Source organism: Taudactylus pleione, unplaced genomic scaffold (assembly GCF_031769625.1).
Source record: "Taudactylus pleione unplaced genomic scaffold, aTauple2 ptg001834l, whole genome shotgun sequence".
In the NCBI taxonomy this organism is placed as follows: Eukaryota; Metazoa; Chordata; class Amphibia; order Anura; family Myobatrachidae; genus Taudactylus; species Taudactylus pleione.
Window position 1 is genome coordinate 1 of NW_028286231.1, and position 482,500 is coordinate 482,500.

At 48.8% G+C, this 482,500-nt stretch overlaps 1 protein-coding gene across 1 annotated transcript; it reads left to right on the forward strand.

Annotated features, from left to right (window-relative positions):
* Positions 1-30,615: 30,615 nt before the first annotated feature.
* ST6GALNAC3 (ST6 N-acetylgalactosaminide alpha-2,6-sialyltransferase 3) lies at positions 30,616-380,941 on the forward strand (the record flags this gene model as incomplete). Its single annotated transcript, XM_088465053.1, has 6 exons — positions 30,616-30,672; positions 47,685-47,815; positions 68,769-69,012; positions 161,884-162,293; positions 372,823-372,930; positions 377,504-380,941. Coding segments are annotated over 6 exons (1,131 nt in total), but the record flags the coding sequence as incomplete, so codon positions are not given.
* Between the last annotated feature and the right edge of the window lie 101,559 nt (positions 380,942-482,500).

Here is a 482,500-nt window from a genome sequence, read left to right on the forward strand (position 1 = left end):
CAAGATAAAATACACCACGATACTTTGCAGTGGTGCAGGATTATGTATACTCTTATTCTAGTACTTGTACTGAAAAATGCTTCCTGTCTGAGCTGTATTATTACCATTTCAGTTTATCAATTCAAGGTTGTGTAACATCAGTTGCACAATTTAAGATATAGTGCAATTTTGATAAATATAATCCGTAACTCCAAATTGTGACAATCATTCTTCTTCTGTAGACACAAAACACTATGAAAATGCATCTGGTTTTGTAAGGTAACAATACAAAAAAATCTTCACAAAGTATCTCTCTCTCTCTCTCTCTCTCTCTCTCTCTCTCTCCCTCTCTCTCCCTCTCTCTCTCTCCCCCTACCTCCCTCCCCCTCTCCCTCTCTCTCTCTGTCTCCCTCTACCTCCCCCTCTCCCCCCCTCCCCCTCTCTCTCTCTCCCTCCCCCTCTTCTCCCTCTCCCTCTCTGTCTCCCTCTCCCTCCCCCTCTCTCCCCCTCCCCCTCTCTCTCTCTCTCCCTCCCTCCCCCTTTTCCCTCTCTATCTCTCTCTCCCTCCCCCCTCTCCCTCTCTCTCTCCCTCTCTCTCTCTCCCCCTCTCCCTCTCCCTCCCCCTCTCCCCCCCTCCCTCTCTCTCTGTCTCCCTCCCCCTCTCTCTCTCTCTTCCTCCCCTCCCCCCTCTCCCTCTCTCTCTCTCTGTCTCCCTCCCCCTCTTCCTTCCCCTCCCCCCTCTCCCTCTTTCTCTCTGTCTCCCTCCCTCTCTCTCTCTCTCCCTCTCTCTCTCTGCCCCTCCCCCTCTCTCTCTCTCCCTCTCCCCCCCTCCCTCTCTCTCTGTCTCCCTCCCCCTCTCTCTCTCTTCCTCCCCCTCCCCCCCTCTCCCTCTCTCTCTCTCTGTCTCCCTCCCCCTCTTCCTCCCCCTCCCCCTCTCCCTCTTTCTCTCTGTCTCCCTCCCCCTCTCCCTCTCTTCCTCCCCCTCTTCCTCCCCCTCTCCCTCTCTCCCTCTCTCTCTCCCTCTCTCTCTCTGTCTCCCTCTCTCCCCCTCCCCCCCTCTCTCTCCCTCCCCCTCTCCCCCCTCTCCTTCTCTCTCTCTCTGTCTCCCTCCCCCTCTCTCTGTCTCACTCTCTCTCTGTCTCCCTCCCCCCCTCTCCCTCTTTCTCTCTGTCTCCCTCTCTCTCTCTTCCTCCCCCTCTCCCCCTCCCTCCCCCTCTCTCTCCCCCCTCTCCTTCTCTCTCTCTCTGTCTCCCTCCCCCTCTCTCTCTCTCCCTCTCTCTCTCCCTCTCTCTCCCTCTCTCTCTCCCTCTCTCCCCCTCCCTCCCTCTCCCTCCCCTTCTCCCTCTCTCTCTCTCTCTCTCTCTCTCCTCTCTCTCTCTTTCTCTCTCTCTCTCTCTCCCTCTCTCTCTCCCCCTCCCTCTCTCTCTCCCTCTCCTCCTCTCTCTCTCCCTCCCCCTCTCCCCCCTCTCCCTCTCTCTCTCCCTCTCCCTCTCCCTCCCCCTCTCCCTCTCTCTCCCTCCCCTCCCCCTCTCCCTCCCCCTCTCCCTCTCTCACCCTCTCTCTCTCTCTCTCCGCACAAATACACCCATCAGCCATAACATTAAAACCACTGACAGGTGAAGTGAATATCATTGATTATCCTGTTACAGTGACGCCTGACAAGGGCTAGGATATATGAGGCAGCAAATGAACAATCAGTTCTTGAAGTTGATGTGTTGGAAGCAGGAAAAAAAGGGGAAGTTTAAGGATCTGAGCGACTTTGGCAAGGGACAAATTGTAATGGTTAGACCACTTGGTCAGAGCATCTCCAAAGCGGCAGGTCTTGTGGGGTGTTCACGGTATGCAGTGGTTAGTACCTACCAAAATTGGTCCAAGGAAGGACAACTGGTGAGCCGGTGACAGGGTTAGGTCCACCCATGGCTCATTGAGGCGTTTGGGGAGGGAAGACTAGTCCGTCTGGTCCTATCCCACAGAAGAGCTACTGTAGCACCAGGATGCACTATGGGAAGAAGGCAGCCGGTGGTGGCACTGTGATGCTCTGTGCAATGTTCATCTGGGAAACCTTGGGTCCTGCAATTCATGTGGATGTTACTGTGACACGTATCACCTAAACCTAAACATTGTTGCAGACCAAGGACATCCCTTCATGGTAATGGCAGTGTCCTCTCCCTCAGCAGGATAATGCGCCTGGCTGGTACACTGCAAATATTGCTCAGGAATGGCCTGAGGAACATGACACAGAGATCAAGGTGATGACTTGGCCTTCAAATTCCCCAGATCTCAATCTGATTGATCATCTGTGGGATGTGCTGGAAAAACAAGTCCAAGCCATGGAGGCCCCATCTCACACCTCACACCTTACAGGATCTGCTGCTAACATCTTGGTGCCAGATACCACAGGACACCTTCAGAGGTCTTGTGGAGTCAACCTCCATGGGTCAGAGCTGGTTTGGCAGGCACGAGGCGGGGAATCGGTATGATTTACCGCCGAACCCATGCCCGGCGGTTCAAATCCCGACAGCGGCAGCCCGACAAGGATGAAAATCCCGATCGTCCTCAGGTAAGTATTCACTAACATTTTCTACCCCCTAACCCTCCCTTAGGGGTGCCTAACCCTAACCTTCCCCCTCAGTGCCTAACCCTAATCCCCCCTCAAAGTGCCTAACCTAACCCCCCCTTCCCCGCCGCCTAAACCTAAGTACCCCGGGGGGGTGCCTAACCCTAACCTCCCCCCGGGGGTGCCTAACCCTCCCTTCCCCTAGCCTAACCCTAACCTCCCGGGGGGGTGCCTAACCCTAAGTCCCCCCGGGAACCCCTAACCTAACCTTCCCCCTCCTGCGGTTGTCCGCGCACGGCGCCCGACATCACTTTGATCATGATGCCGGGCCCTGGTCTCCCGGCGTCGGTAAAGAGTTAGACACCTGTCATTTAACCCTCGCCGGGATTAAGCAGTCGGGAAGCCGGCTGTCGGGATTAGGTCCGCCGGCTTCCCAACTGCATACCCGAGGCGGGCCTACACAATATTAGGCAGATGGTTTTAATGTTGTAACTGATCAGTGTGTATTTGGGAGCGTGGTATATCTAGCATGAAATCAATGCGCATGCCCATATCTTTAGGCATACACATATGTGCCTCTCATGCTAGCTGGCACCAGGGTAGATGGGTTATGGGGCGTTATTACGTAGGCTGAGCACAGTAAGGACATGTTTGCGCAATTACGTGCCTATGCGAGACATGTTTGCACATGTGCCCTATTATTTTCAGGTGATCAGTGGCAGGTGCCAGCGGATGTAAATGGTCCCCGACAGCTGGCGTTTGGCCATTTTTGACGCTATGTGACATATACAAGTATTACGCTTTGTTGGGTACAATAAACGTGGAGTCGTTTCTGCTGTTAGAGAGCGTTTAGCAGTTTTATTGATGCCTGATACAGAATGCGTTTTTTGTAAATAAAATAAATGGTTACAATCTTGGGAGCAAGTAGGATGTAGCTATTTGCGACACAGATGTGGCGTAAGCCAGTCGCATACGCAATTTCCGTATATTTTGCGATCAACTCTGCTTTAGCCCCTAAGCGTTTCGTGTACACAATTGTCTTATAGAACTAGGAATGAATTCGCAATATAGAAATATTAGTGATAAAGAAATTAAATTATATCAATTAAGCATACTCAGCAGTCAGTGTATAGATTTATATTGCCCTATGTATGTTAATATGGATGCACGTCCGAGTTATTTTATATTCTGCATCATAGCTATAGTGTAAACATATCAGACACATTTCATGCATGATGTTCAGCTTTGTCCCCGGTCTCATGTAATGTTACTTGTCTGCTGGTTATAGCTCCTATAAGAGAGGACTTGTCATTCCGGAATTGTGACTCTTGCAACATAATCTGTTTCCATCCTTCAGCTGTTCTTCCTGCGTTCTGGCAAAATGAGATAAATTGTAATTAATTTGTTACATTTCCTATAGCAATACTTTGGGACTGTGAGCCTGATTCAGACCCACTCATTTACCCATCCCATTCATACTGCACCCATATACCTGTCCCATTCATACTGCACCCATATACCTGTCCCATGCATACTGCACCCATATACCTGTCCCATCTATACAGCACCCATATACCTGTCCTATTCATACAGCACCCATATACCTGTCCCATTCATACTGCACCCATATACCTGTCCCATTCATACAGCACCCATATACCTGTCCCATCTATACAGCACCCATATACCTGTCCCATTCATACTGCACCCATATACCTGTCCCATTCATACAGCACCCATATACCTGTCCCATTCATACTGCACCCCCATATACCTGTCCCATCCATACAGCACCCCCATATACCTGTCCCATCCATACAGCACCCCCATATACCTGTCCCATCCATACAGCACCCCATATACCTGTCCCATCTATATAGCACCCCCATATACCTGTCCCATTCATACAGCACCCATATACCTGTCCCATTCATACTGCACCCCCATATACCTGTCCCATCCATACAGCACCCCCATATACCTGTCGCATCTATATAGCACCCCCATATACCTGTCCCATTCATACAGCACACATATACCTGTCCCATTCATACTGCACCCCCATATACCTGTCCCATCCATACAGCACCCCCATATACCTCTCCCATCCATACAGCACCCCATATACCTGTCCCATCTATATAACACCTCCACATACCTGTCCCATTCATACAGCACCCCCATATACCTGTCCCATACATACAGCTCCCATATACCTGTACCATTCATACAGCACCCATATACCTGTCCCATTCATACAGCACTCATATACCTGTCCTATTCATACAGCACCCATATACCTGTCCCATTCATACTGCACCCATATACCTTTCCCATTCATACTGCACCCCCATGTACCTGTCCCATTCATACAGCACCTCCATATACCTGTCCCATACATACAGCACCCATATACCTGTCCCATTCATACAGCACCCATATACCTGTCCCATTCATACTGCACCCAAATACCTGTCCCATTCATACTGCACCCATATACCTGTCCCATTCATACAGTACTCCAATATACCTGTACCATCCATACTGCACCCATATACCTCTCCCATTCATACAGCACCATATACCTGTCCCATTCATACAGCACCCATTTACCTGTCCCATTCATACAGCACCCATATACCTGTCTCATTCATACAGCACCCATATACCTGTCCCATTCATACTGCACCCAAATACCTGTCCCATTCATACTGCACCCATATACCTGTCCCATTCATACAGTGCTCCAGTATACCTGTACCATCCGTACTGCACCCATATACCTGTCCCATTCATACAGCACCCCATATACCTGTCCCATTCATACAGCACCCTCATATACCTGTCCCATTCATACAGCACCCATATACCTGTCCCATTCATACAGCACCCCCATATACCTGTCCCATTCATACAGCACTCCCATATACCTGTCCCATCCATACAGCACCCATATACCTGTCCCATTCATACAGCACCCCATATACCTGTCCCATTCATACATCACCTCATATACCTGTCCCATTCATACAGCACCCATATACCTGTCCCATTCATACAGCACCCCTATATACCTGTCCCATTCATACATCACCCCCATATACCTGTCCCATCCATATAGCATCCATATACCTGTCCCATTCCTACAGCACCCATATACCTGTCCCATTCCTACAGCACCCATATACCTGTCCCATTCATACAGCACCCATGTACCTGTCCCGTTCATACAGCACCCATATACCTGTCCCGTTCATACAGCACCCCATATACCTGTCCCATCCATACAGCACCCATATACCTGTCCCATTCATACAGTACCCCCATATACCTGTCCCATTCATACAGCACCTCCATATACCTATCCCATTCATACTGCACCCATATACCTGTCCCATTCATACAGCACCCCCATATACCTGTCCTATTCATACAGCACCCCCATATACCTGTCCTATTCATACTGCACCCCATATACCTGTACCATTCATACTGCACCCATATACCTGTCCTATTCATACAGCACCTCCATATACCTGTCCCATCTATACAGCACCTATATACCTGTCCCATTCATACAGCACCTCCATATACCTGTCCCATTCATACTGCACCCCCATATACCTGTCTTATTCAAACAGCACCCCCATATACCTGTCCCATCTATACAGCACCCCATATACCTGTCCCATTCATACAGCACCCATATACCTGCCCTATACATACAGTAGCCACATATACCTGTCCCATCTATACAGCACCCATATACCTGTCCCATTCATACAGCACCCATATACCTGTCCCATTCATACAGCACCTCCATATACCTGTCCCATTCATACTGCACCCATATACCTGTCCCATTCATACAGCACCCATATACCTGTCCCATTCATACTGCACCCATATACCTGTCCCATTCATACAGCACCCATATACCTGTCCCTTTCATACTGCACCCATATACCTGTCCCATTCATACAGCACTCCCATATACCTGTCCCATCCATACAGCACCCATATACCTGTCCCATTCATACAGCACTCCCATATACCTGTCCCATCCATACAGCACCCATATACCTGTCCCATTCATACAGCACCCCATATACCTGTCCCATTCATACATCACCTCATATACCTGTCCCATTCATACAGCACCCATATACCTGTCCCATTCATACAGCACCCCTATATACCTGTCCCATTCATACATCACCCCCATATACCTGTCCCATCCATATAGCATCCATATACCTGTCCCATTCCTACAGCACCCATATACCTGTCCCATTCATACAGCACCCCTATATACCTGTCCCATTTATACATCACCCCCATATACCTGTCTCATCCATATAGCATCCATATACCTGTCCCATTCCTACAGCACCCATATACCTGTCCCATTCATACAGCACCCATGTACCTGTCCCGTTCATACAGCACCCATATACCTGTCCCATTCATACAGCACCCCATATACCTGTCCCATCCATACAGCACCCATATACCTGTCCCATTCATACAGTACCCCCATATACCTATCCCATTCATACTGCACCCATATACCTGTCCCATTCATACAGCACCCCCATATACCTATCCTATTCATACAGCACCCCCATATACCTGTCCTATTCATACAGCACCCCATATACCTGTCCCATTCATACTGCACCCATATACCTGTCCTATTCATACAGCACCTCCATATACCTGTCCCATCTATACAGCACCTATATACCTGTCCCATTCATACAGCACCTCCATATACCTGTCCCATTCATACTGCACCCCCATATACCTGTCTTATTCAAACAGCACCCCCATATACCTGTCCCATCTATACAGCACCCCATATACCTGTCCCATTCATACAGCACCCATATACCTGCCCTATCCATACAGTAGCCACATATACCTGTCCCATCTATACAGCACCCATATACCTGTCCCATTCATACAGCACCCATATACCTGTCCCATTCATACAGCACCTCCATATACCTGTCCCATTCATACTGCACCCATATACCTGTCCCATTCATACAGCACCCCCATATACCTGTCCCATTCATACAGCACCCATATACCTGTCCCATTCATACAGCACCCATATACCTGTCCCATTCATACAGCACCCATATACCTGTCCCATTCATACAGCACCCCCATATACCTGTCCCATTCATACAGCACCCATATACCTGTCCCATTCATACAGCACCCCCATATACCTGTCCCATTCATACAGCACCCATATACCTGTCCCATTCATACAGCACCCCCATATACCTGTCCCATTCATACAGCACCCATATACCTGTCCCATTCATACAGCACCTCATATACCTGTCCCATTCATACAGCACCCCATATACCTGTCCCATCTATACAGCACCCATATACCTGTCCCATTCATACAGTACCCTTCACCTGCTCAGAAGGTAGTGAAAATAAATCTGCGTTAAAGCCAGTGAAGAATTATCGCGCGCTAACTTCTGGGCAAATTGAATAGGGTACATTTTTTTTTCACCCAAAATTCACTTTTACACAGTTGAACTCATGAACGGGTTATCTTGGCTAATTAATTTCCCTCCATAGTTGTAATTTGTCATTGCGCAGAGTTACCAGGTGGTGTAAGGATGTTACCACCTGTACTTTGTTATAATACAGGATCTGTTATCTGGAAACCCATTATCTAAAATTCCGAGAGCCAGAAGAATCTAAAACTGAACATGAAATGTCGCACAGACTAGTGTTCCCGTTAGCTTGTTTTAGCGGTGCGCAGCGCCCTGCCCCATTTTAAAAGGGCAAAATGCGCCCTGCCCTTTTAGCGGTGCCCCGCAAAAACATCATGCCCTCATCCTTCCCCACCCGTGGGCCGCACTGTCCTGCCGGTAAGATAAGTTGTGGTGGCTGATCACCGCCGGGCGAATAGACGCCGTGCGCACATGCATGACATCTTTTCACCGTGAGGAGAGAGCTTGGGGGAAATGCTGGACATGCCCACAAGCGTGTCAAAGTGGAGGCGTGTCCCAAGGACACGCCCCTCCCCAGCCAGCCACGCCCCCTTTCAGGAACGTGCGCACCAGAGACTCCTGGCCTGCCCCCTTCAGCGCCCTGCCATTCCCGCAGCCTAGCGGGAACACCACAGACATAATCACTGCCATTACTGTCACTGTGAGGAGCACCGCTAAACAATGTAATAGGTCTGTGAATGGAATGGGAAAGAGAAGGGAGCATTATTGAATATCGGCCCTGATTCAGAGCCGGACGCTCTGACCAGAGCGCTCGCTCTGAATCAGGGCCCACCTCCATTAAAATGGAGCGTCCTCCTGGACGCTCGTATAGCTGTGGGTCACCACCCACAGCATATACGAGCGTCCAACAAGATGGTCGCGATGGTCTTGACCGTCGCGACCATCGGACTTGCGAGAGAAACCCTGTGGTCGGGTTTCTCAACCGCAAGGCCAGAGCCAAAATCACTCCCACTGACATCACTAGTGATGTCAGTGGGGCCGGCTTCAGACGCTAGGCGTTCCCATAGGAACGCCTCCGTCTGGCAGGCACGTCCCCGGAACGCCCACCAAAGGGGGCGTGCTGTCAATCAACATCGACAGCACGCCCCCTTTGGTGCGAGACCCGGAGCGATGGAAAGTCCTTCGCTCGCCGGGTCTCGCGCATGCGCACGACGGAGCTCCCTCCGTCGTGCGCATGCGCAGTGGGTCTGAATGACCCCCATCATTTGGTATAGGCTCATAGCTTGAATTTAGGACAGTTTCCAAGCATTCTGGATAGTAGATGCCATACCATATATGTTTACATTGAAGCGTTCTTTGTATCTCATGTTTTTGTATATAGGATATCGGTGATTCGATGTGTATTATTTTTATACTCATGATCATCGAATATTAAAAAATAGTATAAAACTGGAAGGACGTGTACCTGCCCCTGCCGTCCCTGAACATTGATGGGCATATTTATTCATTATACGGTGTTAGGGGGCTGCTTTTGCGTTCGAAAATGGGCGGCGCTTAAAATCTTCGGGTATCTCCTGAACATGTTGTTTTTCAGGGGATATCCATAAAATAATCTTTGATAAATAAGCCTCTTAAAAGATTATTAAAACAGCCCTTCCAAAATGGGACTTGCCTCTAGTATCCAGGACGTCTGGTCACCCTGACTTACAGTGATTGAGCAGTGGGTATCAGCCTGTCTGTATGCAGAAGATATCGCTCTTCAACGTCATCTTTAGGCAACAGACGCGTAGTAGTGTTTGCTGTAATGCTGCATACACACGTAAAGATTTTCTGTCCAACCATCCAAATAGGTGATTGGTTGGAATGAAAATCTGGTAAGGAATGAAAACAAATGACAATCAGCAATTTCCTCCCAAACGCCGAAAAAAGGACAAAAACTGTTGTTTGAACAAATTGTTTAGATCAAACTTTTAACAAACTTGTCTGACGTCATTTTCATCTGTTTTCTGGCTTTTAGGAGCAAATTGCTGATCATTAGTTACTCCCATACCTTACCAGATTTTCATTCCAACCAATCAACTAGTAGGCTGGTTGGACAGATAATCTTTACGTGTGTATGCAGCTTAAGTTTGCAATATATATATAAATCGTCAGCACATTTCTGCACGAGAGTAACTAGGGCTCGTTTTGCAAATCTTCCTGATTTTTAGGAATTGTCCAGATTTCTAGTGAGACGAGATGGCGCCGAGCCACGAATCCGGAGAGACTTTTGTCATCTCACATCTCAGAATTTATTAGCCTGGAGAAGTGAGAGGGGAAAGTAGGTCACCCCGTCTGCTCCGAAATAAAGGGCCGGTCTCTCAGGTGCTTCCGTTCTGCTGACTTCACAAATAAAGTGTTGCTGGTTCCGGCAGCCGACACTGCGCCAGTCCTCTCATGTGCGCTGACAAGCATCCATTAAGGGACTCGGTGTACATGAAAGCACCTTCTAGGGAATCAGGAAATGAGGGCATGTCAGTCATGTGTCAGGTCCAGATGGAAATGCGTCAAAGTTCTCGAGATACAAAAAAGTGCAAGAAATATGACATTAGTCGTTGGCTTTTTTTTAAATCACAAATTGTAACTTATTGATAAAGTAAGTAATGATGTAATTATAGTGTATAAAGGGCGGGCGGCTGGCTTTTATATCGGCAGTCATTACGGTTTATGGGTATATCATTGTCACCTCTTGCTTTTGGTTGGATGTTAAGTGCAATAAAAAATAAGTTTATAAAATGCCCGGATTTAAAAAAAAAAAAAGTACTGTCAGTTACATGAGTTTTCCATCTGCCTTTTAATTGGAGTCGTGGTTCTGATCGGCAGGTAATAAAACACCGGAATGACCGGATGTCGAGAAATTGATGTTCTTTTTTGCTAAGGATGCCCATTGTTATGGTGCATACACACGGTCAGATCTGTCAGACGAACTATGGGCCTGATTCAGAGCTGGACACTATTTGAGCTCGCTCGTTCAGAAACAGGGGGTGGCTATTTAAATTAACCGTTCGCTCTTTGCGGTCTGTTCACGCCTCTATGTCTGAACGAGCGAACAAAACATGTGGACGTAATTTAAAAAAAAACGCCCCCTGACCGCTCGCATCATACGTCATGTCCGCTATTTATTAGATTAATCGAGTACATCGGACGGCGTATGAACTGCTCGCTATTCTTGTGGTTGGTTTTTCCTACCGCAATCATGCGAGCAGATCCGACTATAAAATAACCAAGTGACGTGGTCGATGACGCTGCTTTATTAATTATGCACACCCTTAAAACGCCCGTTTTGACCTTTAGGCACGCCTGCGTTCTGAATTCCACTCCCCGTTTTCAAGCACCTTCCCCTGTTGCCACCCACATACGCCTCCTCCTGTCACTCAAAATAGCAGGCATTCGCTATTTAGCAAGCACACGATTTTCGGCCACACTGACTGGTTCGCGCATGCATATAACAATCCGTACGCATGCGCAGATGTGCGAACATCGCTCGGAACGAACGAGCGGCCGCTTACGAGCGGCTCTGAATCAGGCCCTAGGAACTACGAACGATAAACGACGAAAGATTTTACCAACCATTTTATGAACTACAAATGATTTTTCACAGTATTAAAACGAACGAAAATCGACCAAATCTGACTGCAAACACATCAGATGTCAGTTATCGTTATCTGACCAGCGGGAACGCGCCTCGTTCATCATTGCAGGAACACATGTCATAAGGTGCATACACGCGGTCAGATCTGTCAGATGAATGATTTGACCAACGCTTTGAACGATTTCAGACAGTATTAAAATGAATGAAATCTGACTGCAAACACGTCAGATGTCAGATATCGTTATCCGACCATCGGGAACGCGCATCGTTCATCTGACAAACATGTCAGATATGCCAGATCTTCCTTCAGATATGATCGATTGAACGATTTTTAAAATCGTTACTGTACAAATCTGTCCGTGTGTATGCACCATTAGACCCAATTTTAGGTGTTTCTTAAGTTGTTTTTGGTACATATTTGTGGGGTCATCTTTGAGGGTTTCACATGTGTTCTGATCATTTAGTATCCTTAGCGTTTATTTATTATAATCACTCATATTAAGTATCACTGCCCCCCCCCCCCCCCCCCTTTGTCCGCTGGCTTCACTATAATGGTATAATTTTCCCTCAGTTCTCTAAGGGCTTTTATCTCAACGTTACTGATGTTCCATCTGCCTACCTCCACCTTCCTAGAACTTTATTGGAATGCGTTTTCCCAAGTACGTTTAAGGAGTTTTATATCTACCTTCCTAGAGCTTTATTGGATTGTGTTTTCCAAACTACATCATTGTCATCCCTTATTTAATTTTGGATGTTAAGTGCAGAAAACCAGTTCATGAGTAAGTCTGACTTCTAGAAAAAGAAGCTCCATCCACTAGGGGATTTTCCACCTTCCTGCACCTCTAATGAATGGTACAGTATTTGCTATTTACTATTGTATTTACTAAACACCATACGGGCATGTGCAGCATCAAACGTATGTCAGTTTCCAGAAACGGGCACACGCGATTACGGGGGGTTCTAAGCATTACGATCGCATCTATACTATTCACCAGAGAGGCAGTACTGGGTTCTGTTGGAGCGATCACACATGGGAAAAGTTTAGTGAGGGAGTGTTCACACAGATATCTGCATCTAGTGTAGGGTAGGAGAACGTGATCACTGACAATGATAGTAGTGCATACATAGTGTGTGTGTGTGCACTTCTGGCAGTTATATGTTTTACAAATGGCTGTTTGTAATCTATCTTAAGCTTTTTGTGTTTTGTGGCAGATCAGGGTGTAGGGGGGTGCCTAAAATGTTCAATAGGTATCATAATATCTTTATATTTACTGAAACCATTTCTGAAATCTATTAAATCATTATATGTATAATGTATACTCATTCAAGGAATCACATTAATAAGTTAATCCTACTGGAAAATGATCCACCGTCTTTCTCTCTCGGGTATATTTACGAAAGGTGGACTTTAGTCAGTTTTGGCTTTTTGGTGTATTTATAGGTGATTTTAAGGCAATTTAGCAAATCAGGGATTTACTAAAGATAAAATCGACTATAAAACCGAATCTCCACCATTGACCATACATGGGTCACATATCCCAATACAGGATCCCCTCATTTACTAACAGTGGGATTGAAAATCGACTTCAAATCTGACTTTAAAAGCACCCAAACAATCTCCCTGCCTGAGGTTTGGGAGAAGCTTGCACAGATCACTATGATCTGTGCATGATTCTTATGCTTAAAATAGCCTACACAAATAACCAGCCCTGGACCTTTTAGCGTGTTCTGGTCATGGAACATCGGGCGGAAACTGATGTGGGGTTCCCCCTTTTTCCCATTAACCAGCACCAGGCTGAACCAGCAAGGGGACACACAGCGTCGGGTCCTCCTGTCAAAGCATTAAATCAGCCCAGGGCTGATCCTCGGAAAGTGGGACTACCCCCCCCACTCTAAAAAAAAAAAAATGGGTGCTTCCCTCCAGAGCATTAACCAACCCAGGGCTTTTCCCTGCATCCCTGGTGGAGGTGGAAGCAGGGGTAATGGGTCCAATGAAGACGTAATATTGTTTTTCACAGTGGAACTGCAGGTACCAGCAAGCCTACCCTCTTGTAGAACTACAAGTGCCAACAGACCGGTGGCACCTGTACCCTCAATGCGATAATAATATTAAACAAAGCACAGTACACACACTCCAAATATTGTAAATCTTTATTACACATTCACTCACTCACCCGCACTCACACTACATACTTACCTGAAGGAGGTCGGTCCTCTTCTCCAAGTAGAAGTTCTAGGTCTTGGTAAAATGACTTCTGGTCATTCGCAGTCACCTCCATTCACTATAATGAAGAAGCAGTTTCCATGGCAGTGGCCGCTCCAGCCAATCAGTGATCGGTTTTCATGGCAGCGGCCAATGATTTGCTGAGAGCGGCCGCTGCCATGGAAACGGCTTCTCCATTATACTGCATTGAGATGACGGCAAATGACCTTAAGTCTCCTGGACATTCGAGGAGAGAAATTAACAATGTTGTAATGCTGGGTACACACTAAGCGAGGTGTACCCAGCGCGATGTCATTCGCGGCGGTTCCCGGTGGGGGTGCCGGTATCGGCAAGTGCGTACACACTGCGTACACACTTACCGATGCCCGGAGTAACAGAGGAGGCCATGCATGCAGGTCCAACGGACGATGTCGCTGTCGACACGCGGAAGCGCGCATAGTCAGTGTCATAGCTGGTAAACACTGGGCGATGTGGACGATATGTCGTCGGATCCGGTATATTGTCTAGTGTGTACCCGGCTTAAGTGTATTTGACTGAAGTCAGATTACCTAATGCATTCAGACCTAAACTGGGAATTGATGGACTGGAGACAAACTGGGAACACACAGCTGACTGGACTGGGAACACACAGAACGGCTGGAGACAAACTGGGAACACACAGCCGACTGGACTGGGAACACACAGAACGGCTGGAGACAAACTGGGAACACACAGCCGACTGGACTGGGAACACACAGAATGGCTGGAGACAAACTGGGAACACACAGCCGACTGGCCTGGGAACACACAGAACGGCTGGAGACAAACTGGGAACACACAGCTGACTGGACTGGGAACACACAGAACGGCTGGAGACAAACTGGGAACACACAGCCGACTGGACTGGGAACACACAGAATGGCTGGAGACAAACTGGGAACACACAGCCGACTGGACTGGGAACACACAGAACGGCTGGAGACAAACTGGGAACACACAGCCGACTGGACTGGGAACACACAGAATGGCTGGAGACAAACTGGGAACACACAGCTGACTGGACTGGGAACACACAGAACGGCTGGAGACAAACTGGGAACACACAGCTGACTGGACTGGGAACACACAGAACGGCTGGAGACAAACTGGGAACACACAGCCGACTGGACTGGGAAACACAGAACGTCTGGAGACAAACTGGGAACACACAGCCGACTGGACTGGGAACACACAGAATGGCTGGAGACAAACTGGGAACACACAGCCGACTAGACTGGGAACACACAGAATGGCTGGAGACAAACTGGGAACACACAGCCAACTGGACTGGGAACACACAGAATGGCTGGAGACAAACTGGGAACACACAGCCGACTGGACTGGGAACACACAGCTGACTGGACTGGGAACACACAGATTGGCTGGAGACAAACTGGGAACACACAGCCGACTGGACTGGGAACACACAGAACGGCTGGAGACAAACTGGGAACACACAGCCGACTGGACTGGGAACACACAGAACGTCTGGAAACAAACTGGGAACACACAGCTGACTGGACTGGGAACACACAGAATGGCTGGAGACAAACTGGGAACACACAGCTGACTGGACTGGGAACACACAGAATGGCTGGAGACAAACTGGGAACACACAGCCGACTGGACTGGGAACACACAGCTGACTGGACTGGGAATACACAGCCGACTGGACTGGGAGCACACAGAATGGCTGGAGACAAACTGGGAACACACAGCCGACTGGACTGGGAACACACAGCCGACTGGACTGGGAACACACAGAATGGCTGGAGACAAACTGGGAACACACAGCCGACTGGACTGGGAACACACAGAACGGCTGGAGACAAACTGGGAACACACAGCCGACTGGACTGGGAACACACAGAACGTCTGGAAACAAACTGGGAACACACAGCTGACTGGACTGGGAACACACAGAATGGCTGGAGACAAACTGGGAACACACAGCCGACTGGACTGGGAACACACAGAATGGCTGGAGACAAACTGGGAACACACAGCCGACTGGACTGGGAACACACACAACGGCTGGAGACAAACTGGGAACACACAGCCGACTGGACTGGGAACACACAGAATGGCTGGAGACAAACTGGGAACACACAGCTGACTGGACTGGGAACACACAGAATGGCTGGAGACAAACTGGGAACACACAGCCGACTGGACTGGGAACACACAGAACGGCTGGAGACAAACTGGGAACACACAGCCTACTGGACTGGGAACACACAGAACGGCTGGAGACAAACTGGGAACACACAGCCTACTGGACTGGGAACACACAGAATGGCTGGAGACAAACTGGGAACACACAGCCGACTGGACTGGGAACACACAGAATGGCTGGAGACAAACTGGGAACACATAGACGACTGGACTGGGAACACACAGAATGGCTGGAGACAAACTGGGAACACACAGCTGACTGGACTGGGAACACACAGAATGGCTGGAGACAAACTGGGAACACACAGCTGACTGGACTGGGAACACACACAATGGCTGGAAACAAACTGGGAACACAGCTGACTGGACTGGGAACACACAGAACGACTGGAGACAAACTGGGAACACATAGACGACTGGACTGGGAACACACAGAATGGCTGGAGACAAACTGGGAACACACAGCTGACTGGACTGGGAACACACAGAACGACTGGAGACAAACTGGGAACACATAGACGACTGGACTGGGAACACACAGAATGGCTGGAGACAAACTGGGAACACACAGCCGACTGGACTGGGAACACACAGAATGGCTGGAGACAAACTGGGAAAACACAGCCGACTGGACTGGGAACACACAGATGACTGGACTGGGAACACACAGCTGACTGGACTGGGAATACACAGCCGACTGGACTGGGAGCACACAGAATGGCTGGAGACAAACTGGGAACACACAGCCGACTGGACTGGGAACACACAGCCGACTGGACTGGGAACACACAGCCGACTGGACTGGGAACACACAGAATGGCTGGAGACAAACTGGGAACACACAGCCGACTGGACTGGGAACACACAGAACGGCTGGAGACAAACTGGGAACACACAGCCGACTGGACTGGGAACACACAGAACGTCTGGAAACAAACTGGGAACACACAGCTGACTGGACTGGGAACACACAGAATGGCTGGAGACAAACTGGGAACACACAGCCGACTGGACTGGGAACACACAGAATGGCTGGAGACAAACTGGGAACACACAGCCGACTGGACTGGGAACACACACAACGGCTGGAGACAAACTGGGAACACACAGCCGACTGGACTGGGAACACACAGAATGGCTGGAGACAAACTGGGAACACACAGCTGACTGGACTGGGAACACACAGAATGGCTGGAGACAAACTGGGAACACACAGCCGACTGGACTGGGAACACACAGAACGGCTGGAGACAAACTGGGAACACACAGCCTACTGGACTGGGAACACACAGAATGGCTGGAGACAAACTGGGAACACATAGACGACTGGACTGGGAACACACAGAATGGCTGGAGACAAACTGGGAACACACAGCTGACTGGACTGGGAACACACAGAATGGCTGGAGACAAACTGGGAACACACAGCTGACTGGACTGGGAACACACACAACGGCTGGAAACAAACTGGGAACACAGCTGACTGGACTGGGAACACACAGAACGACTGGAGACAAACTGGGAACACATAGACGACTGGACTGGGAACACACAGAATGGCTGGAGACAAACTGGGAACACACAGCTGACTGGACTGGGAACACACAGAACGACTGGAGACAAACTGGGAACACATAGACGACTGGACTGGGAACACACAGAACGACTGGAGACAAACTGGGAACACATAGACGACTGGACTGGGAACACACAGAATGGCTGGAGAAAAACTGGGAACACACAGCCGACTGGACTGGGAACACACAGAACGGCTGGAAACAAACTGGGAACACACAGCCGACTGGACTGGGAACACACAGAATGGCTGGAGACAAAGCGCTTTTGGAGAAGTACAACCTGTAGGCAGTAAGCTAATTATAATATTAACAGCAGCACTGTGTATTTCAGGTCAAGCATTTGGTGCATGCATTTGAAGTAGGAGGGGCTAGGCCATCATATAGCCAATCCAAACATTAATAATACCACAAAGTAGCGATGTGAGTGTCCATCAAATGCTCCTCTATGTGAAGAAAAGTTCATACGGTCACTTTTTTTAAATTAAATGTTCCAGTTTCCTTCTGGCATGACAGGGCATGCTGGAACTTTTAGTTCTGCAACAGCTGCAGAGCCGCAGACTGCCGAAGCCTGATCCACGTTATTGGTTGAATTGTTTGAGGAATGAATTTTTATGATTGGAATAATATAAAAAAAAAAAAAATTCCCCCGTGTTCCTGTGAAATAGAATTTTAATCTGTAATGCCAGCGTCTGTAAGAAGATAAAGAGATGCAATTGAAAATATGCCGGGAGAAAATTGAAACTGGTCAAAGTTCAGTCAAATAAATCATTTCATTTAATCTGCGCACTATTGTTTAACACTGCTGTGAAAATTAGATGTTTAAAACATTGCAAAATTTTAGGGAGTACAAACCGAGCGCTAAATGATGAGGACAGAATAACAAACCGGTCCCCAATCAGTAGCGGGATCTACAGGACGTGGAAGAGAATATTAATGTAACGCAGAAGCGAGGCTAAATCAGGCTCGTGCAAAGTGTTATGGTTGGTGTAGCTATAATGACCGCACACCGTACACCACCCATATAATTATACTCATGCCTCTCCGTAGTCCGGTGTCGGACGGTGCTGCCGAACAGCATAAATCACCGGGAACATGGCGCCCATGGCAGGTCTTCGGTAGCATGGCGCCCATGCCAGGTCTTCGGGAACATGGCTATCGATTTCTGCTGTCTATACCTTCTAAAATTGTCGCTATTTAGCATTATGAAGCGCACAGTAAATAATTGCTTTCAGACTTGTGAGTGTGGTTCCAAAGCACAAAAAGTTTTATTCAATATAAAAACAGATGGTTACACCCTGTGATCTAAATACAATTAGCGCAAATAAATCATACAGACCCAAGGTACAGTTGTTACATACGCACGCGCTCTGGACCCAGATACCGGCATCAAAGTAGAAACCTCCGTCAACAGCAAAGCAGGAAGACTGGCATTCAGGTTTAGAGAGCCCACATATATACTCTTACAGAGATAGGCAATACAATAGAACAGTTTGGCATGATTCCATCGGTTCTTCCTGGTTCTTCTGTTACAGTACAGTTCATAGGTCAATTCGTATGGACACAATCCAGCCTCCAACAGCCCTTTGTGTCCTTTTTCCCGCTGCATAATAAATCTAAGCTGGCTACATTACAGAGTACATTTTAATGTTTAACTCTCTATGGTCCATAGTTTGCAGACACATGTTGCGATCTTCTCACCGATGGTACCGGAAATCTGCAAAGACATAGTGGATCAGTACAACACTAAACACGGTCTGCTTACCATGTACTAAACCTTAGATATCAAATTACGTTTATTTCACAACATTAATAATACTGAATAAACCTTGAATATTACACTTTAATGCTAGGGAACCTTTTATGTAAGTGTGCCGTGTGTAAGTATTGGGGAATTGAGAAAAGACACTAGTTAGCGTTGTGTGACTACGTGTTTGTGGAGTACACCATGGTACGTGTTTGCAGGGTTGATCATTTTATAAGTTTTTGTGACTGTCGGTATTTATATGATGAGGACTTTTAACTTCTTTCTATTGCTTGGGAATCGCACGACGCTAAATAATAGCATTGCCGACTTTACTTATAATGGGCCAGATTCACTAAAATGGCGCTGGGCAGACAGTCGCAAAATGGCGTCTCATTGCCATTCGCAAAATGGCGTAGTGCAGATTTAATTTTAAACTGATCCTGTCAGCCAATTATCCGGCTTCGATATGGCGCCCATACTATGTTCCAGACAACTTCTTTAATGTACGTGCACAAATCTCCAGGAAAATGGCCAGGGTGCCATTTTCCCAGAGATTTGAGCATGTGCAGTAAAGGAGTCATCTGAAGACCTGGCATGGGTGCCATGTTCCCGAAGACCTACACATGCAAACTAAACAGTGGCACAAAGCAAGGGTCTACTGCGCTGCCAGAGAGGAGGGGGCTGCACGGAGCCTGCACACGGGCGCCTCTGCTCTCTTAAACCGCCCCTGGTTAAAATGTTAGATTTTGATGTCATGATGTAATGATTGCACCTCTTTATATTTTTACGCCTCTTAGTAAGCTTAGGTGACTACTACCACTGTACATGTCAGGTTCTAATCAATTATAAATAGAATGTTTTACAACAGCGTGTGTAATCCCAATACGCAGGGTAAAATAGCATTAACACCCTGGGAGCAGTTGCTAATTTAGATTACGGCTTAGGTCTGCCTGCAATAGACACGAGCAGGACTAACAGCTGCGGGAATGTTCCTGCCGCCAGGGTCTAGTTGCATATTTAGACACTGTCATGGCTGGGGGGTAGAACCAATCTTACAAGGAATTGTATGGATTATAAAAATCGCTCTTGGGTTTGTCTGTTAATTTGTGGAATGCCACCCGGACTTTACGCAGAAGGTCCCAAATTATCGTAGAACCGTTAATACTAATCATGGGCGTGGATTCAAAAAAACGTTATTACTATCATGTAGGCCCAGACTATAGCGTAAATTAGTTATAACAGGGAAGGAGGTGGTGACAGAGTAGACACAAGGTGAGAAGGCAGGCAAGGGCTCGGGACTAGATATTAGGATGGAAGGAGGAGGGAGGTGGGAGAGGAGTATATATATAGTAACAGAAGGATGGACCAGTTATATATATATATATATATATATATATATATAACTGGTCCATCCTTCTGTTACTGTTACAGTTTTGTAACTATATGTTATTTATGTATTTAAACATTGGTCAAATTCAATGTATTGATTTATATCCATTTATGTATCGCCCTTTAAGATTGACCCTGAAGAAGTCTCATGCGGACGAAACGCGTAGGGTTTTATATTCAACGTGATTACCGCTATTCAAAATGTCTTTTGGAAAAGCCTGAAAAAAAAGATATACGGCATCTTCCTATTAGTGGCATCACAGCAATATTATATTTTATATAAGCTGTATTTTATGATCTGTGAATTTTATAAAATAAATCATTATTTGATTTGATTTTGGCATTGGCCATTTGTTGGCTGATCATCTTCACAAACTCTGGAGTTTTTATACATATTAATTGGTACTAAGACCAGTGTATTTTATACAATTGTTGTACAGATGATGGTGTTTTAGTGCCCTCAAAGGTACCATCTTCCCTATAAACATTTTACTTTGGGTTCCACTAACAGTGGATGCCCCTCCGAGGTGCAGCTGATATAAATAACAGGCACAAAAATGGGTTTATCTGCTTGAATCAATCAATAAATAAATATATATATATATATATATATATATATATTTATACAATCAGGTGCATAAATATTGGGACATTGACAGAATTTTCATATTTTGGCCTCTATTCACCACCACAATGGCTTTGAAATGAAACAAACAAGATGTGCTTTAACTGCAGACTTTCAGATTTTATTTGAGCGTAATTACATCCAAATCAGGTGAACGGTGTAGGAATTACAACGGTTTCTATATGTGCCTCCCACTTTTTAAGGGACCAAAAGTAATGGGACAAACTAAACAATCCTAAATCTAACTTTCACTTTTTAATACTTTGTTGCAAATCCTTTGCAGGCAATTACAGCCTGAAGTCTGGAACGCATAGACATCACCAGACGCTGGGATTCATCCCTGGTGATGCTCTGCCAGGCCTCTACTGCAAATGTCTTCAGTTCCTGCTTGTTCTTGGGGCATTTTGCCTTCAGTTTTGTCTTCATCAAGTGAAATGCATGCTCAATCGGATTCAGGGCAGGGGATTGACTTGGTCATTGCATAACATTCCACTTTTTAGCCTTAAAAAACTCTTTGGTTGCTTTTGCAGTATGCTTCGGGTCATTGTCCATCTGCACTGTGAAGCGCCGTCCAATGAGTTCTGAAGCATTTGACTGAATATGAGCATATAATATTGTCCGAAAAACACTTCAGAATTCATTCTGCTGCTTTTGTCAGCAGTCACATCATCAATAAATACAAGGGAACCAGTTCCATTGGCAGCCATACATGCCCACACCATGACACTACCACCACCATGCTTCACTGATGAGGTGGTATGTTTTGGATTATGAGCAGTTCCTTTCCTTCTCCATACTCTTCTCTTCCCATCACTCTGGTACAAGTTGATCTTTGTCTCATCTGTCCATAGGATGTTGTTCCAGAACTGTAATGGCTTTTTTAGATGTTGTTTGGCAAACTCTAATCTGGTCTTCCTGTTTTTGTGGCTCACCAATGGTTTACATCTTGTGGTGAACCCTCTTGATTGTTGTGAAGTCTTCTCTTGATTGTTGACTTTGACACATATACACCTACCTCCTGGAGAGTGTTCTTGATTTGGCCAACTGTTGTGAAGGGGTTTTTCTTCACCAGGGAAATAATTCATCTGTCATCCACCACAGTTGTTTTCCGTGGTCTTCCGGGTCTTTTGGTGTTGCTGAGCTCTCCGATGCATATTTTCTTTTTAAGAATGTTCCAAATAGTTGATTTGGCCACACCTAATGTTTTTGCTATCTCTCTGATGGGTTTGTTTTGATTTTTCAGCCTAATGATGGCTTGCTTCACTGATAGTGACAGCTCTTTGGATCTCATATTGAGAGTCGACAGCAACTGATTCCAAATGCAAATGTCACACCTAGAATCAACTCCAGACCTTTTACCTGCTTAATTGATAATTAAATAACGAGGGAATAGCCCACACCTGTCCACGAAATAGCTTTTGAGTTGATAGTCCCATTACTTTTGGCCCCTTAAAAAGTGGGAGGCACATATAGAAACCGTTGCAATTCCTACACCGTTCACCTGATTTGGATGTAATTACCCTCAAATTAAATCTGAAAGTCTGCAGGTAAAGCACATCTTGTTTGTTTCATTTCAAAGCCATTGTGGTGGTGAGTAGAGGCCATAATCTGAAAATTCTGTCAATGTCCCAATATTTATGCACCTGACTGTATATAGCAAACCTCTTATACTATAACTGTATATCTGTATATTGTTTCAGTATATTTTCACGGGATCTGGAATCAATAATATATTCTGTGTCACGTCATTTTCCCAGCAGTTTAGTCTATCTGCAATATGCAAAACTACACATGAAGCCCTTAACTTCTGCAATATATCTACCCTGCATTTCATTATTGGCAGGATGGAGATTTATGCTTCGGAAAATCTCACCGATAAATAACATACACAAATTAAGCATACGTCGGCCAGCCCTGAAAATACTGGGCTTAATAGAGTTGAGAATTAATTTTTAACTGTAGGCAGTAAATCTTCATCCCCTGACTGACAGATGAAGCACTGGGGACTTCAGAAGAGATTGCCGTACGGTTTCCAGCACCACGTCTGCCAAAACAGCTTTAAAACTAAATCATTTCTTTTTCTTTAATGTGCACATAAATGGAGAGATGGGGGCTCCACTGGTCTCACCATATTTTACATGCAGGAGGTATTACGTCTTGTACTCTTTCCATAATTCTATTGCATATAGAATGTAATTAAATTTCAGCTCTAGACACACGATGGGGGCTGTCAACGCAGCCCGGACTCTGGGCAGAAATCTGCTTCTGGCTTCTGTAAAAAAAAAAAAAGAGGGATTTGATGAAAGCTAATTTAGTCCTAGCTGCGCCAAATCGTTATGCGAATATATAGGCAGTACCAAAAAAAAACATCTCTGACGCGATAATTCACGGTTTGTCACATTGACTAAAAATGACCCAACAATATCTCGTCACAAGTGGAACTAAGAATGCCAGGACTACGCAGTTTATTCAGAATATAATTTCGATGTTGCACATAACATATTGCCATATTTGTGTAATAAGGCCTGTATTTATCACTTTTATATTGTTTTTCCATGTAAGTGACTTACTGATCTTGCACAGTGTCAAAAATAATAACTTCTCTTATCTTGGGGGACACTCCAAACACAGGGCCTGATTCAGAGCCGGACGCTCTGACCAGAGCGCTCGCTCTGAATCAGGGCCCTCCTCCATGAAAATGGAGCGGCCTCCTGGACGCTCGCATAGCTGTGGGTGACCACCCACAGCTTATGCGAGCATCCATGATGATGGTCGCGATGGTCAAGACCATCGCAACCATCGGGCTTGCGACGGAGACCCTGCGGTAGGGTCTCGCTGCCGCAAGCCCTGGAGTGATTTTGGCTCTATCAGAGCCAAAATCACTCCCACTGACATCACTAGTGATGTCAGTGGGGCCGGCTTCAGACGGTAGGCGTTCCCCCCGGCACGCCCACCAATGGGGGCGTGCTGTCAATCAACATCGACAGCACGCCCCCTTTGGTGCGAGACCCGGAGCGTCGGAGAGTCCGTTGCTATCCGGGTCTCGCGCATGCGCACGATGGAGCTCCCTCCATCGTGTGCATGCGCAATGGGGCAACATCGACCCGCTTGCGAGTGTCCTGCGCTCGTGAGCGGGTCTGAATGACCCCCACAGTTCGCAAATAAGCAAAGAATCACCTGCGCATGAAGAGACATTGGGCCTGATACATTACGGATCGCTATTGAGATCGCAGCTCCGTAATCGCACACAGGTCTGCTGCAAAACTATGTTAATGAATGCTATCGCAATGTCGTTGCACTGCCAGCATAGAGACGCCCACTGCCTCCTACTACCGCTATATCACATCCGTAATACCTTGCAGTCCTCCATAAACATCGGTAACATTGAGTACCTTACTTAGAAATTGATAACCTCGTTGCACGCAGCGAGTACTCAAGCTGCGTATGCCATCGCAGAGGCTAATTTATGCACGCCTATACAACAGCGTTCAAACAGACACAGACACGCCTGCGTTTAGCCGACCACCACTCCGTCACCACCCCCAAACGCTCACTGCCTGTCAGTCACTCTGCGATGGCTCAACGTGGTCTGTGTGATCGCAGTGGTGCCCTCGCACTCACGCACTGCGATGCATGCAACAATTAACCAACTGCGTACACTGTTGCGGTTGCTCCTTAATGAATCAGGCCCTTTATACAGATGAGGAATGGTCTCTAGTTACTATGGAGCAGTATGCAGCCATATTGAAGCCCTTCTGTTTCTGCATATCGCGCAGTGACAGTAAAGCTATTGCTGCTATTTACCAATAAAAGTTACTGATCTCTCAGGCAAATGTGGAGGCAAATATACTTGCGCAGTGGCTCGTCGTCCCGACTTAGGGCAAAATTTGCTAATTGGCGTGTTCGCCCATGTTTTGAAGCTGACGGACATCGCTACAGATGGGCGGCGGGTTCATAGTCAAAATGACTTTAGTAAATTCTTCTAAGCACCACCCGCCATCAGTGTCCACCGGTTCCTAAACCCCGGCCCCCCTACGGCTTAGGGATTCCTAAGATCCATGAAGTCTATTCTATAGGATTTGTTTTAAAATTGTAAATTGTTGAAAAATAAAATTGTGTGCTACAGGTCCCAGCTAGCTCTGTCATTACCAATTTAAATGGTTGCCTGGGCACGTTGGCATGCTGGCACTTATAGAACTACAAATGCAAGAATACCCTTGGAGGCAGGATTAGCTGGGACCTGTAGTTAACCTGGGAAAAAAAACCTGAATTAGAAAAGAAATGGCAAAACGCACACAAACCGTGAAGAATTCCTTTCTAAAATAAACTCTCACTTGCACCCCTCATTCTCTACTTAATTGGTAGTCTCTGAGAGGGGGTCCTCTACCGGGAACCTCACAAAAAGAAAAACCCACATCAAGGAACAGCAAGGAACGCACAAGAGAAAACGCACGCACTTGGCCGATGTTTTTGCTCTACACATGCATATGCATCGCACTCTGCGTGCACGGACTAGCCAGTGCGATCGGATTATGGTACGAAACTGATTGACAGGAAGTGCCATTTGTGGGTGGTGACGGGGGGGTGGTCAGGCGAACCCAGGTGTTATAACGCCATTATAGGGGCATACATAATTAAGGCAGTGAAGCGGAATACGCAGCCATACCGTAAGCTGTAAACAGGAAGTGAGCAAATTCCTGCGGCAGGTCAGGTCATCCACTATTATGGTAATGGGTCCGATGGTTCTCGATGTTACTGATGTTTACGCTATCTTGCGCGCTGGTCAGGCTGTGAGTAAAGGGAGATGGGCGGCTTAGTATGGGGCTGGGGGCGTCTGCATCGTGTGCTGCGGTCTACGTGCGTATGCATTGATTTGCAGCGTTCCCACTGATTTCTATGGCATGATCGCTTGTAACCTGTCCTTTGTGACAGTGGAATCAACAAAAAGTAACCCCCCAGCACACTGAATGAAATCAGCAACAAGATTTGAAGAGCTACATAGTGGTAGATAATTCAGAGATCTCATTTGCATATATTTGCAAAGATATGGCTAAGCCTCCGAGCCGCGTCACAGCGTCTCTGATACCGGAGGTCCCTATCACTTGGTCAGAATCTGGGGTGCAGAACCCCAAAAAATCCGGCGATGGCCAATCACTCCAGTGAAGCACACCAGTGAGAGACTAAAGTGTTATTATGTATTATTAAAGCACACACTCTAGTCTCTCACTGGTGTGCTTCACTGGGGTGATTGTCCATCGCCGGCTTTTTTGAGGTTCTGCACCCCAGATTCTTACCAAGTGATAGGGACCTCCGGTATCAGAGACGCTGTGACGCGGCCCGGAGGCTTAGCCATATCTTTGAAAATATATGCAACTGAGATCTCTGAATTATCTACCACCATGTAGCTCTTCAAACCTTGTTGCTGATTTCATTCAGTGTGCTGGGGGGTTACTTTTTGTTTCCTGTGTCACAAAGGACAGGTTACAAGCGATCATGCCATAGAAATCAGTGAGAACGCTGTGATTGGTCAGGGCGTGTGATCAGCTGGTAAAGCCTCGTGCTGATTGGATGGGATTTGGGGTGATCTCGTGCTGACTAGATGGGATTTGGGGTGATCTCGTGCTCTTAGTACCTTTCATTTTTCCACTACCAGCATAGGTTTATGAAGTTTTATATAGTGAATGATCAGCCAGTGCTGCTTTACCAATATGGGGGGAGTTTTATATTTTTTTTTTAACTCAATATCACAAAATTAGTGATCTGTGCGGTGCTTTCTAGAGAACGCCTCAGCGGCAGCTTTGTGGTGGGTTATACTTTAAAAGGGGGAATATTGGGACAGTGATTTTTTATTCTTCTAGTGACACTTTCCCATTTTGGACGGTGCTAGGGCTTATTTCCCCTATAATAATCTCCCCGATCTGTTCTCTACATAATGATGTCACTGAACGCTGTATGTATGTAAAGTTGTGTCATTGTTTCGTTGGTTTGTACGTACAGCAACTTGGGGTTTGTCCAATTGCCTTTGCTACAAAATCGTTTGGTGCATTATACAGAAATGATGATAAATGGAAATATTCTCCTTCAGTATTAAAATCTTTACACTGATGAAACTTGTAGATTATACATGTTAATGTTTTTGTCACATTTTTGTCAATGTTATTGTCTAACCCAAGTGTATCTGTGCACTTGTTGTACTATTGTAGTTACGATTATGGGGCCTATTCATCAACACTAAAATAACGTTTTTAAAGATATTTTCCTTAAATAACGTTATTTTGGTATTCATGTAGCCACTTAGCACAGGAGGTATCACAGATATCTCCTTGCTAAGTTCCCCTGCGTTAATTTCCACACTCCCCATACATTAGTACATTAGTATTAGTACATTAGTACATTAGTATGGGGATGTGGAAATTGTGGTATTCATCAAATTCCGAAAATTATGAATTTTCGGAATTTGATGCAGTTACTATTCGCCACTGTGAGGTGGCGAATAGCAGAATTGACTTACCTGTATCCGCGTGTGCAGGTCCCCCGACGAGTCCCTCCGGCGCTCTGCTCCGTCCTCAGGCTCCGGAGGCTGGTCGGACATGTGTGCTCCCCAGCAGAGCACAAGAAAGTTTAGACAAAAAAAAAAAAGTTTTTTTTTTTTCTAATCTGTCATATGGTCTTCTGGGAAACCACATGACAGACCAGCAGGACGGAGCCGGAGGCTGCTGCGCGGACAGGTAAGTCGGGGGGGGGAGGTGAGCGGAGGGGGGAGGGGGTGGGGGAGATCGGGGGGGGGTACGAAACTTACCGCATCTGTAGGCAGTGCTGCGCATGCGCTGGTTTTACAGATGTAACAGCGCATGCGCAGCACTGTTCCCAGATGCGATAAGGTAGTGTAGGCAGGAAAAGTATCTATTTCCCGAAAAGCTGTCATCGCAAAAATGACAGATACCGGAATAGATACTTATGGAGAGGTGGAATGATGAATTCCACCTATAATTAGCTAGAACTCCATGAGAGTTCTAAAGCTAATTATCTCCAGAGAAGTTTTACGTTTAATGAATAGGCCCCTATGTGTGTTATGCTTCAATAAAGAAACAATTATAAATATAAAGTCTGTACACTGACATGGAATCTAGAAGAGATCTCTGGACTTTGAGCCAGTTTGACTATTATGGTGCATACACACGATCAGATTTTTCCTTCAGATATGAACGATAACGATTTAAAAATCGTTCAGTCGTTCATATCTGAAGGAAAATCGTTCATATCTGACATGCCTGAACGATGGACGATCAACGATGCGCGTTCCCGATGGTCAGATAACGATTTCTGACATCTGATGGGTTTGCAGTCAGACTTGGACGATTCTATTCATTTTAATGCAGTCAAAAATCGTTCAATCGTTCAAATCGTTCAAATCGTTCAAAACTTTGGTAAAATCGTTCAAATCTTTCAAATCGTTTAATCGTTCAGTCGTTCATCTGACAAATCTGACAAGTCTGACAAATCTGACCGTGTGTACGCTCCATTATGGTGCATACACACGATCAGATTTTTTCTTCAGATATGGACGATAACGATTTAAAAATCGTTCAGTCATTCATATCTGAAGGAAAATCGTTCATATCTGACATGCCTGAACGATGGACGATCAACGATGCGCGTTCCCGTTTGTCAGATAACGATATCTGACATCTGATGGGTTTGCAGTCAGACTTGGACGATTCCATTCATTTTAATGCAGTCAAAAATCGTTCAATCGTTCAATCGTTCAAATCGTTCAAAACTTTGGTAAAATCGTTCAAATCGTTTAATCGTTCAGTCGTTCATCTGACAAATCTGACAAGTCTGACAAATCTGACCGTGTGTACGCTCCATTAGGGGTAAATTTACTAAAGTGAGAGTTTTTAGAAGTGAGTTTTAAAAGAGATGTGTCCCCATAGCAACCAATCAGATTCTACTTAACATTTAACTAGCACCTTCAAGAAGATAATAGCTTGAATCTAATTGGTTGCTATGGGGAACATCACTTTTAAAACTCACTTCTAAAAACTCTAACTTTACTAAATTTATCCCTTAGGGTGCGTACACAATAGACGACATTTTAAACAATTTTGCTGATAACGACACATCATTACGACAAATTCGCTTTATTGGCCCCACTCTCCTATACACACTTGCTGATACCGGCACCCCAGTTGTGTCATTAGCTGACGAAGTCGCTGAGTTACAACGTTTAGTCTGTACCCATGGGTGCCGAGAGGTGGGGGGGAGCGGGTACAGTTTACCCGGGCCCGCGCTTGCTAGAGGGGCCCGGGTCTGGCGTCGCCCCCCCCCTCTCCCTCACAGAAGCTCAGCACAGCTTGTGCTGGGCTGCAGTGTGAGACTGCTCGCGGCTGATGCAGCTGCTGGAGCAGTCTCCTATGGCTGTGGGAGGAGCAATCACACTGATCGCCCCCCCCCCCCGCGCTTAGCGCCAGGCTGGGGGGCTTACAGCACCCCCCTCCCTGGCGCGCAGCTGCGCGGCGCTGCAAAAGTGATATTATTTTAGGTTTTTTTCAAGGGGGCGTGGCCACGCTTCCCGCAATTAGGCCACGCCCCCTCCTTGGCTCGGCCAGGCTCTCTGCGGCCCTGTCTGTACCCAGCATTAGACAAAGGTGCATATTATTTACATTTGCTTACTAAGGCCATACACGCCAATTGAGGAATGTCGTCGGTGCTAAAATTATATTTAAAAATGGTCGTTCTTTAGGAAGGCAAATTGGCTCCCAGACAGGAGATCCAGGTTTTATTCCGCAAAATACTGTATTAGCATCAAATAAAAAAATATATATATTATTGTCATTTTCCTTTATTCCTTCGTTTTTGATAGTGTCAGACAGCAGTGAGAAGTTGTCACTACCGAGCGTTTTGTGATAATAGCATGCTAAGTATTGTTTTCATCAGAGGAAAAAAAAAATTACATGGCAGCTCAATCAATAACATTGTGTCACATTAGTGTTTTATTGTATGTAAACAACCCTATAAAGTGTAGCTCAACATACTCAACATTAACAATGACATTCATCCTCACCATTCTCATGGCGCCATCCTCCCGGACTGCGTGCAATTTGTGAACGTTTGCAGACATTCAGCCTTTCTCCTCTGGGGAATATTTGCTGGTTTAATTAACTGTGATAACTACCCTGTTCCGCCTTCTTTTTATGTGTATTCTAGAGTGTTCCGCCACCCGTCCCGCAGGATGCCGGCGACCTGCATGAGATGGAAGAGCTGGTATGGAGTGCTGGGTTGCTGGTGTGGAGTGTGATCTTGCTGGTGTGGAGCGCGGTGTTGTTGGTCTGGCGGGCCGGACTGTTGTTGTGGACTGCCGGCCTCCTCATGTGGACGGCTGGGAAGCTGGTGTGGAGTGCCGGAGTGCTGTTGTGGACAGCTGGATTGCTACTATGGAGAGCCGCCTTGTTGGTGTGGAGAACCGGACTCCTCCTTAGTAGCGCCGGACTGTTACTTTGGAGAGCGGGTTTGCTGTTTTGGAGAGCAGGACTGGTGGTTTGGAGAGTCGGCGTCCTGGTGTGGAAAGTTGGATTGTTGATATGGAAGGCCGGACTGTTTATTTGGAGATCGGGATGTCTAGTGTGAAGACACTTTGACGACTGTTCTTGAGACCTTATGACTGAACTAAAGTATTCAAAGTTAATGGAAAGAGAACAGACGAGATTGGTTGGATCGTTAAGATCTGAGATAAATTCAGCGTCTGATATAAAACGTTTATTGCCAAGTAACAGATGCATGTGCACTTTATCGCCAATTATTTAAATGATTCTGACTTCGAAAACTCTTTGACAGCTCGGCTCCTTCTAGTGACACACTACCCTTTAGCTTGTCTAATACCGGCTGTTCCTTGCTAATTGGTTTTCCCTCTGTCAGGAGGACTCTTAACTGCTGGGTAAATCCAATCCTCTTCCAACACAGGGTTTATTTTTATTTTAGTAATGAACTTTGGAAACATTGGCTTTGGGTACTAATTAAAGGAATTACTGTAGCTTGCTTAGTGCAGGAAGTGCGCACAGACCATTTGATAATTAATGTAACGGGGACATATTTTTATAGACGCTGGCAGATTCCAGCTCACGTGGGTGACAGTAATACTGGGATATTATGTTTAATGGATGTTAAATTTGGCAGATTAGACACAATTAAGCAAAGAGATGAATATACTATTGAATTAATTAACGCGCTAGAGATATGTATTATATGATAGAAGATAAAACAGGAAGTTACAATACTCAGAGTATTAACAGCTGAGGGGCTGATTCACTTAGCCGAAAATTTCGAGGCGCAGGTTCAAAACCAACGCCCACGACATTTGCTAGTCAGTTGGAAATCCATGTTGATTTAATACGCAGCTCCTAACTAGGTGATATTTAGGTAAAAATCCTTATTTTAAGGCAAAAAGTTTGGGTCACAGCAGCACCTCTGGGACATTCCTCCCAATGAATAATGATGTATTAGAGCTGTTTAAATGGGAAAGGTTTTTTTTTTTTTTTTTTTTAAACTTGCAGATGGGAGTTGTGTTTTTTTCCAACTTTTTACAAATATGCATATGTACAATGAAATGTCACTATAGAGACACTTTAATGTACCCCCAAATACTGAAGACACTTCTATTTGTTGAAATACATTTACTGGCTATAATCTTTCCATCATTTGTAAAAGTCAACAATTTGAAACCATTTAACTGCCTCCAATATTTTGCTGTCTTATTTGCCACATTTGATTGGGGGGGGGTGGGGGATTCAGGACGGTTTCTCCACTCTGTTATGTACTTTATATTGGTCACACATTGCATAGTGGAAGGAGGTTGCAGAATGATGACATTGTCATGCTGGTGCAGGATGATGTCACTAGGGGCGGGGCTTAAGGTCACTGCACTGCAGAAAATAATGCACAGCCAAGGGATGGGGAGTAGGGCATCTCCCTCACCCTGGTAGCTAGGAATGTAGGGTTACCCTTGTTTGAAAGAGAGGATTCTCTGCTTTAAAACTTTTTGCCCCTTCAATAGTTACTTTGTGGATATCACCTGACAATAACCCAGCCCTGTAGCACTCATCATATACTATAGCACTCATCATATACTATAGCACTCATCATCATCACTGCAGACCTGGCTCCGGTGTGAACAGCGCGGACTCAGGAATATCCTGGGTCGGCGCCGCAGTCTGAAAGGGGTTAGTTCCGGGACTTTGGTATAAAAGAAGTGCTAGTGTTTCTGTAGTGCAGGGTATTATTGTCTGCTGACCACATGAGATCCACAGACTATAACCACTAAAGGGTCACAGGAAATGATGTGGTGTACCTGAGATGTTGAAGCCAGGATGGGGGATGATCTTACGCTTACCCCATCTCTGACTTCATAATAATTGCACGATGATTGTTATAGTGCACGATGATTGTTATAGAGCATGATGATTGCTACAGTGCACGATGCATGATGAGTGCTATAGTGCATGATGAGTGCTATGGTGCATGATCCGGCTCTTCCGGCATTGCAGTTGGCGCTTGGAGATTATGTCATCTCCAAGTGCCACTGAAGCCAGCTATCGTGACCCGGATCACGCCGTTTACACTACAGGGTGCCAGGAGAACGACTCGTGGTCAACCCTGCAAACTACCCGAGTTGTATCCCCGGGTCCCTACAGAAACAATCCAGAGGTGTTTATGTAGGAGGGAGGGGGTTCTAACGCCTGTCCTCTAATAAACTTATGGATGCCCTCACTGAATGTGGTAGGTTGTCTACATTCCCTAATAGTATGTCTTTTGGGCAACCATATTATTTCTACACATTTTATATGTTTCATTTAAACTAGTAAAGAAAAAAATAAATACATTTTCAAGTGCAAATCTTATTATGTAACCCTATGTGGGGAGTCCAGCTTTTTTGCTGACTTGGGAAGGAAGATGCTACGTATAGTCATTTTACCTACGATCGGGCTGCCGGCGGTCGAAATCCCGGCCCGCGGCCAGAACCCTGGCGCCGGAATCCCGATATCAGTTGAGATGCCGATGCTGGAACATTGTGGGTAGATTTTATTCGCTGTGGCAGGATAAATCATCAAACTAACACTATTTTCTTCTGAAAGCAAAGAATAATTTTGAGGCTATTGTATAAGAAAAATAAACCAAAATCACTGCTGCAATGTGACCAACCCAAGAAGTGCTGAAATAGGCTCAGCTGGTCTGCAGGGTAAATGTGGATACAGACAGCAGCATGGGGGTGGTTTTCTTGACTCTCGGTAACTGAAATAAAACTGATAAATCAGGAGAACTGGATGTGACTTTTGTACCGAGCATTAGCTGACTACACCCTGGTGGGTACAGTTCTGTCACCTTATGATAAGACTATCAGCCAGACGCAGGTGACCGGTAAATGTAGTTTAGATCAGGGCAGCGATCGTGCGTCTGATCTCGTTACTTCTCCTCATCGCTGACAGAATGCAAATGTCGCTGTAGTCAGGGATCTGTGCGGGAGGCGAGCGTATGTAGGACGGATAAGCCAGGCTCTGGGGTATGGGATCATTTGTGTGACTCTACACTGAGGGACACCTAGCCGCAAATTGAAAAGCGCACGCACAGCTCAGCTCGCATCACTTGCTGGAAAGGTCACCTGCGGACTGCAATTATTAATCCCGGACAGGGAGGTGGAGATGAAAGCTGAGCGGGCGCTGTATGAGGTGCACGGCTAATTTCAACTCGTGCAAATGAAGCATTAATCAGTATTCCTCTACATGAGTGCACGATAGCGCTGCCAGACTGCCCATAGGATGTGATGCCGTGAAATGGATTGCCAGCTCTTCGTGATCTCTGCTGGGAAAGGCTGAATATGCATTTTGCAGCTTTTAGGTTACATTTCTGTTTAATAGGATTGTTAGGTTCTGAGCTGTCCAGTTGTCAGTATGAGCCTGCTAAGTGCTGCGTATACACCATAAAAAACCCAGAACAAATACCGTCATAGCAGCGATTTGCAAATCATTTAACACTTAAGTGATTTGAAAATTGTGGGAAAACCCCTAAAGCCTGAAATATGTAGTAATAAGCTAAGGAAAACCAAACATACATTAATGCATTTTTCCTTATAGAAATAACAGATTAATTTTTAGGTGTGACCCCCTCTATGATGACCCGTCTTTCCCTTACAGCAAATTAGTCCCTCTCATGTCATAAAGCCTAAACAGGATGTGAGGGAATCAGTATGATGCCTAACCCTAACCTGTCCCCCAAGTACCTAACCCTAATCCCCCCTCTAAGTGCCTAAACCTAACCCCCCTTACCCCACTAACTAAACCTAAGTCCCCCGGGGGGGTGCCTAACCCTACCCTCACCCCGGGGGTGCTAACCCTAACCCCCCCCTTCCCCTAGTCTAACCCTAACCTCCAGGGGGGGGGGCTAACCCTAAGTTTCCGCCGGGAACCCTAAACCAAACTCTCCGCCCCCGCACGGTTGTCCGCGCTCGGCGACCGGCTTACCTTTGATCGGTAAGCTGAGTATCGGGTAGGTCTAATGACAGGCGTCGGGATTTCGACGCCTGTCATTAGACGCCTGCTGGGATTAGACAGTCGGGATTATGTCTGTCGGCTTCTCGACTGCTTCCCATTGTGAGCACACAGTGCAGCTGCACTAAGCCATGGAGAGCGATAAAGTACCAACCAATCAGCTCCTGTCATTTTTCAAACACAGGCTGTAAAGTTACAATTAGGAGCTGATTGATTGGTTGGTACTTTATCTCTTTCCACTTTATCTCTCTCCACAGCTTAGTGAATAGACTCCAAAGTACCAACCAATCAGCTCCTGTCACTTTACAGGCTGTGGGCCTCATTTATCAATGAGTTTTATCTTGCACAACAGGTTTTAAAACTCATTGCGGATGATAAATGGTGCTCCAGCCAATCAGCTCCCAACTTTCATTTTTCAAACAGATGACAGTTGGGAGCTGATTGGCTGGAGCACCATTATCATACCCAACAAGTTTTATCACATCTTTTTAGCGTCTCCATCGATGGTGCCATCGGAGGTTTACATCGATTACAGGAACCAATCTATGCAAACTATTAACCATTAGTGGCAAACCATGGATGGTTCTTAACCATCGTTGGTCAATGGCCACCCCTAATCCATTGTAGGCAATGGCTGATAATATAATGATAAGCCTCGATGTTGACTAGTGTGAGGATACTGTAGCTAGCCAAGTACACTTCACACTAGCACTGTATATAAATGTGCAGCAGTCAGTGGGCCTGATTCAGAGCTGCTCGTAAGCGGCCGCTCGTTCGCTCCGAGCGATGTTTGCCCAACTGCGCATGCGTACGGATTGACCGCAGTGCGGTCGAAATTCATATGCTTGCAAAATAGCGAATGCCTGATAATTTGAGTGACAGAAAGAGGTGTATGTGGGTGGTAACGGGGGAAGGTGCTTGAAAACGGGGAGTGGAGATCCGAACGCAGGCGTGCTTAAAGGTCAAAACGGGCGTTTTATGGGTGTGCATAATTAAAACAGCAGCGTCATTGACCACGTCACTGGGTTATTTTATAGTCAGAACTGCTCGCAAAATTGTGGTAGGAAAAACTAACCCCAAGAATAGCGAGCAGTTCATTCCCTGGTCGATGTACTCGATTAATCGAATAAATAGCGGACATGACGTAGGATGCGAGCGGCCAGGGGGCGTATTTTTTAAAAAAACGACTGCAAGTTTGGTTCGCTCGTTCAGACCTAGAGGCGTGAACAGACCGCAAAAAGCGAACGGTTGATTTGAATAGCCACCCCTATTTTCAGGACGAGTGAGCGCTAATTGCGTCCAACTCTGAATCAGGCCCTGTGTTAGCTGCAGATGGACTAAACAGTATGTACTCCAAGATCATATGGTGGGTTACTGGCAGCTGTACTAGTGGCTAAAACTGGCTTCGGATACATAATACTTAAACAATTTAATGCTAAATGCAGGTGGTAATATGGTAAACACTTCATACATCTAGCCTCAATACGCCACACCACGACTTGCCTGGTGTGAGTGAGCAACTCTGTTCAAATCTGCTAGTGTCTGATACTTTTTTTTTGCCGAAAAAAGGCGACCGATAGTCTGCTGGTGCACTGTCTGCACCTGAGTCTGTATATGGGAGACTGTGCTAAGTAATGTGATATGTGACACCTGTATATCTGTGTGCTCCTGAGTCTGTATATGGGAGACTGTGCTGAGTAATGTGATATGTGACACCTGTATATCTGTGTGCTCCTGAGTCTGTATATGGGAGACTGTGCTGAGTAATGTGATGTGTGACACCTGTATATCTGTGTGCTCCTGAGTCTGTATATGGGAGACTGTGCTGAGTAATGTGATGTGTGACACCTGTATATCTGTGTGCTCCTGAGTCTGTATATGGGAGACTGTGCTGACTAATGTGATATGTGACACCTGTATATCTGTGTGCTCCTGAGTCTGTATATGGGAGACTGTGCTGAGTAATGTGATATGTGACACCTGTATATCTGTGTGCTCCTGAGTCTGTATATGGGAGACTGTGCTGAGTAATGTGATGTGTGACACCTGTATATCTGTGTGCTCCTGAGTCTGTATATGGGAGACTGTGCTGAGTAATGTGATGTGTGACACCTGTATATCTGTGTGCTCCTGAGTCTGTATATGGGAGACTGTGCTGAGTAATGTGATATGTGACACCTGTATATCTGTGTGCTCCTGAGTCTGTATATGGGAGACTGCGCTGAGTAATGTGATATGTGACACCTGTATATCTGTGTGCTCCTGAGTCTGTATATGGGAGACTGCGCTGAGTAATGTGATATGTGACACCTGTATATCTGTGTGCTCCTGAGTCTGTATATGGGAGACTTCGCTGAGTAATGTGATATGTGACACCTGTATATCTGTGTGCTCCTGAGTCTGTATATGGGAGACTGCGCTGAGTAATGTGATATGTGACACCTGTATATCTGTGTGCTCCTGAGTCTGTATATGGGAGACTGCGCTGAGTAATGTGATATGTGACACCTGTATATCTGTGTGCTCCTGAGTCTGTATATGGGAGACTGTGCTGAGTAATGTGATGTGTGACACCTGTATATCTGTGTGCTCCTGAGTCTGTATATGGGAGACTGTGCTGAGTAATGTGATGTGTGACACCTGTATATCTGTGTGCTCCTGAGTCTGTATATGGGAGACTGTGCTGACTAATGTGATATGTGACACCTGTATATCTGTGTGCTCCTGAGTCTGTATATGGGAGACTGTGCTGAGTAATGTGATATGTGACACCTGTATATCTGTGTGCTCCTGAGTCTGTATATGGGAGACTGTGCTGAGTAATGTGATGTGTGACACCTGTATATCTGTGTGCTCCTGAGTCTGTATATGGGAGACTGTGCTGAGTAATGTGATGTGTGACACCTGTATATCTGTGTGCTCCTGAGTCTGTATATGGGAGACTGCGCTGAGTAATGTGATATGTGACACCTGTATATCTGTGTGCTCCTGAGTCTGTATATGGGAGACTGCGCTGAGTAATGTGATATGTGACACCTGTATATCTGTGTGCTCCTGAGTCTGTATATGGGAGACTGTGCTGAGTAATGTGATGTGTGACACCTGTATATCTGTGTGCTCCTGAGTCTGTATATGGGAGACTGTGCTGAGTAATGTGATGTGTGACACCTGTATATCTGTGTGCTCCTGAGTCTGTATATGGGAGACTGCGCTGAGTAATGTGATATGTGACACCTGTATATCTGTGTGCTCCTGAGTCTGTATATGGGAGACTGCGCTGAGTAATGTGATATGTGACACCTGTATATCTGTGTGCTCCTGAGTCTGTATATGGGAGACTTCGCTGAGTAATGTGATATGTGACACCTGTATATCTGTGTGCTCCTGAGTCTGTATATGGGAGACTGCGCTGAGTAATGTGATATGTGACACCTGTATATCTGTGTGCTCCTGAGTCTGTATATGGGAGACTGCGCTGAGTAATGTGATATGTGACACCTGTATATCTGTGTGCTCCTGAGTCTGTATATGGGAGACTGCGCTGAGTAATGTGATATGTGACACCTGTATATCTGTGTGCTCCTGAGTCTGTATATGGGAGACTGCGCTGAGTAATGTGATATGTGACACCTGTATATCTGTGTGTACCTGAGTCTGTATATGGAGACTGCACTGAGTAATGTGATATGTGACACCTGTATATCTGTGTGCCCCTGAGTCTGTATATGGGAGACTGCGCTGAGTAATGTGATATGTGACACCTGTATATCTGTGTGCTCCTGAGTCTGTATATGGGAGACTGCGCTGAGTAATGTGATATGTGACACCTGTATATCTGTGTGCTCCTGAGTCTGTATGTAGGAGACTGCGCTGAGTAATGTGATGTGTGACACCTGTATATCTGTGTGCTCCTGAGTCTGTATATGGGAGACTGCGCTGAGTAATGTGATATGTGACACCTGTATATCTGTGTGCTCCTGAGTCTGTATATGGGAGACTGCGCTAAGTAATGTGATATGTGACACCTGTATATCTGTGTGCTCCTGAGTCTGTATATGGGAGACTGCGCTGAGTAATGTGATATGTGACACCTGTATATCTGTGTGCTCCTGAGTCTGTATATGGGAGACTGCGCTGAGTAATGTGATATGTGACACCTGTATATCTGTGTGCTCCTGAGTCTGTATGTAGGAGACTGCGCTGAGTAATGTGATGTGTGACACCTGTATATCTTTGTGCTCCTGAGTCTGTATATGGGAGACTGCGCTGAGTAATGTGATATGTGACACCTGTATATCTGTGTGCTCCTGAGTCTGTATATGGGAGACTGCGCTAAGTAATGTGATATGTGACACCTGTATATCTGTGTGCACCTGTGTCTGTATATGGGAGACTGCGCTGAGTAATGTGATATGTGACACCTGTATATCTGTGTGCACCTGTGTCTGTATATGGGAGACTGCGCTGAGTAATGTGATATGTGACACCTGTATATCTGTGTGCTCCGGAGTCTGTATATGGGAGACTGCGCTGTGTAATGTGATATGTGACACCTGTATATCTGTGTGCTCCTGAGTCTGTATATGGGAGACTGCGCTGAGTAATGTGATATGTGACACCTGTATATCTGTGTGCTCCTGAGTCTGTATATGGGAGACTGCGCTGAGTAATGTGATATGTGACACCTGTATATCTGTGTGCTCCTGAGTCTGTATGTAGGAGACTGCGCTGAGTAATGTGATGTGTGACACCTGTATATCTTTGTGCTCCTGAGTCTGTATATGGGAGACTGCGCTGAGTAATGTGATATGTGACACCTGTATATCTGTGTGCTCCTGAGTCTGTATATGGGAGACTGCGCTAAGTAATGTGATATGTGACACCTGTATATCTGAGTGCACCTGTGTCTGTATATGGGAGACTGCGCTGAGTAATGTGATATGTGACACCTGTATATCTGTGTGCACCTGTGTCTGTATATGGGAGACTGCGCTGAGTAATGTGATATGTGACACCTGTATATCTGTGTGCTCCTGAGTCTGTATATAGGAGACTGCGCTGAGTAATGTGATATGTGACACCTGTATATCTGTGTGCTCCTGAGTCTGTATATGGGAGACTGCGCTGAGTAATGGGATATGTGACACCTGTATATATGTGTGCTCCTGAGTCTGTATATGGGAGACTGCGCTGAGTAATGGGATATGTGATACCTGTATATCTGTGTGCTCCTGAGTCTGTATATGGAGACTGTGCTGAGTAATGTGACACCTGTATATCTGTGTGCTCCTGAGTCTGTATATGGAGACTGTGCTGAGTAATGTGACACCTGTATATCTGTGTGCTCCTGAGTCTGTATATGGGAGACTGTGCTGAGTAATGTGATATGTGACACCTGTATATCTGTGTGCTCCTGAGTCTGTATATGGGAGACTGCGCTGAGTAATGTGATATGTGACACCTGTATACCTGTGTGCTCCTGAGTCTGTATATGGAGACTGTGCTGAGTAATGTGATATGTGACACCTGTATATCTGTGTGCTCCTGAGTCTGTGTATAGGAGACTGCGCTGAGTAATGTGACACCTGTATATCTGTGTGCTCCTGAGTCTGTATATGGGAGACTGCGCTGAGTAATGTGATATGTGACACCTGTATATCTGTGTGCTCCTGAGTCTGTATATGGGAGACTGCGCTGAGTAATGTGATATGTGACACCTGTATATCTGTGTGCTCCTGAGTCTGTATATGGGAGACTGCGCTGAGTAATGTGATATGTGACACCTGTATATCTGTGTGCTGCTGAGTCTGTATATAGGAGACTGCGCTGAGTAATGTGACACCTGTATATCTGTGTGCTCCTGAGTCTGTATATGGGAGACTGCACTGAGTAATGTGACACCTGTATATCTGTGTGCTCCTGAGTCTGTATATGGGAGACTGCGCTGAGTAATGTGATATGTGACACCTGTATATCTGTGTGCTCCTGAGTCTGTATATGGGAGACTGCGCTGAGTAATGTGATATGTGACACCTGTATATCTGTGTGCTCCTTAGTCTGTATATGGGAGACTGCGCTGAGTAATATGATATGTGACACCTGTATATCTGTGTGCTCCTGAGTCTGTATATAGGAGACTGCGCTGAGTAATGTGACACCTGTATATCTGTGTGCTCCTGAGTCTGTATATAGGAGACTGCGCTGAGTAATGTGACACCTGTATGTCTGTGTGCTCCTGAGTCTGTATATAGGAGACTGCGCTGAGTAATGTGATATGTGACACCTGTATGACTGTGTGCTCCTGAGTCTCTATATGGGAGACTGCGCTGAGTAATGTGATATGTGACACCTGTATATCTGTGTGCTCCTGAGTCTGTATATGGGAGACTGTGCTGAGTAATGTTATATGTGACACCTGTATATCTGTGTGCTCCTGAGTCTGTATATGGGAGACTGCGCTGAGTAATTTGATATGTGACACCTGTATATCTGTGTGCTCCTGAGTCTGTATATGGGAGACTACGCTGAGTAATGTGATATGTGACACCTGTATATCTGTATGCTCCTGAGTCTGTATATGGGAGACTGTGCTAAGTAATGTGATATGTGACACCTGTATATCTGTGTCCTCCTGAGTCTGTATATGGGAGACTGTGCTGAGTAATGTGATATGTGACACCTGTATATCTGTGTGCTCCTGAGTCTGTATATGGGAGACTGTGCTGAGTAATGTGATGTGTGACACCTGTATATCTGTGTGCTCCTGAGTCTGTATATGGGAGACTGTGCTGAGTAATGTGATGTGTGACACCTGTATATCTGTGTGCTCCTGAGTCTGTATATGGGAGACTGTGCTGAGTAATGTGATATGTGACACCTGTATATCTGTGTGCTCCTGAGTCTGTATATGGGAGACTGTGCTGAGTAATGTGATATGTGACACCTGTATATCTGTGTGCTCCTGAGTCTGTATATGGGAGACTGTGCTGAGTAATGTGATGTGTGACACCTGTATATCTGTGTGCTCCTGAGTCTGTATATGGGAGACTGTGCTGAGTAATGTGATGTGTGACACCTGTATATCTGTGTGCTCCTGAGTCTGTATATGGGAGACTGTGCTGAGTAATGTGATATGTGACACCTGTATATCTGTGTGCTCCTGAGTCTGTATATGGGAGACTGCGCTGAGTAATGTGATATGTGACACCTGTATATCTGTGTGCTCCTGAGTCTGTATATGGGAGACTGCGCTGAGTAATGTGATATGTGACACCTGTATATCTGTGTGCTCCTGAGTCTGTATATGGGAGACTGCGCTGAGTAATGTGATATGTGACACCTGTATATCTGTGTGCTCCTGAGTCTGTATATGGGAGACTTCGCTGAGTAATGTGATATGTGACACCTGTATATCTGTGTGCTCCTGAGTCTGTATATGGGAGACTGCGCTGAGTAATGTGATATGTGACACCTGTATATCTGTGTGCTCCTGAGTCTGTATATGGGAGACAGCGCTGAGTAATGTGATATGTGACACCTGTATATCTGTGTGCTCCTGAGTCTGTATATGGGAGACTGCGCTGAGTAATGTGATATGTGACACCTGTATATCTGTGTGCTCCTGAGTCTGTATATGGGAGACTGCGCTGAGTAATGTGATATGTGACACCTGTATATCTGTGTGTACCTGAGTCTGTATATGGAGACTGCGCTGAGTAATGTGATATGTGACACCTGTATATCTGTGTGCCCCTGAGTCTGTATATGGGAGACTGCGCTGAGTAATGTGATATGTGACACCTGTATATCTGTGTGCTCCTGAGTCTGTATATGGGAGACTGCGCTGAGTAATGTGATATGTGACACCTGTATATCTGTGTGCTCCTGAGTCTGTATGTAGGAGACTGCGCTGAGTAATGTGATGTGTGACACCTGTATATCTGTGTGCTCCTGAGTCTGTATATGGGAGACTGCGCTGAGTAATGTGATATGTGACACCTGTATATCTGTGTGCTCCTGAGTCTGTATATGGGAGACTGCGCTGAGTAATGTGATATGTGACACCTGTATATCTGTGTGCTCCTGAGTCTGTATATGGGAGACTGCGCTGAGTAATGTGATATGTGACACCTGTATATCTGTGTGCTCCTGAGTCTGTATGTAGGAGACTGCGCTGAGTAATGTGATGTGTGACACCTGTATATCTTTGTGCTCCTGAGTCTGTATATGGGAGACTGCGCTGAGTAATGTGATATGTGACACCTGTATATCTGTGTGCTCCTGAGTCTGTATATGGGAGACTGCGCTAAGTAATGTGATATGTGACACCTGTATATCTGTGTGCACCTGTGTCTGTATATGGGAGACTGCGCTGAGTAATGTGATATGTGACACCTGTATATCTTTGTGCTCCTGAGTCTGTATATAGGAGACTGCGCTGAGTAATGTGATATGTGACACCTGTATATCTGTGTGCTCCTGAGTCTGTATATGGGAGACTGCGCTGAGTAATGTGATATGTGACACCTGTATATCTGTGTGCTCCTGAGTCTGTATATGGGAACTGCGCTGAGTAATGGGATATGTGACACCTGTATACCTGTGTGCTCCTGAGTCTGTATATGGAGACTGTGCTGAGTAATGTGATATGTGACACCTGTATATCTGTGTGCTCCTGAGTCTGTGTATAGGAGACTGCGCTGAGTAATGTGACACCTGTATATCTGTGTGCTCCTGAGTCTGTATATGGGAGACTGCGCTGAGTAATGTGATATGTGACACCTGTATATCTGTGTGCTCCTGAGTCTGTATATGGGAGACTGCGCTGAGTAATGTGATATGTGACACCTGTATATCTGTGTGCTCCTGAGTCTGTATATGGGAGACTGCGCTGAGTAATGTGATATGTGACACCTGTATATCTGTGTGCTCCTGAGTCTGTATATAGGAGACTGCGCTGAGTAATGTGACACCTGTATATCTGTGTGCTCCTGAGTCTGTATATGGGAGACTGCACTGAGTAATGTGACACCTGTATATCTGTGTGCTCCTGAGTCTGTATATGGGAGACTGCGCTGAGTAATGTGATATGTGACACCTGTATATCTGTGTGCTCCTGATTCTGTATATGGGAGACTGCGCTGAGTAATGTGATATGTGACACCTGTATATCTGTGTGCTCCTGAGTCTGTATATGGGAGTCTGCGCTGAGTAATGTGATATGTGACACCTGTATATCTGTGTGCTCCTTAGTCTGTATATGGGAGACTGCGCTGAGTAATATGATATGTGACACCTGTATATCTGTGTGCTCCTGAGTCTGTATATAGGAGACTGCGCTGAGTAATGTGACACCTGTATGTCTGTGTGCTCCTGAGTCTGTATATAGGAGACTGCGCTGAGTAATGTGATATGTGACACCTGTATGACTGTGTGCTCCTGAGTCTCTATATGGGAGACTGCGCTGAGTAATGTGATATGTGACACCTGTATATCTGTGTGCTCCTGAGTCTGTATATGGGAGACTGTGCTGAGTAATGTGATATGTGACACCTGTATATCTGTGTGCTCCTGAGTCTGTATATGGGAGACTGCGCTGAGTAATTTGATATGTGACACCTGTATATCTGTGTGCTCCTGAGTCTGTATATGGGAGACTACGCTGAGTAATGTGATATGTGACACCTGTATATCTGTATGCTCCTGAGTCTGTATATGGGAGACTGTGCTGAGTAATGTGATATGTGACACCTGTATATCTGTGTGCTCCTGAGTCTGTATATGGGAGACTGCGCTGAGTAATGTGAAATGTGACACCTGTATCTCTGTGTGCTCCTGAGTCTGTATATAGGAGACTGCGCTGAGTAATGTGATATGTGACACCTGTATATCTGTGTGCTCCTGAGTCTGTATATGGGAGACTGTGCTGAGTAATGTGATATGTGACACCTGTATATCTGTGTGCTCCTGAGTCTGTATATAGGAGACTGCGCTGAGTAATGTGACACCTGTATATCTGTGTGCTCCTGAGTCTGTATATGAGAGACTGCGCTGAGTAATGTGATATGTGACACCTGTATATCTGTGTGCTCCTGAGTCTGTATATAGGAGACTGCGCTGAGTAATGTGACACCTGTATGTCTGTGTGCTCCTGAGTCTGTATATGGGAGACTGTGCTGAGTAATGTGATATGTGACACCTGTATATCTGTGTGCTCCTGAGTCTGTATATGGAGACTGCGCTGAGTAATGTGATATGTGACACCTGTATATCTGTGTGCTCCTGAGTCTGTATATAGGAGACTGCGCTGAGTAATGTTATATGTGACACCTGTATATCTGTGTGCTCCTGAGTCTGTATATGGGAGACTGTGCTGAGTAATGTGATATGTGACACCTGTATATCTGTGTTCTCCTGAGTCTGTATATGGGAGACTGCGCTGAGTAATGTGATATGTGACCGCTGTATATCTGTGTGCTCCTGAGTCTGTATATGGGAGACTGCGCTGAGTAATGTGATATGTGACACCTGTATATCTGTGTGCTCCTGAGTCTGTATATGGGAGACTGTGCTGAGTAATGTGATATGTGACACCTACATATCTGTGTGCTCCTGAGTCTGTATATGGAGACTGCGCTGAGTAATGTGATATGTGACACCTGTATATCTGTGTGCTCCTGAGTCTGTATATGGGAGACTGCGCTGAGTAATGTGATATGTGACACCTGTATATCTGTGTGCTCCTGAGTCTGTATATGGGAGACTGCGCTGAGTAATGTGATATGTGACACCTGTATATCTGTGTGCTCCTGAGTCTGTATATGGAGACTGTGCTGAGTAATGTGCTATGTGACACCTGTATATCTGTGTGCTCCTGAGTCTGTATATGGGAGACTGCGCTGAGTAATGTGATATGTGACACCTGTATATCTGTGTGCTCCTGAGTCTGTATATGGGAGACTGCGCTGAGTAATCTGATATGTGACACCTGTATATCTGTGTGCTCCTGAGTCTGTATATGGGAGACTGCACTGAGTAATGGGATATGTGATACCTGTATATCTGTGTGCTCCTGAGTCTGTATATGGGAGACTGTGCTGAGTAATGGGATATGTGACACCTGTATATCTGTGTGCTCCTGAGTCTGTATATGGGAGACTGTGCTGAGTAATGTGATATGTGACACCTGTATATCTGTGTGCTCCTGAGTCTGTATATGGGAGACTGTGCTGAGTAATGTGATATGTGACACCTGTATATCTGTGTGCTCCTGAGTCTGTATATGGGAGACTGCGCTGAGTAATTTGTTATGTGACACCTGCATATCTGTGTACTCCTGAGTCTGTATATGGAGACTGCGCTGAGTAATGTGATATGTGACACCTGTATATCTGTGTGCTCCTGAGTCTGTATATAGGAGACTGCGCTGAGTAATGTGATATGTGACACCTGTATATCTGTGTGCTCCTGAGTCTGTATATGGGAGACTGCGCTGAGTAATGTGATATGTGACACCTGTATATCTGTGTGCTCCTGAGACTGTATATGGGAGACTGTGCTGAGTAATGTGATATGTGACACCTGTATATCTGTGTGCTCCTGAGTCTGTATATGGGAGACTGCGCTGAGTAATGTGATATGTGACACCTGTATATCTGTGTGCTCCTGAGTCTGTATATGGGAGACTGCGCTGAGTAATGTGACACCTGTATATCTGTGTGCTCCTGAGTCTGTATATAGGAGACTGTGCTGAGTAATGTGATATGTGACACCTGTATATCTGTGTGCACCTTAGTCTGTATATGGGAGACTGCGCTGAGTAATGTGATATGTGACACCTGTATATCTGTGTGCTCCTGAGTCTGTATATGGGAGACTGCGCTGAGTAATGTGATATGTGACACCTGTATATCTGTGTGCTCCTGAGTCTGTATATGGGAGACTGCGCTGAGTAATGTGATTTGTGACACCTGTATATCTGTGTGCTCCTGAGTCTGTATATGGGAGACTACGCTGAGTAATGTGATATGTGACACCTGTATATCTGTGTGCTCCTGAGTCTGTATATGGGAGACTACGCTGAGTAATGTGATATGTGACACCTGTATATCTGTGTGCTCCTGAGTCTGTATATGGGAGACTGCGCTGAGTAATGTGACATGTGACACCTGTATATCTGTGTGCTCCTGAGTCTGTATATGGGAGACTGCGCTGAGTAATGTGATATGTGACACCTGTATATCTGTGTGCTCCTGAGTCTGTATATGGGAGACTGCGCTGAGTAATGTGATATGTGACACCTGTATATCTGTGTGCTCCTGAGTCTGTATATGGGAGACTGCGCTGAGTAATGTGATATGTGACACCTGTATATCTGTGTGCTCCTGAGTCTGTATATGGGAGACTGCGCTGAGTAATGTGATAGGTGACACCTGTATATCTGTGTGCACCTGAGTCTGTATATGGGAGACTGCGCTGAGTAATGTGATATGTGACACCTGTATATCTGTGTGCTCCTGAGTCTGTATATGGGAGACTGCGCTGAGTAATGTGATATGTGACACCTGTATATCTGTGTGCTCCTGAGTCTGTATATGGAGACTGCGCTGAGTAATGCTTAATCCTTAGTGTGGCATATTCCTCCGCAGGTGTGTAGTAGGTAAGCAACAGTTATTACATACATAGGGCACCGTTGTGCCCTCAATAATCTGAGCTTCTGGTGCCCGGTGTATGTTAGAGGTCATTAATAATGGCAGCGTGACCCTCTCCATCTTCAGAGAACGCCAGGTACTCTCTTTCCCTGGAAGTCAGGAATGTTTTGCTGGATCGAGGCGACTACAAATCTATGTTCTGGAGCGCAGACTCTCAGGGTAATAACAGTTCTGAAGGTCACATCTGGCTCTAATTACCTCATTAATTAAGCTGATTTTCTTAGAGCAGGGGTACCTGCCATGCGGCTTTCTTAGAACCTAACATCAGCCTCACACCAAGAGTGAAAGCCCTAATGCTACGTACAGGTGTTAATATAGACGCATTAGTGTAACATACAAATGCACTGCTAGTGCCCACTGTTCCGGGAGCTTATGTATAGTTAAATAAGATTTCAGCTGTGCCTCGATTATTGCCTTGGAAAGTGCACCCCGCGATGTGTTTCTAACGTGCAGGCGCGCTTATTTCTATGCCTCGCACCTACGTAAGTGCTTGAATCATCTCGGCATCCTACCTACTGTCCACCCCCTTTATGGAATTACAATGCTTATACTTACTTTTTCTCTTAAAATGCTTCTCGTTGTAATAATATATAATTTATCTTAAATGAATCATGAGCGCGATGGTAATCAGGATCGCTATATACCCCATGTGTCACTACGGGTTATCATTCTGTTGCTGGTCTTACAATGGTCAGTCTGGCTAATAACGTACAATGGGGGAGACGGATCAAACCTTGGATAGCGATAGAGTGGGGCCAATCGGCTTCTGTCGTTGTATGCACTGTGCGCCTCATTAAGTAGCGTGCACTGCTGATCGCAGATTCCTGATTATCAGGAATTTGCGCATGCTCAGGATGAGCCTGTGCAGTACGGATCTGCAATCCCGCACGAAGTACGGCAGCAGACGGTCAGTAATTGAGCCTATGTTATATCCCTATAGATATCATTTCTCATACTGCAATACTCGGTATTATTCCCCAGTACTCCGGGGTGACTATAGGATTTAGCTACTATACCAAGAGTTATCTTGTTACACCTTTGTTGGCAAACACTGCTCTAAGGTCCAGATTCAGAGATGTACACAATTTAGTTGACCGCTCACAGACGCACTGCGCACACGCCAAGGTACCTTAACGGCATACACCCCAGCGCACGTTATAGGATGACATAGCGCCAGGGACGTGGGTGTCGGGCACGCCATTCTAAGTAGTGGGGTGCATGTTTAGTCACCCTACAAGCTGGAAATGGTGTTGCTGGTTTGTCAACCATGCTGCCTACTCAGGCAGCTTGTCCCCTGGGCGGCCATGCTGGTCTCACATCCCAGGTTACTTCCTTGGCCACACACAAGCAAGGAGTTCTATTTCCTCCCTGCATTGTGTGAGGAGACCCAATCTGCAGTGGCGTATCTATAATGGGTACAGGGTGTGAGGTGCACACGTTACCCTATGTTCAGGGGAAGCCCACACCACGCACCCATTCAATAAACTTACCTCAGGGAAATCACAGGGAAAATGGCGCCGTCACCATTTTCCTGGAGATGTTTGCTCTGTTCCAGAGTCCACACTGCACGAGGGGGGATGAGAACCAGACATAGAACTGCAGAGCTCACCATGTCATAGCTCAATCAATATATATCACCATTATCGCATGAGTCAGTTTTTGGACCAAGTGCAAAGACCCGATTCTCAGTGACAATGTGTTTCCTGGGCACTTTGTATTGTTCATCAAACCCATTTATATAGCATGTTGTGACAATGTGACTGCACAGGGCTCGTCGCCAGGAGGAGAGAACATAAGACTGTTCCTTCCTATGCTTTATTTTCTTACCAACACACGTGTAATCCCACAGAACACTTAGGGGGTCATTCAGACCCGCTCGTGAGCGTCAGGACGCTCGCAAGCGGGTCGATGTTTCCCACTGCGCATGCGCACGAAGGAGGGAGCTCCGTCGTGTGCATGCGCGAGACCCGGCGAGCGACGGGCTTTCCATCGCTCCGGGTCTCGCACCAAAGGGGGCGTGCTGTCGATGTTGATTGACAGCACGCCCCCTTTGGTGGGCGTGCTGGAGGCGTGCCTGCCAGACGGAGGCGTTCCCATGGGAACGCCTACCGTCTGAAGCCGGCCCCACTGACATCACTAGTGATGTCAGTGGGAGTGATTTTGGCTCTGATAGAGCCAAAATCACTCCAGGGCTTGTGGCAGTGAGACCCTACTGCAGGGTCTCTGTCGCAAGTCCGATGGTCACGATGGTCAAGACCATCGCGACCATCTTTTTGGCCGCTCGCATATGCTGTGGGTGGTCATCCACAGCATATACGAGCGACCAGGAGGCCGCTCCATTTTCATGGAGGAGAGCCCTGATTCAGAGCGAGCGCTCTGGTCAGAGCGTTCAGTTCTGAATGACCCCCCTTTTGTTTTATCTTGTGTTACACCCATTAATGATTATTAGCCAGGGAGCTGTCATCATAGTGTATTACACAACGTATAAATGGATTGCGACAGCCATAGCGGGCAGGTTCTCCCCAGGATAAGGCAGAGCCGCACTAACACTACAGAGTCCTCCTCGGCCTCGCTGACACGTGACATTTTTGTGAATAATTTGACTTGCGGTGTGCGGTTTGGGGATAATTTGGAAATGTTCAGTGACTTCGTCTCAGGCTCAGCTGAGCAGATTGGGACTTTTGTTCAGAAATCACTTGTACTTGCCTCCAGCAAAAATGTTCCTGCGACATTGTTTAAATGGTCTCTTTTGCCAGTTTTTCGTGAAATAATGATTTCTCCCACTCAGCACGAGCGCTGGGCAGAGAATTCGCACCCAATCTGAGAAGTCACCGAGTCTTTTATAACCTACTTTTAAGTGCTTGCATTAATTTTACATCCATAATAGCCGTGCGCCACATGGTTCTGTTGCTAAAGTGGAACAATATATTTTTTATAAATCGCTATTTACATCAGTGTGTGTGTGTGCGCGTGCGTGTGTGACTCTGCTTGATCGTCGGATAGGATCATAGTCTAAAGCTGCACACACACAACGATTTAGTAAATGAACGATTTTAGTAAACGTGAACGCGCATGAACGATAATCGATCATTTTAACTTTAACAATTTTTTCAATGATTGAACGATAAACGATATCGTTAACGATAATCATTCAAAAAATCGTAGTGTGTGTTTGCACCTTAAGTCTAATAAATACCCCTCTCCCTTAAATTTGCCTCTGTCAGAAATGCGTATCCCATTTGGGCACTGTATCTCCACCAACAAATATGCCACCTTGGGTCATGCTTACTACATATAGGATTTATATTGCACCACAAGGGCTCCACAACACCTCACAGGGTACATAGACAGAAGCAAACCAAGAACACAGTCACGGTACAGAACATTCCATGATATGGTTTATAAACATTGCTGCATCCACAATCATCATATATTAGGATAGGTGCCGTTGTAGGTAGTGTGGAGGAAATGATGGCATGTGCGAGCAGCCATTGCCAGGGAGGGTAAATGTTGCGGATAGTAACCCTTTGGGACCAATGGCCATGGCCAGATTAAGGGTCACATGGGCCTGGAGCTGAGAATAATCAAGGGCCTATTGTGAGAAGCGGTGCCAGTGCTGTGTGGGTGTGGCCAGTGCAGTGTGGGTGTGGCCAGTGTTCTGTGGGTGTGACCAGTACTGCATGGGCGTGGCCACGCTGCATCAGCCTTGATATCTACCTAAATACGTAGACGTACAAACATTGTATTATTTTGTGAGGTAAACAAATACAATTTTAATATATATGGCTGAACATGTGGCCAGCTGGGGCGGCTGGTCATCATCATGCTAGTCCCATCCCCCTCATTGTTAATATGGTCATGTAAAGAAGCTGTTAGCTACCGGGGCCGATTAGCAGCCCTTATACAGGGAGTTCAGAAAGTCCCTCCGCAGTGACTGTGTGCTAAGTGTGTGACAGTCCAAAATTCAAATAGGGGAGATGCACCAACTGCCAGTGAGTCCTGGCCAGCGATGTTTGGCAGCGTTTGGGGCGGCAGTTGGTGTGACTATTTGAATTCTGTAATGTGCTGCACCCCCACCTCTGGAGCCACCACTATATGTCACACACTTAGCACACAGGGGACGGGATGTTCTAAGGGAAAAATGCGGTAAAATCACAGTTTTCAAGGTCTTTACCGAATTTAATAAGTACTAAACCCCGGCTACCCTGTGCGGAGGGTAACCCCAGAAAAACCTGGCGTTACCCCATAGAAGCCTATGGTCTTCTTACTGCATCCCGCACCCCGGCGCTTCCCCGCCCCGCAGTCGCCCAGCACTGGCCCCCACTCACCTGAGTGTCCTGGTCACCGGCTGTGCTCCTCCTGGGTCCTCCGCCTCCTCCTGATCTTCCGGGTGCAGGGAGGAGGAGCTCGGTGCTTCCTGCGCAGGTCACCAGCAGGAAGCTTCCGGGGCTCGGAGAGGGCGGGGTCCCACGAGGAGACCCCCTCACCCAGCGTCGGTTGCTTTGCAAAGGGCAGGTCTCATCGCAAGAGCTGTCCTTTGCGATGCTAATCGCATATGTTAGTACATATGCCATTAGTAAGGTTGTGGTGACTGGCGGAATGTCATACATGCCTACCCTCCCGGTTTTTGCGGGAGGCTCCCGATTTTTCGGGTAACCCCCCGCACCCCCGGAAGGGTAGGCAATTCTCCCGCATTCTGCCCACTTCCTAGTGAAGTGGGCAGAATTAGGAGAATACCCGCGGCAATCGCGGGTCTCCGTGAAGGGGGCGGGGGCTTAAGCTGTGATTCGGCATGCATCACAGCATTTGGCCCCGCCCCCTATGTAAATTGTGCCCAATCGCGGCAATTTTACCGCAAGGGGGCGGGGCTTAATGACGCAAATCGTCAAGCCCCGCCCCCGTCGGCCCCCTGCTGCTTCTCTTACCCGGGCTTCTCCCGGGAAGAGAATATTAAAGGTAGGCAACCCTGCGGAATGTTCACCGCAGCCTTTGTACATCCTGCCCAGGAAGGGGGTGGCTAATGGATGGTTAGTCTGCACCTGCCTCCCCCATTATTGAGGCGAAGCGGGTCCAGACACCGCCCACGTGTATTAAATAAAATTTTGCAGAAGAGGGAGAGTGTTAACTCACCAGTCCGGCGAATCGCACACTCCCTCCTTCGGCATCTGACCGATGCTTGCAGTGAATCTGCGCATGTGCCGTTCGGAAATCCCCAGTGGCACCCGCGCCGTTATTAAGAAACATTATATATATTGTTTTTTTGTAAACACATTCCCTGGCTGCATAATCCGAGGCAACAACAGCTGCAGTTGTCACAACAGTTAGTGCCAGTGACCGTTCACACATTGGAGGTCATTCAGACCCGGTCGTTAGCGCCGATGCGCTCAGACCGGGTCGATGGCCCCCCACAGAGCATGCCGTCGTGCGCATGCGTGAGACCCGCTACGACCGACAGCGCCGGTCGTAGCGGGTCTCGATCCAAAGGGGGCGAGCTGTCAATGTTGATTGACAGCTCGCCCCGTTTGGAAGGCGGGCTGGGGGGGTGGCAGCCCAAACGGAGGCGTTGGAGCCAGAAGCTTTCCGGGCCTTACGACAAGGGAGACCCTACCCTAGGGTCTCGTCTTAAGCCCCGATGGTCGCGATGGTCTCTGACCATCGCGACCATCACCGGAGCGGTCGTTAGAGCTGTGGGTGTTAACCCACAGCCTAACGACCGCAACAGAGGCGGGCGGTCAGGATGCAAGTGGCCGCCCAGTTTCTGAGCGATCGCTTGCATCCTCCGACCGCCTCTGAATGAGGCCCATTGCCTCCTCACTTCAGCACCCTGTATAGGGATAGCGGCACCGATAATGACAGGGAACCCTGTCATACGGATCACTTTCCTGCATTACAATATGCAGGGAAGCGATGACTGCAGCAGTTAACGTGTGTAGTTACCGATTTATTTACACACATCGTAGCATCATACATCTATCGCACAGTCACTGCGGAAGGACTTTCTGAGCCTCCCTGTAGGGGGCTGTTTGTGCGATCAAAAAGGGAGGACTGCAGCAGGTATCTCACCTGAAAATAAATGAGTTTTAGGGGATATACTGCAAATTTATTTTAATAAATAGGGCCGCTTGTTGTGTGGTGCAAATGAGGATCGGGGAACGGACTGTGAAGGAAGTGATCTATTGCAGATTGCCGCTATCCCCCTCTCCCACTCACACATTAGTCTTTTATAAATCAGTGACAAATTCCAATAGTACTTGCTTAATCTTTGGGCCAAAGGGCAGGTTCTAGAACTGCCTCACTTTATGGAACAGCAGGGGTTGGGGTCTTGATGCCTCGAATTGCATCATTTTGACCCTGTACTGCCCGTTATGAAAGGAACATAGGTGAGATCGCTGAGGGCGAGCTTCTCTTCCAAGAGTCTGAGAGACACCTCTGAAATTGGGGCGTCTCCTGAACGTTCTGATCGAGTAGGCTTGTATGCTCAGAGTAGGGACCACCATTGTTTTTGATGTTTTTTGCCACCATCGTTACGCACCTTGGCCCTCATTCAGAGCCGTACGCTCTGAGCAGAGCGCACGCTCTGAATGAGGGCCGCCCTCCATAATTATGGAGCGTCCTCCTGGACGCTCGTATAGCTGTGGGTCACCACCCACAGCCTATACGAGCGTGCAGTTTGATGGCCGCGATGGTCTTGACCATCGCGACCATCGCCACTGCGAGCCGGAGCCTGCGGTTGAGGTTTTCAACCGCAAGGCCCGGAGTGATTTTGGCTCTATCAGAGCCAAAATCACTCCCACTGACATCACTAGTGATGTCAGTGGGGCCGGCTTCTGACGGGAGGCGTTCCCTTGGGAACGCCCCCGTCTGGGAGGCACGCCCCCGGCACGCCCACCAAAGGGGGCGTGCTGTCAATCAACATCGACAGCACGCCCCCTTTGATCAGACACAACGAGCGAAGGAAAGTCCTTCGCTCGTCGCGTCTGGCGCATGCGCATGACGGAGCTCCCGCCGTCGTGCGCATGCGTAGTGCACAACATCGACCCACTTGCAAGCGGACAGCCGCTCGCGAGTGGGTCTGAATCAGGCCCCTTGTGGTCTGCTAACCAGTTGTTGGTTTGCGTATGAGCAAAGGTGCGCTGCTACAAAGACAGGATTTCTTCTTCGTGGTGTCAGCAGTCATCGGAATCTGGCCGGTTTTGCCTTTTAAACTATTTCTGTTTTAAGGACGGGATGTACTAAGCGTCACATCCGCCATGCGGCACATCCCGCCTTTCATCTTTTATATACCACGTTATGTACTTAGAATTAGAAATGCGATGAAAATCTCAAAGGACAGCTCTCCCGATAAGAGATGCCCCCAGATAGAGGGACTTCTAGGTTTAACACCCAGAAGTCTCTCTGGTGTCCTTCTGCGCATGCGCGAGACGCGGGGGGATATGGGAGGGTTCCGATTGGATCCTTCTCATGGGGAGCTTCCCAGAAAAAAGCCCCTAGGCTTCGCAATGCATCACATTCTGGTGCTTTGTACATACGGAAAATTCGGTAGAAACTGCATTTTCGTGGGTTTTACCGCATTGTTCCCTTTAGTACATCCTGCCCTAAATCTAGAGGCTAGAGGTTTATGTATAAAGCAGTGAAAAGCGTGGAGAAGTCTCCCAGTAGAGAAGTTGCCCATAGCAACTGCATAATGGTGGGTTTCGTTCTGACCGAAATGAATAGTTACACACTTTATTTACAATTAACTAACAAACAACAAACAAACAATTAACATACAAAGTATACAGTATACTCCACTTTTGTCTATGTATTCAGAAGACACCGGTAATTCATCATCTTCAACATACAGAAGATGTAGTTCATCTTCATCTGGGGAGCCCTCGTTTCAGCAACGCCCAGGTCTTCCAATATACATTGCAGGCAGCCTACTGCAGTCTCAGGTCCATGCACGAGCCGAAGAGCCTTTGTCTAGCTCTTGATTTATATACCATAGTATGGGTGTTGGCTTTCCGGATATTAAACCCATATTAGTTACATATTGGGTACCAAGCACTGATTGGTACAACATAGCATGGACCATTCTTATGTCTTGTACATGCTCTGTAAGCATTAACATATACTACCAGACAAATAAATACAGTAATGACGTGTCCTAATTTCTGGAGATAAACTCTGTTTCAAATCCCCTTTGCGTAGAATATGGACATCACTATCAGTAACCCATAATGCTTAGCGTCTCTACACATCTTACAATGATCACCCCACTACCATATAAGGTATAAATGGCTCATTAAACATCTCTGATAATGACAGGTACAAGTTAGGACCCCTCTATATATGTCTTGTCTGACTCCCAAAGGTTAATCTGGCCAGTCTATGCATAGGCTAGAACTATATGAACACAATGTCCTTTTCAAACCTCAATGGGGCCTAGCAAGGGTATTTGTGTTGCAACTTATATGCCTATGTAGAAATTAATTATTTAACCCGCTGGTTACAGCAACCAATTAGCTCCTACCTATTATTTTATAGACTGTACTTTATAAACGCTACTTCAAAGCTGAATGGTTGCTATGGGCAACTTCTCCACTGGTTCACTTGTCCACGCTTTTCACTGCTGTATACGTAAATCCATAAATCACCATCAGGCTATTCCATCTAGCCCTATATCTCATACTAATACGTGGCAAGTGGCTGCACCAGGCATAAATGCTGGGGAAAATGTAATACACACAGACAACATTTTATGTAATATTCTCAGGCTTCTCCAGGCTTTTAGGTTACTGGCGTCATTGTGGATGAACAGCATCAAAATGACGGAGGTCACAGACCAGGTACCCCAGCAGCTCTGCCCGTTCTGGGGACGGGGTAATATTTCAGTAACAAATTGTCAGAGAGATGAATGTACTGTGATGGAGGATATGTCCCTTTAAGCAGACGTCAGTGTATTTAAACGTATGACGGGAGTAATATCATTAGAAGTGCAGGAAAACCAGTCTTTTAGAATATATTAGCAGTTCCATCTAATACCTTTTCATGTTCAGGTCTATGATTGCGCTATCCAGGGATATCTGTATAAATTAATTCTTCTCATCTGTCCTCATGTCAGCGTCGTACAGCACAGAATATAAATCCCTTCTCCCTCTCCGCCACAAGGTGAGTTCATTTTAGGATAGCAAATTTACCAGAATTAGAACTTCAAAGTATTGACGCCACGCGCAGTTTCTGTGAGTAATTTGCATTTGCATTGTGCCGTTTAGGGACAGTTTACGAATGCGCTGAGTGTCGTACATCATCCAGCTAATCAGTCGGCCTCTTTTATCCCCACTCTGAAGCCTACGTTATAGCGGAGGAGTATCCTCTACCTGTCATTACAGACATTGGGTAGATGAAAATGCTTTTCAAAGGTACGAATAAAATCTAAAAGTATTTAAATGATTATTAAGGTTTTTAGTTACGAGTACGGGTAATATCGGTGCATTTACCTGCAGATATAGTATATATGTATATATATATATATATATATACAGTATATATAGTGCACTCCCAGGGCCCGCTTCTGAATCGGAAGGATCTCTTAGAGCGGACATAAATTATGAGATTTTGCAAAGAGCATACGCGCAAAAGTAAATGTGCACATTTTTTTTTTTATATGTCCGTCTTTTTCTCAGTCGTGCGCAACATGGCCTAATCTATTGGTGACGGGGCGGGACCTGGGCGGTAACAATGCAATTCCACGTAACCGCTCTGACTTTTGCGAGTGTCGCGGGAATAATTGCACATTATGCTAACACTTTGTCACAGACAGATAATGAAAAGCGGAACGTAAATATGCCGGAGGACTTAGCAGCCGCGCCATTTTCTAACGCTTCATAAGCGGAACCCTCCTCTGTTTCTGCACGTTATACACTAAATTTTGGCCAGAAGCCGACATGTGCGGAGCGACAGATTGGTTATAGAAGGCAAGAAATGTCTTAGATTTACTGTACTTTACAAAGAAATACTTTTTTTTTTTCTTTTTAGTCTCATACGCGCCGGGAACAACAGAGACTCATATTTCTCACCATCTGTTACAATGATGCCCTCCAGAATTTGTCGAACAAGAAAGTAATTCTGCTAGATCTCTATTCAGCGGAACCGGTCCCGTCTCCGCTGCTTATCTGCAGCTGAACACACCGAGCGAGCAAGTTACCGCGCATTGTACTTCATCTGCCTCGTTTTATAGCCAAATGGCCTCGACAAACATCATATTCTACGCCGTAGCTAAACAAAAGCTGACTTTTTATATATATTTACCTTTCTAAGCACCGTTTCTGCAATAGGCTCGCTTCCAGGCTCCTGCAATACCATCCTACAGAATTGTAATGGGAAATTAGCTGACCTCGGCGCTAATGAGCCCGCATCTAGTCATTTGCATACAAATATTCGGTGGTGTACCCATTTCGTTTTATGTACATAAGCATAAAAGGTTCAATAAATATTTAGTGCGCCCTATTTACAATTCATGCGCTACAGAGAATTTAGCATTCATTTTGCTCAATGGTTACATAAAAACCGCCATTATACGTAGATCAAATTATAATCTTCTAACTTAGCCAATCAATACACATTCAGTTTATTCTCGGGGGTTAAACATTTTGCCGCTGTATCTCGCGCTGACATTTCCATCTTTGACGCGTAAAATTCTCTATTCTCCCAGACCGGGCTTTTTATTGTATACCGTCTGCTTCTAGCTTATTACTTCATACAAGTAGAGAAATGTAGGGAAGCGTCATTAAGGTTGTGTCATAAAGTTGGCGAATTATAGGCTAAAATGATCAAAGTATTTATATGCAGGTGAGATGCAGACACGGAAATAAAAAGGAGAGTTCAGAGCTTTTAGCCGCTCCAGAGGGACAATGGCGCAAAATGCGAGTGCTCATTCTGAATGTGGGCGGCCGCTTGTATTTTGAAGTGCGGCCTCCTGGTCGCTAGCTAAGCTGTGGGTTACCACCCACAGGTTTAGCGACTGACCAGGTTGATGGTCGCGATGGTCAAGACCATCGCGACCATCGGGCTTGCGACGAGACCCTAAGGTTGGATCTCGGCAACCGCAAGCCCCAGGGAGCTTCCTGCTCTGATCGAGCAGGCAGCTCCCCACTGACATCACTGCTGATGTCAGTGCGGTCGCCCACAAAACGGCAGGCATTATTTAAGGAACGCCTCCGTTTGTGAAACCACCCCCCCGCCACGCCTACAAAACGGGGCGAGCTGTCAATCAACATCGACAGCCGCCCCTTTTATAGTGAGCTCCGGAGCGAGAAAATTTCTCTCGCTCCGGGGCTTGCGCACGCGCAGTGTGGCCCCTGCACGTGTGCAGGGCCTAAACATCGATCCACTTGCGAGCGCTCAGCGCTTGCGAGTGGGTCTGAATGAGGTCTAAATGCCAATAATCCACAGCTAAATTACAACCCACCCCACATGTAAATTTATTTTACAATGGAATCACAATAGTGGGTTACAGAAGACAAAGTACAAGGGTGTAAATACCATAAGCCCCATGGGGTGCAGTAGCTCACAGCTGAGGGGGGCCCTTTCTGTATGTGAGATTTTCACCATAAGGCAGTACATTAGGGTCCTTACAAATCTTTCCATGGGGTCCACTCCACATATGTCTAGTTATGCCCATATTTGCTGACGTCTGGTCTGCCCCCTCCAGGACAACAAGGCGGGGGGGTGGTGTGGCAGAAGTGTGTGGGGGGGTTATGGCATGATCGCGTCATTGTCCTTGCCTCGCTATACAATGCTATGATTACTGAAAATTGAAATCGAGGATGGGGCCATGATAACGTGATTCATCACGAATTATGTCATCTGCGCCAGGGTCGCCCACTTCACTCAGAAAGTGGGCAGCGCCAGTCGGCTGTGAACAGCCTCCGGTGACTTGGCTGCTCTTCTGGGTCCCCTTGAGAAGCCACCCGAGATTCGGGAGTGTAGGCAAAGTAAGGTGACTCCCCTGAGGGAGTGTTCCAGACAATGAGCTGGGAAAGGGCAGAGGAGCCTTTCCATGGTGCTCCTACCTCTGTGTTGTAGCAGGGAAGAGCTCCCACACAGACACGAAACACTCTCTACTGACCTACCTAGGAAAGACGGACAGCCAGGCTGACCAGTGCAGAGATCCTCACAGTACCTGATCTTAGATAAGTGTGCATGACACTGCAAAGACACATAGCCCTGACACAATGCCCGTGCTGTACTATACACCAGGCCATGTATTCCACACACCATTGCAAACTGGTGCAATGACCCGACCAACCAGTTACTGGTCACCTATGGCTGCTGTGCAACACAAGCTGTAGCTAATTGTGGTGCTCTGGCCTCACTACGTAACAGTCCTATACAGGGCAACACCACCATCATGGCGCAGGACTATCAAATAGAAAACAAGGCAGCAGCAGAGGCAATCCAATAACAGGGCAACTAAATAATACATTAGCTTATGTATAATGGGGGCCAGACTGCTGGGAAATCTAAATGTAGGGTGTATCCAGGGAGGTTTACTATGAAAAACACCTAATTGGGGCCTAAAATGAAACCATTATGTCCTATGGGCATCTGATTTTGGCGGGAAAGTTTTTTTTTTTTTTTTTGTGGGAAACTGGTTTTGCGGCTTTGCCCAGGGTATGAGACCTCTAAAAAGCAAGGAATCACCTCCCTGGTTTATAAGGTACCTGGGCCTGATGCCCATCGTTAAACATGGTGGTCAGAGATTCTTCTGCGCCCAGGCCTATGCACATTTATAAACACCTATGGCACAGTAATTGTTGGTGGGATAGTGATCTATGTAAACCTATCGGAGCCGCACAGCCCTCGTGGGAGTAAAGTGGGTAACGGCCTAGTTGGAGGAAGGTAGGACTAGTGCTTACCCCCACTGATTGGCAAAATGGGCCTAGTGCCCAAAGTGTGGGGCCAAGGGTGGGACCTAGGGCCAAGGGTGGCCAGTTCAGGCCTATGGGCCTCCCTAGCGTCTAGTGGTGCCACATTAATGATATGCAGATGCTCACAGGGGCCTACCCTGTCACTGACGCCTGGAGGGACGACAATAAGGTGGCTTTGATTAGGTCCTTTGTTGACGAGTCTTCCTCCTATTTTCTTTGGGCTCCCGCCGCGGCCCTCTTCCAGCCACCGCCACTTCTTCTTACAGGTAATATCTTTTCTTTTCTTGAGACAGGTGGTTTTCTTTTTCTGGCTTATTCCTTGCCGGCGCCGCATCTTCTCCTGTTTGGCACTGGAAATTCTTTCTTCCGTCGTGAGCTCTTCTCTCTCTTTTTCACCGGACTTGTTGAATTAACATTTCATTTAGACAGATTTGCACCATAATTCACACTTGCCATCTTCTGGTCTGCCCTTTCCACAAGGAGGCAAATCTCGGGCATCCGGGATAGCCGCCTGTGATTTGGAAGCCTCCCGTACGTGCCCGGAGCGTAGGCAAGTATGCCGTAATTGCACTGGTAAAATAATGTAATAAACCAAAACCTAGGATTGGTTTTGTTAGATGATCTGTTACACAATTCTGAATCTTTAACTGCAGCGCTCTGGGGGCCCGATTCAGAGGCGCTCGCTATTTGCGTGTCCACTGCACAGTAAAGAATTGAGGACTGAAAACCACACAGGGAGCTGGAGATGCAAACCCGGAATTGCGGGACACGCAGAACGCGGGACACACCGGTAAGAACACACGGTTAATCATTGGACACTGTATCTCTTTAAGGAGTAAGGCAGAGTGGAACAGGCACCCTTGAAAAAGTCCAACCTTGGATGAAACGCATTGAGACACGCCCCAGTATCACTTACAAATTGGGCTACATTGTATTTTTGGACATTCAGGTGCAACTTATATGAAGCTTAAATTGCTTTTAAATTTCAGGACTCGGAGTCTCTGACACTGGAATCGGTATTATTTACCGCCGGACATGGAATCCCGACAACGGCTGCCCGACATGGATGAAAATCCCGATCGTCCCTAAGGTAAGTATAGACTAATCAAATTCCCTCTCCTATCCCTCCTTAGGGGTGCCTAACCCTAACCTTCCCCCCAGTGGCTAACCCTAATCCCCCCTCTGTGCCTAAACCTAACCCCCCTTTCCCCGCCGCCTAAACCTAAGTACCCCGGGGGGAGTGCCTCACCCTAACCTTCCCCCAGTGCCTAACCCTAATCCCCCCTCTAAGTGCCTAAATCTAACCTCCCCCCCCCCAGTGGTGCCTAACCCTCCCCCCTACCTCATTCGGGTTGGCATCCGTCTGGATTCCGGCGTCAGGATTAAGATATGCTGCGGTATTTTGACGCCTATCTTAAGTGCCTTGCCGGGCTTCCCCGTCAGGATTTAGGCCGGCAGCATCGCGCCCGCCGGTCTCATAACTACACCCTGAAATAACAAGTAAGTCCCATCTAGCATACAAAACACAAAGCATATAAAAACATCTTATTTCCTTGCCTAACCCTAAGTCCCTCCCCGGGGGTGCCTAACCCTAACCCTCCTTCCCCCTAGCCTAACCCTAACCTCCCGGGGGGGTGCCTAACCCTAAGTCCCCACTTTGATCGGGATGCCGGGCGCTGGTCTCCTGCGTCGGTAAAATGACAGGCGTCTAGATGTAGGCGCCTGTCATTTAACCCTCGCCGGGATAAAGCAGTCGGGAAGCACCGGGACTGAGGAAACCAGCAGGATACAGGCAGCGAGATTGGGTAAGTACATCACTTCTTACCCTATCCTGCACAAATAGTGTTTTCAAGTTCCAGATACTGGGCCTGATTCAGACCCGCTCGCAAGCGGGTCGATGGTGTGCCAGTGCGCACGCGCAAGCCCCGGAACGAGCGCAAAAAGCACTCATTCAGTGGCTCACTACAAAAAGGGCGGCTGTCGATGTTGATCGACAGTTCGCCCCGTTTTGTAGGCATGGCGGGGGGGGCTTCACAAACGGAGACGTTCCCAAGCGAACGCCTGCCGTTTGTGGGCGGCCCCACTGACATCACCAGTGATGTCAGTGAGAGAGCTTCCGGCTCTATTAAAGCCAGAAGCTCTCTGGGGCTTGCGGCCATGAGACCCTACCACAAGGGTCTCATCGCAAGCTCGATGGTCTTGACCATCGCGACCATCATCCTGGCTGCTCGCAATAGCTGTGGGTGGTCACCCACAGCTATGCGAGCGGCCAGGAGGCCGCACAAAAAAAAAAAAAGACGTCCTGATTCAGAGCGAGCGCTCTTTCAGAGCGTCCTGCTCTGAATCAGGGCCACTGCGCACTATGGGCCTGATTCAGAGCCGCTCATAAGCGGCCGCTCGTTCGTTCCGAGCGATGTTTGCCCAACTGCGCATGCGTACGGATCATAATACGCATGCGCGTACCAGTCAGTGCGGCCTAAAATCGTTTGTTCGCTAAATAGCGAATGCCTGCTAATATGAGTGACATGAGGAGGCGTATGTGGGTGGTAACAGGGGAAGGTGCTTGTAAACAGGGAGTGGAGATCCGAACGCAGGCGTGCTTAAAGGTCAAAACGGTCGTTTTATGGGTGTGCATAATTAATACAGCAGCGTCACTGACCACGTCACTGGGTTCTTTTATAGTCAGAACTGCTCGCAAGTGTGGTAGGAAACACCAACCACAAGAATAGCGAGCAGTTCATAGGCTGGTCGATGTACTCGATTAATCCAATAAATAGCGGACATGACGTAGGATGCGAGCGGCCAGGGGGCGTAGTTATCCAAAAAACAACTGCATGTTTTGTTCGCTCGTTCAGACATAGAGGCGTCAACAGACCGCAAAGAGTGAACGGTTCATTTGAATAGCCACCCCCTTTTCCTGAATGACCGTCCGCAAATTGCGTCCGGCTCTGAATCAGGCCCTATATTGTTTTCGAGGTGGAGAGGAGAGAGTAGAGTTATGCAACAAGCATCATTTACTGTATAAGAACACCCACCCTACAGCCTTCATTGTGATTTTCAAACTTATTAATATACTGTATGTTATGGACTGTATAGAAAGATAATCTTATGGCACCACTATTTGGGAAATCTTTTATAAGAACACCCTCCCTAGAGGCTGAAAGTCTGGACTATGCATTTTGAGAACATCTATTATATGTATGCCCCAGAGCGCACCACGATCCCTGTTTTTTTTCCAATTATGAATCTACTTGGGAGACATTCTAGCTATAATGAACAAGTAGATGATTTATGATTGTGTTTTATATCGCTTTTTTTTTTGTTGTTGTCCCAAGAGCTGACATTCTACGTTACCGATATCTATTAAGGTTGACAGTTTTACAAGTGTAAGCTCTAGCTGAGTGAGGATTTCTCCTCTCACCGGTACAAGGGTTTTGTCTTTAGAAACCTGTCTTGTCCAGGGATATTTACTGAGGCTATAAATGTCCATCCAGCAGGAATCAATCAAGTTGCTTAAGTCTATTGACTGGAGTATCTGGGAGCTGTGCGTGACGCAGTAACTCATTGTAGGCTGGAAGTTATAGTGGAATAGAGCGATTCTGGGAACTCTCAGCAGCTCCTGTGATCTAGGTCTACAGCACTTCAGGTGCCTTCATCATACTTGAGAGTCGTTTGTTGACCCCCTAAACATGCAAATGCGCATTTAGTTGTGGAAGCGTGTGCCTGTAGGACAGCCTGGCATGTATTTAGGGGCACACTCACTTCCTCGTCGCATGACCATTGATGGGACTACTGGACAGATGGGGAGGGTACATGCAGGGAAAAGTAAAGGCATCGCTTCAAAGTCCTGACTGCTAACACTATATATAGGTTCTCTCTGTTAATTATTTTTTAATTGTTTTAATCACTTAATTGGATTTTTTTCTCCGAACATACTGCTTGTTTGAGGCTCATTCATGATATAAATATCTCCCAGCTGTCCAGATTTGATTTGTTTTTCGTTTGGAACGGGGATAGCGTAACAGCTTTAAGTTTTGTCGAGCACCTTAATCGCTATGCCGTCACAGCACAACATAAGGACGCCCACTTTACCTTACACACATCCGTAATGTTTAGCAGGACTGCAAAAACATCGGTACAATCGAGTACCATCGCAGTCTCACGCACACTTGCACAGGCTCTGACCTTACTCAGGAATTGCTAACTTCATTGCACGCTATGAGGCTGCGTAGGGCATCGCAGTGGCTAATTTATGCACACCCCTGCAACGGTGTTCAAGTGCGCTGGCACGCCTGCTATTCGCCGACAACCCCCGTGGGTGTAGTAGGTATTACCACCGGCCGCATGGCCAACGGTTCAATTCCCAACAGTGGCAGCCCGGCAGGAGTGACGATCCTGATCGTTAAAAGGTAAGTATCGCCAGTGACGTCCCACCCCGCAGTGACACCTGGTGCGGGGAGTGATGCCTTGTGAGCGGCGAAGCCGCGCCCCCCCGAAAAGGGGGCGTGGTCTCAAAAAGGAGGCGTGGCTTTAGAAAGGAGGCATGTCCTCGCGGCCCAAATCTGTCCCCGACCCGTGTATCTCTATGGAGTGGTGGGGGTGCCGGAGGTGCGGGCACTGCAGGCTCTGTCACTGACACCCGGGTGCGGCCCGCACCCCCCTTGTGACGCCACTGAGTATCGCTAACCCTATTTTCCCCCCTAACCCTCCCTTAATGGTGCCTAACCCTAACCTCCCCCCCAAGTGCCTAAACCTAACCCCTTCTTCCCCGCAGCCTAATCCTAAATCTCCCGGGGGGGTGCCTAACCCTAACCTCCCCCCGGGGGGTGCCTAACTCTAACCCCCTTCCTCTAGCCTAACCCTAACTCTCCCGTGGGGCTGCCTAACCCTAAGTTCCCCCCGGGAGCCCCTAACCCCAACCTCACCCCCTGCGGCTATCCGCGCCCGGCTTACCTTCGATCGGTATGCCGGGCTTTGGGCTCCCGGCGTAGGTCTAATGACAGGCGTCGAGTTTTGCCGGGATTAGAGAGTTGGGAAGCCGGCGGCCGGCATTTAGACCGTCGGCTTCCTGACTACATCCCCCCTCGTCACCACCCACAAACGGCACTTCCTGTCAATCACTCTGCGATGGGTCTGCGTAGTCACTGCAATCACTGTCCCAATCGCGTTGTCGCAGTCCCAATCACAGTGACCGACTCGCGCACGCGCACTGCAATGCATACGCATGTACAAAACGCAACGATCGACCGATTGCGGGCGTAATCGCCGTTGCGAATGGTAATGTATCAAGCCCTATAGCTATTGAACTGCGTACGTAATCGCTATTGCATTCGCAGCTGCGATCGGAGGTGAATCAGGCCCTTAGACAGGAAAAGTCCCTATCAGAACTTTCTGCCCTGATTCCAGGATGGTTGGGAAATGTATGGCACTAATGAGTGCCCCATTAGTACCCTGCATGCCAATGGCAGGTGTGCATGGCATTGATGAGGTTATTTTAGGGAAGGGGACTGGGGAGGCCAGTACTTCTGAAGTACCGTGCATGCCTTCCCTATGATGTGGCATGGCCCAATATGGCGTGACCACGCCGCTGTGTGCAGCGTCCACTCTTTCTCCTTGCGCCCGTGGCAGCACTATCCCATTTATAAGAAAGTAAAAGTTCTGAGCTTGGTAACATTGCGCAATACTTATCTCCCAATTACATGCTCCGTGAGACAGGACAGTAGCGGTAACTGCAGGGAAGTCAGCGTGGGGCATTTATGAGAACTAATGCGAAGATACCGATCACATTGTAATAATCCCTAGGGTGTTTGCTCTCAGTGTCTACAACAGGAAATGACAGAATTTGGGCAACATTGCGCCAGTTTATTTATATATGTTTCCCATATCTTTTTGTCTAGGAGGATTTTTCAAAAACTTTGACCGGTCCACTTCTTATTTAAAAAACTTGTCACCTGGTCCTCCGATGAGGTGTATATAGCAAGAAACGTAGCGTAACCAGCACTAAGCAACGGCTTATGCGCTTTGCTAGCTCCAGGAGTCGAGCTGTGACATACATGATACTATGGGCAGGATGCCGGCATGTACCTAGATCTGCCATTCTAATCTCCCGATAAGAGCAGTCCTTTGCGATAGAAAGACTTCCGGCTTTATGACCCTGAAGTCTCTCTGGCCTCCATCTGGCATGCGCAGAAGGACATGCGCACCGCCGGGGGTGCTGGGTGGGAGCCCTCTCAGTTAAGAATTCAGAAAAAAGATCATAGGGTTCTATTGGGGGCGTTACCCACCGGGTCCAAGCTCCTGAATGTATCGCATTCTGGAGCTTGTAACATATGAGAAATGCGTTGAAACCCCCGAAAAACGCATTTTCGGGGGTTTGACTTATTTTTTGCCCATTGTACATACTGCCCTATGGGGTAAATGTAATAGCCTGCGACTAACTGGCATTGTTGAATTCCCGGCGAAGGCTATTACATTTACCCCTATGCCCGTCTTACCTCTCCTGTGTGTTATTACCAAGTCTCATTTTATGACCGTGCCCCCCAATTGTAAAGCGCAATGTAATACGATGGGGCAATATAAATAAGTGTCAATATGTAAATAATAAAATATGTAATAAAGCAAAAAATGAAATGAATAACATCAGAGGCCCTCGTGACATGTTCTCTCTCTGTCATGTTAATTGGCGGTTATCAATAGCGATAGAACGGTAACGATAAGTGCAGATAAATGCAGGAGGATAAAGGCGGACATCAGGGAGGAGAGGGGCAAAGGTTGCAGGCAACGCTACAGAACATAGGTAGCGCTGAGAGAGGGAAAGCTATTACAGATCACGTCTCTTTCATCTCACAAGAATAGCTTTTAACGTAATGGTGGAGATTTTTTATTAAGAGCGGCCGGCAGGAAGGGTTCTTTGGATTTCACATTTGTGAGTAGAGAAAGTTGACAAAGTAGAAACACAACAATCGGCGTCGGGCGAGAGAGGATCTAACCGAGCAAGTAATTCAGCCGTAAAATGTAAACATTGACTGACGGAGGTGGCCGCAGGGCGGCTGAGACTTTAGGTTACGGAAGAGAAATAATTATTCACAGAAAATGTCGTAATGGCTGCAAAATATTCAGAAACAAAATGAGTTTTAGAAACCGCGACGCTTCATGGATCGTTCGATAACAAATTTATCACTAACCTGGCTAGCCTGCGCATATAACAGCTCTGGCGGTTGGCTTCTGGTCCGTTAGACGGCACATGCAGCGTTCAGGCTGCTGAATAGCTTTATCATGTACACGGCTAGTGCCCTGTTTATCATATATTTGTATTTTACAATGTAGAGTTCTCTAAAGGGAAGTACAGTGACTTCATCGCGCAGCGTCTTGCAATAGTTTAGTTGAGGTGATCCGCCTGCGTTCAGTTCCTCCGAGTAGTCCAAATTTAAGATGAACTCACAATTTCTTGGCCCCATACCGGGGGACAGATAGGGATATGGGATCGGCTTTCAGTGAACTATGGGCCTGATTCAGAGCCGCTCGTAAGCGGCCGCTCGTTCGTTCCGAGCGATGTTTGCACAACTGCGCATGCGTACGGATCATAATACGCATGCGCGAACCAGTCAGTGCGGCCGAAAATCGTTTGTTCGCTAAATAGCGAATGCTTGCTATTTTGAGTGACAGGAGGAGGCGTATGTGGGTGGTAACAGGGGAAGGTGCTTGAAAACGGGGAGTGGAGATCAGAACGCAGGCGTGCTTAAAGGTCAAAACGGGCGTTTTATGGGTGTGCATAATTAATACAGCAGCGTCATTGACCACGTCACTGGGTTATTTTATAGTCAGAACTGCTCGCAAGATTGCGGTAGGAAAAACCAACCACAAGAATAGCGAGTAGTTCATACCTGGTCGATGTACTCGATTAATCTAATAAATAGCGGACATGACGTAGGATGCGAGCGGCCAGGGGGCGTAGTTTACCAAAAAACGACTGCATGTTTTGTACGCTCGTTCAGACCCAGAGGCGTGAACAGACCGCAAAGAGCGAACGTTTCATTTGAATAGCCACCCCTTTTTATCTGAACGAGCGAGCGCAAATAGCGTCTGGCTCTGAATGAGGTCCTATGGCCTTGTTGGTTGGTTGGTTGGTTGGTTGGTTGGATGGATGAAGGGTGAGGTTTGGCCAGATAGGAGGACCATATTTATTACATCATTTTATTTAGTTTTAATGTATTTATTTGTTTTGTTTTGTTCTGTTTTCTCCCCCAGAAGCTGCCTGTGCTAGTCGTCGGCTCCGTGTCGGTGTTTCTGTTCCTGGTCGTTCTCCGGATCATTAATGAAGTGAACTTCCTCAAGCTGCTTTCCTGTTTTGGGCAGACCAGCGGCCGCTGCATCCCTGCCGCTGTCACGTGGCGACAGCGCCCTCTCACATACCACGACGGCTACATCAACATTAAAACACGAGAGGTAAGATAACAGAGCTTAATTTCACAAGCTATAATGTATTTCATTTTCACTTGTTAGGCTGCTCAAGATCCTGATTCAGAGACGGACGGTAATGCCACGGCAGCTGAAAATTTGTACGCAGCGGCTGTGCGAAATTATGCAAATGACGCAACTGCCGGGATTTGTATTGAGACGCGCACTGGCGGCCTCGCAAGTCCAAGTGACTGCGTGCAAAGGCTCAGCCCGGTCACATATCAGTCAAATATCAGGTTTCGGAGTCCCCCATAGGTGGCACAGAATGACCACGGGTACTGAGACACCGGAGCCATTTTGACCTTGTTTACAGGATCGCAGTCGCAGGCAGATATGGCCCGAAAACGGTCGCAACTTGCCTGCATTTGAGTTACGACCTCCCTGTTGCCGCTCAAAAAATGTTCCCTGCCTGTCAATCACTTTGCGAATAAATCCTCACGGCGAGCGACAAGGAAAATTAAACTTGACGCATGCGCAGTGCGACTCAGACATATGCGCAGATTACCGATAATCGCAACATTGGCATTGCGCCCATTTCTGAGTCATTATCATCCTAATTCCCTAGGAACCAGTGACATCACTGAGGCATACTAATTAGGTGAGTTATAGCCAATCGTCCTGAAAATGCAACCTAACATTAATCATGGGAATAAAACCTAACTTTAATCACGAGAATGCATAACTGCCTCAGTGATGTCACTGGTCACCAGTGTATTGATTGGCTGATATTGGGCCAGCCCACAAAATGTCTTCCCTTCACTGTGTGTCAGCTGCGATTTATTATTTAGTACTAAATAGGAGCATTGATAAATGTACTTATTGAACCCATTTCTATCATTACTAACAAAATACCCAAAATAAAACATGAAGGATAATTATTTATGTGTTGTTACGACTTCTCATGTACTATGGGCTCGACTCAGAGCCGGTCGCTATCTGCATACGCTCGCTGGATGCGTATGCAAATTTTTCAAAGTGACGCCTCTGAAAGCGATCGCTCGCCAAGGCATAAGCACGCCCACCATGTCTTAGCGTGCGGCCACTTTGTGTATGCGTACGCCCAATCGCACAGGCAGAGCCGCCCACCAGCACCACGTCATCTCCAGGAAGTGTATTAAAACATTGGTACATCGGCCACCATTGGATGCGAACGCAGTGCTTGAGGTAGCTTAACCCTACCGCAAGCATTGCGAGGAAATCAGTGTAAAAAAAGGCAAGTGACGTGTACTATGACGCTGCCTGTTAAATATGCATGCCTCTAAAACGGCGATGAAACACTCAGGCACGCCTGCGTTCGCATCTCCAACCCTCCGTTATTAGTGTCCTGCCCCTGTTACCACCCACAAACGGCCTCTCCTGTCACTCATTACCCTGGGCTGCCTTTGCTGGGTGAGCGAGCGAGTGGTATGCGATCGCAGTGAGTAGTTCGCGCTCGCGCAGAATGAAGTGTGTGCATGCGTGTACGCAGAACATCGGTCCGCTTGCGAGCGCCCGCATATAGCGAACGGGTCTGAATCAGGCCCAATATTCAGTAGTTACAATCGATGGCCTGTAGATGTCACTGTAGATAATTAGCTTAATGTCGAGGCTTTGGGGCTCATTCAGGGTGCCGCACCTACCTCTTGCATTGCTGATGTCAATAAATGCTGTTTTTGTTATTTGCTCAGCGTTAACTTGACGGTTGGAAGTGAGACAAAGTGCAGCTTATTTCTGGGAGTTTCCACGACACGATGATGCAGTTTTCATGAAAATCAGTTCAGTAGTTTTTGTGCCAACTTGGGACAAACAGACGGGCACAACGTTCTTATTATATTAGTATAGATATATACTATAGTATGATGGACTCGTCATTTGCTGGGTTGCTAACTATTGTGCCAGCTCGGGACCTTCTCCTCTGGTGGGGAAGGGATTTTAGCCCAATGTGGGACTTTCTACGTTCCATTCTCAGTTGAGCAGGGCGGTCACTGTCAGCAGGAAGCGTGCGTGTAATCTGTCTCTACCGCGTAACTGCTAGATGGACACTTAAGCCCATTATATAATGAAATGAAACATATGCATATGTCTATATGTAAACATATATCTAATATAGAACATACGTACTATATAGTATGCCATCTTGTCGCGTGAGGCTCTCTGAAACCTGTGCATGGAAAGGATAGAGACTCCCCACTGCGAGGAAAACGCCATCTGCCACCCGGCTCACCAATCTGCTTTTGGCACAGTGGCGTGGCTCGTCTGGCCTCTTGGCTCATTACTGTGCAGTTTTCCATTAGAATTAATATCAGGCCTGTTGTGCCTTGCGGGTGATTGTATGTGTAAGAGCCTAATGCTATGGTGTATAATAACAGATTATTGCTTTGTTTGCTTTCGGACTGTTACATAAAGGTGACATTTTATTGCCATTGGCTGGTGGATAGTGCAGACGGGTTATCTCCACCTTTGGGCGTGCGGAGACCTGGATGGGTTAGCGCCGACCTTAATGAACTGAAATGATTAAACGATTCACCCTTTCTCCAATCTCTGCATCCAAAGCTATAACTGTAGCTGAAACGGAGCACACACGTCCTATAGTCTCCTCCACGTAGATGACTTGGAAATTAGAGATTCCTATCAGCATAGATGCGCCCGGTCACTTCTACTGGAACTACCTGAAGATAAGCAGATTGTATGATGATTTTTTTTTTAATTACATTCACATTCAACGCGCTCATGTTGTGACCGTCTCTGCCAAAATGCTCTGACATCGTCTGATGGGCGACAGAGCCATGGTTTCAGGAAATGCCATCTGTGTATAGGCGTTTGCAGATTTGCCAACAAATCAATAAACTCTTGTTCACAACCTTCATATAAGCAAAAAGAAATTGTCAGAAGCGGCGGCGCGGATATTTTATTATATGAAGGTGAGGAATAATCCGCCAAACCGTACGCACACAGGATCGCCAACTTCCCAGAATTCCAGGAACAGTCATTATTTATTTAAGGATTTGTCACCCTATGCAAATCTCCGATCTAGTATCACCCTACAGCCTATAAGTTATTATTTATTTATGAGCTCTGTAACTCTAAGGGGGACGAGTAAGTCAGCGGTGAGGCGGCTCGCCCTGCGCTGAATTGTGTGTATATGCCGCACTTACGGTAGCTCCAAACTCGCAGCTTTTTGTTTGCAGTCCCATAGGCCTGTGTCCAAAAAAATGCGAGTCCAGGAGGAAATCAGGCCGCCAGGTAGAAAAGGGGTGGGTAATAAGTGGTCCCCCCAGCTGTTGTAGAACTACACATCCCAGCTTGCCCTGCCACCGTTTTTCTAAATGGCCATGCTAAAACTGTTGCAGGGCATTCTGGGATGTGTAGTTCAACCGAACGCTTAGGCCTGTGGGCAGTATGCAGTTTATCATTGATGTATAATGTCCTATACAAGTTCAAAGCTAAACTGGACTAATTGACGTTGCCCTCAGATCAGTCAAATTACTCGTCCTTCATGCAACTCAGCCGGTCAGAGCTACCCACATGTCTTTCCTGTCCGTTACCCCGGGATGCCTGGAAGATAACGACAATGGGGCTGATTATGCTGAATTCAGATTTCCGATTATCGTGAATCTGCGCGTGTGCGCAGGACCCATTCTGCGAGTGTGGCGGGGTGGGGCATGTTGGGGACATGGCGCTGCATTGTGGATGGAGAGGCGGTATGACCGTGCAATTGCATCATCATGGCCCTACCCCGCTACATGCCATCTAGATTAGCGGCATTGTGAAGCGCAAATCGTGTCATCCCCCCCTCTGCTGCGTTGGTGTGTGCGAAGGGGTGCGGAGGGGTACGCGGGAGGGTGGTGGCCGGCCGGGAAGCTTGCCGACTTTTCCAGGAGAGTAGACATATATGTATTAGAGGCATACTTGCCGACAATCAGCTCCAGCCTTCCGGGAGGGAGCTGATTGTCGGCTAATAGCGGGGGCGGAGCGCCCATTTTGGGTCACACTGGGGGCGGAGCCGCACGATCGCGTCATCGTGACTCCGTCCCCTCTTCACAATGCCGAAGAGGGGGCGGGGCCACGATGACACGATTCTGCGCGAATCGCGTCACTGGGCCCCCCGCTACGGGGATTTCTGTTTTTTTCAGGGGGGAGGTGGGGAGGGTGTGAGACAACCGGGAGGCTTGCCTTGCCTGTGGTGACCCACAGCTATACGAGCGTCCAGGAGGATGCTCCATATTTATGGAGGTGGGCCCTGATTCAGAGCGAGCGCTCTGGTCAGAGCGTCCGGCTCTGAATCAGGGCCATACCTTGCTATTTAAGCACAAATAATAAAACAAAAAGCTCTTTGTGAGATTGCTGCTTTAAGTTCTCAAACACCATGTGTGAAAATGTGAGGTTTATGCATTTAAAAAAAAATCTATATATTATTTCTTTCACACAAATATATCCTTAAAGAAACGATTACTCAGTAGCTGAGAGAGATGATCCATTCTCCCGGTAATTACCATTAGAGATGGCGAGGATGGAAGTAACTTGCATTGGTCATCCGCACGCCGTCAGAATACAAATGTCTCGCCTGCTTGAGATGTTGGCGGTTTGAGGACGAGCGCGATGCTGCATGTCTTGCCCATTAGATAGCATTATCTCTGCAGAATGGCAATTCATATCTCTTTGTGTTGCGCGGGCCTCTCACATAGAGCATTTTAATAACCGTCACGCTGTGCCATGAATGCGTAAGCAGGGCTGGAGAGGAAAGCGAGCAGCAGGCCTTCATTTTTTTCATTATTGCTCTTGAGAAACAGGGTGGGCAGATATTTTGCTCAGATCGTTTGGCAGATTAGCCATTCTATTCCAGGGATCCATAGGAAAAACAACAAATGTTCTGTCTCCGTGTTCCTGGGAAGTAAGTGCTTTTCCTCTAATGGGCAGAGGGGGGGACGGACAAGTTTGTGGCTGGAGGACCAGGTTTCAGTAGCTGTCGCAGGCCGTCACTCACTCCTTAGCGGACATGTGACGGCTGTAGTACCGGGCATCGTACGAAGCGCATGTGGCTCTGCAACCCCCCAATGTCTGCTGATATATATTCCAGAGACTGGTAAATGCGACTGCATAGCAGCCCCCAACGAAACCTAAAAGTTTAAAATGAAATAAGATATACAATAAGCGCGCACGACAGTTCCACTGCCAGTAATAAACACACCGTACCGACGTACAGAGCGACTCCAATATGGAGGCAAATCTGAGGAGCGCCGTCTGTTGTACGCAATCAGACATACTGGCGCCGGTTTAGAGTTTGATGTATTTTGCAATAAAAACGCCGGGTTATAAAACGCTCCTGGATAACCGCTCCAGGTTGAGGCCAGGAGAATACAGTAGTATTGGAGTCTGGTTTTCGCCTTTAGATGTGGCGTGACAGGGTAAATGCTAACATGACAGTACACTGGGCCTGTTTCAGTCCGGCTCGCAAGCGGGTCGATGGCCGGGCAGTGCCCCCCCGGCGCTCCCATGCAAAAGGGGCGGCTGTCGATGTTGATCGACACCTCGTGCCGTTTGGTAGGCAGGCCGGGGGGGGGTGTGGCTGGCCAAACGGAGGCGTTCCAGAAGGAATGCCTGCCGTTTGGGGGCGTCCCCACTGACATCACGATGATGTCAGTGGTGAGCTTCCTGCTCTATTAGGGCTCACTGGGGCTTGCGACGGACGAGACCCTACCACAAGGGTCTCGTCGCAAGCCCGATGGTTGCGACCATCGAGACCATCATCTGGCCGCTTGCTAAAGCTGTGGGTGGTTACCCACAGCTTAGCAAGCAGCCAGGAGGCCGAATAAAAATAAACATGCGGCCACCCTGATTCAGAGCGAGCGTTCGCTTTATGCGAGCGCCTCTGAATCAGGCCCACTGTACACAATATAGCACCTTGAATGACGTAGCATAGGCATAACAGTCTGTGTCTGGACAGTGTTAGTAATACATTATAAAGTCGCACTTTCCCTGTAATGTACAATTAAATGCAGATGAAAATACAAAATTAAATCACAATAAAAAAAAATAGTGTAAGTAGATTGCTGCAGTCACAAAGTCTACGTGGGATGGATCAAGATGTCTTCAGCCAATCAGAAGCTTCTACTGATCGTCATCGGTTCACAAGTAATAAGCCTCCCGACAGGCGCATATATATTTTTGTTTTGCTGTACTGTACTCAGCCAACGCTTGTCCGCCCTCTCCCTCCCCCATTCCTCTATTCTATACGCACGGGTGTCATCAGCGCAAAATGAGCCCAAATCTTTATACGGTATGGAGGGATGCGCAGTACAACATGATGCAATTTATTCCAAAAACTAGAAGTTACTTAGGGGTAAATTTACTAAGAATCGAGTTTGGTTGTGTTTACTTTAAACTCACTTTGCGTCACCAAAACTCGGGAGAGTTTTCCTTTTTAAAACTCGCAAATTTACTAAGAAGTGAGTTTAGCTGAAAGTGATTTTTTTTCCCCAAAATTGTGAGTTTAGATGCGAGTTTAGATGACAGTTTAGATGCGAGTTTAGATGTGAGTTTAGATGAGAGTTTAGATTACAGTTTAGATAAGAGTTTAGATGTGAGTTTAGATGAGAGTTTAGATTACAGTTTAGATAAGAGTTTAGGGGCTCTATTTACTACAATCCGCATATTGAATGCGGATTGTAGTGTGATATTACCGAGTGAATTCGCATTGCGAATACAGGCAATATCACAGGGATTTACTATAAATCCCTTGCAGGGACAGAGCTTGTGATAAAGCTCTGTCCCTGCGGATCCCATCCGCACTCTAGTCGCAGTATTTTCGGGAAAAATACCGCGACTAAGAGCCCGCGCATGCGCCGACCGACCACCGCTACTACCCCCCACCGACGCTAAGCCCCGCCCCCGGCGCTAAGCCCCGCCCCCCGCTACCCCCCCTCCCCCCCCCGCGACCCCCCCCTCCCTTCATTACACTTACCTGCATCCTCCTGGCCTCCGGTGATCTTCTCCGGGCTTCCCGATCAGGTGATCTCCCATACTGCACTGGGGCCCGATCACCTGATGACCGGGCCCCAGTGTACTATGGGAGACCAGCTGACCGGAGAGGAGGCATCACCGGAGGCCCGATCACCGGTCCCTGGATTCAGGTTTTTTCTTTTTTTTTACAGTAATCAGCTTGCGGTCTGCTTAGACCACATAGCTGATTACTGGTACCGGCTCCCGCCTCTTACTAATTCTACTCCATTTGCCCTGTAATAACTATAGGTGAAACTAATATAATGTGAAAAGGTGTGAAAACACCCTTTTTCACTTTATTTTAGTAAAAATAATGTTAATAAATAGAGCCCAATATGAGAGTTTAAATGAGAGTTTAGATGACAGTTTAGATGACAGTTTACATGAGAGTTTAGATGCGAGTTTAGATGCGAGTTTAGATGCGAGTTTAGATGAGGTCACTTACTCGAAGTCTGCATATATCAGTGAAATATGTGAAGGCTGCTTGTGTATTGAACCTGTAAAATAATTGTTAAAAGTTTGAAAAAAAATTACTGTAAATAGAAAAAAAAAGGGTTAATTTTTTTTTTTAAATAACGTGAGCCTCCCCCCCGAAAGCATAACCAGCCCCGGACTTGCCAGCCAGTTCTGGTACCAAAAATTACGGGAAACAAAATGAGTAGGGTTCCATGGTAATTTAGGATTTAGCACCTGTCTGCAGGGCGAGTCCTAGTTTTAATTATAGGAGTAAAAAATTTGCGTAGGGGTACCCCTATAGTTAAAACCAACACTGGACCCTTTCTAACGGGGGGCTGATGCCACAGCCAGGGGATTCCATTCATCGGGCCCCCCAGCCGCAGCGTCAGTCCTGACCGCTAGTCAGCCCAGGCCAGGGATCCCTGGGGAGTTGGGGACCCCTCCAATAAAGGGGTCTCCCTCTCCAGGTCCCCCCTAGCCTAGGCTGATAGCCCGGGGCTATCCCCGCCACCCCTGGGCAGTGGGTGGCGGGTTGATAGTGTTTGTGCAGTGTGAAAATTAAAAAAAACAACATTGTCTTTACAGTAGAATTGCAGGTCCCAGCAAGGCTCCCCCACATGCTGGTACTTGGAGAACCACAAGTACCAGCATACGGGGCATTAAGGGGCCACTGGTACCTGTAGTTCACCTGTAATGAAATGTGTAAAAAAACACAAGACACACACACCGTGAATATAAAGTTTTATTACATACATACACACACATACATACTCACCTGCTCCCAGATGTTCACGTCCCCTTCTCAATGTAAAGTATCCAATGGTTGTACCTGAAAAAAAGATCCAATACTCACCTTATGTCCCACGATATTCTCCGCAGTATTCCAAAGAGGGCCCCGAATACACTGTATCAACACGCATCAGCATGTAGATACATTACGTATGGTGGGGGAGGACTGAGGTAGCTTGGCATATGCCAGGTCCATTTACTAGTTATATATACACGGTCAAGTCACGTTATTATGACCAGCAGCTAATAGCCAGAGTACCCACCGTGTGCAGCACAGACAGAAGCTATACGGGCTGGGAGTGACTCCATATGGTGCTGGTAGGTTGGCACAGGTATCTGGAGCCATGCTGACTGCAGGGCATCCCACAGCTGCTGGAGGGTGCGTGGTGGAGCATCCATACAGCGAACACAATGATCGAGGTGGTCCCACAGATGCTCAATTGGGTTCTAGTCCGGGGAATTAGGGGGCCAGGGAAGTACTTGGAAGTCTTGCGGATCAAGGTGGGTGAACCGCGCTCACTGGTGTGACTGTAGGAGAGGAGTGGGGGGGGGAGGGGGGGGAGGGGTCGGGAGAGGAAGTGTTCGTGTATCTGAAGGGATGGGGGTGGGGAGTGTGACAGTGCTGCACCTATAGTAGGAGTACCTGATCCTACCTGAGATATAGACTGGTAGAAGTTGGGTAAGGTGCGCTCTCTAGTGGGTGAGGCAGTGTGTAGTGTTGGTATATAATCAGTGAGATGTGTAACAGAGAGACTGAAGCAATGGTGCTGGGTCAAAGGCTTTATTAAGTAGGCACAATGCTGCTTGAGAACAAATGACCCAGGGGCAATGCGGTAGATCAGAGTGGTGGCAAGGGGGGGAAGGTGGGTGGACCCTTTTAGGGTGCTCCTTGCCGTGCGGTTCTGGACCAGCACGTTGTCCCTGCTGGATCTTTGGTCAACAGTCTTGACACCCGGCAGTGTGGTGGTGGAAGTCCTTGGGGTGGATGGGGTAGCGGCGTCCCGCAAATGTAAATCTTACCTACCGGTAGGGTGCCTGGGTAGGCGCTGCAATATGGGAGGATGGTGGTGATGATCGGCTGTCTTTTGTAGTTCAGAACGCCAGGTGACTGTGTTCGGTGGCTGCTCCTCGTATGCTGCGGCTCCTGGTGTGGATGTGCCCGTGTTAATGAATCTGGCACTCCGTTTGTTGTGCTGGCAGACTGGTGGTGTCTAGGTCAGTGATGTGGCCGGACCCGGGCTGGGTCTGTGGATCAGAAGGCTGCAGTGGGCTGGCGGCTTCGTGGTGTGGGATGCGTGCCTATTCCCCTGTGCGTGTGCCGCGTGGGAATGCGGGACGGCCGGGGGTGTGTGTCCGGATCGGGGAAGCCGCTTGCTGGAGATGTTGAGCGGCTCCTCGTGCCTCTCTTGCGTGTGAGGTCACCGGATCTGGACGGGAGTAAGTGGGCTGGGTGCCGGGAGTGCTGTGGTCACAAGGTGGGGATGCCACTCGCCGGAGGTGCTAGTCACTCCTTGTGGCATGCAGTCACTGCTGACAGGGGGGATCTCTGGCGATCACGTGGGGTTCTGGATCACGGTTCTGTGACGGTGGCTGGTGAGGGTCTCCAACGCGTTTCGGCTGTGCCTTAATCATGGAGGTTACTGGTGTGTGGTGTAATGGCGTCTTAAGTACTGGTCTACGGGTGAGTGTGTCTGGGAGTGGCCAATGGGAAGGAGGTGTGTGTGTAGTGGGTGTGGTCGATGGGTGTTGGAAGTGTGGAAGGGCTCGGTGGTGGGCAGCCAATGGGAAGTGTAAGGGGAGTGGCCTGACGGGAGAGGGATGCTAGGTGCGGGGGCGGCAGTAGAGGGGAGCGATGGATTGAATGGCTGATGGTCTGTGGGAGGTGATGACGTTGAGGGCAGGTAGCTAAGGGGGGTGGTTCACGAGGATAAGTTGCGAATAAATAAATAAGGCTGAGCGTGTGTATTGGAGGGTGGATGCTGCTGCTAAGGTGGTTGAATGTGGTGTGACGTGTGCTGGGTGGTGGCTGGGTGCGGGGGGTGTGGGGGATTGTATTGTCGTGGGGAGGCTAAGTGGTGAATTATTGCGGTGTGCTGTGAGGGAAACACAGCATGCCAGGGGATAACAACACTCCCCAGACCATAACGCTGCCACCACCAGCTTGTGTTCTTCCAGCAGTGGTTGCAGGTTTTGTTCTCCGATGTTTCTCGCCTGACACGCCAACGTCCATCCATTCCATGAAGCTGAAAACGTGACTCATCGGAGAAGACAACCCTTCGCCAATCAGCGGAGGTCCAATTCCGATACAGGCGTGAAAATTTAAGCCTTTTCTGACGATACACCTTCGTTGGCACGTGGTGTTTCGCAGTTTCCACGTCGGTTATTTGCATTAGTGCCATTTGTCCAGTCACGATACACCTTCACCACAGCAGCACGCAAACAGTTCACAAACTGCGCTGTTTCAGAAATACTTAGATCCTTGGCCCAAAAGCCAATAATCATCCCTTTTTGCAAAAGATAAATCGCCCCATTTACCGATGACAGCAATGTGTGCAGACGGTCTATCACGCACCTTATATACCCACCAAGCCAGCGCATGGCACGTGACGTACTTCACGGGCTATGACAAATGTAGGAGGCGGTCATAATAATGTGACTCAACTGCGTAACTTGCTTAATCAGAGGGTGGAAGCTGCTTATACCTTTAGCCTGTAAGCTCCCTGAGCAGGACCCTCCTGATTCAGACCCGCTCGCTAGGCTGCGTTCCCACGTAGCCTGCCGATGTTTGCAATGTGCGCATGCGAACAAGACGCGGTGTGCGTGCGCAAACTATTCTGTGCGATCAGGAAGCTGAACATAGACGCCTCGCTAAAATGAGTGAAGGACGTGCCGTTTGTGAATGGTGACAGGGGTTGGTCGATGGTGACGTGGTGGTGCAAACACAGGCGCGTCTGTGCATCTGAACGCCGTTTCAGGGGCGTACATAATGAAGACGCTGCGTCAGCGTACACGTCACATGGCTGACTAACACACAGCAGCACTCGCAGGGTTTGCGGTATGGTCAGCCACAAGTGCTGCGTATGGGTCCGATGGTACTCGATGTTACCGATTGTTTAATACACGTCCTGGAGATGACGTGTGTTACTAAGGGAAAGTGGGCATCTAAATACATACCGCGATCGCACGGCAAGACATAGTGGGCGTGCTAATGTCTTGCTAGTGAATACGGCATTTGCATACTGCTGACGGCTGCGTGCGAACGCATCTAGCGAGCGGGTCTGAATCAGGCCCTCGGTACCTACTTCTCTTTCCAACCGGCTACACCTCGTCCTTGGGTACTCTGGACCTCATTCAGAGTCGGTCGTTGCGGCCGCACGGTCGTAAGGGAAAAGGGGCAGGATATGCAAATGATGCACTCGCAAGTTGCGTCCTTAAGATCGGATCGTTAGCTGGCCGACCAAGGGGAGGATGCGGCCGTAAGACAAAAAATACGCCCCTTCTCGTACGGATTACACGTCATCTCCGGCCATATAAGGATTAATCGAGACCATCGGTAACCATCGGACCTGGTCGTAGAGCTTAAGGTTGACCATACCCTCTCTTAAGCACTACGATCAGGTCAGTGTACAAACCTCCCATGTCACATGTGCCATGACACTACTTAGTTAATTATGCACTCCCATAAAACGCCGTTCGCATAATTAGGCACGCCTGCGTTCGGATCTCCACTCCCCCATTTTCAAGCACCTTCCCCTGTTACCACCCACAAACGCCTCATCCTGTCACTCAAACTAACAACCTGGCTGTGTTCAAGGAGAGAGAAATTTCTGATCATAGCAGCTAGTTTGCGCACGCGCATTGCGAACCTTACGCATGCGCAGTTTAGCGAACATCGGTGGCGTACGACCGTGCGGCAGCAACGACCGACTCTGAATGACCCCCTCTGTCCCTGGGCTCCACTCCTCTGTTTTTTTTTCTTCAGATAACCCGTTATCTGCGCCCATGCTAATAGCTACAGGTTTCAGCTTTCTCCGAATATTTCCATTGCGCCCCTCCCATCAGTGGCTGTGCTGAGAGTTGTAGTGCTATTTGTTACCTGTCTACTGTATTGTACTATTTTACCCTGTACGGTCTTATTTTGCCTTCTGTACAGCACTGCGGACCACTTGTGGCGCCGTATAAATAATGTGTATTAACAATAATATCAACATGTATTTTTTGATGAGTACTGGCACCTTTATCATAGCACTGGTTATACATGATCAGTCATGCACTGTAACATAGAATGGCATTTATTCTATATAAAGGTCCTTGTATACTGTGCTCAAGTTACCTTCGCTGCAACGAGCACTGCGATTTTTTCCATGTATATGTAGCAGAGCCGTAACTAGGGTAGTGCGACCAGTGCCATGGCACAGGGCACCGCAGGGCAGGGGGCGCTGTTTGGGCCTGTCAATTTTCCTGTTTATTATCATTCTCATTTGTAGCTTCCTCTTCTTTTATCCCCAGCATTTCCTGGACTCCCCTATCTCTTCCCTGGCCCTTCCCCATGAGGCCATGGCCCTGTCTCAGGTGCACTATATTATGTCCCTATTTATCCCCAGCATCTCCTGGCCTCCTCTATCTCCTCCCTGCCCCTTCCCCATGAGGCCATGGCCCTCTCTCAGGTGCACTATATTATGTCCCTATTTAGCCCCAGCATCTCCTGGCCTCCCCTATCTCTTCCCTGGCCCTTCCCCATGAGGCCATGTCCCTCTCTCAGGTGCACTATATTATGTCCCTATTTATCCCCAGCATCTCCTGGCCTCTCCTATCTCTTCCCTGGCCCTTCCCCATGAGGCCATGGCCCTCTCTCAGGTGCACTATATTATGTCCCTATTTATCCCCAGCATCTCCTGGCCTCCCATATCTCCTCCCTGGCCCTTCCCCATGAGGCCCTGGCCCTCTCTCAGGTGCACTATATTATGTCCCTATTTATCCCCAGCATCTCCTGGCCTCTCCTATCTCTTCCCTGGCCCTTCCCCATGAGGCCATGGCCCTCTCTCAGGTGCACTATATTATGTCCCTATTTAGCCCCAGCATCTCCTGGCCTCCCCTATCTCTTCCCTGGCCCTTCCCCATGAGGCCATGTCCCTCTCTCAGGTGCACTATATTATGTCCCTATTTATCCCCAGCATCTCCTGGCCTCTCCTATCTCTTCCCTGGCCCTTCCCCATGAGGCCATGGCCCTCTCTCAGGTGCACTATATTATGTCCCTATTTATCCCCAGCATCTCCTGGCCTCCCCTATCTCCTCCCTGGCCCTTCCCCATGAGGCCATGTCCCTCTCTCAGGTGCACTATATTATGTCCCTATTTATCCCCAGCATCTCCTGGCCTCCCCTATCTCCTCCCTGGCCCTTCCCCATGAGGCCATGGCCCTCTCTCAGGTGCACTATATTATGTCCCTATTTATCCCCAGCATCTCCTGGCCTCCCCTATCTCTTCCCTGGCCCTTCCCCATGAGGCCATGGCCCTCTCTCAGGTGCACTATATTATGTCCCTATTTATCCCCAGCATCTCCTGGCCTCCCCTATCTCTTCCCTGGCCCTTCCCCATGAGGCCATGGCCCTCTCTCAGGTGCACTATATTATGTCCCTATTTATCCCCAACATCTCCTGGCCTCCCCTATCTCTTCCCTGACCCTTCCCCATGAGGCCATGGTCCTCTCTCACGTGCACTATATTATGTCCCTATTTATCCCCAGCATCTCCAGGCTTCTCCTATCTCTTCCCTGGCCCTTCCCCATGAGGCCATGGCCTTCTCTCAGGTGCACTATATTATGTCCTTATTTATCCACAGCATCTCCTGGCCTCTCCTATCTCTTCCCTGGCCCTTCCCCATGAGGCCATGGCCCTCTCTCAGGTGCACTATATTATGTCCCTATTTATCCCCAACATCTCCTGGCCTCCCCTATCTCTTCCCTGACCCTTCCCCATGAGGCCATGGTCCTCTCTCACGTGCACTATATTATGTCCCTATTTATCCCCAGCATCTCCAGGCTTCTCCTATCTCTTCCCTGGCCCTTCCCCATGAGGCCATGATCCTCTCTCAGGTGCACAATATTATGTCCCTATTTATCCCCAGCATCTCCTGGCCTCCCCTATCTCTTCCCTGGCCCTTCCCCATGAGGCCATGGCCCTCTCTCAGGTGCATTAGCATATGTCCCTATTTATCCCCAGCATCTCCTGGCCTCTCCTATCTCTTCCCTGGCCCTTCCCCATGAGGCCATGGCACTCTCTCAGGTGCACTATATTATGTCCCTATTTATCCCCAGCATCTCCTGGCCTCTCCTATCTCTTCCCTGGCCCTTCCCCATGAGGCCATGATCCTCTCTCAGGTGCACAATATTATGTCCCTATTTATCCCCAGCATCTCCTGGCCTCCCCTATCTCTTCCCTGGCCCTTCCCCATGAGGCCATGGCCCTCTCTCAGGTGCATTAGCATATGTCCCTATTTATCCCCAGCATCTCCTGGCCTCTCCTATCTCTTCCCTGGCCCTTCCCCATGAGCCCATGGCCCTCTCTCAGGTGCACTATATTATGTCCTTATTTATCCCCAGCTTCTCCTGGCCTCTCCTATCTCTTCCCTGGCCCTTCCCCATGAGGCCATGGCCCTCTCTCAGGTGCACTATATTATGTCCCTATTTATCCCCAGCATCTCCTGGCCTCCCCTATCTCTTTCCTGGCCCTTCCCCATGAGGCCATGGCCCTCTCTCAGGTGCACTATATTATGTTCCTATTTATCCCCAGCATCTCCTGGCCTCCCCTATCTCTTCCCTGGCCCTTCCCCATGAGGCCATGATCCTCTCTCAGGTGCACAATATTATGTCCCTATTTATCCCCAGCATCTCCTGGCCTCCCCTATCTCTTCCCTGGCCCTTCCCCATGAGGCCATGGCCCTCTCTCAGGTGCATTAGCATATGTCCCTATTTATCCCCAGCATCTCCTGGCCTCTCCTATCTCTTCCCTGGCCCTTCCCCATGAGGCCATGGCACTCTCTCAGGTGCACAATATTATGTCCCTATTTATCCCCAGCATCTCCTGGCCTCCCCTATCTCTTCCCTGGCCCTTCCCCATGAGGCCATGGCCCTCTCTCAGGTGCATTAGCATATGTCCCTATTTATCCCCAGCATCTCCTGGCCTCTCCTATCTCTTCCCTGGCCCTTCCCCATGAGCCCATGGCCCTCTCTCAGGTGCACTATATTATGTCCTTATTTATCCCCAGCATCTCCTGGCCTCCCCTATCTCTTCCCTGGCCCTTCCCCATGAGGCCATGGCCCTCTCTCAGGTGCACTATATTATGTCCCTATTTATCCCCAGCATCTCCAGGCCTCCCCTATCTCTTCCCTGGCCCTTCACCTTAAGGCCATGGCCCTTTTTCAGGTGCATTAGCATATGTCCCTATTTAAAAAATGGAGGGGGGGGGGGCGCCAATGCTCTCTCTGGCACAGGGCACCAAATAGTGTTGTTACGGCTCTGATGTAGCACTGTTGTCTGGTGCGGTGTCCATGTGTGAGGTCACGTGTGCGCACAGGGAGAGAGCAGTTACTTTCCAGAGAGGAAGTTACCCCTTTACAGAGCAGGCGCTGTCCGCATAGTTCTGTATATTAATTGGTCCTGGCTACCTTTTGTTTTGCATTTATCAGTGTCTTACCTGCTACATTTCATATACTGTATATTCAGTTTGATTTATTTACTGGACTTTCCTTACGACCTCGTAATTTGTATCCGTGCTTCATCATGAAATGCTGCCTTGCTGTAGAGTAACGCTCGCACGTTTTTCACATGTAGATTCATTTAAAAGGTGCTAATTTACTTTTAATTAACCAAGTACACTGCTGTCCAATACAGACTCAACTTGTTTAATTACGGGAAACCATAATCACACAGCATGCGGTGAGAATAGGTGTCATTTGGCTAGACCTTTTTGGCTTATTTGGAGAACATTTTGAAGTTTTTGTTTTTTTCCCAGCTTGCATCTGAATGTGATGATTTTATTTCTCAGTTGCCGCCGTTGTTAGTTTTCAGTCTGTGACCTTTGCCCCAGCTTCAGTATAAAGCGTAAAGATGAAATTATTGCGCAGGGAGAATGTCCGGGAAATAAGGGACGGGGGGGGGGGAAATGGAGAAATTATTTTAATGTTCCTCTCAAGCACCATTTGCCGTACGTCCTCCGCACATTCACATTCTGTCCTCATTTCAGGAGACCAGCAGTGGTATTCAATTTGGAGCGAAAATTTTGGAATCGGCGATAAATTACGTCATTTTCGACGATTTTAATTATCCCCGTATTCAATTTCAAAGACTTTCCGCAGATTCGAAAAGGCTTTGAGAAAAAAACGGGAATAACTATTCACCACTGAATAAGTGGCGAAAAAAAGTGCAGAATTGGGGTTTAGGGGTGCAGGCATAAAAAAATAGCCTGCACCCCTGGGAATGTCATTTAAAAATAAACTGTGTCAAAAAAGTAGAAAAAAAAAATAGGGACACCCCAAAAAAATTATTTAAAAATTGGGGTAAAAAAAAAAAAAAATGGAAAAAAGTGTTTATAAATAGGGAAATAGGTTCAGGGCTATTCTGCAAGTATGCGGCACGTGTTTTCTAGAATAGGCTATTAGCGGCAGGTGCATATTTGCAGAATTTTTTAAAAATTACTTTAGGGACATAAAAATATGCTAGTACCCATTTTCATGTACCCCAAATTTGATGGGACCACTTAAAAAACGAAAAAAAAAACCTAAGTGCTCTTCTGCATCACTTCTTCAATGTCGGAAAAAAAAACACCTGCCGCAGCTATTTAAAACCCAGACTTTCATTTGCAGGCTAAAACGGGGGTACCCATAGTGATCCTCCATGTTTTGACAGCTTTAGGGGGGTCCTACAATTTATTCCAGGTGAATCCCGTTTTTTTTTTTCGCCGATCCTATTTCGCCGGCTCCCGTTTTCGTAGCTTTTTAATTGAATACGGGGATAAAGCGGGCGCGCGCCCGATACTTTATTCAGGAAAATCAGCGATGTGGAGCGAAAAGTCCAGCACGGACCTATTAGTGCACCTTTAAATCCAGCTTCATTGGCTGCTGGATTTAAAGGTGCACTAATATTAATTAGGAAACCAGGAGTGTTTTGTATTTAACAATAATTCGATTTTTTACAGAAAACCCTCTGATTGGAGCTCTTCCAACACAGAGATTTGCAGTGTCACGTTACTGCCAGCTCTAACACTGCGCGATTACACGGCTATAAGGCAGCACATGCAGGGGACGGGAGGAGCATTAAGGCTGCCGAGTAGGGATTAGTAGATCCCTCTCTGACAATGCACTCCCTACAGACAGGGCCTGATACAGAGTATTACATATACTCGATTGACTGGCACATAGATGCGGCAGACCTTGAACACAGGTGGAAATCCACATTTATTTCTCGTTGTGGCTGAATTGGGTGCGACTCGGAATGAGAACCAAACTCTGTATAAATGGTGAATTCTGATTCCACCTTTTCAGTACTCGGTAGAAAAACTTGTGTATTAGTAGGAATAATGTGCACCTGGCTCTATTTCAGTTACGCTGCGCCGGTGGCGTTCGCCATGGTATTCCACAAGGGTCTTCGCTGCACCCAGTTCACAGTCCCAAGTACTGGTTACAGTGTGATGGGTGATGGTAGTTATCGCGGTGATTAATCAGTAAGCCATGGACGGACTGGTACACACTTACCTACTCTACGTTGCATCGCGTTAATCATGCTCCTATCCCTACATCTTTACAATGCTGGTAACCGTGACATTGTTTAGTGGGGAGCTGGGCAAGCGTGGTATCATACCCCCCCTGTACCACCCACTTGACAGCACCATGCCCCCCCCAGCATCACCAACCTGGCTGCTCCCATGGGCCACAATAGTCTGGTACGCTAGAGATTCACAGATATGTGACAGGGGTAATACAGGGATAATGCTGAGAGGCGTCTGGTTCCGGCCTGGTCATACTCAGAATATATAGCAGAACGCTGGCCGCCATCTGCAGGGGAGTCCATATCAAGCAGTCACATACCCACAAGGATAAAGCCGGTGGTTTTTCAGTCACCGCCATCACGCGCAGCATGGACACTGCCGCCGGCTCTGTGGCAGATACAGTTATTCCATCTGACTATGACCTCTGCGGCTGTCATTTGGGAACGCAGCCGCTATCACTGACACGCCTGTGATACTCCCATAACACGCCCATGAGATGGACTATTTGTACATTCACTTTTTGCCGCCTCCCAGTCACCGCCCAGGAACGCCCGTCACTTTACCGTCCCATATTTGATGCTGTCTGTCCCGATCGCAACAGGATCTATGTGTGCACACTGTGTAACGCAAGCACCGTAGGGGCTTTCTGAAATTTACAAGCATGCGCAGTAGCATATAATCGCTTGTCCATGTGAATATCGGCATTGCGTGCGAATTGCGTTCACCTCTGAATCAGGCGTACAATCTCCGTGGGGCTCTAGGCAACATGCTAGTTTGAAAAAAAATGTTGATACTGTAGGGCGCCATGATGCTTGGGAACCACTACCCAGGGCCGAAACTAGAATTTTTGTCACCCGGGGCAAGACAGTAATTTGGCGCCCCCTCTAGTTATTCCCCCATAGTAATGCCCCCTGCAGCAGTGCCCCTATAGTAATGCCCCCTTCAGCAGTGCACCTATAGTAATACCCCCTGAGGTAATACCCTTGTAGGAGTGCCCATATAGTAATGCCCTTGTAGTACTGCCCCTGTAGTAGTGCCCATATGGTAATGCCCCTGTAGTAGTGCCCCCATTGTAATGCCCATATAGTAATGCCCTTGTAGTAATGCCCCCATAGTAATGCCCCTGTAGTAGTGCCCTATTAGTAATGCCCATATAGTAATGCCCCTGTAGTAGTGCCCATATGGTAATGCCCGCATAGTAATGCACTTGTAGTAGTGCCCATATAGTAATGCCCCCATAGTAATACCCCTGTAGGAGTGCCCCCATAGTAATGCCCTTGTAGTAGTGCCCATATAGTAATGCCCCCATAATAATGCCCCTGTAGTTGTGCCCCCATAATAATGGCCCTGTAGTACTGCCCTTATGGTAATGCCCCCATAGTAATGCCCCTGTAGTGCCGCTTACACGCAAACAAAGATACTTACCTTAAACCCTGCTCCTGCGTCAGCTGCCATCCGGCCCGCCCGGATGCTCCTCGGAACTATGGGAGAGTCATCATGACGTCTCTCCCATAGTGCCCGTGAGGAGAGCTGGAAGCTGGAGTTCAGGAGAGAAGCGCTGCAGGGAAGGAGGCGGGCGCCCACTGGTAATAATGGCGGCAGGTGCAGCGGCGCACCCGGTGCACGTGCACCTCCAGCCCCCCCTAGTTGCACCTCCAGCCCCCCCTAGTTGAGGCCCTGCACTACCCTAAGGTAATTGTCTACTAGGAAATTGTCACATCGGTTCATCCAATCAGGCGCTTCCTGCATCTCCCTAATTTTGGCGGTATATAAAGAGGGGCTGGCTTGTCAGAGAGGGGTTAATGTAAATTTAATTAGATTTTTTTCATTGCTACCAGTGCCCTTCAGGCTCACTCATCAGCTCTGCTGAACATGTTACTTTCTGTAAGGCTGCGTGCAGGCATTGAGTAGCAGTGAGAATGCCCCCGGTGGTAAGGCTGCATGCAGGCATTGAGTAGCAGTGAGAATGCCCCTGGTGGTAAGGCTGCGTGCAGGCGTTGAGTAGCAGTGAGAATGCCCCTGGTGGTAAGGCTGCATGCAGGCATTGAGTAGCAGTGAGACTGCCCCTGGTGGTAAGGCTGCGTGCAGGCGTTGAGTAGCAGTGAGAATGCCCCTGGTGGTAAGGCTGCATGCAGGCGTTGAGTACCAGTGAGAATGCCCCTGTTGGTAAGGCTGCGTGCAGGCGTTGAGTGGCAATGAGAATGCCTCCGTTGGTAAGGCTGCATGCATGCGTTGAGTAGCAGTGACAATGCCCCCAATGGTAAGGCTGCATGCATGCTTTCAGTAGCAGTGAGAATGCCCCTGTTGGTAAGGCTGTGTGCAGGCGTTGAGTAGCAGTGAGAATGCCCCGGTGGTAAGGCTGCGTGCAGACGTTGAGTAGCAGTGAGAATGCCTCTGGTGGTAAGGCTGCGTGCAGACGTTGAGTAGCAGTGAGAATGCCCCAGTGGTAAGGCTGCGTGCAGACGTTGAGTAGCAGTGAGAATGCCCCAGGTGGTAAGGCTGCATGCAGGCATTGAGTAGCAGTGAGACTGCCCCTGGTGGTAAGGCTGTGTGCAGGCGTTGAGTAGCAGTGAGAATGCCCCTGGTGGTAAGGCTGTGTGCAGGCGTTGAGTAGCAGTGACAATGCCCCTGGTGGTAAGGCTGTATGCATGCATTGAGTAGCAGTAAGAATGCCCCTGGTGGTAATGCTGCGTGCAGGCATTGAGTAGCAGTAAGAATGCCTCCGGTGGTAAGGCTGCATGGAGGCGTTGATTAGCAGTAATAATGCCCCCGGTGGTAAGGTTGCATGCAGCCATTGAGTAGCAGTGAGAATGCCCCTGGTTTTAAGGCTGCGTGCAGGCGTTGAGTGGCAATGAGAATGCTTCCGGTGGTAAAGCTACGTGCAAGCGTTGAGTAGCAGTAAGATTGCCTCTGGTGGTAAGGCTGCATGGAGGCGTTGAGTAGCAGTAACAATGTCCCCAGTGGTAAGGCTGCATGCGTGTGTTGAGTAGCAGTGACAATGCCCCCGATAGTAAGGCTGCATGCATGCGTTGAGTAGCAGTGAGAATGCCCCTGGTGGTAAGGCTGCATGCAGGCGTTGAGTAGCAGTGAGAATGCCCCGGTGGTAAGGCTGCGTGCAGACATTGAGTAGCAGCGAGAATGCCCCCGGTGGTAAGGCTGAATGCAGGCGTTTAGTAGCAGTGAGAATACCCCTGGTGGTAAGGCTGCGTGCAGGCGTTGAGTAGCAGAGAGAATGCCCCTGGTGGTAAGGCTGCATGCAGGCATTGAGTAGCAGTGAGAATGCCCCTGGTGGTAAGGCTGCGTCCAGGCATTGAGTTGCAGTGAGAATGCCCCCGGTGGTAAGGCTGCATGCAAGCGTTGAGTAGCAGTGAGAATGCCCCTGGTGGTAAGGCTGCGTGCAGGCGTTGAGTAGCAGTGAGAATGTCCCCAGTGGTAAGGCAGTGTACAGGCATTGAGTAGCAGTGAGAATGCCCCTGGTGGTAAGGCTGTGTGCAGACGTTGAGTAGCAGTGAGAATGCCCCCGGTGGTAAGGCTGCAGTGAGAATGCCCCCAGTGGTAAGGCTGCATGCAGCTGTTGAGTAGCAGTGAGAATGCCCCCTGTGGTAAGGCTGTGTGCAGGCGTTGAGTAGCATTGAGAATGCCCCCGATGGTAAGGCTGCGTGCAGACGTTGAGTAGCAGTGAGAATGCCCCCAGTGGTAAGGCTGCGTGCAGGTGTTGCGTAGCAGTGAGAATGCCCCCAGTGGTAAAGCTGCGTTCAGACGTTGAGTAGCAGTGAGAATGCCCCCGGTGGTAACGCTGCGTGCAGACATTGAGTAGCAGTGAGAATGCCCCAGGTGGTAAGGGTGCATGCAGGCATTGAGTAGCAGTGAGACTGCCCCTGGTGATAACGCTACGTGCAGGCATTGAGTAGCAGTGAGAATGCCCCTGGTGGTAAGGCTGTGTGCAGGCGTTGAGTAGCATTGACAATGCCCCCGGTGGTAAGGCTGCATGCATGCATTGAGTAGCAGTAAGAATGCCCCCGGTGGTAAGGCTGCATGCAGGCATTGAGTAGCAGTAAGATGCCTCCGGTGGTAAGGCTGCATGGAGGCGTTGATTAGCAGTAGCAATGCCCCCGGTGGTAAGGCTGCATGCAGGCGTTGAGTAGCAGTGAGAATGCCCCCGGTGGTAAGGCTGCATGCATGCATTGAGTAGCAGTGAGAATGCCCCCGGTGGTAAGGCTGCATGCAGGCGTTGAGTAGCAGTGAGAATGCCCCCGGTGGTAAGGCTGCATGCATGCGTTGAGTAGCAGTGACAATGCCCCCGATGGTAAGGCTACATGCATGCGTTGAGTAGCAGTAAGAATGCCCCCGGTGCTAAGGCTGTGTGCAGGCGTTGAGTGGCAATGAGAATGCCTCCGGTGGTAAGGCAGCGTGCAGGCGTGGAGTAGCAGTAAGAATGCCCCGGTGGTAAGGCTGCGTGCAGACGTTGAGTAGCAGTGAGAATGCCCCCGGTGGTAAGGCTGCGTGCAGACGTTGAGTAGCAGTGAGAATGCCCCCAGTGGTAAGGCTGCATGCAGACGTTGAGTAGCAGTGAGAATGCCCCTGGTGCGGTAAGGCTGCATGAAGGTGTTGAGTAGCAGTGAGAATGTCCCCAGTGGTAAGGCTGCATGCAGACGTTGAGTAGCAGTGAGAATGCCCCCGGTGGTATCACTGCGTGCAGACATTGAGTAGCAGTGAGAATGCCCCAGGTGGTAAGGCTGCATGCAGGCATTGAGTAGCAGTGAGACTGCCCCTGGTGATAAGGCTGCGTGCAGGTGTTGAGTAGCAGTAAGAATGCCCCCGGTGGTAATGCTGTGTGCAGGCATTGAGCAGCAGTAAGATGCCTCCGGTGGTAAGGCTGCATGGAGGCGTTGATTAGCAGTAACAATGCCCCTGGTGGTAAGGCTGCATGCATGCGTTGAGTAGCAGTGAGAATGCCCCGGTGGTAAGGCTGCGTGCAGGCGTTGAGTAGCAGTGAGAATGCCCCGGTCGTAAGGCTGCATGCAGACATTGAGTAGCAGTGAGAATGCCCCCGGTGGTAATGCTGCGTACAGGCGTTAAGTAGCAGTAAGAATGCCCCTGGTGGTAAGGCTGCGTGCAGGCGTTGAGTAGCAGTGAGAATGCCCCTGGTGTAAGGCTGCGTGCAGGCGTTGATTTGCCGTGAGAATGCCCCCGGTGGTAAGGCTGCAGTGAGAATACCCCCGGTGGTAAGGCTGTGTGCAGGCCTTGAGTAGCAGTGAGAATACCCCCGGTGGTAAGGCTGCGTGAAGGCGTTGAGTAGCAGTGAGAATGCCCCCGGTGGTAAGGCGCCCGCTGGTAATAATGGCGGCAGGTGCAGCGGCGCACCCGGTGCACGTGCACCTCCAGCCCCCCCTAGTTGAGGCCCTGCACTACCCTAAGGTAATTGTCTACTAGGAAATTGTCACATCGGTTCATCCAATCAGGCGCTTCCTGCATCTCCCTAATTTTGGCGGTATATAAAGAGGGGCTGGCTTGTCAGAGAGGGGTTAATGTAAATTTAATTTGATTTTTTTCATTGCTACCAGTGCCCTTCAGGCTCACTCATCAGCTCTGCTGAACATGTTACTTTCTGTAAGGCTGCGTGCAGGCATTGAGTAGCAGTGAGAATGCCCCCGGTGGTAAGGCTGCATGCAGGCATTGAGTAGCAGTGAGAATGCCCACGGTGGTAAGGCTGCGTGCAGACGTTGAGTAGCAGTGAGAATGCCCCCGGTGGTAAGGCTGCGTGCAGACGTTGAGTAGCAGTGAGAATGCCCCCAGTGGTAAGGCTGCATGCAGACGTTGAGTAGCAGTGAGAATGCCCCTGGTGCGGTAAGGCTGCATGAAGGTGTTGAGTAGCAGTGAGAATGTCCCCAGTGGTAAGGCTGCATGCAGACGTTGAGTAGCAGTGAGAATGCCCCCGGTGGTATCACTGCGTGCAGACATTGAGTAGCAGTGAGAATGCCCCAGGTGGTAAGGCTGCATGCAGGCATTGAGTAGCAGTGAGACTGCCCCTGGTGATAAGGCTGCGTGCAGGTGTTGAGTAGCAGTAAGAATGCCCCCGGTGGTAATGCTGTGTGCAGGCATTGAGCAGCAGTAAGATGCCTCCGGTGGTAAGGCTGCATGGAGGCGTTGATTAGCAGTAACAATGCCCCTGGTGGTAAGGCTGCATGCATGCGTTGAGTAGCAGTGAGAATGCCCCGGTGGTAAGGCTGCGTGCAGGCGTTGAGTAGCAGTGAGAATGCCCCGGTCGTAAGGCTGCATGCAGACATTGAGTAGCAGTGAGAATGCCCCCGGTGGTAATGCTGCGTACAGGCGTTAAGTAGCAGGAAGAATGCCCCTGGTGGTAAGGCTGCGTGCAGGCGTTGAGTAGCAGTGAGAATGCCCCTGGTGTAAGGCTGCGTGCAGGCGTTGATTTGCCGTGAGAATGCCCCCGGTGGTAAGGCTGCAGTGAGAATACCCCCGGTGGTAAGGCTGTGTGCAGGCCTTGAGTAGCAGTGAGAATACCCCCGGTGGTAAGGCTGCGTGAAGGCGTTGAGTAGCAGTGAGAATGCCCCCGGTGGTAAGGCGCCCGCTGGTAATAATGGCGGCAGGTGCAGCGGCGCACCCGGTGCACGTGCACCTCCAGCCCCCCCTAGTTGAGGCCCTGCACTACCCTAAGGTAATTGTCTACTAGGAAATTGTCACATCGGTTCATCCAATCAGGCGCTTCCTGCATCTCCCTAATTTTGGCGGTATATAAAGAGGGGCTGGCTTGTCAGAGAGGGGTTAATGTAAATTTAATTTGATTTTTTTCATTGCTACCAGTGCCCTTCAGGCTCACTCATCAGCTCTGCTGAACATGTTACTTTCTGTAAGGCTGCGTGCAGGCATTGAGTAGCAGTGAGAATGCCCCCGGTGGTAAGGCTGCATGCAGGCATTGAGTAGCAGTGAGAATGCCCACGGTGGTAAGGCTGCATGGAGGCGTTGAGTAGCAGTGAGAATGCCCCTGGTGGTAAGGCTGCGTGCAGGCGTTGAGTAGCAGTGAGAATGCCCCTGGTGGTAAGGCTGCATGCAGGCATTGAGTAGCAGTGAGACTGCCCCTGGTGGTAAGGCTGCGTGCAGGCGTTGAGTAGCAGTGAGAATGCCCCTGGTGGTAAGGCTGCATGCAGGCGTTGAGTACCAGTGAGAATGCCCCTGTTGGTAAGGCTGAGTGCAGGCGTTGAGTGGCAATGAGAATGCCTCCGTTGGTAAGGCTGCATGCATGCGTTGAGTAGCAGTGACAATGCCTCCAATGGTAAGGCTGCATGCATGCGTTCAGTAGCAGTGAGAATGCCCCTGTTGGTAAGGCTGTGTGCAGGCGTTGAGTAGCAGTGAGAATGCCCCGGTGGTAAGGCTGCGTGCAGACGTTGAGTAGCAGTGAGAATGCCTCTGGTGGTAAGGCTGCGTGCAGACGTTGAGTAGCCGTGAGAATGCCCCCAGTGGTAAGGCTGCGTGCAGACGTTGAGTAGCAGTGAGAATGCCCCGGTGGTAAGGCTGCATGCAGGCATTGAGTAGCAGTGAGACTGCCCCTGGTGGTAAGGCTGTGTGCAGGCGTTGAGTAGCAGTGAGAATGCCCCTGGTGGTAAGGCTGCATGCAGGCATTGAGTAGCAGTGAGACTGCCCCTGGTGGTAAGGCTGTGTGCAGGCGTTGAGTAGCAGTGAGAATGCCCCTGGTGGTAAGGCTGTATGCATGCATTGAGTAGCAGTAAGAATGCCCCCGGTGGTAATGCTGCGTGCAGGCATTGAGTAGCAGTAAGAATGCCTCCGGTGGTAAGGCTGCATGGAGGCGTTGATTAGCAGTAATAATGCCCCCGGTGGTAAGGTTGCATGCAGCCATTGAGTAGCAGTGAGAATGCCCCTGGTTTTAAGGCTGCGTGCAGGCGTTGAGTGGCAATGAGAATGCTTCCGGTGGTAAGGCTACGTGCAAGCGTTGAGTAGCAGTAAGATTACCTCTGGTGGTAAGGCTGCATGGAGGCGTTGAGTAGCAGTAACAATGTCCCCAGTGGTAAGGCTGCATGCGTGTGTTGAGTAGCAGTGACAATGCCCCGATAGTAAGGCTGCATGCATGCGTTGAGTAGCAGTGAGAATGCCCCTGGTGGTAAGGCTGCATGCAGGCGTTGAGTAGCAGTGAGAATGCCCCGGTGGTAAGGCTGCGTGCAGACATTGAGTAGCAGTGAGAATGCCCCCGGTGGTAAGGCTGAATGCAGGCGTTTAGTAGCAGTGAGAATACCCCTGGTGGTAAGGCTGCGTGCAGGCGTTGAGTAGCAGAGAGAATGCCCCTGGTGGTAAGGCTGCGTGCAGGCATTGAGTAGCAGTGAGAATGCCCCTGGTGGTAAGGCTGCGTCCAGGCATTGAGTTGCAGTGAGAATGCCCCCGGTGGTAAGGCTGCAGTGAGAATACCCCCAGTGGTAAGGCTGCATGCAAGCGTTGAGTAGCAGTGAGAATGCCCCTGGTGGTAAGGCTGCGTGCAGGCGTTGAGTAGCAGTGAGAATGTCCCCAGTGGTAAGGCAGTGTGCAGGCATTGAGTAGCAGTGAGAATGCCCCTGGTGGTAAGGCTGTGTGCAGACGTTGAGTAGCAGTGAGAATGCCCCCAGTGGTAAGGCTGCAGTGAGAATGCCCCCAGTGGTAAGGCTGCATGCAGCTGTTGAGTAGCAGTGAGAATGCCCCCTGTGGTAAGGCTGTGTGCAGGCGTTGAGTAGCATTGAGAATGCCCCCGATGGTAAGGCTGCGTGCAGACGTTGAGTAGCAGTGAGAATGCCCCCAGTGGTAAGGCTGCGTGCAGGTGTTGTGTAGCAGTGAGAATGCCCCCAGTGGTAAAGCTGCGTTCAGACTTTGAGTAGCAGTGAGAATGCCCCCGGTGGTAACGCTGCTTGCAGACATTGAGTAGCAGTGAGAATGCCCCAGGTGGTAAGGGTGCATGCAGGCATTGAGTAGCAGTGAGACTGCCCCTGGTGATAACGCTACGTGCAGGCATTGAGTAGCAGTGAGAATGCCCCTGGTGGTAAGGCTGTGTGCAGGCGTTGAGTAGCATTGACATTGCCCCCGGTGGTAAGGCTGCATGCATGCGTTGAGTAGCAGTAAGAATGCCCCCGGTGGTAATGCTGCGTGCAGGCATTGAGTAGCAGTAAGATGCCTCCGGTGGTAAGGCTGCATGGAGGCGTTGATTAGCAGTAACAATGCCCCCGGTGGAAAGGCTGCATGCATGCGTTGAGTAGCAGTGAGAATGCCCCTGGTTTTAAGGCTGCGTGCAGGCGTTGAGTAGCAGTGAGAATGCCCCCGGTGGTAAGGCTGCATGCAGGCGTTGAGTAGCAGTGAGAATGCCCCCGGTGGTAATGCTGCGTGCAGGCATTGAGATACAGTAAGATGCCTCCGGTGGTAAGGCTGCATGGAGGCGTTGATTAGCAGTAACAATGCCCCCGGTGGTAAGGCTGCATGCAGGCGTTGAGTAGCAGTGAGAATGCCCCCGGTGGTAAGGCTGCATGCATGCGTTGAGTAGCAGTGAGAATGCCCCCGGTGGTAAGGCTGCATGCAGGCGTTGAGTAGCAGTGAGAATGTCACCGGTGGTAAGGCTGCATGCAGGGGTTGAGTACCAGAGAGAATGCCTCAGGTGGTAAGGCTGCATGCATGCGTTGAGTAGCAGTGACAATGCCCCCGATGGTAAGGCTACATGCATGCGTTGAATAGCAGTGAGAATGCCCCCGGTGCTAAGGCTGTGTGCAGGCGTTGAGTGGCAATGAGAATGCCTCCGGTGGTAAGGCAGCGTGCAGGCGTGGAGTAGCAGTAAGAATGCCCCGGTGGTAAGGCTGCGTGCAGACGTTGAGTAGCAGTGAGAATGCCCCCGGTGGTAAGGCTGCGTGCAGACGTTGAGTAGCAGTGAGAATGCCCCCAGTGGTAAGGCTGCATGCAGACGTTGAGTAGCAGTGAGAATGCCCCTGGTGGTAATGCTGCATGCAGGCGTTGAGTAGCAGTGAGAATGCCCCTGGTGTGGTAAGGCTGCATGAAGGTGTTGAGTAGCAGTGAGAATGCCCCCTGTGGTAAGGCTGTGTGCAGGCGTTGAGTAGCATTGAGAATGCCCCCGATGGTAAGGCTGCGTGCAGACGTTGGGTAGCAGTGAGAATGCCCCCAGTGGTAAGGCTGCGTGCAGGTGTTGTGTAGCAGTGAGAATGCCCCCAGTGGTAAAGCTGCGTTCAGACTTTGAGTAGCAGTGAGAATGCCCCCGGTGGTAACGCTGCTTGCAGACATTGAGTAGCAGTGAGAATGCCCCAGGTGGTAAGGGTGCATGCAGGCATTGAGTAGCAGTGAGACTGCCCCTGGTGATAACGCTACGTGCAGGCATTGAGTAGCAGTGAGAATGCCCCTGGTGGTAAGGCTGTGTGCAGGCGTTGAGTAGCATTGACAATGCCCCCGGTGGTAAAGCTGCATGCATGCGTTGAGTAGCAGTAAGAATGCCCCCGGTGGTAATGCTGCGTGCAGGCATTGAGTAGCAGTAAGATGCCTCCGGTGGTAAGGCTGCATGGAGGCGTTGATTAGCAGTAACAATGCCCCCGGTGGAAAGGCTGCATGCATGCGTTGAGTAGCAGTGAGAATGCCCCTGGTTTTAAGGCTGCGTGCAGGCGTTGAGTAGCAGTGAGAATGCCCCCGGTGGTAAGGCTGCATGCAGGCGTTGAGTAGCAGTGAGAATGCCCCCGGTGGTAATGCTGCGTGCAGGCATTGAGATACAGTAAGATGCCTCCGGTGGTAAGGCTGCATGGAGGCGTTGATTAGCAGTAACAATGCCCCCGGTGGTAAGGCTGCATGCAGGCGTTGAGTAGCAGTGAGAATGCCCCCGGTGGTAAGGCTGCATGCATGCGTTGAGTAGCAGTGAGAATGCCCCCGGTGGTAAGGCTGCATGCAGGCGTTGAGTAGCAGTGAGAATGTCACCGGTGGTAAGGCTGCATGCAGGCGTTGAGTACCAGAGAGAATGCCTCAGGTGGTAAGGCTGCATGCATGCGTTGAGTAGCAGTGACAATGCCCCCGATGGTAAGGCTACATGCATGCGTTGAATAGCAGTGAGAATGCCCCCGGTGCTAAGGCTGTGTGCAGGCGTTGAGTGGCAATGAGAATGCCTCCGGTGGTAAGGCAGCGTGCAGGCGTGGAGTAGCAGTAAGAATGCCCCGGTGGTAAGGCTGCGTGCAGACGTTGAGTAGCAGTGAGAATGCCCCCGGTGGTAAGGCTGCGTGCAGACGTTGAGTAGCAGTGAGAATGCCCCCAGTGGTAAGGCTGCATGCAGACGTTGAGTAGCAGTGAGAATGCCCCTGGTGGTAATGCTGCATGCAGGCGTTGAGTAGCAGTGAGAATGCCCCTGGTGCGGTAAGGCTGCATGAAGGTGTTGAGTAGCAGTGAGAATGTCCCCAGTGGTAAGGCTGCATGCAGACGTTGAGTAGCAGAGAGAATGCCCTCGGTGGTAACACTGCGTGCAGACATTGAGTAGCAGTGAGAATGCCCCTGGTTTTAAGGCTGCGTGCAGGCGTTGAGTAGCAGTGAGAATGCCCCCGGTGGTAAGGCTGCATGCAGGCGTTGAGTAGCAGTGAGAATGCCCCCGGTGGTAATGCTGCGTGCAGGCATTGAGTAGCAGTAAGATGCCTCCGGTGGTAAGGCTGCATGGAGGCGTTGATTAGCAGTAACAATGCCCCCGGTGGTAAGGCTGCATGCAGGCGTTGAGTAGCAGTGAGAATGCCCCGGTGGTGAGGCTGCATGCATGCGTTGAGTAGCAGTGAGAATGCCCCCGGTGGTAAGGCTGCATGCAGGCGTTGAGTAGCAGTGAGAATGTCACCGGTGGTAAGGCTGCATGCAGGCGTTGAGTACCAGAGAGAATGCCTCAGGTGGTAAGGCTGCATGCATGCGTTGAGTAGCAGTGACAATGCCCCCGATGGTAAGGCTACATGCATGCGTTGAATAGCAGTGAGAATGCCCCCGGTGCTAAGGCTGTGTGCAGGCGTTGAGTGGCAATGAGAATGCCTCCGGTGGTAAGGCAGCGTGCAGGCGTGGAGTAGCAGTAAGAATGCCCCGGTGGTAAGGCTGCGTGCAGACGTTGAGTAGCAGTGACAATGCCCCCGGTGGTAAGGCTGCGTGCAGACGTTGAGTAGCAGTGAGAATGCCCCCAGTGGTAAGGCTGCATGCAGACGTTGAGTAGCAGTGAGAATGCCCCTGGTGGTAATGCTGCATGCAGGCGTTGAGTAGCAGTGAGAATGCCCCTGGTGCGGTAAGGCTGCATGAAGGTGTTGAGTAGCAGTGAGAATGTCCCCAGTGGTAAGGCTGCATGCAGACGTTGAGTAGCAGAGAGAATGCCCTCGGTGGTAACACTGCGTGCAGACATTGAGTAGCAGTGAGAATGCCCCAGGTGGTAAGGCTGCATGCAGGCATTGAGTAGCAGTGAGACTGCCCCTGGTGATAAGGCTGCATGCAGGTGTTGAGTAGCAGTAAGAATGCCCCCGGTGGTAATGCTGTGTGCAGGCATAGAGCAGCAGTAAGATGCCTCCGGTGGTAAGGCTGCATGGAGGCGTTGATTAGCAGTAACAATGCCCCCGGTGGTAAGGCTGCATGCATGCGTTGAGTAGCAGTGAGAATGCCCCGGTGGTAAGGCTGCGTGCAGGCGTTGAGTAGCAGTGAAAATGCCCCGGTCGTAAGGCTGCATGCAGACATTGAGTAACAGTGAGAATGCCCCCGGTGGTAATGCTGCGTACAGGCGTTAAGTAGCAGTGAGAATGCCCCTGGTGGTAAGGCTGCGTGCAGGCGTTGAGTAGCAGTGAGAATGCCCCTGGTGGTAAGGCTGCGTGCAGGCGTTGATTTGCCGTGAGAATGCCCCCGGTGGTAAGGCTGCAGTGAGAATACCCCCGGTGGTAAGGCTGTGTGCAGGCCTTGAGTAGCAGTGAGAATACCCCCGGTGGTAAGGCTGCGTGAAGGCGTTGAGTAGCAGTGAGAATGCCCCCGGTGGTAAGGCTGCGTGCAGGCGTTGAGTAGCAGTGAGAATGCCCCCAGTGGTAAGGCTGCATGCAGGCGTTGAGTAGCAGTGAGAATGCCCCCGGTGGTAAGGCTGTGTGCAGGCGTTGAGTAGCAGTGAGAATACCCCCGGTGGTAAGGCTGCATGCAGGCGTTGAGTAGCAGTGAGAATGCCCCCGGTGGTAGGAGCTTCTGAGAGCAGAAGATCTGGGATGTGCCGTCAGATGGCCATGTGCTGAGGATTCGCTGACTGATGAGTTCCGTTCTCTGTAATGATAGAGCTAATGGGCTGTGTCATGAAGCATTATCATTGGGTTTTATTATCTATTACGTTGCAGTGTCTGCTTTCTTTTGTTTATCTTTCCAGATTTGATGTCTCTTGGGCGCAGATGAGTTTGATACAGAAAACACTTAGTGTAATACTGTAATGCTGGGAGATTACTCAGGCTGCTGTCTCATCCTACAGTCCTTTCTCTCTAACTGGTCTTTACATGTGGACCTACTGTATCATTGTATAGAATGCACTAGATAAATGCTAGCTGGAAGCTGATTGGTTGCTATGGGTTACAAGGTTTTGGTACATCTCCACCATAGCCTGAATGATTCTGTTGTTGTGGAAGTCTTTGAATGGATTGAGGACCTCATTCAGAGCTGCTCGCAAAAAGCGAACACTCGCTCTGAATGGGGGCCGACGCTTTTGACCACCCACAGCTTTTGCGAGCGGCCAGGTGATGGTCGCGACCATCGGGCTTGCGACGAGACCCTTGTGGTAGGGTCTCGTTCCAACAAGCCCCAGTGAGATTCCTGCTCTAATAGAGCCGGAAGCTCACTACTGACATCACGAATGATGTCAGTAGGGCCACCCTCAAACGGCAGGCGTTCCAGGGAACGCCTCCATTTGTCCAGCCACCCCCCCTCCCCGCCTTCAAAACGGGGCGAGCTGTCGATCAACATCGACAGCCGCCCCATTTGTAGCGAGCCCCGGAGCGAGTGAATTTCTCACTCGCTCCGGGGCTCGCTCATTGCGCACGCAACGCAGGTTTGAATCAGGCCCTGACTCCGGGGGCGGCTGTCGATCAACATCGACAGCTGCCCCATTTGTAGCGAGCCCCGGAGCGAGTGAATTTCTCACTCGCTCCAGGGCTCGCTCATTGCGCACGCAACGCAGGTTTGAATCAGGCCCTGACTCCCATGGGGGCATCTGCTGTAGTATAGCGGCAGCAGCGTGTACAGCCAGTGCAGCAGCACCTGTGGTCCTACCCTGGGAGCTAGCGAACAGATACATGGAGGTTAGGACCAGTCAATCTCTCAACTACGCTGTGCTGTTATATGTACAAGTTCTTAGTACCCCTACAGCTTTGGAGACTGCCCTGTTTGCCTGCTCAAACACTGGCTTGGCAGCGTAAGTACAGGTGTGCCCTTATGTGCCTGTCCTTTTTTTGCCATATGACGCGTTTTAACGCTGCTCCACCGATAGCGATTCCTGGACTTTGGTACTTTCGCTAATGGTGTACGAACCATTTAGTATTAGTGCTTTTGTTGCAGAGGAATTGGTGTAAATATAGCAGATTAAGCATAACGCTGTGTGGCGCGGCTCACTCATACCAGTCTTTAGTCTTTTACCTTTTTATCCAGGTTAGTGTCTGAGTGCCCAGGTACCCGTGCATTGTCATTTATTTTAGTTTTTTTTGCATTAGTGATGCGATGAATTCACATATTTTTTTTAAAAAGCCTATGGCGAGATGAATGGCGTGGCTTAGTCACAAAGTCCATCATGCACCAACCTAGGCTGCTTACCGCGATCTGAGGATCGTTGTATGAGGACACATCAATCATTATTGCAATTAGGGCCCGATTCAGACACGCTCGCTAGGAAGTGTTCGCACGCAGACTGCCGATGTTTGCATTGTGCGCATGCATACGCATCGCAGTGCATGTGCGCGAACTAGTCCAAGCGATCGGGAAGCGTTTGATCGCTGCGCATAGACAGCCCGGCTGAATGAGTGACCGGAGAAGCCGTTTGTGGGTGGTGACAGGGGTTGTTCTATGAAAATGGGGGAGTGGTGGTGTAAGAGTGCCCCCGGTGGTAAGGCTGCATGGAGGCGTTGATTAGCAGTAACAATGCCCCCGGTGGTAAGGCTGCATGCAGCCGTTGAGTAGCAGTGAGAATGCCCCTGGTTTTAAGGCTGCGGGCATGCGTGCCTGAGCGTCTTACTGCCGTTTCAGAGGCGTGCATAATTAATTCGGAGCGTCATAGTACACATCTCTTGGTTGAATTTTACACTGATCGCACACCAAGACAGTGGGCGTGCTAATGCCTTGCCAAGCTATCACCTGCCTTGCCGTCACTTAGCTGAATTTGCATACGATGGGTGCAAGCGTACGCATCTTGCGAACGGGTCTGAATCGAGCCCTGTGTTTCATGCAATCCAAAACCCAAGATTTAGGCCCTCATTCAGAGCCGCTTGCAAAAAGCGAGCGCTCACTCTGAATGAGGGCGGCCGCTTTTGTTTTAAAAAAGCCGGCCTACGGGCTGCTCGCTAAGCTGTGGGTTACCACCCACAGCTTGAGCGAGTGACCAGGTGATGGTCGTGATGGTCGAGACCATTGCGACCGTAGTGCTTGCGACGAGACCCTTGCGGTAGAGTCTCGTCTACCGCAAGCCCCAGGTAGCTTCCTGCTCTAACAGAGCAGGAAGCTCCCTACTGACATCACTGGTGATGTCAGTAGGGCCTCCCACAAACGGCAGGCGTTCCTTCAGGAACGCCTTCGTTTGTCCGTCCACCCCCCCACCCCGCCTACAAAATGGGGCGAGCTGTCGATCAACATCGATAGCAGCCCCGTTTGTAGGGAGCCCCGGAGCGAGTGAATTTGTCACTCGCTCCGGGGCTTGCGCACTGCGAGCGCTGCGCGTGTGCAGGCCCTCACCATCGACCCGCTTGCGAGCGGGTCTGAATGAGGGCCTTAGTTTTTAAATCCAAATTCTGAACTTACAGCAGACCCCAACAGAGACTCGCTATAAATGTACATACTCTTTTTCCCAATATTTTTGCAATTTACCTATTTGCAAAGTTTCCTAAAAAAAAAAAAACTTTATAGAACATATAAGGAAATGAAATATCCCGTCTAGAAATAAATAAAAAGGTTCCTTTGAGACAAAGCGATGCCAATGTACCAAATAGTTTGATTAGTATTTTTTTGCTACATTATATTTCCAGCAATGGGCTATTTATATTTCATGAGCACGTTAGTCCGTAATGGAGAAATACATATTTTATAAGCCTGTTGATTAGAAAGCATATTACCAGCGTCTGTCCCCAGAGCTAGGCGCTCTCATTTGAACGGCAGGGTCAGATTTGTCTGAAAACTGAATTCATTTCTCCCCAGTCGTTCATCAATGTGTCAGGCGCCTTGGCACTACAGATCTGCCCCAGCTGTCAGGAAAGTTATCAATCCTCAGATTATTAAGAGAAGCGTTTTGTTTTTCTCAGCTGAAATTGAGAATCTTCCGGGGACCGCTGGGAACACCAAAGCCAGGGCAGACACATTCCCATGTGACATTTTTTTTATTAAAACTGGGTTAGACTTATAAGATGTAGATTACTGGAAAAATGGCTCAGGAATAAAATGGCCTGCCGGGGTACTTAACCCTTTTCTTGCAGGGTAAGGTTTAGGAACGTTCACAATTTACAGCCACTGGTTTAAACTTTAAAGGGTGTTTTGTCACCTCCGAAACAGATCAAAGCTTAAAGGAGCCGGTATTTAATGCTGGACACACATATCGTGGCCGATATCAGACATTTTTCCATGTGTCGGCGAAAACATCTGCAGTGCCGAATAACGATTGAATTGTATAAAATCGTTATCGTGTATAGAGTAAAATGTGATCGGAAGATGACCGGACATCTGCGACATCACTACCAGCCTATAGGAAACCACCAGTGTTTGTGACCAAACTGAGAAATGATTCAGGTTTAGTCCATGTGAGGTCACCTTAAGGAGCGCACTTTAAAAATCCTGATAGTTTACTGCACAGCGCAGTAATCCTACCCCGTGAGTTTCCTGCTTTATGCTCTTTTCATTGGTTTAGATTGGGGTTCCCAACCACGGTCCTCAAGGCACACTAACAGTCCAGGTTTTAGGGATAGCCATACTAGAGCACAAGTGACTTAATTAGTAGCTCAGTTATTTTGATTTAACCATCTGGTCACAATCATGGATTTCACTAAAACCAGGGCTGTTAGTGTGCCTTGAGGACCGAGGTTGGGAATCACTGGTCTAGACTGTAGAGTCATTGAACAAGGGAGCAGCAGCAGGGCCATTGAGACATCCAAGGGGCCTGGGTGCTAGGGATATATGCCAAAATCAAAGAGACGTGGGCATGTCCCCTACAAAAATACCATTAGCTTACATTTATTACGTTCCATTCTAAAATATCCAAGTAGAGAGGTATATTTTGTCCTGTAAGCCTTGAATTGCCTGTAGTTAACAAAAGACAGAGGTGGCATTATCCTGTCTTCATTTTATAGGAAGACAGGATAGTGGGCCTGATTCAGACCTGCTCGCAAGCGGGTCGATGGTGCCCAAGTGCGCATGTGCACGATGGAGGCGCCTCCGTCGTGCGCATGCGCGTGACCCGAATAACGACGGCCAAGCCGTCGTTAAGGGTCTCGCACCAAAGGGGGCGTGCTGTCGATGGTGATTGACAGCACGCCCCCTTTGGCGGGCGTGCCAGGGGCGTGGCTGCCCAAACGGAAGCGTTCCCATGTGAACTCCTACCGTCTGGGTCCGGCCCCACTGACATCACTAGTGATGTCAGTGGGAGTGCTTTTGGCTCTGATAGAGCCAAAAGCACTCCTGGGCTTGCAGCAGCGAGACCCTACCGCAGGGTCTCTTCGCAAGCCCGATGGTCGCGATGGTCTTGACCATCGCGACCATCATTTTGGCCGCTCGCTATAGCTGTGGGTGATCACCCACAGCTATGCGAGCGGCCAGGAGGCCACTCCAAGAAGGAGCAGGGAGGGCCCTGATTCAGAGCGAGCGCTCTGAATCAGGGCCTGTGTTCCTTATATTAAGGGCTGCAAAATTTTTTCTGTGTCCTTAACCATTTTCTAAGGGCCAGATTAAGAGCCCCTGATTAAGGGGCTATTGTGGGAAGAGGAGGAGGTGTGGCCAGTGTTATGGGGGCATGGCCAGTGCTATGTGGGTCTGACCAGTGTTGTGTCGGTGTGGCTAGTGCCAAGTGGGTGTGTCCAGCATTGTGACCAGTGTCATGTGGCTCTGACCAGTGTTGTGTCGGTGTAGCTAGTGCCATGTGGGTGGGTGTGTCCAGTGTTGTGGTGGTATGGCTAGTGTCATGTGTGGGTGTGACCAGTGTTGTGTCGGTGTGGCTAGTGCCATGTGGGTGTGTCCAGTGTTTGGGGTTGTGGCTAGTGTCATATGTGTGTGACCATTGTTGTGTTGATGTGGCTAGTGCCATGTGGGTGTGTCCAGTGTTGTGGGGGTGTGGCTAGTGCCATGTGGGTGTGTCCAGTGTTGTGGATGTGTGGCTAATGGCATGTATGTGTGACCAATGTTGTGGGGGTGTGACCAGTGCCATGTGGGTGTGACCAGTGTTGTGGGGATATGGCCAGTGCCATGTGGGTGTGACCAGTGTTGTGGGGGTGTGGCCAGTGCCATGTGGGTGTGACCAGTGTTGTGGGGATATGGCCAGTGCCATGTGGGTGTGACCAGTGTTGTGGGGGTGTGACCAGTGTTGTGTCAGTGTGGCTAGAGCCATGTGGGTGTGTCCAGTGTTGTGGATGTGTGGCTAGTGCCATGTATGTGTGACCAATGTTGTGGGGGTGTGACCAGTGCCATGTGGGTGTGACCAGTGTTGTGGGGATATGGCCAGTGCCATGTGGGTGTGACCAGTGTTGTGGGGGTGTAGCCAGTGCCATGTAGGCGTGTACACCCGATACACTATCAGCCCCAGCGTCTCCCTAAATGCGTAAAAGAGGAAAAATTGCATCATCTTCTGGGGTAAGATAGAAATACAAATGTAATATTTATGATTTATGGCCGATCGTCTGGCAGGTAAGCGGCTGGTCATCATCATGCTGTCATGTTGATGGGCCTATTTTTATCTGGAGGCCTGGAGCTATAGTTACACCCCCCACCCCCATTGTTAACTTGGCCCTGCCTTTTCTTACAGCGGGTAGAACTATTTGGGGTCTCTTATATCCAGCTCCCTGTGTACATCTGCCTCTATTTGAATTAGTCAAGGCTGTGAGCCTGAAGAATTATGGAAGCTGAGGCAGCTGTAACTGGATCTCGGTAAATGGGGATATTTTACATGCAGGAAATGGCAGCATGAGGGCTAACAGCATTCACGTGTCTCTCCTCGGTAACAAGGGTCTCAGACAGTTGCCTGGTGCCAGGGGGGTCTGCATATTAAAAAGAGTTTGAAAGTTTCCTCATGTAGGTGGGGCCAACACAAAGTAGACTGGGCAAGAAACACTAGGGCTGAGATAGAGACAGCAAAGCATGTAGCAGTGGTGCCAGGTGTACCCACATGGGACTGTCAGCAGAGAGGACATACGGAATGCTGCTTCATTGCAACTCACTGCTGGCTGCCTCATTCTGCCACACAACACTCTTACTTTTATCCTCTGAGCTTTTCCGCATCTGAAGAAGTGGGCAGCCATCGTGAAACGCGTAATATCATGGAAACTGAATTGACATAAGCCAATGAGAAGTTACCTGCTCATAATACCTCCATTTTTGGAATAAATATAATAATTCTGGAAGATAGATGTCTTGGTTGGACCATTCACTCTCAAATTTTACCACTATTGGTCCCCCGAACACAGAGAGACATCAGCAACATTAGTATTCAATATAGGTTCATCTAGCCCACCTGTGACCAAGAGTTCATTCCTTTTTTACATTGTTAATTGGTTGGTATTTTATCTCTCTCCATGACTTGTTACAAGTTATTCTTGGAGGACAAGAAGCACCGCTTTATACTGTGCACCCAAATTTTCACAGCCCTCTTTAGAAGACCTAATGGTAAAATTTAATGGACAAGTAACTCAAGTGAAAAGACCTAAAGGTAACAAGACAACACATCCAAAGTTAGAAGCCCTAAAAATTTGCCCCGAGCAGGACAACCAGCTTAATGTTTGTGTCAAGGACCAATGTTCTGCCTCACACAGCAGCTCTAATTAAAAGATGTGTGGGTCCGCTTTGGTGAAAAAGCAGCACAACCGAATTGAGAAGGCCTAACCAGGTTCTTTAGGCCTCGTCTTTGCTAGATTACACGGAGAGCTTTCTATCTCTGTTGATTGTATCACCTGTCCTGCTCCTACCGCTGCCACCACGGACAGGTTTATACATTTGGATGGTATCTGGAAACTCTGCTTTGAAGAGGTAGAACGGTTCCTTAACAAGCCGGATAGCCACAATGAGATGGAAGAAATATGTATTAGCATAGCGTGAAGTTAGAGTGAGCCATCCAACTGTGCTAGTGACAGTCTCTCCAGCCTGCGGGGCGGCTGCTTGTAATCGATGACCTCGTTAATTTAAAGCCGCCTATGCTTTCTGCCTTTCTAACATCTGTGTAGGTGTCAAATAATAAATATCCTTCTGATAGGTTGATAAATGGATCCAATAGTGTCCTAGGAATGTTTCGCAGTCAGCCCAAACCCCACGCGTTTGCCCGTCTGTATTATCAGTCACAACATAAGCCGAGAGGCATTTTCCTGTCGCTGACTCTCTGGGTTCTGTCTGATTTGAGGCAGTAGCTCCTCTACCCAGTAGTTCTGTATGTTCCAAGAATGCCTGTAAGATTAATGAGGACAATCTGCTACAGAAGTAAGTGTTCAGTGAATAGGTCACTCACACAGAAAGGAGATTCTGCAGATTACATTCTGTACAAGAAGTGCATAGATCAGGTGCTGGTGTGAGGGGTTTTATATTCAGCAAGAAACAATGGAGCTCATTCAGAGTCTCTCGCAAGCGCTGTGCGCTCGCAAGCGGGCCGATGGTTTGCGAACGCGCATGCGCACGCTTCGTTCTGCGGGTGTGCGAACTACTCTGTGCGATCGCAGCCCGCTCACTCGCCCAGCAAAGACAGCCCAGTGAAATGAGTGACAGTAGAGGCCGTTTGTTGGTGGTAACAGGGGCAGGACACTAATAACGGGGGAGTGGAGGTGCGAACGCAGGCGTGCCTGAGTGTTTCAACGCCGTTTTTAAGGTGTGCATAATTAACAGGCAGCGTCACAGTACACGTCACATGCCTGTTTTTTACACTGAAGTCCTCGCAGTGCTTGCGGCAGGGTAAGGCAACCACAAGCACTGCGATCGCTACCGATGGTGCTCGATGTACCAATGTTTTGATACACTTCCTGGAGATGACGTGCGCTAGTGGGTGTCTATACATAGGCTAATGGGTGCCAGCATACACAGAGCGATCGCTCGCACAGCCAAAGTGGGTGTGCTTATGCCTTTGCGAGCGATCGCTTCCCATGGCGTCACTTTGACAAATTTGCATACGCTGGATGCGAGCGGCTCTGAATGAGGTCCAGTGTCCATGGTAATATCCTACACTACTGACTGTATCGCCATGAGTCGGTAATGTACAGTGCGCTGTGCAGGGATAATCGCAGTAATGGTAATGACTGTGCTGTAGTAGACATAATGGAATAAAGGTAATATTTACTATCGATCATTCATTCAGTCCATGTCTTATACAGTGCAGATGCCACCTCTCTGGTGCTCAGGTATAATGGAGTTACGGGATTTCCTTCATCTCTGTATATCGTCACATTGCTGCTGCTAAAATATACAATAAAGATTTGTTTAGATCATTTGTTTTATATAGGACTTTTCTGTTATTATTATTATTATTATTACTATTATTATTATTATTATTATTATTATTATAGCAATTGATTTTAACTTACTATCTAATGTAGGGGTGAGCTATAAGCAGCCCCCAGCTGTTGTAGAACTACACATCCCAGCATGCCCTGACAAAGTTTTGCTATTTGGCCATGCTAAAGCTGTTGCAAGGCATGCTGGGATGTGTAGTTCAACAACAGCTGGCGGGCCGCTTATTGCCCCACTCTGAATGGGAAGAGGGCCAGCCGTGAGGGTGCACCAGGCTGAGTACAGTAACAAAGATGGTGAGCGCTAATACAGAGATGGCTTTTCATATAGCGTGGAGATATGTGAAGCATACTTACCTAGTCTCCCGAAATCGGGTGCCGCTCCCGGAACAGTAGGCAAGCGTGTCGGTCAGCCGCCGATCCCCCGCCATTTCCAGACTAACCACCACAGCGGGGGGGGGGGGGATTGACGCGATTCGCTCTGAATCGCTTCATCTTGACCCCGTCCTCTGCTTCACAATGCCGGTGATCTCGGCATTGTGTAGTGGGTGGCAGACGCGATTCTGTGGCCACGCCCCCCTATGCAGCGTCAAGCCCCCCTGCTTGGCAGACCTGGCTACGCCCTCCCTGCCCCCAATGTCGGCAGGCATGATTTGAAGGCTGGGTAAGAGTGCTAGTCATACAGTATATAATATCTATGGATGCGCTGCGCACAAGCTACTGGTTCCTGGGAGGACTACAACGCACACCCTGCACCCACAGGCTGTACTTACCTCTCCTCTGAGGGCCTAATTCAGACCCACTCACGAGCGCTGAGCGCTCGCAAGCGGGTCGATGTTGGGCCAGTGCGCATGTGCACGATGGAGGCGGCTCCGTCGTGCGAATGCGCAAGACCCGGACTCGCTACAAAGGGGGCATGCTGTCGATGGTGAGTGACAGCACGCCCCCTTTGGTGGGCGTGCCAGGGGGCGTTGCTGCCCAGACGGAGGCGTTCCCATGGGAACACCTACTGTCTGGGGCCGGCCCCACTGACATCATAAGTGATGTCAGTGAGAGTGCTCTCGGCTCTGTTAGAGCCGAAAAGACTCCAGGGCTTGCGGCAACGAGACCCTACCACAAGGGTCTCGTCGCAAGCCCGATGGTCGCGATGGTCTTGCCCATCGCGATCATCTTCCTGGCCGCTCGCTATAGCTGTGGGTGGTCACCCACAGCTATATGAGCAGCCAGGGGGCCGCTCTAAAAATTAAGAAGGACGGCCCTGATCAGAGTGAGCGCTCTGTCAGAGCATCCGGCTCTGAATCAGGGCCTGAGTGCGGCAGAAGTCACTGGGAAAATGGCACATGCAGTAGAGGAATCAGCAGGAAAATGGCGTCGGGGATTTGGACTTGGGTAATGGAGTCTATTCGGCGCCGGTGAGATAGGGGGGCCGGTGTGGAGACTGTGCATGGTAGGGTTACCCATGAGCTAAATGTACTATGCTGGGATTCAGAGTCCTTCCTCTTCCTGTTTTGCAGTTTATTGCAGGCAGAACATTTAATCCTGTCGACCTTCTGCACTTTCGTCCATTTGTACTTGTTGACCTATTGCATGTTGACCTATTGCATATCGACTATTTGGTGCCGACCCATTGATTGTCGGCCCCTACATTGTCGATCTTTTATACCAGACCTTTCCATCACACTGTGGTGCCTACTTATCGATCATTATTTTTGCGGGTTATCCTCCAAGACGCCCTTTTCGTGGGGGTTCCCCTAAAATAATAACTGAATGTATCTAGAAGGGATGTCGGCTATCGAAAGGTTCATCCTCAGTGATACTATTTGAACTTTACATCGATGGCATGAAACCATTGACAGAAAACCATTGATTATTTGAGCCATTAATGGGCATAATTTGCTGGGGACATGTGACTGCAGCGTGTCAATCAGAGAAGGAGGGTGTGGCTAAGCAGCGCATGATGGGGGTCAGGGCTAAGTACTGTGCGTTGAAAAAGAAAACCCTATCGCCACATCAAAATTGGTCCTCTGCCATCGATGGTGGAGAAACATTGAGCAGTAACAGGACTCAGGGGTCAGGGGTGGCAGTATACAGACTGGCAGCTCCCACCAGTAATGAGATAGGAGAGTATACACACGCCCCCCCCACCTCCTTTTGGGTTCTGGATGACAAACTCCTTGTACCTGCGGGTGAGCTACTGCAGCCTGTCCCGGTACTAAGCTACTGCCACTGCCACCATTCTGCCAGCTCTCACCCCTTTCTGATTCCGGGAACTACAGAGCACAGGGCCCCGCCCCTCACTTGGCGAACCCTGCAGGTTAACCCATTGCTGCCTGGGTATTACCTGTGTAAGGGGGAACTGCGGCTGCAGCGACACTCCCCGCTCACCTCCTGTGTATGTAACAGGTCGACTCCTCACACGACACTGTGACGTATCTCCCCACACAGTACAGGAGCAAGGCAGGCGCACCGTTAGCGTAATATGCATCACAGCAGGCACCATGCAATAGGGATTGTGGTGGCATCAGTACCAGCTGTGCCACCCTCCCTACGGCCCTGATTGGACCTTTGCCATCAATGGCAAAGCCACATAGACCATCAGTGGTGATCATTAATGGTCAGTGGCCATCCCTAAGATGCTGCAGTATGGGGTAGATAGGTTGCGTAAAGATTTCTCTCTCCAAAGAAAGATTTTTTTTCTGAACTAATAGAAATTATTTAGCATCTATATTTTCCCTCTTACTTGCATTAGTACCATTGATGCTCTGGAGAAGCAGCTTGTAAAGTAGATAGAAGACATTTAAAGTGTTCCCATTATCTACACACAGTAAAGCTGGGTACACACTGGAGCGATGGGCATTCGTTGTGACATGGGAACGAATGCCCTGGGACAAGTTAATGAACAACAGAACGATCTCTGGCCCTGATTCATAGGCGCTCGCTATTTGCTCTGAAGTAGGCCGGATTTAAGAAAAAATAAAAAAAATCCGCCTCCAGGCTGCTCGCATAGCTGTAGGTGACCACCCACAGCTTTTGCCAGCGGCCAAGGTGATGGTCGCGACCATCGGGCTTGCGATGAGACCCTTGTGGTAGGGTCTCGGCTCCCGCAAGCAAGAGTGAGCGTCCTGCTCTAATAGAGCAGGAAGTTCACTACTCACATCACGAATGATGTCAGTAGGGCCACCCACAAACGGCAGGCGTTCCTTTGGGAACGCCACCGTTTGTCCAGCCACCCCCCCTCCCCACCTACAAAAACGGGGCGAGCTGTCGATCAACATCGATAGCCGCCCCATTTTGAAGCGAGCCCCGGAGCGAATTAAGTTCTCATTTGCTCCGGGGCACGCGCATTGCGCACGCGCGTGCGCACTGGCCGATCACAGCTCTCGCGAGTGGGTCTAAATCAGGCCCTCTGTTCCATCCTTCATTCACTTAATACAGGTCGCTAACGATATCGCTAGGTTCAATAGGTATCAAAAATGGACTGCTGGAGCGCGCAATTGCTGACACAGAGCGATGTAGGCAATTTGTCAATGCAAAATGGCAAATCGGCCCGACATCGCTCCAGTGTGTACCCAGCTTAAGGGTTACTCATGATGCCCTAGTTTTTGTGAGAAATGGTGAAAAAATTAGGTTTCATGTTGTGGAAGAAAGATGATTGAAATTAGATAAAGGACACGGTTTTATGGACATTCCTCCAGTGAAAGGCCGCGCAGCCATTTAACTTTTGCACCATCTCAGAGAGGGCAGAGATTTCAGTTTGTCTTTATATCTTTAATGGGACTGAGGCCCTGATTCAGAGCCGGACGCTCTGACAGAGCGCTCGCTCTGAATCAGGGCCGTCCCTTCTCCTTTTTGGAGCGGCCTCCTGGCCGCTCGCATAGCTGTGGGTGACCACCCACAGCTATAGCGAGCGGCCAAAATGATGACCATCGCGACCATCGGGCTTGCGACGAGACCCTGCGGTAGGGTCTCGCTTCCGCAAGCCCTGGAGTGCTTTTGGCTCTATCAGAGCCAAAAGCACTCCCATTGACATCACTAGTGATGTCAGTGGGGCCGGCCCCAGACGGTACTTGTTCCCATGGGAACGCCTCCGTCTGGGCAGCCACGCCCCCTGCACGCCCACCAAAGGGGCGTGCTGTCAATCACCATCGACAGCACGCCCCCTTTGGTGCGAGACCCATAACGACGGCTTGGGCGTCATTATTCGGGTCTCGCGCATGCGCACGACGGAGCCGCCTCCGTCGTGTGCATGCGCACTTGGGCAACATCGACCCGCTTGCGAGCGCTCATCGCTCGCGAGCGGGTCTGAATCAGGCCCTGAATCTGATATATCCACTTTGACCTAGAAGTGTTTTTGTAGTCGCAGTATAAAGAGCTCTTCGCACAAGGGACAGTCATTTGTAGTAAAACCATCCCCGATGTCCCGCTTGGGATTAGTGTAACCCCTACATTAGACTAGCTAAGCAGTATTTGTGTAGCATAATGTCATGTAAGGGAAAAGGGTGGTACTACAGTGGTAGGAGGTTGTATGTTGATGTGACATTGAGATTTTTCTGTCTTCCCACAGACCAGGTTCATAAAGGTGCCTCCCGAGAGTAGATGGTAGACTGGCACCTTGAAACGCGTTGGTGAGACCATCCAGGTGCAGCTATGCCAAACCCAGGTATTATATAGTGCGCATCCCGTGTAGTCCAGTGGTAGCATTCGCTTGTTGGCGTAACCAATTTTTATGTAAATGTAACCTACCACCTCACTAGAATCCATTGATGAGGCACTTGGTGCAGGCGATGGGTGCACTTTGTGATGCCACCTGCTCCTAGCGAATAGCTAAATGACATTTTCATGTATTGGGTCAGAATAAAAAATGGCTGCTTTCACTGTGTGCGCCCGTCGGGTATATGCTAAGGCGCTGATCTATCATTGGAACATTTAAAATATTTAACCGTTTAATTCTGAAAGTCACTCTAGCTGCACATGCCAATAATGGCAGCTCATTTTACCTATTCATTATCCGAGTATCAGAGTCTGTACCAGCAAATACCACGTTATGCACATAAATACTGCCAGGATAATTATGCTTTAAGGTGAATCTTCAGATTGGAATCAATAGTGGCTTATTTCATTGTTATGTTCCTACAATCAGTGAAAGCAGTATTGACCGCGCGTTCCTTCATATTTGACAAAGTATTGATTAAACATCAATTTCAGAAGCTATTAAATGTCTTAAATGATGAAATAAATGTTGGCAACAGCAGAGAAGATGCACTGCGGCCTGGGACATTTAACGTCCCTTCTCTGTATTATGCAAAGCGAGGTCACCGGCGAGATCTCACCAGACTAAGAGGAATGATTGGTGCAGACAGATGAACCATGCTACGGATAGAAGCGGCGGCAAGTCCTGCCCGATCTCTTCCCGGCACGCGCAGCCTGTTTCCGCATCTACGCCGACTGCTGTTAGAGCTTTGCTCTCTGAGATAAAAAATTACATTGAAATTCAAAAGTTATTTCTGTTCTACAAATGAATTGAGATGAAGAAAAGTCAGTGCAGATGCTGTGATACATTATAATTACGCGTAGTACTCCCCTTTATCGCGTCGTTCAACTTGATGGTCAATCCGGTTCTGTGGCCAGATATGTAGCGAGGGATTTGGGGGTGCAGGCTGTAAATATTACCCTGTTCTTGTTGCAGGTTAGGTAGAGAGTACAGTAGTAGGTTGCATCCAGTTAGCGCCTTTTTTTCTTTAAGGGATTCGGACAGCAACCACGCATATTAATATCGACACTGCAATGTCGACATTCGAATATTGACATGGTTCAAACTGTCAACATGGTTAGGCGCCGCTGGGAGGGTTAGGGTTAGGCTGCGTGGGAGGAGGTTAAGCATAGGCGGCGGTTTGGGTTTAGGGGAAGTTGGGATTAACATACCTCCCAACATGACCCTCTCCAGGAGGGACACAATGCTCTGGTCCTGGACTTCCCTGGTAAGAGGCGGGGCTGCAGCGCAGTCCAAAATTCAAATAGGGGAGTCACACCAACTGTCAGTGAGTCCCAGCCAGTGATGTTGGGCAGTGTGTGAAGTGACAGTTGGTGTGACTCCCTTATTTGAATTTTGAACTGTGCTGCAGCCCCGCCTCTTACCAGGGAAGTCCAGGACCAGAGCATTGTGTCCCTCCTGGAGAGGGTCATGTTGGGAGGTATGCATTAGTCACTAGGGGGAGCATTCACAATCCTCACGTTACCGCTGGGGTCTGGGCGAAGACGCTGCAGTTGCTGGGAGACCACCAGGCACCGCTTGTCAACAGTTTATGTCAATCGTACCTAAACCTTCTTGAAATCTTAGCATCTTGGTAATAGCTGGCTGCACAGAGCATCCTAATTCCAAGTGGCACCTGGTGGTGTGTAACTTACTGTAACTGGGCGTGGGTCTCCGTGGCGTGCAAGGGCTGATTTTCAGGGTGGAGGGGGGAATAGTAAGGGGTGAGGTAGGGTGGAGCTAAATAATAATAATAATGTTATTTATATAGCGCTTTTCTCCTACAAGGACTCAAAGTGCTTTACATTTGCCTTTACAGCACAACATACAGAACAAGCTTAAACAAGGGACATTAGTGAAATGCTGGGTGAAGTCTTGAGTCTATTTTTGAAGGACTCTAGAGTGGAGGACTCTCGAACTGTGCGGGGTAGCGAGTTCCATAGAGTCGGAGCCACAAAGTTGAAAGCTCGACCCCCCCCGATGAATTCCGGGAGATCCTAGGTACTGTTAATAGTCCTTCATCATTGGATAGTAGTAATTGAGTGGGACATTAAGGAATCAGAAGCTGCTTCAGGTACCTTGGGTCCTGGTCATGTAGGGCTTTGGATCACAGAAAATTGAATCACAGAAATGCTCAATGACAAATAACTATCAAGCGTCTTAGAAAATCATAACGAATCTGTTCCATGCAGGGCCGGATTAAGGCTTGTGGGGGCACCAGGGCAACTAAGTGTGGGGGCTCCCTTCAAGCCACACACCCCCTCTCTCCCTGAAGCCACACACAGCCTACTCCCCCTCTTCCCGCAAACCACACGGAGCCTACTGCTTCATCCCGCTGCGGCACTGATTACCCACCGTGACCTGACCTCCCAGCAAAGCTGCTCCCGAGTCCATGGACTTATCTTATGTCTGACATACAGTCATATGGAAACAGGATGGACCCAATACGAACATAAATAAATGTACTAAGTTGAAATTATTATTCTTTTTTTTAAGTTGTGGTGTTACCCATAGCAACCAGTCAGATTATAGCTATCATTTTCTAGGATATACTCGATAAATGGTAGGTAGAATCTGATTGGTTGCTATTGGAAACGCCTCCACTTGTCCTGTTTAGAAGTTTTAGTAAATCTGACCCCGTTACTTTATTTTCTGACAACTCCTCTCGAGTGTCTGTTTCCTCCGTAGATCGATAGTAAATGCTCTTATGGCAGAATACTCTCCCAGAAGCTTGTCATAAAATACAAAGTAGCTGTAAATAAAATGAATCTATTCCTGCGCCGGATAATCCCTCCGTACGATCGCTGGCGGAGCCGCGCTCCTCTAGAGTCTTATAACTCATTCCTGGTACGAATGTGTCTCAGCTTCATCATGCGGTTTGTACAGCTAAGCAATCTATGGCTGGAATTACAGAATTACACAAGCATATCTCATTTCCTTTTACATTAAGGTAGTTAACTAAATTGCATTGAGTAGATTATAATTATCCTTTGCCTTTGAACGGATCATGTATTGTTTCAAAATGATGCTCATATTTTGTGAGACATTGCATGAATCTGAAATGGGAAAATTCGAGGCTTTAACTAGTTCAGCCGGTGAGTTATTGAGGAACGCGGAAAATTCTGTCGCCCATTTTCCCGTCTTATTTAGCAGAATGCTTCAGGCCTTATTTAAAGGTGGGCGCAGAGGTGGCCGCAGTTGCGTCTGTTGGCGGTTCCCTGTGTGCGACTTTAAGCAAATGACGCTACAGACTCGTTCTCTTGTGTACATCCGTGCGTCTGAACACATGCAGAGTGCAAAAGGTCTGTCCACTACATCGGACATTGGCAGTGCGTCCACCCCTGAATCCGGCCGTTTGTTATGTTATGATGCATAAACTCTGAGAATATTCCATATTTAGGGGTCTATGTATTAATAATCTCAGGACTGCTGCGATTACTTAGTATCCTTTTAGTGGCGGATATTTTTATTTTAATTTACTATGTGAAATTCGCAGGGATATCGGTTGCGATCACAGCGAGTTACGTCCCCGGTAATTAGTGGGAGTCTTTCACATTTGTGGGAGACACCCCCATGGGAATCTGACACCGCGCAGGCGCACATTGTCCGTTTCTGCCGCCGCACAGAGGAAGATCTCTCTCCTGCTTGTAAGCCTACATTAACTTAAAGCGGTTTGCACCATTTGAGGATGGTGTAAACTGACGGAGCGAGTGGCCTATTCATCATCGAAGGCCGTATGGCCTCCAATGATGACGTTTTGAACTCGCAGCGAGGGAAAAGTGACGCCGGAGCAGTTCAACATTGCTGGGGATCCGCTGTCTGAAGATGGCGCTTCAGTTTTTGGAGTTTGTTGAAAACCGGGGGGGGTCCTATCTGACTCCTCCTGATGAATGGCCCGGTAACTTAAATTTGCGGAAACTAGCGTTTCTGCATGGTTACCGGGCCTTGTATCATTTGATGGATAGTCCCCCCAGTTTGGTAAATAGGGGTCAGATCGTAGTCTCCATTGATAACAAAGGGGGCTGCGATCTGCAGTGCTAATTATCCTTCTGCATTAGGCTATTAGTACATAGCAACAAGCCATAAAATATATCAGAAACTGCTGTTTCTACATAATTTTATGAAAAAAAAACTTGATAAATAGGCCCCTTAGTGACAGCATCGCTTTATGTTGGGTGCTTAGTGCGATCAAATAGGGTCATTCACAGAAGTGCGAAACTACAGGCGCTGTTTGTCTGTTTTTACAGAGAAGCGCGTAAATTTGCTGGGCAAGATAACGGCATCTGCACGGTGCAAATGAAAAAGTAGAATGAAGCGATACTAGTACAGGGGTAGGCAACATATGGCAGTGCGGCTGCTGTTGCCTTAATAAAATGTTTCAACTGGTACAAGGACTGACGGGCATAGCTCCTTCTACTTGATCTGGGACTTCTGCCTGAAATTGCCTGCTTTGCATGCAGAAACACACTGCTGCCGGCATGTGACAGTTTGTTAATAACTGACACTGATGAGCCAAATCTGTAACCATGGAAACTAACTATGGCTGCAGCGCCTACTAAGGAGTGACTGTCCCCAACAACATTATTTTTAAGTGGTAGCAATAGGTGGGCTTCATTTACACACGATACCCTCTTGGAGCAAATGCATGACTAGTGAATGGAGCAATATGGAGGAGTTTGTGAAGAAAACAAATGTTTGCACCAATGGGAAGAGTAGGGATCAGTGACGATGTGACTTGCAAAAATGGGATATTTACTTGCGGAACTAAATTATTAAAGCAAGATAAAATGGTGGACATGTTGGCGTTCAGAGGCGTGTACTGCATGACCATTTCTGATCCTGACAGAACTTGATTTTCTTCCCCACCAGACATTATCTTCGAATGTGTAGGGCGTTTTACTCTACCATATTTTCTTTGGTCGACTGAAAATACGTCATTGCATTTTGCACGTGCACTCAAATGGCAACTAATGTATTTGCACATCCAGAGCACCTGGTAAATGACGTCCAGTATGTTTTTGCAATTTAAGCAGCTGCTTTCAGACATAGGGCCTGATTCAGAGACGCTCGCTCGCGCTGTGCGCTCGCAAGCGGCCCGATGTTCTGCGCATGCGCACGCTTAGTTTTGCGCGTGCCAAACTGCACACTGTGATCGCATCCCTCTCGCTCTCTCAGCAAAGGCAGCCCAGGGTAATGAGTGACAGGAGAGGCCGTTTGTGGGTGGTAACAGGGGTAGGACACTAATAACGGGGGGGTTGGAGATGCGAGCACAGGCGTGCCTGAGTGTTTCAACGCCATTTTTGAGGCGTGCATAATTAACAGGCAGCGTCATAGTACACGTCACTTGCCTTTTTTTTACACTGATTTCCTTGCAATGCTTGCGGTAGGGTAAAGCTACCTCAAGCACTGCGTTCACATCCGATGGTGCTCGATGTACCAATGTACCAAACACTTCCTGGAGATGACGTGTTGCTGGTGGGCGGCTCTGCCTGTGCAATTGGGCGTACGCATACACAAAGTGGCCACTCGCTAAGACATGGTGGGCGTGCTTATACCTTGGCGAGCGTTTGCTTCCCATGGCGTCACTTTGACAAATTTGCATACGCATCCAACGAGCGTACGCAGATAGCGAGCGGGTCTGAATCAGGCCCATAAGCCCTATTTCTAGTGCGGAGATATTGTGGTAAGTAAATTAGGTAGAGGCAGTAACAGGGCTGTCTTAATAGCAGTGTGGGCCCTGGGCAAAGCAAAGCACCGGTGCCCCTACCCACCGAATCATGGGAAAAAATGTACTCTGTCTGGACAATTGCTACAGCTACCCAAAATGACTTATATATAAAACACAGGTGCTGGAACACTGGTGGTTGCTCCTAGTAACCAGAGTGGAGTTGCAGTCAAATCATGTGATGTACCTGCAATTATTTTTCCACACATGTAAATCAATTTCCCACAGCAGCTGCAGCACTGGAGATAGGCTGCCATGTATGAACAGTAATATCTCTCACACAGCCCCGGGGCTTATAGCTGCAATAATATCAAATAACTGCTCAATCCTATCATTATAACATGATAGAATCTCACTATGATGACAGGGCTTATTGCTGCAATAATACCATATCATACTAGAATATGGTATTATACCATATTATAGTATGATATGGTATTATTGCAGCAATAAGCTCCGTCATACTGAGATTTTGTCATGTTATTATAATTATAGGATTGCGCAGTGATTTGATTCAGCCGTTACCTTTGCAGTGCGGTGGGTGCATGCGCCTGTGGCCGGGTCGGGAGTCACCGGGGCAGTGGCTGGCAGAGGAGTCTCTTGAGGAGGCTGAGACAGAGCAGGATGACGGATCCTCCAGTCCTGGACACCACACAGCAGGGGCGGATTGGGATGGGAAACCAGCCTGGTAAATTTCTAGAAGCAGCCCTAATGGGGGTGGGTTTGTAGAAGGGGCGGGGTCTGTGGAGGGGCGGGATACTTCCTCTTCATAGGGACTAATTTTCAGCTGGATGCAATCGCTGCTTTCCTTGTGTTTTTTGCTGAATCTGCGAGTTTATGCTAATGCCACTACAATACCCCTCCCTGGTGTACATCCATGTGCCCGAATGTGCAAGGACTGAGACGCCCACTGTCAGTGTCTATAGATGCTGCCATCATGCTTTGTGCTTCTGTGCATGCCAATCATCAATTGCACAATTAATACTTGCACCAGCCCTATGCTAGGTGCAGATCACCCGTCTGAGTATGGCCTCCAGTGTGAGAAACTCAGCGTCTCTGTACGCAGCCACTTTCATCAACACCCCTGTGTCACTCCAATAATACGCCATACTGCGCTACATATGCGTCTGATTAGCCAACCTTCTGTAACCGCCCAGTATCGCCCAAAACATTTCTATTACCCCGCAATATGTGCCTCCCCTAATATTCCTCAGTACACAGTGCCTCCATAATACCTATCAGTATACAGTGTCCTCCCCCACACTAGTCCTCAGTACACACAGGACATTCATATTACCCCCAGTATACACAGCACCTTCGTATTACCCCAGTACACATAGTACCCCATAAATACCCCCAGTACACACAGCACCCCCATTTAACCTCCAGTACACACAACAGCTCCATATTACCCCCATACACAAAGTGCCCCTGAGTTACCCCCCAATATACAGAGTGCCCCCATGGTACCTGTTTTTTCTTTTCTTTCTCCTGTAATAAAGGCACTGACTAAGGCAAGGAGCAGGTAATCAGGAAGGGGAGGTTCAGTCTTGGTGTAGTGCCCTGTGCTGGCTGGGTCATTGTTTTAGGTTGAGAGCACCACAGTACATGCTCACCCCCCCTTGGATGGCATGGAATAGGAGCAGGGGTCCCCGCAGTACTTCAGCTGCAAGCCACCATAAGTGAAAATGGGAGGGGGCGGGGCCATGCACGGTGGCCCTAGAGGCTGCGCTGTGCCGTGCTAGGTATCATCAGTCACAGTGCCAAGACTGACATCTCCAGCCCTAACCTCCGCTGCTGCATGCAGAGAGAGCCGTGCCTTAAGCACAGCTGTCAGTGCAGCCACTGAAGAGAGAGGAGGCCGGGCCAGCAGGAAGTGGGCCAGCTTCATAATCCACCCCTGCCACACAGACTACGTGGCAGGTGGGGGGAGGATGGTACTCATCACGGGGAGGGGGGAACACTGCGGAATGCAGTACTTTTAGAAATCTATAAAATATACCAACTGGCTGCAGCTTCCGGGCCCGGGGTTGGCGGGCCCCTTGACGCTTTGGGCCCGTGGGCAACTGCCCAACAAGCCCAATGGAATAGATGGCCCTGGGCAGTAAGGAATACCTAGTGCACTGTTTGAGGCTGAGGTGCATATATTGCACTGGGATTATAAAAAGACTGCTTATAATTGGATCTAACCTCAGCATGTTACATTTGTCATACATGTACTGTAGGATGTTTTTCATTGGATTTATAAATAAACACAGCAAATTATCAGGTGCTGTCTGCAGAATTTTACCCTTGAGTCCTGACTTGAACTGCAGAATAGTCTCTCCTGTAAAGTTTGTTGCAAATGGGTTGGAGCGTCACAATGTTAATGTTATAAAGAGCTTCTGCTGATGTGTGCAAGATATTTAATTGAGCCAGGAAGATCAGGCAGAAGGCATTTACTAGTGGGCATGGTAGAACTATTCAGAAGGTCCTGATTTTAAAGCCTGGAAAGAGGTGCTATAAACCATTAACTTCAGTAACAGCTGTTATACATCAAGTAAACCATTGTGCAGAGTGATGGGCAGATAAGACTATTCCCAATGAGATAGCCCCGGTGTCCTGGCTGGACAGATTAATCAGGAGTCACATACTGTCATAGCTCCTCTCCGCAGTGGCATTGCAGCTACACCAGCAACTCTGGCAGCTGTCTCCGCTCTGCGCTGTCAGTGCGGCCTCACCAATAACTCTGGCAACTGTCTCCGCTCTGCGCTGTCAGTGCGGCCTCACCAATAACTCTGGCTGTTGTCTCTCTCTGTGCTGTCAGTGCGGCCTCACCAATAACTCTGGCAGCTGTCTCCTCTCTGTGCTGTCAGTGCGGCCTCACCAATAACTCTGGCAGCTGTCTCCGCTCTGCGCTGTCAGTGCGGCCTCACCAATAACTCTGGCAGCTGTCTCCGCTCTGCGCTGTCAGTGCGGCCTCACCAATAACTCTGGCAGCTGTCTCACTCTGTGCTGTCAGTGCGGCCTCACCAATAACTCTGGCAGCTGTCTCCTCTATGTGCTGTGAGTGCGGCCTCACCAATAACTCTGGCAGCTGTCTCCTCTCTGTGCTGTCAGTGCAGCCTCACCAATAACTCTGGCAGCTGTCTCCTCTGTGTGCTGTCAGTGCGGCCTCACCAATAACTCTGGCAGCTGTCTCCTCTGTGCTGTCAGTGCGGCCTCACCAATAACTCTGGCAGCTGTCTACTCTCTGTGCTGTCAGTGCAGCCTCACCAATAACTCTGGCAGCTGTCTCCTCTCTGTGCTGTCAGTGCGGCCTTACCAATAACTCTGGCAGCTGTCTACTCTCTGTGCTGTCAGTGCAGCCTCACCAATAACTCTGGCAGCTGTCTCCTCTTTGTGCTGTCAGTGCGGCCTCACCAATAACTCTGGCAGCTGTCTCCTCTGTGTGCTGTCAGTGCGGCCTCACCAATAACTCTGGCAGCTGTCTACTCTCTGTGCTGTCAGTGCAGCCTCACCAATAACTCTGGCAGCTGTCTCCTCTGTGTGCTGTCAGTGCGGCCTCACCAATAACTCTGGCAGCTGTCTACTCTCTGTGCTGTCAGTGCAGCCTCACCAATAACTCTGGCATCTGTCTTCTCTATGTGCTGTCAGTGCGGCCTCACCAATAACTCTGGCAGCTGTACCCTCTCTGTGCTGTCAGTGCGGCCTCACCAATAACTCTGGCAGCTGTCTCTCTCTGTGCTGTCAGTGCGGCCTCACCAATAACTCTGGCAGCTGTCTCTCTCTGTGCTGTCAGTGCAGCCCTCACCAATAACTCTGGCAGCTGTCTCCTCTATGTGCTGTGAGTGCGGCCTCACCAATAACTCTGGCAGCTGTCTCCTCTGTGTGCTGTCAGTGCAGCCTCACCAATAACTCTGGCAGCTGTCTCCTCTCTGTGCTGTCAGTGCGGCCTCACCAATAACTCTGGCAGCTGTCTACTCTATGTGCTGTCAGTGCAGCCTCACCAATAACTCTGGCAGCTGTCTCCTCTTTGTGCTGTCAGTGCGGCCTCACCAATAACTCTGGCAGCTGTCTCCTCTCTGTGCTGTCAGTGCGGCCTCACCGATAACTCTGGCAGCTGTCTCCTCTGTGTGCTGTCAGTGCGGCCTCACCAATAACTCTGGCAGCTGTCTACTCTCTGTGCTGTCAGTGCAGCCTCACCAATAACTCTGGCAGCTGTCTCCTCTTTGTGCTGTCAGTGCGGCCTCACCAATAACTCTGGCAGCTGTCTCCTCTTTGTGCTGTCAGTGCGGCCTCACCAATAACTCTGGCAGCTGTCTCCTCTTTGTGCTGTCAGTGCGGCCTCACCAATAACTCTGGCAGCTGTCTCCTCTTTGTGCTGTCAGTGCGGCCTCACCAATAACTCTGGCAGCTGTCTCCTCTCTGTGCTGTCAGTGCGGCCTCACCAATAACTCTGGCAGCTGTCTACTCTCTGTGCTGTCAGTGCGGCCTCACCAATAACTCTGGCAGCTGTCTCCTCTTTGTGCTGTCAGTGCGGCCTCACCAATAACTCTGGCAGCTGTCTCCTCTCTGTGCTGTCAGTGCGGCCTCACCAATAACTCTGGCAGCTGTCTCCTCTTTGTGCTGTCAGTGCGGCCTCACCAATAACTCTGGCAGCTGTCTCCTCTCTGTGCTGTCAGTGCGGCCTCACCAATAACTCTGGCAGCTGTCTCCTCTGTGTGCTGTCAGTGCGGCCTCACCAATAACTCTGGCAGCTGTCTCTCTCTGTGCTGTCAGTGCGGCCTCACCAATAACTCTGGCAGCTGTCTACTCTCTGTGCTGTCAGTGCAGCCTCACCAATAACTCTGGCAGTTGTCTCCTCTTTGTGCTGTCAGTGCAGCCTCACCAATAACTCTGGCAGCTGTCTCCTCTGTGTGCTGTCAGTGTGGCTACACCAGGGGTGGTGAACCGATTTTTTCTGACAAGGGCCGTTTGGATATTTTTAAAATCATTTGCGGACCATACAAAATTATCAACTTAATAATGAGCCTGCTATATTTGGTCAAAACTGTAATTAACTCACCCCTAATGCAATGGCTAGAACTGGAATTACACAATACACTGAATACACAGGCCGATGGGCCACCATCACGCTTACTTCTTTGTGGGTTTCGACAGCCAAGAGGAGGGGGAGGCTGTCTGTATGTCGCCAGGCAGAGTCTGGAGGGGCAATCCCTATGGTCGTGTGACAGGCAAGTTGATAAGGCAGCCCTGGGGTCCTCTCAGTCCAGCGCTGATATAACCAGCCCGATGACAGCCCTGTACACAGCTCTGCTGCACTGTGTGCTGCCGCTGAGGGGGTGAGAGCCCTGCATGCCCGCTGCGCTGTCTGTTGCCTAGCCCTGCACGCACCCAGCACTGTCTCTGCTTCTGCTGAGGGGGAGAGAGCCACAGCCGACCGGGCTTGATGAAATTACCTTGCGGGCCGGAGGTTCCCCATCCCTGGGCTACACCAACAACTCTGGCAGTTCTCTCCTCTCTGCGCTGCCAGTGCGTCTACACCAACAACTCTGGCAGCTCTTTCCTCTCCGCGCTGCCAGTGCGGCTACACCAGCAACTCTGGCTGCTCTTTCCTCTCCGCGCTGCCAGTGCGGCTACACCAGCAACTCTGGCTGCTCTTTCCTCTCCGCGCTGCCAGTGTGGCTACACCAGCAACTCTGGCAGCTCTTTCCTCTCCGCGCTGCTAGCGCGGCTACACCAGCAACTCTGGCTGCTCTTTCCTCTCCGCGCTACCAGTGCGGCTACTCCAGCAACTCTGGCAGCTCTTTCCTCTCTGTGCTACCAGTGCGGCTACACCAGCAACTCTGGCTGCTCTTTCCTCTCCGTGCTGCCAGTGTGGCTACACCAGCAACTCTGGCAGCTCTTTCCTCTCCGCGCTGCCAGTGCGGCTACCCCAGCAACTCTGGCAGCTCTTTCCTCTCCGTGCTGCCAGTGCGGCTACACCTGCAACTGTGGCAGTTCTTTCCTCTCTGCGCTGCCAGTGCGGCTACACCAACAACTCTGGCAGCTCTTTCCTCTCCGTGCTGCCAGTGCGGCTCTACCAGCAACTCTGTCAGCTGTCACCTCTTCATTCGTCAGTGCAGCTAAATCAGCAACTCAGTAAAGGTGCCTATACACTTGGCGATGTGCTCACGATGTACGATTTCCCCTGAACTCTCCCCCGGCAGCTCCCCGGCAATCCTACACACGATTCGGAGTAAAAAATGTCCAATCTGACTTAAGATCTATCGTGCATCCAGTGCATTGTGTCCCAGATTGGCAAATCTGCCCTACAGCCGGCAGATCTGAAGATGCAATGTACGACCAGCGGGGACACGCATCGCGATCGTGAGTGGGGACTCACGATTTGGGCATTTTTTTCACAATCTGTCTAATATCACCAAGTGTGACTGTGTAGGCACCTTAACTGCAGCATGGAGGGTTTCAGAGAGTAGATCCCCACCAAACCAGGGAAGCTGAGAAAATCAATAGATGCAGTGGAAGCATTGATTATTCTGAGAACATTGCGAGACATGTAGGAAAACCGATGCAGAGATGGTTTCACTTTTATTTTCTAACCTGCACTACAATAATTACAGAATATGATTGATTGCTATGGACATTTTTCTTTGCTTTCCATTTAAGAATTTGTAACTGATCGTCTTTATTTAAGACCTTTGGGAGTGTAAAGTTACTCTACTGAATGTTGCTTTCTGCTTTTTTGCCATCCTATTCCCTGAATAACCCACACCAAAGGGAAACAGCAGAGATAGTACACATATGCTATCTCATACTGTACTTGCCAACTCTCCCTGATTGTAGGGGAGACTGCCTGAAATAGTAGCAATCTCCCTGACTCCCTGAAGAGTCTAGTAATCTCCCTGAGATATATACATTCAAATGGGATCATTAGTATAATTTCCCTGTATTAGTTATAAGGCACAATGATCATTATGGCTACATGCGTTTTCTGGAAGTATCAGTGTGTTTTCATCAACAAGTAGATCTTACTAACCGCTTTGGGGCTCATTTACATTTGGATGTATTATGACACGCCTCTCAGATGTATCAGTACACGCCCACTTTACCACCGCGCTCATAGGTGCTGCTTTCACAATCTCCCTGAAATGCTTTTTCAAAAGTAGGTAAATATGTGCTATCTCCTTCCAATATTTGTATCTAAAGCTGCATACACACGTAAAGATTTTCTGTCCAACCATCCAACTAGTTGATTGGTTGGAATGAAAATCTGGTAACGTATGGGAGTAACTGACAATCAGCAATTTGCTCCTAAATGCAACTAGTTGGCTGGTTGGACAGAAAATCTTTACGTGTGTATGCAGCTTAACACTGCAGTTACCATCTCTTACTATCGACACATGCACACATACAGGGGCAAACTCACGCGGAACACAGCAATCCCCATAATTCTGTGATCTGGGGGGATAAAGTGGATGGTGATTAAGTACCAACCAATCAGCTCCTGACATTTTTCAAACAAAGCCTGTAAAGAGACAGGGGCCTATTCATGATGTTAATTATCGGGGTCTGGTCGGAACCCCAATAATTAACATTCTAACTCGCCGCTGATTCCGGAGCAATTCATCATTGCTCCAGCACGGTGACAGCTGATCCGAAAATCATCTGTTCCCACGAGCTGCTCCACTGCTCCTTTTCGGAGCAATTAATTTTTTCACTTTCAGAGCAGTGAAGGGAATGTGCATGCGTGACCTACAGGTCAGGCACGCGCACAAGAGCCCCGACGTCCGGCGAAGGAGCCCGACAGGGGCGGAGGGATCCAGAAGGATCCATCTTCGTGACCTGGGAGTCCTCATAAGGAAAGAGCGGTTATCCGGAGCATTCGCCATCTTCACTGAATCCCGCACTGAAGCTCCAAAAATATTATATTTTCAGAGCTTGATGAAGTCTGTCCCCATACCAGTGTATGGGCACAGCGGCCATTCCACCAGAGGAAGGTGCTTTGCCTTCGTGATGAATGGTCCGAATACTTAAGCTGGATTGGTACTTTATCTCTGTCCACTTATCTCTCTCCTAAGCTTAGTACATAGACCCCTTGGAGAGTGATCTTTGTCTCCCTTCCATGGCAGCCTGGACTGTGCACATAGGTGGCCCGATGGCTGGGCCTACACGGTACAGACACCCCAGAAGTTCCTTCTTTGTGATTAGCAAAGATCTATGAAAGGGTCACAGTCACCATCAGAACTGACTCTCATTGGGTACGCTGTACCGAAATGATTGTATTGCTATATTGCCCCCTTAAGACATGATAACAGTGATAACAGATGTTACTTATTGGAAGAAAAAAGCAGAGATTGTAAATTGTAAGTCTAGTATTATTTTCCCACATCCCATAAGGTTTTGTCATTAAGAAAACTGTTCATTCATATTAATATTTCCCATTAAACCTTTAAAATAAAATACAGACAAGCCACAATCCCAGCTTCCTCCTTTTATTTCTCATTTGCAGCGATTTAGTAACTTCCATTCTTGAAAGATTTATTTAGTCAGTTAGCGGCTCCCAGTGCTGTAAATTGGACAGAGAGCATTGTGACCTGGAGGTAACGAGGACACGAGAGGACCTCCATCTTGTTACCAATGGTGGCTGTAGAATTGGGGGGTGATAAACATTCTCTAATTATGTATCACAGACATACCTTTACCTGACCTTTCCTGTCCTGATCATTCCGTCACTTACTGGCCTGACCTTCACGTTTGGTAGAAACACTTTTGTGATAAATGTACAGATTTAATAACTAGAACTGTCTCACAAGTGACCTTTATTAAGAAATGTCTCTTTTATTGTCCAGGAAACGACTGTTTTTTTGTGTGTGTTTTTTTTTAAAGCCTTAATTTACAAATTTTAATTATCTTTGCTATTGTCTGCAGAGAAAAAAAAATGCAAAGGTCAGGAACTTCATTCTTTCTGCTGATTAAAACCCATACAGCGCTATGCTTTCACCCCTAATGCATCATCCAAAATGAGATCATTTCATTTATCAGAAGTGCCGGCTGCAACGCAGGCAAGAAGCCCCATAACAATAGCAGACTGTAAATTAGTTGGATAGACCCCATCACGCCAATCACCGGCCAACGTGCCTGTATCTAAATTATAATGTAGACAACCGGTGCAGACATTTGTTAGTTTTGTTTTGAGATTTTCCTTGGAAAGGATATAAATGGATCTTGTGGGACTCTCAGACTCGTCTGCTGTTAGCATGCGGTTATGCTTATAGATTTTCTTGGCTCCATCATTAATCAGCTGTGATGGTTCTACTGGCTGGTAATGGAAGAGACACCCGGGTCAGTAACCTTTCCCAGGTTTGTCTTCAGTACTGGACACCAGGCATCTGTGAATGGCACATCCTGTTAGTAAACTTGTTCTACTGCCAGACACACACGCACATAGGGTTATATGTACTAAAGGGTATGCAGTTGGTTTGCCGACGGTCTAAATCCCAACCGTCGGCATCCCAACTGTCTAATCCCGGCAAGGGTCTAATGACAGGCGTCAAAATCCTGAAGCCTGTCATTTTACCTGCACCGGGAGCATCCTGATCGAAAGGGAAGCCGGGCGTGGACAGCCACGGGGGGGAAGGGGGGGGTTAGGTTAGGGGCTCCCGAGGGGGCACTTAGGTTTAGGCAGCGGGGAAGGGGGGGTAGGTTTAGGCACTTAGAGGGGGGGTTAGGCTAGGGGAAGGGGGGTTAGGTACCCCCGGGGGGGAGGTTAGGGTTGGGCACCCCCCCAGGAGACTTAGGTTTAGGCAGCGGAGAAGGGGGGTTAGGTTTAGGCACTTGGGGAGGTTAGGGTTAGGCACCCCTAAGGGAGGGTTAGGGGGGGGAGGTTAGGTTAGTTTATACTTACCTTTAGCGCAGTCGGGATCTCCACCTCTGCCGTGGTAAATCATACCGATCCCGTACTAAAGTGCACCATACTGGCCTACTCTCCTGGAAGTTGCGGGAGTCTCACGATTTGTCCGGTAGCCCCTCGGGAGACTGTTCAGATCTCCCGCATCCTCCCCGCTTCCTAGTGAAGTGGGCAGGATGGGGATATTTTATGGGACATTCATGGGCGTCATTTGGCCCCACCCTTCCTCGCGGACCTGCGAATCACGGCCTTTTCCTGTGATGGGAGGGGCAGTCCAGCACCACCCCCCTAAGATGTCAGAAGAATTTCCTCTCCGGGCTTCTCCTGGGGAGGAGTTTTGAAAAGTCGGCAAGTACAGTATGAAGTGCAGGTTTTTAGAAGTGGAGGTGTTGCCCATAGCAACCATTCAGATTCTACGTAACATTTATCTAGCACCTTGTAGAAGATAATAGCTAAAATTTGATTGGTTGCTATGGGCAACTTCTCCACTACTAAAACCCACACTTTAGTAAAAATACCCCTTACTGTTTATAGAATAAGTACTCATGGAACAAAGAAGAGTGTGGAAACTTATTAATTAGTGTGTAAAGAGAACCTATTTTCTCACATAATTGGGTTTCTTTATTTTCAGTAGCTCTACAATCAAAATATTTATTTAATTGAAGTCTGCATTCCCCCCCAACCATGGGACAGCTGCCTTCTCCAGGCAGGACCGGTTCTAGACTCTGCGGGGCTAAGGGCATCCTGAGCTCAGGGGGCGTGGCCTGATTGGGGGCCATTTGCCTAATTCTTACCTTGTGAAGGCAGGAGGGTACCTCCTCCTTGCTGCTGCTGCTTGTACTGGAAATGCGCTGCTGCTGTTCCTCTGTCCTCTCTCTCCCGAGGTCGCTGCCAGAATGCCTCTCTCCCGAGGTCGCTCCCAGAATGCCATACGCGACAAAGTCATGCGGTGTGCCGTTGTCACATCTGGCATTCTGGGAGACTGGGACACCCAGTGGGGGGGAACAATAGTCGCACTGTTTGGCAATATGGCACCACCGCAGTTTCTAACTAAACGGCGGTGGACAAGAGTGGCGAACGCCGTCAGGTTAGACTGCACCAGTGGGGTGACTGCTGTCACGTCCTCAGGCCCCAGCGTCCTGGGCAGTAGCCCTGCTTGCCCGCCCCTAGAACCGCCACGGTCTCCAGGTATAACAACATGGAAAACTTCAAAACTGACAGTCTTTACAGTTTTATTTGAAGTTGACTGAACAACTCATAGCAGATGCTCCCTTCATGCATGAGCATAATAATAATGATGATGATTATAATAATAATGTATATATAGCACTTTTCTCCCAATAGGACTCTAACTGCATTACAGTTGAAAAAAAACAAGATACAAAATAAACTTATCATAAAACAGAGCTAAGCATTTGGGTTGTATTTTTTTTAGAAACTGAAGGGACATTAATGAAATGCGTGAGGTAACCAGTCATTCTTGAGTCGGTTTTTGCAGCTTTCTAGAGTACTGCGAGAGGCACCGATTTCTATAGTCGAAGACTCAAAGCTAAAAGCTGGACCCCAAAATTGATTTGGGTCTTTGGAGTGACTAATGGAAATGGTGGGCGTACAGTGGGTGCTACAAGGTGAGAGGGAAGGGGGCCACACTGCAGCCTAGCCCCCTTCCAAGGCCCCTATATTATGGATCTGAATTCTAGGATAATGGGCCAATCCAAAATACAACTGTTCAGTTGCAAAAACCAGGTGGAGGGTTGCGGGGTACTCAGCATGTTTGGAAGTAATTTTTTAACATGAATCGCCAGTAGGCGCAAGCCATTCACGCACATGCACCAATGTTATGAAATATTTTTTATCAGCGCTTGATTTTATTATATCGATTTTCCATAGTGTTCAATTTTTTTCTTTTCATCTCTGCTAGTATTTTTTGGGACGTTCTTGTGTCTTTATATATTTTAATTTGAAGCTTTGTATTAGTGGTCAATTTTTTTCTGAAAGTCCAGTGTCATTTGTTAAAATACCTACATTTGCATATTGCAAAAATAATAACACCCCACACACAATTCATATTTCGGCACAGAAGATCAATGCAAATATTTTTATTCACTGCAGAAGGCAGATTTCAAGGAGATTAGTTTTAATTTATTTCTTTTCATTTTGCATCCAGCAATAAAATGACCTCCTACCATTTGCATCTGGAGCTTTGGTTTGTGTAGTTTCTGCATCAGTAATTATTTGTCAACAGTGGCTGCTACATATGTCCATGCATTGCTGGCTAGCCAAGATTTCAATCTGGCTACGAGATAGATTGATCTACGTGACAAATGATACATTCATAGACTGAGTACTGCATTCGTTTTGTCCGCCCCTATAACATGTTATGGAGCATACACACGGTCAGATGTGTCAGATGTACGATTGCACGATTTGACCAACGATTTTAACGATTTTGCAAACGATTTGAACGATTTGAACTTCGCACGATTTTTGACTGCATTAAAATGACTGAAATCGTCCGAAACTGACTGAAAACACATCAGATGTGAGATATCGTTATCTGGCCATCGGGAATGCGCATCGTTCAAACATGTCAGATATGATTTTTTAAATCGTTATCGTTCAGATCTGAAGAAAAATCTGACCGTGTGTATGCACCATTACCCTGGGTGTACATGAGAATGACATTTAGCATGTCATTAATATGCTAATTAATATGCGCCTGAGCTTCTAGAGCCAGGGACCGTCATTAACAAAGCTACGAAAATGCAGACAGGCAGGACTAATGCCGCGTCTCCCTCTCCGGCACAATTGCGTGGCTGAGCGTGTGAACATGTTGAAGAATGAGGGGTGCAATATTTCTGATGGGGGAAACTGAAATGGTTCTTCAATATTGAACATTATATTGTCCCCCCAATGCAAGTATTTATTTTTGTATTGTGGGAGAATATATTTAGATGAGCCTCAAGGTGTTGACATACCCCCCCAATCATCCTGATTTCCGCAGGACAGGCACAATTTGTAGGAACTGCCCTGTTATCCCACGTTCGACATGTTCGTCTTCCCCACATGGGGTTGGGAGACATGTCTGTAATGACCGGAGAGGAGATGTATCAAGCCTTGGACAGATATAAGACGGTCAAAGCTACCAATTGGCTTCTTTGTAGCAGAGTTCTGGACGGAAATATGCTGGTTTGTGTATGATCAGGTGCGCAGTGGAGATACAAGTGTTACTTAGTCCACACAGCAGGCAACTTATCCAGGTCTCAGGTTTATTAACCAGGTGGAAACAGGTACAAAGTTACAGTATAGTGGCATGTACAGCCTGGAGCCTATAGGGTGATGCTGAGCGCTGAAGTGCACCAAGTTGTAACAATATACCTTAATGGTGTTCAGCAGTATGCTCCGTGATGTAAGCAGTGGTTGTACACACTGGATGGCAGTAGCGCATGTTGGAGGTCGGACCTCCTGAAGAGCTGTGGAGGGTCCTAGTGTCCGCCAGCTATTACTGTATGGATGGAGGCAGCCCCAAGCACTCCTCATCCGACACCAGGCCTGGTGACGTGGGGACTAAGGGTACACGCGTACTGGGCCCCCGATGTCCAGAGGGGCCCTGAGGACCGGACGTGTACAAAACGGGGCCATGGACGCCGGACTCTGTTCCAGTCGGCGGTCCTCGGGCGCCAGGACCCATAGCCGCTGCAGCATGACATCATAGGGGATAGTGGATGGTAGAGGAATAGTAGCTGGGGACAGAGGAAGGTGATGGGGCTGGGGACAGAGGAAGGTGATGGGGGCTGGGAATAGAGGAAGAGAAGGGGCAGAGGAAGGTGATGGGGGCTGGGTATAGAAGGTGACACGGGCTGGGGGCAGAGGAAGGTGATGGGGGCTGGGGGTAGAAGCTGACATGGGCTGGGGCAGAGGAAGGTGATGGGGGCTGGGTATAGAAGGTGACACGGGCTGGGGGCAGAGGAAGGTGATGGGGGCTGGGTATAGAAGGTGACATGGGCTGGGGGCAGAGGAAGGTGATGGGATGGTGACGGAGAAAGGTGAAGGGGACGAGGAAGATTATAGGGGCAGAGAAAGGAGATGGGGGCTGGGGCAGAAGGTTATGTGGGCTGGGGACGGAGGATGGTGATGGGGCAGAGAAAAGAGATGGGGCTGGGGATGGAGGATGGTGATGGGGCAGAGAAAAGAGATGGGGCTGGGGACGGAGGAAGGTGATGGGGGCTGGGTATAGAAGGTGACACGGGCTGGGGCAGAGGAAGGTGATGGGGGCTGGGGGTAGAAGGTGACACGGGCTGGGGGCAGAGGAAGGTGATGGGGGCTGGGTATAGAAGGTGACACGGGCTGGGGCAGAGGAGGGTGATGGGGGCTGGGGGTAGAAGGTGACACGGGCTGGGGGTAGAGGAAGGTGATGGGGGCTGGGTATAGAAGGTGACACGGGCTGGGGGCAGAGGAAGGTGATGGGTGCTGGGTATAGAAGGTGACATGGGCTGGGGGCAGAGGAAGGTGATGGGGGCTGGGTATAGAAGGTGACATGTGCTGGGGGCAGAGGAAGGTGATGGGATGATGACGGAGAAAGGTGAAGGGGACGAGGAAGATTATAGGGGCAGAGGAGGGTGATAGGGGCTGGGGCAGAGAAAGGAGATGGGAGCTGGGACAGAAGGTGATGGGGCTGGGGACGGAGGATGGTGATGGGGCAGAGAAAGGAGATGGGGGCTGGGGCAGAAGGTGATGTGGGCTGGGGACGGAGGATGGTGATGGGGCAGAGAAAAGAGATGGGGGCTGGGGACGGAGGAAGGTGAATGGGGCTGGGGGCAGAGAAAGGAGATGGGGCTGGGACAGAAGGTGATGGGGGCTGGGGACGGAGGATGGTGATGGGGCAGAGAAAAGAGATGGGGGCTGGGGACGGAGGAAGGTGCTGTGGGCTTCTGGGCTGAGGATGGTGATGACAGGCTGAATTTGATGAAGGTTATGAGTATCGTGGATGGCTGGCTCCCTCCTACCCCTGAGGCATCCACAGCACTGTCATCAAGAAGACCTTGCAGGAGACGGCAGAGAAGAACTACAGCCTGCATCATCAGTGACAGAGAGACAGTGTGGTAAGTCATAGGCCCTCATTCAGAGCCGCTCGTTAGCGGCAGTACGCTCGTTCCGAGCGATGTTTGCACATCTGCGCATGCGTACGCTTTTTAGTACGCATGCGCGAACCAGTCAGTGCGGCCGAAAATCGTTTGTTCGCTATATAGCGAGTGCCTGCTACTTTGAGTGACAGAATGAGGCGTATGTGGGTGGTAACAGGGGAAGGTGCTTGAAAATGGGGAGTGGAGATCCGAACGCAGGCGTGCTTAAAGGTCAAAGCGGGCGTTTTATGGGTGTGTATATTTAAAACAGCAGCGTCATTGACCACGTCACTGGGTTATTTTATAGCCAGAACTGCACGCAAATTTGTGGTAGCAAACACCAACCACAAGAATAGCGAGCAGTTCATACGCTGGTCGATGTACTCGATTAATCTAATAAATAGCGGACATGACGTAGGATGCGTGCGGCCAGGGGGCGTTTTTAACAAATAAACGAGCGTATGTTTTGCTCGTTCGTTCAGACTTAGAGGTGTGAACAGACTGCAATGTGCGTACGGATCATTTGAATAGCCACCCCTTGTTTTTAAACGAACGACCGCAAATAGCGTACGGCTCTGAATGAGGGCCATAGTGTATTATTACTGTATATAAATGCTGGTATATCTTACAATTACATTATCATGCTTCACATATCACACATGCAGGGGAGGGATGTGCGGGATCAGGGGTGGTGGTGAGGGGCCTCCAGAGACATCAGTGTACCGGGCCCCGAGATTTCTGGTGCCGGCCCTGTCCGACACTTCTGTAATTTCAAAACCTGTGCTAGATAAATGACAGAAGCTTCTCCACTTTATCTCTCTCCAAGGCTCGATACATCTCCCCCGGGTGCTTAACGGAAGTGCTAAGCATGTGCACCAGGGTGTGACTATGCCATCGGGGGCATAACCACACCCAGTATGACACGGCCACACCCCTTTATGTCAGTGGTATATGTGGGTGCTGTATAGATGGGACAGGTTTATGGGGGTGCTGTATAGATGGGACAGGTATATGGGGGTACTGTATGGATGGGACAGGTATATGGGGGTGCTGTATGGATGGACAGGTATATGGGGTGCTGTATGGATGGGACAGGTATATGGGGGTGCTGTATGAATGGGACAGGTATATGGGGTGCTGTATGAATGGGACAGGTATATGGGGTGCTGTATGAATGGGACTGGTATATGGGGGTGCTGTATAGATGGGACAGGTATATGGGGATGCTGTATGGATGCGACAGGTATGTGGGGGTGCTGCATAGATGGAACTGGTATATGGGGGTGCTGTATGGATGGGACAGGTATATGGGGGTGCTGTATGGATAGGACAGGTTTATGGGGGTGCTGTATAGATGGGACAGGGATATAGGGGGCTGTATAGATTGGACAGGTATATAGGGGTGCTGCATAGATTGGACAGGTATATGTGGGTACTGTATGCATGGGACAGGTATATGGGGGTGCTGTATAAATTGGGCAGGTATATGGGGCTGCTGTATAGATTGGACAGGTATATGGGGGTGCTGTATGTATGGGACAGGTATATGGGGGTGGTGTATAGAGGGGACAGGTATATGTATAGATGGGACAGGTATATGTGGGTGCTGCAAACATTGGACAGGTATATGGGGGTGCTGTATAGATAGGACAGGTATATGGGGGTGCTGTATAGATAGGACAGGTATGTGGAGGTGCTGTATGTATGGGACAGGTATATGTGGGTACTGTATGAATGGGACAGGTATATGGGGGTGCTGTATGAATGGGACAGGTATATGTGAGTGCTACAAACATTGGACAGGTATATGGGGGTGCTGTATGTATGGGACAGGTATATGGGGGTGCTGTATGGATGGGACAGGTATATGTGGGTACTGTATGTATGGGACAGGTATATGTGAGTGCTGCAAACATTGGACAGGTATATGGGGGTGCTGTATGTATGGGACAGGTATATGGGGGTGCTGTATAGAGGGGACATGTATATGGGGTGCTGTATGTATGGGACAGGTATATGGGGGTGCTGTATAGAGGGGACAGGTATATGGGGGTGCTGTATGTATGGGACAGGTATATGTGGGTGCTGCAAACATTGGACAGGTATATGGGGGTGCTGTATGGATGGGACAGGTATATGGGGGTGCTGTATAGATGGGACAGGTATATGGGGGTGCTGTATAGATGGGACAGGTACTATTTTAGCTTGCAGGGGGGAGTTAAATCAGCAATTTGACATCTTTTATGAGCCCCCAAAGACTTTGCTTATGGTCACTAACAGCATTTTATACTGGATCCAAGGCTAGTTACTACGGTTTGGGGGTACAGGGTGATTCCCAACTTTCCCACACTTAACACGGGTATGACCAGACAGAATTATCGTGTGACCACTAGGACAACTCTTTTCATATTGAATTGCTTGTTACGCAATATCGCCCATACACATAGTAAGAGAAATTGGTGTGGTAAATGCGTTACTGCTCTAAATGAATGTGGCCCTTAGTACTTGGTCCACCACTGATGTTACCATAGATTTAATTTGTGGGACTGGAACATTTTAATTAAAAAATGGGTAGGATGAGAGGGCGCAGACAGGAATGCTGTAGGGTCAATATCTGGATTTGTGAAATTCACCTCTCACCAGAATATTCTATTCCGAGTCGTGTGTGGTTGTACCTCCTACCTCTCCCGATGTAGGCAGGACACTCCCGAATTGGTGGCTCTGCCTCACCATCCTGACTGAAACAGCTTTGGTCAGAGGTGGCAGCTGTTCTTACCAGTCCTGTTATTGTTCATATGTAATAAATCTAATAAAAGTGCTGTAAACTCTGTTTGAACTATACATCTATTTACTAAGCCTTGGAGAGAGATTAAGTGAACGGAGGTAAAGTACCAGCCAAACGGCTCCCAACTGCCGTCACAGGCTGTGTTTGATATATGACAGTTAGGAGCTGGTTGGTTAGTACTTTATCTCCATTCCAGGCTTAGTAAATAGACCCCTATATCACAAACAAGCAGCAGGAGTATGGACATGTGATAATTACTGCCTAGCTTCAACTAGCTTGTATGTTTTACACAAGGAACTCCCAAGAAATATCAATTAATAGCTCTGTCAGGGGCAAATTTATCAATGATTGGGTTTTAGAGCTGATTATTGTAATTTTTTTTATAACCGCTGTTCGTGGCAATAAGAAATGAATTACCAGGTGAATGTATGAATATTCCCTGGCAGAGACAGGGGCTCTGACAGGATCCCGTCCCTGTGATGTGCTCTAAGTGCAGTGACCACATCAGCAGTCTGTACACCCCTCTATCGAGGACCCCCCGCACACGCACAGCCTCCTGACCTCCCCAGAGGGGAGGATTTATAAATATGTAAGTATGATTGAAGCTGCCGGAGGGCACGTGCCAACTAATAAAGGGAAGTCGTGGTAGGGCTGAGAAGCCCTTTGAGTTATGACCGGTGATGTATGAGCTTCATTGATTCTATACGCCATTCTGAGCTAGATAACGGTCAGGAATTTACTTCTAGGATTTGTTGTTTTTGAGACAGAAAATCTCACAGAGATAAAGGCGTGAGAAATGTCGTATTCGCAGTACTGGCCAGACGCCCTGAACAGACTGAGGGCCTGATTCAGAACGGACCGCAATAGCGATTACGCACGCAGTCTCACCGCAAATATATGCTTATGTCTGCGATCTCTACGCAGCAAAACATAAGGACGCCCACGTTACCTTACACACATCCGTAATACTTAGCAAATGTGCGAAAACATCGGTAACATCGAGTACCATCGCAGCCTCACGCACACTTGTACTAGGAATTGCTAACCTCATCGCACGCATGTGAAAAGCCGAACTGCGTATGGCATTGAAATGGCCACTGCAACGATGTCCAAACGCACTGGCGCGCCTGCGTTTCGCCTACCACCCCCAAACAGTACTTCCTGTCAATCACTCTGCGATGTGTCTTCGTAGTCACTGCGATCGCAATCCCGATCGCAGTGGAGTGTTCGCGCAGGCGTCCTGCGATGCATACTCCTGCGTAGAACGCAACAATCAACAGATTGCATGCATAATCGCAGTTGCGATCGCTAGGCCCTGCATACCCAGTCTAAGAGTGGAATATTTCCTGCAAACGCCTGTATTCTCACTAATAATGAAAGCAAGTTACTTAGCCTTTGGATAATGGCCCGGCTGTCTAGAATCTGAAAGCCCACATACTCCGGAGAAGCCATTAGCGTGGGTTCGGGAACCGGTGGGAGGTAAAAGCAGTTTTAGAACACAAAACACATTTCAGAACTGACTGCTCGATCCTGTTCGCATTAAAAAACAATTAATTTCTTTCTTTAGCCCCGTGACAAACTGATAGTTTAATAGCTTTGCCGGCAGACTGCTGAATAAGACTCGCAGAAAATGGCGTCCTTTGTTCTCCCCCCTCACAAATAGCCTTTGTGTTTCCTTCTTAGGGATGATTTCTCAATGTGGATACGCGGCACATATTCGGAAGCACAGTTGGGTCTGTTTGTTTATACAGACATAGCAGCACCCCCCTCCCCATTTCGCTATCCACAGGGATCCTGAAGAGTACCGCACGAAGCAGAAGCCTGAACATATGGTAGCAGCATAGGGACACTGGGCCTCATTCACAGTTGTACGCTAATGCAAACGCATTTGCAAATTTTGCCCCTTTGCTAAAATATGCTAGTACATCAGCAGGACGCCCCACCGGAGCTCTCACATCCGCCCACAATTGCGTACACAAACGGAGCATTGGACGCAGATCCGGAAAACATCGACTCGCTAAGTGAGTCTATGGTCACTCAGAATGGGCGCAGTAAATGAGACGCTGGAGCTGTGTTCTCTGCGTGCGCGATCACAGACGCTGGCTAGTTCACGCCCAGGAAACAGCCCCCGGCACACCCACGTTTTGGTCGGAACTCCCCGTAACCAACCACAAAACGGTCTCTTGCTGTCACTCAATTGCGAGTGAATCCTCACAGCGAGCTTGATCGTAATTCATTCGCCGTGAGTGTGCAACGCGGCTGTTACGCATGCACAAACCATCGATAATCGCTCAACTGTGTGAAAATCCCCATAGCGTTCAGCTCCGAATCAGGCTTAATGAACTGCGTACTTGTGATCAAACTGCTCACAGAGGGTCGATGGTGAAAATAACGCTGCAATATGCCCATGTTACATCACTCGCTAATTGTTTGGTAATAAAAATATTACAATCGAATAAAAGAAAAAAAAAATTGTACACACACAGATGTTAATACTCGTCTGATCAATTGATTGAAGGATTATATAACCAATTAGTTTTAAACTTGTACACTGCACATCCAATTGTGGCCTGGACCGATAGTATACTCTACTGTCCCGATTTGGGCTGGGCAGATGTTCCCGGCGGAACGAGATAAGGTTCTTGGATATAGAAGGTTAATTAAGCCACACAAACCAGTATCTTGAAAAAAGATATAATTTATTACAACAAATAACAAGATATGGAAGAATAATAGTTACTTAGCTTCGGAATATAAGATGGTTACACGATCCAGGAGCCTCCTCTCAGAATAGAGCAAGAACGAACAATATCCTGGCCACCAGCTGTAGTCTCTGGTCCAGGCATAGGGCAGGCCACTGGAAGCTTCTTTGTTCATTGTTTATATAGCATCCTACTTGTCATACCCATCTAACTCTACTAATATGGGCATAAACCTACTTCAAACTACTTTATTTGTTAACCACTGATAAGGACTTTCTAAAACTTAACGCAAGCGTACATCGCAGTAGACAACGCCTAAAAGATTTATGGCCTGTCTGCTTTCCACTTTTCTGTACTATTTTATGCCTGATATACCACCTCATGTCTGATACACACATAAGAGCAATGAATAGAAATGGTTGTCAGTAGCCATTTTGCTATCCCAATACAGCAGACCACATTTCAGGGCTCTGTGCCGCCGGTATGTCCCAGGTGCACACTGCAGTGAATGGCTGTCTGGACTTGATGTAAGGGGCAACCTGAATCTTCAGAAATGAGAGGTATGGCCTCCAGGGTTGTGGCTATGCCTCCATCACGAAGTAATCACGATCCCATCACTGCATGGCCACACCCCCTTCCTGATTCTCCATGCTTCGTTTAGGAGGAATGCTGTAGGTATTATACACTAAGAACGGGATGTAGTTAATAGACCGGAGGGCTAAATCCTGCCGGTCTATATCCCAACAGCAGAAGCCCGACAAGGGACTTAAGATAGGCATCGAAATACTGACGCCTATCTTAATCCCGACGCCGGAATGCCAAAGGACGCCGCAACGATCGAGGTAAGTCCGGCGGTCCTTAGCACAAGAGCCGCGGGGGGGGGGGGGGGGCTTAGGTTTAGCTACCCCTGGGGGGACTTAGGGTTAAGTGATGAAACCTGCCCCTATATGTGAGTATGCATGGAGGACCCCAATTCCAAGCTTGTCGAGGAGACTCCTGATTTACAGAGAGTATGCGCCCCCACGGTCCCGCTTCTCTACCTTGTAAAGTGGGTGAGGTGGGGTATTAAGGACATAATTCGCGCCATCAAGCCAGCGCAGGAATGCGATTCACATCATGCAAAGCAGCGGGCAGGACCTGCTAATGTGAATACCATTATCATGCCCCATTGCTGCAATACTGTGAATTTACAGCTTTTGACTTGAGGGGGAGTGAGGTTGGTAAAATAGGCACCCCAGGCTCAGGTGTTTCAAAATTCAAATATGAACATCTAAATTATATCAATAATTACCCCTGACAATACATCAATACCCCCATACACACACATGCACTACAGAAACAGTATACAGCAACACAGACAGAATTTACAGATCGCCATACAGGAAACAGAGCCTTAACTGACCACTATACAGTACAAACAACATCGCTGTTCCCACCATACAGTACACACAACATCGCTGTTCCCACCATACAGTACACACAGCATCGCTGTTCCCACCATACAGCACACACAGCATCGCTGTTACCACCATACAGTACACACAGCATCCCAGTGAACGCCATACAGTACACACAGCATTGCTGTTACCACCATACAGTACACACAGCATTGCTGTTACCATCATACAGTACACACGGCATCGCTGTTCCCACCATACAGTACACACAGCATTACTGTTACCACCATACAGTACACACAGCATTGCAGTGACCACCATACAGTGCACACAGCATTGCTGTTACCACCATACAATACACACAGAATCGCAGTGACCTCCATACAGTACACAGCATCGCAGTGACTGTCATACAGTATACAAAGCATCATAGTGATTGTCATACAGTACACACAGCATTGCAGTGACCGCCATACAGTACACACAGCATAGCTGTTACCGCCATACAGTACACACAGCATCACTGTTACCACCATACAGTACACACAGCATCGCTGTTACCACCATACAATACACACAGCATCGCTGTTACCACCATACAGTACACACAGCATCGCTGTTACCACCATACAGTACACACAGCATCCATCCCAGTGACCGCCATACAGTACACACAGCATTGCTGTTACCACCATACAGTACACACAGCATTGCTGTTACCATCATACAGAACACACAGCATCGCTGTTCCCACCATACAGTACACACAACATCGCTGTTCCCATCATACAGTACACACAGCATTACTGTTACCACCATACAGTACACACAGCATTGCAGTGACCGCCATACAGTGCACACAACATCGCTGTTCCCACCATACAGTACACACAACATCGCTGTTCCCACCATACAGTACACACAGCATCGCTGTTCCCACCATACAGCACACACAGCATCGCTGTTACCACCATACAGTACACACAGCATCCCAGTGAACGCCATACAGTACACACAGCATTGCTGTTACCACCATACAGTACACACAGCATTGCTGTTACCATCATACAGTACACACAGCATCGCTGTTCCCAACATACAATACACACAGCATCGCTGTTACCACCATACAGTACACACAGCATCGCTGTTACCACCATACAGTACACACAGCATCCATCCCAGTGACCGCCATACAGTACACACAGCATTGCTGTTACCACCATACAGTACACACAGCATTGCTGTTACCATCATACAGAACACACAGCATCGCTGTTCCCACCATACAGTACACACAACATCGCTGTTCCCACCATACAGTACACACAGCATTACTGTTACCACCATACAGTACACACAGCATTGCAGTGACCGCCATACAGTGCACACAGCATTGCTGTTACCACCATACAGTACACACAGAATCGCAGTGACCTCCATACAGTACACAGCATCGCAGTGACTGTCATACACTATACAAAGCATCGCAGTGACTGTCATACAGTATACAAAGCATCATAGTGACCGTCATACAGTACACACAGCATAGCTGTTACCACCATACAGTACACACAGCATCGCTGTTACCACCATACAATACACACAGCATCGCTGTTAGCACCATACAGTACACACAGCATCACTGTTACCACCATACAGTACACACAGCATCGCTGTAACCACCATACAGTACACACAGCATCGCTGTTACCACCATACAGTACACACAGCATTGCTGTTACCATCATACAGTACACACAGCATCGCTGTTCCCACCATACAGTACACACAGCATTACTGTTACCACCATACAGTACACACAGCATTGCAGTGACCTCCATACAGTGCACACAGCATTGCTGTTACCACCATACAGTACACACAGAATCGCAGTGACCTCCATACAGTACACAGCATCGCAGTGACTGTCATACAGTATACAAAGCATCATAGTGATTGTCATACAGTACACACAGCATTGCAGTGACCGCCATACAGTACACACAGCATAGCTGTTACCGCCATACAGTACACACAGCATCACTGTTACCACCATACAGTACACACAGCATCGCTGTTACCACCATACAATACATACAGCATCGCTGTTACCACCATACAGTACACACAGCATCGCTGTTACCACCATACAGTACACACAGCATCCATCCCAGTGACCGCCATACAGTACACACAGCATTGCTGTTACCACCATACAGTACACACAGCATTGCTGTTACCATCATACAGCACACACAGCATCGCTGTTCCCACTATACAGTACACACAACATCGCTGTTCCCACCATACAGTACACACAGCATTACTGTTACCACCATACAGTACACACAGCATTGCAGTGAGCGCCATACAGTGCACACAGCATTGCTGTTACCACCATACAGTACACACAGAATCGCAGTGACCTCCATACTGTACACAGCATCGCAGTGACTGTCATACACTATACAAAGCATCGCAGTGACTGTCATACAGTATACAAAGCATCATAGTGATCGTCATACAGTACACACAGCATTGCAGTGACCGCCATACAGTGCACACAGCATAGCTGTTACCACCATACAGTACACATAGCATCGCTGTTACCACCATACTGTCACGGCTTGGCGTGCGCTTGGACCCGTAGTGGAGTCGGATGAGGAATGAGGACTTGTTTGCTGGTACTTGAAGGCAGCCGGCCTTAGGGGAGTATGACTCATGAAGCAGTGGCACGCGACGGGATCAGAACCAGGCTGCGAGACACTGGCGGAACTTAGAGACCCGGGGTAGGCTGGGTATAGCAGGTAGACGGGATCAGGAGACAGGTAGTAACAGGAGCAAACTGCACCAAGGCTGAGAGGGGAGTCTGCAGAAACACACTGGTACTGACACTTTAAATGAGCAAAGGAGCACAGAGAACTAGCTCACAGCATACGCTGTGATAGACGTTGCACTGGCAACTAAAGAGCCTCTGGACAGCCCTTTAGTACCCTCAGGTAGTGCAGGATTGGTTGCTAGCCTCCCCAGCCCAGACTGAACCTGATTGGCCAGAAACGACATGTGACCCAAATCCAAGATGGCCGCGCCCAGTGGTCACAGCATGGAAGCTCTGCCAGTCTCAGCCCCTCTCACCTGCCTCCAGATGGAAGCCCTTGGTCTGCGGAGACTCACAGCACCCAGCGCTATTCTCCAGGAACCTGCACCTCTGCTGGAAACACCATGCCACAGCGCCCGGAGCGGTAAGCGCCGCGATCTCAGCAGCCTGTCACCCCTGGTCGTGACAGTACCCCCTCCTTTAGGAGTGGCCTCTGGACACTTCTTCGGTTTAACAGGATTCTCAGAGTGAAACTTAAGCACTAGGCGAGGAGCGTAGACATCCTCAGCTTTCACCCAGCAACGTTCTTCGGGACCGTAACCTTTCCAATCCAGTAGATATTGGAGTTGCCCATAACGAAAACGAGAGTCCAGGACCTGTTTGATCTCGAACTCTACACCCCTCTCAGTCAAGACTTTGGGGGAGCGTGGCAGAGTCTTGCGAAAGCGATTCAGGATGAGAGGTTTCAGCAGGGAAATATGAAAGGAATTTGGTATTTTGAGGTAGGACGGAAGTTTTAATTTATAGGCTACTGGATTGATCACTTGAACGATGGGAAAAGGACCGATGAAACGAGGAGCAAATTTCATAGACGGCACTTTAAGGCGAAGATTACGAGTGGATAGCCATACTAAGTCACCTGTTTTTAGGTTGGGCACCGCTCTCCTTTTTTTGTCCGCTGTTAATTTATATCAAAGAGAGGCTTTTTGTAAGGAGGAATGGACCTGAGTCCAAATCTGAGAGAATTTCTGTAGGGTGGAGGTCACTGCTGGTACATCGAAGACTGGCAATTCTTGAAACTCTGGTACTCTGGGATACAGTCCAAAAACTATAAAGAATGGGGTTTGCCCCGTAGATGAATGATAGGAGCTGTTATGGGCAAATTCGGCCCAGGGTAAGGTGTCCGCCCAGTTGTCTTGTGATGAAGACATGTGAATTCTTAAGAAAGTCTCAAGGTCTTGATTGACCCTCTCTGTAGACCCATTAGACTGAGGATGGTAAGCTGTTGAAAAATTCAGTTTGATTTGAAAGATAGAACATATAGCTCTCCAAAATCTGGCTACGAACTGTACCCCTCTATCAGAAACAATCTCAGTTGGAAGTCCATGGAGACGGAAGATGTTGTCGACGAATAACTGAGCCAACTCTGGAGCAGATGGCAACTTCTTGAGGGGAACGAAATGAACCATTTTGGAGAAACGATCCACTACTACCCAGATGGTGGTAAACCCATTAGAAACAGGTAGATCCATTACAAAGTCCATGGAAAGGTGTGTCCAAGGATGGGTTGGTACTGACAGAGGTAGGAGTGTGCCGGCAGGAACCTGTCTGGATGTTTTATGTTGAGCACACTGTGGACAGGAGGCAATAAAAGCTTCAATTTCCGACTTCATAGCAGGCCACCAGTATGGTCGTTGCAGGAATTCCAAGGTCTTGCGTATGCCCGGGTGTCCGGCAAAACGAGAGGTATGAGCCCACTTCAAAAGCTGCTTGCGCATATCTGAGGCCACAAATGTCTTCCCGGGAGGAGGTTGAATGCAAGTGGTAGCGAATACTCTGGAGTCTAGAACTGGAGTTTCCTTATGACTTTCGGAAGATGTGTTGGAGGAGAGTGATCGAGAGAGGGCATCTGCTTTTTGATTTAGTGAGCCTGGGCGAAAAGTTAAAGTAAAATTGAAACGAGAAAAGAATATTGACCATTGAGCCAGGCGGGAACTCAGAGACTGAATATTTTTTAGGTATAGGAGATTCCGATGATCTGTATAAACGGTGATGGGATACATCGCGCCCTCAAGAAGATAACGCCACTCTTCAAAAGCTAGTTTCACAGCCAATAATTCCTGCTCTCCAATGGGATAATTCTTTTCTGCTTGGGAAAATTTCTTTGAGAAGAAGCCACAGGGATGAAACTTGCTATCCTCGAGTTTCTGGGATAGTACTGCCCCTACCGCTTCAGAAGAGGCGTCTACCTCAAGAAAGAATGGGTAGTTAATGTTGGGTTGTCTCAGCACGGGGGCGGAAATGAAGGCTTGCTTTAAGAGTTGAAAGGCAGTTTCAGCCTCTGGAGGCCATCGGGATGGATTTGCCCCCTTGCAAGTTAGGGCGGAAATGGGTGCCATGAGAGTGGAAAATCCTTTGATAAACCTTCGATAATAATTTGCGAAGCCCAAAAATCTTTGTACTGCCTTCAAAGAATTCGGACGAGACCAGTCCAATATTGCCTGAACTTTCTGGGGATCCATTTCAAGGCCGGCACCTGAAACGATGTAACCTAAAAAGGGAACTGAGGGAACTTCAAATACGCATTTTTCAGCTTTGCAGTACAAGTGGTTCTTTCGTAGGCGAGTTAACACCTCCCTGACTTGGGATCGATGTCTGACAATGTTGGAGGAGAATATCAGAATATCGTCGAGGTATACTACCACAGAGATATATAGTAAGTCCCGAAAGATCTCATTCACAAAGTTTTGGAACACAGCAGGAGCGTTACAGAGCCCAAAAGGCATTACCAGGTATTCAAAATGCCCGTCTCGAGTATTGAATGCTGTTTTCCATTCGTCCCCGGCTCGTATCCTAATGAGATTGTAGGCCCCTCTTAAATCCAGCTTGGTAAAAATAGTAACACTTTTTACTCGATCAAAAAGTTCGGTAATGAGGGGTATCGGGTAGCGATTTTTGATGGTTATATCGTTTAAGCCCCTGTAATCGATGCAAGGATGCAGGCCTCCATCCTTCTTAGACACAAAAAAGAATCCTGCCCCTGCCGGTGAGGAGGATGGTCGAATGAACCCCTTTTGTAGGTTCTCCTGGATGTATGCTGACATGGCTTCAGTCTCGGGTAGGGAGAGTGGGTAAGTACGACCTCGCGGAGGAGTTTTGCCAGGAATCAACTCAATAGGACAGTCCCACTCCCGATGAGGAGGCAGAATATCGGCTCCGGTCTTACAGAAGACATCGGAGAAGGAGCGATACTGGTAGGGAATTGGAGTAGTGGTTGCAATGTAACTATCTTTGACGGGTTTGATTTGAGGAAGGCAGGATACTTGACAAGTTTCTCCCCAGGACAAGATCTGCATGGTGCCCCAATCAATATTGGGGGAGTGCTTGCGTAACCAGGGGTATCCAAGGATGACCTCATGGGAGGCTTTGGGAATTACTAGGAATCGGATAGTTTCAGTGTGGAGAGCTCCGATACGAACTGGCACAGGAAGGGTACGTTGAGAGACGATTCCGTTGGTAATCTGAGTGCCATCTACAGCAGATAGAGTGATGGTGTGGTCGAGAGAGGAGACAGGAAGCCGGAGCCTCTGGACAAGTTCAGCGGTGATAAAATTTTCAGCGGCCCCTGAATCGAGGAGAGAAAGAACAGTTTTAGAACCAGTGGAGATCTCAAAAGTAATGGAGAGGGTAGATTCATTTTTTGACGGAGACGGAGACATCACTCCTAACCTGGTGTCTCCGGCACAGATTAGGATCGGGAGTTTCCCGGACGACGTGGGCAGGCTGCAACCATATGACTGGTCGACCCGCAGTACATGCATAGATTTTCTCGTCGGCGTCTTTGCCGTTCTTCTACCGTGAGGTGGGCCCGGTTAATCTGCATGGGTTCGTCACCCGCAGGTTCAGACGGAGGGAGGGTTGGAGTAGTGGTCGGCCGGAACCTAAAGCGATCTCCCCTAGTTTTTTCACTCTGGCGTTCTCTGTACCGCAAATCCACTTTATTGCAAAGGGAGATAAGATCATTGAGGGTAGCCGGCGGATCACGAGTGGCGAGGTCATCTTTTATGCGATCTGTCAATCCATTCCAAAAGGTGGAAGTCAGGGCTTCTTCATTCCATTTTAGTTCCGAAGCCAGCGTTTGAAATTGAATGATTTACTGACTGACTGGTCGGTTCCCTTGGCGAAGTCGCAGGATTTCCGTCGCCGCGGAGGTTGTTCTGCCGGGCTCGTCGAAAATCCTCCGGAAGGACGTGAGGAAATCCAGAGTAGTTGTCTAGTAACGGGTCGGACCTCTCCCAGAGAGGCGAAACCCAGTCCAGGGCAGAACAGGTCAGTAGAGACACTATATATGCCACTTTGGATTTTGGAGATGGAAAGTTCGCAGGCTGTAGTGTGAAGTGGACGTCACACTGGTTGAGAAACCCTCGGCACAACTTGGGGTTCCCGTCAAACTTATTGGGAGTCGGAAGGTGCAAATGAGATGGTGCAGGTGGAACAGGGACAGCTGGAGCTGCTGGCTGGTTGGTGGCGGCAGGCAAATTAACAGTAACCAGGGAAGCTTGCAGCGTATCCTGACGAAGAGACATTTCCTGCAGGAACTGAGCCATTTGGCGCTGAGACGCCTCTAGTCCCTCTAGGCGACTGGCGATACACTGGAGCAAGTCGGCCCTCAGATCCTGTCCACTGGCCGAATCCATCTGGCCAGTGCAAACTGTCACGGCTTGGCGTGCGCTTGGACCCGTAGTGGAGTCGGATGAGGAATGAGGACTTGTTTGCTGGTACTTGAAGGCAGCCGGCCTTAGGGGAGTATGACTCATGAAGCAGTGGCACGCGACGGGATCAGAACCAGGCTGCGAGACACTGGCGGAACTTAGAGACCCGGGGTAGGCTGGGTATAGCAGGTAGACGGGATCAGGAGACAGGTAGTAACAGGAGCAAACTGCACCAAGGCTGAGAGGGGAGTCTGCAGAAACACACTGGTACTGACACTTTAAATGAGCAAAGGAGCACAGAGAACTAGCTCACAGCATACGCTGTGATAGACGTTGCACTGGCAACTAAAGAGCCTCTGGACAGCCCTTTAGTACCCTCAGGTAGTGCAGGATTGGTTGCTAGACTCCCCAGCCCAGACTGAACCTGATTGGCCAGAAACGACATGTGACCCAAATCCAAGATGGCCGGGCCCAGTGGTCACAGCATGGAAGCTCTGCCAGTCTCAGCCCCTCTCACCTGCCTCCAGATGGAAGCCCTTGGTCTGCGGAGACTCACAGCACCCAGCGCTATTCTCCAGGAACCTGCACCTCTGCTGGAAACACCATGCCACAGCGCCCGGAGCGGTAAGCGCCGCGATCTCAGCAGCCTGTCACCCCTGGTCGTGACACATACAGTACACACAGCATCGCTGTTACCACCATACAATACACACAGCATCGCTGTTAGCACCATACAGTACACACAGCATCACTGTTACCACCATACAGTACACACAGCATCGCTGTAACCACCATACAGTACACACAGCATTGCTGTAACCACCATACAGTACACACAGCATCGCTGTTACCACCATACAGTACACACAGCATCGCTGTTACCACCATACAGTACACACAGCATCGCTGTTACCACCATACAGTACACACAGCATCGCTGTTACCACCATACAGTACACACAGCATTGCAGTGACCGCCATACAGTGCACACAGCATTGCTGTTACCACCATACAGTACACACAGAATCGCAGTGACCTCCATATAGTACACAGCATTGTAGTGACTGTCATACAGTATACAAAGCATCATAGTGATCGTCATACAGTACACACAGCATAGCTGTTACCACCATACAGTACACACAGCATAGCTGTTACCACCATACAGTACACACAGCATCACTGTTACCACCATACAGTACACACAGCATTACTGTTACCACCATACAATACACACAGCATCGCTGTTACCACCATACAGTACACACAGCATCGCTGTTACCACCATACAGTACACACAGCATCGCTGTTACCACCATACAGTACACACAGCATCCCAGTGACCGCCATACAGTACACACAGCATCCCAGTGACCGCCATACAGTACACACAGCATTGCTGTTACCACCATACAGTACACACAGCATCGCTGTTACCATCATATAGTACACACAGCATCGCTGTTCCCACGATACAGTAAACACAACATCACTGTTCCCACTATACAGTACACACAGCATTGCTGTTACCACCATACAGTACACACAGCATTGCAGTGACCGCCATACAGTGCACACAGCATTGCTGTTACCACCATACAGTACACACAGAATCGCAGTGACCTCCATACAGTACACATCATCGCAGTGACTGTCATACAGTATACAAAGCATCATAGTGATCGTCATACAGTACACACAGCATTGCAGTGACCGCCATACAGTGCACACAGCATAGCTGTTACCACCATACAGTACACACAGCATAACTGTTAACACCATACAGTACACACAGCATCGCTGTTACCACCATACAATACACACAGCATCGCTGTTAGCACCATACAGTACACACAGCATCACTGTTACCACCATACAGTACACACAGCATCGCTGTAACCACCATACAGTACACACAGCATCGGTGTTACCACCATACAGTACACACAGCATCGCTGTTACCACCATACAGTACACACAGCATCGCTGTTACCACCATACAGTACACACAGCATCCATCCCAGTGACCGCCATACAGTACACACAGCATTGCTGTTACCACCATACAGTACACACAGCATTGCTGTTACCATCATACAGCACACACAGCATCGCTGTTCCCACCATACAGTACACACAACATCGCTGTTCCCACCATACAGTACACACAGCATTACTGTTACCACCATACAGTACACACAGCATTGCAGTGACCGCCATACAGTGCACACAGCATTGCTGTTACCACCATACAGTACACACAGAATCGCAGTGACCTCCATACAGTACACAGCATCGCAGTGACTGTCATACACTATACAAAGCATCGCAGTGACTGTCATACAGTATACAAAGCATCATAGTGATCGTCATACAGTACACACAGCATAGCTGTTACCACCATACAGTACACACAGCATCGCTGTTACCACCATACAATACACACAGCATCGCTGTTAGCACCATACAGTACACACAGCATCGCTGTTACCACCATACAGTACACACAGCATCGCTGTAACCACCATACAGTACACACAGCATTGCTGTAACCACCATACAGTACACACAGCATCGCTGTTACCACCATACAGTACACACAGCATCGCTGTTACCACCATACAGTACACACAGCATTGCTGTAACCACCATACAGTACACACAGCATTGTTGTTACCACCATACAGTACACACAGCATCGCTGTTCCCACCATACAGTACACACAGCATTACTGTTACCACCATACAGTACACACAGCATTGCAGTGACCGCCATACAGTGCACACAGCATTGCTGTTACCACCATACAGTACACACAGAATCGCAGTGACCTCCATATAGTACACAGCATTGTAGTGACTGTCATACAGTATACAAAGCATCATAGTGATCGTCATACAGTACACACAGCATAGCTGTTACCACCATACAGTACACACAGCATAGCTGTTACCACCATACAGTACACACAGCATCACTGTTACCACCATACAGTACACACAGCATCGCTGTTACCACCATACAATACACACAGCATCGCTGTTACCACCATACAGTACACACAGCATCACTGTTACCACCATACAGTACACACAGCATCGCTGTTACCACCATACAGTACACACAGCATCCCAGTGACCGCCATACAGTACACACAGCATCCCAGTGACCGCCATACAGTACACACAGCATCCCAGTGACCGCCATACAGTACACACAGCATTGCTGTTACCACCATACAGTACACACACAGCATTGCAGTGACCGCCATACAGTGCACACAGCATTGCTGTTACCACCATACAGTACACACAGAATCGCAGTGACCTCCATACAGTACACATCATCGCAGTGACTGTCATACAGTATACAAAGCATCATAGTGATCGTCATACAGTACACACAGCATTGCAGTGACCGCCATACAGTGCACACAGCATAGCTGTTACCACCATACAGTACACACAGCATAACTGTTAACACCATACAGTACACACAGCATCGCTGTTACCGCCATACAATACACACAGCATCGCTGTTAGCACCATACAGTACACACAGCATCACTGTTACCACCATACAGTACACACAGCATCGCTGTTACCACCATACAGTACACACAGCATCGCTGTTACCACCATACAGTACACACAGCATCCATCCCAGTGACCGCCATACAGTACACACAGCATTGCTGTTACCAGCATACAGTACACACAGCATTGCTGTTACCACCATACAGTACACACAGCATCGCTGTAACCACCATACAGTACACACAGCATCGGTGTTACCACCATACAGTACACACAGCATCGCTGTTACCACCATACAGTACACACAGCATCGCTGTTACCACCATACAGTACACACAGCATCCATCCCAGTGACCACCATACAGTACACACAGCATTGCTGTTACCAGCATACAGTACACACAGCATTGCTGTTACCTTCATACAGCACACACAGCATCGCTGTTCCCACCATACAGTACACACAACATCGCTGTTCCCACCATACAGTACACACAGCATTACTGTTACCACCATACAGTACACACAGCATTGCAGTGACCGCCATACAGTGCACACAGCATTGCTGTTACCACCATACAGTACACACAGAATCGCAGTGACCTCCATACAGTACACAGCATCGCAGTGACTGTTATACACTATACAAAGCATCGCAGTGACTGTCATACAGTATACAAAGCATCATAGTGATCGTTATACAGTACACACAGCATAGCTGTTACCACCATACAGTACACACAGCATCGCTGTTACCACCATACAATACACACAGCATCGCTGTTAGCACCATACAGTACACACAGCATCACTGTTACCACCATACAGTACACACAGCATCGCTGTAACCACCATACAGTACACACAGCATCACTGTTACCACCATACAGTACACACAGCATTGCTGTTAGCACCATACAGTACACACAGCATCACTGTTACCACCATACAGTACACACAGCATCGCTGTAACCACCATACAGTACACACAGCATCGCTGTTATCACCATACAGTACACACAGCATTGCTGTTACTACCATACAGTACACACAGCATTGTTGTTACCACCATACAGTACACACAGCATCGCTGTTCACACCATACAGTACACACAGCATTACTGTTACCACCATACAGTACACACAGCATTGCAGTGACCGCCGTACAGTGCACACAGCATTGCTGTTACCACCATACAGTACACATAGAATCGCAGTGACCTCCATATAGTACACAGCATTGTAGTGACTGTCATACAGTATACAAAGCATCATAGTGATCGTCATACAGTACACACAGCATAGCTGTTACCACCATACAGTACACACAGCATCACTGTTACCACCATACAGTACACACAGCATCGCTGTTACCACCATACAATACACACAGCATCGCTGTTACCACCATACAGTACACACAGCATCCCAGTGACCGCCATACAGTACACACAGCATCCCAGTGAACACCATACAGTACACACAGCATTACTGTTACCACCATACAGTACACACAGCATTGCAGTGACCACCATACAGTGCACACAGCATTGCTGTTACCACCATACAGTACACACAGAATCGCAGTGACCTCCATACAGTACACAGCATCGCAGTGACTGTCATACACTATACAAAGCATCGCAGTGACTGTCATACAGTATACAAAGCATCATAGTGATCGTCATACAGTACACACAGCATAGCTGTTACCACCATACAGTACACACAGCATCGCTGTTACCACCATACAATACACACAGCATCCCTGTTACCACCATACAGTACACACAGCATCGCTGTAACCACCATACAGTACACACGGCATCGGTGTTACCACCATACAGTACACACAGCATCGCTGTTACCACCATACAGTACACACAGCATCGCTGTTACCACCATACAGTACACACAGCATAGCAGTTATGGGGCCTTTTGACCAGTAGAAGAAAATGTGAGGTTGTCTTGTGTTTTTTGAAGAGCAGAATGTGTATAAGTCACAATTTATCAACAGCTGGCATTGTGAGAGTCAATCTGAAAGGTGGGGGCTAGGAGGGCTGTTGCAGGACTATAAAGGGGGGTATCCACTACGCGACCTGAAAGTCTGAACGTCCAGCATTCAGACCTTCAGGTCGCCGAGGTGCAGTGCCCGCACTGAACGCCGATCCGTGCAGGAGCCCAACTTCCTATCCCTGAACATGCCGAACCTGACGTCCGTCGTCAGGTTGACGGGCATGTTCAGTAGACAGTCGGGGTAGGACCCAGCGTGCACGAGCATCGCAGGTCCTTACCGGCTATCCATTACCCGACTTTGTTAACAATGTGAACAAAACCTCCTGGTTTTGGTCGGATTGTTCACAAAGTCGGGTAATGGATAGGCCCCTTAAGAGTGCAGCTCTTCCAAAACAACTTGTCACTCATTGGGGATCAGATGTAAGTGCTGAGTGCACCAGGATATTCATGTGGGTGAAATCCCCCACCCCATCAGCAGTGCTGAGATCTTTATTGTAAATTGTCTTAGGAGCTCTAAGTTAGTTCTCTTTTATTTTTAGAAAATATTTGCATTATAATCTGTTTGTCATTTTATTAATATTTTTGTAACTAAGCCTTGAAAATATTTTTTGGGATTAAACACATTTAATCTAGCATATTCTTCATGATTCTTATTGAACGTGCGAGCCTGTGAGGCCCATTCTACATATCTGTGGGTAATTTAATGTGATTTATGAATAATCTGTTTGGAGATCGCAGAACTCGAGAAAAATCTGCGTGGAGGCAGAAGAATGGTGTATTTTGGTAAGTGACCGCGGTGCACCGGCGTCACGACCAGCTGATCCAGATTGTTGTATCTGTGAGTCAGCCCGGGTTCGTGACAGCAGGCATGTTGGGACCTTTTCCGAGGCGTGCCCTAGTGAGCCTTTGCGAATTAGTTTGCAGCTGCATAGGCCCCGATGTTTTAGGAGAGCCGTTCCGCCTGAGACAACATAGGCACGTATCGGAGTTTGATGTGCAACCGATGTTCCCGATTTTGTATGTGAGGGTCGGATGTCAGATGCTGGAGGTGGACGTCTCAGTGCAGAAGGTGGCGGCTGAGTCATTTGCATATTTTTGCAAGTCTGCTGCATACGGAATCACAGTCAGACCGGGATTGGTGTACATCTCTGAAGCAGGCCCTAAATCTGGGTAAAAATAAGCCCCTTCCACCCAGTGGCAAACGCAGGATTTCCAGAGGGGGGTTTCCAAATGCTTAATTTTAGAGCGAGTGCGGCCTGTCAATGAAGAGGGCAGAATTAACTTAACCAGCTTTAATAAGCGTCATACAAAGTGTATTGTGTGTATTAATTCCAGCATATACAGGACCAGTGATCACAGTAAGCCATTAGATGCGTCGGTAGGCCATCCTGCCTGAGGTGAACGTATTTATTTTAGATGTGGGCACCATTCCAGACTATTGGAGCAAGTTCAGGAGCCTGGAGGAACAGAAGAAGAACCTACCGTAGCACGGCCCTGGACATATATGTACATATTTGGCTCTATAGCAGTGCATCTCTAACAGTGCATGTTTTCCACATCTTCTAGTTGATGCACAGGTTATTTATTACTGGCTGATACATGTTGAATGATCCACAGGTAGTGCTAATTATTTCATTTGTGATATTGACAACATCATGCAGCACTAGTAACAATCTATTATATTACTATTTCTATTGTGGTCATGGTGTGGGCTGGGGAGGGGGGTTTTCAGGCAGACGGAAACCCCCCCTGCGTTTGCCTATGCCACCAGTCTCCAAACCACGTCCACATTCATAGTCCTGTGTACAGTAATGTGTAACCTTAGGGGGCATGCATTGCAAGCAGCTTGTATTTAGCAGCAGTTCTCCTGTACGCATATGGCTTTCTTAAGGCGCTGTGTTTTGTATGTTCAACTGAGACTCCTATTCTGCGGGTATCCAAATACAATTAAAGCAAAATGATTTTATTACCAAGAGTACGTAGCTGTGTTCTTTTACATATTTAATTATATTGCTCATTATGATGTAAAAAAAACCCCACTAACTGCAATAGCCACGGCAACATTGAAATATGCACATTCTTTATTTCTTGCAATGAAAATGACATTTATTATCTGCATAAAATCCGAGTGTTAGAAGAATGTGAGAGCGACGTGCCGCAGTTACCTGAGGACTAGCCCGGATTACAGCTGACATGCTTTGTTAGGAGACAATTCATATAACGAACCGTAATCTCTCCCAGCAAAGCAGACTGCAATTTATATGTATAAATAAAATATACAATATCCTGCACGGTTTTATGTTTCTTTTCTGTTTTACGCCCGGATTACCATAAATCCATTCAATAAAATGGAAGCAATATTTGTGTTTTTTCACTTTTTATTTTGAATCCAAGGAGTTTTTTGATAGAAAAAGAAAAGATCCACTATGAGAAACCAGTCCTAATATTCCCACTATGGGAAACCAATCGTTATGTTCCCACTATGGGAAGCCAGTCCTAATATTCCCACTATGGGAAACCAATCGTTATATTCCCACTATGGGAAACCAGTCCTAATATTCCCACTATGAGAAACCAGTCCTAATATTCCCATTATGAGAAACCAGTCCTAATATTCCCACTATGGGAAACCAGTCCTAATATTCCCACTATGAGAAACCAGTCCTAATATTCCCACTATGGGAAGCCAGTCCTAATATTCCCATTATGAGAAACCAGTCCTAATATTCCCACTATGGGAAAGGAAACCAATCGTTATATTCCCACTATGGGAAACCAATCGTTATATTCCCACTATGGGAAACCAATCATTATATTCCCACTATGGGAAGCCAATCGTTCTATTCCCACTATGGGAAACCAGTCATTATATTCCCACTATGGGAAACTAGTCCTAATATTCCCATTATGAGAAACCAGTCCTAATATTACCACTATGGGAAGCCAGTCCTAATATTACCACTATGGGAAGCCAGTCCTAATATTACCACTATGGTAAGCCAATTGATATATTGCCACTATGGGAAACCAATCGTTATGTTCCCACTATGGGAAGCCATCCTAATATTTCCACTATGGGAAACCAATCGTTATATTCCCACTATGGGATACCAATCGTTATATTCCCACTATGGGAAGCCAATCCTAATATTCACACTATAGGAAGCCAATCATTATATTCCCACTATGGGAAACCAATCGTTATGTTCCCACTATGGGAAGCCATCCTAATATTTCCACTATGGGAAACCAATCGTTATATTCCCACTATGGGAAGCCAATCGTTATATATTCCCACTATGGGAAGCCAATCATTATATATATTCCCAATATGGGAATCCCATCATTATATTGACACTATGAGAAACCAATCATTATATTCCCACATGGGAAGCCAATCCTAATATTTCCACTATGGGAAACCAAACTTTATATTCCTACTATGGGAAGCCAATTGATATATTGCCACTATGGGAAACCAATCGTTATGTTCCCACTATGGGAAGCCATCCTAATATTTCCACTATGGGAAACCAATCGTTATGTTCCCACTATGGGAAGCCATCCTAATATTTCCACTATGGGAAACCAATCGTTATATTCCCACTATGGGAAGCCAATCGTTATATTCCCACTATGGGAAGCCAAATGTTATATATTCCCACTATTGGGAGCCAATTGTTTTATTACCACTATGGCAAACCAGTCATTATATTCCCACTATAGCAAACCAGTTGTTATATTCCCACTATGGCAAACCAGTCGTTATATTCCCACTATGGGAAGCCAATCCTAATATTCACACTATATGAAGCCAATCCTAATATTCCCACTATGGGAAACCAATCCTAATATTCCTACTATGGTAAGCCAATCCTAATATTCCCACTATGGGAAGCCAGTCCTTATATTCCCAATATGGGAAACCAATCGTTATATTCCCACTATGGGAAGGCAATACTAATATTCCCACTATGGGAAGCCAATCATTATATATTCCCACTATGGGAAGCCAATCGTTATATATTCCCACTATGGGAAGCCAATCGTTAAATTCCCACTATGGGAAGCCTATCCTAATATTCCCACTATGGGAAGCCAGTCGTTATATCCCACCTGTGTATGAAATAATAAAAACAAATAGCGGGAATAGAAAATGGTTTTTACATTTGCTTAGAGAAAAACAAGTCAGGGCGGTTCTTTGAAATCCCTTTGCCACTGCCCAGTTCTCGCGCTATTGCAGGCCATGAAACGGGTAACCCCGGCACCAGGGCTGCCATCAGTAATTGTGGGGCCCGGGACTGACAAAATAGGCAGGTTCCCCCCACCCAACTCCTCCTTCCCCTACCCCCCACAACCCCCCTTCCGTCCACTACCTTAGTCATACACAATAAAAAAAAACTACAAATATTTTGTCCAAAAATTAATAGACCAGACCAGTGCTCAGACTGCCCTTTCCAGCTTTTTCCAAATTCTCACCCTCCCTGATTAAATATGACTGGACTAGACCAGACTGCCCTCCCCAGCTTTTTCCCACTTACTGTACTTACCTTATTTCCTCAAAGGCTCCGAGTCCCTTCTTCTCCCCCAACAGTCCTGCTCCTCACTCGTCGGCGTCACAGCTCCTCCGACCTCACCCTCCAGCGGCGCACGCATGTCCAGAGCAAACTTTATTAAACAGCAGTATGTCCTTTAGCTGTAGGTTGGTGGAGCAGCCCAGCCTCCAATTACTTAGAAGGAACCGGGCTGGCGGCGGGTGGTGGCAGTGGTCGGGCTTTTGTTAAAGGTGTAGTGTGGGGCTGCAGGCTGTGCAGCCAGCGGTAGGAGCAGGTGGGCGCCCCCCATTCTTCCAGGGTCCAGGCCCGGATTTCCAGTCCCGGCAACCCCGCCCTGATGTTGGCCCTGCCCGGCACAAATACTACTGTTCTCTCCTGGTGTAACCCAGGCGCATATACTACTGTTCTCTCCTGGTGTTACCCAGGTACATATACTACTGTTCTCTCCTGGTATAACCCAGGCACATATACTACTGTTCTCTCCTGGTGTAACCCAGGCACATATACTACTGTTCTCTCCTGGTGTAACCCAGGCACATACACTACTGTTCTCTCCTGGTGTAACCCAGGTGCATATATTGCTGTTCTCTCCTGGTGTAACCCAGGCGCATATACTACTGTTCTCTCCTGGTGTAACCCAGGCACATATACTACTGTTCTCTCATGGCGTAACCCAGGCACATATACTCCTGTTCTCTCCTGGTGTAACCCAGGCACATATACTACTGTTCTCTCTTGGTGTAACCCAGGCGCATTCACTACTGTTCTCTCCTGGTGTAACCCAGGCACATATACTACTGTTCTCTCCTGGTGTAACCCAGGTGCATATACTACTGTTCTCTCCTGGTGTAACCCAGGCGCATACACTACTGTTCTCTCCTGGTGTAACCCAGGCACATATACTACTGTTCTCTCCTGGTGTAACCCAGGCACATATACTACTGTTCTCTCCTGGTGTAACCCAGGCACATATACTACTGTTCTCTCCTGGTGTAACCCAGGCACATATACTACTGTTCTCTCCTGGTGTAACCCAGGCACATTTTTCTGGGTACATTTGCGCTTGCGATTTAGGTGCAATTTCCATCCAACACTACATGAGCCCCCTCTTCGCGTTTGCATAGTGGAGCTACTGGTATAAAGCAATGTGATGAATGCAGTTCTGTTCAAAGGTTGTTTTCATACATTTTTATTGTTGGGATAAAATGATCAGACCCTCTTTGCATATGACATTTAGTTTATATATACTGTACTCTGCAGAAGTGAGGAACCTGCGATGTGTGTCGTGCAGTCATTATAGGATTCCAAGCAACAGTAGGACAGTAGTATCAAGGGTCTTACAGCACTGCTGAAAGCCACATAGGGGGGCCTGCTGCACTGCACACAGGGTGCATTGTGTGGAACCCCACTTAATCCAGGGGACTCTGTGTACCGCACACCCTGCACTCATTATAGATACGCCACTCTGCCTCTATACTAAGACCGCATACTTGTCTACTCTCCCAATTCGGCCGGGAGCCTCCCGAAAATCGGGTGGCACTTCCGGACGACCGGAAAAGCAGGCAAGCCTCCCAGCGGAATCGGTATGAAATACCGCCGGTTCGATTCCCAGCAGCGCCTGGCAGACAAAAGCAGAGTTCCCGGCAGCGGAAGCCCGACAGCGCTGGAAATCCCGATCGGCGCTAAGGTAAGTATAAACTAACCTAACCCTAACCCTCCTTAGGGGTGACTAACCCTAACCTCCCCCCCAAGTGCCTAACCCTAATCCCCCCTCTAAGTGCCTAACCCTAACACCTCCTTCCCCGCTGCCTAAACCTAAGTCCCCCGGGGAAGTGCCTAATCCTAACCTTCCCTCAGACGTGCCTAACCCTCCCTCCCCCTAACCTAACCCTCCCGGGGTGGTGCCTAACCCTAACCATCCCTCTCCCTAGCCTAACCCTGCCAGGGGGGTGCCTAACCCTAAGTGCCCCAGGGTGCCCTAAACCTAGCCCTCTCCCCCCGCAGCTGTCCACTCGCCCTGCATTTCACCCTCGCCGGGATATGACAGTCAGGAAGCCGTCTGTCGGGATTCCAGCAGCCAGCTTCCCAATTTTATACCCTCCCGGCCAGCCGCCGAACCTTTCCGGACCCCCGCAATCCCCACTGGTGATGTCAGTAGGTGGACTTCCTGCTCTATTAGAGGAGAAAGTCTACTGGAGCTTGAGGCAACGAGATCCTACATCAAGGGTCTCGTCGCAAGCCCAATGGTCGCGATGGTCTTGACCATCGCGATCATCACCTGGCCGCTCGCATTAGCTGTGGGTGGTAACCCAAAGCTATGCGAGTGGTCAAGAGGCCGCAACTAAAAAAACAAACGCCCGCTCTGATTCAGAGCCTCTGAATCAGGGCCTCAGCTAGTAATTAAAGATCTGTCTCCAGCAATAGTGACCTCATGTCTGGTTTCCCCCACCCAAAGTGCAGATATCCCTGGTTCCTATACATACTGGGTGGGGGGTTCCTGTATTCCGGCCAAGGAAGTGGACTGTGACATCACAGGAATGACTCACCTTTAGCGTAATACATGGGGAGCGTGGGGGTTAGAGTTTTGTGACGAGCATGGATATCCCCATTGATAATATTTAGTAGTTGGTCAGATTTCCAAAGGGAAATGTCTTCTGTTACTGGGAGATCTAAGCTTCTCTATTAACAATTTTTTACAGAGTGTAACACATCACAAACACTATAATAAGCGACAGCGAGAGAACTGTATCTATTAAGCCTGGCAGGTACATTTTCAGTCGGACTCTGCATCTAATTAATCCAGGTTAAAGCCAAGTGAATTACTTCATCTTATGTCTACTGTCATAACCCACAAATAGTCTCCCTATGGTCCTCCAGTTCTGTGACGGCCTCAGAGCCGCACTTTGCCTAAACCTCTTATAGACGGACCAGTATGCCGTTCGTTGTGTAACGTTAATTCTTCTTTTTTTCTCCAGCCTCTACAACTCAACTGCGGCCATTGCGCAATCGTTTCGAATTCGGGACAGATGATTGGTCAGAAGGTAGGACGTGAAATTGACCATTCTTCTTGCATATGGAGGATGAACAATGCTCCAACAAGGGGCTATACGGAAGACGTGGGGAGACGGACCAACATCCGGGTGGTGTCCCATACCAGCGTTCCTCTCTTGCTTAAGGACCCTGATTATTTCTTCAAGGAAACCAATGACACTATCTACGTCATATGGGGTCCGTTCAGGAACATGCGACAAGATGGAAAAGGGATAGTGTACAACATGTTAAGGAAAATGGTGGAGAATTACAGCAGTGCTAAAGTTTACCTAACAACCGAGATGCGCATGAACTACTGCGACCGAATCTTCAAGCAGGAGACCGGGAGAGATCGGTGAGTTGCACGCTTTACTTTGGGGCATCTTAATATTAATGTCCGCAGTATAATATCGTACAAAGGGAGCGATTCATTCAGCAGCGTATTTTCAATTTTCACCCCGTGCGATAATGTTCTGCCACTTCCCGTATTCGTCGCCTGCGGCTTTTTTTGCCACCTGTTGCTCATCAAAAGTAAATTGCAGCAGGATTTGTGTAGGTTTGTATTTTTTTACTATTATTCTTTATTTTATACACGAAAATCTATGCTTATAATAAAGTTGTAATGGTTGTGTCTGTACATAGACATTTTTACAGAAATGTAGAACTTGGGACTGTGTATGAACTATGGAGGCAAACATTTTTTTTTTTTCTGAATTTCTGTTTGTTCCGGCATCACGCAAAAACTACGGGATGAATTTAGATTGAGTTTTCAATATTGTATAGAAAGAACTAAGAAACTGTATTATCTCAATGTGACATCAGGGAGAGGGGCAATAAAAGGAAAACCAGATGCTTGACACTTGGTGCGCACAGTGTGCAGGCTCCTCAAGCCAAAAATGACTAGATGTATATAAATATACTGTTTTGGGAGGACAAAAACTATGGAGACAAGAAATTTTTTTATCGGAATTTGCTCAGGCTACTCCAAAATGACTATATGTATATAAATATATAATATATATATATATACTCACCCCAAACACAAACAGTTATATATGTATGCATATAGAAATACATAGATATGTCTCAAGATCTTTTTCAGAGGAAAATTACGCACTAATCAGGCAGCTTATCTTAACTCATGAATTTGCAGTATGAATGTCAATCCAGTAGATGGCGTACCAAGAGAAATACTATATATCATAGAGGCGCTGCTCATGTTACTTGCAATCTTTCAGTGTTACTGTAAGTAGCAATGGATTTGGGTTCCATTGCTACTGACCTGTGAGATTGATTGCCCTTTGAATTGGATTTTGTGGTTTACATAAAAAATTAGAAAACTGTGGACTCATAGTTTTCAAAGACATTTTATGATCAATGTCTACAATATAAAATATACATCACAATATTAGATGCCACAACTGTCTTTGTAAAATTAGTTCCACTGAACAACAACAGGCATCCACGCGAGCAAAGCTGCTGGAAAACGCTAGTATATCACACATGCCGCCTTTCTGCTGTCAGGCTTCTACAGATCGGGGGCGTGAAACGGCGATAATGCAGCATTGGGGGCAGAGCATGGGGCATGACCACGCATACGTGACATTATGGCCCCATCCCCTCTTAATCCCTATTAACGGCATTGTGAAGCAGGGGGCGGGGCCACAATGACGTGGTTCAGCGCAAACCGCATCACCGCCCCTCACCCCCCCCCCCGGTGTGTATTTGAGGGAATGTGGAGCAAAGCTAGAGTGTGGCGGCTGGCCTGGAGAATTGTCTACTTTTCCTTGGGGATGGGAGTGCCACCCGATTTTCGGGGAAACTCTCTGCCATCCCGGAAGAGTGGGCATGTATGTAGTGTATTATATATTCATATTATTATTGCATTTTTAAAAATTTTCAGAAAAAATCTTCATATAGTGTTGACTTTCAACATAACACAAACATAAACAGCCGGAGAGCTTACAGTCACATGCGGAGCAGGAGAAATATTGTAGCGTTGGAGAGCAGAGTTTGCAGGAAGTTGTCCTGAATAATTTGGATAATAAATAAGGCAGCAGGTTGGTGTGTGGGGGTATGTTTCATATAAAACCTCTGTTTTTTTACCACACCACATTGACTACAATTTTAAATGCAAACAGATGACTTAAAAGCAGATTTAGCCATTGGCTGGCTTGTTACCTAGGAACAATAAATTAGCAGCTGGGCGATTCCACACGATTAGCAAAACAATTCGCTGTTTGCAGGAAGAGGTCACAAACAAAATTAACATTCAGTAATGGACATGACAGAAATTCAGCACAATTTATTAATATGCAGCGATTACACAGATTTTCTATCGCCATTTATCGCAATGACAGAAAATGTGTTTATTATTCAAATATCACTGCCGCTGGTAATACTGGGCAGGATTACAGAAAAAAAAAGGGATTTGCCCTCCAGCACACTGTAGCAATATCAACAAAAATACTTGAATCCTATATAATAGTAGAATTTCAGAGGTATTAGTTACAAACATTTGCAAATATATGAATGAGCTCCAGGCCAGCGTCAAGGCTCCTCTATACTGGCGTCCCTAACATTATGGGGTTCACATCCGAGGCGCAGGGAACCCCAAAAGAATCTAGCCAAGGACTATCCCCAGGGCATCACACGAAAAGGGGAAAAAAGGTGATAGTGATGTGTAAAGATTAATCAATAAGTGTTAATATGATGAGAAAGAGTTAAAATTACTTAAATAATAGACAAATAATTATACAAGTGATTAAAAATATCTATGTGAATTAAGTGGTGATGCCCTGAAAAAGGCCCAGCCAGAGCAACTCCGGGGGCAGCACACCCAAACGCTCACAACAAAATAATTGTTGCTACCTATTAGTAGCACCCACTCTGGGTCATATAATTGCAAATTAATGTACTGCATAATAACAGCACATGTATAAGCTGAGAGCAGACTCACCTAGAAGGTACCCCAGAAACCTCCACATGGCACTATATGGACCAGCACATCTTCCCAATGCTGGCTCCCTATTATTTATGTAATTTTAACTCTTTCTCATCATATTAACACTTATTGATTAATCTTTACACATCTATACTTTACACTTCACTATCACCCTTTTTCCCCCATAATGTTAGGGACGCCAGTATAGAGGAGCCTTGACGCTGGCCTGGCGCTTATTCATGTATTTGCAAATGTATGTAACTAATACCTCTGAATTTCTATTATTATGTAGGATTCAAGTATTGTTGTTGATATTGCTGCAGTGTGCTGGAGGGCAAATCCTTTTTTTCTACTTCAGGGTCCATAGGGTATCCACAGGATACCTTGGGGTATAGGTGTGACGTCAGTCGCTGGGCACCATAGAGTTAAGCTTTTCAGCCTCCCAGGATGCAGTAGGGTCCCCCTCCTATACCCCGCCCCCGAGCCAAGGCACCTCAGTTTAGTTTGGTGCCCGGCCGGAGTCGGGTGCACCTGTCGGAGTGGGGGCTAGAAGAGCCCCTGAAGCTTTCTTCTATGCAGCTGTGGCTGCACATCTGGATGTACAGCATGGACAGTCAGTCCTGACGTCCATGCTGTCTTCCCTACACCCCCGCCGGTACCAGAACGCCGGTACCGATCCGGGGATGCTGGTGAGCATCTGGGGTCACAGCTAGCGGTGACCCCAGATGTTCCGGACCATGGCCGGATTCAAGGGGGACAAAGGTAAGCAGCGGGGTCCCGCGGTGGGTCCCCGCTGGTCACATGGTCCTAAGTCCCCAGGCAGGGGGCTCCCTGGGGACTGGCTGCAGCGTGGAGCCAGGCGACCAACCTGCGCTTCCACTACCCCCTGGGACAGCGGACCGCAGCAGAGCGGTAGCGCTGCGGCGTCCCAGGGGTTAAATGCATGCCAGGGGAGCGCGCCTTCCCTGTCTCACAGCCGGCGCCTCCCCCGCTGCACACAGCCCTCTCTGCACGCTGCCGACTGGTCCTGTGGCAGCCCTCCTCCCCCAGGCCAGCCTCCTCTCTGCTCCTCGGTGGCCATCTTCTCCTGAACGCATGGTGAACACTGCTGGAAGCCTGGAAGGAAGCATCGTGGTCTGGGTCCCCCTGCATACCTCTCCTCCGCTGTGGTCAGGTCTGTGTATGCATCGCTGTGTCCTACCAGGCCCTGTGTCTGCGTAGTTGAGTGATCAGCGCTGTTAGCGCAGGAATTGATTTTCTTTGCATTGTATGTGACTGTGCTAGCGCTGCTGCCTGTAACTTTTCTTCTAAACTGTCAGCTTTATTACTATCCCTGTTCTTTCTGCTAAGCCCTTGCGGTGCGGTGCTGCAGGGTGGTCTCTCGCCTATTTGATATATAATTGGTGAGAGGGGTCACATACTTGGTGCCATCATGTCTGAAAGTGATTTTCCCCTCCGGCTACAGTGTACTACGTGTAAAGTACCGTTAGCGGAGGGGGAGGGTAGCGCGGAGGGCCTTTGCCGGCAGTGTTTTTCCATGGCGCGGCCTCTTACGGTTACAGCACCGGTACAGGAGCCGCCCTGGGCTTGTTTCGCTCAGGCGCTTACAGCCTTAGTGGGCCAGTTAGCTCCGCAGCCCGCGTTTACACCGATGGGTTTGTCCCAGCAGTCAGTGGTGTCGTCACCCATGCAGGGTTTCCCACGACAATTGATGGTACCCCACAGTCTCCCTATTTCCCCGCTCCCGGTTTCTTAGGAGCCAGCGTGGGTTAACTCCCTGGCGAGTTCTGTACAGCACTTGTCGGATGTGTTGCAAGGGGAGTCTGTGATGCGGCCGCATAATCGGCCGGTGGCGTCTCTGTCGGCTCCTTATGAGGATGACGAGGGGACGTCTGATGATGGGGAGATTCTGGATCCTTACTATCAGGAACCTCTCCATACTAAGGACGCTGATGCTAAGTCCAAAGTGTATATTCCTGGACTTATTCGGGCGGTCCGCACAGCCTTGGTGATTGAGGACGAAGTTCCCCCAGCGGCTAAATCTAAGTATGCCTTTTTCAAAGATGTGAAGGGCGATGCCACAGTCTTTCCTCTTTCGGGTCAGTTAGTGGACCATTTAGAGGAGGCGTGGAAACAGCCTGGCAAACGATACCAGCCGCAGAGACGTCTGGCGGTGGCTTATCCGTTCGCGGATAATTATTTTACTAAGTGGGAATCCCCTCCACAGGTGGATTCTCACGTGACCCGTCTTGTCCGTAGTGCCAAATTGCCGATGCCATCCATGTCCTCCCTTAAGGATGCTATGGACCGCAAGGTGGAAATCTGCCTGAAGTCCGCTTATTCCCTTGCGGGGGGGCAGCACGGCCGGCTATGGCCATTTGCTGGGTTGCCAGAGCGATGGAGCGCTGGGCGGATTCATTAGAGGCTTCTTTTGATTCCGACTGTCCGGCCGAACAGGCGGAGTTGATTGGTAATCTCCGTGATTCGGCCACTTATATCAACGAGGCAGCCCTAGACATTAGTACTCTGGTGTCTAGAATTTCTTCAGCAGCGGTGGCTGCTCGTCGCACCTTGTGGCTGCGATCCTGGAAGGCGGACGCAGATTCCAAAAAGGGTCTGGAGGCGTTGCCGTTTACCGGAGAAGTTCTCTTCGGTCCGGATCTGGATAAGATTGTGGCCACGCTGGCGGCAGCCAAATCGGCTTGTCTCCCGTCTGCCGCTGCTCCTTCTGGTTCTGGACCATCGTCCTTTCGGTCATCTAGGGCCCAGGGCAGGCCCAAACCACAGTCGTTTCCTCGACAGGCTGGCCCTAAGAAATCGGCCAAGCCCCGGAAGCAGGCATGGAGTACCAGACGTCCGGCCCCCAAGTCAGATGACAAGCCTGTGGCCTGACGGTCCGGGCCTCCCTTTGGGGGATCCCAGGGTGGGAGGCCGCCTGCTGCAGTTCGCCCAGTGTTGGTCGGCCACTACGACAGACACTTGGGTTCTCGAGGTGGTCTCCCACGGGTACGCCCTCTCCTTCCGACACAGACCCCCGGCTCGATTCTTCACCACGGGTCTACCATCAGACCGGAACAAGGCTACGGAGCTGCGGAAGGTATTGCACACTATGCTCCAGGCTGGAGTTATAGTGCCTGTTCCATTCTCCCAGAAGGGCCAGGGTTTCTATTCAAATCTTTTTTTGGTACAGAAACCCAATGGGTCGTATCGTCCGATTCTCAACCTCAAAGCACTCAACAAGTCTTTGCGGGTTCCGAAGTTTCGGATGGAGACCCTACGGTCCATCGTTCTGGCGCTGGAACCTGGGGACTACATGGTGTCATTGGACATACAGGACGCTTACCTGCATGTCCCTATTCTTTTGCGCCATCAACAGTTCCTCAGGTTTGCAATCCGCAGCGACCACTTCCAGTTTCGGGCGTTACCTTTTGGCCTGGCGACAGCACCACGTGTTTTCACCAAGGTGATGGCGGTCATGGTGGCTTCTCTGCGGCTGCAGGGAGTCCGCATGTTGCCGTACTTGGATGACCTGTTATTGGTGGCAGGATCTCCAGAGCTCCTTCTCCGCCACTTGGACCTGACCATTGCACTGCTGCAACGGCACGGCTGGCTAATCAACTGGCAGAAGTCCACTCTAATCCCGTCTCGGAGGATTCTGCATCTTGGAGCCTTATTGGACTCGGGACAGCAAAGGATCTTTGTGACTGAGGATAAGATCTCTGCTTTACAGTCAAGGGTGCGCAGTTGTCTGCACAGCCGCCGGGTGTCCCTACACTCGGCGATGAGGTTACTGGGCTCCATGGTGTCGGTGTTCGACATGGTGGAATACGCCCAGTTTCACTCCAGACCTCTGCAGCACCTGATCCTGTCCAAGTAGAACGGGCTGCCTCAGTTTCTGAAGTCCCAGATGATTGTGATCACCCCGGAGGTTCGCCTGTCCCTTGCTTGATGGTTACAGACGACCCACCTCAACAAGGGACGTCCGTTCTGGGTTCCAAATTGGGTCCTGTTGACAACGGACGCCAGTCTTCGGGGCTGGGGAGCAGTTTCGGGTCCACACTTGTTCCAGGGCAGGTGGACGCCGACAGAAGCGGAGCTTCCAATAAATATCTTGGAAATCCGTGCGGTCTTCAATGCTCTCCAGCAGGCACATCGGTTTCTCCAGGGTCACCCGGTGCAGGTCCAGTCGGACAACGCTACCACCGTGGCCTACATAAACAAGCAAGGAGGAACTCGCAGTCGGGCGGCTCTCGTAGAGGTCTCTCGGATCATGGTTTGGGCGGAACGCAATCTTCCGGCCATATCAGCGGTCTTCATCCCGGGAGTGCTAAATTGGGAGGCGGACTTTCTAAGTCGCCAGGACGTTCATCCGGGGGAATGGTCCCTGCACCCGGACGTTTTTCAACTGCTGGTGGACAGGTGGGGTCTTCCAGAGATCGACCTCATGGCGTCCCGGCACAACAACAAGTTGCCGGTGTACAGGTCTCGCACAAGAGACGAAGAGGCGTCTCTGGTGGATGCTCTGTCCGTCCGGTGGACGTTCCGGTTCGCATACCTGTTCCCTCCGGTCTCCCTTCTTCCACGGGTAATCCGGAAATTCAAACAAGAAGGAGGGACGCTCCTGTTGATAGTTCCCGCGTGGCCCAGACGGCACTGGTTCTCAGACCTTCAGTGTCTGTCCGTGGACAGTCCATGGACAGTCCTCTGCGGTTGCCGCTACGACCGGACCTTCTGTCTCAGGGTCCTTGTCTTCACCCGGACCTGACTCGGCTGTCTTTGACGGCGTGGCTGTTGAAACGGCCATGCTGAGGTCCCGGGGGTTTTCCAGCTCTGTGGTTCGTACCATGTTGCGAGCTCGGAAACCGTCTTCCGCAAGGATATACCATCGCGTGTGGCATACGTTCTTCCAGTGGTGTCGACCGAGAGGTTATGTACCGCGGGAGTTTCGTCTGTCTCGGATTCTCGCCTTCCTGCAAGCGGGACTAGATTATGGGCTTCGCCTTGCTTCTTTGAAGTTACAGGTTTCGGCCCTGTCTGTCTGGTTTCACCGTAGGATTGCTACAATCCCAGATGTGCGCACCTTTATGCAAGGTGTTCTCCGCATTCAGCCGCCCTTTGTTCCACCTGTGGCGCCTTGGGATTTGGCTGTGGTCCTGAGGGCTCTCCAAGGACCGCCGTTTGAACCACTGGGCTCAGTGGATCTTAAATGGCTAACAGCTAAGACTGTTTTCCTTCTGGCTATTGCTTCGGCCAGACGTGTTTCTGATTTAGGGGCTCTTTCTTGTAGACCCCCTTTCTTAGTTTATCATGGGAACAGGGCAGTGCTCCGCACTCGGCCCGAGTTTCTTCCCAAAGTTGTTTCCCAGTTTCATGCTAACGAGGAAATCGTTGTTCCGGCCTTTAACTCACCGGGTCTTTCTGTGGGTGAGGCCTCTTTGGATGTTGTGCGGGCCTTAAGGACTTATGTTGACTGCACTTCTTCGTTTAGGAAGTCGGACGCTTTGTTTGTCCTCTATGGCTTCCGTAAAAAGGGTTGGCCTGCTTCAAAGCAAACTTTGGCAGCCTGGATCCGTATGGCTATTTCTGAAGCTTATCTTCATGAAGGCCTACCGGTTCCTCCTTCTCTGAAGGCTCATTCCACTAGGTCTGTGGGTCCTTCGTGGGCAGCTCGACGTGGTGCCTCTGCAGTCCAGATCTGCAAGGCTGCTACGTGGTCCTCTGTCCATACCTTCATGAGGTATTACAGGTTTGACACCTTCGCCTCTCAGGATGCTTCCTTCGGGCGGCGGATTCTCCTTTCTGCACAGGAGCGTCCCCACCCTTAAAGGATACTGCTTTGGGACATCCCCAAGGTATCCTGTGGATACCCTATGGACCCTGAAGTAGAAAATATGAGATATGGTAAGAACTTACCCTTGTTATCTCTATTTCTACGAAGTCCATAGAGTTCCACAGGACTCCCGCCCTGTCGCACCTGTGCTGCAGATGGGCTTTGCTCTGGTCACCGGTTTTCCGTCTCCCTCTGGTGAGAATGTGATTCTTGTATGTGTCCAGATCTTTTTTCTCTCTCTTCCTTCTCCTCCTCCGGCCTATGGCTTGATAACTAACTGAGGTGCCTTGGCTCGGGGGCGGGGTATAGGAGGGGGACCCTAGTGCATCCTGGGAGGCTGAAAAGCTTAACTCTATGGTGCCCAGCGACTGACGTCACACCTATACCCCAAGGTATCCTGTGGAACCCTATGGACTTCGTAGAAATAGAGATAACAAGGGTAAGTTCTTACCATATCTCATATTTTTTTTTTTTCTGTAGTTCAGTGTAAACCCCGTCCTTTACAAGCACCTGTGCAAAGTCATTAAGCTGATGTGGGCGACCACCATACTTTTAGTTTGCAATACTGGGTGGGATGTAAGGCTTCTCCTAACCGCAAGGGTCAGCTCATATGTGCATGAGTGGCCGGCTGCCACATGCAGAATAGAACTTAAAACCCAGATGTGGTTCTTGCTCATCTACCAGAGATAAAAGGACGCTCCTGATTGGCTGGTCATCTATTTAATAGATCAGCGTTTAATGGTAAGTAAGTAGTCCTCCTGCTGCACTACAGAAACAGGGTCAATAACCTCCCTCCCCACTCCAAGAAAAATGTAGCAAAATAATGATATCTTCTTAATTATAAGTAGGGACATTTATTTAATAATAAATATAAGGACACAATTATATATTAGTATATATAAGGTGGCAGAATTATGTATTATTGAGTATACAATGGTCTACTTATGACCAGCTAAGACCTCTAGTTTTGTATCTCCTCGGCCATGTTTGATCACTGTGACCGTTGTTAACTGTCATTCACTTGCATCATCTTTTATTCTTTTACTACATGTGAAAATTAAAATAAATGCATTTAAAAAAATAAAAAAGGAATAGATACAAGGGGACACAACATATATTTTATTTCCCTGGTACAACAGACCAGGGGTTACAAGAGGGACCCAATGCTAAGTATTGTTTGCTTCACCAACCCAAGTGGATTCAATGAAGGGAGGGTTTTATAACATTGGTTATGGCGGTATCCCCTAAAGTCGGGAGATTTAGCATTTTTGAAGCAGCCACCATCGGTTTCAGATTGCACCCTCCAAATCGCCAGATAGCAGATCTGGTGACTTAAACGGGAAATTTGCCAGTAAAAAAATTACAGTTTAGCAGATTCCCCCCAGGGCCGGACTACCCGCCTGGCACTTCTGGCAAATGCCAGAAGGGACGATGGCCAGATGGGCCGGTCCAGCTTTAAACAACCCTGGCCGAACAGCTACGCCTCCCAGCGCTCAGCTTGGCCGAGATACTGAAAGATAGGGATGTGCAACGAGGCCAGGCCCCCGTGACTTGCGGCATGCCCCTGTGAGGTGTAACCACGTCCCTTTTGTGACGAGACCATACCCCTTTTGTGGATGCACGCGGGCCGTAGGCCCGCACGCAGGGGGACTGCCAAGGCTGATCAGCAGCCCCAGGCCGTCCCTGATTCCCCCCATATGTTAATATGCGGAGCTTTGCCTTATCATTTTTTATTTTATTATTACCTATCTGGTGTACTAAATGGTTGTTTATGAAACACTTATTCTAAGATATTGGGCGTTTTAAAAATATCAGCTATATATGACGACTGGTCACATTGGGGAGGCTCCAATACTGGAAACTCTCGCGAAAGCACTTATAGTCGCCATTCTCAAATCAGTTGCCTCCCAGATCTGTTACAAAATGTATTTGTGACACAGTGCTCTGACTAGACTGTCCCTTACTCAAAGCTCTGAATCCACATATCCACCCTTACGCCACTGTTAATAATCTCAGTAATCCCAATAGTGACAGAAAGACAGACGAAGAGGATGACAGACAAAGAGAGAGAGACAAGGAAAAGAAGGGGAGAAGAGAGACAGGACATAGTGGGGAGAGAGAGAAATACCGGAGGAGGGGGAGAGTGAAATGAGAGGGAAAGAATGCGAGGATGGGGAGAGAGAGAGAGAGAGAGAGAGAGAGGGATGAAAGCGGGGAGAGACAGACGGAAGAAAAGAGGGGGGCAGAGTAAGAGATAGGGAAAGAGGGGAGACATGAAATGGGTGGACAGCTACAGGTACCCATGTACATCATGTTTTGTATGCATATTACATGCTCGCTGCTGCTATGATACTCCCAAATAATTTCTATAAGACCCCTAGGGTCACACTAGGAAGGACTTCTGCCTATAACAGCCGCCTGTTGTTCCCTTAGAGTTAGATGAGTACACTGGTACTTAGGATGCAGCCAGGTCTTAACCTCCCACATTGGAGATGAGCTGCGACTGTGGCTCATAACAGCGGCTTGGCGATTTGCATGTTCAAAATACAATTATATTATAACTGAGCGTCCTGTACACTATCCACACCGCCAGCTTTAATTATGTCACTTATGTGCACTATGCATGTTATTCCAAACACACTTCTTAGATTGTTAGCTCATATGGGCAGGGACCTTTACTTTCTGTGTCATGTCATTGCACATTATTTACTTGTATGGTGATTCCCTCAATGCGCCGCTCGGCGTAATATGTCAGCACTTTATGAATAAAGTAGAATCATAATCTCCAGATGCTACAAATAGCTCTTTTTAGCTGTAAATTTCTTTCCATCTCCTTATCCTGTATCAATCACATCATTCACGGTGACATCCTCTAACAGCCTCCGCAGCCTTCACATGAGTGCAGCGCCTTAGATCAGCTTCTCTTCCGCTACACAAAGTACCTGCTTTGTAGCTCAGCCGCATTGTAATAACGTCAGCATCATCAGTACATTGTTCCCTCATTACACATCGGCCCCACAGGAGCCGCCGCGAGAATCCAGTCTGCATTATTTATTCTCTGCTTTCTGTAGAAGTGCCGCTCTTAGTTGGGCCTTCGGGCACAATTAGGGAACGGCATTGAGCATATCTTACATTATGAAACAACGAGCACAACTTTGAAATAAGTAAGTAAAATGGCCGGTATCACTCTGCCAGACGCCGCCGTCCCATCCGATGCTTCTGCGGTCTGGAAAACATCTTTTTTTTTTTTTTTCTTGTGTTGATTATTCTCAATTCCCTCATAAACTATAACTCGGCCCTCGCTGATAAAAGCCAGGGAGTTATTGATATGCAATTTTCTTTGGTTTAGATTGAAAATTCAACTCTCATTTAAAGAGCATTAGATTGCTGTGAAAACAAAACAGTTTGTCAGAAAATCGAATGGATCTCGCTATCCGCCTAAATGATGTTAAATGGAATGGCGCTGTGTCAACGTCCGGGAAGGGTAGTGGATAGATCCCCTCCCGTTTCTGTACCATGACATCATTAGTTACTGTCCAACGTCATTCCCTACCATCCACGTGGGCATAGAGTGGGGAACATAATCTTGTGGCGTGCAGAGCGAGACCACGAGGGGACAACTGCGTTCTTTTGGTGGACTGTATGGGCAGGAAATGGCACTTCCGCCCTCACTGCACGTCACTTCCAGGTACAGAAATAGAAGGGGATTCATACACAACCGTCCAGGGAGCAGATGAGGCGCCTAGTGGAGACGTCAGCCAGCAGAGAGCCGTATTCAATTTGAGCAGAGCCGCGATAATTTTTCGTGGCCCGGACTTTTCGCCTGTTTTGTAGGCGGAAAAGTATCGCGCGCGTGCCCACTTTACCCCGTATTCAATTTGAAAGTACGCGAAAACGGGACCCGGCGAAACTTGAACAGGCGGAAAGTCCTGTCAGATTTGGGGAAATTAGCCTGACAACCCCCAAATGATGCTCTGACATGGGGCTTAGCTATGGTTGCCCCCGATTTGGGTTGCTGAAGGAATTTGGTGTTTTTAAAATGGGCTCAATAGCTGGTAAATAGCGTTTTTCTGTACGTGATGCAGAATAGTATTCAGGAGGGTTTTTTTGCAGAAAATAACTTATCCCAGCAAATTTGGGGTACTTGGAAATGGGGGTCAGCATGTTTAAAGTTGCTAAAGTGAAGTTGAAAAAATTGTGAAAAATCCACCTGCCGCAAGCCCCTGCAATGAAAAAAACACCTGGGGCATACTTGGGGACCCCCTCATAGTCAAGTTCGCTAGTTTTTAACTTTGTCCCCCAACTTTTTCTTTTTTCACCCCCTTTTTCAAAGTAATTTTTTGGGGTGTCCTTAAGTGTTTTTGTTTTTTTTAAATTGACACAGATTACCTTTGGAGGTCTGTCTGAAGGCTGCACGGGGGTTCCCGCATCGTTGCACCCCAAAACCCCAATTCTGCACTTTTTTCCGCCTCCCAGTCATAGGCAAAACTTTTTCGCCTAGTACATTGCATTGATTTTCCGCCTAGGCGAAAAGTCTTCCAAATTGAATACGGGGTAAAAGCAAAACAGGTGAAAATGACATCATCGGCGAAAAAGTATCGCCTCAAATTGAATACGGGCCATAGTGGGACATTAGACAGCGTTTTAACTGACTTCCATTCCCTTTCTACTGAACGCCTACAGTACAAAGCCATACTTGCCTACCTTTTCAATCTCCTCCCTGGGAGAACCCGGAGAGGAGAAGCAGCTGGGTCGCGACGGTGGCGGGGCCTGACGATTTGCGTAATTAAGCCCCGCCCCCTCAGAGGCAATTGCCGCGATTAGCGCACATTTAAATAAGGGGCGGGGCTACATGGCGCGATTCATGTAGAGTCGCATCATTAAGCCCCGCCCCCTACACTGGGACCCGCGATCGCCGCGGAAGTTCTCCCCATTCTGCCCACTTCATGAGGAAGTGGGCAGAATACGGGAGAAGTGCCTACCCTTCCGAGGGTGCAGGGGGTTACCCGAAAAATCGTGAGCCTCCCGCGAAAACCGGGAGGGTAGGCATGTATGCTGCAAGTAGGGGCGCCATCGGGAGGTTACAGGTGATATTTACTGTGTGTATGGGGCACGGACAGACCAGGGACCCGCGATTTGCAATATCACAGACACCATCACTTAGGAACGGGGCAGCCAATCAGCTTGTAACTGTCATTTCAGAGACTGTGCTAAATAAATGACAGGTAGAAGCTGATTGGTTGCTTTGGGAAACTTCTCCACTGTATGTCTCTTGACACATCTCCCCCTCTGTGTTTCCCAATGTTTAGGGATTCTCTTCATTGTCTCAACTGGACACCAGTTTTCAGACTTAATAAATGTAAATTCCAGGCTCACTGCAGGTTTTCATGTGAAAATAAAACTCTGGGCCTGATTCAGACCTGCTCGCGAGCGCTCGCAAGCTGGTTGATGTTCCCCCACTGCGCATGCGCGAGCCCCAGCAGGCGACGGGGCGGCAGTCGATGTTGATTGACAGCTCGCCCCGTTTTGTAGGCGAGGAGGGGGGGTGTCTGCACAAACGCAGGTGATGTCAGTAGTGGACTTCCTTCTCTATTAGAGCAGGAATTCCACTCGGGCTAGCGGGAGCCGAGACCCTCCCGCAGGGTCTCGACGCAAGCCCGATGGACGCGATAATCACGACCATCGCCAGGCCGCTCGCACTAGCTGTGGGTGGTCACTCACAGCTTAGCGAGCGGCCTGAAGGCCGAAACAAACAAACATAAAACGCCTTGATTCAGAGCGAGCGCCTCTGGATCAGTCCCTCTATCCCTGGATAGATTTCTTCTCATGCCACATAAAATGGCTGCCTCCATTGTACACAACGTAGCCTGTTTCAGAGGTGGGCACCAATGCATGCGAAGCTGCAATTTCCTTTGGATTCGCTGCTGCAATAATAGGCATTCTGACATTGCAAGCGCCGGTGTTTGTAAGTCACGTTTAATGTCCGTGGACTGTGCAAATCCTCCGGTGGACTCACACAACGCACTACTAGCGCACCATTGTGATGACCATTAACACTACAACACCCTAAGGCTGAGGCTGTGTCTCCTTCTGAACTTTCTATGAATATGGCAATAAATCTGCATTTAAAAACGCAGACGCGTTCACTGACACGCCCACGACACTCCCTGAGACGCCCTTTTTTTGCGATCACGAGGCCGCCTCCAAGGAATGCCTATGGCTCTCTGTCGCCAGTTCTATCATAAGGGCCTCCGTTCGCAACAGCGTTGTCTGCGTAAAGTCAGCGGTATGTGTGCGCCATAGGGGTTTATCGGACTTTTCACCTATGCGCAGTAGCAAAAAATATCGCTCAACTGCGCAAACATGAGCACTGCCTCCATCCCTGGATCACGCCCAGTGTCACTGACATCGCCATTTGTGCTCCGCTCTTTCTTACATTATATTACAAAAGTGTAATATGTGATTTAGAACACCCCATAGTGAAATTAAAACATAAGCAATTGTGTCTGTTTTAGAAAGGAAGTCATTCAATTTGAGCCTAATTATGAATAACACCTGGTAACGGTGCCTCGGGTAATGGGCCATTGATTGATAGCATGACATGATTTTACGCTCTCTATAAAGAAGTGTGGGAGTGGGTTTATAGGGCTTATCATAAAATGGCCATTGTTGTAATCACCGGCGATTGTGGCCCCACCCCCTTGTGACATCACACAAAGGGGGCGTGTTCTGCACCGGGCCCGCGAATAATGTTATATAAATCAAAATGGCCCTCGGCAGAAAAAAGGTTCCCCACCCCTGACCTAAGCAATCAGTTTACTTTTTCTCATTGCAGGCATTGGTTCTTACTGCAACCTGTGTCCTTCCAACCGCAGGATCATACATAACTGACCTAAAAAGATATTCCTTATTGCCGTAATTTGCGTTGATAAGAAATGTTAATTTTGGGGGGGGGAAACGGCCATTTTTAATGCATATGCCCCATGGTCTCAGAACACACATTGCCTGAATCCGGAGTCCGTGCCCACTCATAATCATACTTGCCTACTTTTGAAAAAGCATTTCAGGGAGATTGTGAAAGCAGCACCTATGAGCGTGCGGTAAAGTGGGCGTGTACTGCTACATCTGAGGGGAGTGTCATACATCTGAGGGGCATGTCATAAACCTGACTAAAGCTGGCCACACACTAGACCAACTTACATCCAACCAGCCAACTAGTTGATTGGTTGGAATGAAAATCTGGTAACGTATGGGAGTAACTGATGATCAGCAATTTACTCCTAAATGCCAGAAAACAGATAAAAATGGCGTCAGAGAAGTTTGTTAAATGTTTGATATAAACAATTTGTTCAAACAACAGTTTTTGTCCATTTTCCGTCGTTTGGGAGCAAATTGCTGATTGTCATTTGCCCTTACCAGATTTTCATTCCAACCAATCAACTAGTTGGCTGGTTGGATGTAAGTTGTTCTAGTGTGTGGCCAGCTTTACATCCACATGTAAATGAGCCCCATAGCAGTTAGTAAGATCTACTTGTTGATGAAAACACACTGATACTTCTCAGAAAATACATGTAGCCATAGGGATCATTGTGCCTTATACCCAATGCAGGGAAATTATACTAATGAACCCATTTGAATGTATATATCTCTGTTTTATATAACAGTGACATATTGGGGGTAAGGTGAAATGAGGGAGATTACCAGACTCTTCAGGGAGACAGGGAGATTTCTGCTATTTCAGAGAGTCTCCCTGACAATGAGGGAGTGTTGGCAAGTATGCTCATAATGGAACTTGTGATATATTTTAATCTATATTGTAAACACCTTGTGCAATATATTGAATAGTATCTTACATTGCCCCCCTCTTCCCCCCACACACACACCTTACATTTTCCTTTCTGCGCCCCACAGAAATCTAAGTTAAACCATAGACACTACAGTGGATTCATATTTGCATTGTTAGATTTAGAGCAGGGAATGCATATTCCCATCTACCCACCAGCACACAAATCACATAAATTATTGAATCAAAACAATTATTTCTCCGGCATAAATCTGCCTCTTTCAGTGTGATGTTCAAATATCATTTCGCTAATCGCCTTGATGCATGGCACACCTCGTGATTTATACCAGCCGACAAGCCGCAAGACAATAACCGACCAACTGGTCTCACATATCTGTCTTCCAGAGTACCTGGTGATTTCGGATACAAATTAAGATTGTGTACTGAAATGTATTAAATGTTATTAGACGTGTAGATCAAGTTTATTGTCTACAAAATGGAACCTTTGGGAGGAAATTGCTCGCTAGCAGCGTTTACGAGTCTTTCTTGTGCATCAGCCGCTACTCGTTTGGATGCTGTGCAATAGATTCATAGCCGCGGGTTTAAAATCTTTTTTTTCTCTCCCCCCTTCCTACCACCCCCAAGCATTGCAAGACCACCGTGGGGACCTGACCGCGAGGTCTTTCAGGATAAATTATTTCTATCAAAGTTTCAGAGCTTTTGCAGATAGGAACATTTATATATACATTTATATATATATATATATATATATATATATATTTTTTTTTTTGTCTCTTTGCTGTTTTGTGGCTGGTGATAATCAGGTCTCTCTCCGATTACATTTTTTAATTTCGCAGAATTATGTTCCCTGTCACTGTAGGCTCTTATTTCACAGGAAGGAATTACTAAACAAAGTAGCTGAGGTATGCCTGGATGAAGTTTATTTTTCCCGTCCCCCGAGCCTTTCACCAACTTGTAGGGTCATCGTTTGCAAAGTCTCTGAAAATCATGCTTTCAGAACAGCTAACATTGAGCCAATTACAGTACATGCGTGTATTATGTTGTAGATTTTTTGTATGGAATAGAAAGACAGACTACTGTATAATCACCCAAAGCATAATTACCCAGCGTAGAGACAACCAGGTGACTCATTTATCACGGTCGGCAGTAATAAGCAGCACTGGGAATGCTAATTAGTTTAGGTGACTCTGAATGAGTGGAGGACAGTGTGGGTGGCTAACCTGGGAATCTGACTCAGACAAACACATTGCATTATCACTGCTTAGCAATTTTCATAGTCATATATTTAAAAAAAAAAAAAAAATAATAATATTTCCCCATTCATCAATGCATTACTATGGGCATTCTGCACTAATATAAACACATTGGGCCTGATTCAGAGCCGCTCACGAGCGCACAGTGGGCCTGATTCAGAGCCGGACGCACTGACAGCGCGCTCGCTCTGAATCAGGGCCGTCCTTGTTTTTCAGAGCGGCCTCCCGGCCCCCCGCATAGCTTTGGTTGCCCGCCCACAGCTATAGCGAGCGGCCAGGAAGATGGTCGCGATGGTAAAGACCATCGCGACCATCGGGCTTGCGACGAGACCCTTGTGGTAGGGTCTCGTTGCCGCAAGCCCTAGAGTGCTTTTGGCTCAAACAGAGCCGAAATCTCTCCCACATCACTCAGTGGGGCCGCCCCCAAACGGAGGCATTCACATGGGAACGCCTCCGTTTGGGCAGCCACTCCCCCGGCCCGCCCACCAAAGGGGGCATGCTGTCACTCAACATCGACAGCACGCCCCCTTTGGTACGAGACCCGGAGTGACGGTTTGCCCGTCGCTATCCGGGTCTCGCGCATGGGCACGACGGAGCCGGCTCCGTCATGCGCATGCGCACTGGGCCACCATCGACCCGCTTGCGAGCGCTCAGCACTCGCGAGCGGGTCTGAATCAGGCCCAGTGCTCGCAAGCGGCTGGATGTTTGGCCACTGTGCATGCGCCGCGTCCGGCGTGTGCATGCGCGAGCCCCTCTGAGCGACTGCAGTTCAGTCGCTACGGGGCTCGCTACAAGACGGGGCGGCTGTCGATGGTGAGTGACAGCTCGCCCCATTTTGTAGGCGGGTGGGGGGGTGGCTGCACAAACGCAGGAATTTCCTTAGGAACGCCTGGCGTTTGTGGGAGGACCTACTGACATCACTACTGATGTCAGTAGTGGACTTCCTGCTCTGTTAGAGCAGGAAGTCCACTAGGCCTTGCAGCAGCCTAGACCCTACCCCAGGGTCTTGTTGCAAGGCCGCGATAATTGCGCCGGTCTCCAGGCCGCTCGCACAAGCTGTGGGAAGGATCTTCCAGCAAGCTTGAGATTCTTGAACCAGTGATTCTCTTTTTGCGGATGTTCATATTTCTTATCGCCCTTAGGCCCTGATTCAGCACGTATCGCAATTGCAATCGTAGCTCCGTAAACGCACACAGTGCTGCTGTGAAATATGCTAATGTCTGCCACCGCTCAGCCAGCATAGAGACACCCACTACTGCTTTCTCACATCTGTAATACCTGACAGTCCTGTGTATACATCTGTAACATCAGCCACAGCACAGCCAGCATAGAGACACCCACTACTGCTATCTCACATCCGTAATACCTCACAGTCCTGTGTATACATCTGTAACATCAGCCACAGCACAGCCAGCATAGAGACGCCCACTACTGCTATCTCACATCTGTAATACCTCACAGTCCTGTGTATACATCTGTAACATCAGCCACAGCTCAGCCAGCATAGAGACTCACTACTGCTATCTCACATCTGTAATACCTCACAGCCCTGTGTATACATCTGTAACATCAGCCACAGCACAGCCAGTATAGAGACGCCCACTACTGCTATCTCACATCTGTAATACCTCACAGTCCTATGTATACATCTGTAACATCAGCCACAGCACAGCCAGCATAGAGACGCCCACTACTGCTATCTCACATCTGCAATACCTCACAGTCCTGTGTATACATCTGTAACATCAGCCACAGCACAGCCAGCATAGAGACACCCACTACTGCTATCTCACATCTGTACTACCTCACAGTCCTGTGTATACATCTGTAATATCAGCCATAGCTCAGCCAGCATAGAGACGCCCACTATTGCTTTCTTACATCTGTAATACCTCACAGTCCTGTGTATACATCTGTAACATCAGCCACAGCTCAGCCAGCATAGAGACACCCACTAATGCTATCTCACATCTGTAATACCTCACAGTCCTGTGTATACATCAGTAACATAAGCCACCGCTCAGCCAGCATAGAGACACCCACTACTGCTATCTCACATCTGTAATACCTCACAGTCCTGTGTATAAATCTGTAACATCAGCCACAGCTCAGCCAGCATAGAGACGCCCACTACTGCTATCTCACATCTGTAATACCTCACAGTCCTGTGTATACATCAGTAACATAAGCCACCGCTCAGCCAGCATAGAGACACCCACTACTGCTATCTCACATCTGTAATACCTCACAGTCCTGTGTATAAATCTGTAACATCAGCCACAGCTCAGCCAGCATAGAGACACCCACTACTGCTATCTCACATCTGTAATACCTCACAGTCCTGTGTATACATCTGTAACATCAGCCACAGCACAACCAGCATAGAGACGCCCACTATTGCTTTCTCACATCTGTAATACCTCACAGTCCTGTGTATACATCTGTAACATCAGCCACAGCTCAGCCAGCATAGAGACACCCACTACTGCTATCTCACATCTGTAATACCTCACAGTCCTGTGTATACATCAGTAACATAAGCCACCGCTCAGCCAGCATAGAGACACCCACTACTGCTATCTCACATCTGTAATACCTCACAGTCCTGTGTATAAATCTGTAACATCAGCCACAGCTCAGCCAGCATAGAGACACCCACTACTGCTATCTCACATCTGTAATACCTCACAGTCCTGTGTATAAATCTGTAACATCAGCCACAGCTCAGCCAGCATAGAGACACCCACTACTGCTATCTCACATCTGTAATACCTCACAGTCCTGTGTATACATCTGTAACATCAGCCACAGCTCAGCCAGCATAGAGACACCCACTACTGCTATCTCACATCCGTAATACCTCACAGTCCTGTGTATACATCTGTAACATCAGCCACAGCACAGCCAGCATAGAGACGCCCACTACTGCTATCTCACATCTGCAATACCTCACAGTCCTGTGTATACATCTGTAATATCAGCCATAGCTCAGCCAGCATAGAGACACCCACTACTGCTATGTCACATCTGTAATACCTCACAGTCCTGTGTATACATCAGTAACTTCAGCCACAGCACAGCCAGGATAGAGACACCCACTACTGCTATTTCACATCTGTAATACCACACAGTCCTGTGTATACATCTGTAACATCAGCCACAGCACAACCAGCATAGAGACGCCCACTATTGCTTTCTCACATCTGTAATACCTCACAGTCCTGTGTATACATCTGTAACATCAGCCACAGCTCAGCCAGCATAGAGACGCCCACTACTGCTATGTCACATCTGTAATACCTCACAGTCCTGTGTATACATCTGTAACATCAGCCACAGCTCAGCCAGCATAGAGACGCCCACTACTGCTATCTCACATCTGCAATACCTCACAGTCCTGTGTATACATCTGTAATATCAGCCATAGCTCAGCCAGCATAGAGACACCCACTACTGCTATGTCACATCTGTAATACCTCACAGTCCTGTGTATACATCTGTAACATCAGCCACAGCTCAGCCAGCATAGAGACACCCACTACTGCTATGTCACATCTGTAATACCTCACAGTCCTGTGTATACATCTGTAACATCAGCCACAGCTCAGCCAGCATAGAGACACCCACTACTGCTATCTCACATCTGTAATACCTCACAGTCCTGTGTACACATCTGACACATCAGCCACAGCACAGCCAGCATAGAGGCACCCACTACTGCTTTCTCACATCCGTAATACCCCCGCAGTCCTGTGTATACATCTGTAACATCAGCCACAGCTCAGCCAGCATAGAAATGCCCACTACTGCTTTCTCACATCTGAAATACCTCACAGTCCTGTGTATACATCTGTAACATCAGCCAGAGCTCAGTCAGCATAGAGACACCCACTACTGCTATCTCACATCTGTAATACCTCACAGTCCTGTGTATACATCTGTAACATCAGCACAGCTCAGCCAGCATAGAGACACCCACTACTGCTATCTCACATCTGTAATACCTCACAGTCCTGTGTACACATCTGTAACATCAGCCACAGCACAGCCAGCATAGAGACACCCACTACTGCTTTCTCACATCTGTAATACCTGACAGTCCTGTGTATACATCAGTAACATCAGCCACCGCTCAGCCAGCATAGAGACACCCACTACTGCTATCTCACATCTGTAATACCTCACAGCCCTGTGTATACATCTGTAACATCAGCCACAGCACAGCCAGTATAGAGACGCCCACTACTGCTATCTCACATCCGTAATACCTCACAGTCCTGTGTATACATCTGTAACATCAGCCACAGCACAGCCAGCATAGAGACGCCCACTACTGCTATGTCACATCTGTAATACCTCACAGTCCTGTGTATACATCAGTAACTTCAGCCACAGCTCAGCCAGCATAGAGACACCCACTACTGCTATTTCACATCTGTAATACCTGACAGTCCTGTGTATACATCAGTAACATCAGCCACCGCTCAGCCAGCATAGAGACACCCACTTCTGCTATCTCACATCTGTAATACCTCACAGTCCTGTGTATAAATCTGTAACATCAGCCACAGCTCAGCCAGCATAGAGACACCCACTTCTGCTATCTCACATCTGTAATACCTCACAGTCCTGTGTATAAATCTGTAACATCAGCCACAGCTCAGCCAGCATAGAGACGCCCACTACTGCTATCTCACATCTGTAATACCTCACAGCCCTGTGTATACATCTGTAACATCAGCCACAGCACAGCCAGTATAGAGACGCCCACTACTGCTATCTCACATCCGTAATACCTCACAGTCCTGTGTATACATCTGTAACATCAGCCACAGCACAGCCAGCATAGAGACGCCCACTACTGCTATCTCACATCTGCAATACCTCACAGTCCTGTGTATACATCTGTAACATCAGCCACAGCACAGCCAGCATAGAGACGCCCACTACTGCTATCTCACATCTGCAATACCTCACAGTCCTGTGTATACATCTGTAATATCAGCCATAGCTCAGCCAGCATAGAGACACCCACTACTGCTATGTCACATCTGTAATACCTCACAGTCCTGTGTATACATCAGTAACTTCAGCCACAGCTCAGCCAGCATAGAGACACCCACTACTGCTATTTCACATCTGTAATACCACACAGTCCTGTGTATACATCTGTAACATCAGCCACAGCACAACCAGCATAGAGACGCCCACTATTGCTTTCTCACATCTGTAATACCTCACAGTCCTGTGTATACATCTGTAACATCAGCCACAGCTCAGCCAGCATAGAGACACCCACTACTGCTATGTCACATCTGTAATACCTCATAGTCCTGTGTATACATCTGTAACATCAGCCACAGCTCAGCCTGCATAGAGACACCCACTACTGCTATCTCACATCTGTAATACCTCACAGTCCTGTGTACACATCTGACACATCAGCCACAGCACAGCCAGCATAGAGGCACCCACTACTGCTTTCTCACATCTGTAATACCCCCGCAGTCCTGTGTATACATCTGTAACATCAGCCACAGCTCAGCCAGCATAGAAATGCCCACTACTGCTTTCTCACATCTGAAATACCTCACTGTCCTGTGTATACATCTGTAACATCAGCCAGAGCTCAGCCAGCATAGAGACACCCACTACTGCTATCTCACATCTGTAATACCTCACAGTCCTGTGTACACATCTGTAACATCAGCCACAGTACAGCCAGCATAGAGGCACCCACTACTGCTTTCTCACATCTGTAATACCCCCGCAGTCCTGTGTATACATCTGTAACATCAGCCACAGCTCAGCCAGCATAGAAATGCCCACTGCTGCTTTCTCACATCTGAAATACCTCACAGTCCTGTGTATACATCTGTAACATCAGCCACAGCTCAGCCAGCATAGAGACACCCACTACTGCTATCTCACATCTGTAATACCTCACAGTCCTGTGTATACATCTGTAACATCAGCCACAGCTCAGCCAGCATAGAGACGCCCACTACTGCTATCTCACATCTGTAATATCTCAGTCCTGTGTATACATCTGTAACATCAGCCACAGCTCAGCCAGCATAGAGTCGCCCACAGCTGCTATCTCACATCTGTAATACCTCACAGTCCTGTGTATACATCTGTAGCATCAGCCACAGCTCAGCCAGCATAGAGACACCCACTACTGCTATCTCACATCTGTAATACCTCACAGTCCTGTGTATACATCAGTAACATCAGCCACAGCTCAGCCAACATAGAGACACCCACTACTGCTTTCTCACATCTGTAATACCTGACAGTCCTGTGTATACATCAATAACATCAGCCACCGCTCAGCCAGCATAGAGACGCCCACTACTGCTATCTCACATCTGTAATACCTCACAGTCCTGTGTATACATCTGTAACATCAGCCACAGCTCAGCCAGCATAGAGACGCCCACTACTGCTATCTCACATCTGTAATACCTCACAGTCCTGTGTATACATCTGTAACATCAGCCACAGCACAGCCAGCATAGAGACGCCCACTACTGCTATCTCACATCTGTAATACCTCACAGTCCTGTGTATACATCTGTAACATCAGCCACAGCACAGCCAGTATAGAGACGCCCACTACTGCTATCTCACATCCGTAATACCTCACAGTCCTGTGTATACATCTGTAACATCAGCCACAGCACAGCCAGCATAGAGACGCCCACTACTGCTATCTCACATCTGTAATACCTCACAGTCCTGTGTATACATCTGTAATATCAGCCACAGCTCAGCCAGCATAGAGACACCCACTACTGCTATGTCACATCTGTAATACCTCACAGTCCTGTGTATACATCAGTAACTTCAGCCACAGCTCAGCCAGCATAGAGACACCCACTACTGCTATTTCACATCTGTAATACCACACAGTCCTGTGTATACATCTGTAACATCAGCCACAGCACAACCAGCATAGAGACGACCACTATTGCTTTCTCACATCTGTAATACCTCACAGTCCTGTGTATACATCTGTAACATCAGCCACAGCACAGCCAGCATAGAGGCACCCACTACTGCTTTCTCACATCTGTAATACCCCCGCAGTCCTGTGTATACATCTGTAACATCAGCCAGAGCTCAGCCAGCATAGAAATGCCCACTGCTGCTTTCTCACATCTGAAATACCTCACAGTCCTGTGTATACATCTGTAACATCAGCCACAGCTCAGCCAGCATAGAGACACCCACTACTGCTATCTCACATCTGTAATACCTCACAGTCCTGTGTATACATCTGTAACATCAGCCACAGCTCAGCCAGCATAGAGACGCCCACTACTGCTTTCTCACATCTGTAATATCTCAGTCCTGTGTATACATCTGTAACATCAGCCACAGCTCAGCCAGCATAGAGACGCCCACTCTCTCACATCCGTAATACCTCACAGTCCTGTGTATACATCACTAACATCAGCCACAGCTCAGCCAGCATAGAGACACCCACTACTGCTATCTCACATCTGTAATACTTCACAGTCCTGTGTATACATCTGTAACATCAGCCACAGCACAGCCAGCATAGAGACACCCACTACTGCTATCTCACATCTGTAATACCTCACAGTCCTGTGTACACATCAGTAACATCAGCCACAGCTCAGCCAGCATAGAGACACCCACTACTGCTATCTCACATCTGTAATACCTCTCAGTCCTGCGTATACATCTGTAATATCAGTCACAGCTCAGCCAGCATAGAGACGCCCACTCTCTCACATCCATAATACCTCACAGTCCTGTGTATACATCACTAACATCAGCCACAGCTCAGCCAGCATATGTACACCCACTACTGCTATCTCACATCTGTAATACCTCACAGTCCTGTGTATACATCAGTAACATCAGCCACAGCTCAGCCAGCATAGAGACACCCACTACTGCTTTCTCACATCTGTAATACCTCACAGTCCTGTGTACACATCAGTAACATCAGCCACAGCTCAGCCAGCATAGAGACACCCACTACTGCTATCTCACATCTGTAATACCTCACAGTCCTGTGTATACATCTGTAACATCAGCCACAGCTCAGCCAGCATAGAGACACCCACTACTGCTATCTCACATCTGTAATACCTCACAGTCCTGTGTACACATCTGTAACATCAGCCACAGCACAGCCAGTATAGAGACACCCACTACTGCTATCTCACATCTGTAATACCTCACAGTCCTGTGTATACATCAGTAACATCAGCCACAGCTCAGCCAGCATAGAGACGCCCACTACTGCTTTCTCACATCTGTAATATCTCAGTCCTGTGTATACATCTGTAACATCAGCCACAGCTCAGCCAGCATAGAGTCGCCCACTGCTGCTATCTCACATCTGTAATACCTCACAGTCCTGCATATACATCAGTAACATCAGCCACAGCTCAGCCAGCATAGAGACGCCCACTACTGCTATCTCACATCTGTAATACTTCACAGTCCTGTGTATACATCAGCCACAGCTCAGCCAGCATAGAGGCACCCACTACTGCTATCTCACATCTGTAATACCTGACAGTCCTATGTACACATCAGTAACATCAGCCACAGCTCAGCCAGCATAGAAACACCCACTACTGCTATCTCACATCTCTAATACCTCACAGTCCTGCGTATACATCTGTAATATCAGCCACAGCTCAGCCAGCATAGAGACGCCCACTCTCTCACATCCGTAATACCTCACAGTCCTGTGTATACATCAGTAACATCAGCCACAGCTCAGCCAGCATAGAGACGCCCACTACTGCTTTCTCACATCTGTAATATCTCAGTCCTGTGTATACATCTGTAACATCAGCCACAGCTCAGCCAGCATAGAGTCGCCCACTGCTGCTATCTCACATCTGTAATACCTCACAGTTCTGCATATACATCAGTAACATCAGCCACAGCTCAGCCAGCATAGAGACGCCCACTACTGCTATCTCACATCTGTAATACTTCACAGTCCTGTGTATACATCAGCCACAGCTCAGCCAGCATAGAGGCACCCACTACTGCTATCTCACATCTGTAATACCTGACAGTCCTATGTACACATCAGTAACATCAGCCACAGCTCAGCCAGCATAGAAACACCCACTACTGCTATCTCACATCTGTAATACCTCACAGTCCTGTGTATACATCTGTAACATCAGCCACAGCTCAGCCAGCATAGAAACACCCACTACTGCTATCTCACATCTGTAATACCTCACAGTCCTGTGTATACATCACTAACATCAGCCACAGCTCAGCCAGCATAGAGACACCCACTACTGCTATCTCACATCTGTAATAGGTCACAGTCCTGTGTATACATCTGTAACATCAGCCACAGCTCAGCCAGCATAGAGACACCCACTACTGCTATCTCACATCTGTAATACCTCACAGTCCTGTGTATACATCAGTAGCATTGAGGAGCATCGGGCCGTCACGCACAATTACAGCAGCTCTGACCTGTCTCAGAAATTGCTAACCTTATCGCAGCCATTGAGTACTCGGGCTGTGTATGCAATCACAGTGGCTAATTTATGCACACCCATATAGCGGCGTTCAAACGGACAGGCACGCCTGTGTTTCTCCAACCACTCCCCTGCAGGCTCGGCTACAGGGGGGTGCAAGGGGTACAGCTGTGCCAGGCCCCGAGGATCAGATGAGCCCCGAGGACTATGGGGCACAAACCACATCTCTGCCGCGGGTCCGCGGCTAATAGTAAATAACTTCACTGCCCTGCCGGCCACCCGTCTTGCTTGTTTAACTCTATGTCAAGATTAATTCATACCTCTACCTCCCCCCCAAAGGGTAACCCCGGCCCCCGCCGGCCCCGTCACTACTCACTTGTACTGAGTGTGGCTGGGGGTCGGGCGCTGGCGCATATCGTGTCATGACATCATTCGCATGATACTGCTCCGTTTCTCCTACCTGTATCCCTGTCATCCCGCTGTGACATCCATCCACCGAGGAGCAGGGAGCGAGGCTAAGAACTAAAGTGAAACTGACCGCCGCCACCCCCGGCAAACAGAGAGGGCCACCTCTGTGCCTGCCTACAGGTCTGCACCTCCACTGTTTGCAGGATGTTTATAGGGGTAAGTGAAAGATACATCCATGACAGACAGTGTTTATCTTATATATATAGGCAGCTCCAGTGTTATTTCTATATCATATAGATATGTATATATATATATATATATATATATTATATGTATCTAATATATCTATAGGTTTCTCTATATAGTTTTTATATACATCGATATACTGTATATCTATATATAGAGTTCTCTTTCTCTCTCTCTCTATGGGCCATATTCAATTAGACGCGAAAAGTCAGTTGCTGGACTTTTCGCCATCATCGGAGGTTTTCCTGGGGATAAAGGCCTTCATTCAGAGGCGGCCGTACGGTCTACGACCGCACGGCCGCCTCGATGTTTGTCAAGTGCGCATGTGCACGAGGGAGCCGGCTCCTTCCTGCGCATGCGTGAGACCCGCTACGACCGACAGCGCCGGTCATAGTGGGTCTCTTTCCAAAGGGGGCTAGCTGTCGATGTTGATTGACAGCTCGCCCCGTTTGGAAGGCGGGCCGGGGGTGGCAGCCCAATCGGAGGCGTTCCCTACCGTTTGGGGGAGGCCCCACTGACATCACTAGTGATGTCAGTGGAGAGCTTCTGACAGAGCCAGAAGCTCTCCGGGGCTTACGACAAGTGAGACCCTACCCTAGGGTCTCGTCTCTGACCATCGCGACCATCACCCTAGCGGTCGTTAGAGCTGTGGGTGTAAACCCACAGCCTAACGACCTAAAACAGAGGCGGGCGGTCAGGATGCAAGCGGCCGCCCAGTTTCTGAGCGACCGCTTGCATCCTCCGACCGCCTCTGAATGAGGCCCAAAGTATCATGCGTGTTCCCGCGTATCCCCGTATTCACTTTGGGATCTACGAAAACGGGACCCAGCAGAAAGGTAAGTATCGATAAGTCCTGTAACTTTTGGGGAAATCAGCCTGCCACCCTCCAAAAGATGGTCTGACATGGGGGTTCACTATGGGTACCCCCGGATTGGCCTGCTAAAGTTAACGGTCCCGACAGGTACTTTATGCGTCTTTCAATATGTGGTGAAGAATAACATTTAGCTTCGTTTAAAAAAAAAAAATAACTAGTCCCATTAAATTTGGGCTACATGAAAATGGGTGCAAGCATATTTTTAAGTCCCTAAAGTGCACTTTTAAAAATCCACCAGCCGCAACCAACCGCATTGTATAATAATTTTTTATTATTTTTTTTGACACCGATGACTCTTAGGGGACATTCCAAGGGGTGCAGGGTAATTTTTTAAGTCTGCACCCCAAAACCTCAATTCTGCACTTTTTTTCGCCACCTATTCTGTGGTGGAAGCTTGTCCCCGGTTTTTGACAAAGAATTTACGCACCTGCGAAGATTTCTTTGAAATTGAATATGGGGAAAAGTCAATATGGGGAAAATGACGGCTTTTCGCAGCCTAATTGAATATGGCCCTATACTACACAGACTTGAAGGAAGACTGCGGCACTCTGGGACTTTTAAGCTGGGAACAGATATACAGTATCTGCAGATAGAGTGATCTGCAGATATATCTGTGAATGATGATCACACACACTGAACAACCATCATCTCTCTTTGGTCGCGGGTCCCGCTGGCTGGGGCGCATGTCACGCCCGCCTCCCCGCGCCCTCTGCTGCAAACGTACAGGCAGTTGGCTGGTCACCCATACACATTGCCCGATGGACAAATATATCTGCCATCGGCTGTACAGCGATAGGTCTGTTATTGTTCACAGACCTATCGCTGGTACACACTGGCCGACCGGCAGCCGATATATTGACTGATCAATATATCTGCCAATGTAACTGTAGCGTTCCCGCTAGGCTGTTTTAGCGGGGCGCGGCGCCCTGCCCTCTTTCTGGAAGGCAAAAAGCGCCCTGCCCTCCAGAAGGAGGGCAAAAAGCGACCTGCTCTAACAGCCTGCGGGAACCGTCTTCACCCGCGGGTCGCAGTGTCCCGCGGGTGAAGAAATGTGGGGTGACTCGGTCACCGCCGGAGAATAGACGCCGGGCGTATGCGCCCGGCATCTATTCTCCCTCTCTGCAGGGCTTGGGGGCTAACCGGAGCGTCCGTAAGTGCCGGGCACGCCCCCAAGAGTGACGAAAAGGGGACGCGTCTTATAGACACGCCCCCTTTTCGATGACCACGCCCCTTCTCGGTCACGCGCGCACGAACGTGCCCTCTCTAGCTCCAGGGCCCTGCCTTGCGCCGGAGCTAGAGTGAACACTATAACTGTATACCAGGCTTTAGACTCTCGAATTCTATGGTTTCCTTTTCCTGCACAATTACATGCATTGGGAATTATGTGTGGGTTGAGGGGGTTCCCTGAGATATCTGTGTAACGTGCCCCAAGATTTCTGTTGCCGGCCCTGCTCCCCCGTCACCACCCTTAAAAGCTCACGGCCTGTCTCTCACTCCGCGATGGATTTCTGTGTGCGTACATGATCGCAGTGCGGTGAATACGCATGCACTGTCAACCTGTCTCCCCCATAGACTTCAATGGTGGGAAATCTGCATTGAAGCCTATGGTGGGAACTGCTACATTGTAGCCAATGATGTAACCGCATGGTTCACCTCAATAAACCTTGTGGTTACATTATTGGCTACAATGTAGCGGTTCCCACCATAGACTTCAATGGAGATTTCCCACCATTGAAGTCTATGGGGGAGACAGGCTAACTGTGCACAGCCAATCAGCGGGCAGCTCCTACGGAGGCACCCACTGATTGGCTGGCGGCTCCTACAATGACTGGGCACACGTGGGTTCCAGTCATTCGTGCATACACATACCCTTCCTCCTGTCCATACTGGATCGGGACTTTGCATTTTGTTATTTTTAACCCCCTGGATGCCTACATGGAACGTAGCGGAAGTGATCCGCGCATAGGAAGAGGTGAGTGTGGAATGTTTTTTTTTTTTCAGGTATCCGTGGATTTCTACATGGAGAAGTGGACATGAATGGCTTCAGGGATACTAAGTGAGTATGTGTGATAGTGAGTGTGAGTGTGCATGTTTAAATAAAATTCTACTGTCATGGTTCTTCTGGTTCTCCAACTACCAGCCTGTGGGGGAGGCTTGCTGGGGCCTGTAGTTCACCAGCAAAAGACAATATTTGTACTTCTATTTTTCACACCACATTTACACTATCAACCCGACACCCACCGCCCAAGTGTGCGGGGATAGCCCCAGGCTATGAGCCCAGGCCTAGGGTGCCCTGGAGAGCGGGACCCCTATGTTAGGGGGGGTCCCCACCTCCCCAGGGATCCCCGGTCTAGGCTGACTAGCTGTCAGGTTTAATGCTTTGGCCGGGAAAGGGTTCCCCTGGCTGTGGCATTATACCCTCACTAGGAAGATTCCTGTGCTGGTTATGGATAATACAGGGGACCCTTACTCGTTTTGTCCCCTGTATTTCCACAACCTGGACCGAATCAGAAAAGCCCTGTGCTGGTACTTAAAATACAGGGGACCCCTACGCATTTTGTCCCCTGTATTTTTAAAACCAGGACAAGCTCTACAGAACCCGGGGCTGGTTATGCTTCTTGGGGAGGTCCACAGGACCCCACACAGGTCACATTTTCCAGGTCACCCAGCAGGAGCACAGGTGTATTCATTACTCACTGGCACATTTTAAGAGATCTACGGTTGGAGCTAATTATTTCACTTGCGATTCTGTAAGGAGACCTGTAAAACATGCACTGTTTGGGGTCCTGAGGACCGAGTTTGAGAACCTGTGATCTAGAGAATGGGAAAACATCTGGATGCGAGATGCTTTTTTGCGAATTATAGTAAAGTCCGAAAAATGCGAGTCTTAGTATAGTCGCACCCAATTATATTTGTTAGTGAGTAAAAAAAATGCAAGATTATAGCTAAACTCACATTTTGTACAAATTCGACACTCTATTACATTTGGTCCGTCCTCTTGTGTTGATTATAAAGATATCAGCAATCCCCTTGGAGTAGGGTGACCTGTCCAGAACTGATGGGCTTTGTATTTGCAAATACTGTTCCTCGCTGCAAAATAGCCGCCATGGCCGTGTAAATGACTGGCACGCATTACGATTGTATAACTCAGTGGTTCTAAAACTTCAACCTCACACACAGATCACGTTTTCCAGGTCACCCAGTAGGTGCACAGGTGTATTCATTGCTCATATTTTATAAGATCCACAGATGGAGCTAATTATTTCACTTTGGGGCCTATTCATCATACCTAAAATATCGAGGGAGGTAATTAGGTTTAGAACTGGCATGGAGTTCTACCTAATTACCGGAGGAATTCATCATTCCTCCTCCCTATAACTATCTATTCCGAAAAGCTGTCATTTTTGCGATGACAGCTTTTCGGGAAATAGATAGTTTTCCCTGCCTGCTCTAACTTACCGCAGCTGTAATCCGTGCTGCGCACGCGCTGTTACAATCATAAACCCAGTGCATGCGCAGCACTACTTACAGCTGCGGTAATTTTGTGTGCCCCCCCAACCCCCCCAACCCCCTCCGCTCACCCCCCCCGTCCCGCACTTACCTGCCTACTGCAGCGCCTCGGCTCCGTCCTGCTGGTCTGTCATGTGGTCTCCCACCAGCACACAGTACAGTTTAGAAAAAATATATATATTTTTTTCTAAACTTTATTGTGTTCTGCTGGCAGACCACAATGTCAGCATTGCAGATGGAGCCAGAGGACGCATCAGAGCGCCGGAAGAAGACTCCGGGGGACCTGCACAGCTGGAAGCAGGTAAGTCTGTCCTGCTATTCGCAACCTCACAGTAACTCCATCAAATTCCAAAAATACGTAATATTCGGAATTTGATGAATACCATAATTTCCATATTCCCATACTAATGTATGGGGAGTGTGGAAATTAATGCAAGGGAGCTTAGCAAGGAGATATCAGTGATATCTCCTGTGCTAAGTGGCTTCATGAATACTAAAATAACGTTATTTAAGGAAAATGTCCTTAAAAACTTTATGTTAGTGTTGATGAATAGGCCCCTTTGTGAGGAGACCTGGAAAACATGCACTGTTTGGGATCCTGAGGACCGAGTTTGAGAAAGCTGTGGAATAACTTTAATCAGATTCATCTTTTTTCTGGTCTCTTCCATTTGCACAAGCCGGGCTGACATGACTCCGTCAATCTGTTCAGAACAGTTTCTTCAACTCTCACTTTAGAACAAAGTCATCTGAAAAACAAGACCGGTAAAATGAAAAACCCTTATATGAAAAGCTGGAGGAGTATGTCAATTTTCTCAGTTGTGTCTGATTTTGCTATTATTCTTTCCGCAACTGCTTCCTGCGCCCGTCTTTCAATCCCCCTAATTACTTCCTTCCACAGAGTCGCTCAGTAGTCAGACTATTACTGCGAGCCGCCAGTTCGGTGTGAAGCCTCCGCGCTCTTTGACTGCGAGGGAGGGAGGGAACACTTCAAGGGGAATTACGAGGTGTCCTCAGCCAGCCAGACAATCAGAATACAAGAGACATTAGAAGACAAATTGTACAAGATGCCATTAGCCGTCAATCTGTTCTATCTCTGATTAACATGCTATAGTTAAAAAACATACAGAGAAGGGAAGGTTTTGATGATTTTATTGCCATTAAAATATTTTTTGGAACTTTTATTTAAAAAAAAAAAATAATAATTGGGTACAATTTTTCTTTGTTTTTCCGTAATTGTGCTTAGCGCTGGTGAATGTACTTTATGTACCATTATAAGTTTTTTGTATGGGCAGTGAGCAAACCCGGGGGTTGTGGGCCTGATTCAGAGCCGGACGCTATTTGTGAATGGTCGTTCAGAAAAAGGGGCTGGCTATTTAAATTGAGCGCTCGCTCTTTGCGGTCTGTTGACGCCTCTATGTCTCAGCGAGCGAACAAAACATGCGCTCGCTATTTTGTAAAGACGCCCCTTTGCCGTTGACATCATACGTCATCTCCGCTATTTATTAGATTAATCGAGTACATCGAAAGGCGTCTGAACTGCTCGCAGTGCTTATGGTAGGTTTTACTTCCTGCAATCACTGCGAGCAGTTCAGGCTAAAAGACAACCAATTGACGTGGTCGATGACGCTGCTTTGTTAATTATGCACACCCATTAAACGCCTGTTTTGACCGTTAGGCACGCCTGCGTTCGCATCTCCAGTCCCGTTTTCAAACACCTTCCCCTGTTGCGACCCACAAATGCCTCATCCTGTCACTCAAATTAGCAGGCCCTTGCTGTCTTGCGAGCGCACAATTTCCGACCGCAATGACTGATATGCGCATTACGACCCATACGTATGCGCAGATGTGCGAACATCGCTCGGAGCGAACGAGCGGCCGCTTACGAGCGGCTCTGAATCAGGCCCAGTGTCTGGCACGTCCATACTCTGTCATGTGTACCAGTTGTTTCTGGACCTGGTCACTGCCCCAATGATGTCATGCTCCGCCAACAATGATGTCACACACAGAGGCATATGTAGCAAACCTTGGAGAGAGGTAAAGCGAAGAGAGACCATACAGCTCCTAACTGTCATTTTTTTTCAAACGTCGCCTGTAAAATGACAGAAGCTGATTGGAAGGTACTTATCTCTCTCCAAAGTTTGATATAATTCCCCTGCTGTTCTTCTAGGTCACAACTTGAAGCAATTGTATAATGGTAATGGATGGATTCCCTTCCCTAGATGTACCCTGACGTCATCTGTTACTGTCCAAAGTCATTAGTTACTATCCACGGGGAATATAAGCCTGAAGCATGGCGAGCGAATCGAGCCTGCATGGGGACAAATTTATTCTTTTGGTGGACTTTATAGGCATGGAACCGCACTTCTGCCCTCACTCCACGTCACTTCCAGGTACATCTACTGAAGGGGATCTATACACTACCATTGTTTTATGAGGGAATTATTACACCTCTATCACGCAGTCGCGCCCCATGCTCCGCCCCCAATGCTGCATCATAGCAGCACCACGTTCCCTTTCTGCCGTGACACGCCACCCGCCATGGAAGCCTGACAGCTCCCTCCCGGAAGGAGGGAGCTGAAAGTCGGCAGGTGTGTCCTAACCCTGTCGGGATCCGGGCGTCAGGATTTTGACCGCCAGGATCCCGAGGGCCGGCATCCCGTACCCAATCCGAGGAGTGACCCAAGGTGCTTTGAAGGTTAGGGAGAGGAGCTCAAACTGCCTTCTGTAAGGGAAAGGGAGTCAGTGAGGGAATTGAAGGAGAAGAGAGAGACAACTCAAGATTATGGGGCAGGAAGATAAGATGAGCTGCAGCATTGAGGATAGATCTTAGAGGGTTGAGACGGTAGATAAGAAGACCAGAGAAGAGGAGGTTGCAGAAGTCCAGAAGGGAGATGACACGGGCATGAATATGAGTTGTCTGCTCCATTTAGCTAAGTAAAGCGAGATAGATGCTGTAACCTATAGCTTATAGTATTGCTGAAGAGAGACATAGAGATAGTCCTACCCGGCAGGCTGTACCAGGGTTGGACTGGCCCACAGGGGTACAGGGGAATCCCCCGGAGGGCCCCACAGCCTGAGGGCCCAACCCCTCCTCTAGGGATCAGGTTTAAGACTGTGCACTTGAACTATACATATGTTACACTATATAATATATATACATTTTAAGGGGACCAGTCCATACACTCTCTAATGGTTGGCCAAGCGTCAGTGGAGGCTGGCCACACCCCCTCTGGAGGCTGGCCACACCCTCTCTGGCTGCTGGCCACACCCCCTCTGGAGGCTGGCAACACCCCTAAGCATGAGCCCCTATCACTGCATTCCCCCAGTGGGCCCTTCATGCCCAGTCCGACAGTGGGCAATACTGTGCACATGCGCGGCTCCTGGGAGCTGTCAGTGGGACACAGTCATTGCAGGAATCAGATGCGCTGCCCCGCCATGAGTGTTCAGGTAGTTGCACCCTTTAGTCATCTGATATTGCTGCAGTGTCAATTGAGGTCGGCAATAATCAATAGACCCCTAAACCTGTAATAAATAGGGTTATTATTTTTGCAGATCATTTACAATTGTATTTATTTATTAACCGTTTCTTATATAGCGCAGAATATTCCGTTGCGCTTTACAATTGGAAACATTAATAGAACAAAACTGGGTATTTACAGACAGATATATATTAAATATATGCTGACTATTAAAACACAAATTCAGCTATCACTTCATAAAACTAGTAAATAATATATTTTAATCCGCTTTAAGGCCCCGGAAACTCATTATAAGAAGACAGTCATCATTTCACACGCGAGGCTCTCGCACATTATACGAACGCGGTGTCGAGGTTATCAGTGGGAAAACATTGCCGGGTGTCACACTCTCGTCTGATACGAGCTGACAGCCCAGTTGACAAATTCCAGTTGTGTCCTTGTGTTGCTGGATAGGGGAAGCAGCGCAGACAGGGCCCCGGACCCTCGTCACAGCTCTACCGTATATATTCCCGGGATGTGGCGACTCCGAGATTACAGTTCTGCATTTTCCTTCATTAGCCACCAGACGTCAGCTGCATATCAATCCTGATTCATGGCAGTCTATTCAGAAGCGCCATGCAAGTCAGGAGACAGTATTCTGGATTTTACGTGAAAGTTCCTACACCTCCTTGGGGGATCTGGACGTACGTGAGCTGTAAATAAATGGCAGATGCCATGAGCCATTAGAGTGCGTGTTACGAGGCCTCCCCCGTGTCCATGTTTAGAGATACTCTGCATTATTAATGACTTCTTCAATAGAGAGATAACATGAGAAGGGGAAAACGCCGGAGCACGGAACTGGTGCCAATAACTGTGCTGTGATGTGTCATCCGCTTTAATCAGACTTTCATCTTCTAGTCATCACGGGCATGTGGACGGAAAAAGGATGTCGACCATGATCGGTTACATTTGGTAGAGACGTAGCAAAGATAGATGTAAAACTGAGACGATGGACCCGTATGCAGTGTGGACAGGCAGCGCAAGTTCCTATGGAGATAGACCTCGGGGCTGAACAACGACCCTGCACGTGGTCAGATATCGCCCATTGTACGAATCCATTCACCACCACTCCCGTTACGCACCTCATTGAGCCCGATCAGATTTTTGGTCGAGATCGACAGTCATCCCGTGCCCAACGACGTTATCATTTTATTGCCATAGGAACTTGGCCTGAGGGGCCTGATTCTAAGCTGTACGCTATGTCGATGTCAGGCGCGGTTGAGCAATTTTTTTTGCTGCCTCACATGCGTCCGCCTGTTTGCATTATCTCCGTATTCAATTTCAAAGACTCTTCGACGGTACGAAAAGTCTTTGTTAAAAAATGGGGATAACTTTTCACCCTGCGGAAAAAAAAGTGCAGAATTGGGTTTTAGGGGTGCAGGCTTTAAAAAAAAATAGCCTGCACCCCTGGGAGCGTCCCCTAAAAATAATCTGTGTCAGCAAAAGTTTAAAAAAAATATCGGGACACCCCAAAAAATTTACTTGAAGTTTGGGGTAAAAAAAAATAAAAAATATGGGGGACAAAATCCTAAAGTAGCGAACTAGATTCCAGAGGGGTTCCCAAATATGCGGTGGTGTTTCCTTCATTGTGGGTAGTAGCGGCCGGTGTTTTCTTCATTGCGGGTAGTAGCGGCAGGTGCATTTTTGAAGAATTTAAAAAATGCACTTTAGGGACGTAAAAATATGCTTGCACCCATTTTCATGTACCCCAAATTTGATGGCCATAGTTATTTTTTGGAAAAAAAAAACACCTAAGTGCTATTCTTCATCACTTCTTCACAGGTGCAAAAAAGCACTTGCAGCGGCTATTTAAAACCCCTAATTAGCTTCAGCAGGGAAAAACGGGGGTACCCCTATTACAGGACATCTTTAGGGGGGTCCTAGGAAGAATTCCCGAAAATTCCCGAATTTTTGCGATACTTACCTTTCTGCCTTGTCCCGTTATCGCTGGATCCTAATTGAATGCGGGGATAAAGTGTGCGCGCGCCCGATACTTTATACCTGAAAAACCTCCGTTGTGGAGCGAAAAGTCCAGCACGGACTTTTCGCTACCAGCCTTCAGAAGTGTCTTGAAATGTATTGGCTGGTGACTAAGAGGTTGCAGGGAGGTGGCTGAGCGGGTGCATGGAGATGGTTCATGTCATGGGCATGTTATGGGACTGTCACGGGTGAAGTGTTTGCAGACATACTGTAGGGCCATATTCAATTAGAGGCGAAAAGCTCTAATCCGCGAAAGAGTATCGCGGATGAGGTTTCCGCCGTATTCAATTCCAAAGACTTTTCGCGTACGCGAAGAGTCAATGCAATGTAATCGGCGGAAGTTTCGCCTATGAATAAAAAGTGCAGAATTGCAGTTTTGGGGTGCAAACTTCGGGAAACCCCTCTGCACCATGGGGTCAGTCCCACAAAGATAATTCAAAAAAAAAAAAAAAACTTTAGAACACCCCAAACAAGTACTTTCATTTTGGGGGCGAAAAAGTTCAAAGTCGGGGGACAAACTTGAAAACTAGAGAAATAGACTTCTGGGGGGTCCCCGAGTATTCTATGATTGCAGGTGCTTGCGGCAAGTGGATTTTTTTACATGATTTAAAACTTCACTTAAAAATATGCAAGCACCCATTTTCATGTAGCCCAAATTTGCTGGGAGTAGTTATTTCCTTAAAAAAAAAAATACTGCTTAATGCTATTGTTCACCACTTGTATCAAGGCGCTAATTGGAACCAATTGACCCCAAATACTTTCATTAGGGCTAATTGGGGGCATCTATAATGAGCCCCAATGCATGCTTGCCGACTATCTGGCTGCCCCTTCCGGGAGGGAGCAGCCAGATCGGCTTGACTGGGGGGCGTGGCCAGCAAACGGGGGCGGGGGCGGCCAGACTACAAGAGTTTTCGGGGCGGAGCGAGGGAACGGAGCCACACGATCGCGTCATTTTGGCTCCGCCCCGCTACACACTGCCGATATTACAGGCAGTGTGAAGCAGGGGGCGGGGTCAAAATTACACGTTTCGGCGTGAATCGCGTCACAGGCCCCCTGCTGCCGGGGAGCTTCTTGTAATTGCGGTGGGGGGCAGGAGGGGTCGGCAGCTGCCGGGAGACTTGTCTGCCTTCCCGGGAGGTCGGGAGCGGCACCCGATTTTCGGGAGGCTCCCGACCAAATCGGGAGGGTAGGCAAGTATGCCCCAATGTTAGTGAATCTTTTGGGGGGTGTCAGGCTGAGTTCCCCATTTTTGACAGGACTTTTTCACCTGTTTCATTTTCGCCAGTTGCTGTTTTCGCGTCCTTTCTAATTGAATACAGGGAATAGCGGGAGCACGCCCGATACTTTTTCGCATGCAAAACACGCTATGTATTCGAAAAGTCCAGCATGCGAAAAAATATTGCAGGTGCAAAACTAATTGAATACAGCCCATGAACGCTTAATCATTTACATTGGAGGCTATACTGAGACGCGAGTCTGCACCTATTATAGGGCCTACCAATGGAGTCAAGGACGCATCATACGCAGGTACAGCATTTAAAAATGCTCAAAGTGGGTTTCTCAGTCCTGGCACAGTCAGACGCACAATTGTGCGCCGATCTTCGCATCAGTGCGAAACATTCTGCACATTCTGCAGCTTATCTGGATTCAGGCAAAACGTGGCTCATCTCTAGTGTCGTGGAATAGAGCGTGGTCTATGATAGCGCCTCCCGCGCTGACGTGAAGTTAGGAGGGCAGACTGTATGAATAGTGAAATAGATATTGTGGCTGGGGGGCTTATCATGTGATAGACTGGTAGTATGAGAGAGACATTACATAGCTGCAGGACTGCATTTAAATAGACAAAAGTTGTATCTCAGGAGAAAATTTCATCTTAAGACGGTGATAACTGATATCAGGATATACTGACTGAAAAAAAATGCTTTATGCATTTAAATTAAGCATTTTTTCAACTTGGAATAGTTGGAAAATAATCTATATTTTTAATACTTTTTACAGATTTTTTTTTTCTTTGTTTCTACTACAAGTAAAGTTCAAGTCAGGCCATGAAGACTGGCCCAGCGCAGTGGTACTACTACTCTCAGCCAGTTTTCATAGAGTCACCAGTATGTTCAGCTGCTTCTGCAATATTTGAATAATAAATTACAGGGATATCAGATTTTCTGTCTCAGTGATGAGCAGCGATAGAAAATCAGTGATAGATAGATAGATAGATAGATAGATAGATAGATAGATAGATAGATATGAGATAGATAGATAGATAGATATGAGATAGATAGATAGATAGATAGATAGATAGATAGATAGATAGATATGAGATAGACAGATAGATATGAGATAGATAGATAGATAGATAGATAGATAGATAGATAGATAGATAGATATGAGATTGATAGATAGATATGAGATAGATAGATAGATAGATATAAGATATATAGATATGAGATAGATAGATAGATAGATAGATAGATAGATAGATATTAGATAGATAAATATGAGATATATATATATAGATATTAGATAGATATGAGATAGATAGATAGATAGATAGATAGATATGAGATAGATAGATAGATAGATAGATAGATGAGAGAGAGAGAGGGTAGATAGATAGATATTAGATAGATAGATAGATAGATAGATAGATATTAGATAGATAAATATGAGATAGATATATATATATATATATATATATATATGAGATAGATATGAGATAGATAGATAGATAGATAGATAGATGAGAGAGAGGATAGATCGATAGATAGATATTAGATAGGTAGATAGATATGACATAGATAGATAGATATGAGACAGATAGATAGATAGATAGATATGAGATAGATAGATAGATAAATAGATATGAGATAGATAGATAGATAGATATGAGATAGATAGATATATATTAGATAGATAGATATGAGATAGATATATAGATATTCGATAGATAGATAGATAGATAGATAGATAGATAGAGCCAGATCTGTCTTTAGGAGAAATAAACTGGATGGTGGCAGAGTAATCGCACATTACCACGGTGCCTTGTGGGGGTGTATTGGGAGCGTTATGGACGTGTTATGGGCGTGTATCTCTGTGTGATACTGAGGGACGCCTCCTGTGTCTCATGATGGATCTCTTGCACTCAGGGCCTGATTCAGACCCGGTCGCAAGTGCTGAGCGCTCGCAACCGGGTCGATGGTGGCCCAGAGCGCATGCGCACGACGGAGTAGGCTCCGTCGTGCGCATGCGAGAGACCCGGATAGCGACGGGCAATCCGTTGCTTCGGGTCTCGTACCAAAGGAGGCGTGCTGTCGATGTTGTGACAGCACGCCCCCTTTGGTGGGCGGTCCGGGGAAGTGGCTGCCCAAACGGAAGCGTTCCCATGTGAACGCCTCCGTCTGGGGCCGACCCCACTGACATTACAAGTGATGTCAGTGGGAGAGATTTCGGCTCTGTTAGAGCCGAAATCTCTCTGGGGCTTGCGGCAACGAGACTCTACCACAAGGGTCTCGTCATAAGCCCGATGGTCAAGACCATCGCGACCATCTTCCTGGCTGCTCGCTATAGCGAGCGGCCAGGAGGCCGTTCAAAAAAAAAAAAATAGCCCGGCCCTGATTCAGAGCGAGCGCTCTGTCAGAGCGTCCGGCTCTGAATCAGGGCCTCAGTACAGGAGCCGCTGCAAGTGCTGATACTAATGATGATAGCTGCCGGTGTACAATCAGACTGCGCACGCAGCAGTGTCAGTTCCTGGAATACCCCGCTAGTAGACAGAGGCTGCGGGACAGGGATCCCTCTCCTCTGAAAATGCCTCCTTAGACCTAAAGCGCCATCTGGAGATAGCAGCAGCCTAAGGGGCCAAGCTCCAAAACACAAAGCTTTTTGGACCTTGATACATAGGGGTCATACAGCAGTCCCCATTTAGAATAACAGGGGCGGCGGTCTGAAGCGGTAATTAGTCTTATCACAGCAATCTCTTGCATTAGCCACAATACTTAAAATCATGTGGAAACTGCATTTTATTGTAAACAAGTGAAGAAGGCCTGGATTTCTGTGCCCCTAAATGATGTATGTAACACGTTGTGATGACTGGGTAATTCCATCCTGCTGCCTTTTCGTGGAATTGTAAATTCGCTCAAATCGAATTCCAACCACGCTTACTCCGCAGATTGAGATTTCACTGAGTTTCCAAAAAAATCGGATTTTTTAAAACTGTAGTTAATTATTCTGTCTTTAGAGCTTTTAGTGACGGTAGAATTACAGCTGAATATTGGTGGACAATGTAATCCGTCCATTCCTCACATGTTATCAGCTTCGGAGCTGCATCCCATGGTGACAATCATATCTGTAATGATAACCCATAATCTAGAATTACAGCTACTTTCCCTGACACCTGAAAACAGGTTGGGTATGAAATCCTGACTGCCAGGATCCCGACACCCATAGAACCTAACGGTGATGTTTCTATCCCCTACCCTACCCCTAACCCACCCTTCCTAGTGCCTAAACCTAATCTCCCCCTCGCCACACCCTAATCCTAACCGTCCCTCCCTGGTGCCTAACCCTAACCCTGCTAGCTAACGGTACCCTCCCCCTGCACCCCGATACTTACCTTCAGGATGCCGACGGTGGGGATTTCGGTGCCTGTATTAAAACCGTCAGTATCCTGCATGCCGGCATGCCACCTACATCCCCTGAAAACAACGTTATAGCAGAAATCAAGATCTTGAGGCTTCTATAAATTGAAATTAACCAGAGTCATGTTAGTACTTGGAGAGTATTCAGGCTACCGTCATACACGATAAGATAACGTTGCATGCTATTCTTGAAATTTGCATATTGATCCCTATTCTTTTGTCTTCTACGCATACGATCGCTTATCGAATTCAGGGCCTGATTCAAACCCGTTCGCTATGCTGCGTTCGCACGCAGCTGTCAGCAGCCAAAGTATGCAAATCCTGCGATGGCTAGCAAGACATTAGCACACCCACCATGTCTTGCCGTGCGATCGCGACAAGACGCCCACTTTCCCTTAGTAACACACGTCATCTCCAGGAAGTGTATTAAACAATCGGTAACATCGGACCCATACGCAGCACTTGTAGCTGACCATACTCTACCGCAAGCACTGCGAGTGCTGCTGTGTGTAATTCAGCCAGGTGACGTGTACGCTGACGATTCGATGTAATTATGAAACGGCGTTCAGACGCACAGACACACCTGCGTTCGCCCCACCACACCCCCGTTACCATTGACCATTCCGTCACCACCCACAAACGGCACGTCCTGTCACTCATGCTTGCAGAGCGTCTGTGTACTGGCTGCGATCACTTCCTGCTCGCAGCGACTGGTTCGCACACGTGCACTGTGTCTTGTACACATGCGCAGATTGCAAACATCGGCAGGCTACGTGTGAACGCAGCCTAGCGACCGGGTCTGAATCAGGCCCTAAGTGCAATCCCTTAGCCGTATCTTCTTTTCTTTATAATTGCTTTATTTATTATAGCAGCATATTGCACATACTGTACAATGTTACACAAAGCCACACACCTGTTGTCGGAAAGTTCAATAGCAAATAACAAGGAATTGTAACAACATTGGGCCTGATTCAGAGCCGCTCGTAAGCGGCCGCTTGTTCGCTCCGAGCGATGTTTGCCCAACTGCGCATGCGTACGGATCGTTATACGCATGCGCGAACCAGTCAGTGCGGTCGAAATTCATGTGCTCGCAAAATAGCGAATGCCTGATAATTTGAGTGACATGAGGAGGCGTATGTGGGTGGTAACAGGGGAAGGTGCTTGAAAACGGGGAGTGGAGATCCGAACGCAGGCGTGCCTAAAGGTCAAAACGGGCGTTTTATGGGTGTGCATATTTAATACAGCAGCGTCATTGACCACGTCACTGGGTTATTTTATAGCCAGAACTGCTCGCAAAATTGTGGTAGCAAAAACCAACCACAAGAATAGCGAGCAGTTCATACCCTGGTCGATGTACTCGATTAATCTAATAAATAGCGGACATGACATAGGATGCGAGCTGCCAGGGGGCGTAGTTTCCCAAAAAACGACCGCAAGTTTTGTTCGCTCGTTCAGACCTAGAGGCGTGAACAGACCGCAAAGAGCGAACGGTTCATTTGAATAGCCACCCCTTTTTTTTTAACGAACGACCGCAAATAGCGACCGGCTCTGAATCAGGCCCATAATTTCTTACAGACACAAACATGACTGGGACTTGGTAATATTAATAAGTGATCGGCCAAAAGCGAACAAACCCTATAAAAGACCGCCATACGCAATTGCTAACCCCAGTATTTAACAAGTGTCCTCCGACACCTTTGCTTTCACCAGTGCGCAGGGTCCTGCCTAAGTGCGTCGGCCTCGCTCTGCAAAGCAGAGCTTTGCGGTTGAAGTCCAGGTGCAACAACGCGAGACGCCACCAACGAGGGATTTGAGCTGCATGTGAGCCATTTGCGCGTCACCGATGAGTCCCTAACGGTTGCTGAACACTAGCTGTTTTTCGCGCAGCAGGAGAGCAGTCAGATATAAAAAGCTCTGCAATATCTCAGAATGTTTCTCTTGCTGGCAGGAGAAACACCAGCTGAAAAGATCGATGGAATATCTCAGCTTCTCAGTGGCAGCTTAATTGATCCTATGACAGGTGGGGGGAGAAATAACGTAGACTTCTATGAATCTCTTGTTCGCTTCGCCCGTGTTCATGCTGGCCCCAAGTTCTGCATTTTAAAAACTGTCACAGCAGTCAGTCCACTCAGGAGCACTATCTATACAAAATCCATTCATTTCATAAAGTATTGGCATAACAATAGGCATTCGCGTCCGAGGCCTGGCTGCCAACGCTATATCACCACAGTAGACAAGAGAGGGCAGCAAACCAGAACTAAGGGTGGATGGGCATGATGGGGACCCGTTACTGCCCTACGGACTACTCTGTACTCACCATTGTCAGTATGAAAAGAGAAAAACTTCTAGCCTGACAATACCCATGTTTTCACTCATATGGTCTGTTACCATATGGTATTATGGCCTGATTCAGACCCGCTCGCTGCCGGAGGTGCGCTACAAACAGGGCGGCTGTCGATGTTGAAGGGCATTTTTTTTTTTTTCTTTTGGAGCCGGCCTCCTGGCCGCTCGCTAAGCTCTGGGTGACCACCCACAGCTTTTATGAGCGGCCAGGTGATGGTCGCGGCCATCGGACTTGCGACGAGACCCTTGTGGTAGGGTCTCATCTGCCACAAGCCCCAGTGAGCTTCCTGCTCTGATAGAGCAGGAAGCTCACTACTGACATCACTCGTGATGTCAGTAGGGCCGCCGCCAAATGGCAGGCGTTCGTTCGGGAATGCCTCCGTTTGGCAAGCCACCCACCCCGACCCGCCTACAAAACGGGGCGAGCTGTCGATCAACATCGACAGCCACTCCGTTTGTAGCGAGCCCTAGAGCGAGTGAATTTCTCACTCGCTCCGCGGCTCGCGCACGCGCTATGTGCTTGCGAGCGGGTCTGAATCACGCCCTATGTGCCCTATTTATCAATGAGTTATATTATTCACAACGATTGATAAAACTCATTGCGTATAATAACAGTGTTCCAGCCAATCAGCTCCTGTCATCTGTTTGAAAAATGACAGTTGGGAGCTGATTGGCTGGAGCACCATTTATTATACGCAACAAGTTTTATCACTCGTTGTGAATGATAAAACTCGTTGATAAATGAGGCCCCTGTGTCCCAAGGAGGGGCTCCCGGGAAATGTCCTTGAGTGGACTTTCCAATATGGTGACTTTTATAGAAAAGGTCCAGCACCCCCATGGTATAATTAGTAAGCGGCTGGTAGTTCTTACTGACCCACACTCTAGCTGGGGGAAAAGAACGGTCTGATAGATGCTGCTGGCGGCAGATACTGGAGCCTCATTCCCCTTAGGAACTTGCAGGATGCGATCGCTTTCGATGGCACTTCTAGTGACGTCATTTTTTTTTTAATAGTATGTTTATTAAAGGTTAACACATACACAATATCTGGAAGAAAATGCTAAACCGTAGGTCAATAATACTAAGGCAAACGAATGAAGAGCGAGGTTGAATGGACGATAACATACTGTGGGATTCGGCGGTTCAAATCTCGGCAGCGCCAGCCTGACATGGAAGGAAATCCCAATTGTCTAGAAGGTAAGTACTTACTAACCTAACTCTACCCCCTAACCCTAACCTCCCCCCTGTGCCTAACCCTAATTCCCCCTCTAAGTGCCTAAACCTAACTCTAACCTTCCCCCAGAGGTGCCTAACCCTAACCCTCCCTCCCCCTAGCCTAAAGCTAACCTCCTGGGGGGGGGGGGGGTGAATAACCCTAACCTTCCCCCAGGGGTGCCTAATCCTAACCCTCCCTCCTCCTAGCCTAAACCTAACCTCCCGGAGGGGTGCCTAACCCTAACCTTCCCCCAGGGGTGCCTAACCCTCCCTCCCCCTAGCCTAAACCTAACCTCCCGGGGGGGTGCCTAACCCTTACCTTCCCCCAGGGGTGCCTAACCCTAACCCTCCCTCCCCTTAGCCTAAACCTAACCTCCCGGGGGGGTGCCTAACCCTAAGTCCCCCCCGGGAACCCTAATCCTGACCGTCCCCCCCTGCGGCTGTCCGCGCTCGACGCCCGGCATCCCTTCGATCGGGATGCCGGTCGCCGGTCTCCCGGCGAAGGTTAGTTAACCCTCGCCGGGATTCTGTAGTCTAGATGCTGGCTGTCGGCATTGTGGCCGCCAGCATCATAAACGTATACCATACTGTGAGACTCAGTTTAGGGAAATGTGGAGAGAAAATAGGACAGGAGAGAAAATGAAGGGGGGGGAGGGGGTGTGGCTGGAACCGTCAGAGGAAGAGGCGAGAATTAAGGGTGAATTAGCTTGAAAGAAGAACAGACAGAGACCCCAAACCTTGTTATCGGGCGTAGAGGATTGTAAGAATGCTGGTTATGATACTGTATCCATGTGCTGAACTTGATGTTACCAATCAACAGCACGCTGAGAGAATGGTCCTGATAGGTTATTTTGGTGGTGAGTGGCTGCACGGATGGCCAATCGTAAAAGAAAAAATGTGGGTTCTAGGGCTCTATTTATTAACATTATTTTTACTAAAATAAAGTGAAAAAGGGTGTTTTCACACCCTTTTCACATTATTTTAGTATCACCTATAGTTATTACAGGGCAATTGGAGTAGAATTAGTAAAATTCTACTCCAACCCCTAGTATCACTTACTTTTAGTAAAGCAGATCGCATTTCCCATAATTGTAATGGGAAATGTGATCCGACCAGAGTTAATAAAAATAAATTGTAAAAAACTACCGGGGGAAGACCAGGGTCTCCCCCAGTTACCGGGCTCCCACTCTGCTCTAACAGGGAGAGCAGAGGTGGGAGCCAGTACCAGTAATCAGCTGTGTGGTCTAAACAGACCGCAAGCTGATTGCTGTAAAAAAAAGAAAAATAAAATTAAACATTTTTTTTTTACTTACCTGAATCCAGGGACCGGTGATCGGGCCTCCGGTGATGGCTCCTCTCCGGTCAGCTGGTCTCCCATAGTGCACTACGGCCCGGTCATCAGGTGATCGGGTCCCAGTGCAGTATGGGAGATCACCTGATCGGGAAGCCCGGAGAAGATCACCGGAGGCCAGGAGGATGCAGGTAAGTGTAATGAAGGTAGGGGTGTCGAGGGGGGGTCGCGGGGGTCTGCGATCGCGGGGGGCGGGGCATAGCGTCGGTGGGGGGTAGCAGCGACGGTGGGTCGGCGCATGCGTGGGCTCTTAGTCACGGTATTTTTTCCGAAAATACCGCGACTAGAGTGCGGATGGGATCCGCAGGGACAGAGCTTTATCGCAAGCTCTGTCCCTGCAAGGGATTTATAGTAAATCCCTGTGATATTACCTGAATTCGCAATGCGAATTCACTCAGTAATATCACACTACAATCTGCATTCAATATGCGGATTGTAGTAAATAGAGCCCCTAGTGAGCTCGTGAATTGGAGAATTCTAAAACTAGGATTCATAATATCCCTCCAGAAACCAGTAAGCTTTGGACGGCTCTATCTTGTGATGTCACGCTTTATTTTATTATATTCTGGAAAAATGTCTACCTATATTCTCCTCGCCAAGTCCGAGCAGCTTGTACACAGCTGACAGTAATGCTAGGTACACACCGGAGCAACGAGCATCCGTTCCGACATCGGTACGAATGCCCATCAACTGCGATTGTGCCTCCACACTGGACGACTTTAATGAACGACGTAACAATCACCGTTATGTCATTCATTAACAATGCACTGACCGCTAGCGATATCACTAGGTTTGATGTGCAGCGCATCAAACCTGGAGACCGTCGCTTGCGACCGCGGGAGCTCGCAAACATGCGTACACACTGAGCGATGCAGCCGATATGTCGTTATGAAACGGCTCATCGGCCCGACATCAACCCAGTGTTTACCCATCGTAAGAGCCTGTCACTGAGGTACATGAACGACGTAGGACAGCAGTGGTGTAGGGCAGGTTGTCAGTAACAAAAGCAGAGACGGTATACGTTCAGGAAGCCGGCTGACGCAATGCCGACAGCCGGCTACCCGACTACTGAACCCCGGCGAGGGTTAAATGACAGGCGTCGAGATCTGGACACCTGTCATTTTACCTACGCCGGGAGACCGGCGCCCGGCATCCCGGTCGAAGTGATGAAATACTGTAGCGCATAGTGCGAAGTTTAAAAACATCACTTAAAAGTCCTGTTTTTAGAGTCATTCCACTCCCTGCATTATGGAATTTGTGCGACTATAAAAGCGTTTTCCTGAATGGAATATAATAGAGAATACTCCCCATTACCGACTCCTACAGCGCGTCTGTAACAAATACCCATTACATTTGTGGGGGTGAGTGGTGGCTTTGCAGCCATCTTCTAGCAGCTAATCCCCCACCCCTGTAAAAAATGTGCCCTCATTTCCTTGAGCTTCATCTGGATACTTTTTTCCTCTAAAACAAATATTGTTGGTGTACACCAGGGGTGGGGAACCTTTTTTCTGCCGGGGGCCATTTTGATATATAAAACATTATTCACGGGCCTGGTGCAGGCCACGCACCCTCCGTATAAAGTCACACGAGGGCTGGGCCACAATCGCCTAGTTTTGCGCATTCATCAATAACCCTTCGCCATACTTGCCTATCCTTCCGTCTGGCAGACTCCCGATCTCTGGGTGCTTTCCCAGACTGCCGGGTGAATAGACCGGTCTCCCAGATCCCCGGGGATGTGGGCTCTGCCGCCAATGCTCTGTGGCACAAATTGTGGCATGAGGCCAGGGTGAGGCGATTCACGCTGGTCTCGAAAGTGTAGGCAACTATGGCCTCAGTATGCATTATTTCATTAGAAGTAGTTACCGTGCTGTAATGGTTTCTCTCACTCTGATAATAGATGAAAAGGTTTCACAATATTTTCATCATTAAATTGTCAGGGACAGGAAAGAAACCAGCACCGGAGACTGACGGATCTCCGTAATACCTTCGCCAAGTTCTTCCAGCAGCTAACGTGCATTGTTTTTCACTTGCATATGATGGCTCTTTGCTGAAGCTCGGGGCCCAGATGGTGCAGCATATTACGTGAGGAGGAAACTCTTCTATCATCTCAGGCAGAGCCATGGATCATTCCTCACGCTCCTGAGCGTCTGCAGTGTGCCGACACTGAACATTCCCATCAGAGCATTTGGTGTATGTCACCGATAACTATACATCCAGCAGCCAAATGCGAGATAGATGTTTCCAAATGTTCCTATTGCCATATAATAATAATAACAACGATAATATTAAAAACGAATGTTACTACGATATACACAATAATAGTACACTGAAATATGCATAAACTCAGAGGAATTATATATGTATTAGGGCCCATACATAGGGCTCTATTTACTACAATCCGCATATTGAATGCGGATTGTAGTGTGATATTACCGAGTGAATTCGCATTGTGAATTCAGGCAATGTCACAGGGATTTACTATAAATCCCTTGCAGGGACAGAGCTTGCGATAAAGCTCTGTCCCTGCGGATCCCATCCGCACTCTAGTCGCGGTATTTTTGGAAAAAATACCGCGACTAAGAGCCCGCGCATGCGCCGACCGACCACCGCTACTACCCCCCACCGACGCTAAGCCCTGCCCCTGGTGCTAAGCCCCGCCCCCCGCGATCGCAGACCCCCGCGACCCCCCCTCCCTTCATTACACTTACCTGCATCCTCCTGGCCTCCGGTGATCTTCTCCGGGCTTCCCGATCAGGTGATCTCCCATACTGCACTGGGGCCCGATCACCTGATGACCGGGCCGCAGTGCACTGTGGGAGACCAGCTGACCGGAGAGGAGCCATCACCGGAGACCCGATCACCGGTCCCTGGATTCAGGTAAGTAAAAAAAAAAATGTTTAATTTTTTTTTCTTTTTTTTACAGCAATCAGCTTGCGGTCTGCTTAGACCACACAGCTGATTACTGGTACCGGCTCCCGCCTCTGCTCTCCCCGTTAGAGCAGAGTGGGAGCCCGGTAACCGGGGGAGACCCTGGATAACGCCACCTCCAGGTGGCGTTATTATCACAGAGCTTCCCCCGGTATTTTTTTACAATTTATTTTTAGTAACTGTGGTCGGATCACATTTCCCATTACAATTATGGGAAATGCGATTTGCTTTACTAAAAATAAGTGATACTAGGGGTTGGAGTAGAATTTTACTAATTCTACTCCAACTGCCCTGTAATAACTACAGGTGAAACTAAAATAATGTGAAAAGGGTGTGAAAACACCCTTTTCCACTTTATTTTAGTAAAAATAATGTTAATAAATAGAGCCCTATGTGTGTTAAAATACAATGTTTTTTGAAACTCAGGTAATTTGCCAAGGCTAGGCTTTAGGCTTAGTCACCTGAGCATAAGCATTTCTTCAGAGACGCCTTAATGGACGTGTTCCTTACGCAATACAGATATGGTATGCCATCACACCCTGTGGTTAACTGCAGATTCAGCACTCTCACAGAATGAGATTGCTGTCACTCACAAAATGGTGGAGCTGCTAATTCACAGATTTGTGTGCTCATTGGCATACACACATGCAGTCAATGCAACTGAGGTCTAAGCAGAAAATAGAGCTGTGCAGATGGGATAAAAGTGGTGTGGATGGGGGGAGGAGACAGAGCAGCGTGGATAGGTGAGACAAAAAGGCGTGTAGAGGAGGGAAGGTTAAGCAGTACAGATGTGGGAGGGGTAGCCTAAGTGATGCAGATGGGTGAAAAACAGTGGTTCGGATAGGGTGGAGGAACAAAGTAAGGCAGATGGGTGGAAAACTGGTGCGGATGGGGAGGACAGAGTGCCACGGTTTGGGGGGACAGCGATGTGGATGGGGGTAGAGAGTGGCATGAACATGGGAAGACAGAGCAGTGCAGGTGGGTAAAGACAGATTGGTGCGGATAAGGGAATACAGAAGCACAGACGGTCTCACTGACCTGTCCCTGCTTCTGTGTTTGTTTGTTTTTAAACACAGATGCAGGTATTACGTATATTCCAGATCCGAGCCTGCATCTGTGTGCTGCTACCTTTCCCGGGTCCTAACGCTTGCTACACCTGCAACCGCTAACGCCCGCTACCGTCCCCAGCCGCAGCTAACGCCCTCTATCCCCTACCCCATCTCCCCCACATCCCGGCCGCAGCAAATGCCGGCTTCCTTCCCCCCAGATCCGGCCCCTGCTGCCGCCCGCAAAAGGCAGCCATCTTGCTGCACCCAAGTGAAGCCACAGTGATTACACCTGCTGAAGGCTCCTACTGCAGCTGCGCAAGGAATTGAAACTTCCTATCTGTATAATAGCGGATTTGTGAGGTCATTGTTTAAAAACTGTAACTTTCTCAATTACCTGAACCCCAAAAGGCCCTATTCTGGAACAATAGGTACCTAATAAAGCAAACCCCAAGTCTAAATCCGCCCCCTACCCTGAGTTTTGTCTTCCCAAAAATCCCCCATAGAGAACAGCAGAAAAGTGGTCCTAATTGAGAATGTCAGAAAAAAGTGACAGTGGGAACTTTAGATTACTCCCAAATCCTCATTTTTTATGCACTTATGGACTTCCAATGGGAAGCCAGCTCCAGTCACAGTCACAGTGAAGCCAGTGCAGTCATATTTATCTATTCAAGTATGCACTTTCCATTCAGTAAATATTAATGGGCATTGACATGAATTAGTATGAGGACCCATCTCTGTTTGCAGCAAGCACTTCCATGACAAGTAGAAATAAGACCTGTCAGAGGTTAAAGCCAAGATGTGCTCAGGAATAATGAGGACGTGGCAGCGTGTGAGCAGATGACCCCATTTTCAGAACAGGCCACAATGGGAGCCATTTAGATGATAAATAACAATAACTCTCTGACTTGGCCGGGCTGAAACAAAACAAAATTCTCCCATTAATTTGCCGATAGACAGCCATAGTTGGGAACGTTAGATAATGACATCCGTAAGATTCTGTGTTGTAAATTGATGTATCGCCCATTTTGTTAATTGTGCCTAGATTTCCGCTGCGGTGCGCAGGTTTATGGAGCGAGGTGGGGGCAGAATGCGAGGAGCAGAAATGCGCACAGGCAGAACTATGGCGTAGACACACTACGGTGAAAGGAAGACGTCCGGACATGATAAGATGACAGGACGACACGTTTTTTTTACTTTCTCTTGTAACAAAAGAACGTCATTTGGCTGAGATGGAGGTCTCATCCTATATTTCTGGGCTTCCATGTCGCACTTTGGTGACAAAGGGCATTTCTCGGAGCATTTTGATGTTCCCTCACTCTCATGATTAATTTAATCCATAATAGTATGGAAGTAGCAATTTAGGAGAAAAGCGTAAACGTTTTATATATTGCATGTGCCGATTCTACAGTGGTAGCGGTTGGACTATGGGCCTGATTCAGAGCCGCTCGTAAGCGGCAGTACGCTCGTTCCGAGCGATGTTAGCACTTCTGCGCATGCGTACGGTTTATAATACGCATGCGCGAACCAGCCAGTGCGGCCGAAAAACGTTTGTTCACTATATAGCGAATGCCTGCTACTTTGAGTGACAGGAGGAGGCGTATGTGGGTGGTAACAGGGGAAGGTGCTTGAACACGGGGAGTGGAATTAAGAACGCAGGCGTGCTTAAAGGTCAAAACAGGCCTTTTATGGGTGTGCATAATTAAAACAGCAGCGTCATTGACCACGTCACTGGGTTGTTTTATAGTCAAAACTGCTCGCAATATAGTGGTAGCAAAAACCAACCACAAGAATAGCGAGCAGTTCATACTCTGATTGATGTACTCGATTAATCTAATAAATAGCGGACATGACGTATGATGCGAGCGGCCAGGGGGCGTATTTTTCAAATAAACGTCCACAAGTTTTGTTCGCTCGTTCAGACATGGAGGTGTGAACAGACCGCAAAGAGCGAACGGTTCATTTGAATAGCCACCCCCTTTTTCTGAACGAGCGAGCGCTAATTGCGTCCGGCTCTGAATCAGGCCCTATGTTACGAAGTTTACATTATTGTACAATGAGTCTCTTGAAATGTTTCTGCGCGCCTTGAGGTACTACATGTTTGCGGATGCGCTGAGGATAGGTGTACACCTTGATGTGCACTGAATGTACAGCACAGAGGCGCTGGTGCAGAACCTCGGATTACTGCTGTGCACGTCATCAGCATCAATAAAGGCCCAGTGGTCGAAATATGAAACACTTGGTGGTTGTCCTGTATCTCTGGACACTCGTCATGTGGCCGCGTTTTCAGGAGCAAAACATCAGAGATAATCTATAGATGGAAGGGGGCATGCTGAGGTTCGGAAGCACACGTTCTACCTACTTAGTTCTGCAACCTGGATGTTCATAGTACCAATCATGGCCAATGCTGGGAAGTTGGCAGATAAGTCTCCTTCTACTGACGTGTTTGCTAATTTAAAGGGCTTTTAAGGAATAATGAAGGGAATTGGTATTAGCCTGGAGCTTTGTAAGCAGATGGCCTGCTCCTGAAGAACATGACATGCCCGCATGTGACGTGACCATCTCCAATGTTGCGTGACCACTAACCCCGTGCCACCACTTCACCACGGCTCACACACTTTTTCACAATTTGAACTAATTATTATTATCAGTTTATTTATATGACCGTAGCGCCATCGAGGGAAAATGACAAAATAATCCACACTCAATACAATACGAAAAGCTTAATACAGTAGAAGGGGGAAAAAAATCATACATGGGTATTTAAGAAAGGGACCGTTATGTGAGTGACAGATCGTAGTACTCAATGACCCAGTGCCCTGGGAAGGGCGGGCAGAAAGGATCGGAGTCGCTGACTGTGAGTGAGAGCGCAAGTGCAGGGTGGGTCCCAAGAGTCTGCAGGGTCCTGCTCGTGAGAGCTCACAGGCTAAGGGAGTGGGAGGATAACTGGGAGGTGATCTCAGAAGAGAGGTGGACAGGGACATAGGGCCTGAGTCAGACCCGCTCGCAAGCGGGTCGATGGGGCATTGCGCACCCCGAAGCGAGTAAGAAATTCACTCGCTCCGGGGCTGGCTACAAACGGGGCAGCTGTCGATGTTGTTCGACAGCTCGCCCCGTTTTGTAGGCTGGGAGGGGGGATGGCTGGACAAACAGAGGCGTTCCTAAAAGAACTGGCACACAACTCCTTGAAAAAGGCCAAACGGGCTGAAACGCGTTGGAGACAAAAGAATCCACCACAGGATTATCACAAACATTCATATTTTGGAGATCCTTATGAGGAATACTGCTGTCCATACAAACGGATCGAGCCGCGGCTCAATCACGTGACCATACCCGGAAGAAGCAGACGGGGGAGAAGCTTACAGAGGAGAAGGGGCGGACACGTGATTAGACCAGGAGAACCAGACGGGAAGAAGGGAAGACACGCATCACAAGCCAGCAGAGCCGGCAGGAGGAAGGAGCGGACAGCGGCGAGGTTAAGGAAGGTAAGTCTCTGGTGTGGTAGGGGTGTATGGTTATGGGCTTCAGAGAGCCCGACCATAACATCCCCTCACACCAACGGCAACAGCTGCTCCGGAGTGCATTTCTGGCAGGCGTCTGGGATCAGGCGTACTGCCAGTACCTGCACCAGAGGTGTTAGTAGCCCGTTGGAGTTAACCCCCTACTTGCCGACTAGTACGTACTCCCTTCCTCAAGAAGTATATCCCGGGCATCTCACCACCAGTGCTACATTATAGTACTGTCAGGTATCAGCGGGACGCCGCTGGTACCATTCACAACCCCATTCACAAGACTTTTAGCCTACATTTCCGTTTTGCAAGCATCATTATTCCTCTGGAAGTGACTTAGGCCCTCATTCAGAGCCGAACGCAATTAGCGCTCGCTCGTCCTGAAAATAGGGGTGGCTATTCAAATGAACCGTTCGCTGTTTGCGTTCTGTTCACGCCTCTAGGTCTGAACGAGCGAACAAAACTTGCGGTCGTTTTTTGGGAAACTACGCCCCCTGGCCGCTCGCATCCTACGTCATGTCCGCTATTTATTAGATTAATCGAGTACATCGACCAGCGTATGAACTGCTCGCTATTCTTGTGGTCGGTTTTTGCTACCACAATTTTGCGAGCAGTTCTAGCTATAAAATAACCCAGTGACGTGGTCAATGACGCTGCTGTTTTAATTATGCACACCCATAAAACGCCGGTTTTGACCTTAAATCACGCCTGCGTTCTGATTTCCACTCTCCGTTTTCAAGCACCTTCCCCTGTTACCACCCACATACGCCTCATTCTGTCACTCAAATTATCAGGCATTCGCTATTTTGCGAGCACAGGAATTTCGACCGCACTGACTGGTTCGCGCATGCGTATAACGATCCGTACGCATGCGCAGTTGGCCAAACATCGCTCGGAGCGAACGAGCTGCCGCTTACGAGTGGCTCTGAATCAGGCCCTTAATTTGATTTCTGATACCTAATCATAGTCACCATTACCATATCTGGATACATGCAATCATTTGTACGTTCAGCAGTTTGATATTGATCTCCTCCATATATTCGCATCATATGGTATTTCTGCTCATTACCATACCCTACCTAATCTTATTTGTTTATGTTATATGTAGTGATTTATATTTAGTTTGTGTATGTCTTTTACCATTAAAACGTTTTTTTCTTAACATATTTACCCTCATAATAATTGAATTAGCCCACATTGGACCAGTTCTTTAGTTTGGCACAAGGTATAGCTGAGCGCAGTATATAATTCAAAATATCTGTTCCTAAAGGAACGCCTGCCGTTTGTGGGCGGCCTTACTGACATCACTCTTGATGTCAGCAGTGAGCTTACGGCTCTTTTAGAGCCGGAAGCTCACTGGGGCTTGCAGCAGATGAGACCCTACCACAAGGGTCTCGTCACAAGCCCGATGGTCGAGACCATCGCGACCATCACCTGGTCGCTCGCTAAAGCTGTGGGTGGTCACCCACAGCTTAGCGAGCGGCCAGGAGGCCGGATCAAAAAAAAAAAGCGACCGCCCTGATTCAGAGCGAGCGCTCGCTTTTTGCGAGCGGCTCTGAATCAGGTCCAGAGTGTATGAGTTATGCTGCTTTTACACCTAAATCCTGGGTCTGACCCGAGATTTGGAACACAGGGCTTGATTCAGACTCGCTCACTAGCAAGCGGCCGCTCGTTGCAGACGATGTTCGCTAATGTGTACATGCGTGTAGATCGCAGGGCGCATGTGCAAAGTAGTACGAGCGATTGGGATATGCTCGATCACCCTGCAAAGACAGCCCAGTGGAATGAGTGACAGGAGAGGCCGTTTGTGGGTGGTAACAGGGGCTGGCCAGTAGTAATGGGGGAGAGGAGTTGCGGTTGAATAATACACTGAAGTGATCGCAGTGCTTGCGGTAGGGTACAGTCAACCGCAAGCGCTGCGGTCAGGTCCGATGGAACACGATGTACCGATGGTTGTATGTACTTCCTGGAGACGACGTCCACTAGTGGGCGGCTAAAGACAGGCTGGTGGGCGTCTGTAAGCACAAAGTGATCACTCGCCAAGACATAGTGGGCGTGCTTATGCCTTGCCGTGCGAGCGGCTGCCTTGACGTCACTTAGCTGAATTTCCATACGCTGGGAGCGAGCGGCCGCATCTAGCGAGCGGGTCTGAATCAGGCCCACAGTTCCAAAACGGATCAGACCCAGGACAGACCTTTTCTACTGCGGCACCGATCCAGATTAATCCCCAATTGGCGCCGTTCACACTGCACCTGGGCGCTTGGAGATGACATCATCTCCAAGTGCTGAGAAAACCGGAAGTCCCCATGCTGTAAACAGTACCCGGGTCGGTTGTAATAAAATTCTCTTTACAATGTGTTATAGCATTGAAATTAGATTGCAGTGTATTTTTATTGATGCCGGAATCTGTGAAGCTGGCTCGTGCCCGCGCACAACTTCCGGTGGCTGACCTGGCGAAGCGGGAGGGTCCAGACCAGTATCTCTCTCGGCTGTCTTGGTTGTTGTATTTTTTTTTATTTTTAATAACTTGCGCTAAGGTTTTTTTTTTATTTATTTAATCACTGGAATAATTCCCCAAAGTGCACTGACAAGGCTCAGCTCTCAGCGTGTCTCCGTGTAACCTGGGGATACTTTCAGCTCTGATGGGGGACGCCTAATGGAAATCTCATCTGAATCCTATAAACAATCTTCCCCACAGAAAGTGACTGTATGTAAGCAGCGCTGAGCTCCCACTTACGCTGAAAGCACTTCTTAATCAAACAATGTGATCGATACCAAGTAATGTTTTGTGATGGAGCCGAGGTAAGAAATGGCTGCTATTGATTTAATTATTATTGGCGGAATAACAGTTTACTTTCTTTATTGCAGAAGCCCTTAGTGGCTAATTGTCTGGTTTTTTAATATAGTGTCACAATAATTACTTTGACTGGACTCAAAGGGGCCTGATTGAGACTTGCACCCTCTGCTGATGCTTTCACAGTTGAGCGAAGTTTTGCTACTGCGCATTCTCAAAACGCCAGGGAAAGCCTCACTGCACAGGCGCGAGCTGTAGTTTGAGACGGCATTCGCAATGTCTCCGTGATCGCAAGTTCCTGAGCTGACCTCTGCGATCCATCTGCGTTTCTGGGGAAGTGGCCTAAAGCGTCTGTTGGCTGGCATTAGCATATTATTTTCGCACATAAATGGCGAGCGCGATCGCAGCTGCGAATGCAATAACGCAAAATGCTGAATCAGGCCCATTGTTTTGCAATGGCTGCTTTTTTCCACACAAATTTTCTATTTACATTTTTACCCAGCATACACTGGGACATGCAAAGTATTAACTGTGTTCCTTAATTACTTACAGGAGCGGAATATAATAAAAGAATTTGAGGGCTTATCCGGAGAGGGTCACTATGGGCGGTCTGGGGTCGTTCATTTTGTCTTACTGAACCACCCATATCCTATTCCTTTAGTATCTCTCCTAGGGGACTATTTATTAATAATGGGGCCCTGGAAGCGAACATTCCTTATCACTGCATACTGGGCCTCATTCAGAGGCGGTCGGAGGATGCAAGCGGTCGCTCAGAAACTGGGCGGCCGCTTGCATCCTGACCGCCCGCCTCTGTTTCGCTCTTTAGGCTGTGGGTTTACACCCACAGCTCTAACAACCGCTAGGGTGATGGTCGCGATGGTCAGAGACCATCACGACCATCGGGGCTTACGACGAGACCCTAGGGTAGGGTCTCACTTGTCGTAAGCCCCGGAGAGCTTCTTTCTCTGTCAGAGCCGGAAGCTCTCCACTGACATCACTAGTGATGTCAGTGGGGCCTCCCCCAAACGGCAGACGTTCCCATGGGAACGCCTCCGTTTGGGCTGCCGGGGGGGCCCGCCTTCCAAACGGGGCGAGCTGTCAATCGACATCGACAGCTCGCCCCCTTTGGAAAGAGACCCGCTACGACCGGCGCTGTCGGTCGTAGCGGGTCTCACGCATGCGCACGAAGGAGCCGGCTCCCTCGTGCGCATGCGCACTTGACAAACATCGAGGCGGCCGTGTGGTCATAGACCGTACGGCCGCCTCTGAATGAAGGCCACTGTATCACGGCTATTTGGAATGGTTTTTCTATTTACGATAGAGATGAGCGATTCCGTTTTACTCGCTTATGTTCGGATCTCAAAAATGACATCATATTGGCTATCCGGGTCGCGTGCGTTTTGGAAGAGAAGAACCGAGATAGAACCGAACCGCTCTTCTCTAATTTATGAAGACGGACATGACATCGGAAAGTGATAGCTTATGTAGGGCGGGGTGCATGACTCATAGCATTCGGGATGCGATACATCATGCCGGTCTTCGCATGCATGCCGGTATGCATGAAATAACGCACAAAGGGACCGCTCTCTATCTCGGTAAGAGCGGCCCTTTGTGAATAAGGGACTTCCAGGTCTATGACCCAGAAGTGCCTCTGGCATCCTGCGCATGCGCAGAAGAACGCACGCGCCGCGGGGGGTGGGTGCGGGGGCGATCTGATTGGATCCCTCTGTCGGCACTCACCCATTAGAAGCTAATAGGCTTCTGTAGGGTAACGCCATCAGGAAGGGCATCACATTCCAGGGCTTGGGACATATGAGAAATGTGGTCAGATCCACATTTCGGGGGTTTGAACGCATTTCTCTCTTTGCTGCATTCTGCACGTGTGCACTATCCTGCCGGGTTCCTTTCTATCCTGCCTGCCTAATGCCCGTTACATTGGGCCTCACACGAGGACGTCTACTCGGCCGGGGAAGGATACGTAGATCCCTCTCTGGGTGTCAAGCTCCAAAACACTTGATAAATTGGAGATCACTGCCGTTCTAATTCATAAAACTGGGGACTACTGTTTTGTATGGGGGGAGGGAGTTTTAATGTAGGAACCCTTAAGGTGCATACACACAGAGCCTGATTCAGAGCTGAACGCTCTGACCAGAGCGCTCGCTCTGAATCAGGGCCCTCCTACCTTTTTTTGGAGTGTCCTCATGGACGCTCGCTTAGCTGTGGGTTACCACCCACAGCTATAGCGAGCGTCCATGATGATGGTCGCGATGGTCAATGACCATCGCGACAATCGGCCTTGCGACGAGACCCTGTGGTAGGGTCTTGCTGCCGCAAGCCCAGGAGTGATTTTGGCTCTATCAGAGCCAAAATCACTCCCACTGACATCACTACTGATGTCAGTGGGGCCGGACTCAGACGGTAGGCGTTCCCATGGGAACACCTCCGTCTGGCCGGCACGCCCACCAAAGGGGGCGTGCTGTCAGTCACCATCGACAGCACGCCCCCTTTGGTGAGAGACCCCGAGCGACATATTTCTCATCACTCGCCGGGTCTCGCGCATGCGCACAACGGAGCTCCCTCCATCATGCGCATGCGCAGTCTCACAACATCGACCCGCTAGCGAGCGAACTTTGCTCGCGAGCGGGTCTGAATGACCCCCACAGTACGATAAAAATGCACGATATGAACGATAACGATATCGTTCACCTCGTGCATTTTTTGGTGCCTCCAACCCACCAACGACCTGTGATGCACGGGCACGTATGGACGATAAATATATAGTCCATCGACCGTGCATGCAGGCCAACCTGGTCGATATTGACCAGGTTACTATAGGTACACGCGATCGTTGATCGCGGGTCGCTGGCCGTCATTGGTGGGTTAGTGGTGTACCGGGTTATCGCTGACGATCGGCCCATGTGCATTCAGCATTGTTCACATATTTCTCCATACCATTACCAGTCGCAATTATGCGCCTCATAGCAGAGTTGCCGACGTTTATGCTGCCACTGAAATTCTACGGTTGGTGTAGTGGTTAGTATTGCTGCCTCACAGTGATCACCTGGTGCCATTTGGCCATGCCCGACTCAGCCAGCGCTGTGCCCCCTCACGCCCACTGTCTGCCCATCTTTGATTTAGCTGCATTCAGTTGAGTAAATGGTTACATATGGCTCACCCTCGCCTGACGCACGGCCTGGTGACACGTCGTCTGTTATATCACCTTCTAATGAGCCCTGGTCAATGTTGCATTAAGAAGAACAGAAATGATTTCAGTCTCTATGTGATTAAGACACCGCTTTTATATATACGTTCGGTCCAACAAATTACACCTAATATGCAGACATAAATATTCATGCAAGAAAAAAACCAACGCCAATAATTCATTTATGCCGCATACATTCATTTAACATACTGCCAGCTGGGCGGATATCTAAAAAGTGACTTGTTTATTCTTTTATGTACACGTACTAGAGATTAACACAATATTAAACATGGATCTACTTTGGCTGATAATTATTTCAATAGAAGGTAACATGAAAATAATGATTGTTGGAGACCTGTAAATGTCTTTATTTGTTTCCAATAGAGGACACTGGGGTCTATGGGCCTGAATCAGCAAGGATTGCAGTTCTGCTTATACGCATGCAACGCAGTTGCTAATATCAGCGGTGATATGTAAATGTTCGCATTGCGATCGCAGCCCAACACAAGGACGCCCACTTCCCCTTACATCCGTATACTTGGGCAACATAGTGAAACACTCGGTAACATTGAGTAACATCGAGTAACATCAGACCCATTAGCAGGTACGGCAGCTCAGACCTCACTCGGGAATTGCTGACTTCAGCGCTGGCTATGAGGCCTCCGGCTGCGTCTGGTATCACAGTGGCTAATTTATGCACAGCCCTGCAACGCCGTCCCAACGCACTGGCACGCCTGCGTTCACCTGACCACCTCCCGTCACAACCCCTAAACGGCACTTCCTGTCAATCACTCTGCCATGGGTCTGCGTACACACTGCCAACTCATTCCCGAACGCAGTGGCTAGTTCACGCACATGCAATGCGATGCATATGTGGCACCCCACCAACACCCTGTGTTCCTACCCATGCTGATGTGCCTCTATGAAAATGTAAAGTATTAATGTGACTCCTGCCATTGTCTAATATAGGGCATGATTTAACTGGTTTCATTAAGGTTCAGGGACTATTTGCACTGACGCCTCAGTGGTGGTGGACGTTAGGGGACCAGTGAGTACTGTAGCAGGCTCAAGGATTTGAACTAGAGGTAAATGGCAGTTGGTGTGGGCAGTTGGTGTGGGCAGTTGGTGTGGGCAGTTGGTGTGGGCAGTTGGTGAGGTAGCTGGACAGGAGAAGGGGCTGCGCTGCCTTGATGATTACCTGAGGGCTGCGGCCGTACTCCGGGACGAGCAGCGGAGGTCTCTGAGGCGGGGAACATCCAATGGGACTAAGCTGTGTCATCCAGGGAGGTTCTGAGAACAATCAGCATAAGAGAGGTGTGTCAGACGACCCCTAAGGGAGTGCCTCAATATAGAGACTGAGCTTGTAAAGGAGCCGGAGGTAAGAAAAGCTACTGCAACCTCCCAAATAGACACTCAGTGACATTAGCGCCTATTAACTGGAGGCCGACAGTTGTCCACCGTTACATATGCACAGCAGTCCCCTCAGAGATCAGCCTGGGGTTTATAGACTGCATCATAATAGTAAGAGTAACCCCCTGATACCGCATATTGGAGGGTAGGTACAACAGTTACCAGCAGTGTTAGGGCGACACTTCAGTGCCAGCACCTGTAATGCTATGAACTAAGGTTGCTAAGCAGAGAAGGAACTGACTGTAATACCATCACCATCGCAGCAGGATAATATACAGAGGATTACAGTATTGCATTAAATACAGACACGTACTGTAGCTGGAGCAGTTTAAGAACTATTCTTCATATCCCGGGCAACGAAGGGTGCACCCTATTAACTATTTCAGCGCTGAACTAGCAGTATATGAGACCTGTAAAGTGCAGTAGTGTGAGGAAAACATTTTCCTAAAAAGGTGTAAAGAAAAGTAACACAACTTTGCAATTGTATCCTTGATGTAACCTTGTCCGTTTATCATTCTCACGTGAGGTTTTTTTATATATTTTAGAGATGTTAGGGGAATTGCAAAATTAGTCATTTGTTAATTGCCACTAGAGCATACTACTTACCCATTTATAGTTTGCAGGTTCGAAGTTCAGAGTTCGCTAGTGATCTGCAGGTTCCTGAAAAATAAAATAAACATAAGAAAGGATTCACTATTGCCATCTTTATTGTTATACTATGTTGTCTGATTACATTATGAATAAACTCATAGTATAGGGTATCACACATACACATGCGCAGTGCGCGACAATCGGCCGATGGCGTGCATCTTAGCACTTGCGATCCTTGCTGAATCAGGCCCTATGTACTAAACCTTGGAGAGAGTTAATGTGAACGGAGATAAAGTACCAAGTAATCACCTCCTAACTGTCACTTTACAGGCTGTGTTTGAAAAATGACAGTTAGGAGCTGATTGGTTGGTACTTTATCTCTCTCCACCTTTATTTCTTTGCAAGGTTTAGGGCCTGATTCAGCAGAGCACGCAACACTCGGCCGATAGCGTACATACTCACAGTTGCCATCCAACCTGAATCAGGCCCCTTAGTGCATAGACCCCAATATTATCCCATATTGTGCTCATTCAGTTTCAGAAAATCTATTTGCACCACTTGGGTTTTGACTTTCAAGAAGTTTATTTGTAAGAGGTTCCTTCAGCAGATTTCTCACCAGATAAGAGGGATCTACAGTCAGGTGCATAAATATTGGGACATTGACAGAATTTTCATATTTTGGCCTCTATTCACCACCACAATGGCTTTGAAATGAAACAAATAAGTTGTGCTTTACCTGCAGACTTTCAGATTTCATTTGAGGGTAATTACATCCAAATCAGGTGAACGGTGTAGGAATTACAATGGTTTCTATATGTGCCTCCCACTTTTTAAGGGGCCAAAAGTAATGGGACAAACTAAACAATCCTAAATCTAACTTTCACTTTTTAATACTTAGTTGCAAATCCTTTGCAGGCAATTACAGCCTGAAGTCTGGAACGCATAGACATCACCAGACGCTGGGTTTCATCCCTGGTGATGCTCTGCCAGGCCTCTACTGCAAATGTCTTCAGTTCCTGTTTGTTCTTGGGGCATTTTCCCTTCAGTTTTGTCTTCATCAAGTGAAATGCATGCTCAATCAGATTCAGGTCAGGGGATTGACTTGGCTATTGCAGAACATTCCATTTTTTAGCCTTAAAAAACTCTTTGGTTGCTTTTGCAGTATGCTTCGGGTCATTGTCCATCTGCACTGTGAAGCGCCATCCAATGAGTTCTGAAGCATTTGACTGAATATGCGCATATAATATTGCCCGAAACACTTCAGAATTCATTCTGCTGCTTTTGTCAGCAGTCACATCATCAATAAATACAAGGGAACCAGTTCCATTGGCAGCCATACATGCCCACGCCATGACACTACCACCACCATGCTTCACTGATGAGGTGGTATGTTTTGGATCATGAGCAGTTCCTTTCCTTCTCTTCTCTTCCCATCACTCTGGTACAAGTTGATCTTTGTCTCATCTGTCCATAGGATGTTGTTCCAGAACTGTAATGGCTTTTTTAGATGTTGTTTGGCAAACTCTAATCTGGTCTTCCTGTTTTTGTGGCTCACCAATGGTTTGCATCTTGTGGTGAACCCTCTATATTCACTCTTGTGAAGTGTTCTCTTGATTGTTGACTTTGACACATATACATCTACCTCCTGGAGAGTGTTCTTGATTTGGCCAACTGTTGTGAAGGGGTTTTTCCGTGGTCTTCCGGGTCTTTTGGTGTTGCTGAGCTCTCTGGTGCGTTCTTTCTTTTTAAGAATGTTCCAAACAGTTGATTTGGGCACACCTAATGTTTTTGCTATCTCTCTTATGGGTTTGTTTTGATTTTTCAGCCTAATGATGGCTTGCTTCACTGATAGTGACAGCTCTTTGGATCTCATATTGAGAGTCGACAGCAACTGATTCCAAATGCAAATGTCACACCTAGAATCAACTCCAGACCTTTTACCTGCTTAATTGATAATGAAATAACGAGGGAATAGCCCACATCTGTCCATGAAATAGCTTTTGAGTTGATAGTCCCATTACTTTTGACCCCTTAAAAAGTGGGAGGCACATATAGAAACCGTTGTAATTCCTACACCGTTCACCCGATTTGGATGTAATTACCCTCAAATTAAATCTGAAAGTCTGCAGTTAAAGCACATCTTGTATGTTTCATTTCAAAGCCATTGTGGTGGTGAATAGAGGCCAAAATATGAAAATTCTGTCAATGTCCCAATATTTATGGACCTGACTGTATATGTATTCTAGTCGGCAGTTCTTTATTGGATGTTCTGTACTCACAGTAGTCCTACAGCCAAACATCACTGATTCCACCGCCTTCATTTTTTTTTCTGCTGACAGAATTGATCCAATAATAGGGCCAGCTGGTAGGTGCTGGTGCAGGGGCGTCTTAAGAGAGGAGGGGGCCTGTGTGCATTCTCTGTGCAGGGCCCCCTCCTATCTCCCCGGCGGGCCAGCAGCCGACTGATGCAGCTGGCCGGCCAACGCAGAAGCAGTAGATTCTGGGCACTAGAGTGTGTCCAGAGTCTACTGCGCACGTGCAGAACGCCGGAAAAATGGCCTTGGTGGGAATTTTCCTGTGTTCTGTGCAGCACTGGCACCCGAAGCAGGACCACAGACAGGTGAGTTTTAAATTATATGGGTGCAGGGTGTGCGCCCATTATACATACACCCCTGTGCTGGTGGGATGGTTATGGGATCCCAGCGGTTAAAATCTGGACGCCAGCATCCCAACAGGGTTTAGGATACCGACACCTATCTGTAGGTATGCTAACCTTCCACCTCTCCCTAACACTCCCTCCCCGGTGCATAAACCTAACCCCCCCCAGTGTCTAAACTTAACCCCCCCCAGTGCCTAAACCTAACCCTCCCCCCCAGTGCCTAACCCCCTAACACTAACCCTCCCCCTAACCCCACTACTTACCTTTGGGATGCCGGAGCCGGGATTCTGACAGTTGTCGGGATGCCGATGCTGGTATTCTAAGTGCCGAATCCCCTGTGCCGGGATATTGACTGAATCCAGGGCTGGCAATCTTACTCCAGTAAAACATATTCCACACTATGAAAACAAAATGTTAACGTGACACTAATGCTGGCCATACACTGTCAGATAAAAATATCTGTCTGACCGACAGACCAATTTAAAAGCAACAGATATCTTGCCCATACACTGACAGATAAAAATATCTGTCTGACTAACAGACCAATTTAAAAGCAACAGATATCTTGCCCATACACTGACAGATATTTTAACACAACCAACAGATTTTTTCAAACAAAAATCTGCCAGGCTCTGTCATATTTTTGTTCCCTCACAGGGGAGGGACAAAAGAATTTGTACTTTAGCAACTATAAAATATGCTGACCCCCATTTTCAAGTACCCCAAATTTGCTGGGCATAGTTATTTTCGCCCCCCAAAAATTCTAAATGCTCTTCTGCATCACTTTCTTCAAAGTCGCATTTATGCACTGGCCGCGGCAATTATAAACCACGACTTCGTTCAGTAGTTATAACTGGGGGACCCATAGTGATCCCCCATGTCTACACATCTTTAGGGGGGTCCCTAGAATATTTCCCGAAAATTTCCGTTTTTGTTGAACCTGTAAAAAAAAGTAGCAAAAATTTACAAAAAAAATTACATAAGGTCCCCCCCCCAAAAGGCAAACCAGCCCCAGGCTTGCCAGCCAGTGGTGGTTTCTAAAAATACGGGGAACAAAATGTGTAGGGTTCCACCGTATTTTAGAAACCAACACCAGGCTGCAGGGACTAGTGCTGGTTTTAAATATAGGGGGCAAAAACGACGTGGGGTACCCCCTATATTTAAGACCAGCACCAGACCCAACTGACCAGGGTGTAATGCCACAGCCCGGAGACCCAATCACCGGGGCTTCAGGTCCAAAGCATTACACCCCAAGTCGGTCAGCGCAAGCCGGTGATCTCGGGGAGTTGGGGACCCCCCAAAAAAGGGTCCCCCCTCTCCCGAGCACCACAGGTTTACGCTGAAGCCTGGGGCTCATCCCCATACCCCTGGAGCGGTGGGTATGGGGGTAATAGGGGGGCCAAATAATGTAGCACTATTGTACTTTACAGCAGAACTATAAGTGCCAGCATGCCTGCCATTTTGCACTTGTGGAACTACAAGTGCCAGCAGACATGCGGCACGTGTAATTTCACTGTAAAATAAATAGGCAAAAAAAATCCAAAACACACACACCGTGACAGTATAAGTTTATTACATACACCTACCCATTCACACATACTTACCTATACCAGATGTTCTGTCCCCTTCTCCACGTAGAATATCCAAAAAAAATGGGCCTACAAAGAAAGATTTCATACTCACCTACATCCAGCGCTGGTCTCCGCAGTAATCCATGGGTGTTTAAAAACAAAAAAACGTCCTTACCCGATCCACGGAACACAGCTATGTGTATGTGTGTTGTCACACATACACATAGCTCCCGAATGGCAGCTCTCGGCTCTTCACGGGGCATTGCAGTCCCGTGAGCCAATCAGCGGCAGCGCTCACTGTAGAGCGCCCGCTGATTTGCTCCGGCAACTGACAGTTCCCACGTGAGCTGAGTCACACCACGTGGGAACTGTCAGTAGCTGGAGCCAATCAGCAGGCGCTCTACAGTCAGCGCGACCGCTGATTGGCTCACTGGACTGCAATGTCAGAACAGCGCTGTCTTACCAAACTACTCACTGCCTAGACTTCAACTAATCTATGACGCCGGAAGTGAACAGCGGCTACCCGGAAGTTCGTCGGCTCAGCTCTGCAGTCGCTGGGGATAGAAAGGTGAGTGCATGCACATGCAGAGAACTGGGGGAAAAGTTGGTCGCTCGGGCAGTGACCGCATACACTGCCCGATGCGGCCGACTACAAACTTGCAAATATCGCATCAGTCCGACATGCTGGTCGATTCGGCATGCCAGACCGATCGATATTTTGATCTTGGTCGCCCCCACACACAGTACAATTATCGGGGCGATCCGCAGATATCGGCAGGATCGCCCCGATAATTGTATAGTGTATGGCCAGCATAAGCGATAATAAATGTTCATAAAAAAATAACTAAAATCAAATACAATTTCCATGTTCCCACAACATGGAAAATGTGCAATAAATCTCCAGCGCCTAGTTGCGGTAACCTCATACAGGACGGCAACAGCCTTGTATGAATCACACCACAGCCACAATCTGAAAAAGATTAAAAATATATATATATTTCAAGTCATCTAGATGGGGATAGACAGGCTCTATGTTATCTTTTTTCAGTAAACTTTTGCACGTATATGGCGGCAGACAATCATTAGGACGCGCTAGTGAGGGCGAGGAGTAAGGAGTCCACTGAGAGATGAGGGATTGAGAGTACTATAATCTAAGGGGGCTCTCAGAAAGCAGAGAGGGGCCATATAGCCTGATGCGAGGAGGGGGCCGGGGAGCAGGAGTTTATCGAACAGGGGGCCTGATTCAGAGCCGGACGCTATTTGCGCTCGCTCATTCAGAAAAAGGGTCTGGATATTTAAATAGAGCGCTCACTCTTTGCGGTCTGTTGACGCCTCTATGTCTGAGCGAGCGAACGAAATATGCGCTCGCTATTTTGTAAAAATGCCCCCTGGCCGTTCGCATCACACGTCATCTCCGCTATTTATTAGATTAATCGAGTACATCGAAAGGCGTCTGAACTGCTCCCAGTGCTTGTGGTAGGATTTTCCTACCGCAATCATGCGAACAGTTCAGGCTAAGAGACAACCAAGTGACGTGGCCGATGACGCTGCTTTGTTAATTATGCACACCCTTAAAACGCCCGTTTTGACCGTTTGGCACGCCTGCGTTCGGATCTCCACTCCCCGTTTTCAAGCACCTTCCCCTGTTACCACCCACAAACGCCTCATCCTGTCACTCAAACTAGCAGGCACTCGCTATTTTGCGAGCACACAATTTCCGACCGCACTGACTGGTTGGCACATGCGCATTACGACCCATACGCATGCGCAGATGTGCGAACATCGCTCGGAGCGAACGAGCGGCCGCTTACGAGCGGCTCTGAATCAGGTCCAGGGTTTAGACAGGTCAGTCACTAAAAGACCAAACGACTATATTACCGTAATGCTGGGCCTGAATGAACACCAGGCTGAAAGAAGTTAAGTCAGCAGTACGGAGACCCATAGCCTTCCATGAGGTAAAGGGGAATGGGCAGCGTAATTATAAAGTTCGGCATGTACTGTATATTAGAGGCATACTTACCTACTTTCTGTTATTCCTCCCTGGGAGAAGCGGGGTTGGGGGCAGACGGTTCATGTTAATAAGCCCCCCCATGGTAAAATGACGCAAATACAGTATATTTTAAAAGGGGGCAGGGCCAAATGACACGGTTCTTATAGAATCGCATCATTAAGCTCTCCCCCCCACTCACAAAATTGCCCATCCCTGGGAAATTCTCCCCATCCTGCCCTCTTCATAACCGGCAGTGCGGGTGGTTGCCCGTAAAATCGGAAGCATCCAGGAGAGTAGGCATGTATGATCAGAGATGAGCGGTTGCAGATCCGTTTTTGAGAAAAACGAACACGCCCAAAGTTAGGGGTTCTGAGTCGAACCGAGTCCCAGTTCGGAATCACTTTGGGGGTTCGGAGTACAGTTCTGACTAGGGTCTTCTTGCCAAGTTCAAAACTCTGAACACTCAAAACACTCGAAAAAAAACACTTTCGATGACTTTTATTAATTTATTAAGTACACAAACCTCCCTTTATCCCCGGAAGCCATAATGAAGAATAGGGGTATTGCAGGAGAATATTGGGGTCAGCTGTATTTTCTGTATATTATTATTTATCTAATTACATGTGAGAAACCTGATTGGGTGTTTAAAACGGGATACAGTCAATATACCGATGGACGGAAAGCCGTCCGTCAGAAACCCACAATCTAAATCCCGACACGGGACTAAAGACAGGCGTCTAAGCCCAGATGCCTATCTTTAGCCAGACGACGGAATCCCGACAGGATGGCTTCCCGAACGAAGGTTGTTAGCCGCGGGGAGGGAGGGTTAGGTTCAGGGTGCGAGGAGGGGGGGTTATGGCGCATACACACGATCAGATTTAGCAGGACGATATAAACGATAACGATATCGTTTATCATTAGATCGTTTATGTCGTCCATTTTTTAGCCCCTTCCAACCCCAAAACGACGGACGATGTTAGGGCACGGATGGTCGATATGGCTTATGCACCACGGAGGGACTTAGGGTTAGGCACCACCCCCGGAGTCTTACGGTTAGGCACCCCAAGGGTGGGTGAGGGTTAGGAGGGGGGTGAGAGGGGAGGGCTAACTATACTTACGGCATTGGGGATTTCTGCTGTTGGGCTTCCTGTGTCGGGATTTGAACCGCCGGCTTTTAAGTCATCGGTATTTCATACCCAACCCATTTAAAACTTATAGTAAAATCAGGAACTGCATGGGAATAGTAGTAAATATTTATGTTTCATATGCAGAAACATTGGTTCTTATGACTTATTAAGTGATATTTAACATTTGCAGAAAACTTTGTAGAGTATGTTTACACCTAAATGTTTATACGCCGAAGGAAATAATTTCCACATTACCATCAATCTTCCTTCCGGCAACGGCTCTTTTTTTTTTTTCCCCTTCATTTCGCTTTTAATTTTAATATCTTCATGTTCACCATCTACGGGGAAAAATTTCAGGTACCAAATGCATCGTACAATAAAAAAATATAAAAATATATTGTACTGGAATAGGCGTTCCACAAGGATTACATCCTTAACTGGCCCAAAGGGGAATATCTGTACTTTATAGCCAGGAAAATGAATGTCATTTGCATTCAGACCCGTCTTCCTGGCGGATCTCTGGTCTATAAAGTGCAAAGAGAATTTTCATTCTCTTTGCAATTATTTTTGACTGATTTTTAAAATGGTCGCAGTTTTGCAGCGGTATTAATAAAATTGACGTTTTTAATCAGCTCTACATAATTTTTATTCTTTTCCTTTCTTTCACGTTGATTTGAATAATGCATTGTACAGAGAAGAAAGGGGGATTTTTTTAATTTATAGACGAAAATAAAAAGAGCAGAATAAAATGAGCGTTACAGCTGTATCGCATCATAAAAACATAAAGTATTAATGGCAACTGTAAGACAAGAATGGCTATCAATGTTCAAGGGGCAGCTGAAATATGGTTTTATATTCCCTTTTTGTTGGTCTGTGTCATCCGTTTATTTAAACCAACACTAAACCTAAAAGATAACAGTTCATATAAAATAGCTGGTAATAGCGTCCACACATACATATGGGAAAATGACAGAAAATAGTTTTAAATTGGCTTTTACCCAAATTGTAATGATATGTAAAGCGCTGCGGAATATGTGTGCGCTATATAAATAATATGGTAATAAATAAATAATAAATATGGACCAGAGACGCAGGAGGCTTCCGATTTTTTTCGGTTAACCTCCGCACCCCCGAAAGAGTAGGCAGAGCTCCCGCATCCCGCCGACTTCTGTATGGACTTATGGACTGGAAGGGGCAGTAAGAGCTAGGAAGGATGCACTGAGAAATGTATAGACTGGAGAACGCACATGATAGATAGATAGATAGATAGATAGATAGATAGATAGATAGATAGACAGATAGATATGAGATAGATATATATTAGATAGATAGGTATTAGATAGATAGATATGAGATAGATAGATACTGTAGATAGATAGATAGATAGATAGATAGATAGATAGATAGATAGATAGATAGATAGATAGATAGATAGATAGATAGATATGAGATAGATAGTTATTAGATACATAGGTTGATAGATATGAGATAGATAGATATGAGATAGATAGATGGATATGAGATAGATAGATAAATAGATAAGATATAGGATAGATAGATAGATAGATACTGTAGATAGATAGATAGATAGATAGATAGATAGATAGATATGAGATAGATAGATATTAGATAGATAGATATTAGATAGATAGGTATTAGATAGATAGATAGATACTGTAAATAGATAGATATGAGATAGATAGATAGATAGATAGATAGATATGAGATAGATAAATATGAGATAGATAGATAGATATGAGATAGATAGATATTAGATAGGTATTAGATAGATAGATAGATAGATAGATACTGTAAATAGATAGATATGAGATAGATAGATTAGATAGACAGATATGAGATAGATAGATAGATAGATAGATAGATAGATAGATAGATATGAGATAGATAAATATGAGATAGATAGATAGATATGACATAGATATTAGATAGATAGATGAATATGAGATAGATATAAGACAGATAGATAGATAGATAGATAGATAGATAGATAGATAGATAGATACATACATACATACATACATAGATAGATACATAGATAGATGAGATAGATATTAGATAGATAGATATTAGATATATAGATTGATATGAGATAGATAGATATGAGATAGATAGATAGATAGATAGATAGATAGATATGAGATAGATAGATAGATATGAGATAGATAGATATTAGATAGATAGATGGATATGAGATAGATAGATATGAGATAGATAGATATGAGATATATATTAGATAGATAGATATGATATAGATAGATAGATAGTTATTAGATAGCTAAATAGATATTAGATAGATATATATTAGATAGATAGATAAGGTAGATATGAGATAGATAGATAGATAGATATGAGATAGATAGATAGATATGAGATAGATAGATAGATAGATATGAGATAGATAGTTATTAGATAGATGATAGATAGATATGACATAGATAGATACTGTAGATAGATAGATATTAGGTAGATATATATGAGATAGATAGATATTAGATAGATAGGTATTAGATAGATAGATAGATAGATAGATAGATAGATAGATATGGGATAGGTAGATGGATAGATATGGGATAGATAGATATGAAATAGATAGATGTGAGATAGATAGAAGATAGATAGTAGATAGAAGATAGATAGATATTAGATAGATAGGTAGATAGATAAATAGAAGATAGATAGATAGATATGAGATAGAGAGATAGATAGATAGATAGATAGATAGTAGATAGATAGATAGAATTTAGATAGATACTGTCAGGTGCATAAATATTGGTACATTGACAGAATTTTCAGATTTTGTCCTCTATTCACCACCACAATGGCTTTGAAATGAAACAAACAAGATGTGATTTAACTGCAGACTTTCAGATTTAATTTGAGGGTAATTACATCCAAATCAGGTGAACGGTGTAGGAATTACAACGGTTTCTATATGTGCCTCCCACTTTTTAAGGGGCCAAAAGTAATGGGACAAACTAAACAATTCTAAATCTAACTTTCACTTTTTAATACTTTGTTGCAAATCCTTTGCAGGCAATTACAGCATGAAGTGTGGAACGCATAGACATCACCAGATGCTGGGTTTTATCCCTGGTGATGCTCTGCCAGGCCTCTACTGCTTGTTCTTGGGGCATTTTGCCTTCAGTTTTGTCTTCATCAAGTGAAATGCATGCTCAATCGGATTCAGGGCAGGGGATTGACTTGGTCATTGCATAACATTCCACTTTTTAGCCTTAAAAAACTCTTTGGTTGCTTTTGCAGTATGCTTCGGGTCATTGTCCATCTGCACTGTGAAGCACCGTCTAATGAGTTCTGAAGCATTTGACTGAATATGAGCATATAATATTGCCCGAAACACTTCAGAATTCATTCTGCTGCTTTTGTCAGCAGTCACATGATCAATAAATACAAGGGAACCAGTTCCATTGGCAGCCATACATGCCCACGCCATGACACTACCACCACCATGCTTCACTGATGAGGTGGTATGTTTTGGATCATGAGCAGTTCCTTTCCTTCTCCATACTCTTCTCTTCCCATCACTCTGGTACAAGTTGATCTTTGTCTCATCTGTCCATAGGACGTTGTTCCAGAACTATAATGGTTTTTTTAGATTTTGTTTGGAAAACTCTAATCTGGTCTTCCTGTTTTTGTGGCTCACCAATGGTTTACATCTTGTGGTGAACCCTCTATATTCACTCTTGTGAAGTCTTCTCTTGATTGTTGACTTTGACACATATACACCTACCTCCTGGAGAGTGTTCTTGATTTGGACAACTTTTGTGAAGGGGTTCTTCTTCACCAGGGAAATAATTCTTCTGTCATCCACCACAGTTGTTTTCCGTGGTCTTCTGGGTCTTTTGGTGTTGTTGAGCTCTCCGGTGCATTCTTTCTTTTTAAGAATGTTCCAAACAGTTGATTTGGCCACACCTAATGTTTTTGCTATCTCTCTGATGGGTTTGTTTTGATTTTTCAGCCTAATGATGGCTTGCTTCACTGATAGTGACAGCTCTTTGGATCTCATATTGAGAGTCGACAGCAACTGATTCCAAATGCAAATGTCACACCTAGAATCAACTCCAGACCTTTTATCTGCTTATTGAAAATGAAATAACGAGGGAATAGCCCACACCTGTCCATGAAATAGCTTTTGAGTTGATAGTCCCATTACTTTTGCCCCTTAAAAAGTGGGAGGCACATATAGAAACCACTGTAATTCCTACACCGTTCACCTGATTTGGATGTAATTACCCTCAAATTAAATCTGAAAGTCTGCAGTTAAAGCACATCTTGTTTGTTTCAAAGCCATTGTGGTGGTGAATAGAGGCCAAAATATGAAAATTCTGTGAATGTCCCAATATTTATGCACCTGACTGTATGAGATAGATAGATAGATAGTTATTAGATAGATAGGTAGATAGATATGAGATAGATAGATAGATATGAAATAGATAGATAGATAGATAGATATGAGATATATAGAAGATAGATAGATATGAGATAGATAGAAGATAGATATGAGATAGAAGGATAGTTATTAGATAGATAGGTAGATAGATAGATATGAGATAGATAGATATAAGATAGATAGATTGATTGATAGATAGATATTAGATAGATAGATAGACAGACAGATAGATATTAGATATATAGATATGAGATAGATAGCTAGAGATAGATAGATAGATAGACAGACAGATAGATATTAGATATATAGATATGAGATAGATAGATATATATTAGATAGATAGGTATTAGATAGATAGATAGATATGAGATAGATAGATATGAGATAGATAGATATATAGATAGATATGAGATAGATAGATAGATAGATAGACAGACAGATAGATATTAGATATATAGATATGAGATAGATAGATCGATAGATAGAGATAGATAGTTAGACAGACAGATAGATATTAGATATATCAATATGAGATAGATAGATAGATATGAGATAGATATATATTAGAAAGATAGGTATTAGATAGATAGATAGATATGAGATGGATATTAGATAGATAGATACTATAGATAGATATGAGATAGATAGATAATTATTAGATAGGTTGATAGATAGATAGATAGATAGATATGAGATAGATAGATATTAGATAGATAGATATTAGATAGATAGGTATTAGATAGATAGATAGATACTGTAAATAGATAGATAGATATGAGATAGAAAGATATGAGATAGATAGATACTGTAAATAGATAGATAGATATGAGATAGATAGATAGATATGAGATAGATAGATAGATAGATAGATATGAGATAGATAGATATGAGATAGATATTAGATAGATAGATAGATAGATAGATAGATATTAGATAGATGAGATAGATAGATATTAGATAGATAGACAGATAGATAGATATGAGATAGATAGATAGAAAGATAGATAAATATGAGATAGATATTAGATAGATAGATGGATATGAGATAGATAGATATTAGATAGATAGATATGAGATATATATTAGATAGATAGATAGATATGAGATAGATAGATAGATATTAGATAGATAGATAGTTATTAGATAGATAAATAGATATTATATATATATATATATATATATATATATATATATATATATTAGATAGATAGATAGATAAGATAGATATGAGATAGATAGATAGATATTAGATAGATAGATATTAGATTAGATAGATATGAGATAGATTGATAGATAGATATTAGATAGATATTAGATAGATAGATGGATATGAGATAGATAGATATTAGATAGATAGATATTAGATAGATAGATATTAGATAGCTATATATGAGATAGATAGATATTAGATAGATAGGTATTAGATAGATAGATAGATAGTAGATAGAAGATAGATAGATATGAGATAGATAGTTATTAGATAGATAGGTAGATAGATAAATAGAAGATAGATAGATATGAGATAGATATGAGATAGATAGATATTAGATAGATAGGTATTAGATAGATATGAGATAGATAGATAGATAGATAGATATTGGATAGATAGATAGATATGAGATAGATAGATAGATATGAGATAAATAGAAGATAGATAGATTTGAGATAGATAGTTATTAGATAGATAGGTAGATAGATAAATAGAAGATAGATAGATATGAGATAGATAGATATGAGATAGATAGATAGATAGATAGATAGATAGATATTAGATAGATAGGTAGATAGATAAATAGAAGATAAATAGATATTAGATAGATAGATAGATAGATAGATATGAGATAGATATATATTAGATAGATAGGTATTAGATAGATAGATAGATATGAGATAGATATTAGATAGATAGATACTATAGATAGATATGAGATAGATAGTTATTAGATAGGTTGATAGATAGATAGATAGATAGATATGAGATAGATAGATATTAGATAGATAGATAGATAGATACTGTAAATAGATAGATAGATATGAGAGAAAGATATGAGATAGATAGATACTGTAAATAGATAGATAGATATGAGATAGATAGATAGATATGAGATAGGTAGATATGAGATAGATATTAGATAGATAGATATTAGATAGATGAGATAGATAGATATTAGATAGTTAGACAGATAGATAGACATGAGATAGATAGATAGAAAGATAGATAAATATGAGATAGATATTAGATAGATAGATGGATATGAGATAGATATTAGATAGATAGATATGAGATATATATTAGATAGATAGATAGATATTAGATAGATAGATAGTTATTAGATAGATAAATAGATATTATATATATATATATATATATATTAGATAGATAGATAAGATAGATATGAGATAGATAGATATTAGATAGATAGATATGAGATAGATTGATAGATAGATATTAGATAGATATTAGATAGATAGATGGATATGAGATAGATAGATATTAGATAGATAGATAGATAGATAGATAGATATGAGATAGATAGATATTAGATAGATAGGTATTAGATAGATAGATAGATAGATATAAGATAGATAGATAGATAGATAGTAGATAGAAGATAGATAGATATGAGATAGTTATTAGATAGATAGGTAGATAGATAAATAGAAGATAGATAGATATGAGATAGATATGAGATAGATAGATATTAGATAGGTAGGTATTAGATAGATATGAGATAGATAGATATTGGATAGATAGATAGATATGAGATAGATAGATAGATATGAGATAAATAGAAGATAGATAGATTTGAGATAGATAGTTATTAGATAGATAGGTAGATAGATAAATAGAAGATAGATAGATATGAGATAGATAGAGAGATAGATAGATATGAGATAGATAGATAGATAGATATTAGATAGATAGGTAGATAGATAAATAGAAGATAAATAGATATTAGATAGATAGATAGATAGATATGAGATAGATAGATATGAGATAGATACATATGAGATATATAGAAGATAGATAGATATGAGATAGATAGATAGAAGATGGATATGAGATAGAAGGATAGTTATTAGATAGATAGGTTGATAGATAGATAGATAGATATGAGATAGATATTAGACAGACAGATAGATATTAAATATATAGATATTAGATAGATAGATAGATAGATAGATAGATATGAGATAGATAGATAGATAGAAGATGTATATGAGATAGAAGGATAGTTATTAGATAGATAGGTTGATAGATAGATAGATAGATAGATAGATAGATAGATATGAGATAGATATTTAGACAGACAGATAGATATTAAATATATAGATATTAGATAGATAGATAGATTTGAGATAGATAGATATTAGATAGATATGAGATAGATCGATAGATAGATAGATAGATAGATAGATAGAGCTATGTCGTCACATTTAGATGTATCAGTGTGTATTAAACAGTATTTTATAATATAAAGTAGAAAGATGTTGCTGAAGAATTGATGGGTATTATAGTGGGTCAGATGTTTGTCTCAGTCTGTTTGGTAATATATTATATAATATCCCATTGTGTATTATCACTGTCTGTTCCCAATTGTAATGAACTGTTGAGTAAGTTGTCGCTATATGAATGTTGATAATAATTAGTATTGATTGTGTTAGAGGGGTGTCTGCATTTATATACCGGTCATGTCAGAAGGATAAGCACTTATGCTCAGTGATTATGCCGATGGAAAATAGATTTACATATTAATTGTATCAGCAGTGTAGGTACATTTACATTCTAATTATGTCAGAGGGGTAAATACATGGATATTCTGATTGTTATGGGAGTAACTCCATTTATATGTTGATTATGTCAGCGGTAGGTGCATTTCCATAGAGAGTGTGTTAGAGGGGGTAGGTCCATTTAGATACTGGTAGTGTTTCTTTTTTATTGGTCCCCAAACTGGGTTTATTTTCATCCCTTTAACATTCTCCAGACTACGGGAAACTTTGTTCTTGCTCGCTGAAAATGAAATACTTTGTACGGTTGTCTTATATGAATGCATTCAAACTGTAATCTCTACTTCTAACGTGTTACATATATGTACAGATGTGTCCTCATAGATTAATAGTGCGTACACACTGGGCGATTAAAGTGGACAACTGAACGATAACGATATCATTATCGTTCAGTCGTCCACTTTATCGTCTATATTTAACACAAAAACGATGAACGATAACGACGACGCGCGTTCCCGCTGGTCGTTCGTCATCATCGTTCATCGGGTTAAGATGCAGGCCAACCTGACGATGTCGTCAGGTTGCTGCATGTTATGGAATGGGGGAGAGAGCCCGGCGCTGAACGATATTGTTATGATATCGTTCAGCGGGTGTGCTCAATGTCATGAACGACATTGAGCACACCCTGCCAGGGACACATTAGACGATATCGCTCAGGGAGCATATCGTCTAGTGTGTACGCACCATAACGCTCAAGTCTCGGCAAACAGCCCCCCCTCGGCGCCAACGATCCCGGGATACTCGCATATACAATCGGATCCCTCTTCGCAAACCCCCGGACCTCCTTTCTATAGGAAGGAATAGTGCTCCGAGAACGAGGGCCATCTGGAAACTTACATTTTGTGGACTTTGCTGAATATTAGGTAGCCCTATCGGACCCCTAATAATGGATGGCCCGTTACATAGAATATGCGGAAACATCTGAGTTCCTCTGGTGCCCTCTGCAGCCTCCTTACTGCCGGCAGCTGACATCGGCGTCCTGCAGCTAGCAAGGGGCAGGTGTAACTGCTGATGTTAGCGATGACGGGAGGACAGATTAGCGATGGCATCGACGCGTACGTCTCAGATTACGGGCGTATAATCGCATTAGCATTCTGCGGCAGGAGGTGTTCGGAATTGCTTTTGTGTTTACCCGTAACTCAGAATCAGGCCCACTCTGCCCACCAGCGAGCATGATGTCAAGGCAAAATACCGGGCACTTGGCCACCGCTAGCTGGCAGATAACTAGTAGAGTGCTCATCCGTCTGCGGACCACAAGGGGAGGCTCAGGTAAGGTAAATGGTGAAGGACAGTTATGGTTGTAGCTGCTGACTGTCATTAATATTTCTACAATGGCTGGTTCATGTCTCCACCGGCCACTGGGCCTGATTCAGAGCTGAACGCTCTGACCAGAGTGCTCGCTCTGAATCAGGGCCCTCCTACCTTTTTTTGGAGCGTCCTCATGGACGCTCGCATGGCTGTGGGTTACCACCCACAGCTATAGCGAGCATCCATGATGATGGTCGCGATGGTCTTGACCATCACGACCATCGGGCTTGCGACGGAGACCCTGCGGTAGGGTCTCGCTGCCGCAAACCCTGGCGTGATTTTGGCTCTATCAGAGCCAAAATCACTCCCACTGACATCACTAGTGATGTCAGTGGGGCCGGACCCAGACGGTAGGCGTTCCCATGGGAACGCCTCCGTCTGGCAGCCACGCCCCCGGCACGCTCTCCAAAGGGGGCGTGCTGTCAATCAACATCGAGAGCACGCCCCCTTTGGTGCGAGACCCGGAGCGATGGAGAGCCCGCCGCTCCCTCCGTCGTGCGCATGGGCAGTGGGGGAACATCGACCCGCTTGCAAGCGTACTGCCGCTCACGAGCGGGTCTGAATGGCCCCCACTGTCTCTCCTTAGTACGATGGTACGCCGCCACCGTAGGCTACACAGAATCCTCAGTCACCGATGGCTGCTTTACTGGTAGCTGATAATGTAGCTGCTACTTTATTAGTTGTTCCTCATACCTCTTATATTAGACCCTCAGGGCCTAATTCAGTTGCGTGCACTGCTGAACGCAGTTTCCCGACCATCGGGAAGTCTGCGCAGGCGCATGAACCGTTCTGCGCATGTGCAGAATGGGTCTGTAATCCCCCACGCAGACTGCCAGCAGACTCTCAGTGATTGACAGTCTACCGGCGTTTGTGGGTGAGGAGGGGGCAGCGATGGCCTCCGTTTTCCGAAACGGAGGCGTGACGATGCCGTTTGGGGGGAGGGAAGAGGCCAGGATCTCCGTCCTCTGATGGAGATTTCCTGGCCTCTTACTCTAACCTGTGATGGCCGGCTGCTGAACCCCGTGGGTCACGCAGTCGGTCGATGGTCTGCAGAGTATCCAATGCTGCATTGGACAACGCAGCTCAGATACCTGCTGCATTACCATAATTGCCTGCGTGCAGCTTTGCAATTGCGGTGCTTGCTGAATCAGGCCCTCAATGTGCTGGAGCCTTATACATAAAGGCTAGTGTAATGGTTATTATGTACAGCAATCCTATCACCTGAAATCGTATGTTGCTTCCTGGCTATTTTGCCAGAACCTGACGCTATCTTTGAAAGCCAGGTTCCCAGGATGGGCGAGTACAAGGTGAGTTACAACAACTTTAATGGGAGGATTTCCTGCTATTTAATGTGCGGTTTTAAAATTTTGGAGGCAACAGTTCATCACTTATTAATGGTTCACCTGCTATTCTTTTATTATAGGAGATAATTATAGCGCCTCCTTGTGGCAACATCAGTGTGCGTAGACATGTGCTCCCAACTTGGGCTAGCACAGACGGTGTAATGGTTAACAATTGCTGCCTCACAGCACTGAGGTCGTGGGTTCGATTCCCACTACGGCCCTGGCTGTGTGGAGTTTGTATGTTCTCCCTCTGCTGGAGTGGGTGTGCTCCGGTTTCCTCCCACACTCCAAAAATATACTGGTAGCTTAATTGGTTCCCAACAAAAATTAACCCTGATGTGTGTATGAGCATATGGTAGGGAATATAGAGTGTAAGCTCCACTGGGGCAGGAACGGATGTGAATGGCTGAGTATTCTCTGTAAAGCACTGCGGAATATGTGTGCGCTATATAAATAACTGGTAATAAAACTGCATGATGATGCTTGTAGTTTTACAAGAGCCAGCGTGCAATAACACTCATGGGTTGTCACTTGTCAGTGCATGCTGGCACTAGTAGTGATTCAGTATCTTATATTCTATACTTTTAGCCAATGGTCAGGGATACCAACATGATTGGCCCAGTATCTGTAGCTGAGTACCCGCAATTAACATATAAAGCCATTCACAATTCCTTCCCACCCTCTACAAGTAATCTGCTTTCCCATCCGGGTGCTACACTCATCTCGGAATCTATTACTAACAACTTCTCTCACTTTCTCCTCTCCCTCACATCTGCAGACTTCTCTACAGCTGCTCCTTTTCTCTGGAACTCTCCACTTTGCTCTGTTAGCCTGTACTGTTATTTTTAAACCTGTAGAAAGTTAATAAGAACCAATTTCTCCAGAGAAGCTTATTCTGCCTCCTTGTGCCTTCCTGTCCTCAACGGGAAGCAGTCGGGAAGCCGACAGACGGAATCCTGACCGCCGACTTCCCGACTGTCTAATACCGACAAGGGTTAAATGACAGGTGTTGGGACCCCGACGCCTGTCATTTTACCTATGCCGGGAGCTCGACACCTGGCTTACCGATCGAAGGTAAGCCGGGCGCGGACTGCTGCGGGGGTGGGTTAGGTTAGGGGCTCTCGGGGTGGACTCAGGGTTAGGCACCCCCCCCCGGGAGGGTTAGACTAGGGGAAGGGGGAGTTAGGGTTAGGCACCCCCGGGGGGAGGTTAGGGTTAGGTACCCCCCTGGGAGACTTAGGGGGGTTTAGGTTTAGGCACTTAGAGCAGGGTTAGGCACTTGGGGGGGAGGTTAGGGTTAGGCGCCTCTTAGGGAGGGATGGGGGGGTAGGTTAATTTAAACTTACCTTTGGTGCAGTCGGGATCTTCACCTCTGCCGGGCTTCCGCTGTCAGGATTTGAACCGCCGGCCATGCGGTAAATCATACTGATCCCATCCTCAACAATACCTAAATTATACTTTCATGATCGTGTCCAGCCCATACCTCGTTCTTCCTGTCTCCTTTCTCCATGTAGATTGTCAACTCTCAAGAACAGAGCCACGTAGACCATTTATTTCGCTTTATCAGACATATGACCTAAAATTATTAATAGTTGATAAATAAATAATATTTCATAATAACACCAAGTATAATAATAATAATTTAAAAAAAAAACACTTTATAAAAGTGAACTGCTTTAAACACACGGACATTGAGGACACTTTAAAAGAATTCAACTCGTGTGACAGCAGAGGAATAATTAAAGAATATGCCGGCAGTGATGAAGAGGCAGCACTAATTGTATTGATTTGTTTAGTGCAGGCTTAGCAAGCTCATTAAATAAATGGAGTATATCCTTATTCTCATCTGCTTTGCAAATGAGAACTAAAGTAACATTTGGTGTTAGTCAGGAGGCAGAATGAAACGTCGGGGTCTCGGTGCTCCATTGGTGCCCCCCAGTATTCATACAGCCTGGTGCTACCTGGGCGCGGCAGATTTCATGGCATGACTGATGCTGATCGATGGTACTTTGCGCCGCGTGTTGTTCAGGTATGGCTGTAACCTAATCACGCACACAAGCCGCAACATGAATCTTTCACCAGCCTGGAGAACCCTCGACTTCACTTTAATGTCTAAAAACGAATGGTCTTCATTAAAGGCGCATTATAGTGAAATGTTATTTATTTTGTGAAGTATCTTTGTTTTGCGGAGTACTTGATAGAGATTACTAATAGGGATATAAAATGTCTGATAGATGCCCGGGCCAGAAGCTATTAATTCTTATTAATTCTCAATTTGCCGCAGGCCTGCTTAAGTCCCAGGAAATGCCATTTGTCAGACATACAAAGGATTGCGGAGTGTGCGTTACAATTCCTGACCGTGCACAGGTGTAAGGGCTGATCCTAAAATATTATTTGCCACCTGGAAATTTAATGAGTACTTTGAGTAATCTTCTAAATTATGAGCTGGTCTTCAAAGTCTGTAGTTCACCGAATACCATCCAAAAGTACACTTTTAGGGCTGTATTTACTAAAGTGACGGTGTTTAGAAGTGTAGTTGTTGCCCATAGCAACCAGATTCTAGCTATTATCTTCTAGAAGGTGCTAGATAAAGTGGAATCTGATTGGTTGCTATGGGCAACAACTCAACTTCCAAAAACCTGCACTTTAGTAAATATACCCCTTAATATCGGGTGGAATGATGCCTTACTACACTATTAGATTACCGTATGCCAGAGTTAGGTCTTCCTGGCAGGAGCACTGAGACTTGTAGTTCCACAGCATACAACACACATGCCGACCCTGGAATCACAATATTGTTAGTTGTTCAAATAGGTTTTCTAATAAAGAGTAATAACTGTCTACAGAAGTTCAAGATTGTTTGGTCTATACAGTCTGAGACACAAGTAACTTCCTGGAGAATGGCTGGTGTAGATATACAAATTCCTAGACCCCGGCGGGGAACTGAGCAGACTGGCCTGGAAAGTCTGGAGGTATCAACGTGTGAGCACAAACATTTGTCAGTGTCTTCTGCGTCCTTCAGGAGATGCTCTCGCCCAGCCGAGCTTCACACATACAAGATAGTAACAAATGAACCTCATGAAATCATTCAGGTTATTGAGTGGATCGTTTTAAATTAAGAACTTTTTGTGTTCCTCTCGCCTGACCCCACAAACCTTGAGAGTTTAGTGACGGCACAAACTTTTCATGAAGGTCTCGGGGGGGGCCTTTGAATCATCTGCTGGGGGGCTGTGTGAGAAGGAGCTGATGTGTTACCAGGGCCGAAACTAGGATATCTGTCACCCGGTGCAAGGCAGCAATTTTGCGCCCCCTCCCTTCCTGTACCTTAAGTTTGTCCTTGCTTGTCCATTCAGACGGCTGGCATAAACCCCCTGGCAATGAGCATAAACCCCCCTGGCTAGTAAAGACCTCTAGCATTTGTCTCCTCTTTGGCGGCGGCCATTTTTGGATGGCCATTTTCTGAGTCTGCAGCCGCCAAGCCACCTTGAGTCAGCTTTTTTCACCCCCTACAATCTGGCACCCGGTGCACGTGCACCTCTAGCCCCCCCCTAGTTGCGGCCCTGGTGTTACCTTAGTGGGAGATATAAGTTGCGTACACACTAGGCAATGTGCTGACGAATCGATATTGTGAGCTATTTACCTTCGAACTCAGCTCCCCGGCAGCTCCCCGGCTCTCCAGGACACGATATGGTGCTAAAAAGTGTCCAATCTGACATAAGCTTTATCGTGCACAAAATCTATCTTTTGCACAAAATTGTGGGGTACGAGATTGTCAGATCTTGCCTGCAGTAGGCAAGATCTGAAGTGTAGGCACCTTTGTGGTCTAGACATGAACTGTGGTGGGCAGATGTGCGTAATAACATCAGAGTGCAGTAAGGACACTTTCCTCAGTTGTATCTTCTGCTGACACAATTATTCGGTGCAGTGAGTAGAAAGTCAAAGTATCAATGTTAAATGATTTATGTAGTAGAGCGGAACAAATTGCGGGGGTAAATTGGGATTACTGCTTCGTCACTCTAGCTTTATTTCAGAAATTATCGAGAAGAAGCTTATTATAGGGCGCCACATCACAAGTCAATAAACTATCAGCTCTGTTAGTTTGCAGTGTATTCAGATCACAGTAACAGTTTAAAAGAATAGAAATCAATATATATATATATATATATATATATATATATATATAGTGATATCTTGGGGGTAATTAGCTCGGCAGAGGGTGGATTGTTGCAGTGTTACAGGTGCTTCATGAGGGTCTACACACGGCTTTCAAGTAAAATAAAGAAGACTGTGCTTTACTTCCAGCAGGGAAAAACAGGTACAACACAAAGGAACAGAAAACAAACAACCTAGCCCCTGTTTAGAGTGTCTAGCTCACTTTTTGAGCCCTCTCTAATGTGGTGCAGCTGGTCTGCCAACAAAGTTTCTGCCTGCTTCTTGCAGGTCTATCGCCGGCTCCAGCCTGGCTTGGCTTGGCTGCCACAGCTACACAAACACAGTCCTTTTGGCCTTCCCTGTATCATACAGATAGGCCCTGGCTTCCTCAGCCTGCAGCTTTACTGCTCTAATGTCACACAGTTCAAGAGTTTGTGGTCCCCTCTTGCCTCCTGCAAGGTCCAGACACAGGCCTCCTGGCCCCCAATGGCTCTCTGGCTGCTACCATCCCACATAGATTGTTTCCCACAGCAGCCTGACTGGTCTGCCTTCTCATCAGCCCACACCTGCGCTCTATCCACAAGGCAGCAATTAGGCATTTTCCCATAATGCTTTTCTAGTCTGTGTGGACGGATCTCCCCTGCCCCACACAGAATCTGCTGCTCACCAGTGCCACCTCTGGTGATACTGCCACATATCCCCCTCCCCAGCTTGAAACCCCTGGGTTCAGCTACATGGGGCGAGGCATTCTCATTGCGAAGTCCCTCTTCACTCTCCTCATGAGGGAAATCCACGGTCATACAGACTCTTGCGATCTCTGGAGGTCTCATCCTCCAGATTCCAGAATTTATTTTCTTCTGAACTTTTTTCCTCACTTTATGGTAGCAATGGTACTTCTTGCTTTCTTTATGCAGTACTCGAGGGTCATCCCTGGGTACCACGTCAGGCATCAAGAACTTGAAGTTACTTTTCTAAAGGGACATACTTCATCTTTACTCTTCAGCCTTAAACCTATTAAAGGCACATCTTTTGGCCAACTTCTACTTGTCACATCTTTAATCTTCAGCCTTAAAGCCCTATATTGGCTACTGGCATACTTCACTGATGGCCCTTTGAAAGAAGAGGAGCTATCAGTATCTTGAGAGTCATCAGCATCACAAATTCTGGACCTTGGCTTTATGTCAACAGACAACGTACTGGCACAGTCACCCTCAGATTCCGGACTCACGTGTCCACATAGGATACTTGAATATTTGCTCCATTGATCCACATAATTTATCTCACGGCTTTGATGGCTATCTGCCACTTCATTAAGGCATATATCTCTTGGACTTTCTTGTGCTCCCGATTTTTGAGCCTTGAAAATCTGATGAACAATTTCAACATGTTCTACGAGCACAGGTTGAAGTTCACTTTCCACAGAGGTCTTTATTTTCCAATTCACTTTAGCTGGACATTTTGCTTCAAGCTTTGTAATTTGAGACCACTTCACTTCCTCACAGATAAATCCAGCAGTACTGTAAATTCCATCCTGCTTGTGTTTATGTACTTCTCCCACACTGGGTTCAGCGAAGACATTGGATGCCATTTTAGGTTCTGAATTCAACTTCAGAATGTTATTTAGCTTCTTTTCCTTTTCTGATTTTCCCACTACCATGTGGAACTTTTCCTGAGCTGCTCTTCCAGCTGGGCAATTTTCACCATGGCGCTTTCCAACTTGCTCTCAAATTGCAGCAGATTGCGCTCCACAACTTCATGTTCAGCAAGTCTCAACTTTTGTACAGCTATTTCAGACTCTGCCATGTTTAATTCACATTGCAACTCCATATCTTTGGTATTCCTCTCCACTTGGAATCTTTGCAACTGGTTCTGTGTACTTAGCAAACACTTCTCAAGGTTCTCACTTTGTTCTTGCAACTTCCAAGTCCTGCCATAGGCAAGGTTAAGCTCTCTCTCCAAAGATTCACTTTGCTTGGTTGCTTTATGCAAACTTTCCTCCAGGAATACATTTCTTTCCGTCAGACATTCTGAAACTGCTCTAGCTGCAGCTAAATTGGATTGGAGAGTTTGTACGTGCTCCTTACAGCTGACTTTTGGACGGACCATCTCCATCTCTTTTCCTTCATGGTCAGTTTCCCAAACCACACAATTTCTTTTAACCCTTCTAATGCTGAGGAAGTGCACATTTCTCTTCACAGACAATATACTTGCAGCAATAGTGCACATTTGCAGACAATTGTTTTGTTTAAACAACACTTCATAATAGACTAAGCTTCACTCACCAGCCTGATGAGCATTGCACTGTTGAGTCCACTATGCAGGTGCAGTAAACATCCATATTTCCATTAGCAGCTGTACTACACTTTCTGTGCAGATCTTGTTGTGTAGACCTGTGTGCGTAGAATCTTTATGCCCGCATTCTCCACCAAATGTGATATCTTGGGGGTAATTAGCTCAGCAGAGGGTGTATTGGTGCAGGGTTTAGGTGCTTAATGAGGGTACACACACAGCTTTCAAGTAAAATAAAGAAGATGGTGCTTTACTTCCAGCAGGGAAAAACATGTACAACACAAAGGAACAGAAAAACAATAAATAACCTAGCCCCTGTTTAGGGCGTCTAGCTCACTCCGTGAGCCCTCTCTAATGTGGTGCAGCTAGTGTGCCAATAAAGTTTCTGCCTGCTTCTTGCAGGTTTATCGCCGGCTCCAGCCTGCCTTGGCTTGGCTGGCACAGCTACACAAACACAATCCTGGTGGCCTTCCCTGTATCATACAGATATAGGCCCTGGCTCGCTTAGCTTCACTGGGCTCTCTGGCTGCCACAATCCCACATAGATTGTTTCCCACAGCAGCCTGACTGGTCTGCCTCCTCATCAGCCCACACCTGAGCTCTCTCCACAAGGCAGCAATTAGGCATCTGCCTATAATGCTTTTCTAGTCTGGGTGGGCGGATCTCCCCGCCCAGCACATAATCTGCTGCTCACTAGTGCCACCTCTGGTGATACTGCACTATATATATATATATATATATATATACATAAACACTATATGTCTATTTCATTCTAGCACACTGCACCTGTTGCTACCCTTTGCAGTTCCTCTTTCCTGCCTGGGCTGTCGCTGTCTACCCTGGTACTTCTAGCACACTGGTCTGTTTCTCAGCAATCTGTTGCATCAGCTGAGTGTGCTAGAAGCACCAGAGCAACCAGAGACACCCCTGGCAGCACAGAAGAAAACTGCACGGGTTGTGACAGGCGCAGGGTGCTAGAATAAACACTATGTATATATATATATATATATATATATATATATATATTTATATTTAATGTTGGAATAAAACATACACTTGATTTAATAGCTTTAAGACAGTAATGGCCACATATTTGTGCCGCCTGCTTTATTGCATAAACTCTTCTTACAGACTACTAAACCCAGCTGCAGTAACTGGTCTAAGAAAATATGTTTTAGATTAATACTATTCATGAAATCCAGTCCCGTAAACAATAGTATTTAATTAGTGGCAGAATCATTAAAATATGAAGACGATGCAGTGGAACTGAGCTGGATGAATTAATTTGCTTCGTGACTCCATTTGAATTACTTTCTTTTCTTTTTTCTTTTTTTACAAAAAATAAAAAAAAACTCTAATCAAGATCTGCACTCATTTTCCAACAGTAACTATAGAAGTTACCTGAAAGATTCTTCTGCGCTTATTATAAGACATATTTTACCGCAGACTAAAACGTAATAAAGAGATGTTTGTTTTTTTATTTTTCTCTTTACGCAGTGTAAGTTTTTTTTTGTTCAAGAAACATTCTTTGTTACATTACAATATAATTTTTTCATTTTCTTTATTAGAGCACAATAAAAGTTTTGGAAAGTTTGTATTTCAATGTGAACTCTACACCCAGATAGATTGCCCAATAGGTGGCCCTTGATACAGTGGCTATTAGAATCAATTGCTAAATCAAGTGCAATGTCTCTTACCCGCGCTACATGTCTGCAGAGTCCAAAGAGCATTTAGGACAGTGGGGATGATGGTTTCCAGAGAAACACCGGATCCAGTGGCGTAAGTTCATCCAAGACGCCCGGAGGCAAGTTATCATTTAGTGCCCCCCTATCCTCAATATTCACAGGGATAAGTGAGGTGAATATATTGTGGATGATGGAGGAGGTGCCCCTTCAGTGCTGGCGCCCGGCGCAGGCGCCTCCATTGTCTACCATAATTCTGCCCCTGATCGGATCAGTGCTGTAGATATCTGCAATGGGTTCGGTATGAAATCCCGGCTGTCGGGATTCCACTGGTCAGAATACCGACAGCTACATCCCGACACCCATAGGGAAGACAAGTAAGTGTTTTCTAACCCCTAACCACAACCCTCCCTTCCCGGTGCCTAAACCTAACCTTCCCCTTCCAAGCTCCCTAACCTCCCCCTCCCCGCACTGTAATCCTAACCCTTCCTTCCCGGTGCCAACCCTAACCCCCCTTGTGCCTAAGCCTAACCTCCCCCTTCCCGCACCCTCAACCTAACAACCCCTTCCCGGTGCATAAACCTAATTTCCCTCCCTAGTGCCTAAACCTAACCTCTCCCTCCCCACACCCTAAACCTAACACCCCCTCCCCAGTGTCTAATCCTAACCCTCCCCCCTATTGCCTAACCTCCCCCTAACACCCCGATACTTACCTTCGGGATGCCGGTGGTCGGGATACTGGTGCCGGGATCCCGACCTGTTGGGATTTCGATGCTGGTATACAGACCGTCGGCTTCCCGCACGCCGGGTTCCCGACTACATCCCGCCTGGGGTTGACTACACCCCATCTGCAATATCTCCTATGTTCTTTGCTCCTGTTCACTAAATGGGAGTTTTTCATGCAGAAACAAGTGTATTTGGGCAAAACACCTTAGTAAATAGGCCCCTCTGAGTGGTGGGCATGTAACTGGAGAGACTGTGTATAAAGCAGCGTATAGAAGTATATATTTGGTGAAGGTTTCCTCTTTAAAGTCCTGTTATAAAGGGGCACATTTATCAAAAGATATTTGCAGGATATTTCCCAAAAACACCAATTTTGGGGCGATATCAATAAATTTCAAGCATTCCCAGGATGTAACTGTTGCGATCCCCGTTTTTTCGATTGCAGAAACAGACCCCAGGCTTCTATGGTGGCTGCTATTTGTCAAATTTACCACGCTTGGGAATGGGAAGTATCACAGAGCTTGGCCCCGGTAGCTATGGGCCTATGGGCTACTCTAACGCAGTTTTTACCAGGCAGAGAGAGATCTTTCTTGCAGATTTTTTCGTAGCCCGAGGCAGAATAGTTTGCTGCGACATCACATCAATCATCTGCGGAGTCTGGTGTGTTCACGGACTGAAGCACGGACAGGTTTGTGACAGCAAGCATGAGTTACGCGCTGTGCTTTGCCATTTCAGCTTTTTGTCCTACAGAATGTCAGATTAGACCTAATTTGCCGGTGTGTGTATGGGCCCGAATACACCGTTGATACAAATAAAAATAAAAATCATTCTGACTTGGACACAATCACCTGTAGCCGGATCGGGTAGTGTATGTCTCAGACTGAAAAACATTTCATATACAGTATGATGGGGAATTGTGGGTTAAAGTGCCTTCAAATTGCAGTTTTTCCATTGTCCATTGCGTCATGGCTTCATGGCGGCGTATTAAATTATCGCTCTTACCTGGCAGCTCAATTCTCCCATAAAGCACTGAATATTTCAGCATGATAACATGACACTTGTATTGATTACTATTCTCTCCACTAATATGCTCACACTTGACAACAGAATACAAAGCGGTCCGCGCCGAGCGTCTTCTCCTGATGATGGGAGAGGACTGTCAGCCAGAAGCTTTTAAAGCCAGTTTATTCTCTTCATTTATTGCTTCATCTTAACCAAAGCTGCAGAAAGGATTTTTTAGGCCGGACAAGTCTTTTAATCATAGAGAAGAATATGCTGAAAAAAATTCCTTGTTCCTGGCTCTGTACGGGAACGCGATATTCTGCAAAATGTACAAATTTATCTTATCTGAGTACATATCCAGGTGAGGAGTTCAATTACTCGGAAGACTGGGGGCGCAGATATTTCTGGACAAGGGTTTTTTTTTTTTTTTTTTTGCAATTATTGGGCGCAATGCCTAAAAAATATGCTAAAATACACTCAAAACCGCCCACTCCTCACTCTGCCTCTTGCTCTCTCCTCCTTATTATATTACTTTGTGAGTATATGTGATTACCAAACAGCTGCAATTATTCCATCGCTTGCTGAATCATGGAACGTTCCACATAACAGATTCTATACATATTTTCCATGCTTAAGGGACAGGTTTAGGGGCAGCAGAGGCCGGGTCCCAGACTGCACCTAGTTTGGGTGTTTGCACTCACTTTGCAGAAAGGGCGATAGTCTGCGGTAGATGTTCAAAATTGCATCCTCTGGTTGGACTAACTTGCGGGACTTTCCTTGCAAAACACTTATGCTGGGTACACACTGATGGATACATTGGCCGATCAATATATCTGCTGCCCGTCGGCCAGTGTGTACCCGCGACGTTCACCGACATATCGCATTGGCTGTGCTGCACAGCCGAAGGACAGATATGTCTGCAGAAATATCTGTCCATCGGCAAGTGTGTATGGGCGGTCTGCAGACCGCCCGTACACACAGTGGCAGCTGTGGGGAGGGGGACGGGACACACACCCCCGTCCGCCGGGACACGCCCCCATCTGCCGGGACATGCCCCCTGGTCGCCGGGACCCGCAGCCAGACACAGATGATGACCGTTCAGTGTGTATGAATGGCCATCATCTGCAGATATATCTGTCAGGTGTGTACCCACCTTTAGGCCCATATGCAAAAACAAGATTGTTTTTCACAGGACCAGTTATTTACATGAGATTGACGCATTTAGGAGGAAATTCCCTGTTTCTCAGAAGGCCGGGGGGTTGTAGCCTCTTTCTCCCTGGAAAACGAATTCATATTTCCACATGCTCCCCCGGTGATTGCAAAGATCGGTTTCAGACTATGATTATGATGCAGTGCCATTTGCAGCTTAACGCGTTTCACACTAGAATGGCCATTTCTAGTCACATTTTCACACACGTAATAAAAACTGTACAGCGATAAAGATGTCTCCTCATACACTATTTCCGCAATCACCAAACAGCCCTTCCCGTCCTGCCAGCTCCTGTGCAACTCTGCAAAGTCATGTATTACATCTGTGTAGGTCCTTTCCATTACCTAGGAGACTACAAGCCAATGACTCTTTTATGAGGTTTTATAATTATGTTCTTGTCCATTTCAGAGTAACACAAGATAGGGGCAACTCTCTACACCAGTGGTCTCCAACGTTAATTGGGGGTGTGAGCTACTTTAGAAAAATGAAACCTCCTGAAGAGCTACTAAAATTGTAGAAAAAAAAATCTGGCTAATAACCGAACAATTGAAGGTAATTTAATAAAAATGAAACAAATAAATAATATTTCAAAGAAAATAAAAATGCATGTAATTATTACAGTGATGATGTTGTAGTTTGTAAATAAAATGTAATCACAGGCACATTTCACTGTTAATTACCGACTCCAAGGAGGTACATGCAGTAGAGGAGTAAAAAGATATAGGCAGGGCTGCTGTGTGATTTCTCCGGCAGGGCTGGGCAGTAGTCACTCGCTCTGCCGTAGCGTAGGCGCCGTGAGTGGAACCAATGGGAAGCACGTCAGGTGATTGCTGTAGAGGCTGTGCCAATCACCTGATGTGCTTCCCTGTGGCTCCACCCATGGAGTCGATGCCACGAGGGAGCAAACGTCAGAGGTCACTTCCTCCTAGATGACTCGGCAGTACTGCAGCTAGGTGAGCTACCAGTATTAAGACCGCGAGCTACAGGTTGGAGAACACTGATCTACACCCATCTAACACTGCATTAAATATGATGATTATACAAATGAGAATAGGACATATAACATGCTGGTCCGATTAAGTTAAACAAACAAACCTGCTCCATCTTTATACCTGAAATAATTTTTGGGGTATGCAGATGGAGCAGGTTTACTTGCCACAACTAATTATCCATAACATTCCAAATAATGCAGAGCCCTATCACGCTATTCAACCAAGTCTGCTCCAGCGCTATTAGTTTAGTAAAAATGGAGTTTAAAACCTGTCACTATTAAAGTTTAATTGAGGGATTATTTGGTCTTTAAATATAAAACCTCTATTATGTTCTAGAAAAAGTTTTGCAAGCTCCAGTATATACCTCTCAACTTGCAGAAATAAGATCAGTCACGTGACCACCCAAGCCCCGCCCATTTCTGAGGTCCCCGATTCAGCACTGACCCACAGGAATGGGTACGGTTGCACAAGCTATGCTCTAGTATGGAAGCTTTCTGAGCAGACGCCCAGCCTGAGGCTTATAATCATATGCATATTATATTCAAATGTATGCAAATCTGCTCTGCTCAAATTGACTGTCCTCAGTAACATACATTTTCTGTTCCTAAATGACATCGCTGTAAAGAATGGCAGCAATATTCTAGTAGAGCGCTTTTAGTATCTATATGCTGGACGCATTGACACCAATTATTATTGTTACAGGCAATAGCGTCTGGCGGAAATCTGCGTATCCCTTTCGCGTTTATTAAATACACATTTGTAGGAATATACATAAATTCTGCTGTCAGTTTGTGTATAAAATGTAAAACTGTAATTGCTATCCTTTTGTTGACGTTCATGTAAGGCTTTACTGATTCATTTTTAATTTACATATATATTGGCAGGGGATAAGAGGTTATGGATTCCTTTATCTGCGCTGGTACGTATACTACAGTGAAAGTCCTATACCAGCGATATTTATTGGAAACCGTCACCTTCTGGCTATTGAGACAGTTCCTGGAAGGTTCACTAAGTATCAGCTTCGGTAAAGCAGTTCAGCGCGGTAGCTTGCTGTGAGATCTATTTACAATGAGACGTGCTTGCTGTATTTTAATATTTAGTGGGAGGTGCCAGATATTCCAATATAGTTCCAACCTCGCAATTCACCACCGAGTCCCCTCGTACAGGAATTGGTATGAAATACCGCCGGCCACAGGTTCGATTCCCGGCAGCGCCTGGCCGACCAAAGCAGATTTTGCGGCAGCGGAAGCCCGACAGTGCTGGAAATCCCGATCGTCGCTAGGTAAGTACTTACTAACCTAACCCCCTAACCCTCCTTAGGGGTGCCTAACCCTAACCTCCCCCCAAGTGCCTAACCCTAATCCCCCCTCTAAGTGCCTAACCCTAATTCCCCCTTCCCCGCTGCCTAAACCTAAGTCCCCCGGGGGGGTGCCTAACCCTAAGTCCCCCCCGGGGGTGCCTAACCCTCCCTCCCCCTAGCCTAACCCTCCCAGCGGGGGGCCTAACCCTAAGTCCCCCTCGGGTGCCCTAAACCTAACCCTCCCCCCCTGCAGCTGTCCGCTCGCGGCGCCCGGCATCCCTTCGATCGGGATGTCAGCCTCCCGGCATCGGGGAAATTTCAGGCATCCAGCATTTCACCCACACCAGGATATGACAGTCGGGAAGCCGGCTGCCGATTGTATACCCTCGTACATGGGACAATTTATGATACAGTGATGATAACAAAGATTTTCGAAAGCGGTTTATCACAGCAATAAATAATCTGCTATCGCCGCAAGATTGCAATTCGGGGCAGATGTGTAATGCCCATCCATATATCATGCTTGAGTATTATGCACCAGAGCTTGCCTCTGTTTTCTGGTCTGGATTAGATACATTTGACTGAACTGTCTGCGTCCAATGCTTGCGCGCTATCGCCATCGCGGGTTCTGCCTTTCTAAGCATAAGGAGTCATAAACGCAAAACTACATTCAGATGCAAGCGGGACTATTTCTTGTGCTCTTATGTAATACAAAACAACAAAAAATACGCTGACATCAGTCACAGAATACAAAATAAAAATATGATATAAAAAGCATCTAAACTGCAGATACTGTGTAGAATACGTTTATAATCGACAACTCACTGACTATATAATTTTAATAAGTGTAAATAATTTTTGACATTTTTTCTAATATTTGTTACCAATGTATTATCTAATGATGGTTTCATTACGTCAGAGCGGAAAGAAAACAATGTAATTTTTCTTTTTCGCTATCATCTCTTCCCCGCATCCTCTACGGGTTCTGGCATTTAATGCGCAGTTTTTCTTATATAAAAGAATTGCATTCCAATCACAACATACTGAAATCTTTGTATAATATCTGTTTACGGAATACATTTTATTTACAACTTCCCGGTCTCGGTAAAACATTGAGATGAAAAATGAAATATAATATGAGATGTGAAATCGCGGAACACTTTTTAGATCACAGTTTAATACACTATTACCCATCTGAAAATTCAATTCTGCAGTGTCTGTTGAAAAGTTTTACGCTCGACACAAAGTTGCCATAATAACCTCGTCTGACAAAATCGAAGCTGATGGCTGTCTGGAAATTTTGAAAGCAGATTAAATGCTCAGCACGGCTGGCGTCAAACGCGTCAGCTATTGAAGAGGCAAGTGCTGGAACAAGCGTTCCGTGTTGTAATTGATTATGAACTTCTCACAAAGGGGTTGAATACAGGTTTCTTTTATGTTCTGGAATAATAGGATTTATTTGTTACATTTTGAGATACTAAAAAGTTGTGACATCGGGTGATTCTTCTGACAATGGAAGAAATGGTTTTTTTTTTGCATTGTCTTATTTTAAAAGGGCTTGGATACCCCGGAATGGCAATTTGTTACTCTGGCCGGTGTGCCAGAGACTCTAAATAAGCTGATCCGGGCTCTCAGAGTTGGGTTACTCAATCAACTTCCCAGGGGGAGAAAAAAATCTGCAAGTCTGGTTGGAGACCGGGTCGCGAGTTGTAGTGTCTTTGCCGGCGTTTCTACGCTGCCTCAACCGCAACTCAACACCTTCGTGGCTAATGGGATTGAGCCCTAATCATGTTGGCAAATGCATCATATTTAAAGCTATAATGCCAAAAAGGTTACCATGCTTAGCATTAGTTTCATGCCATTGGCACACTAATTGTTGACCTTGTAGCTGTCCACAAATCATACCACTCCCACCTCCCAGGTCAGGCACAAAATTGGGCACGGGGGGGTCCAAATCACAGTACAGATCTTTGTAATGGACTAGAATCTAGAGATGTACGTTCCTGTTACAAGTACATTAGAAGAGACCCAACGCATTTTGTTGAAAACTTTATGAGGTTTGGTCATTTTTCTGGAATTAGTTGCATAGTGATCCCCCATATCAGTTCATCTTTTGGGAGGTGTCAGGGTGATTTCCCCAAATCTGACAGGACTTTTCGTCGATTTGAGTTTCGCCGGGACGCGTTCTCGCGTCCTTTGCAATTGAATAGGGTGAATCGCGGTGATGAGCGCGATACTTTTCCAGGGGCAAAACTAGCGATGACGGCGGAAACTCCGGCATGCTGAAAATCCAGAACTTTTCTCCGGCAATTGAATACGGCCCTATGTGGTAATCCATTATTAAAAGAATGTCGACCATGATCTCCACCAGATACATCATGGCATACAGCCCTCATGACCACAATAAATTCCCCTCTGTAATCCTTCTCTTGGTTATTCCAATGTTACAAAGTGAACACAATCATTTATATAGTCAGTATAGATGTTCAGTCTGTGATTGACTAGTGATGTCTTCTCACAACTCTGCCTACTTACTAGTGAGTTGGTGTCTACTTATCATGTCTGATTGTCCCTTGCTGGTTCTCTGCGCTCTCCTCCACTGGTCCCATGCTGACTTCTGTGTCGGCACTGTCCTCATATCACCCTGAATGCTGACAGCACTTATAGGGATGCTTTCATATGAATGCTAGTGAAAAGTTGAAGTCAAAGCTGTTTTGATTAGATCTTAATCATACATTAGAAATAACTGTATGTGATTTTATTGTTTTGATAAATGTATTAGCATTAGTATGAAAGTAGCAGATGAGAGCATGTAAACCTGTGACTTGCCATACCACTGCTTTTAGCTAGAATGATATGCAAGAGATGAGGGCTGCGTGCGCCACTTACTGTCATGTGATGTCAGCGAGCAGCCTCTGCCTTCTAATTGGCAACTAGTGGCGGCTACAAGCCCATAGCTCAGCCGTCACGTTGCTGAAAGATCCCCAGCAGTCCAGCATTATAGACACTGGCGTGCAAATCAGGACATTACATTTACCAGGGCCTGAGTACTGTTTACAGAATTAGGTATTGCTTGGCACTGCTGCAACTAAGGCCAATCTTACTATGGTAGGTATTACCTCTGAGACGTGATGGCGTAATCACTGGTTCGAATTACCTGACCCTAATGGAGATAGGGTTGTTCTCTCCTGCTGAGATCACTTTAATCCTTCTCAATATTCTCATACCATGACAGAGAGGCAAGGTCTCCCCCAACACAACAATTTGTTTTAAGTAATTTCAGGTAGCATTTGTTCCTATAGATTTATACAGTAACTATATAGCTAGTAAAATTACTAGTCTTTTTGTTACCTAACTCTTACAAGGGTTTGCTTTTACCCTAAACATTTTATCACATTAATCTAACAAATAATTACGAAAACTTTTACAAAATCTATAACATTGCTCACATTACCTTTAACATTGCACTCACTATTGACAGTATAATAAACCTATAACTTGCTCTATAGGATTGGAGGTACACTCCCATTTATTTACTTACACCCAGGTCTACACACTCGGAAAGGAATGTACTGTGTCCAATAACCCGAAACTAATAGTAACCCTGTTATTCTGGTCATTTAAGAAACTTGGTATTTCACCCACGAAGGCTGAAATGCTCTGTGGTATTGTCTCCTGTTGCATTATATAGGTGGCGTAATATCATACAAGTGTTCTTAATGTTGCTGCTGACACGGCTATATGACCACTGATCCTGGCTGACGCTGAAGAGGTGGACGTAATTTTTTACATATGGTGTTTTCCTTAGATATTGTTCTACCGATGACCTTGAATGGAGGAAACCCAGGATTGTGTGGAGCGTAGCAGTACTTTTGGCAGATTTATGAGGATAAGAGTCACCTCTAGTGCATACAACTGAATAGTTCTGTTAATGTTCCAAGTTATACGGTCACTTACTAGAGGTAAAAAAGAGCTTTGGGGGATCTTAAGTTGGAATCAGTAATAGAGATCTAGGCAAAGAAAAGTCCAAGTGTCATGGGCACATAAATATATGCATAAATCCTGGAAGCAATTTCACTAACTGACTATCTACAGTATGGAGAAGTCCTATCACAGTCACTTCCAGTCAGCATCTGTTCTCTAAGAATCCTCCTCCACAAGATGCAAGGAACGCACAGGAGAGAACGCATGCACCCATCCGCTGCGAGAATATGCTAATTATTATTTTTATTATTATTACCAGTTATTTGTATAGCGCACACATATTCCGCAGCGCTTTACAGAGAATATTTCACCATTCACAGCAGTCCCTGCCCCAGTGGAGCTTACAATCTATGGCCCTCATTCAGAGACGGACTGAAAGAGCGCTCGCTCTGAATCTGGGCATTTTTTTTTTTGTGCGGCCCTCTGGCCGCTCGCATAGCTGTGGGTGGTAGGGTCTCGTGGCCGCAAGCCCCAGAGAGCTTCTGGCTCTAATACAGCCAGAAGCACTCTCACTGACATCACTGGTGATGTCAGTGGGGCCTCCCACAAACGGCAGGCGTTCGCTTGTGAACGCCTCCGTTTGTAAAGCCACCCCCCCGCCACGCCTACAAAACGGGGCGAGCTGTCAATCAACATCGACAGCCGCCCCTTTTGTAGTGAGCCACGGAGCATGAGATTTCTCTCTCGCTCCGGGGCTTGCGCACGCGCAGTGCGGCCGCAGGGCACACCATCGACCCGCTCGCGAGCGCTCAAGCGCTTGCGAGCGGGTCTGAATCAGGCCCAATGTTCCTTACCACATGCTCATACACACAATGGTTAATTTTTTTGTTGGGAGCCAGTCAGCCTACCAGTATATTTTTGGAGTGTGGGAGGAAACCGGAGCACCCGGAGGAAACCCATGCAAGCACAGGGAGAAAATACAAACTCCACACAGTTAGGGCCGTGGTGGGAATCAAACCCACAACCTCAGTGCTGTGAGGCAGTAATGCTAACCAGTACACCATCTGTGCTAATCAATGCATACGCATGGAGACTGCTGCACAAGATGCAGACGCCCAGCCCGATATTAAGCCCCCCATCTCATTTTATTCACAGCCTGATCAGTACGAAAGATAGTGTAAACATCGGCAACATCGAGAACCATCGGATCCATTACCATAATAGTGATTGACCTGACCTGCCGCAGGATTTTGGCCGCTTCCTATGTACAGCTTACGGTATGGCTCTGTATGCCGCTGCACTGCCTTTATTATGCACGCCCCTATAACGCGTTATAACGCCTGCGTTTGCCTGACAACCCCCCGTCACCACCCACAAACTGCACTTCCCGTCGATCAATTTCGCAAGGGTCTGCATACACACTGCGTGTAGTCTGCGTACCATAACTCGATCACACTGGCTAGTTCACGCACGTGCATTGCGATGCATATACATGCGCAGTGCAAAATCATCGGCCAAGTGCGTGCGTCCTGTGCATTCCTAGCTGAATTAAGCCCTCAGTCTTGTTAATTACTAACGTTTTGCCTGGAATGCTTTAGACAAAATCAGGATGTAATGAGTGGCAGTTTTTGGCAGGTCTCACCTTACTGAGTAGGTATGGCTTACCTTCTCTTCCCTTCCCTCTATTTCAGCACCGACCCTCTCTCTTTTTAGCTCCCAGCAATGTTACAGTTAAACAAGCGAGTGTGACACCTCTACCACACCTGCTGGCTCCAACTCAGCTGTCTCTCTCTCTCTCTCTCTGTCTGCCTTGATGTAACAGGGACACCTCTATCGCATCCTCCCCTGGTTCCACCTTGGCTGTCTCTCTCACTGGCTGCATTAAAGTAATGGGGACACCTCTATCACATCCCCTGGCTCCGCCTTGGCTGTCTCTGTCTCTCTGCAGTTGCCTTTTAGTAATGGGGACACCTCTATCACATCCCCTGGCTCCGCCTTGGCTGTGTCTCTCTGTGGCTGCCTTGAAGTAACGGGGACACCTCTATCACATTCCCTGGCTCCGTTTTGGCTATGTCTCTCTCTGTGGCTGTCTTGAAGTAACGGGGACACCTCTATCACATCCCCTGGCTCCGCCTCAGCTGTGGCTCTCTCTGTGGCTGCCTTGAAGTAACGGGGACACCTCTATCACATCCCCTGGCTCCGTCTCAGCTGTGTCTCTCTGTGGCTGCCTTGAAGTAACGGGGACACCTCTATCACATTCCCTGGCTCCGCCTTGGCTGTGGCTCTCTCTGTGGCTGTCTTGAAGTAAGGGGGACACCTCTATCACATCCCCTGGCTCCGCCTGAGCTGTGGCTTTCTCTGTGGCTGCCTTGAAGTAACGGGGACACCTCTATCACATCCCCTGGCTCCGCCTTGGCTGTGTCTCTCTCTGTGGCTGTCTTGAAGTAAAGGGGACACCTCTATCACATCCCCTGGCTCCGCCTCAGCTGTGGCTCTCTCTGTGGCTGCCTTGAAGTAACGGGGACACCTCTATCACATCCCCTGGCTCCGACCTCAGCTGTGGCTCTCTCTGTGGCTGCCTTGAAGTAACGGGGACACCTCTATCATATCCCCTGGCTCCGCCTTGGCTGTGTCTCTCTGTGGCTGCCTTGAAGTAACGGGGACACCTCTATCACATCCCCTGGCTCCTCCTTGGCTGTCTCTGTCTCTCTGCAGTTGCCTTTTAGTAATGGGGACACCTCTATCACATCTCCTGGCTCCGCCTCAGCTGTGGCTCTCTCTGTGGCTGCCTTGAAGTAACGGGGACACCTCTATCATATCCCCTGGCTCCGCCTCAGCTGTGGCTCTCTCTGTGGCTGCCTTGAAGTAACGGGGACTCCTCTATCACATCCCCTGGCTCCGACCTCAGCTGTGGCTCTCTCTGTGGCTGCCTTGAAGTAACGGGGACACCTCTATCATATCCCCTGGCTCCGCCTTGGCTGTGTCTCTCTGTGGCTGCCTTGAAGTAACGGGGACACCTCTATCACATTCCCTGGCTCCGCCTTGGCTGTGTCTCTCTCTGTGGCTGTCTTGAAGTAACGGGGACACCTCTATCACATCCCCTGGCTCCGTCTTGGCTGTGGCTCTCTCTGTGGCTGCCTTGAAGTAACGGGGACACCTCTATCATATCCCCTGGCTCTGTCTCAGCTGTGTCTCTCTGTGGCTGCCTTGAAGTAACGGGGACACCTCTATCACATCCCCTGGCTCCGCCTTGGCTGTGGCTCTCTCTGTGGCTGTCTTGAAGTAAGGGGGACACCTCTATCACATCCCCTGGCTCCGCCTCAGCTGTGGCTCTCTCTGTGGCTGCCTTGAAGTAACGGGGACACTTCTATCACATCCCCTGGCTCCGCCTTGGCTGTGTCTCTCTGTGGCTGCCTTGAAGTAACGGGGACACCTCTATCACATCTCCTGGCTCCGTCTTGGCTGTGGCTCTCTCTGTGGCTGCCTTGAAGTAACGGGGACACCTCTATCATATCCCCTGGCTCCGTCTCAGCTGTGTCTCTCTGTGGCTGCCTTGAAGTAAGGAGGACACCTCTATCACATCCCCTGGCTCCGCCTCAGCTGTGGCTCTCTCTGTGGCTGCCTTGAAGTAACGGGGACACCTCTATCACATCCCCTGGCTCCGCCTTGGCTGTGTCTCTCTGTGGCTGCCTTGAAGTAACGGGGACACCTCTATCACATTCCCTGGCTCCGCCTTGGCTGTGTCTCTCTCTGTGGCTGTCTTGAAGTAACGGGGACACCTCTATCACATCCCCTGGCTCCGCCTCAGCTGTGGCTCTCTCTGTAGCTGCCTTGAAGTAACGGGGACTCCTCTATCACATCCCCTGGCTCCGACCTCAGCTGTGGCTCTCTCTGTGGCTGCCTTGAAGTAACGGGGACACCTCTATCATATCCCCTGGCTCCGCCTTGGCTGTGTCTCTCTGTGGCTGCCTTGAAGTAACGGGGACACCTCTATCACATCCCCTGGCTCCTCCTTGGCTGTCTCTGTCTCTCTGCAGTTGCCTTTTAGTAATGGGGACACCTCTATCACATCCCCTGGCTCCGCCTCAGCTGTGGCTCTCTCTGTGGCTGCCTTGAAGTAAGAGGGACACCTCTATCATATCCCCTGGCTCCTTCTCAGCTGTGTCTCTCTGTGGCTGCCTTGAAGTAACGGGGACACCTCTATCACATTCCCTGGCTCCGCCTTGGCTGTGGCTCTCTCTGTGGCTGTCTTGAAGTAAGGGGGACACCTCTATCACATCCCCTTGCTCCGCCTCAGCTGTGGCTCTCTCTGTGGCTGCCTTGAAGTAACGGGGACACCTCTATCACATCCCCTGGCTCCGCCTTGGCTGTGTCTCTCTGTGGCTGCCTTGAAGTAACGGGGACACCTCTATCACATTCCCTGGCTCCGCCTTGGCTGTGTCTCTCTCTGTGGCTGTCTTGAAGTAACGGGGACACCTCTATCACATCCCCTGGCTCCGCCTCAGCTGTGGCTCTCTCTGTGGCTGCCTTGAAGTAACGGGGACACCTCTATCACATCCCCTGGCTCCGACCTCAGCTGTGGCTCTCTCTGTGGCTGCCTTGAAGTAACGGGGACACCTCTATCATATCCCCTGGCTCCGCCTTGGCTGTGGCTCTCTCTGTGGCTGCCTTGAAGTAACGGGGACACCTCTATCATATCCCCTGGCTCCGTCTCAGCTGTGTCTCTCTGTGGCTGCCTTGAAGTAACGGGGACACCTCTATCACATTCCCTGGCTCCGCCTTGGCTGTGTCTCTCTCTGTGGCTGTCTTGAAGTAACGGGGACACCTCTATCACATCCCCTCGCTCCGCCTCGGCTGTGGCTCTCTCTGTGGCTGCCTTGAAGTAACGGGGACACCTCTATCATATCCCCTGGCTCCGCCTCGGCTGTAGCTCTCTCTGCGGCTGTCTTGAAGTAACGGGGACACCTCTATCACATTCCCTGGCTCCGCCTCGGCTGTGGCTCTCTCTGTGGCTGCCTTGAAGTAACGGGGACACCTCTATCACATCCCCTGGCTCTGCCTCAGCTGTGTCTCTCTCTGTGGCTGCCTTGAAGTAACGGGGACACCTCTATCACATCCCCTGGCTCCGCCTTGGCTGTGGCTCTCTCTGTGGCTGCCTTGAAGTAACGGGGACACCTCTATCACATCCCCTGGCTCCGTCTCAGCTGTTTCTCTCTGTGGCTGCCTTGAAGTAACGGGGACACCTCTATCACATTCCCTGGCTCCGCCTCGGCTGTGGCTCTCTCTGTGGCTGCCTTGAAGTAACGGGGACACCTCTATCACATCCCCTGGCTCCGCCTCAGCTGTGGCTCTCTCTGTGGCTGCCTTGAAGTAACGGGGACACCTCTATCATATCCCCTGGCTCCGCCTCAGCTATGGCTCACTCTGCGGCTGTCTTGAAGTAACGGGGACACCTCTATCACATCACCTGGCTCCGCCTCAGCTGTGTCTCTCTGTGGCTGCCTTGAAGTAACGGGGACACCTCTATCACATCCCCTGGCTCCGCCTTGGCTGTGTCTCTCTCTGTGGCTGCCTTAAAGTAACGGGGACACCTCTATCACATCCCCTGGCTCCGCCTCAGCTATGGCTCACTCTGCGGCTGCCTTGAAGTAACGGGGACACCTCTATCATATCCCCTGGCTCCGCCTCGGCTGTGGCTCTCTCTGCAGCTGTCTTGAAGTAACGGGGACACCTCTATCACATCCCCTGGCTCCGCCTCAGCTATGGCTCACTCTGCGGCTGCCTTGAAGTAACGGGGACACCTCTATCACATCCCCTGGCTATGCCCCGGTTGTGACTCTCAATGCGGCTGTCTTGACGTAACGGGGACACCTCTATCACATCCCCTGGTTCTGCTGCAGCTGTGGCTCTCTCTGCGGCTGTCTTGAAGTGACGGTGACACGTCTATCACATCCCCTGGTTCTGCTGAAGCTGTGGCACTCAATGTGGCTGCCTTGAAGTGACGTATAAACCTCTATAAAATCCCCTGGTTCTGCCGAGGGTGTCTCTCCCTTTGCGGCTGCCTTGAAGTGACAGGAATGCTTCTCACACCTCCTGCTCTGCCTTGGCTGCCTCTCTCTGTCCTCTCAGTGCTTATGGCGCCTTTCTGAGGGAGCGTAGCCCAGCCGCAGCTCCAGCCTCTCTTCTCTCCACAGCTCCAGCTGTCAGTCCTCCAGCTCATCATATTTCAATCAACTTTATTTTAAAATGACACTCGCTTCAGCCTATTCCCAATATGGCAACTGCGGGGTATTTATTGCAATCCGCACTTTTAATCCGAATGCGATAAATCCTTACCCCTAAATCATACTAGCCTACTCTCCTGGGGCTGCCGGGTGCCTCCCAAAAATCGAGTGCCACTCCCGGCACCCCACGGAATGGCGGCTGGCCCCTCCGTGGTAGGCGGCGGTCCGGGTGGTGCGGTGAGGCGATTTGCGCTGAATGTCGTCATTGTAGCCCCGCCCCCTGCTTTATAATGACGGGATCGCGTCGACACTCCTTCACCCTTCCTGCTGCACTGACCTGGCAGCCCCTTCCCGGAAAAGGGCAGCCAAAATGTCCGTTAGTATGCCCTAAATTCGCAAAGTGAAAATGTAGATTTATACTGGAATTTAGCAAAAAGCTCTTGTCGGGTGATGGCAAGATCCCATCCTGGCAAATAGCAGACAGCTAGATTATACTGCCACTCTGCTTCCTGGCTGCAAGTCTGGGCGCATACTATGCATGCGCCAGTGTGGAGCAATCTCTGTTACAGTAGCCCTTAGGCCCTTGGAATTGGAGGAACTGCAGCAGATATTGGAGCAGCCTTGCCTACCCTCCCGATTTGGCCGGGAGCCTCCCGATTTTCGGGTGCCGCTCCCGGCCCCCCGGAAAGGCAGGCAAGCCTCCCGGCAGCCGGCAACCCTCCCGACCACCCCCAAGAATAAACGAAAAAACCCCGCAGCGGGGGGGGCCGGTGACGCGATTCGCGTTGAATCGCGTCAACGTGGCCCCGCCCCCTGGTTCACAATGCCAAAAATAATGGCATTGTGAAGAGGGGGCGGGGCTACGATGACGCGATCACGCAGCTCCACCCCCGGCTCCGCCCCCAAAAGGGACATCATGGCCGGGCACGCCCCCCGCTGTTAGCTGACAATCAGCTCCCTCCCGGAAGGAGGGAACTGATGGTCGGCAAGTATGTATTGGAGCTGTCTCCATGTTAAATCCCAGGGATGCTTAATATATGTGGGTGTGTAGGGGACTATTCTGCATATATTGTTTAGTAAATATGCCCCATAATGCTACTGACGGTAATTTCATTGTGTATTTAGCTGATTAAAGAGAGAATAAAAGTGTCATCACCTCTTCATAATTTTAGCTGCTTTTGTTTGGTGTCTGTGACTGAGGCTCCTAAAACAATCCGGGTATCTGATCTGCGCGCGGTTTTCATTTACTGGCAGCTGTCTGAGAAGTGTTCTTATAATGCACAGTTTAACCCAAGGACGTAGCTCACAGTACATGAGCGTGCAGGAAAGCAAAGTATAGCTTAGACTTCACGCAGGCGCACAAAGCCCCGGCGTCCGACGGAAGGTGCCAGACAATGGCAGAGGGATCCGAAATGATATTTCTTCCCCATAGGGAAGGAGCGGGGTGTGCGCTGTGAGCGGGAGCAAACGCCATCTGAAGATGGCGAAAGCTCCCACAGTCACGCTACGAAAATATTGTATTTTCGGAGCTTGATGAATTTCTGTCCCCATAGTAGTGTACGGGGACAGCGGGCTATTCCGGCAGGGAAAGGTAAGTAGGAGATACAGTGCATCCGGAAAGAATTCTCAACACTTCACTTTTTCCACATTTTGTGATGTTACAGCCTTATTCCAGAATGGAATAAATTCATTTTTGTCCTCAAAATTCTACACACAATAAAAGTTGTAAAAGTTTTTTTTGCGATTTTTGCAAATTTTATAAAAAAAAAAAACACTAAGAAATCACATGTATATAAGTATTCACGGCCTTTGCCATGAAGCTCAAAATTGAGCTCAGGTGCATCCTGTTTCCATTGATGATCCTTGAGATGTTCCGTGGTAATTCAGTTGATTGGACATGATTTTATATACCTGTCTATATAAGGTCCCACACTTGACAGTGCATGTCAGAGCACAAACCAAGCATGAAGTCCAAGGAATTGTCTGTAGACCTCCGAGACAGGATTGTCTCGAGGCACAAATCTGGGGAAGGGTATAGAAAAATATCTACTGCTTTGAAGGTCCCAATGAGCACAGTGGTCTCCATCATCTGTAAATGGAAGAAGTTCGGAACCACCAGGACTCTTCCTAGAGTTGGCGAGACGTCTAAACTGAGCCATCGGGAGAGAAGGGCCCTAGTTAGGGAGGTGACCAAGAACCCGATGGTCACTCTGTCAGAGCTACAGCATTCCTCTGTGGAGAGAGGAGAACCTTCCAGAAGGACAACCATCTCTGCAGCAATCGACCAATCAGGCCTGTATGGTAGAGTGGCCAGACGGAAGCCACTCCTTAGTAAAAAGCACATGGCAGCCTACCTGGAGTTTGCCAAAATGCACCTGAAGGACTCTCTGGCCTGATGAGACAAAGATTGAACTCTTTGGCGTGAATGCCAGGCGTTATGTTTGGAGGAAACCAGGCACCGCTCATCACCAGGCCAATACCATCCCTACAGTGAAGCATGGTGGTGGCAGCATCATGCTGTGGGGATGTTTTTCAGCGGCAGGAACTGGGAGATTAGTCAATATAGAGGGAAAGATGAATGCAGCACGTACAGAGACATCCTGGATGAAAACCTGCTCTAGAGCGCTCTTGACCTCAGACTGGGGTGATGGTTCATCTTTCAGCAGAACAACGACCCTAAGCACACAGCCAACATATCAAAGGAGTGGCTTCAGGACAACTCTGTGAATGTCCTTGAGTGGCCCAGCCAGAGCCCAGACTTGAATTTAATTGAACATCTCTGGAGAGATCTGAAAATGGCTGTGCACCGATGCTTCCCATCCAACCTGATGGAGCTTGAGAGGTGCTGCAAAGAGAAATGGGTGAAACTGCCCAAAGATAGGTGTGCCAAGCTCGTGGCATCATATTCAAAAAGACTTGAGGCTGTAATAGCTGCCAAAGGTGCATCAACAAAGTATTGAGCAAAGGTTGTGAAGACTTATGTACACATGATTTCTTAGTTTTTATATTTTTATTAAAGTTGCAAAAATCGCAAAAAAACTTTGTCATTATGGGGTATTGCGTGTAGAATTTTGAGGACAAAAATTTATTTATTCCATTTTGGAATAAGGCTGTAACATAACAAAATGTGCAAACAGTGAAGCGTTATGAATACTTTCTGGATGCACTGTGTCTGTGATACTAGTGTATGGGGACAGCGGGCCATTCCGGGAGAGGAAGGTAAGTAGGAAATATCTGTGATACTAGTATATGGGAACAGCGGGCCATTCCGGGAGAGGAAGGTAAGTAGGAGATATCTGTGATACTAGTATATGGGAACAGCGGGCCATTCCGGGAGAGGAAGGTAAGTAGGAGATATCTGTGATACTAGTATATGGGAACAGCAGGCCATTCCGGGAGAGGAAGGTAAGTAGGAGATATCTGTGATACTAGGATATGGGAACAGCGGGCCATTCCCGGAGAGGAAGGTAAGTAGGAGATATCTGTGATACTAGTGTCTGGGGACAGCGGCCATTCCGGGAGAGGAAGGTAAGCAGGAGATATGTGTGATATCGACTGCTTTACCTTCTTGATGAATGGCCTGAACACAACATTTCTACAAAAGTAGGTGAAAAATTTTAATTTTCACCTGCTTTTGTAGAAATTAAGTGATAATGAATAGACCCAAAAGAGATGGGAAAACATTGGTACACATACAAAATTGAAGACAGACATACATAGGTAGGGTGATAGGCGCACACAAGGGAGGTACAGAGGTGGACATAAACAGGGGCGTAACTAGGTATTTGAAGGCCCCATAGCAAACGTCATAAAGGTGGAGCAGGGGTACACATACATAAAAGGGGGGATACAAGCTTACTGCAGGGCAACTAAGAAGTGTCGTCTTTCACTACTGCAGTAACTTAATGGCAAAAGACATCACAGTGGGGGCAGCCTCCTTTCAGATGCCCCATGCCAGCAACCATGCCCCATGACAAAACGTTCCAAAAACTCAGAGTTGACCAATTACAAATGTATTTTATTCTTTATCTGGTAAACAAAAAAAAAATTAAGAAACAAATAGGCCCCTTAGAGCTTTTTTGATTTTGTTTTTAGCTTTAACCAAGGTCAGTTAGTCAAACTATTAGTATGTGTGAAATAATACAAAACAAGTTCTCTTTGTATTTAAATGATCATGTGTTACCACACTTACTGATTTGCATAACCACAAACCACCTAATTACCATTGCTTGCTACATAATATGACACAGCCTTAGATCTAATAACATGGGTCCTATGAGGGAAAAACAGCTTATTCCACAACCTCCCACTGCAGCTCTGCTGACAGGGACCCAGAGTCCTAGGGGTAAATTTACTAAGAATGGGGTCTGATCTAGATGACAATCTCGGGTTTTAAACACTCACATCTGGTGCCAGAAACATAACAGATCAGTGTGATGTGTGTATGTTTCTGCCTGTACATATTAAAATTAGAAAATAAACGTAGGGTTCCCCCCCCAAAAGTCATAACCAGCCCCGGGACTTGTCAGCCACTCCTGGTTCCACGTGGAACCAGCCAATGAGCGGCTGCTACATGTAAAGCGGCCGCTGATTGGCTAGCGGCCCGTGAGAAATAACAGATGATTTTATTCATCAGTCATTTTGCGAGGTGTAAGTATATGTAACTGTGTATACTTACACCTGTTCGGCATGGTTCACGTAAGTCGTTATTTTGTTTTGACAAGACCCTGGATGCTACGTAGAGCAGCGTTAGGATGGAGGTGAGTATAGGATCTTTTTTGCAGGTACATCCAAACAGATTTCTACGTGGGACAAGTGGACCGACCATCTGGTACAGGTAAGTATGTGTGAGTGGGTTAGGTGTGTATTAAAGTTGTACTAGATACGGCATGTGTGTTGTGTCTTTAACTATTTATTTTACAGTGGGGGTGCTGGCACCTGTAGTTCCACTGTAAAATACAATAGTTTACTTCTATTTTACACTTTATTGCTCATACCCACAGCTCATGGGTGCGGAGAAGAGTCCCGGGCTTCAGACCAAGTCTGGTGTTTCGGGAGAGAGGGGAACCCTTCTTTTGGGGGTCCCCACCTCCCCTGAGATCCGCGGCTTGGCCTGACCAGCTTGGGGTGAGAATGCTTTGGCCCTGGAGACATGGTAATAGGATCTCCTGGCTGTGGCATTACACCCCGTTGGTTTGGGTCCGGTAGAGATTTTAAATATCGGGGGACTCCTATGCAATTTTTTCCCCCTATATTTAAAACCAGCACTGGCCCTGCAGCCTGGTGCTGGTTCCTAAATTACGGTGGAACCCTACGCGTTTTGTTCCACGTAATTTTTAGAACCAGGACTGGCTGATCATGCTGGGGCTAGTTGTGCTTTTGGGGAAGGGGAACCCTACGTCATTTATTTTACAACTTTTAACCCTTCTTTTATAGGTTTTACACACAAGCAGCCTTCACATATCTCACTGATATATGCATGCTGTTATCTCAGGTAAGTAATCTCATCTTCACTTGCAACTCGGGGGAAATATCTCGATCTGCTTCACCATCGGCCAACTCACTTTCAGCTAAACTCACTTCTTAGTAAATTTTTCGAGATGAAAAATGGGAAAATCAACCGAGATTTGGCGATGCAAATCAAGATTAAAAAAAATAAATAACCAATCTCGATTCTTAGTAAATTTACCCCTTAGTATCAACTATTGTTTATGCGATAGTCTCCGCCACCTACCCTCATCTAGTAGACCCCCTTCCTCGCAGCCGCAGCACGTAGGAGAGGATACAACCCTGGACACAATATGCCGCACCCCAATACATCCAGAGTATGCCGACTTTCCCAGCTACACCCAGTCCTGCCAGAGACCATACCCAAAAAGCTGACCTGGCAGATGGCATACTGGGGTATGGCATAGTGAGAAGCTTGGACTAGCATTTTGCTGTATGGTGCATCGTTTGTAAGGCGCTGCGGAACCCTTATGGCGCCATAGAAATACAGGATAATGATCATTTTTGTTTCTGTGCTTTGGGTTGATAAGTGACCTTTATGGTCCTTGATAATGGGACAAGACTGGTGCTTAAACGTGGCCACGAAAATCATCAAATCAATTAACAGCCCAAATTGCTGTTTTGATGTGAGATAAATATGGGAAGAATAAGCCCCCCTCCCCAATCTTTAGGTTTACCATAAACGCTTTTAGTAAAATTACCCGATATCAAGAAACATAGATATCAGCAGCCATTATTCTCCGAGATGTTATCCCATTGCTCATCGCTGGTGTATTTGGAGATCAGGAATGGATCTATGAACAGACCCAGCATAAATTCTCATCGTATTTATTATCCGATGATTTACTGCTGCCAGGGCCCGTGTCATAATCCCCAGCTCGGAGGTTAAACTGTGGGTATTATATGTTACATTTCCTATCTTAAGATGTTTATGAAATGTCTTAGTCACCATAAATCTCCCGGCATTCTGTCACTTGAAGATTATAGATCCGCATTTTGTTTGTGATGTTTTAACTCTTCAGTATATCAGGAGCCAGGAATCATAAGAGACGACCATTGGGGCCGTATTTATCAAAGGGAGGCAAGGATGCGTGCTTACTGCTGGCGGTAGCGCTTGTTTTGCATACAAGAAGACAGTTACAGCTGGCGCCAAGCCTCCTCAGGGGAAAGACCATCCAGCACCATCGCAGTACCTGTTCTGTCAGTACCACCTCAAGATGGGGATAATAGACCAAGGGCCTGATTGAAAGATGGACGGTATTGCACAGCTGCACAGAAGGCAGCTTCTGCTGATTAAAATGACATGCGGCATTCCTATATTCTGTGTGCGGTTGCCAGCGCATCAGCGAAATGCTACGTTATAGTGTCAGCAGCTGTGACACTGTGACGTAGCATTTCACATACACCCGCAGTTGCACGCAGGATATAGTCATGTCGCATATCATTTTAATCAGCAGAAGCGGCATCACTTTGTGAATAAGACTCATTTGAAGGTAAAAAAGTTACATAAAATGCGCCTGGCGCTACCGTGTCACGCCACGGCGTTGCGCGACTAAAAGGGCTGTTTGATGCGCAAGGAAGTGACATGTATGTGGACACATCTGTATGTGCGCAAATCTGGGCCCGTCTGTGCTGCAAGTCTGTGCATATTACCCGGCAGTGGGGGGGAGCGGGTGCGTGGCCACATAATTGCGTCATCTTGGCCCCACCCCCACTACACAATGCCAAGATTACTGGATTTGTGAAGCAGGGGGCGGGGTCATGATGACGTGATTCAGCGCAAATCATGTCATCCCCCCCCTTCCCCCGTGCTGCAGGGGTTTGTCTGGAAGTTGCGTGGGGGAGGTGGTCTGGGGGGACGGGAGCCTTGCCTACTTGTCTGGGGAGCCGGGAGCAAGCGCCTGATTTTCGTGAGGCTCCCGGCCGAATTGGGAGAGTAGGTATGTATGGGCACATTCATTATTACTTCTACTCAATCTGGAGCCAGATGCCATATTACCAAAGCAATTTTGAATTGCTCCGGTGCGGGGACAGCTGCTCCGAAAAGCAGCGTTCCCCACAATCCCCAGTACTGGCAATTACACTGCTGATTAGTAACAGCATAACTTTAAACTGGCATTGTTAGTGAGCACGCACACGGAGAGAACCGGTGGGGGGATCCTATCATATTACCTCCATGGTAGGTTCCCGCATTCAACTCCAGCATTATACACAAAGAAGAAATACAAGTGCCCAACTCCAAATTAACTGATTATATATAAATAAATACATTTTACAGCAAATACAATAGAGGTTTTTGGCATGATCTTGGCCAAGATTATGGGCCTGCCCACCATATCCGGGTAACCACTTGTCGGGCAGGTCCTTAACATACTAGGGTTCAAATCCAGAGCGCAGGACACCCCCAGCATTACTATGCTTCAATTTTACTAATGAAAGTAAAAATTTGTATTTTTAGGTACCTACCTGAAAAGTAATGAGCGTTCTATGAAAATATTGCATTATGGGTGATTGCATAGTAATAAATGACCACAGTATCAGGTGGCCTAGGCATTTATACTGTCCAGTCTCATCGTTCTTCCTGTGCCCGTTACTCGCTGTATTCTCTTCTACTAATAATGGACTCGTTCTGACACTGGATTTATTTTCACCCCGTACTCTGGAAAATCAGCAAGTCTTAAGGGAACTCAGTTCCTACAATTAATTTCCTGCATGAGCTCACAATGGATTTATACTGGGATTATTTGATGTTCAGGACGTGTGCGAATAGCTGCCAGCTGACAAGCTGATACAATACACTTGGGCACTTTCCACCTCTAGTCACGGCATAATGTACACAGGACCCGACACGGAGATGGGCGCTAATGCGATTTTTACGTAGATCCAGCGATTGTTTGCCATTGCTAATTTCTTTTGAGCCGCACGACGCATGTGCTACGATTGTCTTGCGTTTCCGCAACTATGGCCAGGAACTATAGCCCTCATTCAGAGGCGGTCGCAAGAAGCGATCGCTCTCTCTGAATGAGGGTGGCCGCTTCTTTTTTTTAGTGCGGCCTCCTGGTCGCTATCTAAGCTGTGGGTTACCACCCACAGCTTAGCGACCGACCAGGGTGATGGTCGCGATGGTCAAGACCATCAATCACCATCGACAGCCGCCCCTTTTGTAGTGAGCTCCGGAGCGAGAGAAATTCTCTCTCGCTCCGGAGCTTGCGCACGCGCAGTGTGGCCGCTGTGCGTGCGCAGGGCCTTAACACCGACCCGGTTGCGAGCACTCAGCGCTTGCGACCAGGTCTGAATGAGGTCCTATATGTTACATTTTTTGCATTTCATTTCACACGGATTTTCGGTTCTACTCTTCTCACCTCTGAACCCATTCAGTTTTTAATATTGAGTTATTTACATAACCGCGGTTATTGTTAGTAATTGTGTTACTTTCTAAAAAGTGATTTATGGTCAACTATATTAAATGTGTTCAATATAAAATGAATTTTTGATAAACAAGAAGCCCTGACTCTTGTTGTGTTTCTTTCGTATCTCACTCTGGGCTCTATTTATTAACATTATTTTTACTAAAATAAAGTGAAAAAGGGTGTTTTGTGTTTTCACACCCTTTTCACATTATTTTAGTATCACCTGTAGTTATTACAGGGCAATTGGAGTAGAATTAGTAAAATTCTACTCCAACCCCTAATTATCACTTATTTTTAGTAAGCAGATCGCATTTCCCATAATTGTAATGGGAAATGTGATCCGACCAGAGTTACTAAAAATAAATTGTAAAAAAATACCGGGGGAAGCCCTGTGATAATAACGCCACCTGGAGGTGGCGTTAACCAGGGTCTCCCCCGGTTACCGGGCTCCCACTCTGCTCTAACGGGGAGAGCAGAGGCGGGAGCCGATATCAGTAATCAGCTGTGTGGTCTAAGCAGACCGCAAGCTGATTACTGTATAAAAAAGAAAAAAAAAATTAAACATTTTTTTTTTACTTACCTGAATCCAGGGACCGGTGATCGGGCCACCGGTGATGGCTCCTCTCCGGTCAGCTGGTCTCCCATAACACTGGGGCCCGGTCATCAGGTGATCGGGCCCCAGTGCAGTATAGGAGATCACCTGATCGGGAAGTCCGGAGAAGATCACCGGAGGCCAGGAGGATGCAGGTAAGTGTAATGAAGGGAGGGGGGGTCGCGGGGGTCCGCGATCGCGGGGGGCGGGGCTTAGCGTCAGTGGGAGTAGCAGCGACAGTGGGTCGGCGCATGCGCGGGCTCTTAGTCGCGGTATTTTTTCCAAAAATACCGCGACTAGAGTGCGGATGGGATCCGCAGGGACAGAGCTTTATCGCAAGCTCTGTCCCTGCAAGGGATTTATAGTAAATCCCTGTGATATTGCCTGAATTCGCAATGCAAATTCACTCGGTAATATCACACTACAATCCACATTCAATATGTGGATTGTAGTAAATAGAGCCCTTACTCACCTAGTATCCCTGTAGCCAATCACGTGCAATTCTCCAAGTAGCATCTAAAGGTACCTGACAATAAAAACCATACCCACCTCATCCTATGCGTCGATCATGTCCTCTTCGGTCCATGTAGGCATCCAGGGGGTTAAAAAGAACAAACCGAGAAATCCCGATACCATGCCGGATAATGAGCGGGCGCCTCCATCGGTTCTGGTATCTGGTGTCTACCTAGACATTGTTGACCTTTTTCATGTAGATCTATAGTCTGGCAGGTGTGCGCGCAGGGGGGGTTTCCAGTACCTAGGCAGATGATGGTGGTAGTGCTGTCTGTCTGGGGAAGGCTGGTGCTGGGGTGGCAATGGACATGGTGGCTGCATTCTCTGTGTATGGGGGGTGAAGGGTGCTGTCTGTCTATGGAGGGGGGCAGGGCTGGATTAAGGTCTGTGGGGGCCCCTGGGCAACAAACTTGTGGGGGCCCTTATATACCACAGATTCTCGTCACCCTAGGAACATTTTTTTTTACTTTTTATTCACCTCAGTAGTAGTGCCCCTCTTGCAATGCCCACTGTAGTAGTGCCCCTTATGCAATGTCCCCAGTAGCAGTGCCCCTTATGCAGTGCCCCCAGTAATGGTCCCCCATATGCAGTGCCCACTGTAGTAATGCCCCTTATGCGGTGCAGCCAGTAGTGGTCCCCCTTATGCAGTGCAGCCAGTAGTGGTCCCCCTATGCAGTGCCCCTTATATAATGCCCCCCAGTAGTGGTCCTTATATAGTGCCCCAGACCTGAATAGGGGGGACCCCCAGTAGTGGTCCCCCCCAATGCAGTACCCCTTATATAATGCCCCAGTAGTGGTCCCCCTATAGAGTCCCCCAGTAGTGGTCCTTATATAGTGCCCCAGACCCAATAGTGCCCCCTCATGCAGTGCCCTCTGTAGCGGCCCCCCCCTATGCAGTGCCCTCTGTAGCGGCTCCCACCCTATGCAGTGCCCTCTGTAGCGGCCCCCCTATGCAGTGTCCTCTGTAGCGCCCCCCCCATGCAGTGCCCTCTGTAGCGGCCCCCTTATACACACACACACAAAAAAAAAAAATCACAACTTACCTGAATCGCACTCCTGACACGACCGCCGCAGTGAGCTCCGGGTCCCGGCTCTTCTCCTTCAGTATGGGAGAGACCTCAGACGTCAGGGCCGTAGCTAGGGTAGTGCGGCCGGTGCCATCGCACAGGGCACCACAGGTCAGGGGGCGCTGTTTGGGCCTGTCAAATTTCTGTTTATTATGATTCTTGCTTGTAGATTCCTCTTATTTCATCCCCAGCATCTCCTGGCCTCTCCTATCTCCTCCCTGGCCCTTCCCCATAAGGCCATGGCCCTCTCTCAGGTGCACTATATTATGTCCCTATTTATCCCCAGCATCTCCTGGCCTCCCCTATCTCTTCCCTGGCCCTTCCCCATGAGGCCACGGCCCTCTCTCAGGTGCACTATATTATGTCCCTATTTATCCCCAGCATCTCCTGGCCTCCCCTATCCCTTCCCTGGCCCTTCCCCATGAGGTCATGGCCCTCTCTCAGGTGCACTATATTATGTCCCTATTTATCCCCAGCATCTCCTGGCCTCTTCTATCTCTTCCCTGGCCCTTCCCCATGAGGCCATGGCCCTCTCTCAGGTGCACTATATTATGTCCCTATTTATCCCCAGCATCTCCTGGCCTCCCCTATCCCTTCCCTGGCCCTTCCCCATGAGGTCATGGCCCTCTCTCAGGTGCACTATATTATGTCCCTATTTATCCCCAGCATCTCCTGGCCTCCCCTATCTCTTCCCTGGTCCTTCCCCATGAGGCCATGGTCGTCTCTCAGGTGCACTATATTATGTCCCTATTTATCCCCAGCATCTCCTGGCCTCCCCTATCTCTTCCCTGGCCCTTCCCCATGAGGCCATGGCCCTCTCTCAGGTGCATTATATTATGTCCTTATTTATCCCCAGCATCTCCTGGCCTCCCCTATCTGTTCCCTGGCCCTTCCCCATGAGGCCATGGCCCTCTCCCAGGTGCACCATATTATGTCCCTATTTATCCCCAGCATCTCCTGGCCTCCCCTATCTCTTCCCTGGCCCTTCCCCATGAGGCCATGGCCCTCTCTCAGGTGCACTATATTATGTCCCTATTTATCCCCAGCATCTCCTGGCCTCTCCTATCTCTTCCCCATGAGGCCATGGCCCTCTCTCAGGTGCACTATATTATGTCCCTATTTATCCCCAGCATCTCCTGGCCTCCCCCTTCTCTTCTCTTGCCCTTCCCCATGAGGCCATGGCCATCTCTCAGGTGCACTATATTATGTCCCTATTTATCCCCAGCATCTCCTGGCCTCCCCTATCTCTTCCCTGGCCCTTCCCCATGAGGCCATGGCCCTCTCTTAGGTGCACTATATTATGTCCCTATTTATCCCAAGCATCTCCTGGCCTCTCCTATCTCTTCCCTGGCCCTTCCCCATGAGGCCATGGCCCTCTCTCAGGTGCACTATATAATGTCCCTATTTATCCCCAGCATCTCCTGGCCTCCCCTATCTCTTCCCTGGCCCTTCCCCATGAGGCCATGGCCCTCTCTCAGGTGCACTATATTATGTCCCTATTTATACCCAGCATCTCCTGGCCTCCCCTATCTCTTCCCTGGCCCTTCCCCATGAGGCCATGGCCCTCTCTCAGGTGCACTAAATTATGTCCCTTTTTATCCCCAGCATCTCCTGGCCTCCCCTATCTCTTCCCTGGCCCTTCCCATGAGGCCATGGCCCTCTCTCAGGTGCACTATATTATGTCCCTATTTATCCCCAGCATCTCCTGGCCTCCCCCTTCTCTTCTCTTGCCCTTCCCCATGAGGCCATGGCCCTCTCTCAGGTGCACTATATTATGTCCCTATTTAGCCCCAGCATCTCCTGGCCTCTTCTATCTCTTCCCTGGCCCTTCCCCATGAGGCCATGGCCCTCTCTCAGGTGCACTATATTATGTCCCTATTTATCCCCAGCATCTCCTGGCCTCCCCTATCTCTTCCCTGGCCCTTCCCCATGAGGCCAGGGCCAGCTCTCAGGTGCACTATATTGTCCCTATTTATCCCCAGCATCTCCTGGCCTCCCTTATCTCTTCCATGGCCCTTCCCCATGAGGCCATGGCCCTCTCTCAGGTGCACTACATTATGTCCCTATTTATCCCCAGCATCTCCTGGCGTCCCCTATCTCTTCCCTGGCCCATCCCCATGAGGCCATGGCCTCTCTCAGGTGCACTATATTATGTCCCTATTTATCCCCAGCATCTCCTGGCCTCCCCTGTCTCTTCCCTGGCCCTTCCCCATGAGGCCATGGTCCTCTCTCAGGTGCACTATGTTATGTCCCTATTTATCCCCAGCATCTCCTGGCCTCCCCTATCTCTTCCCTGGGCCTTCCCCATGAGGCCATGGCCTCTCTCAGGTGCACTATATTATGTCCCTATTTATCCCCAGAATCTCCTGGCCTCCCCTGTCTCTTCCCTGGCCCTTCCCCATGAGGCCATGGTCCTCTCTCAGGTGCACTATGTTATGTCCCTATTTATCCCCAGCATCTCCTGGCCTCCCCTATCGCTTCCCTGGCCCTTCCCCATGAGGCCATGGCCCTCTCTCAGGTGCATTATATTATGTCCTTATTTATCCCCAGCATCTCCTGGCCTCCCCTATCTGTTCCCTGGCCCTTCCCCATGAGGCCATGGCCCTCTCCCAGGTGCACCATATTATGTCCCTTTTTATCCCCAGCATCTCCTGGCCTCCCTTATCTCTTCCCTGGCCCTTCCCCATGAGGATATGGCCCTCTCTCAGGTGCACTATATTATGTCCCTATTTATCCCCAGCATCTCCTGGCCTCCCCTATCTCTTCGCTGGCCCTTCCCCATGAGGCCATGGCCCTCTCTCAGGTGCACTATATTATGTCCCTATTTATCCCCAGCATCTCCTGGCCTCCCCTGTCTCTTCCCTGGCCCTTCCCCATGAAGCCATGGCCCTCTCTCAGGTGCACTATATTATGTCCCTATTTATCCCCAGCATCTCCTGGCCTCTCCTATCTCTTCCCTGGCCCTTCCCCATGAGGCCATGGCCCTCTCTCAGGTGCACTATATTATGTCCCTATTTATCCGCAGCATCTCCTGGCCTCCCCCTTCTCTTCCCTTGCCCTTCCCCATGAGGCCATGGCCCTCTCTCAGGTGCACTATATTATGTCCCTATTTATCCCCAGCATCTCCTGGCCTCCCCTATCTGTTCCCTGCCCCTTCCCCATGAGGCCATTGCCTCTCTCAGGTGCACTATATTATGTCCCTATTTATCCCCAGCATCTCCTGGCCTCCCCTGTCTCTTCCCTGGCCCTTCCCCATGAGGCCATGGTCCTCTCTCAGGTGCACTATGTTATGTCCCTATTTATCCCCAGCATCTCGTGGCCTCCCCTATCTCTTCCCTGGCCCTTCCCCATGAGGCCATGGCCCTCTCTCAGGTGCATTTTATTATGTCCTTATTTATCCCCAGCATCTCCTGGCCTCCCCTATCTGTTCCCTGGCCCTTCCCCATGAGGCCATGGCCCTCTCCCAGGTGCACCATATTATGTCCCTATTTATCCCCAGCATCTCCTGGCCTCCCCTATCTCTTCCCTGGCCCTTCCCCATGAGGCCATGGCCCTCTCTCAGGTGCACAATATTATGTCCCTATTTATCCCTAGCATCTCCTGGCCTCCCTGTCTCTTCCCTGGCCCTTCCCCATGAGGCCATGGTCCTCTCTCAGGTGCACTATGTTATGTCCCTATTTATCCCCAGCATCTCCTGGCGTCCCCTATCTCTTCCCTGGCCCTTCCCCATGAGGCCATGGCCTCTCTCAGGTGCACTATATTATGTCCCTATTTATCCCCAGCATCTCCTGGCCTCCCCTGTCTCTTCCCTGGCCCTTCCCCATGAGGCCATGGTCCTCTCTCAGGTGCACTATGTTATGTCCCTATTTATCCCCAGCATCTCGTGGCCTCCCCTATCTCTTCCCTGGCCCTTCCCCATGAGGCCATGGCCCTCTCTCAGGTGCATTTTATTATGTCCTTATTTATCCCCAGCATCTCCTGGCCTCCCCTATCTGTTCCCTGGCCCTTCCCCATGAGGCCATGGCCCTCTCCCAGGTGCACCATATTATGTCCCTATTTATCCCCAGCATCTCCTGGCCTCCCCTATCTCTTCCCTGGCCCTTCCCCATGAGGCCATGGCCCTCTCTCAGGTGCACAATATTATGTCCCTATTTATCCCTAGCATCTCCTGGCCTCCCTGTCTCTTCCCTGGCCCTTCCCCATGAGGCCATGGTCCTCTCTCAGGTGCACTATGTTATGTCCCTATTTATCCCCAGCATCTCCTGGCGTCCCCTATCTCTTCCCTGGCCCTTCCCCATGAGGCCATGGCCTCTCTCAGGTGCACTATATTATGGCCCTATTTATCCCCTGCATCTCCTGGCCTCCCCTGTCTCTTCCCTGGCCCTTCCCCATGAGGCCATGGTCCTCTTTCAGGTGCACTATGTTATGTCCCTATTTATCCCCAGCATCTCCTGGCCTCCCCTATCTCTTCCCTGGCCCTTCCCCATGAGGCCATGGCCCTCTCTCAGGTGCATTATATTATGTCCTTATTTATCCCCAGCATCTCCTGGCCTCCCCTATGTGTTCCCTGGCCCTTCCCCGTGAGGCCATGGCCCTCTCCCAGGTGCACCATATTATGTCCCTATTTATCCCCAGCATCTCCTGGCCTCCCTTATCTCTTCCCTGGCCCTTCCCCGTGAGGCCATGGCCCTCTCTCAGGTGCACTATATTATGTCCCTATTTATCCCCAGCATCTCCTGGCCTCCCCTATCTCTTCGCTGGCCCTTCCCCATGAGGCCATGGCCCTCTCTCAGGTGCACTATATTATGTCCCTATTTATCCCCAGCATCTCCTGGCCTCCCCTATCTCTTCCCTGGCCCTTCCCCATGAGGCCATGGCCCTCTCTCAGGTGCACTATATTATGTCCCTATTTATCCCCAGCATCTCCTGGCCTCCCCTATCTCTTCCCTGGCCCTTCCCCATGAGGCCATGGCCCTCTCTCAGGTGCACTATATTATGTCCCTATTTATCCCCAGCATCTCCTTGCCTCCTCTATCTCTTCCCTGTACCTTCCCATGAGGCCATGGCCCTCTCTCAGGTGCACTATATTATGTCCTTATTTATCCCCAGCATCTCCTGGCCTCCCCTATCTCTTCCCTGCCCCTTCCCCATGAGGCCATGGCCCTCTCTCAGGTGCACTATATTATGTCCCTATTTATCCCCAGCATCTCCTGGCCTCCCCCTTCTCTTCTCTTGCCCTTCCCCATGAGGCCATGGCCCTCTCTCAGGTGCACTATATTATGTCCCTATTTATCCCCAGCATCTCCTGGCCTCTCCTATCTCTTCCCTGGCCCTTCCCCATGAGGCCATGGCCCTCTCTCAGGTGCACTATATTATGTCCCTATTTATCCCCAGCATCTCCTGGCCTCCCATATCTCTTCCCTGGCCCTTCCCCATGAGGCCAGGGCCCTCTCTCAGGTGCACTATATTATGTCCCTATTTATCCCCAGCATCTCCTGGCCTCCCTTATCTCTTCCATGGCCCTTCCCCATGAGGCCATGGCCCTCTCTCAGGTGCACTATATTATGTCCCTATTTATCCCCAGCATCTCCTGGCCTCCCCTATCTCTTCCCTGGCCCTTCCCCATGTGGCCATGGCCCTCTCTCATGTGCACTATTTTATGTCCCTATTTATCCCCAGCATCTTCTGGCCTCCCCTATCTCTTCCCTGGCCCTTCCCCATGAGGCCATGGCCCTCTCTCAGGTGCACTATATTATGTCCCTATTTATCCCCAGCATCTCCTGGCCTCCCCATCTCTTCCCTGGCCCTTCCCCATGAGGCCATGGCCCTCTCTCATCTGCACTATATTATGTCCCTATTTATCCCCAGCATCTCCTGGCCTCCTCTATCTCTTCCCTGGCCCTTCCCCATGAGGCCATGGCCCTCTCTCAGGTGCACTATATTATGTCCCTATTTATCCCCAGCATCTCCTGGCCTCCCCTATCTCTTCCCTGGCCCTTCCCCATGAGGCCATGGTCCTCTCTCAGGTGCACTATGTTATGTCCCTATTTATCCCCAGCATCTCCTGGCCTCCCCTATCTGTTCCCTGGCCCTTCCCCATGAGGCCATGGCCCTCTCCCAGGTGCACCATATTATGTCCCTATTTATCCCCAGCATCTCCTCGCCTCCGTTATCTCTTCCCTGGCCCTTCCCCATGAGGCCATGGCCCTCTCTCAGGTGCACTATATTATGTCCCTATTTATCCCCAGCATCTCCTGGCCTCCCCTATCTCTTCCCTGGCCCTTCCCATGAGGCCATGGCCCTCTCTCAGGTGCACTACATTATGTCCCTATTTATCCCCAGCATCTCCTGGCGTCCCCTATCTCTTCCCTGGCCCATCCCCATGAGGCCATGGCCTCTCTCAGGTGCACTATATTATGTCCCTATTTATCCCCAGCATCTCCTGGCCTCCCCTGTCTCTTCCCTGGCCCTTCCCCATGAGGCCATGGCCCTCTCTCAGGTGCATTATATTATGTCCTTATTTATCCCCAGCATCTCCTGGCCTCCCCTATCTGTTCCCTGGCCCTTCCCCATGAGGCCATGGCCCTCTCCCAGGTGCACCATATTATGTCCCTATTTATCCCCAGCATCTCCTGGCCTCCCTTATCTCTTCCCTGGCCCTTCCCCATGAGGCCATGGCCCTCTCTCAGGTGCACTATATTATGTCCTTATTTATCCCCAGCATCTCCTGGCCTACCCTATCTCTTCGCTGGCCCTTCCCCATGACGCCATGGCCCTCTCTCAGGTGCACTTTATTATGTCCCTATTTATCCCCAGCATCTCCTGGCCTCCCTTATCTATTCCCTGGCCCTTCCCCATGAGGCCATGGCCCTCTCTCAGGTGCAATTTATTATGTCCCTATTTATCCCCAGCATCTCCTGGCCTCCCCTATCTCTTCCCTGGCCCTTCCCCATGAGGCCATGGCCCTCTCTCAGGTGCACTATATTATGTCCCTATTTATCCCCAGCATCTCCTGGCCTCCTCTATCTCTTCCCTGGACCTTCCCATGAGGCCATGGCCCTCTCTCAGGTGCACTATATTATGTCCCTATTTATCCCCAGCATCTCCTGGCGTCCCCTATCTCTTCCCTGGCCCTTCCCCATGAGGCCATGGCCTCTCTCAGGTGCACTATATTATGTCCCTATTTATCCCCAGCATCTCCTGGCCTCCCCTGTCTCTTCCCTGGCCCTTCCCCATGAAGCCATGGCCCTCTCTCAGGTGCACTATATTATGTCCCTATTTATCCCCAGCATCTCCTGGCCTCTCCTATCTCTTCCCTGGCCCTACCCCATGAGGCCATGGCCCTCTCTCAGGTGCACTATATTATGTCCCTATTTATCCCCAGCATCTCCTGGCCTCCCCCTTCTCTTCCCTTGCCCTTCCCCATGAGGCCATGGCCCTCTCTCAGGTGCACTATATTATGTCCCTATTTATCCCCAGCATCTCCTGGCCTCCCCTATCTCTTCCCTGCCCCTTCCCCATGAGGCCATGGCCTCTCTCAGGTGCACTATATTATGTCCCTATTTATCCCCAGCATCTCCTGGCCTCCCCTGTCTCTTCCCTGGCCCTTCCCCATGAGGCCATGGTCCTCTCTCAGGTGCACTATGTTATGTCCCTATTTATCCCCAGCATCTCGTGGCCTCCCCTATCTCTTCCCTGGCCCTTCCCCATGAGGCCATGGCCCTCTCTCAGGTGCACTATATTATGTCCCTATTTATCCCCAGCATCTCCTGGCCTCCCCTATCTCTTCCCTGGCCCTTCCCATGAGGCCATGGCCCTCTCTCAGGTGCACTACATTATGTCCCTATTTATCCCCAGCATCTCCTGGCGTCCCCTATCTCTTCCCTGGCCCATCCCCATGAGGCCATGGCCTCTCTCAGGTGCACTATATTATGTCCCTATTTATCCCCAGCATCTCCTGGCCTCCCCTGTCTCTTCCCTGGCCCTTCCCCATGAGGCCATGGTCCTCTCTCAGGTGCACTATGTTATGTCCCTATTTATCCCCAGCATCTCCTGGCGTCCCCTATCTCTTCCCTGGGCCTTCCCCATGAGGCCATGGCCTCTCTCAGGTGCACTATATTATGTCCCTATTTATCCCCAGCATCTCCTGGCCTCCCCTGGCCCTTCCCCATGAGGCCATGGTCCTCTCTCAGGTGCACTATGTTATGTCCCTATTTATCCCCAGCATCTCCTGGCCTCCCCTATCGCTTCCCTGGCCCTTCCCCATGAGGCCATGGCCCTCTCTCAGGTGCATTATATTATGTCCTTATTTATCCCCAGCATCTCCTGGCCTCCCCTATCTGTTCCGTGGCCCTTCCCCATGAGGCCATGGCCCTCTCCCAGGTGCACCATATTATGTCCCTTTTTATCCCCAGCATCTCCTGGCCTCCCTTATCTCTTCCCTGGCCCTTCCCCATGAGGATATGGCCCTCTCTCAGGTGCACTATATTATGTCCCTATTTATCCCCAGCATCTCCTGGCCTCCCCTATCTCTTCGCTGGCCCTTCCCCATGAGGCCATGGCCCTCTCTCAGGTGCACTATATTATGTCCCTATTTATCCCCAGCATCTCCTGGCCTCCCCTGTCTCTTCCCTGGCCCTTCCCCATGAAGCCATGGCCCTCTCTCAGGTGCACTATATTATGTCCCTATTTATCCCCAGCATCTCCTGGCCTCTCCTATCTCTTCCCTGGCCCTTCCCCATGAGGCCATGGCCCTCTCTCAGGTGCACTATATTATGTCCCTATTTATCCGCAGCATCTCCTGGCCTCCCCCTTCTCTTCCCTTGCCCTTCCCCATGAGGCCATGGCCCTCTCTCAGGTGCACTATATTATGTCCTTATTTTTCCCCAGCATCTCCTGGCCTCCCCTATCTGTTCCCTGCCCCTTCCCCATGAGGCCATGGCCTCTCTCAGGTGCACTATATTATGTCCCTATTTATCCCCAGCATCTCCTGGCCTCCCCTGTCTCTTCCCTGGCCCTTCCCCATGAGGCCATGGTCCTCTCTCAGGTGCACTATGTTATGTCCCTATTTATCCCCAGCATCTCGTGGCCTCCCCTATCTCTTCCCTGGCCCTTCCCCATGAGGCCATGGCCCTCTCTCAGGTGCATTTTATTATGTCCTTATTTATCCCCAGCATCTCCTGGCCTCCCCTATCTGTTCCCTGGCCCTTCCCCATGAGGCCATGGCCCTCTCCCAGGTGCACCATATTATGTCCCTATTTATCCCCAGCATCTCCTGGCCTCCCCTATCTCTTCCCTGGCCCTTCCCCATGAGGCCATGGCCCTCTCTCAGGTGCACTATATTATGTCCCTATTTATCCCCAGCATCTCCTGGCCTCCCCTATCTCTTCCCTGGCCCTTCCCATGAGGCCATGGCCCTCTCTCAGGTGCACTACATTATGTCCCTATTTATCCCCAGCATCTCCTGGCATCCCCTATCTCTTCCCTGGCCCTTCCCCATGAGGCCATGGCCTCTCTCAGGTGCACTATATTATGGCCCTATTTATCCCCTGCATCTCCTGGCCTCCCCTGTCTCTTCCCTGGCCCTTCCCCATGAGGCCATGGTCCTCTTTCAGGTGCACTATGTTATGTTCCTATTTATCCCCAGCATCTCCTGGCCTCCCCTATCTCTTCCCTGGCCCTTCCCCATGAGGCCATGGCCCTCTCTCAGGTGCATTATATTATGTCCTTATTTATCCCCAGCATCTCCTGGCCTCCCCTATCTGTTCCCTGGCCCTTCCCCGTGAGACCATGGCCCTCTCCCAGGTGCACCATATTATGTCCCTATTTATCCCCAGCATCTCCTGGCCTCCCTTATCTCTTCCCTGGCCCTTCCCCGTGAGGCCATGGCCCTCTCTCAGGTGCACTATATTATGTCCCTATTTATCCCCAGCATCTCCTGGCCTCCCCTATCTCTTCGCTGGCCCTTCCCCATGAGGCCATGGCCCTCTCTCAGGTGCACTATATTATGTCCCTATTTATCCCCAGCATCTCCTGGCCTCCCCTATCTCTTCCCTGGCCCTTCCCCATGAGGCCATGGCCCTCTCTCAGGTGCACTATATTATGTCCCTATTTATCCCCAGCATCTCCTGGCCTCCCCTATCTCTTCCCTGGCCCTTCCCCATGAGGCCATGGCCCTCTCTCAGGTGCACTATATTATGTCCCTATTTATCCCCAGCATCTCCTGGCCTCCTCTATCTCTTCCCTGTACCTTCCCATGAGGCCATGGCCCTCTCTCAGGTGCACTATATTATGTCCTTATTTATCCCCAGCATCTCCTGGCGTCCCCTATCTCTTCCCTGGCCCTTCCCCATGAGGCCATGGCCTCTCTCAGGTGCACTATATTATGTCCCTATTTATCCCCAGCATCTCCTGGCCTCCCCTGTCTCTTCCCTGGCCCTTCCCCATGAAGCCATGGCCCTCTCTCAGGTGCACTATATTATGTCCCTATTTATCCCCAGCATCTCCTGGCCTCTCCTATCTCTTCCCTGGCCCTTCCCCATGAGGCCATGGCCCTCTCTCAGGTGCACTATATTATGTCCCTATTTATCCCCAGCATCTCCTGGCCTCCCCCTTCTCTTCCCTTGCCCTTCCCCATGAGGCCATGGCCCTCTCTCAGGTGCACTATATTATGTCCCTATTTATCCCCAGCATCTCCTGGCCTCCCCTATCTCTTCCCTGCCCCTTCCCCATGAGGCCATGGCCCTCTCTCAGGTGCACTATATTATGTCCCTATTTATCCCCAGCATCTCCTGGCCTCCCCCTTCTCTTGCCCTTCCCCATGAGGCCATGGCCCTCTCTCAGGTGCACTATATTATGTCCCTATTTATCCCCAGCATCTCCTGGCCTCTCCTATCTCTTCCCTGGCCCTTCCCCATGAGGCCATGGCCCTCTCTCAGGTGCACTATATTATGTCCCTATTTATCCCCAGCATCTCCTGGCCTCCCATATCTCTTCCCTGGCCCTTCCCCATGAGGCCAGGGCCCTCTCTCAGGTGCACTATATTATGTCCCTATTTATCCCCAGCATCTCCTGGCCTCCCTTATGTCTTCCATGGCCCTTCCCCATGAGGCCATGGCCCTCTCTCAGGTGCACTATATTATGTCCCTATTTATCCCCAGCATCTCCTGGCCTCCCCTATCTCTTCCCTGGCCCTTCCCCATGTGGCCATGGCCCTCTCTCATGTGCACTATTTTATGTCCCTATTTATCCCCAGCATCTTCTGGCCTCCCCTATCTCTTCCCTGGCCCTTCCCCATGAGGCCATGGCCCTCTCTCAGGTGCACTATATTATGTCCCTATTTATCCCCAGCATCTCCTGGCCTCCCCATCTCTTCCCTGGCCCTTCCCCATGAGGCCATGGCCCTCTCTCATCTGCACTATATTATATCCCTATTTATCCCCAGCATCTCCTGGCCTCCTCTATCTCTTCCCTGGCCCTTCCCCATGAGGCCATGGCCCTCTCTCAGGTGCACTATATTATGTCCCTATTCATCCCCAGCATCTCCTGGCCTCCCCTATCTCTTCCCTGGCCCTTCCCCTTGAGGCCATGGTCCTCTCTCAGGTGCACTATGTTATGTCCCTATTTATCCCCAGCATCTCCTGGCCTCCCCTATCTGTTCCCTGGCCCTTCCCCATGAGGCCATGGCCCTCTCCCAGGTGCACCATATTATGTCCCTATTTATCCCCAGCATCTCCTCGCCTCCGTTATCTCTTCCCTGGCCCTTCCCCATGAGGCCATGGCCCTCTCTCAGGTGCACTATATGTCCCTATTTATCCCCAGCATCTCCTGGCCTCCCCTATCTCTTCCCTGGCCCTTCCCATGAGGCCATGGCCCTCTCTCAGGTGCACTACATTATGTCCCTATTTATCCCCAGCATCTCCTGGCGTCCCCTATCTCTTCCCTGGCCCATCCCCATGAGGCCATGGCCTCTCTCAGGTGCACTATATTATGTCCCTATTTATCCCCAGCATCTCCTGGCCTCCCCTGTCTCTTCCCTGGCCCTTCCCCATGAGGCCATGGTCCTCTCTCAGGTGCACTATGTTATGTCCCTATTTATCCCCAGCATCTCCTGGCGTCCCCTATCTCTTCCCTGGCCCTTCCCCATGAGGCCATGGCCTCTCTCAGGTGCACTATATTATGTCCCTATTTATCCCCAGCATCTCCTGGCCTCCCCTGTCTCTTCCCTGGCCCTTCCCCATGAGGCCATGGTCCTCTCTCAGGTGCACTATGTTATGTCCCTATTTATCCCCAGCATCTCCTGGCCTCCCCTATCTCTTCCCTGGCCCTTCCCCATGAGGCCATGGCCCTCTCTCAGGTGCATTATATTATGTCCTTATTTATCCCCAGCATCTCCTGGCCTCCCCTATCTGTTCCCTGGCCCTTCCCCATGAGGCCATGGCCCTCTCCCAGGTGCACCATATTATGTCCCTATTTATCCCCAGCATCTCCTGGCCTCCCTTATCTCTTCGCTGGCCCTTCCCCATGAGGCCATGGCCCTCTCTCAGGTGCACTATATTATGTCCCTATTTATCCCCAGCATCTCCTGGCCTCCCCTATCTCTTCCCTGGCCCTTCCCCATGAGGCCATGGCCCTCTCTCAGGTGCACTATATTATGTCCCTATTTATCCCCAGCATCTCCTGGCCTCCCCTATCTCTTCCCTGGCCCTTCCCCATGAGGCCATGGCCCTCTCTCAGGTGCACTATATTATGTCCCTATTTATCCCCAGCATCTCCTGGCCTCCTCTATCTCTTCCCTGGACCTTCCCATGAGGCCATGGCCCTCTCTCAGGTGCACTATATTATGTCCTTATTTATCCCCAGCATCTCCTGGCGTCCCCTATCTCTTCCCTGGCCCTTCCCCATGAGGCCATGGCCTCTCTCAGGTGCACTATATTATGTCCCTATTTATCCCCAGCATCTCCTGGCCTCCCCTGTCTCTTCCCTGGCCCTTCCCCATGAAGCCATGGCCCTCTCTCAGGTGCACTATATTATGTCCCTATTTATCCCCAGCATCTCCTGGCCTCTCCTATCTCTTCCCTGGCCCTTCCCCATGAGGCCATGGCCCTCTCTCAGGTGCACTATATTATGTCCCTATTTATCCCCAGCATCTCCTGGCCTCCCCCTTCTCTTCCCTTGCCCTTCCCCATGAGGCCATGGCCCTCTCTCAGGTGCACTATATTATGTCCCTTTTTATCCCCAGCATCTCCTGGCCTCCCCTATCTCTTCCCTGCCCCTTCCCCATGAGGCCATGGCCTCTCTCAGGTGCACTATATTATGTCCCTATTTATCCCCAGCATCTCCTGGCCTCCCCTGTCTCTTCCCTGGCCCTTCCCCATGAGGCCATGGCCCTCTCTCAGGTGCACTATATTATGTCCCTATTTATCCCCAGCATCTCCTGGCCTCCCCCTTCTCTTCTCTTGCCCTTCCCCATGAGGCCATGGCCCTCTCTCAGGTGCACTATATTATGTCCCTATTTATCCCCAGCATTTCCTGGCCTCTCCTATCTCTTCCCTGGCCCTTCCCCATGAGGCCATGGCCCTCTCTCAGGTGCACTATATTATGTCCCTATTTATCCCCAGCATCTCCTGACCTCCCATATCTCTTCCCTGGCCCTTCCCCATGAGGCCAGGGCCCTCTATCAGGTGCACTATATTATGTCCCTATTTATCCCCAGCATCTCCTAGCCTCCCTTATCTCTTCCATGGCCCTTCCCCATGAGGCCATGGCCCTCTCTCAAGTGCACTATATTATGTCCCTATTTATCCCCAGCATCTCCTGGCCTCCCCTATCTCTTCCCTGGCCCTTCCCCATGTGGCCATGGCCCTCTCTCAGGTGCACTATTTTATGTCCCTATTTATCCCCAGCATCTTCTGGCCTCCCCTATCTCTTCCCTGGCCCTTCCCCATGAGGCCATGGCCCTCTCTCAGGTGCACTCTATTATGTCCCTATTTATCCCCAGCATCTCCTGGCCTCCCCATCACTTCCCTGGCCCTTCCCCATGAGGCCATGGCCCTCTCTCATCTGCACTATATTATGTTCCTATTTATCCCCAGCATCTCCTGGCCTCCTCTATCTCTTCCCTGGCCCTTCCCCATGAGGCCATGGCCCTCTCTCAGGTGCACTATATTATGTCCCTATTTATCCCCAGCATCTCCTGGCCTCCCCTATCTCTTCCCTGGCCCTTCCCCATGAGGCCATGGTCCTCTCTCAGGTGCACTATGTTATATCCCTATTTATCCCCAGCATCTCCTGGCCTCCCCTATCTGTTCCCTGGCCCTTCCCCATGAGGCCATGGCCCTCTCCCAGGTGCACCATATTATGTCCCTATTTATCCCCAGCATCTCCTGGCCTCCGTTATCTCTTCCCTGGCCCTTCCCCATGAGGCCATGGCCCTCTCTCAGGTGCACTATATTATGTCCCTATTTATCCCCAGCATCTCCTGGCCTCCCCTATCTCTTCCCTGGCCCTTCCCATGAGGCCATGGCCCTCTCTCAGGTGCACTACATTATGTCCCTATTTATCCCCAGCATCTCCTGGCGTCCCCTATCTCTTCCCTGGCCCATCCCCATGAGGCCATGGCCTCTCTCAGGTGCACTATATTATGTCCCTATTTATCCCCAGCATCTCCTGGCCTCCCCTGTCTCTTCCCTGGCCCTTCCCCATGAGGCCATGGTCCTCTCTCAGGTGCACTATGTTATGTCCCTATTTATCCCCAGCATCTCCTGGCGTCCGCAATCTCTTCCCTGGCCCTTCCCCATGAGGCCATGGCCTCTCTCAGGTGCACTATATTATGTCCCTATTTATCCCCAGCATCTCCTGGCCTCCCCTGTCTCTTCCCTGGCCCTTCCCCATGAGGCCATGGTCCTCTCTCAGGTGCACTATGTTATGTCCCTATTTATCCCCAGCATCTCCTGGCCTCCCCTATCTCTTCCCTGGCCCTTCCCCATGAGGCCATGGCCCTCTCTCAGGTGCATTATATTATGTCCTTATTTATCCCCAGCATCTCCTGGCCTCCCCTATCTGTTCCCTGGCCCTTCCCCATGAGGCCATGGCCCTCTCCCAGGTGCACCATATTATGTCCCTATTTATCCCCAGCATCTCCTGGCCTCCCTTATCTCTTCCCTGGCCCTTCCCCATGAGGCCATGGCCCTCTCTCAGGTGCACTATATTATGTCCCTATTTATCCCCAGCATCTCCTGGCCTCCCCTATCTCTTCGCTGGCCCTTCCCCATGAGGCCATGGCCCTCTCTCAGATGCACTATATTATGTCCCTATTTATCCCCAGCATCTCCTGGCATCCCCTGTCTCTTCCCTGGCCCTTCCCCATGAAGCCATGGCCCTCTCTCAGGTGCACTATATTATGTCCCTATTTATCCCCAGCATCTCCTGGCCTCTCCTATCTCTTCCCTGGCCCTTCCCCATGAGGCCATGGCCCTCTCTCAGGTGCACTATATTATGTCCCTATTTATCCCCAGCATCTCCTGGCCTCCCCCTTCTCTTCCCTTGCCCTTCCCCATGAGGCCATGGCCCTCTCTGAGGTGCACTATATTATGTCCCTATTTATCCCCAGCATCTCCTGGCCTCCCCTGTCTCTTCCCTGGCCCTTCCCCATGAGGCCATGGTCCTCTCTCAGGTGCACTATGTTATGTCCCTATTTATCCCCAGCATCTCGTGGCCTCCCCTATCTCTTCCCTGGCCCTTCCCCATGAGGCCATGGCCCTCTCTCAGGTGCTTTTTATTATGTCCTTATTTATCCCCAGCATCTCCTGGCCTCCCCTATCTGTTCCCTGGCCCTTCCCCATGAGGCCATGGCCCTCTCCTAGGTGCACCATATTATGTCCCTATTTATCCCCAGCATCTCCTGGCCTCCCCTATCTCTTCCCTGGCCCTTCCCCATGAGGCCATGGCCCTCTCTCAGGTGCACTATATTATGTCCCTATTTATCCCCAGCATCTCCTGGCCTCCCCTATCTCTTCCCTGGCCCTTCCCATGAGGCCATGGCCCTCTCTCAGGTGCACTACATTATGTCCCTATTTCTCCCCAGCATCTCCTGGCATCCCCTATCTCTTCCCTGGCCCTTCCCCATGAGGCCATGGCCTCTCTCAGGTGCACTATATTATGTCCCTATTTATCCCCAGCATCTCCTGGCCTCCCCTGTCTCTTCCCTGGCCCTTCCCCATGAGGCCATGGTCCTCTCTCAGGTGCACTATGTTATGTCCCTATTTATCCCCAGCATCTCCTGGCGTCCCCTATCTCTTCCCTGGCCCTTCCCCATGAGGCCATGGCCTCTCTCAGGTGCATTATATTATGTCCCTATTTATCCCCTGCATCTCCTGTCCTCCCCTGTCTCTTCCCTGGCCCTTCCCCATGAGACCATGGTCCTCTCTCAGGTGCACTATGTTATGTCCCTATTTATCCCCAGCATCTCCTGGCCTCCCCTATCTCTTCCCTGGCCCTTCCCCATGAGGCCATGGCCCTCTCTCAGGTGCATTATATTATGTCCTTATTTATCCCCAGCATCTCCTGGCCTCCCCTATCTGTTCCCTGGCCCTTCCCCATGAGGCCATGGCCCTCTCCCAGGTGCACCATATTATGTCCCTATTTATCCCCAGCATCTCCTGGCCTCCGTTATCTCTTCCCTGGCCCTTCCCCGTGAGGCCATGGCCCTCTCTCAGGTGCACTATATTATGTCCCTATTTATCCCCAGCATCTCCTGGCCTCCCCTATCTCTTCGCTGGCCCTTCCCCATGAGGCCATGGCCCTCTCTCAGGTGCACTATATTATGTCCCTATTTATCCCCAGCATCTCCTGGCCTCCCCTATCTCTTCCCTGGCCCTTCCCCATGAGGCCATGGCCCTCTCTCAGGTGCACTATATTATGTCCCTATTTATCCCCAGCATCTCCTGGCCTCCCCTATCTCTTCCCTGGCCCTTCCCCATGAGGCCATGGCCCTCTCTCAGGTGCACTATATTATGTCCCTATTTATCCCCAGCATCTCCTAGCCTCCCTTATCTCTTCCATGGCCCTTCCCCATGAGGCCATGGCCCTCTCTCAAGTGCACTATATTATGTCCCTATTTATCCCCAGCATCTCCTGGCCTCCCCTATCTCTTCCCTGGCCCTTCCCCATGTGGCCATGGCCCTCTCTCAGGTGCACTATTTTATGTCCCTATTTATCCCCAGCATCTTCTGGCCTCCCCTATCTCTTCCCTGGCCCTTCCCCATGAGGCCATGGCCCTCTCTCAGGTGCACTCTATTATGTCCCTATTTATCCCCAGCATCTCCTGGCCTCCCCATCACTTCCCTGGCCCTTCCCCATGAGGCCATGGCCCTCTCTCATCTGCACTATATTATGTTCCTATTTATCCCCAGCATCTCCTGGCCTCCTCTATCTCTTCCCTGGCCCTTCCCCATGAGGCCATGGCCCTCTCTCAGGTGCACTATATTATGTCCCTATTCATCCCCAGCATCTCCTGGCCTCCCCTATCTCTTCCCTGGCCCTTCCCCTTGAGGCCATGGTCCTCTCTCAGGTGCACTATGTTATGTCCCTATTTATCCCCAGCATCTCCTGGCCTCCCCTATCTGTTCCCTGGCCCTTCCCCATGAGGCCATGGCCCTCTCCCAGGTGCACCATATTATGTCCCTATTTATCCCCAGCATCTCCTCGCCTCCGTTATCTCTTCCCTGGCCCTTCCCCATGAGGCCATGGCCCTCTCTCAGGTGCACTATATGTCCCTATTTATCCCCAGCATCTCCTGGCCTCCCCTATCTCTTCCCTGGCCCTTCCCATGAGGCCATGGCCCTCTCTCAGGTGCACTACATTATGTCCCTATTTATCCCCAGCATCTCCTGGCGTCCCCTATCTCTTCCCTGGCCCATCCCCATGAGGCCATGGCCTCTCTCAGGTGCACTATATTATGTCCCTATTTATCCCCAGCATCTCCTGGCCTCCCCTGTCTCTTCCCTGGCCCTTCCCCATGAGGCCATGGTCCTCTCTCAGGTGCACTATGTTATGTCCCTATTTATCCCCAGCATCTCCTGGCGTCCCCTATCTCTTCCCTGGCCCTTCCCCATGAGGCCATGGCCTCTCTCAGGTGCACTATATTATGTCCCTATTTATCCCCAGCATCTCCTGGCCTCCCCTGTCTCTTCCCTGGCCCTTCCCCATGAGGCCATGGTCCTCTCTCAGGTGCACTATGTTATGTCCCTATTTATCCCCAGCATCTCCTGGCCTCCCCTATCTCTTCCCTGGCCCTTCCCCATGAGGCCATGGCCCTCTCTCAGGTGCATTATATTATGTCCTTATTTATCCCCAGCATCTCCTGGCCTCCCCTATCTGTTCCCTGGCCCTTCCCCATGAGGCCATGGCCCTCTCCCAGGTGCACAATATTATGTCCCTATTTATCCCCAGCATCTCCTGGCCTCCCTTATCTCTTCGCTGGCCCTTCCCCATGAGGCCATGGCCCTCTCTCAGGTGCACTATATTATGTCCCTATTTATCCCCAGCATCTCCTGGCCTCCCCTATCTCTTCCCTGGCCCTTCCCCATGAGGCCATGGCCCTCTCTCAGGTGCACTATATTATGTCCCTATTTATCCCCAGCATCTCCTGGCCTCCCCTATCTCTTCCCTGGCCCTTCCCCATGAGGCCATGGCCCTCTCTCAGGTGCACTATATTATGTCCCTATTTATCCCCAGCATCTCCTGGCCTCCTCTATCTCTTCCCTGGACCTTCCCATGAGGCCATGGCCCTCTCTCAGGTGCACTATATTATGTCCTTATTTATCCCCAGCATCTCCTGGCGTCCCCTATCTCTTCCCTGGCCCTTCCCCATGAGGCCATGGCCTCTCTCAGGTGCACTATATTATGTCCCTATTTATCCCCAGCATCTCCTGGCCTCCCCTGTCTCTTCCCTGGCCCTTCCCCATGAAGCCATGGCCCTCTCTCAGGTGCACTATATTATGTCCCTATTTATCCCCAGCATCTCCTGGCCTCTCCTATCTCTTCCCTGGCCCTTCCCCATGAGGCCATGGCCCTCTCTCAGGTGCACTATATTATGTCCCTATTTATCCCCAGCATCTCCTGGCCTCCCCCTTCTCTTCCCTTGCCCTTCCCCATGAGGCCATGGCCCTCTCTCAGGTGCACTATATTATGTCCCTTTTTATCCCCAGCATCTCCTGGCCTCCCCTATCTCTTCCCTGCCCCTTCCCCATGAGGCCATGGCCTCTCTCAGGTGCACTATATTATGTCCCTATTTATCCCCAGCATCTCCTGGCCTCCCCTGTCTCTTCCCTGGCCCTTCCCCATGAGGCCATGGCCCTCTCTCAGGTGCACTATATTATGTCCCTATTTATCCCCAGCATCTCCTGGCCTCCCCCTTCTCTTCTCTTGCCCTTCCCCATGAGGCCATGGCCCTCTCTCAGGTGCACTATATTATGTCCCTATTTATCCCCAGCATTTCCTGGCCTCTCCTATCTCTTCCCTGGCCCTTCCCCATGAGGCCATGGCCCTCTCTCAGGTGCACTATATTATGTCCCTATTTATCCCCAGCATCTCCTGACCTCCCATATCTCTTCCCTGGCCCTTCCCCATGAGGCCAGGGCCCTCTATCAGGTGCACTATATTATGTCCCTATTTATCCCCAGCATCTCCTAGCCTCCCTTATCTCTTCCATGGCCCTTCCCCATGAGGCCATGGCCCTCTCTCAAGTGCACTATATTATGTCCCTATTTATCCCCAGCATCTCCTGGCCTCCCCTATCTCTTCCCTGGCCCTTCCCCATGTGGCCATGGCCCTCTCTCAGGTGCACTATTTTATGTCCCTATTTATCCCCAGCATCTTCTGGCCTCCCCTATCTCTTCCCTGGCCCTTCCCCATGAGGCCATGGCCCTCTCTCAGGTGCACTCTATTATGTCCCTATTTATCCCCAGCATCTCCTGGCCTCCCCATCACTTCCCTGGCCCTTCCCCATGAGGCCATGGCCCTCTCTCATCTGCACTATATTATGTTCCTATTTATCCCCAGCATCTCCTGGCCTCCTCTATCTCTTCCCTGGCCCTTCCCCATGAGGCCATGGCCCTCTCTCAGGTGCACTATATTATGTCCCTATTTATCCCCAGCATCTCCTGGCCTCCCCTATCTCTTCCCTGGCCCTTCCCCATGAGGCCATGGTCCTCTCTCAGGTGCACTATGTTATATCCCTATTTATCCCCAGCATCTCCTGGCCTCCCCTATCTGTTCCCTGGCCCTTCCCCATGAGGCCATGGCCCTCTCCCAGGTGCACCATATTATGTCCCTATTTATCCCCAGCATCTCCTGGCCTCCGTTATCTCTTCCCTGGCCCTTCCCCATGAGGCCATGGCCCTCTCTCAGGTGCACTATATTATGTCCCTATTTATCCCCAGCATCTCCTGGCCTCCCCTATCTCTTCCCTGGCCCTTCCCATGAGGCCATGGCCCTCTCTCAGGTGCACTACATTATGTCCCTATTTATCCCCAGCATCTCCTGGCGTCCCCTATCTCTTCCCTGGCCCATCCCCATGAGGCCATGGCCTCTCTCAGGTGCACTATATTATGTCCCTATTTATCCCCAGCATCTCCTGGCCTCCCCTGTCTCTTCCCTGGCCCTTCCCCATGAGGCCATGGTCCTCTCTCAGGTGCACTATGTTATGTCCCTATTTATCCCCAGCATCTCCTGGCGTCCGCAATCTCTTCCCTGGCCCTTCCCCATGAGGCCATGGCCTCTCTCAGGTGCACTATATTATGTCCCTATTTATCCCCAGCATCTCCTGGCCTCCCCTGTCTCTTCCCTGGCCCTTCCCCATGAGGCCATGGTCCTCTCTCAGGTGCACTATGTTATGTCCCTATTTATCCCCAGCATCTCCTGGCCTCCCCTATCTCTTCCCTGGCCCTTCCCCATGAGGCCATGGCCCTCTCTCAGGTGCATTATATTATGTCCTTATTTATCCCCAGCATCTCCTGGCCTCCCCTATCTGTTCCCTGGCCCTTCCCCATGAGGCCATGGCCCTCTCCCAGGTGCACCATATTATGTCCCTATTTATCCCCAGCATCTCCTGGCCTCCCTTATCTCTTCCCTGGCCCTTCCCCATGAGGCCATGGCCCTCTCTCAGGTGCACTATATTATGTCCCTATTTATCCCCAGCATCTCCTGGCCTCCCCTATCTCTTCGCTGGCCCTTCCCCATGAGGCCATGGCCCTCTCTCAGATGCACTATATTATGTCCCTATTTATCCCCAGCATCTCCTGGCATCCCCTGTCTCTTCCCTGGCCCTTCCCCATGAAGCCATGGCCCTCTCTCAGGTGCACTATATTATGTCCCTATTTATCCCCAGCATCTCCTGGCCTCTCCTATCTCTTCCCTGGCCCTTCCCCATGAGGCCATGGCCCTCTCTCAGGTGCACTATATTATGTCCCTATTTATCCCCAGCATCTCCTGGCCTCCCCCTTCTCTTCCCTTGCCCTTCCCCATGAGGCCATGGCCCTCTCTGAGGTGCACTATATTATGTCCCTATTTATCCCCAGCATCTCCTGGCCTCCCCTGTCTCTTCCCTGGCCCTTCCCCATGAGGCCATGGTCCTCTCTCAGGTGCACTATGTTATGTCCCTATTTATCCCCAGCATCTCGTGGCCTCCCCTATCTCTTCCCTGGCCCTTCCCCATGAGGCCATGGCCCTCTCTCAGGTGCTTTTTATTATGTCCTTATTTATCCCCAGCATCTCCTGGCCTCCCCTATCTGTTCCCTGGCCCTTCCCCATGAGGCCATGGCCCTCTCCTAGGTGCACCATATTATGTCCCTATTTATCCCCAGCATCTCCTGGCCTCCCCTATCTCTTCCCTGGCCCTTCCCCATGAGGCCATGGCCCTCTCTCAGGTGCACTATATTATGTCCCTATTTATCCCCAGCATCTCCTGGCCTCCCCTATCTCTTCCCTGGCCCTTCCCATGAGGCCATGGCCCTCTCTCAGGTGCACTACATTATGTCCCTATTTCTCCCCAGCATCTCCTGGCATCCCCTATCTCTTCCCTGGCCCTTCCCCATGAGGCCATGGCCTCTCTCAGGTGCACTATATTATGTCCCTATTTATCCCCAGCATCTCCTGGCCTCCCCTGTCTCTTCCCTGGCCCTTCCCCATGAGGCCATGGTCCTCTCTCAGGTGCACTATGTTATGTCCCTATTTATCCCCAGCATCTCCTGGCGTCCCCTATCTCTTCCCTGGCCCTTCCCCATGAGGCCATGGCCTCTCTCAGGTGCATTATATTATGTCCCTATTTATCCCCTGCATCTCCTGTCCTCCCCTGTCTCTTCCCTGGCCCTTCCCCATGAGACCATGGTCCTCTCTCAGGTGCACTATGTTATGTCCCTATTTATCCCCAGCATCTCCTGGCCTCCCCTATCTCTTCCCTGGCCCTTCCCCATGAGGCCATGGCCCTCTCTCAGGTGCATTATATTATGTCCTTATTTATCCCCAGCATCTCCTGGCCTCCCCTATCTGTTCCCTGGCCCTTCCCCATGAGGCCATGGCCCTCTCCCAGGTGCACCATATTATGTCCCTATTTATCCCCAGCATCTCCTGGCCTCCGTTATCTCTTCCCTGGCCCTTCCCCGTGAGGCCATGGCCCTCTCTCAGGTGCACTATATTATGTCCCTATTTATCCCCAGCATCTCCTGGCCTCCCCTATCTCTTCGCTGGCCCTTCCCCATGAGGCCATGGCCCTCTCTCAGGTGCACTATATTATGTCCCTATTTATCCCCAGCATCTCCTGGCCTCCCCTATCTCTTCCCTGGCCCTTCCCCATGAGGCCATGGCCCTCTCTCAGGTGCACTATATTATGTCCCTATTTATCCCCAGCATCTCCTGGCCTCCCCTATCTCTTCCCTGGCCCTTCCCCATGAGGCCATGGCCCTCTCTCAGGTGCACTATATTATGTCCCTATTTATCCCCAGCATCTCCTGGCCTCCTCTATCTCTTCCCTGGACCTTCCCATGAGGCCATGGCCCTCTCTCAGGTGCACTATATTATGTCCTTATTTATCCCCAGCATCTCCTGGCGTCCCCTATCTCTTCCCTGGCCCTTCCCCATGAGGCCATGGCCTCTCTCAGGTGCACTATATTATGTCCCTATTTATCCCCAGCATCTCCTGGCCTCCCCTGTCTCTTCCCTGGCCCTTCCCCATGAAGCCATGGCCCTCTCTCAGGTGCACTATATTATGTCCCTATTTATCCCCAGCATCTCCTGGCCTCTCCTATCTCTTCCCTGGCCCTTCCCCATGAGGCCATGGCCCTCTCTCAGGTGCACTATATTATGTCCCTATTTATCCCCAGCATCTCCTGGCCTCCCCCTTCTCTTCCCTTGCCCTTCCCCATGAGGCCATGGCCCTCTCTCAGGTGCACTATATTATGTCCCTATTTATCCCCAGCATCTCCTGGCCTCCCCTATCTGTTCCCTGCCCCTTCCCCATGAGGCCATGGCCTCTCTCAGGTGCACTATATTATGTCCCTATTTATCCCCAGCATCTCCTGGCCTCCCCTGTCTCTTCCCTGGCCCTTCCCCATGAGGCCATGGCCCTCTCTCAGGTGCACTATATTATGTCCGTATTTATCCCCAGCATCTCCTGGCCTCCCCTATCTCTTCCCTGGCCCTTCCCCATGAGGCCATGGCCCTCTCTCAGGTGCACTATATTATGACCCTATTTATCCCCAGCATCTCCTGGCCTCCCCCTTCTCTTCTCTTGCCCTTCCCCATGAGGCCATGGCCCTCTCTCAGGTGCACTATATTATGTCCCTATTTATCCCCAGCATCTCCTGGCCTCTCCTATCTCTTCCCTGGCCCTTCCCCATGAGGCCATGGCCCTCTCTCAGGTGCACTATATTATGTCCCTATTTATCCCCAGCATCTCCTGGCCTCCCATATCTCTTCCCTGGCCCTTCCTCATGAGGCCAGGGCCCTCTCTCAGGTGCACTATATTATGTCCCTATTTATCCCCAGCATCTCCTGGCCTCCCTTATCTCTTCCATGGCCCTTCCCCATGAGGCCATGGCCCTCTCTCAGGTGCACTATATTATGTCCCTATTTATCCCCAGCATCTCCTGGCCTCCCCTATCTCTTCCCTGGCCCTTCCCCATGTGGCCATGGCCCTCTCTCAGGTGCACTATTTTATGTCCCTATTTATCCCCAGCATCTTCTGGCCTCCCCTATCTCTTCCCTGGCCCTTCCCCATGAGGCCATGGCCCTCTCTCAGGTGCACTATATTATGTCCCTATTTATCCCCAGCATCTCCTGGCCTCCCCATCTCTTCCCTGGCCCTTCCCCATGAGGCCATGGCCCTCTCTCATCTGCACTATACTATGTCCCTATTTATCCCCAGCATCTCCTGGCCTCCTCTATCTCTTCCCTGGCCCTTCCCCATGAGGCCATGGCCCTCTCTCAGGTGCACTATATTATGTCCCTATTTATCCCCAGCATCTCCTGGCCTCCCCTATCTCTTCCCTGGCCCTTCCCCATGAGGCCATGGTCCTCTCTCAGGTGCACTATGTTATGTCCCTATTTATCCCCAGCATCTCCTGGCCTCCCCTATCTCTTCCCTGGCCCTTCCCCATGAGGCCATGGCCCTCTCTCAGGTGCATTATATTATGTCCTTATTTATCCCCAGCATTTCCTGGCCTCCCCTATCTGTTCCCTGGCCCTTCCCCATGAGGCCATGGCCCTCTCCCAGGTGCACCATATTATGTCCCTATTTATCCCCAGCATCTCCTGGCCTCCGTTATCTCTTCCCTGGCCCTTCCCCATGAGGCCATGGCCCTCTCTCAGGTGCACTATATTATGTCCGTATTTATCCCCAGCATCTCCTGGCCTCCCCTATCTCTTCCCTGGCCCTTCCCCATGAGGCCATGGCCCTCTCTCAGGTGCACTATATTATGTCCCTATTTATCCCCAGCATCTCCTGGCCTCCCTTATCTCTTCCCTGGCCCTTCCCCATGAGGCCATGGCCCTCTCTCAGGAGCTCTATATTATGTCCCTTTTTATCCCCAGCATCTCCTGGCCTCCCCTATCTCTTCCCTGGCCCTTCCCATGAGGCCATGGCCCTCTCTCAGGTGCACTACATTATGTCCCTTTTTATCCCCAGCATCTCCTGGCGTCCCCTATCTCTTCCCTGGCCCTTCCCCATGAGGCCATGGCCCTCTCTCAGGTGCATTATATTATGTCCTTATTTATCCCCAGCATCTCCTGGCCTCCCCTATCTGTTCCCTGGCCCTTCCCCATGATGCCATGGCCCTCTCCCAGGTGCACCATATTATGTCCCTATTTATCCCCAGCATCTCCTGGCCTCCCCTATCTCTTCCCTGGCCCTTCCCCATGAGGCCATGGCCCTCTCTCAGGTGCACTATATTATGTCCCTATTTATCCCCAGCATCTCCTGGCATCCCCTATCTCTTCCCTGGCCCTTCCCATGAGGCCATGGCCCTCTCTCAGGTGCACTACATTATGTCCCTATTTATCCCCAGCATCTCCTGGCGTCCCCTATCTCTTCCCTGGCCCTTCCCCATGAGGCCATGGCCTCTCTCAGGTGCACTATATTATGGCCCTATTTATCCCCAGCATCTCCTGGCCTCCCCTGTCTCTTCCCTGGCCCTTCCCCATGAGGCCATGGTCCTCTCTCAGGTGCACTATGTTATGTCCCTATTTATCCCCAGCATCTCCTGGCGTCCCCTATCTCTTCCCTGGCCCTTCCCCATGAGGCCATGGCCTCTCTCAGGTGCACTATATTATGTCCCTATTTATCCCCAGCATCTCCTGGCCTCCCCTGTCTCTTCCCTGGCCCTTCCCCATGAGACCATGGTCCTCTCTCAGGTGCACTATGTTATGTCCCTATTTATCCCCAGCATCTCCTGGCCTCCCCTATCTCTTCCCTGGCCCTTCCCCATGAGGCCATGGCCCTCTCTCAGGTGCATTATATTATGTCCTTATTTATCCCCAGCATCTCCTGGCCTCCCCTATCTGTTCCCTGGCCCTTCCCCATGAGGCCATGGCCCTCTCCCAGGTGCACCATATTATGTCCCTATTTATCTCCAGCATCTCCTGGCCTCGCTTATCTCTTCCCTGGCCCTTCCCCATGAGGCCATGGCCCTCCCTCAGGTGCACTATATTATGTCCCTATTTATCCCCAGCATCTCCTGGCCTCCCCTATCTCTTCGCTGGCCCTTCCCCATAAGGCCATGGCCCTCTCTCAGGTGCACTATATTATGTCCCTATTTATCCCCAGCATCTCCTGGCCTCCCCTATCTCTTCCCTGGCCCTTCCCCATGAGGCCATGGCCCTCTCTCAGGTGCATTATATTATGTCCTTATTTATCCCCAGCATCTCCTGGCCTCCCCTATCTGTTCCCTGGCCCTTCCCCATGAGGCCATGGCCCTCTCCCAGGTGCACCTTATTATGTCCCTATTTATCCCCAGCATCTCCTGGCCTCCCTTATCTCTTCCCTGGCCCTTCCCCAAGAGGCCATGGCCCTCTCTCAGGTGCACTATATTATGTCCCTATTTATCCCCAGCATCTCCTGGCCTCCCCTATCTCTTCGCTGGCCCTTCCCCATGAGGCCATGGCCCTCTCTCAGGAGCTCTATATTATGTCCCTTTTTATCCCCAGCATCTCCTGGCCTCCCCTATCTCTTCCCTTGCCCTTCCCATGAGGCCATGGCCCTCTCTCAGGTGCACTACATTATGTCCCTTTTTATCCCCAGCATCTCCTGGCGTCCCCTATCTCTTCCCTGGCCCTTCCCCATGAGGCCATGGCCCTCTCTCAGGTGCATTATATTATGTCCTTATTTATCCCCAGCATCTCCTGGCCTCCCCTATCTGTTCCCTGGCCCTTCCCCATGAGGCCATGGCCCTCTCCCAGGTGCACCATATTATGTCCCTATTTATCCCCAGCATCTCCTGGCCTCCCCTATCTCTTCCCTGGCCCTTCCCCATGAGGCCATGGCCCTCTCTCAGGTGCACGATATTATGTCCCTATTTATCCCCAGCATCTCCTGGCCTCCCCTATCTCTTCCCTGGCCCTTCCCATGAGGCCATGGCCCTCTCTCAGGTGCACTACATTATGTCCCTATTTATCCCCAGCATCTCCTGGCGTCCCCTATCTCTTCCCTGGCCCTTCCCCATGAGGCCATGGCCTCTCTCAGGTGCACTATATTATGGCCCTATTTATCCCCAGCATCTCCTGGCCTCCCCTGTCTCTTCCCTGGCCCTTCCCCATGAGGCCATGGTCCTCTCTCAGGTGCACTATGTTATGTCCCTATTTATCCCCAGCATCTCCTGGCGTCCCCTATCTCTTCCCTGGCCCTTCCCCATGAGGCCATGGCCTCTCTCAGGTGCACTATATTATGTCCCTATTTATCCCCAGCATCTCCTGGCCTCCCCTGTCTCTTCCCTGGCCCTTCCCCATGAGGCCATGGTCCTCTCTCAGGTGCACTATGTTATGTCCCTATTTATCCCCAGCATCTCCTGGCCTCCCCTATCTCTTCCCTGGCCCTTCCCCATGAGGCCATGGCCCTCTCTCAGGTGCATTATATTATGTCCTTATTTATCCCCAGCATCTCCTGGCCTCCCCTATCTGTTCCCTGGCCCTTCCCCATGAGGCCATGGCCCTCTCCCAGGTGCACCATATTATGTCCCTATTTATCTCCAGCATCTCCTGGCCTCGCTTATCTCTTCCCTGGCCCTTCCCCATGAGGCCATGGCCCTCTCTCAGGTGCACTATATTATGTCCCTATTTATCCCCAGCATCTCCTGGCCTCCCCTATCTCTTTGCTGGCCCTTCCCCATGAGGCCATGGCCCTCTCTCAGGTGCACTATATTATGTCCCTATTTATCCCCAGCATCTCCTGGCCTCCCCTATCTCTTCCCTGGCCCTTCCCCATGAGGCCATGGCCCTCTCTCAGGTGCATTATATTATGTCCTTATTTATCCCCAGCATCTCCTGGCCTCCCCTATCTGTTCCCTGGCCCTTCCCCATGAGGCCATGGCCCTCTCCCAGGTGCACCTTATTATGTCCCTATTTATCCCCAGCATCTCCTGGCCTCCCTTATCTCTTCCCTGGCCCTTCCCCATGAGGCCATGGCCCTCTCTCAGGTGCACTATATTATGTCCCTATTTATCCCCAGCATCTCCTGGCCTCCCCTATCTCTTCGCTGGCCCTTCCCCATGAGGCCATGGCCCTCTCTCAGGTGCACTATATTATGTCCCTATTTATCCCCAGCATCTCCTGGCCTCCCCTATCTCTTCCCTGGCCCTTCCCCATGAGGCCATGGCCCTCTCCCAGGTGCACCATATTATGTCCCTATTTATCCCCAGCATCTCCTGGCCTCCGTTATCTCTTCCCTGGCCCTTCCCCATGAGGCCATGGCCCTCTCTCAGGTGCACTATATTATGTCCCTATTTATCCCCAGCATCTCCTGGCCTCCCCTATCTCTTCCCTGGCCCTTCCCCATGAGGACATGGCCCTCTCTCAGGTGCACTATATTATGTCCCTATTTATCCCCAGCATCTCCTGGTCTCCCCTATCTCTTCCCTGGCCCTTCCCCATGAGGCCATGGCCCTCTCTCAGGTGCACTATATTATGTCCCTATTTATCCCCAGCATCTCCTGGCCTCCTCTATCTCTTCCCTGGACCTTCCCATGAGGCCATGGCCCTCTCTCAGGTGCACTATTTTATGTCCCTATTTATCCCCAGCATCTCCTGGCCTCCCTTATCTCTTCCCTGGCCCTTCCCCATGAGGCCATGGCCCTCTCTCAGGAGCTCTATATTATGTCCCTTTTTATCCCCAGCATCTCCTGGCCTCCCCTATCTCTTCCCTGGCCCTTCCCATGAGGCCATGGCCCTCTCTCAGGTGCACTACATTATGTCCCTATTTATCCCCAGCATCTCCTGGCGTCCCCTATCTCTTCCCTGGCCCTTCCCCATGAGGTCATGGCCTCTCTCAGGTGCACTATATTATGTCCCTATTTATCCCCAGCATCTCCTGGCCTCCCCTGTCTCTTCCCTGGCCCTTCCCCATGAGGCCAAGGTCCTCTCTCAGGTGCACTATGTTATGTCCCTATTTATCCCCAGCATCTCGTGGCCTCCCCTATCTCTTCCCTGGCCCTTCCCCATGAGGCCATGGCCCTCTCTCAGGTGCATTATATTATGTCCTTATTTATCCCCAGCATCTCCTGGCCTCCTCTATCTCTTCCCTGGACCTTCCCATGAGGCCATGGCCCTCTCTCAGGTGCACTATATTATGTCCCTATTGATCCCCAGCATCTCCTGGCCTCTCCTATCTCTTCCCTGTCCCTTCCCCATGAGGCCATGGCCTCTCTCAGGTGCACTATATTATGTCCCTATTTATCCCCAGCTTCTCCTGGCCTCCCCTGTCTCTTCCCTGGCCCTTCCCCATGAGGCCATGGTCCTCTCTCAGGTGCACTATGTTATGTCCCTATTTATCCCCAGCATCTCCTGGCCTCCCCTATCTCTTCCCTGGCCCTTCCCCATGAGGCCATGGCCCTCTCTCAGGTGCATTATATTATGTCCTTATTTATCCCCAGCATCTCCTGGCCTCCCCTATCTGTTCCCTGGCCCTTCCCCATGAGGCCATGGCCCTCTCCCAGGTGCACCATATTATGTCCCTATTTATCCCTAGCATCTCCTGGCCTCCCTTATCTCTTCCCTGGCCCTTCCCCATGAGGCCATGGCCCTCTCTCAGGTGCACTATATTATGTCCTTATTTATCCCCAGCATCTCCTGGCCTCCCCTATCTCTTCGCTGGCCCTTCCCCATGAGGCCATGGCCCTCTCTCAGGTGCACTTTATTATGTCCCTATTTATCCCCAGCATCTCCTGGCCTTCCCTATCTCTTCCCTGGCCCTTCCCCATGAGGCCATGGCCCTCTCTCAGGTGCACTTTATTATGTCCCTATTTATCCCCAGCATCTCCTGGCCTCCCCTATCTCTTCCCTGGCCCTTCCCCATGAGGCCATGGCCCTCTCTCAGGTGCACTATATAATGTCCCTATTTATCCCCAGCATCTCCTGGCCTCCTCTATCTCTTCCCTGGACCTTCCCATGAGGCCATGGCCCTCTCTCAGGTGCACTATATTATGTCCCTATTTATCCCCAGCATCTCCTGGCGTCCCCTATCTCTTCCCTGGCCCTTCCCCATGAGGCCATGGCCTCTCTCAGGTGCACTATATTATGTCCCTATTTATCCCCAGCATCTCCTGGCCTCCCCTGTCTCTTCCCTGGCCCTTCCCCATGAAGCCATGGCCCTCTCTCAGGTGCAGTATATTATGTCCCTATTTATCCCCAGCATCTCCTGGCCTCTCCTATCTCTTCCCTGGCCCTTCCCCATGAGGCCATGGCCCTCTCTCAGGTGCACTATATTATGTCCCTATTTATCCCCAGCATCTCCTGGCCTCCCCCTTCTCTTCCCTTGCCCTTCCCCATGAGGCCATGGCCCTCTCTCAGGTGCACTATATTATGTCCCTATTTCTCCCCAGCATCTCCTGGCCTCCCCTATCTCTTCCCTGCCCCTTCCCCATGAGGCCATGGCCTCTCTCAGGTGCACTATATTATGTCCCTATTTATCCCCAGCATCTCCTGGCCTCCCCTGTCTCTTCCCTGGCCCTTCCCCATGAGGCCATGGTCCTCTCTCAGGTGCACTATGTTATGTCCCTATTTATCCCCAGCATCTCGTGGCCTCCCCTATCTCTTCCCTGGCCCTTCCCCATGAGGCCATGGCCCTCTCTCAGGTGCATTATATTATGTCCTTATTTATCCCCAGCATCTCCTGGCCTCCCCTATCTGTTCCCTGGCCCTTCCCCATGAGGTCATGGCCCTCTCCCAGGTGCACCATATTATGTCCCTATTTTTCCCCAGCATCTCCTGGCCTCCCTTATCTCTTCCCTGGCCCTTCCCCATGAGGCCATGGCCCTCTCTCAGGTGCACTATATTATGTCCCTATTTATCCCCAGCATCTCCTGGCCTCCCCTATCTCTTCGCTGGCCCTTCCCCATGAGGCCATGGCCCTCTCTCAGGTGCACTATATTATGTCCCTATTTATCCCCAGCATCTCCTGGCCTCCCCTATCTCTTCCCTGGCCCTTCCCCATTAGGCCATGGCCCTCTCTCAGGTGCACTTTATTATGTCCCTATTTATCCCAAGCATCTCCTGGCCTCCCCTATCTCTTCCCTGGCCTTTTCTCCATGAGGCCATGGTCCTCTCTCAGGTGCACTATGTTATGTCCCTATTTATCCCCAGCATCTTCTGGCGTCCCCTATCTCTTCCCTGGCCCTTCCCCATGAGGCCATGGCCTCTCTCAGGTGCACTATATTATGTCCCTATTTATCCCCAGCATCTCCTGGCCTCCCCTGTCTCTTCCCTGGCCCTTCCCCATGAGGCCATGGTCCTCTCTCAGGTGCACTATGTTATGTCCCTATTTATCCCCAGCATCTCCTGGCCTCCCCTATCTCTTCCCTGGCCCTTCCCCATGAGGCCATGGCCCTCTCTCAGGTGCATTATATTATGTCCTTATTTATCCCCAGCATCTCCTGGCCTCCCCTATCTGTTCCCTGGCCCTTCCCCATGAGGCCATGGCCCTCTCCCAGGTGCACCATATTATGTCCCTATTTATCCCCAGCATCTCCTGGCCTCCCTTGTCTCTTCCCTGGCCCTTCCCCATGAGGCCATGGCCCTCTCTCAGGTGCACTATATTATGTCCCTATTTATCCCCAGCATCTCCTGGCCTCCCCTGTCTCTTCCCTGGCCCTTCCCCATGAAGCCATGGCCCTCTCTCAGGTGCACTATATTATGTCCCTATTTATCCCCAGCATCTCCTGGCCTCTCCTATCTCTTCCCTGGCCCTTCCCCATGAGGCCATGGCCCTCTCTCAGGTGCACTATATTATGTCCCTATTTATCCCCAGCATCTCCTGGCCTCCCCCTTCTCTTCCCTGGCCCTTCCCCATGAGGCCATGGCCCTCTCTCAGGTGCACTATATTATATCCGTATTTATCCCCAGCATCTCCTGGCCTCCCCTATCTCTTCCCTGGCCCTTCCCCATGAGGCCATGGTCCTCTCTCAGGTGCACTATGTTATGTCCCTATTTATCCCCAGCATCTCCTGGCCTCCCTTATCTCTTCCCTGGCCCTTCCCCATGAGGCCATGGCCCTCTCTCAGGTGCACTATATTATGTCCCTATTTATCCCCAGCATCTCCTGGCCTCCCCCTTCTCTTCCCTTGCCCTTCCCCATGAGGCCATGGCCCTCTCTCAGGTGCACTATATTATGTCCCTATTTATCCCCAGCATCTCCTGGCCTCCCCTATCTGTTCCCTGCCCCTTCCCCATGAGGCCATGGCCTCTCTCAGGTGCACTATATTATGTCCCTATTTATCCCCAGCATCTCCTGGCCTCCCCTGTCTCTTCCCTGGCCCTTCCCCATGAGGCCATGGTCCTCTCTCAGGTGCACTATGTTATGTCCCTATTTATCCCCAGCATCTCGTGGCCTCCCCTATCTCTTCCCTGGCCCTTCCCCATGAGGCCATGGCCCTCTCTCAGGTGCATTATATTATGTCCTTATTTATCCCCAGCATCTCCTGGCCTCCCCTATCTGTTCCCTGGCCCTTCCCCATGAGGCCATGGCCCTCTCCCAGGTGCACCATATTATGTCCCTATTTATCCCCAGCATCTCCTGGCCTCCCCTATCTCTTCCCTGGCCCTTCCCCATGAGGCCATGGCCCTCTCTCAGGTGCACTATATTATGTCCCTATTTATCCCCAGCATCTCCTGGCCTCCCCTATCTCTTCCCTGGCCCTTCCCATGAGGCCGTGGCCCTCTCTCAGGTGCACTACATTATGTCCCTATTTATCCCCAGCATCTCCTGGCGTCCCCTATCTCTTCCCTGGCCCTTCCCCATGAGGCCATGGCCTCTCTCAGGTGCACTATATTATGTCCCTATTTATCCCCAGCATCTCCTGGCCTCCCCTGTCTCTTCCCTGGCCCTTCCCCATGAGGCCATGGTCCTCTCTCAGGTGCACTATGTTATGTCCCTATTTATCCCCAGCATCTCCTGGCGTCCCCTATCTCTTCCCTGGCCCTTCCCCATGAGGCCATGGCCTCTCTCAGGTGCACTATATTATGTCCCTATTTATCCCCAGCATCTCCTGGCCTCCCCTGTCTCTTCCCTGGCCCTTCCCCATGAGGCCATGGTCCTCTCTCAGGTGCACTATGTTATGTCCCTATTTATCCCCAGCATCTCCTGGCCTCCCCTATCTCTTCCCTGGCCCTTCCCCATGAGGCCATGGCCCTCTCTCAGGTGCATTATATTATGTCCTTATTTATCCCCAGCATCTCCTGGCCTCCCCTATCTGTTCCCTGACCCTTCCCCATGAGGCCATGGCCCTCTCCCAGGTGCACCATATTATGTCCCTATTTATCCCCAGCATCTCCTGGCCTCCCTTGTCTCTTCCCTGGCCCTTCCCCATGAGGCCATGGCCCTCTCTCAGGTGCACTATATTAAGTCCCTATTTATCCCCAGCATCTCCTGGCCTCCCCTGTCTCTTCCCTGGCCCTTCCCCATGAAGCCATGGCCCTCTCTCAGGTGCACTATATTATGTCCCTATTTATCCCCAGCATCTCCTGGCCTCTCCTATCTCTTCCCTGGCCCTTCCCCATGAGGCCATGGCCCTCTCTCAGGTGCACTATATTATGTCCCTATTTATCCCCAGCATCTCCTGGCCTCCCCCTTCTCTTCCCTGGCCCTTCCCCATGAGGCCATGGCCCTCTCTCAGGTGCACTATATTATGTCCCTATTTATGCCCAGCATCTCCTGGCCTCCCCTATCTCTTCCCTGGCCCTTCCCCATGAGGCCATGGTCCTCTCTCAGGTGCACTATGTTATGTCCCTATTTATCCCCAGCATCTCCTGGCCTCCCCTATCTCTTCCCTGGCCCTTCCCCATGAGGCCATGGCCCTCTCTCAGGTGCATTATATTATGTCCTTATTTATACCCAGCATCTCCTGGCCTCCCCTATCTGTTCCCTGGCCCTTCCCCATGAGGCCATGGCCCTCTCCCAGGTGCACCATATTATGTCCCTATTTACCCCCAGCATCTCCTGGCCTCCGTTATCTCTTCCCTGGCCCTTCCCCATGAGGCCATGGCCCTCTCTCAGGTGCACTATATTATGTCCCTATTTATCCCCAGCATCTCCTGGCCTCCTCTATCTCTTCCCTGGACCTTCCCATGAGGCCATGGCCCTCTCTCAGGTGCACTATATTATGTCCATATTTATCCCCAGCATCTCCTGGCGTCCCCTATCTCTTCCCTGGCCCTTCCCCATGAGGCCATGGCCTCTCTCAGGTGCACTATATTATGTCCCTATTTATCCCCAGCATCTCCTGGCCTCCCCTATCTCTTCGCTGGCCCTTCCCCATGAGGCCATGGCCCTCTCTCAGGTGCACTATGTTATGTCCCTATTTATCCCCAGCATCTCGTGGCCTCCCCTATCTCTTCCCTGGCCCTTCCCCATGAGGCCATGGCCCTCTCTCAGGTGCATTATATTATGTCCTTATTTATCCCCAGCATCTCCTGGCCTCCCCTATCTGTTCCCTGGCCCTTCCCCATGAGGCCATGGCCCTCTCCCAGGTGCACCATATTATGTCCCTATTTATCCCCAGCATCTCCTGGCCTCCCCTATCTCTTCCCTGGCCCTTCCCCATGAGGCCATGGCCCTCTCTCAGGTGCACTATATTATGTCCCTATTTATCCCCAGCATCTCCTGGCCTCCCCTATCTCTTCCCTGGCCCTTCCCATGAGGCCATGGCCCTCTCTCAGGTGCACTACATTATGTCCCTATTTATCCTCAGCATCTCCTGGCGTCCCCTATCTCTTCCCTGGCCCTTCCCCATGAGGCCATGGCCTCTCTCAGGTGCACTATATTATGTCCCTATTTATCCCCAGCATCTCCTGGCCTCCCCTGTCTCTTCCCTGGCCCTTCCCCATGAGGCCATGGTCCTCTCTCAGGTGCACTATGTTATGTCCCTATTTATCCCCAGCATCTCCTGGCGTCCCCTATCTCTTCCCTGGCCCTTCCCCATGAGGCCATGGCCTCTCTCAGGTGCACTATATTATGTCCCTATTTATCCCCAGCATCTCCTGGCCTCCCCTGTCTCTTCCCTGGCCCTTCCCCATGAGGCCATGGTCCTCTCTCAGGTGCACTATGTTATGTCCCTATTTATCCCCAGCATCTCCTGGCCTCCCCTATCTCTTCCCTGGCCCTTCCCCATGAGGCCATGGCCCTCTCTCAGGTGCATTATATTATGTCCTTATTTATCCCCAGCATCTCCTGGCCTCCCCTATCTGTTCCCTGACCCTTCCCCATGAGGCCATGGCCCTCTCCCAGGTGCACCATATTATGTCCCTATTTATCCCCAGCATCTCCTGGCCTCCCTTGTCTCTTCCCTGGCCCTTCCCCATGAGGCCATGGCCCTCTCTCAGGTGCACTATATTAAGTCCCTATTTATCCCCAGCATCTCCTGGCCTCCCCTGTCTCTTCCCTGGCCCTTCCCCATGAAGCCATGGCCCTCTCTCAGGTGCACTATATTATGTCCCTATTTATCCCCAGCATCTCCTGGCCTCTCCTATCTCTTCCCTGGCCCTTCCCCATGAGGCCATGGCCCTCTCTCAGGTGCACTATATTATGTCCCTATTTATCCCCAGCATCTCCTGGCCTCCCCCTTCTCTTCCCTGGCCCTTCCCCATGAGGCCATGGCCCTCTCTCAGGTGCACTATATTATGTCCCTATTTATGCCCAGCATCTCCTGGCCTCCCCTATCTCTTCCCTGGCCCTTCCCCATGAGGCCATGGTCCTCTCTCAGGTGCACTATGTTATGTCCCTATTTATCCCCAGCATCTCCTGGCCTCCCCTATCTCTTCCCTGGCCCTTCCCCATGAGGCCATGGCCCTCTCTCAGGTGCATTATATTATGTCCTTATTTATACCCAGCATCTCCTGGCCTCCCCTATCTGTTCCCTGGCCCTTCCCCATGAGGCCATGGCCCTCTCCCAGGTGCACCATATTATGTCCCTATTTACCCCCAGCATCTCCTGGCCTCCGTTATCTCTTCCCTGGCCCTTCCCCATGAGGCCATGGCCCTCTCTCAGGTGCACTATATTATGTCCCTATTTATCCCCAGCATCTCCTGGCCTCCTCTATCTCTTCCCTGGACCTTCCCATGAGGCCATGGCCCTCTCTCAGGTGCACTATATTATGTCCCTATTTATCCCCAGCATCTCCTGGCGTCCCCTATCTCTTCCCTGGCCCTTCCCCATGAGGCCATGGCCTCTCTCAGGTGCACTATATTATGTCCCTATTTATCCCCAGCATCTCCTGGCCTCCCCTATCTCTTCGCTGGCCCTTCCCCATGAGGCCATGGCCCTCTCTCAGGTGCACTATATTATGTCCCTATTTATCCCCAGCATCTCCTGGCCTCCCCTATCTCTTCCCTGGCCCTTCCCCATTAGGCCATGGCCCTCTCTCAGGTGCACTTTATTATGTCCCTATTTATCCCAAGCATCTCCTGGCCTCCCCTATCTCTTCCCTGGCCTTTTCTCCATGAGGCCATGGCCCTCTCTCAGGTGCACTATATTATGTCCCTATTTATCCCCAGCATCTCCTGGCCTCCTCTATCTCTTCCCTGGACCTTCCCATGAGGCCATGGCCCTCTCTCAGGTGCACTATATTATGTCCCTATTTATCCCCAGCATCTCCTGGCCTCCCCCTTCTCTTCCCTTGCCCTTCCCCATGAGGCCATGGCCCTCTCTCAGGTGCACTATATTATGTCCCTATTTATCCCCAGCATCTCCTGGCCTCCCCTATCTGTTCCCTGCCCCTTCCCCATGAGGCCATGGCCTCTCTCAGGTGCACTATATTATGTCCCTATTTATCCCCAGCATCTCCTGGCCTCCAGTGTCTCTTCCCTGGCCCTTCCCCATGAGGCCATGGTCCTCTCTCAGGTGCACTATGTTATGTCCCTATTTATCCCCAGCATCTCGTGGCCTCCCCTATCTCTTCCCTGGCCCTTCCCCATGAGGCCATGGCCCTCTCTCAGGTGCATTATATTATGTCCTTATTTATCCCCAGCATCTCCTGGCCTCCCCTATCTGTTCCCTGGCGCTTCCCCATGAGGCCATGGCCCTCTCCCAGGTGCACCATATTATGTCCCTATTTATCCCCAGCATCTCCTGGCCTCCCCTATCTCTTCCCTGGCCCTTCCCCATGAGGCCATGGCCCTCTCTCAGGTGCACTATATTATGTCCCTATTTATCCCCAGCATCTCCTGGCCTCCCCTATCTCTTCCCTGGCCCTTCCCATGAGGCCATGGCCCTCTCTCAGGTGCACTACATTATGTCCCTATTTATCCCCAGCATCTCCTGGCGTCCCCTATCTCTTCCCTGGCCCTTCCCCATGAGGCCATGGCCTCTCTCAGGTGCACTATATTATGTCCCTATTTATCCCCAGCATCTCCTGGCCTCCCCTGTCTCTTCCCTGGCCCTTCCCCATGAGGCCATGGTCCTCTCTCAGGTGCACTATGTTATGTCCCTATTTATCCCCAGCATCTCCTGGCGTCCCCTATCTCTTCCCTGGCCCTTCCCCATGAGGCCATGGCCTCTCTCAGGTGCACTATATTATGTCCCTATTTATCCCCAGCATCTCCTGGCCTCCCCTGTCTCTTCCCTGGCCCTTCCCCATGAGGCCATGGTCCTCTCTCAGGTGCACTATGTTATGTCCCTATTTATCCCCAGCATCTCCTGGCCTCCCCTATCTCTTCCCTGGCCCTTCCCCATGAGGCCATGGCCCTCTCTCAGGTGCATTATATTATGTCCTTATTTATCCCCAGCATCTCCTGGCCTCCCCTATCTGTTCCTTGGCCCTTCCCCATGAGGCCATGGCCCTCTCCCAGGTGCACCATATTATGTCCCTATTTATCCCCAGCATCTCCTGGCCTCCCTTGTCTTCCCTGGCCCTTCCCCATGAGGCCATGGCCCTCTCTCAGTTGCACTATATTATGTCCCTATTTATCCCCAGCATCTCCTGGCCTCCCCTGTCTCTTCCCTGGCCCTTCCCCATGAAGCCATGGCCCTCTCTCAGGTGCACTATATTATGTCCCTATTTATCCCCAGCATCTCCTGGCCTCTCCTATCTCTTCCCTGGCCCTTCCCCATGAGGCCATGGCCCTCTCTCAGGTGCACTATATTATGTCCCTATTTATCCCCAGCATCTCCTGGCCTCCCCCTTCTCTTCCCTGGCCCTTCCCCATGAGGCCATGGCCCTCTCTCAGGTGCACTATATTATGTCCCTATTTATCCCCAGCATCTCCTGGCCTCCCCTATCTCTTCCCTGGCCCTTCCCCATGAGGCCATGGCCTCTCTCAGGTGCACTATATTATGTCCCTATTTATCCCCAGCATCTCCTGGCCTCCCCTGTCTCTTCCCTGGCCCTTCCCCATGAAGCCATGGCCCTCTCTCAGGTGCAGTATATTATGTCCCTATTTATCCCCAGCATCTCCTGGCCTCTCCTATCTCTTCCCTGGCCCTTCCCCATGAGGCCATGGCCCTCTCTCAGGTGCACTATATTATGTCCCTATTTATCCCCAGCATCTCCTGGCCTCCCCCTTCTCTTCCCTTGCCCTTCCCCATGAGGCCATGGCCCTCTCTCAGGTGCACTATATTATGTCCCTATTTCTCCCCAGCATCTCCTGGCCTCCCCTATCTCTTCCCTGCCCCTTCCCCATGAGGCCATGGCCTCTCTCAGGTGCACTATATTATGTCCCTATTTATCCCCAGCATCTCCTGGCCTCCCCTGTCTCTTCCCTGGCCCTTCCCCATGAGGCCATGGTCCTCTCTCAGGTGCACTATGTTATGTCCCTATTTATCCCCAGCATCTCGTGGCCTCCCCTATCTCTTCCCTGGCCCTTCCCCATGAGGCCATGGCCCTCTCTCAGGTGCATTATATTATGTCCTTATTTATCCCCAGCATCTCCTGGCCTCCCCTATCTGTTCCCTGGCCCTTCCCCATGAGGTCATGGCCCTCTCCCAGGTGCACCATATTATGTCCCTATTTTTCCCCAGCATCTCCTGGCCTCCCTTATCTCTTCCCTGGCCCTTCCCCATGAGGCCATGGCCCTCTCTCAGGTGCACTATATTATGTCCCTATTTATCCCCAGCATCTCCTGGCCTCCCCTATCTCTTCGCTGGCCCTTCCCCATGAGGCCATGGCCCTCTCTCAGGTGCACTATATTATGTCCCTATTTATCCCCAGCATCTCCTGGCCTCCCCTATCTCTTCCCTGGCCCTTCCCCATTAGGCCATGGCCCTCTCTCAGGTGCACTTTATTATGTCCCTATTTATCCCAAGCATCTCCTGGCCTCCCCTATCTCTTCCCTGGCCTTTTCTCCATGAGGCCATGGTCCTCTCTCAGGTGCACTATGTTATGTCCCTATTTATCCCCAGCATCTTCTGGCGTCCCCTATCTCTTCCCTGGCCCTTCCCCATGAGGCCATGGCCTCTCTCAGGTGCACTATATTATGTCCCTATTTATCCCCAGCATCTCCTGGCCTCCCCTGTCTCTTCCCTGGCCCTTCCCCATGAGGCCATGGTCCTCTCTCAGGTGCACTATGTTATGTCCCTATTTATCCCCAGCATCTCCTGGCCTCCCCTATCTCTTCGCTGGCCCTTCCCCATGAGGCCATGGCCCTCTCTCAGGTGCATTATATTATGTCCTTATTTATCCCCAGCATCTCCTGGCCTCCCCTATCTGTTCCCTGGCCCTTCCCCATGAGGCCATGGCCCTCTCCCAGGTGCACCATATTATGTCCCTATTTATCCCCAGCATCTCCTGGCCTCCCTTGTCTCTTCCCTGGCCCTTCCCCATGAGGCCATGGCCCTCTCTCAGGTGCACTATATTATGTCCCTATTTATCCCCAGCATCTCCTGGCCTCCCCTGTCTCTTCCCTGGCCCTTCCCCATGAAGCCATGGCCCTCTCTCAGGTGCACTATATTATGTCCCTATTTATCCCCAGCATCTCCTGGCCTCTCCTATCTCTTCCCTGGCCCTTCCCCATGAGGCCATGGCCCTCTCTCAGGTGCACTATATTATGTCCCTATTTATCCCCAGCATCTCCTGGCCTCCCCCTTCTCTTCCCTGGCCCTTCCCCATGAGGCCATGGCCCTCTCTCAGGTGCACTATATTATATCCGTATTTATCCCCAGCATCTCCTGGCCTCCCCTATCTCTTCCCTGGCCCTTCCCCATGAGGCCATGGTCCTCTCTCAGGTGCACTATGTTATGTCCCTATTTATCCCCAGCATCTCCTGGCCTCCCTTATCTCTTCCCTGGCCCTTCCCCATGAGGCCATGGCCCTCTCTCAGGTGCACTATATTATGTCCCTGTTTATCCCCAGCATCTCCTGGCCTCCCCCTTCTCTTCCCTTGCCCTTCCCCATGAGGCCATGGCCCTCTCTCAGGTGCACTATATTATGTCCCTATTTATCCCCAGCATCTCCTGGCCTCCCCTATCTGTTCCCTGCCCCTTCCCCATGAGGCCATGGCCTCTCTCAGGTGCACTATATTATGTCCCTATTTATCCCCAGCATCTCCTGGCCTCCCCTGTCTCTTCCCTGGCCCTTCCCCATGAGGCCATGGTCCTCTCTCAGGTGCACTATGTTATGTCCCTATTTATCCCCAGCATCTCGTGGCCTCCCCTATCTCTTCCCTGGCCCTTCCCCATGAGGCCATGGCCCTCTCTCAGGTGCATTATATTATGTCCTTATTTATCCCCAGCATCTCCTGGCCTCCCCTATCTGTTCCCTGGCCCTTCCCCATGAGGCCATGGCCCTCTCCCAGGTGCACCATATTATGTCCCTATTTATCCCCAGCATCTCCTGGCCTCCCCTATCTCTTCCCTGGCCCTTCCCCATGAGGCCATGGCCCTCTCTCAGGTGCACTATATTATGTCCCTATTTATCCCCAGCATCTCCTGGCCTCCCCTATCTCTTCCCTGGCCCTTCCCATGAGGCCGTGGCCCTCTCTCAGGTGCACTACATTATGTCCCTATTTATCCCCAGCATCTCCTGGCGTCCCCTATCTCTTCCCTGGCCCTTCCCCATGAGGCCATGGCCTCTCTCAGGTGCACTATATTATGTCCCTATTTATCCCCAGCATCTCCTGGCCTCCCCTGTCTCTTCCCTGGCCCTTCCCCATGAGGCCATGGTCCTCTCTCAGGTGCACTATGTTATGTCCCTATTTATCCCCAGCATCTCCTGGCGTCCCCTATCTCTTCCCTGGCCCTTCCCCATGAGGCCATGGCCTCTCTCAGGTGCACTATATTATGTCCCTATTTATCCCCAGCATCTCCTGGCCTCCCCTGTCTCTTCCCTGGCCCTTCCCCATGAGGCCATGGTCCTCTCTCAGGTGCACTATGTTATGTCCCTATTTATCCCCAGCATCTCCTGGCCTCCCCTATCTCTTCCCTGGCCCTTCCCCATGAGGCCATGGCCCTCTCTCAGGTGCATTATATTATGTCCTTATTTATCCCCAGCATCTCCTGGCCTCCCCTATCTGTTCCCTGACCCTTCCCCATGAGGCCATGGCCCTCTCCCAGGTGCACCATATTATGTCCCTATTTATCCCCAGCATCTCCTGGCCTCCCTTGTCTCTTCCCTGGCCCTTCCCCATGAGGCCATGGCCCTCTCTCAGGTGCACTATATTAAGTCCCTATTTATCCCCAGCATCTCCTGGCCTCCCCTGTCTCTTCCCTGGCCCTTCCCCATGAAGCCATGGCCCTCTCTCAGGTGCACTATATTATGTCCCTATTTATCCCCAGCATCTCCTGGCCTCTCCTATCTCTTCCCTGGCCCTTCCCCATGAGGCCATGGCCCTCTCTCAGGTGCACTATATTATGTCCCTATTTATCCCCAGCATCTCCTGGCCTCCCCCTTCTCTTCCCTGGCCCTTCCCCATGAGGCCATGGCCCTCTCTCAGGTGCACTATATTATGTCCCTATTTATCCCCAGCATCTCCTGGCCTCCCCTATCTCTTCCCTGGCCCTTCCCCATGAGGCCATGGTCCTCTCTCAGGTGCACTATGTTATGTCCCTATTTATCCCCAGCATCTCCTGGCCTCCCCTATCTCTTCCCTGGCCCTTCCCCATGAGGCCATGGCCCTCTCTCAGGTGCATTATATTATGTCCTTATTTATACCCAGCATCTCCTGGCCTCCCCTATCTGTTCCCTGGCCCTTCCCCATGAGGCCATGGCCCTCTCCCAGGTGCACCATATTATGTCCCTATTTACCCCCAGCATCTCCTGGCCTCCGTTATCTCTTCCCTGGCCCTTCCCCATGAGGCCATGGCCCTCTCTCAGGTGCACTATATTATGTCCCTATTTATCCCCAGCATCTCCTGGCCTCCTCTATCTCTTCCCTGGACCTTCCCATGAGGCCATGGCCCTCTCTCAGGTGCACTATATTATGTCCATATTTATCCCCAGCATCTCCTGGCGTCCCCTATCTCTTCCCTGGCCCTTCCCCATGAGGCCATGGCCTCTCTCAGGTGCACTATATTATGTCCCTATTTATCCCCAGCATCTCCTGGCCTCCCCTATCTCTTCGCTGGCCCTTCCCCATGAGGCCATGGCCCTCTCTCAGGTGCACTATGTTATGTCCCTATTTATCCCCAGCATCTCGTGGCCTCCCCTATCTCTTCCCTGGCCCTTCCCCATGAGGCCATGGCCCTCTCTCAGGTGCATTATATTATGTCCTTATTTATCCCCAGCATCTCCTGGCCTCCCCTATCTGTTCCCTGGCCCTTCCCCATGAGGCCATGGCCCTCTCCCAGGTGCACCATATTATGTCCCTATTTATCCCCAGCATCTCCTGGCCTCCCCTATCTCTTCCCTGGCCCTTCCCCATGAGGCCATGGCCCTCTCTCAGGTGCACTATATTATGTCCCTATTTATCCCCAGCATCTCCTGGCCTCCCCTATCTCTTCCCTGGCCCTTCCCATGAGGCCATGGCCCTCTCTCAGGTGCACTACATTATGTCCCTATTTATCCTCAGCATCTCCTGGCGTCCCCTATCTCTTCCCTGGCCCTTCCCCATGAGGCCATGGCCTCTCTCAGGTGCACTATATTATGTCCCTATTTATCCCCAGCATCTCCTGGCCTCCCCTGTCTCTTCCCTGGCCCTTCCCCATGAGGCCATGGTCCTCTCTCAGGTGCACTATGTTATGTCCCTATTTATCCCCAGCATCTCCTGGCGTCCCCTATCTCTTCCCTGGCCCTTCCCCATGAGGCCATGGCCTCTCTCAGGTGCACTATATTATGTCCCTATTTATCCCCAGCATCTCCTGGCCTCCCCTGTCTCTTCCCTGGCCCTTCCCCATGAGGCCATGGTCCTCTCTCAGGTGCACTATGTTATGTCCCTATTTATCCCCAGCATCTCCTGGCCTCCCCTATCTCTTCCCTGGCCCTTCCCCATGAGGCCATGGCCCTCTCTCAGGTGCATTATATTATGTCCTTATTTATCCCCAGCATCTCCTGGCCTCCCCTATCTGTTCCCTGACCCTTCCCCATGAGGCCATGGCCCTCTCCCAGGTGCACCATATTATGTCCCTATTTATCCCCAGCATCTCCTGGCCTCCCTTGTCTCTTCCCTGGCCCTTCCCCATGAGGCCATGGCCCTCTCTCAGGTGCACTATATTAAGTCCCTATTTATCCCCAGCATCTCCTGGCCTCCCCTGTCTCTTCCCTGGCCCTTCCCCATGAAGCCATGGCCCTCTCTCAGGTGCACTATATTATGTCCCTATTTATCCCCAGCATCTCCTGGCCTCTCCTATCTCTTCCCTGGCCCTTCCCCATGAGGCCATGGCCCTCTCTCAGGTGCACTATATTATGTCCCTATTTATCCCCAGCATCTCCTGGCCTCCCCCTTCTCTTCCCTGGCCCTTCCCCATGAGGCCATGGCCCTCTCTCAGGTGCACTATATTATGTCCCTATTTATGCCCAGCATCTCCTGGCCTCCCCTATCTCTTCCCTGGCCCTTCCCCATGAGGCCATGGTCCTCTCTCAGGTGCACTATGTTATGTCCCTATTTATCCCCAGCATCTCCTGGCCTCCCCTATCTCTTCCCTGGCCCTTCCCCATGAGGCCATGGCCCTCTCTCAGGTGCATTATATTATGTCCTTATTTATACCCAGCATCTCCTGGCCTCCCCTATCTGTTCCCTGGCCCTTCCCCATGAGGCCATGGCCCTCTCCCAGGTGCACCATATTATGTCCCTATTTACCCCCAGCATCTCCTGGCCTCCGTTATCTCTTCCCTGGCCCTTCCCCATGAGGCCATGGCCCTCTCTCAGGTGCACTATATTATGTCCCTATTTATCCCCAGCATCTCCTGGCCTCCTCTATCTCTTCCCTGGACCTTCCCATGAGGCCATGGCCCTCTCTCAGGTGCACTATATTATGTCCCTATTTATCCCCAGCATCTCCTGGCGTCCCCTATCTCTTCCCTGGCCCTTCCCCATGAGGCCATGGCCTCTCTCAGGTGCACTATATTATGTCCCTATTTATCCCCAGCATCTCCTGGCCTCCCCTATCTCTTCGCTGGCCCTTCCCCATGAGGCCATGGCCCTCTCTCAGGTGCACTATATTATGTCCCTATTTATCCCCAGCATCTCCTGGCCTCCCCTATCTCTTCCCTGGCCCTTCCCCATTAGGCCATGGCCCTCTCTCAGGTGCACTTTATTATGTCCCTATTTATCCCAAGCATCTCCTGGCCTCCCCTATCTCTTCCCTGGCCTTTTCTCCATGAGGCCATGGCCCTCTCTCAGGTGCACTATATTATGTCCCTATTTATCCCCAGCATCTCCTGGCCTCCTCTATCTCTTCCCTGGACCTTCCCATGAGGCCATGGCCCTCTCTCAGGTGCACTATATTATGTCCCTATTTATCCCCAGCATCTCCTGGCCTCCCCCTTCTCTTCCCTTGCCCTTCCCCATGAGGCCATGGCCCTCTCTCAGGTGCACTATATTATGTCCCTATTTATCCCCAGCATCTCCTGGCCTCCCCTATCTGTTCCCTGCCCCTTCCCCATGAGGCCATGGCCTCTCTCAGGTGCACTATATTATGTCCCTATTTATCCCCAGCATCTCCTGGCCTCCAGTGTCTCTTCCCTGGCCCTTCCCCATGAGGCCATGGTCCTCTCTCAGGTGCACTATGTTATGTCCCTATTTATCCCCAGCATCTCGTGGCCTCCCCTATCTCTTCCCTGGCCCTTCCCCATGAGGCCATGGCCCTCTCTCAGGTGCATTATATTATGTCCTTATTTATCCCCAGCATCTCCTGGCCTCCCCTATCTGTTCCCTGGCGCTTCCCCATGAGGCCATGGCCCTCTCCCAGGTGCACCATATTATGTCCCTATTTATCCCCAGCATCTCCTGGCCTCCCCTATCTCTTCCCTGGCCCTTCCCCATGAGGCCATGGCCCTCTCTCAGGTGCACTATATTATGTCCCTATTTATCCCCAGCATCTCCTGGCCTCCCCTATCTCTTCCCTGGCCCTTCCCATGAGGCCATGGCCCTCTCTCAGGTGCACTACATTATGTCCCTATTTATCCCCAGCATCTCCTGGCGTCCCCTATCTCTTCCCTGGCCCTTCCCCATGAGGCCATGGCCTCTCTCAGGTGCACTATATTATGTCCCTATTTATCCCCAGCATCTCCTGGCCTCCCCTGTCTCTTCCCTGGCCCTTCCCCATGAGGCCATGGTCCTCTCTCAGGTGCACTATGTTATGTCCCTATTTATCCCCAGCATCTCCTGGCGTCCCCTATCTCTTCCCTGGCCCTTCCCCATGAGGCCATGGCCTCTCTCAGGTGCACTATATTATGTCCCTATTTATCCCCAGCATCTCCTGGCCTCCCCTGTCTCTTCCCTGGCCCTTCCCCATGAGGCCATGGTCCTCTCTCAGGTGCACTATGTTATGTCCCTATTTATCCCCAGCATCTCCTGGCCTCCCCTATCTCTTCCCTGGCCCTTCCCCATGAGGCCATGGCCCTCTCTCAGGTGCATTATATTATGTCCTTATTTATCCCCAGCATCTCCTGGCCTCCCCTATCTGTTCCTTGGCCCTTCCCCATGAGGCCATGGCCCTCTCCCAGGTGCACCATATTATGTCCCTATTTATCCCCAGCATCTCCTGGCCTCCCTTGTCTTCCCTGGCCCTTCCCCATGAGGCCATGGCCCTCTCTCAGTTGCACTATATTATGTCCCTATTTATCCCCAGCATCTCCTGGCCTCCCCTGTCTCTTCCCTGGCCCTTCCCCATGAAGCCATGGCCCTCTCTCAGGTGCACTATATTATGTCCCTATTTATCCCCAGCATCTCCTGGCCTCTCCTATCTCTTCCCTGGCCCTTCCCCATGAGGCCATGGCCCTCTCTCAGGTGCACTATATTATGTCCCTATTTATCCCCAGCATCTCCTGGCCTCCCCCTTCTCTTCCCTGGCCCTTCCCCATGAGGCCATGGCCCTCTCTCAGGTGCACTATATTATGTCCCTATTTATCCCCAGCATCTCCTGGCCTCCCCTATCTCTTCCCTGGCCCTTCCCCATGAGGCCATGGTCCTCTCTCAGGTGCACTATGTTATGTCCCTATTTATCCCCAGCATCTCCTGGCCTCCCCTATCTCTTCCCTGGCCCTTCCCCATGAGGCCATGGCCCTCTCTCAGGTGCATTATATTATGTCCTTATTTATACCCAGCATCTCCTGGCCTCCCCTATCTGTTCCCTGGCCCTTCCCCATGAGGCCATGGCCCTCTCCCAGGTGCACCATATTATGTCCCTATTTACCCTCAGCATCTCCTTGCCTCCGTTATCTCTTCCCTGGCCCTTCCCCATGAGGCCATGGCCCTCTCTCAGGTGCACTATATTATGTCCCTATTTATCCCCAGCATCTCCTGGCCTCCTTTATCTCTTCCCTGGACCTTCCCATGAGCCCATGGCCCTCTCTCAGGTGCACTATATTATGTCCCTATTTATCCCCAGCATCTCCTGGCGTCCCCTATCTCTTCCCTGGCCCTTCCCCATGAGGCCATGGCCTCTCTCAGGTGCACTATATTATGTCCCTATTTATCCCCAGCATCTCCTGGCCTCCCCTGTCTCTTCCCTGGCCCTTCCCCATGAAGCCATGGCCCTCTCTCAGGTGCACTATATTATGTCCCTATTTATCCCCAGCATCTCCTGGCCTCTCCTATCTCTTCCCTGGCCCTTCCCCATGAGGCCATGGCCCTCTCTCAGGTGCACTATATTATGTCCCTATTTATCCCCAGCATCTCCTGGCCTCCCCCTTCTCTTCCCTTGCCCTTCCCCATGAGGCCATGGCCCTCTCTCAGGTGCACTATATTATGTCCCTATTTATCCCCAGCATCTCCTGGCCCTCCCTATCTCTTCCCTGCCCCTTCCCCATGAGACCATGGCCTCTCTCAGGTGCACTATATTATGTCCCTATTTATCCCCAGCATCTCCTGGCCTCCCCTGTCTCTTCCCTGGCCCTTCCCCATGAGGCCATGGTCCTCTCTCAGGTGCACTATGTTATGTCCCTATTTATCCCCAGCATCTCGTGGCCTCCCCTATCTCTTCCCTGGCCCTTCCCCATGAGGCCATGGCCCTCTCTCAGGTGCATTATATTATGTCCTTATTTATCCCCAGCATCTCCTGGCCTCCCCTATCTGTTCCCTGGCCCTTCCCAATGAGGTCATGGCCCTCTCCCAGGTGCACCATATTATGTCCCTATTTATCCCCAGCATCTCCTGGCCTCCCTTATCTCTTCCCTGGCCCTTCCCCATGAGGCCATGGCCCTCTCTCAGGTGCACTATATTATGTCCCTATTTATCCCCAGCATCTCCTGGCCTCCCCTATCTCTTCCCTGGCCCTTCCCCATTAGGCCATGGCCCTCTCTCAGGTGCACTTTATTATGTCCCTATTTATCCCAAGCATCTCCTGGCCTCCCCTATCTCTTCCCTGGCCTTTTCTCCATGAGGCCATGGCCCTCTCTCAGGTGCACTATATTATGTCCCTATTTATCCCCAGCATCTCCTGGCCTCCTCTATCTCTTCCCTGGACCTTCCCATGAGGCCATGGCCCTCTCTCAGGTGCACTATATTATGTCCCTATTTATCCCCAGCATCTCCTGGCGTCCCCTATCTCTTCCCTGGCCCTTCCCCATGAGGCCATGGCCTCTCTCAGGTGCACTATATTATGTCCCTATTTATCCCCAGCATCTCCTGGCCTCCCCCTTCTCTTCCCTTGCCCTTCCCCATGAGGCCATGGCCCTCTCTCAGGTGCACTATATTATGTCCCTATTTATCCCCAGCATCTCCTGGCCTCCCCTATCTGTTCCCTGCCCCTTCCCCATGAGGCCATGGCCTCTCTCAGGTGCACTATATTATGTCCCTATTTATCCCCAGCATCTCCTGGCCTCCCCTGTCTCTTCCCTGGCCCTTCCCCATGAGGCCATGGTCCTCTCTCAGGTGCACTATGTTATGTCCCTATTTATCCCCAGCATCTCGTGGCCTCCCCTATCTCTTCCCTGGCCCTTCCCCATGAGGCCATGGCCCTCTCTCAGGTGCATTATATTATGTCCTTATTTATCCCCAGCATCTCCTGGCCTCCCCTATCTGTTCCCTGGCCCTTCCCCATGAGGCCATGGCCCTCTCCCAGGTGCACCATATTATGTCCCTATTTATCCCCAGCATCTCCTGGCCTCCCCTATCTCTTCCCTGGCCCTTCCCCATGAGTCCATGGCCCTCTCTCAGGTGCACTATATTATGTCCCTATTTATCCCCAGCATCTCCTGGCCTCCCCTATCTCTTCCCTGGCCCTTCCCATGAGGCCATGGCCCTCTCTCAGGTGCACTACATTATGTCCCTATTTATCCCCAGCATCTCCTGGCGTCCCCTATCTCTTCCCTGGCCCTTCCCCATGATGCCATGGCCTCTCTCAGGTGCACTATTTTATGTCCCTATTTATCCCCAGCATCTCCTGGCCTCCCCTGTCTCTTCCCTGGCCCTTCCCCATGAGGCCATGGTCCTCTCTCAGGTGCACTATGTTATGTCCCTATTTATCCCCAGCATCTCCTGGCGTCCCCTATCTCTTCCCTGGCCCTTCCCCATGAGGCCATGGCCTCTCTCAGGTGCACTATATTATGTCCCTATTTATCCCCAGCATCTCCTGGCCTCCCCTGTCTCTTCCCTGGCCCTTCCCCATGAGGCCATGGTCCTCTCTCAGGTGCACTATGTTATGTCCCTATTTATCCCCAGCATCTCCTGGCCTCCCCTATCTCTTCCCTGGCCCTTCCCCATGAGGCCATGGCCCTCTCTCAGGTGCATTATATTATGTCTTTATTTATCCCCAGCATCTCCTGGCCTCCCCTATCTGTTCCCTGGCCCTTCCCCATGAGGCCATGGCCCTCTCCCAGGTGCACCATATTATGTCCCTATTTATCCCCAGCATCTCCTGGCCTCCCTTGTCTCTTCCCTGGCCCTTCCCCATGAGGCCATGGCCCTCTCTCAGGTGCACTATATTATGTCCCTATTTATCCCCAGCATCTCCTGGCCTCCCCTGTCTCTTCCCTGGCCCTTCCCCAGGAAGCCATGGCCCTCTCTCAGGTGCACTATATTATGTCCCTATTTATCCCCAGCATCTCCTGGCCTCTCCTATCTCTTCCCTGGCCCTTCCCCATGAGGCCATGGCCCTCTCTCAGGTGCACTATATTATGTCCCTATTTATCCCCAGCATCTCCTGGCCTCCCCCTTCTCTTCCCTGGCCCTTCCCCATGAGGCCATGGCCCTCTCTCAGGTGCACTATATTATGTCCCTATTTATCCCCAGCATCTCCTGGCCTCCCCTATCTCTTCCCTGGCCCTTCCCCATGAGGCCATGGTCCTCTCTCAGGTGCACTATGTTATGTCCCTATTTATCCCCAGCATCTCCTGGCCTCCCCTATCTCTTCCCTGGCCCTTCCCCATGAGGCCATGGCCCTCTCTCAGGTGCATTATATTATATCCTTATTTATCCCCAGCATCTCCTGGCCTCCCCTATCTGTTCCCTGGCCCTTCCCCATGAGGCCATGGCCCTCTCCCAGGTGCACCATATTATGTCCCTATTTACCCCCAGCATCTCCTGGCCTCCGTTATCTCTTCCCTGGCCCTTCCCCATGAGGCCATGGCCCTCTCTCAGGTGCACTATATTATGTCCCTATTTATCCCCAGCATCTCCTGGCCTCCCCTATCTCTTCCCTGGCCCTTCCCCATGAGGCCATGGCCCTCTCTCAGGTGCACTATATTATGTCCCTATTTATCCCCAGCATCTCCTGGCCTCCCCTATCTCTTCCCTGACCCTTCCCCATGAGGCCATGGCCCTCTCTCTCAGGTGCACTATATTATGTCCCTATTTATCCCCAGCATCTCCTGGCCTCCCCTATCGCTTCCCTGCCCCTTCCCCATGAGGCCATGGCCTCTCTCAGGTGCACTATATTATGTCCCTATTTATCCCCAGCATCTCCTGGCCTCCCCTGTCTCTTCCCTGGCCCTTCCCCATGAGGCCATGGTCCTCTCTCAGGTGCACTATGTTATGTCCCTATTTATCCCCAGCATCTCCTGGCCTCCCTTATCTCTTCCCTGGCCCTTCCCCATGAGGCCATGGCCCTCTCTCAGGTGCACTATATTATGTCCCTATTTATCCCCAGCATCTCCTGGCCTCCCCTATCTCTTCGCTGGCCCTTCCCCATGAGGCCATGGCCCTCTCTCAGGTGCACTATATTATGTCCCTATTTATCCCCAGCATCTCCTGGCCTCCCCTATCTCTTCCCTGGCCCTTCCCCATGAGGCCATGGCCCTCTCTCAGGTGCACTTTATTATGTCCCTATTTATCCCCAGCATCTCCTGGCCTCCCCTATCTCTTCCCTGGCCTTTTCTCCATGAGGCCATGGCCCTCTCTCAGGTGCACTATATTATGTCCCTATTTATCCCCAGCATCTCCTGGCCTCCTCTATCTCTTCCCTGGACCTTCCCATGAGGCCATGGCCCTCTCTCAGGTGCACTATATTATGTCCCTATTTATCCCCAGCATCTCCTGGCGTCCCCTATCTCTTCCCTGGCCCTTCCCCATGATGCCATGGCCTCTCTCAGGTGCACTATATTATGTCCCTATTTATCCCCGGCATCTCCTGGCCTCCCCCTTCTCTTCCCTTGCCCTTCCCCATGAGGCCATGGCCTTCTCTCAGGTGCACTATATTATGTCCCTATTTATCCCCAGCATCTCCTGGCCTCCCCTATCTGTTCCCTGCCCCTTCCCCATGAGGCCATGGCCTCTCTCAGGTGCACTATATTATGTCCCTATTTATCCCCAGCATCTCCTGGCCTCCCCTGTCTCTTCCCTGGCCCTTCCCCATGAGGCCATGGTCCTCTCTCAGGTGCACTATGTTATGTCCCTATTTATCCCCAGCATCTCCTGGCCTCCCCTATCTCTTTCCTGGCCCTTCCCCATGAGGCCATGGCCCTCTCTCAGGTGCATTATATTATGTCCTTATTTATCCCCAGCATCTCCTGGCCTCCCCTATCTGTTCCCTGGCCCTTCCCCATGAGGCCATGGCCCTCTCCCAGGTGCACCATATTATGTCCCTATTTATCCCCAGCATCTCCTGGCCTCCCCTATCTCTTCCCTGGCCCTTCCCCATGAGGCCATGGCCCTCTCTCAGGTGCACTATATTATGTCCCTATTTATCCCCAGCATCTCCTGGCCTCCCCTGTCTCTTCCCTGGCCCTTCCCCATGAGGCCATGGTCCTCTCTCAGGTGCACTATGTTATGTCCCTATTTATCCCCAGCATCTCCTGGCGTCCCCTATCTCTTCCCTGGCCCTTCCCCATGAGGCCATGGCCCTCTCTCAGGTGCACTATATTATGTCCCTATTTATCCCCAGCTTCTCCTGGCCTCCCCTATCTCTTCCCTGGCCCTTCCCCATGAGGCCATGGCCCTCTCTCAGGTGCACTATATTATGTCCCTATTTATCCCCAGCATCTCCTGGCCTCCCCTGTCTCTTCCCTGGCCCTTCCCCATGAAGCCATGGCCCTCTCTCAGGTGCATTATATTATGTCCTTATTTATCCCCAGCATCTCCTGGCCTCCCCTATCTGTTCCCTGGCCCTTCCCCATGAGGCCATGGCCCTCTCCCAGGTGCACCATATTATGTCCCTATTTATCCCCAGCATCTCCTGGCCTCCCTTATCTCTTCCCTGGCCCTTCCCCATGAGGCCATGGCCCTCTCTCAGGTGCACTATATTATGTCCCTATTTATCCCCAGCATCTCCTGGCCTCCCCTATCTCTTCGCTGGCCCTTCCCCATGAGGCCATGGCCCTCTCTCAGGTGCACTATATTATGTCCCTATTTTTCCCCAGCATCTCCTGGCCTCCCCTATCTCTTCCCTGGCCCTTCCCCATGAGGCCATGGCCCTCTCTCAGGTGCACTATATTATGTCCCTATTTATCCCCAGCATCTCCTGGCCTCCCCTGTCTCTTCCCTGGCCCTTCCCCATGAGGCCATGGTCCTCTCTCAGGTGCACTATGTTATGTCCCTATTTATCCCCAGCATCTCCTGGCGTCCCCTATCTCTTCCCTGGCCCTTCCCCATGAGGCCATGGCCTCTCTCAGGTGCACTATATTATGTCCCTATTTATCCCCAGCATCTCCTGGCCTCCCCTGTCTCTTCCCTGGCCCTTCCCCATGAGGCCATGGTCCTCTCTCAGGTGCACTATGTTATGTCCCTATTTATCCCCAGCATCTCCTGGCCTCCCCTATCTCTTCCCTGGCCCTTCCCCATGAGGCCATGGCCTCTCTCAGGTGCATTATATTATGTCCCTATTTATCCCCAGCATCTCCTGGCCTCCCCTATCTCTTCCCTGGCCCTTCCCCATGAGGCCATGGCCCTCTCTCAGGTGCACTATATTATGTCCCTATTTATCCCCAGCTTCTCCTGGCCTCCCCTATCTCTTCCCTGGCCCTTCCCCATGAGGCCATGGCCCTCTCTCAGGTGCACTATATTATGTCCCTATTTATCCCCAGCATCTCCTGGCCTCCCCTGTCTCTTCCCTGGCCCTTCCCCATGAAGCCATGGCCCTCTCTCAGGTGCATTATATTATGTCCTTATTTATCCCCAGCATCTCCTGGCCTCCCCTATCTGTTCCCTGGCCCTTCCCCATGAGGCCATGGCCCTCTCCCAGGTGCACCATATTATGTCCCTATTTATCCCCAGCATCTCCTGGCCTCCCTTATCTCTTCCCTGGCCCTTCCCCATGAGGCCATGGCCCTCTCTCAGGTGCACTATATTATGTCCCTATTTATCCCCAGCATCTCCTGGCCTCCCCTATCTCTTCGCTGGCCCTTCCCCATGAGGCCATGGCCCTCTCTCAGGTGCACTATATTATGTCCCTATTTATCCCCAGCATCTCCTGGCCTCCCCTATCTCTTCCCTGGCCCTTCCCCATGAGGCCATGGCCCTCTCTCAGGTGCACTATATTATGTCCCAATTTATCCCCAGCATCTCCTGGCCTCCCCTATCTCTTCCCTGGCCCTTCCCCATGAGGCCATGGCCCTCTCTCAGGTGCACTATATAATGTCCCTATTTATCCCCAGCATCTCCTGGCCTCCTCTATCTCTTCCCTGGACCTTCCCATGAGGCCATGGCCCTCTCTCAGGTGCACTATATTATGTCCCTATTTATCCCCAGCATCTCCTGGCGTCCCCTATCTCTTCCCTGGCCCTTCCCCATGAGGCCATGGCCTCTCTCAGGTGCACTATATTATGTCCCTATTTATCCCCAGCATCTCCTGGCCTCCCCTGTCTCTTCCCTGTCCCTTCCCCATGAAGCCATGGCCCTCTCTCAGGTGCACTATATTATGTCCCTATTTATCCCCAGCATCTCCTGGCCTCTCCTATCTCTTCCCTGGCCCTTCCCCATGAGGCCATGGCCCTCTCTCAGGTGCACTATATTATGTCCCTACTTATCCCCAGCATCTCCTGGCCTCCCCCTTCTCTTCCCTGGCCCTTCCCCATGAGGCCATGGTCCTCTCTCAGGTGCACTATCTTATGTCCCTATTTATCCCCAGCATCTCCTGGCCTCCCCTATCTCTTCCCTGGCCCTTCCCCATGAGGCCAGGGCCCTCTCTCAGGTGCACTATATTATTTCCCTATTTATCCCCAGCATCTCCTGGCCTCCCTTATCTCTTCCATGGCCCTTCCCCATGAGGCCATGGCCCTCTCTCAGGTGCACTATATTATGTCCCTATTTATCCCCAGCATCTCCTGGCCTCCCCTATCTCTTCCCTGGCCTTTTCTCCATGAGGCCATGGCCCTCTCTCAGGTGCACTATATTATGTCCCTATTTATCCCCAGCATCTCCTGGCCTCCTCTATCTCTTCCCTGGACCTTCCCATGAGGCCATGGCCCTCTCTCAGGTGCACTATATTATGTCCCTATTTATCCCCAGCATCTCCTGGCGTCCCCTATCTCTTCCCTGGCCCTTCCCCATGAGGCCATGGCCTCTCTCAGGTGCACTATATTATGTCCCTATTTATCCCCAGCATCTCCTGGCCTCCCCTTCTCTTCCCTTGCCCTTCCCCATGAGGCCATGGCCCTCTCTCAGGTGCACTATATTATGTCCCTATTTATCCCCAGCATCTCCTGGCCTCCCCTATCTGTTCCCTGCCCCTTCCCCATGAGGCCATGGCCTCTCTCAGGTGCACTATATTATGTCCCTATTTATCCCCAGCATCTCCTGGCCTCCCCTGTCTCTTCCCTGGCCCTTCCCCATGAGGCCATGGTCCTCTCTCAGGTGCACTATGTTATGTCCCTATTTATCCCCAGCATCTCGTGGCCTCCCCTATCTCTTCCCTGGCCCTTCCCCATGAGGCCATGGCCCTCTCTCAGGTGCATTATATTATGTCCTTATTTATCCCCAGCATCTCCTGGCCTCCCCTATCTGTTCCCTGGCGCTTCCCCATGAGGCCATGGCCCTCTCCCAGGTGCACCATATTATGTCCCTATTTATCCCCAGCATCTCCTGGCCTCCCCTATCTCTTCCCTGGCCCTTCCCCATGAGGCCATGGCCCTCTCTCAGGTGCACTATATTATGTCCCTATTTATCCCCAGCATCTCCTGGCCTCCCCTATCTCTTCCCTGGCCCTTCCCATGAGGCCATGGCCCTCTCTCAGGTGCACTACATTATGTCCATATTTATCCCCAGCATCTCCTGGCGTCCCCTATCTCTTCCCTGGCCCTTCCCCATGAGGCCATGGCCTCTCTCAGGTGCACTATATTATGTCCCTATTTATCCCCAGCATCTCCTGGCCTCCCCTGTCTCTTCCCTGGCCCTTCCCCATGAGGCCATGGTCCTCTCTCAGGTGCACTATGTTATGTCCCTATTTATTCCCAGCATCTCCTGGCGTCCCCTATCTCTTCCCTGGCCCTTTCCCATGAGGCCATGGCCTCTCTCAGGTGCACTATATTATGTCCCTATTTATCCCCAGCATCTCCTGGCCTCCCCTGTCTCTTCCCTGGCCCTTCCCCATGAGGCCATGTTCCTCTCTCAGGTGCACTATGTTATGTCCCTATTTATCCCCAGCATCTCCTGGCCTCCCCTATCTCTTCCCTGGCCCTTCCCCATGAGGCCATGGCCCTCTCTCAGGTGCATTATATTATGTCCTTATTTATCCCCAGCATCTCCTGGCCTCCCCTATCTCTTCCCTGGCCCTTCCCCATGAGGCCATGGCCCTCTCCCAGGTGCACCATATTATGTCCCTATTTATCCACAGCATCTCCTGGCCTCCCTTTTCTTCCCTGGCCCTTCCCCATGAAGCCATGGCCCTCTCTCAGGTGCACTATATTATGTCCCTATTTATCCCCAGCATCTCCTGGCCTCTCCTATCTCTTCCCTGGCCCTTCCCCATGAGGCCATGGCCCTCTCTCAGGTGCACTATATTATGTCCCTATTTATCCCCAGCATCTCCTGGCCTCCCCCTTCTCTTCCCTGGCCCTTCCCCATGAGGCCATGGCCCTCTCTCAGGTGCACTATATTATGTCCCTATTTATCCCCAGCATCTCCTGGCCTCTCCTATCTCTTCCCTGGCCCTTCCCCATGAGGCCATGGCCCTCTCTCAGGTGCACTATATTATGTCCCTATTTATCCCCAGCATCTCCTGGCCTCCCCCTTCTCTTCCCTGGCCCTTCCCCATGAGGCCATGGCCCTCTCTCAGGTGCACTATATTATGTCCCTATTTATCCCCAGCATCTCCTGGCCTCCCCTATCTCTTCCCTGGCCCTTCCCCATGAGGCCATGGTCCTCTCTCAGGTGCACTATGTTATGTCCCTATTTATCCCCAGCATCTCCTGGCCTCCCCTATCTCTTCCCTGGCCCTTCCCCATGAGGCCATGGCCCTCTCTCAGGTGCATTATATTATGTCCTTATTTATACCCAGCATCTCCTGGCCTCCCCTATCTGTTCCCTGGCCCTTCCCCATGAGGCCATGGCCCTCTCCCAGGTGCACCATATTATGTCCCTATTTACCCCCAGCATCTCCTGGCCTCCGTTATCTCTTCCCTGGCCCTTCCCCATGAGGCCATGGCCCTCTCTCAGGTGCACTATATTATGTCCCTATTTATCCCCAGCATCTCCTGGCCTCCCCTATCTCTTCCCTGCCCCTTCCCCATGAGGCCATGGCCTCTCTCAGGTGCACTATATTATGTCCCTATTTATCCCCAGCATCTCCTGGCCTCCCCTGTCTCTTCCCTGGCCCTTCCCCATGAGGCCATGGTCCTCTCTCAGGTGCACTATGTTATGTCCCTATTTATCCCCAGCATCTCGTGGCCTCCCCTATCTCTTCCTTGGCCCTTCCCCATGAGGCCATGGCCCTCTCTCAGGTGCATTATATTATGTCCTTATTTATCCCCAGCATCTCCTGGCCTCCCCTATCTGTTCCCTGGCCCTTCCCCATGAGGTCATGGCCCTCTCCCAGGTGCACCATATTATGTCCCTATTTATCCCCAGCATCTCCTGGCCTCCCTTATCTCTTCCCTGGCCCTTCCCCATGAGGCCATGGCCCTCTCTCAGGTGCACTATATTATGTCCCTATTTATCCCCAGCATCTCCTGGCCTCCCCTATCTCTTCGCTGGCCCTTCCCCATCAGGCCATGGCCCTCTCTCAGGTGCACTATATTATGTCCCTATTTATCCCCAGCATCTCCTGGCCTCCCCTATCTCTTCCCTGGCCCTTCCCCATTAGGCCATGGCCCTCTCTCAGGTGCACTTTATTATATCCCTATTTATCCCAAGCATCTCCTGGCCTCCCCTATCTCTTCCCTGGCCTTTTCTCCATGAGGCCATGGCCCTCTCTCAGGTGCACTATATTATGTCCCTATTTATCCCCAGCATCTCCTGGCCTCCTCTATCTCTTCCCTGGACCTTCCCATGAGGCCATGGCCCTCTCTCAGGTGCACTATATTATGTCCCTATTTATCCCCAGCATCTCCTGGCGTCCCCTATCTCTTCCCTGGCCCTTCCCCATGAGGCCATGGCCTCTCTCAGGTGCACTATATTATGTCCCTATTTATCCCCAGCATCTCCTGGCCTCCCCCTTCTCTTCCGTTGCCCTTCCCCATGAGGCCATGGCCCTCTCTCAGGTGCACTATATTATGTCCCTATTTATCCCCAGCATCTCCTGGCCTCCCCTATCTGTTCCCTGCCCCTTCCCCATGAGGCCATGGCCTCTCTCAGGTGCACTATATTATGTCCCCATTTATCCCCAGCATCTCCTGGCCTCCCCTGTCTCTTCCCTGGCCCTTCCCCATGAGGCCATGGTCCTCTCTCAGGTGCACTATGTTATGTCCCTATTTATCCCCAGCATCTCGTGGCCTCCCCTATCTCTTCCCTGGCCCTTCCCCATGAGGCCATGGCCCTCTCTCAGGTGCATTATATTATGTCCTTATTTATCCCCAGCATCTCCTGGCCTCCCCTATCTGTTCCCTGGCCCTTCCCCATGAGGCCATGGCCCTCTCCCAGGTGCACCATATTATGTCCCTATTTATCCCCAGCATCTCCTGGCCTCCCCTATCTCTTCCCTGGCCCTTCCCCATGAGGCCATGGCCCTCTCTCAGGTGCACTATATTATGTCCCTATTTATCCCCAGCTTCTCCTGGCCTCCCCTATCTCTTCCCTGGCCCTTCCCCATGAGGCCATGGCCCTCTCTCAGGTGCACTATATTATGTCCCTATTTATCCCCAGCATCTCCTGGCCTCCCCTGTCTCTTCCCTGGCCCTTCCCCATGAAGCCATGGCCCTCTCTCAGGTGCATTATATTATGTCCTTATTTATCCCCAGCATCTCCTGGCCTCCCCTATCTGTTCCCTGGCCCTTCCCCATGAGGCCATGGCCCTCTCCCAGGTGCACCATATTATGTCCCTATTTATCCCCAGCATCTCCTGGCCTCCCTTATCTCTTCCCTGGCCCTTCCCCATGAGGCCATGGCCCTCTCTCAGGTGCACTATATTATGTCCCTATTTATCCCCAGCATCTCCTGGCCTCCCCTATCTCTTCGCTGGCCCTTCCCCATGAGGCCATGGCCCTCTCTCAGATGCACTATATTATGTCCCTATTTATCCCCAGCATCTCCTGGCCTCCCCTATCTCTTCCCTGGCCCTTCCCCATGAGGCCATGGCCCTCTCTCAGGTGCACTATATTATGTCCCAATTTATCCCCAGCATCTCCTGGCCTCCCCTATCTCTTCCCTGGCCCTTCCCCATGAGGCCATGGCCCTCTCTCAGGTGCACTATATTATGTCCCTATTTATCCCCAGCATCTCCTGGCGTCCCCTATCTCTTCCCTGGCCCTTCCCCATGAGGCCATGGCCTCTCTCAGGTGCACTATATTATGTCCCTATTTATCCCCAGCATCTCCTGGCCTCCCCTGTCTCTTCCCTGGCCCTTCCCCATGAAGCCATGGCCCTCTCTCAGGTGCACTATATTATGTCCCTATTTATCCCCAGCATCTCCTGGCCTCTCCTATCTCTTCCCTGGCCCTTCCCCATGAGGCCATGGCCCTCTCTCAGGTGCACTATATTATGTCCCTACTTATCCCCAGCATCTCCTGGCCTCCCCCTTCTCTTCCCTGGCCCTTCCCCATGAGGCCATGGTCCTCTCTCAGGTGCACTATCTTATGTCCCTATTTATCCCCAGCATCTCCTGGCCTCCCCTATCTCTTCCCTGGCCCTTCCCCATGAGGCCAGGGCCCTCTCTCAGGTGCACTATATTATGTCCCTATTTATCCCCAGCATCTCCTGGCCTCCCTTATCTCTTCCATGGCCCTTCCCCATGAGGCCATGGCCCTCTCTCAGGTGCACTATATTATGTCCCTATTTATCCCCAGCATCTCCTGGCCTCCCCTATCTCTTCCCTGGCCCTTCCCTATGAGCCCATGGCCCTCTCTCTGGTGCACTATATTATGTCCCTATTTATCCCCAGCATCTCCTGGCCTCCCCAATCTCTTCCCTGCCCTTCCCCATGTGGCCATGGCCCTCTCTCAGGTGCACTATATTATGTCCCTATTTATCCCCAGCATCTCCTGGCCTCCCCTATCTCTTCCCTGCCCTTCCCCATGTGGCCATGGCCCTCTCTCAGGTGCACTATATTATGTCTCTATTTATCCCCAGCATCTCCTGGCCTCCCCTATCTCTTCCCTGGCCCTTCCCCATGAGGCCATGGCCCTCTCTCAGGTGCACTATATTATGTCCCTATTTATCCCCAGCATCTCCTGGCCTCCCCTATCTCTTCCCTGGCCCTTCCCCATGAGGCCATGGCCCTCTCTCAGGTGCATTATATTATGTCACTATTTATCCCCAGCATCTCCTGGCCTCCCTTATCTCTTCCCTGGCCCTTCCCCATGAGGCCATGGCCCTCTCTCAGGTGCACTATATTATATCCCTATTTATCCCCAGCATCTCCTGGCCTCCCCTATCTCTTCCCTGGCCCTTCCCCATGAGGCCATGGCCCTCTCTCAGGTGCACTATATTATGTCCCTATTTATCCCCAGCATCTCCTGGCCTCCCCTATCTCTTCCCTGGCCCTTCCCCATAAGGCCATGGCCCTCTCTCAGGTGCACTATATTATGTCCCTATTTATCCCCAGCATCTCCTGGCCTCCCCTATCTCTTCCCTGGCCCTTCCCCATGAGGCCATGGCCCTCTCTCAGGTGCACTATATTATGTCCCTATTTATCCCCAGCATCTCCTGGCCTCCCCTATCTCTTCCCTGGCCCTTCCCTATGAAGCCATGGCACTCTCTCAGGTGCACTATATTATGTCCCTATTTATCCCCAGCATGTCCTGGCCTCCGCTATCTCTTCCCTGGCCCTTCCCCATGAGGTCATGGCCCTCTCTCAGGTGCACTATATTATGTCCCTATTTATCCCCAGCATCTCCTGGCCTCCCCTATCTCTTCCCTGGCCCTTCCCCATGAGGCCATGGCCCTCTCTCAGGTGCACTATATTATGTCCCTATTTATCCCCAGCATCTCCTGGTTTCCCTTATCTCTTCCCTGGCCCTTCCCCATGTGGCCATGGCCCTCTCTCAGGTGCACTATATTATGTCCCTATTTATCCCCAGCATCTCCTGGCCTCCCCTATCTCTTCCCTGACCCTTCCCCATGAAGCCATGGCCCTTTTTTGGGTGCATTATGTCCCTTTGAAAAATGAGGGGGGCGCCAATGCTCTTTCTGGCACAGGGCATCAAAAATTTTAGTTACGGCTCTGTCATGACGTCTCTCCAATCACACGCTGCGGGGGGAGCCGGAAGGCGGAGCTCATGAGTGAGCTCCAGCCGGCTCCCTCCGTTGTGCAGCAGCCAATGAGAGTCTGTCTGACTCTCATCGGCTGCTGTAACATACACACAGCTGCCACCGGCGTGTGTAGTGTAGGTAGTGTGGCCGCACTCACTGCGTGGTCTACACTACACTAGCGGAGGGGACACTAGCGGCGGGCGCAGACAGCACACCGCTGCTAGTGGGGGCGCCTCCGTGTGTCGCCCACCGCTTAATCCGGCCCTGGAGGGGGGGTGAAGACACGTACTTTAATTTCTGAAGGCAGCCCTGGATATTGCATTATTTTTTTTTTTTTACTAGCGTTTGCCTGCGGCTTCGCTCACGCGGATGTTTATTATTGCTCAGCAGAACTTATTTTATGGTTATTTATATTAAAACAGTTGAAGAACACAATAAAGTGTATGTTGCCGGCTTATTCTGGTTAGACTTTTTTGTCATTGGTTCTGTAACCGATTATTTGGGGTTATTTGATACTAAGGGCCTGATTCATAGCCGCTCGTAAGCGTCCGCTCGTTTGTTCCGAGCGATGTTTGCCCAACTGCGCATGCATACGGATCGTAAACGCATGCGCGAACCAGTCAGTGCGGCCGAAAATCGTTTGTTCGCTAAATAGCGAATGCCTGCTATTTTGAGTGACAGGAGGAGGCGTATGTGGGTGGTAACAGGGGAAGGTGCTTGAAAACGGGGAGTGGAGATCCGAACGCAGGCGTGCTTAAAGGTCAAAATGGGCGCTTTATGGGTGTGCATAATTAATACAGCAGCGTCACTGACCACGTCACTGGGTTATTTTATAGCCAGAACTGCTCGCAAAATTGTGGTAGCAAAAACCAACCACAAGAATAGCGAGCAGTTCATACGCTGGTCGATGTACTCGATTAATCTAATAAATAGCGGACATGACGTAAGATGCGAGCGGCCAGGGGGCGTTTTTTTCAAAATTATGTTCGCATGCTTTGTTCGCTCGTTCAGACCTAGAAGCGTGGACAGACCGCAAAGAGCGAATGGTTCATTTGAATAGCCACCCCTATTTTCTGGACGTGCGAGCGCTAATTGCGTCCGGCTCTGAATCAGGCCCTAAGATCGCATCCTGCAGTTCAATCATGGGTGCCAGTCACATGCCCAGATTGCAATGCAAATGCCATTGTTGATAAACGGGCCTTTCAGTCTCTTTAATTGACTTTCCCATCTATGTATTGGGCAGCACAGTAGTCACACAATGACGCCTCCTCTTTGATTTGATAAATCTCTAAATTTATACTTAGGTTCCAAAACTGAAGTGGGAAATAGAAATAGCGCAGGCTGAAGGAACGGTCACATTGATGGCCCACCTCAATCACAATCGCACCCAGTGATTAATTACTCACTAACGAGTGTTCGCAGGAAGCGTGACAGTAACGGATGATATGTACTGATCTCTCCCACTCCATGCTATCAATAAGTTTGACATCAGATTTAATCAATATTTGTCTCTCAGCTAGTTTTCATCCCAGCTCATTACACTTTCAATATGTTAAGTGCAATAAACAAACCATATAAGATAGATTAAAGGTATTAATGCTGCGGAGGCCGGGACTTGCCTTGTAACCAGCCACTCTCCGTACAGGTGATACAGTATGATCAGTGTGCAAGTTTTAAAGGACTGCTTACTAAACTTACACTTACTGCTGAAAATAGGGATCACTTTATATGGTTGCTTAGTGCAGGGATACAAATGACTTTTTGCTGCTACTTAACTTTATTTTATTGCCGTATTGCCGTGGCCACTAAACAGTAGTCTACTGGGAATCGGTATGTACTGTAATGCTGGTTGTCGGGATGCCTACTGTCAAGACAGCGGCATGCCGATGGTTGGTATCCCGACAGGGATCGAGTAAGTATACTTACCCTACCCCCTTCTCCCCCTAACCCTCCCTTCTTGTAGCCTAACCCTCCCCACCCCACACCCTAACCCTCCCCTTTAGTGCCTAAACCTAAGTCTCCCCCCTTTGTGCCTAACCCTCCCCCCTTAGTGCCTAACCCTAACCTCCCCTAGTGGTGCCTAACCCTCCCCCCTAGGGGTGCCTAACCCTAACCTCCCCTAGTGGTGCCTAACCCTCCCCCCTACTGGTGCCTAACCCTAACCTCCCCTTGTGGTGCCTAACCCTAACCTCCCCTAGTGGTGCCTAATCCTAACCCTCCCCCCTAGTGGTGCCTAACCCTACCCTCCCCTAGTGGGTGGTGCCTAACCCTAACCCTCCCCTCTAGGGGTGCCTAACCCTAACCTCCTGTAGTGGTGCATAACCCTAACCCTTTCCCCTAGTGGTGCCTAACCCTAACCTCCTGTAGTGGTGCCTAACCCTAACCATCCCCCCTAGGGGTGCCTAACCCTAACCTCCCCTAGTGGGTGGCAAGTAACCCTAACCCTCCCCCCTAGTGGTGCCTAACCGTCCCCCCTAGGGGTGCCTACCCCCTCCTCAAAGCTAACGCTTAACCCGCTACGCTACCTAAACCTAACTCCCCCCCCCCTCCCCGCTGCTAACAGCTAAGGGTGCCCCAGACTTACCTCGTTCAGACTAGTGTCCTCCTGGATTCCGGCGTTGGTATTTCGACGCCTATCTTATATCCCTTGTCAGGCTTCCCCCGCCGGTCTCATAACTACATCACGTCTACTGACCATGTGTGGCGGTTTGAGCTTGTTCCATTGCGTATAGAAGGAACAAAAAGTTAGAAAAAAAGAAATAAAGCTTTGAAAAGGACGGGTGTAGTGGTAATCGGGACAGTTGGGAGGTATGATACACCGTGACTTCAGTTGCGACAAACAGCCCCTCTAAGTGCGCCTGGTCCTGGGCCACACGGAACAGTTTCTTTGCTCAAAATGTGCATCTCGGTATAGCTCAGTTGCGCTGTATGGCGTATTAAGGCTAGGAGTATGAGGACACATCTGTAGCTAAGTGTGGAGGTCGTTCCAATGTGTGGGGACCCATGGTCAACCGTCCGGTCTTCCCTGTTGTTAATCCGTCTCTGGCACCAGTGCACAAGAAAAGGATGTGGTCATATATAATGGGCATGGCCAAGCCCTAAAACTACCTTTTCGATGCTGCGCGCACCATGGCAGGTGAACGGCACATAAAATACCTCCTAACATGCCAACACAATTGGGGCAGAGCACCCACACTTACTGGAACAAAACTAAAAAAATCTCTTGGATAAATTGGACCCTGTTGCTGGGCATAAAGGATGTCATATAAATGCCCAACACTTTGGCTGCATGACCGAACTGTGTGTTGTGCTAGCTCATGCTGTCCTATGATGTGTACTGTGCTGTGCTATGTGACTCTATACCAGGCTTGCCTACCCTCCCGATTTGGTCGGGAGCCTTCCGAATATCGGGTGCCGCTCCTGACCCCCCGGAAAGGCAGGCAAGCTTCGTCATCGCGGCCCTGCTCGTGCTTCACAATTCCTTTAATGTTGGCATTGTGAAGAGGGGGCGGTGCCACAATGACGCGATTGTGCGGCTCCGCCCCCAATCCGGCATCAGTGTCTGGCCACGCCCCCTCCGCAGTATGCAGGCATTCAGTTCCCTCCCGGAAGGAGGGAGCTGAATGTCGGCAAGTATGCTCTATACATGTTCAAAAATCTCTTTATTCCACTCTAATTACAAGGGTGAAAAAAAAAAGAAAAGAAAGTCAAAGCACTTTATGTATTATATGCTGGTTCCTGAGTTACACTTTAATGAATACAGACTGGATGGTGCAGTGACACAGTGGTCAGCATTGCTATCTCACAGTGGTGCTGTGGTCATTGGTTTCATTCCAGAAAGGGGCACAATAAACTCAGCATTGATAATATCTTCTGTCTGTCCAGAACGCCGTTCCATTCCGTTTCTGACAGCAGACATGTTTCACCATTGGTTAAACGTTCTATCTATCATCAGAGGTCAGATAATACATAAATGACTTCACCTTAGTAAAAATAATCTAAAATAAAGACACACGACAACAACGTGGCATTCAAAAAGTATCAACTTCACTTACCGAATGTATGGAGCTGGAAGAAAGGACGGCAGGCTATACACCGTTTAGTTAACTTAAGCAAGTAACGCCAGGACTTGCGAGGGCCAGCTATCCCTTTATCAACGGCAAGTGCGAGAAATCAAAAACTTGCGAAGGCGACACCCATACCAATACACTATTACTAGGACCCGCTCAGGTGCCACTGGTCCCAGTAGGGTGAAATCAGGCTGCCCAGTGTATTGTAGGGGTGCACAAACCCCAGACTGCAGCCCGCTGGACTGCCGAGTGCCGCCACAAATGGGAAGGGAGGCAGGGCCGGCTCCAGGGGTGTTCAACCAGTGCGGTCGCACAGGGGCACAACCCATAGAGGGCGTACCCCGCCCCAACATCCCGATTTCAGCGGGACAGTAATGTCCCGCTGTTACACCCGTGGGCCGAAGTGGCCCGTGGGTGGGCAAATCGGGAGGTTGGGGACCCCCACTGCCGCAGCTGTGCGGCGGTGCCGGACCCCCGGAGTTGAATGGATGCATGCGCGTGGCTTCCATTCACTGACGGGAGAGGGCTGGGGAAAGCCCAGCCAGTGACGGAGGGCTGGGCTTTGCCCCCAGCCTGACATTATTTGGAGGCGTGCCAAGCGGGCACGCCTCCAAATAACGGCACTTAGGGGGCGTGGCATACGGTAATAAGGCCACGCCCCCAATTTCAGCTGCACACGCGATTACAGGGTGCATAGTAACGGCCCGGCACAGGGTGCTCAGACCCCTGGAGCCAGCCCTGCAGGGGCGTATCTATAATGGGTGCAGATTGTGCGGGGAACACGGGCCCCTGGGTCCAAGGGGGCCCCGCACCGCACACCCTGCACCCATATCTTACTTACCTCTCCGGAGTCCCACGTTGGCGCGGGGGTCCGGCGCTGTAAAACTAATGGAAAATGGCCGTGGCCATTTTCCCGTTGACCTGTGCAGACACTATAGACTCTGGGCACACTCTAGTGCCCAGAGTCTATAACTCCGGCGCTGGCCACGCACAGCTCAGTGCGCTGCCGGCTGCCGGGCGGAGAGGAGGGGGCCCGTGTCGGAGACTGCACACTGGCCCCCTCCTCTCTAGAAACGCCCACTGCGGCCCTGTGTGTGTACAAGGCAGCTAAAGGCATGTCCAGTTTCTTACAATCCCCCTTTTTTCCATTCTGCATCCCCAAGTGGCACATATTGGGTGGAAGGGCATCATTTTATCTTGCTATAAGGATTTCCACAATCTAATTCATGTGTGTTCTTAGTACATATATGCCTACGCTCCCGGAAATTGCAGGAGGCTCCCGATTTTTCGGTTAGCCCCCCGCACCCCTGGAGGAGTGAAGTGGGCAGGATGGGGAGATTTTACGGAAATTTGCGGGTTCGCGAGGAGGGGGTGGGGTAAAAAGGTCACAAATCACATCAATTATCCTCACCCTCTCCTCACGGATCCGCAAACTGCGACCTTTTCCAGTGAAGGGGTGGGGCCTAATCTACAGTCCCCCTCCCCCCTCGTACCTGTCAGCAGCATCTCCTCTCCGAGCTGCACCCATAGAGGAGTTTTGTAAAGTCGGTAAGTAGGACATTATTAAATATAATGCTGTATTACATGGTGGCAGAGTTTATTAAACATTTATAAAACAGGAATTGTTGTTAAGTAAAATAATTTTACAGTGGAGTCACAAACTGCGCAGTGTCAATCGCCATTTTCTCCTACATGGAACCAACAAGCATCACCTTTTGCGTGGGATCCATCCCACCATTTATCACATATATGCTGGCGCCAATAACGCCAATATGCATGAAGAAAATCGCAAAGGACCGCACTCTCCATAAGAGCTGTCCCATGCAAACTACTGGGCACAATGAGTTTGGGAGCCCAACAGGCCAACTTTGGGTGCCCGCTGCAATCGCACCCAGCGGCACAAACAATTCAAGGGAGTTGCGGTCACCTTAAAACAATTGAATTCCCCCCTTTGTGTTATAGCAATCACGTTACAGTCTTCTTGTAAGGTTTCAGCAGATATTTGAGAGTATGGCGGCGTGTGGCTGACGCTTCTGTAATATTAAAGCCGAAGGCTTCTTGTGTTTCCCGGGTTATCTGTCCTTTATAGAGATGCGATTTCCTTCTATGAGTGAAGATCCTTGTGCTATTCCTAAAAGACTTCAGCAAACAGTGACTCTCATCCCTGGAGAAATGAATGTTGAAGACGCTGTTACAGATGGTACAGTATAATTATATCGGAGCATCACAGAAGTATTATACACAAAGCGCACAGTTGTGAGAGAATGCAGGCTGATTACAGGAGGGAAAGCTTGTGTACACTTTAATCTGCTCTCGTGTCGTCTATTGAATTACTGGCAATGTCTGTCCTTGACAAGGCATTGGGACACTGACGATAACTTATGTAACTCACATTCTCTCATTCAGGAGATACAAATAAGCATAGTAAATATATTTCTGCTATTGTTCCCCCTACACTCCCTTATCTTGTGCAATAGCTGGAGGAAAACTTGTCTATTATCGAAAAAAAATAAAAAAACACCTTTCAGGGAGATTGCCAAAACAACACCTAGGATTTTCCAAGCCGTGTAACAGCTAGAATGGGGGTAAGGTGCAAATGGGATAGGAGGCTGTGATTTGAACCAAGTAATTAAGTTTTGCAAAGCATGTGCCGTTGTCACAGTAATAATAAAAAAAAAATCTGCAGTGGTCACAGAATGAGCCTGCACGAATGAACCCACTAACGCTAGGGGGTAAATTTACTAAAGTGAGAGTTTTTAGAAGTGAGTTTTAAAAGTGATGTTGTCCATAGCAACCTATCAGATTCTAGAAGGTACTAGTTAAATGTTAAGTAGAATCTGATTGGTTGCTATGGGCAACATCACTTTTAAAATTCACTTCTAAAAACTGTCATTCATCACACATCATTGGGAACTCATGCAGGCATCAATGTACTGGAGAGCTGTGGCCATTTTCTTGTAGCACACATCCTCCATTGTTCCCAGTGTTTCCTCCCTGGTGGGTGGAGTGTGATGACATCATCACTGTGCACCAGCCTCATAGGGATTGCTAGACTCTTCAGGGAGTCAGGGAGATCACCAATATGTCAGGGTGTCTCCCTGACATTCATGGTTATTTTTTTCTCTGTTTTCGATTGTATTCTGTACTGTTTATAAATTGGTGATAGGAACGGCACAGCACTGTCCCATGTTGCATTGCACTGTCCCAATCGTTGTGGCAGATGGGTGCTGCGCACACCTACATTTATGGAAAGGTCTCATAACTACATCCCGATATCTACATATTGGTCGGATATTATCAATTATGCAACTCCAGTGTCAGCTGCCAGTCACATCATGTCTGACATGACTGTAAAGCATATACCTGCCATGCGTCCAGGAGATGTAGCAGCAATGTATGAAAACTAGAGGTGGGCAGGGAGTGTAATGGGGAGGTAGTTATGAGACCGCCAGCCTCAATCCCAACACTACAATCCCGGCAGGGGATTTAACAGTGTAGTGTATACTATAGGCCCGCACTACACACTACAGTATAGGCCTGCACTACACACTACAGTATAGGCCTGCACTACACACTACTGTATATACCTGCACTACACACTACAGTATAGGCCTGCACTACACACTACAGTATACTCCCGGACTACACACTACAGTATACTCCCGGACTACACACTACAGTATAGGCCTGCACTACACACTACAGTATAGGCCTGCACTACACACTACAGTATAGGCCTGCACTACACACTACAGTATATACCTGCACTACACACTACAGTATAGGCCTGCACTACACACTACAGTATAGGCCTGCACTACACACTACAGTATATACCTGCACTACACACTACAGTATAGGCCTGCACTACACACTACAGTATAGGCCTGCACTACACACTACAGTATAGGCCTGCACTACACACTACAGTATAGGCCTGCACTACACACTACAGTATAGGCCTGCACTACACACTACAGTATATACCTGCACTACACACTACAGTATAGGCCTGCACTACACACTACAGTATAGGCCTGCACTACACACTACAGTATATACCTGCACTACACACTACAGTATAGGCCTGCACTACACACTACAGTATAGGCCTGCACTACACACTACAGTATAGGCCTGCACTACACACTACAGTATAGGCCTGCACTACACACTACAGTATATACCTGCACTACACACTACAGTATAGGCCCGCACTACACACTACAGTATAGGCCCGCACTACACACTACAGTATAGGCCTGCACTACACACTACAGTATATTCCTGCCCTACACACTACAGTATAGGCCTGCACTACACACTACAGTATAGGCCTGCACTACACACTACAGTATACTCCCGGACTACACACTACAGTATAGGCCTGCACTACACACTACAGTATAGGCCTGCACTACACACTACAGTATAGGCCTGCACTACACACTACAGTATAGGCCTGCACTACACACTACAGTATATACCTGCACTACACACTACAGTATAGGCCCGCACTACACACTACAGTATAGGCCTGCACTACACACTACAGTATAGGCCTGCACTACACACTACAGTATACTCCCGGACTACACACTACAGTATAGGCCTGCACTACACACTACAGTATAGGCCTGCACTACACACTACAGTATAGGCCTGCACTACACACTACAGTATATACCTGCACTACACACTACAGTATAGGCCCGCACTACACACTACAGTATAGGCCCGCACTACACACAACAGTATAGGCCCGCACTACACACTACAGTATAGGCCCGCACTACACACTACAGTATAGGCCTGCACTACACACTACAGTATAGGCCTGCACTACACACTACAGTATATACCTGCACTACACACTACAGTATAGGCCCGCACTACACACTACAGTATAGGCCCGCACTACACACTACAGTATAGGCCCGCACTACACACTACAGTAAACGCCCGCACTACACACTACAGTATATACCTGCACTACACACTACAGTATAGGCCCGCACTACACACTACAGTATACTCCCGGACTACACACTACAGTATAGGCCCGCACTACACACTACAGTATACGCCTGCACTACACACTACAGTATAGGCCCGCACTACACACTACAGTATAGGCCCGCACTACACACTGCAGTATAGGCCCGCACTACACACTACAGTATAGGCCCACACTACAGTATAGGCCCGCCCTACACACTACAGTATAGGCCCGCACTACACACTGCAGTATAGGCCCGCACTACACACTACAGTATAGGCCCACACTACAGTATAGGCCCGCCCTACACACTACAGTATAGGCCCGCACTACACACTACAGTATAGGCCTGCACTACACACTACAGTATAGGCCCGCACTACACACTGCAGTATAGGCCCGCACTACACACTACAGTATATACGTGCACTACACACTACAGTATAGGCCTGCCCTACACACTACAGTATAGGCCTGCACTACACACTACAGTATACTCCCGGACTACACACTACAGTATAGGCCTGCACTACACACTACAGTATAGGCCTGCACTACACACTACAGTATAGGCCTGCACTACACACTACAGTATAGGCCTGCACTACACACTACAGTATATACCTGCACTACACACTACAGTATAGGCCCGCACTACACACTACAGTATAGGCCCGCACTACACACTACAGTATAGGCCTGCACTACACACTACAGTATATACCTGCCCTACACACTACAGTATAGGCCTGCACTACACACTACAGTATAGGCCTGCACTACACACTACAGTATACTCCCGGACTACACACTACAGTATAGGCCTGCACTACACACTACAGTATAGGCCTGCACTACACACTACAGTATAGGCCTGCACTACACACTACAGTATAGGCCTGCACTACACACTACAGTATATACCTGCACTACACACTACAGTATAGGCCCGCACTACACACTACAGTATAGGCCTGCACTACACACTACAGTATAGGCCTGCCCTACACACTACAGTATAGGCCTGCCCTACACACTACAGTATAGGCCTGCACTACACACTACAGTATACTCCCGGACTACACACTACAGTATACTCCCGGACTACACACTACAGTATAGGCCTGCACTACACACTACAGTATAGGCCTGCACTACACACTACAGTATAGGCCTGCACTACACACTACAGTATATACCTGCACTACACACTACAGTATAGGCCTGCACTACACACTACAGTATAGGCCTGCACTACACACTACAGTATATGCCTGCACTACACACTACAGTATAGGCCTGCACTACACACTACAGTATAGGCCTGCACTACACACTACAGTATAGGCCTGCACTACACACTACAGTATAGGCCTGCACTACACACTACAGTATAGGCCTGCACTACACACTACAGTATAGGCCTGCACTACACACTACAGTATATACCTGCACTACACACTACAGTATAGGCCCGCACTACACACTACAGTATAGGCCCGCACTACACACTACAGTATAGGCCTGCACTACACACTACAGTATATTCCTGCCCTACACACTACAGTATAGGCCTGCACTACACACTACAGTATAGGCCTGCACTACACACTACAGTATACTCCCGGACTACACACTACAGTATAGGCCTGCACTACACACTACAGTATAGGCCTGCACTACACACTACAGTATAGGCCTGCACTACACACTACAGTATAGGCCTGCACTACACACTACAGTATATACCTGCACTACACACTACAGTATAGGCCCGCACTACACACTACAGTATAGGCCTGCACTACACACTACAGTATAGGCCTGCACTACACACTACAGTATACTCCCGGACTACACACTACAGTATAGGCCTGCACTACACACTACAGTATAGGCCTGCACTACACACTACAGTATAGGCCTGCACTACACACTACAGTATATACCTGCACTACACACTACAGTATAGGCCCGCACTACACACTACAGTATAGGCCCGCACTACACACAACAGTATAGGCCCGCACTACACACTACAGTATAGGCCCGCACTACACACTACAGTATAGGCCTGCACTACACACTACAGTATAGGCCTGCACTACACACTACAGTATATACCCGCACTACACACTACAGTATAGGCCCGCACTACACACTACAGTATAGGCCCGCACTACACACTACAGTATAGGCCCGCACTACACACTACAGTAAACGCCCGCACTACACACTACAGTATATACCTGCACTACACACTACAGTATAGGCCCGCACTACACACTACAGTATACTCCCGGACTACACACTACAGTATAGGCCCGCACTACACACTACAGTATACGCCTGCACTACACACTACAGTATAGGCCTGCACTACACACTACAGTATAGGCCCGCACTACACACTGCAGTATAGGCCCGCACTACACACTACAGTATAGGCCCACACTACAGTATAGGCCCGCCCTACACACTACAGTATAGGCCCGCACTACACACTGCAGTATAGGCCCGCACTACACACTACAGTATAGGCCCACACTACAGTATAGGCCCGCCCTACACACTACAGTATAGGCCCGCACTACACACTACAGTATAGGCCTGCACTACACACTACAGTATAGGCCCGCACTACACACTGCAGTATAGGCCCGCACTACACACTACAGTATATACCTGCACTACACACTACAGTATAGGCCTGCCCTACACACTACAGTATAGGCCTGCACTACACACTACAGTATACTCCCGGACTACACACTACAGTATAGGCCTGCACTACACACTACAGTATAGGCCTGCACTACACACTACAGTATAGGCCTGCACTACACACTACAGTATAGGCCTGCACTACACACTACAGTATAGGCCCGCACTACACACTACAGTATAGGCCCGCACTACACACTACAGTATAGGCCTGCACTACACACTACAGTATATACCTGCCCTACACACTACAGTATAGGCCTGCACTACACACTACAGTATAGGCCTGCACTACACACTACAGTATACTCCCGGACTACACACTACAGTATAGGCCTGCACTACACACTACAGTATAGGCCTGCACTACACACTACAGTATAGGCCTGCACTACACACTACAGTATAGGCCTGCACTACACACTACAGTATATACCTGCACTACACACTACAGTATAGGCCCGCACTACACACTACAGTATAGGCCTGCACTACACACTACAGTATAGGCCTGCACTACACACTACAGTATACTCCCGGACTACACACTACAGTATAGGCCTGCACTACACACTACAGTATAGGCCTGCACTACACACTACAGTATAGGCCTGCACTACACACTACAGTATAGGCCTGCACTACACACTACAGTATATACCTGCACTACACACTACAGTATAGGCCCGCACTACACACTACAGTATAGGCCCGCACTACACACAACAGTATAGGCCCGCACTACACACTACAGTATAGGCCCGCACTACACACTACAGTATAGGCCTGCACTACACACTACAGTATAGGCCTGCACTACACACTACAGTATATACCTGCACTACACACTACAGTATAGGCCCGCACTACACACTACAGTATAGGCCCGCACTACACACTACAGTATAGGCCCGCACTACACACTACAGTAAACGCCCGCACTACACACTACAGTATATACCTGCACTACACACTACAGTATAGGCCCGCACTACACACTACAGTATACTCCCGGAATACACACTACAGTATAGGCCCGCACTACACACTACAGTATACGCCTGCACTACACACTACAGTATAGGCCTGCACTACACACTACAGTATAGGCCCGCACTACACACTGCAGTATAGGCCCGCACTACACACTACAGTATAGGCCCACACTACAGTATAGGCCGGCCCTACACACTACAGTATAGGCCCGCACTACACACTGCAGTATAGGCCCGCACTACACACTACAGTATAGGCCCACACTACAGTATAGGCCCGCCCTACACACTACAGTATAGGCCCGCACTACACACTACAGTATAGGCCTGCACTACACACTACAGTATAGGCCCGCACTACACACTGCAGTATAGGCCCGCACTACACACTACAGTATAGGCCCACACTACAGTATAGGCCCGCTCTACACACTACAGTATAGGCCCGCACTACACACTGCAGTATAGGCCCGCACTACACACTACAGTATAGGCCCACACTACAGTATAGGCCCGCCCTACACACTACAGTATAGGCCCGCCCTACACACTACAGTATAGGCCCGCACTACACACTACAGTATAGGCCCGCACTACACACTACAGTATAGGCCCGAACTACACACTACAGTATAGGCCCGCACTACACACTACAGTATAGGCCCGCCCTACACACTACAGTATAGGCCCGCCCTACACACTACAGTATAGGCCCGCACTACACACTACAGTATAGGCCCGCACTACACACTACAGTATACGCACACACTACAGTATAGGCCCGCACTACACACTACAGTATACGCCCGCACTACACACTACAGTATAGGCCCGCACTACACACTACAGTATAGGCCCGCACTACACACTACAGTATACGCCCGCACTACACACTACAGTATAGGCCCGCACTACACACTACAGTATACGCCTGCACTACACACTACAATATAGGCCTGCACTACACACTACAGTATATACCTGCACTACACACTACAGTATAGGCCCGCACTACACACTACAGTATACGCCCGCACTACATACTACAGTATAGGCCAGCACTACACACTACAGTATAGGCCTGCGCTACACACTACAGTATAGGCCTGCGCTACACACTACAGTATAGGCCTGCCCTACACACTACAGTATAGGCCTGCCCTACACACTACAGTATAGGCCTGCACTACACACTACAGTATATGTATAGGCCTGCCCTACACACTACAGTATAGGCCTGCCCTACACACTACAGTATAGGCCTGCAATACACACTACAGTATAGGCCCGCACTACACACTACAGTATAGGCCCGCACTACACACTACAGTATACGCCTGCACTACACACTACAGTATAGGCCTGCGCTACACACTACAGTATAGGCCCGCCCTACACACTACAGTATAGGCCCGCCCTTCACACTACAGTATAGGCCCGCACTACACACTACAGTATAGGCCCGCACTACACACTATAGTATACGCCTGCACTACACACTACAGTATAGGCCTGCACTACACACTACAGTATAGGCCCGCACTACACACTACAGTATAGGCCCGCACTACACACTACACTACACACTACAGTATAGGCCCGCACTACACCCAATAGTATACCTGCACTACACACTACAGTATACACCTGCGCTACACACTACAGTATAGGCCCGCCCTACACACTACAGTATAGGCCCGCCCTTCACACTACAGTATAGGCCCGCACTACACACTACAGTATAGGCCCGCACTACACACTATAGTATACGCCTGCACTACACACTACAGTATAGGCCTGCACTACACACTACAGTATAGGCCCGCACTACACACTACAGTATAGGCCCGCACTACACACTACACTACACACTACAGTATAGGCCCGCACTACACCCAATAGTATACCTGCACTACACACTACAGTATAGGCCTGCACTACACACTACAATATACGCCTACACTACAGTATAGGCCTGCACTACACACTACAGTATATACCTGCACTACACACTACAGTATAGGCCTGCTCTACACACTACAGTATACGCCCGCACTACACACTACAGTATAGGCCTGCACTACACACTACAGTATACGCCCGCACTACACACTACAGTATAGGCCTGCACTACACACTACAGTATAGGCCCGCATTACACACTACAGTATACGCCTACACTACAGTATAGGCCTGCGCTACACACTACAGTATACGCCTGCACTACGCACTACAGTATACACCTGCACTACACACTACAGTATAGGCCTGCACTACACACTACAGTATACGCCTGCACTACACACTACAGTATACACCTGCACTACACACTACAGTATATGCCTTCACTACACACTACAATATACTACACACTACAGTATACACCTGCACTACACACTACAGTATATGCCTGCACTACACACTACAGTATAGGCCTGCACTACACACTACAGTATAGGCCTGCACTACACACTACAGTACACTACACACTACAGTATACGCCTGCACTACACACTACAGTATACGCCTGCGCTACACACTACAGTATAGGCCTGCGCTACACACTACAGTATAGGCCTGCCCTACACACTACAGTATAGGCCTGCACTACACACTACAGTACACTACACACTACAGTATACGCCTGTACTACACACTACAGTATACGCCTGCGCTACACACTACAGTATAGGCCTGCGCTACACACTACAGTATAGGCCTGCCCTACACACTACAGTATAGGCCTGCACTACACACTACAGTATAGGCCCGCACTACACTCTACAGTATAGGCCCGCGCTACACACTACAGTATAGGCCCGCGCTACACACTACAGTATATACCTGCGCTACACACTAGAGTATAGGCCTGCGCTACACACTACAGTATAGGCCCGCCCTACACACTACAGTATAGGCCCGCCCTACACACTACAGTATAGGCCCGCGCTACACACTACAGTATAGGCCCGCCCTACACACTACAGTATAGGCCCGCACTACACACTACAGTATAGGCCCGCACTACACACTATAGTATATACCTGCACTACACACTACAGTATAGGCCCGCACTACACACTACAGTATATACCTGCACTACACACTACAGTATAGGCCCGCACTACACACTATAGTATATACCTGCACTACACACTACAGTATAGGCCTGCACTACACACTACAGTATATACCTGCACTACACACTACAGTATAGGCCCGCACTACACACTACACTACACACTACAGTATAGGCCCGCACTACACACAATAGTATATACCTGCACTACACACTACAGTATAGGCCTGCACTACACTCTACAATATACGCCTACACTACAGTATAGGCCTGCACTACACACTACAGTATATACCTGCACTACACACTACAGTATAGGCCCGCACTACACAGTACAGTATACGCCTGCACTACACACTACAGTATAGGCCTGCACTACACACTACAGTATACGCCCGCACTACACACTACAGTATAGGCCTGCACTACACACTACAGTATACGCCCGCACTACACACTACAGTATAGGCCTGCACTACACACTACAGTATAGGCCCGCATTACACACTACAGTATACGCCTACACTACAGTATAGGCCTGCGCTACACACTACAGTATACGCCTGCACTACGCACTACAGTATACACCTGCACTACACACTACAGTATAGGCCTGCACTACACACTACAGTATACGCCTGCACTACACACTACAGTATACACCTGCACTACACACTACAGTATATGCCTGCACTACACACTACAATATACTACACACTACAGTATACACCTGCACTACACACTACAGTATATGCCTGCACTACACACTACAGTATAGGCCTGCACTACACACTACAGTATAGGCCTGCACTACACACTACAGTACACTACACACTACAGTATACGCCTGCACTACACACTATAGTATACGCCTGCGCTACACACTACAGTATAGGCCTGCGCTACACACTACAGTATAGGCCTGCCCTACACACTACAGTATAGGCCTGCACTACACATTACAGTATAGGCCTACACTACACACTACAGTATACGCCTGTACTACACACTACAGTATAGGCCTGCCCTACACACTACAGTATAGGCCTGCACTACACACTACAGTATAGGCCTGCACTACACACTACAGTATATACCTGCACTACACACTACAGTATAGGCCCGCACTACACACTACAGTATATACCTGCACTACACACTACAGTATAGGCCCGCACTACACACTATAGTATATACCTGCACTACACACTACAGTATAGGCCTGCACTACACACTACAGTATATACCTGCACTACACACTACACTATAGGCCCGCACTACACACTACACACTACAGTATAGGCCCGCACTACACACAATAGTATATACCTGCACTACACACTACAGTATAGACCTGCACTACACTCTACAATATACGCCTACACTACAGTATAGGCCTGCACTACACACTACAGTATATACCTGCACTACACACTACAGTATACACCTGCACTACACACTACAGTATAGGCCTGCACTACACACTACAGTATAGGCCTGCACTACACACTACAGTATACGCCTGCACTACACACTACAGTATAGGCCTGCACTACACACTACAGTATACGCCCGCACTACACACTACAGTATAGGCCTGCACTACACACTACAGTATACGCCCGCACTACACACTACAGTATAGGCCTGCACTACACACTACAGTATAGGCCCGCATTACACACTACAGTATACGCCTACACTACAGCATAGGCCTGCGCTACACACTACAGTATACGCCTGCACTACGCACTACAGTATACACCTGCACTACACACTACAGTATAGGCCTGCACTACACACTACAGTATACGCCTGCACTACACACTACAGTATACACCTGCACTACACACTACAGTATATGCCTGCACTACACACTACAATATACTACACACTACAGTATACACCTGCACTACACACTACAGTATATGCCTGCACTACACACTACAGTATAGGCCTGCACTACACACTACAGTATAGGCCTGCACTACACACTACAGTACACTACACACTACAGTACACTACACACTACAGTACACTACACACTATAGTATACGCCTGCGCTACACACTACAGTATAGGCCTGCGCTACACACTACAGTATAGGCCTGCCCTACACACTACAGTATAGGCCTGCACTACACATTACAGTATAGGCCTACACTACACACTACAGTATACGCCTGCACTACACACTACAGTATAGGCCTGCCCTACACACTACAGTATAGGCCTGCGCTACACACTACAGTATAGGCCTGCGCTACACACTACAGTATAGGCCTGCACTACACACTACAGTATACGCCTGCACTACACACTACAGTATACGCCTGCACTACACACTACAGTATAGGCCTGCCCTACACACTACAGTATAGGCCTGCACTACACACTACAGTATAGGCCTGCACTACACACTACAGTATAGGCCTGCACTACACACTACAGTATAGGCCTGCACTACACACTACAGTATACGCCCGCACTACACACTACAGTATAGGCCCGCACTACACACTATAGTATATACCTGCACTACACACTACAGTATAGGCCTGCACTACACACTACAGTATATACCTGCACTACACACTACAGTATAGGCCCGCACTACACACTACACTACACACTACAGTATAGGCCCGCACTACACACAATAGTATATACCTGCACTACACACTACAGTATAGACCTGCACTACACTCTACAATATACGCCTACACTACAGTATAGGCCTGCACTACACACTACAGTATATACCTGCACTACACACTACAGTATACGCCTGCACTACACACTACAGTATAGGCCTGCACTACACACTACAGTATAGGCCTGCACTACACACTACAGTATACGCCTGCACTACACACTACAGTATAGGCCTGCACTACACACTACAGTATACGCCCGCACTACACACTACAGTATAGGCCTGCACTACACACTACAGTATACGCCCGCACTACACACTACAGTATAGGCCTGCACTACACACTACAGTATAGGCCCGCATTACACACTACAGTATACGCCTACACTACAGTATAGGCCTGCGCTACACACTACAGTATACGCCTGCACTACGCACTACAGTATACACCTGCACTACACACTACAGTATAGGCCTGCACTACACACTACAGTATACGCCTGCACTACACACTACAGTATACACCTGCACTACACACTACAGTATATGCCTGCACTACACACTACAATATACTACACACTACAGTATACACCTGCACTACACACTACAGTATATGCCTGCACTACACACTACAGTATATGCCTGCACTACACACTACAGTATAGGCCTGCACTACACACTACAGTACACTACACACTACAGTACACGCCTGCGCTACACACTACAGTATAGGACTGCGCTACACACTACAGTATAGGCCTGCCCTACATACTACAGTATAGGCCTGCACTACACATTACAGTATAGGCCTACACTACACACTACAGTATACGCCTGCACTACACACTACAGTATAGGCCTGCCCTACACACTACAGTATAGGCCTGCACTACACACTACAGTATAGGCCTGCGCTACACACTACAGTATAGGCCTGCGCTACACACTACAGTATAGGCCTGCACTACACACTACAGTATACGCCTGCACTACACACTACAGTATACGCCTGCACTACACACTACAGTATAGGCCTGCCCTACACACTACAGTATAGGCCTGCACTACACACTACAGTATAGGCCTGCACTACACACTACAGTATAGGCCTGCACTACACACTACAGTATAGGCCTGCACTACACACTACAGTATAGGCCTGCACTACACACTACAGTATATACCTGCACTACACACTACAGTATAGGCCTGCACTACACACTACAGTATAGGCCTGCACTACACACTACAGTATACGCCTGCACTACACACTACAGTATACGCCTGCACTACACACTACAGTATAGGCCTGCCCTACACACTACAGTATAGGCCTGCACTACACACTACAGTATAGGCCTGCACTACACACTACAGTATAGGCCTGCACTACACACTACAGTATAGGCCTGCACTACACACTACAGTATAGGCCTGCACTACACACTACAGTATATGCCTGCACTACACACTACAGTATAGGCCTGCACTACACACTACAGTATAGGCCTGCACTACACACTACAGTATACGCCTGCACTACACACTACAGTATACGCCTGCACTACACACTACAGTATAGGCCTGCCCTACACACTACAGTATAGGCCTGCACTACACACTACAGTATAGGCCTGCACTACACACTACAGTATAGGCCTGCACTACACACTACAGTATAGGCCTGCACTACACACTACAGTATATCCCTGCACTACACACTACAGTATACGCCTGCACTACACACTACAGTATATGTCTGCACTACACACTACTGTATAGGCCTGCACTACACACTACAGTATAGGCCTGCACTACACACTACAGTATACGCCTGCACTACACACTACAGTATACGCCTGCACTACACACTACAGTATAGGCCTGCCCTACACACTACAGTATAGGCCTGCACTACACACTACAGTATAGGCCTGCACTACACACTACAGTATAGGCCTGCACTACACACTACAGTATAGGCCTGCACTACACACTACAGTATAGGCCTGCACTACACACTACAGTATATCCCTGCACTACACACTACAGTATACGCCTGCACTACACACTACAGTATAGGCCTGCACTACACACTACAGTATAGGCCTGCACTACACACTACAGTATATACCTGCACTACACACTACAGTATACGCCTGCACTACACACTACAGTACACTACACACTACAGGATATTCCTACATGCAGCTTTGCACTGCGATCCTTGCTGAATCAGGCCCCTCACATCTTTCAGATGTTGTGTAGAAATAAAAGCCAAATTCATTTGTGCCTGTGAATATTGTCTGTTTTAGCTCAATTACTCTGTCGGCTCTCGTTATACCTTGAATTCATTAGAAATAAAATATTTTTACCTCTTCCAGTTGATATGTTCTCCCGAAAAAAATATATATATCGAAGCAGGAAATAGAACAGACCCCCCCCCCCAGGGGCTTGTAGCAGATCACTGGGTGAGCCAGGTAATGCTCTTTTAATGAGGACTCTGTGTCAGGGTATCATCTCGAGATACTGCTGTGTAAAATCAGGTTTTTATGAGTTTGTAGAGCAGAACTTAGAATGAGACGTTACACAGTCCTCTCAGCGCTGGCGTCCTGCTCCCTGGGGGAAAAGTGACATTATTTTCCAATTATAATTTTGTTTCTATACACATAATAGCACTTGATGTGTTTACCTGTCCAGGAACAGCAAATTCTGATTATGGGAATTCTAAGAATATCAAATAGAGATGTCTGTGTCTGACTCACCGGCTGAACATAACACCAATTGCGCCTCACAGAGGGACGCGCTGATGAGTCCGTGCGCAGATGGGCTCTGTACAATGAGTGCTGGGAGCGGTTACAGTCAAGGTAACAAATACATAGATCGATAATGGGGGTTGATTCAGAATTGTACGGAAACCCAATTGTTTGCGCTCAACTCTGATGTTTGAAGATCTGCGCATGCTCAGGACGCCTTCTGCGAGCTCGCTCCAGCCTGATTGGAATATGTGTGCGCTATATAAATAACCGGGGAGAGATGTACTAAGCTCTGAAAAGTGATAAACTGGAGCCATCAGCCAATCAGTTCCCAACTGTCATGTTACAGTGTTTGAAAAATGACAGTTAGGAGCTGATTGGCTGGTAGTTTATCACTCTCCAGTTTATCACTTTTCAGAGCTTAGTACATCTGGCCCGTGGTAATATAAATTAAACTGTGGTGGTTTTCTAACAGGCACGTGGTGAGCTGGGTGTTCCCAGTCACCGCAGCGCAGGGGACCAGCCATAGACTGTAGATCCCTGAAAAATAACTCAGGTCAAGTGACCCAGCAATCCAACCCAGGTAGCTACTAGGGTCGAACCCAGCATGGACCTGGGTAATGGTGCAGTGTAAACGGCGCAACCCGGGTTATCCTACCTGAGTCATGCCTAAAATGAGCTGATTGGTGGTTGCGGAGCAGTCACCTCCCACTTTTTATGACATCACAAGGTTAGCAGGGCAGACCCAGGATCAGTGTGAACGGGGCTGACCTGAGAATAACCCAGATCGATGGTGCTGTGTAAACGGGGTCTGACCTGGGTTGGAACCATGGGGCCTGATTCAGAGCTGAACGCTCTGACCAGAGCGCTCGCTCTGAATCAGGGCCCTCCTCCATGAAAATGGAGCGGCCTCCTGGCCGCTCGTATAGCTGTGGGTGACCACCCACAGCATATGCGAGCGGCCAAAAAGATGGTCGCGATGGTCTTGACATCGACAGCACACCCCCTTTGGTGCGAGACCCGGAGCGATGGAAAGCCCGTCGCTCCCCGGGTCTCACGCATGCGCACGATGGAGCTCCCTCCGTCGTGCGCATGCGCAGTGGGGAACATCGACCCAATTGCGAGCGTCCTGATGCTCACAAGCAGGTCTGAATGACCCCCCATGTCTGAAAACCCAGGTCGACATGGGTTTTTGGTAGAGATGAGCGGTTCGGATTCTGTGGAATCCGAACCGCTCCGAACATTGGGGATCCGAGTCCACCCGAACCCTGTTCGGGTGTTCACCGCCTGACTCGGATCCCCGTTCGGGGCCGAACGGCGGCCGCCTGATGTCGGATTCTCACTAGAGAATCCGACATCAGGTCTCCTCGCGTGTAGGGCAGAGCGCAGTGATAGCGCTCTGCCCTACACAGACACAGACACACAGCTGCCAGCGGCAGCTGTGTGTTTGTTACAGCAGCCAATGAGAGTCACACAGACTCTCATTGGCTGCTGCACGGAGGGAGCCGGCTGGAGCTCACACATGAGCTCCGTCTTCCGGCTCCCTCCTCAGCGTGTGACAGAGCGGACGGCGCGGGAGCGGGGATACAGGTAAGTTTTTATTTTTTATTTTTTTATTTGTGCAAGGGCCGGGGGCACTACTGGGGGGGGTCTGCACTACTGGGGGGGTCTGCTACTGGGGGGGCTATACTACTGTGGGGGCCATACTACAGAGGGGCCTGCTACTGGGCCGGGGGCTATACTATTGGGGGGGGTCTGCACTACTGGGGGGGGTCTGCTACTGGGGGGGCCATACTACAGAGGGGCCTGCTACTGGGGGGGGCTATACTACTGGGGGGGTCTGCTACTGGGGGGGCCATACTACTGGGGGGGTCTGCTACTGGGGGGGGCTATACTACTGGGGGGGCCATACTACAGAGGGGCCTGCTACTGGGGGGTGCTATACTACTGGGGGGGGTCTGCACTACTGGGGGGGTCTGCTACTGGGGGGGCCATACTACAGAGGGGCCTGCTACTGGGGGGGGCTATACTACTGGGGGGGGTCTGCTACTGGGGGGGCCATACTACTGAGGGGCCTGCTACTGGGGGGGGCCATACTACTGGGGGGGCTTACTACTACTGGGGGGGGGCTACTACTGGGGCAGCCTACTACAGGGGGGACCATACTACAGGGGGGGCCCATACTACAGGGGGGGCTACTACTGGGGCAGCCTACTACTGGGGGAGGCCTGCTACTGGGGCAGCCTACTACTGGGGGGGCCATACTACTAGGGGGGCCATACTACTGGGGGGGCATACTACTGGGTGGCATGCTAATGGGGGGCATACTACTGGGGGGGCCTGCTAATGGGGGGCATACTACTGGGTGGCATGCTAATGGGGGGCATACTACTGGGGGGGCCTGCTAATGGGGGGCATACTACTGGGGGGCATTCTACTGGAGGCACTGCATAGTGGACCCTACTACTAAGGGGACTGCATAGGGGGCACCAATGCTGGGGGACATTGTGTAAGGGACACCGCTACTGTGGGCATTGTGTAAAAGGGTCACTACTGTGGGCATTGTGTAAAAGGGGCACTACTGTGTGTCGTAACATAAATAAGAGACACTACTTTATGGTGTAATGTGAATCAGGCCCTATGTGCGGTGTAATGCTAATAAGATTGTGCACTGTGACTCCTAGGGCCGTAGCACACTTTGTAAACAAGTACTGTGACTCTGCTGGCCGTACCCCACTGGGTGGGTGCACTACTTTTCATTTCTGCCACTGCTGTGTGGCAATGTGTCATAGATGTGCTTTATACTGTGGTGTCTGTGTCGTTGTGCCGCTGCTTTGTCGCTTAGTAACCAGTCAGCTCACTGCAACCTTTGGCCAATAATGTTGAAAACAATATTATAAGCTGTGATATGGTCTAAATTGACTGGAAATTAATGTTATTGAGGTTAATAATACTCTAGGAAGAAAAAAAAGACCAATTTATGTGATTTTAGCTTTTTTTGTCAATTTTTGTAAAAAAATCCAAATCCAAATCCAAATCCAAAGCCAGTCACCGCAGTTTGGCAAATCCAAATCCAAAGCCGGACGACGAATTAGAACCAAATCCAAATCCAAATCCGGCAAAAATGGTCCGGCGCACATCCCTAGTTTTTGGTGGAAAAGAGGTATAACAGTCCTGGTTTTAGTGATATCCAGGCTTAAGCACAGATGGTTAAATCAAAATAACTGAGGTACTAATTAATTCACCTGTGCTCAAGTATGGCTATCCTTAAAACCTGGACTGTTAGTGTGCCTTGAGGACCGTGGTTGGGAACCCCTGCTGTAGACGGTTCTATGGGGTGTATTTATAACCATCTGCGTTTGGGGCGCATATTCCAGCGAATAGAAATTATTTTTCATCGTAATTTATTAAGATACTCATGTCTCATATCGATCGCTAACACTTTGCATCTGGGTTCTGACGCGGCTTATTCACGGCACATGTGCGGCTGTCACACCACGTATGCACAGAGAGCAATTAGTGATGGGAGGGAGGAGAGGAGCATGGAGGCTGCGTCTCCGTGTATGCTAGACTAATGCCTCCGGATTACGGCGTTAGCTTGCGTGCAGACCGCAGTCCCTAAAGAGAATTATGCCTTTAGACGCAGTCGCTAATAATGCCACACCAGCGTCCACCGGCGGTAACCATCGGAAAGTATGCGCAGTGCATCTCGGACGCATGTGTCTGACTGTAATAGGATCGGGGTAGGAGGTCCCTCTCCTGGGGTAGATGGACACGCCCAAACACACGGCAGCCATCAAACAGCACACCAGTCCAGGGTTTTCGTGCAAGCTAGCACATTTTCACCTGCAGTTGTAAAAATTAAGTTATCGGGCCGTTCATCACGAAGGTAAAGCAGGTAATTCCTCTGGCGGAATGTGCCGCTGTCCCCATACTGTACACTAGTATGGGGACAGAATTCATCAAGCTCCGCCGAAAATATTAGAATTTCGGGGCTCTCGTGTGCATGTGTGACCTGTAGGTCGTGCATGCGCAGTGAAGCCGCTCGGGGGACAGCTGATTTTCGGATCAGCTGTCACTGCGCCGGAGCAATGATGAATTGCTCTGGAATCCGCGGCGAGTGAGAATGTTAATTATTGGGGACCCCAATAATTAACATCATGAATAGTCCCCTTAAAGCTGTAGAACTAAAAAAGGGGCATTATTATGAAAGGTCAAAAAGCGCTATTCCTATAAAACAGACGCATTTACCAGTAGTAAGGATTATTTTTATTTCGTCCAATTTATCAAGGGGGTTTTCCTTGTCAGCGTTAAAATTCCCAATACCTTCTAATGGGGAAGCATATTAAATAATACTAGTATCATCGCAATACCCGTTCTTCTTCTCGAGAGAAACTAAATTCTAATTTGTCGCGATAAACAGTGATAGAAAATCTGTCTTCTCCTGGGCTTAGTAAATAGGCCCCTTACTCCCGTAAGAAAGGTGATATAAAATGTGGGGCGCTACGTCTTGGAAAGTGGTGAATGAGAAAGACTTTTTTTAGTCTATATAATGACAATAGAATAGATGGATAATGGGCCTGATTCAGAGCAAAAACCAACCACAAGAATAGCGAGCAGTTCATACGCTGGTCGATGTACTCGATTAATCTAATAAATAGCGGACATGACGTAGGATGCGAGCGGCCAGGGGGCGTATTATTTCAAAAAACGACCGCAGGTTTTGTTCGCTCGTTCAGACATAGAGGCATGAACAGACCGCAAAGAGCGAACAGTTCATTTGAATAGCCACCCCTATTTTCTGGACGAACGACCGCAAATAGCGTCCGGCTCTGAATCAGGCCCAATGACCGGAGAGTGGAGCAGCGTGGAGAAGATAAGTCTCGTCTTTTGCTGTGATTCAGCAAGATTAGTAAGTACAGCTTAGCCATACAGAGGCCTAAAGCCATGATTGTGAGGGAAATCGGCAGAAGAAAGTGTCCGTCAATAACCCTCCCGGGGGAGGCAGGATGTGATGCATGTCTGACATTAGAGCTACAGGAGATGGGAACAGACTGAACTACGGGCCTGATTCAGAGCCAGACGCTATTTGAGCTCGTTCGTTCAGAAAAAGGGGCCGGCTATTTAAATTGAGCGCTCGCTCTTTGCGGTCTGTTGACGCCTCTATGTCTGAGCGAGTGAATGAAACATGCGCTCGCTATTTTGTAAAGATGCCCCCTGGCCGCTCGCATCCTACGTCATCTCCGCTATTTATTAGATTAATCGAGTACATCGAAAGGCGTCTGAACTGCTCGCAGTGCTTGTGGTTGGATTTTCCTACCGCAATCATGCGAACAGTTCAGGCTAAGAGACAACCAAGTGACGTGGTCGATGACGCTGCTTTGTTAATTATGCGCACCCTTAAAACCCCCCTTTTTTCCATTGGGTACGCCTGCGTTCGGATCACCACTCCCCGTTTTCATGCACCTTCCCCTGTTACCACCCACAAACGCCTCATCCTGTCACTCAAATTAGCAGGCACTCGCTATTTTGCGAGCGCACAATTTCCGACCGCAATGACTGGTTGGCGCATGCGCATTACGACCCATACGCATGCGCAGATGTGCGAACATCGCTTGGAGCGAACGAGCGGCCGCTTACGAGCGGCTCTGAATCAGGCCCTAGGGCCCTAAGCTTAGTCTGGCCATTAGAATTGGTTCTCCAATTACCTATCTAAGGTTCATGATTGCCGCACAGACCTCGGGCAGGTACTGTAACATTATACATCAAGCGTTTGTATTTGCTGCGGGCTCCAACGTAGTAGTATTCTGACGCATCCTATTCCATTTTGTGTTGTTTTGTAGGTGATCGTAGGAGCGGTTTCATGTAAAATAGTGTCATTGTATTATACAGATGGAGCACCCTTTGTTGTAGCATCTACCTCACGGTGTTCAGCTCAGCCAACGACAAATTTGAACCCCCCATGGGGCCGCTGCCGCCCAGTCTTGGAGAAGGCTCTACACAAATGACCCCAACTGTGACTGCGGCTGGCCCTGGGCTCTGTCACGGAGCCGCCATTCTCTCATGGCCCAGATGCTCAGTGTGTACTACGTCACGGCGTTGCAACGCAGCTGAGTAGGAGTTTTAGTTAGTCAAGTCCTTCACTTTACCAGGGGCACCTGGAACCCTCCATTCAGTACTGTGTTGAAGCCTACGGATGGACATCGGAAGGCCACCATCAAATGATGGCTGGGCTTCCACCGTCGAAACTTTCAATGTGATGGTAACTAACCATCGCATCAAAAGAATTAGGGCCTGATTCAGACCCACTCGCGAGCGGCTGTCCGCTCGCAAGTGGGTCGATGTTATGCACTGAGCATGCGCACGACGGAGGGAGCTCCGTCGTGCGCATGCGCCAGACGCGACGAGCGAAGGAAAGTCCTTCGCTCGTTGTGTCCGATCAAAGGGGGCGTGCTGTCAATGTTGATTGACAGCACGCCCCCTTTGGTGGGCGTGCCGGGGGCGTGCCTCCCTGACGGGGGCGTTCCCACGGGAACGCCTCCCGTCAGAAGCCGGCCCACTGACATCACTAGTGATGTCAGTGGGAGTGATTTTGGCTCTGATAGAGCCAAAATCACTCCGGAGCTTGCGGTTGAAAACCTCAACCGCAGGCTCCGGCTCGCAATTTCGATGGTCGCGATGGTCTCGACCATCGCGGCCATCACAAAGCACGCTCGTATAGCCTGTGGGTGGTGACCCACAGCTATACGAGCGTCCAGGAGGACGCTCCATGAAAATGGAGCCCGGCCCTCATTCAGAGCGTGCGCTCTGCTCAGAGCGTACGGCTCTGAATGAGGGCCTTAGATGGAAAAAATATATAAACAGTATATATGATCAGTGCTAGTGCACCCAGTTTACGCATGCACCCGCCAGCCATACCTGGTGTTAAACAGCTGAATTCAGCTGTATTTTAACATTGGATGGTCATTGCTTTTACCATCGAAAGGAAAACATTGATGTTAGTGAAACATCGGAAACCGATGTCCATCTCTACTGCAGCCTGTACAGTTTCAGCACCAGAAGAGTTAGCAGCTCCTGCGATCTGTTCATAAGTCTAGTTTTACTGAACATATGGAAGTAGCAGCGGTGATGTCCTCAGACCGCAGCAGAAGATGGTGGCTGGAAGCAGCTGTAACCGGGCCCCGAAGAGCTTCAGCTATGAAGATTTATTGTGCAGTGACATTTGGAGGGCGAGTTACCAGCTCAGGCTCTGTACATGTAACGTAAGGGCTGAGAGAGAAATGCCCAGTGCTGGCGCTGAGGTTGTGGCTTTGTCAGGGTTTGGCATAGAAGGACTGACCCCCGTGTGAGTAGTAATACAGTGCTGCAGAGGGGATCATCCCTGCTCTGGTATTGTATCCGGAGCCCAGGTCACCCCTCTGGTACAATGATCCTCCGTCACACTGTATACACTGAATGTGCGCAGATTCCCCTCCATACATATTTCATTGGATTCAATCTCCCCGCTGACTCCCATGAAATATGCAGCATGTCTGGTGCACGTTTTACAGACGCTGGTTACATCGAAGTCAGAACATTCTGTTCTCTGTTTCCAGTCATGCTGGCAGGGCTTGATGGGACTTGTAGTGCTACAGCAGATTTTAGCAGAAAGAGGACAGCTATAATCTGATGCTCTGCGGCGGTCCTCAGCCCCCTGCAAAAAAATATGTAGGAATAGATAAAAATTGTCAAGAAAACCTCAAAATATTTGAAAAAAATTCCACATGGAAAATATGTTTAATTGAAATACTAAAGCACTGCGCCATTTTACATATGCCACCTGTCCCTTTGTAATGGATTTGGGCCCCTTCTGTGTTGTGTGCTAGGGCACCGAGAAGGAGGGGGTACGGGTGTGTATTGATCACCCAGGACTGGGCTTGTTGGGGGGGCCCCGGGTCAGCTTTGCAGTTCTTCTGTGAGGGACAAATGTCTCCCCGTCCGGTCGCTGGTGCTGCGAAGGGGGTGTGGTCACGCCTCCCCCAGGAATTGGTTATGCCCCTTCCCCCCAAGTTCCTGGGCCGTGGCAGCTCTCAGTGCCCCTAGTTTTGTGTCCCACACAATAGGGACCTGACTATTTGGCCGCAGTTGAGCAATTTTTTTCTAGTGTGCATGGGTCTAAGCACTAACATGGGGCTGGTGCAAGTTTCCATGGTGCCGCTGATGACCACAGTGGGTGTCTCAGCCCTTGCACGTGCAGGCGCCCGGCTGTACACGGGTTCCGGACTATAGACAGACAGTAATTAGTTAGACAGTGTCTAGATAGACACCAGATGTTAGACAGTTAATAGTTAGACAAGGATAAAAAGTTCGACACAGATAAAAGTCAGACACACTAAAGTTAGACATGTAAAAAGTTCGACAGGTACAAAAGTTCGACATGAAAATGTTCGACACTAAAAATGGTCGACACATTTTAAAAAAAGAAAAATGTAGGATTAGGGTTAGGTTTAGAGTTAGGGCTAGGCACTTACTGGAGGGTTAGGGTTAGGCACTTACCCAGATGGTTAGGGTTAGGCACCAAGGGGAGGGTTAGGGTTAAGGTGAAGATTAGGTCTAAAAAAAACAAAAAAAAAATTTTTCATGTAGAATTTTTGACCCTGTCGAACTTTTTGCATGTCGAACTTTAGCGTGTCTGACTTTTGACCCTGTGTCTGACTTTTGTCTGTGTCGAACTTTTATCCTCGTCTAACTATTAACTGTCTAACATCTGGTGTCTATCTAGACATTGTCTAACTCAGAGGTTCCCAAACGCGGTCCTCAAGGCTCCCCAACAGGTCAGGTTTTAGAGATATCCATGGTTAAGCACAGGTGGTTAAATCAAATTGACTGAGGTACTAATTAAGTCACCTGTGCTCAACCATGGCTATCTCTAAAACCTGAACTGTTGGGGAGCCTTGAGGACCGTGATTGGGAACCTCTGGTCTAACTAATTAATGTCTATCTCATATACTACGCCCGCTGTACACCAGGGAAGGGCTTTTAGCGGTATTTGCATAAAGTCACAGAAGCAATACCGGCTAAAGACGCAGACATAGCCGCTACAGCATCGGAATCAGGCTCTATGTCTGCACACTGGGGGAAGTGCGAATGGTCATACCACAGGCCTGTGATGGTGATTCGCGCACCGAGTACAACCTATAGACGGCTGAGAAGCTGCGGCCTTGCTGCTCATTGGTGTAGTGACATCATTAAACTTTGCTCCCTCTCCCTACTCCAGCCAGGGAGCGGGGCGCAGCCGAGCACCAACTGTGCTGCTCCTAACCGCTGCGACCTGCGACCATCTCGCTCTCAGTTATTGACCTGGGACAGCTGCGATCAATTGTGTCACATGACCATCGGTGCAAGAGAAGACCGCTCACACGCCCTGGATACAGTCCATAGTGACCTGCGCTCATCATACTTGTTCCACAGACTTCTGGAAGAGCGGGTCACCTTGCTGCCCTCCTCGTGAAATGGGCGGGATGCGTTATTGTGACTTTGGTCCCTGTTTTTGCAATCCTCAGTTTGTGACATTATGGGGACATGGCCTAAAGGCAAGAAGCACCCCACCCCCTCACAAAAACACTCTTACCCTTCATGGCACCCTCTCTATTATAAGGATGCAAACTACAGTGCAGATTATCTCCCCCTCAGGTGTATCATTCCCTTTCTTTTTTTTTACTTTTTGATATGATCAGTGCATGATTCTATTATTGCGCAGGTAAGATGTCATTATTAATAACTCACAGTTTTCTGTTAGATTTCATCATTCATTTATTTTTTTTAGTACAGTGCAGTTCCTTACACTAACCTTCAGGTGTCACTGTTGCGATTGCTGCCTCAGGGATATGATACATACACAGTATACGTATATATGATAATGCGGCCACTTGCCTATTACAGTATCACAATAAACAAATGTACCGTAAATTGGTAACAGGATTTTCTCATCACCTTAGTTTCATCCCTAGTGACTACATTTTTTTATTTATTCCGATTAATCCCACTTCTTTTGTATTCAGCAATCTTGTCTCGGAAACAAGTCATTAACCTCCCAGAACCTCATTTCCCTGCTAGCTGTTTGGGTTCAGTCTCCTAGACGTTCTTCCTGCAGCCCTCCCCCCCCCCCCCCCCCCCCCATGGCGTCTCTGCTGCAGCGCAACTGACACACAACCTGGTTCACCAGCAATATGTCATTACTTACAGATCCCCTTCCCTATATATGTGACAACACGCTGTCCCCAGCCTGGTAGAGAGAGTTTTCCTCCTCGCCAGGTAATTGGCACGAGGGCAGTTTGGGGGCCCTACCTTTTCATGTGTAGGATTTTGATTCCGTATAGAAATGAATGTTGTAAACCCTGGGTCGAGAAACTAATAGAATTTCTGCATTTACCTGCTGATCCGCAGCCTCTGGGCTAGATTGGGTGTCAGTCGGCAGGCAGTCGGCGTGTGGATTGAAGCAGTACTTTTAAAATACAGAATGGAAAACGTCCCTTCGCTGCTCTTGCAGAACAGAACAAATTGTAACGGCGCTGAGGATGGGCAGAATACAGAATCTGCGTCTAGCTCTCTGCGGGGAAGGGAATTATACATATGTACTCTCCCGTCACATGTGTCCCTGTGTCATGTAACCACCTGCACATTGCCAGATGTATTACAGGGGTCAGGATGGTTCATCTGCAGAATTATCTGCAGGAACAGACCACTTTTCAAGCTTGTGCAAAATGTAAGGGGTGACCATAAAGCATCGGGGCAATTCCTGTTTTAAAAGTATAATTAAGCAGTAAACAGGGTAACTTTCAATTACATTGCAGCTGGTGGTTTTCTTATACACTTGGGGCACTATTCCGTGATCACTAGTGGGTCCGTTAGACATGCGTAAACGCTAGTTTTAAGTAATGGCACCATTCATTATTATACCAGGCTGCCTAATATTCAGCAAAGTTCCCTATGAGAAGGAGGTCCAGGGTTTGCGAAGAGGAATCCGATAAGAACTCAGGTCACGCCTGCACAAAACGGGCATGGAGAGGGTGGTGTGCGGGCAGGGAGGGAGAGGAGACTGCTGCGGCTGCACAGTGGCAGCGGTCTCTCTCGCTATCCCCGCACAAGCTATTGTGTGCTGGGTTGTGGAGGGTCAGCAGCAGTCTCTTTTCTCTCCCTGCAAGTGTTACGGGAGGGTGGCAGATGGCGCTGTCCACCTACATAGACTGTGAGTAGAGTCAGCCTTCTGTGACGTAACGCGCGAAGCCGTCCCGGCGGCTCATTGAATCGGCCCCATGGAATGGCTCATGTTACAGATACTGATAGTTGTGAATCTCATCGTCGCCTTATCTCATGTTTGTGGCCATAGGGCCTGATTCCGGGATTTCCGCTAATGCAGTCGCAACTGCGATCTCTTACGGATCGCAGTTGCTACAATATGCTAATGCTCTCCAAAGCTTAGCCGCACATAGGGACACCCGCTGCTGCCTTCTCATATCTGTCCGACATGGACATCGCTAACATGGACGCAGATCGGGCTTGTAAGTCTAGTCTGACCTGTCTCAAACACTGCGCCTCTCCTGACACGCTGAGCGTTCTGGAGCTGGGAAGGAGATCGCAGCATGAGAGCTCTCTGCACGACCCTGAAATGGAGTTTAAACGTGGCCTGACACGCCTGCGTTTGCCTAGCCACCCTCCCATTACCTCCCCCAAACATTGATTACCTGCCACTCACTTTGCGACTGAATCCTCTGTGCGAGTATGAACGCGATACAATCATTGCGTGCGCGCAGAGCGGCATTCACGCATGCGCAATGGCTAACAATCGCTCGATCTGCGTATATATCAACATTGCATAAATCTTGGAATCAGGCCCATAGAGGACAAAGGGGCCTTTTTATAATAGGGTGAGACCATTTCTCTGTAAAAAAAATTTGGTCATTTTGCATGTGGTTTGGGAACCATTAGATTTACCGAAGGCCGCGCAGTACATAAACTATACAGCGGGGAAGGGTTTTTTAGCGGCATTTGCATATAAAGTTGCAGGTGGCCAACCACAAAACGACGGAGGCTCGGACGCAAAATCAGCCACTTGTTCCAATATATAAAGATAGGTCCATACTATAGGAAGAATGGATCCTACAAACCATCGGTCAGTATTCCGTCATGGCCCCGCATATTACCGCGCGAGCAATCGGTTGCGCACACAGATGAATCGCACCTCCAGAAATATCCTTTGCAGTTATTTAAGCGCCGAAGAAAGATCTATTTTTAATTTATTGCATTTTTTCATGAATTTAAGGCCTCTGTGCATGAAAACACGGCACAGCTTGTAGCAGAACATTAATTACAACATAAAATAGTTTTTTTTCCCGTGTTAAAAACAACGCATGAAATGACAGTGCTCATTATAATGTGGTTTATCGGTTGCAAACTTTTGGGACAATCGATGTGAGCCTGATTTAGAGGCAAACGTAAAGGTGTCACCATTGGCCTAGGAGCAAAGATTCGGCTGCACACTTGTGTTTCCAGGTGTTTATGTTCAGATATCCGTACCGTAATATACGTACAGACTTATATCTAGAGTAGAGGTGCACCCACAAAATCAATGGGTGCCACAGAGGTTTCGTCTTGTACGTGCGCGATCCCCGGCATTAGTTCAGTAAATCCCTGCATTAGCATACAGTAGTAGATAAGGCTTCCGCGGCTGCCCGTACCACAAGCCACTTTGCGCATGTTTCAGAATCAGTCCCGGAATGTCACGCCCCTGATGAGAGGCGATGAGGAGAGGTAGGGACAGCTGCCTGCAATTGTCTCAGTTGTGCTGGTGCCGGCGTTTATGCCTTTCCGTACCGCTATGTGATTGGCTGATGTGACCTGGGGCATCTCTGTACCCACATCTGATGCCATTCTTTTTGTCTTGCAGAGTTCAGTCAGGATCCTATCTCAGCACTGGCTGGTTCACGATGATCCTGGCGATGGACGCCTGTGATGGGATCCACGCCTATGGGATGATAAATGACACGTATTGCAAGTAAGGTCATCGGTGGTCACTTGTATCTGTTATACTACATCGTTATAAGTGCACAGTGTGGTCCAGACCTTGACTATCCCATCAGGGTATACGAGAACAGTATAACTATAGCCGTAAAGCAGGGATGGGGAATCTCAGGCCCGGGGGCCGTATAAGGCCCCCGGAATCATTTGGTCTGGCCCTCTGAGCTTTTCTCTGCTGGCCTCATCTGGCTATCACTGTGCCTATAATGGCTCCCTGTAGCCAGTCTATGCAGCAGTGCCTTAGGACGCTTCGGACGGTCACTCCGCTGCCCTTATAGCTGCCCGGAGCATCCTCAGGATGCTCCGAGCATTGCTGTAATCACTGGCGATTGTGGCCCCGCCCCCGTGTGACTGGATAGAACAGATAACGGGATGAAGATACAGTAGCAGAAGTCACAGGAAGGAATCAACTCAGTGATCCTGTACTCAACGTATGAGTGAGCAGACAGAATCAGGGTGGAGATGGCCATTGCCCATCAATGGTTTACCACTAATGGTAAATGATTTTGCCACCAATGACGGGAGACCCAATGGGTCTACGTCATCGATGGTACAGAGGCTCCCAGTTCTTTTTCATTTCTTTCTACTTGTCGCTGGGACACGGAGCCTAGCTCCGCTCCCTGACGCAACACTCGAAACCCTGCCCCCACCTCTGATTGGCACTCTGCCTAGTGAGTAATAGAGCAGGTTAATCCACCAATGGCCATTCTTATGTCAGTGGCTGAAGGGAAGGAGATAAGGGGGTATAACACTGCTGATTTATAATGTACTAGGGAAGCACAAGAGGGAAGAGGGCCCTGCCTGGAAGATCTTACATACGAAGGGAGAGAGAAGAACAGTTGGAGGGTTGGAGAAGTATTGAGTTATGAGGAGGGCTGGTACGGCTTTAATAACAAAACGATGTTGTAAGGACGCGTTTAAAGCTGTGGAGGCTGGTAGAGGATCTGTTTGGCTGAGGGAGAGAGTTCCAGGTGATGGACACACTTCTAGCGAGAGGAGAAGTGGAGAGGGCGGGAGGAAGTGTGGACAGAGATGAGGTCAGGGAATGGGGGGGGGATGGTATAAGACTATATAAGAGAGGGTGAGGGCCCAGGACTAAGCTGGGGACTGTGAATCTCTCATGTCCCTGTCACATCAGGTAAGGCAGATAGGTACATAGGGCCTGATTCAGAGCCGCTCGTAAGCGGACGCTCGTTTGTTCCGAGCGATGTTTGCCCAACTGCGCATGCGTACGGATCGTAATACACATGCGCGAACCAGTCAGTGCGGCCGAAAATCGTTTGTTCGCTAAATAGCGAATGCCTGCTATTTTGAGTGACAGGAGGAGGCGTATGTGGGTGGTAACAGGGGAAGGTGCTTGAAAACCGGGAGTGGAGATCCGAACGCAGGCGTGCTTAAAGGTCAAAACGGGCGTTTTATGGGTGTGCATAATTAATACAGCAGCGTCATTGACCACGTCACTTGGTTATTTTATAGTCAGAACAGCTCGCAAGATTGTGGTAGGAAAAACCAACCGTAAGAATAGCGAGCAGTTCATACGCTGGTCGATGTACTCGATTAATCTAATAAATAGTGGACATGACGTAGGATGCAAACGGCCAGTGGGCGTAGTTATCCAAAAAACGACCGCAAGATTTGTTCACTCGTTCAGACCTAGAGGCGTGAACAGACCGCAAAGAGCGAACGGTTCATTTGAATAGCCACCCCCTTTTCCTGAATGACCGTCCGCAAATAGCGTCCGGCTCTGAATCAGGCCCATAGTGTCAATGTAGTGTAATAAACAACTGCACAAGAAGGTATCACTGTTAGAATAAGGGGTCACTATAAAAATAATAATAATCAAATAAATAAACTTCCTGAATATAATAAAATTAAATGAATATCAAAATTATTAAATTAAAATAAAAACTAAATGAATATAGATAGAAATAAAATGAACAAAATGAAATAAACAAACTGAATGAAAACATGAGAAATCATAGTGACCAGGCCAGGGGCGCCATTAGAGAGGAGGGGGCCTGTGTGCATCCCCCGTCACGGGCCCCCTCCTCTCACTCCGGCAGCTGACTGACGTGGCTGGCCGTCCAAAGCAGAATCTATAGACTCTGGGTACTAGAGTGTCTGCCATTTTCCCGGCGATTTCCTCATCGCCTGCGCAAAACGCCAAAATAATAGCCGCAGTGGCGATTTTCCTGTGTTTGAGCGGAGCTGGGAGACCCGACGCAGGACCTCGGAGAGGTACGTTTTACATATTATGGGTGCAGGATGTGCGGTATGGGCCCCCCCCCTGGACCCGGAGGGCCCGTGTGCACCGCACACCCTGCAACTGTTATAGATACGCCCCTGGGCCAGGCAATTTTTACTTTGTGATTCTGTGAGGAGAGCTGGAAAACAAAAAAAAACCTTTTCCCGGCATTCACTGCGTCAGTGACGCAGGGCGCCCAGTGTTTTGCGACACCCTCCATTATCGACAGTGAAGACACACGGCAGGACGGAGCACCAGTCCCGGAACCTGCACTGTACACTGCAATACCGCATAACATCGTGGTACATTGAGCACCGGAGATGGACGGAGAGAATCTACACGGGTGGGGTAAGATAGGGAGAGATACCGTCCATGGTCTCCAGCCAGTACGGGACTGATTCAGAGCCGGACGCTATTAGCGCTCGCTCGTTCAGAAAAAGTGGGTGGCTATTCAAATTAACCGTTCGCTCTTTGCGGTCTGTTCACGCCTCTATGTCTGAACAAGCGAACAAAACTTGCGGTCGTAATTTTGATAAAAACGCCCCCTGGCCGCTCGCACCATACGTCATGTCCGCTATTTATTAGATTAATCGAGCACATCGAAGGGCGAATGAACTGCTCGCTATTCTTGTGGTTGGTTTTTCCTACCACAATCTTGCGAGCAGTTCTGACTATAAAATAACCCAGTGACGTGGTCAGTGACGCTGCTGTATTAATTATGCACACCCATCTCCACTCCCCGTTTTCAAGCACCTTCCCCTGTTACCACCCACATACGCCTCCTCCTGTCACTCAAAATAGCAGGCATTCGCTATTTAGCCAGCACACAATTTTCGGCCGCACTGACTGGTTCACGCATGCGTATTACAATCCGTACGCATGCGCAGTTGTGCGAACATCGCTCGGAGCGAACGAGCGGCCGCTTACGAGCGGCTCTGAATGAGACCCTTTGTTATTAACTCCAGAAAAGAGCGATAAGCAGTAAAAATCGCCCCTGGCCACTGTAATTTCTCATGTTTTCATTCATTTAGTTTTCATTTTTTATTTTCATGAAGTTTATTTATTTATTATTATTTTTATAGTGATACATTCTTATTCTAACAGTGATACATTCTTGTGCTGTTATATATTACACTACACTGATACTATGTACATACATACATACAGTAGCACTTTCTCATTTATTCCTAATAATTGGTAGACTAGTTCGGGTCACTAAGAAAGCAGCTTATTAGGAAAATATGGGAGCGCTGGTGTCACAATTTGTGTTTAAGGCGATAGGTGGCAGGGTGCCCAGGTTTCTGTGTATGGCATCATTGGTGGGTTAGGTGCAACCATGGGTGGAAGTCATATGGCAGATTTGCCTTCACGATCTGGGGCCGTATTCAATTTGAGGCGAAAAGTCAGTTTCCGCGTGTTTTTGGCGGAAACTTTTCGAAGATGACGTAATTTTCGCCTGTTTGACTTCTACCCCGTATTCAATTTGAAAGACTTTCCGCCTAGGCTGAAAGTCAATGCAATATAATAGGCGGAAAAAGTGCAGATTTGGGGTTTTGGGGTGCAACATTGCGGGAACCCCCGTGCAGCCTTCAGACAGTCCCCCAAAGGTAATCTCTGTCAAAAAATGTTTTAAAAAAACTTAAGGACACCCCAAAAAATGACTTTGAAAAAGGGGGCAAAAAATATGTTGGGTACAAAGTTAAAAACTAGCAAACTTGATTCTGGGGGGGTCCCCAAGTATGCCCCAGGTGTTTTTTTGATTGCAGGGGCTTGCGTCAGGTGGATTTTTCACGATTTTTTCAACTTCACTTTAGCAACTTTTAAATATGCTGACCCCCATTTTCAAGTACCCCAAATTTGCAGGGGTAAGTTATTTTCTGGAAAAAAAACCCTCCTGAATACTATTCTGCACCACGTATAGAAAAACGCTATTTAGCAGCTATTTAGCCCGTTTAAAAACACCAAATACCTTCAGCAAGCCAAATCGGGGGGTACCATAGCTAACCCCCATGTCAGAGCATCTTTTGGGGGGTGTCAGGCTGATTTCCCCAAATCTGACAGTACTTTCCGCTTGTTTAAATTTCGCCGGGTCCCGTTATCGCGTACTTCCATATTGAATACGGGGTAAAGCTGGGACAGCCGCGATATTTTTCCGCCTGCAAAACAGGCGAAGTAGGCGGAAAGTCCGGGAGGTGGAAAAGTATCGCGGCTCGGCTCAAATTGAATATGGCTCCTGGTGTGTTACCATTATCGCCCAACAAGTTCATTCGTCAAAACATGCCAACATCATATTCTGTTGTTTCAGGACAAACAGTTTCCGGAGAGTTCCTTATCATTACTATGAACCAGGGAGATACGAATGTGAGGAGTACAACCTACATGAAAATGCGCCGTATGGCGGACATCGATTTATCACAGAAAAACGAGTCTTTGCAAAGTGGGCAAAGCTGCACAATATAACATTCACCAACCCGGACTGGTCCTGACCTTGATATTACAAAGCCGCTGCGATTCTCACAAGACATATTTGGAGCCTCAAATCAGGATGAATAATACCCAACAGAATGACATGTAGAACATACTGTTTGCTAAATGCACTTTATGCAGAAGGGGATTGATTTAAAGTGACGTTTTCTCCTAATCAGAAGTTGTTACCTGTTATATGGTCAGCAGTGGGCATATTATATTGTATTATTTTATACAGTGTGACTAAATGCCAATATATGTTTCCCTTCTACAGGAGACCACAGTTAGCCTGATGCAATAAGACCACTGGGAAACGCAACCAACTAAACAACGTTAAGACTTATTTACTAACAAGGTACAGATAACACAGATCCCGCAACAAAACCTATAACAAAGCTATTACTACTTATCTTGCCTACATCACACTGATTGGTTGGCAGTGTCAGCGTTAAATGCAACCTTGCCCAGTCTGGTTACAGCCTTAGGGCCTGATTCAAACCCGCTCGCGAGCGCATAGTGCGCACCGCGCGTGCGCGAGCCCGGCTGTCGATGTTTATTGACAGCTCGCCCCGTTTTGTAGGCGGGGAGGGGGGGTGGCTGCACAAACAGAGGCGTTCCCGAAGGAACACCTGCCATTTGTGGGCGGCCCTACTGACATCACTAGTGAGAGCAGGAAGTCCACTCGGGCTTGCGAGACCTGAGAACCTACCACAGGGTCTCCTCGCAAGCCCGATGGTCGTGATAATCACGACCATCGTGTGGGTGGTCACCGACAGCTGTGCAAGCGGCCTGGAGGCCGGTCAAAAAAAACAAGAGGGACGCCCTGATTCAGAGCGAGCGCACGCACATAGCGTGCGCCTCTGAATCAAGCCCTTAATTAAATGACGCCATATGTATTACTATTTTAAAAGTATCTGAAAATTTGGGATTTAGGTACAGATACGGCCCAGTTGTGTCCAACTCAGAATAAGTCGGACCTATGCAAAAAACTCGCCAATTGCGTCCGTGAACAGACATCCTTACAACTCAGAATCAAAGAGGTAAAGTTGGTTCCGCCCACAGCGCTATAATGCTGACCAGCAGTGCACCCATCCTTAAATCATTGATAAACAGGAGCATGACTTCCCAACCTTAGATATAATGGCCTTCTGTGTCCACACTTTACTGTCTTAACCTATATACAGCCAAACTAATGCTGCTCAGGTACTGTGGGCCTGATTCAGAGCCGGACGCTCTTTCAGAGCGCTCGCTTTGAATTAGTGCCCTCCCTCGCTGTTTTTAGAGCGGCCTCCCGGCCGCTCGCATAGTTGTGGGTTACCACCCACAGCTATAGCGAGCGGCCAAAAAGACCATCGGGCTTGCGACGAGACCCTTGTGGTAGGGTCTCGTCTGCCGCAAGGCCTGGAGTGCTTTCGGCTCTATCAAAGCCAAAAGCACTCCCACTGACATCATTTGTGATGTCAGTGGGGCCGGCCCCAGACGGTAGGTGTTCCCATGGGAATGCCTACCGTCTGGGCAGCAACGCCCCCGGCACGCCCACCAAAGGGGGCGTGCTGTCACTCAACATCGACAGCACGCCCCCTTTGTAGCGAGACCCATAGCGACGGCTTGCCCGTCGCTATGCTGGTCTCGCGCATGCGCATGAGGGAGCCGGCTCCCTCGTGCGCATGCGCACTTGGCCAACATCGACCCGCTTGCGAGCGCTCAGCGCTCGCGAGCGGGTCTGAATCAGGCCCTGTGTGCTGTACATTAGAGTAGGTGTAGCTAGTGACGCTTATGTTAATCAGGATTAGCTGTCACATCTGTGGAGCCCCTGTAATTCCGTTGACGTTACTCGCATGCCACCTGTGGCTACCCTCAGAACCCGCTCGGATCTCAGATCATGAACACTGTTGTACTAACGAGTACTGTGAACAAATACTTGACATAATTATGCTTTAAATGACGGTTCCTCTTTGTAGACTATTAATTGAGAGATGATTTTGTGTCGCTGTTTTTTTATGACGCATGAAAAATGATAACAAGTACCTTTTATATCTATATATTTTTTTAGTTCAGCCGTTTGTAGCAACTTATTTTATACATATCTACTTCATATCCAAAATACCTCTCAGTGCTGAGCACATAATGCTGTCTTAGCGTGTCACATGTATGTACGTGTATACAGGGCTGTGAAGATGAAAGCATCCCTACTTAGAGCTCTCTGGAGCCAGTTCTAAGACTTGGCGCAGGATGCATGACGCATTGTATTTGCCGCTCTTCGCATGCATGCCGGCGTTAGCAACACCAGTATGCATGATGAACGCCACAAAGGACCGCTATCTCTCGGTAAGAGCAGCCCTTTACGATGGAGGGACTTCCGGGTCTATGACCCAAAAGCCCCTCCGGCATCCTTCTATGCATGAGCAGAAGGACACACACGCGCCACGGGGGTTGCTAGGAGGTATCCGATTGGATCCCTCTTGCAGCACTTTCCCGATGGAAGCCCATAGCCTTCTGTAGGGAAAATGGGTTTACTCACCGCAGCTAAGCCCCGGTGTACATCGCATTCCGGGGCTTGGCGCATATGAGAAATGCGGTCAAACCCCCAAAATGCAGGTTTCACTGCATTACTCATATGCGCCAAGCCGCTTGGTTGTGGTGGCTAACGCCATCTTCCTGATGCCTTTACCCTATAGAAGCCTATGGACCTCTATCGGGAAAGTGCTGCAAGAGGAATTTCTACCTTTGATGTATCCCGCCCTTCAATCGAAATTTTGACCACAGGTACTTCAGAGCCATTTAATGGAAAAAAAACATACTCTGTGTGGTTATACAAGTCACTTGAAGAGCTCTACAATTGTTCAATGTGTCCTCCATTGTGGTCAACAACAGTTTCCATTCAAAGAACAGCACTCTCTATAACAGAACATAACCTATCAGGTGGAATAGACCACACATGACATCTAGGGCTGTCTTTCAGAGCTGGCAGGGTATGACACCGATACACCTGGTTCTGTAAATAACACCATATCAAGCAACGCATTGGGGTGACCTCTGTTAATTCAGATGGCCAAGATGTCTGTAAGCAGTGGCTGATGACTCGTTCTTCAGAAAAGTGTTGCCTTACCAATTTTAGCGCTCTTCAAATGATTTGTATCGTCCCTTGGTGACAACATTTGTAACTATTATTTTTTTTTCAATAAAATGTATCTGCTGTTCAAATTACTCATCATTACTTGCTTCAGAGTGCTCTAAGTAGGGATACAATATTGTACATTTTTGTGTGTGTGTAATATATATATATACAGTCAGGTGCATAAATATTGGGACATTGACAGAATTTTCATATTTTGGCCTCTATTCACCACCACAATGGTTTTGAAATGAAACAAACAGGATGTGCTTTACCTGCAGACTTTCAGATTTAATTTGAGGGTAATTACATCCAAATCAGGTGAACGGTGTAGGAATTACAACGGTTTCTATATGTGCCTCCCACTTTTTAAGGGGCCAAAAGTAAAGGGACTATCAACTCAAAAGCTACTTCATGGACAGGTGTGGGCTATTCCCTCGTTATTTCATTATCAATTAAGCAGGTAAAAGGTCTGGAGTTGATTCTAGGTGTGACATTTGCATTTGGAATCAGTTGCTGTCGACTCTCAATGTGAGATCCAAAGAGCTGTCACTATCAGTGAAGCAAGCCATCATTAGGCTGAAAAATGAAAATAAACCCATCGGAGAGATTGCAAAAACATTAGGTGTGGCCAAATCAACTGTTTGGAACATTCTTAAAAAGAAAGAACGCACCGGAGAGCTCAGCAACACCAAAAGACCCGGAAGACCACAGAAAACAACTGTGGTGGATGACAGAAGAATTATTTCCGTGGTGAAGAAAAACCCCTTCACAACAGTTGGCCAAATCAAGAACACTCTCCAGGAGGTAGGTGTATATGTGTCAAAGTCAACAATCAAGAGAAGACTTCGCAAGAGTGAATATAGAGGGTTCACCACAAGATGTAAACCAGTGGTGAGCCTCAAAAACAGGAAGACCAGATTACAGTTCGCCAAACAACATCTAAAAAAGCCATTACAATTCTGGAACAACATCCTATGAACAGATGAGACAAAGATCAACTTGTACCAGAGTGATGGGAAGAGAAGAGTATGGAGAAGGAAAGGAACTGCTCATGATCCAAAACATACCACCTCATCAGTGAAGCATGGTGGTGGTAGTGTCATGGCGTGGGCATGTATGGCTGCCAATGGAACTGGTTCCCTTGTATTTATTGATGATGTGACTGCTGACAAAAGCAGCAGAATGAATTCTGAAGTGTTTCGGGCAATATTATATGCTCATATTGAGTCAAATGCTTCAGAACTCATTGGACGGCGCTTCACAGTGCAGATGGACAATGACCCGAAGAATACTGCAAAAGCAACCAAAGAGTTTTTTAAGGCTAAAAAGTGGAATGTTATGCAATGGCCAAGTCAATCCCCTGACCTGAATCTGATTGAGCATGCATTTCACTTGATGAAGACAAAACTGAAGGGAAAATGCCCGAAGAGCAAGCAGGAACTGAAGACATTTGCAGTAGAGGCCTGGCAGAGCATCACCAGGGATGAAACCCAGCATCTGGTGATGTCTATGCGTTCCAGACTTCAGGCTGTAATTGCCTGCAAAGGATTTGCAACAAAGTATTAAAAAGTGAAAGTTAGATTTAGGATTGTTTAGTTTGTCCCATTACTTTTGGCCCCTTAAAAAGTGGGAGGCACATATAGAAACCGTTGTAATTCCTACACCGTTCACCTGATTTGGATGTAATTACCCTCAAACTAAATCTGAAAGTCTGCAGGTAAAGCACATCTTGTTTGTTTCATTTCAAAGCCATTGTGGTGGTGAATAGAGGCCAAAATATGAAAATTCTGTCAATGTCCCAATATTTATGCACCTGACTGTATATATATATATACACACACACATATATATGTCTGCATTTACTGTACAGTGTGTGTTTTATCACATTTCAGATACCAATGAATTTCCATTTTGAATGATTTTACTGTTGTTCCTGCCATGTTGGGCTGAATATGTTACTGTACTGTTGTAACCTTCCTGTATGTTTTGTTTAGAACGTAACAGAATTTTTTTGTTTACTATCGTATATATATATACACATTGGGAACATTCATGATACAGTTTTGTAACGCATTTACTTAAATAAATTCTTTTTTGTTTTCTACAAAAATAGCAGTGGAATTTTTGATTCTTTTTTTTTTTTTGTACAGGTCATAAAATGTAATTTACCTATAACTGAATATGTTCCAATAAGACAAAAGTATGCTGGAAGAAAATAAAAGGCAACTACTCTAATGCAGGTGTTGTTAGAAAACATTTACTGGGTGAATCCTAAAAGATGAATAACCATAAAAATAGAAATTACGAGTTGTAACTCATGAGGTACATCACACCTCACACCTCGTTCAACAAAATAAAAAATCCTGCTATAACGAACAGCTCTTGTAGTGCAGTATTAAATTACTCTGTAATAAACAGAATGCAACATAAAAGTGGCAATAAAAAGTGCAATTACTTATTAAAACTACATGTATATAAAAATTCTGTCCATAGAGGCAAAATGGGTGACAGATATAAAGGAGAAAATCATATACAGTATTCATGCAATGATCATATACAATATTGTATGTATTAACAGTCAGTGCACACTGGAGCTCACACATACAGTATATACGCATATAAGTATATACCTGTAAAACAAGGTAAGAGGGAACTCACACTGGATCTTCAGGGAGTAATTACATGGAGAGAAGGTCATTATATACCAACAATGAAAGTTATATAAGTTTAACTTAATCACAAATTATATATCTGGGGTTGGTGCTCTCGACTTCTCTTTTCTCTCATATCAAAACTATACACATACTGTATACCCTTAGGGGCCTCTTTATCTAGAGATGGACCCCCCAAAAACCAATGTTCCTTAATGCCTTAATGCAGCAATAAGGAACATTTTTTCAAGGGATATGTATCATCCATGATTTCCTTGTTCATTTGCATTATTGCAGCGTTCCCATATATAGTATGCTGTGACTTTTGTGTACAGACATCAGCGATATCTCCTGCTTTTGACATTAATAAATATAAACTTTATTTAAAGAATGTGGAAACTGCTTGTTCCACACTATTTGTAGGGTCAAATGGCTCGATAAATAGGCCCCTTAGTGACTAAGCCCCAGATTTATCAACAAGAGATATTCTTGTTATCACTTGTTACTAATCTTAAATGGTGCTCCAACCAATCAGCACCTGTCATGTGTTTGAAAAATGAAAGTTAGGAGCTGATTGGTTGGAGCACCATTTCAGATTAGTAACAAGTGATAACAAGAGTATCACTCGTTGATAAATCTGAGCCTAAAATAGCAGAAGCCAATTAAGCTTCCAGTATGTATTTGAAACTCATGCAAACACAAGGAAAACATACAAACTCCATACAGACAGGACCCTGGCCCGGATCCGAACCCATGACCCCAGGTGCTGTGAGGGAGCGATGCTAACCACTGTGCCAGCAAACTGCCTGCAAAAAAAAAATAAACGGTGTGAACAATTTAGTCAAAAGAACCTTATTGTATCAATACTCTTCTAGAATGAGGAATCTCTGATGGAAAAAAAATAAAGTGTCAGCGTCACAAATTTCTCAAGGCAGAAAAACAGATTTGCGATGAGAAGATTCGGCCGCCGGGCAGCTCTAAGCTTACGATCAGCAATGTCTTATACTGACACCTGATTACATTATACTGTGTGCCAATATTATTTATTTATTTCGTTTTTGGCTGTAGCGTTTCCTAATGGTAGTTGTAGTCTAATCCTGAGTTATAAATCACCTTCCTGGGCAGCGTATGACACCTCGGCTAGCCTCCCTGTGGTTGTCCCCGCCAGCGTCACAGAGACACATTAGATACAGCAGATAATGCTGACACTGTGAGGCTGCTGTCAGGGATAAAATGAGATTCTGTTACTTCATTACGTGTTTTCTTGTTACAGCAGCAACAACCATCAGAATATTTGTTACGTTAAGTTACAACTTGTCCTAAAAGCTTTTATCGCTTCAGGGTGAGAACTGTCATGGAAGCCGGCAGGAGGCAGACGTATTGCAGTATTTAAGTCAAAATATGGGAATTGTCTGTGTTTTTGTTTTTTTTTTCCTGTAAATAAGACACAGAGAGGTAAAGTCACGGAGCAGGCTGGCGCCCCGCGGAGCTGGCACAGTAACACCAATTTACATCAGTAGATAAATGCAATGTCACATTTACAATACAGACAGGAGCCCAGCACAGTAATGTACCCGCAGTACTACTAGATCTGTCACTTGGACCTGTACGCAGGGATGGAAGTCGCCAGATGCCCTCCCAATACCCGTATACTAGAGAAAACTGTTCCGCAGAAAGTTTTCCTTATTCCCTGTTTTTGCCTGGATTTTTACACTCCGTATTCGAATGTTCCCCGCGCCATTCCTTAGCTTCTACCCCGTCCACAGCAGAGCAGAATGAGTTGCCACAGTCGTCGTTCCTGCTCTGTTTATAGACTATTCATGGTATAAATATGCAGGATCTATAGTACAAATAGAGGGCCTGATTCAGAGCTGAACGCTCTGACCAGAGCGCTCGCTCTGAATCAGGGCCCTCCTCCATGAAAATGACCAGTCACAGCATATGCGAGCGGCCAAAAAGATGGTCACGATGGTCTTGACCACCGTGACCATCGGACTTGCGACGGAGACCCTGCGGTAGGGTCTCCCTGCCACACGCCCTGAAGTGATTATGGCTCTATCAGAGCCAAAATCACTCCCACTGACATCACTAGTGATGTCAGTGGGGCCGGCTTGAGACGGTAGGCGTTCCCATGGGAACGCCTCCGTCTGGCAGGCACGCCCACCAAAGGAGGCGTGCTGTCAATCAACATCGACAGCACGCCCCCTTTGGTGCGAGACCTGGAGCGATGGAAAGCCCATCGCTCCCCGGGTCTCGAGCTCCCTCCGTCGTGCGCATGCGCAGTGGGGAACATCGACCCGCTTGCGAGCGTACTGCCGCTCACGAGCGGGTCTGAATGACCCCCAGAGTGTGAAATTACAAAACGAAACGCTGCACTGAAACACTGAGGGGTCTAGTTACTAAACAGTGTTAGGAGGAGACAGAGTGAGAAGTGATAAGGTACCAGCCAATCAGCTCCCAACTGTCATTTTTCAAACACAGCCTGTGAGATGACAGTTAGGAGCTGATTGGCTGGCACCTTATCACTTTTCACTCTGTCTCCTAACACTGCTTAGTAAACAGACCCCTATATCACGTGAGCCCTGTGCCGGCTGTGAAACAGCCTGAACCAAAATTTGATAAGCTCAAATTTCTGCCGTAACTTTGAGTATACCCAGGGGAGATTGGGTGCATAGAGTGTCCCTAGAAAAAAATCTGGCGCTGGCCACATGTAGACGGGACTAAGGGCCTGATTCAGAGCTGCTAGTAAGCGGCCGCTCGTTCGCTCCGGGTCGTAATGCGCATGCGCCAACCAGTCAGTGCGATCGGAAATCGAGCGCTCACCAAATAGCGAGTGACAGAATGAGGCGTTTGTGGGTGGTAACAGGGGAAGGTGCTTGAAAACGGGGAGTGGAGATCTGAACGCAGGCGTGCCAAACGGTCAAAATGGGCGTTTTAAGGGTGTGCATAATTAACAAAGCGTCATCGACCACGTCACTTGGTTGTCTCTTAGCCTGAACTGTTCGCATGATTGCGGTAGGATAAACCTACCACAAGCACTGCGAGCAGTTCAGATGCCTTTCGATGTACTCGATTAATCAAATAAATAGCGGAGATGACGTAGGATGCGAGCGGGCAGGGGGCGTCTTTACAAAATAGCGAGCGCATGTTTTGTTCGCTCGCTCAGATATAGAGGCGTCAACAGACCGCAAAGAGCGAGCGCTCAATTTAAATAGCCAGCCCCTTTTTCTGACCGAGCGAGCGCAAATAGCGTCCGGCTCTGAATCAGGCCCTAAGTGAAGGATAGGTAGGGAAGCCAATCCCGGGATCCAGGATGATTTTTAGCCCTATAAATACTCTGGATTGTAATCATTAAAGCCCGGGTATAACGGGATGTAAAGCACACTGTGGACTGGGCCGGGGGCAGTGGGGCTATAATTACCTTCTCAGTTCCGCTTGCGTTATCTAGTCCTCTCAGGCTGTCCGTAAAATAGATAGAGTCCCATGATGCTCTCAGTCACTCATCTAGGTGCAGCACGCTCCCAGCCAATCAGTGAATGAGAACAGTCAGGGGATGTCAGTGGGGGGTGAGGGAGATGGAAATAGGGAGGGGGGGGGAACGGTGAGGACATCTTTATACATTTCAATCCCGGGTTTCAGATTTTTTCAATCCCGAATACTGGGGGTAACAAATATGGGGCGGAATTGGCTTCACTAACTCATACGTGCCTTTTGTCACCTCTCCAGCGAAAGCCCGAAGAAGATATGCTGTCGTCCATTTTGGAAGGCAAGGATTATCATGTCATTAGTCCCTGTACTCTGCAACCGGCGGAGCTAAAACAGTGAGATTAGCATAATATTATCCCTGCTTCCTCCCAACGGACTGGTGATTCACAGTATTACAGTATCTCTCTATCCTATCCACGTCACTAGGAGGTGGGCAGAATGTGAAAGATCCGCCACTCTTCTGGGGCTCTGCCCGAAAAATTGGGAGCCTCCCACAACTTCTAGGAGGGTAGGCATGCCCTGACTGTAGGTGGGACCATCACAAAAGTAGGTGGGGTTAGCAAACCAGGGTGGGAGTTCCTTCCGAGTCAGCAAAGGACTGAATATATATATATTTATTTATCTAGTTTTAATACTTATTTACTGAAGGCATACAGTACACACACCCAGGGTCACATTTAGTATTACAGTATATTTGCTGCCTCCCCCTGAGCACAATAACCATGCTGATAATAAAAGCAAAAAAACATGGACCAAGGGACTTTGGACCTCATTCAGAGTCAGTCTTTGCGGCCGCTTGGTCGTAAGGGAAAAGGGGCCGGATATGCAAATGAAGCACTCGCAAGTTGCGTCGTTAAGATGAGATCGATAGCTGGACGAGCGAGGGGAGGATGCGGCCGTAAGACTAAAAACACGCCCCCTTCTCGTTCGCAATACATGTCATCTCCGGGCATATAAGGATTAATTAAGACCATCGGGAACCATCGGAGCTGCTCGTAGACCTTAAGGTTGACCATACCCTCTCTTAAGCTCTACGATCTAGTCAGTGTAAAAACCTCCCATGTCACATGTGCCATGACACTACTTAGTTAATTATGCACTCCCATAAAACGCCGTTTGCATAGTCAGGCACGCCTGCGTTTGGATCTCCACTCCCCCGTTCACAAGCTTCTTCCCCTGTTACCACCCACAAATGCCTCATCCTGTCACTCAAACTAACGACCTGGCAAAGTTGAAGGAGAGGGAAATTTCCGATCGCAACAGCTAGTTTGCGCACGCGCATTGCGAAACTTACGCATGCGCTGTTTTGTGAACATCGCTGGGTACGACCGAGCGGCCGCTTACGACCGACTCTGAATGAGGTCCTTTATTCCCTTCTCATGTCTCAAAATCAGCGATCACATATATGTCCTCAAAGTGGGTGTTTCTGGGGGGGATCAGGGCAGGCCCGGAGCAGCTATGGTGGAGTATTTTATTGTCCCAGTTTCGCATTTCTAACCAATGCAGGGAACTGATACTAATGATCCCATTTGAATGTATATATCTATGATTAAGTTTATATAACAGCTTCATAATGGGGGTAAGGTGAAATCAGGGAGATTGCTGGACTCTTCAGTGGATCAGGGAATTTGCTGGACTCTTCAGTGGATCAGGGAGATTGCTGGACTCTTCAGTGGATCAGGGAGATTGCTGGATTCTTCAGTGGATCAGGGAATTTGCTGGACTCTTCAGTGGATCAGGGAGATTGCTGGACTCTTCAGTGGATCAGGGAGATTGCTGGACTCTTCAGTGGATCAGGGAGATTGCTGGACTCTTCAGTGGATCAGGGAGATTGCTGGACTCTTCAGTGGATCAGGGAGATTGCTGGACTTTTCAGTGGATCAGTGAGATTGCTGGACTCTTCAGTGGATCAGGGAGATTGCTGGACTCTTCAGTGGATCAGGGAATTTGCTGGACTCTTCAGTGGATCAGGGAGATTGCTGGACTCTTCAGTGGATCAGGGAATTTGCTGGACTCTTCAGTGGATCAGGGAGATTGCTGGACTTTTCAGTGGATCAGGGAGATTGCTGACTCTTCAGTGGATCAGGGAGATTGCTGGACTCTTCAGTGGATCAGGGAGATTGAAACTATTTCAGGGAGAGTTGGCAAGTTATGCCGCAACGTGCCATTCAGAACATACATCGCACCTAATTGGATTGACTAGTGTGTACGGTGTCCTAACGGGAGCTGACAAAGGTCAAAAAGCTGTCACTGCAGTCATCAGAATTAGCATGGCCCTCCCCCTGGCATTAAATCAACCAATCAACAGCAGTGCATTTCTGCAAAGCAAGTCTGTCAAGCTGTCAGTCACTCTTTGTCTGCTCTGTCAGAAAAGTACATCCCTCCTAACATGGCAAGAGAGCACGGTACGCACACTTATTCAGCTATAAAGGCTCCAGTTATTTCATGTGTGTTATTGGGCCCTGTAACATAATTTATTTATTAGAAATGTTATTATAAAGTCATTTTTAAGAACTACATTTTGTTTGACAATAAAAATGGCTCTTTGGTAAGTGCAGCGTTTTCCCCCCCAAGATAATCGCTGTAGAAAACGCCTTGGTGCTGTGGTTCCGCGACACCTCTGAGCGCTATAGTGCGTCAGTACATCTGACATAACACTTCCTTCACTTACTAAGGAAGCTTTTCCATCATGTGCACAAACGCTATTTTAAAATCACATTACATGTCAAAATAGTGTTTTAAGGGGGCTTATTACTGGTCTTTAAATAATAGACCAGGCAAATGTCGCCTTTCAAATATAAAGCAGTAAGAAGAGGCACCGCAGGCATAAAAATGAATAATTTTTACAAGATTGTCCTATTTTGTTCTCATCCGTGATAAGTTTGGAGGTTATGTGACATATTAATGTGTGAGATGAATGAAATGGGAACATCGCTATTTATCTTCCATTACAGCGGGCAAGCAGACGGCGCAGTATTACTCCGGATACCATGAAGCCTCTCAGATGCTATAAGGAGCCCAATGCCCATTTGTGCCCAATCAATCAAAGAGATTGTTCAATAACAATTCATCCTAAGAAATATGTCGGCCGTGAGTTCCTGCCAAGTTCACTAAGTCCGCAGGTTGTTTGCCGCAAGTGTCCAGCAGATGAGTTAGTGCTTCCCACAGGCAGGAGTCACTTCTGTAACAGACTGTACTAAACCATTTGCATTCATGAATTGCCATCAGTTCTTCCCTTTAAAAGGATCTTTTCATCTGTTAATGCAGCCACTTTGTAAATTGTCTGTTGTTTACATAATGGTGCAATGATCCACCCCCAAAATGTACCATCTCCATATGAAATCTTTTAAAACTATAAAATAGCAGAAACAAAAAAAAAAACAGAGGGAGAAGGGGGGAGAGAGAGAGAGGGAGAGAGAGAGAGAGAGAGAGATAGAGAGAGAGGGGAGAGAGAGAGAGGAAAAGAGACAGCATACACTCACGGGCTTATGAGCTGTATAGAGCCCTGCTCTGCTCCATTACCAGTGTACAAGCTTGCCTACCCTCCTGATTTTGCCGGGAGCCTCCCGAAAATTGGGTGCAGGTCCCGACCCCCCCGGAAAGGCAGGCAGAAAAGCCTATTTTCAGCCGCGGATCTCCCCGACCCCCCCCCCCCCGTGCGTTTTATAGTTAAACCCCCGCAGCGGAGAGGGCCGGTGATGCGATTCACACTGAATCGCGTCATTTTGTCTCCGCCCCCTGCTCCACATTGCCTGTATTATTGGCATTGTGTAATGGGGGGGAGGACATGCATTTGCACCATTTTGGCCACGCCCCCTTGTCACGGCCACGCTCCCTCCCGGAAGGAGTAGCCAGAAAGTCGGCAAGTATGGTGTACATGTAATAGTGAGTATGTCTGTAGCTGCTATTTCAATAAACTAACACCACTGGGCTGATTATAGTGTCAGTCATCCACTGATGAGTGTGGGAGAGGAGAGGAGAGGAGAGGTTTTGCAGGGCTGGACAGACAGTACACCTCCTCAAATACCTCTATTCCTGAACAAACTTTGGCCCTCATTCAGAGCCGTACGCTCTGAGCAGAGCGCACGCTCTGAATGAAGGCCACCCTCCATGAAAATGGAGCGTCCTCCTGGACGCTCGTATAGCTGTGGGTCACCACCCACAGGCTATACGAGCGTGCAGTTTGATGGCCGCGATGGTCTTGACCATCGCGACCATCGAAACTGCGAGCCGGAGCCTGCGGTTGAGGTTTTCAACCGCAAGCTCCGGAGTGATTTTGGCTCTATCAGAGCCAAAATCACTCCCACTGACATCACTAGTGATGTCAGTGGGCCGGCTTCTGACGGGAGGCGTTCCCGTGGGAACGCCCCCGTCAGGGAGGCACGCCCCCGGCATGCCTACCAAAGGGGGCGTGCTGTCAATCAACATCGACAGCACGCCCCCTTTGATCAGACACAACGAGCGAAGGACTTTCCTTCGCTCGTCGCGTCTGGCGCATGCGCACGACGGAGCTCCCTCCGTCGTGCGCATGCTCAGTGCACACCATCGACCCACTTGCGAGCGGACAGCCGCTTGCGAGTGGGTCTGAATCAGGCCCTTTATTTTCTGTTCAGGATGGCCTGGATGGAAACACTTCTATATAAAGAAAAATCTGTGGAACGTTTCTTTATGGTATGGGAGTCGTATATATATATATATATATATATATATATATATATAGTCTCCCACTGACAAGACCACATATTTACTTAATTTAATCCATAAGGAATTCAATAGGTTTCTTCCCAAGGCTCCTATTATAGTGTTTCGGAATTGCGGCTGCTCCTGATTACTGTTTCTTTTTACTCTTTTCTTATTTTTGTTTGTTTTATTCATTTTATTTATATGTTGACAGTCTGCATGTTACAATGTGTATGTCACGTGAGTTATTCTCATGCAATCAATATTACCTATTCTTGTCTATGCGCGATAGTTCAATGTGACCACATTTATTCAGACTCTATTGTATATTGTATTTGATATATATTTGGCTATACTATATTTATTAATATTTGTTCTGTGATGTCTCAATAAAAATTGTTTTAAAAGAAGGAAAGAAAGAAAAAAAGAAAGAAAGAACTGATCGCACCCCACTGGCTATGCGCCGGGCTGAGGGGCACACAGCGTCTCTGTAATCAGTGGATTAAATAGTTAATTTCTACATAGGCATATAAATTACAAACACATATACCCCTTGCTAGGCCTCTTGAGGTTTGAAATGAGATTGTCTTAATACAGTTGCTGTTTTTCCATAGAATGGTCAAATGACCTTTTGGGGTCAAATAAGCCATAACTTGAGGGGCCTAGCTCTACCTGTCATTTCTATTGCAACTATAAGTATAATGAGCCATTCATAGCCTACATGTTCTTATCAGTAGCAGCTACATTCCAATGGAATGACCATCATAAGCTGTGTAGAGATGCTAAGCATTATGGGTAATTAACAGTGATGTCCAGACTCTATACAAAGGAGCCCTGAAATAGAGTTCATCTCCAGACATTAGGACACGTCATTACTGTATCTCTTTGTCTGGTAGTATATCTTAGTGCTTACGGAGCATGTGCAAGAGAGATAAGTTTGGTCAATGCTACGCTGGACCAATGAGTGCTTGATACTTAGCACTGTATGTAATTAATATGGGCTTAATATCCGGAAAGCCAACACCCCAGACTAGGGTATATAATCAGGAGGTACACAAAGGACCCTTTAGCTCATGTATGGACCTAAGACTCTGCAGTAGAGGTGCCTGCAATGTATATTGATTATCTGGGCGTTGGAAAATGAGGGATCCCCAGAGAGAAGATAAGATGAAGTACATCTTATGCTGAAGATGATGATTTACCGGTGTCATCTGACTACATAGACAAAAGTTGAGTATACTGTATACTTTGTATGTTGTTTGTTTATTGTTTGTTTGTTACTTGTAAATAAAGTGTGTTCATTTGTACTCACTCATATTGGTCACATGTGTGTACTATTTCATTTCGATCAGAACGAAACCCACCGTTATGCAGTCTGACCTCCCCAGCAAGCAGGGGGCGCTGCAAAAAATGTTTTGGTTTTCTTTCCCTAAGGGGACGTGGCCACGTCTCCCACGATTAGGCCACGCCCCCTCCACCCGGGCCCGCCGTGGCTGTCGGCGCGCCTGTGTGGTCATCTTGGTGTGGGCTAGGGAGGGGGGTTTCCAGGCAACCAGAACCTCCCACCCCCCTTTTGTGTTTGCCCATGGGAAGGTAAGAGAGAGATGGAGAGAGAGGGAGAGAGAGGGAGAGGTAAGAGAATGGGGGGGGGGGGGTGAGAGTGTGGAAAGGGCATGAATAAGAAGAGGTAGAGAGACAGGGTTAAAAAAGTGACAGCGCAGTAGACAGAGGAATACAGAGATAGAGTGAGTCATCCCTCTCAGGTAATATCTGCGTTACAGAAGCCCATGGGCTCTAAGATGGCATCAGCTGCCCCCATAGAAACATAAAATAAATCCACTGCAATCCCTCCATACTAAATCCTGGGGTTCCTTAGATTTTGTGGGGTTGCCCAGGATATCAATGTTGTTGGAGGACTTCACGCAATTTCAACCTAATAAAGGTGCCCCTTGATCGCTTTTTAAGATCATTTGTCAATTGGTAAAGTAACATTTAACTCTCTGCAGTTATCACATGTACAGTAGAAAGGGGGAAGTGTCAGAAAACTTTTATTCTACAGAATTATTGTCCCAATGGTCTGAGGAGCATGACACCGAGTTATCAATATGTCATAGAAACCATCCCCAGTGCCGGATCAATAATCTGCCAGATTAGGCTGCAGCCTACGGCGCCAGGATTTAGGTGGGCACCACACAGTTGGCAGGTCTTCATTCCATGTTGGTGGCGGCTGCACAGCTTATTAGTTATCCAGCCGTCAGTGTTGAGGGAAGTTTAGAAAGTGACCACTAGGTGGCGGTGCCTATGTCACCATGTAATTTACGGCTTATTCCTTTACTTTATGCTACAGTGCCACCTGGGCAGCCTGAGGAACTGCAGCGATGGTCTTCCTTGCACTTCCCGGAAGCCAAAGTCTACTTTACCCTCCACAAACATCGTTAGATCAGTAAATGCCAAGATCAAACATGTCAGCTGTATAACCCTCGTCCCCTGCACATGCGCACTATGAATGGCGACTTCCTGAGCACACACTATGCTGAGCAGCATCACAGGGGGCGCTACAAGTGTATTAGCCTGGGGTGTCCGGAAAACCTTAATCAGGCCCTGACCGCCTCAGCCATCAGATCTGAGAACCACAGAGCATTTATGAGACATTCTGGAACAATTCCAACCACCACCAACGTTAACCAGGGGTCAGTTCAGTGACTATATCGTGCAAAACCCTGCTGTATGCGTCCTGCGCAATTCCAGCCATTGGTCGATCCAATGGCCACAGCTGGGGGCTCAGTCTGCTATTACGTGACTTTACGTTGTATTTCCACTTCTTTCTCCGCTCGCCGTACCTGACAACGGTTATAGGGTGTGATGCTGGACATTGTGCGCTGTTTGGAAATTGCGCTTACAATTGTCGTTGCCAGGACCGTAGCACACACGCCCTTCAACTTTTCAAAATCCTCCACCTTTAAAGTTTCAATCGAGTAGCTCTTTGACAAGTCGCCTTAATGAACTCATCTGAGAACGTTCTCGTCCAATTCTGCAAAGAATTAGAAACACTTAAATGACAATCAGCTAAAAACGTACACACGGAGGCTGTCCAATAGCATTCTGCAGCAAAGCCTGAAATAAACAGAGAAGTTTATCTGACTATACACAGGTAAATGTGAGACGCGAGGCACAGAGGCTGTTCTGTGTACTGATTACCCAATCAATACAAACCTCTTCTCAGGATGCCTGAGGAGGGGGAGACGCACACCAGATGCTATTCCCATGGTGAGTAAGTGGCTTAGGCAGGAACTTCATGGTTCTGAGACATTTAATTATGGCCCCAGAATGTACTGAATTACACATGCAGAGCCGGGGGCTTCGTCCCTGGTATGTGCCCGGAGTGAAATGACCTCAACAGCGGTCTCTGGGCCTGATTCAGACACGGTCGCAAGCACTGAGCGCTCGCAACCGAGTCGATGGTGGCCCAGAGTGCATGCGCACGACGGAGCCGGCTTCGTCGTGCACATGCGCGAGACCCGGATAGCGACGGACAATCTGTCGCTCCGGGTCTCGTACCAAAGGGGGCGTGCTGTCGATGTTGAGTGACAGCACAGCCCCCTTTGGTGGGCGGGCCGGGGGAGTGGCTGCCCAAACGGAGGCGTTCCCATGTGAACGCCTCCGTTTGGGGGCGGCCCCACTGACATCACGAGTGATGTCAGTGGGAGAGATTTCGGCTCTATTAGAGCCGAAATCTCTCTGGGGCTTGCGGCAACGAGACTCTACCACAAGGGTCTCATCGCAAGCCCAATGGTCGCGATGGTCTTGACCATCGCGACCATCTTCCTGGCCGCTCGCTATAGCTGTGGGTGGTCACCCACAGCTATGCGAACGGCCAGGAGGCTGTTCTAAAAAAAAAAAATAGCCCGGGCCTGATTCAGAGTGAGCGCTCTGTCAGAGCGTCCGGCTCTGAATCAGGGCCTCTGCGCGGTCTACTGACCACACCGCCTGCCATCGCAGCAAAGGGTTCTGGAGGACCGCCTCTCACGGTTGGTTTTGTGACAGGCAGCCCATAGACTACAGCAGCACACCGCCATCTTTAGATTGCGTTAGCCAAGCTCCAGAATGCATATGGTAAATCCGACATCGCATCCCCTATAGAAACCTACAGGGGTCGCAGCTGCTATAAGAATTAATTATAATTTTTTTTATAGAGCTGTCCACCATAGTACATTTAGGGAATACTTAATATTTGCGGATATACGCTGAAAACGGTTGTTTTCAGGGTATATGCTGCCAATATTTGATGATAAATGAGCCCCTAAATGCGAAAGTGACATATAAACTATAATAAAATAGAAACACCTCACACCCGTCGGTTACCGCTTTATATTGGAATCTTCATTCCAGTCTTCATTCCAGCAATAGTTCTTACGGAAATGACAAGTAATCCACGTAGACGGGCGCAACGTGACAGTATATAGCAGCAAAGCTAAGGACTATAAGCTGGAGCGGGTGACATGAAACAGCCAATCATTGGCTAGACAGAGCTGCCGGTGTCATCATCAATATGTATCTTTACAATAGGGCATCTCGGTACCCACATAAAAAACACCTCCTAAGAATCGAATCTTGGCATTCATCCTTTTTACTCTAAGGGCCTCATTCATCAATGAGTTTTATCGTATACAACGAGTTTTAAAACCTGTTGATAAATGAGGCCCCTAAGATCCGATTCTTAGGATGTGTATCTTTTGTGGGAGCTGATTGGCTGGAGCACCAGTATCACACGCAACGAGTTTCAAAACGCATTGCGTATAATAAAACTTGTTGATAAATGAAGTTCTCCAGCGGGCAAGCTAATCTTAAATCTGCAAATCTTAAATTAACTCAATTTACACTTGCTTGTCCCAGTGAAGGTGCAGTAAGATCCATGGGGCCGTATTCAATTAGAGGCGAAAATGGGTGTTTTTTTCACCATAGGCGGTTTTCGCCAAAAAACAGGCGAAAACGCAATTGGCGAAAAAAACCAGAGATAAGTTTTCTCCATCCAAGACCAGGCGAAAAAAAAGGGAAAAATCCCTATTTTTGGCTAAAAATGTGGGGATTTCTTTCAGAACCCTTTAGACATTTAATGATAAATTACCCCAAAAAAATTTGTAAGTTGCGAGAAAAACAACCACACAATTTTGGGTAAAAAAATAAATAAAAAACATTGAAAATGATAGGAAGCTATTTTTTTTGCCCGGAAATTACTGTTCCACATAAATTGGGGGTACGCTAAAGTGGGTGCAAGTATTTTTTCCATGTCATACAAACGCAATTTTAAAAACCATAAAAAACCGCCTGCTGCAACCGTGTGCGATGTTTAAAATACTTCACACATCCATACCGTCCCCCGAAAAATCAGACCCGATACATTAGAACAATTTTCAAAGTTTGTGTTTTTTTACCCAAAATTTGCGCGGTTGTTTTTCGACAAAGTGCGCAACTTCCGAATTTTTTGGGGGGTCATTTATCATTAGGGGGGGTGTCCAAAGGGTTCTGAAAGAAATTCCCACATTTTTAGCCAAAAATAGGGATTTTGTTGTTTTTTTCCCCTGGTCTGGAATGGAGAAAAGTTTTCTCCAGTTTTTTTTCGCCAGTTGCGTTTTTGCCTGGCTTTTTTTGCGAAGATATCGCCGTTTTTTGTAGAAAAACTGCCGTTTTTGCCTATGGTGAAGAAAAACGGCCGTTTTCGCCGCTAATTGAATACGGCCCATGGCTGGGGAGGCACACATGGAGATGGGTCTGAGTGCTGGGAGCCTGACTCACCCCCTACTCACTGTAACTCTCCCCTCACTACACTAAGCTTCAGTGTCCACTGATTCTCCTACCTGCATCACTGTGTTTTCACTTGCTGCAACTGACTGAGCTCCAAACTCTAAACACTGCAGTGCACTTCCTGGTCACATGACACATCCAAGGTGTCCTTCAGTGCACAAGGCACGCCCCCCCACACTCAGAGGCATGCCTCTGTTAGCTCTCTTTATGTGCAGCTTACTGCCCGTGGTGTGGCTCCGCCCCCAGCTCTGCTAACAGTGTCTGACTATACAGAAGAGAGGCTGTGCAGTTGCTGCCTCATCTCTAGTCTCCGTGCAGTCCCAGGGAGCTCCACAAAGCTGATGAGTGTTAACTATAAAAATGATTACAATAAGCATAGAAGATGCTTATAAGTTACAAATATCATCTTTGTATTATTCTAATCATTTTTATATCAAATCTCAGTTATATGACAAGGGAGGCTCTGCCTCACCTGACTGCATGTCCCTGGCTCGCCCCCCTTCCGTGTCCCCAGGCGTGAGGAGCCACAGGTATTACTGCATTCTATGAATTTACTCCTTTGTAAAATCTTAATGTTGCGGAGAACACAATGTAAGTGTTTCATACAGGTCCTAATGATGAAGTCATCTGGGTCAGACGATGCGTCAGATCTTGAACACAGACCTGCAAGGATCAGCACGTTGGTCTGTCTCGTGTTCCTGAATTGATGGACTCTGCAACTCTAGCTGCTGACCAGGAGGATAAATTGAGTGTATTGAACAGACTTTCGTTTGCTGCCATTACACAAATGAAGTCTGACATGAGTAGTTCTCAGAATAACAGTTAGTGCAGCCGGGCTATGGGGGGAGAGGAGAGAAAAAAAGCTCTTTGCTTGATTAAGGCCACAGATCAGCCCCGCAAACATCTGATCGCTCAGCGCGAGTTCTCGTGAGCAGCGGGAGAGAAGTTACAATGTACCAGAAAGATGTCAGAGGCCTTTGTGGGTTTAATTGTAATGCTGAGATGTGTTACATTTGTAAGCGTATCTAGCTGCTAATATAATATATACTGTGTGTGTTAAATGCATTGGGAGATGTATATTAGTAGTGTAACATTATATTGTAAGCTTCTTAGCTTCATTTCTGTGTTTCATTCTAGCTATTCTGTGTACACTATTTCTTCCAAACAATGGGGGTCACATATTAAGCACAAAAGTGCAAGACCAGCCTCTGACCTGCCGTTTGCCTCAATTTGCACAAGTGCACCTAGACCTCCTCTGATCCCATTCATTTGTACGAGGCTGCCAAAAAAATGCAAGCATGGCGGCACTGTTCCCGACTGCTGGCACCAGCACTGGTCTGTTTGTATTTACTAGCATAACAAATTGTTAGTAAAAGCATGATGCAAATTAGCACCAGTTGTACCTGCCAAATTATGTATTGGGGCACAAAAGTGTGGCATATTATGTATTGGGTGCACAAATGTGTCATAATATGAATTGGGGCACAAATGTGTCATAATATGAATTGGGGCACAAATGTGTGGCATATTATGTATTGGTGGCACAAATGTGTGACATATTATGTATTGGGGCACAAATGTGTGGCATATTATGTATTGGGGCACAAATCTGTGGCATATTATGTATTGGGGCACAAATGTGTGGCATGTTATGTAATGGGGGCACAAATGTGTGGAATATTATGTATTTGGGGCACAAATGCATGGCATATTGTGTATTGGGGCACAAATGTGTGGCATATTATGTATTGGGGCACAAATGTGTGGCATATTATGTATTGTGGGCACAAATGTGTGGCATATTATGTATTGGGGGCACAAATGTGTGGCATACGTATTGGGGCACAAATGTGTGGCATATTATGTATTGGGGGCACAAATGTGTGGCATATTATGTATTGGGGCACAAATGTGTGGTATATTATGTATTGAGGCACAAATGTGTGGCATATTATGTATTAGGGGACAAATGTGTGGCATATTGTGTATTGGGGCACAAATATGTGGCACATTGTGTATTGGGGCACAAATGTGTGGCACATTGTGTATTGGAGGCACAAATGTGTGGCACATTATGTATTGGAGGCACAAATGTGTGGCACATTATGTATTGGGGCACAAATGTGTGGCATATTATGTATTGGAGGCATTGATGTGTAGCATAATTATGAATTGGGGATACAGTTGTGTGGCATATAATGTATTTGTGGCACAGATGACATCTTATGAATTGGGGGCTCTGCTGTGTGGCATATTAGTTGGAACACTTCTATATAGTATATTATGAATTTGTTACACTGCTGTGTGGCATATTATAAATTGGCGTCACTAATGTTTGGCACTGTAGCCTGTCCTAATCAAGGGATACCACTCCTTATATTCAGTCTATGGGCAGCTGGGGCTGTCTGCAGCTGGGGTTAAAAAGCACCAAGTGTTAAATGCACAAAGTGTGATTACATAACAGTTAATCAAACAATTATCCTGCATGAATATGGACTAGTCATCTGTTTATTTCATTTCATCCCTCAGGTACGTAACTGTCCCATCCTGCTTATTGCACCTATATTCTGCATAGAACTTCATGCTTGCAATTGTGTGTGGATTTAATATACGTAACTGTCTCTCTTGCATAGATATTTATCTTATATTTTTTTCCTGTATAGTCTGTATTGGTCAGTGAAGCATAGTTTATGGTATATATCTGGCCTGGTTTTTGCTCCAACTCAGAGCAAGTTAACTCCTTTGATCAGCAGACCAATTGAGTCAGCTGTAGCCTGTCCTAATCAAGGGATACCACTCCTTATATTCAGTCTAGGGGCAGCTGGGGCTGTTTGCAGCTGGGGTTAAATGCACAAAGTGTGATTACATAACAGTTAATCAAACAGTTGAACAAACATTGACCAACATCTAAGGTAATTTCAGATTAATAAACTGATTGCTTTAAAAATTGTCTAAAAATAACAAACCTAAAACTCACCATGTACTACACATTTCTTTTTATCAACTCTCTCCTTTGTATTTTCTCCAAGGATATAACATCCCTAACTCTCCCGGCATCTCCCCTCTCTGGGCACACTGCCGCCCTATTGAGTCACTCACCTCCTCTAAAAACTAATGAGCTTTCTTTTCATCAAAAATTGACAATTACAGCCTCATTGTGTCACTATAAAAAACTTTTACACACCTACAACTATATCTACTTCTCCATCCTTCTGCTTTTATTATCTGGTGACATATCACCAAATCCAGGCCCCACACACAGACAGCGGATTTACTATGGAATAAATATCCTGCAAACCTCACATGTCTCCCATCACCCTCCAAATCAATAAATGTGCCTTATAGAATTCACACTTGATCACAACTTATTATTTTACATCTGAACATCTCTTTACAATAACTTTCACCAATTTCTACATTTACCTGAGACTGCTGGTTTATACGTTACCCAAACTCTCTAAATAGCTCTTCACGAAGTGGCTTCAGCCACCCGTCAGACTTCACATACACTGATATAACAGCCATGGCTTTCCACAGACACCTACATATACTGTCACATACACTAATATAACAGCCATGGCTTTCCACAGACACCTACATATACTGTCACATACACTGATATAATAACCATGGCCTTCCCCAGACACCTACATATACTGTCACATACACTGATATAACAGCCATGGCTTCCCACAGACACCTACATATACTGTCACATACACTGATATAACAGCCATGGCTTTCCACAGACACCTACATATACTGTCACATACACTGATATAACAGCCATGGCTTTCCACAGACACCTACATATACTGTCACATACACTGATATAACAGCCATGGCTTTCCACAGACACCTACATATACTGTCACATACACTGATATAACAGCCATGGCTTTCCACAGACACCTACATATACTGTCACATACACTGATATAACAGCCATGGCTTTCCACAGACACCTACATATACTGTCACATACACTGATATAACAGCCATGGCTTTCCACAGACATCTACATATACTGTCACATACACTGATATAACAGCCATGGCTTTCCACAGACACCTACATATACTGTCACATACACTGATATAACAGCCATGGCTTTCCACAGACACCTACAAAAACTGCCTCTTAAAGTAGAATGTCAGTGGCGTAAATCTTAATTCAAATGACTTTCCGCACATACTGTAAAATAGGAATCCACCCATCTGTCATCCTAACCCTCTGTCCCATGCTCACTTTCTACCCCATCTGTGTCACCCCTGTCTGTCTGCCCATCCCCTTTAGAATGTAAGCTCTCACGAGCAGGGCCCTCTATCCTCTTGTGCTTATCCTTTCTTTACTGATACTATCTGCTCTATACTCAAAAGCACCTAACCCGTGACTTTTGCCATCCTGCTTCTGTTGCAGCAGTGTTTATATACCATGTACTTCTCTTGTAGTGTCTTAAACTGTATGACACTGTTTTTTGTTCTGTTCAACTGTTTATGTACTATGTAAGGCGCTGTGGAACCCTTGTGGTGCCATATAAATAAAGGATAATAATAATAATAATAATAGTATCGGAGTGAGCAGGGGCGGGGGATGAAATGTTGCCTATGGTGCCCAGACAGCTTGCACCGGCCCTGGAGGCACACATGGGGGAGTGGAAATAGGGGGAATGGCACATATGGGATGTGGAGTGAGAGGTAGAGGCCCTCATGGAGATGTGAGGCAGAGTCACCCATGGGGTGGGGAGAGAAGGAGAGAGGGGAGGCAGAGGCACACATACTAAGCTACATAGTGTAGAGAAAAATAGAAAGTACAGACAGGGAGAGACATGAAGGTGGGAGGGAGGGAATAGAGCTGCAGACACAAGATGTGAGATTCCTGTTCTTACTGTGCTGTGTCTGGACACTGTCTGACCAAACACCAGACCTCCAGGCTTCAGCATTGATCACGGGTCTGCAGGAGAATCCAGCATGTGACAGCACTCGCTCCTGTGCTGCTAACGCCGACTGGAGAGTTCATTAATGAATGACTCATTGGACACAGCTCAGCTATGTGATGAGTCATTCATATAAATCTCCGGCCAGCACTAACAAGTGCAAAAGTTTATCAATTAACTCTGCCCCTCAGCTGTGCGGGCTCCCTACAGGAGTATTGTCTGTCCCCCCCCTCCTGATGGCGGCCATGTTGGTTGGTACTTTATGCAGATTGTAGTGTGATATTTCCGACTGAATTCGCATTATGGATTCAGGCAATATCAAAGGGATTTAATAAAAATACAGTGACAAAGTGCCGCGCTTACGCCGGCCGCCCACTGCTACACAAAATGAACAACATAAGCGGTAAGAGAAATATCGCTGCTTCAAAATTCTCTGTTATACTGTATTATTTTTTAATTATAAATATATAAAAATAAAAAAAAAGAAATTGGCATTATAAACAACTTTCTTATTCCCTATGGTTCTAAAATGACGTGTGTGTGTGTGTGTGTGTGTGTGTGTATATATGTGTGTGTGTGTGTGTGTGTGCGCGTGTGTGTGTGTGTGTGTGTGTGTGTGTGTGTGTGTGTGTACCAGTAATAAAGGATGTATAAGATCTACAAAACAGATCCAGCAAAAAATAGGACTATTTGCCCAATAAACAAACCGAAGGAGATGGTCACATGGGTAAGCGCCATTGTACTACCGCCTCTTCTGTATAAACAATTTTGCATTAAGCCATGATAGCCGCGCCGCTGACGATTAGGACTATATAACAGCTGACAGCTTTATATTAGTAATGTACTTAGCAAACAAATTATACAGTACCCATTAATAGACAGACTGAAGCCTCCGGGAAAAAGAATAAGCAATCAAGACATCCTGACGATGGGGAATTTTCAGCTTTCATGGCGTATATGGTGCTGAGTAGCAGATACTGCACCTTAGCATACGTGAGGTTGGGCCTGGACACACACAGGCGCATAACAGAAAATAAGCAAACAAAATAAACATAAATGTCTCACCACTCTTTGTACTAATGTCTGTGAACCCTCCACCCTAATGCTAACCCCCAGCCTATCGCCTGGCTAGCTTATCCAGCATCAGGAGCAATAAGCAACAGGTGTGTGGGAGTTTTAAACCCTTCCTGTGCTGCTGACTTCCTGCTGGCTCTGAGCAACCTGGAAAACACTTTGAGCTGTGCAGCCCAGAAAACCCACAATTCCAAACTTCTATTGTAACTGCAGAATGTGCTGGCCTTGCTTCCCTCTCCTTTGGAGGGAGCTTATCCCACCAGAATGTGGGCAATTCAGGTGAGAGACAACCCCTCTGACCACAATATATACATTACACACACATATATGTGCTCCCAGATATACCCAGCTGCTAAAACAGATACTTTCCAGCATCCACCCAATCAATAATGGCAGCTCTGCTTATGTGACAGCCTCAGGAATCAGAGTGGCGGAATTCATCTGATATTAAACTCTTCTGAGTAGAGAACAGAAAAGGGCATTGAGGAACTAGGACAAGATCAGAAGCTTTATTGCATCATTTTATTTTTTTAATCAAATTTAAGATTTCAAATACAGCATATAAACGTAAACAGCCCAGACCCATCTGTGGGGCCTAGCAGGGGTCCGTGCCAGCCATGGAGACAAAATGCCCCCTCCTTGACTTTCAATGAGCCAGCATGACCACACCCTGGTATTTGGCCACACCCGTCTCCCACCTGGACCCTCCACATGTCTCGGTGGCCCAGCATATATAGGGATTAAAAGATGCCCACTGGTTAAAAGTGAAGGGGCATGGGCAACATAGGGAAGGAGGGAAGAGTACGTGCACGTCCAAAAGTGGGGGCGTGACCATAGGCCACGCCCCCTAATTGACATCAGGCTGGGGGTAAATCCCAGCCCTTTGTCACTGGCTGGGCTTCCTCCAGCCCTCTCCCGTCAATGAATGGATGCATCCATTCACACTGCGGGGGTCCGGCACCACCGCACACCTGCGGCGGTGGGGGTCCCCAACCTCTCGATTTGACCATCCACAGTACTGTCCCGCTGAAATCGGGATTTTGGGTAGGGGTGCGCCCTCTATGGGTGGCGCCCCTGTGTGACCGCACTGGTCGAACACCCCTAGAGCCGGCCCTGGTTCCGTGTGTATGCAATATGTTGTGCATTGCGCGCTCCCGAGGAGTCGCCTGTCGCTTCTCCAGATCTTTCTGCATGTACAAGAGATCAGGAGAAGCGACTGACGAACCAATGCGGGTCTATGTGCGGGGGGGGAGCGGCATATCGGGCGGTCGGGCACCGGATCACTCCGTGTATAGGGACCGCTCGATACGTCGGCCTTGGGGTCGTCAGTCGCATCGGTGGGTATATATCGTACCGCGTGTAACCACCTTTAGAGTGGTGGGAGAGAGTGAGAGGGAAACTGAGAGGTAAGGAGAAAGAGGGAAGTGGAGAGAGAGAGAGGGAGGGAGACAGAGAAAGGGGAGACAAAGAGAGATAGGGGAGGGAGGCAGTGCCAGATAAAGGTTCATGTGGGCCTGGAGCTGAAATTTATGAAGGGCCTGTTGTGTACTGCCGCAAGGGTTTTAACAGCGCCATAGGGATGCGAGTAGTGATGTGGGAGGTGTGACCAGTGTTGTGGGGTTGTGGTCTGCACAGGGGACATATTAATAGTGTAAATGTGAGAGTCTAAGAACAAAGGGAAATACTCCTTGTTAACCTAACCAGACAAAAAAATGTCTATCTATCTATTTTCAGGGTCATTTAGGACCCTTTCCTATGGGGTTTCCCAGACATGCCGAGGCCTCCCACTACCCAAGTGAAGCGGGCGGTCAAGATGACCGATGACGCGGTTTGTGGGAATTTGCATCATTGTGACCCTGTCCCCTGCTTCACAACACTGATTTGCCACATTGTGTAGCAAGGTTGGGTCATACTTGCTGATTGTCGGCTAACAGCGGGGGCGGGGCCGGCCATTGGGGGCGGAGCTGGGGGCGGTCAGGTTGTTTCTCATTGGGGGTGGAGCCAGGGGCGGGGCCGCATGATCGCGTCATCGTGGCTCCACCCCCTCTTCACAATGCCATTATTTTCTGTGTTGTGAAGCAGGGGGCGGGGCCACGATGATGCGATTCAGCGCGAATCGCGTCACCGCCCCCCCCTGCTGCGGGGGTTTCTAGTTGTTTCAGGGGGGAGGTAGGGAGGGTCAGAGACATCCGGGAGGCTTGCCTGCCTTTCCGGGGGGCCAGGAGCGGCACCCGAAAATCGGGAGGCTCCCGGCCAAATCGGGAGGGTAGGCAAGCCTGGGTTGGGTCCATAATGATGTGATTGTGCCATCATGCCCACTGTGCCACCCACAATATCACGTGTGAAACACAGGAAGAACAGCATGCTGTCACAAACGGCCCTCTGTGATGATGTATGTAGCAGTGCCATACTATTATTGCTACCCCAGGCACTGCCTGTCATATGTGGAGAAGACACAAACAAGCTGCCAGGACAGGCAGTTAAAGAATATTCAAAGCCCAGTTGCACAATGCACATCAAGAACAAAGTAGTAATGAATATACTGTAAAGTAAAAAAGTTGGGTACGATATCCCAATGGTCACAACATCGGCAGCAGAATAATGATGGTCAAATTCCCGATTAATCTTAGTGAGTATTCTAACCCTACCCCACACCTCCCACAGCCTAACCCTAACCGTCCCCTAGTGCCTAACCATAATACTAAGAGATGGGGATGGTATTCAACAATTAGTTGAGATTAATAGGGTTTAATAGCCCTGCTGTTTAGTTTATGTATGAGGGAGTAAATGAATATAATGAAAAGGCAACAGTAGCAAAGGGTGGGGGTGGGGAAAGGTGAGCAGACAGGGACAGATAAGCGTGGGGAAGTGTGACGCCCCAACACAGACTGTCTGGCCCTAATGGAAGGTCTTGTTTATGTGAAAGAACACTGGCATTGAGGGGGTTAATCATTCCCCTCACATTGTGACATCAGTGGGTAGCGGGAGGGCTTTAGGACCCTGGGGACTCAAACAGAGTGAGTGAGGAGCAGGAAGAGCCCTGAGAGGGAAGAGCAGCCTGACCTGTGAACTGAGGAGGCGGAGCCTGTGAGGAGGGAAAGCAGAGCTGTGAGGAGAGCTGGGCTGACAGGAGCAGGCACGGAGCTTGTCAGGATCCAGTGTGAGCTGCAAGAATCAGCGAAGAGCAGAGGCTGCTGAGTGAGAGCCACGCTGCAGGTGTCAGTCACTCAGATAAGGAGAGCGGACAGCGAGCGAACATACAACGGGCAGCAGCTGCGCCTGTGATACTGCCACAGGTCTGGGACTAATGGCAGGGGCCAGGACACCAGTTTTAACCAGGAGCCGCAGACATCTGAGACAGCTGATCCTCTGGGTAAGCCACAGGGGAGACCAGCTGAAGGGGGTGGCCAGATAAAACAGAGATAGCACAAAGGGACAGGTCAAGAGCCCTCAGTGCTCATCCCCAATTGTCAGCCCACTAGTTTGTTCCTCACTGAGGAGTGATCCAGCCAACCCTGCACCCAAGGGAATGACTTTCAGTAACTAGGCAGCCAGTATAAGCTAGCTGCAGTATTCAGCCCTACCCACTGTAAGGAAGTAACAACTGAACTCATACTCACTACTCTAATGCTACAGGGAGATCTGCATAACCTGCTGCACTAATGCTACAGGGAGATCTGCATAACCTGCTGCACTAATGCTACAGGGAGATCTGCATAACCTGCTGCACTAATGCTACAGGGAGATCTGCATAACCTGCTGCACTAATTCTACAGGGAGATCTGCATAACCTGCTGCACTAATTCTACAAGGAGATTTGCATAACTTGCTATTCTACTGCTACAAGGAAAACAGCAATAATTGCTACCACATACTTTGAGAACTGTGGGCCTGATTCAGAGCTGGACACTCTGACCAGAGCGCTCGCTCTGAATCAGGGCCCTCCTACCTAAAATTGGAGCGCCTCCTGGCCGCTCGCATAGCTGTGGGTGACCACCCACAGCTTATGCGAGCGGCCAAAAAGATGGTCGCGATGGTCAAGACCATCACGACCATCGGGCTTGCGACGAGACCCTGCGGTCGGGTCTCGCTGCCGCAAGCCCAGGAGTGCTTTTGGCTCTATCAGAGCCAAAATCACTCCCATGGGAACGCCTCCATCTGGGCAGCAACGCCCCCGGCACGCCCACCAAAGGGGGCATGCTGTCCTCACCATCGACAGCACGCCCCCTTTGGTGCGAGACCCATAGCGACAGCTTGGCTGTCGCTATGCGGGTCTCGCGCATGCACACTACGGAGCTCCCTCCGTCGTGCGCATGCGCACTAGGGCACCATTGACCTGCTTGCGAGCGCTCGCGAGCGGGTCTGAATTAGGCCCTGTGTTGTCTGCTACCAATACTAGCAGGGAGGACTGCTATATCTGTTTCACAGTTAGCTAAGAGTACTGTCTTGAAGGGCTATCTGAATATGTAATGCATGTAATGTGATCCTGAGATTGTAGTTGCATTTGTGAATTCTGTTTTACTCTGAAATGCAGTTATAGCCAACAGTAATTCCAATACTGTATGTTGTTTTGCATAACTGACCTTTTATTCACCAAAGTACCATGACACCGTGTTTCAGTTAAATAAAATTCATAGTCACTGTCCAAACGAGTAGTGACTTTGCTGGGGGGTTCTCTGGGGGGGTCCTTGTCTCTCTGCACACCGACTAAGGGATTCCAGGAGTGGAGCATGGTCCAAAAGCTGACGGAAGGTCGGGACCAATTACAAGTACAGAAGGAAGTAGGTACGACACACGCACCACTCAGCTGCTATTACAGAAGTAGAGGGGGAAGGGGGGATGCTGGCAGTCGCAGGAGACCAGGGTTTGTTTGATGCTGTGGAGAGGACGGGATTGTGAGGCAGAGTCTCTGCTGCCCAGGTACTGCATGTGGGTGGGTGTCTCATTGCAGTCAGTGCTGACTCAGCGGTGCAGGCTTTATAAAAGCCGTGCCTCGGCCAGTGTGAAGCGGTACCTTTATTGCTGGAGGATGAAATTCTCATCCGGGTGTACGGTGATCATGGGTTTCTCCTCCTCTCTGTAGTTACCGGATGCGCACGCGCCAGGCAGATGCACCTTGTTGTACAGCAGGGGTGATTTGGGCAGTGGGCACTACAGCTGCTGGATTTGGAATGAGTGAAGTGACGTGACGTCATGTGGCATGGAGGAGGCGTTGGCACATAACACCTTCCACTGCGCTGCTGCTTCCATGTGTGTCACAGTGTGACAGTATGCCAGGTGTTTGAACCGCAGGTGGTCAGAGAGGGGATAGATGGGACGGCAGCAGGCAGCAGGCAGGCTGTAATAGGAATAATATTTTCTCCTTTCTACAGCAGATCCTATGGGCAGGCTTGCCTACCCTCCCGATTTGGCCGGGAGCCTCCCGATTTTCGGGTGCCGCTCCCGGCCCCCCCGTTAAGGCAGGCAAGCCTCCCAGAAGTCTCTGACCCTCCCTACCTCCCCCCTGAAACAACTAGAAACCCCCGCAGCGGGGGGGGCGGTGACGCAATTCGCGCTGAATCACGTCATGGTGGCCCCGCCCCCTGCTTCACAACACCGAAAATAACGCCATTGTGAAGAGGGGGCGGAGCCACGATGACGCAATCATGCGGCCCCGCCCCCGGCTCCACCCCCAATGAGAAACAACCTGACCGGCCCCGCCCCCAATGGCCGGTCCCGCCCCACGCTGTTAGCCGACAATCAGCTCCCTCCCGGAAGGCTGGAGCTGATTGTCGGCAAGTATGCCTATGGGCCTATTTTGATGGGAGGGCCTGGAGCTCTAGCTCCACCCGCCCCATTGTTAATCCAGCCCTGGAAGTAGGGAGAGAGAGGGAGACAGAGAGGGTGGGCATAGAGAGAGGGGGGAGAGACAGAGGGAGAGAGAATGAGCAGGCACACACACACTATCTGGCTGCCTGTTTCAGTATCAGGTGGTGTCTGATGGGGGCGCCATATCACGGTCACAGGTGCCCCAGGCCTCTCTCTCTCACAGGTAGAGCCACAGAAAGTACAGGACAGCCGCTGCCCTGAGCAGCCTCCCAGCCTCTGTATTGCCGCTCTGTTGCGCTGGGTACCTGCTACAATGGATTACAGTTACACACACATGTGCGCAGCTCGCCCAGCTGTCCCTTGCTCTTTGTCCAGCTGTTTGTTGGGAAGAAGACGTCATGACGTCTCGCCCCCGAGTGATGAGTGCTGGGCCCAAACACACTCTACCACATAGAACGTGGGGTGTCCAGAGTTACACCATCCAAAGGGGGTGACACCAATATAGCATAGCACCTCTGCAGCAGCGGTGATGGATGATGCGGGCATTCAGGCGTCATCCACACCCTCTGTGTCCGGAGAGTCTGGGGGCTTCCCGGCAGCTCCTGCAGCTGCACCCAGCGTGACGTGTATCACGCCCCCATTGCCCAGCGCTCCGGCACTCCTGAGGGGGCGTGGCCTCGTGGGCATCAGGCCACTCTCCCTTTATCGCACATGGATTTATTTCAGTGCTGCACCGGGCTTCACCACCTGCAGTGACGCCACTGACAGCTACCTGAGACTTGTGAGACTTCAGGCGGCAGCGCAGGTTTAGGGGGGGCGGAGGGCCTGTCATCTAGCGCAATTGCATGTGCTTCAGGGCCGTAGGGAGGACGGTGTGGCCGGAGCCATCGTCCTGGACGCAATGCTCTGGAGGTGGCATGTCCACTGCCCGTACCAGCCTGCTAGTCACCAGCACGAGCCCAATTGTCAGATACCCGGCCTCTGCTGTCCCTGGATCCTTTTTTCCATTCCTTGCTCAGCCTCCTGCACTACAGGCCTGATTCAGAGATGTTTGCGCAGTTGACCGATGTTTTTTGTACTGCGCATGCGTTGGGGGACTTTGAATGGTAACCAGAGCGGCTATTCAGATGCGGGTGTGTCACTGGCATGTCAGTTGCAGTGATTTCGGCGGCCACGTCCAGATGGACATTCTGAGTAACCATAGGATGTGCGACCAATGCTTCAACTTTATACGCAAAGTGGCGAATTAGAGGTGCAGTCGGTGTGTTTCTCTATACCAGCAGTTCTCAAACTGTGGGTCGTGACCCCAAAGTGGGTCACGGCCATCTCAGCTTGGGGTCGCGACTCACATGGGGTGAGGTTGATGACCCCTCTGAGAAGAGTGAAACCAGTTGAACTGTCTGTTATTTCAGACTCCTCGGATCACTGGCTGAGAGATCCGAGGAGTCATCAGGCAGCCCCGTCCCACCACAGTGCTCAGCTTCTCTTGTCCTCCTGCCCAGCAGCAAAAACTGACACACAGGCAGCAAGCCTCAGCAGCAGACAGACTCGGAGGAGCCAGCTACCACACTCTCTCTGCAGTCTGTGCAGATGTTGTTAAGTAAGTGCAGCCTGGGGGACCACTGCTGCCAGGGTGGGAAGACACAGAATGTGTGTTGATTGCTGTGTAGGGAGAAGAAACTCCACCAGGAGGAGGAATGAGAGGAGTGCCGAGCACAGACCCTATGGGGGAACAGGGGAGCTCACAGTGTGGGAACTGGAGGGGGGGAACAAAAAAAAACAAATTTATTAAAAACCCATTGCCTCCCCCGGTCATCCACTGCCTCCTCCTTGAAACGCACTGCACCCTCTGTCTTTCTCATCTACTACCTCCCCCTGTCACCCACTGGTTCTCCTTGTTACCCACTGTGTCCTATGTCACCCTTAGCCTCCCACTACCTCCCCAGTCACTCACTGTCTTCCCTGCCACCCTTTGCTGCTCCTTGCCACCCACTGCCATCCTCTGCTTCTCCCTGCCACCCACTGCCTCTCCGTCACCCTCTGCCTCCCCCTGTCATCCACTGCTTCTCCCTATTACCCACTGCCTCCTATGTCACCCTCTGCCTTTCCATGCCATGATCTACCTCCCCCTTATCACCCTGTCTCTCCCTGTCATCCAGTCACCCCCTGCCACCCTCTGTCTCTCCCTGTCACCCTCTGCCTCCACATGTGAGCCACTCGCTCCCTGTTACCCACCTATTGCCACCCTCTGCCACCATCACCAACTGTTTCTCCCTGTCACCCACTGCCTCCTACGTCACCCTTTGCCTCCCCAGTCACCCACTGTCTCCCCAGTCACTCTCTGCCTCACCTTGCAAGGACAGGGGCTTCGAAAGGAGCTCGTCCCTGCAATGTCTAAATGAAATGATCGCATTAGCGCAGTGGCGTAAGTTCATACCAGATGCCCGGAGGCAAGTTATTATTTTTGTGCCCCCTTAAAACGAAAGGAAAAATAAATGTGGTGCATATCTATCTATCTATCTATCTATCTATCTATCTATCTATCTATCTATCTATCTATCTATCTATCTATCTATCTATCTATCACTTATGCACAAAAACGCTAATATAGAATAGCCTTAAGTGGGGTGACTATATTGTGGGCAATAGAGGAGGCGCCTCCATTGTCTGAGCCTGCATTAGCAGATACCTCACTTCAGTTTCCATAGTGCTACTGTGCATGAGCGATCTGCTGACCACGCATGTATGGCAGTCATTCTGCAGTAACTTGCTGGGGTCCTGTAATAATTTTTATTGTTAGACGGGGTCCCAGAGCAAAAAAGTTTGAGAACCCCTGCTCTATACAGATTCCATTGGTCGCATTTTTAGCCTAAATTTGGAGTTGCGGCATGTAAAAAGACGCTGCCGCGCAGAGATTGGCCTCCACAGCTGAATCAGGTCCTATGTGTGATGTAGTAGGCAGGCGTGTAGGGCGTCATGCTCCATGCCATCACGGAGCAGCAAAAGCATCACCCACCCGCCATGCCCATGGACCGCTCTTGAGTGAGGTCAGAGGGAGGGAAGGGACTTTCGAGAGACGCGCTGCATGCCTGATGTAATCAGGTCGCTCCTCCCCTGGTTATTATGTCATGATGTGTTTTGCTTATGCAAGAAGAGAGTCAGCAGCAGGTAGAGAAGAGAAGCTTAATGAGGAACGGTCCTATGAGCCGACCCAGCTGCTTCCAGCTACAATCAGCCAAATAAAAGTTAAAGCAGCAGGTGGTGGCATAAAATATATTATATACGGGGTGTGGGAATGATGGGCATAAAATATTTTATATACGGGGTGTGGGAATGATGGCCATAAAATATATTATATACGGGGTGTGGGAATGATGGGCATAAAATATATTATATACGGGGTGTGGGAATGATGGGCATAAAATATATTATATACAGGGTGTGGGAATGATGGGCATAAAATATATTATATAGGGTGTGGGTGAGTGATGGGCATAAAATATATTATATAGTGGTGGGGGAGGGTTGGGCATATAATATATTATATAGGGGTGGGGGAGTGATGTGCTTAAAATATACAGTATTATATAAGCGGTAGGGGATTGATGGGCATAAAATATATTATATAAAGAGTGGGGGAGGGATGGGCATAACATATATTATATAAGGGGTGGGGGAGTGATCAGCATAAAATATATTATATAAGGGGTGGGGGAGTGATGGGCATAAAATATATTATATAAGGGGTGGGGGAGTGATGGGCATAAAATATATAAGGGGTGGGGGAGTGATCGGCATAAAATATATTATATACGGGGTGTGGGAGTGATCGGCATAAAATATATAGGGTGTGGGTGAGTGATGGGCATAACATACATTATATAGTGGTGGGGAGGGTTGGGCATATAATATATAGGGTTGGGGGAGTGATGGGCATAAAATATACAGTATTATATAAGGGGTAAGGGAGTGATAGGCATAAAATATATAAGGGGTGGGGGAGTGATGGCATAAAATATATTATATAAGGGGTGGGGAAGTGATGGGCATAAAATATATAAGGGGTGGGGGAGTGATGGGTATAAAATATATAAGGGGTGGGGGAGTGATGGGCATAAAATATATAAGGGGTGGGGAGTGATGGGCATAAAATATATTATATAAGGGGTGGGGGAGTGATGGGCATAAAATATATAAGGGGTGGGGGAGTGATGGGCATAAAATATATAGGGGGTGGGGGAGTGATCGGCATAAAATATATTATATAGGGTGTGGGTGAGTGATGGGCATAACATATATTATATAGTGGTGGGGAGGGTTGGGCATATAATATATTATATAGGGGTGGGGGAGTGATGGGCATAAAATATACAGTATTATATAAGTGGTAAGGGAGTGATAGGCATAAAATATATAAGGGGTGGGGGAGTGATGGCATAAAATATATTATATAAGGGGTGGGGGAGTGATGGGCATAAAATATAGAAGGGGTGGGGGAGTGATGGGCATAAAATATATAAGGGGTGGGGGAGTGATGGGCATAAAATATATTTTATAAGGGGTGGGGAGTGATGGGCATAAAATATATTATATAAGGGGTAGGGGAGTGATGGGCATAAAATATGTAAGGGGTGGGGGAGTGATGGGCATAAATTTTTTTATATAGGGGTGGGGGAGTGATGGGCATAAAACATTATATAAAGGGTGGGGGAGGGATGGACATAACTTATATAAGTGGTGGGTGAGTGACTTGAATAAAATATATTATATAGCGGGTGGGAAAGTAATGCACATACAATATATTACATAAGGGGTGGGGGAGTGATGAGCATAAAATATATAATATAAGGGGTAGGGAGGTGATGCGCATACAATATATTATATAAGGGGTGGGGGAGGGATTGGCATAACTTATATAAGTGGTGGGTGAGTGACTTGAATAAAATATAATATATAGAGAGTAGGGGAGTGATCGGCATAAATTATATTATATAAAGGGTGGGGGAGGGATGGGCATAAAATATATTATATAGAGAGTAGGGGAGTGATCGGCATATATTATATTATATAAAGGGTGGGGGAGGGATGGGCATAAATGATATTATATAGAGGGTAGGGGGGAGTGATGGGCATAAATTATATTATATAAGGGGTGAGGGAGGGATGGGCATAAATTATATTATATAAGGGGTGAGGGAGGGATGGGCATACATTATATTATTTAAGGGGTGGGGGAGTGATCGGCATACATTATATTATATAAGGGGTGAGGGAGTGATGGGCATAAAATATATTATATAGGGTGTATGTGAGTGATGGGCATAAAATATATTATATAGTGGTGGGGAGGGATGGGCATAAAATATTTAAAGGGTGGGGGAGTGATGGGCATAAAATATATTATATAAGGGGTGGGAGAGTGATCGGCATAAAATATGCTATATAGTGGTAGGGAGGGATGGGCATATAATATATTATATAGGGGTGGGGGAGTGATGGGCATAAAATATACAGTATTATATAACGGGTAAGGGAGTGATGGGCATAAAATATATAAGTGGTGGGGGAGTGGTGGGCATAAAATATATTATATAAGGGGTGGGGGAGTGATGGGCATAAAATATATAAGGGGTGGGGGAGTGATGGGCATAAAATATTATATAAGGGGTGGGGAGTGATGGGCATAAAATATATAAGGGGTGGTGGAGTGATGGGCATAAAATATATTATATAAGGGGTGGGGAGTGATGGGCATAAAATATATAAGGGGTGGGGGAGTGATGGGCATAAAATATATTATATAGGGGTGGGGGAGTGATAGGCATAAAACATATAAGGGGCGGGGGAGGGATGGGCATAAAATATATTATATAAGGGGTGGGGGAGTGATGGGCATAACTTATATAAGTGGTGGGTGAGTGACTTGAATAAAATATATTATATAGGGGGTGGGAAAGTAATGCACATACAATATATTACATAAGGGGTGGGGGAGTGATGGGCATAAAATATATTATATAAGGGGTAGGGGGGGGTGATGCGCATACAATATATTACATAAGGGGTGGGGGAGTGATGGGCATAAAATATATTATATAAGGGGTAGGGGGGTGATGCGCATACAATATATTACATAAGGGGTGGGGGAGTGATGGGCATAAAATATATTATATCAGGGGTAGGGGGGTAATGCACATACAATATATTATATAAGGGGTGGGGGAGTGATGGGCATACAATATATTATATAAGGGGCGGGGGAGGGATGGGCATACAATATATTATATAAGGGGTGGGGGAGGGATGGGCATAACTGATATAAGTGGTGGGTGAGTGACTTGAATAAATATATAGAGAGTAGGGGAGTGATCAGCATAAATTATATAAAGGGTGGGGGAGGGATGGGCATAAAATATATTATATAGAGAGTAGGGGAGTGATCGGCATAAATTATATTATATAAAGGGTGGGGGAGGGATGGGCATAAATTATATTATATAAGGGGTGAGGGAGGGATGGGCATAAATTATATTATATAAGGGGTGAGGGAGGGATGGGCATAAATTATATTATATAAGGGTTGAGGGAGGGATGGGCATAAATATATTATATAGGGGATGGGGGAGTGATGGGGAGAAATTATATTATATAAGGAGCGATGGAAATAAAATAATGGAAATAAAACATGGATTAAGCACAATAATATCTACAGAGAAGAAGATTGTAAATGAAAAGAGGGAGCAGCGAGCTGCAGAAAAGGGGAGGTGGTGGCACAAGCGCACGGCACGAGACCAGGCACCATCTTCTTAAGCCCCTCCCCCTCATGGCAAAATTCCACGATTCACAGGTCAATCGGGAGGAGGCGGAGCCAATATGACATGAAACCATTAGAATCGCATCATTTGGCTCCACCCCCTCCTAATTGACTCGTGAAACGCAGTATTTTGTTGCTAGGGGGAGGGGCCTAATGGCATGGTGCCAGCCTGCCAGGTCCCATCCTTATCGGGTCTACTGTATAACCTGCGGCTGCTGCAAGGTAAGTGTATGTGTGAGGTATGTGTGACATATGTATGTGTATATTGTGGCAGTATCACCAGAGGTGGCACTGGTGAGCAGCAGATTCTGGGCCTGATTCAGACCCACTCGCGAGCGGCTGTCCACTCGCAAGTGGGTCGATGGTTTGCACTGCGCATGCGCACGACGGAGGGAGCTCCGTCGTGCGCATGCGCAAGATGCGATGAGCGAAGGACTTTCCTTCGCTCGTAGTGTCTGATCAAAGGGGGCGTGCTGTCGATGTTGATTGACAGCACGCCCCCTTTGGTGGGCGTGCCGGGGGCGTGCCTCCCAGACGGAGGCGTTCCCAAGGGAACACCTACCGTCAGAAGCCGGCCCCACTGACATCACTAGTGATGTCAGTGGGAGTGATTTTGGCTCTGATAGAGCCAAAATCACTTCGGGCCTTGCGGTTGAGAAACTCAACCGCAGGCTTCGGCTCGCAGTGGCGATGGTCGTGATGGTCAAGACCATCGCAACCATCATCCTGCACGCACGTATATGCTGTGGGTGGTGACCCACAGCTATACGAGCGTCCAGGAGGACTCTCCATAATTATGGAGGTGGGCCCTGATTCAGAGCGAGCGCTCTGGTCAGAGCGTCTGGCTCTGAATCAGGGCCTCTGTGTGGGGCAGGGGAGATCCGCCCACACGGAGAAGAAAAGGAGTCTGGGAAGTTGTGTTAGGGCTGCCTTGTGGAGAGAGCTCAGGTGTGGGCTGATGAAGCAGACCAGTCAGAGAGCCCAGTGAAGTTGAGCGAGCCATTGGGAGGCCAGAAGGTCTGTGTCTGAACCTTGCAGGAGGCAAGGGGGGACCACAAAACTCTCAGACTGTGACAGTGAAGTAGTGAAGCTGCAGGCTGTGGAAGCCAGGGCCTCTGTATGCCTGGAGGATACAGGGAAGGCCCAAAGACGGTGTTTGTAAAGCTGAGGAAGCTATACCAGGCCAGGAGGCCAGGTCCAGTCCTGCCTGTGGCAGGAAGGACCACAATCTCAGAGACAGTGGCCCTCATTCAGAGCCGTACGCTCTGAGCAGAGCGCACGCTCTGAATGAGGGCCGCCCTCCATAATTATGGAGCATCCTCCTGGACGCTCGTATAGCTGTGGGTCACCACCCACAGCCTATACGAGCGTGCAGTTTGATGCCCGCGATGGTCTTGACCATCGCCACTGCGAGCCGGAGCCTGCGGTTGAGTTTTTCAACCGCAAGGCCCGGAGTGATTTTGGCTCTATCAGAGCTAAAATCACTCCCACTGACATCACTAGTGATGTCAGTGGGCCGGCTTCTGACGGTAGGCGTTCCCTTGGGAACGCCCCCGTCAGGGAGGCACGCCCACCAAAGGGGGCGTGCTGTCAATCAACATCGACAGCACGCCCCCTTTGATCAGACACAACGAGCGAAGGAAAGTCCTTCTCTCGTCGCGTCTGGCGCATGCGCACGACGGAGCTCTCTCCGTCGTGCGCATGCTCAGTGCAGACCATCGACCCACTTGCGAGCGGACAGCCGCTCGCGAGTGGGTCTGAATCAGGCCCTGTGTTGGCAGACTAGCTGCTCCCTTATAGAGAGGGCTGAAGAAGTGAGTTAGTCGCCCCAAACAGGGGCTAGGTTTGTTTGTTATTTTCTGTTTCCTGATTTCTTATGCTGGCAGTAAAGCATTACCTTGTTTATTTCACCTGAAAGCTGTGTGTGGACCCTCATTAAGCACCTAAACCCTGTACCCATTCACCCTCTGCTGAGCTAATTAACCCCAAGACATCACATTATGGTGGAGAATGCGGGTAAAAGAGATTCTACGCACAATGATTCTACGCTGTGCTGCAGAAAATGTGGAATACAATTGGAAGTATGGATGCTTGTTGCACTGCATAATTGGACTCTCACTGCACCTGCATAGTGGACTCAACTTTGCAAAGCTCATCAGGGTGGTGAGTGAAGTTTTGTTTAAACAAAAATTGTCTGTAAATGTGCATTATTGCTGCAAGTATATTGTCTGTGAAGAGAAATATGCTCGTTCCCTCAGCATTGGAGGGGTTAAAAGAAATTGGGGGAGATGTATTAACGGCAAAAATGCGGTAAAACCCCCGAATATGCAGTTTTCGATGGTTTTACCGCATTCCCCGTATGTATTAAGCAGCAGAATGCGCTGCATTCTTCTGCTTCGTGTTGCTAGGTAATGCCACCTTCAGGTGGCGTTACCCAATAGAAGCCTATGGGCTTCTTAGCGCAACGCTCGGGGCTGGGAGGCATCCGGACGGATCCCTCCCATGAGCCCCCACGGCCCGAGTCCTTTAGCGCATGCGCAGAAGGACTTCTGGGTGTTAAACCCGGAAGTCCCTCTGCCCGGCAGCATCGCAAAGGACAGCTCTCATCGATCTTCTTGGTACATGCCGCGGTAATTAACCGCGGTATGTACGCGAAGTCGGGGGGGATGTACCGCATCGGCGATGTTGCCGATGATACATCTCCCCCATTGTGTGGTTTAAAGTTCTGTTGAAATCCTCAAGCTCGTTAAGATTCCTTTGAAAGGCTGTTAAACAGACAGTGCTTGACATGCTGGTAATTGTAGTGCCACATGAAAAAAAATGTTTTGCTGTGTTAAAAATACTTTTGAAGACAAAGGGTCTCATTCAGACCCGCTCGCAAGCGCCGATGCGCTCGCAAGCGGGTCGATGTAGAGGCCCTGCACACGCGCAGCGGCTGCACTGCGCGTGCGCAAGCCTCGGAGAGAGAGAGAAAAATTCTCTCGCTTCGGGGCTTACTACAAAAGGGGCGGCTGTCGATGGTGATCAACAGCTCGCACCGTTTTGTAGGCAGGGCGAGGGGGTGGCTTGCCAAATGGAGGCATTCCCGACGGAACGCCTGCCGTTTGGGGGCGGCCCCACTGACATCGCTCGTGATGTCAGTGGTGAGCATCCGGCTCTAATAGAGCCGAAAGCTCACTGGGGCTTGCGGCAGACGAGACCCTACCACAAGGGTCTCATCACAAGCCCCGATGGTCGCGATGGTCTTGACCATCGCGACCATCAACCTGGCCGCTCGCTAAAGCTGTGGGTGGTCACCCACAGGCTAGTGAGCTGCCAGGAGGCCGGGCCGGAAAATAGATGCGGCCGCCCTCATTCAGAGCGAGCGCTCGCATTTTGCGAGCGCCTCTGAATGAGGTCCAAAGTGTGATACAGTGAAAACAAAAGCAAGCTATTCCTGTATATTGTATGACAAGAATTATGGGAAATAAAAAGAAATGTTTTAAAGGCAGAAGGCCTGCTACAAAGGTCCAGGTTAAGGCTGGATATTTGCAAATCCAGGACTGGAGTATACAGTCTGAGGGGCCTATTCATTAAACATTAAAATTCTCTGGAGATAATTAGCTTTAGAACTCTCATGGAGTTCTACCTAATTATAGGTGGAATTCATCATTCCACCTCTCCATAAGTATCTATTCCGGTACCTGTCATTTTTGCGATGACAGCTTTCCGGGAATAGTTACTTTTCCCTCTCTACACTACCTTATTGCATCTGGAAACAGTGCTGCGCATGCGCTGTTACATCTGTAAAACCAGCGCATGCGCAGCACTGCCTACAGATGCAGTAAGTTTGTGTACCCCCCCCTCCCGACCCCCCCCCCTCCCCCCTCCGCTCACCTTCCCCCACCCGACTTACCTGTCCGCGCAGCAGCCTCCGGCTCCGTCCTGCTGGTCTGTCATGTGGTTTCCCAGCAGATTAGAAAAAAAAAAAAAAAATTTTTCTTTTTCTAAACTTTCTTGTGCTCTGCTGGGGAGCACACATGACAGACCAGCCTCCGGAGCCTGAGGACGGAGCAGAGCGCCGGAGGGACTCGTCGGGGGACCTGCACACGCGGATACAGGTAAGTGGATTCTGCTATTCGCCACCTCACAGTGGCGAATAGTAACTGCATCAAATTCCGAAAATTGATAATTTTCAGAATTTGATGAATACCATAATTTTCACATCCCCATACTAATGTACTAATGTACTAATGTATGGGTAGTGTGGAAATTAACGCAAGGGGAACTTAGCAAGGAGATATCTGTGATATCTCCTGTGTTAAGTCTGTTCATGAATACCAAAATAAGGTTATTTAAGGAAAATGTCCTTAAAAACGTTTTTTTAGTGTTGATGAATAGGCCCCTGAATGTGAAGAAAGTCGATTACATGGAAGGGATTTAAAGCTGGTTGAAATCCTCTGTGATGAATCCTTTCAAATTGATGGGGTAAACAGTGCTATTACGTTGAAAGAGACATTTACAAAGCAGAATAAAGATGTCAGTGTATGGTGCAAGGCCCGTCCAGAGAGGACTATGTCGGCATGGGAAAAGTTGACTCTCTGTGTGAAGTTTGGCGTGAAACACTTATACGCTATTGCGACCAGATAAGAGACTTGGAGGACAAGTTTACGAAAGAGAAGCTTTTGCATGCGCAAATTGAAAAGATGTTACAGAGTGAGTTGCCGTCTTTGAAAATGGCATTTCAGCAGGAATAAATAAAAAAACGTGAAGTTCTTAAAGAGACAGACCTCAAATTGGCAGCTATGTCAGAAAACCTTGAGGAAGCTGAACTTTTCCAATGTTACAAAATATGAGAATGATGGGCTCCTAGCAAAAAATGACATATTACAGCGAGATATTGTGGAATTGCAGCTATAGTGTGTGATACTTCAGCAGGAAGTGGAGGAGTTGAAAGAAGGTGTCCAGAGACATCGAAGTGATGTAGAGTGCACGCAAGTGAAAGTGGCGGATCTGACTCTGGTGTTAAAAGAAAAAGACTCTCTAATTGTGTCCACTCAAGTAAAGATTGTGAATTGGAGAAAAATTCTCTGGCGGAAAAGTTTTGTGAAGTAAAAGAGAAGCATCTCCAGATGCTGCAGACTCGCGCTCAGTGGGAAACTGACCATGAAGGAAAAGAGATGGAGATGATCAGTCTTAAAGTCAGCTGTAAGGAGCAAGTACAAACTCTCCAATCCAGTTTGACAGCAGCTAAAGCAGTTTCAGAGTGTCTGACGGAAAGAAATGTGTCCCCGGAGGAAAGTTGGCATAAAGCCACCAAGCGGGGTGAATCTTTGATGAGAGAGCTTAACCTTGCCCATGGCAAGACTTGGAAGTTGCAAGAACAGAGTGAGAACCTTGAGAAGTGTTTACTAAGTACACAGAACCAGTTGCAAAGATTCCAAGTGGAGAGGAATACCAAAGAACTTGAGTTGCAGAGTGAATTGGACGTGGCAGAGTCTGAAATAATTGTACAAAAGTTGAGACTTGCTGAACATGAAGTTGTGGAGCGCAGTCTGCGGCAATCAGAGAACAAGTTGGAAAGCGCCATGGCGAAAATTGCCCAGCTAGAAGGGCAGCTGTCTACGGCTCAAATAAGGTTCCACATGGTAGTGGTATAATCAGAAAAGGAAAGGAAGTTAAATAACTTTCTGCAGTTTAATTCTGGACCAAAAATGGCATCCAATGTCAAAAATGGCGTCCGATGTCTTCACTAAACCCAGTGTGGCAGAAGTACATAAACACAAGCAGCAATTGTTACAAGTTGATTCTGAAAAGGCTGGCGTGCAGAGTGATATGCTACTTGTGCATAGTGTCTTCTGTGATGAGCAGCGGACAAACAATGAATTGCGGGAACTAAGTAAGATGTTCCAGAATTATGTCTTTCAGCAGCAACGTGATCATAGAGATGTCCTCATTAACGATACCAGTGGACAAGAAGGGACAGAAGTATCTGAGTTGGGAAAGTCCATCTTGGAAAAGTGGATGAGATTCCTTGCAGTGACTTTCAGCTTACAGTAATAGCTGAGGGTGTGAAGTCCTCCCAAAGGGACACAGGTCCAGGTGGCAAGACCGTGTCTGAAATTGGCAATAAAGAAATAACGTATACAGATGGTGATCGCATAACCCATGAGGCAAAGGTACAAGATGTACAGAAGTCTACAGATATGTTGATGGCTTCCAAAGATGAGACTCTGATGTCACTATGTGATTGCAGTGATGTGAATGTGCCCAAGTCATGCATTTTTGCAGTGGTAATCAGAACCTTACAGGCAGTTAATGGTCTTGTACAGAGTAATTCTCATGTATGTGAAGTAATGCCATCATGCAACCAGGATAAAACTTGCAATACAGCTGGATTTGTCTGTGAGGAAGTGAAGTTGTCTCAAACTACAAAGCTTGAAGCAAAACGTCCAACTAAATTGAACTGGAAAATAAAGACCTCTGTGGAGAGTGAACTTCAACCTGTGCTAGTGGAACATGTGGAAGTTCATTATATTTTCAAGGCTCAAAAATCGGGAGCACAAGAAAATCCAAGAGAAGTGGCAGATAGCCAACAAAATGCCATGAGATACAAAATAATTTATCAATGGAGTCAATATTCAAGTATCCTATGTGGACACGGGAGTCCAGAATCTGAGGGTGACAGTGCCAGTACGTTGTCTGACATAAAGCCAAGGTCCAGAATTTGTGATGCTGATGACTCTCAAGATACTGATAGCTCCTCTTCTTTCATAGGGCCATCAGTGAAGTATGCCAGTAACCAATACAGGGCTTCAAGGCTGCAGGTTAAAGATGGGTCAAGTAAAAGTTGGCCAAAAGATGTGCCTTCAATAGTTTTAAGCGGCAAGAATAAAGATGAAGAATGTAACTTTTTGGGAAAAGTAACTTCTTCAAGTACTTGATGCCTGACGTGGTACCCAAGTACTGCACAAAGAAAGCAAGTACCACCGTGAAAGTGAAGTGAAGAAAAAAGTGAGGAGAAAAATTTAACTCCGGAACTTGGAGGATGCGACCCCCAGAAATTACCAGAGTCTGGATGACCATGGAGATGGTGGATTTCCCTCATGAGGAGAGTGAAGAGGGACATTGTCATGTGAATGCCTCGTCCTATGTAGCTGAACCCAGGGGTTTCAAGCTGGGGAGGGGGATATGTGGCAGTATCACCAGAGGTGGCACTGGTGAGCAGCAGATTGTGTGTGGGGCAGGGGAGATGCACCCACACAGAGAAGAAAAGGAGTCTGGGAAGTTACGTAAGTGCTGCCGTGTGGAGAGAGCTCAGGTGTGGGCTGATGAGGCAGACCAGTCAGAGAGCCCAGTGAAGTTGAGTGAGCCATTGGGAGGCCAGAAGGTCTGTGTCTGAACCTTGCAGGAGGCAAGGGGGGACCACAAAACTCTCAGACTGTGACAGTGAAGCAGTGAAGCTGCAGGCTGTGGAAGCCAGGGCCTCTGTATGCCTGGAGGATGCAGGGAAGGCCCAAAGACTGTGTTTGTAAAGCTGAGGAAGCTATACCGGGCCAGGAGGCCAGGTCCAGTCCTGTGTGTGGCAGGAAGGACCACAATCTCAGAGACTACTAGGGGTATTCAATATGAAAGGTTAACTTCCCTGGCGAAGTTAACGTTTCATATCGGAATTTTTTTCTGCGTAAAGGTATGGTGCGTGCTCCCGCTTATCCCCGTATTCAATATCAAATTAACGAAAACGGGAAACTCCGAAGTTGGATTTGCGTAAAGTTACGAATTTTTCCTTAAAATAATTGTAAGACCCCCCTAAAGTTGTAAAAACATGGGGGAACACTATGGGTACCCCCATTTTAGCCTTTAATTGAAAGTCGGGGCTTTAAAGAGCCGCAGCAGGTGTTTTTTCCCGACATTGAAGAAGTGATGCAGAAGAGCACTTAGGTTATTTTTTTCATTTTTTTAAGTGGTCCCATCAAATTATTTGGGGTACATGAAAATGGGTACTAGCATATTTTGATGTCCCTAAAGTAAGTTTTTAAAAATTCTGCAATTGTGCACCTGCCGCTATAAATCTATTCTAGAAAACACGTGCCGCATACATGCAGAATAGCCCTGAACCTATTTGCCTATTGTTTAACAATTTTTTTTGCACCCCAATTTTTTAATTAATTTTTTGGGGTGTCCCTATTTATTTTTTAAACTTTTTTTGACACAGTTCTTTTTTAAATGTCAATCTCAGGGGTGCAGGCTATTTTTTTTAAGCCTGCACCCCTAAACCCCAATTCTGCACTTTTTTCGACACCTATTCAATGGTGAAAAGTTATCACCGTTTTTTAGCAAAGACTTTTCAAAACTGCGATAAGTCTTTGAAATTGAATACGGTGTAAAACTAAAACCAGTGATATTAACGCAAAAAACGATGTTATCGCACCCATATTGAATACTCCTATATGTTTGCAGACCAGCTGCTCCCTTACAGAGAGGGTTGAAGAAGTGAGTTATACCCCTTTTACACCAGAGCAAAAACCTGGGTTTTTGCTGGGTCTACCCGGGTCACAGCTCAGTGTAAAAGGGTCCCTGAAAAATAACCTGGGTCAAGTGACCCTGCAATCCAACCCAGGTAGCTACCAGGGTTGGACCCAGGATGGACCCAGGTAATGGTGCAGTGTAAACGGTGCAACCCGGGTTATCTGACCTGGATCATGCCTATAATGAGCTGGTTGGTGGCTGTGGAGCAGTCACCTCCCACTTTTTATGACCTCACAGGTTTAGCAGGGCAGACCTGAGTTCAGTGTGAACAGGGCTGACCTGGGAGTAACCCAGATCAAAGGTGCAGAGTAAATGGGTCTGACCTGGGTCTGACCAGGGTTGGAACCATGTCCAAAAACCCAGGTCGGACCTTGGTTTTTGGTGGAAAAGAGGTATTAGTCGCCCCAAACAGGGGCTAGGTTTGTTTGTTATTTTCTGTTTCCTGATTTCTTATGCTGGCAGTAAAGCATCACCTTGATTATTTCACCTGAAAGCCGTGTGTGGACCCTCATTAAGCACCCATTCACCCTATGCCGAGCTAATTAACCCAAGACTACTATATATATATATATATATATATATATATGTGTGTGTGTGTGTAAACCCACCTGTAAAATTCCTGCCTTTGCCCATGGGTGGTGTCACAAAATGTTAAAATGTATAGTACCTATAGCACAGACGTTTATAATTGTCCTAATTGCCACTATTTGGTCACTGATCCCCTGGTAACATTACCAGCACCAGCTCCTTTTTCGGTCCGTCCTGGGCACAATGAGACAATGAGATGCTCTCCTGCATACTGTATCCTGTACAAACACCAGAGCTCTCTGTACACTGAGGGGACCATTTATAATCTCCTCCCCCAGCGCCTGTTGTTCTGTTCTGTCTGAGGGAGAATTTTCTCTGCATTACTGAAGGGTTTTGGACATATAGTCCAGAAGATTAATTATACACAGTAAGCAACACTTCATGAATATTTACCAACCTCATTTATACTTAATGAATAAATTTGCATCTTGACAGTATTGTTTAGTGCGTTTTAAAGAAATATTGCTCATTACCTCTTAATTCCGCAGATGACTTGGGTGCGATTAGAGAGATGAGGCAAATATAGAGCACATTTGAGAAATAATCTTCTTTTTCTCTTTTTTATAATGATTGTTTGCATGGGTTGTCACTTGTCAGTGCCATAAATCTCGGGTGAGTTTAGGCATGTTTTTCATTTTGCAAATGTACTAAAGACAAACTCGGGTGAGTTTGGGAGAGATTTCTTTAATCTCACTCGTAAAACTCGGGTGAGTTCGCAAACTCGAATCAACTCGCCATCGGGCAAACTCTGAAGTACTTTTCATGCAGTTTGCAAATTTACTAAAATTTGAGATTACAATCTGGAGTCAGATTAGAGCAAACACGCAGAGAATTGACGTTTCAAACAGTCCACCTCCTGAGCTGCGAGATCGCCAGAAACATACACAGATCAGTGTGATTTGTGTATGTGTCTGCATGTGTACTTACTGTAAAGTGTTTATATTAAAAGATAATTACGTAGGGTCCCCCCCAAAAGCATAACCAGCCCTGGACTGGTCAGCCAGTCCTGTTTCCAAAAATGATGGGGAACAAAAATTTAGGAACCAGCACCTGTCTGCAGGGCCAGTGCTGGTTTTAAATATATGGGGGAACAAATGCGTAGAGATCCCCCCTATATTTAAAACCAGCACCGAACCCAAACCGACCGGGGTGTAATGCCACAGCCAGGAGACCCTATTACATGGTCTCCATGGCCAAAGCATTCGCACTTTATTTTTAAAGGGGTTTTCCCCTTTTTGACCTATGACCTCCTACCACAGCCGCTAATTACACTTTTATCTTTTCACTATTCTTATGCGCTTTTCAGCCATTTCTTTATAACAGGAGGCAGATTCCGCTGCCCTGGGGTATGACACAAAGCTGGATACAATTGCATCTAATGCTGTGAGTAATATACAGTGATGACGTATCAAATAGTCAATTAGTAACACAAAACGGGCAGCAGGATGATACAAATAAATAGGTGAAAAGCACAGAAAACTGCCATAAATTTATTTGGCAATATTTTTAGTAAAAGATGTAGAAGGGCCTGTAAATACCAGTCAATGTAACTCTTCTGAAAGTGTATAACCCCGGTAACATTATGAGATGAGCTCGGAAGCTGGCAGTGGGATATACTGTATTATAAACGCCTTATTAGCAGATTGCTGGATTTTGGACATGAAAGCAATAATGGTTTTCACTCATCGGGACGCAGCGATGGAGAAGAAAATATATTAGGAACTGTGATAAAAGAAACTAGAAATACAACTGTTTCCACCAAACACATTCAATTAACATGAGCCCCCCATCACCCGCTGTGCAGCGCTCTGCAATCTCTCGCAGAGCCGCGCTGGGGATACTTTATTACAATAAATCCCATTTACAAACCTCGCTGGCAGAACAATTACTTCCTTTTTTTTTTTTTTTTGAACTGTGGATACATCAATTTGGTCCGAAATAAAGGTTTACACTGCAAGCCTCCCGGTGAGGGAGATTGGTAGCGTCACCTTGTGTCCCCAATAACCGCACCGCCATGGAGATGTATTCCAAGCACAGTGATCGCCTGCTCACCCGGCTTATCGTTCCAGCTTCAGCGTGTGCGCAAATAAACAGCGATGCGGCTGATTTACAGTTGGGAGCAAAGCAAAAGAAACTAGAAGCTTTGCACCCTGGTAAAACCATGCTGCACTGCAGGGGGGGGGGGGGCAGAGAGTCAGAGGTGGGGGTGTGTGTCCAGACTATACTTCCCGACTTCTATACTTCCAAGAGGCAGGTGGGTGATGTTGGGGGCAGGGCCGGATGGTATGCGTCATTAAGCCCAGCACCCTCATGGTAAGTTGCAGCGAACACCGCAATTGTTTTCATAGGGGGCAGGGCCAATTGAAGCGATTTTCATTAGATCCCGCCCCCTACCTCCGGACCCGCCGGGAATATTCCCCCCATTGTACCCACTTCACTAGGAAGTGGGTGGAATGCAGGAAAAGTGCCTGTACTTCTGGGGGGTGCAGGAGGTTACCCGAAAAATTGGGAGCTTCCCGCAGGTACTGGGAGGATGGGCAAGTATGATCCAAAGTCCAAACTGAGATTTAAATTGCAGTGTAAAAATCAATCTGTCCAGCATTTGTGGGCTACATGCAACAGCAGCCAGTATTTACCCGACATGCAAACATAATAAATGTACAGTATTTGCCCCCCTGGCAGCGCAGCTTGGTTTGTTCCAGGTGATAAAGTTACGCGCATTGGTTTTTTTTCTTTGCTCACATCTCAGAATCAGCCTCTATGTCAGGCTCGGCTCTCAAGTGTCTCCACTGTCCTAGGACAGTCCCTTCTCTTGGTATCTGCATAGAAGATCGACAATGCAATGGTCGACAGTCTATGGGTCGACACGAGATGGTTAACATGCAATAGGTTGGCAGGGACAGAAAGTCGACAATGCAGAAGGTCGACAGAGTTAAAAGGTCAAATAGTCAACAAAAAAATTGTCAACGCATTTTTTATGTTTTTTTCAACATTTTAAGGGATTAGGGTTAAGGTTAGTCACTTGGCAGCGGAGGGTTAGGATTAGGCTGCCGGAGGGGACAGTTAGGGTTAGGCACTAGGGGGAGGGTTAGGGCTAGGATTAGGTTTAGGCACTAGTGGGAGGGTTAGGTTTAGGCACTAGGGGGAGGCTTAGGCACCAGGGATCCAGTTAGGGTATAGGCACCAGAGGGAGGGTTATAGGCACTAGGGGGGTTAGGCACCAGGGAGACAGTTGGGGTTAGGCACCATAGGGAGGGTTATAGGCACTGGGGGGGGGGTTAGGCACCAGGGAGCCAGTTAGGGTATAGGCACCAGAGGGAGGGTTATAGGCACTAGGGGGGGTTAGGCACCAGTGAGACAGTTGGGGTTAGGCACCATAGGGAGGGTTATAGGCACTGGGGGGGGGGGTTAGGCACCACGGAGACAGTTATGTTTAGGCACTAGGGGGAGGGGGAGGGTTAGGGTAAGGCACAAGGGGGAGGGTTGGGTTTAGGCAACTGGGGAAAGGTTAGGGTTAGGCACCAGGAAGACAGTTGGGGTTAGGCACTAGGGGGATGGTTAGGTTTAGGCAACTGGGGAAATGTTAGGGTTAGGCACTAGGGGGAGGGTTAGGGACCAGGGAGACAGTTAGGGTTAGGCACTAGGGGGAGGGTTAGGGACCAGGGAGACAGTTTGGGTTAGGCACTAGGGGGAGGGTTAGGCACGAGGGAGACAGTTGGGGTTAGGCACTAGGGGGAGGGTTAGGCGCCAGCGAGACAGTTAGGGTTAGGCACTAGGGGGAGGGTTAAGGACCAGGGAGACAGTTGGGGTTAGGCACTAGGGGGAGGGTTAGGCGCCAGGGAGACAGTTAGGGTTAGGCACTAGGGGGAGGGTTAGGGACCAGGGAGACAGTTGGGGTTAGGCACTAGGGGGAGGGTTAGGCACAAGGGAGACAGTTGGTGTTAGGCACTAGGGGGAGGGTTAAGGACCAGGGAGACAGTTGGGGTTAGGCACTAGGGGGAGGGTTAGGCACCAGGGAGACAGTTAGGGTTAGGCACTAGGGGGAGGGTTAGGGACCAGGGAGACAGTTGGGGTTAGGCACTAGGGGGAGGGTTAGGCACCAGGGTGACAGTTAGGGTTAGGCACTAGGGGGAGGGTTAGGCACCAGGGAGACAGTTGGGGTTAGGCACTAGGGGTATGGTTAGGGTTAAATTACAAAAATAAACTGTGTTGACAATTTTGTGTCGACAATTTGAACCTGTTGACCTTTTGTCAGACGACCTTTTGTACCTGTTGACCTATTGCATGTCGACCATCTGGTGTCGACCTATTGACTGCTGACCTTTACATTGTGTCTCTTTAATATCACACCCCTTCTCTTCCCCGGACCCCAGTACAAGTGTCTTTAATAGATTGGACTTGGAAGTGATGTTTAGGTGTTACCAATATGCACATTGTTAGGCTAGAACAGGTACAGAAGGGTTTTGCAGGGAGAGTTCCAAGGACCAATAAGTTTGCAGATTAATAGGCGCACTTGCGCACATGATGAAGAATTCTGGATCAGCATAAACAGGACAAGAAGGAAATGTGTTCCTATATTTGTCTTATCCTATATACTGTAGGTAGGCTTGCCATATAATATCCCTTTAATTCGGGACACCTAATATTACACAGGTTCTTTGAAAGCAAGAAATTGGGCTAATTTTATAGCTAATAGCTTATATTATAATAAAGACGTTTATTTAGTATTTCTAATGATTTGCTAAAAAAACAGTTGGCCACCCATATGTGTGGACAGTGGGCCTGATTCAGAGCCGGACGTTCTTTTGTTGTGGCCTCCTGGCTGCTCGCTAAGCTGTGGGTGACCACTCACAGCTTTTGCGAGCGGCCAGGTGATGGTCGCAATTGTCCCGACCATTGGGGCTTGCGACGAGACCCTTGTGGTGGGGTCTCGTCCGTCGCAAGCCCCAGAGAGCTTCATGCTCTAACAGAGCAGGAAGCTCTCCACTGACATCACTGGTGATGTCAGTGGTGCCTCCTACAAACGGCAGGCGTTCCTTCGAGAACGCCTCCTTTTGTGTAGCCACCTCCCCCCTCCCCGCCTACAAAACGGGGCGAGCTTTCGATCAACATCTACAGCTGCCCCCTTTGTAGTGAGCCCCTGAGCGAGACAAATTCTCTATTGTTCCGGGGCTTGCGCATACGCGTGGCGCGTGCCACGCGTGCGCAGTACCCCACCATCGACCTACTTGCGAGCGGGTCTGAATCAGGCCCAGTGATCCAATCACATGACTCTCAGGATAAGTGACTAGATTACCATATGTGTGTGCCGCCCTTTAAAGGGCTTTTCTGCCAGGAAGTCCGGTGTGTGCTGGAAAATCACTTCCCCCGTCCGCAGTCAGAGTTCTATAACAAATATATTCAGCTCTGATAACCTCCTGAAACTTCTACCTAGTTATCTGAGAAAGTTATTTGTAACTAGTTTAGTACAAAAAAACCCAGCAACCTGTAGTTTAGAAAAAACAATGGGTGAACCGCGCTAAATACCACAAGTGGGATGCTGTAAAAAAAAGCAATGAGTAACCTAAGTATACATTACGTCCTGATAGGAATCCAAAATTGGCAATGTAATCAGCATGGTTCCAGATGAAGAAATAGGGCTGGAATGGATAAAGTAGCTGGTCCAGAAACAGTTGCTACTGAAGAAGGTGTGGGTGATTCCACATCGAAACGCGTTTGGATGTTCCCCTCATCACCATTCCAATTGGGAAATTATTCCATCTGTTTCCGGACCGGCTACTTTATCCATTCCAGCCCTATTTCTTCTTCTGGAACCACACTGATTACATTGCCAATTTTGGATTCCTATCAGGACGTGACGCTCCACTGGAGGCTGGTAATTATTCATTGCTGGACGTTAATCCGGATTGAATACTGACATATGCTTGAATACAACAGGTTCTGAAACCTACCTGACTTATATGATTGTTGCAAGACATTCCCCTTTGTGCCATATATCCTATTGGACATTCATTTTTACAGTATCTACATATGAGGTTGATCCTCAGTTGCTTCTACCCTACCATCCTATTGCAAAAAATGTGTTCTTATTGATGTTATTAAACGTTTTTATTTGATTACCTTTAAATAAAGCCGTAATGTATACTTAGTTACTCATTGCTTTTATGTTTATATGTTTACTATTTTCCATTGTGTATATGATCTATGTTCACTAGTCCCATTATTGAACAGTATTGAAGCATCTCACTTGGGGTATTTAGCGCGGTTCACCCATTCTTTTTTCTTTCTCCTCAATAGGGGGCAGACTACCCCCGTTGAACCCGCATCTTAGACAGCTCCAGTCTGACACCTTTTTACCCCTAACCTGTAGTTTAGGTTTAAAGGGTCTTTCAGCTACTACAGAGCGGATTCAAGTGATGACATACAATACAGTGAGCTGCCCAGTATCCTCCATACAATACAGAGAGCAACCTAAAGGCAAGAGGAGTTACTCAGGGGATCTCTGTTTTATCTAATTGTTTTTATTTTAACCCTTATGAATTACATCAGATGAAGAAAAGAAGAATCCAGGTAATTATTTATTAGGTATATTGCACTACAAAATATACTACGTGAGAAAAATGTAAAAATATAAGAATGGGGGCAAATTATTTATATCAGTGCAACTGCAAACGAGGGCACAGTTAATTGCTTATTATACAAAAGCAGGCACAAATAGTTTTTATTCTCCTATGGGGGGGGCAATACTTGCAGTGCACACCTACAGCACTACAAGTGACAGTATACACTGCTGTCTGTGTGAATGGTGGCACAAGAATGGGCACTATGTATGAATATTTTAACCTAGTTACCCGACAGACAGGGCTAATTGTGATCAAGGCACCGGAACAAGATCATCCCTAGAGGACTGGGCCTGGCGACGGCTACCTGTTTTTCCTGCCTCAATTTTGGGGGCTTTTCCAGGCAATCATTACATGGCAGCTTTCTACGTTCCACCATTTCGATTCGTTATCATGCGTCTAACGTGGCGCTGATTTTCCCAGCAGGTTCCTCAGCGTTATAAAACGTTGGTTTCACTCAACCAAACTTTAGTCCCTTTCCACCCAGGCCTTTGTTATCTTCATGCTGGGCACCCACGGAGGGGAGGAAGGGATCCCCTCCGCCGCGCTGGAAAATTAGTTTTAAAAAAGTTGTTAGAAACTGTGATAATTCTTTCATGCCGGAGATGGAATACACATTTCTGGTTATTTTCCTAATCAGGGATGTACGCTGCGTATTGTGGACACAGCTCTCAGCTATTTATATCTGGATTCATACTGCCGTCAATGGACATTTTCTCTCAAATCACAATGAATGACAAAATTTGCCGTTTCGAGAGCTAAACCATTAAGTATCTCAAATGAAGTGCGGTGGAAAAATATCTGCAAACTCCCTGCCAGGTGGAAATGTGTTTTAAAGGACATTGATCAAATGAATGGGTAATAAGTGTCTCTGAGAGTTTTAGAAAATGAACAGTGTCTGACAGCGCTGCAGAAATCCGCTTTACTCCGACTGCTCCTTTCAGCACAAATGTGCTTTGATAATTAGTGTTACACAAATACATTTATTAATAAATCACATGGGCTGTTGGTTCACTGTATTACAGCTGTACAGAGACTTGGCCAGAGGCGCCGTCTATCTGCAAATGATTGGGGCTGTGGAACAATTTTGAAAAGGGCCTTGTCCCCTCCACGCCAATTTTAATCTCTGCTTGCACTCGCCAACGTCTTAATATAGTCTCCAGGCACAGATTGCTGCATGCAAGCTCAGGAAGCATGGTAAGGCCTAGGCGTACCGTGGCAAACTACAGCCCCCGGAATGGGACGCCTAGCTGCCGATATTTGACATTAATTTCCAGAGATACTTTTAGCTGCTGAAGCGGTGAATAAACCCACCACGGAGGACATTGCCTTGGGTAACGGCAATTCCGATCATTTCATGTTTAGTGCATCAGAACCGCGTGTATGCAAGTACGACCAATCCTACGCACTTAAATTGTACCTCCGCTTGCGAATGAAGTGCTGGGCTGTAGTAAGGTGCTTTCGCATTGTAAAAGTTCAGAGAGGACAAAATAAATTGAAATATCTAGGCTAATGCGTGGGGGTGGCGAGTTCAAGGCACCCTGCTGAGGAAAAAGAGGTACGCCAGCCTAACAAATACATAAAAGAGAACAACAAGTACTGCGATGGTGTGTCTTAGTCAGAACTATGTAAACTTTCACAATTAAATATAATATATTTAAAAATTAATGATTTAATTGCAAAATGTTTACATTGCTCTGCTAACCCCTACCTTAACACTAACCCTCTCTCCTCGGTGCCTAAGCCTTACCTCCCCCGCCTAGTGTCTAAGCCTAACCTCCCCCTCCCCTCACCCTAAACCGAACACCACCTTCCCCCTAGTGCCTAAACCTAACCTCCCTCCTAGTGCCTAAACCTAACCTCCCCCCTAGTGCCTAAACCTAACCACCCCCCTCCCCGCACCCTAATCCTAACATTCCCTCCCTGATGCCTAACCCTCCCCCTAATGCCTAACCCTAACCCCACTACCTAACGCTAACCTCCCCCTAACACCCCGATACTTACCTTCCGGATGCCGACGGTCGGGATACTGGTGCCGGGATCCCGACCTGTTGGGATCTCGGCGCCGGTATTTAGACCGTCGGCATTCCGCAAACCAGGATGCCGACTGCATCCCATATTACACACCCAGGGCCTGATTTAGACTCTTAGAGGTGCTTGTAATGGCCGTGCCGCACACAAGCGTACAATGTTTTCAGTCTGCGCATGTGTCCGAGTCGCATTGAAGATGCGTCCTGGTGGTTACTGCCGGGAACCACAAAACGGATTTAGATACAGGATTTCGGTGGGCGTTCTTGGCTGGTAACAGAAGGGTGGCTAGCCCGACGCAAGCAGGTTCGCGATCAGTGACTGCATCTAAAACACGCAGCCGCACTGACGCAGGCCGCCATATTCAGATGGATAATCTGCACGCACAAGGCAGGTGCAATGTTCTCTGGTGCGCCCGATTGTGCGTCTTTGTACGCACAACAGCGGATTTAGTGCTGCAACCGGTGGGAGTCTCTGTACAAATACCATTGGCTGCCGCATTAGCGTGAAGATGCAGTTGCACTGCAGTAAAAGACACAGTCGCGATTGCAATAGCGTGCGCCTCTGAATCAGACCCAAAGCAACTTATGTAACAGCCGGTGAGAAGCAGCCACATGCACATATGAACGCACCTGAGAATTTTGCTGAGGATGTGAACCGGTTCTGTGAAACGCGTAGCTGCTTTAAAGTGAGCCATATGTATTCCTTTTTTGTTTTTATCATTTGGTTTTATGCTTTATTTTTTTTTTTTATTATTTTTTTTTACCTTTTTGCTTATTGCAATTTGAGCCATTGTCTGTTTTTTCTTTTTTTTTTTTTTAAATAATAATTCTGTTGAGATATTTGTTTATTGCATCCATGTGTTTGGAATACAAGTATAATTAATTACTCTAATTAATGACTGTATCTGATAAACCAGAAAATTGGATCGGACATTTATGACTACATGGCTCATTCAGCAAATTGAGTCACTATCTGTTCCCTGATTCGGGTTAGCAAGCTCAATGTATCCGTCAGACGGACCAATTTCAGAGCTCACCATATAATAGATTCATTATAAGGGATATTCTTCATATAATCTTGGTCATATGGGTCTAGTTACTAAGCAGTGATAAGAGACAGAGTGAAAAGTGATAAGGTACCAGCCAATCAGCTCCCAACTGTCATCTCACAGGCTGTGTTTGAAAAATGACAGTTGGGAGCTGATTGGCTGGTACCTTATCACTTTCTTATCACTTTTCACTCTGTCTCCTAACACTGCTTAGTAAATAGACCCATAAATCTGAGTCGGACGTAAGTGGAGATGCAGTATGGATCTTGCAGATTTCAGTGCACTGCGCATGCGCCAAAGTAAGAAATCGGTGATTGTGCATGTGCCAGATTAGTTACACGTATATGGAATATCGCTAGTGCGTATGGATTACTCCATCCATCGTCAGACCACACTTTCCATGAAATGGGCCGTAACTGGGCGGCGCGGAACCGTTCCATCTCGCGGGAGTGTGAAGGGCGCGTAGGCGGACTTCTGTGCTCAATCGAAACGTGAGGATGGAAGTTGGACGCCGGCTTCAGACGGATCCCTTGCTCCCTGCATGGGGTATGTCCTGATACTATATATTTACCAAATATCAATAGCTAATGGACATCCCTACTAGGGTGGATGACACTTGTTGGTGTGAGAAAGCCACTGAGAAAATAATAACACTGAATAAGTGACATTTTATCACTCATTCGCTGCTTTAGTCGCTTTCTAAACCTAGGCACTGTAAGCAGCCGCCTTGGGTCTCATGGTGGCAGTGCCAGCCTCGCTTACCAACAGTATATTTCAGGTGTTTCCATTCGATCTAACAAATGGATGAATGCTGTGATGGCATTGGGCTCTGATAATTATGTATAACACGACTGGTGCTATGATCATACAACGAAACACATCAAAATGCAGAATCGTTTTTTGATGTGTTTATTTATTTACTTTTTAAAAAGCATCAATTCTGTCACGATATGGAAACTCTCATATAAACACGCACAGATATGATAGAGATTTGTAAATAATTTGGTCCTTTCGATAAAAAATTACATATATATATAAACTATTTAAGATGTGTCTTCAAACTCCATTGCTGCAGTTGCGCCAAACAGCCCCTCTTGTCTCTCCAGGTCCTGTGCGACCCTTTTTCACCCGAAAAATGCGTAGACGCAATGTGTAGGACACACCAGGAGACTGTGCTGATTCATTTCATATGCGATACTTGTATATCTGCATGCGACTGAGGGTCTGATTCAGCAAGAAACACAGGGCCTGATTCAGAGCCGCTCGCAAATTGCGGCCACTCGCTGGCAAAAAGCGGCCAGATATTTAAATTAAGCGCTCGCACTGCGACTCGTAAGGACGCCCTCTATGTCTTAGCGAGCCCCGGCAATAAGCGCTCGCTAGTGTATAAAGACGCCCCCTTGCCACTCGCAACAAACGTCATCTCCGGTATTTGAAGGATTAATCAGTAACATCGAGAGCCAACGGACTTGCTCGCAGCGCTTGAGGTAGACCTTACCCTCCCGCAAGCACTGCGAGCTGTTCAGGGTAAAAAACAACCAAGTGACGTGTTCAGTGACGCTACTTTGCTAATTATGCACACCCATTAAACTCCGTTCTGACGGTCAGACACGCCGGCGTTCTCACATCCACTCCCCCGTTCACAAGCACCTTCCCCTGTTACCACTCACAAACGGCGCTATCTGTCACTCATTCCACTGGGCAGTCTTTTCAGGGCGAGCGAGCAAAATCCGATCGCTCATACTAGTTTGCGCACTGTGACTTATATGCATGCGCAGACGGGCGACCATCGCTCAGAGCGAGCGAGGGCAACTTAGCGTCCAGGTCTGAATCAGGCCCACAGTTGCCAATTCCGAATGCAATTGGTCAATTTTTCAGTTCTGCGCATGCATTGCAGTGTGCGTGCGCGAACCATTCATTGAGATCGGGACTGCGATCACAGTGACTACGCAGACCCATGGCGGAGTGATCGACAGGAAGTGCCCTTTGTGGGTGGTGACAAGGGGGGGTGTTGGCCGAACACAGGCGTGCCAGTGCGTTTCAACGGCGTTGCAGGGGAGTGCATAAATTATTCACTGCCATACCATACGCAGCCCGAGGCCTCATAACGTGCGCTGAAGTCATCCTGAGTGAGGTCTGACCTGCCTTAACTGTGCGATGAGTCCGATTGTACGATTGTACCGATGTTTTTGCAGGATTACTAACCGTTACGGATGTGCGTGGAAGGTAGTGGGTGTCCTTATGTAGGGCTGCGGAGGCATTGCGATCGCTATGGATTAGCATACTATCGCACTGAACTGTGGCCCTCATTCAGACCCACTCGCGAGCGGCTGTCCACTCGCAAGTGGGTCGATGGTCCCCACTGCGCATGCGCACGACGGAGGGAGTCCTTCGCTCGGAGTGTCTCATCAAAGGGGGCGTGCTGTCGATGGTGACTGACAGCACGCCCCCTTTGGTGGGCGTGCCGGGGGCGTGCCTGTCAGACGGAGGCGTTCCCAAGGGAACGCCTACCGTCAGAAGCCGGCCCCACTGACATCACTAGTGATAGAGCCAAAATCACTCCTGGCCTTGCGGTTGAAAAACCCAACCGCAGGCTTTTGCTCGCAGTTTCGATGGTCGCGATGGTCAAGACCATCGCGACCATCATTTTGCACGCTCGTATATGCTGTGGGTGGTGACCCACAGCTATACGAGCGTCCAGGAGGACGCTCCATTTTAATGGAGGTGGGCCCTGATTCAGAGCGAGCGCTCTGGTCAGAGCGTCCGGCTCTGAATCAGGGCCTGTGTGCGTACGCTGTATTGCGATCCGCAGTGAATCAGACCCTAAGTTCGCTAGCCAAGTCACTCGGGACCTGGCGGCTCACTAGTGCCACATGGTGTATTAAGGCTAGGTATCTCAATATAAAATATAGATTTGACATTACTAGTAACACAACAAATAAGCAGCCTATATGGCAACACAAAGGAGTTTTCACCACACAATATAAAAATAAAGATGGCTGCCTTACTGGCGCTTATAATACCATAACGTAGCAGGACATAAAATATACACCAATGAAAAGTTATATGTGTGACATGCAAATACTTCTCAATCACAAATATTCTTACTTAATATATAGGATAAAATAGTCCATATCCTCTCAAGTTAACAGGGTCTTATTCCTCCATTTTAAAGACACCCAAAACAGAGGCTTTAAAATATAACAAATATATTTATTAATAGTACAAAGCACACACACGTTTCATAATAACAAAGGCATGTAACCAGTTAAGGTGGTAAGCCTATGGAACCATCTCTCTAAACTGGGATAAATGCACTTCGGAATATGGCCCTCATTCAGAGTCGGTTGTTGCGGCCGCTCGGTCGTACGCCACCGGTGTTTGCTAAACTACGCATGCGTAAGTTTCGCAATGCGCGTGCGCAAACTAGCTGTTACTATCAGAAATTGCTCTCTCCTTCAACTTGGCCAGGTCGTTAGTTTGAGTGACAGGATGAGGCGTTTGTGGGTGGTAACAGGGGAAGGTGCTTGTGAACGGGGGAGTGGAGATCCGAACGCAGGCGTGCCTGACTATGCAAACGGCGTTTGATGGGAGTGCGTAATTAACTAAGTAGTGTCATGGCACATGTGACATGGGAGGTTATTACACTGACTTGATCGTAGTGCTTAAGAGAGGGTATGGTCAACCTTAAGGTCTACGACCAGCTCCGATGGTTCCCGATGGTCTCGATTAATCCTTATATGCCCGGAGATGACGTGTATTGCGAACGAGAACGACCGACTCAGAGTGAGGTCCTATATCCTTTGTCAGGATGCTCCTGACGAAGGATATATTCCGAAACACGTTGAGCTGGTGACCGCTACTATCGGAGGAAACCTCTGGAGGCTGACCGTAAGGGCGGGATTAGGGACGGTGTCCGGGACTCAGGATTCGCTACCCCTTATTATCATCTACCAGCCGATCGATTTAGAGAGATTCTCTTTTTTGGAAGTCTTTAAAACGGAGGAATAAGACCCTGTTTACTTATTGAACAAAGGGGGTCATTCAGACCCACTCGCGAGCGGCAGTACGCTCGCAAGTAGGTCGTTGTTCTCCACTGCACATGCGCGAGACCCGGCGAGCGAAGGACTTTCCTTCGCTCGGAGTGTCTCATCAAAGGGGGCGTGCTGTCGATGGTGACTGACAGCACGCCCCCTTTGGTGGGCGTGCCGGGGGCGTGCCTGCCAGACGGAGGCGTTCCCAATGGAACGTCTACCGTCTGAAGCCGGCCCCACTGACATCACTAGTGATGTCAATGGGAGTGATTTTGGCTCTGATAGAGCCAAAATCACTCCTGGCCTTGCGCTCGGGAAACCCAACCGCAGGCTTTCACTCGCACTTCCGATGGTCGTGATGGTCAAGACCATCGCGACCATCATTTTGCACGCTCGTATATGCTGTGGGTGGTGACCCACAGCTATACGAGCGTCCAGGAGGACGCTCCATATTAATGGAGGTGGGCCCTGATTCAGAGCGAGCGCTCTGGTCAGAGCGTCCGGCTCTGAATCAGGGCCAAACATCAGGAAAGAGAATCATTGAGAGAATATGGACTATTTTATCCTATATATTAAGTAAGAATATTTGTGATTGAGTAGTATTTGCATGTCACACATAGAACTTTTCCTTGTGTATATCCTACCTTTCATGTCCTGCTACATGTTATGGTATTATAAGCGCCAGTAAGGCAGCCATCTTTATTTTTGTATTGAGGCTAGGTGTCTGAGGACACATCAGTAGCAATTCCCTTACACAGTTGTCTAGGAGCTCCGGCTGCGGACATAATGGATACGTTCCAGCCCGTCCTTTTGAGGCTGTTTAATAAAAATTTCCGAGTTCCGTCTAAACTATGAAAATATATTTGTGGTCGTGGAGGCTGAAATCCATCTCAGGGCAGGCGGCTCTTAGTGTGCATTACTAGGACAGGCCGGGGGATGTAATTCTGTGCACTGTCACCATCAGACATATCGCTGAGGGGTAGCCACTTAAGATAGCATTGTCTAAGTATTAGTAGAAGTAAAAGCATTGTCTCTATTTTCCAGAATACATATTTGTTATAAGAGAATGAGTAACGCAGGAAAACGGGTTTTATGAAAACATATTGGTACTTAAATGAGCTCCATCGTGTCACGTAGACATTTAATATATTGCTTGTTATACTGATTAATATCCTTCAGTGTAGGAGCTGTATATGAGCTGGGAGATCCGGACTGTCCTACAGAGGGGATGCCGACCCTTACATTGCCAACACTGGGATCCCGAAGCAGGTCAGAATCCCGGCACCGGCATCCCAACCGCCGGAATGCTAAAGGTAAGTAGCGGGGTTTGGGTGAGGGTTAGGCACTAGGGTTAGAGTTAGGCACTAAGGGAGGAGGGTTAGGTTTAGGGTGCGGGGAGGGGGAGGTTAGGTTCAGGCACAACGGGGAGAGGTTAGGGTTAGGCACCAAAGAGGGAGGGTAATGGTAGGGAGAGGGGCAGGATTAGGGTTATGGTAGGGAGAGGGGAGAGTTAGGGTTATGGTAGGGAGAGGGGGAGGGTTAGGGTTGTGGTAGGGAGAGGGGGAGGGTTAGGGTTATGGTAGGGAGAGAGGGAAGGTTAGGGCTATGGTAGGGAGAGGGGGAGGGTTAGGGTTATGGTAGGGAGAGGGGGAGGGTTAGGGTTATGGTAGGGAGAGAGGGAAGGTTAGGGCTATGGTAGGGAGAGGGGGAGGGTTATGGTAGGGAGAGGGGGAGGGTTATGGTAGGGAGAGGGGGAAGGTTATGGTAGGGAGAGGGAGAGGTTTATGGTAGGGAGAGGGGGAGGGTTATGGTAGGGAGAGGAAGAGGGTTATGGTAGGGAGAGGGAGAGGGTTATGGTAGGGAGAGGATTATGGTATGGAGAGGGAGAGGGTTATGGTAGGGAGAGGGGGAGGGTTAGAGTTATGGTAAGGAGAGGGGGAGGGTTGGGGTAGGGAGAGGGGGGGTTAGGGTTATGGTAGGGAGAGGGGGAGGGTTAGGGTTATGGTAGGGAGAGAGGGAAGGTTAGGGCTATGGTAGGGAGATGGGGAGGGTTATGGTAGGGAGAGGGGGAGGGTTATGGTAGGGAGAGGGGGAAGGTTATGGTAGGGAGAGGGAGAGGTTTATGGTAGGGAGAGGGGGAGGGTTATGGTAGGGAGAGGAAGAGGGTTATGGTAGGGAGAGGGAGAGGGTTATGGTAGGGAGAGGATTATGGTAGGGAGAGGGAGAGGGTTATGGTAGGGAGAGGGGGAGGGTTAGAGTTATGGTAAGGAGAGGGGGAGGGTTGGGGTAGGGAGAGGGGGGTTAGGGTTATGGTAGGGAGAGGGGGAGGGTTAGGGTTATGGTAGGGAGAGAGGGAAGGTTAGGGCTATGGTAGGGAGAGGGGGAGGGTTAGGGTTATGGTAGGGAGAGGGGGAGGGTTAGGGTTATGGTAGGGAGAGGGGGAGGGTTATGGTAGGGAGAGGGGGAGGGTTATGGTAGGGAGAGGGGGAAGGTTATGGTAGGGAGAGGGAGAGGTTTATGGTAGGGAGAGGGGGAGGGTTATGGTAGGGAGAGGAAGAGGGTTATGGTAGGGAGAGGGTTATGGTAGGGAGAGGATTATGGTAGGGAGAGGGAGAGGGTTATGGTAGGGAGAGGGGGAGGGTTAGAGTTATGGTAAGGAGAGGGGGAGGGTTGGGGTAGGGAGAGGGGGGGTTAGGGTTATGGTAGGGAGAGGGGGAGGGTTAGGGTTATGGTAGGGAGAGGGGGAGGATTAGGGTTAGGGTTGGGAGAGGGGGAGGGTTAGGGTTATGAGAGGGGGAGGGGGAGCGTTAGGGTAGGGAGGGAGGAGGGTTAGGGTAGGGAGAGGGGGAGGGTTAGGGTTGGGAGATGGGGAGGGTTATGGTAGGGAGAGGGGGAGGGCTAGGGTAGGGAGAGGGGGAGGATTATGGTAGGGAGAGGGGGAGGGCTAGGGTTATGGTAGGGAGAGGGGGAGGGTTGGGGTAGGGAGAGGGGGAGGGTTATTGTTATGGTAGGGAGAGGGGGAGGGTTATGGTAGGGAGAGGGGGGGGTTGGGGTAGGGAGAGGGGGAGGGTTATTGTTATGGTAGGGAGAGGGGGAGGGTTATGGTAGGGAGAGGGGGAGGGTTAGAGTTGGGGTAGGGAGAGGGGGAGGGTTAGGGTTATGGTAGGGAGAGGGGGAGATTTGGGGTAGGGAGAGGGGGAGGGTTAGGGTTGGTGTAGAGAGAGGGGGAGGGTTGGGGTAGGGAGAGGGGGAGGTTTAGGGTTATGGTAGGGAGAGGGGGAGGGTTGGGGTAGGGAGAGGGGGAGGGTTAGGGTTACGGGAGGGAGAGGGGGAGGGTTAGGGTTATGGTAGGGAGAGGGGGAGGGTTGGGGTAGGGAGAGGGGGAGGGTTAGGGTTGAGGTAGGGAGAGGGGGAGGGTTGGGAGGTAGGGAGAGGGGGAGGGTTATGGTAGGGAGAGGGGGAGGGTTATGGTAGGGAGAGGGGGAGGGTTATTGTTATGGTAGGGAGAGGGGGAGGGTTATGGTAGGGAGAGGGGGAGGGTTGGGGTAGGGAGAGGGGGAGGGTTATTGTTATGGTAGGGAGAGGGGGAGAGCTATGGTAGGGAGAGGGGGAGGGTTAGGGTTATGGGAGGGGGAGGGTTAGAGTTGGGGTAGGGAGAGGGGGAGGGTTAGAGTTGGGGTAGGGAGAGGGGGAGGGTTAGGGTTATGGTAGGGAGAGGGGGAGATTTGGGGTAGGGAGAGGGGGAGGGTTAGGGTTGGTGTAGAGAGAGGGTGAGGGTTGGGGTAGGGAGAGGGGGAGGTTTAGGGCTATGGTAGGGAGAGGGGGAGGGTTAGGGTTGGGGTAGGGAGAGGGGGAGGGTTAGGGTTATGGTAGGGAGAGGGGGAGATTTGGGGTAGGGAGAGGGGCTAGGGTTAGGGTTGAGGTAGGGAGAGGGGGAGGGTTGGGGGGTAGGGAGAGGGGGAGGGTTATGGTAGGGAGAGGGGGAGGGTTAGGGTTATGGGAGGAGAGGGGGAGGGTTAGGGTTATGGTAGGGAGAGGGGGAGGGTTAGGGTTATGGTAGGGAGAGGGGGAGGGTTAGGGTTATGGTAGGGAGAGAGGGAAGGTTAGGGCTATGGTAGGGAGAGGGGGAGGGTTATGGTAGGGAGAGGGGGAGGGTTATGGTAGGGAGAGGGGGAAGGTTATGGTAGGGAGAGGGAGAGGTTTATGGTAGGGAGAGGGGGAGGGTTATGGTAGGGAGAGGAAGAGGGTTATGGTAGGGAGAGGGTTATGGTAGGGAGAGGATTATGGTAGGGAGAGGGAGAGGGTTATGGTAGGGAGAGGGGGAGGGTTAGAGTTATGGTAAGGAGAGGGGGAGGGTTGGGGTAGGGAGAGGGGGGGTTAGGGTTATGGTAGGGAGAGGGGGAGGGTTAGGGTTATGGTAGGGAGAGAGGGAAGGTTAGGGCTATGGTAGGGAGAGGGGGAGGGTTATGGTAGGGAGAGGGGGAGGGTTATGGTAGGGAGAGGGGGAAGGTTATGGTAGGGAGAGGGAGAGGTTTATGGTAGGGAGAGGGGGAGGGTTATGGTAGGGAGAGGAAGAGGGTTATGGTAGGGAGAGGGAGAGGGTTATGGTAGGGAGAGGATTATGGTAGGGAGAGGGTTATGGTAGGGAGAGGGGGAGGGTTAGAGTTATGGTAAGGAGAGGGGGAGGGTTGGGGTAGGGAGAGGGGGGGTTAGGGTTATGGTAGGGAGAGGGGGAGGGTTAGGGTTATGGTAGGGAGAGAGGGAAGGTTAGGGCTATGGTAGGGAGAGGGGGAGGGTTAGGGTTATGGTAGGGAGAGGGGGAGGGTTAGGGTTATGGTAGGGAGAGGGGGAGGGTTATGGTAGGGAGAGGGGGAGGGTTATGGTAGGGAGAGGGGGAAGGTTATGGTAGGGAGAGGGAGAGGTTTATGGTAGGGAGAGGGGGAGGGTTATGGTAGGGAGAGGAAGAGGGTTATGGTAGGGAGAGGGTTATGGTAGGGAGAGGATTATGGTAGGGAGAGGGAGAGGGTTATGGTAGGGAGAGGGGGAGGGTTAGAGTTATGGTAAGGAGAGGGGGAGGGTTGGGGTAGGGAGAGGGGGGGTTAGGGTTATGGTAGGGAGAGGGGGAGGGTTAGGGTTATGGTAGGGAGAGGGGGAGGATTAGGGTTAGGGTTGGGAGAGGGGGAGGGTTAGGGTTATGAGAGGGGGAGGGGGAGCGTTAGGGTAGGGAGGGAGGAGGGTTAGGGTAGGGAGAGGGGGAGGGTTAGGGTTGGGAGATGGGGAGGGTTATGGTAGAGAGAGGGGGAGGGCTAGGGTAGGGAGAGGGGGAGGATTATGGTAGGGGGGGGTAGGGCTAGGGTTATGGTAGGGAGAGGGGGAGGGTTGGGGTAGGGAGAGGGGGAGGGTTTGGTTGGTAGGTAGGGGGAGGGGGTGGGTTGGTGTGGGGGAGGGGGAGGGTTGGGGTAGGGAGAGGGGGAGGGTTATTGTTTGGTAGGGAGAGGGGGAGGGTTATGGTAGGGAGAGGGGGAGGGTTAGAGTTGGGGAGGGTGAGGGGGTAGGGTGAGGGTGGGAGGGTTAGGGTAGTGGGGTAGGGAGAGGGGGAGGGTTTGGGGTGGGGTGTGTGGGGGAGGGTGGGGGGTTGGGTTGGGGAGGGGGGTTGGGTGTGGGGTAGGGGGGGGGTTGGGGTAGGGGAGGGGAGGGGGTAGGGTTGGGGTAGGGAGAGGGGGAGGGTTAGGGTTAGGGAGGGAGGGGGAGGGTTGGGTGTAGGGGTGGGGGGGGTGGGTTGGGGTAGGGGAGGGGGAGGGTTAGGGTTGTGGTAGGGAGAGGGGGAGGGTTTGGGGTAGGGAGAGGGGGAGGGTTATGGTTGGGTGGGGGGAGGGTTGGTTGGGAGAGGGGGAGGGTTATGGTAGGGTAGGGAGGGGGGAGGGTTGTGGTAGGGAGAGGGGGAGGGTTTGGTGGTGGGAGGGGGAGGGTGGTAGGGTGTGGGGGGTAGGGGAGAGGGGGAGGGTTAGGGGTAGGGGAGGGGGGGTGGGTTGGGGTAGGGTAGGGAGGGGGAGGGTTAGAGTTGGGGTAGGAGAGGGGGAGGGTTAGGTTGGGTAGGGAGAGGGGGAGGTTTGGGGTAGGGAGAGGGGTGGGGGTGAGGGTTGGTGTAGAGAGAGGGGGAGGGTTGGGGTAGGGAGAGGGGGGGTAGGGTTAGGGTAGGAGAGGGGGAGGGTTGGGGTAGGGAGAGGGGGAGGGTTAGGGTAGGGTGGGAGAGGGGGAGGGTTAGGGTTATGGTAGGGAGAGGGGGAGGTTTAGGGTTATGGTAGGGAGAGGGGGAGGGTTAGGTTTGGGGTAGGGAGAGGGGTAGGGTTAGGGTTGGGTAGGGAGAGGGGGAGGGTTGGGGGTGGGGGGGTAGGGGGTGAGGGGGGAGGGTTATGGTAGGGAGAGGGGGAGGGTTAGGGTTATGGGATGGAGAGGGGGGAGGGTTAGGGTTATGGTAGGGAGAGGGGGAGGTTTAGGGTTATGGTAGGGAGAGGGGGAGGGTTAGGGTCGGGGTAGGTAGAGGGAGAGGGTTAGGGTTGTGGTAGGGGGAGGGTTAGGGTTGGGGTAGGGGGAGGTTTAGGGTTGGGGTAGAGAGAGGGGGAGGGTTAGGGTAGGGAGATGGGGAGGGTTGGGGTAAGGAGAGGGGGAGGTTTAGGGTTATGGTAGGGAGAGGGGGAGGGTTAGGGTTGGGGTAGGGAGAGGGGGAGGGTTAGGGTTATGGTAGGGAGAGGGGGAGGGTTAGGGTAGGGAAATGGGGAGGGTTAGGGTTATGGTAGGGAGAGGGGGAGGTTTAGGGTTATGGTAGGGAGAGGGGGAGGTTTAGGGTTATGGTAGGGAGAGGGGGAGGGTTAGGGTTGGGGTAGGGAGAGGGGTTGGGGTAGGGAGAGGGGGAGGGTTAGGGTTGGGAGAGGGGGAGGGTTGGGGTAGGGAGAGGGGGATGGTTGGGGGGTAGGGAGAGGGGGAGGGTTGGGGTTAGGGAGAGGGGGAGGGTTGGGGGGTAGGGAGAGGGGGAGGGTTGGGGGGTAGGGAGAGGGGGAGGGTTCGGGGGTAGGGAGAGGGGGAGGGTTAGGGTTATGGTAGGGAGAGGGGGAGGGTTATGGTTATGATAGGGAAGAGTGTAGGGTTAGGGTCGGGGTAGGTAGAGGGAAAGGGTTAGGGTTATGGTAGGGGGAGGGTTAGGGTTGGGGTAGGGAGATGGGGAGGGTTAGAGTAGGGAGATGGGGAGGGTTAGGGTTGGGGTTGGGGTAGGGAGAGGGGGGGTTAGCGCTGACAGTGACAGCCGGATACAGTCACAGAGTACAGTGCTGACAGTGACAGCCGGATACAGTCACAGAGTACAGCGCTGACAGTGACAGCCGGATACAGTCACAGAGTACAGCGCTGACAGTGACAGCCGGATACAGCCACAGAGTACAGCGCTGACCGTGACAGCCGGATACAGTCACAGAGTACAGCACTGACAGTGATAGCCGGATACAGTCACAGAGAACAGCGCTGATAGCGACAGCCGGATACAGTCACAGAGTACAGCGCTGACAATGACAGCCGGATACAGTCACAGAGAACAGCGCTGACAGTGACAGCCGGATACAGTCACAGAGTACAGCGCTGACAGTGACAGCCGGATACAGTCACAGAGAACAGCACTGACAGTGACAGCCGGATACAGTCACAGAGTACAGTGCTGAAAGTGACAGCCGGATACAGCTACAGAGAACAGTGACAGTGACAGCCGGATACAGTCACAGAGTACAGCGCTGACAGTGACAGCCGGATACAGTCACAGAGTACAGCGCTGACAGTGACAGCCGGATACAGTCACAGAGTACAGCGCTGACAGTGACAGCCGGATACAGTCACAGAGAACAGCAGTGACAGTGATAGCCGGATACAATCACAGAGTACAGCGCCGACAGTGACAGCCGGATACAGTCACAGAGAACAGCACCGACAGTGACAGCCGGATACAGTCACAGAGAACAGCGCTGACACTGACAGCCGGATACAGTCACAGAGTACAGCGCTGACATTGATAGCCGGATACAGTCACAGAGAACAGCGCTGACAGTGACAGCCGGATACAGTCACAGAGAACAGCGCCGACAGTGACAGCCGGATACAGTCACAGAGTACAGCGCCGACAGTGATAGCCGGATACAGTCACAGAGTTCAGCGCCGACAGTGACAGCCGGATACAGTCACAGAGAACAGCGCTGACACTGACAGCCGGATACAGTCACAGAGTACAGCGCTGACAGTGACAGCCGGATACAGTCACAGAGAACAGCGCCGACAGTGACAGCCGGATACAGTCACAGAGTACAGCACTGACAGTGATAGCCGGATACAGTCACAGAGTACAGCGCTGACAGTGACAGCCGGATACAGTCACAGAGTACAGCGCTGACAGTGACAGCCGGATACAGTCACAGAGAACAGCAGTGACAGTGACAGCCGATACAATCACAGAGTACAGCGCCGACAGTGACAGCCGGATACAGTCACAGAGAACAGCGCCGACAGTGACAGCCGGATACAGTCACAGAGAACAGCGCTGACAGTGACAGCCGGATACAGTCACAGAGTACAGCGCTGACAGTGACAGCCGGATACAGCTACAGAGAACAGTGACAGTGACAGCCGGATACAGTCACAGAGTACAGCGCTGACAGTGACAGCCGGATACAGTCACAGAGTACAGCGCTGACAGTGACAGCCGGATACAGTCACAGAGAACAACAGTGACAGTGATAGCCGGATACAATCACAGACTACAGTGCCGACAGTGACAGCCGGATACAGTCACAGAGAACAGCGCCGACAGTGACAGCCGGATACAGTCACAGAGAACAGCGCTGACACTGACAGCCGGATACAGTCACAGAGTACAGCGCTGACAGTGACAGCCGGATACAGTCACAGAGAACAGCGCTGACAGTGACAGCCGGATACAGTCACAGAGAACAGCGCTGACAGTGACAGCTGGATACAGTCACAGAGTACAGCGCTGACATTGATAGCCGGATACAGTCACAGAGTACAGCGCCGACAGTGACAGCCGGATACAGTCACAGAGAACAGCGCTGACACTGACAGCCGGATACAGTCACAGAGTACAGCGCTGACAGTGACAGCCGGATACAGTCACAGAGAACAGCACTGACAGTGACAGCCGGATACAGTCACAGAGTACAGCGCTGACAGTGATAGCCGGATACAGTCACAGAGTACAGCGCTGACAGTGACAGCCGGATACAGTCACAGAGTACAGCGCTGACAGTGACAGCCGGATACAGTCACAGAGAACAGCAGTGACAGTGACAGGCGATACAATCACAGAGTACAGCGCCGACAGTGACAGCCGGATACAGTCACAGAGAACAGCGCCGACAGTGACAGCCGGATACAGTCACAGAGAACAGCGCTGACACTGACAGCCGGATACAGTCACAGAGAAGAGTGCACAGCCGGATACAGTCACAGAGTACAGCGCTGACAGTGACAGCCGGATACAGTCACAGAGAACAGCGCTGACAGTGATAGCCGGATACAGTCACAGAGAACAGCGCTGACAGTGACAGCCGGATACAGTCACAGAGAACAGCAGTGACAGTGACAGCCGGATACAGTCACAGAATACAGTGCTGACTGTGCGGTAGGGTCTCGCTGCCGCAAGCCCAGGAGTGATTTTGGCTCTATCAGAGCCAAAATCACTCCCACTGACATCACTACTGATGTCAGTGGGGCCGGCTTCAGACGGTAGGTGTTCCCTTGGGAACGCCTCCGTCTGGCCGGCACGCCCACCAAAGGGGGCGTGCTGTCAATCAACATCGTCAGCACGCCCCCTTTGGTGCGAGACCGGGAGCGACAGCTTGGCTGTCGCAGTCCGGGTCTCGCGCATGCGCACGACGGAGCTCCCTCCGTCGTGCGCATGTGCAGTGGGGCAACATCGACCCGTTTGCGAGCGTCCTTTGCTCGCGAACGGGTCTGAATGACCCCCACAGTCACAGAGTACAGCGCTGACAGTGACAGCCAGATACAGTCACAGTACAGCGCTGACAGTGACAGCCGGATACAGTCACAGAGAACAGCGCTGACAGTGACAGCCGGATACAGTCACAGAGATCAGCGCTGACAGTGACAGCCAGATACAGTCACAGAGTACAGCGCTGACAGTGACAGCCGGATACAGTCACAGAGAACAGAGGTGACAGTGACAGCCGGATACAGTCACAGAGTACAGCGCTGACAGTGACAGCCGGATACAGTCACAGAGTACAGCGCTGACAGTGACAGCCGGATACAGTCACAGAGTACAGCGCTGACAGTGACAGCCGGATACAGTCACAGAGTACAGCGCTGACAGTGACAGCCGGATACAGTCACAGAGAACAGCGCTGACAGTGACAGCCGGATACAGTCACAGAGTACAGCGCTGACAGTGACAGCCGGATACAGTCACAGAGAACAGCGCTGACAGTGACAGCCGGATACAGTCACAGAGTACAGCGCTGACAGTGACAGCCGGATACAGTCACAGAGTACAGCGCTGACAGTGACAGCCGGATACAGTCACAGAGTACAGCGCTGACAGTGACAGCCGGATACAGTCACAGAGAACAGCGCCGACAGTGAGAACCGGATACAGGGTCTCATTCAGACCCGCTCGCGAGCGCAGGACGCTCGCAAGCGGTTCGATGGTACCCAAATGCGCATGCGCACGACGGAGGGAGCTCCATCGTGCGCATGCGTGAGACCCGGCTCGCTCGGGGTAGCCGTCGCTCGGGGTCTCGCACCAAAGGGAGCGTGCTGTCGATGGTGAGTGACGGCACGCCCACCATGGGAACGCCTACCGTCTGGGTCCGTCCCCACTGACATCACTAGTGATGTCAGTGGGAGTGATTTTGGCTCTGATAGAGCCAAAATCACTCCTGGGCTTGCGGCAGCGACCGTCGCAAGCCCGATGGTCGCGATGGTCTTGACCATCGCGACCATCATCGTGGACACTCGCATAAGCTGTGGGTGGTAACCCACAGCTATGCGAGTGTCCAAGATTCCGCTCCAAGTTTAGGTAGGAGGGCCCTGATTCAGAGCGAGCGCTCTGGTCAGAGCGTCCGGCTCTGAATCAGGCCCACAGTCATTGTCAGAGCTGGATCTGATGCCGAATCACATCTGCCTAACTGACAGGGGTGCAGTGGCATCCTATATCTGGGTGTCACCCGGTGCAGGCAGAAAAGTATTAAAAAAAGGGGGCACTGCGCTCTCTGGTAAGGGGCATGGCCTCTTGGGTAGGGAGCGTGGCCTCACGGTCCAAGCCTCTATTTTAGTCACTTCCAGGGTGCTAGAGATGCGTACTGTCCCCGGGGACCAGTCTATGTGCAGTGTCGGCTCACTGCGTCACATAATCCTACCCGGCTCCTGTCACTGAGTCGGCACTTTGGTGTCACCCCCGCACCACCCTTGTGACACCACTGCAGGGGCGTACTTGGATGTGGGCTGAAAGCGCGTCCCTGTCAATGAGGCACTTGTATAGGTGCCGCTTCTCCTTCTTTTTACAATGGGCTTTTACTGCCCATGGCTTGGCCCCGCTCCCTGCTTCATCTGCTTTACTATTCTCAGCAGGAGGCACCACTCTCGGTGCCTCCCAAACAAATTTGACTCTATTTCCACTGTAAAAATGATTAGCATAATATAAAGCAGACACTTATGATATAGAATAAGTATTTTCTCTGTGTTATCTTAGTCATTAATGACAGGGAAGGCTGTGCCTCCCCTGATTGCACGTCCCTGCCATTAACCTACACTCCCACCCATACGTTCACCCTGCCAGGACTCCCTAATCCACACAGAGGCTCCCTCCAGTGGCCAGCACCCTTAGGCAGCTGCCTAATGCTGTCTAATGGTAACACCGGTCCTGTCCGTATATACATCATATTTCCCCAACTGTTCTCAATGTGACAGTGCACTGGGCCTGGCTCAGGGCTGTACGCTAGTTCAAACGCATTTGCAAATTTTGCCAATTAGCAATTGCTGACATATGCTAACGCATCAGCCAGACGAATGTGTATAGAGATGCCCTCGTAGCTGCCCGCATCTTCATACACAAACGCAGCATTGGATGCAGATCCTGGAAACATCAACTCGTCAAGTGAGTCTATGGTCACCCGTCATTGCTGGGTGATAGGCTCATTATAAAACAACTGCTATTTTAACCATAAGGACAATTAAGAAAATAATGTATCACGTTGTTTTTATCTAGGTTCATCAATTTAAATGTTATGGAAAAAAATAAGACTCCTTGGAGTAGACTTATCAAACCTTCTAAGCTAAGGAGTACAGTTTCCCATATCAACCAATCAGCTTCGAGCTATCAGTTTATAAAATGTACTTGATATATGATAGATAGAAGCTGATTGGTTGCTACAGGCACTTTCTTTAGAACACAGGTTCTCAAACTTGGGGCCTGATTCAGACCCGCTAGCGAGCGCATAGCGTTCACAAGCGAGTCGATGGTCGGCCAGTGCGCACGCACTCGCCCTGGGGCGAGTGAGAACTTCACTTGCTCCGGGGCTCGCTACAAAATGGGGCAGCTGTCGATGTTGATCGACAGCTCGTCCCGTTTTGTAGGCAGGGAGGGGGGGTGGTTGGACAAACGGAGGCGTTCCTGAAGGAACGCCTGACGTTTGTGGGCGGCCTTACTGACATCACTCGTGATGTCAGTAGTGAGCTTCCTGCTCTATTAGAGCAGGAAGTTCACTCGGGCAAGCGGGAACCGAGACCCTACCACAAGGGTCTTGTCGCAAGACCGATGGTCGCGATAATCGCGACCATTGCCAGGCCGCTCGCAAAAGCTGTGGGTGGTCACCCACAGCTATGTGAGCGGCCTGGAGGCGGATTTTTTTTTTTTTTTTTAAATCCGCCCTGAATCATAGCGAGCCCTTGGTCCTCAGGACCCCAGGCAGTGCATGTTTTCCAGGTCTCCTCACAGAATTACAAGTGAAATAATTAGCTCCATCTGTGGATCTTTTAAAATGTGTCAGTGAGTAATGACTACATCTGTGCTCCTGCTGGGTGACCTGCAAAATGTGACCTGTGTGGGGTCCTGAGGACCAAGTTTGAGAACCGCTGCTTTAGAACATTTGAAACATCTCCACCATACACCTTTATAAATTCCCCCATAAAAGCAATCTATTTGTACAGTTGTGTTTTCTGCAAATTCCTGGAAATATGCACAAGGTGAAAGTAAAAATATTACGTTCAATGTCATAACGACTTTGCACCCCCTGCAGTGTAATTTTTTACTCATATATTAGTCTGACTCTTTATGCTATAACCAAAGCAGCATTCAGCTCAACTCCATTGTTTTACAGATTGTTTCCCCCTCCCCAAAAGGTTTCATTTGCACCTACTGTAGCAGGGAGTGGAGCTTAGCACAAGAAAGTGGTTACAGGAACCTTAATTAAACTATGAATCATCATAAAAAGGGGGGTGACCAATATTGTCTGTCCTTGGCCATATTTGCGCGTGGTACCTTTAGTCAGATGAGGACCTGCAGTCTCGCCTGCACTGAGGTCCTGATTCAGACCCGCTCGCTAGATGCGTTCGCACGCAGCCGTCAGCTGCCAAAGTATGCCATACTTACCTACTTTGCTGGGCAGCTTTCCGGGAGCAGCAGGAGGGGACCTGCTGCTCTCCTCTTCGGGGGGCGGGGCCAGACGATAGATGACATTAGGCCCCGCCCCCTTTACAGAAACCCCCCGTGATTCGCGGGTCCGTGAGGAGGGGGCGGGGCTAAATGATGCGATATGCCTAATTTAGCCCCGCCCCTTCCCGACGGACCCGATAATCTCAGGTAAAATCTCCCCATCCTGCCCACTTCACTAGGAAGTGGGCGGGATGCGGGAGATATGCCTACTCTTCCGGGATCGCGGGGGGTTACCCGAAAAATCGGGAGCCTCCCGCGATTCCCGGGAGAGTAGGCATGTATGAAGTATGCGCACATTGCAAAAATCGGCAGGCTACGTGCAAACGCAGTCTAGCGAACGGGTCTGAATCACGCCCGAGTCTGTAATTACGGACATCTTTTTCCCCTTCTTCAGATGTAACATCCAGAGGTCCCATTATGTTTTAGGAGAAGCTCTGATTGCTAGAATATAAACACTATGCATTATTCTATTTAATAACTATCCTTAAGTATTCCGCAGTATAACTGCTTCACAGCTGTGTTCCAATAAGCTGCAGAGTAATTGCCAGTTCTGCCACCTAATAGGTTCATTAGTCTTTTGGTATAATTGCCAGCATTAAACATTAAGTTACATTTCCACTCTTACATTTACTTAGAGCAACATTGTACAATGGGACGTGCCGTTATTACACCTGCGTGGATGTGACTGATGCGCAAATTGTGCCTAAAAGCCACATGAAATGTGTTGTGGATTTATTTCAGCGTTTGGTTCCAGACTCTCCGAAATGTCGCAGCTGGATGGTGAAAGCGATTTGTTTTCTGTGCAGAGTTGCTGTAAATCCACATTTAGCATATTCAGTTTTCACTCTATGCTTCATGTATATTGAGAATGTTACTGTTCATGCAAAAATGTATGCTAGTGTAGCAGTGTTCATCGCAGTGCCGACAGTGTGAGTCTCATTCCTCTCTCTGCAGGGGGTTTATTTACGAAGTGTCCGGTTGTACTTAAAAGGGCAGTGCTTTTATTAGGAAGTCACGGTGAGTAAAAACATTGCCCTTTTAAATATCTGCCTTAAGGCTCATACACACTTAACGATATGCAGGGCCGGATTAACGCGGGGGACAGGGGCGATCGTCCCTGGGCCCCCACACCTGAAGGGCCCCCACACCCATCGAGGTTAACGTGAGCCGGGGGAGACGGACCCAGTTTCGCCTCCTCTAGCCAACCTAACCCCGGCGCCGCAGGGAGGCACCATTTGCCAGGCGCCCGCTGAGATTGTAAAAAGCGGGCGCCCAGCTCCCTTCCCGCAGCCGGATCCGGAGACTGGAGCTCATTTGTGAGCTCCAGTTTCCGGTTCACGCAGTGCACTATGGGAGAGATGTCATGATGTCTCTCCCATAGTGCAGAGGAGCAGCTGGGCGGAGTGGACGGCAGCGGGAGTGGGGCTTAAGGTAAGTATTAGCTTTTTTTTTTTTAGTGCACGCGGCTTTTCTACTGGGGGCAGTACTGAGGGGGGGGGAATTATTACTGGGGGCATTACTCGGGGGGGGGGAATTGCTACTGAGGGAATTACTCGGGGGGCATTACTACTGAGGGCATTATTATTGGGGGGCACCACTTCTGGGGGCATTACTCAGGGGGCATTTAATTGGGGACTCTACTACTTGAAGGCAGGGCATTACTACAAGGGGCACTACTACAGGGGGCACTACCACAAAGGGCATGACTACTGAGGGCACAACTACAGGGGTATTACTACTGAGTGCATTTATACAGGGGGCATTACTACTAGGGCATTACTATTGGGCACACACAGGGGGCATAACTACTAGGGGGCATGGGGCACAACTACAATGGTATCACTACTGGGGTAGTTATACAGGGGGCATTACTATTGGGGACACTACTACTGGGGGCATAACTACAGGGGGCACTACTAATGGGAGTATTGCATAGGGGCAATGCTTAAAAGGCACCACTACTGGGGGCACTACCACTGTGGGCACTGACACTACTGGGGTCCCCATTGCACATACCCCCAGTTAGTCACATTTAATAGGGGCCCCCACATGTTTGTTGTTCCGGGGCCCCCACAGACCTTAATCCGGCCCTGACGATATGCTCCATGAGCGATATCGTTACAGCTGCCCATACTTGCTACAATTATCGGGGCGATCCGCCCGATATCCGTGGATCGCCCTGATAATTGTTGCATGTGTGCGGGCGACTGAGGGTTAAATATTGCTCGGACGGTCGAAATTTCTGAGGTAAACTGTCGGCCGCATCGGGCAGTGTATGCCCAGCCACGGCCGACAGACAGAGATTTCCTGTGTTCCTTCCCTGGGAGCGGAGCGCAGATGTGGGGCTAATACACTGTGAGATATCTCAGTATATGCCGCGGTTATCTGCGGCTGGCAGGCTGCCAGATAAAATGTCTGTCGGTCTGACAAGCATTTTATCTGGACGTGTATGCCCAGCTTAAATGTTTCTCCTGCACTGCTGGGCTCAATGTCGTGAACGATATCGTCCAGTGACGGCACCCCCCCTCATCCCCGAACTTGCAGAACCTGGCGATATCATCAGGTTGCCTTGCAAGTACGGTTGATGAAAGACATCTAACAATCCGCGGGAGCGAGCATCGTTAACGATATTTTGCATACACACTGGACGATATTGAATGCAATAAATGATAATGATATCATTATCGTTCATATCATTCAATTTATCATCTAGTGTGTACACGGCTTTAAACTCGAACAGAAGTGTACCCAACACCTTGTAAATAAACCCCCTCATCTTGTGTAGTAGGGTCCTAACAGTGCAGTGCTCCCCTGTCATTATATTGTGTAACGCTGCTCCGCTGTCATTATATTGTGTAGCTGTGCTCCCCTGTCATTATACTGTGTAGCGGTGCTCCCCTGTCATTATATTGTGTAGCACTGCTCCCCTGTCATTATATTGTGTAACGCTGCTCCGCTGTCATTATATTGTGTAGCTGTGCTCCCCTGTCATTATATTGTGTAACGCTGCTCCGCTGTCATTATATTGTGTAGCTGTGCTCCCCTGTCATTATATTGTGTAACGCTGCTCCCCTGTCATTATATTGTGTAACGCTGCTCCGCTGTCATTATATTGTGTAGCTGTGCTCCCCTGTCATTATATTGTGTAACGCTGCTCCCCTGTCATTATATTGTGTAGCGGTGCTCCCCTGTCATTATATTGTGTAGCAGTGCTCCCCTGTCATTATATTGTGCAGCAGTGCTCCCCTGTCATTATATTGTGTAATGGTGCTCCCCTGTCATTATATTGTGTAACGGTGCTCCCCTGTCATTATATTGTGTAGCAGTGCTCCCCTGTCATTATATTGTGTAGCTGTGCTCCCCTGTCATTATATTGTGTAGCGGTGCTCCCCTGTCATTATATTGTGTAGCACTGCTCCCCTGTCATTATATTGTGTAACGCTGCTCCGCTGTCATTATATTGTGTAGCTGTGCTCCCCTGTCATTATATTGTGTAACGCTGCTCCGCTGTCATTATATTGTGTAGCTGTGCTCCCCTGTCATTATATTGTGTAACGCTGCTCCCCTGTCATTATATTGTGTAACGCTGCTCCGCTGTCATTATATTGTGTAGCTGTGCTCCCCTGTCATTATATTGTGTAACGCAGCTCCCCTGTCATTATATTGTGTAGCGGTGCTCCCCTGTCATTATATTGTGTAGCAGTGCTCCCCTGTCATTATATTGTGCAGCAGTGCTCCCCTGTCATTATATTGTGTAATGGTGCTCCCCTGTCATATTGTGTAACGGTGCTCCCCTGTCATTATATTGTGTAGCAGTGCTCCCCTGTCATTATATTGTGTAGCAGTACTCCCCTGTCATTATATTTGTGTAGCGGTGCTCCCCTGTCATTATATTGCGTAGCGGTGCTCCCCTGTCATTATTTTGCGTAGCGGTGCTCCCCTGTCATTATATTGTGTAGCGCTGCTCCCCTATCATTATACTGTGTAGCAGCGCTCCCCTGTCATTATATTGTGTAGCAGTGCTCCCCTGTCATTATATTGTGTAACGGTGCTCCCCTGTCATTATATTGTGTAGCGGTGCTCCCCTGTCATTATATTGTGTAGCGGTGCACCCCTGTCATTATATTGTGTAGCGGCGCTCCCCTGTCATTATATTGTGTAGCGGTGCTCCCCTGTCATTATATTGTGTAGCAGTGCTCCCCTGTCATTATATTGTGTAACGGCGCTCCCCTGTCATTATATTGTGTAACGCTGCTCCCCTGTCATTATATTGTGTAGTTGTGCTCCCCTGTCATTATATTGTGTAACGCTGCTCCCCTGTCATTATATTGTGTAGCGGTGCTCCCCTGTCATTATATTGTGTAGCAGTGCTCCCCTGTCATTATATTGTGTAGCAGTGCTCCCCTGTCATTATATTGTGTAACGGCGCTCCCCTGTCATTATATTGTGTAACGCTGCTCCCCTGTCATTATATTGTGTAGCGGTGCTCCCCTGTCATTATATTGTGTAACGGTGCTCCCCTGTCATTATATTGTGTAGCAGTGCTCCCCTGTCATTATATTGTGTAGCAGTGCTCCCCTGTCATTATATTGTGTAACGGCGCTCCCCTGTCATTATATTGTGTAGCGGTGCTCCCCTGTCATTATATTGTGTAACGGTGCTCCCCTGTCATTATATTGTGTAGCGGTGCTCCCCTGTCATTATATTGTGTAGCAGTGCTCCCCTGTCATTATATTGTGTAACGGTGCTCCCCTGTCATTATATTGTGTAACGGTGCTCCCCTGTCTTTATATTGTGTAGAAGTGCTCCCCTGTCATTATATTGTGTAACGGTGCTCCCCTATCATTATATTGCGTAGCGGTGCTCCCCTGTCATTATATTGTGTAGCAGTGCTCCCCTGTCATTATATTGTGTAACGGTGCTCCCCTATCATTATATTGCGTAGCAGTGCTCCCCTGTCATTATATTGTGTAGCGGTGCTCCCCTGTCATTATATTGTGTAACGGTGCTCCCCTGTCATTATATTGTGTAGCAGTGCTCCCCTGTCATTATATTGTGTAACGGTGCTCCCCTGTCATTATATTGTGTAGCGGTGCTCCCCTGTCATTATATTGTGTAGCGGTGCACCCCTGTCATTATATTGTGTAGCGGCGCTCCCCTGTCATTATATTGTGTAGCGGTGCTCCCCTGTCATTATATTGTGTAACAGTGCTCCCCTATCATTATATTGCGTAGCAGTGCTCTGCACAGTGACTGTAGGAGGAGATGTTTAGACATTGTATCTGTGTAGGTGTAGCCATGTCTATGTGTAGCAACAGAGCCAGATTTAGAGGGGGGAGCAAAAGGCCCAATGACCGGGGCCATCTACTACTAGCAGTTGCCATCCTTTTTTTTTTAATGAAAACTGACTTATATTTTCGTGGGGTTTCAGGAAAGGGGGGAAGGTCAGGTCTACTAAATTCAGGTTGCCTTGTTGGGCTGGCACCACAAGTATTATTGGTCGAATATCACCAGTTGCTCTTGGGCCTGCCAAATTCTTTGTCTATTGCACATGTACTCAACCTGGGTCCTCAGGATCACATACAGTGCACGTTTTCCAGGTCACCAAACAGGTGCACAGGTGTGTTCATTACTAACGGACACATTTTAAAAGATCCACAGTAGGTGCTAATTATTTCACTTGTGATTCTGTGAGGAGACCAGGAAAACATGCACTGTTTGGGGTCCTGAGGACCGAGTTTGAGAACTTGTGGTCTATTACAATGAAGCACAACAATGGGTTAGTGCTCAGGTTCTCAAACTCGTTTGTCAGGACCCCAAACAGTGCATGTTTTCCAGGTCTCCTCACAGAATCACCAGTGAAATAATTAGCTCTTTTAAAATGTGTCAGTGAGTAATGACTACGCCTGTGCACCTGCTGGGTGACCTGGAAAACATGACCTGTGTGGGGTCCTGAGGACCGAGTTTGAGAAAAACAGAGTCAGTGGATATCATTTCAACTAGGGGTTAATCATTTATATGCATTATTTAAATATTTTTGTGCTTGAGAACATTATATAGAAATTGTGCACAGTTGCCATAGTTCTATATAATTCCTGCAGCAGATGAAACTACTGGGAATGTAAGTAAATTTAGACTATTTAAGCCCTCTTCAATAGCACAGTAAGCTGCGATTTATTTCCCAATCTATAATCTTTTGAAAGCCAGTCAGGTATGGGTCCTGTCTGTAAGGAGGTACAAAGCGCACGTGTTCCCGTTTCCGTATTCTGCGCCTTTCTTCTGCTCCCCGCAGGATTCCCCCATGCTTTTACCCCTCTGCTGTCTTTTGAAGACTTCTTAAATTAAGACCTTGGTATTATGCCACTTCTAAAGGAATTTTAAATAATCTGATCAATACGGTGAAGAGGTTTTTTTTTCCCCCTCTTTTCAAATGTCAGGAATCCCCATGAGACTTTGTAGCCGGCTTTCTCTCTGAACAGCACAAAAGACAAAGTTTGTGTGTAGTTATTAAAAACGAGGCTCCATTTTATTGCTTACAAAGCGTACCCCGCGCTCGTCAGACCAGCAAGGGGCCCCTATCATTCAATGCTATAGGTGATCGCTTTTCAGTTCTTTTGGGTAAAAATATCCAGGTCTAGATAATAGAATTTCACAGGCTGGGATTCAGGCACTAAGGGAGTATATTTACTAAAGTGAGTTTTTGGAAATGGAGATGTTGCCCATAGCAACCAATCAGATTCTACTTAACATTTAACTAGCACATTCTAGAGCAGAGGTTCTCAAACTCGGTCCTCAGGACCCCACACAGGTCACATTTTCCAGGTCACCCAGAGGGTGCACAGGTGTACTCATTACTCACTGACACATTTTAAAAGATCCACAGGTGGAGCTAATTATTTCACTGATTCTGTGAGGAGTCCTGGAAAACATGCACTGTTTGGGGTCCTGAGGACCGAGTTTGAGAACCTGTGTTCTAGAGGATAATAGCTAGAATCTGATCTCATGCAGGGACAGGGGCCCGTACCTGCGATGTGCGCGGAGAGCTGCCGGGGCTGCTGCGCTTGCGCAATCACGCTGACTGCTCATACACGGCCGCCATTGCTAATTATGCGGAGTGTAGCCCATAGGCTACAGCGGTTAACGCCATCTGCGGGGGCCAATCTCCGTAATGCATCACATTCCGGATGTTGGTAAATCTGGCAGCATTGCATCCCCCGTAGAAACCTATGGCTGCCTGTGGGAATGGTAGGATCACAGTGGGTATCGGAGATATCTTCTGTGGTCCCTCCGTCATACACCCGGGGTAAACTTAATATTTGAGGTTAACCTAACGCAACCGCTGTCTCTGCATAAAATAATGGAGAATAGCTGACTTCAAATGTAATAATTGTTAGAAAATCGTGACGATGTTGCCCGATAATATTCCGGGGAATTATCGTCACTCTAGCTGAATAGATCCCTTTGTGAGGTTGTGGCTGTATATAAGTGTAAAGTGGCATACACACTAAACGATGTGTGTATGCGGTGATATCGTCATTATGGCCCGGCTGGGGTATACACACTTGCCGATGCCATCCAGACAGACGACGCCCGGGGCGGAGGCGGGGCCATGCTGCATATAGCAGCACGGCATCACTCACGATATCCCCAGATTGGGCTGCATGTACAGCCGACTGGGGATATTGTAAACGACCAGCGGGAGTGTGCATCGTTGGTTGTTTACCGCATACACACTTGCTGATGTTTTGAACGATAATTATATTGTTATCATTCAAACGTTCAAAATACCGGCCAGTGTGTACACTGCTTAAGTTCTGTCCTTAAACCCTCAATTAAAAGCACTTTAGAACTAATCATCTGAAAAGTAATGTTAGAGCAGTGGTTCTAAAAGTCGGTCCTCAGGATCAGAGCCGTAACTAGACTTTTTGGTGCCCTGTGCTAGAAAGAGCATTGCCCCCCCCCCCCCCCCTCATTTTTCAAAGGGACATAATGCACCCAAAAAAGGTCCATGGCCTCATGGAGAAGGGCCAGGGAAGAGATGGGAGAGGCCAGGAGATGCTGGGGATAAATAGGGACATAATATAGTGCACCTGAGAGAGGGCCATGGCCTCATGGGGAAGGGCCAGGGAAGAGATGGAGGAGGCCAGGAGATGCTGGGGATAAATAGGGACATAATATAGTGCACCTGAGAGAGGGCCATGGCCTCATGGGAAAGGGCCAGGGAGGAGATAGGAGAGGCCAGGAGATGCTGGGGATGAAATAAGAGGAAGCTACAAGCAAGAATCATAATAAACAGAAATTTGACAGGCCCAAACAGCGCCCCCTGACCTGTGGTGCCCTGTGCGATGGCACCCGCCGCACTACCCTAGCTACGGCCCTACTCAGGACCCCACACAGGTCACGTTGTCCAGGTCTCCCAGCAGGTGCACAGGTGTAGTCATTACTCACTGACACATTTTAAAAAATCCACAGGTGGAGCTAATTATTTCACTTGTGATTCTGTGAGGAGACCTGGAAAACATGCACTGTTTGGGGTCCTGAGGGCCGAGTTTCAGAACCTGTGCGTTAGAGAATATAAACTTTACAAGAAGTGTTCTAACAGCTCTGCCTTCTGCAGTCAGAAGCATTAACTCTCTGTGCAACATACTGTAATAGGGTACTATAAATGTGGTGGCTAAGTACATATCAAAGCACGTTTCCATAGCCTTGTACGCAAGGACACACTAAAAGCTTTTTGTCCACAGTTATTATCAGTGTATTTCAGCACCCCTGTGGACGAATTTTAATAGTACATTGGTATTAGCCCCACCATTCGCTCAGTTAAGCAGGGACCTGGCACATATATATTGAATTAAGCTTTGCCAATTATGTTCCGAGTTACTGTACGCTACGTGGGACTCTCCATTGAAGCTTTGACTTAAGCTGCATACACACACGATTTTTTAAACGATTATCGTTAAACGATATCGTTTAACGATAATCGTTTGAAAAAAATCGTTCACTTTCTGAGTCAAACGATGAACGATTATCGGTCATGCGCGTTCACATTTGTATTTTGTAGTTTGTAGTTCAGTCAGACTTGTCAAACCAACGATTTTCATTAAGGGAATATGCAAAAATCGTTTGTAGTCCAAAAAAATTGTTCATTACACGTTAAAAAATCTGACAGATAATCTGACAGAAAATCATTCATAAAATCGTTGGTAACAAAATCGTTGTGTGTGTATGCAGCTTTAGACCAGTTTTTCTCAACCTCGACTCAACTCTAAAATTGTCCCAACAGGTCATGTTATGAGGATCTCTGTCTGTGTGGAAGCAGGTGGGACAATTACTGCAAAATAGATTAACTCATCTGTATATGATTGAAGAAATCCAGAAAACATGACCTGTTGGTGGTGCTTGAGGACTGGAGTTGAGAACCCCTGACCAAAGCAGGGTACACACTATACCAGAGGTTCCCAAACTCTGCCATTACAGTCCAGGTTTTAAGGATATCCTTGAGCACAGATGACTTACTAAGTACCTCATTCAATGTGATTTTACAATGTAGATTCAAGCATGGATATCCTTAACACCTGCACTGTAATAGCAGAGTTTGGGAAATAATGCACTATACAATCTATGTACTCAGCGATGGCAGGACGCGATGGAATGATGATGTATCACACACACTGCACAATCCAGTGTGTGACCGCGCAATATATAATTCCATGCTGCACAGCAGATTGGACGATGCAATGAACGACCGCCAGTGCATGTGCGATCGGGCTTATACACTACATGAGCCACACGATATATAGCATTCCGATCCGCGTCTGAGAGATATATCGTAAGATGGACCACTTAAGCTGGCCATTCACGCTACAATTATCAGGGCGATCCGGCCCGATATCCGCGGATCGTCCCGATAATTGTAGCGTGTGTGCGGGCGACCGAGGGTTAAATATCGCTTGGTCGGGCATGCCGGATTGTCCAGCATGCCCATCCGATACAATATTTATGAGTATAGTGTCGGCCGCATCGGGCAGTGTATGCCCTGCCGCGGCGGACAGACAGAGATTTCCTGTGTTCCTTCCCATTGAAGTAACAGGGAAATGTCTCCTCCCCCGGGGGCGGAGCTCAGATGTCGGGGGTAGGACCAGGGAAATGTCTCCTCCCCCAGGGGTGGAGCACAGATGTCGGGTGTAGGACCAGGGAAATGTCTCCTTCCCCGGGGGCGGAGCACAGATGTCAGGGGTAGGACCAGGGAAATGTCTCCTCCCCCCGGGGGCGGAGCACAGATGTCAGGGGTAGGACCAGGGAAATTTCTCCTCTCCCGGGGGCGGAGCACAGATGTCAGGGCTAATACACTGTGAGAAATCTCGCCGCGGACATCTGCGGCTGGCAGGCTGCCAGGTAAAATGTCTGTCGGTCTGACAGGCATTTTATCTGGCCGTGTATGCCCAGCTTTAGTGTGTACCCAGCTCTATACACCGCTAGATTTGTTCTCAAATCAATTAAAACATTTAATTGAACGCAGATGGACTCCAGTTAATTCTGTGACCTCTGATTGCACCAGGGTTTGTTTAGATGCATCTTATCAAAAAGGGCTGAATGCTTACGTAAATCAACTTTTTTTTTATTGTTATTTGTAATTAATTAAAAGAAAAAAAAATCTCCTTAATTTAGTTTTTTTGACTTTTCACTGTATTTTGTGCTGATTGATGGTAAGAATATCCCAATAAATCCCTGGAAAAAAAATACAAGGTGAAAATGTACCGAGAGGGGAATCATTATACTAGACATTGCATACGGAGGAATAAGCCCTAATGTAATACCCTGCGGGTTGCGGGCACTGGCAAGATTTCTGCGTTGTGTCCTCGAGATTTAAAGCAGCAATTTATTTTAAAGGTAAGACTATGTTGGATTTGCCTTTTACAAAGAACAAAACATTGTTGGTTTAAATTTATAGCATGCAAAAGCTCGCCAATGCTCGCAGCCCGCAGGTGATTACATTTAGCCCATAATGTGGTATTAAACAACATTTATTTTCCCCTTAAGCCTTTTATTAAGTGTGTCCCACATACAGTATCACATTTCTATGTATATCCCTTACAGAGCTTTGCAGGTGGTATAACATTATTGCAATTTTACGCTTCACTGGCGTAAAATCTAAACCGATTATGAACCCACACAAAGGAAGATTTGCAGGTGAAATGAATATCGTCACTATGAAAAATGTTTTGAAAGATTTCATTTCCAAACAATTGAAAAATCTATGACATTTTCTCAAAGCGGCACAATATAGATGATATTAATGTTTCAATCAATCTTTTCACAGGGAAGCTGCAGAACCAACACACGGTAAAATGTGATGTGAACTAGCTGTGTCATGTAATACTGTATACCTCTTGTATTTCTCAGATATCTCTATATATACTGTATATAAAATAGAGTCCGCGGTTTAGGGGTCTGCCTCTTCAATCAGGCTAATCTCTTGAACCACTGGACGGATTTTGATGGAGTTTTCACTAATCTATACAGCATTGGTCATGGAAGTTTTAGGTGTATGGTCCATTCATCTGTGACAAAAGGGAGCTGAGCAGTGACGATTTTAGAGAAGCAACGTCGCAGAAAATAAATCTTGCACCAAGCTGCTGTATAGGAGTTGGCCAGGGTGCTGAAACAGCAAGAAACAGTGGACCACCTGATATTCAGCAAACTCCGAACACTGAAAGTTTTCGGAGTAGTGCTTGTGAGAACTGTTCTCGGATCCCTATGGGAGGGAGTTACGGGGATGCGAAGAGGGATCGGAGCGGATCCCTTGCAACCTTATCGCTACCTCCCCGGTGGTGTTGCGCATGCATGATCTCGGGTCACACATGCGTAGCTGCGCCAATGGGGGAGAGTTAAGTAACGCAGCTAATTCTATAGCTGCTCTATTAACCGTGGGGATGGCTTCTTTTCAGAGCAGCTGTCCCCGTACCGGAGCAATGATGAATTGCTCCAGTGTAAAGTTTCCCCCGCTGCGAGTCGGATATTTAAGTATGCCTTGCAGCGAGATGATTACTTAATCATTGGGGGCCATATTTCCCCTGATGATGCATAGGCCCCAGTGAGAGCCAATCAGAGATAGCAATGTGCCCTGTTGCTTAGCAGCAGCCGATAGAGGGGAGGGTGTCAGGGACTGAACAGGGTCACATGTGAGGCAGACAATGAGTGAGAGACGGCCTCCACAATAGCCAGCAAGAATCCAGGGGAGGCATAGCTATCAGGAATTAAAAAAAACAAAAACAAAAACATTGGAATATCATCGAATGGTTTCTATTCGATGATGGCAAACATTAGACCGCCACCATCAAATGGTAGAAATCACTATCATCAGAACAAAAGCATTGAGGGTTAGTAACCATCTAATTCCGATCTCCATCCCTACACTGAATCTGCAGGCGGACTCCGGCCAAGACTCCGCCACCGTGAAATGCTCCCTCCCCAGCATGATGTTCCCACTCAGCCACGCGCCCTCGGCGAACAGGAGGCACCTCCCATGTTCTCGGACAGTGGCACCGTGGCGAGGAACCTCAACAGGATGCCCAGGAAATACAGGGTACATCGAGCAAAGATTACATTGCTCATCGCCGCATTTGGCAGCTGGGGAAGGGTGCGCATGGAGGCTACCGGGGACATGCTGCTGATAATGCTTACGGCAGCTGCAATACAAATCTATCATCCATGATCCTTCTGCCCTCCCTAGCACATCCCAGTGGCTGGGCCCCATTCAGCTGCAGAGCACTGGGGGTTGTGGTGCCACTGGTGAGATGCAGGGGGCAGGAGTGAGATGCAGGGGGCTGTAGTGACATGGCGTAGGGTGTTATGAGATGCAGGGGGCTTTAGCAAGATGAAATTGCTCCTGTGCGAAGCCGGGGTGGGTCACTAGTATATATATATAACGGTTAGTGCCAGCTGTGTAGGGCAAAGCAGTGCTCTGACCCCTCCTCCAGTCGACCTCGCAGCAGGGTAAGACCTGCTGGCAGCGGCTGACTGGGAGAGCTGTACAATATACCCCCAGTCTCTCTCTGCAGTTGGGGTTAAGCCTGACTGTGCCACCAGGATCAGGACCTGGAAAGTCGGGGACATGTTTGGAAAATAGATAAGTATTAAACATCTCTTGGAAATCCAAACACTCTAGGCCACCAAATTACATTCATTTCTCCATTAGCTCCCACATTACATCAATAGCCCAACTATGTAGCCTTAAAGGGAGAGATTGTGGGATAACAAGTGCATGTAAGACTTCAATACATAAAGCTGGCCACACACTAGACCAACTTACATCCAACCAGCCAACTTGTTGATTGTTTGGAACGAAAATCTGGTAAGGAATGGGAGTAACTGATGATCAGCAATTTGCTCCTAAATGCCAGAAAACAGATGAAAATGGCGTCAGACAAGTTTGTTATATGTTTGATCTAAACAATTTGTTCAAACAATAGTTTTTGTCCATTTTCCGGCATTTGGGAGCAAATTGTTGATTGTCATTTGCTTTCATTCCTTGCCAGATTTTCATTCCAACCAATCAACGAGTTGGCTGGTTGGACAGATAATCTTTAGGTGTGTGGCCAGCTTAACAAGCTAGTAAAACAGCCTGGCCCATGTGTCTATATTGGCACTAGTGATGATGAGCAGTTGGGTATCACTGAAAACCGTACACACCTGAACTTTGGGCATCCGAGAAGAACCGATTCCAGAATCGGGTCTTCCTGTAAGGCGGATCTCTGATCTAAAAAACCGGAACTCACGTATTTTTGACTGCGAGTGTGACACCCATGAAACGGACACCCCTAGGACTGTGAGGGGTTAATACCACCTTGGGCAAGGAAGGAGTTAATACATATCTCCCCAGCACGTGTGAAGCAAGGGGACAGCTGGTGCTGATTGGATGAGCCTGTCCTGTCTCTCAAGCGGTGGGTGTGGTCAGGTGCCCGCGAAGAAGATGGTGAATTATAGAGGGCGTGCCAGGAGCTGAGGAGAAGTGTGGCATGCAGCACGAGGACAGCGGGCAGAGACCGTCAAGCTGCAAAGCTCTAGTGGAGTGTGGAGCAGCCGAGCCGGGAGCGTGGACGCCGGGGACCCGCGGAAGATAGACCGGGTCAGGTGAGCCACAGCAGTGGGAAGTTGGGACCAAGAGCAGCACACCATTAAGGCGTCCAGCGCAGCAGCAAGAGCCGCTCGTGGAGGTACACAGCCACAGTGGCAACACGCAGTACAGGGTAATCATCCTCCCTGCACCATACCACAGCAGCAGCCATCATAGGATAACCCCAAAGCACCCTCATTTTAGTTATACTACTTGTAAGAGAAGGCGCTGTCCTATTGCGATTTATAACGTTCCTTGCCAACCACAAGATGGCCGCAGGCCAACAGAAACACTTGCTTTGAGTTGCCATGCTGCCAACCACAAGATGGCCACTGATTAATTGCAGTGTAGACATACAGCTCCAGCAGTGGAGAAGTTACATAGCCTTGCACCAGAGGTAACTACAGGAGTGGTGAGTGGAAGACTGATTGCACCACAGGCAGAGCTGCACTGACACTCAGTAGTACTGGACTCTCTCATACCTTGTTGCAAATAGCAGAACCTCAGTGTTACTTTCACTTTCAGTATATAGGAGTTATCTGCTTCACTGACCAAGCTCACCAATATTTACCCTGCATGTTTTCTGGATCACCCCAAGACTGTCCTATTTCACAGCACAGTGATTCTTTGATACTTGAAAGCTGGAATACACTACTGAAAGGAGATAATATAGCCCTTCAACCTGGGATAGAACTGCGGGACACTTTACAGTAACAGTTGTTTAGGAATATTGAATAACCTGATTACCTGAGAATTGAATGTGCTTATAGAGAGAAAAGTGGAATTAACATTCAGTGACTGAATTGCTGTACTGTGTACAGGACTTCCATATACACATTGGCGATTCTTCCCTCCCAGATTTAATACTAACAAACGTTACACTAAGTGGGACTAGTACCGTGGTCAACTTAAACTGATCTATAAGAGCTCCACCAGCTGCAGCAGCGAAGACGGGTAGGAATACAGTGTTTTGTGTTTAAGGTCATCTGGACATTGAAACTGTTAGTTTAGTACTGACATCATTGCTGAATTGTTTTCTTGTACTGTGCAACCGTTTGAGATAAGAATGTATGCTCAATACTGAATTCAACTGTGAATAGTAACGTAAAAGTTGCCTTACATTGTATGGTCATACTGCCGAAGTATTATTACACCAATCCGTATGGTGCCGTGCAAATGCCATTGTTTTTATGTGTAATCTCATTATTGATGTTTTTCCCACTGATGCAATACAAAGGCTGCCTCATTGAGTGAGGTGAGTTATTTATGCAAGTGCCCTGCCGACTCTCTAATAAACCTGTGTTCACAAAATAAAAACCACAAGCTGCCTCGTCACCCCTTCATGTGCTTCCATTACTCTCACCTCTCCGTAAGTCGAGTGAAGATTGAACCACAACACACAAGGTAAACTCTTTACTTACCACATAAAGTCAAGGTTACCACACGAGTAGGTCCAGAGGTGCTATAAGAGAGGAGGGTGCCCGTGTGCAGGCACCGATCGGACCCCTCCTCTCCGGCGGCATTGTGCCAGAGTCTACCACGCAGGTCTCCAGGACATCTCTACTGCGTATGAGCGAATCGCCGGGGAAATGGCCGTGGTGGCCATCTTACCCTGTAATTCCTCCAGCGCTGCAGCCAGAACCAGGCCAACGGAGAGGTAAGTTTATTTTGGGTGCAGGGTGTGTGGTGTGTGGGCTCTCTTGCACCCATTATATACAGTATACGCCCCTGTGTCCCTTCCATGTGATTTTAGGTGTCAACATTTGTCAAAACTGACAGGAAGTGAAAGTTATTGATGTTAGAATAATACTATAGAAACAGGCCCAAATTATATGTTTTTATATATATTATATATATTATAAAAAAATAAATAAAAAACACTTGAGGGTGGTTTTGCCAAAACCGAAACATAACATTTGACGTCACTTATACATAATGGAGGAAGCCATTTTGTGCGTTAATGCCAACATTTATAAGAATACTGCACATCAATTCTCAAGGAACTAGAGGCATCATGAGGCACTTTGGGTAAGATGTACCAAACCTTGGAGAGAGATTAACTGCAGGAGTTGCCCATAGCAACCATTCTGCTTCTGTCATCTTATGGACTGTGTTAGATCAATGACAGTTACTTGTAGATCCACTTTTTCTCTCTCCAATGGCGGAATGCACTAACACAGTGCGGTACTTATCGCCACACACCGCATTCGTACTGATCGTATATGCACTAACATATGCGATCAGTACAGCAAAGGACAGCTCTTCCGATAATAACTGTTGTTTGCAATCCGCGCCGCCCCGTGTACTTCCGGGTTTATGACCCGGGAGTCCATCTGCGCATGCACAAAGTGAAGCGGCGCCCGCGAGGCATGCTGGGAGGGATCCTTTTGGATCCCCCATACCAGCACAATGCGCTAGAATCCCATAGGCTTCTATAGGGTAACGCCAGCAAAAGCTGGCGTTGCCCTCCTTTTCGGACCCCCGGCGGCCACACAATAGTGCATATGGAAAATGAGGTAAAGCCCCGGAAACTGGTGTTTTTATCGCATTTTGCTTTTAGTGCATCTCGTCCCTAGACGTGATACATCTCCCCCTTTATCACTAAGGGGGAGATGTATCATGGGCGACATCGCCGATGCGGTTCCTTCCCCCCCAACTTCTCGTACATACCGCGGTTAATTACCACGGTATGTACCAAAAATATTGTAAAGAACTTTGCGATGCTGCCGGGCAGAGGGACTTCCGGGGTTAACACCCAGAAGTCCTTCTGCGGACGCGGGTGTATCCCTCCCAGCCACGAGCATCGCGCTAAGAAGCCCATAGACGTTACCTAGCAACGCGAAGCTGCATTCTGCTGCTTAATACATACGGGGAATGTGGTTAAACCCCCGAATACTGCATTTTCGGGGGTTTTACCGCATTTTCGCCGATGATACATCTCCCCCTAATACTCATACAGTATGGCTTACTGTATGTCCTGAGAAATTGGCTCATAATAAATTGGTATTCTGCTACCCCATGAATATTGGTTCAACAGACAAAATGGCTGCCTCCGCTTGAGGTCGCTAGGTCAGAGTTGCCGACTTGTAGCTCCCTCCTTCCGGGAGGGAGCTGTCGGGCATCCTCAGCAGGGGGCGTGTCCCATCAAAAGGGGGTGTGACCCGGACCATAACTATTCAATGGGGGCGGGACATGGGCGTGACAATGTGATCGCGTCATCGCAGCCCCGCCCCCTCTTCACAATGCCAAGATAAATGGCAGTGTGAAGCAGGGGGCGGGGCCATGATGTCACGAATCGCGTCGTCGGGCCCCCTGCTGCCGGGGATAATACTGTATTCGCGGAGAAAGCCAGATGGATCACCGTGGACCGGGAGACTTACCTACCTTTACGGGGGGCCGGGAGCGGCACCCGATTTTCGGGAGGCTCCCGACCAAATCGGGAGGGTAGGTAAGTATGCGCTAGGTGCTCTGTAAGAATATAAAGAGCCGCATATATTGGTTTATCTCTGCGGCTTTTGCACTTACCTGTAGAAGATGAAGCTTTCCATGTGCAAAATAGATCAAAGCCATGACTGAGGTAAATGTCACCAAATGCGGCCTTTTTATTCTGTGTGAAATGGAGGCTCATTACTATAACAATAGGCCCAGAGTGCCGCACTTATCAGCAGCCTCCTTTCCTCTGTGACTCATTTTCTGCAATTATCACATAAGAAATACGCCGTAATTGTAAACGCTTTGCTCCTATTCCACATCCATTGTCCTGAGCTGGTTGCTGCACGGAGCAATATTAATTGACAATATTGCTGAATAAAATGTTACAGGTTAAATAGGGTTTGATTAATAACCCAGAGCAATAAGGTTTTAAGGACATTTCAGTGTGTTCTCATGAAGAAATGAAAATGTGATACGGCTCTGGGATTATGCAGCAGAATGTATGGACGCTAATAAAAAAAAAACGCCATTTGCTGTGTTATTGATTAAAGAGGGGGTTTTTTTTATTAAAGATTTTTTTTCCTAGCAATTACATGGAAAACCCACCTACGCCTGTGTGCACAAAATGTTTAATACAATATTTATTGCTTTTGTAATTCTGCTTGTATGGTAATTATATTTGGTTTTATATCCATGTTAGCTGTCTGGTACAAAAAAACACAAGCTACAGTAAAAGGAGTTTTTCAACAGTTGTCCTGTTTCAGTCAAGAAGACTGTGGAGTCTATTTACTAAGCAGTGTTAGGAGACAGAACGAAAAGTGATAAGAAAGTGATAAGGTGCCAGCCAATCAGCTCCCAACTGTCATTTTTCAAACACAGCCTGTGAGATGGCAGTTAGGAGCTGATTGGCTGGAACCTTATCACTTTTCACTCTGTCTCCTAACACTGCTTAGTAAATAGACCTCTGAATCACTGCTCACTTTTGCGACACTTGTCACCTTGCCTTGGCAAGATCTGCCGTACCTGTGAAGAGATACGATGCAGCCTACCTACACTACCACTACAAGCTAACAAACATCACCCAGTAGGGCTCGTCACTTAGCTCAGGTCCACCACCGAAGCAATTCATCATTGCTCCGGTGAGGGTATAACTGCTCGGAAAAGCAGTTGTCCCGATGTAAAGTATCGCAGCTACAAAAGTAGCTGCATTGCTTACCTGGTCCCCGTCGTCCCGGCAATGCATGTGTGACCTCGGGTCAATCATGCGCACAGCCACCAGGGAGCTGGTGAGGTGGTGGAGGGATCCTCTCGGATCCCTCTTCGCATCCCCGGAACTCCTTCCCATAGGAAGGAGCGAGGATTCGAGAATAAGCGCCGTCTGAAGATGGCGCTTGTTCTCGGCAGCAAACTCCGAAAACTTTCAGTTTTCGAAGTTTGATGAATACCGGGGGGGTTCCGATAGGACCCCTAATGATGAATGGACCGGTAACTTAAAAGTGCGGAAACGCTAGTTGAGGTGCAACAGGCTGGCTGCTGTGATAACACAAGGACTAATACATAGCTCAGGTGTGACAGGCCAGGTGCTGTGATAACACAAGGACTAATACATAGCTCAGGTGTCTGCTACAGGCCAGGTGCTGTGATTACACAAGGACTAATACATAGCTCAGGTGTCTGCGGCAGACCAGGTGCTGTGATTACACAAGGACTAATACATAGCTCAGGTGACTGCTACAGGCCGGCTGCTGTGATAACACAAGGACTAATACATAGCTCAGGTGTCTGCTACAGCCCGGCTGCTGTGATTACACAAGGACTAATACATAGCTCAGGTGTCTGCTACAGGCCAGGTGCTGTGGTAACACAAGGACTAATACATAGCTCAGGTGACTGCTACAGGCCGGCTGCTGTGATAACACAAGGACTAATACATAGCTCAGGTGACTGCTACAGGCCGGCTGCTGTGATAACACAAGGACTAATACATAGCTCAGGTGTCTGCGACAGGCCGGCTGCTGTGATAACACAAGGACTAATACATAGCTCAGGTGTCTGCGACAGGCCAGGTGCTGTGATAACACAAGGACTAATACATAGCTCAGGTGACTGTTACAGGCTGGCTACTGTGATAACGCAAGGACTAACACATAGCTCAGGTGACTGCTACAGGCCGGCTACTGTGATAACAGAAGGACTAATACATAGCTCAGGTGTCTGCGACAGGCCGGCTACTGTGATTACACAAGGACTAATACATAGCTCAGGTGACTGCTACAGGCCGGCTGCTGTGATAACACAAGGACTAATACATAGCTCAGGTGTCTGCGACAGGCCAGCTGCTGTGATTACACAAGGACTAATACATAGCTCAGGTGTCTGCGACAGGCTGGCTGCTGTGATTACACAAAGACTAATACATAGCTCAGGTGACTGCTACAGGCTGGCTGCTGTGATTACACAAGGACTAATACATAGCTCAGGTGACTGCTACAGGCCGGCTTCTGTGATAACACAAGGACTAATACATAGCTCAGGTGTCTGCGGCAGGTCAGGTGCTGTGATTACACAAGGACTAATACATAGCTCAGGTGACTGCTACAGGCCGGCTGCTGTGATAACACAAGGACTAATACATAGCTCAGGTGTCTGCTACAGGCCGGCTGCTGTGATAACACAAGGACTAATACATAGCTCAGGTGACTGCTACAGGCCGGCTGCTGTGATAACACAAGGACTAATACATAGCTCAGGTGACTGCTACAGGCCGGCTGCTGTGATAACACAAGGACTAATACATAGCTCAGGTGTCTGCTACAGGCCGGCTGCTGTGATAACACAAGGACTAATACATAGCTCAGGTGTCTGCGACAGGCCAGGTGCTGTGATAACACAAGGACTAATACATAGCTCAGGTGACTGTTACAGGCTGGCTGCTGTGATAACACAAGGACTAACACATAGCTCAGGTGACTGCTACAGGCCGGCTACTGTGATAACACAAGGACTAATACATAGCTCAGGTGTCTGCGACAGGCCGGCTGCTGTGATAACACAAGGACTAATACATAGCTCAGGTGTCTGCGACAGGCCGGCTGCTGTGATAACACAAGGACTAATACATAGCTCAGGTGTCTGCGACAGGCCAGGTGCTGTGATAACACAAGGACTAATACATAGCTCAGGTGACTGTTACAGGCTGGCTGCTGTGATAACGCAAGGACTAACACATAGCTCAGGTGACTGCTACAGGCCGGCTACTGTGATAACAGAAGGACTAATACATAGCTCAGGTGTCTGCTACAGGCTGGCTGCTGTGATAACACAAGGACTAATACATAGCTCAGGTGACTGCTACAGGCCGGCTGCTGTGATAACACAAGGACTAATACATAGCTCAGGTGTCTGCTACAGCCCGGCTGCTGTGATTACACAAGGACTAATACATAGCTCAGGTGTCTGCTACAGGCCAGGTGCTGTGGTAACACAAGGACTAATACATAGCTCAGGTGACTGCTACAGGCCGGCTGCTGTGATAACACAAGGACTAATACATAGCTCAGGTGACTGCTACAGGCCGGCTGCTGTGATAACACAAGGACTAATACATAGCTCAGGTGTCTGCGACAGGCCGGCTGCTGTGATAACACAAGGACTAATACATAGCTCAGGTGTCTGCGACAGGCCAGGTGCTGTGATAACACAAGGACTAATACATAGCTCAGGTGACTGTTACAGGCTGGCTACTGTGATAACGCAAGGACTAACACATAGCTCAGGTGACTGCTACAGGCCGGCTACTGTGATAACAGAAGGACTAATACATAGCTCAGGTGTCTGCGACAGGCCGGCTACTGTGATTACACAAGGACTAATACATAGCTCAGGTGACTGCTACAGGCCGGCTGCTGTGATAACACAAGGACTAATACATAGCTCAGGTGTCTGCGACAGGCCAGCTGCTGTGATTACACAAGGACTAATACATAGCTCAGGTGTCTGCGACAGGCTGGCTGCTGTGATTACACAAAGACTAATACATAGCTCAGGTGACTGCTACAGGCTGGCTGCTGTGATTACACAAGGACTAATACATAGCTCAGGTGACTGCTACAGGCCGGCTTCTGTGATAACACAAGGACTAATACATAGCTCAGGTGTCTGCGGCAGGTCAGGTGCTGTGATTACACAAGGACTAATACATAGCTCAGGTGACTGCTACAGGCCGGCTGCTGTGATAACACAAGGACTAATACATAGCTCAGGTGTCTGCTACAGGCCGGCTGCTGTGATAACACAAGGACTAATACATAGCTCAGGTGACTGCTACAGGCCGGCTGCTGTGATAACACAAGGACTAATACATAGCTCAGGTGACTGCTACAGGCCGGCTGCTGTGATAACACAAGGACTAATACATAGCTCAGGTGTCTGCTACAGGCCGGCTGCTGTGATAACACAAGGACTAATACATAGCTCAGGTGTCTGCGACAGGCCAGGTGCTGTGATAACACAAGGACTAATACATAGCTCAGGTGACTGTTACAGGCTGGCTGCTGTGATAACACAAGGACTAACACATAGCTCAGGTGACTGCTACAGGCCGGCTACTGTGATAACACAAGGACTAATACATAGCTCAGGTGTCTGCGACAGGCCGGCTGCTGTGATAACACAAGGACTAATACATAGCTCAGGTGTCTGCGACAGGCCGGCTGCTGTGATAACACAAGGACTAATACATAGCTCAGGTGTCTGCGACAGGCCAGGTGCTGTGATAACACAAGGACTAATACATAGCTCAGGTGACTGTTACAGGCTGGCTGCTGTGATAACGCAAGGACTAACACATAGCTCAGGTGACTGCTACAGGCCGGCTACTGTGATAACAGAAGGACTAATACATAGCTCAGGTGTCTGCTACAGGCTGGCTGCTGTGATAACACAAGGACTAATACATAGCTCAGGTGACTGCTACAGGCCGGCTGCTGTGATAACACAAGGACTAATACATAGCTCAGGTATCTGCTACAGGCCAGGTGCTGTGATAACACAAGGACTAATACATAGCTCAGGTGACTGCTACAGGCCGGCTGCTGTGATACCACAAGGACTAATACATAGCTCAGGTGACTGCGACAGGCCGGCTTCTGTGATACCACAAGGACTAATACATAGCTCAGGTGTCTGCTACAGGCCGGCTACTGTGATACCACAAGGACTAATACATAGCTCAGGTGACTGCAACAGGCCGGCTGCTGTGATACCACAAGGACTAATACATAGCTAAGGTGACTGTTACAGGCCGGCTGCTGTGATAACACAAGGACTAATACATAGCTGAGGTGACTGTTACAGGCCGGCTACTGTGATTACACAAGGACTAATACATAGCTCAGGTGACTGCGACAGGCCGGCTACTGTGATAACACAAGGACTAATACATAGCTCAGGTGACTGCGACAGGCCAGGTGCTGTGATAACACAGGGACTAATACATAGCTCAGGTGTCTGCTCCGGGCCGGCTGCTGTGATAACACAAGGACTAATACATAGCTCAGGTGTCTGCTACAGGCCGGCTGCTGTGATAACACAAGGACTAATACTTAGCTCAGGTGTCTGCGACAGGCCGGCTGCTGTGATAACACAAGGACTAATACATAGCTCAGGTGTCTGCGACAGGCCCGCTGCTGTGATTACACAAGGACTAATACATAGCTCAGGTGTCTGCGACAGGCCCGCTGCTGTGATTACACAAGGACTAATACATAGCTCAGGTGACTGCGACAGGCCGGCTACTGTGATTACACAAGGACTAATACATAGCTCAGGTGTCTGCGACAGGCCGGCTACTGTGATTACACAAGGACTAATACATAGCTCAGGTGTCTGCAACAGGCCGGCTGCTGTGATAACACAAGGACTAATACATAGCTCAGGTGTCTGCTACAGGCCAGGTGCTGTGATACCACAAGGACTAATACTTAGCTCAGGTGTTTGCGACAGGCCGGCTGCTGTGATACCACAAGGACTAATACATAGCTAAGGTGACTGTTACAGGCCGGCTGCTGTGATAACACAAGGACTAATACATAGCTGAGGTGACTGTTACAGGCCGGCTACTGTGATTACACAAGGACTAATACATAGCTCAGGTGACTGCGACAGGCCGGCTACTGTGATAACACAAGGACTAATACATAGCTCAGGTGACTGCGACAGGCCAGGTGCTGTGATAACACAGGGACTAATACATAGCTCAGGTGTCTGCTCCGGGCCGGCTGCTGTGATAACACAAGGACTAATACATAGCTCAGGTGTCTGCTACAGGCCGGCTGCTGTGATAACACAAGGACTAATACTTAGCTCAGGTGTCTGCGACAGGCCGGCTGCTGTGATAACACAAGGACTAATACATAGCTCAGGTGTCTGCGACAGGCCCGCTGCTGTGATTACACAAGGACTAATACATAGCTCAGGTGTCTGCGACAGGCCCGCTGCTGTGATTACACAAGGACTAATACATAGCTCAGGTGACTGCGACAGGCCGGCTACTGTGATTACACAAGGACTAATACATAGCTCAGGTGTCTGCGACAGGCCGGCTACTGTGATTACACAAGGACTAATACATAGCTCAGGTGTCTGCAACAGGCCGGCTGCTGTGATAACACAAGGACTAATACATAGCTCAGGTGTCTGCTACAGGCCAGGTGCTGTGATACCACAAGGACTAATACTTAGCTCAGGTGTTTGCGACAGGCCGGCTGCTGTGATAACACAAGGACTAATACATAGCTCAGGTGTCTGCGACAGGCCGGCTACTGTGATTACACAAGGACTAATACATAGCTCAGGTGTCTGCGACAGGCCGGCTACTGTGATTACACAAGGACTAATACATAGCTCATGTGTTTGCGAAAGGCCGACTGTAGCCCTTGATGTCATTAACAATCACACTACAGATCATTCACCTTTGGGTCAGCCTGGCTTTTGGAACGGTTTTCGCAATGACATGTAAATAAGCAGAATTGTACTTTTGTGCGCACTCATTACACTGCCATGCTATTCATTCTGTGTGGGACGCAAAGTAAAATCCTTACATAGATGATTTTCTAGACCCTTTTCTGTTGATAGCATGGTGTGACAGTGGCCAGCATCGCTTCCTCTCTGTCTGGAATCATGAGAGAGCAACACATATTTATATATTTTGTAAAAAAACCCAAAAAAAAACAGATTATCATTTACAGTCATATAGATATAAGTGCAACAGGTTTTCCATATTGTGAATAGCACTTGTCCCAATCAGGCGGGAGAAACTTCATCCTTTCCCACAGGACATAACACTCCTTGGCAATCCCTATTAATATACCATCTGCAGTAGTTACATTGGAGAGAGCCGAGAGGCTGTGCGGCTCCACGTCTGGATGATGAGAAGCAGAGATCAGCCTCACTGTAAGTACAAGTGTGTTTATCGATCTGTGATCACAGCGAGGTGCGTGTATCTCTCCAGCGGAACGGCCCGGTGTAATGCAATCCCAATGGGAACCGTCTGCCTACAATGATAGGATTTTCCTGCTAACTTGATCCATTTGTCCGTTGGGTTTTAAAAAATCCAGATAATCTCCTGCAATTCCTGAGAGGCTGCGCAAAGCATCAATGCTGGGCTCCTGGCCTGTAACACAGCATGTGGCAATGGGCGCACAGCCGATGTCAGGCGTAACGGAGTGAAATTTTACTACTGCGCACTGTGGGCCTAATTCAGAGCCGGTCGCTATCTGCGTAAGCTCGCTGGATGCGTATGCAAATTTGGCAAAGTGACGCCACGGGAAGTGAACGTTCGCCAAGGCATAAGCACGACCACTATGTCTTAGCGAGCGGCCGCTTTGTCTGAGCGTACGCCCAATTGCACAGGCAGAGCCGCCCACCATCACCACGTCATCTCCAGGAAGTGTATTAAAACATTGGTACATAGAGCACCATCGATGTGAACGCAGTGCTTGCGGTTGCTTTACCCTACCGCAAGCATTGCGAGGAAATCAGTGTAAAAAAAATGGCAAGTGACATGTACTATGACGCTGCCTGTTAATCATGCACGCCTCTAAAACGGCGTTAGAACACTCAGACACGCCTGTGTTCACATCTCCAACCCCCCGTTATTGTCCTGCCCCTGTTACCACCCACAAACAGCCTCTCCTGTCACTCATTACCCTGGGCTGCCTTTGCTGGGCGAGCGAGCGGCCTGCAATCGCAGTGTGTAGTTCGCGCACGCGCAGAACGAAGCATGCGCATGCGCGTACACAGAACATCGTGCCGCTTGCGAACGCATAGCGCGAGCGACTCTGAATCAGGCCCTGTGTCCCGATTGTGTCCGTATAGATATCTCACAAACATTATTTAATAAATATGCCCCTAAATGCATACCTTTTCTTAGAGTAAGGGGGATATTTACTAAAGTGCAGGTTTATAGAATTGGAGATGTTGCCCATAGCAACCAATCAGATTCTAGCTATTATCTTCTAGAAGGTGCTAAAAAAATAAGTAGAATCTGATTGGTTGCTATGGGCAACATCTCCACCTCTATAAACCTGCACTTTAGTAAATATACCCCTTAGTGATACAACAATACTTACACAAATTTGTCGGGTTCTGACTGCCGGGATTCCCTACCCTTTGGGAGAAATGTACCAAACCGGAATCGGTATGTAATGCCGCCATATGTAATGCCAGTGGACTAAATACCGACGCTGGAAGCCTGAACCGTCAGGATCTCAACTTAGGCTGGTAAGTACCCTAACCTTCCCTCCCCCCACTATCCCTAACCTCTTGCCATTGGTGCCTAACCCTAACCTCCCCACGGTGATGCCTAAACCTAACCCCCTCTCCCCGCATGCGCAGAAGAACCCCGGAGGGGCTTCTGGGTCATAGACCCGGAAGCCCCTATATCGCAAAGGGCCTCTCTTACCAACGCCGGCATGCATTAGATGACCGGCGAAATGCATCGCGAGTTCGATATGTCATGCATCCCGCCCCATGTTTGATACATCTCTCCCTTCAGCTGGATTTGCTCCAGGCCCTGGAGTTTGGCCCCGGCAGCTAACTCTATCTGAAGATGTTCCTAGCCCATCGTAACCTATGGGTTACATTCCGATCCCTCCCCAGCAAAGGCCGCCGTGCATGCCTGGTCAGTAGAGTCCGGATAAAGGAGCGAAGAGATAGTTAATGCAGTCACTTCGCACCGTACACATCGCGGGGATGGGCTCCTTTCGGAGCCCCTGTCGCTACGGGTGTATATTCATACACTCGGCCGGTGTCTAATTTCTTATTGCCGCAAATAACGGCAATAAGAAATTAGTATTATCAGGTCTAAAATGTGAGAATTGATAAATACGCCCCTTACTTTCAATGTGAAGCTGTCTGACACGATGGCATAATGACACGGCGGGGAATTAGTCCATATTAAATGTCATTTCCAGAAACGTTACAGACAAAAGAATCGATGACCAAAGTGTCAGGACTGAGCTTTCATGTGTCCATCCAATGACACAAGGAGGAATACAGCTGGGGGTCTATTTACTAAGCCTTGGATGGAGATAAAGGGCCTGATTCAGACCCACTCGCGAGCGGCTGTCCGCTCGCAAGTGGGTCGATGGTCTGCACTGAGCATGCTCACGACGGAGGGAGCTCCATCGTGCGCATGCGCCAGACGCGACGAGCGAAGGACTTTCCTTCGCTCGTTGTGTCTGATCAAAGGGGGCGTGCTGTCGATGTTGATTGACAGCACGCCCCCTTTGGTGGGCGTGCCGGGGGCGTGCCTCCCTGACGGGGGCGTTCCCAAGGGAACGCCTACCGTCAGAAGCCGGCCCACTGACATCACTAGTGATGTCAGTGGGAGTGATTTTGGCTCTGATAGAGCCAAAATCACTCCGGGCCTTGCGGTTGAAAACCTCAACCGCAGGCTCCGGCTCGCAGTGGCGATGGTCACGACCATCGCGGCCATCAAACTGCACACTCGTATAGGTTGTGGGTGGTGACCCACAGCTATACGAGCGTCCAGGAGGACGATCCATAATTATGGAGGGCGGCCCTCATTCAGAGCGTGCGCTCTGCTCAGAGCGTACGGCTCTGAATGAGGGCCAAAGTACCAACCAAACAGCTCCTAACTGTCATTTTTCAAACACAGCCTGTGACATGGCAGTTAGGAGCTGATTGGTTGGGACTTTTATCTCCGTCCACTTTATGTCAATCCAAGGCTTAGTAAATAGACCTCTGAGCCTCAGAAAGACTCGTCTATCATTTGCTGCTGCAAAACTGTCATAACAGGGATTCAAACATCAGTTTATGTCACTGGCGACTTATTTCTCGGCAGGAGACGGCCACAAATAAATGAGAGAAATATGACCTAGCTCGTTATTAGACTGGAGTCTAATTAGCCAGATCCTCGGCCATCATTTGGCTTCCGAATGGAAATTTAGGACGCGGCTATAGCATCAGCTATTCCCGATATGTGCCGAGTTTACTTTCCTTCATGGTTATTATAACAAATGGAGTGCACCCAATGCAGAGTCCCCGTTTATTTATGTATTCATTCATTTTATTCACTTTCTATCTATATTGATAATGTTTTCTCTTTATTTCTAAAAAAAAAAAATATATATATATTTTATTTATTTATTCATTTTTCCGGTTTGCTCAATAATTTTTTTGTTGTTGTTGTTTTTGGCAGTGATTTCTGCTTATTTGCACTTTTTTTATACCATCACAAACTGACTTTACACTATCAGGGGGAGGCCAAAACTTCTGCTTCCAGGTGACTCTGTGGAGGGTTTGTATGGTTTCAGGCAGAATTGAATGTAAGCCTGTTTGCCGAGCATATCGCATGGTAATTTGCGCTGCGTATTCTCCTGAACCAAGACTACACAAGCCAGTGTCGGACTGAGGCAGAAATGGCCCACCGGGGGAATGCAGTTATAGGGACCCAAGCTTGAAGGGTGTGGTCATCAACCGGGAGGGGTGTGGCCAGCCACCACAGTTGCTTAGCTAACCATTAGGCAAATCTTGGTGTAGTTTCTATAGAAGCAAACAAAGAAACAATGTTTGTCAGTGGTCCTTCTCCACAAGGTAACTGACCCTATAATAGAGTAACAATGTACAATTCAGTGCACAGCCTGGAACATGACACCTAGCGGAAAGGATGGGCCCCTATGCAGTGGGGCCCACTGGGGATTTCTCCTGTACCCCTATGGGCCAGTCCAACCCTGGGCAGAGCTCAGTGAAGGTGTATGGATAGGGTCAGGCCAGAGATGCATGCAGCTCTGTATATCTGTAATAAGGATCAATGTTCCATATGTAATAGCATAAGTAGCCCTTTGGGTAGCACACTGGATAGCATTGTTTCCCTACAGCGCTGAGGTCCATAGTTCATACACAACCAGGATGTCATTGTGTGTCCTCTGCATGTTCTGTCCATGTGTCTCACCAGGCCCCTGCACTCCATCACTCTCTACCTCCCTCACTCCATCAGGCCCTCTCTCTCAATCATATCCTCTGCAGCTCTCTCATTCCACTCTGTTCCCTCTCTCTGTCTCTCGCCACTTCATGTCCTCTCTCTGTATCTTATCCATCATGTCCTCTCCAGTTCTCTCACTCCATCAATCACATCCTCTGTCTCTCACTCCATCCATCACATCCTCTCTCTCTCTGTCTATCACTCCATCCATCACATCCTCTCTCTCTGTGTATCACTCCATCCATCACATCCTCTCTCTCTCTCTCACTCCATCCATCACATCCTCTCTCTCTCTCGCTCTCACTCCATCCATCACATCCTCTCTCTCTCTCTCTCACTCCATCCATCGCGTCCTTTCTCTCTGTCTCTCACTCCATCCATCACGTCCTCTTTCTCTGTCTCTCACTCCATCCATCACATCCTCTCTCTGTCTATCACTCCATCCATCATATCCTCTCTCTCTGTCTCTCACTCCATCCATCACATCCTCTCTCTCTCTCTCTCTCTCTCTCTCTCTCACACTCCATCCATCACGTCCTCTCTCTCTGTCTCTCACTCCATCCATCACGTCCTCTCTCTCTGTCTCTCACTCCATCCATCACATCCTCTCTCTCACTCTCTCTCACTCCATCCATCACGTCTTCTCTCTCTGTCTATCACTCCATCCATCACATCCTCTCTCTCTCACTCCATCCATCACATCCTCTCTCTCTGTCTATCACTCCATCCATCACATCCTCTCTCTCTGTCTATCACTCCATCCATCACATCCTCTCTCTCTGTCTATCACTCCATTCATCACATCCTCTTTCTCTCTCTCGCTCTCTCTCTCACTCCATCCATCACGTCCTCTCTCTC